General features: G+C 36.6%; 2 protein-coding genes and 1 non-coding gene across 5 annotated transcripts in view; 1 reads left to right on the top strand and 2 right to left on the bottom strand.

The window, feature by feature from the left end:
* LOC150109090 (phospholipase D1-like) overlaps positions 1-124670 on the top strand; it is a 558765-nt gene extending 434095 nt beyond the window's left edge. Inside the window, exons 16-22 of the mRNA XM_090405612.1 lie at positions 6511-6621; positions 16511-16602; positions 39619-39782; positions 67076-67143; positions 81379-81596; positions 117476-117599; positions 124305-124670. Of these exons, the coding sequence (XP_090261738.1) occupies positions 6511-6621; positions 16511-16602; positions 39619-39782; positions 67076-67143; positions 81379-81596; positions 117476-117599; positions 124305-124529 (1002 nt within the window). The 3' untranslated portion in view covers positions 124530-124670. The remainder of the gene's footprint in view (positions 1-6510; positions 6622-16510; positions 16603-39618; positions 39783-67075; positions 67144-81378; positions 81597-117475; positions 117600-124304) is intronic.
* Positions 124671-126767: 2097 nt separating this feature from the next.
* On the bottom strand, positions 126768-545027 carry LOC150109088 (uncharacterized). Of its 3 annotated transcripts, none has more exons than XM_090405584.1 (11): positions 544980-545027; positions 482496-482554; positions 437305-437620; positions 382817-385062; positions 317358-317531; positions 296061-296135; positions 255596-255702; positions 231750-231848; positions 206917-206996; positions 185106-185204; positions 126768-129858 (listed from the first exon to the last, which is right to left on the bottom strand). In XM_090405584.1, exons 3-11 carry the CDS (start codon positions 437475-437477, stop codon positions 129780-129782), a joined length of 3132 nt encoding a protein of 1043 aa, XP_090261710.1. In that variant the 5' UTR covers positions 437478-437620; positions 482496-482554; positions 544980-545027; the 3' UTR covers positions 126768-129779. The 3 variants fall into 3 exon arrangements, with proteins under 3 accessions (XP_090261710.1, XP_090261717.1, XP_090261726.1); XM_090405591.1 differs by lacking the exon at positions 544980-545027 and adding an exon at positions 544515-544764; XM_090405600.1 differs by lacking the exon at positions 317358-317531.
* TRNAS-UGA (transfer RNA serine (anticodon UGA)) lies at positions 352037-352120 on the bottom strand. Its single transcript has one exon. It is a non-coding gene; the product is annotated as a tRNA-Ser (tRNA).
* Positions 545028-576716: the final 31689 nt, after the last annotated feature.

Raw genomic sequence — 576716 nt, 5'->3', positions numbered from 1 at the left:
TGTTTTCATAATTTGTATAATGAATAATGGGTGTCAGTTTAATGTGAAGAAATGTAAATGCATTTTAGGATAAACTGATTACAAGCTGTATATCAGACTGATGGCACTGTAGTCTAGGAAACAGTTGAAGCTAATAGATTTATTATTATTATTAGTAGTAGTAGTACGGGCAACTTCAAAGAGTCCTTAGACTCACAGAGGGAGGCCCTAACATCATGTCAAGAACAACTATTCAACTTTCACACAGTATCTGTCATACTTCGCCTTCAACTCATTCACAGTTATGGCACACACAACAGACTCTGGCAGCTTATTCCACTCATTCACCACTCTTCAAGTAAAAAACCTACCTCTAACACCCTTGCTAACCACACTCTTGCCCAGCTTCCATGGATGGCCCCTAGTCCTCCCACCACCAGTCCTATCCTCAAAAATTTCTGAATTAATCTTATAGAAACCCTTCAGTAATTTGAATGTCTCAATCATATCACCCCTTTTCCACCTATCAACCAATTTCTGCAACCCACAAATCTTCAACCTGTTCTCATAAGGTTCATTCCATAGACCTGCTATCATCTTGGTCACTTGTCTCTGGATCCTCTCCACCTCCTCCCCATCCAGAAGAAACCCTAGCACCCAAATTTGGGCACAGTAATCTAGGTGGGGTCTTATCAAGGCTCAATACAGAGGAATAATAACCTGTTTGTCTCTGCTCGTCAAAGTATTTTTCAGCAACCAAGTGATTTCATGAGCTGATTTAGCCACTTTTGCGATGTGCCCCCCTAAGCTTCAACTCCCTATCCACCAACACTCCCAAATCCCTGGCCTCATACAATCTCCTGGAGTATGGTTCCACCAATGTGGTATAGTGTTGCTAACTTTTCACCCCAAAATGCATAACCTTACATTTTGCTACATTAAATTGACATAAAATCTCCTTAGCCTAGCCCTCCAAACTATCCAAATCATCCTGCAAAATTTTGACATCCTGTGTATTCACTATTGCTCTACCCAACTCTGCATCATCAGCAAACAAATGAACAGTTCCTCTCAGATCCTTTCCTATATCATTAATGAACAAATTAACGTCTTTTGGACTCTACTCCTGAATAAACCACTCTCTGATATCTCTCCTTCAACCACCCTCCTATCCATCTCACCAACCCTATATCCATCCCCATATTCTGCTGTTTACTGATTAGAATCCATGTGGTATGTTGTCAAAGGCCTTAGCAAGGTCCAGTAGGAGCACTGTAAACCCATTACCCTTATCCAGTTCAGCCGTCACTGTGTTATAAAACATGAGCAAGTTACTGAGGCATGATCTGCCCTTCATGAAACCATGCTGTCCCACATACAGTATCCCATTTTCATCTATCCATTCCTGTATTCTCCTCTTGACTATTTTCTTCAAGACCTTGACAATGATTCCTGATATGCTGATCGGTCAGTAACTTACAACAGCAGTCTTGGAACCTCCTTTATGCAGTGGAACTATTTTCCCCTCTTTCCACTCCCTCGGGACTAACCCAGACTCGAGACTCAAATTAAACAAAATGGTCAAGGACACTGACAATTTTCTTTAGCTGCTTCCCGTATGACACGAGCTGGTATACCATCCAGTCCCACAGATGTATTGACATTGAGGTTTTTGTAATGGACTTTTCACCTCCACTTCATTCACCACCATTCCCTTATAAGCTGTTGGTTCCTTCATTCCTGCAATATCACCTGGATGATATACTCTTGCAAAGTGCTCGCTCAGTAATTCCGCTATATCAACTGATTTGGTTACCTCCTACCATCGGAATTCTTTAAAATCATTCTCCCATATACATTTAATTAGCCTGCATGGCCAATATTCTTTCATAATCCTTTTTTGCTTTTCTCAATACACTCGTTATCCTTCTGGCCTGCGCTTTATACCCTTCATGTGCCTGCAGGTCACCTTTCTCCTTAAATTCCCTCCACAATTGTTTCTTTTTTTGCAGCTCAAGCTTAATGGTGTTATTTATCCATTTAACCCCTACTTGATTTACTATTTGGACTTTAGGTATACAGTATACCTAAAATCCGAATAGTAAATGTATATCCTGCACTCCTTAACCACCTCCCATGCACTATCAACATCCTGCCCTCGCAGTTTTACATGCCATGCCACTGAGCCAAGCACACACCTAAGCTTGTCTTACTTACCAGTCCGGTAATTCCATATGTATCCTGTCTTAATTATAAATTCCACTCCTTTAGCCACCTCCCAAGTCATGACCTTATGGTCACTCCCACCAATTGGTGGCAACATGGTCATGTTCGTTACAGCCACATGACCATGTTGCAGTTACTAGGTCAAGCACTCTCTGCCCCCCTGGTATTTTCCACCACATGCTGTCGCAGATAGTTGTCCCTTAATAACCGCATAAAATCCAATTCCTTCCTCCCATGTGCCCTCCCCTCCTTCTAGTCATTGTTACCATAATTGAAATCACCCATAATAATTACCCTCCTTCCACTCATTTCTTCTATTTGCCTATGCATACTATCCCCACCATCTATTCCATCACCTGGTCTATAGCAGCATCCAATTGTATAGTTTGTTCTGCTGGACTATCTCACACCAAACAGCCTCAAATGTGCTCTTTTCTCTATCCTGCAGTTCAACTTCTATACTCCTTGGCTACAACTCATCAGCTATCATCAATAACACACATCCCCCCATTTTATTCTCCCTGTCACTCCTGAACATGCTATACCTGTCGCATTCAATCCCACTAGCTTTATCATCTTCTGTCAGCCATGTTTCACTAATACCAACAACCTGTGGCCTGGAAGTGCCAACCAAGGCCAAAAACTCTTCCTTCTTGTTCCTAATACTCCTGGCATTAGTGTACATGAATTACAGAAGCCCATTAGTCCCATCCCTACTTTGATGCCTTATACTAACTATCCCATTCTGATTTGTTGTCCTTCGTACTTGCTCGGTCATATTATACTCATTCAGACACTCAACTGCCTCCCTAAAGTCTGCATATCTACTCCCCCCCCATCTTAATAAATCTAGTTTCCTTGAGTCTGTACATCCACTTCCACTTCATTCATGAACACTTTTTCAAGCCTCTGTACACCAAATCCATTCAAATGCAAACCACCCATCTTATATAAATCCTTTTGCCCATCAAACTCACTCCACATCACTCCTCCTGCATAACCTGCGCATAGATTCATTTGCAATTATGGCCCTCCTTCTCATCTCTTCTCTGTCATACTGTGGTAACAGACTCACTATCCTAATTTTCTCACCCTTTTCTTTTGCTACCTCTAGTAATTCCTTAAAGTCTTCTCTCATAGCCATTTTATCTCCATTTAAGTCATTCATTCCTGCCACTACTATCATTTCTTTCACCCTCTGCTTTTGCGCTCTGATAGACTCACTCACATCCTTAATTTTTGTGCCCAGTAAGTACGATTTTAACACACTCTCATCTACTTCACCTCTTACTAAAGAATCTCCATACAACCCTCGCTCCTTCATTTTTCTTGCACTCACAACCATACTCTTATTTTCTTATCATACTTTTGCCTTTTATTAGCTGATGCGTTTGGTAAACAATTTTTTAAACGCTCCACCTGCCGCTTCGTCCTGTGTATCACTCCGTGCAACCGTGTGATCTCATTCATTGCAACTAATTCATCATTTTTATTATCCATTAAACCATTCACTGGTTCTGTATTTTTACCTTTTTACCTTTATTCTCACTTTCAGTGCCGCTCTCAAAGTTATCTGGTACCCCCATCACAAATTCGTATCATATCACTATTTTCTACATTCTGCCTTTCAACAATGATATCACTCTCGCGACCTGAAACACACTTTAAATCCTTACTTTCCTTACACTTTCTGCACACATTCACTCCACTATCATTATCTAACCAAAGCATACATCTCACATATGCCACACTGAATAAACTCACTTATGTTAAAATCTTTGAACAAAGATGGTGATTTGGACGCAATCGTTTTTCCTTCTTATCGATGTCATGTGTACGCTCTCTATCATATCTTATCAAAATACTAATTGAAAATAATGCTGAAAACACACAAAAATCACACAGACATGCTAAGATATGAAAAGTAAACAATACTACATAAGATTCAAGCAATTTTGTCAATTATTATTCAAAATAACACTTATATTTTCAGGAGCTCTCTACTAACCCTACACACCATGTTTAGGAGCATTGGTAGACAGACAGACATTCAGTTAAAGTTTAGAGGACATTTTGTTAAGGTAGCCCATAAGATTACATGGCTATTTAAAAACATGAAAACAAGTAGAGATAAAGAAGTTGTTATTCTTCTTTATGAGACCTTGATACGTCCACATCTGGATTACTGTATTCAAGTCTGGTCTCCTGGGTTTCTTGGGGATGAGGAAAAGGTGGAGAAGATTAAGAGGTGAGTGACCAAGATGGTGAGTGGCCTCTGAAGTGTAGATGTTGGTTGATAGGAGAAAAAGAGGGGATATGATAGAAACATTTAAGTTGCTTAAAGGGTTTTATTGGATTAATGCAGGGGAAATGTTTCAGTACTTGGCTGGATGGGCAGAACAAGGGGTCATCCTTGGAAGTTGAACAAAGATGTGGTTAGTAAGGGTGTGAGGACTACATTTTTTGCTTAGAGAGTTGTGAATTAGTATAATGGGTTGTCAGTGTCAGTTGTGATTGCTTTGTCTGTTAATGGGTTCAAGGAGAAGTATAATAGCTTGTGTGGATAGTTTGGGTCTCCTGTGATGAGTCTTTGGACTCCATGAGGGCACTCATACAATAATAATAATAATGGTGGCATAAAAATCTCAAGAATACAGATGGCACACATTCTGCACATAACTTGAGCTCTTATTTGTCACCATCAATACTGGTTCTGTTTTAATTATCTGTGAGCGATCCCCAGCTTAATTTATTTCTTAGTGATTTCAGAATCACTAAGAAATAACAGCACTCTAGCTTTTGATGTAGTAAGTTTTTTTTTTTTCACTGCCAGAGATCAGACTAGTAGTGTTAATGGTTGATGAAATTAGTGTGATTTTAATATACTATGTAAATTGGAATGTAGCTTCTTTCTTTGTATATATGTGTATACTTCAGATGATCATCTTGATATGAAGGTCAGAACATTTGGTGATAATTTTCGTGTATATTAAACTGAAGTTTTACTACAATGCAGTAGCTGTGTCCATAATATGTGAGAATAATGACTAGGATGGAGGTAACAAAATACTTGAATTACTGAGTGATCACTTTCCAAGAATGTGGATATCACAGTACCAGGTCAGACAAGAACTGATGGAAGAACAGAGGTAGATAAATTGCAAGACACCTAAGATATTAAAGAATTTAATGCAAATATGGCTACTAAAAAATCACAAAATGCATAGGGTTATAAAAGTGCTCCGGAAAAGATGAGTGTCATTTTATGTAATAATTGTTGATATTGCATGAATTTTAATATAGTATTGTTGTAATAGATTTCACGGTATGATATGAACACAGATGGATAAGAAAATAATTATTTATTAACTTAGAAGCTAATATTTCGCTGGTATTATACCAGCATCTTCAGAGCACACAACACAAAGTATGTTACAAAAGCAAGATAACCACAATCCGGTGTAACAGTGGGGGCTAGTATAAGTAATTGCAGCGTGTAACACAAGACTAAAGTCCTAATATGGCACCATCTATGTTAAAAAAAAAAATTAAAAAAAGTTTAAAGTTTAAAAGAACCTTAACAAGTATGGCTGTATAAATCTACCAAAGATTTGGGAGATAGTCATCCTAAGACCAAATTAATATTTATTACTTTTATTTTATTTTATTTATTTTTTATTTTATTTTATTTTTCAAACTTTCTAAGAATATCGTTTGGACTACTATTTCAAAACTTTGAACTTTTATTTTTATTTTTATTTTTTTAACCTAGATGGTGCCATATTAGGACTTTAGTCTTGTGTTGCATGCTGCAGTTACTTATACTAGCCCCCACTGTTATGCCGGATTGTGGTTGTCTTGCTTTTGTAACATACTTTGTGTTGTGTGTTTTGAAGATGCTGGATATAATACCAGCGAAATATTAGCTTCTAAGTTAATAAATAGTTATTTTCTTATCCATCTGTGCTCATATCATACCGTGAAATCTATTACAACATGTCTGATGAACACATAAGCCTGTCCATGCGTATTAATATAGTACTGTTTACTAAAATAAAGAGCCAAAAGGCTTCACTTCAGCAATGCAAAATACTTTTTTGCATCACCAAACAGTACGGAGATACTGTTTGAAATGTAATATAGCTTGTCTTTGTACACACACACACACGTGTGTGTGTGTGTGTGTGTGTGTGTGTATACTCCAAATGATGATCTTAATATGAAAGACAAAACATCAGGAAATTAAAGTAATTATACCTAACACAGTTGTAGTTTTCATAATTTACCAAAATAAATTTATTTTAGATATTACGTAGTGCTTCTCTTTGGTCAGCTGGCATAGGAAAAACTGAACATTCCATACATGATGCATATATTGATGCCATTAGGAATGCTAGATATTTTATCTATATTGAGGTTAGTAAAGAATTACTAATAATTGTTTTTGTTTTGTTATTATTCTTCATGGAATAAATAAAATCACATGGAATAAATATGACAAAACTAAAAAATTAAAAAAAATATCACATGGAATAAATAAATGAAACTGAATAGGTATCCTTTTATGTAATTCATGTTTATTTATCTATCAAGCTGGACTTCTTTTATATAATTAGATATCAAAATTAATAACAGCATGTGAATTTTATTTCCATAAAGTTCTCACAAAATATCAAGAACATCTTCTTGGGTTAGAAAAGTTAAATTCTCTGTTTTATTATTGTATCTAATTCATGTCTGCTTGCATTCCTGTTCTTAACAATAGCTTTCATTCAACCTATTTATTTCTCAACAGTATGTATTTTGCTACTAATTATTGTTATAATATCATCTGGACTACAGATGATATTATAACAAGATGAAACCACAGTTATTTTAATGGACACTAACAATAGAACACTCAGACAAGATTGACTCACTGTTATTATTATAATAACAAGCTTCAATATATTTCAGACACTCATTAAGGAAGATCTCACTAAGTGAGTAACATACACTGCTTGTAAATAAGTTAACGTACATCATAGTTTCAGAAACAAACAGCCATGGCACCCACTTTAATAAGATGCAGGACTTCCTTTCACTGTGATGACTACAGCCATCCTATGGAGTATACTTTCAACAAGCATATGATATCACTCCGTGGGGAATGTTGGACCATTCTTTCTGTAGGCATGTAATGGCCTTCACGGTCAATGTGGACTTGACCACACTTGACTGGGCTCCACAGAGCCCAGTCAACTGTGGTAACATTCATGTCCACAATCTATGGAACTGACTATTGTCTCTTTCAGCAAGATAATGCACTGAGTCATAAGGCTGCTGCTGCAACTCCATAATTTGTGGACATGAATGTTACCACACTTGACTGGGCTCCACAGAGCCCAGTCAAGTGTGGTAACATTTGCCATAAAGTATGAAGCATTGCATTGTCGAGAATGTTCAGATACCTCTCGGAGTTCAGTGTTCATGGCACCATCACACTGCCACCTCCAAATTTCATTGTTGAAGTTGCACACTCTGGTAAGAGACATTTACCTAGCATCCACTGCACCCACACTTGTCCATCTGCTCGGTATAGGGTATAGTATGATTCATTGCTCCATAACACAGCTTTTCAAGATTCCACATCTCACTATATACAGTTTTTGCATCACTGAAGATGATGCTGCATGTTGGTTCAAGAATGTGGAGCTTGCATATTGCGGTCCCATGGAAACCTGTGTTGTGAGCTTCGGTTCTGAATGTTTTTGTGCAGATTCGTGTTCCAGTTGATGTCCAGAACTCTTCATTCAATGTGTCAGCTGACAAATGGTGGTTTTTACATATAATCCTTCATAGCAATCCATTGTCATGTTCAGTGAGTGTGGTGAGTAATCCACTCCTGGACACAGATGCACTGACTTTGAAGCATTATATTCCTCCAATTTATACTGGCTATAAACATGTGATTTGTTACATGGCACAATGCATCTTGCTCATAGAGATGTCTGGTGACTTCTTTCCATGCCATATATCTGACTTATTAAATCTTAAAATTCATTCACAATTCTAGCATTAACAGTGCATTCTATTGGTGTGTTCCATTCATCCACCAACCATTCTTCATTCAAAAAATCTACTTTTCACATCCCTCTATATCATGCCATTGCAAAACTGCCACAATTGTCTTTTGTTTTCCTGCTGTCATCTTCCATTCTGTGTACAATTCCTTCTGTATTAATCTTGTATAATCATCTCAACATCCCTGGCAGGCACATATTTGACAGCCTGGTTGGCCAAAAAACTTTTTGGTTCTCCAGCCAAAAAGACTGCGGGTTTGAATCCCGTCATGGGCATGGATGTTTGTGATTTTCTGTGAAAATACTAGCGAAGACATAAAGGCGGAGACATAGAGCAGGTGCCCTCCCTCGATGAGTCTTTAGACTCCTTGGAGGTGTCTCATAATAATCTTCTTCTGGTTCCCATCTGCCATACGGCCGCGGGAGGGTAGCTATATGCTACCATTCTTGGGAGAGATGATTATGAGCAAGGTGGTTTCCCGTTGCCTTCCTTGCCGTAAGTATTTATGACTGTAACCTATGTGTTCACGGGGCCGGTTTGCCTGCTTGCGGGATGAAAAACCTCAGATAAACTGGCGGAAAAAACCCTGCGGCCCACGCCCAAGACCGGCTAACTTGGCTATGGCTGAGGAAGATCCTTAAGCTCCTCACGTCGTGGACGGGAATCGAACCTAGGACACTCCTTCCCCAGGCATATGGTTGCAAAGCGCAAAGCCACTAGGCTAACCGCGCGGACCTCATAATAATAATAATAAATATCTCTGTCATGCCGACATTTACTTTTTTTATCTGCTCTGCAATATTTATATTTCCTGAAAAGAGTCCTAAAATGCCCTTCACCACTTGTTTCTCAAACCTACCTCCTTATTTCTCCACATTATAGAAGTAATGTTCTTTGTTGTTTTGACAACACTTGTAACATGTTCTCTGAATTTCAGGCCTCTGTCAACCAGTTCAAATTCACTTCTCATCCATATCCTGAAGCAGAGTTCCACTAGCTCAGTATGCAGCCCTATACCTTTATCCTCCAAAGTACAACATCTTGTACTTACTAACATTAAAACTGTATCCACACCCATTTGTGGGTGTGGATACAGTTTTACTTATATTTTTCCTAGCTTGATTTAGCTTGAGTGAATTTAAATTCATTCTCTTGTAAGTTTTTTCTTGGTTATACCATAAATTAAGGATACCAAGAAATCATATTCCAGGTTTAATCCTTTATCTAAGTGTAAGCAAACAATGTTAGCAGGTGAAGTATCTTCGTAACTGGGCTACTTGTATATAGAGGCTAATGACTTCTCATCAGTTGCCTTAGTATCCCAAAATGCAAAGCACACACACCTTTTCAGATGTCTATAATGCTATGCATTATAGCAAAGGGCCACTATCCAGACCAGTTTCAACCTTTGATTGATTTGACTTGGGTAAATGATTAAACTAAGAATATAATTTCTTGACTTCTTTAATTAAACTCATTCTCTGCTTTTGTCAGGGAATCGTTATACACCATAGAAGTATAAAGAGCAGAAAACCTACTCTTTATACATCTATTCACCCTCTAGCTTCATGTTAACTTTATGGCAAATCTCTTCTGCATTGATGGCTACAAATCCTTCACCAACCTATATGTTTCAGTCATATTGCTCCTTTTCTGTTTCATCCATTGATATTTTTCATGAGAAAAAATATAAATTTTTTGTCCTCTTCCAGACAATAAAGTAGGCCAAAAGCAGTAATCCCGCAGGTAAAGTTGTCAAGTAATTTGCTGTCATCACTGATCTCAAACAAATTATTCACATGCCTACCAGATAATAATAATAATTATTATTATTATAATCTGGACTACAGGTTATAATAATAATTATAGTAATAATAATTACTCTCCTACCTTTGTATGAGATTGGCTAACTTACCTTCAACTGGAAAAGTTCATAAATTCCTCTCGTCATGATGAGAATCACACTCAGACCTTTTCCAATTGAAGGGTGCAATGTACTGTTGTTCTTTCAATTGTGCTACAGAGGCACTTAAAAAAAATCATCAGATAATCATAACCTCTCTCTGAAGTCTCAAGATCTCTTCCTTGTAAGTGACCCTTCTGAATATACTGTGAATGTTGCTTGTGAGACAATTTAGATAATGCTTGTGGTCATTTCTTCTCCTGTGGTGAAACATTCACAGAATTATGCTCATTCACATGTTGCATGCTATTATAAATTATCAAGCATGATAATCACATTTCCAGGTTGGACATGTGATTATCCCTTCTTGGGCTGGAGGCTATATTGTAAGTGGTCATGTAATTTAGCACTTGTGTAAAATTAGTGATTTTATCTGTTTTATTGTGTTTTTTCCTCAGAAAATTAGTGTATTATAGTGTATTAGTGTAGGTTTTTGTGTTGTTAGAGTATGTTATAACATTTTTATTATAATATTTATCATGATATTGTCGGCATGGCACCAACACTATGAACAGTGGTGGCAAAGACAACATTGTCCAGCCGATTTGAAGTTGCGGGATATTATTCAGTGCACTGTGTGAGAAATGTATTCATTGAAAAAATTAAAGAATATCTGGAAGGAAATTGAAACTGGAAAGAGAGTATGTATTAAGTGTTTTAAAAGTGAGTGTTCTGTTAGGTGATGAGAACGCAACAAATATTGACGGTAAGATGGAAAATGATGTTATTAATGTTGAATGAGCAGCCATGGAAATACAGGAGAATGAAATGGATATTAATAAAGAAATAGAAGTGGCAAGAGTTCATCAGGACTGAAAAAAGAAAGAAGCAGGTGATTTGAAGGAATAATAAAGATTGACTGAACAAACAAGAACAAGTTAAGGAGAAAATTATGTAAGAGACTCAATGATCAGGAGAGTACCTAATGAAAGTATGACAAAATCATGTTTTCTGGGTGTAAAATTTCACAATATTAGCCACACTATCCGGATGCAAAAATGTAAGTCGAAGGAAATGATTGTCTTGGTTGGTACAAATGATTTGAGAGGCGAAAAGTACTCTTTGAGGGAGGATGTAAAGGAGTTATTAAAAACTGAAGAGCAAGAAGGTGAAGATTGTAAGTCTCCTACTACACTATGATGCAAGTGAATTGAGGAGGAGGGCACTGTGATTACCAATGAGTCTATACATAAGCTGTGCAAAAGGAATGATGTAGGATCTGTGGTTTGTTTGACAGAAAGAAGGATTTGTACACTGTTGATAGACTGCAGTTAAATGGTTTTGGTGTTAGGTGTCTTGAGAGAGCTTTTTTCACTGAGAATGTGGAAGTGCAAATTCAGGGAAACTTAAGAAATTAGGGTGGAAGCAGGCGAGTTTGTGTGAGGGCATCCATGAAGCGAGAGATTGTGAGAATGACCAAGTAAAGAATCTAATCTCTCAAGCAAAAATATTGAATAAGGGTAGTTAATTCAGAAAGGAAAAGTGGATTGGGGACTAAAGGGATGCTGCAGTTTATATATACTAATACCAGAAATATCAGGAACAAGAGGGAAGAGTTTTTGACAATGGTCAGCGCAACCTCACCAAAAGTTATAAGCATTAGTGAGACTTGGCTAACAGCAGGTGATGTAGTTACAGGGACAGAATGTGAAGAATTTATTATTTTCAGGGAAGATAGGATGACAAGGGGGAGGTGTACTTCTGATGACAGAACAGGTGGAAGGGTGGCTGATCATTGGAAGCAATCTGGTGTGAGATTAAGGCCAGTAAAACAAAATATATAGTTGGTTGTTGCTACAAGCCAGAGAGTTCTATGATCTGGAAGACATGCATTGCAAAATTAGTACGAATACACATTGAGTAATTATTATGGGGGGAGGAGTTACACTATGGAGTTATAGACTGGAAAGAAGAATGATCACATGGGAGGAAGGAAATAGAATTTATACACTGAGAGATCATTACAGTGTGTGATGGAGGGGACTAGGGGTGGGAGAGTATTGGACCTGGACATAGGATCAGAAGAGTTATCCATAACAAAGGTGACAATGTTGCCTCCAATTGGTGAAAGTAACCATGCAGTCTTGATTTGGGAGATTGTACAAGATGAGGAATATTCTGTCAAGAAGGGGTATATGTGGAACTACAAGGCAGGTGATTATGGGAAAAACGTTAAATCTGTGCCATGGCATAAAACACTGCAGGGTAAGGATGTTAGTAGCTCATGGGAGAAAGCTAAGGGTCATCTAGAGGAAGCAGTATTAATTTGTATACCTATGCTAAGGAAGGTGAATCAGGTAGGAGTTTGATGTGATGAGTCATATCATTAATAGTTGATATCCCATCTAATATGATGGGATATCAGCTTAGGTTTTGTTACGCACAACAGCTTAGATGTTGTACAAGGAATCTCCAGAAAGTTCTGTTTTTAAATATTTTCACTGCAGCGCTGCGATTGTAATGGTGTGCATGCATGCTGAGTTTGTTGATTCTTTAGCCTTGTTGCTAAGGAATGGCACCAACGCCTTGTTGGTGCCATTTTCAGACATTCCCACTGCATGTAAAATTGAATCGCCTGCCGCATGTGAAATTAGGTCAGTTATCTGTTTCTTGAATGCGAGGAATGTTAAAGCAGCTGAAATTCATCAGCAGATTATTGAGGTTTATGGAGAACACGCAATGAGTGATTTGATGGTATGAAGATGGGTAAGACTTTTTAATGAAGGAGGACAGGTGTGCATGATGATGATGAATGGAGCAGGCGACGATCTTTAGTGACTGATGATTTGGTGCATTCATTTGAAGAGAAGATTAGGCAGAATAGGGGATTCACTATGACGTCACTCTTGCTGCAATTTCCAGAAGTTTCACATTCATGTCTTCATGAAACTGTGTCAGAGAAATTGAATTATCGGAAATTGGGTGCACGCTGGGTGCCGAAGTTGCTTACAGAACAATACAAAGTGAATCGGCTGGGCAATGCATTGGAATTCTTGACACGCTACGATGAGCAATGCTTTCCTGAGCAGACGTCACCAGGGACAAGACTTGGGTGTCACACACAACCCCTGAATCCAAACAATCTATGGAGTGGAGGCACACCTCATCACCAGTCAAGAAGAAATTGAAGACAATGGTTTCCACTTGGGAAATCCTGTGCACTGTGTTTTGGGACAGACAAGGAATTTTGCTGGTAGACTTCTTGGATCAAGGCTTCACAATCAACATGAGTATCTGCTGCCAAACCCTTAAGAAACTGCGTCATGCAATCCAGAACAAATGACGTGGAATGCTTACCAGGGACGTTGTTTTGATTCATGATAACGCCTGCCCACATAAGGCAGGTGTAACACAACAACATCTTGTCACCTTCGGCTGGGAACAATTCCATCATCCCCCATATAGTCCTGAGACCTCTGCCAACTTTCACTTTAAGTATTTTAAATAGTAATGGTCCCATCACTGAACCTTTTGGCATACTACTAGTCGCCTGTTCTTTGCCTCGATTCTGGCCTTACATATACCACTTTTTCACATCTGTTCAGCAGCCACCCTCTTATTCACTTAACCAGTGTCATATCTGTCCACATTTGTTTTAATTTTCGTTATGGAGTTCCATGTAGTATCCTTTCAAATGCCTTTGCAAAATCCAGCAGAATCGTATAGCAATTTCCTTTATCCAACTCTGCTGTTACTCCATTATAAAAAGATAGTGAATTACTAAGGCACGACTGAACTTTTGCAAAGCCATGTTGCCCCTCATACAGTATTACATTTTTATCCATCCATTCTTGAATTCTCTTTTTTGACCAATTTTTCTAGTACTCTTAACATCATGACTGAGATACTGATTGGTCTATAATTTGCTAATGTAGTCTTAGAACTTCCCTTATGCAAGGGAATTATTTTGCTCTCTTTCCATTCCCTTGTAACTCCACCAAAGCTGAGACTTAAATTAAAGAGCCTAGTCAAAGGCATTGCCAGTTGCCTCAAAGCCAAAGCTGATATCCCATCTAACAGTCTTTCATGTGGTATCCTATCAAATGGCTTAGCAAAGTCTAGTAGTATCACTGTGTATCCATTCCCTTTATCCAACTCAGCCGTAACATTATTATAAAATGTGAACAAACTGCTTAGGAATAGCCTCTCTTTAGTAAATATATTGTTCCTTTGCAGAGTAGGGCTTGTCTGTCAATGCATTTCTATATGTGAATTCTTATCAACTTCTCTAAATCTTCCATCATTCCAGAGATAATGATCGGGTAATAGTTGAACACATTTTCTTCATCACCTTTTTACAATAGGGCTATCATGAATTCTTTTATTCCTGTGGGATCTTTCCTCAGCTGAGGCTCAGATTATACAAATATGTCAAGGACTTAACTAATTTCCTGAACATTCCTTTAGCATATGTGCTGATATGTGCATCTGTCCCTTGCTGAGTTCATCTAAGTAATGCAACTGCTCTAGAACTTTTCTAGTCAGTGCTGTATATATTTCATAATTCTTTTCATCCTCATTATCATGATATTTCTTCCTTTCCATCAATCTTCTTCTTATGGATCTCTTGCTTAATAAGGTTGCACATCCATTTCATGGCAATTTTTTTTGTTTATCAAACTCCAAGGACAAATTCATATACTACATCATTTAAGCATCCTTTTAGTGCTTAAATGATGTAGTATATGAATTACTGGGAAGGATATCAGCATGCAATGCTGATATCCTTCCCAGTTAATAGTTGATACTATTGAATTGAACATAGTATTCTCACAAGTTTGTTCATAATTTCCAGCCATGCTAATTTAGCATCTTACCTGTCCTAATAGGAACATCCATATAGATGGCTACTTCCCAAGTCAGTACATCAGTTGGTGATGGTCACCAACTGATGCCAAAAAAAGTTGCTTCCTTAACAGAGATCCCTTCTAATGCTATAATTAAATCTATGACTCTTTGACCTTATGTTCCTTCTTTCACATACTACTTGAGAAAATGGTCTCTCGCCAGCTCAATAAATTCTCCTTCATTCTTATCACGAGTTTTCTCTGCTACCTGATCAATGTTTGGATAATTTAAGTCACCCATAATGATCAGTCATTTAGTATAATTTGGCAATGCAGTTGTGAACATAGAGTTGAAACTCTGTTACACAAATTACACAAATTCAAGAAAACAGGGATAGATATGAGAATCTGGTATATTTTGTGACATCCATATGATTATTTCATTTGGTATCTGTCCATTACTCGTCCTTGTGGTGATGGATAGATATCAGAGAGTAGTATATGGAGGAGAAGAATCCAGGAGAATGCAGGTGACAAGAAGTGATCTACAGAATTCTGTGCTTAGACCACTGCTGTTTAATTTGTACCTCAGTGATACAGGAAATTATATGAATGGAAATATTCATTTGCTTGCTGATTATGCAAAAAATGAGGTTAGTACTAGTTAATCAAGGCAATGTAGAGAGTTTGCAGAATGATTAAAATAGGTTGGCTGACAGTGTAGGCAAAGGATAATGGGTATCAGCTTAATGTGGCAAAGTGTAAAGTAAAGTGAATTTGGGGGTGGAAGATTATAAATTGTGTACCATATTCATGGAACTGTACTCCAGGAAATTGATGAGATAGGATTTGTAGGTGTTGGTGAATAGGATTGGAAGTTCAGAGGTCATCATGTGAATATGGCCAATATAACTCATAGGATTACTTGTTTGTTAAAGAACACAACTCATGTCTTTAATAATACTTCTACATCTGGATTACCGTGCGTAGATTTGGTCACTCACCTGGGTTTCTTGTCTGGTCTGGTAGTGGGGGGGGATGAAGAAGTGATAGAGAGATTATAGAGGCAGGTACTAAACTGTGAGTGGTGTGTGAAATGTTCCCAATGAGGATAGATTGAGAATTCGTAGGTTGAAGAAATTGGTTTATAGGTGGAAATGAAGGAATATGACAAAAATGTTTATGTAGAGGAAATTTTTCAGCAATCGGCACTACAAGTGCAGAACAAGGAGTAATCCCTGGAAATTGAATAAGAGTATTGTAAGTACTGCATTAGGAAATGTAAAAAGTACGCACACATGAACACAATGGCAAGTGATTTTATTAAGTGTACAAAATCATACATATATTTGTTTAAGTATCTTAAACCATCATCAGTGCGATAAATAGAATTTGTGAAATTGAAACAGCAATTTATAAAGCTATAGTACTTTTGTTACAAGTGTTTACATGTTTTTATTATTGAAAATAAACTTATGTTTTCTTTTGACAGAATCAGTTCTTTATCACACAGGCCTCTGAGAATAAAGATGTTTTAAATAAAATTGGTGAAGCTTTATGTGAACGTATATTAAAAGCATACAGGTAATGTTAGTTATATTTAACTTATGTTGTACTAAAATACTCAGTTATCACCCCATTGCACCTTCTACTTACTCTAGTATAGTTATTTCACCAGCACAGTATGCAGTCTCTTGTCAATGGATCCCAAATTTCAAGACTTTCCATTTAGTTGCATTAAACTGACATCTCCATTCCTTTGTCCAGCTTATTTAGATCACTCTGAAAGACCACCACATTAACCATTACTAATAACCCTTCCCAGTTTCACATCATTGCAAACAATTCAATATCCCACTGCAATCTATTGAGAATATCATTGCCATAAAGGTTAAACAGAAGAGATCTCAGTACTTAACCCTGTAGTACCTCACTTCAGACCTGCTTCCTTAAACACTATAACCTTGTGCACAACTCTGGTATCTATGAGACAGCTAGTCTCCAATCCAGTTCACTAACCTGATATCTAAACCTACTTGCTGTAACTTAAATATCAGCTTTTCATATAGCACCCCATCAAATGGCTTTGTAAAAATAAATAAGTAAATAAAGGCAGACATTCATTTGTTTACTGATGATGCAAAGTTGGGTAGAGCAATAGTGAGTGCACAGGATGTCAAAATTTTGCAAGATGATTTGGATAGTTTGGAGGACTGGGCTAAGGAGAATGGATGTCAATTTAATGTAGCAAAATGTAAGGTTATGCATTTTGGGGTGAAAAGATTAGCAGCAGTATATCACATTGGTGGAACCATACTCCAGGAGATTGTACGAGGCCAGGGATTTGGGAGTGTTGGTGGATAAGGAGTTGAAGTTTAGGGGGCACATCACAAAAGTGGCTAAATCAACTCATCAAATCACTTGGTTGCTGAAAAATACTTTAACAAGCAGAAACAAATAGGTTATTGTTCCTCTGTATATCGAGCCTTGATAAGACCCCATATAGACTACTGTGCCCAGATTTGGGCACCAGGGTTTCTTCTTGATGGGGAGGAGGTGGAGAGAATCCAGAAACGAGTGACCAAGATGATAGCGGGTCTATGGAATGAACCTTATGAGAACAGGTTGAAGATTTGTGGGTTGCAGAAATTGGTTGATAGGCAAAAAAGGAGTGATATGATTGAGACATTCAAATTACTGAAGGTGTTTCTATAAGATTAATTCAGAAGATATTTTTGAGAATAGGACTGGTGGTGGGAGGACTAGGGGCCATCCATGGAAGCTGGGCAAGAGTGTGGTTAGTAAGGGTGTTAGAGCTAGGTTTTTTACTTGGAGAGTGGTGAATGAGTGGAATAAGCTGCCATAGTCTGTTGTGGGTGCCATGACTGTGGATGAGTTCAAGGCGAAGTATGATACTGTGTGAATGTCGAATAGTTGTTCTTGACATGATGTTAGGGCCTCCCTCGATGAGTCTAAGGACTCCTTGGAGTTGCTCATAATAATAATATTAATAATTCTGCCTTTTCCTCATCCACAGCTCTTGTTACTTTATCATATAAAAGCAAGCAAATTGCCTTTTATAATAATTGCCTTACTGGTGGGACCTCTACTGTTTAACCTTTATGCCAGTGACATTGTCAGCAGTGGATTACAAGGGTAAATTCAATTGTTTGCAGATCATGCAAAGCTGGGATAACCTCTAGAGGGCCACTTAGTGCCACATGGCTGCTGAAGATCTGCTGTTGAAAACGTGTTTTATTTTTATAGCAATCTGCAATATTGATTGCTTTTTGGTATAATTTTGTTTATTTTTCATAGCTTAGCATAACTGCATGATTATGATACTTTGTGCTTTGTTAGTTTGATACTTCTTTTACTAATTTTTGAAGCTTGCGGTGAATGATTGATGACAAAATGGTGGTACAAATGAGATCTGCATGTACACAGCACAAAAATCAAATATAATTAACATTATATATTTTTGAAGAATAGCTCATTGTCATGAGTTCAAAACAAAATGTATACATGGCACAATGTGGAGAATAGCTTTCTGGAGAGACTGAATATGAGACAAGTGAAGATATGAACATGTGAATGTGTAATGTTATTAGTAAATGCAAAAACTGACTGATGGAATGAAAGTGAGCATAATTGCAGGGGTAAAAATTTCTAAATCACTCAACAAAAATTAGTGAGACTATGGAGGTAAAAGAAAGTACATTTGATAAAACAAAAGCAACTGATGCTGTGGAAGCAAGGGAAAATAGGAATGAGGAAACAAAAGAAATATTTGAGAGATTGACAGGTATCGTGATTGCCAGGATACAAGACTTGAAAAATGAATTGATCAAAATGAGAAATCAGATGAAAAATATGTGCTGTGAGATTAGAAGATTGGTAGATACGAATGAAAGATTGCAAAAGGATAGAATTAAGCAAAGCAGAGATAAAGAGGTCATCACAAATGGCTCAAGAATGATGTATGGAGATTCCATTTTTAGAGTTATAATGAATGAGAGGACCCCACAACGTGTGTTGTGAAAGTGTTAGGTGGAAGATGAAATTCACTTACCCAGTGTGAGACCATTACCCCACTTACTGGAATCCCAAAGTGGCTTGAAAAAGTTTCATGTTTGGCCTCTATAGCAGGGTTTCAGACTGTGCAAAAAATAACAACTATACAAAAAAGTATATAAAATCAATTAAAGTAAAAAAAAAAAAAATCTTTAGCCTATGCACAGTACATATACTATAGTCCTTTCTTTTAGGCTTGCACGGTGATCCGAATGCATTTTTGGAAATTATGGAGACAACTACCATGTTTGAATAAAAACTTTAGTTTAATATTACTAAAATTGTGTCATTGATGGGGACATTAGTTTCTGCCCTTTTCACTAATGTTCCCATCAATGACACAATTCTCCTACTACAGAACAAATTTCCGCCCGACATTACAGCCCTCTTTGCCCACGTACTAAAGTCCGGTTACTTCGTGTGGCAAAACATATTCTACCTACAAAAGGAAGGTACAGCCATGGGCTCACCATTATCCCCCCCAATCGCGAACTTCTACATGGAAACCTTTGAGCAAAGGGCTCTTGATTCCGCCACGCTTCGACCGACAATCTGGCTCAGATACGTTGACGACGTGTTCGCTATCTGGCCACACGGGCGACAAACGCCAAACACATTCCTCAGCCACCTAAACAAACAACACGAACGCATACAATTTACCATCGAAATCGAAAACCAAAATTCGCTCCCGTTCCTAGACACACTAGTTACACGTCTTCCTTCAGGCAGTCTATCCTTCACGGTCTACTGAAAACCGACACACACACACGGGCTAATACATACATGCGAATTCATGCCACCACCCAGCACAAAAACATGGAGTCATAAACACCCTTAAAAACAGAGCCACAACTATTTGCTCTAACCAGCAAGCCCTGAAACAAGAACTAAAAATCATTAGTGACACATTCATAAACAATGGCTATAACAAAAATACTGTCAATAAAATACTCTATAAAACCACAACAAAAACGAATCTAGATTACTGTAAAACCATAGCCATCCCATACATTAAAGGGTTATCAGAAAAAATCAACAGAATCCTACAACATTATAACCTCAATGCCACATTTAAACCAACCACTAAACTTAAAACCATATTCAGCTCCTCTAAGGATCCTCTCCTCCCATTAGCACACCCTGGAGTCTATTGCATCCGCTGTACCTGTAACTTACCGTAAATTGGTGAAACAGGACGGACAATCCCTATACGCAAGAAAGAACACATTAGACACATTAAATATAACCATTATGGTGAAGCAGGCCTCTCAGACCATGCACTTAACACCTTACACCAAATCAACTGGAAAAGCACCTGCTCCTTACACTGCACAAAAACATGGTACGAAAGAAAATTTAAAGAATCCTGTGAAATCCTGATAAACCACCCAAATATCAACAATAAAGATGGTATGAAAATTCCAAGGATCTGGATGGCACACATTCAGCCAACCTAATATGAAAGATTCAACATAAGTCAGGACTCTAGCCAATCCACTAGTATTAGAAACCATTCCACTCCAACTGGATGGAATGATGTTAATATATGTATATAGTAGACAACACAAATAATAGGACTCTAGCGTTGATGTATAATTTTTTTTTTTTTTTTTTTTTTATCACCAGAGGTCAGGCCAACAATTGTGGTAGCGGTTAGTCAGTGTCTTTAACGAACCAGTATGATTGTAGTATAGCTTGTTTCTTGTGTATATTTGTACACTCCAGAAGATGACCTTGACATAAAGGTCGAAACATCGAATTGTAAAATTTTAGTAATATTAAACTAAAGTTTTTATTCAAACACGGTAGTTGTCTCCATAATTTCCAAAAATACATATACTATAGGTTTACAAATAAACCTTTTGTGGGTGGGAGCCCACATAAAAAAATAATAAATAAATAAATAAATAAAGATTACTTAAGAGAGTGAAAGATAACCGTGTGGTGGGAAAGGTAGAGAGTGTCAATGTTATGTAATAATAACAGACTAGTGAGTTGCATCAGTTACTGGCTATCAGATATGTATCAGTAAGTTGAATGTTGGGGGGAGTGCAGTGTCAAGAAAGTCACTAGTGGTGTGTTGCTGGGGGTCTGTATTGGATGCTGTTATTCAAATTGTATATTAGTGATATTGGGATGAGTTTAACTAGTGATATGCAACTGTTTTCAGATAATGCAAAATTAGGGAGAGAAATGCATAGCCAAGCCAAGAATAGATTATATGAATGAGAAGATAGGTAAAACCATTAGTTCAGTGTTTCAAAATGTAAGGTTTTGAAATTTGATACACAATGATGAGATAGAAAGTATACACTTGGTTGGAAACTTTGAAAGAATTAGAGGTGATGAAAGATCTGGGAGTGATGGTGTACAAGGACTTGAAATTCAGTGGCCACATTATACAATTCGAGAAGTCGTCACATCAGATAATGGTAATGATGCAGATAACCTTGAAGTGCACTGAACATCTGAATAGGACTGAACAGGATTCGTACCAGCCATGGAAGATGTGCAAGCTTTCTGCATAAGTGGGTAAAAATTCCTCACTGGAGTGTGACTGTGGATGCTGAAACCAGTCAACCCATCATATTTCCACTGAGTGCAGTCTTCATGCATATATGGGTCAAAGAAGTGACTTCCTGGAGGCGACACCACCTATTATAGACTGGATCAGAGAACTCGATCTAACTTATAAGTGTTTTGTCCACTGAAAGTGTAACTGCCTAAGTTTTACTTTAATGGTTTGTCATTTAATCTTTTACTTACCTTTTACATATTTGTACTGATTTATGTACATGCACTTTTATAACTGTATGTAGATTGCCATACGATAAATAAATAAATAACCTTTATGTGCAGATATAACGAAGTTATGATTCCATTGTATGAGGCCTTGATCAGGCCTCATGTGGATTATTGTGCACAGATTTGGTCATGTGGTTTTCCTAATAATGAGGGTATGTTGGAAAGGGTCCAGAGAAGATTCACAAAGGTGGTAACTGGTCTGTGGAGTATGATAACAGATTGAAAAAATGTAATTTGCAATATCCTGAATAGGAAGTGAATGTGGGAGGATATTATTGAGACATATATGTTGGTCAGAGGTTGTTACCAGGTTAAAATGGAAAAATATTTAATAGAATGGGAGAAGGGGATAGAACAGGAGACCATCCCTGGAGATTCTATTTAGATGGAGAGTGTGAGAAAAGGCATGAGCAGTAGATAGGTTCTTTGCATGGAGAATGGAATGCATTGCCCAAGTGTGTCATGAGTGCAAATACATGAATCAGTTTAAGGCATGATTGGATGAGCTTTTTGTACCTACCATGATGAATGTCTGACTCTATGGAAATCATATAATAATAATAATACTGACCAGAGAACATGTTCAATTATCTGAATGAAATACTATTAGTCGGTGGTAGATGATACAATGTGTAGATGGTAGATGGAAAGAGGGGAAATTAATTAGTACAAATGGCTTGTCATGTGCTGTGGAAGTGCCCTCCTTCGGTGAGTCCTTGGACTCCTTGTCAATGTCATGTAATAATAATATTTCATAAGATACACATTATTCTTTCCCCATGGGGCTTGCAACTTGCAGGCACAGACATGGCTAACCCAGGGTCCCAGAGCTAAGTATGATCTATTTCAAAGCTTTTGGTTATACTTTTCTCTAACTCTTCCACTTCCTGCTTCTACCCTCATACTAACATTCTTCCTAATGAGGATTCTTTACTTAAAAACTTTCTGTCTGTCTCTTTTCTTGCTTACTAACCCCAGGAGGAGGTCCTCCATTCTCCCCGAAGCTATTAGAGTACTCGAGGGCTAGGGGTGTTTCCTCCTCTTTCAACTAACCACTAATAGTTATAATAATGGGCACAGTGCTACTTGTATTAACCTCCTGTAGCATACATGTTACAATACTGTGATATGGAAGGCAAGGGGAAACCGCCACATTATATTCCCAAGTAAAAGCAGCAATGGAAGTCAAAAATGAAATCAAGATTGGCGATGGAGCCTTCACTGAAGGAGTCATGCCTGGCAGGAGAAGTAACCGGACTTCTCAGGTCGACAGCCAACGAAATCCTGGTACTTATTCAAAAATGAAGACAAGAAATAAGCTGAATATTGGAACATGGAATGTAAGAACACTGCTAGAACCAGGTAAAATAGAAAATGTAAAAAAAGAAATGGAAAGACTTGAAATAGACATTCTGGGCATTAGTGAGACGAGATGGGAGGGACAGGGTGATTTCTGAAGTGGAGAATTTCGGATAATATATTCAGGACAAAAGAAGGGTGAGTCAGGTGTTGCAATAATGCTTCATTAAAAAGTTGGAAAGTTAATCACTACAATAATTAACTATAGTGACAGAATCATGGCAATAAGCATTCAAAATGAACCAGTAAACCTCAATATTATAATGGTCTACATGCCAACATCACAACATAGCGATGAAGAAATAGAAGAAATTTATGAACAAATAGAAGAAATCTGGAGCAGCTTTAAAAACAGAGACAATACGATAATAATGGGAGATTGGAATGCTATCGTGGGAGAAGAGAGCAATGATAATGTTTCAGGAAGATTTGGTCTTGGACATAGGAATGAAAGAGGAAAGCAATTAATAGAATTTTGTACACAAAAATAGCAAATACACTATTTCAAGTTCCAAAAAGAAGAACATATACATGGAAAGCGCCTGGGGATTCAAATAGATATCAAATAGATTATATATTGGTCAAGAAAAGATACAGGAACCAAATAAAAAATTGCAAAAGCTATCCAGGTGCTGACATTAGTAGTGACCATAACCTTGTCTTTCATGAAAACAGAACTGAAACATAGGAAACAAATCCAAAGATACAAACCAATAAGATGGAACCTTGAAAAATTAAAGAGTAAAGAAGTAAAGAGAGGATACCAAGAGGCAACTAATCATAACATTCTAGAAAACATAAATAGTCAGAATAATATTGAAAACCAATGGAATATGATTAAAGAGTTAATTACAAATTCATCAAATCAATTATTGAAAAATGCAGAAAAAGAAAAAAGAAAACATTTGATAACAGATGAAATACTTGGCCTTATGGATGAAAAAAGAAAATATAAAAATGCTATTAAAGAAGAAGATATGGCCAAATTCAAATATCTTAAAAATCAAATTACAAGAAAATGTAGACAAGCCAAAAAAGAATACCTGGAAGAACAGTGTAATAACATAGATGAATTATTTAAAAAAGAAAACATAGAGAAAGCCTATAAAGAAATTAACAAACTAACTTTCAAATTTAATAAGAACAGCAAAAACAATGCCATCAAAGATGAAAATGGAAAATTACTAATAGAATCTGACGATATATTAATGGAATGGAAGAATTATCTTGAAAATCTCTATAATGGCAACAAGCTTGATGCTGATATCAGCATAGAAAATCAAAATGAAGATAATCTAGGATCCCCAATAATGCGAGAAGAATTTGATAAAGCACTGTCCAAAATGAGTAAGGGAAAAAGTCCAGGTGTAGACAATATTCCTATAGAACTGCTACAAAATCTAGGTGATGAGACAAAAACCTTACTCTATCAATTAATAGCTCAAATCTATGATAGAGGAGAAATACCAAAGGAGTTCATGAAATCAACCATAATACCAATACCAAAAAAGAATAATGCAAACAAATGCAGCCAATTTAGAACAATAGCTTTAATCCACATGTTAGCAAAATTCTGCTAAAAATTATTCAAAATAGAATTTATTCAAAAATAGATTGTCTATTGGACGAAAACCAATTTGGATTCAGAAAGAATAAAGGAACAAGAGAGGCAATACTCTGTTTAAGAACAATAATAGAGAGAAGATTAGACCTTAGTCAAAATACTTACATTTGCTTCCTTGATTTAAGAAAGCGTTTGATAAAGTAAACCAGCATATACTCCTAAATTGTCTAACTAATATCGGCATAGATTTGAGGGATAGGAAAATAATTTATCAAATTTACAAAAATCAAAATGGACAGATTAAAATCAATGATAAGGAGAAAATAATAAATATCAGGAGTGGAGTAAGACAAAGATGTATACTTTCACCACTTTTATTTAATTTATATATTGAAAAGGCCATTCAGGAAACTAAAGATAAAATAAATAGTGGCATAAAGATAAATGGTGAGCAAGTCTTGTGTATAAGATTTGCTGATGACATAGCCCTTGTAGCAGAAAACAGAAGAACGTTAAAAACAATGCTAGAATTACTAAATAATAACCTTGAAAAATATAAAATGAAAATTAACACAGATAAGGTTGATGAGGGCGCTAGTGGGTCAAGCGCTACGGACGTGTTTTGAAGAGCTCCTGATTCAGATAAGTTTTACTAGGAATAATTAAGTATATATGCGTAATTGTTTAAGTAAGAGCGGCTGTAAACGTTGTACGCTACCGATATTATTAGTGTGGTTTTTTTTTTCTTGCTTAAACTAAATATGAAATCGTTAATATTAGACCTAGTAACCTGCAGAGAAAAAAAAAAATGGCGGCGGCATTGTCATTCCATGATTTTAATTTGGATTTCAGTCGTTTCATTAAGTGAGAGGTCTGTTATATGTATTCCTTCGATTACATAAATGATTTGTGGATGTGTAGTGCGGATGGAAGAAGGGTGTGTGCGAAATGTGACCTGAACGAGGAATTGATGAATGCGAATATGAAGTTGATGACAGAAAGTGCTAGTACCGATTGTGTCGCGAGTGCACATTTGAAAGAGAAGGATGGTGAGAAAGACACCGAAAAAATGTTAAAAAATCAGGAAAAAAGAAATGAGCGATTTGACAACTGTAACGGATGTTAAAAGGGACGAAAGTGAGGCGGAAAGAAACGAAATTGAGAGAACCAATGAAAGTAGAAATGGCGTGATGCAGAAATCGCAAGTAAAAAAAATCGAAAGAATCAATAATAGCAAAAAAAGAATGACTGATGGCAAAAGTTGGACGCATGTTGGAACGAAAGTACTGAACCAAAGAAAGATGAATGACAGTAAAAGTGAGAAGAATAATAGCGAAAGTTGGACGCATGTTAGTCCGAAAGTACGGAAACAAAGAAAGATATGTGAGAGTGAAAGTGAGAAGAATGATAGTGAAAGTTGGACGTATGTTGGACCGAAAGTACAGAAACAAAGAAGGATGAATGAGAGGGAAAGTGAGAAGAGGGGGTCGAGAGTTAGAAAGTTAGAAAGATTTAATGATAGAGAGAATGTGTCGCGAGGTTCGGAAGGTGAATTGGATTGGATGAAGCAAGAAATGAAATGGATGCGGAATGAAATTAAGAGAATTCAGGTCAAAACTATTAAAATAAATCATGGTGGCATGAAAGAGTTAACAAAAGATGAGCGAGTGACGTCGTTGTATGGCGACTCCATTATTAAAGGTGTGCTAGAGGATAAAATGCACAAGGTATGTTTTCCAGGCGGTAAAATTAGTAGAGTGATTGAGGCATTGAATATGAGGCAGGAACAAGCAAAAGAGTTAATTGTATTAATTGGTACAAATAATTTGAGAGAGAACAAAGAGCATGTCAAAATGAATGTCAGGAGACTGCTTGGAAAGATAAAGGAGAATAGTGTGACAGGAAGGGTAGTCAGTGTGTTGCCTAGGTATGATTGTGGTGAAATGAGGCGGAGAGCAAGGATTATGAATGATATTCTGGCTGAAATGTGTGAGGAGATGGGAGTACAGTTTGTTAATGTGTGGAATGAGTTTGAGGGACGAAGTGAGCTGTATAGGAGCGATGGACTACATTTGAGTGGTTATGATGTGAGTCGCTTGGAGAGACTGCTGCTGGAAAGTGGAGAAGTGAATAGAGAGAATGAATCGGATCGAGAGGGGAGTGATGTGGAAGAGCAGGAGAGTAAGACAGGAGAGATTGAAGAAGTGGAAATGAATGGGGAAGTGAGTGGTATGAGTACAGAAAATGAGAGAATGGGTGTGCAAGAGGAGCAGGGAAACGGGGAGGCTCAGGGTAGACAGGGATACACAGCGTGAGAAAGGTGGATGCTCCAAGAGGAGGTGAGAGCATGTGTAGGCAGGAAAGTAATGGGATGATTAGGGATCAAAAGATAACAGATGGAATTGCAAAGGGTTCTAAAATGAAGAAGCAGAAAGGGAAATGGCCCCAGTCCAGCATGGAGAGATCACATCGAGTGAGTGGTATCAGTGGAACTAGCTGTAGATCCAGAAATGAGTTGTTGTGTTTGTATACCAATGCTAGAAGTATAAGAAACAAGGCGGATGAAATGGTTGCACTAATTGCGTCTGTGCACCCAGAGATTGTCGGAATAAGTGAGACATGGTTAGATGAGGATGACATCCTGACAGGAATAGAGATGGAAAGGTATGATGTGTTTCGTGAGGATAGAAGGGGTAAAAAGGGAGGGGGAGTGCTATTGATGATAGAGAAAGAGTTATGTCCATACAAGGTAGAGATGCAAGAGGGAAATGGGGCCAGTGGTTTTGAGGCAGTATGGTGTGAGATAGAGGTGAATAGAATCAAATACTTGGTGGGATGTTGTTATAGACCTGGTGATAGTGAAATGTATAGTCAAATAAGCCAAGCAAATAAGAAAAGGGTGATCATTATGGGTGATTTTAATTATGGCAATATAGACTGGAATGAAGAGATAGCAACTGGAAGTAAAGAAAATGAGTTTCTTGAGTTTTTGAGGGATAACTACCTCAGACAGTATGTAACAGAGGGCACAAGAGGATTAAGGGTCTTGGATTTGGTCATCTCATCGGAGGATGTAATTATCAATGAGGTATCAAATCATCCACCAATTGGTGAAAGTGACCATGAGGTGATTACTTGGGTGGTTGCCAGCAGTGCAAGGACCCCTGTGAAAAAAGGGTATATGTGGAACTACAAGGGGGGTGATTATGAAGAGCTCAGGAGACAGCTTGCAAGGGTAGCATGGAATGAGGAGTTAGCTGGAAAAGAGATCAATGCAGCTTGGGGGATTTTCAAAAAATATTTAGTAGATGCAATGTCTAAATGTATACCATGGGTGAGAAGGTTAAATAAGGTAGGTGTGAGATGGATGAATAAAGAGATTAAGCATGCAATACAGAGAAAAAGGGCATTGTGGAGGCAGCATAAGAGAAGTGGAAGTAACCAATTTCATGAGGTCTACAAAGACCAGGCAAGGAGGGTGACTTGGTTGGTGAGAGTAGCTAAAGAGAGGTATGAACAGCAGTTAGCTAATGAAGCTAAAAAGAATCCTAGGGAGTTCTTTCGATATGTAGCCAGCAAAAGAAAGAATGATTATGGAAGGATGACATTGATTGGAGGAAATGGTATAAAGACAGCTGTTGCAGAATGTGTGGTGGAGATACTTAATGAGCAGTTCATAAAGATCTTTCAATCTTGTGAATGTGACTTCATGGAGATATTAAGAGCAGTTGATGATAGGGAGGAGAGACTGACTGTAAGTGAGCAAGAGGTGTTTGGGGAGTTGAGTGAACTAGATGTAAATAAGGCTGTGGGACTTGATAATATATCACCACATATTCTGAAGGAATGTGCCAGAGAGTTGACACCTGCCTTGACATATTTTTTTAATACGAGTCTTGCACTCAGTCAAGTCCCTAAAGAGTGGAAGGAGGGCAAGATTGTGCCACTTCATAAAGGAGGTGATCGAACTCAAGCATCAAACTATAGGCCTATCTGTGTGTCAGGTGTTGTGGTTAAGTTGTTGGAGAAGCTTGTGAGAACTAGGATCCAGAGTTGGGTTGACAACAATGGTATAATCTTTGATGGACAGCATGGATTTGCTAAAGGGAGGTCGTGTTTTAGTAATCTACTTACTTATTACAATAAGGTGACTGCTACCTTGGACAGAGGAGAAGGATACACAGTAATATACTTGGATTTCGCAAAAGCTTTTGATAGAGTACCTCATGATAAGTTGACAGTCAAACTAGAGCAGATGGAGTTGGATATTAGATTAGTGCATTGGATTGGAGACTGGCTATCTGATAGGTATCAACAAGTTGTGTATGGGGGTGCAATATCCAGGAAAAGGAAAGTCACTAGTGGAGTGCCTCAGGGATCTGTTTTAGGGCCATTACTATTTAACTTGTATATTAATGATATTGGCGAAGATTTGGATGGAGATATTCAGTTGTTTGCAGATGATGCAAAGTTGGGACGAACCATAAAGAGTAGTGAAGATTTTGTGGCCTTGCAAGAAGACTTGAATAAATTGAGTGATTGGGCAAGCAAATGGGGATGTGAGTTCAATGTTGCAAAATGTAAGGTTTTAAAATTTGGAAAACAAAGATGGGATGCAGAATTTATGCTTGGTGAGAATATATTGTTGGAAGTAGAGGAAATAAGAGATCTGGGAGTGATAGTGGATAAAGATCTAAAATTTAGGGGACACATCGCCAAAATTGTGAAGACAATACAAAGACTTCTGGGAATGATGAGGAGGACACTGACGTGTAGAAGTAGGGAGATTCTTGTTCCATTGTATAAGGCTTTGATTAGGCCACACATGGACTATTGTGCCCAGATTTGGTCACCTGGTTTTCAGAAGGATGAAGAGATGTTGGAAAGGGTCCAAAGGCGACTGACTAAGGTAGTTTCTGACTTCTGGAATGTCAAGTATGAGGAAAGATTGAAAAGATGTAATTTGCAGAGTCTAGTGGAGAGAAGGAAGAGGGGAGATATGATAGAGACCTACAAGTTGGTAAGGAGTTGTTATAGGATCAATGGTGGAGAAGTTCTACAGAGAATAGTGGGAATCAGGGGAGAACCAGAGGGCATCCCTGGAAACTGTATAAAGAGGGTGTGAGTAGGGGAGTGAGAGGCAGGTTTTTTTCGTGCAGAGTTGTGAGTGATTGGAATGCCTTGCCTGAGAGTGTGGTGTCTGCAAGGAGTTTGAATGTGTTTAAGACGTGGTATGATGAGATGTGTGTGAGATAAAAGGACCTCCTAGATGAGTCTTTGACTCCATGAGGTCTTGTTTAATAATAATAATAATAATAATATAAGACTAAAATCATTATTACAGGCAAAATCCCTATCAATATAGAGCATATAGACATCAGCAGGAAATAAAACAAGTGAAAAGCTTTAAATATTTAGGAAGCCTAATAACAGAAGATGGCAGAACGAGAGAAGACATAAGATCAAGAATAAACAATGCAAAAGCCCAATTCTCTAAGATGAAAAGCATTTTAACAGGAAAACTCAACCTACAATTGAAAAAAAAATGAGTCAAGACATTGATATGGAGCATTGCACTGTATGGATGTGAAACCTGGATTCTAGGCAAAGAAGATGTAAGAAGATTGGAGGCTTTTGAAATGTGGTGCTGGCGCTGCATGAACAAAATAAAATGGGCAGAAAAAAAATCAAACCAACAAGTCCTGAGAGAGATTAATGAAACAAGAACTCTAATTAAATCGATCAAAATTAGAAGGGATAGGTGGTTTGGACATATACTTCGACATGATGGACTTGTGAAAAGAATAACTGAAGGCAAAACAGAGGGGAAAAGAAGAAGAGGCAGACCAAGGAAAAGCTTTCTTGACCAAGTCAACGACAGCACGGGTTTGAGGAGTTACCAGGAGGTTAAGAAGAAAGCCAATGACAGAGCAGAATGGAGAAAATTGCTGCTGAGCTACCAGTCCCAAGATTGATGCAACTGATGAATGAACACATTATTCTGGTCATGAATGGTTATGGCCATGATCCATGATCATAGATGGTGTAGGGATTTAGTTACATGAATTAGTTATTTGTTTGGAAAGATATGTTATTAAATCCTATTATAGACATTATTATTATTGTTGATGTGTGGAAGAGAGAAAAAAAATGGCCTAATAACACTCAAATGCAAACACTATTTTAGCATACAAGAAACCAACTAACATCCAAAATACATGCTTCCAAACAAGATTCACATGATTACCTTTCTGTGCTATAATAGTTATCACTGTTTCTTGCTGTTGTTTGAGTATCTTTATACTCTCCGGGACTCTATTAAATATTACTTGCAATTGATTGCAGCAATTCCTTTGGTCATCTTAAGCATTTGTATTGTTATACTCTCATTGCTGATCGCCTTTCCATTCTTTCCATTCTTCTCTGTTATGTTCATTAATTTAATTTTTAGATATGATATTGTTTCTGATATAATATTTAAATCTGTTGTTATAGGATACATTCTTCCATTATCGTGCTTCTTATTATATCAGTTATATTAGTTTCTACATTTAAAATCTGACCAAAATACTGTTTCCATCTTTTGACAGGATCATGCTTCTCATTTAACTCCTTTTTATCCCTTATGGCTGATTAGAGATAGAATACAAAATTTCATTAATGACAGTAGTCAACTTTCCAAAGATTAGCATGAGTTTGTTACCGCTTATAAAAGGCAACAAATGATGTATCATATAGAGTCAATGCACCTTGAGTGAGTGGCTTAGATTTTACAAAAGTTTGATAGAATACTATGTTACAGGCTGCTATTGAAATTGAGGGTGATTAGAGGTGGATATAAATTATTTAGTAACTGGGATACAAGAATACTCACTGGATAAAAACCATCAAGTTTTTAGAAAGTTTTTTACATTGGATATATATTGTGTTAAAGATACCAAGCAAAAACCAAGCTCCACCTTTACCACGAGTTGCCTAGTGTTGCACTACATGCAGCCGCAAACTTGACTTACTTGTCTGTTTGCTTATTTGGAAAAAAGGATTAAAAAAAAAACTAGCTTATAAAATTGCTTGGTATCTTTAACACCATCAAGTTTTGTTTGAGGAAATGATATTTCAAAAGAGAAGGTTGAGTGACAAGTGTTACACTACTTGTCATTCACCCTTCTGTTCTGGAGCCATTATTGTTTTAATTTTATATTGTCAGTATATTTAGGATATGAGAGGAGGTATCTAATTTTGTGTAGACCATGTCTAATTTTGGAAGAAGAAGAATAGCAAAGAGCTCTGATATGATGCTGTTACAAGAGTAGTTGAATAGGATGTTGGACATGTAAATTGGGATATCAATCTGTTTAAGGGTGCTAAGCACAGTATAAGTCATGTTCTTTGGCCTCAGGAGATGGAATGAAATAGGAATGTATTGTATTATATTATAGTGATGGAACGTCTCCATTTGCTGAAGCATATGTAACAGGTGATGAAGCTGAATGGTATCAATAGATAGGGAGTTCACTTTTAGTGAAACACGTTGCAAAAGTTGCAAAGGTTACTTAGAAAATTGCTGCTGCAATGTAGAGGACACTGACAAATAGTACTAAAGAGGTGATAGTGCCAATGTAAATGACAATGATCAGTACATATTGAATTTTTGTTCACAGATTGGGTTATTTGAGAGATAATGAAGTACAAGTAAAGAGTAAGAATTAAGCTGGAAAGAGGAACATAAATTGTTATAGAAGAAATACTGCATAGGATAATAGGCAGTGGAGAAATAAAATGTCAGTGTCCTAGAAGATGTATAAGAATCATGAGAGTAATGAAAGGGGGGGGGGCGTTTTTTTTAAATCAAGAGTGGCAAGTGGATGGCGATACACAAACCTCTGAAGGTCTTCAAGAGAAGATGATCATTATCTGTACAGAACAATGGAAATCAGAGTCAGGATTGGGGAAATGGGTTGTCAGACTGAAGAGAGAGGTGTGGTATATCAACTAGAATAGAGAACGTTGGTGATTGTTATGTTTATACACAAATATAAGGTGCATTCGAAACAAGAGAGCTGAGTTTGTTGCATTGATTGAGATGGTATTCCCACAAATAATTGGAATAAGTGAAACTTGGTTGTCTGAGGAGGATGTGATGTCGAGAATAGAATTAGAAGGATATATAATTTTCCAGAAGGAGGGGGGGGGAGAATGTTGTTAATGATTTCAGAGGAATTGTGTCTGCAAAGTATGGAAGTTGATAGTGCATTCACAGATTTTGAATCTATGTGGTGTGAAGTTGAAATAAACAGGTTAATATATCTGTTATGGGCCAGGGAATGCAGAGAATACCAATTGTGAAATGTTTAGACAAATTATTTGGGCATGTAAAAAGATGGTGATCCTGATGGGAGACTTTAATTACAGGAATACAGACTGAAGGAGGATATAGTGTATGGGAACAAGGAGAGCAAGTTTGTGGAATTTCTGAGAGATAAGTATCCTAAGAAGCATGTGATTGAAGCAACTAGAGGCTTGAATGTTTTCGATTGGGTGATATCTTCACAAGATGTAGTTGTTAATGAAGTGTTGACACTGCTGCCTGTTGGTGAGAGTGATCATGAGTTACATTTTTGGGAAGTGATGAAACAAGAAAAGGTCAATGTCAAAAGTGGATATATGTGGAAGTATAAAGCAGGTGATTATACAAAGCTCTGTAGTCAGTTAGGCAATACGTTAGGTAGATGAGCTGAGTGGAAAAGATGTTGACAATGCATGGAAACTCACAAGGCAGTATCTGACAAAAGCAAGGTATGACTGAATACCAAGGGTTAAGCGAGTAAATAGAGTAGGAGTGAAACGGATGAACATTGAAATTAAGCAAGCTGTGCCGGAAAAGAAAATGTTATGGAGGAGGTACAAGGCAGTTGGTGGTGATTGGACCCATGAGGAGTATAAAGTGCAGGCCAGAAAGCTGACGAGCATGGTAAAGAAAGAAAGAAATGGTGCAGTATGAGAGGAGATTGGCTGGTCAGGCCAAGGTTAACTCAAGGGAATTTTTCTGCTATATATGGCAAGCAAGAGGAAGAATAATTATAGCAGATTAATATTGATGGATAGTCATGGCAGCAGACTAATGTAAAGGATATAGTGGAATTATTGAATTAGCACTTTATCAGTGTACATCATAATATCATACTGATGTAAATGATGCCTTGCAATATATAGATGAGAGGCAAGTATTATGAGAATTGGAAGTGAAAGAAACAGAGGTGTAGCAGATATTGGTTGGGTTAGATGTGAATAAGGCTGTGGAAATGGATGACATATCACCACATATTCTTAAGGAATGTGCACCACAGTTGGTATGCTCCTGACCTGGTTATTTAATGAAAGTCTTGCAGTGGGTAGGTTCCTAAGGAGAGGAAAGAAGACAAAATAGTACCACTCTATACGCATGGTTCTAAGACAGAAGTCTCCAATTATAGGCCAGTCTGTATAACTACGGTTGTGGTCAAGGCGTTGGAGAGTTTAGTATGGAATAGAATACAGGATTGGGTTGATGGACATAGCATTCTTTATGATGGTCAGCATGGAAATTGTAAAGGGTAGGTCTTGTTTTATGTACTGCTATGTACTTGCATTTTGTGATAAGGTGACAAGTGTGTTAGATAAGGGAGCTATGTTCTCCCCAGGACCTTTTGAATGGGCAAACCGCCCAGCTGGTTTTACTGACCACCCAGCTAATGTTGTGAATTGATATGGCTAAATAATGAGCAAGAATGGAAAAATAATTTTTGTATGCCCGACTAATGTTTCATTCCACCTGGCTGGTAAAAATTTCTGTGGAGAACACTGAGGGAGAATCATATACAGTGATATTCTTACACTTTGCAAAAGTTATAGATCACCACATGAAGGAGCGATGACAAGGGGTGATCCCTGGAAGTTACGAAAGGAGGCTGTGCGCAAGAAGGTGAGGAGTGGTCTTTGCATGGAGGGTGGTTGAACCTTGGAATGCATTGCCTGAGAGAGTGGTTGGAACAGGAATGGTCAATGGGTTCAAGGAGTGGTATGATAAACTTTGTGTTTCCTAAAAATGACCTCCCACGATGAGCCTTTTGACTCCATGGAGGCCTGGATGATAATAATAATAAGTTGGTGTACAAGCTGCAGAGGATGGGAATAGATAGTATATTGGTTAGCTGGATCAGAGATTGGCTCTCTGAACAATACCAGCAGGTTGTGTATGATGGAGTAGTGTCTCAAAAAAGGAGGGTAATAACCAGTGGTGTACCCTAAGGTTCTGTTCTTGGACCTCTACTGTTTAACTTTTTTTTTAAAAGATATACCATGTGGACTGACTAGGGATCCTCAGTTATTTGCTGATGATGCAAAGTTAGGAAGAATTATAAGTAGCATTACTGCTGTTAATTCCTTTCAGGAAGATTTGAATTCAAATCTTCCTGAAATAGACTTTTTACTTGAATAAAAGTGTGGGGTTGTAGTTTTAATATCAATAGGTGCAATGTGTTGCATTTTGGAGTGCAGAAATATAAGGCTGTGTACTATATCGATGGTACCTTACTGCAGGAAGTGGATGAAATTAGAGATTTGGGAGTGATGGTTGACAGTAGACTGAAATTTAGAGGGCATATTGCTAGTTTTGCAAAGGCTGCACATCATAGTGCTGCTATGATAAGAAGTACTCTAACATGTAAAGATAAGGAAATAGTTGTGGCAATGTATAAGGCACTGGTCAGACCACACTTGGACTATTGTGCTCAGATCTGGTCACCTAATTTTCAACGCAATAACATTGGAGAGGGTCAAGAGATGAGTGACTATGACAATATTAGGACTTTGGAATGCTGGCTATGGAGAGAGGTTGAAGAAATGTAGATAGGAGGAAGAGAAGTGATATGATAGAGACATTTAAGTTAGTGAGAGGATTTTATCAGATTAATCCAGAGGGGATTATAAAACGAGATGGTGAGAGGGGAAGAACCAGAGGTCATTCCTGGAAGTTGTAAAGTGTGGTGAGGAGGGGGTGTGAGGAGCAGATTTTTTACATGGCGAATTGTCAGTAAATGGAATGCATTACCAGAATGTGTTGTTAATTCAAGGAGTGTTAAGGATTTTAAGATTCTATATGATAAATATGTTGTCATTTGAATGAACCTCCCACGATAAGTCTGCTGACTCCATGGAGTTGTACTAATAAAATAATAACAATGATCTGGTGAACAGTAATAATAACACAAAAGTTAGAAAAACAATAAATTCATCTGTTAAGGAGAATTACAAAAGTGAACAGAGGGATAAAAAAAGAGATGTATAAGCACATATAACAATATGTGCTTATACATATTGTTATATTATACATTAGAATTCCAACACAATGCAATAAAAACCAAGGCTTAATTCTGCACCAAGTTTGGTCAGCTTTGATAAAAATATACCTCAGTCAGACCTCGAACATTATGATCGTGAACAACAGAACGTGGCATCATCCAGCATTGTTTAAACTTAGCACTGCTTTGAATCTGCATTCTGATTTTTAATTTTATAAACAGTCAGGCGGCTACAACTGTATAGTATGAACTATTAATTTCTCTTTTTTGTTGTTTAACTTTCAGTTATACCTTTTACCCCTGAAGATGTAAGTCAAACGACTTATGAAACTTGTCGGGTTTTATTTCTTTATTATGCTTTTAGCTTAATATATTAAAAAAAATGTGGTCCAATTATTATTATTATTATTTGACACCTCCAGGGAGTCCAAAGACTCATCGAGGGAGAGTTTGCCAACAGCATCGAACAATTGGTCCCCTTCCAACTACTAACTGCACTCAAGCTTGCTTAGCTTTTTGTGTGAGCCATTAATAGCAGAGGCTCTACCAGTCAACCAACCTTTTACCGGAATATGCCTTATGAACTTCTAAACCACAGAAACCTCCACTTACAATTAAATGCTCACGTAACTTTTGGTATAAAGTTACGCAACTAGAGAAATTATGTATTAAACATCTGAATTTCATCAACCGTCTTATATTCTTAATACGATGCAGAGATAACGAAATCATACCTAAGTTCATCCAAATGAAGTGTGCATTCCATACAAATAAAGCTTACAGAATTTATCGAAGAATGGAACTAGCGATTCTGAGAGAAAGAATTTCAGCCACTAGATCAGAATTAGCACAAATTAGCCGAGATACATTTTCTCTACATGATGAGTTAGCCATATCTCTTCCGTCCGACCTGTGGAACAACATAGATATCATCACATATAACAAAGCTGCAGCAATTTCTGATTGGAAGAAGCATACTTTAATCAAAAAATTTAACTTACTTCTTCATGAAAAACAAAAACAAAGAAAACACCTAGATTATTCCAAAGTAGTTATTAACCTTTCTTCAAGAGTCCTATCAAGAACCGAAAAAAATCTACTCATGAAAGGTTTCAACTTTGCCTTAACGCCACGTTTCCTACCAAAAATTGACATAATCGCTCAAATAGATAAACGAATAAGAAATTTACCTGGTGATACATCAGATCTCATCCGCATACAGAGCACAGCTTTACTATTGCAAAGCAAATTACCTCAAAGGAACCTTCCTTACACGGAATACACATCCCTCAAAGAAATAAAATCAGATAAAAATATCGTTATAATCAAAGCAGATAAAGGGAATCTAACAGTAGTTTTGAACTCTGAAGATTATAACAATAAAATGAAAACTCTTCTTGAAGATTTTAATACCTATAGACCTTTAGACAGAGATCCCACATGGCGTGCTCACAATAAAAACCAATGATGTAATTAAAAAGATGCCTAATTGGACTGAAGAACTTAAAAGAACTCTACAGTCAAAACACCCATTAGTTCCAAGAATTTATGTTGTACCAAAAATACATAAGATAGGTATTCCCTTAAGACCGATGGTGGATGGAAGAGCTGGCCTCTAATTTAGCAAAACATCTCACTAACATGATTTTACTTCACACAGGAAAAACATCTTCTTTCATCAAGAACAGTACACATTTTATTGAGAAGGTAAAAGATATTTACATTGGACCTTCAGACATCTTAGCAAGTTTGGGCATTATCAGCCTATTTACAAATGTCCCAAGAAACGAAACTGTGAATCTCCTCGAAGACCTCTTTCCTCCGGACATTGCAGATCTTTATAAACATTGTATAAATAATAAGTTTTTCGTGTATCAAGGCAAATTTTGGGAACAAAAAGGATTGGGCTTTTCCCTATGGGCTCTTCCCTCTCTCCGGCTTTAGCTAATCTATTTATGGAACATTTTGAAAATAATGCTTTAATCAATTATCATAAAAAACCAAAAATTTGGCTATGCTATGTAGATGACATTTTCATCCTTTGGCCAGGAACAACAGATGAACTCATTGCTTTCAAAAATTACTTCAATAATTTACATAAGAATATAAAATTTACTTTAGAACAAGAAGAACTCAGAAAACTTCCTTTTCTTGACATCCTGTTAGAAGTTAATGAAAAAGATAATAAACTTTCTTTCTCAATATATAGAAAACCCACCAACACAGGAAGATTTCTTAATCGGTCATGCACCACCACCCTTCGCAAAAAATAGGTCTAATAAAAACCCTGAGGGACAGAGCTTATAATATTTCCAGCACAAAAAACAGAGAAATGAAGAATTGGAATATTTAACACAGATCCTCAAAAAAAAATGGTTATGAACCCAAGACCATCAAAAAAATCCTCCACACACCTCCTACAAGCATCACACAGAAACGAGATTTCAAAAACGCCATCACGCTTCTATATATCAAGAATGATACAGACAAAATTTTTTTTTTTTTTTAAATTACTAAACAAACATAACATCAAAGTAGCCTTTCTGCCACTGGAAAAAATTTCAAGATTTCTATATCTCCCAAAACTTCCACATCATCCTTTTAAAAAAACCAGGTGGTTATAAAATTTATTGTTCTTGCGGCATCTGCTACGTAGGACAGACAGGAAGATTTTGGGAAATATGCATGAACGAACACCAAAAGGATGTACAAAACAGAAGAGAACACAAATCAGGTCTAGCTTTCCATACCACTTCCACTGGCCACAATGTACTCTGGCAGAAAACAAACATGTCTTATATAGAAAAAAACTGTTACGTAAGGAAATTTAAAGAAGCTGCAAACATGCTTAGAATTCCAACACAATGCAATAAAAACCAAGGCTTAATTCTACACCAAGTTTGGTCAGCTTTGATAAAAAAAATATACCTCAGTCAGACCTCGGACATTATGATCGTGAACAACAGAAAGTGGCATCATCCAGCATTGTTTAAACTTAGCATTGCTTTGAATTTGCATTCTGATTTTAATTTTATAAACAGTCAGGCAGCTACAACTGTATAGTATGAACTATTAATTTCTATTTTTTGTTGTTGTTTTAACTTTCAGTTACCTTTATCCCCTGAAAATGTAAGTCAAACGACTTACGAAACTTGTCGGGTTTTATTTCTTTATTGTGCTTTTAGCTTAATATATTAAAAAAAAAAAAAAAAAAAAAAAGTGGTCCAATTACCGGAATATGCCTTATGAACTTCTAAACCACAGAAACCTCCACTTACAATATAACAATATATTATTTATTTTATAAATAATTAGTAGCATAATTTTATATCACAAGTTTTTTTTTTTTCATATTTTTAATCAATTACTGAGGAAGACTATGTAAAAAAGTAAAACTTTTTTTCATTGATTAATGTGCTTTTATAAAATGTTTATATGTTATTTTAACATTATTAAAAGAGAAAAACAAGTCTTCAGAGTATATGTTGTGATGCCACTTCTACCAGCATTTGCAGGAGAACTTGGAACTACAACTGGAATGGCAATGCAAGCAATAAGTCATTGGAATTATGCATCTATATGTCGTGGACCTAATTCACTGTTACATCATCTCTCTCGACAAAGTGAGTTATAAATAGTTGAGATTTTATATTTATGAATGATCTTATTATTATTGCTTTTCCTCCACAGAATCACAAAATAGAGAAAGAGAGAAATTTTGTTCATTAGTATTAGGAGTTTATCCTCCAACAGTTTATTTTACCATTGTAAGCTGACTCACATATCCTATGTTTTCATCCTGATTCAGATCATAATATTACACTATCTACCAATAATTGCTCAGACACCCCTGTTATTTGAAGTTATAGAGCATTCCAAGTTTATTAATAACATAAAAACCAGTGTACAGATAGTAAAAAGCAGTATTTCATCGTAGCAGTTGAATACAGGTGGTATGGCAACACAACGTGAACTCAGTAACGTCAAGAGAAGTGTCATCATGGGCTGTCACGTTGGTGCATGTCTATTTGTGCCATTGCCACTCAACTGGAGCTTCCAAAATCAACGGTTGGTGATGTGATCAACAAATGGAGATGTCCTTGGCATCACTAGTGCAGGAAAACACCCAGGGCAGCTACTAAAAATGACTGACAGGGACAGGAGGGTGCTAAATCGGGTAGCACGCAAAAACCAGCTACATTCAGAACAGACCATTAGTGATGAGTTGCAGAGTACCAGTAACACCATGGTGAGCACTAATACTGTATGAAAAAACTCCATTTGCTGGGTTTCCACAGAAGAGCATACAAGCTGAACATCACAACAACGAACAAGGCAGCTTGTCTTACCTGGTGCGAAGTGCATGTAAACTGGACAATTGACCATTGAAAATGGTACTCTGGAGCGATGAATCAAGGTTAACCTTTTTCCACTCTGATGGCAGGGTGTGGATGTGGAGGCAACCTGGTGAACACTTGATACCACAGTGTGTTGTATCCATGGTAAAGTTTGGTAGTGGAGGGGTAATGGTGTTGGGTGCATTCAGCTGGTTTGGAGTGGGACTATTAAAATGTTCTGTATTTCTATTACCCTGCTTTGTCTTTATTTGTTCTTTACTGAAATCTTTGCAAATTGTCAACTGCCTTAACTGTTGACTGCCACCTTTATTTATTTCTACTATATCTTTTGTTTTCATGCTCTATAGTCTAACAAATTTATTTGTTTTATGACTGTGCCAGTTAGATTATGTGTATTTGAGTATGAGATTATAAGATTTTAACCTAAAGACAAAGCAGATATTGTTAGCATTCTCTGCTTATGTTAAATTTTTCCTTTAATTAATCATGGTTTAATTATTGATCACTTAAACTTTATATTATGCAGGTTCAAAAATTTTTAGGATAGTAAATTGACAGAATCAGTCCAACTTGTTATTCACAAACCATTTAATTAAATCAAAAGACATTATTTACACAGTTTGATTAACATTAATATACACACACACTTCCATTACAATTCTTTGTTATTTTCAATTCTTCCTAATTCAAACTTAGTTCTAATTTTCTTCCTTTAAAGCTAATTCACAATCTAGAATATCCTACCAGTCAGATATACACAAACTGACAATAAAGCATACCTTGAGTAAACTTAATTCAATGTCAGTTTACATTATCTTATTGTACCCATAAACAGACACACTTGATATACATTCTTGTTTGGAATTATCACATACATAAATGCTTACAATTCTCATTCAGCACTGCCTTTTATGTGAATATCTTTTGTTCACATGAAAGTGCTCCTTTTTGACCTTTTATCCCCTTCTGCTGCCCTGTTCTTGATTTCCTGGCAAATTTCTTCCATGCCCTTTAGGACCCTTAACATGGCAGAAATGTTAAGGCAAGACATCCCAACAATTGACACTATATTTCCCATGGCAGCTGACCCAGGTAAGTGAAGATCAAGAATCCTAAGATTTGTGATGCTCCTATATCGATTACCGACAATGGACTTCATGTGGTGGTGGTAGACCCAGGTAGAATATTCAGAAACCTAAGACTTGCAACACTCCTCTTTCAATTACCAACAACAGACCTCATGTGGCAATGGATACAGGCAAGAGAAGTCTCAGAAACCTCAGACGTATGATACTTCTCTTTTGATTACCGACAACGGATCTCATTTGGCGGCAGACCCAGGTAAGAGAAGACTGAGACCCCTAAGACAAAGTCTTTCTGCACGTGTTGCCTTATAAAGGCCTGGACTTCTGATGTACACATGCACTCATTTCTTGAAACTTCCATATATGGTCATGTATTGACATCCGAACATGATGACATCATACTTTGCACATCTTTTGAAATTGCCATATATGGACATGCTAACAGCATTACATAATGACATCATGTGCCACATTATTTTAACAAAGGCTCATGGTTAAGTTATTACAAATACAAGATTATTACAGACAAAATTTGAGATTTCTTTAAATGCAATCTCCTTAGAAAAACATGTTAAAATTGAACATGATAAGTTATATAGTTATATATCATGAGAGATTTTACAGGACCACTGGTCATTGTTCATGATTACATGAAAGCAGCTTCATATTCTAGATGATCAGTTGCTACCTACACTGTGGTGTTTTTATGGAACGGACCCGTGTTACTATCAGTATGACAATGTCCCATGCCACATAGCTTCAGCTGTTATGGAATGATATGAAGAGATGGGTGTTAAACGACTGCCCTAGCCTGTGCAGAGTCCTTACCTCGACCCCATCGAACACCTGTGGGATGAATTAGAGTGGCAATTGAGGTCCAGAGCAGTATGTCCTCGACCTGTTGCTAAACTCAGTGCTGCTTTGATGGAGGAATGGAAACAAATTCCACCTGATGTCAGCTTACCATTGGTGGAAAGCCTCCCTCAATGGGTGCAGAAGGTGATCAAAGCCAAAGGTGGACATACCCGATATTAGGATTTGCCTGCTGGTATCAATTGTAAATTGCTAAAGTGTCCAGAAAATTATTGGTAGTGTATTTTAATATTTATGTCTTAACTGGCTCCTTCTTACAACATCACAATAACATTAATATTGATTTGGTTGGGAAGACGTAGGTTTGAATTCTGTTTAGGAAATTAGCAGTCATTTAGATGCTTTTTCAAGAAAAGGTATTAGCCAGTCTGATATGAAGATTGTAGGATTATTTTTTAAAGAAACTTAATGTTTTCGTCCCTTAAATTAGGCAAACTAGTTGAAGAATTCCCATTCATATGTTGTCTCCTATCTAGGAGTTTGACTACCATGATGTGACTCATGGTTAACTATGGGCATAACAACGTGGTGAGTAATCCATGTGTGTTCACGGGGCTGGTTTGCCTGTTCTGAGGGACGAAAAACCCGAGTTTCCAGGTGAAAAAACCCTCCACCTTCGTATGAGACTGGCTAACTCACCTTTAGTCGAAATAGACCAGACAAAGTTCCTCACATCATAGACAGGAATCGAACCCAGGTCTTTCTGACCAAAAGAGCTTCATCTATACCGACTGAGCTACAGAGGTTCTAGTTGAAGAATACATGCCTTTAAAAGACATGATATGCTGGTCTCATAGCCTTAGTTTCTGTGTCCATAATTTCACCCATTTTGATCTTTTATAAGTGTTTTTCATCTCTTCTCTGATCAAGGCTATGTATAATTTACAGACAAAAAATACTATTCACAAGCATTGTGTGTTTATGGATGATTAAGTAGTAGAGACTGTGGGTTGTGTGAATCACCTCCTGCAATAAGTCCTTGGACTTCTTGAATAATAATCAAAGGAAATCAACCATTAAAATAATAATGTCAGCTAAATGCACTTCCTGCCTGCACAGCTCCTTGCACTTTCTGGTCCTCATCCATCCAAGATGAGTTAAATTCCCTGATTAAATGGCTACATGATGATTTTATTGGATTTTCAAAGACATTTGAAAGAATACCAAATGGAACTCTGTCACACAAATAAAAACAAATGGGGATGAATATGTGGGCATGGGCTAAGGGGATCAACCATTAAAATAATAATAAAAAATAATCAAAGGAGCATCATCAAATTCCTGACATGTACCCTCAAGGCGTGTACAGGATATGATAGTACTACATGAAAAATTTACATCATTACTAACTTCCTATCTACAATTTTCCTCCAAATCAGTCTATTACTTGTCAAGACTCCAATATTATCATTATCAGATCTTATATTTCTATCATCTAAGGCACATTGCACCGTATCAATCCACCTATATCTTGGTCTTCCTCTGGGTCGTTTTCCTGCCAACCTGGCAGAGAACACTTGTTTTGCTAATCTTTCCTTGCCTGTTCTGTTTAAGTGATCATATCACCTGAGATTAACTCTGCTAACACATTCCTGGATGCTGACAATGTCAAATTCTTTCCTAATGTCGTCGTTTTTTATATGATATTGCCATTGATGCCATCTGTTCATACCTCTGACCTTTTCAGAACTCTCTCATATATGCGGTCTCTAGTCTTTGGTCAAGTGTTTTACTTCTGATCCAGCTCTCAGATCCATAAGTAAAACTGGTTTAAACACTGTCTTGTATACAGCTAATTTAGTGGTCTGACTAATTTCTCTCTTATTCCATATGAATTTATTCAATTGACTTCCTACCATACCAGCTTTGTTGATTCTGTTGTCTATTTCAATATTTAATTTAGCATTTTCACTAAAAATCGTGCCTAAGAAGCTGAAATATTTTACTTGTTCCACAGGTTCTCCATTGACAATGCAGTTGACATTTGCAACGATTCTGCCTATTTTCATTGACTTTGCCTTTTTATTGCTGACCTTCATACCATATCTATTACAATAGTTATTTAATTTAGTCAGGGAATCATGCAGACTTCTAGCGGATTTATTTAAAAGTATAACATCGTCCGCATAAAGCAAAGAGCTGACATTAACATCTCCAATTCTGATATCATGTTTAATACCACTTTCTTTCATAATGTGATCCATACAGATAATGAATAACAGAGGGGATAATGTACATCCTTGTCTCACACCAGATTTAACATTAAACGATCTTCCCGTATTTCCTTCAATTCTAACTGCTGACTTACAACTCAAATAAAGACTAAGTATTGCTTGATATAATGCCTCATTGACACTATATAACTGTGGCATATTGAATAGCTTCTCTCTTGGCATCTTGTCATATGCCTTTTTCAGATCGACAAAACTTAAATACAGATCTTTGTTATATTCCCATGCTTTCTCAGCTATTTGTCGTGAAGTGAAGATCTGATCCTGACAGCCTCTATTTGGCCTGAATCCAGCTTGTTCTTCACCAAGCTTTTCTTCTACAATTCTTCTCAACCATTTCTCAAGTGTACTTGCATAGATCTTGCCAGGAACACTCAGCAGAGAAATACCTCTGTAATTCTCACATTCAGTTTTATTTCCCTTTTTATATATGGGTATTATAGCTCTACTCCAATCATTGGGAATTCATCCCTCTGTCCAGACTTTCTGAACTATGCAGTGCAGCCACTGTAAGAATTTTATACCACCATACTCAGGCATTTCTGGTCTAATATCATCTACTCCTGCTGCCTTTCCACATTTCACATTTCATAATCAAAGGATATCAACCATTAAAATAATAATGTTAGCTAAATACTTCTTGCCTGCACATTCCAATCCTCATCCATCCAAGATGAGTTAAATTTCCTGATTAAATGGCTACATGATGATTTTATTGGATTTACAAAGACATTCAAAATAATACCAAATGGAACTCTGTCACACAAATAAAAACATATGGGGATGAATATGACACTGATTTGTGGATAACACAAATCAGTGTCTGCTGGACAGATATCAAAAAGTGGTATATGGAGGGGGCAGAATCAAGGTGAAAACAGTTGACTAGTGGTGTGCCACAAAGTTCCGTGCTTTGACCACTGCTTGTAATTTGTACATTAAATGAATTAAATGATAACCTAAAAGGAAATATTCAGTTATTTTGTGATGATACAAAATTAGTTAAAGTAATAGTGAATCAAGGTGATGTGGAGAGCATGCAGGAAGATTTAAACAAGCTGTCAGCATGAGCAAAATAATGGATGTCGGTTTAATGTGGAGAAACGTGGTTATGCATTTTGGGATAAATAGATTACAGGCTGTGTAGCACATTGATGGAATTCTACTCTAGGAAACAGATGAAACTAAGGGGTAGTGGTAGATAGAGAATTCACATTTAGAGAACATATTGCTAAGGTACAAAGGTTATTTGAAAAGTTTGGTAAAAAAAAATAAGTTAAACGCATGTTTTTGGAAAAAATCACCTTTATTTTTCAACATAGTCTCAATCGAGGTCTACACATTTGGTCCAGCGAGTTTCCAATTTTTTCATCCCATCTAAAAAGTAGGATTTGTCAAATTGTACAAAATAGTCATTGACAGCCTTGATGACATCCTCATTTCAAATAAAAATGTTTTATCACTGCACAAAACTTGTTTTTCTCCATTTTTATGAATAATGCGAACATGGTCATTTTAAATGTTTACCAAACAAGTACTACACATCACACTTGGCTAAAATTTTGACAAGGGTCATGAAAAAGATGATACATGTTGACACTGGTATGAATGAACAAATTGTGTTGCTGTCTGTTGGAAATTTACCAAACTTTTCAAACAACCCTCATAGCACATAAGGTTAATTGGCTATTGAAGAACAATAACAAGTAAAGTTAAGGAAGTTGTTATTCCTTTTTATAAGGCCTTGATACATCCATATTTGGATTACTGTGCTCAGGTCTGGTCTCATGAATTTCTTGAGAATGAAGAAGTGGTGGAGAGGATTCAGAGGCAAGTGTCCAAGGGTGGTGAGTGGTCTGTGAAATGTTCCCTATGAGATTGAGGGTGTGTGTTGACTACAGAACTTGATTGATTGGCTTTATCACCTATCAACCACTATTTTTCAACCATGGGATGCATGCATGCATGACACAAGCATAGCAAATTATGAAATCCTCAACTATGCTTTTAGTTTATTAAATGGCATTTGTTCACAACACATAATGATAAGAAAATAACTAATATTTATTAACTTATTAGCTGATATTTTGTTGGTATTATATCCAGCATTTTCAGAGCACAAGAAAAGTTTGTCACGGTACATGAAATAACCATTTGGTAAAACATTGGGAACTAGTTTAAAAAAAATTGTAACTGACAACACAAGAAACTAAAGTCCTAATTGGCACAATCCATTATTAGAAAAAGAGAGAAACAAGTATTAATTTGATCTTAAAATGACTGTCTCCTAGATTTTTGGTAAATTGATACAGCCATACTTTTTAAGGTTTGAAGTATGTTTTAAAGCTGCTACTGATTCCACAAACAATCTTTCTGACTTATAATGACTTCTATGTAACACTTTTGTTTTCTTCCATTTGATCTTGTGTGAAAGGATATCCAAGGCATAGTCTTCTAGACCTGACTTGCATAATGATAATGCCGAATTTATTTTTTATGTTCTCCAAGGCTGATGTCAACTGTTCTTGTTGTCTGTCCATAATAAGCCAGGTTACAAGAACAGGGTACTTCATTTATATATATACATATATATCTGATCTACACTCCAAAAGCCACATGACCTATAGCATATTATTACCATGTGTGGGCAAGAGGAATAGAAGAAAGGAGAAATCTGTTCACATATTACTTGAACAGCTAAGGGTTGGGAAGTTAACCTTTTGGGAAGACCGAATGGGGATGACTGGTCCAAAGGACAGAAGTAGATGGGATGAAAGAGGAGGAGGCAGTTCAGCGATTTTCAAGATTTATTGTAAAGGAGTATTGGTTAACAGTGGCTCTCGTTTTAATGATTTTGGAGGGGAGTGGAGGAATAAAAGAAAGTGGCCAATTGAGCAGATCACTGTCCATGAAAGTATCTGTAGAAGAGGCACTTGGCAGAAACTGAATGTCTGGGAGAGAGGAATTGAAGTGGGTATGTGAGAGAGGGATCATTAATTAGCTGCATTGCCCTCTTCTACAGAGAATCAAGCAATCTTAGAGAGGATATTGGTGCTCGACCCCAAATATTGAGCTATATGCCATGGCTGGGTGAATTTGGGATTTGTATAGAGTTATTATTATTATTATTATTATTCCGGGTAACTCCAAAGAGTCGACAGACTCACGAGGGAGGCTCTAACATCATGTCAAGAACAGCTATTCGACATTCACACAGTATCCATCATACCTTGCCTTGAACTCATTCATGGTCGTAGCACTACCACAGACTCTGGCAGCTTATTCCACTCATACACCACTCTCCAAGTAAAAAACCTAGCTCTAACACCCTTGTTAACCACATTTTTGCCCAGCTTCTATGCATGGCCCCTAGTCCTCCCACCACCAATCCTATTTTCAAAAATATCTTCTAGATTAATCTTCAGTAATTTGAATGTCTCAATCATATCACCCCTTTTCCGCCTATCGACCAATTTGCAACCCACAAATCTTCAACCTATTCTCATAAGGTTCATTCCACAGACCTGCTGTCATCTTGGTCACTTGTCTCTGGATCCTCTCCACTTCCTCCCCATCACGAAGAAACCCTGGCACCCATAGCTAGGCACAGTAGTCCAAATGGGGTCTTATCAAGGCTCGATACAGAGGAACAATAACTTGTTTGTCTCTGCATGTTAAAGTATTTTTCAGAAGCCAAGTGATTTGATGAGCTGATTTAGCAACTTTTGCAATGTGCTCCCTAAACTTCAATTCCCTATCCACCAACACTCCCAAATCCCTGGCCTCATCAATCTCCTGGAGTATGGTTCCACCAATGTGATATACTGTTGCTATTCTTTTCACCCAAAAATGCATAACCTTACACTTTGCCACATTAAAATTGACATCCATTTTTCCTAGCCCAGTCCTCCAAACTATCCAAATCATCCTGTAAAATTTTGACATCCTGTGCACTCACTGTTGCTCTACCCAACTTTGCATCATCATCAGCAAACAAGTGAATACTTCCTGTCAGATCCTTTCCTGTATCATTGATGGACAAATTGAAAATTAGTGGTTCAAGAACAGAGACCTGCGGCACACCACTAGTCAATGATACAGGAAAGGATCTGACAGGAAGTGTTCACTTGTTTGCTGATGATGCAAAGTTGGGTAGAGCAATAATGAGTGCACAGGATGTCAAAATTTTACAGGATGATTTGGATAGTTTGATTTAGATTCAACTCCTGAATAAACCACTCTCTGGTATCTCTCCATCAACCACTCTATATCTCACCAACCCTATATCCATCCCCATCTGCTCCAGTTTACTGATTAGGGTTCCATGTGGTATCCTGTCAAAGGCCTTGGCAAGGTCCAGTAGAATCACTGTAAACCCATTACTCTTATCCAGCTAAGCTATCACTGTGTTATAAAACGTGAGCAAGTTACTGAGGCATGATCTACCTTTCACAAAACCATGTTGTCCTCCATACAATATCCCATTTTCATCTATCCAATCCTGTATTCTTTTTTTGACTAATTTTTCTAAGACCTTGACAACGATTCCTGAAATGCTAATCGGTCGGTAATTTACAACAGCAGTCTTGGAACCACCTTTATGCAGTGGAACTATTTTCCCTTCTTTCCACCCCCTTGGGACTAACCCAGACCCGAGACTCAAATTAAACAAAATGGTCAAGGGTACTGACAATTCTTTAGCTGCTTCTTGTACTACACGAGCTGGTATACCATCCAATCCCACAGATGTATTGACATCGAGGTTATGCACTAGACTACTCACCTCCACTTCATTCACCACAATTCCCATATAATCTACTGGTTCATTCTTTTCTGCAATGTCACCACCTGGATGATATATTCTTGCAAGGTGCTCACTCAGTAACTCAACTATATCAACTGATTCAGTTACCTCCCTACCATCGGCATTCTTTAAAATCATTCTGCCATATACATTTTTCCTTTTACTTGCACCATATCGAAAAAACTGTTTAGGATTCTCTTTAGTCTGCATGGCCAATGTTCTTTCGTAATCCTTTTTTGCTTTTCTTACCACACTTGTTACCCTTCTGGCCTGCGCTTTATGCTGTTCATGTGCCTGCCGGTCACCTTTCTCCTTAAATTCCCTCGATAGTTGTTTCTTTTTTTGCAGCTTAAACTTAATGGCATTATTCATCCATTTAACCCCTACTTGATTTATTATTTGGACTCTAGGTATACAGTCAGTCATTGCTTCATGCAAACACTTCTTAACTGCCTTCCATGCACTATCAACTTCTAGTCCTTGCAGTTGTACATGCCATGGCACCGAACCAATCAAACTCCTAAGCTTGTCATACTTTCCAGCCCGATAATTCCACATGTACCCTGTCTTAATTGTAAATTCCACACCTTTAGCCACCTCCAAAGTCAAGACCCTATGATCACTCTCTCACCAATTGGTGGCAATGGGGTCATATTTGTTATAGCCAAATCCTCAGATGTAATTACTAGGTCAAGCACTCTCTAACTCCTAGTATTTTCCATTACATGCTGTCGTAGATAGTTATCCCTTAATAACCGCATAAAATCCATTTCCTTCCTACCGTGTGTCCTCTCCTCTCCAATCAATACGACCATAGTTGAAATCTCCCATAATAATTACCCTCCTTCCACTCATTTCTTCTATTTGCTTGTGCATACTGTCTCCACCATCTTTTCCATCATCTAGGCTATAACAGCACCCAATTGTATATTTTGTTCTGCTAGCCACAATCTCACACCAAATGGCCTCAAATGTGCTCTTTTCTCTATCCTGCAATTCAACTTCTATTCTCCTTGGCTGCAGTTCATCAGCTATCATCAATAACACTCCTCCCCCCATTTTATTCTCCCTGTCATTCATGAACACACTATACCCATCATATTCAATCCCACTAGCTATATCATCTACAGTTAGCCATGATTCACTAATGCCAATAACCTGTGGTCTGGAAGTGCCAACCATGGTCAAAAACTCTTCCGTCTTGTTCCTAATATGCCTAGCATTAGTGTACATGAATTTAAGACCCCCATTAGCCCCATAATGTAAGTCATTAGCTACCACACCCAATAGCTAATGACTTACGACTAAAAAGCAGCATAATCCTTTCCGCTCTGTCAAGATCTCCTAATACCAACTCTAACCAAATGGAAAGAAGAACACTACTCAAATTAAGGAATAATAAAGACATCATCATACTTAAAGCTGACAAAGGCAACAATACTGTTATCTGAAATACAAAAAATTATGAAGAAAAAATTAAAAATCTATTATCAGACACATCTGTCTATGACGTCCTCAGTACAGATCCTATACAAAAAAACCATAATGACACCAATGAACTATTATGTGGAATGATTAACTGGCATATAGACTTGATAAGAAAGCTAAAATCCATGCACCCATTGACTCCAAGATTATATGGCATTCCTAAAATACATAAAGAAGGTATATACCATTATGTCCAACAGTTGATGGAATCTATTCTCCTACTTACCAACTGTCTAAATACGTAGCCAAGATTTTACAACAACACATTCACAACTCATATACTTATATTAAAAACTCACAACATTTTATTGAAAAATTAAAAAATATCCCTATATCTGAAGATGATATACTAGCAAGCCTTGACGTCACATCTGTTTACAAACATTCCAGTTGTGGAAGTCATCAACATCTTAGTCAACTTGTTCCCAAGAAACATCACTACTTTGTTCAATCATTGTTTAACTTCGAACTATTTCATTTGGCAAAAAACAGTCTACAAACAACTTACTGGATTAGCCATGGGTAGCCCCCCCCACTCTCCTTCTTGTGCTGACTTATTCATGGAAGACCTAGAGGATAAAATCTTATCCCAAATTACTCCAAAACCGAAAACTTGGTACAGATATGTTGATGACATCTTTATCATTTGGAATCATACAAAAGAAGAACTAATGGATTATCTCAATCAAATCAATAGTTTCCACCATACCATCAAATTCACATTAGAAATTGAAAAAGATGAAAAACTTCCATTTCTATACATCCTAATAAAAAAAAAAAAAACCAATAACAGTATCAACCTGTCTGTGTATAGAAAACCTACAAATACTGGACGTTACCTCCATTTCAACTCGTCTCACCATATATCCCAGAAACTTAGCATTATCCATATGCTTAAGAAAAGAGCTATACATTGCACAATAGACCAAGATGACTTACAAAAAGAATTAACTACAATATCCAGAGAGCTATCATTAAATGGTTATCCTAAAAGACTCTGCAACAATATCTGCTTTTCAGATATACCACAAAGACAACGTGATGACACCCAATACATCAGTACTATAACTATTCCATTTGTCAGCAGTATTTCCAAAAAATTGGCTATCCTTCTAAAACCACACAATATTAGAGTAGCATTCAAGCCAGTCAATACTATTTGGAAATTTTTAAGATCACCGAAAGACCTTCATCCATTCTACAAGTACTCTGGAGTATATAATATACCTTGCTCCTGTGGTGTTAGTTATGTTGGTGAGACCTCTAGAAGCTTCGAAACAAGACAGAAAGAACACATAGGATATGTCAGAAACAACAGACAAGATATTTCAGGCCTTTCTTGCCACTTTGCCTCTACCAACCATCTCATTGAGTGAGATAAGAGTCATATGCCCTATATAGAAGAGAACTACCATTCCAGAACCTTCAAGGAGGCTGCTATGGTCGCCCGTTCAACAGGAAACCTAAATAAGAATCAAGGTCTAATCCTACCGGAAATTTGAAAAGCTTTAATCAGATCGCTAAACATCAAAGAAACGAACTTTCACACCAATTACATTATGTTTCGTAACAAATAAATCATGTTCCCGAGATGTGCATTGTCTCGCATAATATTAATTTTGTATGAATTAGAACTGTCAGTTAAAACCTAGTCTGTTACCTTCATATAGCTTACCAATTGTATTTCCTGAAGATGCCGATAGCAAAAATTGCAAAACATGTAGGACAATAAATTAAAACCCACTTGACTAACATTCAAAAAAAGTGTTTTAGTTATTATACAAGTAGTCAAGGAAGAAAATCACTAGAGATAAGGAAGTTGTTGCTCCTCTCTGTAAGGCCTTGATACACCTGCATCTGGATTACTGTGCTCAAGTCTGGCCCTCTGTGTTTCTTGGGTTGAGGAAGTGGTGAAGAGGATTCAGAGGTGAGTGGCCTGTGGAATGTTCCCTATGAGGATACATTAAAGATACATAGATTGCAGAAGTTGATTGATAGGAGAAAAAGAGGGGATGTGATAGAAATATTTAATTTGCTTAAAGGGTTTTATAGGATAGATGCAGGGGAAATGTTTCAGCACTTGGCTAGAGGGACCAGAACAAGCGGTCATCCCTGGAAGTTGAATAGAGGTATGGTTACTAGGGGTGTGAGGACTATATTTTTTGCTTGGAGAGTTGTGAATGAGTGGAATGGATTTCCAGAGTCAGTTGTGATTGCTTTGTCTGTTAATGGGTTCAAGGAGAGATATGGCAGATTGGATCTCCTGGGATGTGTCTTCAGACTCCATTTAGGTGCTCATATAATAATAATGTATGTGATCATTGTCTTGTGTAATAGGCAGCTGAGGGGATTTATAGGGAGCATTTAGAATTTTTTCTATTCTATGGGGATTATAGCCATTGGATAAGGAAGTGAGTAAATGACATTGGACAAGTAAATGAGTTTAGTGGTAAGAGCATTGTCAGGAGTGGAATGGGTGGAATTAGTGTTTTTATGATACCATACTTTAAATGCACTAAAACTATATCCATTGTATCTGGACCATGTGGCCAAATGGCAAACTCATTATCAACATAGCATAGCCAAACCACTGAGAATTGCTGAATTCATAGCTCTGGTTTTCCAAGTGTTCTATGTCGAATTGGCTAAAGGGGAGAAAAAGGGAGACACCCATTGCTCTCCCATGTAATTGTTTGTATATCTTACCTTTCCATACAAAATAACCTTCATATACTGTAAATTTAAAGATTCAAATATAGCTGAAATGTGACTTTAGCAAATCAAGAGTTTCAATTAACAGTACATTGGTAAATAGTGAAGTAATATCAAAACTAGTCATTATGTCTGAACTTTTTAAGATATATAGGTGAACAGAATTTTTAACAAAGGAGGGACAATTATTTATGAGGGAGGCTAGTAATTCAGCTAAATATTTATCAAGTTTGTATGTGGGAATGTTTATACTATCCACAATTGGGTGTACAGGTGTACCTTGTTTGTGAATTTTTGATGCTCCATATATTCTGGGCGTTTTAACATGAAAAGGCTTGAGTTTGTTAACCGTTTCTTTTGACCAGGAAATGACTTTCTTCAATAATTTTGAAATTTATTCTTTTGAGAGTTAGTAGGATCATGATCTATGATTTGGTATATACACTGAGCTCATAAAAGTATGTCCATTTTGCTGTCATATTGTTTTTGGGAAGTTTGAATTGGATTAAGATGTTGGCTACATCCAAACAAATGTTATTAGTTATCACTTGAGCAATATATATTCCCTATTCAACGGAAGCCATTATTTTTTCTTTTGGAGCTTGCCTGGATGTAATGGCAAAGTTATGTCAATGATTTAATGCACTGACAGCTTCATCTGTTAGGATACCAATGATAAATTGACAGTGACGCGATTTTGTTGTAATTGTAGTCATTTCATAGCACTGTGATGTTGCAGGATTTCAAATTTTTTCTCGTGCCAGCTTTTTACTTTAATGAATTTGTTATCTGCTGTTGTGGCAGAGATGCTGACAAGGATAGTCCACAGTTCTGTGTTTAAAATATCAGTTTGCATAGAGAGCATTGATAGTTGCATTTATCTTTTGAGAGCTCCATACAAGTAGTGCTAATCTGTTCATGCAATAGTGCTAAACTAGCCCCTTTGTAAATATGCTGGGCTTTGGCTGAATGAAACTTGCTTTTAATTTTGACACAGTTTGGTATTATATTAGTGTCTCAGTACCTCTTTAAGAAGGCTAACCTATTTAGTTGTTGTGTCATGCCTTGTGTACAACTTCATCACCATGAGGAATTCTCAAACAAGTAAAAAGGCTTATGTGTTTGCAGTACTTGCTAGTTTATTTATTTATTTTTTTTATGTTGACCCCACACAATAAAAGTCACAAGACGTATAACACTAGAGTGCCTTGTGTGTGGGCAAGTAATTAAGGAGAAATATGTAGCTTGTTGATATGCTTCTTAAAGAGTGGAAGGTTGCAGTGCTCAGTTGGAAAAACAGTATGGGAGAGATTGTTCCAAAGAATAGAAATGGATGGCATGAAGGAAGCTGATGAGAAGTTAGTTCAGTGTGTTCGAACCTAGGCGGTGTATGGGTGTTGGCCAGTCACTGCTCCACCTCAAATGTGGGAGCAGTACTGCAAAGTTGGATGGATCTGAGAGTTATAAATTGTTAGGAGTTGAGAGGAAGATAAGTAATGTTTAGAACATAAAAGAACACCAAGATTTTTAGAAGCTAAGGAGGCTATGTAAGTAATATGCTTATGTCAGGATAAACTGATGTGACAGTCAGCCTAAGAAGAGAAAGTTAACCATGAAAGGAAACTGGGACATTATCAAAAATGAGAGGGAATGAGGTTGGATTTTTCTTGCATGTAATAAGGCAGGTTTGAGTTTTATTAGTATTGAAATTTACTAAGTTGTCTTCACTCCATTTCAGGATGTTTGAGGTGGTCAGCATTCGAGTCACTGGTTATGGAAGATCTTGAGGCGTCTAACGTTAGGGTACTGCAGAGTTTATTGAATGAGGAAGAGGAATGAAGAGTACTGTTATGGGCAAAGCTGTGAATATGATTTAAAGTCAGAGAAAGGAGATCACAGATGTAAAGGAGTAAGAGTGTGAGTGAGAGCACAGAACCCTGAGCACTCCAGCATTGACGAGGAAATCTGATGAGAGGAAGCCATCCAGGATGACACAATAAATAAATGACCAATGACCAGCTGTCAGTCCAATCACAGAGTGTAGAAGGGAGGCCATATGATGGCAGTTTGTTCAGGAGACCTTAGTGCCAGATGCATTAGATATATTAAGAGTGATAACAGGAGTTTCTCCAAATCTTTCCATGGCCTGAGGCCTGAATTGAACGGTATTAATTCATAATATTTTTTTAAACTACTCCCACTGTTATATGAAACCGTGTTGTTTCATGTACTATAACAAACTGTACTTGCTCTGGAGATGCTGGATATAATAACAGTGAAGTATCAGCTATTAAGTTAATAAATATTAATTATTTTCTTATCATTCTGTGTTGTGAATTAATGCCATTAAATAAACTAGCATGTACTGCAACACATAAGCTGTTCTACTTTCCTCAACTATGCTATGAATAATATAGCCTTTAAATAGTGGCAGGTTTGGTGACAAGGTGCTAGAATTGGCAGTCGCCATGTTCATTTTGATCAATACAATTGGATGCAGTACAGAGACAATAATATCCTAACAAAAGACAACAACACTCATTCAAAAAACTAGAAATTTCAGTAGTGCAGACTTAAAAACCAGTATTGGTAATGAAATAAATGAATAAAATGCTTCCTTACTACTAATACTTATCTGTTTTTTAATAGCTCAAGTTGACCAACTGCATATGTTTTTGCAAATCTCGGGCATCTCCATGGAGGCAAAGACTCATTGTGGGAGATGCACTTCATTCTACACACAGTACCTGCTATACATCTAATCTCATTTACTGATCAAACAACTCTTTGGTAACCCATTCCACCTGTTCTCTATCTCTATGCAAAAACTCCGGTTCTAAAATCCTTACTAAACCACACTCTTATACAATTTTCAGGCGTGAGGTGACGCCCCCCCGTTCTCTCCCTTCCTACTATGTACTGAAAAAAGTCTTCAATTTCAGTCCTATAAAATCCCTTTACTAATTTATGTACTTCTGTGATGTTCACTCTTATTCACTTATGAGCTAGTTTTTGAAGTGTACACACCTTAAGTCTATCAAGATTCTGCAATATTGTAATATTCTGCTTCAATGTAAGTAATTTATTGACCTCTATTCTCTCAGTAAATAACACAACTGGCTCTGGAATATTTTTACTTGAAAAATGATCATTCAGTAACTCAACTATTTCATATGCATCTTGTGCTTTCTAATTTGCTTAAGAGTTTCATGTGGTATTTTGTCAAATGCCTTAGGAAAATCCAGCAGAATGATCATGTAGCCATTTCCTTTATCCAACTCAGCTGTCACTCTGTCATAAAAAGTTAATTACCAAGCCATGACCAACCCTTCACAAAGCCATGTAATCCCTTATAGAATATCACATTCTTATCTTGAATTCTCTTTTTGAAATTTTTCCAGTACATATACCACCACTCCTGAGATTCTGATTGGCAGTACCGTCGACAGAGTGTAGCATAGAGGCTGCCTCATGGCGCGGCTTAATAAGAGTGCTCGTTCAGCCATATTGCAGTAGGCGCCATCGCTACGCTAACAATTCCTGTTAGTGTAGCAAGTGCGGAAAGAAGTTTTTCCAAGCTTAAACTGATTCAAAAGTTATTTGCGAACAGCAATGACCCAAGAAAGATTGGTTGGTCTAGCAACTATATCAATAGAGGCAGACATAGCTTATAATTTAAATTTAGAAGAGCTTATAAACAGTTTTATTGTGTGATATCCCCATAGAGCAAACATTTAATTAATATTATTATGTAATCATTTTGCATTAATGTTTCTCTTGTAATATAAACAAAATAGCAATTGGAGATTTTTTTATATTTTTGTCTTATAACCCATCAGGGCAAGGAAGGCAATGGGAAACCACTTCGCTCATAGTCACTTCCCTAGTATGGTAGCATAGCTGCCCCTACCATCCGTAAAGATGAAAGGAAATCATTCTATTTCATTCCAATCCATCAGGGGCAATATTTAATTGTTTGCCTCAGGGTGCGATCTAATCTGGTGATGGCCCTGCTGATTGGTCTGTAATTTGCTACTGCAGTGTTAGAACCTCCCTGAAGCAAGGCAATTATTTGCCCTCTTTCAACTCTCTTGGAACTGAGATGAGACTTGAATTAAAGAGGCTAGACAGAGGCATTGCCAGTTCCCTTGCACATTCTTGCAAAAACCAATCTGATATCCCATCTAATCCCATAGTGGTATTTACACTGAGATTCTGCAGTATCCTAAGAATGTCCAATTCATGCATCTCTGTTCCCACATTAGTGTCTCTCACATATGTTAAAGCAGTAAACTCACATTGGATGATATACCCTTGCAAAGTGATCACTCAGTAAAGCAATGATTTTTATCTCTTTGTGTCGCCTCGTGACCATCATCATCACTCATTAAGGTTAATCTTCCATAGTCATTCTTCCTCTTACTTGCCACATAACAAAAGAACTTTTTGGGATTTTCTTTGGCCTTCATGGCTAGATTTTTCTGATAATCTGATTTTGCTTTTCTTGCCATGCTGGTCAAATTTCTCTTTTTATATACCCTCCACAGCATTTTCTTCTTCTATAGCTCATGCTTAATAATATTACTTATCCAACTAACTCCTACCTGATTAACCCTCTTTACCATAGGTATACAATTTAATATTCCCTCCTGTAGATGACCCTTAACTATCTCCCATGCACTACTAACATCCTTATCCTGCAATGTTTTATGCCATGGCACAGATTTAAGCTTCGTTCTAAGCTTGTCAATAATCGTCTGCCTTGTTGACAGAATGTTCCTCATGTTGTAAAATCTCCCAAGTCAAGACTGCACAGTGACTTTCACCAATCAGAGGCAATGTAGTCACCTTGCTTATGGATAGCTCTTCTGATCCTATGACCAGGTCCAATACTCTCCCACCCGCAGTCCTCTCCATCACACGGTACCTCAAATAATTATCTCACAGTATGTGTATAATTTCCATTGTCTTCCTTCGTGCCATGTAATCTGTCTTCCCTTCAATCTGTATCTCCATTTTTGTAGTTTCCCACAATAATCACTCAACCTGTACACATTGTACTAATTTGTTGATGATTGTCTTCTAGATCATCCCTGGAATTCCCTGGCCTATAGCAACAACCAACTGCTGCATATGTTGTTTTGTTGGTCTTGATCTCATACCTCAAATGCCTCAAATGAACAATTGTGCTCTCTCTCTTATCTCCTATTTTTTTTAATGTGCAATTTATCTACTATCATCATTAGTACCACTTCCCCATGATATCCTCTCTATTCTCCCTGAAAATACTAAACTGCTCACAATCTATCCCTGTAACTACATCATTTGCTGTTAGCCAAGTCTCACTAATTTGTATAACTTTTACTGAGATTGCACTAACCAATGCCAAAAACATCTCCTTATTCCTGATACTTCTGGCATTAGTATATAGAAACTGCAGCATCAATTTAGTCCCCCTCAACCCCCCTTTTCTTCCTGAATTGATTACCGTATTCAATATTTTTGCTTGAGAGACCAGATTCTGCACTTGTTGATCATTCTCACATTCACTCACCCCATGTGTGCCTTCACACACACACACACACACTCATCTGCATACACTCTAATTGTTTAAGTTTTCCTGAATTTGCACTTCAGCATGCTCATTGAACAAAGCTCTTTCTAGACACCTAACACCAAAACCATTTAGTGCAGTCTGTCGTCAGCATTATACAAATACTTCTTTCCATTGAACTCGGCCATAGATAGGTCCACAAATCTTATATCATTCCTTCTGCTAAACTTGGATATTAATTTGTTTGCTATCATTGCCCTTCTTCTCAATTCACCTCTATCATTATGTTGGAGGTTTAATGGATTTTTTTACAATACTCAAAAAAGTTTTTTTGAGTGTTGTAAAAAAAAAAAAAAAAATCCATTAAACCTCCAACATAATGTCCTCACAGCACTTAAGCCTCTACACAAGAACACCTCTATCATAGCATGGCAGGAGACTTACAAAACTCACCTTCTTTGCTCTTCATTTCATCCAACAACTTCTTCACATTTTCCCTGATGAAATTCTTCTCACTGCCCAGATCATTAATGCCAAACCATGATAATAAGTATGACTAATATCATTCATTTTTGTGCCAGGAAAACATGATTTTGTTATACTTTGTTAAGTATTCCTCTGATAATAGCTTCTCTATACATAATTTACTTTTTATCTTGTTTTTCTCATTTGTTCACATGATCTCGATTTTCACCTTGGACCACTGCATCTTTCTCATCTTAGCCCTGCTAATCTCTTGCTTCTTCTTCAGTGTTTCAATTTTGTGCTTTGTAATGTGAAGGATAACATACGATTGCACTATTTCCTTATTTAGGTCTATTTTATTCTCGTGTATTTCCACCACAGGATGTTCGATATTAATTCTGACATTAACATTTTTCATTTTAACCATTACCGTCTGCTCTACTGTTATTCACTTTGTTATCACTACCTAATTGGCACTTATATTCGAAACACTTTATACACACTCGTTCACCAGTTTTCACTCTACTTCCATAAATCATTTAATTTTCACTATGAATACATCTCACACACACTGCACCCAACAATCTTGGCCACCATTGTTTTACCATGCATTGGCACCATACCGATAGTATCATATTTAAACAAAAAAAAAAAAAGTATACAAGGTTTACTTACAATCTAAATAACTCTGTCAATCACACGCCCATATAAAACCAAAACTACAATGAGTTAACCTAATATTATTAACTAAAACATGAAAAAATGGCTTATCTTTCAGCAGTGCTAATAACAGCACAAACAATGCACCCTCTCTCAGCAATCTATCCTACTTTCTACAAAATCCCCTTGACCATCTCTCTTGCCCTGCTAATGTCTCTTCCCTCCAAATTTTTATGCCATGGAACTGCTCTAAGCCTTCAGTTTGTCATAATCACCTGTTTTGTAATTCCATATATCCCCTTTCTTAACAGAAAATTTGCTAATTTGACAATCTCCCAAGCCAAGACCATCCATGATTGCTTTCATCCAAGCAGAAGCAGTGTGTCTATATTGGTTACTACTAATTTCTGTGATACTATGATCAGATCCAGCACTCTCAAACCTCATATTTCCTCCATCACATATTGTCTCAGGTAATTTTCTCTTAGCAGCTGTATAAATTCCATTTCCTTTTCTCTTTTTTGACCATTCCTCCTTCCTGTCTGTGCCTCCATAGTTGAAGTCCCCCAGAATAAACACTCTTGCTAATTTGCCATTGATGCTGTTTACATCACCCTTTCTTATGCCCCCCCACACACACCTATAGCAGCAATCAACCATATATTTCATTTGTTGACCTCTGTCCCACACTAGATAGCCTCAAATGTACTGTTTTTTGCATCTCTGTCCTCCTGATGTACTGCTACTCTTTTTTGAGTTTGATTCTTCTGCTATCATTGACAAACTCCCTCTTCCTATTCTGTGCTCTCTGAAAATGCAATATTCTTTGCATCCAGGACACTTTTTTTTTTAAACCAGTGGCTTTCTCTTTCATGGAATTAACAGAACTCTGTCCACATTTCCTAAAATCCAGACACAAAATTTCCATTCTCTAGATCTGGAGCACCTCAAAAAAAAAAAAAAAAAAAAAAAAAAAAAAAAAAAAAAAAAACCCTCACACATTCTAAAAAAAGGTATGAGATACTCCTTCAAGCCATACCAAAATTATCTACCCTTATTCACTCACCAAAAGATCTTCTCCATCATCTTGACCATACTGGGATTTACACTATCCCTTCCACTTGCAGATTTCTGTGTTTCGGGCAAACAAGAAGAACTGCCAATATCCATCTAAAGGAATACAGAAACTATGCCTATTACTTGTACAATTACAGTCATTCCAGGAAGGCAGACCATGCCATGCCATGGATACCAATCACTGGATCCAAATGGGAAACACCTCCCTTTTATACAGAAACATATTGAAGAGGCTATGAGATTATTTATAGAATTCACCACAGCATTAAAACATTCACAAAATCTAAACAAATTTGGCTGCCTCAATTTTTACCAGAATGAGGCAGCCTAAAATCTGGGAGATCATGAGTAAGATTCCATCACCACACCCATATAGGATGACACTTAGAACTTGTAGGATCCTACCTTTCATACTCAGTCTGTGTTTGCCTTCCTGCTATTGTGCCTACACATAAGTGCTTAGCTGTATTTCTTCATGCTCATTTAGTTGCCTTGGTGACCAAGGCAAAATATTAGCTAAATATATTTAGTTAGCAATAATTATCTCTAGACATTTGTTTTCTCCATTAAATATCAACATCAAGAATATTCTTCATCCACTTGAAAAACCTAAAAACTACATTTGCTACTATCATCATTACTGGAAAGTCAGGGCTGGCAGACTACACTATGGATGCTCTCACTTTTTAAGAAGACAGTTGTTCTGATAATTGAAGTTGCTAAGTCTGAGAGGCTATAGTATAAGTCTGAGAGACATATTCTATAGTCTCTTTTCGGATAAGACATCATTATGAAACATTTTCTCAACTTCATTAAGTATGGCTGCATTAATTTGCCAAATATATGGAATATAGTCATTCCAAGACCACTAGTCTTGCTCCTCTGAATCCTTTTCTTTTATCTGGCTCTAGAGGGAATCATGATTTTACAATAGTTCCTTTCCTCCCCCTTTTGCCTGCATTAAGAATTAGTTGAATTAAATTAGTGGATACAGGATTAAACAAGAATATAATTTTTTTTTGCAATTATAATTTACTTTGTAACCAAGTGGGGTTAAAAAAAAAAACTTTCTACAACTATTTCTGATCCAGAGTATTTCAATAATAAGATGATACACTTTTTTTTTTACTGCTTGTATTTGGAAAATATATGATTTCTGCATTATTTCAACCTTGATATCTTCCTGGAACTAGCTCTCATTAGTGAAAACTAGGCCCAGGATTTCTGCCTCGATAAAGGTAGAAACCAGTCTAAGTAGTGGTAACTCCCATAAAGTAGAGCAATAGACATGTCTAAAAGGAAGTGTGTTTTGCATTATGAGATACTTAAGAAATTGATGTGAAGTCAACAGTACACTGCTTGGGCAAGGTTCATTGTGCCATGTAATGAGTCACATGTTTGTACCTGGTATAAATTGGAGTAATATGATGCTCCCAAATCAGTGCACTGTGTCTGGGTGAAATGGCTATGAGAAGGTAACTGACAGAGTTTGAAAGAGGCATTGTGATAGGGTGCCATGTTGCAGGCCTATCTGTTCACAAATTGTTGACAAATTAGACCATCCCAGGTTAACAATCAATGATACCATACTGAGAGGATAATATGTAAAAATCACCATTCATTGGCTGACACACTGAATGCAGAGTTTCTGGCATTGACAGGAACATGAATCTGCATGAAAACATTCAGAACCCTGAGACTCACACATGGGTTTCCATGGTAGAACCACAACATGCAGGCCCCACATTAACCAAACCAACATCTAGCGTTGTCTTAGTAGTGCAAACAGCATTACAGTGGGACATGGAAAGCTATATTATGGAGCAACAAATCATACTACACCCTCTACTGAGCAGATGGATGGGTGTGGATGTGGCGGATGCCTGGTGAATGTCTCTTATTGGAGTTTGTAACCTCAACTATGAAATTCAGAGGTGGAAATGTGATAGCTAGTCCTGTTTTTTCTGGTTTGGCCTCAGACTTCTGTTTGTGGTGCCATGAACATTGAACTTCGAGAGTTATGTGAACATTTTGGACAATGTAATGTCTCCTACTTTGTGGCATTTCTATAGAACTGACCATTGTCTCTCTCAGCAAGACTGCTGCTGTGACTGGCCTCCACAGAGCCCTGATCTCAACCCTATTGAACATCTGTGAAATGAACTGGAACACCGGGGGAGGTCAAGGGACATCCACCCCATAGCAGTCCGTGACCTCATTACATACCTACAGGAAGAATGGTCCAAAATTCCCATTGATTGTTATTGTATGCTTGTAGAAAATATACCCTGTAGGATTGTTGCAGTCATGACAGCAAAATGAGGTCGTATATCTTATTAAAGGTAGGTGCTATGGCTGTTGACTTCTTTCCAAGCAGTGTATATATACCAGTAGCATAGTTGTGAAAATACTTCAAGCACAAACTTTGTTTGCTTATGCTTGGAAAGAAGTCCAAAAGGAAGTGGGTTTAGCATTATGAGATACTTAAGAAATTGATGTAAAGTCAACAGTACACTAAGTCCTGTACAACAGTACACACACACACACACACACACACACACACACACACACACACACACACACACACACACACACACACACACACACACACACACACACACAGGGCTGGTGGAGGTCGGGCGCCACTACAAGGTGGGTGGTGTTTCAAAGTGTTAGTATGAAGTTTCATTCATTCTTTAAATTTTTGTAAATGAATTAAGTAATAATAATTAGGTAAGTCAATATAATTGCTGCAAATTTACATATTCTGCATAAAAATAGATCAGATTTTCTCCAACTAAGATTGTCATGAACGCGCCTTCTTAGGCAGCAAGTGCACTGCTTCGCTTGGCTCAGAGCAGCCTTGTGCAACGACCTATCCCGTAATGTATTTTATACAGGACCTTAGAGTCTCATTCCGATGAAGCGCTAGTAGTTCAAATGATACTTCAAAAATTGAAAATCCTCTCAATATTCTTAAATATATTGTGTTGAATAATTTATCTTTTCCGAATTTTGCAATTGTTTTAAGAATATTATTAACTATACCTGTTAGTATAGCAAGTGGTGAGCATTCGTTTTCAAACTTAAATTAATTAAGACTTATTTAAGAACAAGTATGTTAAAAACAAGGCTTGAAAGTCTAGCATTAATAGCTATTGAAAATGATATACAGGGTGTTCGGGATAAATTTGACATATTTATAATTAATTATATTTTTCCGTAAGTTACATGTATTAACACACACTTCTCTTCATTTAAAAGTTTGGACCCTTCTTCATTCATATACAAGATGTCAGAAAGGATGGATAGCTGGAACCCACTTGAATCATGGAAGAGAATAACTTGTATCATGATGATTCGTGCCCGCCATCAAAATAAGGATATTACGACTGCTGCCCAATGCTCCCTGAATACAGTAAAAACAATCAGGCATGAACTAGAGACTTGCAATGGTGACTACGAGGATGTAGCAAGAAGAAAGATCCCTAGCAGACGATCTGATTGCGTTCGTACAGCAGAATTCCTTGCAAATCTGCAGGAACAGGTGTTGAAGAACCCTGGCATTGGAATTCGGGCTTTGTTCGTGGAGTTGCTAACTGTAGTCAAGCCCTGGATAACAAGGGTAGCCAATGGTAGGCCGTATGTATGGCAGCAGGATTCGGCCCCTTGCCACACCTCTGGGAAAAGTCAAAAATGGTTGTCTGAAAATTTCTACGACTTCACCAGTCCAAATGTTTGGCCTCCAAACTCCCCAGACCTTAACCCCATGGATTATTTTGTATGGGGCGCAGTTGAAAAAGACACCAATCGCACTTCCAGTAATACAAAAGCCCAGTTAATGGATAAAATTAAAACAGTTTTTGCGGCCCTTCCCAGGGAGACTGTAGCATCAGCTTGTTCGAGGTTCCGAAGCAGAATTGAAGCTGTGATCGATGCTAATGGTGGTTATTTTGAGTAAATCTTGTTGATAGTATTGTAATTAACTCTGCCTGTAATGTTTTTTTGTCAATTCATTAAATTTAATAGATACAAAGAAGATTTTCTTTTTCCTTACGAAACTGTCAAATTTATCCCGAACACCCTGTATGTGAAAACTTAGATATTAAAAATATTATAGATATCCTTTTACCTGCTTGTACATCTCTATAATATAACATCTCTCCTCAGTCTAGTCATCAAATTTGTAATCAGTCACATTCCCTTCATCTGGCTTCATATCCCACATTCTGCAATCATTTATATGAGCAAATAATCTGATTTTGACTGTAATTATTGGTATATAACCAAAGTGTATATAAATTTACTACGAGATTCCTCTTATAAAATTGGGCACCTTATTTACTTATCACCACTTAAGTTTAGTGGTTGACTTAATAGTACATGTTTGAAGGCAATTCCACCTATGAAAATTTGTAAACTTGTATTGTCTAAGTGTCATAGATGAGCTGAAGGTTAGATATTCCAGAAACTCTGCTGTAGAGACCAAACAGTATTCTTATTCAAATCTTTTCAAGTCTCCAATAAGCTGGGTGATGATCTTCATATACATTCATACCACAGCCAGCCAGACTAACAAAAGTTATGTTAATTTTATTCTGATAAATAATAAATAAATAATAATATGTATTACTTAAATTAAGGGGATATTAAATCCCACATAGTTTTAAAACCGAATAAGAAACTCAAAGATTGGAATCAGAGAGTTTCTTGCCGAATATAGTAAACTATAAAGTATCGGCGACACTAGCGTTAGCCAATGCAAGTGATCCTAGTACGTAGTACAATACCAGGGCAGCTCGTTGCAAAGGTGGGGAAGTTCAGATCGCTATTCTTAGGTATTTTCCATAATGTAAAAACACATTTCCTAGGAAATGTATGCTGTTATTACATTATGGAGGGAGGTCACTACCCAGACCGGTTTCAGCCTTTTTTGAGGCTTCATCAGTGAGTAGCTAGACCTAATACCAATATCCCCTTAATTTAAGTAATGTTTTCATTGCCGAAATGAAGCTTATTAGCTCTTTATACTAAGTAACTTAACGGTTGCACCTGTTTGGAAAACTCGTTCGCAGAGTACATAAGTTCTTTTCGCTATACACTTTGGTATTAGGTCTAGCTACTCACTGATGAAGCCTCAAAAAAGGCTGAAACCGGTCTGGGTAGTGACCTCCCTCCATAATGTAATAACAGCATACATTTCCTAGGAAATGTGTTTTTACATTATGGAAAATACCTAAGAATAGCGATCTGAACTTCCCCACCTTTGCAATGAGTTGTCCGGTATTGTACTGCGTACTAGGATCACTTGCATTGGCTAACGCTAGTGTCGCCAATACTTTATAGTTTACTATATTTGGCAAGAAACTCTCTGATTCTAATCTTTGAGTTTCTTATTTGGTTTTAAAACTATGTGGGATTTAATATCCCCTTAATTTAAGTAATGTTTTCATTGCTGAAATGAAGCTTATTAGCTCTTTATACTTAAATAATATGTATATTTACATAGCTAAATAAACATTTCATTTTGTAAGTAAATAAAATATACATACTTTGAATTTAAGGATAAACTGTACTAAATCCCAAATAAAATAGTTTAATTATTTTAGTAAAGGATCCTACTGTATATTTGAGTTTTTATGGACTACGAAATCATGGCAAGCTTCACAACAAACTGGTGAGTACATGATATTTCTTAACTAAATTTTAGTGAGTATTAGCATTACAACCTTTGCGTCCTATGTAGACAACAGTAGTTCTTATTCTTCTTCTTATTATTATAATATAGCTATCTCTATGGAGTCAGAAGACTCATCGTGGGAGATTCATGATTCACACATTAGTCATTATTCACAAAATACCTATCATACTGCTCCTTAAACTCATTCAATGATGAAGCACTCACAACCACCTTTGGCAACCTATTCTAGCCATTCCCCACCCTCTAAGCAAAAAAAACTAGTCCTAACACTATATTACTAACCACACTCTTACACAACTTTCACTGGTGACCCTTTGTTCTCTCCCTTCTTTCCATGTACTGAAAAAAAAAAGTCATCTTTAATAACCCACATGCTTCTATTATGTCTCCTCTTCTTCACCTAATTTTTGAAGACCATAGACCATCAATCTACTCTCATAGGGAACATTCCATAGACCTGCCACAGTCTTTGTCTCTTGTGTCTAGGTCCTCTCCAGCACTTCTTTATTCCCACAGTATCCAGGAGTCCAGATCTGTGTGCATTTAATAGGTCACATCTGTGTCCAGATGTGACCTTATTAAAGCCTTATATAGGAGAATAATAACCTCTCTCTATTCCTATTTGTACACAATAATCTGATGTGCTGTTTTGGTTGTTTCAATATGCCCTCTAAACTTCAACTCCCTGTCCACAATCACCCCCAACTCCCTGGCCTCATCGGTTTCCTGCAGTTCAATTCCATCAGTATAGTACACAGCTTGTGATCTCCATCCAAAGTGTATTACCTTGGCCACATTAAACTGACAGCCATTCACCTTTGCCTATACTGTTAGTCTATTTAAGTCTTCTTGCAGGATCTGTATATCACCTTCATTTACCATTGCTCTTCCCAGTTTAGCATCATCAGCAAACAACTGAATATTTCCTGTCAAATCATTTCCTATATCATTGATATATAGATTAAACAACAGAGAACCAAATACTGAGCCCTGTGGTACACCACTGGTCACATGACTTCTCCTAGACTCAACTCCTCCATAAACCACTTTGATATCTGTCCATCAGCCACCCTCTAATCCAAATCATCAGATTCATGTTCATTATGTCCATGTCTGTCTTGCACAAAACATTAGAATTTCATTCTGAGCAAAAGAAATGTGTGCAATTGATAATATATCTAATATATGAAAGGACTTATATGTGCCTCATGGACTGAATTTGAATAATTCAGAAGGTAGTTGTTCGGAAAAAGTTTTGTTCATTGAGAGAGCTTGGAAGTGTAAAATAAGAGTAAATAGAAGTGTTGTGGTAGGATGCAGCTGTGTAGGTCTGTCTGCCCCCTGGAACAAATGAGTGTAAGCAGAGAAATGATAATGCAATGCAGATTGCAGAGTTTTGAATCTAATAGGTTTACAATTACATCACACAAGGCAATTGTAGGTCTAAAGGGAAACAGAAATAAAGGAGAGTAGTTTTTGAGAGTGGTCAGTTCCAACTGTCCAAAAATTATTGACGACAGTGAGACTTGGGTTAGATGATAGAAGATGATGTAGTTATGGGGTTAGAATGTGAGGGGTATTGTGTTTTCAGGGAGAAGAGAGGGAATACAAAGGAGCAGGGTATTATGATAATAGCTGAAGAACTACAACCAGGTGTTAAAGAGGACCAATAGCACAAAATATATTGTGGTTGCTGCTGTGGGCTGACTTGGGGCATTGGCAGAGAGATTAGCCAGTGATGGAAGGCTAAGCAGTTTTATTATAGGGTTGTCATTCATGATGACAGAGATTGGGGAGAGGCAAAGATGCATCACAAGATGGTAGTGCCATAATGAAAGCATGGCAAAAGAGGCACCCACCAACTAGGTTTTGGGGTGCAAAACGTATAACATTTTTGTCATTTTGGGGTTGGGGGTGGCGCAAGTTAGACACTTGCCACAAGTGCTTCAAGCCCTCATTATGTCACTGCAAGATGGCAATGAAATACAGTTACTAAGGGATATTTACCTGATGGACCTGCATGTGACTGAAGGGACTCATGGGTGGAAGACAGCTAGATCTGTTAATAGCATCAGAAGATCAATCTATAATCTGACTCATTTGGGGAAATAATCATGCATTCTGTCCTGAGAGGTTGCTAAACATTTGGAGTTATCAATTAAGAAGTAGTATATCTGGAACTACAAAGTCTGATAATGCTCCATCAAGAAGCATTAGCAAGAAGGGCAACAAGCAAGTAAAGAGGACTACATAGCATTTGGGGTGAGGAAAATAAATTTCTCGAGTTCTTGAGAGATAACTATCTTAGTCAGCACATAAAGGAGGGCTTATGAGGATCGAGAGTTTTAGATTTGATCATTTCTTCAGAGGATGTAATTGTGAGAGGGTGTCACACTTTTCTCCAGTTGGTAAGAGTGATCATTAAGTGATCACCTGAGTTGTGGCTAGCCATATGCAGACTTTTATGAAGAAAGGATATGTGTTTTATAATTATAAGGCTAAGGATTCTGACAAGAATAGGAGACAGCCTGGAGCTATAACATGGAACGAGGAGTTGTGCGGTTAAGAAATAAATGCTGCTTTGGAACTGACAAAGAAATATATAACAGCATTAATGCCTGAATGAATTCCAAAGCAGCATAAGGTAGGTGTAAAATGGATGAATGAGGAGCTTAAGCATGAAATCTGGAAGAAGAAAGTATTTTAGAGGCAGTAAAAGATGAATAATGATGATCTTCATTTACATGAAGAGTATAAAGAACAAACCAGGAGAGTAAGGAAAACAATAGTGCAGTATGAGCAGAAATTGGAAAATCAGATGAAGAAAAACCCTAGAGTTATTTATTTATTGAACATATGACATAACAAAGACACATGACATCAAAATATATAAATACATATTTGTGCAGACAAATAAAAATGAGACAAGTAATGCACATACACCCTCTGTCCAAAAAGAAACTGAACTTTTGATAGAAAATAAAACACAGGCCAATTATAATTATTCAAATCATTTATTTCAATCAATATACTCTCCCTCAGCTTCGATACAGCGTTTGGCAAGGTCAATTAATTCATTAAATGAGTTTTTTATATCAGTTTTTGAGATACTGTTGAGGGTCATGGTTACTGCTGCTTGAACATTTTCAATGCTGTCATATCACTTTCCTTTCTTCGGCAAATGAAGTTGGGGGGGGGGGGATAAGTTACAGGGTGCTAAATTAGGTGAATACGGTGAGTGATCCAACACACAAACTTGGTTTTTGCTCAAAAACTGTCTCCCAATGTTCGAATGATGAGATTGTGCATCATCCTCAAAAGTGACCAGCTGCCTGCATCACGATATTCGTGCCGTATGCGACGAATTCTCGCTATCAATCGCTTCAAAAATTTGAGATAAAACTCACCATTGACCGTTTGGCCAGGCGGAATGAATTCTCTAAAACTGGATAATGCCCTTGGAATCGTAGATGCAATCAGCATTGTCTTTACTTTTGACTTCTCCAAGCAACTTTTTTTTCAGGTGCCCCTCTTCTGGTGGTCTCCACTTGGCACTCTGTTTCAAGCTCATACTCAAAATACCACCTTTCGTCACCAGTAATGATCGTTTCAAGGAAGTTTGAGTCCTTACGAGTGGTTTTAATGAGGTCCTTGCAGTGTTCAATTCAATACATTTTTTGGTCATTGGTCAACTTGTGGGGGAACAAGTCGCGAATTCAATTTACGAAGGCCCAAACTCTCGGTCAAAATGTTGTGCATTGATTTTGGAATCTCTAATTCATCTTCAATCAATCGCATGGACGATTTCGGGTTTTCTTTGATGAAACCACGCACTTTTTGGATATTAACTTTGCTCAGTCTGGCCTTTCGTCGTCCTCAAGCATCTCACAACCACTTTGAAATCGCTTAAACCACCCATAAACTTGAGTACGGGATAATCATTCATCACCGTATGCTTTTTGAAGAATTTGATGCATTTTGGTAAAACTTTTACCAAGTTTAACACAAACGTCAATTGCAGATCTCTGTTTGAAACTCATTTTCTGACCGTCTTTGATGATAAAGTTTTTGGACGGCTCGGCTTTTCGTCGTCCTCCAGCGTCTCATGACCACTTCAAAATCGCTTAAACCACTCGTAAACTTGAGTAAGGGATACATATTCATCACCATATGCGTCTTTTTTTTTTAAGTATTTCGGTAAAACTTTTACCAAGTTTAACACAAAAGTCAATCGCAGCTCTCTGTTTGAAACTCATTTTCTGACTGTTCGTCAAAACACACTGTCACTCTTGGCACTATAACTCAGCTTCTAATGAAACAAATGCCATAAACAGTTGAAACAACGCTAATGAAGGTTTCCACTTTCGACAACAAAAAGATACAACAGGTGGCGCCACTAGTTTCTTCTATTTTCGAAAAGTCGGTTTCTTTTTTGGACAGAGGGTGTATACAAATATTTGGTAAAAAAAGTCACTAAAATTTTAAGTCTAGTTCAGATAGCCATGCAAGAGCTGAAGGATCTGCCTCAAAAAAGTCTCTCAGGTCACCAGGGTGGGCTCTTATGCTGCAGTCCTCTACAATGTGCCGGATGGTTTTATGGCTCCACAGTTACATCGGGGTGTAGGTGATCTTCCCCACTTGTGTAAGCTGTCTGCACAGATACCATGTCCTGTGCGTATCCTATTTAAGCTTTTCCATAGATGATGTGGAAGCTCAATCCCTTTTGGATTTTGGTTGTGAAGGGCATACTTGTTTAAGTGTGGTGGTGATTTTTCTTTCCAAGTTTCTGGCCAAGTCGAATTAACGTTGAAATTACTATTTACTAGTTCTTCAGCCAGTATTAGTGGAGGCTGTTGGGATTTAAGGTGATTTATACTTATGTATGGGAGGTCTTCATGTATTGGTAACAGGGGATGGTGTTTTTATTTTTTTGTACTCTTTTACTAGAGCATCTTGTCTGTGCAGGTTCTGTGGTGCAATATTGCTCAAAGTTGGAACCCAGCAGAGGGGAGTGGATCTGAACCTGTTATTGTCCTCATCACTGCATTTATCTGCATGTCAATTTTCTTGCTGTGAGGACTGTTTAGCCATACTGTGAACAATATTCTGCTGCAGAGTAGACTAGGCCCAACGTAGAGCATCACAGTATAATAGCAGAAGAATCCCATGTAGAACCACACAGTTTTTGTATGATGTTATTACGGGTTCTGATATTTAAAGAGATATTTTCCAGATGTCTTTTGAAAGATAGTGTTCTATCCAAGGTAACACCCAGATATTTAGGGAAATCTTGATGCCACAGCACTGTGTTGTTAAAGTTGACCTGAAGTTTCCTATTTGCCAATTTGGTGTTTAGGTGAAAAGAACTAACCTCTGTCTTATTGAGGTTTGGTGTTAGTCTCCATTTATGGAAGTATTCTCCAATGATTCTAAGGTCGTTTGTGAGAATATCTTCAGTTACTTCGATGTTTTTGTGTTGTGTGGCAAAGGCTATATCATCAGCATAAGCAAATTTTTTTGACCTAGTTGTCGGTAGATCAGATGTATATAAGTTGAATAAGATTGGTTCTAATACTGTGCACTGCAGGAGCCCATTGTTTAGCTTTCTCAGTTTGCTCATTTTGTTTCCCTGTACCACAAAAAAGAACCTGTCAGAAAGCATGTTGCCAGTAAGTCATATGATGGATTGGCATGGTATGACTTGTATCAGCTTATATAGCAACCCCTCTTTCCATACTGTGGCATATGTGGCAGTAAGGTCAACAAACACAACAGGGATTTTCAAACATCTCTGAAAGCCTGCTTCGATATGGATAGTAAGGTTTAGTACTTGGTCCGTACAACTACATTGAACCCTAAAGTCTGCTTGCTCAACAGGGATAACTTCAGATATTTTTGGCCCAATTCTGTTAAGGAGGAGTCTCAATAGGTGGAAAATAGCTCTCTGCTTGATCTTGAGGCTTGTTGGGTTTTAATTTGGCTATTATTCTGTTAAAGACTGTTGGAAGGTTTTCCATCCTTAAATTGTGAGAAAAGAATCTTGTTAGCCATTGACAAGCATTTTTCAGTTAAGAATTCAAGATGAATACCATCAAATCCTGATGCTTTAGAGGGGCTCTAGACAACAAGGCTATTCGACAGGCAATTTTATCTGGAGTCACCAAAGGATCTTTACAAGTGATTGGATTACTTCCGCCTAACTTCTTTAATAGGCTACATTTTCTACTTGATTTTTTAAAGTGTAAATCCTCTGTAGTTTTATCCATTTTTCTCTGTGCTCTTTATCAAGCTTCTGGAGTAATTCATCAGCTATGTCACAGTCCAGATTCTAAATAGACTTGGTATAGCTCTACGCAGTCTTTATTCCACCAAGGTATGTAGTCCTTTCAGAAATCCCTTGGAATATACTTCTTCACTATTGATATGACTGCTCCAATGAATCTGTTGTAGTATTCACTCACAGGTGATATCCATCTGTTTTATCCAGTTCTTGTGAAAAATCTTGCTAGTTCGCTTTTCTAAAATTCCATCTTGGTTGTGGAATGGACCATATTATTGGTATTTGTATTCCTACTTCTACTGATGTTGGCCGTGTGGAAAATCTTCAGACTCATCTTGTTGTGTTTATCGGCTGATTTTCCAAATTTTGGATAACAAAGCAGAGATCTGGATTGTATTCCCTCTTCCATGCTGCAGCCTTAAAAGTTCCTTTCTCCTTTTTTATCAAGTTTTTATTTTATTTTATTTTTATTTTTTTATGTTGGGCCCATATACAAGAGGTTGGCTGATCAACCTATAGTACGTTAGTACCGTATATGGGTGATGGGTTGTGAAAGGAGAAACTTGTTTACATTTGATTTAAATGCCTGCATATTGTATTCCTTGGGAAATATGTCAGGGGGAAGACTGTTCCACAGTACTGCAGTAGCAGGGATGAATGAGGAGGAAAAGAAACTTGTTCTGTGGGTTTCGAGGTGTACTGTAAAAGGATGTTGGGTGGCAGATGTATGTGTTCCAGTGGGTTTAGTACAGGGTGGAGGAATTATTGATGCTGTTTCAGATGAACATTTCCCGTGAAAGTATTTGTAGAATATACAGATTGCAGAGACCAAATGTATATGTGAAAGTGAGGGGAGCGAGTTGGTGAGGGATGGGTCATTTATTAGTCTAATTGCTTTCCTCTATATTGAGTCAAGCATTTTGAGGGTGCTTTTTGGAGCCCCATTCCAGATGTGAGAAAAAACAGTATTTGAGAGCTGGGTGGATTTGTGACTTGTATAGTGTTAACAGCTGTTTAGGGGTGAAGTAACGTCTTGAGCGAAAGAGAAAACCTAGTTTTTTGGAAGCTGAGGATGCAATGGTTGTGATGTGTTTATGCCAGGAGAGGCTTGATGTCAAGGTAATTCCGAGAAGAGAAATTTCATCTTGTCTGTGAATTTGAGTGTCATCGAAAATAATGCTTGGGGAAAATGGTTCTTTTTTGTGAGAAATAAGATAGAACTGGGTTTTACTAGCATTGAAGTTGATAAGGTTGTCTGAGCCCCCATTGGCGGATGGCTTGGAGTTCGGAATTGAGGGCAGCGGTGGTTGATGTTCCATAGGTTGAAGTGAGTTGTGTAGAGTAGGGTTTGTCAAATGAAAGGGAGGAATGTAATGTGCTGTCATCTGCAAAACTGTGTATTGGGTTAGAGAGCAACTGAAGTAGGTCATTGATATATAGAAGGTAAAGGATTGGTGAGAGAACTGAACCTTGAGCGACCCCGGCATTAGTTGGATGGTGAGAGGATAGGGAGCCATCTACCATCACACATAGTGTGCATCCAGACAGGAAGCTGGCAATCCATCTGCAGAAGTTCTGAGGCAGCCCAAATGATGGGAGTTTGCTTAGTAAGCCTTTGTGCCAGACTCGGTCAAAGGCTTTGGAGATATTGAGTGCAACTACTTGAGATTCACCAAATTTTTCCATACCGTTTGTCCAGTGATGGGTGATGTATGAAAGTAGATCTCCTGTTGAATGGCTTTGATGGAATCCATACTGGTGGTCGCTTAATAGCCAGGTACTTTCAAGGTAGATTAGGAGTTGAGAGTTGATGATTTTCTCCATTACTTTTGATAGGACTGAGGTGATTGAGATGGGGGCGGTAGTTAGATGGCAGTGATTTGTCACCCTTTCTTTGCTCAGCCCAGTTTGTTAATGCTTCACCATTTCCATTATTATTATTGTAATTCCACATGTTGTGATGGCTGTTAAAATCTCCTATGTAAATAGTAGGATGTGGAAATATGGAAATTATTTCAGGTGGCCATTCTACCATGGGAGACTTACAGATGTTAACCACTGTGAGATCTTCAATTTTGGCTATGATATTGTGCATATTCTGATTAATAGGTGCTGATATTAAGTGAGCATTCTCTATATTATTGTGTATGTAAGTTGCACAGCCATGAGCTTGGTGATGTGTAGCTCCTAGTATGTTGTACCCTGCAATTTTTCCTCTAGATTTCAATTGTTGTTGTTCATCGAGTGCATCTCTTGAATGACAGCCATGTCTATATCATTTTCTCTAAGAATATTTGAGAGATACTGCCTTTTAGAAAAGCTGATTCCTTCAGCAAATTCAGAAATTAGCACCCAGTTTTCTTTTCTTGTTAAAAACATTACATAAGGTTAAAAAATTTGGGTATTAGGTAAATTAAAAAAAGCGTTGATATTATTCAAAAAAGCCAAACAATTAAAGTGGGCTGACCATTTAGCAGATAAAAGATGACAGATGGACAGTTCTTACTATAGTTTAGATTTCCACAGAGCTCAAGAGATCCAGAAAAAGACAGAGGATGAAGTGGAGAGATCATGGAAATAGCAAGAACTGAATGAGTACAGCCCATGACAGAAGTGAGTGGAGAAATTTGGAAGAAGCCTTTGCCCAGCAGTGGGATGCACCAGACTGATGACAACAACAAGTCATTCCGATTTTTTTTAAAATATTGTAAATTTATTATTACCCAGGCAACTCCATGGAGGTCATATGCTCATCAAGAAATACCCTAAACATTATGCAACCACTGAACAACATTTGCACAGTATCTGTCATACTTCACTTTAGACTCATTCACTGAAATGGCACCTATAATAGACTCTGCCCATCTATTCCACTCATTCACCATTCTCCAAGAAAAATATAGTCTCCACATCCTTGCTAACTAAACTCTTTCTCAATTTAGAGTAATAATCCCAAGTTTTTCTCCCATTCCCCACCCCCCCCAGTCCTGTACTGAAAAATTTCCTCTAGATGTGTATATCATATCAGCCTTTTCTGCTTATCAACAAAACATTCTGTTTATTGTCATTTGAACAGATAAGTTTAGCCCTATTGTTTGGTGTTTTCACCACTCCATATTGTTGTGAGGGGGGAGGGGATGTTGGTGAATGTATCTGCCTGTATGGGTGGGTTTTCTATAAACTGAGAAAACCAAGGCTCATCAGGCTGGCGGGTGACTAGTGTGTCTAAGAAAGGATGGCAGTTGTTTTTTTCTTCTTCCAGGATGAACTTGATTCTGGGGTGTTGGTTGTTTAAGTGTGTTAGGAAGGAGAGGAGTGCATCGGAGCCATGTAGCCAAATAACAAACATATCATCAACATAGCGAAGCCATATGGTTGGTTTTTGTGGGGCAGAGTTTAAGGCTTTCTCTTCAAAAGTCTCCATATAAAAGTTGGCCAAGGGTGGGGAGAGTGGAGCGATGCTAACTCCCATTTCAGAATGCTCTAAACCAGGGGTCGCCAAACTTCTTTGACTGTCGACCCCTTCATGAGTTTCTTGACTTTTTATCGACCCCCCCTCTATTTTACTATTACGTAATTATAATAGGATAAGCAATAAAGATGCTTGTTGGTAAATATGTCATTTTGGCCTACTTGATTGGTATCCGTAACTATTTTCATGACCTTGCTCCATCTTACAGGTCCTATTCATGTCGCTGTTCCCACGATTCACTCTTAATTGCATTGTCATTCAGGATGGAGATAATTCAAGTTAACAGAATTAAATATTACCCGTACAATGGTGTCTTATATTTTTCTATTGACGCCTGAGCCCGAATCAACCTCTATCAATGTTATATCAACCCCTGGGGGTCCATATCGACCACTTTGGTGACCACTGCTCTAAACCATCAATACACTTTTCAGATACATTAATGGTTACCTTTCTTTTCATTCACTCTAATAATCCACAAATATTTCACATTTTTCAGTTCCTACACGTAACAATTCTTGCAATCTATCGACTGGAAAAAATCCAGGACAGAACTCAGTCTTCATGTCAAAGGTTTCTGTGTCAAAGACATGCTCTTTTTTATGGACACCATGTTCAGAAAGCAGAAGCAGTAGGAACAAACAAGTAGCAAAAAAAAAACCACAAATAAAAACAAAGTTGCAACAACAAACACTGCTGAAGAACACTTGTATCCAGTGTGAAAAAATGCAGTGCAGTTATACAATAAAAGCCACACTATACACTATTTAAAGTGTATAGTGTGGCTTACACTACACACTTTTCTTAGCACAGCTGAAATATACTGATATGTTCACTCACTACACTATTTTTATCCAAGTCAGCTGTCACTTTATTATAAAAGTTCACTGAGGTGTGATCTGCCCTTCATAAAATCACGCTGTTCCCCACATAGCATCCCATTCCTATTTGTCCATTCCTGAATTTTTCTCTTAACCAACTTCTCCAATACCTTGCTCACCACTCCTGAGATCAGTGAATAATTTACTACCCCAGCCTTCGAGCCTATTTTATGCAATGGAACTATTTTCCCCTCTAACCTAGAGCTGATGCTTAAAAAAATTAAACAATGTGGTCAAAGGCAGTATCAATTTAGCACCTTCTCATAATGCATGAGCTGATATACCATCTAATCCTGTAGCTTTATTTACATCAAGATTGTGTAATATCCTATGCACCTCCAGTTCATCTGTCTCTACTTCTACATCAGTTCCTGCCACTCATTCTACTCCACTATCTCCACTTGGATGATATAGTCTTGCAAAATGATCACTTAGTAATTCGACTATCTATTTCCTGTGCTTCAATTTCATCAGTCCATCAGTCAACAAAATTGCTCTACCCTCTACCACAATTTCTTCCATTTACTTGCCATATACCAAAAGAACTCTTTGGTATTACCTCTGGCTTGCACAGCTAATTTACTCTCATATATAATATAAAGAGAGAGAAATATCATTCCTGGAACAGCACAAGGATGCTGCAAACAAGCAAGCAAATGAAGAAGAGGTTTGTTTCAGTGGAGGATTGTGGAGTAATGGAATGCTTTGCTTAAAATTTTATGTCAATGTTGAATGAGGGAAGATATAATGGTTACTCTGACTGCCAAGATAAAAATAATAAGCAGAATTTTAATATCGTAGTAATTTATTAAGTATAATTTCTGGGAAATTCCCATGCTATTCCTCTAAAACACTATTAATATAATTAACGGCTATTTTAGCCTGTTTTTGTTTAGGAGTGTCCCTTATATTTAATACATTGGCTAACATAACTCAAAAGGGGTATATATATATAATTTAGGACATTACGGGTGAGTGTAGAAGGCAATTATGGCAGAATAAAAAATGTTCATCAGTCCATCAGTCAACAAAATTGCTCTACCCGTTACCACAATTTCTTCCATTTACTTGCCATATACCAAAAGAACTCTTTGGTATTACCTCTGGCTTGCACAGCTAATTTACTCTCATATATAATATAAAGAGAGAGAAATATCATTCCTGGAACAGCACAAGGATTCTGCAAACAAGCAAGCAAATGAAGAAGAGGTTTGTTTCAGTGGAGGATTGTGGAGTAATGGAGTAGGTATGTACATAATTTTTCAACATTTTTTATTCTGCCATAATTGCCTTCTACACTCGTCCGTAATGTCCTAAATTATATATATATATACCCCTTTTGAGTTATGTTAGCCAATGTATTAAATATAAGGGACACTCCTAAACAAAAACAGGCTAAAATAGCCATTAATTATATTAGTAGTAATTTATTCTAAGGATACTTCACAATGATTGGAAAAAGTATCATGATATCGAGTGGTCTTCTCTATAATTTAAATATCTAAATAAAGGATAAACACTAACTCAGAATCTAACACTAAATACAGCAATTAAATTTGTTTACACTCTAATAATTTATGTTACAGAATACATTTATCATACTCATAATTTACAATTTACTCACGAAAAAAAAGACATTTTGCAAGTTTAATAACTGTGAGATATACTTTGAACTTTGAAGAAACATGAGAGGTTAGTCATATTAAGAAAGGATGGAAAATTAGTCCACTGCGAAGATTGTATTAAACAATAGCTTGGTAATGCAGGGTGAATATACACAGACAGGAACATGATTTTGAAATGATACAATATGTGCTATTTGATGAGACCTTTAAATGCATTCAACACTCTGCATTGCAGTTCACACAAAACTATGTTTTGCTACATTTCCAGATTTGTGGTCAACTGCACAAAATGGCCAGAAGAAAGTGTTATAGAAATATTATTGTTCAGGAACTCTATTCCATGCAACCTCAAGCTTCATGGTGGGAGGTCCATCATAGATAACACAAAGTCTGTCATACCATCCCTTAAGTTCATTCACAAGCTACGCTCAAACTACCCTCTGAAGCAATGCATTCCATGATTGTTTAAACACTTTCCATTCAAAAAAAAAAAAAAGTTATTTCTCACCCTCTTACATACTACTTTCTTTTGCAACCTTCAGGTGTGGTGCCCCTCCTTTTCCCTTTTCCTTCCATTTGTTTAACCAAGCAAAAAAAATTTCCCAGTGTAAGTCTGCTAAATAACTCTCAGCAGTTTAAAAGTCTTAATCATATTACCCCTTCATATTCTATCTACCAAACTTTGTAGTTTGCATTCCCTTAGTCAATCCTTGTAACCATGACTCAAAAAATTATGCAAAATCCTACTTAGCACATGAAAAATTGAGTCACCCACGAATCCACATTAATAAATGATATGTCCCAATAAGGTTCACAAAATGATTAGTAGTGCTGTACCATGGTTGGAGAAGTCATCTTTATTATTAAATAATAATAAATAATGGTTCTTCCACAATGAGTGTTGTGACTCTGTGGAGGTCCTGAATCATCATCATAATAATAAAAATATTATATTTTGTGCAATCTGTAGTCACCAGCTAGCGAACTTTACTCACCATAGATGAGTAGGTGGGTGTATTTATCATGTCCTGCTCATAATTCTCTAAATTAGACAACCAATTCCAGAATCCATGTTCATATTTGCTGATATGTTGATTTATCAGGTTCTACTATCTTCAAGTAAATTCCTTAAACATTTGGTGAAAGCAAATTTGAGTACACCGGACTGTTACTTACCTTGCATTCTTTTAACAGGTTTTTTTCACCTCTGTGTGGGAGTTCCAAGCTATGATAATTCATAACTTTTCTTTTTATTCAGAGCTTAATAAAATTAGTAGGGACATTCCTTTTTCAAAATGGATATGTCAGACTAACTACTCTACATCAAAGAATGTAAATAACTGTTATAGTTCTGTATTATTTTTGGCAACTATCAGCATGTATGTTTTTCAGCCATTTTCTATAAATGATTGAGAGGAAGAAGAAAAACAAAGAATAATGTTGAATTGATAAAGATGCAAAGAGTTGGCCTTAATTTCTTAAAATAACTAAAGTCAAATTCTTGGAAGAATTCAAGTTACATTCTATATTACTTTATCTATTGTTTCCCTGAGCAGAGAATGTAATTCCAGATTAACTAGATTTTTTATTAACTATGCTACCCATCCTTACTTTTAATGTCAGTTGAGGTAATAATCTACTTAATTTGTTTAATTTTTATTATCTGATACATTAGTATCTTATATAATTATATAATATATCTTATATATTATCTTATTCTTCTGCTCTTCTGAGAATATCTGATTATGGTGGATAAGTTAGTCAGAGAGAGATGGGGGGGGGGGGGAGCAATCCTAAACAAAGATACCTAAAGATATAAAATTATTTCTAGTTGAAAAAAAAAAAAAAAAAAAAAAAAAAAAAAAAATAAAATATATATATATATATATATATATATATATATATAATATTTAGGATATCAATTCCCTTACATTTATCTGTTTATTAACCTAGGTCACTGAGATGATATATGTTCACAGTAAATTAATGATTGTAGATGATTGCATAACTATTCTTGGTTCAGCAAACATCAACGATCGCAGTCTTTTGGGAAGAAGAGATAGCGAAATTGCAGTAATAATAGAGGACACGCATTTTTTTAAATCACGGATGAATGAAAAACTATTTGAATCTGGCTGTTTTTCTGGAAAGTTACGGACAACATTATTCAGGTACTAATTGTTTCTGAATTTGTACAATTTGTAGCATTTTTATATGATATATATTGTAGGCTTTATGTTAATCCACTCACAAAAGGTTGGAAACCTACTGCCTTACACATCAATCACTATCGCATCTATCACTGTTATATCGCTTTAGCTGATACACCTCTTGCAAATTGATCACTCAGTAATTCCACAATTCTTTCTGCTTCTGACACCTCCTTAGTATCAACATTCATTAAAGTTATCTTGCCATAAAAATATTTGTCATATGGCAAAACACACTCTTTAGGATTTCCTTTGGCCTGCTTAGCTAATTTCCTCTCATAACCATGCTATTCATCTTAAGAACTTTGACTCCACACATCTTAAGGACAAATTTCATGAACTCCGGTTTGAAAGTAATAGTTGCGGGAGAGTTGAGAAGATGCGTGTGATGGTATAATGGAAAAGGATTGAAAGAGAGATTAAAAGTGACATTATTATTATTATTATTATTATTATTACCATTACCTGACACCTCCAGGAGTCCAAAGACTCATTGAGGGAGAGCACCTACTCTACAACTCTCCATCTCCACCACTCAATCCACCAACTACAATGAACTGCAACTACACCAACACCATCTACCACCACTAGTATTTCCACAGACAATCACAAATATCCATGCCCAGGCTGGAACGATTGAGAAAGAGAGTGAAAGTGATGATCGAAAGAATAATAGTATGATGAATGTAAAAAATGAAGAGTTGGCTGTTATGAAGGAGATAGTGTAGTTATATGGATTGATAAACAGGATGAAGCATAAGCTGGAGTGATTGTAGAAACCTCGGATGAGTGGTTCAGCTGATAACAGAAAAAAAGAAGTGTGAGGAAAAGAGAAAAGAATGCTTCACAAAGAGAGAAGGAAAAATTAAGGAGAGAGCCTTATGCAGCAATTATATCATTAGAGGGGGGGGGGATTGGCAAGAGAGTGACAAAATCATGCTTCTGAAGTGCAAAAATTAACGATGTTACTGAGACTATTAAAAGGCAAAAGGGTAAAATAAAAAAGTTGATAGTTTTGACTGGAACAAATGATTTGAAATGAGAAAAGTATAGTATGAGGGAGGACATGAAAGAGTAACTGAAAATAGCAAAAGAAAAGAGTGAAAGAGTTAACATAACGGGTCTGTTTGCTGTGGTATGACAGAATTGAACTAGGGCCATAATACTGAATGAGTTGATGCATAGGTTATGCAGGAGGAATGATGCATAATTTGTGGAGTGAGTTTCACAGATGAAAAGGCTTATACAAGAAGAATAGTTTGAATTATTTGAATGGATTTGGTGTTCAGAGTCTGGAAAAAGTAAGTTAAATGAAGTGAAAGTGGATGTGCAGAAGAATCAGGAAAACTTGAGCTTTTAGGGAGAAGCTATTGAGTGGGTAACAGTGAGGCATTTGGGTGTAAGAATATGCATAAAATGCTTAAGATTAGTACCACTGGTAACAAACCAAAATGGGATAGTTAGAATAAAGGATAAAGACAGCAGTGAGTGAAAAGGGGTATTACACTTCGTATTCACTAAATGCCAGGAGTATTCAGAATAAGAGGAAGGTTTTTTTGATATTGGTGAGTTCATCCCCGCCAAAGGTTATTGGCATTAGTGAGACATGGCTGATAGAAGATGATATAGTTAGGTGAAGGGTATAGTGTGTTCAGGAAGGGATAGAGAAAAAAGAATGGAGGAAGGAGTACTACTGATGATAGCCAATGAACTGCAACTAAAGAGAGTAGAAGTTCAACTACAGGCCAGTGAAAAAGCACATTTGAGGCTATCTGGTGTGAGATAGAGACAAGCAGAACAAAATATATACAGATGGATGCTTCAAAAATCATGGGATGGAAAAGATGATGGGATAGTATGCATTGGCAAATAAGCTCATTGAGCAGGTAATTATTATGGACATAAAGTGCAAAATAGGAGGAAGGAAATACAAGTTACTAAGGAATAATTATCTGAGACGTGTGTGGAAGAATTTGTCTATAACCAATATGATTACATTGCTACCAAGTGAATGTGATCATATAGTCTCGACCTGGGAGGTGGCTAAATGTGTGGAATTTTCATTAAGGGGCGGGGGGGTATATGTTGCCTCTATAATATCTTATTTCTCCCTATTGTGTTTATTCTCTTCATTTATCCATTTAACACCTGCTTTACTTAACCTTTTGACTCTTGGAATATGTTTAGACATTGCTTCTGCTAGATAGTTCCTGAATAGCATCCAAGAAGCATTCCCCTGTCTACCCAACTTCTGAATCCATGATACAGCTGCAAACTGCCTTCTGAGATTTTCATTGTCCCCAATCTTGTAGTTCCACATATATCATTTACTCACAGAAGTCCTCATAAAGCTGCAACCACCCAGGTAATCATCTCATGGAAGTTTTTACCTGGGTGGTTAAATCAGGTGTTGAATTGCAAGATGGAGATTCATAACCTAATTCATAATGAGATCCTCTGATGATCTGATCAAATCCAAGATCCTCGATTCTTATGTGTCCTTTGTTGCATACAGCCTAAGTAATTACTCTCAAAAATTAAAAAATCCCATTCATTTTCTTTAGCTCCAGATGTTATCTCGTCATCTCGGTATGCAGGGAGTTCAAAATTAAAGTATCCCTGTATAAAGCATTGTGGAGTGCCACCCAGCGATCTAAATGCTGTAAAACTTGAAGAGATATATTATGCATAATGAACAAGCAATATCTGAGAAAAAAGAGTAGTTAAAAATTAACCACCAGGGGCATTGTAAACCCTAAACGCATGGAATTTGCATATCACACAAACTCTGCCGTTGCCAGGAGGATTTAAAAGATGGACATGGGATTTTTCCCTTCATTCTGGTTGTTAATATAGCATCCAGAGTGATGGTACTAACACCTTGCCCCAAAGTGCTTTGCACATGAAGCTGTACTACCTAAACAATTGCAATGCTGTTGTTACGCTCTGCGAATTTCATCACCTGAACAAATGTCAATAACACTATCTTGTTATAGTCATTTTGAAAAAATGAGTTCGTTGGGAGTTAGATCTGGCAGAGGTTGCAAACCAATCCGTTCACAACCAGTGAATAAAGTAGCTACTGCCATTGTGGAGCAGGTGATGAATAACAGTGTTGGTTCCTGCAGTGCACATGCTGTATCAAGACACATGGATATGCCTTCCACAACTGTCTGAAAAAATTTTATGGAAGATTCTACATTTCTACCCATTTGCGATAACCCTGACACAGGAATTGCACCTGCAGGACTTTGAAAGTTAACTGACATTTGCTTTTAACTTGTAGAGGTGTCCCATGTAGAGGTGAGTTTGAGGCTATCTGGTGTGGACTTTAGTACCCATAAGGCCAATTTAATCTTATGGGTACTAAACAAGTGATCATTAAGGGTGACTTTGATTATCCAAACATTGACTGGGTAGAAGAGAAATCTTATGATAAGAATGAAGAGGAATTCATTGAATTCTTGTGAGACAACTTTCTCAAGCAGCATGTAAAAGAAGGAACTCAAGTTCAAAGAATGTTGGATTTGTAAATAGCATCAAAAGGGGGGGGGGGGTCTTTGAGCAACGAGCTCTAGAGTTAGCTTGCCTAAAACCCAAAATTTGGCTCAGATATGTTGATGATATTTTCGCCATTTGGCCCCACGGCTGCGAAGCACTAAATACATTCCTTAGCCACCTGAACAAACAACACAAACGCATCCAATTCACCACTGAAATAGAAAAAAACAACCCTCTTCCGTTCCTAGACACACCTGTCACACTTCTTCCTTCAGGCTCTCTCTCCTTCTCAGTTTACCGCAAACCTACATACACACACACACAGGCCAGTACATACACAAAAATTCTTATCACCACACAATACAAAAACTAGGGGTCACAAGCCCTTAAACACAGAGCGCAAACTATTTGCTCAAATGAACAAGCTCTTAACCATGAATATGAGATCAAACATACCTTTATAAAAAATGGATACAGTATAAAAAACCATTCACAAGATCCTCCACAAAGATACCACTAATAACAAAAAAAAAAAAAAGATTTCAAGAATGCTATTGCTATACCATATGTTAAAGGCATTTCTGAAAAAATAGACAGAACACTACACAAATACAACATCAAAACCACCTTTAAACGCCCAATAAAATTAAGACGCCTACTCAGTTCTTCCAAGGATCCTCTGCCACACTTAGCCCACCCAGGGGTTTACAAAATACAATGCACATGTAACACACCATACATAGAGGAAACAGGGTGAACCACCCAATCAGGAAGGATGAAGAAAAATGACACATAAAATACTTCCATTTTGGAAAAACCGGCCTTTCTGACCACGCACTCCAAACATACCACAGAATTGATTGGAAAGGTACCAAGTCCCTACACCACACCAAAACCTGGTTCGAGTGGAAATCCAAGGAAGCGTGTGAAATGCTCAAACATGATCTGAATCTAAATAAAAATGATGGTCTAACCATTCCAAGAATGTGGAGGACCTTCATAGCAACCACAAAGAAAAATCTCAATACAAGAAGACTTGGTGAAGTGTTTTTTTTTTTCCCCCTGAATATTCAATAGCAACCTTACTATACAAATCCAGAAGATAATCATAATATAACAATATTAACTGTATAATTCCAGAAGAATCCTAATACGTGAGGACTTTAGCAGAGTTCATTGTAGTTTTTTTTTTTTTTAAATCACCAGAGGATAGGCTAAGAAAAAAGATTAGTTAACAACATAGATGTAATTTACCTGTATAGAGTGCAACAGTATGTAGCTTGGTTCTTATACACATGTATCCTTCTGATGATGACCTCAATACAGGGGTCGAAATGTCAAGTTATTATTTTATTATTAATCAGTAAAATAATCTTTTCAACACGTGTGTTTTGTGTCCCTAAATTCATAAATATGAATAAATCACAGTATGAAAAGAAATTAGCTATGCAAGCTAAAGGCAATCTGAAAGAATTTTATCGTTATGCTTCAAGCAAAAGGAATAATGAATATTATAGAATAACTTTATTGAATGCAGATGGTACTCTAATGTCAGAAGCTAATGAGATTGCTCAATTAATGAGTGTTCACTTTGCTAAGATGTATCAACCAGGTGTGTGTAACATGGTACAGTGCTACTGCTACATTGGATAAGGAGTTATAGATGTATGGAAATGAGGTTGAATTGCTATTGCATAACCTAAATAAGGATTTGTCAATAGAAACAGATGGAATATCAGCACATTTGCTAAAGGAATGTTCAGCTGAATTGGCTAGGCCTGTCACATGTTTGTATGACTTGAGTCTAAGCTCAAGAATAATACCACAGGAATGGAAGGAATGTATGACTGTTCCATTGTACAAGGGTAGAGCAAAAACTAATGTGTCTAACTACCAACCTATCAGCATCTCTGGTGTGGTAGTGGAGATTTTAGAGAGGTTGGTAAGCACTTGCATACAGAATGGGTAGACAAACTATACTCTGCAAGGAGCAGCACAAGTTTATTAAAGGAAGGTCATGTTTTAGCAACTTCCTCATATTTTATAACAGTGTTACAACCAAGTTGGATAAAGAACACAGGTGTTGAAATGATTATTTTACTTATTATTAATAAATAAGTAAATAAATAAACAAGGGTAGAGCAAAAAACTGATGTGTCTAACTACCAACCTATCAGCATCTCTGGTGTGGTAGTGAAGATTTTAGAGAGGTTGGTAAGCACTTGCATACAGAATGGGTAGACAAACTATACTCTGCAAGGAGCAGCCAGGACATTATAATCACAAAAGCAGACAAAGGGAATGCCACTGTTTATTAAGTTTATTTTAGTTTATTAAAGGAAGGTCATGTTTTAGCAATTTCCTCATATTTTATAACAGTGTTACAACCAATTTGGATAAAGAACACACGTGTTGAAATGATTATTTTACTTATTATTAATAAAATAACACTTGATGTTTCAACCCCTGTATTGAGGTCATAATCAGAAGGAATGGAAACCAAGCTACATGCTCTTGCACTCTATAAAAGTAAATTAAATCTATGCTGTTAATTAATATTTTTCTTAGCCTGACCTCTAGTGATTAAAAAAAAATTTTTTTAAAAAATAATAATAAATAAATTAAATAAAAAACTAAAATAAACTGTGCTAACATCCTCCTTACTAAGATTACTAAGATTCTTCTGGATTTGTACAGTTCAGATTGTTATACTACAATTTTCTTCTGGACTTGTACAGTTCGAGTTGCTATTGAATGTTAAGGAAAAAAAAAACACTTCACCAAGTCTTCTGTAGTTGCTATAAAGGTTGCAAATGGATCTCCATATCCTTGGAATGGTTAGACCATCGTTTTTGTTCAGATTTGAATTATGTTTGAGCATTTCACATGCTTCTTTAAATTTCCTCTCAAACCAGGTTTTGGTGCAGTGTAGGGACTTGGTTGATTGGTACCTTTCCAATCAACCAAGAATTGATTGGTACCTTTCCAATCAATTCTGTGGTATGTTTGGAGTGCGTGGTCAGAAAGGCCAGTTTTTCCAAAATGGAGGTATTTAATGTGTCGTTTGTGTTCATCCTTCCTAATTGGGATGGTTCGCCCTGTTTCCCCTACGTATGGTAGGTTACATGTGCATTGTATTTTGTAAACCCCTAGGTGGGCTAGGTGTGGAAGAGGATCTTTGGAAGAACTGAGTAGGCATCTTAATTTTGTCGGGGGTTTAAAGGTGGTTTTCATGTTGTATTTGTGTAGTGTTCTGTCTATTTTTTCAGAAATGCCTCTAACATAAGGTATGGCAATAGCATTCTTGAAATCTTTTTTGTTTTTAGTGGTATCTCTGTGGAGGATCTTGGGAATAGCTTTTTACTGTATCCATTTTTCATAAATGTATGGTTGATGATCTTGTATTCCTGGTTTAGAGCCTGTTCATTTGAACAAATCATTTGAACTCTGTGTTTAAGGATGCTTATGACCCATAGTTTTTGTGTTGGGTGGTGATAAGAATTTTTGTGTATGTACTGGCCTGTGTGTAGGTTTGCAGTAGACTGAGAAGGAGAGACAGCCTGAGGGAAGACGTGTGACGAGTGTGTCCAGGAACGGAAGAGAGTTGTTTTTTTCCCATTTCAATGGTGAATTGGATACGTTTGTATTGTTTGTTCAGGTGACTAAGGAATGTATTTAGTGCTTCACGGCCGTGGGGACCAAATGGCAAAAATATCATCGACATATCCGAGCCAAAATTTGGGCTTTAGGCATGCTGACTCCAGAGCTCGTTGCTCAAAGTCTTCTATATAAAAAAAAGTTAGCTATTGGGGGGGAGAGTGGTGAGCCCATGGCTATACCCTCTTTTTGAAGGAAGAAATTGTTTTGCCACACAAAATATCCAGAGCAGAGTACATGGGCAAAGAGAGCCGTGATGTCATTTGGAATATGTTCTGTAGGAGCAAGATAGTATCATTGATTGGGACATTTGTGAAAAGGGAAGTTATGTCAAAGCTGATTAATAAATCTTGGTCGTTGAGCATAATGTTTTTAATTTTGTTTACGAAATGTTATGTATTTTTTATGCAGGAAGGGGAATGACCTACCAATTCCTTGAGTGTGGCCGCTAATTTTTTGGCTAAGTAGTAATTTGGGCTGTCGATTCCTTCAACAATCTGATGTAGTGGTGTGTCTGTTTTGTGTATTTTTGGCAGGCCATAAATTCTGGGCCGTCTGGTTTCTTCTGGCCACGTGTTAATGGATTTAATTAATTCAGTTGTTTTCTTTTTGATGCGTTTCATAGGGTTGTAGTTTACCATTTGGTAGGTGCTGTGGTCCAATACTAAATGGTTCATTTTTTCTATGTAAGTTGTCTGATCTAAAACAACAGTGACATTCCCTTTGTCTGCTTTTGTGATTATAATGTTCTGGTTATATTTTAGGGATCTGAGGGCCAGTTTTTCCATTTTGTTTAGGTTGCTGCTTAGTTTTTTGCTTGAATTTAGTATACAAGATGTTTCCATGCATATTTTGTCTGTTAGATTGGCGGGGAGGGTTCTTCAGGCTCTCTCGATATGATAAATGATATCAAGTTTGTTTACTGACCTTGGTGCATTGGCATAGTTTAGACCTTTCTCTAGCATTGAGAGTTCACCTTGGGTGAGATTGTAGTTTGATTGGGTGATAACCAGGCCGTGGTCTGATGGTGGTTGGTTGCTCCTAACTTCTGAAAGTTTATTTTTCACTTGGTTAGAATATAATAAATTTAGTTTAATCCTTTATCCAAGTGTGAGCAAACAAAGTTTGCACCTGAAAGTATCTTCAGGACTGAGGTAAGGTGGTACACACTAGGGCAACTCGTTGCAAAGGTGGAGCAAGCTACCAATACTCCTGTCTCAGTATCTCCTATAATGCAAAACACATCTCCTTGCAGATATGTCTAATGTTATGCATTAAGGGAAGGGCCACTACCCAGACTAGTTTCGACCTTTATTGAGGTCGAATGGGAGTTCATGTCTCTCATCATCGGCCTTTGGAGAATAAAGCATGCTGAGGGTCAGCGAACAGTGAGAGAGGAGAATAATGAAAGATAGAGTAGGACAGTAGGAGGTAAAAGAGGCCTCAGTCAACCTGTTTAGCCTTATATGGCTAATTGGTCTGTGACACATATTCTCAATTTATCTGTTAAAAAAAAAGAAAATTTAACCATAAAAATTTTGACTAATAGTTCACTTATAAATTTATCCTTAATAATTTCATCAGTTATCTATGAAGGAGATCCATTGACCTGTTTTGTAAACAATAATTTCAGTTAGAACTTCTTTTTTTTTTATTTATTTATTTTATTTTATTTTTTTTTTTTTTTAATTTTTATTTTATTTTATTTTTTTTTAAATTACATAAAAATCAAAGGACTTAAGGTCCGGTCAGTTGAACTGAAAGGAAACAAAATAAGGAACTTGCAAACCTGGTACCACTGGGACTTAGAATGGGGTAGAAGACTGGCCCAGGAGATGCTGCTCACAAGGAGCAGCACCGCCTCTCAGTAAGCCTTCGCAGCCCGGGTTCTCAGATCTACCCCCCTTATTTGGAGTAAAGGAAACCGTGCCAGCGAAAGCTTTGTGGCGAGGAAGAACAGGGTGGTTGTTACTTTTCCTAGGGAGAGTTAGGTGGAGTTTTGGAGATACTAAAGAAATATACAGGGCTTGATGCGTCCCTGTATAAGAAAGCATATTTTCGGTGGTTTGCAGTATTTGTTCACAAATTTAAAGTCACCTAGTAGATGTCTCTCTTGCGCAAGAAATTTAGGAAGGTAAAAAAAGAAACCTTTCCTTATTCCTGCGTACATTAAATTTGCGTCCCGTACCTGGGATTTTTTCCGTACCTTCCAGATGTGATACTTTAAGACGTTAATTAAAAAAATGGCGAATTTTTGGGTCTTGTTGACTGGTGGCGGGAATTGCAGGTATATGACCTCTTCTAGTGATAGCATCGGGATTCCCAGTGCTGTGCTCAGTCTTTGCCAGACGCGTTGGGCTGGTGGGCAAAAATAAAAGAAATGCTCCACCGTTTCCACGCCCCGGCAGACATCACAAAAGGGATCGCACGGACTGGGTACGTACCTAGATTTAACCTGTTTCACCGGGAGCCGCCCATAGGCTATTCGCCAGGCCAGATCCCGATGAAAAGGCTGTCCCCAGCTATTCTTGATGTTTTTAAAGAGAATTTCATTATTTGTCCCGAGGTTTGGTGTATCACGCCTGGAGAGTTGGAAGAAATCCCAGTATACTGCTTTCGGTTTGTGTGTGAGGATTTCTGTTCCTTTGTCTCTAAGTACTGTGAGTGATTTTACTAGTGTGCGGTACCACTTGGGCACAACCCTTGCACGGGGTCCAGCGTAGTCCGTGGTTCCAAAGAGGGGGAGGAAAAGTCCTATAAAATATCTAATTAGGAGGCCTGAAATATGGTTTGAGTTTAAGGCCTTCCGTACGGTTTTGAATGTATTTGCATAAAGCAAGCTTTTGAGATCAGGCAGAGCGTACCCCCCTTCTTCATGTTTTAGTTGCAAGTATTGTTTTTTAACCTCATGTTTTTTTTCATTCCAAAAGAAATCTACCAGTTTTTTGGATAATTGGTTTTCTTGTAGCAGTGTGATGCCTGTGATATTGATTGTGTGCATCAGCATTGGGGTAATGATTGTTTTTATCACTGTGGCTCTGCCATAAAAGGAGAAAAAGGTCGGTTTGAATAGATTTATCTTTTCCGTACTTATTTCCTGTAATTTTTTAACTGGTAAAGCTAGCGACTCAGAAAAGGGAACTCCTAGTATTGTTAGCGGCTGCGTATGCAGCGCTAAACCGTAGGGAAGTCCGGTGTTATGGAAATTTCCAAAATTTTTGATTTTGGTTTTTTGTGCATTAACTCGGAGACCACTGACTATGCTGAAGTTTTGCAGTATGTCAAGATAGATGCAGATAGACTCAGAGTCTCTGAGTGTGGCCACTACATCATCTGCATATGCTACTATTTTGCACTGTTTGGAAACTTGGGGCAGTGGAATACCATTAATTGCAGGGGTGTTCTCTATTCTTTTAATGAGGGGTTCTAATGCTAGGGAAAAGAGAAGGGGACTTAGTGGGCAGCCTTGCCTAACCCCTCTCTTTATACGGATTGGTTCTGTCAGAAACCCATTAATAGACAGTTGTGTCGAGGCCTCCGCGTACATATGTTTAATTGTACGCCGAAGTCTCGGGCCTATGCCCACTTTTTTTAGGATGTCCTGTAAGTACGTGTGGCTGACGCTGTCGAACGCTTTTTCCAGGTCGGTGGAGAGAAGTGCCAGGGGGTATTTTTTTTCCTTGGCCAGTCTGATTAGGTCTCTTAGCAGGAAGAGATTAAATTCCATAGATCTACCTGGGATTCCATAGACCTGTGAACTTGTTATTATGTTTTCTATTCCGCCCTTAATGCGTGTACAGATAATTTTTGCGAAAAGTTTATAGTCTAGGTTAGTTAAGGAGATGGGATGCCAGTTATTTGACAAAGTCCGATCTCGGTCTTTTTTGGGGATAAAGGTTGTATAGCTCTTAGCGAATTCCTCGGGGATGTTTCCCGAAGTGAGGAATTCGTTAAAGATCTTTACTAGTGCTGGCAGTACAAGGTCCCAGATAGATCTATAGAATTCTATCCCCAGTCCGTCTGGCCCTGGGGTCTTTTTCGTCTTCATCGTTTTGCACATGGCTTTTATTTCAGCTGCAGTTATCGGCCTGTCATGCAGGGCGCTAAGATGCTCGGGAAAACGTTTGACGTCCCACTCACTGAAGTCATCCGTGCCCTGCTGGTCAGCAAAGATGCCGAGATACTGCTGGTGAAAGTGACGGAGTATTTCATGGGTTGAATTTAGAATCTGGCCTTTCTCCTCGATCTGGTAAATCGTTCTTTCATCGTTTGCTGCCACCCGTTGTTGATTGTAGAATGCGGCGGAGGGTGTTTCCAAATTTCTGAGATAGAGTCTCGTGCGAAAGTCGAGGTCATCGACTCTACTCTGCCGCTCTTGCTGCAGCTCTATTTCTACCTGTCTGATAAGATGTCCGCAGGGAACTCCGCTCCGTTCGCTTGACCGGTACCAGCCGAGTTCCCTGTAGAGATCCCTCAGCCGTTTACGTTGTTGGTAGACCCTTTCGCGCCCACATTTTTGAAACAGTTCCTTAGCCTGCCACTTAAAGTGCAGCCAGTTTTCCCAGTCCCAGTTGATGTTTGTCCATTCATCACAGAGTTTCTGTAGCTGGTCGCTAAAAAGACTGGGAAAGGTAGGAGGAAGCCTCCAGGGACCTCTGGCTGTTTCCATAACCTCTGGGAGTGTAATTTTTAAAATGACCAATTTGTGGTCTGTTAACATGTTGTGTGCTGTGGTGTGACGTGTCCTTTGAACATACTGTTCCAAGTTTTGGGACACGTACACCCTATCTAGTCTCGTCGATATCTGGCCGCGGCACCACGTTGTTTCTACCTTCGATGGGTTATTCCTCCTCCAGACATCGACGAGATCAAAATTTACACAGCATCTTTTTAGAGCGGCGGTTCCGCCGGTTCCGGAGTTTGCGTTCCCGCCTACTTTGTCCAAACGTGTGTCTTCCACACAATTCCAGTCCCCGGCTACTATTAGGTGTTCTGCTCCCAAGAGGTAGTTTTCAAGGGCAGAGAAGAAACCGCTTCTGTGGTATGGGCTGTTCGGGGCGTATACTGCAACAAGCCGGATGGTACGGCCACCGTACTTCCAGTCTACCGTTATTAGACGTCCCATGGCGTCCTTCTGGACGTTGAAGAACTCCCCCGCGATTGGGGGGCGAATTAGTATCCCCACCCCTCGCGAGTGAGCATCCCCAAAGCACCAGTAGCTAGTGACTGGGTAGCTTCTCGAGAAGTTCTCCACGTCCCAATGCTTATAAAAATGGGTTTCTTGAATCAGGAGGATATTAATTTTGTACCTTAACATTAGCTTCCAGACAGTGCTTTGTGCAAAGGGGTTGCGTAAACCGTTGGTGTTTAAAGTGGCAATTTTAAAATCCATGTTGGTATTTGGAGGAAGGGGGGGTGTTGTCTGTTTGTTGCTCTACATGTTCCACCTGTGATTCACTATCGGAGCTGTTTGGAATATCCATAACGAGGTCGTTTTGAAATTCCATTTCTGTGATGCTATAAATGTCCGTGCTGCAGATACGTGAATGGGGTTCTGCTGGTTGGTCCGCTACTGGGGATAGGTTTCCTGTCTTTGTTACCGCCTCCTCAAGGGGCTGGGTGCCTTCGCGTTGGCTTGTAGTTTGTATGTTGTCCATTTCATCTTCTGATGAGAGTAGGCTGCTTTGTTTAGCCTTTTTTGCCTCTTCTGTTTCTGCCTCTCTTGTGCGCTTTATTGGGGCGCTGGTTGTTACAACTTCTTCCTCTTTGCTGCGGGTTTCGAAGTTGGCTGTTATTTCCTTGATGTGGCGGGTTGCCCTGGGTGTCTTACCCGTTACGGGTTTCATGAAGGTTGTGTTTTCTGCTAGTGTTTCTTTTTCGGTCTGTTGCCGGAGCTCTGGAAAATCGCTCCCTGATGATACCTCAGGTGTACCGAGGGGTATAGCCCTGATCAGTATTATGGTCCCTCCGGCTACTTCTGAGGTTGTTCTGTGCGAGCACATGTCCACTTTATGGGTCAAGTCCCCACATTTAAGACAAGCTTCTGTGCAGTTTACTATTTTGTGCTCTGTTGATTTGCAATTTCTGCACTGTAGTTTTGGGCATTCTGCCCCTAGGTGACCCTCAGAGTTACATCGGAAACACAATCTTTTAACACCCGGGTAGTTAACCATGACCCTTGTTTGGCCCACTAAAATGAAGTTGGAAACTTCCTTTTTCATATCCATTTGTATTTCAACGTCGCCTGTTTTCCAGCCTTTGTAATCTGGATGTTCAAATGCTTTGATACTAATAATATCGCCCCATTGGCTAAAAAATTTCTTGACGTTGTCTTCATTCTCCAGGTATTCCAAGGGAAATCTAGTTATTCTTAAGGTTTTCCGTAAACTCCCTATTAAATAAGGTGTGATCGTTTGTCCCGCACAGGGGAAACCCTCTAATAATTTGCTTCTTGTTTGGTCATTTTTTACTACAATTTGAAATCTTTCTTTTGAGTACGGTGTGAAACCGTATATGTTTTCTGCCCCTACTGTATCAATCAGAGCTTTCACTAAGGTCCGCTCATCTGGGAGCCGCTTGACTTCGATGCCAAGTGTTCTAGTTCTGGGTAAGAATAAAGGCATTGTTGGGGGAAGACCTAACTACTGGCTGTAGAAGGGGGGGGGGGAAGGAGGGCGAAGTCGGGGAACACCCGGTGTCCCTCACAACAAGCGAAGAGATACCAGAAGGAATGGGTAAAAGAGCCAATAATAAGAAAAAAGGTCTTACCAACACTGAGGTACTTCTGCAGAAAATGAGCATGGAGCTCTCTCTTCGGGCCGCGGGAACTGGATCCTCTTTTGGACTGGTAGGCACAGGTGCTTTCTTCTTCGAACTGGAGCTGTCTTTCACGTCTTGGCAAATAAGGTCTCTTCAGTGGGAGCCAGGCCCAAGCTGAGATACCAGGCAGAAGCATTCACAGGTCATCTCTACCTATAGAAGTTGCCAAATGGTGTGCCACCCATTTTTAATAAATTACTCTGGATTTAGAGAAAGATGTTGAAAGTTTATTTTTCACTTGGTTAGAATATAATAAATTTAGTTTAATCCTTTATCCAAGTGTGAGCAAACAAAGTTTGCACCTGAAAGTATCTTCAGGTACAGGTAGCTTGCTCCACCTTTGCAACGAGTTGCCCTAGTGTGTACCACCTTACCTCAGTCCTGAAGATACTTTCAGGTGCAAACTTTGTTTGCTCACACTTGGATAAAGGATTAAACTAAATTTATTATATTCTAACCAAGTGAAAAATAAACTTTCAACATCTTTCTCTAAATCCAGAGTAATTTATTAAAAATGGGTGGCACACCATTTGGCAACTTCTATAGGTAGAGATGACCTGCGAATGCTTCTGCCTGGTATCTCAGCTTGGGCCTGGCTCCCACTGAAGAGACCTTAATAAAGGTCAAAACTAATCTGGGTAGTGAATTTATGAAAAAGCAGTCCTTTTAAGGACTTCCAGGGTAACAATTAGCAATGCTGAACCGAGGAAGTAAACTGAGGTTCGGCTGTTGCTGTTATCCTGGGTGTGAGTTTTTGAGTTTGCTCCCTTGGGGTTTTTGCCTTAAGGGAGCACCTTGAGTCTCCGGGGAAGGTGTTCTCCGCAGGGCCCGCTGAGGGGTTCTTGTCGGTGAATTATTTTCTCGGAATTTGAGCGGTTCTGCTCAGGAGTCGGGGAGCCCGTTGGGGTGCTTGAACGGGGCGGCCGACACTGAGTGGAACCAACGCTGAGCGGTTCTGCTTAAACGGGGAGCCCGTCGGGGTGCTTGGACGGGGCGGCCGTCAATGAGTGAAACCAACGCTGAGACATGGACGGTCTTTCGCCCACTATGGAGTGGCCTAGAGATCGTCCGATTTTTTGAGATTTTACCCTTTACTTACTAATCAGGTCCAAAACTAGTTTGGGTAGTGGCCCTTCCCTTAATGCATAACATTAGGACATATCTGCAAGGAGATGTGTTTTGCCATTATAGGAGATACTGAGACAGGAGTATTGGTAACTTGCTCCACCTTTGCAACGAGTTGTCCTAGTGTGTACCACCTTACCTCAGGACTTTGGGAGATTTATAGCCTCCTTTGGGAGATTTATCCTGCTTTGGGAGATTTATCCTGCTTTGGGAGATTTATAGCCTCCTTCGATGAGTCCTTGATTCTCTGGAGGTTTCAGATTATAATAATGGAAAAACTTTTAATTGTGTAGATTGATAACCAAACTAGCGGAAACTAAACTGGAAAGATGGAGAAAAGTACTGGAAGAGAGAGGTATGAGACTGAGCAGAAGTAAGACAGAGTATATGTGTTGCGCAGTGGGCGGTGGCCAGGAGACAGACCTGGAGCTGGAAGGAAATGTCATCAGGAAGGTGAGAGACTTTAGATACTTAGGTTCGACAGTGGAAGAAGATGGAGGAGGTGAGAAGGAAGTGGGATGCAGGATACAAGCAGGTTGGAGGAACTGGAGGGAGATGGCTGGAGTGTTATGTGATAAGAGGGTGCCGATCAATCTGAAAGGCAAAATTTATAGGACAGTAGTGAGGCCAGCTATGACATATGCTATAGAAACTGTGGCCCAGAGGAAAAATAACATTAGCAGGATGGAAGTAGCAGAGATGAGAATGCTTAGGTGGATGTGCGGTGTGACCAGAAAGGATCATCTGAGAAATGACTATGTCAGGGGAACAGTGAAAGTTACGAACTTAGGAGCGAAAGTACAGGAGGCAAGGTTGAGATGGTTTGGTCATGTGATGAGGAGGGAGGACGAATATGTGGGAAGAAGGGTCATGCAGATGGATGTGCAAGGAAGGCGGAAGCGTGGGCGGCCAAAGAAGAGATGGAGGGAGCTGGTAGAAGAGGACTTGAAGATGAAGAACTTGGATGTGGTGACAGCCCAAGACAGGAAGGTGTGGAGGAGACTCATAAGAAACAGTGACCCCACTTAAGTGGGAGAAGCTGCAGAAGAAGAAGAAGAAGATAACCAAACTAGTTGGCACGTTACTTTAAGTCAAGCTATTCAGAATAACTTTTACAATTGTGAGAATTATTCTAAAATTCAAAATTTTTTGCGTAAATCAATGCTTTATTAACATCATTTATGACACATACACATGACTGGAAAACATTATTAAACTATTACATGCTTCTACAAGTGAAGTGGGGAAAAAGGCAATGAGCTATATGATGGTGGTCTGGAATCTAATTGGTCTATAACTGGTATGCCTTTCATTTCTTTTAATTGGAATATTTACAGTGTCAGATTATCCTCAGTTATATTACCAACATTGGTGCTACAATATGTTTATGACACTATGATGTATAAATAGGGACATGTTTTGCTGGCATTGCAAAATTGAGGAGCTATGAAGAATAAAGCTGATGTTGTGAAAGGCAGATTATTTGGGGTAACAATTCTTTTCAATATTGCAAAGCTTTGAAATTTAGAAGTCGATTACAATGTTGTGCATTTTTTTTTTAATCCACCCAGCCATGAAAGGTTATATACTGTTGGATCGTAACTTCTTCTCAATCATGTTTTATCATCTTATATTTCTCTCTTGTTATAAATTTAACTAGTTGTAGGCTGATATATCAATCGAATATGAAGAAAATTTATATTATACTGCACCACTCCATATTCTGAATTGCAAGAGCAATTTAGATAAATCAACCTTCAACTGTATTAGGTTATCATAAGCTGATTTTAGGCCGAGGTTTTTATTCTTACTACATAGGGTTCCTGCTAAGATTCATATTATTTTAATGAGTGGTGCAGTGAAACAATCAGGCAAATACAAGATTCAATTCAAACAAAATTATTTAATGCAGCATCACATAAATTACATCATAACACAATATTCCAACAGGGACATTATGATTGAACGAATATAAAGCTCTCATTAAGATTCTAGTATACTATTCAGCTGAGCTTAAACTTTATAATTAAAGATTATATTTAACAGATCTGATCCTTCTTATTACAAAGAACTTATATCATAACTCTACTCTGATTAAGGTTAAATATCAAATCAGTTCAAGCTATTCAGAAGAATACAACTCATGAACATTCAGACATTCATTTATAATTCTCTAGGCTCAGTTAATCAATTTTAGTTCATGTAAGTTCGAGATTCCTAAATTACAACAAATAGGCTTCACAGTATTCTCATTCAGTCAATGAACACCTAATTCAATAATATAGCATTTATCACTTGAAGAGGGAAAAGTCTTAGCACATCACACATTAAATCTTGACCCGCTGAATACATCAACTAGAAACAATATACTATCGGCGGAATTAATTTTCGTTACTTCTCACTAAGTATAGCAAAGGTAATCTTACCAGGATATAGCTTCATCACATCATAAGGAGATCGAACAATAATTTTAAAGTCCTCGCTGACTTTAACTTAGTAGTAACACAAACTTAAAAGAATTTTCCATTTCCGCGACTGATTTATAGACTCGGGAGAATATAACCTTTATGCACTTGGTTTAAATTATCTACCTATTTCTCCTTTTTCTTATATGTATTATCCTATTTCCTGCACTATTCCACTGCTAGGCACTAGGAAGTTTTGGTATAAATCCAACTCAGAAAAAAGTAAGTTAAAATATCAAGTGAATCCCGGTCCTTTAAATACTGTTTTCGGCATGTCAAAATTCCCTTCCAGTCTCCAGCTACTGTTCTCTATACTTCCCTACTCAATTCTGTCTTTACTTTCGTTTTCATATCCACTCCTTCCTTTTTTCCCACCTCCAACCAAGGGACATTCACTAACATATCCATATCCATAGTGAGATTTCAACCGACAGCCAGTGGATGGCGAATGAATGTATTAACCACTCAGCCAATCAGTAGTCTGGAAATTATATGGTTGCAACACTAAAACCTCTCTGGAAGATTAGATACAACTGTAAATAGTAAAATTCTTGGTAAAAGTTCAAGAACATGATGGGGTATGCTTTTCATTTCTTTTAATTGGAATATTTCCAATGTCAGATTATCCTCAGTTATATTATCAACATTGGTACTGCAATATTTCTGCTCAGTTTGATAACATTAGTCAAGACTGGAGAAGTAAGGTTTTGGCAGTTTTTCTGCTTGGTTATACTATAAATTAAAGATACCAAGAAATTATATTCTTGGTTTAATCCTTTATCCAAGTGTAAGCAAACAAAGTTTGCACCTGAATAATTTCAGGACTGGGCAACTCATAAATAGAAGCTAATGACTTCACATCACCTGCCTTAGTATCCCATAATGCAAAGCACATATCCTTACAGACATGTATAATGCTATGCATTATGGGAAGGGTCACTACCCAGACTGGTTTTGACCTTTATTGAGGTGAAAAATTAAAGGGTTGCTCATCATATACCGACAGTAGTTAGTACAGGGATGCAAGAGAGCTTGATAGTATTAGGAGAGAAGGCAGGTAGATAGCATGAGAGATAGAGAAAAGGTCTCAGCTCTTTTATATCATCATATAGCCAAAGGCTATCAGTTTTCCTTTTTCGTCAATCTCATATAGATGAACAACCAAAAGACCAATGGAAACTAAAGTGCAAAGATGACTAATACCCAGGTGATTAGCAGATCTGGGTTAACTGCCTAGAGTTGGCCTTCTCTGCCTGGGATTGCTCTCCAGTCATCCCTGCAATTGACTATAGGACCACATTGAATCAAGAGGATGGAACCATTTAAAAACCCTCTCATAGACAGAATTTTATCTTCCCCTGGTGTATTGCATAATGTGGGTGGTCTACACCAGTGCTTCCCAAACTTGTGGATGTAAAGGTCCCTTTGGAAAAATGAAAATATTTCACGGTCCCCATCAAAAAAAGAAATTCGTAATGAAATTGAATTTGCAATGACACATTAATTTAAAGCACTAAAAACTTGGCCATTTTAAATGAGCACAAGATTTTGCGTTTGTAAGCTTTTTTTTTGTGTTTCTTATCAATACTTTTGAAATGAAACATATGAATAAGCATATATATATATATATATATATATATATATATTCATTAAGCGCCAAAATACACAGGAAGCAAAATTTGTGAACCAACCAATTTGTGATTTTTTCCATTAAAATGTAAAAAATAACAAAAATGAAATAAAAAATAAAAATGAATATGCTTCCTTTAAGATAAAAAAATATCTACTTAGTCTTAAAACATTTTAAATGTTTTCATTATTTCATGGCTCCCCCTCAACAAAACTAACAGCCCCCAAGGGGGGGGGGGATCATGGCCCACAGTTTGGGAAGCATTGGTCTACACCATCTAGTAATAAGTTTGATATCTCCTAGAATGCTTCTTTCTAAATACAAAAATCGTCTGTGCGAACAATAAAATTTCCACAATACAATATTATAAAGCATTTGGATGTCATATTGCTGTTTTTCAAATCCGTGTTTCTTTCTAACCTTCCATAAATGGTATTTTAATTCATTAATTATAAAGATCAAAATTCTCTTCTCATTGCCAGCAGGTGGTGGGTATTGCAAAAAAAAAATAACCTGTTCTGTTATAAACAGTGGAATGCCCAACACATTACATAATCTATTCCAAAAATATGCAGAGCGAGAGGGCAGCTGCAGATGCATGTTCTACTGTTTCCAATTGGTAAAGATGTCACAGTTTGGATCTCTCCGATATTAAAGTACGAGGGTTATTTGAAAAGTTTGGTAAAAAAATAAGTTAAACACATTTTTTTGGAAAAAATCACCTTTATTTCACAACATAGTCTCTATTGATGTCTACACATTTGGTCCAGCGAGTTTCCAATTTTTTCATCCAATCTAAAAATTAGGATTTGTCAAATTGTGCAAAATAGTCATCGACAGCCTTGATGACATCCTTGTTTGAAGAAATTTTTTCCCACAGAGACAGATTTTTAAGTTTGGGAACAAGAAGTCACATGGGGCCAAGTACAGAGAATATGATGGATGTGGAACCAATTTGAACCTCAATTCGTGCAATTTGATCAAATTTGTGACTGCCAATGTGGGGGACGGTGCATTGTATTGATGAAAGAGCACTTTTTTGTGTGCCAATCTTGGCCATTTTTTCTTTAGTACTTATTTTAAACAGTCCAACAATGGTGCATAATAGACTCCTGTTATTGTCGCACCCTTTTCCCAATAGTCTATCATGATAGTTTCTTGGGAATCCCAAAAAACAAAAACCGTGGCCATCACCTGCCTAGCTGACAAAATGATCTTCGCTTTTTGCAGTTAAACATCGATCGACAGTCAATAATCGGCATCCTGTTGATGCCCTTCTTATTCAACTTTCAGAGATTGCTTCTTGCCCTTCCCCTGTCTTCCCCATTCTATCTAAAACCGAATCTCCATTAATCTGGTAATAACCCTTTACCAACTTATACTTCTCAATCATATTCCCCTTCCTCTTATCCGCTACCGTGCACACAGCTTTTTCATGTGCAATTTTTCGTGCAAAATATTATACACCCATTCAGTTGAGATGCCTACAATCTCAGCAAATCTTGTGCACTTTCATTCAGCAATCTTCCATAACAATACCATGAATTTTGTCAATCATTTCCTTCGTAGTAACTTCAGTTGGACGTCCAGGGCATGCTTCATCTTTAATGGACTTACGACCACGTTTAAACTTGTTTATCCCAAAATAAATAGTCTTTAATGCTGACGCAGAGTCCCCATGAACTGCATCTAACTTGGCTTTGATCTGCACAGCTGTCCACTTCTTCAAATAAGAGTGTTTTATCACTGCACGAAATTCGTTTTTCTCCATTTTTATGAAAAATGCAAACACGTCATTTTAAATGTTTGCCAAACAACAACAACTACTCGTCGCACTTGGCTAAAATTTTGCCAGGAGTCATGAAAACGGTGATACTGCTTGTGCGAATGAATGAATTGTGTTGCCATCTATTAGAAATTTATCAAACTTTTCAAACAACCCTCATACCTCCATTTGATGATGTTGACTGGAAGGTAGCCATATTCATTTCTCCAAGCAAGATCCCTCCTGTTAGGGTATCTGTGGAACTTCAACAAGTTATGCAACAAAGTATTGTTGTCAGTACCTAACTGTGGAACTTCACGGCGAAAGAGATTAAAGATTTCTTTATACCAAATTTTACTTTTTTTAATGGAAAGAATGTAAATTTCAGAGTGTTTTAGCAGCCTTCAAGTTAAGCAGAATGCTGTATTATTCAGGAACAATCTCAGCTTTTGGACCTTTATAATCATTAACTCCAAACAGGGGAAGATGAAAACCCATGTAATACAGGAGAAGGCTTGCACATGTGTGATCAGTCTGCAATATTTTATGGATTTTTGAAGCTGTATTTCTTCAATAGTAGAATTTTAAGACTGGAAGTCCAAATCCTCCATGCTTCTTTGATAGTTGAAGAAATTCCTTTTTAACTTCTTGGTATCAGCTGGACCAAAAAAATTGCACAGGTTTACTGTATAATTGCTTTTCTTCAGCTTCTGTGATGTCTGTAATGTTCATTATGTACAATTTGAACAGGAAAGATTATGGTTTTGAGTACTTTGGCTTTAGAAGAAAAGGAGTTTGTTCCTATTTTCCAGTCTTCTTACATTTCAAAGTTCTTGTACTGGTAATATTGGGTAGGAGAAGATAATTCCAAGTATAATGAGGGGTTCTTTCTTTGGGGTTAGTCCAAAAGGAATGCCTTCAAGATCCCACTTTCCAAAAATTTTTAATTTTTGTCTTGTCTGCATTAATATTTAATCCACTGCTTTTGCTGAATTTTTCCAAAATACCAATATATAATATATATATGGAATCATTATTCTTCAAAGTTCCCACTACATCATCGGCATATGCTAATACCTTATTTTCCTTTATAGTTGAAGGAACTGTTATTCCTTGCACAACATGTGTATTGTTGACTTCCTGTAAAAAAGGTTCAAGAACCAATGCAAAGAGCAGTGGACTAAGAGGGCAACCTTGCTTGACTCATTTTCGAATTTTTACTTGGTCTGACAGGAACCCATTAACTAGGATGTGGATAATTGAATTGACATAGGCTCCTTTGATAATGGGTAGCAGCTTTTTACCTACACCAATTTGCTGGAGGATGTGGAACAGAAAGGGATACTAGACATTATCAAATGCTTGAGTAAGGTCTATTGATAGCACTGCCATTGACTGCTTTTTCATGTTAACTAAGCAGATTAGATCGCATAGCAGAAATAGATTAAATATTGCTGCTCAACATGGTACTCCATACACCTGTGTGCTTTTAATTATGTATCTTATTTCTGCTTTGAGAATGTTATTGATAATGTGGAAAAATATCTTGTAGTCAGTATCAGCAGGAGCCAGACTCAGAAGTGATGCTAAGATTGAAGTAATGAGAAGTCATATTTTCATATACGAGTAAATGAAACATGACCACATATAGCCAAAAGGTGGCAACCTTATTATTGAAATAATCTGGATTAGAGATAGTTGGAAGTTTTTCCACTTGGTTATACTATAAAAAGATACCAAGAAATTATATCCTTTATCCAAGTGCAAGCCAAAATGTTTGCAACTGAAGTATTTTCCAGACTGGGGCAACTCGTATATAGAAGCTAATGACGTCACATCACTTGCGTTAGTATCCCATAATGCAAAGCACATGTCCTTATGGACATGTATAATACTATGCATTATGGGAAGGATCACTACCCAGATCGGCTTCAACCTTTATTGAAGTCTCATCACTGGGTGCCAGACCCAGAAGTGATATCAGGTGAAGTAATGCAGAAGTCATATTTCATACTAAGGCAATTGATGTGAAGTCATTAGCCTCTATATATGAGTTGCCCAGTCCTGAGATTACTTCAGGCACAACTTTGTTTGTGTATACACTTGGATAAAGGATTAAACCAAGAATATAATTTCTTGGCATCTTTAATTTAGGGAGAAGTAAGGTTTTAGACAAGATTGGAGGCAACAAATCTAGGAGACCCAAGCTTGATTTGGGCTATAGGGCCATTGAAAGAAGAAGATATGTTGAAGATAAAAGTTTTTTCTTACTAATCACCTTCAGGTGATTGATATAAAATAACATCTGAAATAAGAGAAGAATAACAGGCTATCCAGAATAACATAATGGATTATGGCGGAAGACACTGAAAACATTTGGTCACCTGATTTTTGAGGAGATGAGAAAATTTTGTAAAAAGTCTAAAGTAGAGTGACTAAGTGTTAACAGCAACTGTGTAGCTAGGCTGTATCCTTGGCAAATTCATAGCTAAGCACCTTTCATAGTGTTACAGTTTCAATAAATCGGTAAAATGTCCTGCTACTGATGCTCTTCTGACACCAGCACTCATTGCAATTGTCCCAGTACTAAAATGTTTAGCATTGGGGCAATTGCCATGAGTGTTAGATGTCGGGAATGTTGGATATGAGAGCAGATTTAAAAGTAAGCTATCTGCAGAACATGATGGATAGGAGATAAGGAGGACAGGTGATATGATAGAAGCAGACAAGTTAATTGAGGGGGGGGGGGATTAATACGGAAGAGATTTTTCTTACAGTGGAGGAAGACAAGAGCAGAATCAGAGGCTATCAATGAAAGTTGTATAAAGTCTGTGCTAGTAAGTTTTTTATTATTATTATTATCATCTTTTTGGAAAGAGGTAGATGAGTTGCACACACTGCCTGAGTGTGCAGTGATGGCAGAAACAGCAAACAAGTTTAAATTTAGCCAGCCTGGTTGACCGAGTAGTTAGTATATCTGCTCTCCAACCAACAGGCGTAGGTTTGAATCCCACCATGGGCATGGATGCTTGTGATTGTACTTAGGTGGGAGGTGTATTTCGTTGCCCAGTGTGAGATCACTTGCCCACTTATTGGAGGCCTGAAGTGGCTTGAGAAAGTTCCATGTTTGATTTCTAGAGCAGGGCTTCCAGACTATGTAAAAAATAAATAAAAATACCAAAAAATTATTAAAAAATAGAGAAATAATGTTAACACGCTCATGTTAGTAATGTAAATAGGCTTTTAACCTTTCATGAGTAGGAATAAAGCAAACCCTGCAGTTTGATCATGAGGATCTTCAGTAATGAATCTTTGAAGTGCATCAAGGTCTGATAATAACAGCAGCTTATACACAAATGCCACCTCTGAGAATGTATAATTGGAAAGAGTAACACAAGTATTGATGAAAGAAGTTGATATTTCGTTTTATCTTAGGAAATTATGTATATATAGAGTGAGAGAGAGACCTCATTAAGGTCAGAACTAAGACTGCATCAACACTATTTTGAAGTAAGTAAATTTCAAAGTAAATAAATATATTTTAGAGAAACCTAAATTGTACATACTTCAATGTATCTGCACAATCTTTGACCCCCTTGATTACACTTTCCACTCTTTTAGATATTCTCTCAACAAAGATTGTGCTGGTATAACTACATCTAACATTTCAGTTTATCCCAAAGAATTCTGTTGAGTTCAAATCAGGATTATATGTAGATTAGTCATATTTTTATGCATCATTTTCCTGAAAACATGGATATGTTTTGTAAAATTGCTATAGCACAGGAAGCAGTTATCCAGAAGGATGTATATTCACCCTTCCAGGTACTGCACGAAAAGGCCATACAAGAAGAAACAGCACCAGACCATTATGCTTCTGCCACCAAACTTCATGATCCATGATGTAATGATGTGTTACTCAGCCATAAGGGATATTCTTCAAACCATTTACTACACCTACACTTGCCCATTTGACTAGAAAACAGTGACACAATCCTTTCTCCGGTGTGATGAGACTTTCAGTGCTACATATCAGTCATGATGATCAGCGTGTCAGTTCATACTGTAGGTTCAATGGTTGGTGTTTGGCTTGTGATATGCAACTGCTCTTCTATAGAAACTGACTATGCAGTTCTTTATATAGGTTTCTATTACTAAAAAACAAAATACAAACACAGAAAAAGGTGATGGCAAACCACTTCTGTATATATTTTGCCAAGAAAATCTTATGAACAGAGGCTTAAGTTATTGTGATATAGTGCTGGAAGATTGGACACCCACGTTGGAATGCACTGAAATGGCTTTGGGGAAGAGCAGAGAGGAATTTCCAATGAAGTTGACATGCATGATGAAGCTGGATCAAAGCCTTCTGGAAGTTCAACTTCTGATAGAGTTAATCTCAGAAGAAGACGCCTCCACTTCACTATTTCACTGAGTTAAAATAAGAACACATGGAATATAAAAAGCATGTATCAAGGAAAACTGGAACTGGTAAATAAAGAAATGAAAAGAACTTGAGTTAAGATTTTAGGAATCAGTGAACAGACATGGATAGGAATGGGTCACTTTGATACCGATGATTTCATGATGTATTACTCTGGACATAGAAATCTTTGAAAAAATGGAGTGGCATTCATAGAAGAGAATCCAGAAAATATATTTTGGGTTACAACAAAGTGTCCGATAGAATAATATCATATCCAGTGAATGTTACACTCATACAGGTATATGCACCCACTACAGATTCAAGTGAAGATGAGGTAGAAAAATTTTATAGTAGCTTGCAACAAGTAATATACAGTACTGATAAAACAGATTTTCTTTTGATATTAGGTGATTGGAATAAAAAGTGAGTGAAAAAAAGAAGAATGAGGCATCACTGGAAAATTTGGCTTAGGACTGAGGAATGAAGCAGGAGAAAGGATGTTGGAGTTTTGTGTTGAGAATAGTTGCTTTATTGCAAACACTTGCTTCCAACAACATAAAAGACGATTATACACATGGACTTCACCTAATGGAGAATACAGAAATCAGATAGATTCTATTGTTGCCAGCAGAAGGCGAGGGAGTGCTATCCAAGCAGCAAAAACACTACTTGGTGTAGACTGTGGAACAGATCATGAATTATTGATAGCTAAAGTTAAATTGAAATTAAGGGCTAAGAAGAAGCAAAAGGATAGTATCAGATTTGATCATTTGATTTAGATTCTATAAATGAAGCATTTAAAGTAGAAGGTAGAGAGAAATTAAAAGAACTGTGAGAAGAAACAAAATGTACAGTCATAGGAACAGCAAATAAGACTCTTAAATATAGAACAAGAAAGAAAGATTGTAAATAGTTGTCAGAAGAAGCTATTCAAATAGCAGAGGAAAGAAGAAAAATTAAAATTCAGAGAAATGAAAGGGAGGGGGGATTAGAGAACAAGTGCAGATTTCCAGAGATAGGCTAGAAAAGATAAGGGAAAACATGCAAAGAAATTTAAAAAAATCAAAAAATCAATAAATGATGTTACAGAGAAGTTTATCTCTTTTTATCTCGAAGTTTTTCTGGAATTACTAAAAAGTAATTTGAGAAAATGTCTGATGGAAGAAGAAGAAGCAATGAAAAACAAGTGAAAAGAGTATGCAAAATTGTACAAGAAAGATAATAGCATTGAAGGAGAATTTGAAAAGAGAGAATTTGTTGAGGAAAAACATGACAGTGAAGTGATATCATAATGGAACAGCTGCCAAAATGAAAAGCTCCTGCAGCTTTTCATTTTGGCATTGCTAGTGGAATTATTGAGAGCTGGGGATAAAGTAGTGAATATATTGACTGAAATTTGTCAACAGGTTTGTTACTGGCCTAGAGATTGAAAAACATCAGTATTCATCCCGGGTCCAAAAAATTCAAATCCCAGAGATTGTGAGAATCATAGAACCATTGGTTTAATTTCACATGCAAGTAAAGTTATGCTGAAAGTGATCCAACAAAGGATGGAACTATATGTGAATAGAGAAACATGGCAAGAACAGGCAGGCTTTAGGAAAGGTAGAGGAACTAGAGACCAAATAGCACACATGAGATGGAATATGGAAAGAACAAGAGAATTTCAAGAAGTAGTCATCTGTTTTATTGATTATAAGAAAACTTTTGATTGTGTGGATCACAAGAGACTGTGGATTATAATGAGATCAATGGGAATACCCGAGCATGTAATTCTTTTGATAAGAGAGCTGTATGACAACCAAGAAGCTTCAGTAAAAACAGTCTCTGGAGAAACAGTGTTCGAGTGGAAAAAGGGGTGTGGCAGAATTGTATACTGTTGCTCTACCTTTTTAATATTTATAGTGAATATATTATGAGAATGGCTGATTTAGACAAATATTCAGCTAGAATTAAGATTATTGGCAGAAAAATAATTAATTTAAGATATGCAGATGATACAACCCTCATAGAAGAAACTAAGTAAGATCTGGAATGGTTGTTTCTATTGGTTAAGAGGGAAAATCACAAAGCTGAGCTTAATTTAAACATCAGCAAAGCAAAAGTGATGGCTTCTGGCATTTTAAATCAATTTATAATAGAGAGAGATAAAATAGAAATCATTGAAAGTTATGATTTACTGGGATCCAGAATCAGAAATGATAGTAAATGTGAAGATGAAATTAAAAGAAGGATAATCATCAGAAAAAAAAAAGCTATGCTAAACCTGATGGAAATTATGAAAGATAGTGTGAGTAAGGCAGCAAAAGTAAGAATTTTCAAAGTAATTGTATTTCCTGTAGTGATGTATGAATGTGAAAGCTGGATTATTAAGAAGAAAGACAGAAAGGAAATTGATTCATTTGAATTATGGGTGTGGAGGAGACTCTTAAGAATCAAATGGACTGCAAGAATGACCAATTAGAAGGTTTTAGAGAATATAAAGACAGATTTCTCCTTGGAAGTGATGATTGCTAAACAGAAGTTAGTGTACTTTGCACATATTATGCAGGCTGACGATTCATTGGAAAAGGAAATTATGTTTGATTTCTAGAGCAGGGCTTCCAGACTGTAAAAAATAAAATAAAAATACCAAAAAATTATTAAAAAAATATAGAAATAATGTTAACAATAATGTGAAGATTTGGGGAGCGAGAAGAAGAGGGAGACCACTAAAGAGTTGGATGGACAACATAAAAGAACAAAACATAACAACATAAAAAATTGTAAGTTCAAGTTGGTAACCAACTTGAACTTACAATTGCTGAAAGAAATGACAAGCAGCTGAGTGGAATGAAGAGCCTTTGTTCACAAGATCACCAAGAGTTGAAAATGACTGGATGGCACATAACTATTAGCTTAGCTCTTATAAACTTCCTAGTTGTTCGTTTTACATTTTTTTACACCAAGATATCCATACCCTTTTCAAGCACTCTTTAATCCCTTTTATCCCGTCCTGTGATAGGGCTTGACCCTTTGGTTTCATCATTAGAACACCACATCATTAGTTGCCACTGATATGGTGTTCTATGAAGACATCTCTTTCTAATTCTTTAATCTCCTCTTCATGTATCATTGACGTGTACAGATGTAGAGAGTCATTTAAAACAGTAGATTCGTTTGTCTTATATAATTGCATGCTGCCTATATTGCATTGTATATATATTAGTCTGTTTTATTCTACACATGCCAGCCACCCTGATTATGTGATGCCATGCATAGCAACTACATAATCATTTGTTAGAGTAGATGCTTCTTTATCTGCTGCATAGATATAGAAGAGTTATTGCATAGGTACTACTAATGATTCTGGTTGTGCCATTGATTTAAATGGTGTGAAAGAAGAAAAATTAAAATACTCTTGGAGTGCAAATTAGATAATCTGTGAAATTTCTCTAGAGACCAAACATGATACTAGAGCAGTTTCACAGATTGTATAATTGCCAAGAGTATTTCAACTTTCCTTCTTTCATACCATTTATATCACAACAATTACAAGAATTCTTAGTATAACAGTACTTATGTGCTAAACCCTTCTCTATCTACGCCAACAGTTTCTACATGAACAAATTATTATTATTATTATTAAGAGAGATCTCTAGGGAGTCAGAGACTCATCGAGGGAGGCCACATACTACACACACACACCAGCTATCATACTTATTCTTGAATTCATTCACACTGCTTGCACTCACAACATCCAATGGCAATCCATTCCAATCATGCACCACCCTCTGAGAGAAAAATCTAGCCCCCACACCCTTCTTTCTCAGCTTCCAAGGATGTCCTCTCATCCTTTCACCACCCTCCAAAAACTGAAAAAAGTCCATCAATTGAAATCCCGTATGACTCTTTCAGAAGTTCACATGTAAGTCTCAATCATATCACCCCTTTCTCCTGTTTTATAGTGTCTGCAGTCTACAAATTCTCAGTCTGTCTTCATGGTCAGTATTCCACAATCCTGATATCATTTTTAACACTCCTTTGTGGAATAATAACCTGTGCACCATAGTCCAAATGAGGTCTTATCAAGGCCTCGTAAAGAGGCAAAATAATATCCTTATCTTTACATGTGAACATTCATTTCAGCATTGCAATTATCTTTTGAGTTGTATTTACAATCTTTGCCACATGGCCCCTAAACTTCAACTTCCTATCTATTAACACTCCAAGATCCCTAGCCTCATCAGTTTCTTCTAGCCTAATCCCACCAATATAACACGACATTGGATATCTAATCATGCCAAAGTGAATGACTTTACATTTACTGACATTGAACTGACACCCCTTTTCCCATGCCAACAATTCTAGCCTATTCAAATCATTCTGCAAATACTGCATATCAGCAGCATTCCTGATTACCCTATCTATCTTTGCATCATCAGCAAATAATTGTATGTCTCTTGTCAAATCCTACCCAATATCATTAATGTACAGACTGAATAACAGTGGACCAAGCACTGATCCTTGTAGTACACCACTTGTTACCTTAAACCTTGCAGACTCAGATCTCCTGCATACCACTTTTTGATATCTGTCAGTCAGCCATCCTCTTATCCATGCTAATATTGTATAACCCAAACCCATTTTCTCCAATTTATGCAGCAGTGTGCCATGCTGTATTCTGTCAAAAGCCTTAGCAAAATCCAAAAGTATCATGGTATATCCATTCCCCTTGTCTAGTTCAATGGTAACATTGTTATAGAATGTGAGCAACCTTCCCTTAGTAAACCCATGTTGTTCATTGCAAAGTAGAGATTCACTGCCAACCCATTTCTGAATGCAGGCCCTAACCTTTTTCAAAATCTTCACCACCACTCCAAGGATACCAGTTCACCGAGATAGTTGGATACATCGGTCTTTGCACTACCCTTGTGCATTGGAATTACCATACATTCCTGCAGAATCTTCCCTGTTCTGAGACTCATATTAAACATCCTGGTCAAAGGAATGGCCAGTTCAGCTGAACACTCTTGTAGCACACATGCTGATATTCCATTAGTCCCTATTGCTGAATTCTTATTCAGTTTGTGCAACAGCTCTAATACCTCGGCCTCACACACCTGTGTTTCTTCATCTAGTGAAGAGGTAACAGTGAGCTCAATGTTGCATTCACCAGGTTGGTAGCTTTTAACAACCTCACGCCATCTGTATTTAGAAGAGTTATTCTTTTATATTTATTCTTTCTTTTACTTGCAGCATATCGATAGAATTCTTGCGGGTTGTCTTTAGCACATGCAGAGCCAATTTTGCTTTCCGTACAATAGTTGTGACTATTCTAGCCTGCTGCTCATAAACGTTCATAACGGACGTCATCCTTATGCACCCGGCATCCTTTCCACTTTGTCCTTTTGTTACGAATCTCCTGTTTAATAAGATTACTCATCCATTTGATTCCTACTCTATTTATTCTTCAAACTCTAGGGACACATTCTGATATCGCATCATTTAAGTATTGTTTAAATGCTTCCCATGCACTGTCGATATTCTTTCCATCCAGCAACTGATCCCATTCCACTGAACTTAGTATATTCCTCAGTTTGTCATAATTTCCTGCTTTGTAGTTCAGCATATAACCTTTTCTGAATGGAACATTCATAAACTTAGTCACTTTCCAAGTGAGTACTGCATGATCATTGTCATCAACTGGAGGCAGAATAGTTATGTCTTTAACTGAAATGCTCTCTGACACTATAATCAAATCTAACACTCTTTGACCTTGAGTTCCTTCTTTCACATGCTGCTTGAGGAAGTTGTCCCGCAACAGCTCAATAAGTGCATTTTCATTCTTCTCATGAGATTCTACTGCTACCCAATCAATATTTGGATAATTAAAGTCTCCCATTATGATTACTCTTTTCACGCTCACCTTTTCTATTTGGTGATGCATTTCTTCATCACCAGCAACCAATCCACCAGGTCTGTAACAACAGTGAAGCCATCTGGTGATTCCACCAGATGGCTTCAAACTCACTGCCACATGAAATATTGTTAGCAATATTACTACATTCATAGGTCTCAACTCTAACTGGATTTAAGTCATCCAAAATCATTAGCAGCACTCCCGCCCTCCTCTCTTATCCTTCCTAAAAATACTGTATCCATGATATTCGATACCAGTTAATAGGTCTGATTCTGATAGCCAGGTCTCACTAATTCCTACAATCTGAGGTCACAACATATTGACTAAGGCAACAAACTTTACCCCTTTGTTTTTGATACTCCTAGCATTCGTGTACAGACATAATAATCTACCTGCATGCTCTTTTGTATACTCTTGTTTGCAGTCTGCCTGACACAGTTGGACAACTTGCAGGTCTCTATTCTTCTCTAATGCCTTTCACGTGTAGACATCTTTGCACACATATGATGGATCAGAACCGGACAAACACAAACCCGAAATAGTTCTCGCCTCGTCAATATTTCCATGACAAAGCTCATTCCCATCATTAACACAGTTATATACCATCGTCCCTCTTACACTCACATTCACACCATTCCTCCCTTTATAATTTAGTTTCCCTGACTCTCTGTGTTAGGTCTCATACCAGTTATTAGTTTTCCAGACTCCTGATACCAAACACATTCAGGTGTGGGCCATTCCTCTTATACAAACCCAATCTTCCTTCAAACTCACTCCATCATCCAAAACTCACATCTATTCCTTCTACATAGCCTATGCATCGAATTGTTTGCCATCATAGCCTTCTTTTTAATTCATTTTTATCATAGCGAGGTAAAATACTAACGATTTTCACTTTCTCGCTCTTCACTCTCGCCTCTTCCAGCAATCCTTTCATGTCCTCTCACATACTGAACTTATCACCAGTTAAATCATTTATACCTACTACTACTACGATTTAGTTTAGTTTTCTTTTCTGTTTTTGAATTACTTGAATATTATGTAATTATTATAACGTGCCTTTACATGTTCATCATCATCAAATTCCTGCCATGTACCCTCAAGGTGTGTACAGGATATGATAGTACTACATGAAAAAAATTACATCATTATTAATTTCCTATCTACAATTTTCCGCCAAATCAGTCTGTTACTTGTCAAGACTCCAACATTATCAGATCTATATTTCTATCGTCTAAGGCACTTTGTACCGTATCAATCCACGTATATCTTGGTCTTCCTCTGGGTCGTTTTGCTGCCAACCTGGTAGAGAACACTTGTTTTGCTAATCTTTCCTCGCCCATTTTTAAGTGACCATACCACCTGAGATTAACTCTGCTAACGCATTCCTGGATGCTGACAATGTCAAGTTCTTTCCTAATATCCTCGTTTTTAATATGATATTGCCATTGATGCCATCTGTTCACGCCTATAATCTTTCTCAGGACTCTCATATCTGTGGTCTCTAGTCTTTGGTCAAGTGTTTTACTTCTGACCCAGCTCTCAGATCCATAAGTTAAAACTGGTTTGAACACTGTCTTGTATACAGCTAATTTAGTGTTCCAACTAATTTCTCTCTTATTCCATATGAATTTATTCAATTGACTTCCTACCATACCAGCTTTGTTGATTCTGTTATCTATTTCTATTTTTAATTTACCATCATCAGTAAAAATCGTGCCTAAATAGCTGACATGTTTTACTTGTTCCACAGGTTCTCCATTCACAACACAGTTGACATTTTCAATGATTCTGCCTATTTTCATTGTCTTTGTCTTTTTATTGCTGACCTTCATACCATATCTATTACAACAGCTATTCAATTTAGTCAGAGAATCTTGCAGATTTGTAGCGGATTTATTTAGAAGTATAACATCATCTGCATAAAGCAAAGAGCTGACATTAACATCTCCAATTTTGATATCAGGTTTAATACCACTTTCTTTCATAATGTGATCCATATAGATAATGAATAACAGAGGGGATAATGTACATCCTTGTCTCACACCAGATTTAACATTAAACCATCTTCCTGTACTTCCTTCAATTCTAACTGCTGACTTACAACTCAAATAAAGACTAGTATTGCTTGATATAATGCCCTATTCACACCATATAACTGTAGCGTATTGAATAGCTTCTCTCTTGGCACCTTGTCATATGCCTTTTCCAGATCGACGAAACTTAAATATATATCTTTGTTATATTCCCATGCTTTCTCAACTATTTGTCAAAAAGTGAGGATCTGATCCTGACAGCCTCTATTTGGCCTGAATCCAGCTTGTTCTTCACCAAGCTTTTCTTCCACAATTCTTCTTAACCATTTCTCAAGTATACTTGCATAGATCTTGCCTGGAACACTTAGTAGGGAAATACCTCTATAATTCTCACATGCAGTTTTATTTCCCTTTTTATATATGGGTACTATGAGAGCTCTACTCCAATCATCGGGAATTCGTCCCTCTGTCCAGGCTTTCTGAACTATGCAGTGCAGCCACTGTAAGACTCTTATACCACCATACTTCAGCATTTCTGGTCAAATACCATCTACTCCTGCTGCCTTTCCACATTTCAAGCCTTTGATGGCTTTTTCTACTTCAAGTATGGATATGTATTCCTGACTACATGCCTGGTCACTGTTTTTTACCACTGTGCTGTCATCACCGCTTGTTTCATTTAGCAGTTTTTCAAAGTAATTACTCCATACTTCAAGGATATCTTTTTCTCCCATTTTCATGTCACCTTTATCATCTCTAACTCCTTTTACAGCACTCTTTCCTCCATTCCTAAGCTTCTTCAACAACCTCCAAAATATTTTGCCACCTTCTTGATATTTATTTTCTATATTCTTGCCAAAGTCTTCCCATGACTTTTGTTTAGCTAGTTTTACACAGTGTTTAGCATTCTTGCATTTGTCTCTGTATACTCTAAGAGCACAAGCTGACTTATTTGATAGGAACTTTTGATATGCTTTCTTCTTTTCCTTCACTGTCTCTTTAACTTCCTGTGTCCACCAGGGAGTTCTGATTTTTTTATCCTTACAGACAACCTCACCACATGCCTCTCTGGCAGAATCAATCAATGTTTTCTTCACAGTTTGCCACTGAATCTCCAAGGTTTGATTCCTGTTCTCAAACTCTTTCATTTTTTCTTCAATAATCTTTTTGTTGCTCAACAAAAAGCTGCTCAACTTTTATTTACTTTAAAACTTTCTTACATGTTATTCTTTTCAATATGAAATTCAATTTTATCTTGCTCAACACTAAATAGTGATCACTTCCAATTTCAAATCCTCTGTACACTGTGGTGTCCTGCACCAGGGAGAAAACATCACCATCAACAATAACATAGTCAATGAGACTTTTCTTATTCCTAGCCTCTTCTCTCCATGTGAATTTGTGCACATTTTTATGTTGGAACATGGTGTTAGTAATAACCAGTCCATGTCCTGAGCAGAAATCCAACAGATATTTGCCATTATTATTAGCTTTGCTCTTTTTTCCAAATTTTCCCAAAATATTTTTGTATGTCTCACAATCATTTCCTACTCTGCTATTTAGATCCCCAACAAGGACCAACTTTTCATTTTTCATTGTGTCAGTTGCTTTTTCTAAAGCCTCAAAAAATTTCTCCACTTCTACCTCAGTAGAACCTTCTGTGTGACAAATAAGCACAAATAAGTCTCATTGTCCAGTTCCCCATTCTCATATTTGCCCACATTACTCTACTTGAGACTGACTACCATTCAAGAAGATTAGCCACGTATTTTGTGTTGAAGACTATGACTACTCCTTCTTTTCCTTGATTGTCATTGCCTGAATATAACATTTTGTATTTATTGCTCAGAAAGATCTCACCAGTTTTGGTCTTTTTTGTTTCAGTCACCCCTATTATGTCGATCTGGTACTTATCTAATTCCTCAGCTAGCTCCATTTCTTTGCCATTCAGGCTTCTTACGTTGATAGTACCAATCTTTAACTCTGGTGATGTTGAGTTGGGGTTTGTTTTCAGATTTGTTCCAGTAGCTGACTTTTCGCTGTTCGCCCTGGTTCCCTGGCGAAAACAACTGGGGCCTTGTTTAACCAGGCGAAGCCCCAGCCGGCATGAAATTTTGTCATGTTGTACCATCATTTTTTATTTTGGTTTAACCAATAAGAATACAATTTGGTCGGCTAAATCCCAAATTGCCAGCCCATCCTCGTTTGTTCAGTATCCAAGTAGATACCCAACAGGGTGCACTACGAGAAGGTGAGGATTGGACATTAGGTCAGAAACCCTGGTCGGTTCTCCGCATTCCTTTAAAGGCTATGTGGAGGTCTCCTCTCACTTATACAGCTTTGACCCTTAAGCACCTTTACATGTTAGCATTATAAATTACATCATTATCATAGAGAAAAGAACTTAATAAGAGATTGGTAGCCTGAATACTGTAAAAACTCATAATCACAGATAGTCTTGATAAAATTGTACTTTATTAACAAACAAAAAAATTTATAATTGTTTATTTTTAGAGAACATTTGGGACTGTTGGAAAATTTAAACGATGAAATAGATGTATTGGATCCCATTTCTGAACATTTCTTCAAGGATGTATGGCTCAAGACAGCAACTCAGAATACAGTAATATATGAGCATGTATGTATAATACTGTTTTTAATATTACATATTCTTTGTATGTCAATTGAAAATTGGAACTTTACTATCATTTTCACTTGGTTGTGTTTTTGGAACTATCAAGCCAGAAGGAAATTTTTCATTGGAATGTTGTATATATTGTAAAGAATAAAATTATATTTCTGATTATGATCATAGCATTACTACTCTCAATGATCAAAATTATCTAATATGGTCTTTCTCTTTATGGAGTGTTTTTTAAAAGTAATTTCTTAAAGTCATTAATGAAGGAAAAAATTAATTTTAACAATCCAAACTTTGAAGAAAAGGTTACAAAATATACATTCGTTTGTCAGACTAACTCAGTTCATTAACAGGTTGATTAAAATTGAAGTATTTAAGGCCTTGTGGAGCACTACCCAGTGATCTAAATGCTACAAAATGTTCCAAAATCCACCACCAGGGGAACTGTATAATGTATATAATGTATCATATACCAAATGTAGGTGTAGTAATTTTTCTGTGTGTGTAAGAAGGAGAACAGTGACACAAGCGTAAATAACATGTTTTTATTCACTTCCATTATTGATTCATGGGCTGTACTGTTCAATGAGTTGCCCTTCCAGGTACACCACAAACTACATCCTTTGCACAACGTGTTCAACAGTAGAATGCAGCTGGTGACAGGACTGATGTTGCACACGTACTGTGTTATGCTGTCTTTCAGTTCTGCCAAGTTATCAAGATGATCCTGAAAAACTCTGTTTGTGAGAAATCCCCAGAGCCAGAAGTCACAGGGGATCAGATCAGGTGAACAAGATGGCCATGCAGTGGGAAACACATGGCAATCACACTGGCTTCCATGAAATGTTCTTGAAGAAACTCCTGTACAGATCAGCCGATATTTGGAAGGGGGGGGGGAATCCTGTATGAAACTGACTGAATCCGTGCAGTGCTGCTGCGGCACAACAAAATTGTTTATCATATCGCAGTACCTGAGCAAGTCACAGGATCCAAATGGCGAATATCCTCAAAGAAGAATGTTCCAATGATAAATGAAGTTGTAAATCCACACCACAGAGTAATTTTGGGTGAACACAAAGGAATTTGTTGAACTGCATGTGGGTTTTGTGTAACCCATACCCAGTAGATGTGGGTATTCACGGTTTCATTCAGGTAAAAGTGAGCCTCATCTCCTCACAAATGTACAACTCCATGCTAGCAAGAAATGTTAAAGCGAATGTTAGTTGATTTTCTTGTGGGTGCAACTCCTGTGTCAGGGTTATCTTGAATGGGAAGACATGCAGAATCCTTTGTAGAATTTTCCAGACAGTTGTAAAAGACACATCCATGTGTCTTGATACATCATGTGCACTGCAGGAACCAACACTGTTATTCATCACCTGCTCCACAATGGCAGTAGCAACTTCATTCACATGTTGTGAACTGATGCCAGGTCTAACTCGCACAGATCCTGTTTCTTCAAAACAACTAATCATTCATCACAGAGCACATGGAGATAGTGGTCCTCATTGACATTAATTCACGGGGACAGCAACAGCATTGCAATTGTTAAGGTAGTGCAACTTCATGAGCAAAGCACATTGGCACAAGGTTAGTGCCATCAATGTGGGTGGTATTAACAACCAGAATGAAAGGAAAAATCCAGTGTCCATCTTTTTAAACTCTTCTAGCACCTGCAGAGTTGCATGACATGCAAATTCCATGCATTTGGTGTTTACAATGCCCCTGATGGTGAATTTTTAAACACTTTTCTTTTTTTCTCAGATATTCGCTTCTGCATGATGTATTCGTGCAAAGTTTCACACCATTTGGATCACGGGATTGCATTCCACAAGGTCTTAAACAGGGATAATTTAATTTTGATCACCCTGTATTTATGTATATAGCAATACCTATCATAGTGTGATTTTGAACAATGCCGGTTTCACTATAGCATGGTTTATAATTTTTAACAGTTAAAAAAAAAAAAAATAATGTTAGTATGGTACTGTACTGCTTTACCAACATTCCGACTACTAAAACAATACTGTAGTGATTAGTATATCCCAGTATTAGCTGCATTGATGAATAATTTTGTATTATTTCAGTTTTGGCAGCAAACTTCTTTTTCGCACAAACAATTATATTTTCATGGAAAATGTTCACCTGAAATAGCATCAATAATTTTCCCACTTAGTACTAAGCTCATTGGATCACGTGCAGCTGCCGCTCAACATCCCTTCGCAGTGCACCTTGAAACCCGCAGAACAAGTTTCTTTTCCTCCTTCTCCTTCATCCCTGCAACTGCTGTACTATGGAACAGTCTTCCCCTGTTGTGTTCCCCAAGGAATACAATGTACAGTCATTTAAATCAAATGTCAACAAGTACCTTCTTTCGTAACCCACTATCCATATATGGTACTAATTTACTATAGGTTGATCACCCAACCTCTCGTGTATGGACTCGACATAAAAAAAAAAAAAAAAACGAATTTTAATAGTGTTAACAACACTAAATGAACTAATTTATAAATTAGTTCATTTAGTGTTGTTAATGCTATTAAAATAAGTTATAAATAATTAAAATTGTCCTTCATTTGTTTGCTAACCCAAGTTGCTTATGCGTTTCTTCATCACCACCCTCCACATTCCCTGGCCTATAACAGCATCTGACTAAATATCTCTTCCTGTCAACCTTCACGTTACACCGTGCTGACATAATTTGCCTGTTATTGTGAACAGCATCCCTCTCCCTTCTTGTTCTTTCTATACTTATAAAAAAACATCTCTTCCATTTCTATTCCCATCAGGATATCATCCTTATCCAAACATCTCTCAATTAGTCCAACAATTTTTGGGTGAATAAACTCAAGGAAACTATTTCAGTTCCCTCATTTCTTTATATCCCTGGCATTTGTAAAAAAAAAAACAACAATTCACTTTTAGGTCTATAACCAGTCCTACATGCTACTTGTTGGTTGTGATTTCCCCACACCTGCCCATGCCCAATTGTCTTTATCACTACTTACTCTATGTATCTTGTGAAATTTGAAAATGCGACTACCCCATCCTCGCACATCGCTGGCTATCCTATTCCTCCCCATACACATATTCACTATGACCTTCATAGCGAAAGTCACTTCCTCTGATCTCTTGCTCACATCACTCATTACCCTTCCAGCAACACTCTCTTCAGGTGACTTAACACTGAAAAACATTTAAATGAAACCCATCATTTTTTTCTCAAATCCATCCTTCCCTGAAATTCATCCCACACATTTACAAATTCCACTCCCTTTTCCTCACGCAGCTCTGCCAACATACTATTCAGGATTCTTACTGTTTTTCTTAACTAGTCACGATCATACTTTGGTAATGGGTGAGAAAAGTCATCTTCCACCTGAAGACATTCACAAACACCCGTGCTCATAACATGATTCAATCTCCTGTCTTATTGTTATGTTCTCTCATATCCTCGGCTAACTAAGCCAGCATACCTATCTAAATGTTGTTTTCAGATGGACCCATAATTTCCATGTATATCTTGAATTCCACTGCACAGATCGCTCTCTTTCATGCTGGATGGCCCCTGATAACTTTGAACTATTTCAGGAGTACCTCTAATTATGACATTACAGGTCATATTGTACATTTTAAATGTCCATATAAGAGCACTGCCTTTCTATCTGGAAATTTTTTCTTGTATAATGACACCTGTGGGTATTCACATTGTTATAGAACCACACGTATGCCACAGTAAAAATTTATTTATTATACAGATGTTTTGTCTTACGTGTCATAAGACCTCATCAATGCAGACAGAGAACAAGGAGAAATTGAAATAAAAGAAACAGTAGAACGTGCGTTGCATTGTAATCTTTCTATAGATACAGTTGCATGTTCATTGATTATAAGCTATTGGGCTGAAAATAAAATTAATTTTGAGTTAAAAAAAATGAGAATAGAATTTATTTAATATAGTTAAGGATGACAATTTCCCACACTGCATAAGACAGTAAGAATCATGAATAGTATGTTGGCAGAGATGCATGAGGAGAAGGGAAGGATGGATTTGTAAAAAAATGATGGGGTTCATTTAAATGTTTTCAGTGTAAGTCACCTGAAGAGAGTGTTGCTGGAGGGGTAATGAGTGATGTGAGCAAGAGATCAGAGGAAGTAACTTTCGCTATGAAAGTCATAGTGAATGTATGGGGATGGACTGCACAGGAATAGGATAGCCAGCATGTGAGAGGATGGGGTAGTTGCATTTTCGAATTTCACAAGATACATAGAGTAAGTGGTGATAAAGATAATTGGGCAGGTGTGGAGAAATCACAACCAAAAAGTGAGGTACCTGAAATTGTACCTTGACATATTCTTGAATTCAACAGTATTCTTTTAAACTTACCATAGTAGACGTTTTAAACAACAACTTTGCCAGAATCAGCCTTTTTTACTGGTACGGTATGTAATAATAATTTATTATTATTAGATGGGATTGGATGGTATACCAGCTCGTGTCGTACGTGAAGCATCTAAAGAATTGTCAGTGCCCTTGACCATTTTGTTTAATTTGAGCCTCGGGTCTGGCTCAGTCCCAAGGGGATGGAAAGAGGGGAAAATAGTTCTGCTGCATAAAGGTGGTTCCAAGGCTGCTGTTGAAAATTACCGGCCAATCAGCATAACAGGAATCATTATCAAGGTCTTGGAGAAAATAGTCAAGAGGAAAATACAAGATTGGATAGAAGAAAATGGGATACTGTATCAGGGACAGCATGGTTTTGTGAAGGGTAGGTCATGCCTCAGTAACTTGCTCATGTATTATGAACTGGATAAGGGTAATGGGTTTACAGTAATTCTACTGAGCCTTGCTAAGGCCTTTGACAGGATACCACATGGAATTCTAATCAGTAAATTGCAGCATATGGGGATGGGTATAGGGTTGGTGAGATGGATAGGAGGGTGGTTGACGGAGAGATATCAGAGAGTGGTTTATTCAGGAGTAGAATCCACAAGACTGCCTGTGGCTAGTGGTGTGCCACAAGGATCTGTTCTTGGACCACTGCTGTTTAATTTGTTCATTAATGATATAGGAAAGGATCTGAGAGGAACAGTTCATTTGTTTGCAGATGATGCAAAGTTGGGTAGGGCAATAGTGAAAAAAATAATTTGGAGGACTGGGCTAAGGAGAATGGATGGCAATTTAATGTGGCAAAATGTAAGGTTATACATTTTGGGGTGAAAAGATTAGCAGCAGATTACTAAATTGGTGGAACTGTACTCCAGGAAATTGATGAGGCACAAGATCTAGGAGTGTTGGTGGATAAGGAGTTGAAGTTTAGGGGGCACATTGCAAAAGTGGCCAAATCAGCTCATCAAATCACTTGGTTGCTGAAGAATACGTTGACAAGCAGGTTATAGTTCTTCTGTATTGAGCCTTGATAAGACCCCCATCTCGACTACTGTGCCCAGATTTGGTCACCTAGGTTTCTTCTTGATGGGGAGGAGGTGGAGAGGATCCAGAGGCGAGTGACCAAGATGATAGCAGGTCTGTGGAATGAACCTTATGAGAACAGGTTGAGGATTTGTGGGTTGCAAAAATTGGTTGATAGGCGGAGGAGGGGAGATATGATTGAGACATTCAAATTACTGAAGGGTTTCTATGAAATTAATTCAGAAGATATTTTTGAAAAAAGGGCTCGTTGTGGGAGGACTAGGGGACATCCATGGAAACTGGGCAAAAGTGTAGTTAGTAAAGGTGTTAGAGCTGGGTTCTTTACTTTTAGAGTGGTGAATGAGTGGAATGGGCTGCCAGAGTCTGTGGTGGATGCTGTGACAGTGAATGAGTTTAAGGCGAGGTATGATATATACTGTATGAATGTCGAATAGTTGTGATGAATATGATTTGGGGCCTCCCTCGATGAGTCTAATGACTCCTTGGAGTTGCCCGTAATAATAATAATAATAATAATATTATTACGTGATACCTCCAGGGAGTCCATAGATTCATCGAGGGAGGGCAGTTGCTCTCCACCAGTCAATTCACCAACTACACCAACGCCATCTACCACCAACCACCACCACTTTCACAGACAATCGCAAACATCCATGCCCATGGTGAGATTCAAACCCGCAGCCTGTTTAGCTGGAAAATGGATACGCCACTCGGCCAACCAGGCTGGCAATAATGTAAAATTGATTGTCATTTTAATTAGGAAAAATCACCATTGTCTCCGATTCATGGTCCTGTTCTAGGGATTTTTATTATTATGTGACACTTCCAGGGAGTCAAAAGACTCTTCAAGGGAGAGTGTAACAGAATTGAACGATTGGTTCTTCCAACTACTAACCGTGCTCAAACTTACTTAACTTTTTTCGTAAGCCATTGGTAGCAGAGGTTCTACCAATCGACCGAACTTTGTTGGCATTACAGAATTAAAATTATTTAAAAAGGATAAAATTATTAATTAAAAAGATTAAAGTTTAAAATCAACAGAATGGATATATTAATGTGACACTACACATTCTGAGTTTGATAAAACTCCCATTCATTTTTGTGGGCATGCTTAGAATATTTATATATATTTGTGAGAATGAGTGAGCAGCACAGGTTTTCATTGTGCTAAAAGAAAATTTTAAACTGTTTCACCACTTTTTATTTTTATTTTTTGTTTTAGCAAATCACATGAAATTACTTAAATCCTTTTGTTTCCCTTGCCACAGGTCTTCCATTGTATTCCAAGTGATGAAGTTCAGAACTTTACTTCTTTATGGAGATATATGCATAAACAGAGTTTGAATATCAGTGATGCAGAAACTGCAAGTAAACTTTTAGAAAGAGTGAAGGGCCATTTGGTATTAATGCCACTTTATTTCTTGTGTGAAGAAACTCTCATTCCATCAAGAATCACAAAGGAAGGACTAATGCCAAACTGTTTATGGACATAAAAAGTTAGCTCTTATAAAAGTTCCAATAATTAATTTTTCTTGCTGTTAAGAAATTTTTAAATTTTAGTTGTAAATATTCATAACAAAATTGGGGGAAAATGCTAAATTTGCTATTAAAATATCTTTATTTGGTTGTAAAAAAAAAAAAGTTTCCTACCTGTAAAATATCACATTTCTTAACTTTAAAATCTTTTAAATTTCATGGAAGCAGATAACCAGACAGGTAAACCTGTACCCAACAGTCTAAATTACAACTACTTCTTTATCACTACTTTTCAGTGTTCTCCTTATCAGAGCAGCAATGCGCTATGTAGTCTTGTATAACAGTTGAACTCTTAATGTGTCCCTGAAAAATTTTTAGTTTTCTGTCGACCATTACTCCCTCCCCCTATCCTGAATTTCATCCACCTCTAGGAGCACAGTACACATCAGGACTCTGAACCGCAACTCTCCCCTCTTACTACACAGCTTGCAGGTATTTAACAGACAACCAATCTCATATCCATCTCACTAATTCATTATCCATCTTCCTCGTGTAAATCTGTTCAAGTGTCTACTTTTCTCCAACTGCATGTTCTCTCTTTTTTTTTTTTTTTTTCTCTTTTCTCCAGTGGCGGCTGGTGAAAATTTTAAGTGGGAGTGCTGCATATACAAAATAAAATTAAAAAAAAAAATTTTTTTTCCTAATCAGTAACCAATTCATTAATAAATCAATTTACATGTTAAAAAATTGCTTTATTAAAAATAAAAAAAAAATCAAACACCAATAATAAAAGTTTTGTATCTCACAGAAATAAAGCGCGCAAGTTTCGATGCAGTGTCGAGCGTAAACAAATATCGGCGAGTCCAGCTGCAATTGGTGCAATCATTCTCGCAGTGCATTTATTTCATGTAACGATAATTGAAAAAAAAAAAATTCTTTTCATATTTTCAACAGTGACACTCGTCATAATTCAGCCCTGTATCTATAATAAATAAAGAATTATATGTTATTTTAACAGAATAAAATAAGATTTGCAAAAAATAGTTCACACGCACCAATAAAGAATAACGCGTGCAAACATACACTGCCCAAAGAGCAGTGTCAGATTCACTAGTTATGTACAATGAGAAGCGTAAACAAATATCGGCAACGTGATAATTATGACACTGCGTTAGATCGCAGTGTATCTCTTTCGTAATTTAAAGCGTTAATCGAACAATTCCAATTATTAACTATTCAATCACTGTCAAAACATACGCTGTAACCTTTAACAGGTTAAATTGCATCTATATAATGTTGCAAGCATTGTTATTATTTATATAATTACAGACAAAATTTAATTTTTTCCTTGGGGGTGCTGCAGTGTCGCATTGCTTATGTACGTGCCGCCGCTGCTTTTCTCCCCCTTGGCACTGTTATAATGCCAGATTACCCGAGGTTGTGAATGGTTTGAGGAAGGATGTTCTACCAGAGATGAAACTTGGATGAGACTGTGATTTGAATTATCAAGAGGAACAGTCACCTGAACAGAGTACTTGGAAGGAGAATTAGTTAATAAGAGATTCAGTGTTGGGTGAGTGCAAAGAATTGTTAGGAATCCAACAATTCTCTTCACTCACCTAACTCTGGTAGGGAGAGTGATCTGTTTAAAGTCATTGCTTAGCCAAAATCTCTGTCTTTCTTCTAGCTTGGTTAGTGAAATTCGAAAAAAAAAGGAAGCCAGTTAGAATTGTGAAATTTAAAATCACCACGAAAGATGGCTTCACTGTTTGGAAATTTGGAGTGAACAAAATCGAGCTTTGAAGATAGGAAGTTCAAAGAGACTAGAATGATTTTCAGAATTGGAGGAACGGCAGAGGCAGCATATGAATGAAACAAAATGTGGCAAAGAAATTTTAAACTAAAGTTCTAGGTTAGACATCCTTTAGCAAGGAATGTCAGAATGCACAAAGGTACAAGCACCTCTCTTTAGCAGAAAGAATTACACAGGATGTAATTTGGAGTTCAGTCAGAAACAGAACAACAAAGTGATGATGCACATCATTTAACTTATTGTTCATGCCACAGATGTAATGTTCCAAAACATGAAGAGAAAGAGAGAAGGGGAACATGCAGTGGGAGAAAAGTAGACTCTTGAGCATGTTGCCCATCCAGTCTCCAAACCTCAACAGTGCCCCCCCCCCACACACACACAATTACACAACCTTCCTTCAGGTACAACCTGGTAGCATAGATAGCAGTCAGATTATGTGCCAGTTCAGTCCTGTACACTAAGTGGTGGTCAGCCTGCAGAACTACTTTATCCTCAAGGTGGATGACATACTGGACCTCTGCAGTATATTTGGCATGGTCTCGATGGGCATCACTCACATGTATGTACAGGGTGTCCCAAAATTCACGCAAGAAGCAATTTTGATAGAAAACACAGGTTTTTAATTAAAAATTGTAATTTTTTATTGATTTGTTAAGTATACAGTATAGCGTTATGCATGGAATAACATATCGGGTAAATGGCCTCCATGGCTTTGCTGGCACATACACACTCTTTTGTCGAAATTTTCCATGACCGTTTTGCATAAATGTGGCTGAATTTCGTTGATACAGTGCTCAATTTCCTCCTTCAAGGTGTGGGTGGTCGTGGGCTTGTTGGCATAAACCTTAGACTTCAAAAAAGTCCAACAGCATTAAGTCACATGATCTGGGCGGCCAATTCTGATCACCAAAACGGGAAATTACATGACCAGGAAATGACTCATGCAGTAACTGAATTGTTTCTCAGGCTGTACGTTGAAACCACATGTCGTCCACATCCATATCTTGCAATTTAGGCACAAAAAACTGGATTATCATCGTGATAGCAAGCATCATTAACTGTTATTGCCTTACCAGCTGCATTTTCGAAGAAGAATAGACCGATGATGCCTCCAGCCCAAAATCTGCACCAAACAGTGACACGTTGTGGATGCATTTGTTTCTCAACAATCACTCGTGGATTTTCTGAACCCGAAATGCGACAATTTTGTCGATTAACGAAGCCATCAAGATGAAAATGAGCCTCATCGCTGAAGATGATTTTGTTCGAAAAATAAGCATCCACTTGTTGTTGTTCCATAATCCATTCAACGAACTCTCTTCGCTGTGTGTGGTCAGTAGGCTTCAGTTCTTGAGTCAATTGAACTTTGTAAGCATAAAGATGCAAATCTTTCGTGAGAATACGCTGTAGAGAGCTTCTCGAAATGCCCAATTCAAGACCACGGAATTGATGTTCCAGGACTCTCAGTAATACTCTCACGAACTGCTTTGATGTTTTCTATTGAACGACTTGTTGAAGGATGGCCAGAGTGTATAAGATCACTAATTGATCCAGTTTCCTTGAATTTTTTAATTAATCTTTTCACAGTTGATGAAGTTAAATCACTATTCCGACCATATTTTGTACAAAAATTGCGAACTGTAACTGCCAAACCTTCATTGTTTTTAAAATATTGCTCAAAAATGAAAATGTATTGTTCTTTCGTGCAGCGCTCCATTTTTAATAACCCTGAACTGTCAGCTGTCACGCTGTCTTTTTTTTCTCGTTGGCAACACTTTACCGCACAAATGGCACTAAATTTAAATCTTGCGTGAATTTTGGGACACCCTTTAGAAGGTTGCGGGTGGGGAACCCAAACATGCAACAACTACTCCAGGTCCCTAATAAGTAAGGTGGTGGTATTTATTCCAACTAAGTCGGTATCTCTTTGCAGTGAGAATACTTGCTGTTACCAGCAAGCTGAAAACCATTTAAAAAAAGGGGGAAAGGCTGCACTGATTATGTTTACATAAATATATATAGTGATCTTTCATACTATCTGTAACTCAATGTTAGGTTCAGAGACTTAACATAAAAATCACATCTACAGTCAAGATATTTCTAGTTTTTATTACTTAAATCAAAAACTGTATCATTCATCTACTCGATAACCACAATGCATTTTACATGCACTGCAAATATATAAAATTAATACATATATACATTTTCTTCTGATCAACAGCATAGAAATATTTACTTACATAAGATATAAATAACATCAATAATAAACTTATCTTAAGGAATTAACAATTACTGTACAGAAACATGATAATGAATGCTTGGCACTTTTAAAAACTGTAGTAAAGAATTTCATACAAAGAAAAGATAATATAATCACTAATAAAATATAGTGTTTCATAAATAAAAGAAATTCTGAATTATCAAATTATTGAAAAATTAAGTGAATAAAGTATCATTTGCAAAAATTTCAATGACAGAGGGCACATATTTGTCAGTTAGAATATAACATCCCAAAGAATCTGCACTCGACTGTTTTAAACAATATCAGTGCAGAAGTTCAGAAAGCATTTCCATTGTTAATCATATATTTTATTATGGTATCCATTAAGTTACACAAGCAAATCCTTATACTATTTCTCTGCCTGTGAACAATCTTGCATACCAAATACTATTTATAAAATCAGATGTTTTTAACTTTCTTGTGAGCGTTATTTTTGGTTTATTCCTCCAAAAAACGTTTATATACAATTAGAATGCTATAAGTTAAATTACACTAGTATTTTGAACAATATTAAACTCAAATTTACTAACTGCAGGTTTATAGAAAATTACGGCCATATCTCTACTTTACTCCCCCCACTAACCAAGAATAGTCAAAGGCAGCAACCACAATTCACAAAAGTATCCCAAAATCTTATTAATGTATGAAAAAGTTACCAATAATGAGATCTTACTGTATTTAGCAAGAAGAAGAAGAAAAAACTAAATGAGTTACCATTATGGTTTACCTTCACACTGAGTATATTCTATATGATAAGCAATGAAAGTCCAATTTTTATATTCCAGCTCAAAAATATTCTAATATAAGGAATCTCCATAGAATTGGGAAAATATCTCCATATGTGTAATACTTAATGTACATTAACTTCACATAGATAGTAGATGTTTGATATCACAAAATTATGTTAATTTTGTATAGGAGAAATAAGATGCATTAACAGTATATGATGTAAACCCAGTTTACAACTAAAACTAAGAAACTAAACATTGTCAAATAATTTGAATAACAAAGCATCTCAGTTTTAATGAGCATGAAAAATTTTAAGCAAAAGATAAAATTGTAAATGTTCTTTGACAACTTCTCACACATTAAAACTGAATTGTGTATTTGAAATTTGCATTGACTCAATTGTCACATTATATACACAGTCTTTATAAAGGATGAAACAAACTATCAGTTCACTAGCACCAAACTTGACTTGCTTTTCTGCATTGAATCAACATAAACACCTGAAACAGCATTTAGAGAAGCGCTGAAAATGGTAAATTAAGAAAGTCAGTTTTTGAAGTAAAATCAATTCTTAATCATATAACTAGAAACTGTTTCATTTCCCTCTCAAAATAAATTATTCAAGGTATTTGTATTCCATTTTCTGACTGTTTATATATATGAAGAATTGAAGTAAAGTCAAATGTATGGTTCTAAAATTTGAAAATTTTGTCAATGTTTTAGATATCACACAAATACTTCTCAAACTGATCTCCAACTTCCATAGAGATATAATATAACTGACTAAATATTAGTTTTAATACGTAAATATTTCATCTCAAGTATCTTGGAACATCCTCAGTACAGTAATTCAAACAGTACTAGGAATAACATACAGTTAGGGCGCATGATTACAATGGAATCTCAATATGCATGCAATTACATGCGTATTGAGATTCCATTGTAATCATGCGCCCTAACTGTATGTTATTCCTAGTACTGTTTGAATTTCTGTACTGAGGATGTCCCAAGATATTTGAGATGAAATATTAACTTATTAAAATTAATCACCGTGGTTATACGTGTGTTTTTAGTGATAAATTCACCACAGGTTTCATTATATAAAAAAATAAATGATATTGTTTTTGTAGAAAGGCTTAGGTTTGGTAATTATTCGTTAACTTCTTGTTATTGACTCAACTCCATAGAGGAACAAAATAATTATGGTAATTTATTAAACTGCTGATATTCAGTGATTTTCAATCCAGCATCCTCAGAGTACAAAAATGCTTGTTACAGAACACAAGCACTTGCAGAAGCAATTCAGATTCTTCTTCTTTCTCATCCATCAGATGATGGTTTGAGTCCCTTATGAACAATTCTTTGCCATCTGGCTCTATTTCTGTCATCTCTCTCTCTCTCTGAAGCTAGATAATTGTGAACTTTCATTTCAAAGGACTGTAGCCATGTTCTTTTTAACTGCTTCTTGATCGTCTTCCTCCAATGATTCCATTCAAGACTACATTCTCGAGAGGTGTCCAAACCGTCTTAATTGCTGTTTAAGAATTATAGCTATGATATATTCTCTATAGTTTAATTTGTGTTCGATTTGCTAATTTGTTTTGTGTTCTGACCAGCAGGTCTTATTTTTTTTAATTAAGCATTTCATTTCAAATGCTCTGATTTTTTGTATTTCTTTCTGATTGAGTGTCCATATCTCAGTTCCATACATTGCATCATCATCAATGGCTTTAACAGGCACTTAAGTGCCCACGGCCTTCCAAGTATCCTTGGACTTCCCAACCGTAATACGAGGATAAGGTGGTTATCCCTATGCATTTAAGTATTCTTGTCTGTAAATTGCATGTATTCTACTGGCCAGTTTGCCTGTTCTAAGGGACGAAAAAAATCTGCCACTTCCATATAGACCGGCTAACTCACCTTTAGTTGAAAGAGACTAGATAAAGGTTCCTCATATCCATATTGCAGTAGGTATAATAATGGTTTTATAGAGTTTTAGTTTGAGGCTTTTTGAAATGCAGTTATTTTTCCATATTTTGTTTAATTTATTCATATTAGACCATCCTTTGTTAAGTCTGTAATATGTTATTGAGGTTGTCAGTAATGAGACTGCCATGATACGTAAATTGCTTTATTTGTTCAAGTAGATTATTTTCAAGGTTTATTGAAATGTTTTCCTCTTCTCTTCCTATTTTCATTGTTTTAGTTTTGCTTACTGATTTTCATTCCAAAAGTTTTGCACTCTTCGTTTAAAATTTTCCAGTTGTGCTTTAGATTCTACAAGTATAATATGGTTGCTATTCTGCCATTTATTTGTAGACTTGGTTCTTCAGCTATGGATTTGCATATTTCTTTGAGATAGATAATAAATAAATTTGGTGAGAGTGGGCAGCCCTGCATTACTCTTTTTCTACTTTGAATTTGACAATGGTTTAGGTATCTTCATAATAATTCATATTAAAGGTTTGTAGTTCTGAATCTAACTTTATAGATTTTAAGATGTTTGTCATTTTAATCCTGTCAATGGAATCAAATGCTTGTTTGAAGTCAATAAAACTGCAGTATATAGGTAAGTTGTATGCCCAGTACTTTTCAGCCAGGCTATTTCCTCTAAAAATTACTACCGCTTTATCATGGTACCTTGTATTGATAGATATAAGATAGTCTTAAAATGACAATCTTCAGCCAAACAGCTATAAGCTATCTCCCAGTTTTTGGACCATACTTGTTGAGGCTGCATATCATAACAATAGCAAGGTGGATTTAAAGAGAGATCTTTCTACCTTCCAGGCAATGTATGTAGTGCATTATACATTCTTGGGTGTAATAGAGGATGGAGTCTATCCTTTGGTGAATAGATGAGGGTAGCTAATTTCATGAATAATTTCAGATGCACTCCAGATGTAAAAGATGGGAATAATTTGACTGTGGTTTTGTATGTCAAAGAAGGAAAGAGGATATATAGTATTTCATATGTTTTATAGGGGTTGTAGCCACTGACTAAGTATCGTTGATGATCTGGGCACTCATTAAGCCAAAACAAGTATAGATGGATAAATTTACCAACATTTGGAAGAGACTGTTTCATTTTAAGACTACCTTCAGCTCACCAGCTTTAGCCTGTATATCTTATATCCAATCCTATGCTGGAACAGTTCAGCTTTTTTTTGTCTCCCCTTTTATAATTTGAACTTTTTTCACAATAATGTGATTGCAGTGCCTTGTTAACATACTGATAATTTTTGTGTGTGTGTTCATTCTGTGAATGCTAGACTGAAATCCAAATTATATTTTTGTTCTGTTGTGATGCTGTAAATGAACACCATAAAATGTTAACATGAATAACATAAGTATGATGTTGTTCAAAGGATTAACACTTAGCAACACATAAGTGTTATTACTGCTCATCTGTCTTCATAACTCTTACCAACTTTATATCTCTCTATCTTCAAACCTTGGATGCTAGATTTCTCTTAAATCATTCACTGTGTGTTAGGTGGGAGATGTTCTTTCTTCAGATTTTCCTATTAATGCAGATGTTCATCAGGACTATTATTTCACTCACCCTCTTCCTTATATACATAAATTACTTCTCTCACTGACATCAAACCATAGTCACGGTTTTGTTGATGACAGCACTCTCCAGCTTCCAAAAAACTTTGCATCCTTTTTTTGCTCAAGAGATATTACTTTTCATCTGTCATCTGTACAAATCTGCCAAACTTTGGAATACAGCTCTCATATTTTTGGTGGTGCACCTAAGGCCTCTAAAACATTTTGATATTGTCTAGAAGAGGGTAGTTTGGCTTACTCATGATCCTTCTCTCACATATGAAAGACTGAGGTAAAGTCATATGTGTGGCTCTAAAATTTGAAACTTGTCAGAACATTTTCGAGATCATACAAACACTTCTCCAACTTTCAAAGAGATATAATATTCATCTGTCCTAATTAACTAACTCTGTACAAATCGGAATTTTGCCCAACTTTGGAATACTTCTCTCACATTTTTGTTTAGTGCACTTAAGACCCCCTAAAAATTTTTGATATTGTCTAGAGGAGAGCAGTTTGGCTTCTCTCACAGGCTCACTTTATTTCTATGCTGTGTATGTTCTACAACTATTTCCATGGACAATGTTCAGCATAACTGCCGTCCATCATGTCCCATACCACCATTAATATGAACAGGCTGTTCAATAATATCCTCTTACACTTGCTTTTCTTATTATCTTTCATTTCATCTACCTCATTTCTGTGGAACAGCCTTCCCTATGAAGTATTTCTCCAAGACTATGACCTCAAATTCTTCATAAAGAATATCAACAGATTACTTTTCTTTTGGCTCCTACCCATATATGGCAATGATCTGCTATAAGCTTTACAGCTACAGGAGTGACATAAAATCATTCATAGTATCATTAACATTAGTTAAGTTGCAGTAGTCATAGTGTGGAACCCTGTACCACTCACACTTACCATCCTTTTCTATCATAGATCATATGAGATAAATATCATCACCTGGTGTGAGACAGCCCTCACTTATTAGAGACCTACTAGTTTGAAAAGAGTTCCATGTTTGGCCTCTAGAGCAAGGTTTCCAGAATACCTAAAAAATTAATAGACAAAAAATACTTAGCCAACCCATAAACCTAATGTACTTTCGGTTTACACAAAACTTAAATGGATAGGAGCCACATAAAAAATAAATAAATAAAAATATCCAACGCCAGTCAATAATCTGTCTTCATTATGTTTAATTTAAAAAATTTAAAACTTTTACTGACTCTGTAAATATTACATTATATAGTACAGGTAGGATCCCCACCTGTCACACAGGAGACCAGGGTTTAAATCCCCACTGGAGAAAGGTGGACTTAATTTTTGAGTTGTAGTGGAGTAGTGTGCCATCCTACAATGAGCCCTAGGAGGTGTCACGTAATAATAGTAATATTCATCTGTTGAGCAGTTGTAAAATGCAGTTGGTATTTCAAATCCTATCTATGACATCAGGAATCTTTAATAGGGCTTTCTGGCTGAGTTAGCAGCAAAGTTTTTTCTCTGAGAAATAAACTAACCAAAGAAACATACAACTATAGACACAGCAAACTGTGGTGATAGGATTAACTTCCCTACCATAGCATAAATTAGCTTAATAGAAATCTCAAGCCATTGGCCTAACACACTAATAGATTGGGATGGAATGTATGTTGTTGCTTTATTATAATATGTAATTAAATTATAAAAACAAACATTTTGTAATCAAAGTTCAATCCTACCTTCCAAAGCTTACTCCAGAAGAAAAGCATATATTGGCTATCCTCTATACAGAATTTGCTTTCTAATTCTTGCACTAATTAAGCTAGCCTGGTTCGCTGAGTGAATAGTGTAGCCCCCCCCCCCCCCAACCAATTAAGCTGTGAATTTGATCCCTATTGTGGATGTTTGAATGTCTTTAGGTGGTAGCTTATTTTCATTAGCCAGTGTGAGAGTACCACACTGCTTATTAGAGATGAAACTTAGTTTCTGGATTATCTAACTCTTAGCCTACTTATGGTGCCAATGTATGTGTATAGCCATTTATTGGTGAGATTCTCGTGAAAAACAAAAGTTTCATCTCTAGAACTTGTTCAGTTTCCACTTATCTAGGAAAACTGTGACCTTACTGCTATCTGATTAAACCAGTTATATAAGTTTCTCATAATACCAAATAAAACAAAAAGGTTCAGAAATGCATTTTTCGTAGAAGGGAAAAAAACCTTGTAATGTAGTTATATAAACTCATATACCAGAGTAAAAATTATTTATTATACAAATATTTTAATATTTTATTTTACAAATTGCAAGAAAACATGGAATTTGCTGCCTGGCGAAAGTTTCTCATTTGGAGAAGGTAACAGACAGTGAATATGGATAATGGGTTCAAAGGTAGTGATGGTTGGAATTTCCTCATAATTTTTGCTACACATCCAGAAATGCCCTTATTATATGGTATAGAATTTCTGCGGATTTCTTCCCTTGGATATTAATTATTTTCTCTGTTATTCTTGGATTATAACAGTTTAACAAGACTATTTGATGGTTTCCAGTTCTTGTTGGAGAGATACCACGGAGCAGTAAATTTTGTATGCTTTAGACACTAAGAATTTTACAGTATCACACTTTTGAAATGGATTGTGAGCAGGTACATTAGGAATACAGCAACCCTGTAAAAGATGGTTCATGGTAGTAGAAAGTGATCCATCAGATTCCTGTTTGATATGCACATCCAAAAAGGAAATTCCTCCTGATCATTCTCTCTTTTTCCAGAGTAAATTACTGATTTCATATAGGAATGAATGCAGTTCTGGCTCAATTTATATCCTCAAATTAAATTTACTCTGGTGAAAGAATCATCAAGGGGAATTTCCTATTTTCACTATATTCCTGATGCTAACCATCCATCTCAAAAGCACAATACTCTAAAATCCTTAGTGTCAGAGTACATAAAATTTTCTCCACTGTAGAATCTCTTCACTTATTAAAAAGTTATAATCAAAGAATGACAGAAAAAATAATTAATAGTCATTCTCCTTATCATTCTAGGGAAGAAGTAGTTCACAGAAGTCCTATATACTTTGTTACTCATTTCTGAATATGTAGAAAAGATTATGAAGTAAAGAAGTATCACTACCTTCAAACACATCCACCAAATTCGCCATCTCTTACCTTTTCCAAAAAACAAACCTTCATCAATGACTGAAGTTCCATGTTCTTGTCTTATTATGATTAAACAGGAAGATCAATCAAAAAATATATATTTCAAAACATCTAAACCATATCAGGCTTATCAAATACCATAAATTTGACTTGGCTCAACATTAAATTGGCAATACTAGCCACGGGATCCAGTGGGATAATATCAAACTTTTACATATTATTATTATATGGACGTCTCCATGGAGATCCATTATTCATACAATACCTATCCTTGAACTCATTCACTGAAGAAACACTCACAACCACTTTGGCAACACATTCCATCATTCATTAACTGGCAGCCATTTACTTTTGCCCATACTTCCATTCTATTTAAGTCATCCTGTAGAATCTCTATATCTTTGTTAACTATTGTTCTTCCCAGCTTTTCATCATCAGCAGCAGATATCTGGATATTTTTCCCATATCGCTGTGTACAAATTAAATGGTGGAGGACCAAGTTTGCTGGCCAAGTTGTTAGCATATCTCTGCTCTGCACATTAGGCTGCAAATTCAAATTCTTGTGAAGCATGATGTTTTATGATTGTCGTTGAATGGGAAATGAATTTCATCACCTGGTGCAAGACCACTGCCTTTCTTAAGCCACTTCAAGCCTCTGCTAAGTACCATTTTGGTCTCTAGAGCAGGGTTTCCAAACCAGGTAAAAATTTTTTTTTTTTAAAAATACAAAAAATAGGGAAAAAATCCTTAGCTCACCCATGGTACAAATGTACTATGGTTTACAATAAACCTTTCATGGGTGGGAGCCATATTAATAAAAGAAAAAAAAAACATACTGAGCCTTGCAGTACATCATTAGTCACCTGCCTTCTCCTGGACTCAACTTCTCCATATATCACTATGATATATATCATAAATCACCAGCTTCATAATTACCCCCTTTAGCTCCAATGTTCATGGAATCCTGTCAAATGCCTTTGCAATCCAGTAGTACCACTAAGTAGCCATTTCTTTTATCTAACTTAACTGACACTTTATATATAAAATTAAACAAATAACTAAGACAAGATCTACCTTTCACAAACTCATACTTCAAACCAACTTTTCCAAAACCTTTTCACCACTACCACTCCCTGAGATACTGATTGGCCTATAATTTGCTACTTCTATCTTGGAGCTTTTTTTATTTAGTGGAACTATTTTGTTCCTCTTTCCACTCCCTTGGTGCCTTCCCATAACTGAGGCTCAACATAAACTGCATTGTCAGAGGAGGTGTTGCCAATTCCCAGGCACATCCCATGCCATCTAATTCCATATCCATGTTCACATTAAGATTCTGAAATCATGTAAGCACCTTCCTAATTCACCAACCTATATTTCTCAATCGGTTAGTGTCACATCTGGTGTTGCAATACACCTGGATGGTAAACACTTGCAAAATGATCACTCTGGGAGTCAATTGTTTTATTTGCTTCTGTTACCTCTTTATCATCATTAATTTTTAGGCATTCCTCCTTTTACTTGCCACATAGCAAAATAACTCTTCAGGATTACTTCTGGTCTCATCAGCCAGCATCCTCTCATAATTATCCTTGGCCTTTCTTATCATACAGGTTACCCTTCTTGCCTATGCCTTGTACTGGCCCTGAGCTTGCTGATCATTTTTTCTGCAGCTCCTTCTTAATGATGCTATTCATTCATGTAATTCCTGCTGTCTAACTAATAGTCTGATACTGCTTTCTTCAAACACCCATTGATCATCTCCCATGCACCGCCAATACCTCCAACATCCTCCAGATTCTTATGCCAAGGCACTGCTGCAAGCATTTAATTCTTCAGTTTGTCATAATTATCTGCTTTATGATTCCACGTTTCTTTTCTTCAAAGGAAACTCAGCATGTCTGGAAATCTCCCAGATTAGGCTCACATAATCACTTTTCTCAAGTGGAAGCAGCATGGCTAGATTGGTTACTGCTGAGTTCTCCAATGCTATGACAAGATCCATCACTCTTGAATCTCATTTCCCCTACATTAGATATCGTCTCAGTTAATTATCTCCCAGTAGCTGAATGAATTTCATTTCCTTCCCTCTCTGTGATCACTGATTCCATTCTGTTCCCTCTGTCCTCTCTGAAAATACCATATCCTTTTGCATTCTATCCCTAGGACTATATCATTTTCAGCAGTGGTGTCACACGCCCATTTAGATTGGGTGTGCTGTTGGCTTAAGCAACTCACGCTACAAAATTTACATCAGTTTGACTGTATGATTGCATTTTTATCAATGTATAAAAGTTTTAAGAGTGTATAGCACGTCAGTACTCATCTTAATTGTCTAATGCAATTAATTGTAAGATAACTTTGAATACTTTATCAATTAATTGTAACCAAATCTGCACAGAGATATTAGAAAACAATAATGAAGGAGAATGTTATATTTTATTTGATTGGTATATTTGAATTACTCAAAGGTAAGAAGAGAATGAGGCTTACCTCCTTTGACTACAATACCAATTTCCATGGGCAAAAAAAGTTATAAATTTATCAAAAATTATATATTTAAAACTTGCCTACCACTTCAGTTCACACTTCACTCATGCAAAACTGATGAAACTCAGAAAACAAAAATAGCAACTCATGACAACCGACAAGGGTCAATTGGATTGGTTGACACAATAACCAATCAGCCTCTAGGTGCTATTGTCTTTGAGTTCACCCTGCTTCGCTTTCTGAGCTGTTTAAAATTACTAGTTTAAGCAGATGCACCCTCTGTATATCTTTTCAAAGGGCTCAAAGGTCTGTATGTATTTTGAACACACACACACACACATACACACACACACCTGGGCTATTAACGTGAATGTGATGCAATGTTTATGCATCAAAAAGTGAAGCATTAGTATATTGTGTTTACTTTTAGGAATCACGCGAAGTCTGGAAACAATTAGGGGAGACTTTAATGGGAATAAATGCAAAAATATAATATTAGTGATATTGCACCACACACACCTAGCACACCCAGAATATTTGCCCCCGATTCTCAGTCAGTCAATGCTTACTAATGCCTATAAACCTTTGGAGAGGTTGAGCTAACCAATGCCAAAAATTCCTCTCTCTTATTCTGAATAATTCTAGCATTACTATACATAAACTACAATATCCCTTCATTCCACAACCTCCCTTACATCTCGTGTTGATTATTCTTCTAAAGTTAAGTACCTAAGGAACCACATTCATATCATGTGATCATTCTCCTACTTACTTATCTCAAAGGTGCCTGGATACACACTCACCTGCATCCTTTAAATATTCTAGTTTCCCTGACTCTGCACTTCCGAACTCCTACTGAACAATACTTTCTCGCAACATTTGGCATCAATTTCACTCTACCCATCCACACCATTCCTCCTACATAACTCCTCACTGACTTGTTCTCAATCATAGACAGAGCTGTAACTTATACTTTTATAGCTTACACATAGCTGGAAGGGCCCCCTCCTCATTGTTTTGGGGCCCTTAAATTGTCCCTAATTTTTGGACTCCAGATAGAGCCTCATGTGCCTGTGCATAAGTACAGTCCTCTTCATCTCAGTTCACTCCTATCATACTGTGACAGCAAACACAACTTTTACTTTCAAGAAGAACATTGAATTCACTTAGAAAGTTTACTATCATATGGCATGTTAGTAAGCTTTGACATTATCTCTCTCTTCACATTAAGCTGGGAGTATTTATTGGAATCAAGAAGACATAAATTCATTTTTCAATCATATGATTTGACATTTAAGACTGCTCTAGTGATAACTATGTTATTATTTCGTTTTTAAGGACTTTAGGGCTTTTAATTCTGATGGTGGAATATTCAATTCTAATGGTTTGACATCATAGCTTCCTCGACAAAAAATTCCATGGAATTTCATACAAGAATAAAAGACATTAAATTGGCAGATGCAGACATGTTAGTAAGCTTTGACATTGTCTCTCTCTTCACTAATATCCCTTACAAAGAGACAATAGAATTTTTAACCCAAAATTTTCCATCAGACATAGCAGAATTACTCAAATTTGCAATTACATGAGGGTTACTCCACATGGAAAGATAAAATATATAAACAAGAGGAAAGAACTGCAATTGGCTCACCCTCATCACCTAACCTAGCCAACCTTTTTCTTGAACACCTAAAAGAAAGAATTTTTGCTCTTGACCCAAAACAATTTGGCTGCAGTACATTGATGACGTCTTTGCAGTTTAGAGTCACACAGAACCAGAACTCTAATCATTTCTACAAAAAAAATCAACACCCTACATCCTCATATCAAGTTCACACTAGAAAAATAATCATCAAAAGGGACTTCCTTTCTTGACGTACACATTCAGTATAAGCAAGATGGATCCATTCCCACTTCTGTCTACCAAAAACTAACTTTTTCAGGTCGTTATATCCACAATACATCAGCTCACCATCCATCTCAAAAATATGACATCATAAAATCATAGTATCCAGAGCACACAAGATTTGTTCTTCTGAAGAATCTCTAAAACATGCATTGGAAATTGTCAAAGAAACAGCCTTACTAAATGGATATAATATAATAATAACCCAAAAAAATAATCAACCGCTCTCCTATAAAGCAACTCAGACAAGAAGCCTACAGGACTCCTATACCATATATTAAGACATCTCTGAATATGTGGCAAAAATTATGAAAAAAATACCAACTCAATTAACCAAATTCATAACCTGCTACCTTCTCCAAAAGACAAACTACCTGACATATACAAAGTACCATGTTTGTGTAATTTGTCTTACTATCGACAAACAGGAAGATCTGTAAACAAACATATCTGAACATCAAGACCATATCCTTCTTATCGTACCTCAGAAATGCTAACCACAGGACCCAATGGGAAAACGGTAAGCTGATACATAGATTCATATATAAACACAAACATTTATATAAAGGAAGTGCTGAAGCCCTACTTCATAGACCTACTCTAAATCATAATGACTGCATCACTATTCCAAAAGTTTGGAAAATTGTTATTCTCAATTGTATTAAAATCAATTTCTCTCATATATTTTAATCTCATTTCATTTTAATTTCAGCCTAATAGCTTTAATCCATTAACAAGTGACTGAATAAATACCTAGAGCAATGCAAATATAAGCATGAGATAAACTGTTTTCTAATTCAATTCCTATTGTTGTTCAATAATTGTATTATGATACATAAGATGAAATATTTACATAATAAAAGTTAAAATTTATTTTACTGTGTCATGTGTTATTCTTTAGTTATGGATACTCCATAGGTGTTATTTTACAAGAAAAAATATGTATATATTGGTTGGAGAGCAGGTACATTATCCACTATATCAACCAACCTAGCAGAGCACTTGAATTATTGAATATATTAAAATTTTGAACTGAATGGTAGCCATGGAAAAAGCTATGAGATATTTAAAAAAAATAATCATGATAGAAAGGAAAAATGTCAATCTCTTCTCCCCCCCCCCCATGTGTGTGTCAGTTGATGTGGCTAAAATACAAGTTTTAATTAGATGAAAAGTATCAGTCTATGTAGTTAAAAAGGTTGTTTGGCACCAAGTTTAATAAGATGTTAAATTGATGGAGAAAGAAAAGTTTAAAAAGTGTCATAAATCAAACAAACAGAAAAAATATAGACTATTTCCAATCTTTCATTTATTACAAAGTTAATACATTTAAGCAATTTTTATATCATCAAATTTCTGATATGTAATCTCAAGACGGTAAGGATACCATGATAATTCTAGATGACTGTGTGTGCACTGTTACTAGCTTCTTTCAGACAACTTTCTTCCAAATTAATCCGTTATTTTTCAAACTTAACACACCAGTCTTCAAGTCATCAACCACCTAGATCTTGGTTGTCGATTATATATATACCTAAGTGTGAGCAAACAAATCAGATTCCCTCAGTACTCCGTAATACACAGCACACACCTGCTTTCAGAATTCTATATTGTACCATGCATCATGGAAAGGGAAACTATTCAGACTGGTTTCAACCTTGAAAAAAGTTTGCTCAGGGCATCCAAGAGTTTTGATTTTTTTATGGTCCCCATTTGGTATATCCAGCTATTTTTCTGAGAAATTTCATTTCTGCTGTTTGAATCCATTTTTCATTCTTTTTTATGGTCATGTTTCACTTCCATGTAATAAAATTGATTGATTTAGATAGAATGTTATTCGGTCTGATTCTGGTGTGTTTTTGTACTAGGAGGTGGCTTAATTATATTATTTATTGTGCCATTTACTTTAATACGATTTGAAATTGTCCATATGTTTTGTCTAATGTCTTGTAATATCTATATCTTTTTCATCTTCACATGATAAGTCGCATCCTAGGTATTTGAAAGTATTTTCTTATTCTAATATTTTTTTATCTATCACTATTTTACATCATATTGGGTTTTCTCCTTTGAAAGCCATTATTTTTGTCTTTACTTTTGATATTCTCATATACATATATTCTTCTGAAATTTCATTTAATGATTTTACTGGTGTATCTCTGTAGATCATCTTCTGATGTAGCTAATACAATTTGATCACCTACAAATAATAGTGTATCTATCTTTATTTGTGGGTTTATTTGTTTGCACAAGATATAATACCATCAATTACATGATATGTTTATTGATTTTTCTTAAGACTCTCATAATCCATGATCTCTAATCCTTGATCAACTGTTTCATTTCTTACCTAATGCTTACAGTATAATTGGTTTAGATACTGTTTTGTACTTCTAGTTTGGTGTTTTGACTAATTCCATAAATTTATCTTATTCCATATATTATTCAACTGGCCCCACCTTTCCAACTTTGTTTATTCAATTATATATTTCTTACACAGAAATAAGAAATAGCCTTACTAATTTAATTTGCCATATTCACTAAATATGGGCCTAATTAACTGAAACATTTTATTTTATTATTATTATTATTTAGGCCTCCAAGGAGTCAAAAGACTCATCGTGGGAAGTCCATCCTAGGAAACACAAGACAAGTCTATCAAGACTCATCGTGGGAGGTCCCTCCTAGGAAATACTAAGTCCATCATACCACTCCTTAAACTCATTGACTGTTCTCACTCTCACCACTCTATCAGGCAATGCATTCCACAGTTCAACCACCTTCCATGCAAAGAAACCACTCCTCACCCCTCTTGCTCACAGTTCCTTTTGTAACTTCCAGGGATGGCCCCTTGTCATCACTTCTTCCCGCTGTTCAACCAAGCGAACGAACTCCCCAGTCAACCCTGTAACCACCTCTCAACAGTTTAAAAGTTCAATCATATCACCTCTCCTTCTTCTATCCACCAAACTCTGCAGCCCACATTGCCTGAGCCGATCCTCATAACCAACATTGTACAGTCCTGAAACCATCTTTGTTACCCACCATTGTACCCTTTCCACAGTTAATTTATCTTCTTCAAATCCTGGGAACCAAATCTGAGAACAATAGTCTAAGTGTGGTCTGATCAGGGTCTTATACAATGGAATGATAACTCTTTTATCTCTGCAGGTCAGCGTCCTTCTCATTATTGCAGCAATCCTCTGTGTTACCTTCATCACCTTTGCAATATGTCCCCTGAATTTCAGGTTTCTATCAATCATCAACCCCCAGATCTCTTGTCTCCTCTACTTCCTCCAGCGTCACATTGATGTGTCCCAACCCTCAAGACCTTACATTTTGCTGCATTAAACCAACACCCCCATTCATTTGCCCATCTGTCTAGCTTATTCAAATCCTCTTGCAGGGCTGCCACATCTGCACAACCCTTCCCAGCTTCATATCATCTGCAAACAATGAATATCCCATTGCAATCCATTGACAATGTCATTGATATAAAGGTTAAACAATTCAGGTCCCAGTACTGAGCCCTGTGGAACCCCACTTGTAACCTTCTGCCTCCTTGATATTGCCCCACCATACAAAACTGTCTGATACCTATAACACAGCCAATCCTGAATCTAGTTGACCAACCTGACATTCAAACCCATATGCTGCAACTTAAATATCAACTTATCATGTGGCACCCTGTCAAATGCCTTTGCTAAATCCAAGAAAATGGCAGTATATGCCTTTCCCTCATCTACTGCACTTGTAACTTTATTATAAAAGGCTAGTATATTACTAAAACAAGGTGCTCCTTCACAAATCCATGTTGACTCTCACAGATAACATTACCCTCATCTTCCCAATGTTATATACGGTCCCTAACTAATTTCTCGAAGATCTTAACAACTACTGATAACACATAAACTGGCTTATAATTAGACACTTCAAGTCTGCTACTGGAAGTGTCTAATTATAGACTCTTCCAGTAGCACTTCCCTGGGCACCTTTCCTGTAGCCAGACTTTCATTGAAAAGCCGGGTCAAAGGAGTTGTCAGCTCTTTAGCACATTCTCTCAAAATTCATGGTGAAATACCATCCAGTCCCACAACTTTACTGACATCCAAAGTACTCAGTATTTGGAACATGCTCTCCTCCTGCACCTCTAAACCTCGAACCTGCCCTATCCCTCTAGTATTAAAATTTACTCCTCCAGAATGAAATACACCAATGAAGTGTTCATTTAACAATTCCACTACATCCTCTGCATCAGTCACTCTATTCCCATTTTTATCCCACAGTGTCATTCTTCCACAATTATTTCTCCTCCTACTGGCCACATAGCTAAAAAATTCCCTAGGATTTTCTTCGGATCTTAGGGCCAATGTCTTCTCATATTCCAGTTTCACCTTCCTTACCATACTAGTCACTCTCCTGGCCTGTGTCTTATATTCTTCATGCATCTGCACTTCACCTGTCTTCTTATATCTCTTCCATAGCCTCTTTTTCACATACAGTTCCTGCTTAATATTGTTTGTCATCCACTTTACACCAAATTGTGTCCTCTTCTTCACTCATGGAATACAGCTTACTATTGCTGCTAACAAATATTCCTTCACAATTTCCCAAGCACTACTAATATCCCGGCCTTCCAATTCCTCCCTCCATGAAACTTCCCCAAGTTGATGGCTAAGACTATTATAATCACCTGCCTTATAATTCCACATATGTTCCCGTCTCTTTGATACTCCTGCATGTCTGTTCATCTTCCAAGTCAAAACCACATGGTCACTCTCTCCAACTGGTGGAAGAGATGTCATCTCAGATATTATCAACTCTTCTGATGCTATGACCAAATCCAAAACTATTGAACCTCTTGTTCCCTCTATTACATGTTGCCTAAGACATTTGTCACTCAAGAATTCTAGAAATTCCATTCCCTTGTTGCTACATGCATCTTCTCCCCAATTTATACTGCTGTTGTTAAAATCTCCCATAACGATCTTTCTTCTTGCACTTGCCAAGCTTAAATGTCTAAACTTTTACAGATTCTTCAATGAGTGTGTTGATATTTTCAATGGCTGTACATATTTTCAGGTTTGTTATAGTAGTTAATCAATTTAGTTAAGGAGCCCTAAACTTGTACTGGATTTTGAAAGTTTATTTTTCACTTGGTTAGAGTATAATAAATTTAGTTTAATTCTTTATGCAAGTGTGAGCAAACAAAGTTTGCGCCTGAAAGTATCTTCAGGACTGGGGTAAGGTGGTACAACACTAGGCCAACTCGTTGCAAAGGTGGAGCAAGATACCAACACTCCTATCTCAGTACCTCCTGTAATGCAAAACACATCTCCTTGCAGATATGTCTAATGTTATGCATTAAGGGAAGGGCCACTACCCAGACTAGTTTCGACCTTTATTGAGGTCTCTTCAGTGGTAGCCAGGCCCAAGTGGAGATACCAGGCAGAAGCATGAGCAGGTCATCTCTACGTATAGGAGTTGCCAAATGGTGTGCCACCCTTTTTTAATAAATTACTCTGGATTTAGAGAAAGATGTTGAAAGTTTATTTTTCACTTGGTTAGAGTATAATAAATTTAGTTTAATCCTTTATCCAAGTGTGAGCAAACAAAGTTTGCACCTGAAAGTATCTTCAGGACTGGGGTAAGGTGGTACAACACCAGGGCAACTCATTGCAAACTGGATTTATTTACAATTTTAAATAATCCATTATAAATATCACCTGCACAAGGTAAAGAGCTGAGTTCAATGTCTTTGATTTTCATAACTTATTTTTAATGATATTACAACACCAAATAAACTAAATATATGTATGTGTGTTTATATATATATACACAAATAAGATGTTTATTAACTGACTTATATTTTCTGATTTCAAACCAGCATCTTCAAAGCACATTACATTTAACACGCGGTAATGAGTAAGTGAGACAATTCAAATTATAAATGACAAAAGATCTAAAGTGCTAATTTGGTGCTCTCTAATCTTAATTTTATCTGAAGATAAAATCTGTGTGTGTGGTGTGAAGGTGAAACAAACAACCTAGTTTATCTCATAGGATGCTGTTATAGCCCAGGGAATGCAGAGAATACTAATTGTGAAATGGCAAATTAGTTGGGCATGTAAAAAGAAGGTGATCCTGATAGGAGACTTTAATTACAGGAATACAGAATGGAAGGAGGATGTAGTGTGTGCCTGGCCATGTTGAACTAATGAATGCCAAAAACTTTCACTCTTAAATGAAATACTTTATAAAAATAACAGAGAATCATCTAAATAACATTCATGAACATTTAATAGAGGAAGATAAACAGGTCAACATTGACCATAACTTTACTTTTCATAGTCTGGCTGAATTTGCATGGGACAAAAGAAAATACCTCTATCCATGTTTTGTGTGTTTTAAACAAGCATAAGATTCCATCAGTAGATAAAAACTTATTCAGATATTAACAAAGAAAAACACGTACAAACACTAAACTTAATTTCAAAAATATCACAACGGAAAAAGTTGAAATCAAACAAGGAGTTAGCAAGAATGCCCACTCTCCCTGTGGCTTTTTAATATTTTCACTCAAGAACTTATTAAAAAAGCACTGTCTCTGATAAAAGAAGTAAAAGTCAATGGTAGACAAATCACACACACAATATCATATATGCAGGCAATGTAGTAATTATATCTGATAACAAATCAAATCTTGCAAAATTACAAGAAACATATCAGGAAGTTGATGATGAAGTTTTTCATTGTAGATTAAAGAAATTAAAGGCAAGTCATGAAAAAGAAGAAACTATATCAAAATTCCCTTGCAGGTGAGTTAATGGATACAGAAAATACAGAGAAAAATATAAGAGAGATAAGCTGTATAGAGGTTAGTTACAAAAGTCTTGGTATAAACATTCTTCTTCTCTTCCATCCTCAAGACAGGTTGAGTCCCTCATGGATAAGAGCCTTCCACTCCTCTCTGTCTAAAGCTAGTTTTTGTATACCAACAATTGAAAGCCCAATTCAGTTTTAAGGGCTTTATTTCATGTCTATTTCCACCTTCCTCCAGGTCTTGTACCCTCCAAAGAGCCCTGAAACACAAGGCAAGGAAGTCTGACTAGTTCTGTTTGCACAATATGGCCAAAATTACAAGAAACCTGCAGAAATTAGAATATGACTATAAATTCAAATAAAACAAAGACAATAAAAATTGAGAGATATGCAGAATATATATAGATAATGCTTAATCAGGAAATCATAAAACAAGTTATTTTAATTACTTAGGAGCATGCTTGACTTCAAATTTAAATTATATTGCAATAATAAAACACTCTCTTTATAGGATGGTCAAGGATGAATAAACTCAATAAAATTTGGAAAAAAAAACAACAAAATTCCTACAACTCTAAAAATAAAATTATATGAAAGTGTAATACTACCAATAGCTCTTCACCTTAAAAAAAGAAGCAGAGAGGAAACTGTTGGATTTTGAATTGAAATGCTTCAGAAAATAAATAGAACTCATTGGATAGAACATAAGGCTAATGCACAAGTACTACAAGATTTGAATATCCCTAATTCAACAATTCTTTATGCAGTTAAAAAGCACCAACTCTTGGTTTGGCCATATTGTGCAAACAGAACTAGTCAGACTTCCTTGCCTTGTGTTTTAGAGCTCTTTGGAGGGTACAAGACCTGGAGGAAGGTGGAAATAGACATGAAATAAAGCCCTTAGAACTGAATTGGGCTTTCAACATTGTTGGCATACAAAAACTAGCTTTAGACAGAGAGGAGTGGAAGGCTCTTATCCATGAGGGACTCAACCTGTCTTGAGGATGGAAGAGAAGAAGAATGTTTATACCAAGACTTTTTGTAACTACCTCTATACAGCTTATTTTTCTCTGTATCTGTTAACTCACCTGCAATGGAATTTTGATATAGTTTCTTCTTTTTCATGACTTGCCTTTAATTTCTTTAATCTACAATGAAAAACTTCATCAACTTCCTGATATGTACTCTCAAGGGGTGTTCAGGCTTCTAAGACAGCATTACATAATTAATTTACATTAATATTATTAATCTCCTATCAACTGTTTTCCTCCAAATTAGTCTGTTATTTGTCACCACTCCAAATATCATCATATCTAACATTTTGGACTGAATCAACCCCCTAAATCTTTGCCTTCCTCTGGATCTTTTTTTTTTTCTGCCATCTTGGCTTCAAACACTTGCTTTGCTAACTGTTCCTACCATCTTAGATTAGCCTTGCTCACACATTCTTGAATGCTAACAATTATAAGTTCTTTCATGATATCTTCATTTTAATATGAATCCTGAGACTTGCACTAGAGTACAACTTCATCTGTTTAAAGAGTAAGATTGACATCTCTGATTCTCATATCAGGTTTAATGCCACTTTCTTTCATAATGCGATCCATATAGATAATAAATAAGAGTGGAGATGATGTGCACCCTTGTCTTACCCCTGATTTTACATCGCACATCTTCCTGTATATCCTTCATTTCTAACTGCTGTCCTATATCTTAAATATAAACTATATATATTTTTCTGCGTAATGTTCTTTTTACACCATATAATTGTAGTGTTTTGAAAAGCTTTTCTCTTTGCACTTTGTAATTATACCTTTTTCAGATCTACAAAACTTAAGTGCAAACTGTTGTCATATTACCACAATTTCTCAAATATTTGTTTTAAAATGAAAAAATCTTGACCAGCTTTATTTGGCTTTTTTTATTTTTTTTAATAGATGGGAACTATGAGAGCTCTACTCCAATCTTCTAGAATTCAACCTTCTGGCTAGGTCCTCTGAATTATGCGTAGCTACTGGAAAACTTTTATACCTCCATATCTAAGCATTTTTCTGGTCAAATATCATCTACTCCAGCTGGCTTTCCACATTTCAAGCTTTTGACGGCTTTTTCTATCAACAGGAGTACATACCAGTAATGGTATGTACTCCTGTTTGCATTCCTCTTGAAAATTTTCTACTACTGTTCTGTCATTGCTTGTTTAATTTAACAATCTTTCAAAGTAATTACTCCAGATATCTAGGATATCCTTATCTTTGGTTTTCATGTCATCTTTATCATTTGTGATTCCTTTTATAGTACTCTCCCCCATTTCTAAGCTTCTTCAGTAGTCTCCAGAACATTTTGCTATCTTTCTGATATTTGTTTTCTATATTCTTATTGAAGTCTTCCCATGACTTTTGTTTAGCTACCTGCACACATAGTTTAGCTTTCTTACGTTTTTCTATATATTCTTTTAGGACATCTGTTCACTTATTTACTAGAACTTTTTGTATGCTTTCTTCATTTCCACAACTGCTTCTTTAACTTTTGTGTCTACCACAGGGTGTTTTTATTATTCTATCATTACAGACAACTTCACCACATGCCTCCCTAGCTGAATCAATCTATGTATTCTTTAGAACTTGCCAATGAGGCTTCGATGTCTCAGTGGCAAGCTCTTTATCATCATCATCATCATCAAATTCCTGCCATGTACCCTCAAGGGGTGTACAGGATATGACAGTACTACATGAAAAAATTACATCATTACTAACTTCCTATCTACAATTTTCCTCCAAATCAGTCTGTTACTTGTCAAGACTCCAACATTATCAGATCTTATATTTCTATCTTCTAAGGCACTTTGTACCGTATCAATCCACCTATATCTTGGTCTTCCTCTGGGTCGTTATTCTTTAGTAGAGCCTTCTGTGAAATCATTGGCACAAATAAGTTTAATGTATAGTTTCCCATTTTGAAATTTGATTCCATCACTCTACTTCAAATTGCCTATCATTCAAGAAATTTTATTTTCATATCTGGTGTTGAATGCTATAGCTACTCCTTCCTTTCCCCTAATAATTATTCCTTGAATATAACATTGTATAGTTATCATTTAGTAGTATCTCATCAGGAGCTCGTTTCTTGTGAGCATAGCATGTAAGTGGCAAACTGAAGATACCTGATGCTGACTCAAGCCTTACTTCACATAAAGTATATCTGTTATATTGTCTGCTGATCAATCCTCTTCTTTCTTTCTCTCCTTTTCTTTTTCATCTTGCTTTTCCCCCACCCCCAAATGTTATTTGAGTTTACTGAATTTTCTTTTTCACTGCAGTGAGGGTCTGCCCTCTCTCTCTCTCTCTCTCTCCCCCCCAGGTACCTGCCTTACCTAAGCAGGCTACCCCCTCCCCTCCACAAAGCCTGGTAAGCAAAGGAAGGATTAGACAAAAATAAGGATAAAGTAGGCAGTAGAGCCCCCCCCCCCCCCAAGATGCCAAGTGGAATATAAAAAGAATGAATGTGACTGTCTATCAGCCATATGATAGACCACACTTTGGATATATTCTCGATATGGAATTTGAGAAACACCATAACCAGACCAAGAACATAAAATCTAATAGTATTAAAAATAGAAAATTATATGTATATACCTAAATCTGTATACTGGGTATCTTTTTGGGGAAAAAAAAAAGCACTACAAAGCACCAATTTGACTCCAGGGAGTCAAAAGATTCATCATGGGGGACTCACTCTATTCCTTAACACAATACCAATCATGCATCTCCTTAAACCTATTCACTGTTGAGGTGCTCACAACAACCTCTGGCAACCCATTCCACTCATTCATCACTCTCCAAGAAAAAAACCTGGTCTGCACACACCCTTACTAACCACACTTATGTAATAATTTTCCATGTAGTATTCTGTCAAATACCTTTGCAAAGTGCTGCAGTATAATAGTGTAGTCATTTCTTTTATCCAATTCTGCAGTTATCTTATTATAAAGTGTGAATAAATTACTGAGGCAGGACCTACCTTTAAGAAAGCCATGCTGCCCCTATAGAGTATCATATTTTATTATTATTATTATCCAGGCCTCCATGGAGTCAAAAGACTCATCGTGGGAGGTCATTTTTAGGAAACACAAAGTTTATCATACCACACCTTGAACCTATCGACCGTTCCTGCTCTATCCACTCTCTCAGTCAATGCATTCCACGGTTCAACCACCCTCCATGCAAAGAAACCACTTCTCACCCTCTTGCTCACAGCCTCCTTTCGTAACTTCCAGGGATGGCCCCTTGTCATCACTCCTTCCCACTGTTCGACCAAGCAAAAGAAATCCCCAATGTCTACCCTGTAACTGCCTCTCAACAGTAAAAGTCTCGATCATATCACCTCTCCTTCTTCTATCCACCAAACACTGCAGTCCACATTCCCTCAGTCGATCCTCCTAACTGACATTGTGCAGTCCTGAAACTATCTTTGTTATCTGCCTCTGTACCCTTTCCACAGTTAATTTATCCCCATTCTGGGGACCAAACTTGAGAACAATAGTCTTAAGTGTGGTATGTTCAGGGTCTTATACAACAGAATAACTCTTTTATCCCTGCAGAGATAAGAGTCCTTCTCAGTATTGCTTCACCACCTTTGCAAAATACTCCCTGAATTTCAGTTTTCTATCAATCATCACCCCCACTTCCTCCAATCGAGTATGCATCCTCCCATCGATGGTTCCCAAACATCAAGACTTTACATTTTGTTGCATTAAACCGATACTCCCATTCATTTGATCAGCTGTTTACTTTATTCAAATCCTCTTGCAGGACTGCCACATCGACACTATTATTGATAACCCTTCCCAGCTTCACATTATCTGCAAACAACTGAATATACCCTTGCAATCCATTGACAATGTCATTGATATAAAGGTTGAACAATACAGGTCCCAGTACTGAGCCCTGTGGAACACCACTTGTAACCTTCTACCTCCCTGATATTGCCCCGCCATACACAACTCTCTGATATCTATCAGACAGCCAATCCTGAATCCAGTTGACTATCCCAATATTTAAACCCATGTGCAGCAACTTAAATATCTGTCTTTGTCACATCATGTAGCATCCTGTCTAAAGGCTTTGCAAAATCTAAAAAAAAAATGGCAGTATATGCCTTTCCCTCATCAACTGCTCTTGTCACTATTATAAAAGGCAATCATATTACTAAAGCAAGAGCGCTCCCTTAACAAATCCATGTTAATTCTCACAAATAGCATTACCGTCATCTGCCCAACGCTGTATATAGTCCCTCACTAATTCTCCAAGACCTTAACAACTACTGATGAGACACAAACTGGCCTATAATTAGACACTTCCAGTCTGCTACCACCCTTGTACAGTGGCACTATCTTACCTTCCTTCCATTCCTTGGGTACTTTTCTCACAGCCTGACTTTTACTGAAGAGGCAGTTCAACAGAACTGTAAGTTCTTTAGCACATTCTCTCAAAACCCATGGTGGAATACCATCCAGTTCCACAACTTTACTGGTATCCAGAGTACTCAGTATTTGGAACACACTCTCCTCTTGCACCTCTAGAACAGCCCTATTCCTCTAGTATTAAAACCTTCTTCTCCAGGATGAAATACTCCAATAAAGTGCTCAATGAACAACTCGACTATGTACTCTGCATCAGTCACTCTATTCCCATTTTTATCCTGCAATGTCATTCTTCCACAATCATTTCTCCTCCTACTGGCCACATAGCTAAAAAATTACCTAGGACTTTCTTTGGATCTTAGTGCCAATCTCTTATATTCCAGTTTTGCCTTCCTCACCATACTGGTCACTCTCCTGGCCTGTGTCTTATATTCTTCTTGTACCTGTCCTCCACCTCTCTGCTTATATCTCTTCCATAAACTCTTTTTCAATTGCAGTTCCTGTTGATATTATTTGTCATCCATTTTACACCAAATTGTGTCTACTTCTTCATTCGTGGAATACAGCTTACTATTGCTGCTAACAAATATCCTTCCACAATTTCCCAAGCACTAATGATATCCAGACCTTCCAATTCTGCGCTCCATGGAACTGCCCGTAATTGATACCTAAGACTATTATAATCACCTGCCTTATAATTCCACATACGTTCCCTTTTCTTTGATACATCTGCATGTCTATTCATCTTCCAGGTCAAAACCACATGGTCACTCTCTCTCCAACTAGTAGGATAGATGTCATCTCACTTATTATCAGCTCTTCTGATGCTATGACCAAATCCAAAACGCTTGAACCTCTTGTTCCCTCTATTGCATGTTGCCTAAGACATTTGTCCCTCAAGAATTCTAGAAATTCCATCCCCTTATTACTTCATGCATTTTCCTCTTCCCAGCTTATACTGCTGTCGTTAAAATCTCCCATAACAATCATTCTTCTTGCACTTGCTAAACTCAACTGCCTAAACATCTCCTGCTCCCCACCCTCTGTGCTTCCTGGTTTATAGCAACACCTCCACTAAATATCCTCGCACATATGCTTTCAAAACAATTAGTGTCACTGCCTTCCAAAGCCTCCACTCTTAGAGGACATAAATCATCATTTAACCTAAGCAGTACTCCACCACCACTACTTTTCTTATCCTGACGAAAAATGCTGTACCCTGCCACTTCAATTTCTGTTATTATATCATCCACGTCTCAGAGATCCCAATAATCTTTGGCCAAGCTGACACTATCATTGCCAAAAATTCATCTCCTTTATTTTGGATACTCCTGGCATTAGTATAGAGCATAAAAATGTCACTGCTTCTATACCTATGACTGTCCCCCTCTCAACATCACTGGACTCAGTATTACCTGATGTCGTTCCCCCTTCCCCCAAGAGGCCAACCCCTGCTACCATCCACCCCTGGGAATTCTAGTTTCCCTGCCTTGACACACTGACTCATTCAGAAAACAGCAATCTCTCCAGATGCCTTCATCCTTTCTCATTCAAATGCAAGTGGTCGCTCGCATACAGTTCCCCTCCGTCCTCGAACGCCCTCCAAGCATCCACATATTCCAATCGTCTCTTCTGACACATTCTGGCTATTATGCTATTCAGTATTACTGCTCTTCTGCTCAACTCATCACCATCATACCTGGGCAACACACACAATCTTTCCTCACTGTGTTTTCTTTTGCACAACCTCAAGCAAGAATATCAGATCTCTCGCCACCTGATTTACATTGCCTCCCAAGTCATTTGTGTCCACCATCACAATCATTTCATCCATCCTTTCACCCCTGTTAATTGCCCACTTAAGATCATCAAGTCTCCATACATCACACCTCTAACCATTCTGTTCCTTGATTGTTCACCTGCATCCCTCACTCTCTCTCTCTCTCCTCTAACCCTTTCTCTCTGTGTTCCCCTACTTACCTGCTGTCCTGACATCACACTATCCCAGGTTCCAGCACTCCTCCGCATTTCCTCTCTCTGACTGTTTCCATTCACCCCTCCTCTATCATTCCCACCGTTTCTATACTGTCCTCTTCTATCATTCCCTCTCTCCTACTGCTTTTATTTTCTCCTCTTCTATCATTCCCAAAACTTTCTCTCACTCCTACTCTGATTCGCCTTGCATTCATCTCTTCCATTCTCATCTCGTTCACAAGAAATTCCACCTCCTCTTTCAGCTCATCTATCCCTCTCTGCTAGTTAGTTACTCTTACTCGCCATTCATTTACCAAATCAAAACCATCTCTGAAAACTTTACAGTCATTCAAGCCTTCCACACTCCTGACTCTTATTTTCTCATTCATATTTCACTCGTCATTCTCTCCTATCACACTACTTGTCTCCCTACATTCATTTGCCGTCCCTGAAGCAACTAGGTCAGTTATCGAAATATATATAATTCATTGATTTCCTCCCACTGCCTGCATTTTGTGCATATACGCACTCCCCCCCCTTCTCTCACCCGCCACATATCCAACTCCCGGGAAGCATACATGCCACAAAGTCCTTTATTATGTTACGTATAATAGATTTCTTAAATGGCAGAGGACTTGGCCAATACTGTAATTTGTTACTTCTGTCTTGGAGCCACCTTTATGTGATGAAACTATCTTACCGTCTTTCCACTCCCTTTGAACCTTGCCAGAGCTGAGACTTAGATTAAACAACTTCATAAGAGGCACTGCCAGTGCACTTGCACATTCTCATAGCACGTAAGCAGACATACCATCCAGACCCACTGCTGTATTCACATTGATATTTTTCAATATACTGTGTACCTCCAGTTCATCTATCTAAATGCTCACATCAGTCTGTGTCACCTCAGTAAGGTGATGATAACTGCAGGGTTATCATCACCTGGATGATATTGTATATAAAAACTTTTGGATTGCTTAGCTAATTTTCTTTCAAAATTGATTTAACCTTCCTTACCATACTAGTTATCCTTCTTGCTTGTGCTTTATAATGTTCATGGGCATGCTTATCACCTTGTTGTTTATATTCCTTCCACAATGCTTTCTTTTTATAAACCTCCACTTGGTTCATTCTCCTGACCCTGGGTATGCATTCTGATATTGCCTCGTTCAAACAATCCTTGACCACTTCCCATGTACTAATGACATTCATTCCATGTAGTTTCTTATGCCATGACAATGCTCCAAGTTGCTTCCTAAGTTTGTCCTAATTGCCAGTTTTGTAGTTCTGCATAAACCCTTTCTTGACTGAAATTTCCACATGTTGACCAACCTCCTAGGACACGATCTTGTTCCCCAATAGTTGGTAGAGTTACTACTGCAGTTAGTAACTCTACCAATACAGTAGCGAACAAATTAATCTGAACACTCACATTTTAAAGAAAAATTTTAATTTTGCAAGAAAATAAGTACAAAAATTAAACTCCGACTTTACCTAATAAGTTCATTAATTCACTTAGGCAAGGATGCTATCAACATAGAACACTTTTCTTATTTCTGCATCTCGAAACCATACTTTTATAATGGATTGTATTAAGTTATCCTTTGTATCACAATTTAATTTTCCAAGTCTTTTTTCACTACTATACTTACCATAAAATTTTTTTATCAAGACATTTTTGAGAGTTTGCTCAAAACAGAAAGTAACGCCTTCTATGCTAAGTACTTATGATTCAAAAGACTAAATAACAGTGTTTAACAAAAAACATTTTGTAGTAATAATTTTTAATTACTCTTAACTGAACATAACTTATTATTAAAAAGTTATTAATATTTATCACTAGCATGAACTTCCTTTAAAAATCTTTGTTATTTTTAATTGCGTCAAAAAATTCACTATTAAGTTTGCAGTGCAATACAGCTTTTACTGTTGATTCAGCCATTCTACCTCTTTCTTCAGACCATATGTTATTCATTATTGAGAATATTCTTTCAACAGATGAAGATGTGCCTGGCAGGCTGAAAATGTATTCTATAATTTGAACAATATTGGGCAATGAAATGTTCTTTTCTTTGAAATGACTGAATAGTTGTATCTATTTTTCTTCACAACTTGTATTTTTCAAAATGTCATAGTTTGCTGACCAAAAAGCTTTTGCAATCACCACTTCAGCAAACAGTTCATCCATGTTTATTGCATTATTTGCAAGAGTTTCATTAATTTTTTCACCTGAAGCTTCAATTTTCGACCAAGTTAATTCATTGTTGTTTATCCAAGTAAAAGATTCTGCTCCACCAAAACTGTTTTCCCAAAGCTCAATGTAAGAAAGACTAATATACAATATCATCCAAGTAATGATAACTGCAGGGTTATCATCACCTTAAAATCTTGTAAACTCTTGTAGTATTGTATTAATATTTCCATTACTTTCCAGTATTCTAAAAAGCTTTTTTGCTTCTTGAGGTATAAATGTATTATCATGCCTTTCCTCAAGATTTGGTTTTTAATTTTCTATGTTCAATGACAATATCTGTTGCACTCCTTTTGTACTTTCCATAATCAAGATAGATTTGTTAAACAATTTGAGTTGCCCGTGCACAAACCACAAATACATTTCACCACAATCATTATCAAAGAACTGTTTTATCAATATGATTTCAGTCCCTCATAGATTTCAAGTATTCTGTACGCTTTTAGTTGAGTGACTCGAACCATATAAATGTGGAAATATTTATAAATTTTGACTGCTAAAGCTTCTATTTCAATAGGTAGAACATCAACTGCAGTTTGAAGACAGTTTGTGAATGATGTGAGCACCACAACCAATGCCCACAATATTTCTTCCTAGTTCCTTCTTCAATCGACTGTAAATATTGTTTTCTCCTCTCCATTTTACACCCCCAAAATTGGTATTGCAGTTATCTCCATAAAATCCAATAATTTTTTTGTTATATTATGAGTTTTCATAACTGACATTAAATGGTTTGTCAGTATTTCTGCAGTTTCACCGGGAACTGATTGAAAGTCTAAAAGTTTAACTTTTACTCCACAATCTGGTGCAAAGTACTGCACAACACATGGCACAGTTTTAATTTCTTTCCTGTTGGAAGAATCAATTGATATCATCACAAAATTTGTTTTGTTTAAATCTTCACAAAGTTGCTGAAATAACAGTGGCTCAATCACATTAACAATGACAGCTTCACATTTTGTTTTACCCCAGTCTAAACTTTGTTTCAAAAAACTTTGATATCAATTTAGATGAACAATCGGCAGACTTAAAGCTGAGATTGTGAATAGCAACATGAAATGCAAAAGTTGCTTCTTTAGCAGCTATTAAAAATTCTTTGTCACTTGCATCGGCACCTTTAAAATATGACAATATCTTTGAGGAAGTTCCTGCTGCTGCTAGACTAGCCTTATGTTTCGCACATGTCAAGTGATTTTTTATGTCTGAACGCCCACCATGAGCCACGGAAAATTCTGAAGAGCACTGTTCACATTTCACTTTGTCAATATGACCACAAACTTTTTTCAAAAACAGATAATCCTTTTTTAATTCATCCGTAAACACACAGTTTCTTTTTGGCATTTTGGACTTAAATTAATTTAATGAAGTAAAAAAAATCATAAACAACATACTGAAAAGAAATACCGACTCGCAATCTAAACTCAACTAAGATTGTGCATGCTCAACAATGACTTGCGACACAGCTTACAGGCCAGAGTCAAAGTGGGGTATTCGTGTTGCTTAATCGCCATTTTCCGAGGCTGCACTTTTTGTACTGCATGTATGTTCTGCATTTTTAAATTTTTACCAAATAACTGGGACAAAATAACAAACTGGCTGGGACTATACCTTCAAATCAGGACATGTGGTAAGCCTAACTATGGCTCACAAATTGTGTATTGGTTAATGTCAGGAGAGTTGCCTGGCCACTGAAACAATTGTATGTAGTGAAAAAGTTCCTCAAAAATCACTCTTTTTGAAGTGTGGCATGGAGCAAGATCCTGTTGGAAGATGAGTTCTTTGTCTTTCTGGATTTGTGGGACCATTCTTTTCTTCAATATTTTATGTATTGGTCACTTTTCATCATACCATCAACAGGCACAAGTGATCCTGGACTGTCAAGTGTAAAACAGCTCCAGAACATCTTTTTTAGCTGGGTGTTTAGGAGCTGGTTGAAGGTAGGCAGGTTCTCAGATGCTGATTTGCGAACATAGGGTACTTGCTCTCTTTGAACAAAGAAATGGCTCTCATCTGAGAATATGACCTTTGACTTCTCAACAGTCCAATCTTTATACACTTTACCCACTGCAGCCTCTTTTTTTTGTATAGTCTTCATCAACAGCTGTTTCTGTTTTGGTCTGCGGGCAGCCTTCCCTGCTTCCAACAATCTTCAATGGACTGTCATGTCAGAAACATTAATCCCATTAGCTGCCAAGTCTCTATTTAAGTCTACAGCAGACAATCTTGGATTCATTTTGCTTTTCCTAATTACCAAACGATCAGGAATAAGTATAGTTTTCCTTTTCTATCAGGAGAAAAAGATACCTGCCTCCCAAAATCTCTTTAAAATCGCATTAACAGTTCCCAAACCAACACCACACTCATTAGCAATTTGTCTTTGAGTCATGGATGTGTGCTGAGAAAGACTACATATTCTTGAATGCTTTCTTGGAGATGTATCCAATTTATAGCTACACAAAATGAATGAAACACTATGAATGTCAACCTGTTTATGCTGTTAAAAATGCAAAAAATATGAATATTATTAATAGAACACATAAGACCACAGTAATAACTTTTTAATTAATAAGGTACAGATATTCCATACTAAAACTAATAGTATAGTTCGCCCACTGTTTGTAGGTCTATCCTTGGAATTTTACCAAGAATAGTCGATTCATGCTGAAGGGGAGAAAGAAATGAAGGATGTACGAATTGGTCGCCAACATGCGAAATCACATGCTTTCTTGTCTGTCGCTGTACTAGTACTAGCTCGATTTTTGTCGTCGCTTTTTTGTATTATTTTTTTATTATTAATTTGTATGATGGATCCAGTACAGTCAACAAGTTCTGTTGTTAAATGTTTCAGTAGCTCTTGCAAAAGAATATTGAATAATATGCTGACAATCTGCAAAAAAGAATTGTCAGAAGGCCGTCTCCTTGTTTCCCTTTCTCAAGTCATAAAACGTGCAAGTGCAGTTGCGGGCATATCAAGGTCAACTTAAAAGAATTCATAGGGAATCAAAAGATGAAGGTAAGCCAAAATTTAAATCTCCTAAAAAAAAAAAGCACCAGAGAAAGAAAACCATCGAAACCATAGCTTTGAATGATTTTGATGTAGTCATTATAAGAACTATTCACGAATTTTACATGGTCGAGAAAAGAGTGCCAACTGTTCTGAAATTGATTCCTGTGCTTAAAGAAAAAAATAATTTTCTTTGGAAAAGAGAAACTTTAAGGAAAATACTTAATGAAATTGGATTTTGACATTGGTGAGCAGAAGAAAAACTGATTCCAAACCTTCCTAAAAATGCTGTTGTTATAATTGATAACTCTTCATATCACTCTATTCGATTAAACAAAGTTCCAAATTGGTATAAGAAGCAAGTTCTTATGGATTGGCTCTCTGCAAATAACATTTCTCATTCCCCAGATATGCGAAAAATTGAATCGCTTAATTTGGTCAAAAGAAACTTGCCCACAACTAAACTATTTAAATTCAACATGATGCTCAAAGAGCATGGATTTCTAGCTTTTAGGCTACCAACATATCATTGCGATATTAATGCTATTGAATATGTTTGGGCAGAAGTTAAAAGTTTCATTCGGCATCGCAACGTAACTGGAGATATTGACATGTCAAAACTTTTTAAGCTTTCAGAAGAGGTGATTGAAAGTATTACAGTTCAAAACTGGGGAACATATTGCTCTCATGTCACCTCATTGGAAAATATGTATTGGGACAGAATTATCGAAAAATTATGCGAACCTTTGGTGATCAGTTTAAGTGAAAGTGATGGCGATTCGGACACCGATTCAGATGACTCTGAAGATTAAAAGGATTTAATAATGGTATTTTTTTCCAACCTTTTTTTGCATGGGTTTGTTAAAAGAGTCACAAGAAGTCATAAATAATTAATCAGTTTAGGATATTAAAGTGTCTCAGTTCTCTCAACTGTAAGTTTAGAATAAGTTCATTTGAAAAAATTTCTGTTTTTCTGTATAATTATTTTTAGCTTATAGAAAACTTTCTTAAAAATAAACTTAGTTACATTTTGGTTTTATGCTATACCTTTTTTAATTTTGTTAATACTCTACGTACATTTTTCCAACTGTTACACAAGCAAAATAGTTATACTTTAAAAACAGCAATGTTCATTAAAAAAAAGCTAAATTTTCCAACTTGTAATAATAAACAAACACATCCCAGAAGACAAATTGATTACCCTATTATCGGAATGGATTCTCCTTTTTCTGACATGCGCAGAAGTGTCGAGGGATCTCTAATTGGTGGGTGATCTTCAGTGTCACACAAACAGTTATAGGAATGGAATACAAGTAACGAACATTCGGTGGATCACCTATTAAAATACAATTGCTGCCACGTGCTAGGAAATGATAGAAAATAATAATTAATTAATATTTAAGATAATTGTTTTTTTTTAAACTTACTTGTTCCTCGGGCAGAGATACCCGATAGGTAGGGACCCGAAAGGTAGGGGGCACCAGAGATCAGATCCTTTGCCTTAGACAGATCATAGAAAAATATAAAGAATTCAGACTCCCTCTGGTAATGTGTTTCTTAGACTACTCTAAAGCTTTTGACTGTGTTGAGCATGTGAAACTGTGGGAAGTAATGAAAAGAATGGGTTTTCCTCAACACACTATCAGGTTGATAGCCAACTTGTATAAGGAGCAAGAAGCCACAGTAAGAACAGGTGTTGGATTGACTGATTGGCTTCAGGTTGGAAAAGGAGTTTAGACAAGGATGTTTACTTTCTCCTCACTTGTTTAGTATATATGCAGAGGACATCATGCGTGAAGCATTGGATGAGCTCAGGACAGGAATTACGATAGGAGGTAGATTGATCAGTAATCTGAGGTACGCTGATGATACAGTATTCCTTTGTAATGACATGGAAGAACTAGGACTAATTCTTGACAAATCTAACAGATAAGCTTAGGTGTTGATGGTTATTCATGACTTATTTTTCACGGTATTAACAACACCACAAACACTTTTATCAACAAAGATGTTTTATTAACGCTTATATTTCGCTGATTTTCAACTCAGCATCATCAGAGCACAACACACAGAGGTATACATCGGAAATGAGAGGTATCAGAGGTACATCAGAAAAGATACCCAAAGTATTGTTGAAACATGGCCTTCGCACCACTTTCAAACCTCATGTCAAGCTGGCAACTCTGATCCGCTCGCCTAAGGATAAACTTCACCCTTTAGCACGCCCAGGAGTGTATGAAGTTCCGTGTGACTGTAACTTGGCCTATTATGGGAAAACAGGAAGATCAGTGAACATCCGCCTGGAAGAACATGAAAGATACATTCGCTACTATTACTATGGCAAGTCGGGACTGGCAGACCACGCTTTGGACACTCCTTCACAGAGGATTAGATGGAGGACAACGAATGTGCTATTTAGGAGTCGTTATAGATCTGAAAGATTATTTTTTGAGTCAGCAATGGCTTTGAAGAATTCTCCCAACCTTAACAAATATGGTTGCATTAATTTGCCAAAAATTTGGGAGACGGTTATCCTAAGAAAAACTCCTGGATAACTGCGTTTTTTTTTTTTTTTTTTTCGTTAGAGGGCACCAAAAATAGGACTTTAGATCTTTCGTCTTTTACAATTATATTGTTTCACTCACGCACTCACTGTCGCGTTTACTTGTGTGCTGTGCTCTGATGATGCTGAGTTGAAAATCAGTGAAATATAAGCGTTAATAAAACATCTTTGTTGATAAAAGTGTTTGTGGTGTTGTTAATACCGTGAAAAATAAGTCATGAATTCTTGACAAAGTTAACAAGATCAGTAATAACAGAGGACTTCAACTCAATTCTAGCATGACAAAGATCATGGTTCTCAAAGGAAAAACAAACAGAGAAGCTCTTGAGAAACAAGTGTATCTTAATGGAGAAAGAATTGAGGAAGTCAGCAAGTTTGAGTACCTGGGATCCATTATTAATGTGAAGAATTGCTGTTCAGAAGATGTCAGAAAAGGGTTAGGAATGGCTAAAACAAAAGTCAGAGAACTGTCTAAAATCTGGAAGGATGGATCTATCTCCATGAGAACAAGTTGAGGATTTTAGATGCAGTTGTTTTTCCAACAGCGACTTATGGATGGGAGACTTGGAGCCTAAAGAAGTCAGATAAGAAATGGATATCTGCTTTTGAGATGTGGTGTTACAGAAGGCTGTTGAGGATATCATATACTAAAAGGCATACAAATGAATGGGTGTTAGAAAAGATTAGTAGAACTTTTCCTTAAGGATATTGACAGAAGAAGGTTAAAATATTTTGGACACAGAGAGAGGATGGAAGGAGGACTTCTCAGGACAGTAATAGAAGGTAAAGTTCCTGGAAAAAGAGGAAGGGGTAGACCATCAATGAGATGGATGGATGGATGGCGTGTGTGGAGTGACTGACCTTCAGTGAGTTGAGGCTGCCAGAAAAGCAAACAACGGGACTACATGGTGAGGCCTGGTATGGAACATCATCGAGCATCAGAGTGACCATACGGCATCTGTAGATGCCCAGTGAACATAGAGAGAGAGAGGTTTTTTTATTGATTACATAAAATAAAAGTCTCCCAAATTTTCAAGAGAGAGAGAGACAATTATTTTGATTTAAATTCGGTTGGTATAAAATAGCTTCACGACTTTCTTTAAAAAGGCGTTCATATTTGAACCTGCATCTATGGAGGAGAATAGCTTTATCCCACTGTATATTACAAGTGATGTTAATACTGTGTTGTGTGCTAGACCAGACTGAGGTTTGTTGTATTCAATATAATATTGATGTTCTTTAATTCTTTTTTCCACTGAATGGCCAGTTTGTCCAAAATAAGAAACATCGCATTCACATGGTATTTGGTAAACGTCAGCCAAAGATAGAGATGACAGTTTATCCTTTGTAGAGGCAATAAAGAGGAAATTTTGTTGATAGGAACATACGTGGGAATCAATTGGTACTTTTTCAAAATTCTACCTGTACGTTCTGAGTGATGGAAAGTTCTTGTTGTAAGATTACTGGAGAAGAGCAAACTTTATGTGCTTTATTAATGGATGAAGACATTATGTTTTTATCCATTCATCCTCAACCATCTCTTTGGTATCGTTATTGATATGTTTCTGCTATTTGGTCACATACTAAAAATGAGCTTTCCACTTTTCTACAACAGATAAATAGCCTTCACCCACGTATTCAATTCACCATGGAAAAAGAAAATTCTGGTACTTTATCATTTTTGGACATCATCCTTACTTGAACTTCTGGTACCTTATCTACAAGCGTCTTTCGAAAGCCCACATTTACTGGCAGATACATTAATAAAAAGTCTGCTCACAACACATCTCAAAAATTTGGCATTCTTAAATCTCTAATTAATAGAGCACATAAAGTTTGCTCTTCTCCAGTAATCTTACAACAAGAACTTTCCATCATTAAAAAGTATATGGAATCGAATAATTACAACCCCAATCAAATTCAACAGATAATTGAATCTTATTTTCCAATACCTAAGGTTTCATCAACAATCCGCAGAGTTCCACTCCCTTACATTCCAGGAATCTCAGAACCTATCGGTAGAATTTTGAAAAAGTACCAACTGATTCCCACGTATGTTCCTATCAACAAAATTTCCTCTTTATTGCCTTCTACAAAGGATGAACTGTCATCTCTATCTTTGGCTGGTGTTTACCAAATACCATGTGAATGTGATGCTTCTTATTTTGGACAAACTGGCCGTTCTGGAAAAAAGAATTAAAGAACATCAATATTGATAACTAATATTTAAGGAATTGACAGCGTATACTAGAAATATAGATTAAATAAACTTTAATATATACTTTCCGATATTTCGGCGAACGTTACATTGCCATCTTCTTGGGAACTTACAATAAAGACACGTGCACACAAGTACTAATATCAGCAAATGAGACTGAAGCTAAGAAGCTAGCGTTTTCCTAAAGTCCTGATGGTGCCCCCTGGCAGGCTATATTGGTAGTTCTTGGCCGTTGGGCTGAAGTTCTTCTGATAAAAGTTTCCCAAATTTGGAGCAGTTTCATGCATCCAAATTTGTTGAGGTTTGGCATGTTCCTAAGGGCCGAGGCTGATTCCATGAATAGTCTTTCATACTTGAACTTGCTGCGGTGTATTACTGTGGCTTTCTTCCATCTTATTCTGTGGCGAGTATCCAGAGCGTGGTCTGCAAGCCCAGAGTGGCTGTACTGGTGAAATCGGATGTAATCCTTGTGTTCTGAGATTCTGATATTTGCTGTCCTGCCTGTTTGGCCAAAGTAGGACAGTTTACAGCTGCAGGGGACCTGGTATACACCAGGTAGGTCTAGGGGAAGTGGTTGGTCTTTGGTGGAGCGGATAAGGGATGCCAGTTTTCTATGTGGTCTGTAACATGTGGTCAGGTCATGTTTTTTTAAGATTTTATTGATTTTTTCCGAGGTGCCTCTGATGTAGGGAATAGCGATGGATTTAGAGTAATCTTTTTTGTGAAGGGGAGGGGGTGGTGGGTTGTGGATAACTGGGTTAAGTATTTTTTGGATTTTTTGGAGGGGGTAGCCGTTGGCTGAGAAAGTGTCACGGATGTGATTTAGTTCAGTGGTTAGGGCTTGATCATTAGAACAGATTATTTTTGCCCTGTTGAATAATGTTTTAATAACTCCATATTGTTGTGAGGGGGGGGGGATTGTTGGTGAATGTATCTGCCTGTATGGGTGGGTTTTCTATAAACTGAGAAAACCAAGGTTCCATCAGGTTGACGGGTGACTAGTGTGTCTAGGAAGGGGAGGTTATTGTTTTCCTCTTTTTCCAGGGTAAATTTGATTCTAGGGTGTTGGTTGTTCAGGTGTGTTAGGAAGGAGAGGAGTGAATCCGGGCCATGTGGCCAAATAGCGAAAACATCATCAACGTAGCGAAGCCATATGGTAGGTTTTTGTGGGGCTGAGTTTAAGGCTTTCTCTTCAAACATCTCCATGAAGAAGTTGGCCAAGGGTGGGGAAAGTGGTGAACCCATGGCTGTCCCCTCTATCTGTTTGTAGAATTTTTCCTGCCAAATTTTTGATGTCTCCTCCCTATTCACGAATGTCCCCCCTCAAAGAAACCTTAGAGCTAATCCAAGCTAAATTTCCTCCCGATATCTCAGCCCTATTTCAGTTTACAATGAACTCAGGCTATTTCGTTTGGCAGGAAAAATTCTACAAACAGATAGAGGGGACAGCCATGGGTTCACCACTTTCCCCACCCTTGGCCAACTTCTTCATGGAGATGTTTGAAGAGAAAGCCTTAAACTCAGCCCCACAAAAACCTACCATATGGCTTCGCTACGTTGATGATGTTTTCGCTATTTGGCCACATGGCATGGATTCACTCCTCTCCTTCCTAACACACCTGAACAACCAACACCCTAGAATCAAATTCACCCTGGAAAAAGAGGAAAACAATAACCTCCCCTTCCTAGACACACTAGTCACCCGCCAAATTTTTGATGTCTCCTCCCTATTCACGAATGTCCCCCTCAAAGAAACCTTAGAGCTAATCCAAGCTAAATTTCCTCCCGATATCTCAGCCCTATTTCAGTTTACAATGAACTCAGGCTATTTCGTTTGGCAGGAAAAATTCTACAAACAGATAGAGGGGACAGCCATGGGTTCACCACTTTCCCCACCCTTGGCCAACTTCTTCATGGAGATGTTTGAAGAGAAAGCCTTAAACTCAGCCCCACAAAAACCTACCATATGGCTTCGCTACGTTGATGATGTTTTCGCTATTTGGCCACATGGCATGGATTCACTCCTCTCCTTCCTAACACACCTGAACAACCAACACCCTAGAATCAAATTCACCCTGGAAAAAGAGGAAAACAATAACCTCCCCTTCCTAGACACACTAGTCACCCGCCAACCTGATGAAACCTTGGTTTTCTCAGTTTATAGAAAACCCATCCATACAGGCAGATACATTCACCAACAATCCCCCCCCCTCACAACAATATGGAGTTATTAAAACATTATTCAACAGGGCAAAAATAATCTGTTCTAATGATCAAGCCCTAACCACTGAACTAAATCACATCCGTGACACTTTCTCAGCCAACGGCTACCCCCTCCAAAAAATCCAAAAAATACTTAACCCAGTTATCCACAACCCACCACCCCCTCCCCTTCACAAAAAAGATTACTCTAAATCCATCACTATTCCCTACATCAGAGGCACCTCAGAAAAAATCAATAAAATCTTAAAAAAACATGACCTGACCACATGTTACAGACCACATAGAAAACTGGCATCCCTTATCCGCTCCACCAAAGACCAACCACTTCCCCTAGACCTACCTGGTGTATACCAGGTCCCCTGCAGCTGTAAACTGTCCTACTTTGGCCAAACAAGCAGGACAGCAAATATCAGAATCTCAGAACACAAGGATTACATCCGATTTCACCAGTACAGCCACTCTGGGCTTGCAGACCACGCTCTGGATACTCGCCACAGAATAAGATGGAAGAAAGCCACAGTAATACACCGCAGCAAGTTCAAGTATGAAAGACTATTCATGGAATCAGCCTCGGCCCTTAGGAACATGCCAAACCTCAACAAATTTGGATGCATGAAACTGCCCCAAATTTGGGAAACTTTTATCAGAAGAACTTCAGCCCAACGGCCAAGAACTACCAATATAGCCCACCAGGGGGCACCATCAGGACTTTAGGAAAACGCTAGCTTCCTAGCTTCAGTCTCATTTGCTGATATTAGTACTTGTGTGCACGTGTCTTTATTGTAAGTTCCCAAGAAGATGGCAACGTAACGTTCGCCGAAATATCGGAAAGTATATATTAAAGTTTATTTAATCTATATTTCTAGTATACGCTGTCAATTCCTTAAATATTAGTTATCATGTTTAACCAGCGTATAAGCCTCTCAACAAGAAGAACATCAATATTATATTGAATACAACAAACTTCAGAAGTCTGGTCTAGCACAACACAATATTAACACTACTCATAATATCCAGTGGGATAAAGCTATTCTCCTCCATAGATGCAGGTTCAAATATGAACGTGTTTTTAAAGAAAGTTGAGAAGCTATTTTACACCGACCAAATTTAAATTGAAATGATTGTCTCTCTCAAAGATCTGGGAGACTTTTATTTTATGTAATCAATAAAAAAAAACCAATTATCTTAAATATTAATTAATTATTATTTTCTATCATTTCCTAGCATGCGTAAAAAATTGTATTTTAATAGGTGATCCACCGAATGTTCGTTACTTGTATTCCATTCCTATAACTGTTTGTGTGACACTGAAGATGTACTATTAGTTTTAGTATGAAATATCTGTACCTTATTAATTAAAAAATTACTGTGGTCTTACATGTTCTTTTAATAATTATACTATGCCACAGGTACCTCTGAAAATAAAAAAATGTGAATGTCATTACAACATTATTAATAAACATAGTAGAGACAGTTAAAACATGCAGAACTCAGCCAAAACCACAAAGTTGACAAAAATTCAGCTTGTTTGGATTAATTTGTTGACTACTGTAGATCTTCTGATGCTATTACCAGATCGAACACTCTCAAACCCCTGGTCCCTTCCATCACTTGCTGTTTCAGGTAATTATCCCTTAGCAACTGTATAAATTCTATTTCCATTTTGTCATGTGCCCTTACCTCTTTCGAATCTATATCAGCATAGTTGAAGTCTCCCATGATAATTACTTGGCCTGAACTCGTGTTAATCTGATGATGCATGTCTTCCACATTTTCTTCTGGACCACAGCTACCGTTGGTCTATAACAGCAACCAACAATATATTTTGTCCTACTGGCTTCTATCTCAAATATTTTCTCCATTCTCACTCTCATACCATAAACCATTCACTCTTGGCAATGAATATATTAAACATTATATCTGCTGCTCTTTCTAATTGGGTAAAAAAAAAGTGGCGGATAGAACCAATTTGACAGCCACAAATGAACTATTCCCATCAGATATACAATCTTCCTTCACTTTTATTTTTGTCGGCTGAAGTTCTTCAGCTATCATTAATAATAGTCCCCCTACTGCCCTATTTCCTCTACCTTCTCTGAACGTACAATATCCTTACAATTCTATCACTGCAACTACATCATTCTCTGATAACTAGGTTTCACTGAAAAGTTGAGCTGACTAATACTAAAAACTACTCTCCTTTATTTCTGATGCTTTGGGCATTCGCATACATGTATTTCAACATTCCTTTGTTCCCACAGTTACCTTTACATAATGTCATTATCTGCCCATTCATATTTGAAACCTCAGAAACCACACTCAGCTCTTCAGAATCATTCCTGTATATCTATCCCAGGAGCGACTAAACACATGCTTGATTACTATCCCCCCCCCCACACACACACAATATCTCTCATTTCTCAGGTTTTGCACTTCCAAACTTTCACTGAACAACACTTTCTCCAAGTACCTAACTCCAAAACAATTTAAATGCAGTCCATCAGGCATGTACAGATTCTTACATCCATCAAATTCACTCCACACATCTATAAACTGCACACCATTTCTCCTGTATAATCTTCTCATTGAATTATGGTCCTTCTTTTCAATTCTATCCTATTATACCAAGGCAGCAGACTGCCCACTCAAATGAACCAATAGCTTATATACGGGAATTGTGGTGAATGAAGTGGAGGTGAATAGTCTATTACAAAACCTCAATGTCAATACACCTGTGGGATTGGATGGTATACCAGCTCGTGTCGTACGTGAAGCAGCTAAAGAATTGTCAGTGACCTTGACCATTTTGTTTAATTTGAGTCTTGGGTCTGGGTTAGAGGGGGTGGAAAGAGAGGGAAAATAGTTCCACTGCATAAAGGAGGTTCCAAGACTGCTGTTGAAAATTACATTACCGACTGATCAACATATCAGGAATCCTTGTCAAAGTCTTGGAGAAATTGTCCAGAGGAAAATACAGGATTGGATAGATGAAAATGGGATACTGTATGGGGGGGACAACATGGTTTTGTGAAGGTTAGATCATGCCCTCAGTAACTTGCTCACGTTTTATAACACAGTGATGGCTGAGCTGGATAAAGATAATGGGTTTACAGTGATTCTACTGGACCTTGCTAAAACCTTTGACAGGATACCACATGGAATTCTAATCAGTAAAATGCAGCATATGGGAATGGATTTAGGGTTGGTGAGATGGATAGCAGGGTGGTTGATGGAGAGATATCAGAGAGTGGTTTATTCAGGAGTAGAGTCCAAAAGACGGCCTGTGACTAGTGGTGTGCCGCAGGGTTCTGTTCTTGGATGTTTTATTCATTAGCGATATAGGAAAGGATCTGAGAGGAAGTGCTCATTTGTTTGCTGATGATGCAAAGTTGGGTAGAGCAATAGTGAATGCACAGGATGTCAAAATTTTGCAGGATGAAGATTCTGCAAAGATTCTGATGAAGAGAGTGGTTTACTCGGGAGTAGAGTCCACAAGACGGCCTGTGACTAGTGGTGTGCCACAAGGATCTGTTCTTGGACCACTGCTGTTTAATTTGTTCATAAATGATATAGGAAATGATCTGAGAGGAACAGTTCAATTGTTTGCGGATGATGCGAAGTTGGGTAGGGCAATAGTGAATGCAGATGACGTCAAAATTTTGCAGGATGATTTGGATAGATTGGAGGTCTGGGCTAAGGAGAATGGATGTCAGTTTAATGTGGCAAAATGTAAGGTTATGCATTTTGGGGTGAAAAGATTGGCGGCAGTTTACTGCATTGGTGGAACCCTGCTCCAGGAAATTGATGAGGCACGAGATTTAGGAGTGTTGGTGGATAAGGAATTGAAATTTAGGGGACACATTGCAAAAGTGACCAAAACAGCTCATCAAATCACTTGGTTGCTGAAGAATACGTTGACAAGCAGAGACAAGCAGATTATTGTTCCTCTCTATCGAGCCTTGATAAGACCCCATCTAGACTACTGTGCTCAGATTTGGTCACCTAGGTTTCTTCTTGATGGGGAGGAGGTGGAGAGGATCCAGAGGCGAGTGACCAAGATGATAGCATGTCTGTGGAATGAACCGTATGAGAACAGGTTGAGGATTTGTGGGTTGCAAAAATTGGTTGATAGGCGGAAGAGGGGAGATATGATTGAGACATTCAAATTACTGAAGGGTTTCTATAAAATTAATTCAGAAGATATTTTTGAGAACAGGGCTGGTTGTGGGAGGACTAGGGGACATCCATGGAAACTGGGCAAAAGTGTGGTTAGTAAAGGTGTTAGAGCTGGGTTCTTTACTTTTAGAGTAGTGAATGAGTGGAATGTGCTCCCTGAGTCTGTAGTGGATGCTGTGACAGTGAATGAGTTTAAGGCGAGGTATGATAGATACTGTATGAATGTCAGATAGTTGTGATGAATATGATTTGGGGCCTCCCTCGATGAGTCTAATGACTCCCTGGAGTTGCCCGTAATAATAGTAATAGTAATAATAATAATTTGGAGGACTGGGCTAAGGAGAATGGATGTCAATTTAATGTGGCAAAAGTGTAAGGTTATGCATTTTGGGGTGAAAAGATTAGCAGCAGCATATCACATTGGTGGAACTGTACTCCAGGAGATTGACGAGGCCAGGGATTTGGGAGTGTTGATGGATAGGGAGTTGAAGTTTAGGGGGCACATCGCAAAAGTGGCTAAATCAGCTCATCAAAATCACTTAGTTGCTGAAAAATACTTTAACAAGCAGAGACAAACATGTTATTGTTCCTCTGTATCGAGCCTTGATAAGACCCCATCTTGACTACTGTGCCCAGATTTGGTCACCTAGGGTTCTTCTTGATGGAGGGGGGGGGCTGAGAGGATCGAGAGGCAAGTGACCAAGATGATAGCGGGTCTGTGGAATGAACCTTATGAGAACAGGTTGAGGATTTGTGGGTTGCAGAAATTGGTTGATAAGGCGGAGGACGGAAGATATGATTGAGACATTCAAATTACTGAAGGGGTTTCTATAAGATTAATTCAGAAGATATTTTTGAGAATTGGACAGGTAGTGGGAGGACTAAGGGCCATACATGGAAGCTGGGCAAGAGTGTGGTTAGCAAGGGTGTTAGAGCTAGGTTTTTTACTTGGAGAGTGGTGAATGAGTGGAATAAGCTGATAGTCTGTTGTGGGTGCCATGACTGTGAATGAGTTCAAGGCAAGGTATGATAGATACTGTGTGAATGTCGAATAGTTTTTGACATGATGTTAAGGCCTTCCTCGATGAGTCTATCGACTCCTTGGAGTTGCCCGTAATAATAATAATATTCAAAACCTATTACCAGATAACCTGATAACCTATAAGAGCGGGGATAGAATGAGTCAGATTGACTATATTATGTGCTGTAGGAAACGTCTGAAGGAGGTGAAAAACTGTAAAGTGATTAACGGAGAAAGCGTAGCGGCACACAACAGGTTGGTTGTGGTAGACTAGACTATGATATAAAAGGAGAAAAGAAGAATAGACAGAAGTGGCAGAAAGATAGGAAAATAAAGTGGTGGAAATTGGAAGAGGAAGTCCAAAGGAATAAATTTAAAGAAAAGGTACTGAAAGAAATGAAGTTAGCAGAGGATGTGGAAGAATGGTGGGACATAAATAGTAGGATTATTAGAAAAATTGGAGAAGTGCTCGGTATAACATCAGGAAAGGGACTGCCTGAGGATAAGAAGGCATGGTGGTGGAATGAGGAGGCGCAATTGGAGATCAAGGAAAAGAAACAGGCAAAGAAAAAATGGGACATGGCTGGAACTAGAGCCGACAAGGAGGCATATAGATTAGTGAAGAAAAATGCAAAGAGAGCTGTGGGAAGAGCGAAGGCAGTTGACGAGGTTTATGAAGTACTGGAGAGAAACGGTGGTGAAGCTCAGTTGTTGAGAATAGCAAAAGCTATAGATAAGGCCTTGAAAGACATAACATTAGTCGAGCAGATAAAGGACGCCTCAGGAGTAGTACTACAAGAGGAGAACAAAATCAGAGGAAGATGGAAAGAATATTTCCGTAATCTGCTAAATGAGGAAAATCCAAGAGAGAGAGGTGTGAGGATGGAGAGGCAAACGAGGGATTGGTGCAGGACGGCAGCAGAGAGGAAATGCTTTGGGCACTGAGAAAAATGAAGAATGGAAAGGCTGTGAGGGCAGACCAGATACCTGAGGAAGTGTGGAGAAGTCTGGGCAGTGAAGGCACAGCCATGTTATATGATCTGATGAGGAAAATAGCCCAACAGGAAAAGATTTTCCTCGATACCAGAGGAATCGAGGAAAAGCATTCTCGTCCCAATCTACGAAGGAAAAGGAGATGTTCAAGATTGTGGCAACTATAGAGGGATCAAGCTGATGTCACACACGTTGAAGGAAACGAAAATTGGCAAGGAGCAGTTTGGATTTATGCCAGGAAGAGAGACAACGGATGTGATATTTGCACTAAGGCGACTGATGGAGAAATATAGAGAGATGCAGATGGAGCTGCATATGGTGTTTATAGACCTGGAAAAGCATATGACAGAGTGGCCAGGCAGGAGGTATGGAGATGTATGAGGAAGGAGGGGGGGGTGTCGGAGAAGTATATGAGGTTGGTGAAGGAGATGTATGAGGGAGCGAAAACTCAGGTCAGGTCTAGTGTCGGCATGCCAGAGAGGTTCCCCATTGTTGTTGGGCTCTACCAGGGATCAGCTCTGAGCATCTACTTCTTTGACCTGGTCATGGATGTACTAGTGGAGGACTTCAAGAGGGAGGCGCCATGGAGCATGATGTTTGCCAATAACATTGTTCTTTGCAAATCATCCCAAGAGAAGCTTGAAAAGACCCTGGAAGAGTGGAGAAAGGTATTGGAGGAGAGAGGCATTCTCATGCCTCTCTCCTCCAATACCCCGTTGACATATATCTGGGTGAAGACCGAATATATGTCAACGGGTAGTGCTGAGGATATGGTCATACGACTCCAGGGTGAAAGGTTAACTTCAGGGAAGAAATTCAAGTACCTTGGGTCGGTTATCGAGAGGAATGGAGACCTGGATGAGGAAATAGAGCACTGAATAACATATGGGTGGAGGAAGATGAGCGCGGTCCTGTGTGACAAGAGAGAGAGTTGTAAGATGAAAGGAAAGCTGTGTAAGATGGTGGTGAGGCCGGCAATGCTTCATGGCACGGAGACGTGGCCTATAACAACAGCACAGGATAGGAAGATGGATGAGTGGTGTGACAAAGAAGGACAGGATAAGGAATGACTACATCAGAGGGACGGTCAAGGTGGGACCGATCTGTAAGAAGGTACAAGAAAGCAGACTGAGGTGGTTCGGTCATGTAGAGAGGAGGAGTATGTTGATAAACGAGTGGAGTGCATGGAGTGGAGGGAAGGAGGAAAAGAGGCAGGCCCAAGCTCAGGTGGAGGGATAAGGTGCCAGAGGATCTTAGAGAGAAAGGATGGAGTCAGGAAGATGCCCTGGACCGAAGAACCTGGTGGAATAAGATTAAAGATGGGAACGCAGACTCTGTTTAACATGGGATAAAGGCATAGCGAAAGAAGATACCAAGGCAGCAGACTCGCAATCTTTACTTTCGTACTCTTCATTTCTGCTTCTTCTAACAAGTTTTTCATATCTTCTCTCATTGCATATTTCTCACCTTTCAAATCATTTGTGCATGCCAAAATAATTAATTCATTTGCTTCTTTCTTCTGCAAACTTATAGCTTCACTGACATCCTTTATGTTTGCACCTGAAAAACATGCTTTTGTCACTTTCTCATTAAGTATACCTCTTATCATCAAATTCCCCAAACAGTGCTATTTCTTTTTTTCCCAGTTTCTTGCACTTTTATGCTTTTTCCATTCACTCTTTCTTTCATTCTCCATCCTTCTGTACCACATTCCAATCATTTCTCCAATCGCTCATGTTTTATCCTGTGAAGGAATCCACGTAAGTGTGCAATATCTTTCAGAGCTAGCATCTCGTCATCCACATTATTACTTTCAACCTTTTCCCTTCAAACTCTCATTCATATTTGGTGCACTATCATCCACTGGTTCCGCTACATTCTCCACAACACTGACAATCCTGCTTTATATCCATAATATCAGTCACTTCATTCTTTTGTTCCTGGCTTGGCTTGCATTTCTTATAATTGCTTAGGAAACAAACATTTCCGACAAATATTTTCTCCATTCTCACTCTCATACCATAAACTATTCACTCTTGGCAATGAATACATTAAACATTATATCTGCTGCTCTTTCTAATTGGGTAAAAAAAGTGGCAGATAGAACCAAATTATAGTAATTTCCTTAGCAGGCATTGATGCCATACACTATCAATCAAATTAAAACGCTCTGGAATTCTCAAGAGTGACAAAACATGTTTTTCTGAATCGTTCCATGGGTTGTATCTAGTGGCAGGTGATAGAGCCTAATCTAAGAGGTCATGAATAGCGAGATTTCAAACTGGTGGGCCTCTGTGTAGTGGAGAAGTTGACTATTAATGATTTTCTCATTATTTTGAAGAGGGCTAAGGTGAGATAGCAATTGGTCAAAAAAAAGGAGACAGTATATCTCTCTCTCCCTTTTTTTGGAATAGCCTTGATATATAATTGCTTCTGCACACTGAAATAAGAACCAGTTAAGTACAAAAGATTGCAGAGACAATATAGGACAGGTGTTAACTCTAGAGCCCAATGCTTGAGTACACTAGAGAAATGCCATCAGAACCAGAATACTTTATTAGTGTTCAAATTATTTAGCATTCTGATATATATTTTTTTTTTATGAAAAAACACAGTAGTTATACAAGTGCTCAGATTCTAGGAGATGATTTTCCTGGGTCATTTATGCAAAAGATGGAGAAAAAGGATAATGCCAGGAGTTTCATTTTGGGGCTGTAACAGTTTTGCCATATGGGTGAGAGAGAGAGGTAGAAGCACAGATTGCCATTAGACACAGCAAACAGGAGCTGTGTCTAATGGCATTAGCAAGGAACCAGAAGGTACAGTTACCATTTGGAGAGTAAGTTTTCTATTGTTGTTATTGACCTTTATGACATCAGATTTACATCTCTTGATGATTGTTTTGCATTTGTTGTTTTCTTCAGCATAAGCTGGCTAGAGTTCTTGATATGAGCTACCCATAGTAAGCTGAATTTTTTACTTCAACTACTTTCATACACTTCCTGTTGAAACAGAGGTTGGAAACTGGATGAGAATTCTGGATAGAATGGGGAATTAAGGGCTTCATTCTGAGACTTGCTCTGCAGATGAAGAGTCACAGAATGGGTCAGAGAAGCAGAAACAATAGTCAGACCATGGAAAATGGAAGACTCACACAAGATTGCAGTCTGAGTTATCAAGGGCAGATATGACCTCTACAGTATATCTGGAAAGAAAACTGGTTAAAACGAGATTAAGTATTGAGAAAGTGAGAAGGGTTATCAGGAATTCTGGCAGGATGATGTATGATTTACATTAGATTTTTGCTATAAGCAATGATAACTGGATTGTAGATAGTTGAGCTTCGTGGAGAGAAAGGTGAAGGAGTATGAGTAGTTTTTCGAATTTGGAAATCCAAAGCAGGAAATTCTAAATTAGTCATTCTCTTGTAAGCCGTGTCAGATCTCACAAAAGGCACAGATGCTGTACCTTTGTGACAAAAGGAATCATGCAATTTGTAATTTGGGCATTGAAGCTAGACATTACTGCATGGAAAAACGTTGACAAACATCATAGTGTGAGGAACAAGTAGCCATGGCACCCACCTTAATAAAATTTAGGACCTCCTTTTGCTGTGATGACCCATTCCTATCGTGAATACTTTCCACAAGCATATGATAGGTATCAATGGGAAATTTGGACCATTCCTCGTGTAAACATGTAATGAGGTCCTGGACTTTGTTAACAGACGTCTGTTAACCTCACCAGATGCTCCAGTTCATCCCACAAATGTTCAATAGGGTTGAGATCTGGGTTCTGTGGAGGCCAGTCAAGTGTGGTGACGTTCATGTCCACAAACCATGCCATCAGCCTTATGACACGGTACATTGTTGTGCTGATAGAGATAATGGTTAGTTCCTAGAAATTACACAAAGTAGGAAGCATTGCACTGTCCAGAACCTTCAGATAGTTCTCAAAGTTCAATGTTCGTGGCACCACAAACAGAGGTCCAAGACCAAACCAGGAAAAACAAGACCATATCTGAATTTCATAGTTGGGGGTTACGCACTCTTGTAAGAGATGTTCACCAGGCATCTACAAGACCCTCTGCTTTGTAGAGGGTGTAGCATGATCTGTTGGTCCATGATACAACTTTCCAAGCTTCCGCATCCTATTGTACACTCTCTTTGCACCACTGAAGGATGATGATGCATGTTGGTTTGGGTAATGTGGAGCATGCATACTGCAGTCCTACCATGGAAACGTATGGTGTGAACCTCAGTTCTGAATGTTTATGTGCAGATTTATGTTCCAGTCAATGCCTGGAACTCCACATTCAATGTGTTGGCTGACAAATGGCATTTTTTTATGTATTATCCTTCGTAGCATCCTACGTCAACATTAAGTAAGTGTGGTGAGTCATCCACTCAGGTGTTGTGTCGACTTTCATCTAATATATTTACCCTTTTATCTATCATGCATATACTCATAAGACTCTTTCTCAGGTATCACATGGTACCTCTAAATAACAATGGAATTGCCTCAGGGTTGAGCCAATACCAGAGTATACGAGATCAACCTCTCCTAAAGCACTAAGAAATTTATTTTTTTGCTGCACCACTTAGGGCTTTTAGATTAAATACACTATATCAATCAAGAGGAATCTCTAAATTGTACTTAAGTGATACCTTGACTTTGCAGACATTGCCAAATTCTCTTCTTTCTAATTTCCCACCTAGGTTCGTATTAACTTTTATAAGAGGCGCATCGGATTCCAAAGTACAGATAGTCTTAATTGGATTCAAAAACAAGGTTTATTGAACACTATAATTACACATATACAGTACATGCTAGTTTAGTTCTCATGCTAAGATAGTTCCTGACAATTAGGTTAACATTAAAACACTCTAACAACATAAGGATACACAAGTTCATTATTATTATTTTAGCAATATAAATCTTATCAACATTAAGACACTCTAACTAGGTATGATATTCACAGCAATACTTTTCCATTCCAGTCACAACCAAACCACTCTGATAGCATCTATATCTTTTACAATCTTGTCATTTATATCTCCTTCTACTCTGAACTTTATCATAGCACTCTTTAAACACAACATAATTTGATTACACAAGGAGACAGTAAATTTACGGTATTTATCTCTAGATCACTATAGCTCAGTTCTTTATAATACTATTAATGTTCTTTCTTCTGAATCACAGCATGGCACAATTCCTTTCATCCATAGTTAACAAATTTAATGAAGTCTACTTATCTATCTTGAACTGCATCACACTAATTGATCTTCAGGAATCTGTTTCTCCTTGACTGAAATTTCCATAGGTTCCTCTCTGGCTTTCTGTGGATGGCTGAGCTTACACTTGCTCCACCGGACTATGGACTTCGAGTTTCCCTCCAATGCCTCAATCAAAACCTCCGGAGTGGAGGCACTGCCACCCTTCTTCAGCTCATGACACCGAGAGACCAACACCACGAGATCAAGAACAAAAAAAAGCCCTAAGTGGGAGGGGTTCTTGACCCTTTTATTTTGCCTTGGTTCACAGCAATTCTCGCACTCCGCAATGTCCACCTAGCGCTTTCACGTAGGTCGACATCACAGCGTCCAGCTTTCTCTGCTACGCTTCTCGTGTGCCATCGGAATGCGACGGCCCGGAGCAAACTGCTCCCTCACCTTTGGATTTACATCCCCTTTTGAAATTTATGCAAGTCATTCAACAACTCCTAATACTTATGGCTCTAATAAATATTAAATATTTACATTTCCACTGTTATTTACACAAACTAGTGAGTGGTCTTTTGTTGAAATACTAGATAAATAACTACTTGTTTTCCTTAAGTTTGAAACATTTAACATATTTACAAAGCTGTAAATATGTTAGGTGGTGTGGAATTTGTGGACATGTGGAGTGAGTTTGATGGGTGAAAGGATTTATATAAGATGGATGGTTTACATTTGAATGGATTTGGTGTACAGAGGCTTGAAAAAGTGTTCATGAATGAAGTGGAAGTGGATGTACAGACTCGGAGAAACTAGATTTATTAAGGGGGGGGGAGTAGATATGCAGACTTTAGGGAGGCAGTTGAGTGTATGAATGAGTATAATATGACTGAGCGAGTACGAAGGACAACAAATCAGAATAGGATAGTTAGTATAAGGCATCAAAGTAGGGATGGGAATTTGTGGACATGTGGAGTGAGTTTGATGGGTGAAAGGATTTATATAAGATGGATGGTTTACATTTGAATGGATTTGGTGTACAGAGGCTTGAAAAAGTGTTCATGAATGAAGTGGAAGTGGATGTACAGACTCGGAGAAACTAGATTTATTAAGGGGGGGGGAGTAGATATGCAGACTTTAGGGAGGCAGTTGAGTGTATGAATGAGTATAATATGACTGAGCGAGTACGAAGGACAACAAATCAGAATAGGATAGTTAGTATAAGGCATCAAAGTAGGGATGGGACTAACGGCCTTCTGCATTTCAGGTACACTAATGCCAGGTGTATCAGGAACAAGAAGAAGGAGTTTTTGGCCTTGGTGGGCATTTCCAGGCCACAGGTTGTTGGTATTAGTGAAACATGGCTGACAGAAGATGATAAAGCTAGTGGGATTGAATGTGATGGGTATAGCGTGTTCAGCAGTGACAGGGAGAATAAAATGGGGGAGGTGTGTTATTGATGATAGCTGATGAGTTGCAGCCAAGAGTATAGAAGTTGAACTGCAGGATAGAGAAAAGAGCACATTTGAGGCTATTTGGTGTGAGATAGAGGCTAGCAGAACAAAATATACAATTGGGTGCTGCTATAGACCAGGTGATGGAATAGATATTGGAGATAGTATGCATAAGCAAATAGAAGCAATGAGTGGAAGGAGGGTAATTATTATGGGGGGATTTCAACTATGGTAACATTCACTGGAAGGAGGAGAGGACACATGGGATGAAGGAATTGGATTTTATGCAGTTAGTAAGGGACAACTATCTGCGGCAGCATGTAATGGAAAATACTAGAGGTCAGAGAGTGCTTGACCTAGTAATCACATCTGAGAATATGGCTGTAACGAACATGACCATGATGCCACCAATTGGTGAGAATGATCATAAGGTCATGACTTGGGAGGTGGCTAAAGGAGTCGAATTTACAATTAAGACAGGGTACATGTGGAATTACCGTGCTGGAAAGTATGACAAGCTTAAGATTGTGCTTGGCTCAGTGCCATGGCATGTAAAACTGCAAGGGCTGGATGTTGTTAGTACATGGGAGGTGGTTAAGAAGTGTTTGCAGGAGGCAATGGTTGATTGTATACCAAGAGTCCGAATAATAAATCAAGTAGGGGTTAAATGAATGAATAACACCATTAAGTGTGAGCTGCAAAAAAAGAAACAATTGTGGAGGGAATTTCAGGAGAAAGGTGACCAGCAGGTGCAGGAACAGTATAAAGCTCAGGCCAGAAAGGTAACAAGGGTGGTAAAAAAAGCAAAAGCAGATTATGAAAGAATATTGGCCATGCAGGATAAAGAGAATCCCAAACAGTTTTTTTCAATATGTTGCAAGTAAAAGGAAAAATATTCATGGCAGAAAGATTTTAAAAAATGCTGAGGGTAGGGAGATAACCGAATCAGTCGATATAGTGGAATTACTGAGTGAGCACTTTGCAAGAGTATATCATCCAAGTGGTGACATTGCAGGAATGGAAGAACCAACAGCTTATACTGGAATTGTGATGAATGAAGTAGAGGTAATAATCTATATAATAAATAATAAATAGTCTATTACAGAACCTCAATGTCAGTACATCTGTGGGATTGGATGGTATACCAGCTCGTGTCATATGTGAAGCAGCTAAAGAATTGTCAGTGCCCTTGATCATTTTGTTTAATTTCAGCCTCGGGTCTGGCTCAGTTTCAAGGCTGTGGAAAGAGGGGAAAATAGTTCCGCTGCATAAAGGTGGTTCCAAGGCTGCTGTTGAAAATTACCGACCAATCAGCATAACAGGAATCGTTATCAAGGTCTTGGAGAAAATAGTCAAGAGGAAAATACAAGATTGGATAGATGAAAATGGGATACTGTATGGGGGACAGCATGGTTATGTGAAGGGTAGGTCATGCCTCAGTAACTTGCTCACGTATTATAACACAGTGACGGCTGAACTGGATAAGGGTAATGGGTTTACAGTGATTCTACTGGACCTTGCTAAGGCCTTTGACAGGATACCACATGAAATTCAAATCAGTAAAATGCATCATATGGTGATTGATATAGGATTGGTGAGATGGATAGGAGGGTGGTTGACAGAGAGAGAGAGATATCAGAGATTGGTTTATTCAGGAGTGGAGTCCAAAAGACGGCCTGTGACTAGCAGTGTGCCACAAGGATCTGTTCTTGGACCACTGCTGTTTAATTTGTTTATTTATGATATAGGAAAGGATCTGAGAGGAACAGTTCATTTGTTTGCAGATGATGCAAAGTTGGGTAAGGCAATAGTGAATGTAGATGATGTCAAAATTTTGCAGGATGATCTGGATAGATTGGAGGTCTGGGCTAAGGAGAATGGACATCAATTTAATGTGGCAAAATGTAAGGTTATACATTTTGGGGTGAAAAGATTAGCAGCAGTTTACTACATTGGTGGAACTGTATTCCAGGAAATTGATGAGGCGAGAGATTTAGGAGTGTTGGTGGATAAGGAGTTGAAGTTTAGCGGGCACATTGCAAAAGTGGCCAAATCAGCTCATCAAATCACTTGGTTGCTGAAGAATACTTTGACGAGCAGAGACAAGCAGGTTATTGTTCCTCTGTATCGAGCCTTGATAAGACCCCATCTCGACTACTGTGCCCAGATTTGGTCACCTAGGTTTCTTCTTGATCTGGAGGAGGTGGAGAGGATTCAGAGGCAAGTGACCAAGATGATAGCGGGTCTGTGGAATGAACCTTATGAGAACAGGTTGAGGATTTGTGGGTTGCAGAAATTGGTTGATAGGCGGAGGACTGGAGATATGATTTAGACATTCAAATTATTGAAGGGTTTCTATAAGATTAATTCAGAAGATATTTTTGAAAAAAGGGCTGGTGGTGGGAGGACTAGGGGTCATCCATGGAAGCTGGGCAAGAGTGTGGTTAGTAAGGGTGTTAGAGCTAGGTTCTTTACTTTTAGAGTGGTGAATGAGTGGAATAAGCTGCTCGAGTCTGTAGTGGGTGCTGTGACAGTGAACGAGTTTAAGGCAAGGTATGATAAATACTGTGTGAATGTCGAATAGTTGTGATGAACATGATTTGGGTCCTCCTTCGATGAGTTAAGGACTCCCTGGAGTTGCCTATAATAATAATAATACCTAGAGGCAAACGCATGTATTTAATTTCCTTTTTGTTGGGTTATGCATGTTAAACCGTGATAAGATTGGAGTTCCAAAAACCACAATCTATCACAATTTAACACAGGTAATACTTGCAGTTAACTCCCTGTGCTTCCATCTGAGTATGGTATCACTGAATGTTGGCCAGAGATGGCTCAGTTTGTCAACAATTTGCCAAACATGTAGGCTTGCAACAGCATCCTATCACAACACCTCTTTCAAACTCCATCAGTTTGCTTCTCATAGCCATTTCACCTAAACACAGTTGCACTGACTTGGGAGCATCATATTCCTCCGATTTATATTGGCTACAAACACGTGACTTGTTACATGGCATGATGCACCTTGTTCATGGGGGGGGGGGTCTGTTGACTCCTTTCCAAGTAGTGTAGTTTCAATTTGGGTTTCTTTTAAGAGTAATATACATGGTCAGGTTGACTGTAAGCAATGTCAAACATCGTTAATGTTACTGTTCATGCCAAAGATGTTAGTTAGGTGTGTGAAAGAAAGTGAGTTTTTATTGTGTAGAATCTGCCATGATATATATGTTGCAAATGGTCTGTCTTTTTTGGTAGGAATTGGTTTGTGTGCAGTGTCATCGTCAATGTTTGTATGATTCATTACAAGTTCATTTATAGCTAAAGAGTAGACGGAGTGCAGACATGCAGTGAAAGGAGATAGGCTCTTAAAAGAAAGACCTAACAGGTCTTGTTGGCATTTCCTCTGGCTAGGGTGGTAACATTTTTTGTAGAAGGAATACTCGCTGGGATTACCCGAGTCCCGTTTGTGGAAACAGGCCACATCATGGAAAGGAAGGAGTGACTTGACAAGGAAAGCATGTATGTTATGCACTGCCTGCTCGTTAGAGGCCTAGTAAGTAAAGATTATACATAAACTCTGAAAAAACTAAAATAATGACAAATATTGAAGGAAACTAGATAACAGAAAAACAAATAACAACAGAGAACATTAAAATATATGAAGTACAAGTGTATATTTTGGAAGATCTTTCACATTAGGAAAATAAACATTTATGAAGAAAGAAAAATAAGAATTCAGCCAGGCTGGGAGGCTTTTGGCATACTGAAAAAATTCCTGTATAGTGAAATAAAATTTGAAAATAGATCCAAACTTTTCAACCATTGTGCCATTCTAGTTATGACATATGGATCACAAACATTCATGCGATAGGAATTTGAACCCATATCCTGTTGTATGGAAGGTAGAGAAAAGCATTAATTCATTTAGATCTTGTCCCTCAACTGGGTCTTTTTCCTGTCATTTTTGCTACAAATCCTGGTTTGCTACAGTTTCATCCTCCATTCTATCTAAGTGACCATCCTATGTTAGATTAGCTGTGTTTACCTATTCCTGCCATTTTTGTATGAAATGCCTGGTTTACTATCCTTTCTTATTCCATTATATATATATATATATATATATATATATATATATATATATATATATATATATGTTAATTTTTAATATGGATTCTGAAATTCATGATATCTGTTCATATAAGAACTGTCACATCTATAGTCTTCAGTCAAATGCTTCATTTTTAACCCCAATTCTCATATATCCATGAATTAAAAATTATTGGAATGCTGTCTTGCATGCTGCTAGTTTGATATCTGGGCAAATTTCTCTCTTGTTCCAAATAAATTTATTCAAGTGTCTCTCCACCACATAAGCAATACTCATTTTATTATCTATTTCCATATTAATATTATTATTCATGACACCTCCATAAAGTCTCTGGATTTATTGCAGGAAGGTGCTCAACACTACACAATCCACTGTATACACTACATAATCTCCAGCCAAACTCTATACAGTATTTCTGTTTGTTAACACTATGTATGTGTTCTCTGGCTTGTCTGCTGTTTAGCAGAATGAAAAACCCAAGTTTCCTGGAGAAAAAAATATTGCTACCTCCATGAGACCAGCTAAACATCAATTGAAAAAACCCATATAAAGATTCATCTCATCATGATGAGAGGAATCTCTATCATACCACAATCTTTCCAATCAAGGGGAATGTCCCATCATTCTTCATGCACTACAGAGGCACAAAACGTCTACTCTGCCTTCTTCACATGAGACTAGCAACTCATCTTTAATTAAAAATCCCTTATGCAATTTTATGTCATATATGGGATTTCAACCTACATCTTTGTTATTGACTAAGCTATAGAGGTTCTGTTTCTCAACTTGTATAAATTTTCCATCTTCACTAAATGTGCTATTTTTATCAAAATACAACACTGCTGAATTTTGATATATAACTGAATATCATAAAACAGTGAATACAGTATATGAAATTCTTAAAATATATGAAACATAGTGACCTAACAGTATTGCCATATATTATTGTTTAAGCATTTTTCAGAAGATGCATACAAAAACACTGAGGCAGCAGGTTGTAAGGTATTACAAAAAATAACAACAAAAATTAAAAACTATTGGACAAGAAAACATTTCATTCACATTTTACATTTTATTCTGCAAATGGCAGAATGTATCATTCACTCATTTTCAAAGATTTCTTCTATGATATTACCCGGGTTCATAATATTCATTTAAAATCTTTACTTACTTTTTTGGAATAAATAAATAAATAAAAGACAATTGTAAAAAAAGAACTTAACTCACTTTAAGGTTTGTATAATTTTTTGTGCTGGAGTGCAGCTCTGGAAAACATGACAGGCAAATTTTGACTGATCTGGATGTCTGGTGACAAATCCAAAATATCTAGAACAAATGAGAGATCACATAAAACAAACAATACTAATATTAAACCTTATTACAAAGTTTAATTTTATTACAAGTGAAAAGATTCACTTTCTTACCAAACCAAGTATCATACAAAGCATCACAGAAAACTAACTAAAATAACACAAACAAAAGTCCTGACCAAATCCTCAGAGCTATTTTAACTCAATACTGTGAATAAAAGAAAGGCATTTCAAATAACAAGCATGGACTGTTTATTATTTTTTTGTATGGTGTCTTTTGGATTTTGACATAAACTTCTTCTCATCAAGAATTAAAAATTTGCCTATTCTGGCTTCATTGGTCTTTCCATCTTGCAACTAGTCTTCCTTTCTCCCCCCCCTTCTATATTTATCCACTTCTTTTGGTAGTCTATATCTTTCCATCTTATATTATCACCAAGCCTTGATGGAGTCAAAAAAATTCACTGTGGTAGGTCCCACCATCTCTCTCTCTCTCTCTCTCTCTCTCTCACACACACACACACACCAAACCATGCCTGAAATGTATTTCCTGTCTCCACACTTTCAGCAGGTAATGTATTCCAATGACCTACCACCTGCAAAAAACCTACGCCTTACCCCCCCCCCCCCCCGTCTCATGGGGCACCTGTCTGTGGTAATGGTACTGGCCCTTTTCATTCTTTCTCTTTTCTTCATGTATTCTTCACTATTTCTCCAGTCTTTTTATCCTGAGACTCCTGAGGAGAAGAACCTCAGAACTCTATTTGATGAGGAGTTCAAATTTATAGATGCTTTCACAAGGCAGATTTGCTCATTTGAAATGCAGCAGTTAGTGTTGTAAATCCCATAATTTGCAAGAAGACTAGATTCTGAAACACATTTAAAACAGACTAGTCCATTCGTTTCAATTAGGATAAGATACAATTATAAGTTTGTCTGTTTTTCTTAGTATTACAACACCAAGAAAAGATATTTATTAACAGGTGTCTATTACCCAGAACAACAATGAGTATAGCAAACAGTTCAAATTTTAACAGGCAACTAAAATCCTAACTTGGCATCCTCTAATATGCTTTAGGAAGTGTATGAGATTTGATGTGATGGTAGATAGTGGACTAAAGTTCTGAGGGTGCATTGCATTGCTGCTATGATAGAAAGTACACTGACATGTAGGGATAAGGAGGTGGTGGTGCTCTATATAAGGCATTGGTCAGACTACACATGGACTAAAAAATGTGGTCACTAGTTTTCATTGTGATGTGGAAACACTAGAGAGGGTTCCAAACACTCCAGAGTCCCAAAGTGATATTGGGACTGAAATGTTGGTTATGCAGAAATGGAGAAATGTGGATTATATATAGTTTGGTGGATAGGAAGAAAAGAGATATCATAGAGACCATCAAGTTGGTTAAGGGATTCTATCAAATTAATACAGAGGGAATTATAAAAAGAGTGGACGTTAAGATGGGAAGAGCAAGAGGTCATCCCTAGAAGTTGTATAAAGATGTGGTGAAGAAGGGCAAGGAATAAATTTTTTACATAGAGAGTGGTTGGTGAGTGGAACACATTGTCAGAGTGCTTTGTGAATATAGAAAGTTTAAAAAATTTTAAAGTTCAATATGATAGACATGTTGCTGGTTGAGTGAGCCTCCCACAATGAGTCTATTGACTCCATGGATATTACTGTAATAATAATAACATCCAACATTTAAGCTTATGAACAAGAGCGTCTTACTCTTCTTTTAATATATATTATTTCATTATTAATTTCATTTATAATTTATGTCTTCTGATTCCAATATAATTCTTTCATTATTCTGAGGTCTACTGTTATCAATTTCAATGTCTTTTAATATTTCTATTATCTTTTTCTGGCTTACTGTGTCAAATGTTTTGAAAGTTGAAGTATAGACATATTATTTAATTCTAATGATCTTTCAATAACAGTTTTCAATTTGTAGATTGCATTAGTTGTACTTTTTCCTGCAGGAATCATTTTGGTTTTAATTTATATAGCATTTTATTGTAGAAAAGATTCCACTTTTTATTATTTTAATAGTATATTTGAAGCATTGGGCATGATACTAATTGTTCTAAAATCTTTCTGCTGCATCATTCTTTTTCGTATTGGAATGGAAATAGATTTTATGAAGTCTTCTGGTATTATTATTATATGAGTAGAGAAGAGTATTCCTTGTACCATTTTCTTAGATTATCCATTGCTCACCAATAGTTGGAGAAGAGAATGTAATTCATATTTTAGTGTTTCTTCATATCCTATAATAGAGATCACCCTTTTCTTCAGTGTATGTATAATACCAATTTTTGCATTATATGGTGCAATGAAGAGAAATGTAGGTAACAACTTGTATGAGTGGACTTACAGTGTATGCCAAGAGAGAGGCCTCCTTCTGCTTTTTTTGAAATTAATATATCTAGGAAAAGGAATTTTCCTTCATTTTCAAATTCTAAAGTGAATTTAATTTTATGGTGGAAAGGGTTAACAGATGAAAGAAAATCATGTAACTCAGTCACACTGCGTTTCCAGATTACAAATATGTCATCTACGTATCTCCACCAAAGTGACAGTTTTGGATTTGTAGATAGCAGGAAATCTTTTTCAAAGTTTTCCCATGAATAAGTCAGCATGGATGAGATCGAGGGCTTCCTATTGCAAGGTCAGATAGTTGTTTGTAAATTTTCCCATTCCATTGGAAATAATTTGAGTTTGAACAATGTCTAAATAGTTGAGAGATGTCAGGAGGGAACCGATCATGTACATGTGCCATAACTTTGTCCACAGGAACATTTGTGAACAAAGATACAACTATTAGACTAGCTAGAATGTCTGTTGGTAAGATAGAAATTTCTCCTAGTTGTTCTACAAAGTGTTGTGAGTTTTTGATGAAGGTGTCCATGTGTCTGATGTACTCCTTCCTTTAGAAGATTAGCCAGATGTTTTGATAACAAATAAGTAGGCAAGCTGATACCATCTACGATAGGGCAAAGAGGAATATTAGTCTTGTGTGCCTTGGGCATTCCATATAATCGTTATACCTCTAGTAAAAAATTTTAAACATATAATCAGTTCTATTCATAATAACAGTTGAATTGCTTTTATCAGACTTAAGTACTATGATATCTTTATTCTTCTTTAAACTTGAAGGTGAAAAAGTGAAAGTGAAAAAGAATTGATGTTCTTTTTAGGAAGATGAGAAGTAGAGAGAAAGACTGCAGTCTTCAATCTAATGTCATTTGTAACATGTTAAGTTAGAAAGTAAAGGTCCATTTACTTTATTCTGACCTGACATGCTACAATAAAGTAAATGGACTAAGTAAATGGAATAAAGTAAAATGCTAGCTTCTGCTGATGTCAAGTTATGATCAGAAATGTTAAATAGTACTTTTTCATTGGGTAGATTAACTCTCGGGAATGAAAATTTTCTCATATATAGCGTTAATTTTTTTTTATTTCTCTGTTTTTGGAGGTTAGAAAAATCTTATAAATAGCATTGATCATATTATCTAAACAAAACCATAGGTAAGCATCTATGCAGTTAGAGTATAGTGCAAATGAAGACACAATGAATCAACTTGGTTGAGTGCATACCTTGTGGATTGTATTCTCTTGCATAATATGGCCAACACTTTTCGATAGATCTCTTCTAAAATGGAAACGTTCTTGGAAAATTTTCGAAATCATATTATTGTTCCTACATCTTTCTAGAAATGTAAGTTGATAGAGAAGCCTAACTTTCTTGCATTTTAGTTGTTCTAGTTTATGCACCTTTCTTTTTTACTTCCACATCCAGTCTATTCATGTTGAGTATGTAGATTTTTCAACCAAAAAAACGATTATGACAAATGATAACTAACAGTGGGTTTAATAGGTCATAATATAGTTAAACCAACTAGTGTCATTACGTACGCTAGTGGCTTCTTCTGGATTATGAAGAACAAAAAAATATACAATAAGTGGTAAACATGAACCATTACATAACTAAAACTGAACATGTAGGAACCGTTACACAAAAGTAAAAAAGCAGAAACATACAGTAAAATCTCGATAATATAACAGACTAATTCAGGTGAGGGAGTGTCCATTAAATCTGAAAGTCTGTTATATAATAAAGCAGATTTTCCGAATGCGTGTGTTAAAAAATTGATAAATTAGCTAATTTTCACGTTTTTATTTATGTAGAAACTTTTATGTAATTAAAATTAAGTATTGTATCTATGAAAAGTTTAATTTCACAGAAAGGTTTTCTATATGTATTATTGCTTATAACCTCACCGTGGTTTGAGATCTAAAAAATAAGTCTGCGATCTATATCGAAATAAATAAAACATTTTCCAAAAATAAGCTTTAATTATATTTAAATAAACAATGTTCTTAAAAACAAAACAAAATTTAAATTTTATAAAAACACAAAATATTTTTCCTATTTAATTGTCTTCAGATGATGATATATTCAGACACTCGCTGTGGCATGACTTATCACGCCACAAACCAATTACAGTGCGATTGGTGTGATCACGTGCTAATCATTCGGCAAGCATGTTTATGAGTGGTGACTCATTTATGTCGGCTAAATTACTACAGTGTTTTTCCAACATAAGGTCTATTCACCAAAATTTGTTAAAAATAACAGGAAATTAACCTGTTAATTTAATTATAAGCAAATCTTGGTTAAAAGCATTTTAAAATTAACAAGGTGTTAATTTTCACATGTGACATACGGACCAGAAATTTTGTCTCCGTTAAATCAAGGATTTACTGTATGGAGCGTGGAAGCTGGCATAGGGTCAGTTATTGTTCAGTAGTAATGCATGATGGCAGAAAAGTTCAAGTCTAAAGTGCTGAAAGATCTAAGTGACTTCCAACTATCACATAAAATCATTACTTGGTTTCTGTTGGGTGTGCCTTGTGAGTGAATAACCATCACAGCCTCTTTGATGTTGCAGGCACTGAAGTTGTCATGCACTACAGGAATAAGAGTGGCTTTCAAGCTCATTGTGACTATACGAGCTCTGTTACATTCACATAAGGACCACCATCCTTTCAACAAATATCCTGGAGTTTACAATATAACAAGCTCTTGCAGCCTTGCTTACATAGAGCAAACATCTAAAAGTTAGAAATTAGACAAAAAGAGCATTTGGAACATTAATAACAACAGACAGCTCAGGCCTGGCTTTCCACTTCTCCCACACTCCACAATACTGAATGGGACTAGAGCTCCATGCCTTATATAGAAGACAACTTCAGCACCCACAACATCAGAGGCTGTGATGGTTATCCACTCACAATGCACACTCAACAGAAACCAAGGAATGATTTTATGTGATATTTGTAAGTTACTTATTAGATCTTTCAACATGTCAGACTTTAACTTTTCTGCCAACTATTATGCATACCTACTGAACATAAATGCTGATTACGTAATACTTAGCACTACATTGCTAAATGGACTCCAACATCTTATGCAGAAATGAAAAACTCGCTTGTATGAGTTTGGAATGAGACTCAACACCAAGAAGACAGAACGTGCAAGGAGATGACCAAACTGATGAAATGCTCATAATAGATGGTATGGAGCTGAACAAATGCACCCAGTTCAAATACTTAAGGTCCAGTAGTAGCTCAAATGGCAATACAACATATGCTGAAGCCCAAGCCAATGCTGCTTGGATGAAGTGGCGACAAGTTACTGGAGTTCTTTGTGATAAGAAGATCCCACTATACTTAAAATCAAGGATCTATAGAACAGTCAATAAACCAGTAGCCGTGTATGGAGCAAAATGCTGGCTAACAACAAAGAAACGCAAGCAAATCCTCCATACCATGGAAATGAAAATGCTGAGATGGACACTCAGAAAAAAGGAATCAAATAACTGCCCTTTCTTGTCACACTATCACACATCTTTCAGATGGTTTGCTATTTTTTTTCTATTTATAAAAAGCTAATGCATACTGGATGACACTTGCACAAACCATCCACCATCATCTAGTTCAACAGCCTAGGGTCCTCAAAATGCTAACTCATAGAGCCAGGACTATTTGTTCTAGCAATGCAACTCTTGCCATAGAACTGAACTACTATTGCCATGCTTTACTGGCCAGTGGTGATAGCTCCTAAAAATTAGATAAAATACTACATTCCATCCTTTATCATATCCTTTTATGAACAGACAAGAAGATCTGTTAACATCTGCTTTGGAGAACACATGAAATACATATGCTGCCACCATTAATTATAGCAAGTCAGGAATGGTCTGGCAGGGATTTTGTTTTCATAGCATATAACAGAGAATCCTATTGACAAGGGTGGTTTATTTGCCTCAGTGTGCAAACTAAGGATTAATGAAGTTCAAAATGTTCCAGTTGTGATTCTTATGACTCGATGATGAACAAGATCCAGCTATCAGAAGGTTCTCTCTCTGCCAGAATCACAGACTTGGGACCCATAATCAAGTTTTGATCTAATCAGTACCCTGTACAATCTAAGCAAAAAAACATCAGTCAGCACCCCCCAAGAAGCAGCAGAAGATGAATGCAAAGGATGTTCATTGTTTGGCGTCACTTATCTTGTATCTGACATATGTGATACAGGAAACCAAGTTTCTTGTCTAATAAGAGTTCTAAAAACTTTGCTTATGGTATAACTGGAATTAAAATTGTCTTAGTCTGAGTTATAAGTCAGAATGAAGCGTTTGTCTGTAACAAAATGCACACAAACTGTCTTCTGCTCTGAAAATCTGATCCGATTTACATCTGGTTTGAAAGATGTTCAATATCTTGCTGTAACTGTCTTTCTGTGCCCTCATATAAATCTTCCTCTCTGTATGAAGAGAGGAAGATTCCCTCTGAGACCAAAGTTGTGTAGGTCTTTCGATATTCCAAATCTCCTGACAGTGCCATATGTATTTTAGGAAGGCATCTCAAATTGATGGTTCCAGCTAGACTAGATGACTGGTTGTTGAATGATATTTACAGAAGCCAGTCTGTTCTTGTAAAAAAAGGTTGTTTCTCTCCAGAAACCACAAAATACTAGAGTAAACCTCTTTTTCTAGAATTTTCCACAAGTAGCTAGTCAGATCAAGCAATTGGTTGATAGTTTCCTAGTGATTTTTTTTAATCTTTCCTTGGATTAGGAAAGGCAATAACAACACCTTCCAGGTATCTGGAAAAGCACTCTCACAAAAAATTCTGTTGAAGAGGTACTACAGTTGATCTTTGACAGCTGGTGACAGTTGTTTGATCATATCATAATGGATGTTATATAGTCCAACAGCACTGGAGTGACATTTAAGCAAAGCAGCTTTCATTTCTTCTTTCATGAATGGCCCCATGTAGAATACATTCTTCAGTACTGCATAAAGAAAACAGAATTTGCTGTTTTTCTGTTTTGGATTTTGGGGCAAGTAACTTGAGGGGGGGGGGAGGGAATAAGAGGATTCTGCAGATGCTTTAGCAAAAATCTCTGAGTGTGTTGACATCTTTGCACCCATTATGTTCAAGGATGGAGTACTGGTTGATGGCATATCTGTCTCTCATTTTCCAGATTTTGTCTCAGACTTATTTATTGTCAGTTGCGCTTGTTATGGAAGACATATTGGATCTAGGGTTCCTTCTAACTCTGAATGGATGTATCTTGCTTAGGCTCAAGCACGTTTGAAAGCAACGAAGGTTGCTCTTATGGGGCATCTGCAGAAGATGCCCCATTATTCCACCATGGCTTAGGGAAATGTGGAAACTGACTACAGGTTTTATGAATTGAAGTTGTTCCAGCTCATGTAATACACTGCCACATGGTTCACTGCACCACTGACTGGAGATGAGCTGACTGTCACAGAATCAAAATCTGCTAAAGAAGAGAAGATATGCCAGTCAGCTTGCTCAATTTACCATCATGATATCCATAATGCAATATATGGTTAGCCATGCAGAAAAGTGGATATCATGGGAAAGTGATTACTCCCAAATAAATTCTCATCCATTTTTCTCACATAACGAGAGAGAGAGATAAGCAAGGGTGAACACACAGTAAAGTCAATAGCAGTTATTTATCAGATAGGCATATGAAAGGTGATGTTTCCTATATTTAAGAGGAAGAGATTATTGTTGTCAAGCATATGATCAGCAACTCTCCCTCTGATGTTTATTAAGGTCCCGTCCCACAAAACACTGTGTCTGTTTAAATCCTTCATTAAAAGTAATGGACATGGTAATTGCAATGTCATCAAGGCCATCTTAAGAGATATCTGCAGCATGCTGTTATGAGAGTTCTGACTGAGAGTGGGATCGCAAGTGCCTCTACATTTGTATTAATGGGAATTACCAGAAGGAGGGCATAGTCAGAAACCAGGATGGTGACTCCTCTGCAGAGAAAGAGCCAAACACTTAATTATTAAATTATTATTGGCAAAAACCAGTGTAAAAAAACCAATGCCTGATATTAACCTGACCTGGCTGGCTGAGTGGTTAGCATATCTGCTCTCCAGCCAAAAGGCTGCGGGTTCAAATCCTGCCATGGGCATGGATGTTTGTGATTGTCTATGAAAATATCAGTGGTGGTTGTGGGCAGTAGATGGCATTGGTGTAGTTGCGGTTCATTGTAGTTGGTGGATTGTGGCGGAGACAGAGAGTTGTAGAGTAGGTGCCTTCTCTCGATGAGTCTTTGGACTCCCTGGAGGTGTCATGTAATAGTAATAATAATAATAATAATTAAATCAACTCTGGACAGCGTACATAAGAGATCTACATATTGATGAATTAGGCTATGACACAAAGTATGTTATATCTGTAATAATGATCCACACTTATGATATCTTGTTCCTATATCCAACATCTATCACAAGCTGAATGAATTAAAAAAACGAGGGGTTATTATTTAAAAATCTGTTAATACCTCTTTATATTTGTGTTTATTGCATCAATCCAAAGAAGTACGAAACTAGTCATTGATTTATTAAATTCTTTTACGTTTTTTACATGTTTTTTTTTTTTTGCCAGTATTAATTTAATAAATATGAATACTACAAGCCATGGGAATATAAACTCCACAGGCCTATCCCTTGTCCTGTCTTTACAAATAATGGCTACATTTCATAATGATGGATCATCATTTGGCTACAGGCATGTTTCCTGCAGGCAAAAGCATATTGGTTTATAATGTACTTCTGCAGGACAGCACTGATGTCACTGATGTTTTGATAGAATCTTCAACAATTCCATTATTTCAGTTTTGGTAGCATCATCCAGCATCCTATGTTGGGTGGCTTTTATTTTCCATTTCTTCTTCATCAGGAAAAATATCCAAGACATCATAAAATTGGACTCCTTTAGGGTGCTTATTTATGTTCTTCTAGGAGAGCAGAGGTATCCATTCCATAGAGTCTTGGCTCTATGCAATGGATACCTCTGTTTATGGGCAATCTATTAAAGAGTATAGAAGCATGCCTTTCATCCTTTATAGAGCATGTTATGTTATTTTTTTAATTAGTGGATTCTCATGTAGGAGACTATGTCCTCTGGAGTGAACTCATTGATTTTTTTCTTTTATGCACTCTAAAGAGAAAGTGGGCAAATTATGCCATTCAGGGATGCTGTAGTTATGAGAAAGTAGGTAGGTACATGTTAACTTCCCTTCTCTACTGACACTTTCTTCAGTTACCTTTTTTGCATAAGAAGATTTACCACTGTATATTGCAACTTTTGTGGTATACTGCCCCTTTTCCTCCTGGTATGGGATGCACTGTTCAGTTTTTTATTTTTGTTTTTATCACTTTTTCATACTTCCACCTTTGACATGCACAAGAGTGTACAGCATGGGTATCCAATCTTTTGACTTGCCTGGGCCACATTGAGTGAAGAGGAACTGTCTTGGGTTGCATATAAAATGTATAATATAGTTAATGTATATAAGTAACAAAACTTCCTTTATTTTTTTTTAATTTTTTATCATAACATTAAAAAAAAGAAGACAGTATACACACAAAACTAGTGAGATATTTGGCCTTGTTTACTTAAAACCAATGCATCAATGTCCGGTTCGATGAAAGTGGTTGCAATTCGTAGTGAGTGCTCAAGGTTCTCATCAGAAATTTTTGATCTAACTTTACTCTTCATATGCTTCATTCTTGAAAATAGTTGTTCACAAATGCACATAATACCAAAAAGTGATAACATGAATAAAGCATGATTGTGAAGCGAAGGATATTTTTCTCTGGGAAGATAGGTTTTATAAAAATCTAGCAAAGAGACATGATCAAATTTTTCTTTGAGTTGAATATCTGATTGCAACTCTGTACATTCTATTTGAAAATTCAAAGGTCGACTGAAAATGGAGTTGCAAATATACAAAAAAATTGATGATTTTTTCTGTAATCTTGAAACCTATTCTCAAATTCCTGTATCCAAAAGGGAAAAAAGACAGCATATTTTTCACATCACGTAATAATGTTAAAAGTTTAAGATCTAATGGGGGATACATTACTAACAGTCCAGGGCCACATGCAGCCCATGGGCCCTGGGTTGGACACCCTTGGTATACAGGGTAAATGCTCTTACAATTAGACTGCTACATTGAGCACAGATGGCAGAGCCATGACAAGCAGTTTGAGAAGTACCATGCTTTACACATATAAAACAGCACAGGGATTCGGGATGCAGAGTCTAACTGGGCAGTTCAGATATCCCACTTTTACTGATGTTAGTGGTTTAGGGGTGTTGAAAGTAAGGATGATATTCTTGGTGAGAACAGACCATACATATGAATATTCTCCTCACTGCTTTCACTCCTTGGTCTTCATTTCAGAGTAGATCTCTTCATCTGGGACATTGAGGAGATCCCATTCTGATATTACTCCTCAATGTCCCAGATGAAGAGATCTGCTCTACATGTGCACAGAGCAGTGTATTGAACAACACACCTCTTAGTGTGTTGTTCAGCAGCCAAGTAATCTTATGGGCTACCTTAGCAATTTGTCCTCTAAACTGTCTGCCCCCCCCCCAATCTCTAGCTTCCTCTATTTCGTATAGTACAGTACCATCAATGTGATACACAGCTTGTAATCTGTTTATCCTAAAATGCATAACTTTATATTTCTCCACATTGAATTGACACCCATTATATTTTCCCCATACTGACAGCATATTTAAATCATCTGCAAGCTATCCATATTACCTTGAGATGATTTGTTTGTTATAACAATGAAATGAAGTTGGTTTACAACATACTGATATGGTGACACAGCTGTCTGCTTCTTGTTTGACAAGAATATCTAATTAGTTGTATTAGTGTTCCAATGGACTCCTTTTCCAGAGCAGATTTAATTCTACGATGAAAGTCATTAATTTTTTTTGCAGGCAGGAAGACGTAGTTTTTGTTTTCTCTCTCTCTCTCTCTGTGTGTGAGAGAGAGACAGATTCCAAATAATAAAGACAAATATTGAACTCATGTTTTTCCCATTAAAAGGGTGCACTGTCCATTTTTTCAAACTACACTATGGAGATGCTACAAAAAATACTACTAAAGTTATAAAGTTTTATTAGCTGAAGAATTAAAGATATTAAGAAACTCTCTTTGTGAAATCAAAGTAATTTGCTGGGAAGATAAAAATGCAAGAACTTGATTTATCTTTGTGTTGATTACATAAAGCAAATCAGTTTATTAACCACAAAACTGAAATAACAGGTACAGACATAAAGGATATTACAAATCCATCATTATTTCATAGCCAAAATAACTGAATTTTAAACCCAATGAGAGAATCATAATAATAATTCTATGTTTCTGTTATTTTATTATTATTATATATGGGTATCTCCATGGAGTCAGAAGACTCATCGCAGAAGACCCAAGCTATCAAAACAATATCTATCATACCTCTTCTTGAACTCATTTACAGACGAAGCACTCACAACTGAGTCAGGTACTGCATTCCATTCATTCACCACTCTCCAAGCAAAAAATCTAGTTCTCACACCCTTGTTAACCACACTTTTCCTTAATTTCCAGGGATGACCTCTTGTTCCACCATCACTATCACACAGCTGAAATATTTCTTTTGCATCAATCTTATAAAAACCTTTAAGTAATTCAAATGTTTCTATCATATCTCCTCTTCTCCGCCTATCAACCAACCTCTGTAATCCACAAGCTCTCAATCTATCAATGTAGGGAGCATTTTTTACACCACTCAGCAACTTAGTCACTCTCCTCTGACCCTCTCCACCAATTTCTCATCTCTAAGGAATCCAGGCGACCAGACTTAAGCACAGTAATCCAAATGTGGAAGTATCAATGCCTTATAAAGAGGAATAATAACCTCTTTATCTCTGGATGTTAGTGTGTTCTTCAATAACCAAGTAATCCTATGTGCAATCTTGGACACCTTAGCAATGTGTCCTTTGAACTTCAATTCCCTATCCACTAATACCCCCAAGTCCCTAGCCTCATCAATCTCTTTGAGTACTATTCCATCAATGTGGTACACAGCTGGAAATCTTTTAACCCCAAAATGCATAACGTTACACATTTCCAGATTGAACTGACATCCATTACCCTTTGTCCATTTTGCCAGCTTATTTAAATCATCCTGCAAACTTTCAACATTGGCTCGATTTCTTATTGCACTTCCCAACTTTGCATCGTCAGCAAACAACTGAACATCTCCCTTCAAGTCATTTCCTATATCATTTATGTACAAATTAAACAATAACAGCCCAAGCACAGAACCCTGAGGCACACCACTGTTGACCTGCTTCATCCTGGACTCTGCTCCTCCATACACTACTTTCTGGTGTCTCTCCGTAAGCAATCTCTTATCCATAACACCAGTTTAGTATCCATCCCCATCTGCTCCAATTTGTGCAACAGTATTTCATGGGATATCCTGTCAAAAGCATTTGCAAAATCCAGAAGTATTATTGTGTAGCCATTCCCCTTGTCCAACTCAGATGTCACTCTATTATAAAAATTATATTAGCCGGCAAAGGTTAGTCGATTGGTACAGCCTCTGACACTAATGGCTCAGTTAAGTAAGTTTGAGCGTGGTTAGTAGTTGGAAGGGGACCAATCGTTCGATGCTGTTGGCACACTCTCCCTCGATTAGTCTTTGGACTCCCTGCAGGTATCAAATAATAATAATAAATAATAATAATAATAAAAAGTTAATAAATTGCTAAGGCAGGACCAACCTTTAACAAAACCATGTTGGCCCTTATAGAGTATCATATTCTGATCCACCCAATCCTGAATTCTGACCTTAACCAACTTTTCCAGTACTTTTACCACCACTCCCGAAATGGTAATTGGTCTGTAATTTACAACTGCAGTCTTGGAGCCTCCTTTATGCAAAGGAACTATTTTGCCTTCCTTCCTTCCACTCCCTAGGGACCATACCAGAGTTCAAACTTAAGTTAAATAACCAAGTAAGAGGAGTTGACAATTCCCTTGCATATTTGCATAACACCCAAGCTGATATTCCATCTAAACCAAGAGCAGTGTTTGCGTTTAAATTCTGCAATATTCTAAGTACTTCTGTTTCGTTAACTTGAATTCTCACATCAGTTACTGCTACTTTTACTAAAACAAACTGAAGCCTTGTAAGCTCTCTTTTCAAAGAAATTTAATAATATCAAAATCTTAAAACATGGGTAGTAAACAGCAGGTAGGTAAAAATGTTTCTTAAAGTTTAAACATGGTTGCCCTATGCAGCATAAACTTGTGACAGTTATTCTAAAATGGAAGATCAAATTTTATGTTAAAACTTGATGTAAAATTTGTATGGTCAGGACTGTCTTTGCACAGTAACCTACAAAATTAAAAATAGGAAGGCACTTCATAGTGTAAATGATTTCCTGTTTTCATATATGTTACTAGACTAAGGAATACTTATTTTGTTATAAGAATAAATAAAAAATATTTATTCTTCAATTCTTCATAAAAATATTTTCTATAGTAGCACAAAGCAGTTAAACTATCAACACATACAGATTTCTATGATCAGAAATTGCAAGAACATGATTTATCCTTGTGTCTGGTTACATAAAGCAAATCAGTTTATTAACCAGAAAACTGAAATAACAAGTAAATCATAAAGGATATTATGAATCCATCATTATTTCATAGCCAAAATAACTGAATTTTAAACCCAATGAAGGAATCACATAATATTCTATATGAAACTTTTATAACTTTAGTAGTATTTTGGTAGCACCTTTATAGTGTAGTTGGAAAAATGAGCAGTGCACCCTTTTAATGGGAAAGACCTGAGTTCAATTTTTGTCAAGATGAGAGGAATCTTTATTTGAAGGTGAGTTGGTCAGTCTCATACACAGGTAGTAGAGGTACCTGGAAACTCAGTTTTTTTTCTTCAGTTTGTTCATATTTGTAGATCATAGACTCAAAATGTAGTTAATATAAATATATTAATGAATATCATTTGTTTTGAAATAAAATTAAGTGACAAATGGAATAATTAATGATATTCCACTCAGTGTCTCAGGGCTTCATCCATCCCTTTTGGTATCCTCACAACAGTTTTACCATGAAAATTAATAATGGTAATTAGTAATGTTAGTATAACTAGCTCCTATAATGATTTTTTTTTAAGTACACAACTTATGGAAGGAAGCATCCAGCCTATTCCAAAAAAAGGGAGATAAAATCTACTGTCAAACTACCAGCTAATTACCGTCACTTCAATGCTCTCCAAAATGGTCAACTTCTCCACTACTTAGAGGCCCAGCAGTTAACCACTATGGATTCAGCCATTCAAGGTCGATGACCTCAGCCTACATCACCCACCATTGAAGAAACATGTTATCACTCTTGAAATTTCCAGAACTTTTGATCATTTCTAGCATCAAGGTCTGTTGAACAAACTGCCATCCTTTAGTTTATTTACCAGTGGCAGCTCGTACATAAGCACTGCAACACTGCAGCACCCCCAAGGAAAAAATGAAAAAATTAAATTTTGTTTGTGTTTATAAATAATAACAATGTTTACAACATTATATAAATGCAATATAACATGTTAAAGGTTACAGCTTATGTTTTGACATTGACTGAATAATTAATAATTGGAATTGTTCGATTAACGCTTTAGATTACGACACAAATGCACTGAGATCTAACACAGTGTCGGAATTATCACATTCAGCCAATTGCAGTGACTCGCCGATATTCGTTTGCGCTTCTCATTGCACGTTACAAGTGATTCCGACACTGCTTGTTTGGGCAGTGTATCGTATGCTTGGCCGCGTTATTTCTGTGAGATACGAAACTTTTATTATTGGTGCGTGTCGTGGTGAACTATCTTTTGTAAATCTTATTTTATTTTGTTAAAATAACATAATTATTTATTTATTATAGATACAAGGCTGAATAGACACGAGCGTCACTGTTGAAAACACGAAAAGAATTATATTTTTTCAATTATCGTTACACAAACAAATGCACTGCGATCTAACACAGTGTCAGAATTATCACAGCAATTGCAGCTAGACTCGCTGATATTCCTTTACGCTTGTCATTGCATGTTAAGTGATTCTGACACTGCTCGTTTGGGCAGTCTATCGTATGCTTGGCCGCATTATTTCTGTGAGATATGAAACTTTTATTATTGGTGTTTGTTCGTGGTAAGGATGAAATATTTTTAATAAATCAATTTTTTTAATATGTAAATTTATTTATTAATAAATTGGTTACTGATTAGGAAAAAAAGAATTTTTTTTATTTTTTTATTATTTTGTATATGCAGCACCTCCACTTAAAATTTTCATCAGCTGCCACTGCTACCTACCACCCTCTCTAACCTTTCTCTCTGGGTCATTTCGGTATCACAGAGGATGGCCTTCTCACTATGATCTTTGCCATCAATGCAGGAGTGCCTCAGGACTGTTCTATCACTTACCCTCTTTCTCCTATGCATAAATAACCTACTCTTAATTATCACTAATTGTATCCACAACTCTTCTGATGACAGTAAACTCCATTAAACCTACTCTTTCATGAACTCCATATGAATGAAAATAATGCTCAACAATAAACATCTTTTCTTCCAATTTCAACATCATTGCTACAGCTAAATGTAATGGTGTAGACTACATATGAAATGCATATCTCATAGCATGTGTACTGAAGGGACATCAAAGTTCAGTACTAGTTTTTTTTTGTGCCATACCATATTTGCAAATTGTATTCTGTATAGCAGCATTTCCCAGATTTTTCCTATGATGGAACACTTCTATGATGGTACACAAATGGCCCCGAGTTACCGGCGTCCCTTAAATGGGACAGGGGTGCGAAGAATCCCCGGGCTCAACATGGTGCGCTCAGTAAAACTAGGAACCTGGAATGTCAGAACCTTGTATGAAGCAGGTAAGCTAAGAAATGCTATCCAAGAAATGAAAAGACTTGAAATTGGAATTTTAGGAATGAGTGAAGTTAGGTGGCCAGGATCAGGCAAAACTCAAGTCAATGACATGACAATGTATCACTCTGGAAGTTGTGAAAACAACCATCAAAACGGAGTTGGAATAATAATAAACAAAGAGATCAATAAGTCACTGTTGAGCTTCATCCTTTACTCAGATAGGATGATGTTATTAAAACTGAAAGGACAACCACTAGATGTTAATCTTATACAAGTCTATGCCCCTACTGCTGACAAGAGTGATACCGAGATTGAAGAATTTTATGATCAATTAAAATAACTAATGAAAAATACAAAAAAGCATGATATTAACATGGTCATGGGTGATTTCAATGCTAAAATTGGGAAAGGTAGAAGTGGAGATGTAGTACGAACATGGACTGGGCACAAGAAATGAGAGAGGTGACCGTCTTTTTCAGTTCTGCCAGGAAGAGGAGCTAATAATCACAAACACGTGGTTTAAGCTACCACCTCGAAGATTGTATGCTTGGCGATCACCACAGGATAATAATGGGAATATAGTCAGAAACCAAATTGATTACTTACTAATTAATCAACGATTTCGAAGTTCTATAAAGAGTACAAAAACCTATCCTAGTGCAGATGTTGCTTCTGATCATAACCTACTGGTGGCAGAGTTACAACTTAGACTGAAAGCTATGCTTAAGAAACATCAACAAAAAAGGTTTGATTTGGGAAAATTAAAAAACACAGAGATAAGAAGCAAATTGAGTCAAGATCTGAATCAAGAGCTGGCACTTATCAAGAATGATGACATCATGAGGGTTGATGAATCATGGGACAAATTGAAATCTGTCTTCATAGAGAAATGTACCAATACCTTATGTCCTAATAGAGCAGTAAAAAAGAAAGATTGGATGACAGATGAAATTCTTTCTCTCATGGATCAACGCAGATCATATAAAAATCATAATCCAACAAAATATACAGAGGTTCAGAAAATTATTAAACACAAGATCAAAAAAGCAAAAGAAATCTGGATGAATGAAAAATGTAAAGAAATAGAAATTCTACAGGAAAAACATGACAATTTTAATCTACACAAAAAGATGAAAGAGACCTCAGGTATATATAAGAAAAAACAATTCTGTATCCTTCGAAACAAAAAGGGAGAAATTATATCCAAAAAGGATGACAAAATACAAGAATGGGTGAAATATATAGAAGAACTCTTTACTGATGACAGACAGAACCCAGAAAATACTTATGAACATATGGAAGGTCCATGCATTCTAAAATCAGAGGTAGAATGTGCATTGAACTCAGTTAAAAATGGTAAAGCCCTAGGACCAGATAGAATACCGGCAGAAATAGTAAAGTTAATAGAAGGTGACAACATTAACATATTAGTAAAGCTATTTAATAAGATCTACGATACAGGCATAATCCCTCAAGACTGGTTACAGTCGACCTTCATCATGCTACCTAAAAAAGTAAATGCGAAAACTTGTAATGACTATAGAATGATCAGCCTAATGAGTCACGTTCTCAAAATGTTTCTGAAAATAATTCAAAAAAGAATATACAGAAAATGTGAAGACACCATCAGTGATACCCAATTCGGCTTTAGAAACGGCTTGGGAACAAGAGAGGCTCTTTTCTGTTCTCAGATCTTATTTCAAAAATGTATTGGCCAAAACAAGGTAATATTCATTTGCTTCATCGACTTCGAGAAAGCATTTGACAAAGTCCAACATGCTAAAATGATTATACTATTAAAAAGAATTGGATTAGATGGTAAAGACATCAGGATCATTGAAAACTTATATTGGAACCAAAAGGCATCTGTTCAAGTTGATGACATTATTACAGACTCCATTAACATCAAACGAGGAGTAAGGTAAGGATGTGTGCTGTCACCTCTTCTTTTTAACATCTACTCAGAAGCCATATTTCAAAAAGTCTTGGAAGGAAGAAAGGAAGGGATTAGTGTAAATGGTGAAATCATCAGTAACATCCGATATGCCGATGATACAGCTCTTCTGGCTGACAATATTCAGGATCTTCAAAATCTTTTGGAGCTAATAAATGCAGAGAGTGAAAAAATGGGATTAAAAATAAATATCACCAAAACTAAATTCATGGTCATAAGTAAGAAACCAATTCTTAATTTAGCACTTTCTTTAAATAGGAAACAAACAGAAAGAGTGGCAAAGTTTAAATATCTCGGATGCTGGTTAAATGAAGATTGCAATCCAGAAATGGAAATAAAAATTAGAATTGAAATGGCAAGAAAAAATTTTCTCTTGATGAAATCAACACTGTGTAACCACAGTTTAAACTTAGAGCTTAGAGTATGCATGGTTAAATGCTATGTATGGTCTGTACTGCTGTACGGTGCAGAAACTTGGACCTTGAAGACAACATCAATAAAAAGACTTGAAGCCTTTGAGATGTGGTTATACAGACGAATGTTAAAAATCCCTTGGACAGCAAAAACGTCCAATCAGGAAGTACTGAAACAAATGGGGAAATCACGTGAACTTTTGGATACCATAAAAAGAAGGAAAACTGCATATCTTGGTCACCTACTTCGTAATAAAAAATATAAGATACTTCAATTGATTATAAAAGGGAAGATAAATGGAAGAAGAGGACAAGGAAGACGAAGAAAATCTTGGCTGGCAGATATCAGACAGTGGCCTGGTATGAACTCTGAGTGACTGCTCAGAATAGCTGAGAATCGCTCAAAATTTGCCAAGGTGGTCGCCGACCTCCGATAGGAGATGGCACTCAAAGAAGAAAGATCAATCACTGGACTAATGAAATCTTGTAGCATATTGTAGTTTCCTTAGGCCAACATCATTAAATTAATTTGTGCTGATTTTCAATGACATACTCCATTCTGATCACCAAAAATGTATATTATAAGTATTTACGAGTGAATGCAAAATTTTTCTCCTGTGTGCTCGTAGTTTTCCCCCTCCTTTTGTACATCCTGGAGATCGCATTGTAGGCTGGTGGTGGATGACTCACTATCTGCTGCGTCACAAAAACCTTCAATAAGAGAGCTCTTAACACCAAAATTAAAGTCCCTTGTCTCTTATTCATATTAAAATTTAAATCTGTAGGCCTATTACTTTAAAAAACATGTCACTACGATTTCGAATATGAATTTGCAAAGAAGGTATTCAGTATTACTAGATTTCAGAACTGGATACAGACTACCTTGATCTTCAATTTTAGTGGAAAAATTTTCTTTATACTTCCTTGCTGATTGGTCACTAACATTTGTAACACAGATGTTATTTCGTTCAGTTTTGAAAACAAAGGATATGCCGCCCATTGTTGTAATCGGCTTGCAAGCAATTTTTATGATTGGTCATAAACAATGGTATTCCCTTTCCCAAATGTTGAAAGGTTTCTACGTGTGAAAATTAACGATTATTCATGAATATTTCCATGTTTAAAAATATGCGGCTTGGTCACTGACATTTGCTACACAGATGTCAGTGACACACATTACCTTCACGTTTGAGAACAAAGGATATGCCGCCCATTGTTATAATCAGCTTGCAGGCAATTTTTATGACCGGTCATAAACAGCCGTATTCCCATTCCCAAATGTTGAAAGGTTTCTATGTGTAAAAATTAACGATTTTTCATGAATACTTATACGTTTAAAAATACACGGCTAGGTCACTAACATTTGCTACACAGATGTTATTAGGTGTTCTGGGTCTTAGCTTTTTGACATACTATAAAATATTTATTCATGAAAAATGCTTAGAAAACTAAAATGACAAATTCCAGGAGAATGTCTCGCGGAACACCAGTGTTGTGCAAAACACAATTTGGAAAACCCTGCTGTATAGGTTTAAAACCAAAAGAAAATGTTGGTACAAGATGAAAATGCTTTCCAAAATTTGGTAGACCGCTTCTTAGACCATTTATATTAATCTCCTCAGAATATTTCCACTATAAAATATTTATTCATGAAAAATGCTTAGAAAACTAAAATGACAAATTCCAGGAGAATGTTTCACAGAACACCAGTGTTCCGCAGAACACAATTTGGGAAACCCTGCTGTATAGGCAGAGGCGTAGCTGGGGGGGGGCTGTCTGCCCCTGGTGGCACTTTGAACATCTTTGAATTTTTGCAGTTAATTCTAAAATACAGTCTCGAGAACTCAGTTCCAACTATTGTAATACTACAGCGAATTTTCCTCACAATTTCTGTAGGTGTTGCTAGTTGTGAGAGAAGTTTTTCTAAATTAAACTGATTTAGCATTACCTATATTACTATGAAATAGACTTCGACAATATCATCGACGATTTTGCTAACAGAAAAGCAAAATAAGAAAAATAATATTTTAGAATGGTGAAATTAAAGTTTTACTTCAAAAATAAACATAGTGTAAAATAAAAATAAACAATGTATAGGGAAATGAATTTATTTCCCTATACATCGTTTTGACTTTTTGTAGTATTTTTGGTGTGTATTGAGAGGGGCAGCAAACTCAGGGACTGCCCCGGGCGACAAAAGCTCTAGCTACACCACTGTGTATAAGTTTAAACCAAAAGAAAATGCTGGTAAAAGATGAAAATACTTCCCAAAATTAGGCAGACTGCTTCTTAGACCACTTTCAGTCTGATGGCCAAAATTAAGTTAACTCATCTCTAGCTGTTTACCAGTGCTTTAATTCTTGCTTTTTTTTCTGTTGCAGTTTGAACTACTCCAATATATACTTGTTCAGAAATAAAATGGAGATCAGACACGATAATTTATTAGGTAACTTATTTATGATAATATTTCACAGCCATTAATTACATAATAATTAACTAAATTATTATCTGTAGACATTTATTTCTTCCATTAAACATGAGAGATAATCAGTATTTAATTATCCACACTATATTAATTAAATCATCAGAGCTAGCAGGAAAACAAATGGAAGTTATTCTGGAGTTGATAGCAATAATGAATCACTTCCCCAATGTGAGTAAGTATAGCTGTATTAAGTTATCCAAAAATTGAGGAGACTAATCCTATATATAAACAACTGTTACTAGTACAATTTTTTTTATACTTGTAAAAATTTTGGACTTCCTAGAAAATGAAAGTACAATAAGTAAGTGATAATAACTGAAGTTAATATTACTTTGTGCCAGCAACAGCAATTTCGAAAATAGCAATTAAAAATTCTATAGCATTTAATTAAATTAGTATAAATTGATCATGTTAATCAAAAAGTACTTTTACTTCAATCCTAAATTTATAAATGGCACAACTTGACTCTAACTGGGAAAAAAAATTATACCTTCCATCTCTAGGATGGCATCCAATGGTAGTTATATTCTTCAGATCAAAATGGTATTCCTTAATAGGTACACACTGAGCCTTGAAAAAAAAAAAAAAAAAAAAAAAAAAAATATATATATATATATATATACAGGGTGTTCGGGATAAATTTGACATATTTATAATTAATTATATTTTTCCGTAAGTTACATGTATTAACACACACTTCTCTTCATTTAAAAGTTTGGACCCTTCTTCATTCATATACAAGATGTCAGAAAGGATGGATAGCTGGAACCCACCTGAATCATGGAAGAGAATAACTTGTATCATGATGATTCGTGCCCGCCATCAAAATAAGGATATTACGACTGCTGCCCAGTGCTCCCTGAATACAGTAAAAACAATCAGGCATGAACTAGAGACTTGCAATGGTGACTACGAGGATGTAGCAAGAAGAAAGATCCCTAGCAGACGATCTGATTGCGTTCGTACAGCAGAATTCCTCGCAAATCTGCAGGAACAGGTGTTGAAGAACCCTGGCATTGGAATTCGGGCTTTGTTCGTGGAGTTGCTAACTGTAGTCAAGCCCTGGATAACAAGGGTAGCCAATGGTAGGCCGTATGTATGGCAGCAGGATTCGGCCCCTTGCCACACCTCTGGGAAAAGTCAAAAATGGTTGTCTGAAAATTTCTACGACTTCACCAGTCCAAATGTTTGGCCTCCAAACTCCCCAGACCTTAACCCCATGGATTATTTTGTATGGGGCGCAGTTGAAAAAGACACCAATCGCACTTCCAGTAATACAAAAGCCCAGTTAATGGATAAAATTAAAACAGTTTTTGCGGCCCTTCCCAGGGAGACCGTAGCATCAGCTTGTTCGAGGTTCCGAAGCAGAATTGAAGCTGTGATCGATGCTAATGGTGGTTATTTTGAGTAAATCTTGTTGATAGTATTGTAATTAACTCTGCCTGTAATGTTTTTTTGTCAATTCATTAAATTTAATAGATACAAAGAAGATTTTCTTTTTCCTTACGAAACTGTCAAATTTATCCCGAACACCCTGTATATACACATTATAATGAAAAAATACAATAATAAGAAAAATTATGTTAAAATACTGTACAAATATTCACTGTCCAATCTGATATAATGCTGAAGTGAATCATCTGAAAACAAGTTAAGTATCCTCTGCAGTAAATCTAAAGATGTATGATAGCATTATAACACATAAGGAGAAATGATAACCACAGTTTTTTTTTTTTTTTTTTTTTTTTTTTTTAAATTATATCAATATTTCAATACTTACATTAGTATTAGCTTCTGGGTTTCATATATCACTGCACACAAACAAACAGTTCACTTGACAAAGAATACAAATTAATAACTTACTAATTATAAATAGTACAAATAATAAACAATATGGGATGTAATATCCCTTAACTCAAATTAATAACTTTTGTATAAGTGTTCTTGAATACTGGCAGCTTTTGAAGCAGTGTGGTGTGGTGTGGTGTGAGGTAGATGTAAACAGACAAATATTTAGTTAGATGTTGCTATAGAACTGGTAATGTAGAAGGCAGCAATACTGAAATGTATTAACAAATCAGCCAAGCAAATAAGAAAACGTTGATGGCAGCGGTTCTTAACCTGGGGAGTAGTGCCTTCCTGAGGGCACTGTGAATGCTGAGGTGTGTGTGTGGGGGGGGGGGGGATAAGCATTATAATACTACTAATATAATAAAAGCAAAAAATTCCATATTTAATCTAGCATCCCTATTTAATTGTATGTTTGGCAACACTGTTCAGAATATTTTATGTCTCACAATGCTGTTCAAATTTATTTGCTACTTATTTTTTTAGAATTTTTACATTGAAAGTTAAGTAACAGGGCTAAGTTTTAGTCTGAATTTTTTACATTGAAAATAATTAGTTTGGGCTATTTTTAGCAGAATCCACTACTTTTTATAAGCTTTATCTGCTACTTTTCCTTACACCATCGTTTCTCAAACTGTGGTACATGTACCACTAATGATACGTTATGTTATTTTTGGTAGTACAATTTTTACACAAAATATTTAAATAAATGTTCAGAAAAATGTATTTTAATATTATAACAAGTAGACTGTTCCAAGGATTTAGCTTGGCGAATCGAATAAAACGAACAAATTTTATTGCCATTTTATGTGAATTTTCGGATGCAAAGTCTCATTAGCATGTTATAAGGGTTTTCACATTTAATATTTATTTTGAAACAGTATTTTTGTATGTAAAAAAATTATAATAAACAAAGTACATATAACATAATGAAAAACAAAAGCAATAGATTGTTGCAATTTTAAGAGTAATATATTATTTTACGAGAAAATGTAAAATACATTTTCACATAAAGTGTAAAATGAATATCATAATTATGTGATATTCTGTTAAAAAATAAAGGAAAGTTATTATTTCACATAAATGATATTAAAAATAAATATTATGTTTATATTCATATGAATGTGGAGTGGCGTTTTTGATTTATGCTGATACCACTGTTAAGACGCTACCACTACCAAGATGTGATGTTCTTGCGAACGCCCGGGAATGTGCTGAATTTTGTTTATGAATGAGATCACTAGCAAAGTAATCAGAATATAATAACAGTATATAATAATGTCAAATAAAATATAATAATAATATAATAATGGCAAATAAAATATAATAATAATATAATAATGGCAAATAAAATATAATAATAATATAATAATGGCAAATAAAATATAATGTAATGTCATTATAATGACAATATCCTCATTATAATGGACAAATGGTTAGGAATTGAAAAATCGAAGAGGAAATGGCTAGCAGACAACACTGACAACACAGCTAGCACTTCTAGTTTTAATCCTGAATCTCACGAAGCATTTAGAAAACGAAATGCTACTGCTACAAGAAAGTATAACGAAAATCATTTGGAATATGGATTTTTTTGGAATGAGGATGAAAATGACCCCAGGCCACAGTGCATTATTTATTATGCACAATTTTCGAATCACTCGATGAAAGCATTGCTTCTGCTATGTCACTTTCAAAACAAATAAGCCTGTTTAAAAGGTAACCCTCTCGACTTTTTTTTAAAAGAAAACGAACTGAAATGAAAACTAACAAACGTTCACTTCATTCTTTTACTACAATTAACGAACGAACAGAGGAAGCATCATATTTGGTTAGTTTGAGAATTGTTCAAACTGCAAAAACCACATACTATTGGAGAAATTTTAATATTACATGCAGCCAAAGACATTGTGATGTCTATTCTTGGCCTTACCGCAGCAACCAAGTTGAATGTTGTTTCTTTGTCAGATGACACTGTTTTGCGACGAATTAACGAAATGGCAGCTCAAGTAAAATAAACACTAATCGAAAATATAAAGCAAAGCAAATATTTTGCAATTCATTTCGATGAAAGTACAGACGTAAACAACTTTGCACAGTTGATGGCTTATATTCGATATGAAAGAGAACAAGTCATAGATGAAGAATTCTTATTTTGTGAGCCTCTTCCAAATCATACCACAGCAGTTAAAAAGAAGAGATGAATATTATTTTTGGTTAAAAAGAAGAGATGAATATTATTTTCGGTTAAAAAGAAGAGATGAATATAAGTATATTTCCAACAAAACGATAAAATTTTTAATGCCTTTCAACACATATCTTTGCGAAATTGGGTTTTCAGTCATGCTATTAATTAAAAATAAATATAGGACAGAGTTGCAATTTGAACCTGACTCACGTTTGAAATTAATGAAGACAAAGTCCAACATATCGAAATTGGTTACAATGAAACAGGCTCATCCATCGCATTAATCCTCACCAATAACAAATCTTTTTAATGTTTGCTCATGTATTATTACGCAACATTTACTATATTTCATTATTATGTAAAAGTTTCATTTACGAATATAAATGAATAATATAAATTTAAAATGTTTTATTCTTTGATTATAAACACTCCATTTGGGATGTATTGATTTTTAATCAGGAAATGCTTTTATGGTGGTACATATATTTTTTGATTCTTATTTATGTGGTATACAAAATTTAAAAAGTTTAAGAACCCCTGCCTTACACCTATCTGACAACCCTGGTTTGCAGTTTACATCTAGCCCATGGTATTGTGTGGCACACTTCGTTGATGTTATGTACACTATAGCCCATTAAAATGAGAGAAAAAAGAAAGTGTCATCATTATTCAAGTGAATATTTAAAATATGGAGTTATTCCATCTATAAATAAGGAGCAGTTACCAATGAGCTTAATATGTAAAAAAAACTTTCTCAAACAAAGGAATTAAGCCTTCAAGAATGATTGAGCATTTAAGAACAAAGCATCCAGATAAAGCAAAAGAAGAATGTGGAGTACTTTCGCTAATTAAAGACTAAATTTAAAACTTGTCCTGGACTTAAAGGGTTGGTTGCAAAACAAAGTAACCAACAAGAGAAGGGACTTGTGTTGTACAAACTTTCAAAATTAATTGCCGAATGTTGAAAACCAATGCTATTGGTGAAACTTTCATCTTACTAGCTATAAATGAAGTTTTAGATACAATGATTGGCCAAGGTAAAAGTAATATGACGTCATCAGCTCCTCTCAGCAATAGTTCGGTATCAACAAGAATTGAAGAGATGGCAAAGGACATTGAAAAAAAACTTTGTGATGATATAAAACAATAGAATTTTCTTTGCAACTTGATGAGACAACTTTACACGACAACGAAGCTTTGTTAATGGCCTATGTGCATTATATAAACACTAATGAAGAAATTATTGAAGAGTTTCTATTTGCTGAACAACTGAAAATTAACACAAAAAATTATACAATTTTTAAGGTTGTTAAAGACTTTTTTAATGGTTAAAAGCATTCATCTCACAATTATTATTGCATGTGCAACTGACGAAACACCAGCTATGATTGGTCATCACCATGGATTTATAGCATATTCAAAAGAAGCAGTTCCAGTCTTTACAATTCACTGAATTCTTCATAGACAGCACTTAGCTGAAAACATCTTAGCGTTAGACTACACAAGACCTTGGATGATGTTATTAAAGCAGTGAATAACATAAAAGCCCTGTCATTGAATACCCATATTTTTCTGGAACGTTGCCATGAAAATGAAGAAGAATTTAAGCATCTTTTGCTTCACACTGAAGTTAGATGGAAATTATCTGATGATCTCTATGATACTGTTTGGGAATTTCTTAATTCACATGATGAGAACATATGTAATGTTCTAAAAAGGAAAAAGTTGACATCACATATCTTTCTGATATTTTCACCAAATTAAATGAGGTTAATATCAAATTGCAGGGAAGCAGCATGAATCTTAAATGCTTTTATCAGCAAATTAACATTCTACAAGCAGAGCATTGCAAGATGAGATTTTCTGCAGTTCCCAAGTCTACAAATAATAGATGATGATTTAATATTAGATACAGATTTGAATTGTTATTGTTCGCCTCTTCAGACACTGAAAGAAGACTTGATGATCAGATTCAAAGACTTTGATGAGCTTAAAATATCCAAATGGGTCATAAATCCATTTCTTTCTAATGCCACTTCTGTTCATCCAAATTTGTGTGAAGAATTTATTGACTTGAAAAATGATTTTGAAGTTCAAATACAATTTCAACAGCATGCATATGAAAGATTCTGGCCAAACATGCAATGCAAGTATCCTCAGCTTTGGCAAGAAATAAAATTACTGCTCATTGCTTTTCCTTCTTCATGCTTGGTCAAGAAAGGACCTCAGCATCATGTTGCAATTGTTAACTAAGCAGCAAAATAGATTGCAAATAAGTAAAAAAGGAGACTTGACACTTTATTTGTCAAACATTGAACCTGAAATTGAAAACTTATCAGGATCTCATCAGGCTCAGGGTAGCCATTAATGAGTGGTTTAATAAATACAGTAAGTTTACATCTTTTTTGAGTAAAAATTAATTTGTATCAAAGTCATTAATTTTTAATTAACTATCAGTTCAAGTATGCTGATAGTAATTTAGGTTTGCCTAATAATATAATTATCTTATTGAGTCATTATCGTGGTGTAAAATTGAGCAGGGGGTGACAGGCCATACAAATAGGTGAAAGGGGGACACAAGAAAAAAAAAAGTTAAGAATTACTGATTTATGGTAACATAGACTGGAATGAAGAGGTAGCTTCTAAAAGTATGAGCTCTTCAGAGACAACTACCTTAGGCAGTATGTAACAAAGGACATGCAAGGATGAAGTGTCTTGGATTTGTTCATCTAGTCAGAGGATGCTATTATAAATCAGGTGTCAAATGTTACTCCAGTTTGTGAGAGTGACCATGAAGCAATCACCTCAGTGGGCCAGCTATACGAGGATTTCTGTGAGGAAGAATATATAGAGAACTACATATATATAGTGATAATGAAAAGGCGATAATGAAAAGCTAGAGACAGCTTGCAGCTGTATTTTGAAATGAAGATTTGAGTTGGGTGGAAAGGAGATCGATGTTGTTTAGATACTATTCAAACCATCTAGAAGTAGTAATGTCTAAATGTATTAAAAGGGTCAGAAGGGTAAATAAGTGGGGAATGGTTGAATGAAGAGGTTAAGATGCACTGTGGGAGGAGGAAGACATTATAGAGGCATCATATGAGTGGTAATAATCAGTTGCATGGAGGAGTACAAAGAACGGCAAGGAAAGTCATTACTTCATAAGGATTGCAAAAGTGCTATATGAAAAGGACTTAACTAATGAGGCCAAAAAAGGACCCTAGGGAGTATTTTTCAAAATGAAGACAATATGAAAAAGAATTTTATGGAAGGATGATATTGTTATAAGGTTAACCACTGAAGATGATATAATTGGGATATTAAACGAGCAGTTCATGAAGGTATTTCATCCTTGTAAATGTGACATTATGCAGAACTCAAGTGTAATGGGGAAAAGTAGGAGGAGAGACTGATTGTGAGTAAGCAATGAATAAGAACATGGCACTTCATATACACTAGGTAGCATCAGTGAGATTTTGTCTCCTATACCATATATCAAAGGCATCTCTGAACGTTTGTCAAAAATTTTGAAGACATACAAACTTGCTGCTACCTATAAACGAAATTCACAATTTGTTACCTTCTCCAACAGACAAGCTCTCATCACTAATGCTATCTGGTGTATACGAAGTGCCATGTTCTTGTAACTTGTCTTACTATGGAAAAACAGAAAGATCTGTAAATAAATGCCTCTCTGAACATCAAGACCACATCTGTCTTATCAAACCTCACAAATCTAGTCTCACACAACATGGAGTTGAAAATGCCAAACACAGGATCCAATGGCAACACACCAAGCTACTACATCTATCTATATATAAACATTTGTATAAAGAAATTAGCTTACGGAATTAACAACGCACATAAAGTATATTAATTAAAAGTAACTTTAATGAATAACTTCTATATTTCGGCAACGTCACATTGCCATCTTCAGGAACATAAAGATATGGTATGTGCACGCAGGCACTAACAAAAGCAAATGAGGAAGAAAGCAAGAAACTAATATTGTTCCTAAAGTCCTAATGGTGCCCTCTGGCGGGCTAATTTGGCAGTTGGGCTGAAGTTCTCATAATGTAAGTCTCCAAAATTTGGGATAGTTTCATGCACTCAAATTTGTTGAGGTTAGGAACGTTTTTTAGAGCTGCTGAAGATTCCTTGAATAATCTTTCGCATTTAAACTTGCTGCGGTGTATTATTTTTGTTTTCTTCCAACGAATTCTATGGTGGGTATCTAAGGCATGGTCTGCCAGCCCAGAGCGGCTGTTGGTGAAACCGGATGTAGTCTTTGTGTTCTGAAATCCTGATATTTGTTGTTCTGCCTGTTTGGCCAAAGTAGGACAATTTGCAGCTGCAAGGGACCTGGTATAGTAGGTCTAAGGGAAGTGGTTGGTCTTTGGTAGAGTGGATAAGGGATGCCAACTTTTTATATGGTCTGTAACAGGAAGAAAGGTCATATTTTTTGAGGATATTGGTTATTTTCTCAGAGGTGCCCTGGATGTAGGCGATGGTGATAGATTTGGTGTAATCTTTATTGTGGAGGGGGGTTATGGTTTACTGGTTTTAGTATTTTTGGGATTTTTTTGGGGTTTAGTTCAGCAGTTAGGGCCTTGTCATCTGAGCAGATTAATTTTGCCCTATTATATAGTGTTTTTATAACCCCATATTGTTGTGAGGGGAGTGGGGGATTGCTGGTGAATGTATCTGCCAGTATGGGTGGGTTTTCTGTAAACAGAGAAAACCAAAGATCCATCAAGCTGGCGAGTGATTAAAGTGTCTAGGAAGGGGAGAGTGTTGTTTTCCTCTTTTTCTAAGGTGCACTGGACTCTGGGGTGTTGGTTGTTTAAGTGTGTTAGGAAAGAGTGGAGTGTGTATGAGCCATGTGGCCAAATAGCGAACACATCATCCACGTAACGAAGCCAAATAGTGGGTTTTTGTGGGGCGGAGTTTAAGGCTTTCTCTTCAAAGGTCTCCATAAAGAAATTGGCCAAGGGTGGAGAAAGTGGTGAACCCATGGCTGTCCCCCTCTATCTGTTTGTAGAACTTTCCTTGCCAAACGAAATAGCCTGAGTTCATTGCGAACTGAAATAGGCCGAGATATCGGGAGGAAACTTGGCTTGGATGAGCTCTAGGGTTTTTTTGAATGGGACATTAGTGAATAGGGAGAGACGTCAAAACTGACCATTATGTCAGTGTGTTGGAGTGAGAGGTTTTCTATACTGGCTTTAAAGTGGGCTGAGTTTTTTATGTGTGCTGGTGTGTTGCCAGTACAGTGTGTGAGCGTTTTGGCTAAATGTTTGGCTCATTTATATGTGGGGGGAATCAATGCCATCCACTATGGGATGTAGTGGCACATTTTGTTTATGTATTTTTGGGAGTCCATATAACTGAGGGGGTCTAGAGTTATAAGGTTTTAGTTTGTTGGTGATCTCCACAGGCCAAGAAGTGACTTTCTTAAGGAGTCTGTGGAGAGTTCTAATCTGAGAGCTGGTAGGATTATATTCAATAGGGAGGTAAGTAGTAGGTTCTGGTACTAAAGCATTAAGCTCACCTTTGTAGTCCTTTTGATTGAGCACTATAGTGGCGTTTCCCTTATCTGCTTTGGTGATTACTATTTTTTTGTTATTCTTCAATTCTTGTAGGGCTGCATATTCGTCTTTGGATAAGTTGTTTTTTGGAGGTTTGACTTTAGTGAGAACACCGACTACATCCAGTCTGACGTTGTTGGCGATATGGTTAGGAAGGTTGCGAATCCCATGTTCTATTTGGATCATGATTTCCTCAGCAGGTATCCTTTTAGGAGCTAGGACGAAATTGTGACCACGTGCAAGTGCAGTGAGTGCTTCAGGCTTTAAAAACTACCGACGAGAGGTTGACTACAGTGTTGAGTGGTGGCTGTGGTAAGGAAGTAGAATTCTTTATCAGGTTTTCGTATTTTTTCAAATGCCGACTTCGTATTTTTTTCGAATTCTTTTCTTGCCAATGCGCATTAGACGTCATAAAGTATCGTCCAAAGATCATGGCCGAGTGTATTCAAAAGCTCTTCCTCTAGCGCCCGTAAGGTTTTGTTTTCATCGGCAAGGAGAACACGCATCGCGGTAATTTGTTCTCTTAACAGGGCGAAGCTAGTGCGATTATAAATGCGCAGAGCTTTCTGTGAGGTCAAACGGTGCTTCAATTTAACACAATTAGGGATTACCTTGTTATCCCGGCAGCGTTTTAGGAATGTCAGACGATTTAGTTGTCTGGATATCTTCCACCTCATTTTGCCGTATTGACAGGCCTTTCGTGCGATGGAATCTCCGTGGATGATCATAATTCTAGTAGCAAGGCTTATACGTTGGTCATACATAACTGGTAATTAGTTTACAGAATTAACAACGCATATAAAGTATATTAATTAAAGGTAACTTTAATGAATAACTTCTATATCTCGGCAACGTCACGTTGCCATCTTCAGGAACATAAAGATATGATATGTGCACGCACTAACAAAAGCAAATGAGGAAGAAAGCAAGAAACTAATATTGTTCCTAAAGTCCTAATGGTGCCCTCTGGCAGGCTAATTTGGTTGTCTTGGCAGTTGGGCTGAAGTTCTCATAATGTAAGTCTCCCAAATTTGGGATAGTTTCATGCACCCAAATTTGTTGAGGTTAGGAACGTTTTTTATAGCTGCTGAAGATTCCTTGAATAATCTTTCGCATTTAAACTTGCTGCGGTGTATTATTTTTGTTTTCTTTCAACGAATTCTATGGTGGGCATCTAAGGCATGGTCTGCCAGCCCAGGAAAAATACGAAAACCTAATAAAGAATTCTACTTCCTTACCACATCCACCACTCAACACTGTGGTCAACCTCTCGTCAGTAGTTTTTAAAGCCTGAAGCACTCACTGCACTTGCACGTGGTCACAATTTCTCCCTAGCTCCTAAAAGAATACCTGCCAAAGACGAATATGCAGCCCTACAAGAATTGAAGAATAACAAAAAAATAGTAATCACCAAAGCGGATAAGGGAAACGCCACTGTAGTGCTCAATCAAAAGGACTACAAAGGAAAGCTTAATGCTTTAGTACTAGACCGTACTACTTACCTCCCTATTGAATATAATCCTACCAGCTCTCAGATTAGAACTCACCACAGACTCCTTAAGAAAGTCACTTCTTGGCCTGTGGAAGTCACCAACAAACTAAAACCTTATAACTCTAGACCAGTTCACCTTAGAAAAAGAGGAAAACAACACCCTCTCCTTCCCAGACACTTTAATCACTCGCCAGCTTGATGGATCTTTGGTTTTCTCTGTTTACAGAAAACCCATCCATACTGGCAGATACATTCACCAGCAATTCCCCCCACCCTCATAACAATATGGGGTTATAAAAACACTATATAACAGGGCAAAATTAATCTGCTCAGATGACAAGGCCCTAACTACTGAACTAAACCACATCCTCAACACTTTCTTAGCCAATGGCTATAACCCCAAAAAAATCCAAAAAAATACTAAAACCAGTAAACCACAACCCCCTCTCCCCCCCCCCCCCCCACAATAAAGATTACACCAAATCTATCACCATCCCCTACATCCAGGGCACCTCTGAGAAAATAACCAATGTCTATCCTCAAAAAAATATGACCTTTCTTCCTTTTACAGACCATATAAAAAGTTGGCATCCCTTATCCACTCTACCAAAGACCAACCACTTCCCTTAGACCTACCTGGTGTATACCAGGTCCCTTGCAGCTGCAAATTGTCTCATTTTTGCCAAACAGGCAGAACAACAAATATCAGGATTTCAGAACAAAGACTACATCCGGTTTCACCAGTACAGCCGCTCTGGGCTGGCAGACCATGCCTTAGATACCCACCATAGAATTCGTTGGAAGAAAACAAAAATAATACACCGCAGCAAGTTTAAATATGAAAGATTATTCAAGGAATCTTCAGCAGCTCTAAAAAACGTTCCTAACCTCAACAAATTTGGGTGCATGAAAGTACCCCAAATTTGGGAGATTTACATTATGAGAACTTCAGCCCAACTGCCAAGACAACCAAATTAGCCCACCAGAGGGCACCATTAGGACTTTAGGAACAATATTAGTTTCTTGCTTTCTTCCTCATTTGCTTTTGCTAGTGCCTGCGTGCACATACCATATCTTTATGTTCCTGAAGATGGCAATATGACATTGCCGAAATATAGAAGTTATTCATTAAAGTTACCTTTAATTAATATACTGTATATGCGTTGTTAAATCCGTAAACTAATTACCAGTTATGTATGACCAATGTATAAGCCTTGCTACTAGAATGTATAAAGAAAGTACTGAATCCTTACAGCACAGACCCAATCTTAATAGTAACAACTGGTTCACTATCCCAAAAGTAAGGGGAATTGTTATTCAACTGCATAAAATAAAATTTATCAGTTATATTTTAATTTCATATGATTACAGCCCAATAGTATTTAGTCCTTAGCTGCATAGAGATATACCGGGTGATTATAAAATAATGTCAAGTGTTCAGAGCCCTCTAACGAGTAATGTATTGGACGAAACACACCAATATTCAGTAGACGTACACAGTGGAACATGGGAATTCAATTTAATGAAAAAAAAAGTACAAAAAGTCACCAACAGGGGAAATTTTGGTGCTGCTAAATTAATTTTAGTAGGTGTGACTAATGAATGACTAAATGGCAAATGAGAGACAGCACACATCAATTTCAATATAACTACCATTCAGGAATTGCATACGGTGCACGACAATTTTCCAGTGGCTCGCAACATATCGGAATTGATTTGTCGCACGTGTAACGTTATTCGATCTTTCAAAGTTGGAATATTGGGTACATGTCCTTGATACACAATGCTTTTAAGAAATCCCCACAGCCAAAAGTCACAAGGATTGAGATCAGGCGATCTCAGTGGCCATGGCGTGGGAAATGCATGACTAATGATTCTTCTGTCAGAGAAACGTTGTCGCAAAACACGCTGTACCTGAAGTCCGATGTGGGGTGGTGCACCATCCTGCATGAAGATGGTCGAATTGAGACATCCTCCTTGCTGCAGTTGTGGAGCCACAAAGTTCTGTAGCATATTGGCATACCTGTTAGCATTGACAGAACAGGTCACTGGTCCATTTTGGCCATTTTCCTCGTAAAAGTATGAACCGATGATAAAAAATACCATAAATCCATACCGCACTGTGACTTTGGGCGAGTGGCTAGGCATCTGCAGACACGTGCAGATTAGTTGCAGCCCAAATGTGACAGTTGCATGTGTTAATATCGGCGTTCAAATAAAAGTGCGCTTCATCACTCCATAAAATCTGCCACAGCCATGCATCATCCACTTCCATTCATGCTAAGAATCTCAAAGATAAGTCTATTTGTGTGGTCGCATCACCAGGGCACAATTCTTGAACATGACTGATTTTATAGGGATAAAACCTCAACATCTGATATAGGATTTTCCACACTGTTGTGTATGCGATATCCATTTGCCAGGATATTGCTCATGCACTGCTGGTACCCTGCACATTCGTCATCTCCTGTTCCACAATAGCAGTTGCAACTTGTTGGTGATTGATTGGTTTGCATATCCCCCCCCTACCTGCACCGCTAGAGTTCCAGTAGTTTCAAATCGCCGAATAAGTTTTCGTAAGTTTGTTACGCTAATCGGTCCTTTTTGTAAATTTTGCATACGCCAAAAATCACGAAGACAAGCACTGACATTATTGTTCTGCTGATAATAGAGTTTGACTAACAAAGTACGCTCACGTAAGGTAAGAGGCATCAAAAAGCAGTTTGTCTAAGTGATAAGAAATGTCACAGGATTTCCTTTAATTGCATGATTGCTCACAAGAAATGTAATAATACAAATTATTGCATTTTACTCGGTAAACAGCTATTTTATTCAATAAATTTCCCCTGTTGGCGACTTTTGGTACTTTTTTTTTTCCGTTAAATCGAATCCCCGTGTTCCACTGTGTACGTCTACCAAATATTGATGTGTTTCGTCCAATACATTATTTGCTAGAGGGCTCTGAATACTTGATGTTATTTTATATCACCCGGTACATAATATATCTCTATATACATATAGAGAGATTCCGATGTAAGCATGCACACTAATGTGTTTTCTTGAATGTAATTCCTATTGTTGTTTAATAACTGTACTGATGATGTCTTATGATACTTAAGACAAAACACTTACATATCATTAAAAAGTTAATTACTGTGGCATACATGTGAATTTATAATTATGAATACTCCACAGGTTTCACTATATAAGAAAACCATTTCTTTATGCCTACATGTTAGAGTACTTCTTATCATAGCAGCACCAGCACCACGATGTGCAGCCTTTGCAACACTAGTAATATGGCCTCTAAACTTCAGTCTACTATCAACCATCACTACCAAATCTCTAATCCCGTCCACTTCCTGCAGTACAGCACAATATAGTACACAGCCTTATATTTCTGCACTCCAAAATACAACACTTTGCACTTATTGATATTAAAACTAGAACCCCAATCCTTTCCAAGTAACAAGTCTATTCAAATCTTCTTGAAGAGAATTAACATCAGCAGTGCTACTTATAATTCTCCCCAACTGTGCATCATCAGCAAATAACTGAAGATCCCCAGTCAGTCCACATGATATATCATTTACATACAGGTTAAAGAACAGAGGACCAAGATCAGAACCCGCGACAGGTCACTGATTACCCTCTTTTCTTGAGGCACTGCTCCATCATACACAACCTACAACCTGCTGGTATTGTTCAGACAGCTAACCTCTGATCCATCTAACCAATAACTATATATTCCCATCCTCTGCAGCTGGTAGACTAACTTATCATGTGGTAATCTATCAAACACTTTTGCAAAGTCCAAGAATATCACTATATATGATTCTCCCTTATCTAACATCTAATCCAACCAACACCTGTTACCCTATCATAAAATGCAAGAAAATTGCTAAAACAGGACCTACCCTTTACACATCCATATTGATCATCATCATAAAGAAAGCCATGTCCATCAACCCAATCCTGTATTCTATTCCTAACCAATCTCTCCTACATCCTGACCACAATTGCAGTTATACAGATTTCACTGGTCTCTATATGGAAACTGTCCTAGAACCATGTTTGTGGCATGGTACTATTTTGTCTTCTTTCCACTCCTTAGGAATCCCACCCACTTTCCCAAGACTTTCATTAAATAACCAGGTCAAGGGCATAGCCAATCGTAGTGCAAATTCCTTAAGAATATGTGCTGACACTTCATCCATTCCCACAGCCTTATTAACATCTAATCCAAACAAAACCTGATACACCTCTGATTCTTTCACTTCCAATTCTCCTAATATTTGCCTCCCTTCTATATATTGCACTGCATCATTTATACCAGTACGATGTATGCTGATAAAGTGCTCGCTCAATAACTCCACTATATCTTTTGTAACTGTTATTCTGCTATCATGACTATCTACAGTGTCAACCTGCCATAATTATTCTTTTTCTTGCTTGCCATATAGCAGAAAAATTCCCTTGGGTTAACCTTGGCCTGACCAGCCAACCTGCTCTCATACTGCACCTTTTCTTTCTTTCCTGCCCTTCACACTCTTCATGGATCCAATCACCACCAACTGTCTTGTACATCCTCCATAGCACTTTCTTTTCCAACATAGCTTGCTTGATTTCACTATTCATCCACTTCACTTAATCCTTAGTAGGCAATTATACATTGCTTGTGTCAGATACTGTCTTATGAATTTCCATATGTCAATATCTTTCTGCTCAGTTCATCTATCCAATGTAATGATGCTAACTAACTGACTATAGAACCTCCCATAATCACCTACTTTAGACTTTCACATATATCCATTTTTGGCAGTAACCTTTTCTTGTTTCACCAACTACATCTTGTGAAGTTATCACCAAATCCAAAACATTAAATCCTCTAGTTGCTTCAGTCACCTGCTGCTTAAGATATTTATCTCTCAGAAAATCAACAAACTCACTCTCTTTGATCCCATACACAATCTCCTTTAAAGTCTCCCATCAGGATCACCATTTTATATGTCCATTCTATTTGCCCAAACATTTCACAATCAATACAACAAACTCATTATTTTCTACATACCCTAGCCTTTAACAGCACATCCTATCAGATATACTAGCCTGTTAATTTGAACCTCACACCATACAGATTCAAAATTTGTGCATGTACTATCAACTTCCACACTTTGTGGACACAATTCCTCTGCAATCATTAACAGCACTCACCCTTCTCTTTTCACATTCCTATTCTTCCGGAAAAGTATACATCCTTCCATTTCTATTTCCAACATCACATCCTCCTCAGACAATCAAGTTTCACTTATTCCAATTATCTTTGGGCATACTGACTCAATCAGTACAACAAACTCAGCTCTCTTGTTTCTAATACTCCTTACATTTGCGTACAAACATAACAATCCCTGTGTCTCCTTGACGCCATTCTGCCAGCACCAACATTTTCTATTCTAGCTGCTATCCACATCTCTCTATCTCTCTCTCTTCTGCCTGACCACTCCTGTTTCCCTGATCTGACTCTGATTTCCATTCCTGCCTGTCTCATTCTCATCTTTATGCATTCCATCACCTTGTACTGCTGCTGCAATCACATCTTCAGCCTTCTATCCATCTTCCTCCTGTCATATAATCCATTTAGCTGTGTACGATCCTGCTTCACTAGTAGACTCTGCCTTCTCCACAAACAACAGCCTTTCTAAATGTACAACACCAAACCCATTAAAATGTAATCCAACAACTTTAAACCATTCAAACTTCCCTTCAAGTTCACTCCATAGATTTACAAACTGATTTCCTTTGTCTCACACAACTCTGACATATTACTATTCATTAGCTCTGCCCTCCTCAATTCATTATTGTCATATCTGGGCAACATGCTAATGACTTTTCCAACAAAACTATTATCCTTTACCTGCCGCAACAACTTCAATTCTCTTCATCTTTTTTTTCCCCTTCTAAGTCATTTGTGCCCATGACTACCACTAATTTTGATGCAACACATCAGTTACTTGTTTCATTGTTCCACCAGGAAAGCATGTTTTGTGCACTTTATTATACATCACACCTCTAATGACCGAGTCCCCATACAATGATATATGATGATCCTTTGACTCTTTCTCCATAATAATAGCTTCCTCCTCAATCTCATCAGCCAATGTCTTCTTTAGATGTTTCATTTCACTTTTCATTTTCACTAACTCCTGCCTAAGATCTTCTACTGCAGTCCCATCTTGTGCTCCCATTTCTAATCACACTAATCTATCAACACACTTTTCACACACATTAATGCTTTCCTTCTTTTTGTTTACCCTAACAGTCCACAAATCTTTCATATTTTTCGATGCTTACATGTAGCATTTTTCGCAATGCATCCACTGGGAAAAATTCAAGGCAGAACTCAATCTTCATGCCAAAGCTTTCCATGCAGTCAATGTGCGCTTCTTTATGGATGCCATTTTTAGAAGCAAAAGCAGTAAGAACGATCAAGTAGCAAAACACAACATACACAAACAAAAATTCTAATAATTGGAAGTTTTTTTTTCTTTTTTCCACTTGGTTAGACTATAATAAATTTAGTTTAATCCAAAGTTTTCACCTGAAGTATCTTCAAGACTGAGGCAACTCGTGGTAAAGGTGGACCAAGCTCTCATCACTCTTTGTCTTAGTATCTCCCATAATGTAAAGCACATCTCCTTGTGGACATGTATAATGCTATGCACTAAGGGATGGGCCCAAACCAGTTTCGACCTTTATTCAGGTCTCGTCAGTGGGAGCCAGACCTAGAGGTAGTGATACTAAGGTGGAAGCAATAGAGAAGTCATATTTACCTTTTGGCAACTCATATAGGTAAATATGACTCTCCGTTGCTTCCACCTTAGTATCACCACCTCTGGATCTGGCTCCCACTGACAAGACCTCGATAAAGGTCGAAACCAATCTGGGTAGTGGCCCTTCCCTTAATGCACAGCATTATACATGTCTGCAAGATGTGCTTTGCATTATGGGAGATACTAAGACAAGGAGTGATGAGAGCTTGGTCCACCTTTACCATGAGTTACCTCAGTCCTGAAGATACTTCAGGTGCAAACTTTGTTTGCTTACACTTGGATAAAGGATTAAACTAAATTTATTAAAAATTCTAATAACAACATTACTGAAGGTCACTTATATCTAAACTGAAAAAAATGCAGCACAATTTGCAATAAAAGACACACTATACACTAATTAAAAACACTTGTTTTAGCACAGCTCAAATCTACCACACATTCACTTGCCAAACAGTGAAATGGAGGAAAGAGTGCCACAAAAGAAATCAAAGATAAAAAAAAAAAATACAAAAATTTAACTGGACAAATATTACAATCATGTTGTAATATTTGTCCTTTACCTAAGTGTAAAGCCAAAAACAACATTACTGAAGGTCACTTATATCTAAACTGAAAAAAAAAAATTATTATTATTATTATGTGACACCTCCAAGGAGTCCAGACTCATCGAAGGAGGGGCACCTACTCTACAACTCTCCATCTCGACCACTCAATCCACCAACTATAGTGAATCATGCATATCTACAGCCAATCACAAATCCCTAGCTTCATTAATTTTTTGGAGTTCCATCAATGTAGTGCATAGCTTGGACTTTTTTATCCCAAAATGTATAACTTTGCACATTTCCATACTGAACTGGAATCCATCATCTTTTTCCAGTACTCTCAGCCTATTTAAATCAACTTGAAAGCTCTGTACATCACCTTGATTAATTATTATGATACCCAAGTTTGCATCATCAGCAAACAACTGAAAATTTCCCTTCAAATTCAAATCATTTCTTATATTATTTATGTACAAATTAAATAGTAGAGTTCCATACACAGAGCCTTAAGGTATACTGCTAGTCACTTGCTTTCTCCTGGATTCTGCTCCTCCATATATTACTTTTTGTTTCTGTCTGTCCATCTGCCATCCTTATATCCATATCACTCGTTTATTCCAATTTAAGTAATAGAGTTCCATGTGGTATTCTGTTAAACACATTTGAAAAAATCTAGCACTATTATTCTGTAACCATTTCCTTTATACACCTGATCTATCACTATATTATAAAAAAAAAGTGAATAAGTAAAACCAACTATTCAAAAAAACTAGGCTGTCTCTCACTGGGTGCCATATTCTTATCTACCTATTCCTGAATTCTGTCTCTGACCAACTTCTCCAGTACTTTTACCACCATTCTCAAGATATACTGATTGCTCTATAATTTGCTATCACAGTCTTGGCACCTCCTTTATGCAAAGGAACTATTTTGGCCTTCCACTCCTGTGGGACTTTACCATCTCTGGTAAAGTCCCACAATACCAATACCAATACCTTTGCACATTTTCATAATACACAAAATGATATCTCACATCCATATTTGCACTGAGATTCTTCAATATCCTAAGTACTCCCAATTCATCAACCTCTACTTATCCCTTAATTCCTGTCACATCTATCACAGTAGTATCATCACTAGGATAATAGACCTTTGCAAAGTAGTCACTCAATAACTCAATTCTCTTGTCAATTCTCACCTTGCTACCATCAGGACTCATTAAAATTATCCTTCCATAGTAATTCTTCCTTTTACTTGCCACATAGGAAACAAACTCTTTGGGATATCCTTTGGCCTGCTCAGCTAATTTCGTCTGACATTTTGCCTTCTTTATCATGTTAATCACCTTTTTTGCATAAGCACTGTACTGCTCGTGAGATTTCTAATCACCTTTCTCCTTTTATGTACCCTCCACAACTTTTTTCCCCCTTTTTTCACAGTTTCTGCTTAATGATATTACCCATCTGTCCAGCTCCTACCTGATTTATCCCCTTGACCTTCAGTATACAATCTGATATTGCTTCCTTCAGATACCCCTTAACTATCTCCCATGCACTGCTCACATCCTTCCCTTGCAGAATCTTATCTCATTGCACTGCTTCAAGCTGCCTTCTAAGCCCATCATAATCACCTGTCCAGTAGCTCCACACATACTTCTTCCACACACCCCCCTTCTTGAGTGAAAATTCCATATTCCACAACCTCCCAAGTCAAGACTGTATGATTAACTTCCCTAAGAGTAAATGTTGCCAACTTGGTTATGGGCAGATCTTCTAGCCTTAGAACCAGATCCAGCACTGCCATACTCCAAATTTCCTTCATAACATGCTGTTTCACATAACTGTCTCTAAGTAGTGTATAAATTCCATTTCCTCTCTGCTTATGATCTTTCCTCCTTCCAATCTGTCTCTGTCATTGAAGTCCCATCCCCCAAAATAATTACTCGACCTGTACTCATTATACTAATTTGCTGATGCATGTCTTCCACATCATTCCTTGCTGTGGAAGACATGCATCTGGTCTACAACAGCAACCAACTTTATACTTTGTCCTATTGGCCTCTATCTTGCAACAGATTGGCTCAAATTAAATGCCAGATGTAGATGGCAATTCATTCACTTAAAGCTTATAACTTTTGGCAAGGCTGCACTAACCAATGCCAAAAACTCCTTCTTGTTCTTTACTCTTCAAGCATTATACATAAACTGTAGCATCTTAGGCCCCAACCACCTTTACATCTTCTATTGACTACCATTTCGTTTTGTCACATGAAAGACTAGATATTGCATTTTTTTTTTAAAATTTAAATCAATTCTCGCATTTACTTGCCTCATGGCTGCATGCACACATTCAATTTGATCCACCCTGATAACTTCAATTTTCCTGACTTCGTTCTTCCATATTTTTAGTGAACAAAAGTTTTCTGTAGACATCTAACTCTGAATCCATTTAATTTGTCAGAAATATGTCTCTCTGTGTTCATCAAATTCAGTCTATAGGTCTACAAACTCCACACCACTCCTTCTGCACAACCTCTGTATGGATTCATATGTGATCAGCACTCCTTCTCAACTTTCCTCTACATAGTGTGTCAGTAGACGTACAATCTTCAGCCTCTTGCTCTTTTGTTTTTGCTTCTTCCAACAACTCTTAACTCTTTCATATCTTCCCTCATATAATATTTTTCACCTTTCAAGTAATCAGTATTAGCTAAAACAATCAAACCATACCTTTTTGCATCCTGAGAGCTTCGCTAATATTAATTTTTGCACCGGGGAAATAAGATTTAGTCATGTCTCATTAAGTACTCCTCTTATCACAAAATCAATTAAAATTTTTCTACATATCCTCTTTCTCTCATTTATTCATACATTCTTTTCCTTGCCTCATAATCCTTGATTTTATCTCTTCTCATCTTCTGACATTTCTGCAGTCTTGTCAGGAGTAATTAAATCTTGCAAGTTACATGGTGAATGTATCTCTCACACAGTATACCGGCATTTCCAAATTTTTCCTATGATGGAACACTTCGCAAATAATGAAATTTTTAACGGAACACCTTGGTTAAAGATGCAGCATTTAAAACCATTCCAGGCTCATGTTAATATTAATTTTGATAATTTTCACAGAACACAATTTGGGAAACCCTGCACTATACCAAACATAATTAACTTAATTCTGCATATTCAAATCACTCAACAAAGATATCTTGGCCACTGTTGTTCTACTACTGGTCCATTCCAACAATATCTACTTTAATACAAATATACAAGTTTTTTTTCATAAATCTAAACAACTCAATCTATCATGCACTCATAAAATTACAATTAACTTAATTTAGCCTCCACTATTGCTCTCCGTAGTTTAGCATCATTAGTAAACAACTATTTATTCTCACTAAAATCATTTGATGACTTTAAATTTTTCAGGAAATGACAATGTATACTAAAATATTAATTAAAACACTTTAATCAATACCTTCCAATATTTCGGCAATGTTACATTCCATCTTCTGGGAACATAAAACTATGATATGTGCATGCAGGCACTAACAACAAGCAAATGAGGCTGAAGAAGGCAACTGACGTTGGTCCTAGAGTCCTAAAGGTGCCCCCTAGCAGGCTAAGTTGGGTTGTCTTGATTGTTGAGCTGATGTTCTAAGAATGCAAGCTTCCCAAATTTGTTGAGATTTGGGAAGTTTTTTTTAGAGCTGAGGCCGATTCCAGGAAGAATCTTTTATATTTATATTTGGCAGCACAGAATATGGTGTAGTAAAGTGGCTTTCTTCCAGCGTATTCTGTAGTGGGTATCTAATGCATAGTCCACAAGTCCTGAGTGGCTGTATTGGTGAAACCAAATGTAGTCTTTATGTTCGGATATCCTGATATTAGCTGTCCTGTCTGTTTGGCCATAGTAGGACAGTTTACAGATGCAAGGGACCTGATATAGCCCAGGTAGGTCTAGGGGAAATGACTGGTCTTTGATAGAGTGAATAAGGGATACCAATTTCTTATGTGGTTTGTAACAAATAGTCAGGTCATATTTTTTTAGGATTTTTGTTAGCTTTTCAGACGTGCCCCAGATATATGGAATATTTGGTGATAGATATATGGTGACATATTTCATGTAATCTCTGTTAAGAGGGGGGGAAGTTGTGATTAACTGATTTTAATATTTTTGGAGGGTTGTAGCCATTGGCTAAGAAGGTGTTAAGGATATGGTTTAGTTTGGTAGTTAGGGCATTGTTGTCTGAGCAGATTAATTTAGGATTTTTATAATCCCATATTGTTGTGGGGGGGGGGGGCGATTGCTGGTGAATGTATCTACCTGTATGGGTCGGTTTCCTGTAAACAGAGAAAGCCAAGGACCCATCAGGCTGGCATGTAATCAGAGTATCTAGAAAAGAGAGAGACTGTTGTTGTTTTCTTTTTTCAAGGTGAACTGTATTCTGGGATGGTGAATGTATAAGTGTGTTAGGAAGTTCTGGAGTGTCTAAGCCATGTGGCCAAAGAGCGAACACATCATTCACGTAGTGTATCCAGACAGTAGGTTTTTGTGGGGCTGAGTTTAAGACTTTTTCTTCAAAAGTCTCGATAAAGAAGTTTGCCAGGGGTGGAGAGAAAGTGGAGAACCATGGCTGTACCCCCTATCTGTTTGTAGAATTTTGCTTGCCAAACGAAATGGTCTGAGTTCATGGTGAACTGAAATAGGGCTGAGATATCGGGAGGAAATTTGGCTTGGATGAGATCTAAGGTATCTTTGAGTGGGACATTTGTGAATAAGGAGGAGACACCAAAACTGACCATTATGTCAGTGGGTTGGAGTGAGAGGTTCTCTATACTGGCTTTTAAAGTGGGTTGAGTTTTTAATGTGTGATAGTGTGTTGCCAGTATAATGTGTGAGTACTTTGGCTAAACATTTGGCTAATTTGTAGTGGGGGAATCAATGCAATCCACAAGGGGACGTAATGGCACATTCTGCTTATGGATTTTTGGTAGTCCATATATTTGGGAGAGGGTCTAGAGCTGAAAGATTTTAGTCTGCTAGTCATTCCTCAAGCCAAGAAATCACCTTCTTAAGGAGCCTTTGGAGTGGTCTGATTTGGGAGCTGGTGGGATCATATTCAATGAGGAGGTAGATAGAATGCTCTAACAGTAAAGTTGAAAGCTTACCTGTGTAGTCTGTTTGGTTGAGAACCACAGTGGCATTTCTCTCATCTGCTTTGGTGATTACTATTTTGCTGTTGTTCTTCATTTCTTCTAGAGCTTTTAGTTCTTCTTTAGATAGGTTGGTTTTAGTTTTGTTTTTGTTTAGGTTTTAGTCAATTAAAGTTTTTTAATTAATATTTTAGTATACATTGTCATTTCCTGAAAAATTTAAAGTCATGTGTTACCAACATATAAGTTTATCTACAAGAAATAAAATCATTTGATGTAGAAAGTGAACAGCAGTCACCCAAATACAGAGCCCTGTGTCAGACCACAAGTCACTTGGCTTCTCTTTGTTTGATGTCTCAAATAATCAACTCCATTGTAATCATATCAATTATCTATCTCAACGGTCACTTTACCATAAAAAATTGAATAAATTACTAAACAAAACTTCCCTCCTATCCACTCATTCCTAAATTTTCCCCTTAACCAATCTCTTTGATATCTGTCCAGACCTTCGAGAAAGAAAATTTGCAGATGATGTGTAAGATGCAGTTTTAGGCCATTTTGCAGACAAAAGTACAGACTATTTTTTCAAGGACACATAGAAATGTTAATTCAAAGATATGAAAAGTGTGTTGAAGTAAAGGGAGATTATGTTGAAAAGTGACATGGTTGTTTTCTTTCTTTCACCTCTTAAAGTTAGTCAGGTCAGAAACTTGTGGAACCCTCATATGTCCTTTGGCTTGGGATGTAGTTCAATCTCATTGAGAATGAACTTACAATTTCAGAAAATGCCAACTTAAGTCTGGTAAACATCAAATTATAACTTGTTAATTCATTACACTAATTCTGTTATTTTCTACTGCACATGTGTTTTATTCCAGAAGTTATATGGCATTAGGTACTATTGAAAAGCTTTTAATTTTATGAAAAGTCATATTCCAGAACTGAGCTTCATATGGAGCTGATAGAGTTTTTATCCTTGAAAACTTGGTTTTTACCCATACAAGACACCAAAAGGACACACAGAATTAAACACAATACACATCTCATGGCCTTAGTTCCTTAATGTAATATTAAACAACATCTGTTTTTTAAAATACAATACCTTTCACTTAGCAATGCTGGAGTATCATCCCATTAAATTAAGTCTATTTAAATATGTTTATAGAGACACACCACAATAATTACACTCCTTTAAAATATATCTGGTAGTTAATTTTTGATAGCTGGAAATTATGACACACTTAGGAAAATATTATCTTTGGTTCCATGGTATCAGTTACTTATGGGAAAGATATCAACAGTGCATGGGAAGATTGAAAAGATGCTTAAATGCTGCATATCTGAATGTGCCCCTAGAGTTCAAAGAACAAATAGAATGGGAGTAAAACTGATGTGCAATCTCATTAAACAATATTCAATTAGTCCTTGACATCCTGGAGGTCTAATAATAATAATAATAATAAGTATGGACTGTAAAATGTCATCCATGCACAATTACTCCAGCCATCCATTACCTATGAAATGCCATATTTAAAACTTTTTGTATTAAATATTTATGAATATATTATATATTTTTATATCAAATAGATTCTGTACTATTATATAACAACATTTAGTAGATATTTTAATATAGTACTGTAAAGGATAATTATACTTAACCTGCAATTTACCTGAGAACTTACTGTATAACTCACTAATCGAATTTCAAGTGGATACATTTCCAGAACACAAGAAACGTAGCTGGCTTTTTGAGCAGCAAAGTGAGATACCTATATGATAAGCAAGATAATACAATAATACATAATTTCCTTAAGTTTTTTTTTTTTTTTTAATAGTGAATAAATATATGAAATCATTATTTTTAGCAAAAAAGACATAAAATAGAATTCATAAAGTGGTGATAGTAAAGATTAGCAAATTCTGAAGCTAATGAACTAATGCTATAAGTTTTATAAGATCAGCTTATAGAAAAAAAACTTACAATTTACTGTTACATCAATTCATAATATCTTATGTACAGAGCTTATAAATGTTTATTTTATCTATTAATTTAACTGATGAAAGAACATGTATAACACATTAGTACTATGGGTGGGTTAAGAGAGATATTCTGAGGCTATTGTTCGTGGTATTTCTCAAACCGCTTCAGGTCTCCAAGTAAGTAGAGGGTTGAGTGTATAATGTGATGAACTCTTCACCACATTATGCATAAGAATACCTATACGAATTGCCAATATTTCATTCTTGATCACCTAGAGCAGTGGTTCTGTTTTTTTTTGAACATTAGTGACTTTTTTAAAAAAATTACAGCAGTCCTCTTTTTTATTTATTTATTTTTTCTTTCTAGCATATGATTAAAAATATTATCCCTCCACTGGAAATAACAATGAAAATACCAATATTTGAATGTAGAAATTGATAAGTGGCAAAACAGTGATGTAGGATGGTTCTAAGTATATTCAGTGGCATAAATTCGTGTTTTATCTTTTTACAAAGTGTTCAGATATCTTCATATTCGATATTTAAAAAAACCTTGTGGCATCTTAATATGAGCATGGCAGCACTTTGGCTGGGAACCACTGACCTAGAGTATCAAGAAGGTCCAACAACAGCGAAATACTAACATTGAAAAAAAAAAAAAAAAAATATATATATATATATATATATATATATATATATATATGTGTGTGTGTGTGTGTGTGTGTGTGTGAAATACTGATCGTAGTGATTACACAGAGCTCAGCCTAAGTATAATGGTCAGGAGAAACTAAACCTCATGTGTACTTTATCATTATTATTATGTGACACCTCCAAGGAGTTCAAAGACTCATCGAGGGAGAGTGTGCCAACAGCATCAAACGATTGATCCCTTCCAACTACTAACTGCACTCAAACTTGCTTAACTTTTTTTGTGAGCCATTAGTAGCAGAGGCTCTATCAATCGACCAAACTTTGCTGATAGTTTGTCAGTAGTTTGATTCATAATTCTGGGCATATCTCTCAGTAGAAAAACATTAAATACCAACACTTGACCCAAGAAATTATATTCTTTCTACAGATGTTGCTTTTTTGTTGCATTCTTTTAACCAACTGCTTCTTTTAATTATGTGATAATAAGAATGATACATCACACTTCCATGGAGTCTGAAGATTCATTTTATGAACTACAGTTGACCCTTGAATAATGCAGAAGTTAGGAGCACCGACCCCTCCCTTGTGTTGTCCAAAAAATCCATGTATAACTTTAGATTTCCCAAAAACTACTAATAGCCTAATGTTGACTGGAAGCCTTACCAATAACATAAACAGTCAATTAACAACACATATTTTGTATGGTATGTATGTATGTATGTATGTATTAAACACTATATTCTTCAATAAAATAAACTAGATAAAAGAAAATGTTATTATAGAAAATCATAAGGAAGTGAAAATACATCTACAGTACTGTATTTATCGATACCGTAAGTTTACGTTGTATGTTTATTGTTATATTTTGCAAGATGAATCATATGTCTGTCAGTACCTACATCAATATTGTCTTATATGATACAAAACACTAGATGTTATATGTATTACTAATACTAGACATCAAAAATGAAAAGATATTACCGTATTTACTCAAAAAAACTCGCCCTCACATATAATTCACACCCCTGATTTTCATTTATGAAAAAAAAAAAGAAATTAAAAAGTTTCACATATACCTCGCACACACACAAAAAAAGTCTAAACACGTTCACGTCAGGGTGATAGTAACTCGCTTGCTGTGGTAAACAACACACCCTCCCCAACAGCCACAATACTGCAGACATAAGAAAAACAAGTGGTTTCCTTGCATCACTGAATAAGATACAGAAACATTTGCAGTCTGTGCAATATATTTGTCAATAAATAGTGCAATTAGAGACAACTGAGATAAAAACGACACTAACTAATGAGTCACATGTCCCCTCCCACAGAAGCTATGTTGCATAGACTTTAACAAACCCATATGTTGTACTGCCAAACACAGTAACTAAAAGCAATTGTCCTAACATTTGTCCAAATGTGTCCAACTTCAAATAAAATTCTACTGCCGAAATGATACTAACATGGTGTATAATGTGTGTGTGTGAGTCTGCCTGCCAGCTTGACGTGAAACGGCATGCAAACAAGTAGCAATAAAATTCAACCAAAAGGTTGAAACTTTTTTTCAGTTGAGCCCACCCTTGCAACATGGAAGTGGTACTCTAACAGTAATGAGGAGTCCCGTTGGAACGATAAACAGACAAAACACCACCCCGACGTGAATGTGTTAAAACGACAAAATATACTTACGAAACTTGTATAGAGTGGATGGTGGCCAGCGGCTATAACCTGACTCCAATTTTTTTTTTTTAAAAACCCAGCATCTCTAATGCCCTGGATGGGAGAGAAGATGATGCTATTTGGGTAGATGACTTTGATAATGCACACAAGGAAACCACTCTCAAGGCTGGAAGTAGCGATAGCGAATAGGAGATTCTTGGTAAGTCATACCCATTTTAATTTTTTTTCCCTGAAAAACTTTAGTTTTCGAGTAGATATGTTAATTAGTACAGGCCCTAGAAGTCACCACCAGACTGCCCATCCCTCTTCTCAGCATCTCAGCTCCAATTAGAATAATGGTAGGTGGAATTGGAACACATCGGCACAATTCATTTCATCAAGCAGAATATGATGGAAGGGATTCAGGAATGTGCCTCCCTTCATAGATCTAAACTATGAGAACTCTACAAGGAGACTGATTTCTAGCTATCCCGCATCAGGACATACAGTACGATAACTTCATTTGTGAATTCGATCTCGAAATAGACATTGAAAGAAAGTGAAGAAAAGAAACTTCAAAATCAGTCTTTGCTCAGAAGACAAACCTTCAGACACCTTTTACAACAGGTGGTTTACAAAATATCAAGAGAAAAGAACCATCATCAGTATTAATGAAGGCAGTGAAGACAAGATCACGACATGACAACTTAAATCTTTCTGAAGGCTACAATCTACCAAGATAACAGTACACTCCCCCCCCCAATGACTACTCCCTCTTGTAACACTGCTACCTTCACACCACACATCCAAGCAGGACTAGACCGATCTATTGCTGCAGCTGAAGTCATGCCAGATTATAAGCAATGCCACACTGAAAAAGCACCTGAGCCAGACAGATTATAGACAAAGTTCTATTGAAAGGCATGGGATTACATTCTGCCCATTATTGTGGCACTATTTTAATACCTCCCTCTCACACTGAAAATGTGCCGAGTGAGATTCTGGAGTGCCATACCATCTTCAATCCTAAAAATACAGAGATTTCACCCTCATTAAAAACTGGAGGCCTATCAGCTTATCCAACATGGACTACAAGATTGTTACTAAGGTGTTAATTAACCACCATAGTTTGTAATGAGGTATGTTACACAGAGCACATAAGCCTACGGTGTTCCAAGTTGTTCAATAAAATTCAACCTGTTCTTAAGAACTCCAAATCATAAACATTAAATGTCATCAAATGGCACTGCTTTCCATTGATCTGAATGGAGCTTTTGACAGTAGCTATATTCCTTTTTATTTAACCTCCTCAGGAAAGTTGGAGTGAATGATGGCATCATCTCTGTAATACAGGGAGCCTATAACAACAGCTTCACCCACCTTCAGATAAATGGAACATTGTTAGACCCCATCAATATCCAACTTAGTAGCCTTCTTTCTGCAGTCATCCTTGATTCGTTACTTCAGGAAATCAAAATCACATGTGCTGTGATTTTGATCAGTAAACATCAGCTACAACAGTTACTTCCATCAGGTACTGATCACAAATGTCAAGGACAATAAAACCTTTCTGTAGGTAGTTTTTATTATTGAGACCACATTGCAATATAAAGAGTGTTAAAAATAAACAAGTAAAAAACCAGACAAGTTGCGTACGTCATAAGACTTACATCATCAGGGTGATTGTACGTAAAAGTTTTACACAACTAAAGCTTATTGTCAATTAATTACACATATTAAATGTTTAACTTCATAACTGTTATACACATATAACTTCACAACTGTTAAACAAATTGATACACCAGAATACAAATGATATATTCATTACTGTATGCATGTTGGAACATTGCTAATTGTCACGTTCTGTGGTTCATGCATACTATATCCTAGGTCCATGGCAGTTAACTTTTTGATGAAAGCAGAACACCTGATGTAAAATCAAGCCTTAATTTTTATTGTATTGTGTAGGGATCCTAAGCATTTGTGCAGCTTCTTTAAATTTTCTTGTGAAACAGTTATTATCAATATATAACATTTTTGTTTATTGCTAGAGTACTTGATGGCCAGTAGTGGTTGTGTGGAATGCTTAACCTGATTTGTGCTTCCTTCTTTTTTCGACATCTTTTACATGTTCAGACATGCAGTTCTCTACCAACCTTCCTGTCTGGCTTACATAGCAAATGCCACAAGAGCAATGAATCTCATAGATGACTGCTTTTTTTTTCATGGGGTGATGTGGTAGTTTTGGTGGATATAGGAATCTTAATATTTTTTGTAAAGGCAAAAAAGTCACTTTAATGTTGTACTCGCAGAGCAACATAGCCACTTTGTCTGTGACATTTTTGATGTAGGGCAGTGTAATTGCATTCTTGAAATCTTTTTTAAGTAAAGGAGTTGCAGGAGCTATATTAAGAATTTTGCTGATCACCTTGGGTTCAAAACCATTAAGTGTGAGGTTCTGTGTCAGGTAGTGTAATTCTTCATTTCTTTTAATTGGTGTGCTTGATATATTGTATGCCCTATCTCATAAAGTTTTAATTATGCCCATCTTTGCAATGGATAGTGGTGTGAAGTGACATTTAAAAATCTTCCCGTTTGTGGTAGGTTTTCTGTATATGGAGAAGGATAACAATTTTTCCTCTTCCTTTACTTCGAAAAGGATATCAAGGAAAGATAATTTTTTGTGCTTTCTAGTTCAATAGTGAATTTTATGTTGGGATGCAAGTTGTTTAGATAATCTTCGAAAGCAATCAGCTCATCCACTGTTCCTGACCAAATAACGAAAATATCATCGACATAACACAGCCAAACTTTTGGTCTTTTCTATAGGTTTTTAATAGATTTGTTTCAAAATTTTACATAAAAAGGTTGGCTATTCTTGGGACCAATGGATGTTTTGATGATATAGATGTTTTTAATTCTTCTGGCAATTAGGTAACTTTTCGATCAACTCATTTTGATCATGTAATCTCCTTTTTTACCTTTACAAAAAACATCAAGATTCCTACATCCACCAAAACTGCAACATCACCCTCATGAAAAAACCAGGCATCTATGAGATTCAATGCTCTTGTGATATTAGCTATGTAGGCCAGACAGGAAGGGCAGGAGAGATCCACATGTCTAAACATGTAAAAGACGTCGAAAAAAGAAGGGAGCATAAATCAGGTTTAGCATTGCACATAACCACTACTGGCCATCAAGTACTCAGGCAACAAACAAAATTGTTGTATATTGATAATAACTGTTTTATAAGAAAATTTAACGAAGCCGCACAAATGCTAAGGATCCTTACACAGTGCAATGAAAATCAAGGCTTGATTTTACATCAAGTGTGGTCTGCTTTCATCAAAAATTTAACTGCCACAGACATAGGATATAGCATGCGTGAATCACAGAACATGACAACAACTAGCAATGTTTCAACATGCATAGAAACAAATATATCATTTGCATTCTGATTTACCAATTTGTTTAACAGTTGTGAAGTTATAAAAAAACATCTAATATAATTAATCGACAATAAGCTTTTGTTGTTTAAACCTTTTATGTAACATTACCCCTGACGATGTAAGTCTTACGACACACGAAACTTGTCAGGTTTTTTAATAGTTTATTTTTAATAAATCCTTTATATTACAACGTAGTCTCAATACTGAAAAATACCTACAGAACTGCTTAACACACACAGAAACCTATGTCTACAATAAAACCTTTCTTTCTGCATTCATCGGTGATTCTTTACTTCAGGAAATCAAGATCACGTGTGCTGTCACGGAATTCAGCTACTGCCTACAACAAAGGAATCCAAAGTAATAGCCTACATAGATGACGTGGTTGGCACCCTTAGGGACTGTGATCCCATTAACAGCTTGTTTAAAATCATAAAGTAGTTTGAAGTATTCAGCTTAACAACTAATGCTGATAAAACTCAAATGAATCAAGAATGGAACTCATACAGTTTCATTTGGTTACATCCTCTTGGGGGCTAGTCCTTAATGAAGGGGATCTTAATGAAGATGGGGTTAGGGATCTTAGGGATCCCCTTTCAGTATATCAACTCCATATCAACAAATTAACAACCAAAAACTTTAAACAGATTCAAAAACTGGAAAGTCAGACAACTGTCAATTTCCTCAGGGATCACAGTCATCAGAACTATAGTTTGCTCATCCTACCAGTTTGTTATAAATATAATGGACATCTAAGAAGAGGAAGAGGACTTGTTGTACAGAAAACCTTTGAAATTTTTCTGACGAAATCTAAGCCAAGAAGTCGACTTAAACATACTTCAGCTTCCAGCAAAACTTGGATGTTTTGACCTCCCTACCTTAAAAGTGCAGCATTTTAGTAACATTGTTTTCCAAATAAAAAAGATACTACAGACTGACCAAACATGTAGCCATCTTCTCTGCTAAGTTTTAGGCTTTAAGTTTCTTCTGTTTGGGATCACTGACTATGAAGGATACAAAGTTAAAATTGTTCCAGAGCAGTATAACCAGCTTTGCCAGATTTTACAACAGCTACTTTCATCAGGTACTGACATCACAATGTCAGGGACAATAAAACCTGGTATGATCTTCTCTTCAACATTCTACATCCCAAACCAGATCTGGGAATGAAGAACATCTTGTTTGAAAACCTAAATTAAACACAGAAGATATCCAACAAGGAAAGATTTGGCATAGGCCTTCCAGTAAACGTCCATCTCTTCCACTTCACTTGAAGTGGAGATTTCACTTTAACTAAAATTCACAGTTTAACTTCTGTCACAATATATAAACAGTCAGTAATGTTTTCCTTGAGCATCCAATTTCCCAAAATATATGGAAAAGGCTATACAAAAGAAGTATTCTTCTCCTTACACAAGAACGGATCCTTTTTTTGAATTCATAGTTAATGAATACAAATATTCCAACTGAAAGGTTAAGAAAATATGCAAATTACATCATTATCATCATGCTAAATACAGCTATAGACCATATTAATCTCTTCCGGTCTCATTTTCAATTGGTTTATATTTCATTAATTGTTTAGGATATCAGATACAAATTGCATCAATCTTTCAAACATGCTGGATTTGTATCAGTCAGTATGGGAAAAAAAAACTAGGTGAGAGCAAATTTAAGATTGTAAGATGCAGAATACCCATTGTGTGTACTATGAAGAATGGAGCCACCAAGTTAGCCTTTTCCTATTGTAATAACATATGCCAGCTAACATCTTGGTTCCTTTTTAGCAAGCTAACATATTCCTCTCTCTCCCCCCCCCCATCCTCCCTTTTACCCTTCCTTTCTCCCTCCCCTTCCCTTTCACTATGACTAAGGGGCTCTCTTGCCTCTTTTATTTCAATAATTTTTTCATTGGTTTTTCCTGCTAGAGTTTTTTTCTCTTTGGTGCTTTTTTCATCACAATGGCAGCTTAAAATCTCTTGATGGATCTTCCTTGCTCCCTTGGACTTGGTAACTTTTTATTGTAATTTATGTGGTTGTGAAGGACAGACTGTGTGCCTCTCAAGTGCCTTTTTGCTGCAGCAGGGTGATGAAATCTCACACCTTCGTCTTGAGATTGCTTAGTCAATTCACAATCTACTTGCACTCACTTTTCATGAGGAAGAGAAAACCCATTTTAGTGGTTCTGATTATTCTGCAGGCTCATTCTTTTGAGACGAATTACTTTCTCTCTTGGCGCTTTTCAGCGCAGGATTTTTTCCATTCACTTGGTGTCACTGTAATAGAATGTTCAGAACTTGTTTGCTAGCACTAATTCCCCTTAATGCAAAATCCCTTTTGCTTGCCCTGACTCTCTGTTTAGTGTGGGATCTTTTGCAGAAAATCTTTAAGTGTGGGATTCAAATTTCATCTTTTGCTTCTTGCACTGTTCATCAATACAAAATTCTTTCCAGTACTAGTAGTGAGAAACTCAAGCTCACCACATGGATTTTTAAAAGTAATCAAAAATTCCTTTTGCCTTTTATTCAAATGCAGAGTTTAATTAAAGATGGTTCCCATTTTGCCTAGAGTAAGGATTCTCAAAATATAAATTCCTGGATGTAAAGAGCTGAGGCAAGTCACAAAAGTACTTAAAGAGATAGTTCGAGCTGAAAATATTTTCTCCTTCACCCTATGGCAAAAGTGGAGAGGTGAAACACATGGTCATAAAATGTATGACAAGTCAAAAAAAACGATAAGTTTAGCACCCATATAATAGTAAGTGAGGAAAAAATAAAAAGATTTCCAGTGGACTATTTAGAAAACAATAACAATATATTAGTACCAACATTCATTAAATTTGGCAAAGTCTCTACTGTTAAGAAGAATATATCCTTAGAAGATCCCAAATGGTATTAGGGAAAATTCACACTTACCATGAAAATTAAGACACCCATTCCAAACTTTGTGCATAGTGGATCCTCGTGAGTTCATGGTTAATCATCTGCATACAGGAACAGTGTTTACATTGTGGTTCCATGAAACATCTTGGAGGTAGTTGTCCAAAATCAAAATGCTTTAATTGTCTTGAGACTAGTCACATCTCAGATCAGCAAGAAAAAGAATGAAACAGTTCTGAATTACCTCTAATCCAATTAGAACATTTTCTGAATGAGAAGTTGCACTAAGAGAATCTACCAAAACACAACAACAAAAGCAACTGGAGTAACTATAGAACATTTCCCAGTGTTTCAAGCCCCAATTCATGCAGACATCACTTAGTAAAATTACAAAGATGGTGAGGAAGACCAGTCTCAAGTAGACACAGAAGCCATCCACATCCTCAATAACAGCATTGGATAAACCAGCAGTGACAGTAGAAAATAAGGCATAGTCACAAGGAGTGATGGATAAAAAGACAACCAAAAATGCAAACACAGTATATTCTAAACATAAAGAAGAAATATCAAAAAAAACAGAAGAGAAGCAGAAGAAGCTAAAATCCCAGAAGAGATTAAAATATGGAGAAGAATGTAGATCCCAGTATGAAGACTTATTAGATTCCACTGAAACCATGGATCTAAAAAAAAACCCATCACAGGAAAGATCAAAGACTACACAGAAAATCAGTTTAACAGTTACTTCTATAGGACAAAAAGAAATATAACTAATTTTAAAATAATAAATGAGAACCACAAATTCAAGGTAAAAAAATAACATCATATGCTCAAAACTGAAAAAAAAAAAAATCTTTAAGATGCTGGATATGTGGCTTCTCTTTTACATACAGAAGCCTTGATATAGTTGGTTAAAAACATTAGAAATAAAAGACCTAGCTCTGCATTAAAACGTGCAACCTCCTTTTAGTATTCCTACTTTGAATGTAAGTGGATTTGACAATCCAATGAAACAACAATTCATGTTCTTACAAGAAACTTATTTTTACAAATATAAAGACATTAAAATTTTTCAGACAGACAGCACTTCTCTCCTAATGGACTTTCAAAGTGAACACCAGGCTGTAATAGGGATTTTAATCCCCACCACGAGTATTTCATAATATTCAAAAAGATGCAGAAGGCCAAATACTTACATTAGACTGAAAAAATCAAACCTGCATCATCAGACTTATATGTGTGTGTATGCGCTCCAGCTAGATATACAAAAAGATCAAGATTTTTTCCGACCATACAGCCTTATCTATATAGTGCCCACAATATCATAGCTGCAGGAGAGTGGATTGAGGATCTGCAGTTAGGAAGCATAGGAGGAAACCCTAGATCAAAAATAATATGGTATTTTTACCTCAAAGAAGATTTAAACAGAGTCCAGCAAGCAGACATATGGCACATTAATAATCACAATATCCATGCCTACACATGCATAAAAATAAAAATAGAAATGTGTTGTTACATGGATAGGCAGATTTGCCAGCCTAGCTGGTCAAGTGGGTAGCATACCCACTCTCCAACCAATAGTTTGAATCCTGCCTTGGGCATGGATGTTTGTGATTGTCCTTAGGTGGGGGGATGAATATCATCGCCAAGTGTGAACCACTGTTCCACTTACTGGGGACCTAAAGTGGCTTGAAAAAGTTCCATGTTTGTTCTTAAGAGGAGGTTTTCCAGACTATGTAAAAATAAATTTTAAAAAATTACAAAAATATATATATAAAATGTATTAAAAATGACAAAAAAAATTCTTAACCCATTCATGGTAAAAATGTACTATAGTTTTATACTAACCTTTCATGAGTTGTAATAACACACAAAAAATAAATAAAAATAAATAAAAATAAAAAAAAAAGATAGAATTTACATCTCTGTCATTCCTTAATTACGCTGGCAAAGTAAGTCTTAATATCGTGTGGCAAATAAGAGGAAGAAAGACTATGGAAGATTAACCTTAATGAGTGATGACGGTCATGAGGAGACAGAAGTGGATAAAGTAGTCGAGTTACTGAGTGACCACTTTGCAAGGATATATCATCCTAGCAAGGTTACTGCTTTAACATATGTGACAAACAATAATGTGGGAACAGAGGTGTATGATTGAAGGTTCTTAGGATATTGTAGAATCTCAACATATACACAGCTGTGGGATTAGATGGAATATCAACTAGGGTTCTGCAAGAATGTGCAAGGGAACTGGCAATGCCTTTGAATAGGCTCTTTAATTTAAGTCTCAGCTTTGGAAGAGTTCCAAGGAAGTGGAAAGAGGAAAAAATAATTTCTCTGCATAAGGGAGGTTCTAAGACTGCAGATTCAAATTATAGACCAACCAATATCTCAGGTACTAGAAAAATTGATAAAAAATAGAATTCAAGAATGGGTAGATAAAAATATGATACTGTATGAGGGTCAATGGCTTTTTGAAGGGTTAGTCATGCCTTGGTAATTTACTAACTTTTTGTAATAACAGCTGAGTTGGATAAAGGAAATGGCTACACAATGATTTTGATGGATTTTGCAAAGGCATCTGACAGAATACCACATGGAACTCTGTTATGCAAATTAGAATAAATGGGGATGGATATGACACTAGTTGAATGGTTAAGAGGGTGGCTGCTGGACAGATATCAAAAAGGGATATATACGGAGAGGTAGAATCGAGGCAAAAACAGGTGACTAGGGTTTGCCACAAGGTTCAGTCCTGAGACCATTACTGTTTAATTTGTACATAAATGATATAGAGGATTCAGAGGTTAGTAATCAAGATGGTAGGTGGCCTGTGGAATGTTCCCTATGAAGATAGATTGAAGATGTGTGGATTGCAGAAGTTCATTGATAGGATGAAAAGAGGGAATATGATAGAAACATTTAAGTAGGTTCAAGGGTTTTATAAGACAGATTCAAGGGAAATGTTTCAGCACTTGGCTAGAGGATCAGAACAAGGATTCATCTCTGGAAATTGAATAAAGATGTGGTTAGTAGGGTGTAAGGACTAGATTTTTTGCTTGGAGAGTTGTGAATGAGCGGAATGGGTTGCCAGAGTCAGTTGTGAGTGCTTTGTCTTAATGGGTTTAACGAGAGGCATGATAGATTGTGTAAATAGACTGGGTCTCCCGTAAAGGCGTAGGGCTCCATGGAGGTGCCCATATAATAATAATAATAAGTAAAAAATCAATAGCAGGCTAAAATCCCCATCATGCTTGAATGCTCTTGGCTAATTTTTTATCAATATTTTCTAACAAACTTAAAGATTTTTGTAATGAGTCAAAAAATGTTGCCTACAACTCAGATAAATGAGCCCGATTCAAAACAGTTAAAAAAGAAAACAAGATTGAATGGGGGAAATAGAATGTGAATATTCAAATAGGGTAAAGCTCAGGGACTTTGTATAAGGAAAGGAGCTGGTTTATGGTCAATCAGTGCAATGGCATAGAGTACTGGCATCATCAGGAACATCAATTGAGACATGGGAGAGAGAGAGATGAAAAGTAAATAGAAGAAAAAGAATACAAAATACGAACTTACCAGAGATTAGAAAACATCCCATTAACCACATTTTACAATAAGGAATTTGCAAAACATCAAGAAAAAATAACTATCACTAAAATCCGTGTGAATGGAGAAAATAAACTGACAACAGAAATTATACTAAAGTCATTCCAAAACTACAGGATATTTCAAAAGGGTGCATACAAATTTACAGGAGAACAAAGAATAACTCAGAAGATGTACCAAAGCTGAGTAAGTGTCATAATGTACTCAAGTTAAGCATCTATTTTTGGTCACATAACTTTATTACCAAATGACAACACTATATGTTGTGATACATTACACCATTTGAAAATGGCAACTTTCGATGGTACAGAGTGAGCACATTGTGTGTGTGTTTTGGTTTGAGAAAACAAAGTTTGCAACACAAGTTCAGAGGAATTTCTGCATGCAATACAGCAAAGAAACTCTTGGTAGATGCACAATTTACATTGGCACAAGAATTTTCTGGAAACAGGCTGATCTGTTTCCAGGCCGTGTGCTGTTGTAGAAGAAGCTCCGGAAAGTTTCCAGAGAAGCCCTGAAAAATCAACCAGAAAGGTGTCTCATCAAATTAGAATTCCACATATGACTGTGTGGGATGTTTTACGACAGCATCTGCATTTAAGGCCCTACAAATTTACCCTCGTACAAATTTACCCTCATTTGAAGAAAGATGATAAGAAGATATACCATGATTTCTGTACAGTAGAATAGAACAAAATGAGAACTTTTTGAACACAATCATTTTCAGTGATGAGTGCACTTTTCACATAAGTGGGCAAGTAAAACTGCAGAATTTGAGGAAGTGAAAATCCACACACCATCATAGCACTTGTTTTTGGCACGCCAAAGGCTAACATTTTTTGTGCCATAAGCAAGAAAGTGTATGAACTTTTCTTTTTTTCAGAGTCTACCATTAATGGTGGTATGCATCCGAACATGCTACAAGGGTACCTAATACCACAACTGGATGATGATGACCACAATGGATACTTCGTTTCCAGAAAGACGGAGCACCTCACCTGACAGACATAAGGTATGTCAGGTAATGAGAAGGTGCTCCGTCTTGCTGGAAAGGCAAGATGGAGCACCTGCACAGAGGGTAGAGGGGCACCTGTAGCATGGCCACTGCATTCTCCCGACCTTACGCTGTTAGATTTTTTTTTTGTGGGGCTTTGCAGAATATCAAGTATTTGTACCACCATTACCAGCCAATTTTAATGAGCTGCATTCCAGAATTACTGCCACTATTGCTGAAGTTATGCCAGTTATGTGTGGCAGGAAATTGATTGCAGATGGGACATCTGCAGAATTACTGGAGGCAGTCACACTGAACTTTAACTGTGTTGAAACTTCAAATGTTACACTACATTTGCATAGTAATAAAAATTGTCCACCTATCGCTATTTAACTTTTATTGTCATTCAAAGTTGTATAGCCACTTTGGAAACACCATGTATTACTTACTTATTTACTTACTGTCCTCTTCTGTCGGGGACGGTTGAGTCTTCCATGTTTCCACAACAACTTCCAGGAGTCTCGGTTTCTTGCATGGCTGGTGAGCTGTCTATATGTTTGTAATCCAGAGTTGACCTTTATTGTTGTTATCCATTTAGTTCTTGGTCTTTCTTTTTTTTCTTTTATTCTTGCATACAGAGCAAGGTTGGGTAGTTTTTTGATGGCATTCTCATTTTGATGGCTGACATGTCCGTACTGAAGTTGTCTTCTTTTGATCTTTTCGATTAATGTTTCTGTATATTTTAAGTCTTGTCTTACAGTTTCATTTGTTTTCTTTTCTGTCCATTTTGTTTTATTTATTTTTCTGAGACATTTCTTGAAAGCCTCCAGTTTTCATATCTCTGTCTTCTTGAGTGTCCAAGTTTCTGAAGCATATAGCACAGTGGGTATTATAATTGCATTATATAATTTTATTTAGAGGTTTGGAGATTTTATTATTTTTCCAGATTTTACCTAGCTTATTAAATGATGACCATGCAGTCGATATTCTATGTTTAATAGTGGTCATGGTATATAGGTGTTCTGTTATTACTGTTGCTAAATAGTTGAATTGTTTTACCTGTTTAATTGTTGATCCATTCAGGGAGAAGTTTAGTTTTTCTTCATTTTTTCAATTATCAAGATTTTTGTTTTGTCTGTATTCATGGTCATGCTGTATTCTTTAGCTATATTGTTTACTTTGGTTATTAGGTTCACCATTTTTTTCTTTTGTGTCTGCTATCATTACAATGTAATCTATGTATTTTATGTTATTAAGGTTATAACCATTTAGGTTGACCCCCTTTTTCTCCTCCCAAGGCTTGGTTAACCATATCCTCTGTGGTAGATGCTAAAAAGGTATGGGGAGATGGGACATCCTTGGGCTACTCCTTTACTGATGTTTATTTTATCTGTTGTTATACTATTGAATTTAATTATTGCTTCTGAGACTATAATATTTTTCTAAGAAGTTTAGGGTATCTTCATCGATTTGTTTCTGTTTTAATATTCTTAATAACATTACTATGCTTATTGAGTCGAATGCCTGTAGGTTTTAAAACCTATAAAACAGTAATAGATATTTTTGTTGTTTCCCAGTATAATTCTGCTAGTCTTTGTATTATGAAGATCTGATCGAATGTGGAGCGATTCTTTCTGAAGCCTGCCTGTTCTTCACTAAGAATGATTTCATATGTGCTCTTTATTCTGTTCTGTAAGATTCTTGTAAATATTTTGCAAGCATGACTGAATAATGTGATTGGTCTGTAGTTTTTACAATTTTTCTTATCACCTTTCTTGTAAATTGGTATGATAATTCCTGTTCTCCAATCTTCTGGTTGGGGGGGGGGGGGGTGGGGGGGGGGGGGGGTGGGGGGGGGGGGGGGTGGGGGGGGGGGGGGGTGGGGGGGGGGGGGGGTGGGGGGGGGGGGGGGTGGGGGGGGGGGGGGGTGGGGGGGGGGGGGGGTGGGGGGGGGGGGGGGTGGGGGGGGGGGGGGGTGGGGGGGGGGGGGGGTGGGGGGGGGGGGGGGTGGGGGGGGGGGGGGGTGGGGGGGGGGGGGGGTGGGGGGGGGGGGGGGTGGGGGGGGGGGGGGGTGGGGGGGGGGGGGGGTGGGGGGGGGGGGGGGTGGGGGGGGGGGGGGGTGGGGGGGGGGGGGGGTGGGGGGGGGGGGGGGTGGGGGGGGGGGGGGGTGGGGGGGGGGGGGGGTGGGGGGGGGGGGGGGTGGGGGGGGGGGGGGGTGGGGGGGGGGGGGGGTGGGGGGGGGGGGGGGTGGGGGGGGGGGGGGGTGGGGGGGGGGGGGGGTGGGGGGGGGGGGGGGTGGGGGGGGGGGGGGGTGGGGGGTCAGGATCAGATCTTCACTTCACGACAAATAGTTGAGAAATCATGGGAATATAACAAAGATCTGTATTTAACACGTTCGCTGCCACGCTACTTTGGCATGATCTGTTCCCCTACGCCGAGCAGTTTTCCTTCTTCAAGGTCAGTACGATAATCTCGTTACCGGAGGTAAACGTCCTACGAGTATACTCGTAGTTGGCTTGTACAGAGCATATACGTTCTATGGGAATACACAGTTTTGAAGCTAGCCCCACAAGCCAAGCATTTTCACTTCTTCAAGGTCACTACAATAATCTCGTTCCCGGCGGTAAGCGTCCTACGAGTATACTCGTAGCTGGCTTGTGAAGCAGGTTTACCCACTACGAGTATACTCGTAGTTGGCAGCGAACGTGTTAAGTTTTGTAGATCTGGAAAAGGCATATGACAAGGTGCCAAGAGAGAAGCTATTCCAAATGCTACAGTTATATGGTGTCGATGGGGCATTATATCAAGCAATACTTAGTCTTTATTTGAGTTGTAAGTCAGCAGTTAGAATTGAAGGAAGTACAGGAAGATGGTTTAATGTTAAATCTGGTGTCAGACAAGGATGTACATTATCCCCCTCTCTTATTCATTATCTATATGGATCACATTATGAAGGAAAGTGGTATTAAACATGATATCAAAATTGGAAATGTTAATCTCAGCTCTTTGTCTTAGGCAGATGATGTTATACTTCTAAATAAATCTGCTACAAGTCTGCAAGATTCCCTGACTAAATTGAATAGCTGTTGTAATAGATATGGTATGAAGGTCAGCATTAAAAAGACAAAGACAATGAAAATAGGCAGAAACATTGAAAATATCAACTGCATTATGAATGGAGAACCTATAGAAGAAGTAAAACATTTTAGCTACTTAGGCACGATTTTTAGTAAAGATAGTAAATTAAATATGGAAATAGATAACAGAATCAATAAAGCTGGTATGGTAGGAAGTCAACTGAATAAATTCATATGGAATAAGAGAGAAATTAGTCGGAACACTAAATTAGCTGTATACAAGACAGTGTTTAAATCAATTTTAACTTATGGATCTGAGAGATGGGTCAGAAGTTGACCACTTGACCAAAGACTAGAGACCGCAGATATGAGAGTCCTGAGAAAGGTTAGAGGCATGAACAGATGGCATCAATGACAATATCATATTAAAAACGAGGATATTAGGAAAGATCTTGACATTGTCAGCATCCAGGAATGCATTAGCAGAACTAATCTCAGGTGGTATGGTCACTTAAACAGAATGGGCGAGGAAAGATTAGCAAACAAGTGTTCTACGCCAGGTTGGCAGAAAAAAGACCCAGAGGAAGACCAAGATATAGGTGGAATGATACAGTAAAAAGTGCTTAGAAGATGGAAATATAAGACCTGATAATATTGGAGTCTTGACATAAATTTAATAGACTGATTTGGAGGAAAATTGTAGATAGGAAGTTAGTAATGATGTAAATGTTTCATGTAGTACTATCATATCCTACACCCCTTGAGGGTGTATATCAGAAATATGATGATGATGATGAATTTAAAGTTCAAAGGTTACATAGCAAAAATTGCAACTACAACTTAGAGGATAATTAATTCAATAATAAAATTAGATTGGGATATATTTGCCGAACATTTTAATAACAAATTAAGCTGACTAGTTTTGTCAGCTTAATTCTAGGCATGAAATCAGGTCAAGAAAGAAGCATAAATGAGTACTAAATGTTATACAAATTCAAAAAATTCAAAAGACGCGTTACATCAAATGCATCAAGCATGTGCGATATCAGACATTGTTATTCTGTAATTTGCAGCGAAGTTGAATTCTGGTGTCATAAGTGATCTTATGAGGGTCTTCCATATGTCAGCAAGGATTATCCCTTGGTTCCACTTGAGGCTGCCTTTGCTTCTTTGAAGTTTTGGTTACGAAAGTGTTCCTCTAAATATGGCATAGAACTTTTGTTCCATTCAATGTTGTGATTGGTATTCGAGAAATGAAGGGCTAACCCGGAATTATCTTTTCTGGTATTATTAACATCTCCAATGTGTTGTATTTTTCTTATTTCCAAACTTCTGGAAGTTTGTCCTACGTAATTTGAACCACATGAACAAGGGATGTTGTAAATGCCAGGCTGTTTGAAGAAAGCCTTGTTATCTTTTGGTATTCATAACAAGTTGTGGACTGTCTTAAATGGTTTGAAAGTTACTCTTAGTTCATATGGTTTGAGAAATGTTGCAATCTTCTGTGAAACTCCCAGCCTAAGGAATGGCAATGGAAGATTTGTATTGAGTTCCTTTGGATTGCTGTTGGGAGGGGTTGGACAAAAGTATCTTTTGAATTAAATTTTTTAGATAGCTGTTGTCTTTCATGGTTTCTTATATGTGAGTTAATTCATCCTTGAGAGTTTTCTCTTCTGTTATGATGCGAGAAGCTCTATTTTTGAGCCTATGTATGATACTCAACTTTTGAGATATATGGTGTGAAGAAAAAGTGCAGGTACTGGCCAGTGTGAGTCGGTTTGCAGTAAACTATTAGGTTGATATGTCCATCTATTAATAATTAGAAGATATGTTTATATTTATTTAGAGGTGTTTATATAGAAGATATTATCATAATATTAATCCTACCGGCTATGCCATTATTTAAATGTAGGATTTATAATTATTTGATATAGCCTGTCTATAGAGATGATCTCTGTTCAACAATTATTTTTTTTATTATTTCCGAGTGTACGTATATATTATTATATGCACAAAGGTTCACTCTGATTGGTGCAGTGACCTTAACTCCTTCTTTCAGAATCCAAATAATCACTGACTCAAAACCAAAATACAAAACAAACACATTTAATATAACAAAAACAATATATATATATATACACTTCAAACAAATATTACAAAACTAGCTACAAATTTAATTGGATCCAAGGCCTTTTTATAAAATAAACTTACACTTAAGACTAGACTAAACACTTTGTTTGCACAATGACAAATGTTCGTAGTCAGTTTCTCTCTCTGTCAAGGCCATTTTCCGAAGATATATGACCTTATTCTTCATTTTCACAGGATTCTTTTTCTTCACTCTTGTAACACACAATTCTTCCTAACTCAATTCTGTCTCTTTTTAGTAGAAATAATAGTTAGACCTGGTGTCCTTAATACAGATGAAACTTCCTAATCAGAGTTTTTTCGAACATTCCTTTAGAACATAAATAGAAATTTCTTCTTTTATTCACTAATGGACAGTCTTAACTCTTCCACTTTAAAAAAATTCACAGTTCTACGATTCCCTTTTTGGAATCTACTATAAATCTTCCAATTAGCGTTTCCTCCAATATTTCTTTTAAAACACCTATAGCATATTTCCCTTTTATTTATCAATACTTATTCCACTTTAAACTTCATACTTCCATGATTCCCTTTTCGGAATATACTTTTAATTTTCCTCCGAATGTCACATAAAAAAACTAAATGTCCCCCCGAATCTAAATGTCTGCCAGCCTGTGTTCTAATTTCTTTCGAACGCTATCTTGTTTACTCTCTCATTGCATCAATACCGAACTTGTTAGCTGTCAATCACACATCAAACTTCTCGGTGAGCATGCGCACTCCGTGAAAGTGGCAAGCAAGAAACAAAATACAATGGCTGACACGGTGTCTCCATTAGCGACAAGAGAATGTCTTCATAAAACACAACTTTTGATAATTTTAAACTACAATAAAATTCCTGTAAGTAATACAAATATCAAATCCAGTAAGTATATACATTTTTAACTGCTTTACATTTCATTTTGACAAAATAACATCAATAATGGGCACATCGCAAGTGCCAACAATGTGTTATGAAAACAAAACTAATAAATATTCTAACATAAACAATACGTAAAAATATTCAGAATTTTAAATTATGATTATTTTTACACATCCACTTGTTTTGTTATTAAAGTATCTAAAAATGGTAATTTTCTATCTCTCTCAAATTTCTAAGGTGAACGTTATTTTTTGATGGAAAGAGTTTATCTTAGATAAGAAATTAAAAAGTGCTGCTTCTGTGTTTCTCCATATGATGAAAATGTCATTGACATATCTCCACCAAACAACTGGTTTTGGGTCTAATTGTGAAAGAACATCTTTTTCTAGTTTCTCCATAAAATAGGTCTGCACAAAGGGGGGGGGGGGGGTTAGAGGGCTACCCATAGCAAGACCGACTAATTGTTTGTATATTGTTCCATTCCATTTGAAGAAATTTGATTTTAGACAATGTCTGAAAAGAGAAGTAATATCTTGAGGATACCGGTTGTCCAAAATGTTGATGACTTCATCCACTGGGAAGTTGGCGAACAAGGACACCACATCTAGGCTGGCGAGAATGTCTGTTTCTGGGATTGAGACATTTGTCAGCTTTTCGATGAAATGTTGTGTATTTTTTATATACGTGTCAGAATTACGAATATGTGCCTTCAGGAGAGCAAGACAAGGTATTTTGACAATAAGTAAGTGAGAGAGTTTATTCCATCCACTATAGGAAGTAGGGGTATTCCAGTTTTGTGACTTTAAGAGAACCATATAGTCATGGTGTCAGTGGATGTAACAAGTTTAATTTCCGTTTTAGGTCTGTTAGCCAACTGTCCATATTGTGTAAAAGGTTATTTGTTTCATTATGGTTCATCATGTGGGATCAGAATCCAATTCACTGTAAGTGGATGTGTCCGAGAGTAACTCCGTGATCTTTGTCATGCAATCTCGGGTGTGAGATTCCTTTGTATGCCCTTAGGATGATAATTTTTTTGTTTTGCTTCAAATTGGACAGAGCTCTTTTTTCTAAAGGTTTACTGCAAACTGACTCACACTGGCCGGTATCTGCACTTTTCCTCTTCACACCATATATCTCAAATGTTGAGTATCATACATAGGCTCAAAAATAGAGCTTCTCGCATCATAACAGAAGAGAAAAATCTCGAGGATGAATTAACTCACATATAAACCATGAAAGACAACGGCTATCCAAAAAATTTAATTCAAAAGATACTTTTCTCCAATCCCTCCCAACAGCAACCCAAAGAAAATCAATACAAATCTTCCATTGCCATTCCTTATGCTAGGTAGTTTCACAGAAGATTACAACACTTCTCAAACCATATGAACTAAGAGTAACTTTCAAACCATTTAAGACAGTCTGCAACTTGTTATGATCACTACAGGATAACAATGTTTTCTTCAAACATCCTGGCGTTTACAACATCCCTTGTTCATGTGGTTCAAATTACGTAGGACAAACTTCAAGAAGTTTGGAAATAAGAAAAAAAGAACACATTGAAGACATTAATAATAACAGAAAAGATAATTCCGGGTTAGCCCTTCATTTCTCGAATACCAATCACAGCATTGAATGGGACAAAAGTTCTATGCAATATTTAGGGGAAGACTTTTTTTATTATTTCATGGCACTGCCAGGGAGTCCAATGACTCATCCAGGAAGGGCACCTGCTCTACAACTTTGTCTCAACCACTCATCCACAGCTGACTGAAACTACACCACCAACACTAGTATTTCCACAGACAATCACAAACATTCATGCCCACGGCAGGATTCGAACCCGCACCTTTTGGCTGGAGAGCGGATACACTAAACACTTGGCCTTTCGTAACTGAAACTTCAAAGACGCTACTGTGGTAATCCATTCAAAAGGCAGCCTCAATAATCCTTGCTGACATATGGAAGACCCTCCTAAGATCACTTAGCACAGCAGAATTCAACTTCGCTGCAAATTACAGAATGCATTTGCATGACACTTACATCACACACACACACTCCATGCGTTTGATGTAATGCATCTTTTGAATTTGTATAACGTTTATGTTTCTTTCTTGACCTGTTTTAAGCTGTTTTTATCACCTTATGTATGCCCAGACAAAGCCAACAGTCAAAAACTAGTCAGCTTAATTTGTTATTAAATTCTTTGGCCAATATATCCCAGTCTAATTTTATTATTGAAATAAAGTCGGTAGTCAAAAAAATAGAATTATTAGAGGATAATTGTGAGGTTGAAATGAACATTGACAAGTGAGGATGAGGAAAGACCTGACTACTGTGCACAGATTTGATCTGAGTTCCAAAGAGAAAAGAGACACAGAAGCTATGTTAAGGATACAAAGGAAGGTTACAAAAATGATAACAAGATTATGGAATGTAGATCATAAGGAAAGATTGAAAATTCAAAGACTCAGACAGTAGTAAACAGGAGAAAGAGGAATGATATGATAGAGACCTATAAACTTCTAAAACAGTATGTTGAGGATTACCTGTTACACAAACCTAAGGAAGAGTGACATGGCAACCTGTGACTCAAATTTTGGCTTTACACTTTCAGCCAACTGTCTAAAGAACAGATCTTTGTTCTCCTACAATTCCAATCATTTCCAATTTTGGGGAAAGAAAAAAAGAAACATGCACCAGTTGGGACATTGAAAAATAACTAATGAATTTAATGCCTTTATTTCCTGACATCTCACAAGTAAGGTTATTTTTCACTTTTTTTTTTAATTTGGATGTTTGTTTGTTTTAACTCTACTAGGAACAAATCTTATATTAAACATGCCCTAAGGTTAAACTATATTGTCCAAGCCAGAGCATACATAATAATAAGAAATCAAAGTAGATTAAAGACAAGAGTATCTTCGTCCTTGATTCCCTGCTAGTATCAAGAAAAAAGTTGCTCATTTTCCCACTTGTTAATTGACAACAACTGCAGTGTAATGCTCTTATGCAACTTTTCATTAACCATTGTTTTCAAAAGATTCTGAGAGATGTTGCCCAGTATGTATTACTATGACTATCACATATGATATTGTGTTATGCTTTTAGAGGATATTATTCTTCAATTATTATCATTATTATTATATGATACTGGAGTCCAAAGACTCATTGAGGGAGGGGGGGGGGCACCTATACTCTACAACTCTCCATCTCCACCACTCACTACAGCGAGCCACCATCATAATCTACACCAGTGCCATCTACCACCCACCACCACCACTAGTATTTTCAAAGACAATCACAAATATCCATGCCCACAGGTGGGATTTGAACCTGCAGCCTTTTGGCTGGAGAGTGGATATGCTAACCACTCAGCCAACCAGGCCGACAATCAATCAATCAATCCACTCATAAAATTATTTCTTTTTCTTTCATTATATTTCTTTTAAATTCCCTTAGCTTCTACAGAGTGTCCAGTTTAAATAGAGAGAGAGAGAATGTGTGCGTGTGTTCACACATGATGCACTGATATCTGACACTTAATTACAGAGGATGGAAAATGCAAAAGAGAGATTAGGAAAGAAACTGAAATTACAAAATAAATTTTTTATCGGAGTTAAAAATACTGGATGTTTGTGACATCACTACTGACATCAAGAGAAATAAACAAAAACTAGACAAAAAATTATTAATGCTTCATTTAGTCCACTCTTCTAAATAGAGTGGAAATGTAGACAATAAACAACAAACATATTAAAAGGATTGAAGAAGATTAGAAGCACTACAATATTGCCATATCACTACAACATTTCGTGCTTATAAGGCACTTAATCTGACTGGATCAATTCACTGATAATAAATCTCATTTAAAAATTATTCTATAAATTAATTTTATCACTTGTGAAAGTGATAAATCACTTATATCACTTATATCTGGGATCCAATTTTTGGATCCCAGATATAAGCACTGTGTCTAAAAGACATGAAAAAATATGTTCATCTTGGATTCCCAATGTTTGTATTACTTTTTGGTGGGTAGGAGATTTATCTTGCATTTTTGCAGAGATCCAGACAAGCATTTTTTCCATTTTAATTTATTGATTTATTTAGATAATGTTAAAAAATATTCATTCTTGCCTGTTCAAAACATCAAACAGTTTTTTTATGAATTTATATAATTACATATACTCTCATTTTCCAACCTTTTTTATGGCATGTCTCAAAGTATTATTGCCATCTGAAGCATCAATCACAACTGATCCAAGGAAACCTAATATATAGCGCTCTTTTGCAGGCTCTTCTCCTTTACCTGAAAATAATTTAGTAGTCATATTTAATTGCATTATTTGTAGTTTGCACCATTTTAATAAAAAAGCAATAGTTTTAAAAAATACAAGAATACTTCCAAAATTCGAAAATATGCCACCTCCCATACTCAGAATTATTACATAAGTTCTGAACAAAAAAATGACTAAGACTAAAGTTTAAAACCAAAATACAGTGGATATATTGTTCAATGTGCTGCAAAGATTTTGAGTTAGCTTCTACACGGTGATCAAAATTAAAGTAAGCCTGTTTAAGACCTTATAGTGCACCACCCATTGATCGAAATGCTGTGATGTGATGCATGTGTGCAACACATGGAAAGTTATCAGGATGATCTGATAAAAAATCCTATCTTTGATAAATCCCAAGCCAGAAATCACAGAGGGTGAGATCAGGTGAAAAGGGAAACTGTGCAGTGGAAAATGCATGGCTGATCACTCTAGCTTCCATGAAATGTTCTCAAAGAACCTCCAGTATGAATCGACCAATGTGTAGAGGGGCCCCATCCTGCATAAAAATGACTGGATCAATGCACAAGTGCTGCTGTATCTGTAGCACAACAAAATTGTTTATCATATATGATACCACGCAGTAATTGAGTAGGCCAAAGGACCCGACTAGCAAATGACCTCAAAGAAAAATAATCCAATGATAAACGAAGCTGTAAACCTACACCAGACAGTAACTTTGATTGAATGGAAAGGAATTTGTTGGATTGCATGTGGGGTTTGAGTAACCCATACCCAGCAATTGTGGGTATTCACAGCTTCATTCAGGTGAAAGTGAGCCTCATCTCCCCATAAATGAACTGGGGCAAGGAACGTTAAAGCGAATGTCAGTTGACTTTCAAAGTCCTGTGGACACAACTTCTGTGTCAGGGTTATCTTGAATGGGAAGACATGCAGAATCTTCCAGAGAGTTGTGTAAGAAATATCCATGTCTCTTGATACAGCACATGAACTGCAGAAACCAATGGCCTGCTCCACAATGACAGTAGCTACTTCATTCATTTGTGAACTAATTGGTTTGTGACCTCTGCTAGGTCTAACTTTCACTGATCCTGTTTGTTCAAAATGACTACTCATTTGTCGCAGAGCACATGGAGATAGCAGATCTCAATGACATTTGTTCAGGTGACAAAAATTCACAGAGTGCAGCAACAGCATCCAATTCTTTGTTTAAGCTACAGCTTCACTAGCAAAGCAGGTTTTTTTCCCCTTCATTCTGGTTATTAATACCATCTCCAGTGATTGCACTAAACATGCAATCACTGGGGATGGTATTAATAACCAGAATGAAGGAAAAAATCCTGTGTCCATCTTTGTAAACCCTCCTGGCACCTGCCAAATTTAATTATATGCAAATTCCATGTATTTGGTGTTTGCAATGCCACGTGAATCTTGGAACTGTTTTTTTTCTTCCTCTCAGTTATCGCATCTGCATGACACAATGTAGTCCTGCAAAGTTTTGCAGCATTTGAATCACTGGGTGGGGCTCCAGATTGGCATTGCTCTGGTTTTGCACATATAATTTGCATAGATAATTTTTCATTATATTTTGACAGCTGGTGGAACAGTATGGCCTTCCTTGATAAGTTCCTAACTCTCTGGAGGTCTCTCTTAATAAAAAAAATAATAATAATAATAATAATTATTATTATTATTATGTATATATTATTATTATTTTAGTAACCTCCAGTGGAAGTTCGTAAGAATTTGCAGTGGTGGGGCTGCAATGCTACCTGCCCAAACTGCATATAAATCATGCATTTGCCTCCACTACGTTATCCCCACTAGGTAGCAGTTTGGTGCGGTCTGCAATGAATGCAGCTCCAGCATTGGGTATACTAGCCAGTAGTAATACTAGTCCTAGTCTGCACAGCACATTGTTGCAAAATACAACTACTGCTATTTTTGACAGCTGGTGGAACAGTATGGCCTTCCTTGATAAGTTCCTAACTCTCTGGAGGTCTCTCTTAATAAAAATAATAATAATTATTATTATTATGTATATATTATTATTATTTTAGTAACCCCCAGTGGAGGGGCTGCAATGCTACCTGCCCAAACTGCATATAAATCATGCATTTGCCTCCACTATGTTATCCCCACTAGGTAGAAGTTTGGTGCGGTCTGCAATGAATGCAGCTCCAGCATTGGGTATACTAGCCAGTAGTAATACTAGTCCTAGTCCGCACAGCACATTGACTATTGCAAAATACAACTATTGCTACAAAATGAATTACATATTTTTCGAAAGATAAGACACACCCCAAATTTATGAGACGATTTTTAGAAAAAAATATTTTATTATATAAAGATATTTACAAATTCTTACTTAATTTTTATTTATTGTTACAATCATTTGTATTAGCAATATTCAGTTCATCTTCACTCTCGGTATTATCACTCATCTCGTTAATGTCACCGTTCGTATTACTTTCATCTGAGCTATTGTTGTCACTCCCTTCAAAAACTGCATCATCTTCGGTACCATCCATCACATTACTTATCCCACATTCTTAAATGACTTTATAATCATCTCTTCTTTCACAGCTTCCCATGAATTTTTCACCCAGGTACATAATTCTGAAATTGTTGGCCGTTTCATACGTCCTGTTGCTGTAACATCGTGATTTGGCTTTGCCATCCATTTGTTCCACTCTACCTGCATAAAATTTTTGAATGGTTTATTAATAGATCCATCGAAGGGTTGTAATTGACCTGTAAGGCCTCCAGGAATGACAGCTAATTCTGTATTCATTTCTTTTAGAAGCTTCTTTGTTGATTATGTTTTATGTGCTCTGAATTGATCCCACACTAACATTGCAGGGTTTTTAAACAATGCACCTGGACGTTTTGCCCATAGCTTTTGTATCCATAATTTCATTCCTGTTTCGTCCATCCAGCCTTTATCTTGAACGTGGATAATAATGCCAAGAGGAATTTCATCTCTCAGTAACGTTTTTCTCTTGAAGATTAACGTGGGAGGGCAGTTTTGTTCCGTCCACACAACAAGCTAAAACTACAGTGTAGCGAGTTTTTTCGTGACCTGTTGTTTTGATCACTATTGATTTGGTGCCTTTTGAATCTACTGTCCGATTTGAAGGAACATCGAAAGTTAGAGGCACTTCATCCATGTTAACAATTTGATTAAGCTCAAAGTTAAATTTCTTTTTCGCTGATATGACAAATACATGGAATTCTATAATTTTAGCTTCAGCTGGCATTTTTTGTGCTAGAGTGGTTTTTGTACGCATGCATTACCAGTGTCTTTTCATAAATCTAAAGCACCAAGATGGTGATCCAGTAAAATCTAAAATTCCATTAGCAGTTGCCCATTGTTTCACTTCAAAAATTATAATTTTTTTCGTCGAAACAGATATTCCGATGTTTCGATGATTTTTTACCCAATTTTTCATTTGTACTTCTAATGGCCATTTTTCTAGGTGCGAACGGAATGTTTTCTTGTGTTTACATAGCAGTTTCAATAGTTCCTCTTGTTTTCTCCACTCACAAACCATTTTTTTCTGTTTGTGGTGAACCAAAATGTCTTTCTGCTGCTCTGTTTCCATATTGTTTTGCATAATTTATCACATTTAATTTATAACTCACATTATATGAAAGTCTTTTTTGTTTTACACTGATTTTTTTTAATTTTAAGATAATTTTAACGACTTATAAAAAATAATTCAGATAATTGAACAGTACAAAAGCGCATATGTTTACACACTAATGACTATTGACGCTCTAAATCACTGATTTAGAGCATCACTGTCACCCACATGCAGCGAGATAACTTAGGTATCTACCTTCAGTGGCGTACTTACTAATTTTATTAACATATTGCGCCAGTAACTGAACTTCGGTACAGTGTAAAGATTCGTATTTTAATGTTACCTTTGGACCATAAGATGCACCCCAATTTTCAGTCGATTTCTCTATATAAAAAGTGCATCTTCTGGTCCGAAAAATACAGTATATAAAATACTGAGTAGTATTGTATTGCAAACAAGAAAATAGCAGTTTTTAGATGCATATATAAAAATTTAAGAACAACGATAATAAAAGAGGAACTTTCATTTTATACTAGAGGGGGCTGCAGCCCTGCAGCGTTTATGGACGAGCCACCACTGGCAACCTCCGTGGTGTCAACAGATTCATTCTGGGAGGTCCACTCAACCCACATATGTCTATTGTAATGAGCTTTGAAGTTATTTACACTACTTACATTCATGATGAACTCCGGCAATGCATTCCACTCGCTAACAACTCTCCACATAAACAATCTACTCCTGGCATCCTTCTTCACCACATCTTTATACAACTTCCAGGGATGACCCTGGAAAAGGGATGACCTCTTCCCATCTTAACATCCACTCTTTTATAATTCCTTCTGTATTAATCTGATAGAATCCCTTAACTAACTTGAAGGTCTCTATCATATCTCCTCTTTTCCTCCTATCTACCAACCTCTGTAATCCACATTCTCTTAAACACTCCAGTCTTGTTATCACTTGGTTATTCATCTTTGGACCCTCTCTAGTGTTTCCACATCAAAATGAAAACTAGGTGACCAAATCTGAGCATAATAGTCCATTTGTGATCTGACCAATGCCTTATAATAGAAGCACCACCACATCCTTATCCTTACACGTCAATGTACTTTTCATCACAGCAGCAATACAATGTGCAGTCTTTGCAACACTTGCGATGTGCCCTTGGAACTTCAGTCCACCATCCGCCATCACTTCAAGATCTCAAATCTCATTCAGCTCCACCAATACAGTACATAGAGCTATATTTCTGTATCCCAAAGTGTAACAACTTGCATTTATTAATATTAAAATTGCAACCCCACCCATTTGTCCATGTAAAAGTCTATTCAAATCTTCCTGTAGAGAATTAATATTAGCACTGCTCCTGATGATTCTACCTAACTTTGTATCATTGGCAAACATTTGAAGAACCCCAATCAATCAACATGAAATATCATTAACAAATAAGTTAATCAGTAGGAACCCAAGAACAAAACTCTGAGGCATGCCTTCTGCCTGCTCCATCATACACAATTTGCTGCTATCTTTCAGAGCCAATCTCCAATCCATTTAAAAAATATACTATATATTTCTATCATCTGCAGCTTGTATATCAACTTATGTGGTAATCGATCAAATGATTTTGCAAAGTCCAGGAATATCACTATACATGATTCTCCCTTATCCAACACATTCATCACTTATCATAAAACATAAGCAGATTCCTAAAATAAGACCTGCCTGTCACAAACCCATGCTGACCATCATAGAGAATCTTATGTCCATTAACCCAATCCTGTATTGTATTTCTAACCAATTTTTCCAACACTTTGATCACAACTGCAGATATACAAATCAGTCTATAATTGGAAACTTCTGTTTGCCAACCATGCTTGTGGAGAGGTATTATTCTACCTTCTTTGCACTCCTTAAGAACCCTCCCCAGTGCAAGACTTTCAACCAGGTCAAGGGCATGGCTAACTCTTTTGCACATTATTTAAAAATGTGATATGTCATACACATCCATTTCCACAGCCTTATTAACATCTAATCCAAGCAACACTTGATAAACCTCTGATTCTTTCACTTTTAATTCTCCTAATCCTTGCCTCCCTTCTACATGTTGCACAGAATCATTCACACCACCATGACAGATGCTGACGAAATATTTGTTAAATAATTCCACTATATCATTTGCTATGGTTACTCTGTTACCATATCTATCTACCAGTATCAACTTGTCATAATTATTTTTTCTCTTGCTATATATATATATATATATATATATATATATATATATATATATATATATATATATATATAAAATATTTTTTTTAAATAACGAAACCTGTGGTGAGTTCATAATTAAAAGAAACACACGTATTAACCACAGTGAAAATTATTTAATTGTAAATATTTCATTCTAAGTATCTTAGGACATCATCAGTACAGTAGTTTAAACGATAATACGAATAACATACAGTTAGGGCGCATGATTACAATAGAATCTGATAAAACGTGCGTAACGTGTTACAGAAGTTAAAAAAAAAAAAAAAAACTAATAATAATTATTAATAATAATAATAATTTTACACAATTTTGTATGAGAATTTCCCATACTTTAGGAATAGTAAGAACGTCATACATTACACCACAGGTTTGGTTATTTAAAAAAGTTTTATTCCTTCACGGGAAAATGACAGCGCTGAAGACAAACTTACTAGGAAAAATTTTAAATCTCTTTTTTAAAAAAGTGCAGATGTGATAATCTCATTCCAACCTTCGCAAAACTGAAGGAAGTCATCAAATTTCCAGGTGCCCATAAAATTTATCAAAAAGCTAGCCATTCCTTACTACTCGATCAGTTATGAGTTTCTAAGCATGAATTAGCAACAAACAATTTAAAATTACAGAACTAGAAACAGACTTGTCAAATACGTTAAATCAAGAATTGCTACAATTCAGTGGTGCACCCAGGGAGGGGGCTAAGGGTCTCTGCCCCCCCCACCCAAAAAAAAAAAAGAAAATCTTTTTTTTTTGAAAAACACTAGAAAATTTTTTAAAAATCTTTTCCTAATTAAAATTTATTTTTTAAAATTTATGTTGTATCTCTATTTATATACTAGTTGTCATGTATTGGCAATCACTGCAGATGCTCAGTCATAGTTCATATGCGATGTGTAGTGTGTATTCGTAAACCGTCTACTCAGCTCGCCCCCCCACCCCAAGATTAAATCTTGAGTGCTTGGGCCCCCTCCAAGATTAAATCCTGAGTGCACCACTGCTACAATTAATAAAAAGTGGGCTGAGTTTGATAAAAAAAACTCAGCCCGCTTTAAAGCCAGTTTAGAAAACCTCTTGCTCCAACACACTGACATAATGGTCAGTTTTGACGTCTCCTGCCTATTCACTAATGTCCCACTCAAAGAAACTCTAGAGCCCATCCAAGCCAAGTTTCCTCCCGATATCTCAGCCCTATTTCAGTTCACAATGAACTCAGGCTATTTCGTTTGGCAAGGAAAATTCTACAAACAGATAGAGGGGGACAGCCATGGGTTCTCCACTCTCCCCATCCTTGGCCAACTTTTATATGGAGACTTTTTGAAGAGAAAGCCTTAAACTCAGCTTGACAAAAACCTACCATATGGCTTCGCTATTTTGATGATGTGTTTGCTATTTGGCCATATGGCCTGGATACACTCCTCTTCTTCTTAACACACTTAAACAACCAACACCCCAGAGTCCAGCTCATCTTAGAAAAAGAGGAAAACAACACCCTCCCCTTCCTAGACACTTTAATCACTTGCCAGCTTGATGGATCTGTGGTTTTCTCTGTTTACAGAAAACCCACCCATACTGGCAGATACATTCACCAGCAATTCCCCCCACCCTCACAACAATATGGGGTTATAAAAACACTATATAAAAGGGCAAAATTAATCTGCTCAGATGACAAGGCCCTAACCATTGAACTAAACTACATCCTCAACACTTTCTTAGCCAATGGCTATAACTCCTAAAAAATCCCAAGACTACTAAAACCAGTAAACCACAACCCCCCCCTCCACAATAAAGATTACACCAAATCTATCACCATCCCCTACATCCAGGACACCTCTGAAAAAATAACCAATATCCTCAAAAAATATGACCTTACTTCTTGTTATAGACCATATAAAAAGTTGGCATCCCTTATCCGCTCTACCAAAGACCAACCACTTCCCCTAGACCTACCTGGTGTATACCAGGTCCCTTGCAGCTGCAAATTGTCCTACTTTGGCCAAACAGGCAGGACAGCAAATATCAGGATTTCAGAATACAAAGACTACATCCGGTTTCACCAGTACAGCCACTCTGGGCTGGCAGACCATGCCTTAGATACCCACCATAGAATTCGTTGGAAGAAAACTAAAATAATACACCGCAGCAAGTTTAAGTACGAAAGATTATTCAAGGAATCATCAGTAGCTCTAAAAAACGATTCAAACCTCAACAAATTTGGGTGCATGAAACTACCCCAAATTTGGGAGACTTACGTTATGAGAACTTCAGCCCAACTGCCAAGACAACAAAATTAGCCCGCCAGAGGGCACCATAAGGACTTTAGGAACAATATTAGTTTCTTGCCTTCTTCCTCATTTGCTTTTGTTAGTGTCTGCATGCACATACCATATTTTTATGTTCCTGAAGATGACAATGTGACGTTGCCGAAATATAGAAGTTATTCATTAAAGTTGCCTTTAAATAATAATCTTCATATGCGTTGTTAATTCCGTGAGCTAATTACTAGTTATGTATGACCAACGTATAAGCCTTGCTACTAGAATAAATATCCCACCGTCAGAATTGAAAGCTATTATATCCTTAAAACGTAATAAAAACATAATCATTACCAGAGCTGATAAAGGAAATACCACTGTGGTTCTTAATACCAATTCATATAACCGAAAAATGAATTTACTTCTTCAAGATCGTAATACTTACACCAAATTGGATTATGATCCTACAAAACGTGAACTTAGAAAATTAAATAAGCTACTTAATGAAACTTCCTCCTTAGATGAAGAAACAATCAAAAAACTTAAGACATACCATGCCAGACCTCCTAGAATTTATGGCTTACCTAAGCTACACAAAACTAATGTTCCACTCAGACCCATTGTAGACTGTATCAGCAATCCAACTTACAAGTCATCAAGATTCTTATGTAACCTTCTCCATCCTCACATAGGCCACTCAGTCTCTTCAATCAAAAATTCTGCAGAGTTTCACACAAAAATGAAAGACCTTCAACTGTCAAAAGCTGACTTGTTAATCAGCTTCGACGTTGTCTCCCTCTTCACAAACATTCCCCATAAAGAAACAATAGAATTACTAACTCGAAAATTTCCGTCTGATATAGTTGAATTGTTCAAGTTTGTTATTGCATCAGGTTACTTCACCTGGAAAGATCAAATTTACAAGCAAGAGGAAGGAACAACAATGGGATCTCCTTTAACACCAAACCTAGCAAACTTGTTTCTAGAACACCTTGAGGAAAAAATATTCACTTTTGAACCCAAACCAAAAATTTGGTTAAGATATGTCTATGACGTATTTGCAGTCTGGGATCATCCCGAACATGAATTACAACTGTTTCTAGATAAAATTAACCTTCTTCATCATCGCATTGACTTTACATTAGAAAAACATTCTCCACAGGGTATCTCCTTTTTGGATTTACACATTCAAAGAAAAGAAGATGGTTCAATCGCCACGTCTGTCTTTCGCAAGCCTACATTTTCAGGTCACTACATTCACAATTCTTCCGCTCATCATCCATCTCAGAAATCTGGCATTATTAAATCATTAGTTTCCAGAGCATACAAATTCTGCTCCTCTGAAGAATCTCTAAACCAAGAATTAGAAGTAATCAAAAATATAGCCATCCTAAATTGATATAATCCTAAAACAACTCAAAAAATCATCAGTCACTTTCCCACACATCAAACCAGACAAGAAGTCCATAGGATTGCCATTCGGCATCTCCAAACGTCTTTCTAAAATTATGAAGAAATACAATTTTGCCACTACTTACAAACCTATCAACCAAATTTACAACTTGTTACCTTCTTCTAAGGACAAACGCTCACCTTTGATGTTGCCTGGCATTTATGAGATTCCATGCTCATGCAAATTGTCTTACTTTGGACAAACAGGTTGATCTGTTCAGAAACACATCTCGGAACATCAAGACCACATTCGTCTTTTTAAACCACAGAAATCTGGCCTCTCTCAACACAGAATTGAAAATCCAAGCATAGGATCCATTGGGAAAAGTCTAAACTTTTTCATAGATCTTTATATAAACATCAACAACAAATATAGAGAAAGTTCTGAAGCCCTACTACACACACCAAATATAAACCGCAACGACATTCTTACTGGAATTATTATGGAAAATTGTCATACAAAATTGTGTAAAATAATAATTTTTTTTTTTTTTTTACTTCTGTAACACGTTACGCACGTTTTATCAGATTCTATTGTAATCATGCGCCCTAACTGTATGTTATTCCTATTATCATTTAAACTACTGTACTGATGATGTCCTAAGATACTTAGGATGAAATATTTACAATTAAATAATTTTCACTGTGGTTAATACGTGTGTTTCTTTTAATATATAAAATAATATATCAATGTATAAAATAGTATTATGAATTACTTTAATATATATATACATAAATACATACACAAGTGCGCACACACACATACACACACCTTTTACCACAATTCACGGCATATACAAGTAAAATTTTTTATGAACAGTAGATTCAAGTTGTATTTCGTGAGCCCGGTCTTTATCAACTACTACCTGTTTCCAGATTTCCATCATCAGCAAACAACTGAATATCTCCCAGCCCCTTAAATCTTGCTCTATATCACTGATATGCAAATTAAAGTAGTGACCCTAGTAAAGAATCCTGAGGTACTCCACTAGTCACTCTCGTTCTCCTAGATTCCACACCACCATATACTATTATCTGGAATCCATCTGTCTGTCAGCCTTCTCCCTATCCATGCTACTGTTATATCAGAGAGTGACAGAAAGTCAAGGATATACAGAGGAAAAATGGAAGAAAAAGCCCTTGATCACTTACATTAATAGAGAAATTAGAAGAAAACAGCTACTGAATAGATATCAGCAAATTCTATGAATCTTCTAATCAAGTAAGTGCTAATTCATCTGTGTGTTGTAATCGGTCACTTCTTGAATATTGAACTGAAATTTTATATTGGCTTTATTAGTTGACCAGATATTTGTAAAATATGTGTCTACAAGTTTCACCAGTATTACTGTCTGGCTTCTTCAGGACATGTGTATTGGTACATGGAACTAACGTTTACTAGTAAAAAAAGAAAAATGGAGTAACACAGTCAAATAAATTAAAACGGCATGTAACATCTAAACATGGGACGTGGTGTATCAGTCATTGTTTATTGAGCGTGTTATATAGTTTTTGGCAAAATGAAATTCTGGTAAGCTGAGCAAACTTATTAGGCTTTTCCAGATGTCTTTCAGAATCATTCCTTGATTTCTGTTTAGGTTTTCTCTAGAGCAGAGTACAAAGTACAATGCCAACTTCATTGAAGTTTCTACATTGAAAATCCTCTTCTATATAAGGCATGGAGGTTTTATCACAACTGATGGTGTGGTTATAGATTGTGAAGTGATGGACTAATCCAGAAGTATCTGTTCTGTTGTTGTTCATGTCTCCTACATGTTCTTTTATTCGAATTTCCAGGCTGCTCGATGTTTGCCCTATGTAATTTAATCCAGAAGAACATGGAATGTTGTATACCTTTTCAAAGTGAATGACACATTATATGAACAACTTGATGGCTTAGCCATGGGCAGTTCCTTATCACCTCCCTGCACTGATCTGTTCATGGAAAAACTAGAAGCTGACATCCTTTCCAAATTAAACCCAAAGCTGTTGGTTTGGTGGAGATATGTAGATGTTTTCATAATTAGGAGAGGCACAGAAACAACCTTATTTGAACCCTTTCTTTTAAGGTTACACAGCGATCAGCATTCATATTTCCAAATTTAGGGACACAAAACGTGTTGAAATGATTATTTTGCTTATTATTAATAAAATAACACTTGACGTTTCAACCCCTGTATTGAGGTCATCATCAGAACGATACATGTGTATAGGAAACCAAGCTACATGCTCTTGCTCTCTATAAAGGTAAATTAAATCAACGCTGTTAATTAATCTTTCTTCTTAGCCCGACCTCTAGTGATAAATAAATAAATAAATAAATTAATTAATTAATTAAAAAACTACAATAAACTCTGTTAAAGTCCTCCTGTACTAAGATTACTAAGATTCTTCTGACAAAATCTGTATGGAAAATCTTGTATACTAAATTGAAACAAAAAACTAAGCAGCAACCTAAACAAAACGGAAAAACTGGCCCTCAAATCTCTAAAAAATAACCAGGATATTATAATCACCAAAGCAGACAAAGGAATGCCACTGTTGTTTTAGATAGGGCAACTTACATAGAAAAAATTAACCATTTGGTATCGGACCACAATACCTACCAAATGGTAAACTATAACCCCACAAAACGCATCAAAAAGAAAACAACTGAATTAATTAAATCCGTTAACACATGGCCAGAAGAAACAACTGAAAAACTAATACCTCATTATGCCAGCATGCCCAGAATTTATGGCCTGCCAAAAATACACAAAACAGACACACACACACCACTATGTCCGATTGTTGAAGGAATCGACAAATTACCACTTAGCCAAAAAATTAGCCACTATACTCAAGGAATTGGTAGGTCATTCCCCTTCCTACATAAAAAAATACACAACATTTCATAAACAAAATTAAAAAATTACACTCAACGACCAAGATTTATTAGTCAGCTTTGACATAACTTCCCTTTTCACCAATGTATCGATCAATGATACTATCTTGCTCCTACAGAACATATTTCCACACAACATCACGGCCCTCTTTTCCCATGTACTCCACTAAAGATATTTCGTGTGGCAAAACAATTTTTACCCTCAAAAAGAGGATAAAACCATGGGCTCACCACTTCTCCCCCCCCCTGCCAAATAGCTAACTTTTATATGGAAAACTTATAGTAACAACCTCTAGAGTCAGTATGCCTAAAGTCCAAAATTTGGCTCAGATATGTCAACAATATTTTCACCATTTGACCCAATGGCCGTGAAGCACTAAATACATTCCTTAGCCACCTGAACAAACAACATAAACGTATCCAATTCACCATTGAAAGGGGAAAAAAACAACTCTCTTCCATTCCTATACACACACTCGTCACACGTCTTCCCTCAGGCTGTCTCTCCTTCTCAGTCTACCACAAACCAACACATACACAGGCCAGTACATATACACACACAAAAATTCTTATCACCACCCACACAAAAACTAGGGATCACGAGCACCACCCTTAAACACAGAGCTCAAATGATTTGTTCAAATGAACAAGCTCTAAACCAGGAATACGAGATCCTCAACCATACATTTATGAAAAATGGATACAGTAAAAAAACTATTCACACGATCCTCCACAGAGATACCACTAAAAACAAAAAAGATTTCAAGAATGCTATTGCCATACCTTATGTTAGAGGTATTTCCGAAAAAACAGACAGAACACTACACAAATACAACATCAAAACCACCTTTAAACCCCTGACAAAATTAAGACACCTACTCAGTTCTTCCAAAGATCCTCTTCCACACCTAGCCCACCCAGGAGTTTACAAAATACAATGCACATGTAACCTATCATACATAGGGAAAACAGGGCGAACCATCCCAATTAGGAAGGATGAACACAAACGACACATTAAATATCTCCATTTTAGAAAAACCGGCCTTTCTGACCACGCACTCCAAACATACCACAGAATTGATTGGAAAGGTACCAAGTCCCTACACAGCACCAAAACCTGATTCAAGAGGAAATTTAAAGAAGCATGTGAAATGCTCAAACATAATCCAAATCTGAACAGAAATGATAGTCTAACCATTCCAAAGATGTGGAGGACCCATTTGCAACCTTTATAGCAACCAGAACAAGTCAAAGAAAAATCGCAATACAAGAAGACTCGGAGAAGTGGTTTTTTTCCCCCCTTAACATTCAATAGCAACTTGAACTGTCCAAGTCCAGAAGAATCTTAGTACAGGAGGACTTTAGCAGAGTTTATTGTAGTTTTTAATTTCATTTATTTATTCATTTTTAATTAAATTAATTAATTTATTTTTCATCACTAGAGGTCAGGCTAAGAAAAAAATTAATTAACAGCATATATTTAATTTACCTTTATAGAGTGCAAGAGCATGTAGCTTGGTTTCCTATACACATATATCATTCTGATGATGACCTCAATACTGGGATCGAAACGTCAAGTGTTATTTCATTAATAATAAGTAAAATAATCATTTCAACATGTGTGTTTTGTGTCCTAAATTCGGAAATATGAACCTTATTTTAATTTCTTACAAAAATAAATTCCATTCACCAAAAAAATACAGTTCATGTTAGAGCTTGAAAAGAATAGCCAAATGCCTTTTCTAGATACACTAATCAAGAAACATGAGGATGGACAAATCCAGCTCACAATCTATCGAAACCAACACACACACACACACACACACACACACACACACACACACACACACTGGACGTTACCTGCACATCAAATCGACTCACCATATTGCACAGAAACTCAGCATAATACATAGGCTTAAGAATAGAGTGATCAACATTATTCTCAGAAGAAAAAGATCTCCTAGATGAACTCACTCTCATGTCTCAGACCCTAGTAAAAGTTACCCAAGAAATATAATCAAAAAGATTCTTCATAGAAACCCTCCACAACAGCAATCTTCTGCCATGCAATATACATTGTCCATTATCATCCCTTATTCAGGCTCAGTGTCAACAAAAATTGCCAAATTTCTTAAGTCTTTCAACATCAGAGTTGCTCTCAAACCTGTCAAGACAATACGCCATATTTTAAGATCACCAAAGGACATTAATGCCTTCTTCAAATACGGAGGTGCATACAACATTCCATGTTGGAAATTTATTTTGCACTTGGTTAGACTATAATAAATTTAGTTTAATCCTTTATCCAAGTGTAAGCAAACAAAGTTTGCACCTGAAAATATCTTCAGGACTGAGGTAAGGTGGTGCAACACCACCAACACCATGTATAGGTAAATATGACCTCTCCTATTGCTTCTGACTTAGTATCTCCATGTTTGGGTCTGCCTCCCACTGACGAGATCTCAATAAAGGTCAAAACCAGTCTGGGTAGTGGCCCTTCCCTTAATGCACAGCAGTATACATGTCTGCAAGGAGATGTGCCTTGCATTATGGGAGATACTGAGACATGGAGTGATGAGAGCTTGGTCCACCTTTGCTCGGAGTTGCTAGTGTTGCACCACCTTACCTCAGTCCTGAAGATATTTTCAGGCACAAACTTTGTTTGCTTACACTTGGATAAAGGATTAAACTAAATTTATTACAACATTCCATGTTCCTGTGAATTAAATTACATAGGGCAAACATTGAGAAGCCTGGAAATTCAAATAAAAGAACATGTAGGAGATATGAACAACAAGAGAACAGATACTTCAGGATTAGCCCATCACTTCTTGATCTCTAACCATCCAGTGATTGGGATAAAAGCTCCATGCCCTATATAGAAGAGGATTTTCGATGTAGAAACTTCAAAGAAGCCGCCGTTGTACTCAGCCTCTGGAGAAAATCTAAACAGAAATCAAGGAATGATTCTGAAAGACATCTGGAAAAGCCTAATAAGTTCACTCAAGTTTACCAGAATTTCATTTTGCCAAAAACTATATAACGGGCTCAATAAACAATGATTGATACACCGCGTTCCATCCTTATGAAAATCCTTATGATGTTAAGTGCTGTTTTAATTTATTTGATTGCGTTATTCCATTCTTCTTTTTTACTAGTAAACGTTAGTTCCATGTACCTTTACACATGTCCTGAAGAAGCCAGACAGTAATGCTGGTGAAACTTGTAGACAATTCTTATATATTTTACAAATAAATATCTGGTCAACTAATAAAGCCAATATAAAATTTCAGTTCAATAAGTGCTAATTGTTAAGTTTTCCTTTTTTATCTTTTCAAATTTTGTTTCAATGTAATTACACTGCTCAAAACAATTAGGGGATATTTTACAATTTTATGCTTAACTATTTTACAGAAGATCAATTTGATGTAATGCAATTCTTTGTATAGTTGATATCTTAAGAATATACATGATAGTGATGTGACTACATGAATGTAACCAGAACTTATGTGAATTTTCTTCCAAAACACTGAGAAGTGTAGAATGCCATCCAGTTGACAAACAATTAGCAGATTCAAAAAGGCTAACTTTTTGAAATTAGGTTTTCATCTTTTTCCTAATTATTTAGGAAACCTTTCCTAATTATTTATTTTTTATATTTATTTAGTTTAGTTCAGTTTTTTAAATAGGAACTGGATGACTGTTTCTAACCTTACCGAAACTACTGTAGCACTGTTTCAGAATCTTTCTGTTAACTGTATATTTTGTTGTTAATTTTTTCAGTTGCAGTGAAAATGACTTAAAATATATGTGCAAAAATTCTACAATCAAAGTTAATTGATTTAATATAACTTATCTATTTATTTAATCTATAGTATTATGCCTACTTACATTCTTCCAGTTCTAAAACAACCTGTAATACTTCCAGTGGCGGCTCGTCCATAAGGACTACATTGAATGCAGCTCCAGCATTGAGTATACTCAACGCTGGAGCTGCAATCAATGTGGTCCTGCAGCCCTTATGGACGAGCCAGCACTGCATACTTGTTATTGAACTCATTCGCCAATGTAGCCCTCACAACTGTCTCAGACAACCCATTCACCAAACAAACAATCTTGTCTTGGCATCCTTGCTAATTGCACACTTTTGTGCATGTCAAAAGAAGGAGAATACAATTACCAGAGGTGATTCCTTATTCTTTCCTTTCCTGTGAGATACTGAAGGTCTTCTTCATCATTCATAGAAAATCCATTTATAACCTATAAGCTTCACAAAATCCAACCTCATATCGGAGCCAAAAGTAAATGTATGAGATGGTAGTGGAATTAGTAGAGGATAACTGATAGATGAAAATTCATTAGGAACCCTAAAAATTCTGGATAATAGGGCTCCAGTGAAGCTGTCACAGGCCCAGCAAGCCAACAGTGGATTTATTTCAACTAAAAAGAAATGCAAGATGAATCATATAAATGGTAAATGATCTGGACTAAAAAGAAAACTGAGAATAGGGACATTGAATTCATGCTTATAGTAAAGAGGAGTTAGTGGATATTATGATGAAGAGGAAATTAGATGTTTTGGGTTTGAACAAGGCAAAATGGAAATAAGTAGAAAGAAGAATTTAAGAGGCAATTATGTTTTTTTTTTGGCAAGTAGCAGATGGACAATCAAAAAATGGTTGGTTTTATCATCAGTAAAGAAGCAAATGGCAGACTAATAAAGTTTGAAGCTGTGTACTATACAAGAGTGGTCAGAAACGTTCTTGGCCATAGATGGCAACACTATCAGCAAGATTTTTTTTTTCCTAAGTTGGTATAGTATGCTTACAGATGTGAGACCCTTTGACACTTTTGTGCATGTCAAAAGAAGGAGAATCCATTCCGATAATAGGGAAATCAATCCGTATTGTGGGATGAGTTGTTTATTATTACATGTCGAAAACTCTTTTATGATCATTGTAGTTTTTAAAGTGGTAACTATTTTCTTTAACAAGAAAATAGTTACCACTTACTTCAACCTTAGCATTGTCAGATCTGGCTCCCACTGACGAGACCTCAATAAAGGTCGAAACCAGTATGGGTAGTGACCATTGCTTTTAACATAGAATCATACATCTCTGCAAGGGGAAGGGGGGATGTGCTTTACATTAAGGTGAAAATATTAAGGAAGGTGATCAGAGCTTAATCCACCTTTACCACGAGTTGCCTCAGACTTGCACTACGTACAGGTGCAAACTTGACTTACTTGTCTGTTTGCTTACTTAGGAAATAGGATTAAAAACCAAGTTTATATAAAATTACTTGGTATCTTGAATACATATATACCCAAGTTAAAAAACTTTCTACATTTAGTTCTATGCCTATTGTATATTATTACTATTGGATGGGCTGAGTAGTTTTTCTACTTTTATTAATGTTTTCATATTTTTGATTCATTTTTACCTTGTCTAGAAACCCTGCTCTAGAGGCCAAACAAGGAACTTTTTCAACAACTTTGGACCTCCAATAAGCAGGACAGTGATCTCACACTGGACAATAAAGTTCATCTCCCACATAAAGTCAATAGCATGCATCTATACCCAGGATAGGTTTCAAACTTGCAGCGCTGGTTGGAGAGAACACATACACTAGCCACTAAGCTAAACAGACCAGCATATCTATGATAATATATATATACACACACACACACACACACACACACACACACACACAGTAAAACCCCATTTTTATACTTTTCAGGGGACTGATGGAAAAAAGTGTAAATAGCAGGAAATGTAAAAAAACATTAAAAAAATGCTAAAAGATGACTTACTGCTAGTATGTGAGTCTACATACTAGATTACAAAATTTAATAACTGAAAATAAATGAATTTACAATTACTTACATTTATCTATTTAAAAAAATCTTTAATTGTTGATTGTTTTTGCTTTTTCTGCACTCTTATAAGTTCCACCTGCCTCTACACAGTGTATAAGGCAATAAATGCCCCATCGTCTCCTGATGCACTTACTATATATACTGCCTCAAAAAGATAGCTTCCATTGCTTCTTTACTAGTAGGGGACAGTAGGTTCTTGATCACAGTTTCTTTTCAACCACTTCTTCCTCTAGTTCTTCACCAGGTGGTTGGAAAGAATGTCTTCTACACTTAGTACCATTGATGTGATCACACCAACATCAACATAGTCTTGAAATGAGGAAGTCTCATCCATCACATACCAGTTGTTGGGCTCTGACATATCTTCTTCCTCCTGTAGTTGTTCCTCCTCTTCCACGAACGTAACTCCTGTCTTCCGTAAACAGTTGGATATGGTTGCAGGAGTAACATGCAACCATGCTTTGGCCACATAATGCATAGCATCAAGGATTGATATGGTGATTTGTTTTGGGTCCATACCATTGTCATGCATAAACACAGATTTTTCAACAAGCATTTTTCTATATTTCCATTTAAATGCATGAATGATGCCCAGATCTAATGGCCGAAGTTCACTTGTACAATTAGGGGGAAAGAATACTAATCTAATGTTTCTGAGCTGCAGATCTTTAGGGTGTGCAGGACATTTGTCTAGCAGTAGTAGTATTTTGTGGTGATTTTCCCCATTTTAGCATCCAGAGTATGCATGGTGGATGTGAAGATGCTGCTGGTCATCCATGCTGTGCTGTTTGCATCAAACACCTTGGCTTTTTTTTTTTAAATTTATCAATTACCAGTGGAGGTAATTTTTCTGATCCATCAGCATTGACCATGAGCAAAGCGGTTACCCTCTGCTTGCTGCGTTTTCCACTGTGACACTTCTCTCCTTTAAAACACAATGTTTTACTTGGCAGAATGTTATAAAAGAGCCCAGTTTCATCAACATGAAAATATTTTTCGGTTCATAGTCCTGAATAATAGTCTTTAGTTCATGTTTCCACTGGTTTACAGTTTCCCCTGCAACACTATTACTTTCTCCACACACTTCATTATACACAATATTGTGACGAGTCTTGAAACGATAAATCCATCCATTTGAAGCAGTAAAACCATTAATTCCAACTCTGTAGCAAATTCAAGGGCTTTTCCTCAGAGTATAGTACCATCGACTGGAATACCCGACGCTCTCATAAAAACAAACCACTCCACCACAAGTTTATCCAATTCATCATATGTCGATGTGTGGATATATTTTTGTTTTTTTGACATAGTGCCAGAATGCTTTGCATTGAGCTCAATGCTTGACCTGTTTTTCACTATCATGTTCAAAGTGGACACGGAGAGTCCAAGATCTTTTGCTAAATGCACACGTGTTCCAGCATGCCAATCTACAATGTCACAGAATTGCCATCTTTTCTTCTATCGAAATGTCTTTTTTCTCTATGTTACTAACATGGATAATCCACCACCGCAACTTGAAAGCAACTCTCACACGCTAAATTACCTAGCAGAAATTCTGCAATATCAGTTCGTACTGTGATTGCAAAAATCACCGTATCACTCATCACTGCTGCAAGCGTGCAAGTCACCGTGATGGTGGAAATGAAATTACAGCCAAAAGCAATGCCATCTGGGAACAGAAATGCACAGATTTCTGCAGAAATCAATTAATCGATTTGAAAATCAGTATTGCCACCTGAGAAAAAAATCACAAAGCACAGGAAATAACATCCACATCAAGTTGTTAATGGCGTGAAAACAATATAATCGTAAGAATAGGCCTTAAGATAGGACCAACGGAAAATGACGTAAATGGCAGGAAAACGTAAATTGCGGGAACATAAAAACGGAGTTTTACTGTATATATGTTTATATAACATAACTATCACATTAAAAGTACATTTCAAAATCACTAATACCACATAATGCATGTATCCAAGCACTTGCTTATCTGATGCACTAATATCACAATGTGATATTAGTGCATCAGATAAGCAATTCTCTTTGAATTTCTCTTTGAATTTCTAAATTCAAAGAGATTTTAAATTCTCTTTGAATTTTTAAGTACCTGCTTATCTGATGCACTCAGATAAGCAGGTACTTAGAAACTAGTCATAAAAAAATTACTACTGAATTTTGATTATTCAAATTGAAGAGTGCAAATTTTGCATAGCAACTAAATGGCATGTACAACTGCAAGGGCTGGACGTCGATAGAGCATGGGAAGTGGTCAAGGAGCATTTACAGGAGGTAATGGCTGATTGTATACCTAGGGTCCGAATAGTAAAACAAGTAGGAGTTAAATGGATGAATAACACCATTAAGTTTGAGCTGCAAAAAAAGAAACAACTGTGGAGGGAATTTAAAGAAAGGGGTGACCTGCAGGCACACGAACGGTATAAAGTGCAGGCCAGAAAGGTAACAAGTGTGGTAAAAAAAGCAAAAGCGGACTATGAAAGGAAACTAGCTTTGCAAGCAAAAGAGAATCCAAAACAGTTCTTTCAATATGCTGCAAGCAAGAAAAAAACTGTACACAGTAAAATGATTTTAAGGACGGACGATGGTAAGGAGGTCACTGAATCAGTCGATATAGTGGAGTTACTGAGTGCGCACTTTGCAAAAGCATATCATCCAGGTGGTGACATTGAAAAAATGAAGGAACCATTAGTTTATACGGGAATAGTGATGAATGAAGTGGAGGTGACTAGTCTATTACAGAACCTTAATGTGAACACATCTGTGGGATTGGATGGTATACCGGCACGGGTCTTGTGTGAAGCGGCTAAAGAATTATCAGTGCCCTTGACCATGTTGTTTAATCTGAGCCTCAGGTCTGGCTTAGTCCCGAAGGTGTGGAAAGAGGGGAAAATAGTTTCACTGCATAAAGGAGGATCCAAGACTACGGCTGCAAATTACCGACCGATCAGCATATCAGGAGTCGTTGTCAAGGTCTTAGAGAAAGTAGTCAAGGGAAAAATACAGGAATGGATTGATGAAAACGAGATACTGTACAGGGGACAGCATGGCTTTGTGAAGGGTAGATCATGCTTCAGTAACTTGCTCAAGTTTTATAACAAGGTGACGGCTGAACTGGATAAGGGAAATGGGTTTATAGTGATACTGCTGGACCTGGCAAAGGCGTTTGACAGGATACCACATGGAATACTAATCCGTAAACTACAACATATGGGAATGGATATAAGGTTGGTGAGGTGGATAGGTGGTTGGTTGATGGAGAGATATCAAAGAGTAGTTTATTTAGGAGTAGAGTCTAAAAGACGGCCTGTGACTAGTGGTGTGCCACAGGGTTCTGTTCTTGGACCACTGCTGTTTAATCTGTTCATTAACGATATAGGGAAGGATCTAAGTGGAACAATTCATTTGTTTGCTGATGATGCAAAGTTGGGTAGGGCAATAGTGAATGCAGAAGATGTCAAAGTCTTGCAGGATGACTTAGATAGATTGGAGTTCTGGGCTAAGGAGAATGGATGTCAATTTAATGTGACAAAATGTAAGGTTATGCATTTTGGGGTGAAAAGATTAGCAGCAGTATACCACGTTGGTGGAACTGTACTCCAAGAGATTGATGAGGCCAGGGACTTGGGAGTGTTGGTGGATAGGGAGATGAAGTTTAGCGGGCACACTGCAAAAGTAGCTAAATCAGCTCATCAACTCACTTGGTTGTTGAAAAATACCTTGACGAGCAGAGACAAGCAAGTTATTGTACCTCTGTACCGAGCCTTGATAAGACCTCATCTCGACTACTGTGCCCAGATTTGGTCACCTCGGTTCCTTCTTGATGGGGAGGAGGTGGAGAGGATCCAGAGGCGAGTGACCAAGATGATAACAGGTCTATGGAATGAACCATATGAGAACAGGTTGAAGATTTGTGGGTTGCAGAAACTAGTTGATAGGCAGAGGAGGGGAGATATGATCGAGACATTCAAATTGCTAAAGGGATTCTATAGGATTAATTCAGAGGATATTTTTGAGATCAGGACTGGTGGTGGGAGAACTAGGGGACACCTATGGAAGCTGGGCAAGAGTGTGGTTAGCAGGGGTGTTAGAGCTGGGTTCTTTACTTTTAGAGTGGTAAATGAGTGGAATTAGCTGCCAGAGTCTGTTGTGGGTGCTATGACGGTGAACGAGTTCAAGACAAGGTATGATAGATACTGTGAGAATGTAATCACATAGTTGTGTGGACATGATGTTTAGGGCCTCCCTCGATGAGTCTAAGGACTCATGGAGTCGCCCAAAATAATAATAATAACTAAAAGTCTAACGTCTTGATAATCATAAATTAGGTGGGTCATGATGGTTACTGAATAAATCAATACAAAAGCTTGAAAGTTACTAAAAGTCATATTTACCTCCCTCTCTTTGAATTTCAGACAAAGATTTGATTGACATGTAGGGAAAAAAAAAAAGTTGATACATCCCACACTGGCAATTAACATCCACAGCATTAACAACTGGATTAACAATTACCTCCAGTCTCTCCTGACATAAATAAACACATCACTAGCTTCCATGGAATCCAAAAAAAAATAGTCATTCTCGTTCATTCACGATGCTATTTTACATCCAACCAACTCTTTTAACTATATACAAATCCAAAATCCTGGACAGTGTCCAGAGAAAAGCAATTTGGCTCATAGATAATCCCTCTTATTGATTCATTCAACCTCCATCTCAAAGACCTAATATTTCAACTCTATGTTTATTCTACATGTACTGCAGTCACCCACCACACGTCACTGATGTGCTTATAGGTTCTTCAACCTCTCATGTATAGGATAAATATAAAAAAATAATAATAATAAATTATTATCATCATTTCTCTCAATTATTGTTATTGTCACTATTCTTAAGTTGAAGTTTGCTGACTTTATACTGAAATATTATGACTGCCTAATACAGTAAACATATCATGATTAGTTCCAATCAACAGCTTTCTTCAAAACTGGTTGATTAATTGTGCACTGTACCATATGTATCAGCACTTATATTTTAAACTAAAGAACTCCTAATTACACTCAATATATATCTTGGTCTTCTAATCCCTAATTTCCCACTCTATTGAAGTGACCATACCATCTTAGATTAACTCTACTGAAAAAATTCTTGAAGATTAACATTGTTTATTTCTTTTCTGATGTCATTTTTAATATGGAATCACTTTGATTCCATATGTTCATTCGCACCCATAATTTTCCTCAGAACAACTCTCATATCAGTGACTTCCAGTCTTCAATCATTTTAACCATATGTTAAAACTTGTTTGAACAGGAGGGAAACTTTTCCACCTTCCTCCTGTGAATCCCACTATCCTAATCAGGAAAAGTTGTAAATCTATTCTACATTAGTACCAACATCATTATTATTATTACAAGAACTTCAAAGAAACCTAAGACTAATTGTAGGAGACTCAAACTATCAATACAACATCTATGATACCTCTCCTTGAAACCATTAACAGACAAAGCACTCACAACTGACTCAGGCAACCCATTCCATTCATTCAAAACTCTCCAAGCGAAAAATCTAGTCCTCATGTCCTTGCTAAGCTAACTATTACCCAACTTCCAGGGATAACCTTCTTGTTCTGCCCCCTCTAGCCAAGTGCTGAAATATTTCCCCCTTCATCAATCTTATAAAAGTCTTTAAGTAACTTAAGTGTTTCTATTATACCCTCACCCTTTTTTGCCTATCAACCAACTTCTGCAATCCACATACCCTCAATCTATCCTCATAGGGAGCATTCCACACACTACTCACCATCTTGGTCACTAGCCTCTGGATCGTCTCCACCACTTCCTCGTCCCCAAGAAATCCCAAGTGACCAAACCTGAGCACAGCAATCTAAATGTGATCATATCAAGGCTTTATAAAGAGGAACATAGGTGGCTAAGAGTCCAGTAATCTGGAAACCCTGCTCTAGAGACCAAATAACTTTTTCAAGCCACTTCAAGACTCCAACTAGAAGAGTAATGGTATTATATTAAGCAATGAAATTCATTCCTTAATTCAACCATTTCCTTAATGGAATTCAAACTCAGCTCCTATTACTAGAGAGCTGATGCTATCCACTTGACCAGCAGGCTGGCAATACTGAGAATGCAGTTAATGTCTATACATGTTCCTGCCTATTTACATAGGATTATTGTAGACAGGCTTATACGTTGGTTATGCATTACTAACTAACTTAAGGAATTGAACAACGTAGATATGAATATAAATTAAATTATACTTTAATAAATATTTCCGATATTTCGGCAACGTCACGTTGCCATCTTCAAAAGGAACTTACAAACAAAGGCACATGCATGTAGGCAATACAACACAGTAACTGAGAAAGAAGAGATGAAGCTATTGCTTTCCTAAAAGTCCTGATGGTGCCCTCTAGCGGGCTAAGTAGGTGTTCTTGGCCGTTGGGCTGAAGGTCTGCTGATGTAAGCCTCCCAAATTTGGGGCAGTCGCATACAACCAAATTTATTGAGGTTTGGAGAGTTTCTTAGGGCTGAGGCTGATTCCATAAATAGTCTTTTGAATTTGTATTTGCTACAGTGTATTACTGTAGCTTTCTTCCACCGTATTCTGTGGCGTGTATCCATAGCATGGTCTGCAAGACCAGAATGGCTGTACTTGTGAAAACGGATGTAGTCCTTGTGTTCAGAAATTTTGATATTCTCTGTCCTGCTTGTTTGGCCAAAGTAAGACAGTTTACAACTGCAAGGGACCTGGTATACACCAGGTAGGTCTAGGGGAAGTGGTTGGTCTTTAGTGGAGCAGATAAGGGATGCCAATTTTCTGTAAGGCCTGTAACAGGAGATCAGGTCATGTTTATTTAAGATTTTGGTAATTTTTTCCAAGGTGCCACAGATGTAGGGAATTGTGATGGATTTAGAGTAATCCTTGATGTGGTGTGTAGGTTTTAATTTTTTTTTTTTTGGATTTTTTTGGGAGGGTAGCCATTGGCTGAGAAAGTGTTGAGGATGTGATTTAGTTCAGTGTTTAGGGCCATGTCGTTAGAACAGATTAGTTTAGCCCTGTTGTATAGTGTTTTCACCACTCCATACTGTTGTGAGGGGGGGGGGGATTGTTGGTGAATCTATCTGCCTCTATGGGTGGGTTTTCTATAAACTGAGAAAACCAAGGGATTCCATCAGGCTAGCGGGTGACTAGTGTGTCTAAGAAAGGGAGGCTGTTGTTTTCTCTTTTTCCAGGGTGAACTTGATTCTGGGGTGTTGGTTGTTTAAGTGCGTTAAGAAGGAGAGGAGTGTTTCAGAGTCATGTGGCGAAATAGCGAACACATCATCAATATAGCGAAGCCATATGGTTGGTTTTTGAGGGACAGAGGCTAAGGCTTTTTCTTTAAAGGCCTCAATAAAGAAATTGGCCAAGGGTGGTGAGAGTGGTGAACCCATGGCTGTCCCCTCTATTTGTTTGTAGAATTTTCCCTGCCAAACGAAATAGCCAGAGTTCACTGTGAACTGAAATAGGGCTGAGATATCAGGAGAAAATTTAGCTTGGATTAGCTCTAAAGTTTGCTTGAGTGGGACATTTGTTAATAAGGAGGAGACGTCAAAGCTGACCATCATGTCAGTATGTTGGAGTGTAAGGTTTTCTATGCTGGCTTTGAAGTGGGCTGAGTTTTTTATGTGTGATGGTGTGTTGCCAGTATAGTGTGTGATCTCTTTGGCCAAATATTTAGCTAATTTGTATGTGGGGGAATCAATGCCATCCACTATGGGATGTAACGGTACATTTTCTTTGTGTATTTTTGGGAGTCCGTAAATACAGTGGAGGGGGGGGGGTATAGAGTTAAATGGCTTTAATCTGTTGGTAACTTCTACAGGCCAAGAAGTGAGTTTCTTAAGGAGCCTGTGAAGTTTTCTAATTTGTAAGTTGGTGGGATTGTATTCAATAGACCTTTTGGTTAAGTACTACAGTTGCATTTCCCTTATCCGCTTTGGTGATAATTAATTCTTTATTATTCTTCATTTCCTGTAGAGCTTTATATTCCTTGTTGGATATGTTGGTTTTGGTGGTCTTGCTTTGGAGAGGACATAAGCTACATCCAGTCTTACACTGTTGGCAATTTGAAGGTGGCGGATTCTGCATTCGATCTGGATCATAATATCCTCATTAGGTATTCTTCTGGGAGCAATGGCGAAGTTGTGCCATGTGAAAGCGCGTTGAGTTCTTCAAGGTGACTGAAGAAAAGTTGATTACAATGTTGGTAGCATGTTTTGGATTGACGGTAAAGTTCTTTTTTAATTTTTCGAATTTTTTCATCTTTTTGTCTGCAGTGGTACACGAGACGTCATGTAAAATTGACCAAAGTTCATGATTTAAAGTGCATGAAAGCTCATCTTCGAAGGCACGAATAGCTTCGTTAATGTCTGTTAAGAGAAACTACATGGTAGTGATTTGTTCGCGAAGCAAAGCATAGCTAGCGCGGTTATATATATACGGAGAACTTTTTGTAAAACAAAACAGTGCTTGAATTTTACACAGTTTGGGATTACCTTATTATCCTGGTAGCATTTCAGGAAAGTTAGAGGATTTAATTGTCTAGACAACTTCAACTTAATTTTACCATATTGGCTTGCCTTCCGTGCGATCGCATCTCCGTGGATGATGTTGAATCTCGTAGACAGGCTTATATGTTGGTTACGCATCATTAAATAACTTAAGAAATTGAACAATGTAGATACAATTATAAATTAAATTATACTTTAATAACTATTTCCGATATTTCAGCAACGTCACGTTGCCATCTTCAAAAGGAACTTACAAAAAAAGGCACGTACACGTAGCCAATACAATACAGTAACTGAGAAAGAAGAGATGAAGCTATTGCTTTCCTAAAAGTCCTGATAGTGCCCTCTAGCAGGCTAAGTAGGCGTTCTTGGCCGTTGGGCTGAAGGTCTGCTGATGTAAGCCTCCTAAATTTGGGGCAGTCGATCACAACCAAATTTGTTGAGGTTTGGAGAGTTTTTTAGGGCTGAGGCAGATTCCATAAATAGTCTTTCGAATTTGTATTTGCTATAGTGTATTACTGTAGCTTTCTTCTACCGTATTCTGTGGCGTATATCCAGAGCATGGTCTGCAAGACCAGAATGGCTGTACTTGTGAAAACGGATGTAGTCCTTGTGTTCAGAAATTCTGATATTCACTGTCCTGCCTGTTTGGCCAAAGTAAGACCTATTTCAGCTCACAATGAACTCTGACTATTTCGTTTGGCAGGGAAAATTTTACAAACAAATAGAGGGGACAGCCATGGGTTCACCACTCTTCCCACCCTTGGCCAATTTCTTTATGGAGTCCTTTGAAGAAAAAGCTTTAGCCTCTGCCCCACAAAAACCAACCATATGGCTTCGCTACATTGATGATGTGTTCACTATTTGGCCACATGGCTCTGAAACACTCCTCTCCTTAATGCATTTAAACAACCAACACCCCAGAATCAAGTTCACCCTGGAAAAAGAGGAAAATAACAGCCTCCCTTTCCTAGACACACTAGTCACCTGCCAACCTGATGGAACCTTGGTTTTCTCAGTTTATAGGAAACCCACCCATAGAGGCAGATAGATTCACCAACATTTCCCCCCACACACACAACAATATGGAGTGGTGAAAACACTATACAACAGGGCTAAACTAATCTGTTCTAACGACATGGCCCTAAACACTGAACTAAATCACATCCTCAACACTTTCTCAGCCAATGGCTACCCTCCCAAAAAAATCCAAAAAATATTAAAACCTACAGACCACAGCCCCCCCCCCCCACCACCACCCTCCACATCAAGGATTACTCTAAATCCATCACCATTCTCTACATCCGAGGCACCTCGGAAAAAATTACTAAAATCTTAAATAAACATGACCTGATCTCCTGTTATAGGCCTTACAGAAAATTGGCATCCCTTATCCGCTCCACTAAAGACCAACCACTTCCCGTAGACCTACCTGGTGTATACCAGGTCCCTTGCAGTTGTAAACTGTCTTACTTTGGCCAAACAGGCAGGACAGCGAATATCAAAATTTCTGAACACAAGGACCACATCCATTTTCACAAGTACAGCCATTCTGGTCTTGCAGACCATGCTATGGATACATGCCACAGAATACGGTGGAAGAAAGCTACAGTAATACACCGTAGCAAATACAAATTCGAAAGACTATTTATGGAATCAGCCTCAGCCCTAAGAAACTCTCCAAACCTCAATAAATTTGGTTGTATGCGACTGCCCCAAATTTGAAAGGCTTACATCGGCAGATCTTCAGCCCAACAGCCAAGAACACCTACTTAGCCCGCTAGAGGGCACCATCAGGACTTTTAGGAAAGCAACAGCTTCATCTCTTCTTTCTCAGTTACTATATTGTATTGCCTACATGCACGTGCCTTTATTTGTAAGTTCCTTTTGAAGATGGCAACGTGACGTTGCCGAAATATCGGAAATATTTATTAAAGTATAATTTAATTTATATTCGTATCTACGTTGTTCAATTCCTTAAGTTATTTAGAAATTACATAGGATTACTATTTTTATTCCTAATTTTCAGAGGAAATTTATTACTGGAACTATTTAATTTGGTTAAATACCCTGGAAAACTGTAGCCAATTTATTTAATTGGTTAACTTCAACTGAGGCGAATAAAGAACTAAGCAAAATACCACCTGAACATCAAGCTTAGTATGATTTACTTTAACAATAAGAGGTTAAAAAAATCAGTGGAGACAATGTACATCCTTGTCTTATATTTAACTAGGCTTACATACTGCATTATACTACATTTTTGACAATGACACATGTAGAGAAAACATTAAGGGAGAAATATAAATAACCTTTCATGCAATATGAAATTGGGAGCAATATATAGGTTATTTTTAAACCTACAGTATCTTTTGTACCATGGGTGGGCTAAGGATTTTTTTTTTTCTATTTTTATCAATTTTATATATTTATTTTGTATGTTTAATTTATCTTTTAGATGGTCTATAAACCCTGCTCTAGAGACCAAACATGGAACATCTTAGCCAATTCAGGCCTCCAATAAGCAGGAAGGTGGTCTTACAGTAAGCAATAAAATTCATCTCCCACCTAAAGACAATCACAAACATCTAAGTCCATGGTGGGATTCAAAACCACAACCTCACCTCTAGTTAGAAGGTGGGTATGCTAACTACTTGGCCAACCAGGTTGGCATGTACCAATAATAGTGATTTTTAATTAAGAACTTCTATAATTTAAATATTATTATTATACTACATTATTATATATTATATAATACTATGCAGCATAACATAATATATTATTATTATTATTTGTGTCCATGCAGTTAGCCTAGTGGCTGTGCGCTTCGCAACCATATGCCTGGGGAAGGAGTGTCCTAGGTTCGATTCCTGTCAGTTACGTGAGGAGCTGAAGAATCTTCCTCAGCCATAGCCTAGTTACCCAGTCTTGAGTGTGGACAGTAGGGTTTTTTTCCCCAGTTTATCCTGGGTTTTTCATCCCGCAAAGCAGGCAAACCAGCCTTGAGAACTCAACACTACGGACATAGGATACACAGGGCCATAGGGCTGACAACTTTATCCTGTGAACAGATTGAGGTCTGATGATTAATAAACCCTCGACACCGCAAGGTAAAAGAGGGGAAAAGGAAAACGAGATGAGATTATTATTTGTAGAGTTCGACCTCCATCAACCATAAAATGCAAAAAATACTGTCTATACTGTATGATCTCATTACAACATACGTGTTTCTATCATATCTCCTCTATCTATTCTTCAAACTTTAAAACCACATCATTCCCTCAAATTGTTCTCATATGCCTGATTTCACAAGCCAGTAATCACCTTCGTTTTGCCTGCCATTACCTTGTCAACTGTTTACATTCTCCATAGAGTCCAGGCAACCATATCTGCTCACAGTGTAGTCTAGACATGGTCTTATCAAAGAATTGTAATGCAAGAGAATAATGTTACCTATAACAATGTAGTTATCCAATATGATGACTTAACCTCCTTGGCAAAATGATCCCTAAACTTGAATTCTCTGTCCATTATAATCTCCAAGTCTCAAGTTTCACTGACTATTTGCAGTAAATTCCATTAATGTAATACTTCAATGTTCAATGTTCTCCATCTGAAATGCATACAGTAATGCTGAACTGACATTCATTATTATTCACTTAATCCACTGTCAACCTGCTGATATAAGCCATACCTCTTATCACTCTCACAACATATCATTAGCTAATAACTGGATATCACCCTCTAGATCAGGGGTCTTCAATTCATGACCTGCGAAGCTCTTTGCTGTGGCCTGCCGGCCGGCCAGTTTGAAAAAATAACTACTTAACATTAAAACGCAATTAAATAAAAAATAATTTCAATGAAACCCGTAGGCCACTAAACTGTGGTATTTAGAATTGTAAGATGCTTTCCAGATTCTCAAGGAATGCTGTGCATTTGATACTTTACATAAAATCCTATAAAAATAAATATTAAATAGACATGCTTCTTCAGCCATCTACCAGCGGCAAGCAGTACTTAAGTACTAGTACTAACGTCACAGGTAGATGGCTAAAACAGTAGTTCATTTGAGTGCACTGTCTAGTGCCTTCCAGATACATCTTGAATACAATTAAGTGCATGACAGAAAGCTATCTGATGCATCTGAAGTGCTATAAGTGCTGTGCATTATGGGATACCGAGGCAATCAGATGTGAAGTAACATGGAATTCCTTGTTATTATTCTTGCCTGTCATGCAGGAGACTGGGGTTCAATTCCCTGGTGGGAAAGAAAAATTTTTACAAGAATCTGCTAGGGAAGCAGTAGCAATGTCATTGACCAGATCTCAGCTCTCCAAGGTCACAAAGAAGTCAAAAGCAGGAAAATACTTTTTCATAAAGGATGCTCCTTGATAAGTATCAAATTATTGCCAAATCAGCATATTAGGAGTAGTGGTCAAAGTATTGGAGAGCTGGTTAAAAGGAAAAATTCAGGAAAGGGCGATCTTAACATAGTGGGAACTTAATGTAGTCAATGTTCATCACGACACACATGGCAACAGATCTCTCTGCCCAAAATATGATAATCCACACCAGGAAGAAATTTGTTACAGTCCACGGTGGTCTAAAGGCAGAAGTTTATCTTTAACTAAGCCTAGAAAAGTAGATATCTTGTTGACAGGATGGAAGGATTCGTGTAGGCCAGGGATCTTCAACCCTTCAGGCAGTGTGGGCCGCATTAAAAATTTCAATGAAGCCCATGGGCCACCAATCCAGACTGTGGTATTTAGAACTGTAAGATGCTTTCCAGATTCACATAGAATGCATACAGAGTGATTCTATAAACAAGTGATGTCCTAGCTAGTAATATCTGACTATATTGTTCCATCATAATATGCATGTAGTTTCAGCCAAGATAGAATATAATTTGGCCAAGTTCAAGTTGTCAGCCCATGCATGTACATTCAGTATCCAGGTGTATTTCTAATAAAAGGGCACACCATAGAAAGGTAAAATTACATTGGGAATCTGCGTTGAGCTATCTAGTTTGATCCTTAAGTAATTGTTCCCTACGCTATACTTGTCTATTTATTATTATTATTATTATTCAGGTCTCCATGGAGTCAAAAGGCTCATCGCTGGAGTCCTTCCTAGGAAACACAAAGTCTATCAAGCCTCATCATGGGAGGTCCCTCTTAGGAAACACAAAGACTATTGTATCACTCCTTAAACTCATTGACCGTTCTCGCTCTCGGCACTCTATCAGGCAATGCATTCCATGGTTCGACCACCCTCCATGCAAAGAAACCATTCCTCACCCTCTTACTCACAGTTTCCTTTCGTAACTTCCAGGGATGGACCCTTGTCATCACTCCTTCACGCTGTTCAACCAAGCGAAAGAACTCCCCAGTGTCGACCCTGTAACCACCTCTCAACAGCTTAAAAGTCTTAATCATATTACCTCTCCTTCTTCTATCCTCCAAACTTTGCAGTCCACATTACCCCAGCAGATCCTCATAATTAACATTGCACAGTCCTGAAATCATCTTTGTTATTTGCCTCTGTACCCTTTCCACAGTTAATTTATCCCCTTCAAATCCTGGGGACGAAATCTGTGAACAGTAGTCTAAGTGTCGTCTGATCAGAGTCTTATACAACAGAATGATAACTCTTTTATCTCTGCTGGTCAGTGACCTTCTCATTATTGCAGCATCCTCTGTGTTACCTTCACCACCTTTGCAATATGTCCCCTAAATTTCAGGTTTCTATCAATCATCAACCCCAGATCACTTGTCTCCCCTACATCCTCCAGTATAGATCCTCCAATAGAGTATGCAACATCCCATCAATGTGTCCCAAACCTTAAGACCTTACATTTTGCTGCATAAACCGATACCCCCATTCATAGTGCAGATGTGGTAACCCTGCAAGAGGATTTATTCAAATCCTCTTGCAGGGCTACCACATCTGCACTGTTACTAATAACCCATCCCAGCTTCATATCATCCTGCAAAAAACTGACTATCGCCTTGCAATCCACTGGCAATGTCATTGATATAAAGGTTAAACAGTATAGGTCCTAGTACTGAGCCGTGTGGGACCCCACTTGTAACCCTCTGCCTCCATGAAACTGCCCCACCATACACAACTCTGTGATATCTACTGGCCAGCCAATACTGAATCCAGTTGAACAACCTGACATCCGGACCCATGTGCTGCAATAATAACCAAATTTTATCATGTCGCACCCTGCCAATGCCTTTGCTAAATCCAAGAAAATGGCAGTATATGCCTTTCCCTCATCTACTGCTCTTGTAAAACTATGTAGCTTGGAAATCCCAAAGCGCTTTACATCAATTTTTACAAAGGTCAAGTCTCATGAGATTGTTACAAAAATAATCTTGTTTGCCTCTATATGTTTTATGCTAAATATTAATGTAAATAACCTATGGGAATTGACTGTACTTACTGGTTCAACTAAAATTTATAGATTGTAAGAAAAACAAAGGCAATGCTTTGCCACCGGAATAATAGCATAAGAAAGTTGTTTACAATTTAAGTGTATGAGAAAGTTGTTTGCGAGCTCTGCACATAAACACCTTTAAAGTCAGTGTCAAAGAGATCAGCAAGGTTCAGAAAAGATTCCACTGCCTGACAAGATAAGATTTAAGGAGTGTACAGAGGAGATGAAAGAACGGGTCAGTCTTAACAGAAGATCAAGGAGTCATGCTGACTTCTTCGGGTTACAACCCTTTGTGCAAGGTCCCAGAGAAAGTGAAATAAAAAGGAACTGAGCCGAACATCATGGTTGGCAGTCAGAGTTGTCACAGTCAGCAGTTGGAGGCAGAAATATCGACAGTAGGATCCAGAGGACAGGATGTTACGGCGAACCCACACCAGAGGAGAAGAACTGGGAATGACGAGAGAACAGCCAATGTAAATACCTGAGGCAGTGTCAGTCAGATGTCTTTTTGCTGCGGGAGGTCAACCGAAGCCAAAAGCTGCAGACGATCTTCAAACCTGTATGCTGAAACCTCTTGCTTGAGCTTTTCGAGTACCGGAAAATCGCAGTCCAAAGCTTGCGTGTAATGGAAAATACTAGGGGTCAGAGAGTGCTTGACCTAGTAATTACATCTGAGGATTTGGCTGTAACAAATATGACCACATTGCCGCCAATCGGTGAGAGTGATCATAGAGTCTTGACTTGGGAGGCGGCTAAAAGTGCAGAATTTTCAATTAAGACAGGGTACATGTGGAATTATCGGGCGGGAAAGTATGACAAGCTTAGGAGTTTGATTGGCTCAGTGCCATGGCATGTACAACTGCAAGGACTAGAAGTTGATAGTGCATGGGAGGTAGTTAGGAAGTGCTTGCATGAAGCAATGGCTGACTGTATACCTAGAGTCCGAATAATAAATCAAATAGGGGTTAAATGGATGAATAACACCATTAAGCTTGAGCTGCAAAAAAAGAAACAACTATGGAGGGAATTTAAGGAGAAAGGTGACCGGCAGGCACATGAACGGTATAAAGCGCAGGCCAGAAGGGTGACGAGTGTGGTAAGAAAAGCAAAAAAGGATTACGAAAGAACATTGGCCATGCAGGCTAAAGAGAATCCTAAACAGTTTTTTAGATATGTAGCAAGTAAAAGGAAAAATGTACATGGCAGAATGATTTTAAAGAATGCCGATGGTAGGGAGGTAACTGAATCAGTTGATATAGTTGAGTTACTGAGTGAGCACTTTGCAAGAATATATCATCCAGGTGGTGACATTGCAGAAACGAATAAACCAGTAGATTATATGGGAATTGTAGTGAATGAAGTGGAGGTGAGTAGTCCATTGCATAACCTCAATGTCAATACATCTGTGGGATTGGATGGTATACCAGCTCGTGTAGTACGAGAAGCAGCTAAAGAATTGTCAGTACCCTTGACCATTTTGTTTAATTTGAGTCTCGGGTCCGGGTTAGTCCCAAGCAGGTGGAAGGAGGGGAAAATAGTTCCACTGCATAAAGGTGGTTCCAAGACTGCTGTTGTAAATTACTGACCGATTAGCATATCAGGAATCATTGTCAAGGTCTTAGAGAAATTAGTCAAGAAAAGAATACAGGATTAGATAGATGAAAATGGGATACTGTATGGGGGACAACATGGTTTTGTGAAGGGTAGATCATGCCTCAGTAACTTGCTCACGTTTTATAACACAGTGACGGCTGAACTGGATAGGGGTAATGGGTTTACAGTGATACTACTGGACCTTGCCAAGGCCTTTGACAGGATACCACATGGAACCCTAATCAGTAAACTGGAGCAGATGGGGATAGATATAGGGTTGGTAAGATGGATAAGAGGGTGGTTGAAGGAGAGATACCAGAGAGTGGTTTATTCAGGAGTGGAGTCAAAAAGACGTCTTGTGACTAGTGGAGTGCCGCAGGGCTCTGTTCTTAGACCTCTGCTTTTCAATTTGTTTATCAATGATATTGGAAAGGATTTGAGAGGAAGTGTTCACTTGTTTGCTGATGATGCAAAGTTGAGTAGAGCAATTGTGAGTGCACAGGATGTCAAAATTTTACAGGATGATTTGGATAGTTTGGAGGACTGGGCTAGGAAAAATGAATGTCAGTTTAATGTGGCAAAGTGTAAGGTTATGCACTTTGGGGTGAAAAGAACAGTAGCAGTATATCGCATTGGTGGAACCGTAGATTGATGAGGCCAGGGATTTGGGAGTGCTGGTGTATAGGGAGTTGAAGTTTAGGGGGCACATTGCAAAAGTGACTAAAACAGCTCACCAAATCACTTGGCTTATGAAAAATACTTTAACATGCAGAGACAAACAAGTTGTTGTTCCTCTGCATCGAGCCTTGATAAGACCCCATCTGGACTTCTGTGCCCAGTTATGGGCACCAGGGTTTCTTCGTGATGGGGAGGAAGTGGAGAGGGTCCAGAGACGAGTGACCAAGATGATAGCAGGACTGTGGGGAATGAACCTTATGAGAATAGGTTGAGGATTTGTGGGTTGCAGAAATTGGAAGATAGGCGAAGGAGGGGTGATATGATTGAGACATTCAAATTACTGAAGGGTTTTTATAAGATTGATCCAGAAGATATTTTTGAAAATATGACTGGTGGTGGGAGGACTAGGGGCCATGCATGGAAGCTGGGCAAGAGCGTGGTTGACAAGGGTGTTAGAGCTAGGTTTTTTACTTGGAGAGTGGTGAATGAGTGGAATATGCTTCCAGAGTCTGTTGTGGATGCTACGACCGTGAATGAGTTCAAGGCAAGATATGATAGATACTGTGTGAATGTTGAATAGTTGTTCCAGACATGATGTTAGGGCCTCCCTCGATGAGTCTGTCGACTCCTTGGAGTTTCCCGGAACAATAATAATAATGATAATAATATTACTGCTCTTCTGCTCAGCTCTTCACTATCATACCTAGGCAACACACACACACACACACACACACACACTATATTTCCTCTCTCTCTCTGTCTTCTTTCACACAACCTCAAGCAAGAATCTCATATCTCTCACTGCCCAATTTACATTACCTGTTAAGTCATTTGTTCCTACCATCACAATCATCTCATCCACTCCTCTTAATTGCCATAGCCACACTTTCTATCGTTCCTCCAGGCAAACACTCCTCACACATCCTATCTTGAACACCATGGATCATTGAGTATTATTTAGTATTAATGTATTTTTTTTTTAATTAAATGAAAAATAAAACATTAAATAAAAACTGAAAAAAAAAAAAAAAAGAAGGGATATGAGAAAATGAAGAACAGGAAGAGTTAACCTGTGAGTGTGAATATAAGCAACCTATGCAGGGGTAGTGAATATCAGAATTTACTTAGTAATCAGCAATTGCAGCCTGTTGGTTAGTCCATTGTGGTGACTATTCAAGCATGTATTCATTGTGAGTACATGAATTACTCAGCTAGCTTAGATAGCCTAGTAGTTCACATATCCAATCACCAACCAGCAGATTGGAAAGCGGGTACAGTTTCAAATTCTGCTATGGACATGGATGCTTGTAACTATCATTAGGTGGGAGAAGAATTTCATTGTCCAGTGTGAGACCCAAGTTATAGGAGGCCTGAAGTGATAAAAGCTCTATGTTTCATCTCTAGAGTAGGGGTTCCAGATTATATTAAAAATAATATTTAAAAAAATATTTTTACTTTTATTTAATTAATATTTTATTTTTAAAAATAAAACATTAATAAAATATTTTATTGCCAGAATAAATAAATAAATATTTATTTATTTATTCTGGCAATTATAATGTTTTCTGTAATTGTAAATAAATGTAAATAAAATGTAAAAAAATTTAAATAAAATAAATAAATAAAAATTAAACAATAATAATAATAATAAACCATCAGCCTGCCAATGGTACTAACATACTGTACATTAGATGTACAACATTTCATGCATAGGAGTCACATAACAAAAATTAAAGACTTGCAAGCTATTTTATTTATTTATTCATTTATTTTTATTTTTTTTACAGTGCTGAGTTATTTCCTTAAACTATGTGATTATATGGTTATTCTTCAAGACAACACACAGTATCAGGCTCAGTGGTTTAGTTGTTGTTCTTCAAACATATCTGCAAGTGCTGAAAGTGCCTCAATTTGGTGGATCAATAAGTATGGCAATAAGAATAGACTCTAAGAGAGTAAAAGGAAAAAGAAAAAACCTGGATAATTTGTGGAGATTCATGCTGTTGATTAGAACTGAAGTCTCCTGCTAGAAAGGTCAATAATAATGTTTAATTCATGTTTTCTTAGTATTTTTTCTTAATCTGCATATTTTCTTTATACAGGGTGTTTCAAATTAAAGTACCTCTATTCAGAGCAATCTGTAGAGGTAACCAGAATATGGGGGAAAGATTTTGACAATAAAAGAAAAAAAAAAGTTAAAAAATGACTGACAGAAGAAATATAGCACTGAGTAGGAGAAAATTATATTAATGTAAACTATATGATATGTGATTGTGAAATGATTCAGAATCAATGATAAATGAAGTTATTCAATGACATTTATTTTGCTCATTTCATAAAATGATGTGATACAAAAAACATATCACATACAGCTGACATGCTGCAAGGAGTTGTCAAGAAGATCGATGATCATGGTGGTGACATTCAATGTGTTTGTCTTTGTGCAAGACCAACAGCTGATAATGCCAAACAGTATTGTCTACAGTGGAACATAACCAATTTGTCAAAAGGTTTCACACATTATGTACAATTTGGTCTTTCAAATTTACCAAGTGAAGAACGTTGCTCTGATATACCATGCTTTTGAAGTAACCCAAAAGCCAAAAGTCACAGGGATTAAGATCTTGTGAACATGATGGCCATTTCATATAAAATGAGCAGCTGATTACTTTACTCTGCCCTCTGTGAAATGTTGATGCAATGATTGTTGTACTTCACATCCTATGTAGGGAGGTGCTCCATCTTGTGCCAGTTTTTGTGACACCTGCTATATTGACATTCCACACTTCTTTGCTATTCCATTTTGTGACAACTTATTGTCCAAGTCTTGATAACAGTAACGTGTTCTCTAAGTCCTTCCATTTTTGTGACGTCACAAAAATGGAAGGGCTCAGAGAACAAATCAAAATAAAATATTTAAAATATGTATTAACTGTTCTTGTTGCAAAAAAGACTAAGCATAAGTTACACACAGCTGCTTCAACACAAGGCACAATCTTGTCTCAATGTGCACTTATGAGGGTGGTCTGAAAAGTTCTCGGTCTCGACCATAGATGGCAACACTATCAGCAAGATTTTTTTTTCTAAGTTGGTATATCTGTCATAAGCATCCATGTGAAATTGCAAGTTATTCTATCAAGTAGTTTGTTTTATACAGCTGTCTGAAGCAAAAGTGTTGTCTGTATCCCTTGAAATGAATAAAATTGAGTATCGTGCAATTATAAAATTCTTTGTAAAAGAAGGTTTTCGCCAAAAGAAATTCATTCAAAGTTCATAAAAGTTTATGGGCTCTCTTCTACTTTGTTTTTGACAATTAAGAAATGGGCTGCCGAGTTTAAACATGGCCATACCACCCTTGAAGATGATCCACATGAAGGACATCCAAAAAATGTAACACCACCAGAAATCATTGATCGAGTGCATGATATGGTATTTGATGACCAGCGAGTCAAAAGTGTGTGAAATTGCTGAGACTATAGGCATTTCAAAACAACGTACAGGATATATTTTGCATGAAGAATTGCAAATGACTTTTGCACAAGATGGGTGCTGCGCTTGCTCGCAGAAGATCAAAAACGCCCTTGCATGAAAATCTCTGAACAGTGCTTGGAGCGTTTTAACAAGAATAAAACTGATTTTGCATTGATTTATTACTATGGATGACACTTGGATTCACCATTAAACACCAGAATCCAAACAGCAGTCAAAACAGTGGACAGAAGCCGGTTGTTCAATGCCAAAGAAGACAAAGTTGGTTTCATCAACAGGAAAGGTCATGACATCGGTGTTTTGGGAATCTAAAGGCATTCTGTTTATTAATTATATCTTGAAAAGGGTAAAACAATAACCGAGGAATATTATTCCGATCTTTTAACCACACTAGACAAAAAAATTTGTGAGAAAAGACCCAGTTTGCAAAAGAAAAAAAATCATCTTTCATCAGGATAATGCACCTGCCGACAAAGGTGTTTTGGCAGTGGGAAAATTAAGGGATCTGCACTATGAATTGTTGGAACATCCACCCTATTCTCCAGATTTGGCTCCCTCTGACTTCTATCTCTTCCCAAAACTAAAACTATTCCTTGCTGGTCAGCGTTTTTCTTCGAATCAAGAGGTGATTACAGCTGTAGAGGGGGTGTTTTGCAGATCTCATTGAGAACCACTATAGGGACAGGATAATAGTGCTGGAGCATTGCTGGAATAAATGTATTAGTCTTAAGGGAGATTATGTTGAAAAATAAAAATAATTTTGAAATTATAAATTCATTTTTTCATTGTTAGGCTGAGAACTTTTCAGACCACCTTCGTATGCATGACCAGGATTTAAAGCTATGTGTGGGAAGCATCTTAAAGAAACGGATAAGAATTTTTACTTATGAAATTAAGCATAATGCTTATTCATATATTATAATGCTTATGATTAAATACTACTGTTTTATGTATGTTGAGTTGTAAATAAATAACTTTTTTATTATTATTATTTGTTTTTTGATAGCAATATTTAAAAATAAAAACAAAAAAAAATCTGAGGAAAGAAGACATAAGGATTTTTGAAAAACATAAGGGAATTGATATGGATTAAAAAATTTTAAAAACCAATAAAAAGCTTTTTTTTTTCCCCAAGACATAAAAGTGCATATCTTTTCACTGTATTCCAGGCATTTCTTTTTATTAAAGTTAATATAACAGTAATCAACACACACACACACACACACACAAATAATACTATAAAATAAACATTTAGTGCTACCTATTTTACGGAGAGAGCTCCACTTGACATAGATGCAAGGGAAAATGCCAGCCATACCTGTCCTAAGATTTATACCTAGTATATATAAAAATATTAATTCAAAAATAAGAATGAGAAAAAAATCGAATAAAATTAAAATAATTATTATCAAAGAATGAAGCCTATAAATTTAGTAAAATAACAACATGCAATTAAACTATGATATTTGCAAAATGTTTCATGCACAATATTTCATACAGATATGGTTGTGAGTTGAATATTTATTTTTCAAAGACACCAAACTGCAATATTTACCTAGAAGTTTTTTTTTTTTTTATCTGATTATTATCTCTCAAATAGATTACATGCAAATATTGTACAATTTAGGTAAGAGTACTACATTTTCTTACAAATAGTTCAGTATACTGGTTATAATTAATATTATAATTTGCATAATTGATGCAACTGACATAAGAATATACTTCGTGTATATTGACTTATATACACAAAATTAGCAAATAATAGTAATAATTTACAGTTTGTTATTATAAGTTACAGTTTATACAATAAAAAAAATTAATATATTTTTTGATGAATATACGAGGGGGTGTTCAAAAATGACCAAACTTTTTAAATAGAGTGTCAACCAGCACAGCGAGCGTGCTGCAGCTACTGAGCGCACTCAGCAGCAGGTTTTGCCAACAAACGGCCATTTGCCCTGTTCTCCTATGACCATTAGTTATCGAGTTACATCTGCTGTGAACACGTGCACAAGCTGTTCGTCAGATTAGTGACAAAGTGACAATGAAAGAGCTTGAAGAACAACGTGTGTGTATGAAATTTTGCTGCAAACTTGGCAAAAATTTACAGATATTTCAATTGCTTACCAAGCATATGGGGAGGACTGTATAAGCCAAATGCAGTGCTAAGTGGTTTAAGCATTTTAAAAATTGCAGAACGTCAGTCAGTGAAGATCCCAGGCCTGGCCGACCTTCCACATCAACAGACAACAACCATGTCAAGAGAGTTCATGATGTGATTTGTGGAAATCATTGTTTAACTGCCCGAGAAGTTGCTGAAGAAGTGGGCATCAGCATAGGATCTTGCCATCAAATTTTGACTGAAAAACTTCAGATGCATAGCGTCAGTGCAAAATTCGTGCCACATTTGTTGACTGATGATCAGAAAGAGAACCCTGTTGAAATCAGGCAGGAACTGCTTGCCAGCCCCCAGCAGACCTTTTCCTGTTTCCCAAACTTAAAACCACTTTGAAAGGACGTCATTTCCAAACCATAAGAGGAGATGTAGGAAAATGCGATGAAAGAACTGGGCACAATCACAGAAAGTGTGTTCCAGGAAGATTCCAACAATGGAAGAAATGGTGGGAACAGTGTATCGCCATTAGAGGGGACTACTTTGAATGGGACAGTTCTTAAAATGTTGTAAAATGAGCAATAAATCTTTATAGCAAAAGTTCAGTCTTTTTTTTGAACACGCCTTGTACATTTTTTGACAAAGATTATTATCATGCAGGGTATTTACATGTAGACAATTAGATTGAAATTTCTGTTCAATTAAAAAAAAAAAATCTAAGTGTTAAGAGGATTCATTTTTTATAAGTAAAAATAATAGTAATATTACCACAACATTAAGGATACATCAGCAAAAATAATCAAAGTTCTATGCAAATATGATCTCCATGCCATTCACTAACTAGCTAGCCAACTTCATATTTTCTCCTGAAGATCAAACTGCCTCCTCTTGAAAATCCTAAGTGTACAAAGTTCCTCGTGCCTGCAGTGTAGCCTACTTTGAACAGACTGGTAGCTTAGTTAATATCTGCTGTGAAGAACACAAAAATTACATCCACGATCATCTGGTTTAGTAGACCATGCTCTGGATACTGCTTCACATAAGATCAGATGGGGGAAAATATCTATATTACATGGAATTTTTATTACATGGAAGTCGTTATGGGTCTGAGAGACTATTTTTAGAATCAGCATCAACTATGAAACAGCAATCTCCCACCTCAACTTAATTTACCAATGATCTGGGAGACTATCATTTTAAGACCTGATAGCCTGACTTCTCTAAATTAATTTTATGGCATTAGTTCTGTTTTCAGTCACAATTTGAATTTTTTTTTTCCACAATTACTTAGTTCAGTGCAGTGTGTTTGTTACAGTTATACAGTGCTCTGATGATGGTGGGTAGAAAACCAGCAAAATATTAGTGAATTTAACAAATGCATTTTTCCTTGGTCTGTGTTGTTTATACCATGAAACATATTATGAATAATCAGTGACACCTAAGCCTTTCTATGAGTGATAATAATAAATAGTAAGGATAAGGATAGTTAACTCAAACCTTAATAATCAGTGCATAAGTAAATGAACAGATAAATAACTGAAAAAAAAAAAAATTAAACCATGGGACTTGATTAATCAAGCCATTAGGCTGGAAAAATCCAGCTAGGAGTGAATCCATAGATGGGAGGGAAGGAGAATTGAAGTGTTACACTCATATTCTTCAAAACTGGTCAAACTTCTATGGTATTAGGAACTAGTAAGTGGCAGATGAATTTCATCTCACTTGAAAACACCACCACCACTATTACTTTGCTTACTGGAAGCTTCAAAATGCCGAAAACCATGATTCGACTTTTCAAGTCCTAGTTATGCTTTCCCCCCATTTCTTTTAGTATGCATTGTGATCTGGAACATCATATAGCTGTCACAACATTTTTTTCTTTTGTTGAGGATGCATTTATTCTGGTTTCTAGTTAGCACAATGCACTAAACTAAATGTGCATGCAGCAGTAGACAATGATGAGAGTCACAATTCTTAAAGGAGTCGTGTGATTCTTCAAAATGTATGCTTAGCAAAGAACTAATTTATTACTGCATGTTCCATGTCTCTCCTAATTTCCACTTAGTTTAAACAACTATACAAATTCAGAATTACATGAAAAAAAATTACATATTCACTTCATAAATAAAAATGGCCTCAGCTTTAATCTCAGTGATATCCAATTTCATCTCATATGTGCAAAATCACAAATACTATACTCTTTCCTAAATGATCTACCAGCTTCTTCAATCCCTACTCAATCTACTTTTTTCCCAAAGTCTGTTTCACATACTCTTCATCTCAAAAGTAGTAACTGCATATATGTTTATGCTGATTTTTCACATCAGAACGTCAAATCTAGAATCTCATCTTCTTGATCCTCTTTCACAAAATAGCTAACTCATTCTGTCAAACTAATTTATAGTCTCTATTATTAATTACTTAATATTATTATCATTATTATTTAAATAGACATTCCATGGAGTCCAAGACTCGATGTGGAAAACATACACTAACCATTATTCACACAATACCTATCCTACCTGCTCTTTGAATTCATTTACTAACAAAGCATTATAACTGCTTCCAGTAACTCGTTCATTACTTCCAAGCAAAAATATCTAGTCTTTACACCCTTGCTAACTACACTTTTACAAAAAGTGATCACTTATTCTTGCCTTTGCTGTGATGTACTGAAAAAAAGTGGTGAGAATACGAGGTACACACTCAGAAGTGCCTTTAATACATTAGATAGGAATCCTATGGGAGTCATAACTATTTCTTCGTATAGAATTTGGTTGATAATTGTGTCCATAATTTTTGAGTTGCAGTGATTGAACAGACGTTTCTTTACCTTTCCCTCTCTATACACTTAATCTTTGCCTGGAAACATGATTTCATCATGTGCTCCTCAAGTGCTCTTATTATCACAGAGTCTCAATACAAAACTCCCCCCCTTTGCACTTTAATACTCTGCTTTCTCTTCTCCTGTACCTCTCCCTTGTATTTCTTCTCTACCAAACTGCTCATTAGGCATTTCTCCAATCATTCTTTCTCTTGTTTTGTCCTGTCAAGGACTCCATGTGCATATGCTGTCACTCTTATTACCACCTCATCACTCTCCTCATCTTCTACTGTTTATTTCATGCTATCACTCATGTGTTGTTCACTTTTGCTCTATTCCACTGTATTTTCGCCTACAATTTTGTCGAAATACATCTCACACACAGTGTAGTATATACAATAAATACATCTCACACACAGTGTAGTAAACAAAATTCTGCATGCTAAATTCATTCAACATTGTTTTACTACTCACATGCACCATAATGAATAATATCATGCAATATACATAGCAGCTTTTTGCTAATAACTACTGAAGTAAATGCTTAAAAACAAACAAGAGGACATTCATAAAAGAATAAGCCATTAAAATTAATCCAGTTTAACTAATATTTTTCAAAATATGACAACTTTCAGCTCAAACATCACTGTTTGGATCTGCAAACAGGCTTCAACTTTTTTTTTTTTTAATTTATTTTCTTTAGAGTCCAATAGTAACCTACACATTGTATCATACCTTTCTTTAAATTCATTTAATGATTTGCAATCAGCAGTTCTACTCATACATAAATCAAGAAGCAAAAAATCAGATATTAAATCTACTCCACAAACCTTGCAATTCTCTCCCTTCCTGCCATATGCTGAAATGTTTCTTCTGCATCTAACCTAAAATGATTTCTATGTTTTTATCAGATTCCCTCTATTTATTAAGATTTGATTTGATTTGCACAACATGCAAATCCTTTATCTTCATAGGGGTGAGGATGAAACCATCTCAATTACTTGCCTATAAATCATCTTAATTATGGGCTTTCAGTCATTTCCTTCCATTTCCAGAAAACCTGAACAAAGAAATATGAGCACAGCAGTCCTGGTGTGGTTCATAACAAGCCCATATAAAGAGGAAAGCTAACTTCCTTACTCATAGATAACAACTCATCAATGATTTTCTCAACTTCTCTATTTTTTGCGATATGTTCTCCTGATCTTCACCTCCTTATCCATCCTAGGTCTCTAGCCTGTCAGTATATTCCATTGAAGCACCATTGATGAAATATACACTTGTAACATCCTCAATTCAGAATGCATAACCTTCACTCTGTATCACTGAACTAGCATACATTATCATTTGTCCATTTCTTCAACTGTAAATTCATCTGCAGGATTTCCAGATACTTCATTTCAAACCATCCCCCAAGCACAGAGCAAAAACACTCTGTGGAATATTACTGATTACCTTCATTATCTTATAATAAACCCCCACAATATGTTATTATTTGATATCAAAGAATTCTGATACCATAGAATTTGCCATCAAAAGACCACAACCAGATGAAAACAATTATTAGGATACATGCATCAAACTTAATAAAATAAACATGCCCCATGTTGCAGAATGCAACATATGCAAGGGAGAAAAGATAGCCTTAAGAAATCTAAACCCTGAACAATAATATAATTATTTTTATTATTAACATTTGATCTCCATGGAGTCAAAGACTCATTGTGGGAGGTACATAATATCGCACACAAAGCTCATCCAATGGTGCATTGAACTGATTCAATGTATCTACATTCACAACACACTCAGGCAATGCATTCTACTCACTAACCACTCTCCATGTAAAGAACCTATTCCTCTGCTCACACTCTCCTTACAGTTTCCGGTGATGAACTCTTGTTCTATCCCCCTCTCCCATTTTATGAAAAATCTCTTCCAAGTCCAATCATATCCCCCCTACCTCCTTCTCCTATTCATGAAGCTTTGCGATTTACATTATCTCAAATCTGTCCTCGTACTCCACATTCCAAAGACCACTGACCACTTTGTGAATCTTCTCTGGAGGTGACCAAATCTGTGCACAATAATCCATATGACACCTAATCAAGGCCTTATACAATCACATCATAACTTCTTTATTTCTGCACATCAGGATCCTCTATATTATTGCCATTATCCAATGTGACATCTTCACAAATTGTGCAATGCAGCTCCTGAATTTCAGGTCCTTGTCCACCACCACTCCCAGATCTCTCGTCTCCTCCACCTCCTTTAAAGTTTCCCCACCAAGTGTATACTTTGCATCCCATTGTTGCTTACCAATTTCAAAACCTTACACTTTGCAACACTGAACTGCAGTTCCACTTATCTGCCCATTTATGCAATATATATTCACGTCCTCCTGCATGCTTTACCTCCATATGCTTAACTCTGCACTGCTCTCCCCAATTTTGCATCATTTGCAAACAGTTGCATATCACCAGTTAAACCTATCCCAATATCTTTAATATACAAATTGATCAACTACTACTACAACAACTTCATACTACTAGTGACTTTCTCTTTTTGGGACACTGTACCTCTATATGCAACACAGAACTCCAGATATACAGATTGCTCGATAATTTGTAGCAACAGCCTTATCACCCCCTTTATAAATGGAGCAATTTTATCTTCTTTCCACTCCCTTGGAACCTGTGCCATTGCAAGACTTATTAGACATACTACTGTCAATTCCTTGGAACATTCCCGTAAGTTGTGCAGTGATATGTCATCAAATCCTTTATCATCCATTAACATCATCTTCCCATAACCATTCTTCTTTCTACTTGGCACATATCTAAAAAACTCTCTAGGAGTTTTCTTTTCCTGATATTTGCCAATTTCTGCTAATACTGCACTTTTTGTTCTTACTAATCTTGTTCTTTATACTCTTCATATAACTGATTATTATCATTATTCATCTCATACTGCCACTAAATCTCCTACAGGACACTAGGTATATTAATTGCTTGATCTTCCTATGGGAGAGTAGAGATATCCATGCTATCGGTTGACCAGCCATCTATTAAGAGGCATGTCTTATTCTCTGTGATGCACTTTTTTTTTTCTTTTCTTTCTTTTTTTTTTTATTAATAAGAGGGCAATTACGTTTATTTTTATTATTATTTTTTTTTTAATAAGAAGATCTTCATGTAGTAGGACCATTTTCAGCTTATCCTCAGGAGTGAGTGAACATCAATTTTATTGTTTGATTCCCTGCCTTGCAGGAGGACTTGAATAGATTGCATGAATGGCCAGGTAAGTGGAACTACCAGTTTAATGTTGCAAAGTAAAACGTTTTGAAATTTGGTAAGCAACAATGGGATGCAAAGCATACACTTGGTGGGTAAACTTTAAAAGAAGTAGAGGAAATGAGAGACACAGGGCTGTTGAGCCAACAATGATGACTCAACAGCCCTGTGTGGGCCCTGGCCTTCTTTAGAAACTTCTCCCAACCTTCCTTATTTGCCAAACTCCTCCAATTTTTTACTCCTAAAACCTTAATAATCTTACATCACTCCATCTTCCCATCTTAATTTAAATCTTCCAATTTTTCTTTTCCCTTCTGGCTTAGCATTAAACATCTTAAATATTATATTACAATCCATGCATATAATGTGTCCAGCCCAACTTAATCTATTTATTTTTTTATGTACTTAATAAGGTCTGGCTCATTAAATAATCCATATAGTTCCTGATTATATCTTTTCCTCCACATACCATTCGCTTGTACTGCTCCAAAAATATATATGAGAATTCTTCTTTCAAACAGACCTAGTAATCTTTCATCTGCCATTGATAATACCCAGTTTTCAGAGGCATAAGTTAACACTAGTTTTACGAGTACTTTGTACATCATTATCTTTGTTTTTCTCAAGATCAGATGTGATAGGTGTTTCCTAAGTCCACAGAATCATCTATTTGTGGAAAGAATACATCTCTGAATCTCAGTACCATATCATTTTTACAATTAACTTCTGATCCCAAGAATATAAAACTATGTACAATTTCAAATATATAGGAACCAATTTCAATTTAAGAAGGATCATTATCACAAATCTTTCTAGTTACTGGCATATACTTTGATTTTTCTTGGTTAATCTGCAAATTCATCTTCTTTGCTGCCTTTTCTAAACTGATGAAAGTTTTTTTCCATTGTTTTTCATGTCCTTCCTATAATATCAATATAATCTGCATATGACATAATTTGTACTTATTTGTAGAATATAGTTCCCTTTGTATTAATGCCAGCATCTCTGAAAACCTTTTCAAGTGCTATGTTAAACAGTAAGCAAGCTAAGCCATCCTCTTGTCAAACACCATTTTTTATATATATAGGATCAGACGACATGTTCTGAATTTTGATCTGACTGTTGTATTTCTCATTGTAGCTTTAACTCAAGCAATAAGTTTTCATGGAATCTGTAGTTCCTCCATTGCAATAAATAAGTTAGATCTATCCATGCTATCCTATGGCTCTAAAATCTATGAAAAGGTGGTGTGTTTCAATTCCCAATCCATTACATTTTTCAAGTAATTGTCGTATATTAAAAGTCTGATCATTTGTAGTAGATCTTCCTTGAGAATACACACTGATAATTGTCAATAACATTTTCTACATAGGGATAAAGTCTCTTAAATAGAATGTTAGAGAAAATTTTATAAGTTGTACATAGCAAATTAATTCCTCTATAGTTAGAACATATTACATCACCTTTCTTATGGATAGGGCACATGATACTCTGGCTTCCATTCATAGAGAACACTGACATGTAGAAGGAAGGATGTTTTGATTCCATTTTACAAGACTGATCAGGTCACATATGGATTACTGTGTACAGATTTTCAAATTCTAGATTTTCAAAAGGATGACAAGATGTTGGAGAGAATCCAGAGATCATTGACTAAGTATTGGTTTCTGGTCTCTGGAATGTGGAATATGAGGACAGATTGAGAAAATGCAAATTACAGAGCCTAGTGGATAGAAGGAAGAGGGGAGACATGATCAACATGTATAAGTTGGTAAGAAATAATTACCAGATTAGCATGGATGAGATTTTTCGGAGTATATCTGGAGACGAGGGGAAGGGGAGAGAACAAGAGGCCATCCCTGGAAGCTGTGTAAGGTTGGTATGAGCAAGGAGATGAGGAGCAGATTTTTTTCATGGAGAGTGGTGGGTGATTGGAATGCATTGCCTAAGAATGTACTGAGTGCAGGGACAGTGAATGTATTTAAGTCAAGGTACGATGAGCTGTGTGTGTGTGTGTGACCTGCAACAATGAGTCTCTTGACTCCATAGAGGTCTGTTAATAATAATGTTCTTTTCTTCCAACAAGAACACCATTGCTACAGCTAAATGTGATGGTGTAGATTCTACATCTGCTCTTCTATTAATGTGCATGCTGTTGAATGGCATATTTTATGGCATGTGCAATAAAGGGGGTTTCGAAGTTCAGTACTTTTTTTTTTGCCGCATACAGTATACGTACATATATATATATATATATATATATATATGTGTATATTATTTTTTTAATGTGGCTTCCACCCACAAAAGTTGTAAATCTATATATCTAGTAGTGCACAGCCTAGGGTGAGCTAAGGATTTTTTTTCCCTACTTTTTCATGAATTTTATTTTCATTTAGTTTTCGTATTTTTATTTATTACTCACATAACTGGAAACCATGCTCTGGAGACCAAACATGGAATTTTAAAGCCACTTCATGTCTCCCATAAGCAGGATGGTGGTCTTAAACAGATCAAAGAAATTCATACCCACCTAAAGACAATCACAAACATTCATATCTACAGTGAGTTTCTAACCCACAGCTTGTTGGCAGAAGAACAGACATGCTAACAACTCAGCCAACCAGAATGACAAATTATAGTCATATTACTTTATTTCAATTTCAATTGGAGCTGAAGGATCTGGAAGCCACACAAAAAAACATAAGTTTTGCTAATTATTTATTATTATTATTATTTAGGCCTCCATGGAGTCAAAAGACTCATCATGGGAGGTCCTTCCTAGGAAACACAAAAGTCTACCAAGACTCATTGTCCCTCCTAGTAAACACAAAGTCTATCATACCACTCCTTAAACTCATTGACCATTCTTGCTCTCACCACTCTATCAGGCAATGCATTCCAAGGTTCAACCACACTCCATGCAAAGAAATCACTCCTCACCTCTTGCTCACAGTTTCTTTTTGTAACTTTCAGGGATGGCCCCTTGTCATCTCCTTCCTACTGTTCAACCAAGTGAAAGAACTCTCCAATGTCAATCACCTCTCAACAGTTTAAAAGTCTCAATCATATCACCTCTCCTTCTATCCACCAAACTCTGCAGTCCACATTCCTTCAGCCGATCTTCATAACTAACATTGTACTCCTGAAACCATCTTTATTATCAGCCTTTGTACCCTTTCCAACAGTTAATTTATCCCCTTCAAATCCTGAGGACCAAATCTGAGAACAATAGTCTAAGTGTGGTCTCATCTGGGTCTTATACAATGGAATGATAACTCTTTTATCTCTGCAGGTCAGTGTCCTTCTCATAATTGCAGCAATTCTCTGTGTTACCTTCACCACCTTTGCAATATGTCCCCTGAATTTCAAGTTTCTATCAATCATCAACCCCAGATCTCTTGTCTCCTCTACTTCCTCCAGTATAGCTCCTCCAATAGAGTATGCAGTGTCCCATTGTGTGTATATGTGTGTGTGTGTGTGTGTGTCCCCAAACCTCAAAACCTTACATTTTGCTGCATTAACCGACAACCCCCACTCATTTGACCATCTGTCCAGTTTATTCATATCCTCTTGAAGGACTACCACATCTTCACTATCACTAATAACTCTTCCCAGCTTCACATCATCTGCAAACAACTGAATATTCCCTTGCAATCCACTGACAATGTCATTGATATAAAGGTTAAACAGTATAGTCCCAGTACTGAGCCATGTGGAATGGAACCCCACTTGTAACTCTCTGCCTCCTTGAAACTGTCCCACCATACACAACTCTCTGATACCTATCGGACAGCCAATCCTGAATCCAGTTGACCAACCTGACAGCCAAACCCATGTGCTGCAACTTAAATATCAGCTTATCATGTGGAACCCTGACAAATGCCTTTGCTAAGTCCAAGAAAATTGTTGTATATGCCTTTCCCTCATCTACTGCTCTCTTTGTAACTTTATTATAAAAGGCAAGCATATTACTAAAACAAGAATGCCCCTTCACAAATCTATGTTGACTCTCACAGATAACATTACCCTCATCTGCCCAATGCTGTACACGGTCCCTAACTAATTTCTCCAAGATCTTAATAACTACTGATGACACAAACTGGCCTATAATTAGATACTTCCAGTCTGCTACCAGCCTTATGAAATGCCACTATCTCACCTTCCCTCCATTCCATGAGCACCTTTCCCATAGCAGACTTTTATTCAAAAGCAAGGTCAAAGGAGCTGTCAGTTTTTTAGTACATTCTCTCAAAACTCATGGTTAAATACCATCCAGTTCCACAGCTTTACTGACATCCAGAGTACTCAGTATTTGAAACACGCTCTCCTCCTGCACCCCCGAGCCTCGAATCTGCCCTATCCCTCTAGTATTAAAATTTACTCCTCCAGAATGAAATACTCTAATAAAGTTCATTGAACAATTCCACTATGTCCTCTGCATTAGTCACTCTATTCCCATTTTTATCCCACAATGTCATTCTTCCACAATCATTTCTCCTCCTACTGGCTAATCAATAATAAATTATCCTCCACCTCTTACATTTCTCCTCCTACTGGCCAAATGATAATAAATTATCAATATTTAAAAGAGACCTACTACATGCACTTAGGTTCAGAAATTCTCTAAATTCATTATATATACACATATATATATATATATATACACATATATATATATACACAGGTAACCCTTGCATAACATGGTAATTATACAACACGGTTTCGATATAACACGGTATACAAATTGTAGTAACTCTTGTTCAACGCAGTACTTATACAATGCGGATTCGATAAAAACAAGGTCTACAAATTGTAGTAACCCTTTATCTTTTCATATATTTTTCTCCGCGTGACTTAAAAAATCAAATTTTATCTTCGTTAAATTTGCATCTGCCCGTATCGCACATGTAGTTATAAGTCAAGAATTTATATTAGGAGAAATACCTTTTAGCACGCATGTACAATTGTTTACCTTATAAAGTGTTTATTGTTGAAAGTTGTCTTCATTTTCTGCCAGGAAAGCGCATTAAAAATCATAAGTGTGTTAATCTCAAGCTAAGCACTTTATTTTCTGGTGAGTTACATACAATATGCAATGTTTTCTTATGTAAAAATTTTATTTTTATAGTAATGGCCACTTAGAGGGCTTATGTGATATAGTTGATAACAAAATTAGTGAATTAATTGATGGGGAAATAGATTTAAATTAGGAGGAACTGGTGCGACTAATAGATGACTTCGAACGAAGTGGCATGGAACCAACTGTCGAAGATTCTGATTGTGATGAATCCGTTGAAGAATTCAGCTTAAAGAAATTAGCAGAAGGATTGGACTTGGCAAGAAAGTCAGAAAGCTATTTTACGGATAATGATCCCTCAATGGAGCCCTCCAGAAAATTCACAAAACAATTGGATATTTGTTTAACTCCATATTATGAACTTAATAAAAAATTGCAGCATAGTGGTAAGCAAGATCTTGTTACTGACCTCTTGATAACTAAACTAGATGAAGTATGCAATGAGAATTATAGAAACGATGTCCAGGATTTTTCAAGTGATGATGATGTCTGGCCACTCATAAATAAAGAACATCTACGAAATGTTCGTTTTGAAGACAGTGATGACGATTAAATTATGCACTTTATTTTATTTTGGCTAAAACATTTATGCATTATGGCAATGAAGTTTATGCACAATTTGTATTTTTATAAGTTTATAATATGTATTTTGTTTCATAGTTTCTGTTTTCTTAACTTCCATGAATTACTTAAATTAAATAAAAATATTTTTTGTTGGATATGTCATTGGTGTTTATATAATTTGAAAAAAAAAAAAAAAGATTTTGGAACATAACCTTACTTTTTCTATGTGATCTGAGTCTCACATAACGCGATTTATATGACGTGCATTTCTGTGGAACCTAACATCTGCGTTATACAAGGGTCACCTGTATAAACATACATACATACATACATACATACATGAATCCCACCTATGAAAGATTATAACCTTATAACCATATACTATTATAGTGCTGTGAAGAGTAATGGTTAAATAATTCACAAATCTGCTAAAGGTCTCAATACTAGGGAATAAAATTCATCTACCACATAAAGACATCACAAACACCATGTTACAAACATTCATGCCTGCTGTTGGATTCAAATGGCCAACCAAGCTAATTCAATTACACATGAAAAAAAAAGGGGGGGGGAGATTGGAATTTAAAATAACATTTGAAAAGGAATAATTGAAGTATAAGTTTGGTGTGTAAATGAAATTGAATTAAAAAATAAAGTAAAACAAAAAAGTAATGTTCAATAATACAAAAATTAACAATAATAAATTAAAATTTATAGTGAACCTTAAGAGGATAGGTTCAAGATTTGTGGGTTACAGAAACTAGTCAACAGGTGGAAAAGGAGTGATATGAATAGCATGACCATAAATACAGAAAAACAAAAATCTTGATAATTGGAAAAAATGAAGAACAAGTAAACTTCTCCTGGAATGGATCAACAATTAAACAGGTAAAACAATTCAACTATTTAGGAATGAGGGCAGAACAATTTTGTGTTAATCCAGTTCATATTATGGAAAGATGTCTGCATAAGTATGGTACTAGACGAGATCAGAGATCTGCAAGTTATCCAACTGTGTCACACAGACTACAGAGAAGAGTATACAAAATAGCATGCAAGTAACTTATTATGTCTGCAGAAGGATGCTAGGAGTATCAGAAACATAGCCTCCGGGCGCGCGCGCGCGCGCATGTGTGTGTGTGTGTGTGTGTGTGTGTATATACACACACACACATATATATATATATATATAGTATTCTCCCCTTTAAGAGCCTTAAAAAAAAAAAAAAAACTTCCAATACTGAATGAGACATAGAAATTACTGAAGAGTTTTTACAAGATTAATATCGAGGAAATTTTTCAGAAGTGGTCGTGGGAGAACTGGGAGGCCATACTTGGAAACAGAGCAAGTGTCAGAACTAGATTTTTTGCTTGGAGAGGGTGAATGGGTGGAATAGATTTCAGAGTCTGTTATGAGTGCCACGACTGCGAATGAGTTCAAAGTTAAGTATGATAGTATACTGCATGAATGTTGGATAGTACCTAGCATAATGTTTAAGCCCTCACTTGATGAGTCTAAGGACTCCATGAAGTAGACCATAATGATGATAATAATAATAAAAAAAATCAGTCACTTAATTAATTGGTATCACTAGGTGTCGCACTGATATGATCGTCGGCTTGTCAAGAGATCCTGAAAAGATTAGTAGTATTTTGTGTTATCATTGGCAATTTTACTAGAATTTTACGTAGTATTGTTTGCTTTTTGTTTCTTGGTGTGTCTGTGCAATTTTTGTGTGTTTTCTGTGTTATTTTAATTATTATTTTTAAGATAAGATAGCATACATATGGCACCGATAAAAAAAAAAAAAAAATGGCGGCCAGGTCGCCATGTTTGTTTAAGAGTTTTGATGTAAATGAATTTATACAATGTGCTGTCTGTGAGATGTATGCTTTGCGAAGAGCGGTGGGAGTCTGGTTAGATGGTGATAGTGGAGTTAATATGTGCAAAGTGTAAGGAGAATGAGGATCTCAAGCGTGTTTCGGGTGGCAAGAGTGATATCTTTAACAATAGTCAGAATGTAGAAAATGGCGGTGTGATAGTGAGTTGCGTGGCAGTGCCAGATAGGTGTGAGAGCATCGTTGAAAGTGTAAATGAAGATAGAAATACAGAACGAATGGATGATTTGATTGATAATGAAAATGATGAGATAAATGCGAGTAGTGAAATTGCACGTTTGAACGGAGCGATACACAGAGCAAAAAGGCAACTGGAGTGTATGGAAAAATGTGTGCTGAACGTACTGACTAATAAACAGCAAAAGTCTGTGACGACAAATAATAGACAAATAATGTTCGTAAACATCAATAAAATGAAGGAGCGAGTGCTGTATGGGGATTCGCTATTAAGAGGTGTGATAGTTGAGAGTATGACGAAATCGTACCAGCCGGGTGCGAACATAAAGGACGTCAGCAAATCTATTCAAGTGCAAAAACAGAGGGTGAAAGAGATGATAATCGTGGCAGGAACAAATGATTTGAAAGAAGACAAAATGGAAATGATAGAGGATGTGAGGGAATTACTTGAGGGAGCAAAAGAGAAGAGTGAAAGAGTTAGGATGGTGAGTATTTTACCGTGGTATGACAGTGAAGTGCTTAGAAGGAGGGCCATAATTGCCAATGACTTTATACATGGGTTATGCATGGAGAGCGGTGTGGAATTTGTGGATGTGTGAAGTGAGTTTGATGGGCGAAAGGATTTATATAAGATGGATGGGTTACATTTGAATGGAGTTGGTGTACGGAGGCTTGAAAAAGTGTTGATGAACGATGTGGAAGTGGATGTACAGACTCAGGGAAACTAGGTTTATTAAGGTGGGGGGGAGTAGATATGCAGACTTTAGGGAGGCAGTTGAGTGTATGAATGAGTATAATATGCCCGAGCGTGTATGAAAGCCATCAAATCAGAATGGGATAGTTAGTATAAGGCATCAAAGTAGAGATGGGACTAATGGACTTCTGCAATTCATGTACACTAATGCCAGGAGTATTAGGAACAAGAAGGAAGAGTTTTTGGCCTTGGTTGGCACTCTTCCAGGGAACAGGTTGTTGGTATTAGTGAAACATGGCTGACAGAAGATGATAAAGCTAGTGGGATTGAATGCGACGGGTATAGCATGTTCAGGAGTGACAGGGTGAATAAAAAGGGGGGGGGGAGTGTTATTGATGATAGCTGATGAGTTGCAGCCCAGGAGTATAGAAGCTGAACTACAGGATAGAGAAAAGAGCACATTTGAGGCTGTTTGGTGTGAGATAGAATCTAGCAGAACAAAATATGCAATTGGGTGCTGCTATAGACCAGGTGATGGAATAGATGGCGGGGATAGTATGCATAGGCAAATAGAAGATATGAGTGGAAAGAGGGTAATTATTATGGGTGATTTCAATTATGGTAACATTGACTGGAAAGAGGAGAGGGCACATGGGAGGAAGGAATTGGATTTTATGCGGTTATTAAGGGACAACTATCTGCGGCAGCATGTAGTGGAAAATACCAGGGGACAGAGAGTGCTTGACCTAGTAATTGCAACTGAGAACGTAGCTGTAACGAACATGACCATGTTGCCACCAATTAGTGAGAGTGACCATAAGGTCATGACTTGGGAGGTGGCTAAAGGAGTGGAATTTACAATTAAGACAGGGTACATGTGGAATTACTGGGCTGGTGAGTATGACAAGCTTAGGTGTGTGCTTGGCTCAGGGCCATGGCATGTAAAACTGCAAAGGCTGGATGTTGATAGTGCATGGGAGGTGGTTAAGAAGTGCTTGCAGGAGGCAATGGTTGACTGTATACCAAGAGTCCGAATAATAAATCAAGTAGGGGTTAAATGGATGAATAACACTATTAAGCTTGAGCTGCAAAAAAAGAAACAACTGTGGAGGGAATTTAAGGAGAAAGAGAACCATCAGGCACAAGAACAGTATAAAGCTCAGGCCAGGATGGTAACAAGGGTGGTAAGAAAAGCAAAAGCGGATTACGAAAGAAAATTGGCCATGCAGGCTAAAGAGAATCCCAAACAGTTTTTTCAATATGTTGCAAGTAAAAGGAAAAATATTCATGGCAGAATGATCTTAAAAAATGCGGAGGGTAGGGAGGTAACTGAATCAGTCAATATAATGGAATTACTGAGTGAGCACTTTGCAAGAGTATATGATCCAGGTGGTGACATTGCAGGAATGGAAGAACCAACAGCTTATACTGGAATTGTGATGAATGAAGTAGAGGTAAGTAGTCTATTACAGAACCTCAATGTCAATACATCTATGGGATTGGATGGTATACCAGCTCGTGTCGTACGTGAAGCGGCTAAAGAATTGTCAGTGCCCTTGCCCATTTTGTTTAATTTGAGCCTCGGGTCTGGGTCAGTCCCAAGGGGGTGGAAAGAGGGGATAATAGTTCAGCTGCATAAAGTTGGTTCCAAGACTGCTGTTGAAAATTACCGGCCAATCAGTATAACAGGAATCATTATCAAGGTCTTAGAGAAAATAGTCAAGAGGAAAATACAAGATTGGATAGAAGAAAATGGGATACTGTATCGGAGACAGCATGGTTTTCTGAAGGATAGGTCATGCCTCAGTAATTTGCTCACGTATTATAAGACAGTGACGGCTGAACTGGATAAGGGTAATGGGTTTACAGTGATTCTACTGGCCCTTGCTAAGGCCTTTGACAGGATACCACATGGAATTCTAATCAGTAAATTGCAGCATATGGGGATGGATATAGGGTTGGTGAAATGGATAGGAGGGTGGTTGACGGAGAGATATCAGAGAGTAGTTTATTCAGAAGTAGAGTCCACAAGACGGCCTGTGACTAGTGGTGTGCCACAAGGATCTGTTCTTGGACCACTGCTGTTTAATTTGTTAATTAATGATATAGGAAAAGATCTGAGAGGAACAGTTCATTTGTTTGCAGATGATGCAAAGTTGAGTAGGGCAATAGTGAATGCAGATGATGTCAAAATTTTGTAAGAAGATTTGGATAGATTGGAGGTCTGGGCCAAGGAGAATGGATGTCAATTTAATGTGACAAAATGTAAGGTTATACATTTTGGGGTGAAAAGATTAGCAGCAGTTTACTACATTGGTGGAACTATACTCCAGGAAATTGATAAGGCACGAGATTTAGGAGTGTTGATGGATAAGGAGTTGAAGTTTAGGGGGCACATTGCAAAAGTGGCCAAATCTGCTCACCAAATCACTTGGTTGCTGAAGAATACGTTGACAAGCAGGTTATTGTTCCTCTGTATTGAGCCTTGATAAGACCCCATCTCGATTACTGTGCACAGATTTGGTCACCTAGGTTTCTTCTTGATAGGGAGGAGGTTGAGAGGATCTAGAGGCGAGTGACCAAGATGATAGCAGGTCTGTGGAATGAACCTTATGAGAACAGGTTGAGGATTTGTGGGTTGCAAAAATTGGTTGATAGGCGGAGGAGGGGAGATATGATTGAGACATTCAAATTACTGAAGGGTTTCTACAAAATTAATTCAGAAGATATTTTTGAGAACAGGGCGGGTTGTGGGAAGACTGGGGGACATCCATGGAAACTGGGCAAAAGTGTGGTTAGTAAAGTGTTAGAGCTGGGTTCTTTACTTTTAGAGTGGTGAATGAGTGGAATGGGCTGCCAGAGTCTGTGGTGGATGCTGTGACAGTAAATGAGTTTAAGGCGAGGTATGATAGATACTGTATGAATGTCGAATAGTTGTGATGAATATTATTTGGGGCCTCCCTCAATGAGTCAAATGACTCCATGGAGTTGCCCGTAATAATAATAATAATAATAATAATTAATAATGAAACATTTAATCCAAAATCCATAAGATTCAAAACATGGTGTACACTTGTTGCTTTTAAGAATCGGATTTAGTTAATAAAGAAAACTAAATTGTTATCAGATTCAAAATGTCTTTATAATGTTATAACACTGAAGCTATGTTTATTGTTGAAATCACCTTCCCATTCAAAAAACAAAGGAACTAGAATCAAAGGTATATGTCATATTATGAATTTTGTATCTTAAAAAGTTTATATTTATTCAATTACTGTTTTATTAGTAATTTAATGATATTATTATTATTACTGTTTAATTTTACTTTACTTATTTTTGATTTTGATTTTATTTATCTATGAAGTCAGAATGTGCATATTCCTTTTCAAATGTCATTTTATCCTAAATTCTATCCTTCTACCTTCCTTCCCCATTCTTTCATTATAAACTATAACTAAATAAATAATTCAATACTTAACTGAGAAATTCCACTGCCTTCGAGGAAGGAAATCAATGCACAGGAAGGGAAATTAAGGCTTTGATGGTGCACTTTTAACAACCGAGAACGATATCCTCCACATATGGAGGGAATACTTTAAGAGTCTTCTTAACCCAGGCAGCCCAGCAGTTGTGGACATCCAAGAGGTGCAGATCGGGGCAATGACTAGTCTCACAGCAGAAGAGGTCCATTTAGCAATAAAATTGCTAAAATCAGGCAAGGCTGCTGGTGATGATGAAATTCGGCCCGAAATGCTAAAAGCCTTAAATCGAGATGGCATTCTTTGGCTGACTCGAGTGTGTCAGGCTACTTGGATATCTGGGCGAGCACCAAAGCAATGGCAGACAGGCATAATAATACCAGTCTTCAAGAAGGGAGACCAGAGAGATTGCAGCAACTATAATGGCATCTCTCTGCTCAGCCTACCTGGGAAAGTATATGCTAGGTATACTACCTGAGAAAGTATATGACATTTGGAAAGAAAGCTGCAGGAGCATAGTTGACTCAAAGTTACAAGGAGAACAATGTGCCTTTCGTCCTGGTAGAAGCACAACTGACCAGATCTTCACTTTAAGGCAAGCCTTCGAGAAATCTTGGGTGTCTTCTCCAAGTCCACAACATGTTTTGTGGACGGAGAAGGCATATGACCGGGTTCCTTGGGATAAGCTTTGGCAAGTAGTACAGGAATACAGAGTGGATGGCCAACTATTAGCTGCATCAAGTCCCTGTATGAATGCCCGGAGTTTTGTGTCAGGGTAAACAGCACAAAGTCTGAACCTTTCACAGGTGACAGAACACTCCGTTGGCCTCTGCCAAGGGTGTGTTCTGTCACCCCTTCTTTTCATAATATTTATGGACTGGATTGATAGGCACAGCTGAGGCAGTGAGTGTGTCAGAATTGGAAGATGTAGCATTAGACATCTGCTTTTTGCAGATGACTTAGTTCTGCTTAGCTCTTCCACAGATGACCTCCAGCAGACCCTGGATAGGTTTGTAGCTGTTTGTGCAGAAGCTAGAATGAAGGTCAGTGTGGCCAAAACTGAAACATTTGTGGTCTCAAGACAACCATCCCAGTGCACTCCACATGTGAATGGAGTCCCACTGAGGCAGGTGGAGAAGTTTAAATACCTTGGGTCCATATTCACGAGTGATGGAAAGTGGGATGTAGAGCTAGATACTCGGATTGGCTCAGCAAGTGCAATATTGCGGGAGCTTGGCCGTTCGGTAGTACTGAAGTGGGAATTAAGCCAGAAGGCAAAGCTGGCTGACAAAATTCTTTGTCATTACCCAACTCTCATGACCATAGGTGAGGATGGGGACATAGACTGTATTGAAGACGGACATGAATCCAAGCAGCTGAAATGAGGTTCCTTAGAAGGGTTGCAGGGCTGATAAGACTCGACAGAGTCAGAAGCTCTGCAATTTGGGAAACCCTTAATACTCAACCGTTGCTTCTCCGTGTTGAGAGATCACAGTTACGTTAGTACGGGCACCTGGTCAGAATGCCACAAGAAAGGCACCCCAAGCAGGCCTTCTTTGCCAAGCCAGAGGCCACGTGGAAGGCCAAGGACTCACTGGATAGATTATATCCAAAACCTTGGGTGGACATGTTTGGGAGTCCCACCAGAACACCTGAGCTTGGTGGTGGAGGATCGTGACCATTGGAAGTTCCTCTTGCAGCTGCTGCCCCCACAACCCAATTAGGAAAGGTGGGCCTTGAAGATGTATGTATTTTATCCTAAATTCTATCCTTCTACCTTCCTTCCCCATTCTTTCATTATAAACTATAACTTAATAAATAATTCAATACTTAACTGAGAAATTCAAGCTCTGTCATTGCTCTTTTAATTACATGGTTAATAATGTCAAAATAACATAGTTCTTTAAAAAAAAAAAAAAAAAAAAAAAAAAAAAATTAAAGTTCAAATACTGGCAGGCAGAAACAGGTGACTGATGAACTAGTTCAATGTTCTATACATGAGGAAAACTGATACAAAATGTACTTTAATCTTAAAAATGGAACTGTGAAAACAACTGTGCTTTAGTTATAGCCTATACTAATAAATATATTACTATGCTATACTACAAAAAATTGGCAGTTAGAAACTGAAACCTCAACATTTCAGAGAAATCAGTATAACAAAAAATTCCTAGCTTGAAGAACTCATCTGAAAGAGGTCTTCAGCAACATATTGCTTCCTCTCGATTTTAATAAAATATTAAATAAAATTGTCAAATAGAAAGTATTTTAGCAATACAGAATTATTTAACTAATCTCGAAGGAATTCACTGACAAGAATAAGCTTTATAGATGAATTGCATATTAGCATGCATGTGCGCATATACACAAGCAGATAGTTGCACAAAATTAAAAAATTGTAATTAATAGACAAATATGTATATATAACTTGGTTATACCTTCAAACCAAAGATCACTGCATTCCTTCTGGACAAAAACTGGATCACCTTTCTCGATCTCTACCTCATCTGAATGTCGAGGAATGAACTTGTAGCAACCAGAATGTGTTGCAAATATTAAAGGATAACGGAAGGGTAATACATGTGCAGTGCCACATGAGTGTTGTGATATATCTAAAAAAAAAAAAAAAAAAACTGTGTGTGTGTGTATGTATATATATCTAGATATATATATATAGAATTATACTAAAATAAAGACAAGAGACAAAATTAATTAGGATGATAACTGGTAGAAAGTCATATACAACACAGAATACAAAGCTGCATGCATTATTATTTACACCTCCATGGAATCAGAAGAGCCATCGGTCTGACAGGATGGTAACTACTACAGAATAAAATTAAAGATACCAAGAAATTATATTCTTGTTTAAAACCTCTAATTGGCATGTATATAGAGGCTGAAGTTACACATGCCAATTAGAGGTTTTAAAAGAAATAATTCCATTTCAATGACACAACAAATTTACAACATTTGATAATTCAACAATTATATAAAAAAAAATCACTTTTAAAAATGGTTCATCCAGTTCATCTACATCTATTTTCACTGGAATTTTGCGCATTAGCAACTGCAATATCCAACTAGATGATACAGCCTCACAAAGTGATAACTCAGTAACTTAATGTTTCTCAGCCCTAAGAAACATGCCAAACCTCAACAAATTCGGTTGCATGAGACTGCCCCAAATTTGGGAGACTACATCAGAAGACCTTCAGCCTAATGGCCAAGAATACCTACATAGCCCAGGGGGCACCATCAGGACTTTTAGGAGAAACAATAGCTTCCTCGCTTCTTCCTCATTTACTGTGTGTAGTGCCTGCATGCACTTGTCTTTATTTTAAGTTCCTGCGAAGATGGCAACGTGATGTTGCCGAAATATTGGAAATATTTATTAAAGTTTAATTTAATTTATATTCAATTGTACATTGCGAATTCCTTAAGTTATAAGAATATAATATAAAAAGCTTCAACATCAATAGAATTTTTTTTTATTAATTCACTACATCATGGGCATATCACATTATTCTTTATAATATCACAAAGTTATTACTGTTTTATTTAAATAACTCATTGTTAATGTTTTACTTTGTATTTACTAGCCTACCTGCTACTGTTGATGATTCATTAATATCTGATTGAAATATTTGGCAAGAAAATTTTTTTTTTTTACTTTTATATTTGTATTTTAAATGTTTCATTTATCCTTGTATCTATGTATAGTCTGTTCTCATCATTATGACACAAGTATCTCTTAAACACTGTAAAGTAGTGATGAATAGCCACTACACATCTTCACAGAGGAGAAGAGAGAGATTATTCTCATGATTTATTATTATTATTATTATAAATATTCAGTATTCAGACCTGCAAGTGACCACCTTCAAAAGAAGGTAACTTGTAGGTCATACCTAAAAGCCTTAATACTTATCCTACATCTCCTTAAAAATATTTTACTCATCACATGCAATGAGACAAACATGGAACTCACATGCTTCCTAACTACACCTCTATTCAGCTACCAGCACTGAATTCTCCCACACTTAGCATGTGCTACAAAATTTAACTTTTTGTAAGATCCTCTTGCTGACTTATATTTCATCATACCTTCTCTTCTGGTTCTCCAATTACTCAACAATTACAGGCCGTAAAGGTTAGTTGATTGATAGAGCCTCTGCTACTAATGGCTCAAGCAAAAAGTTAAGCAAGTTTGAGTGCAGTTAGTAGTTGGAAGGGAATCAATCGTTCAATGTTGTGGCATACTCTCCCTCGATGAGTCTTTGGCCTCCCTGGAGGTGTCAAATAATAATAATTCCTTCAACCTATCTTTATATACAAAATTCATAGGCCAGATATCATCTTGGTTATCCTATCCTCTTGTGATCTTTTCAACTGTTTCCTTATCTCCATGAAATTCAGGCAACCAGGAGTCTCACCAGGATCTTATAAAAGCATTATAAAGTGAGAGAATAACTTATTTATTCCTACAAAAGTTAGTGTTCTCTTCAGTATTGCAATTATCTGATGTGATAACTTAACTGCCTTAGCACATTGTCTCTAATCTTTAATTTATTATTATTATTATTATTATTATGTGACACCTCCAGGGAGTCCAAAGACTCATCAAGGAGTGTGCACCAACAGCATCGAACGGAACCCCTTCCAACTACTAACCACACTCAAACTTGCTTAACTTTTTCGTGAGCCATTAATAGCAGAGGTGCTACCAATTGACCAACCTTTGCTGGCTTATTGACCGCTATCATCCCTGGGTTTCTAGCTTCATCAACTACTTGCAGCAAATTTCAATTAATATAATATTTGCTAGTTTCAATATTAAATTGACACTCATTAAGGCCCATAAAATCAGTCATGCAAGGATTCTGTATCAGATATGTCCATTATTACTCAATCCAATTTATCATCATCATCATCATATAAATGGATATTCTCCTCCAAACCATCTCCAATGTCATTAATATACATCATTCATTTTAGAAGTCACTCTTGTATCCACGTTACAAGCTTATTTTGCATAGTCATCTCAGTCAGTGAATATGCATAATAACTTCCCATGTGGAATCCTGTCAAATGCCTTCTTGAGTCCAATAGTACAATGGTTTATCCATTTCCTCTATCAACTCTGCTCTGTCACTTTGTTACAATTCAAACCACTGAAGCTTAAAGTTAACAAGACATACTTTTAACACATCCATGCCATCCTCCACAAATGATTAACGATCATTCCTAGTTCTTATATGATGGAATTATCTTGTTCTTCTTCTTCCACTCATAAGGAATCATGTTCAGGTTGAGAGTCAAACTGAACAACCATATTAGTAGCAAATCTCTTGCACATTCCTTTAGGATTCACAATGATAGATATCCCATCTGTACCCACTTCACTGCTTGCATCAAACTCTTGCATTATCTTTAATATAGTCAATTCTCACTACAGCAATTATAACAGACTTGCTCACTATAACAAACTACTGATAAATCCTGACCAAATCCTGATAGACACAATGCTATAATAAAGAAAATGAACTATATCAAACTATTCACTATAACTCTAACTATTCCAGTGGTCCTTACTTATGCATTCTCCATAGTGGAATGCAATTATACCTCCATCTCATCCACCTCTTTCTTTTCATCTAGTTCTACCCTGGCTTCCAAAGAACTAATGTGCCTCTGGAATATATACTTTACCAAAGTGATTACTTAATAACTAAGCTATTCCAGTCGCAGGGCTGACTGCAACCAGATGGGTCCCCAAGTGGTGGATTGTGGATCATCCAATTCCCCCACCTCCAGATATAAAAAGAAACTGTCAGATAAACAGGGTAACCTGATGAATAAACAATCTAGACCAACAGCAGTGGCATCAGGGATGGTGGAGTGACCCATGACAAGACCTCTCAAAATGCCATGGAACACTAAAATAACAATGTGATATGGTACCTTAAGACATCTTTAAATAAGCATGTCCCTGGGAAAGTACCCAAAGATCAAATGCAATGGTGAGGCTGCACAGTCATCTGCTCAGAATGGCCTCTGGGGATTTGGGAATTTATGGCAGCCTGCACCGTCCCCCTAACTAGGAAATAGAAACTTCTCACCTCAGGAGTCCAAAGGTCAATGATGGCATCCTTAACACTACAAGAAATGAGCACACACCATCAAAGTAAACATAGCAGCTTGAATGTCGCCCGAGTCAACAAGGTTTGCATCCATAACTTAGGCAGAAGGCTATGTTTGAAAAGTCCACTACAGTCTTCAAATGATTTCAATCACCTTAAAAATGAATGAAAATAACCAAACAAGAACACCAGGAAATGCTTGATTATCCTCACGCTAAACATTGGGGATTTACTAGATCAAAATCAGGTACCATATAATATGCTTGCAGGCACAAAGTGGGCATTGTTTCTCTACCAGAAATTCACCACACCTCACAGGAAAATAATATCATCCCTAATATTATTTTATTGAAAGATTACATCACCAAGCCTTGACGATCTACACAAAAACAAATCTGGAAAGCATCTCTGAATCTCTGGAATATTCATAAAGTGACCAAAGTTACAACTGACAGACTATATGTCAACAAACAGCCTCCACACTATAACAGCAAGCAACCACTGATGTGATCATGATAAAATATTTAGTTACTACAAGCCAGAGAATGTGGAGAGTTTGCCTTAGTTTGCTGAGAGAATTTGCCTTACCTAAGGCAAATTCTTTCAGCACTAAGGTTCACTAAGGCAAATTGGTAATTTCAACTGGAATGAAGAGGTGGCATCTGGGAATAAAGAAAATTAATTTCTTGAGTTCTTGACGGACAAATAATCTAGGCAACTGTAACAGAGGGTTGAAGATCTTAGATTTGATCATATCATTAAAGAATGTGGCAATGAATCTCCATCTGCTTGACCAGAATGACTATAAGTTGATATAATAAATTTAGTTTAATCCTTTATCCAAGTGTGAGAAAACAAAGTTTGCGCCTGAAAGTATCTTCAGGACTAGGGTAAGGTAGTACAACATCGGGCAACTCGTTGCAAAGGTGGAGCAAGCTTACATCATTCCTATCTCATTATCTCCCATAATGCAAAACACATCTCCTTGCGGATATGTCTAATGTCATGCATTAAGGGAAGGGCCACTACCCAGACTAGTTTCGACCTTTATTGAGGTCTCTTCAGTGGGAGCCAGGCCTTAGCAGGCCATACGAAGACTTCTGTGCAGAAAGGATATATGTGAAACTAAAAGATTGGTGATGATAAAAAGCAGCTTGGAGTTTTAGCATGGAATGAGGAGTTAGGAAGAAATTACTAAGAACCATCAAATTTAAAAATGTAACTATGTTGTTGAATACAATGGATCATTCCTCCTGCTCATTACATATATAAAAAAATTACCATTAACATCTATCTCTGGTCAGTCTTTTACAAATGACTATGTTATCCAAATTTTAATTATTCTGTCTCTCCAATAAAAGTTCTAATGAATTTTATTTTTAAGATCAATAATGGACTTTGTAACCTTCCAGTAAAATTTATTTTGAAGCACTATGTTTAATACTTAAAACCATACTGCCTCATTCCATAAGTAGAGTAAAATTTTAGCACTCTCTCTCTCTCCTTTCTCAAACAAAACAAGAATATTGTTATAATGAAAGCTGACAAAGGACACGCACTGTTCTGGTGCAAGATAAAAAGGAATATTTAAGAATATTCAATCTTCTTTTATGGAGTCATTCTACTTACTGCTGAAATTCAAGACATCCTACACATTCTCCAATTACAAAACTAAACACGATTCTAGATGAAGTCCAAACCTGGGATGAAGAAACAGCAAAAAAAAAGTCTGTATTAATCATGACAGAGGTTCTGAGCTATATTATATGAGCTTCCCAAAATATGTATGCTAAGAAAAATGATGGATTCTATATTCAGCATGCCATACAAATTAGCCAACATCTGCATGTACAGATAATTCTTCCTATATTAAGAATTCTGAATACTTCAAAAACAAGATCTTTGGTAATCTTTTATTACCTGCTGTCCATTTTAATCAGCTGCATGCAAATTATACTCCACAAGAAATTATAGCTTATTTAATCCTTTACTCTAGCAAACAAAGCTGGCAAATAAAATTTGAATGTGATGTATCGTCATGACTTTCTACAACTGATTTAGCTCTCAGGTCTAGCTTCCAGTGATGAGATCTCAATAAAGGTTGAAAGCATACTGGGTAGTGATCCTTCCATTATGCATAACAATATACATGTTTGAAAGGAAGTGTACTGTGCATTATGGGATACTACAGCAATCTGATATTATATGCCTCCAAATAAAAGTAGCCTACTTATTAAATTAAATTTATAGAATCAACTACTGTTTTGAGATAAATAACTAATAATATTAAAGTAAATTAAAATTAAAATTAATCTTAAAATTAAGGTTAATTTTTAATTAACCTTAATTTTAAGGTTATATCATAAATTCATTACAGCAGCCAATGAGAAATTGTTATCAGTGACATCAGTTATTAAACCTTGTAATTACTCCTGCCACTTTATATTAAAGTAATCATTCACCTTCTATTTTGGAAAAGTAATGGCTATGTTGGCATTAGTACTATATGGACATGAGTCAAGGACTCCTAAAACAAGAAATTAGAAAAATACAAGTATATGAAATGAGATTCTCACATGCAGTTCAAGTTCACACAGGACAAGTGAAAAAAAAAAGTTAGAAGGTAAGAATTGAATAATCTCTGTATATGATAAGGGAGAATAGAATGAACTGGAAAGTGTATTCGTGCATGATAAATAATGCAAGAATTCCAAAACAATGGACAACTTCAAATTGTCAAATTGCAATAGACAAAAAGATCTAAAGTCCTAATTTGGCACCCTCTAATAATAATTATTATTATTACACCCTCCATGGAGTCGACAGACTCATCATGGGAGGTTCATTCAACTGACAACATATTTATCATACAGAATTTTAAAATACTTAACACTCCTTGCATTAACAACAGATTCTGGTACTGCATTCCATTCACTGACAATTCTCTATATAAAAAATCTACTCTTCACACCCCTCTTCACCACACTTTTACATAACTTCCTGGAATCACCTCTGGTTCTTCCCCTCTCCCTTTCTACTCTTTTTATAATCCCTTCTGGATTAATCTGATAAAATCCTCTCACTAACTTGAATGTCTCTATCATATCACCCCTCTTCCTCCTACCCACCAAACTCTGCAATCCACATTTCTTCAACCTCTCTCTCTCTCTCCATAGCTAGCATTCTAAACTCCTGATACTGTCTTAGTCACTCATCTCAGGACCCTCTCCAATGTCTCCATATCACATTGAAAACCAGGTGACCAGATATGAGCATAATAGTCCAATTGTGGTTTGACCAGTGCCTTATACAGTGGCACAACCACTAGCAACATGCCCTCTAAACTTCAGTCTATTATTAACTATCACTCCCAAATCTCTAATCTCATCCACTTCCTGCAGTACAGCACCATCGATATAGTACACAGCCTTATATTTCTGCACTTCAAAATGCAACACCTTGCACTTACTAATATTAAAACTAAAATCCCACTTCTTTGTACAAGTAAAAAGTCTATTCAAATCCTCCTGAAGGAAATTAACATCAGCAGTGCAACTTATAATTCTTCCCAACTTTGCATCATCAGCAAATAACTGAAGATCCCCAAGTCAGTCCACATGATATATCGTTTACAAACAAATTAAACAGCAGGGGCCCAAGAACAGAATCTGGGGCAGTGGCATGCCCCAGAATCCCTCTCCAAACTCTGGTTACACTCCATTTTTTGAGACACTGCTCCATCATACACAACCTGCTGTGTCATTCAGAGAGTCAATCTCTGATCCATCTAACCAATATACTATCTCTTCCCATCCTCTGCAGCTTGTACATCAATTTATCATGTGGTAATCTATCAAGCGCTTTTGCAAAGGCTAAGACTGTATACAATTCTCCCTAAGAAGAATTGTATACAGTCTTAGCCTTTAATATCTTCTCCCTAAGAATATCACTGTATATGATTTAAAGAATGCTGTGTCCATCAGCCCGATTCTGTATTCTATTCCTTACCAATCTCTCCATCTTCACTACAACTGCAGTTATGCAGACTGGCCTATAGTTGGAGACTTCTGTCTTACCATGCTTGTGGAGTTGTACTATTTTGCCTTCTTTCCACTCCTTAGGAAGTCTACCCTAGGAAATAACCAGGTCAAGGGCATAGCCAACTGTGGTGCACATTCATTAAGAATATGTGGTGATATGTCATCCATTCCCACAGTCTTCTTTTCATCTAACAACCAACATTTGATATACCTCTGTTTCTTTCACTTCCAATTCTCCTAATACTTGCCTCTCTTCTATATGTTGCACCAGATCATTTACACCAGTATGATATATGCTGATAAAGTGCTCATTCAATAACTTCACTATATCCTTTGCAGCTGTTATTCTGCTGCTGTGACTATCTACCAATATTAATCTGCCATAATTATTCTTCCTCTTGCTTGCCATGTAGCAGAAAAATTCCCTTGAGTTTGGCCTGACCAGCCAATTTCATCTTATACTGCACCTTTTCTTTCTTTACCATGCTCATCACCTTTCTAGCCTGCACTTTATACTCTTCATGGATCTAATCACCACCAACTGTCTTGTACCTCCTCCATAACATTTTCTTTTCCAGCACAGCTTGCTTGATCTAGCTGTTCATCTGTTTCATTCCTACTCTATTTACTCGCTTAACTCTTGGCATTCAGTCATACATTACTTTTGTCAGATACTGCCTTGTAAGTTTCCATGCATTGTCAACATCTTTTTTGCTCAGCATATCTACCCAATGTACTGATGCTGACTGACTACAGATCTTCCTATAATCACCTGCTTTATACTTCCACATGTATCCATTTTTGGCAGTAATCTTTTCTTGTTTCATCACTTCCTAAATGTACCTCATGATCACTCTCTCACCAACCAGCAGTGTCAACACTTCATTAACAACTACATCTTTGTGAAGTTATCACCAAAACATTAAAGCCTCTAGTTGCTTCAATCACATGCTGCTTAAGATACTTATCTCTCAGAAATCCAAACTCACTCTCTTTATCTCTCAGAAATCTACAAACTTGCTAGAGAGTGAGTTTGTAGATTTTCTGAGAGATAAAGAGTTATCTCTCAGAAATTCTACAAATTCACTCCCTTTGTTTCTATACACTATCTCCTCCTTCCAGTCTATATTCCTGTAATTAAAGTTTCCCATCATGATCACCATCTTTTAACATGCCCAACTAATTTGCCTAAACACTTCACAATCAGTATTTTCTGCATTCCCTGGCCCATAACAGCATCCTATCAGATATATTAACCTGTTTATTTCAACTTCACACCACACAGATTCAAAATCTGTGCATGCACTATCAACTTCCACACTCTGCAGACACAATTCCTCTGCAATCATTAAGCATTCCCCTCTCCTCTTTTCGCATTTCTATCCTTCCAGAGAATTATATATCCTTCTAATTCTATTCCCGACATCACATCCTCCTCAGACAACCAAATTCACGTATTCCAATTATTTTTGGGCATACCGTCTCAACCAATGACCAATGCAACAAACTCAGCTCTTTTGTTTAGAATGCTCCTTACATTTGCGTATAAACATAACAATCGCTGCATGTTGGAGGCCATTCTACCAGCACCAACATTCTCTATTCTAGCTGCCATACAACACCTCTCTCGGTCTGAACACCCCCCATTTCCCTGAACCCGACTGATTTCCATTCCTATCTGTCTCATTCTCACCTTTATGTATTCCATCATCTTGTGCTGCTGCAACTGCATCTTCAACCTCATATCCATCTTTCTCCTGCTGTACAATCTGTTGATTTGTGATATCCTGTTTCACAGGTAGACGCTGATCATTTGCTACATTGACTCTGTGCCTTCTCAGAAAACAATAGCCTTTCTAAATGCCCAACACTAAACCTGTTAAAATTAATCCATCAGCTTTACACCATTCCAACTTCCCTTCAAATTCACTTCACAGATTTACAAATTGAACCCCCTTTGCTTCACACAACTCAGCCATCTTACTATTCATTATCTCTGCTCTCAATTCATTATTATCATATCTGGCAACATGCCTATGACTTTCCCAACAACGCTATTCTTCTTTACCTGCTGTTCTATACCTAATGTTGCATAAAAGAAGTTATTACAGTTGTGCAGGAGTTGATCATAAGATGACTATCTCCCAAAGTTTTGCAGATTAATGTAGCCATGCTTATAAAGATAAAGGTTAGGAGAAGCTTCACAGCCATTGCTGATCTAAAATCAGTCTCTCTGATCTACAGTGACTTCTATTTTCTTCCACTTAATCCTGTGTAAAAGGCTGTCCATAGTGTGATCTGAACAGTCCTGAATTGCCTTTGCATTTCTTATGTTCTCCAACTGTTACTGAGTCCCTGCCTGTTCATAGTATGCTAAGTCACAGGGAACTTCATACACTCTAGGATGTACTACAGGATGGAGTCTGTTGCTAATTTGATATGTAGTTTTTATGTGACATGCCTCAGATATATGCAATAGGAATAGTGGTGTTTTGTTCATGGGTTTGGAGAGGTGTGTGGAGGGGGGGGGAGGAAGAGACATTTTATCTATTTTGTGGGACCTATAGCCACTGGTCAAGAAAAGTATGACAAAGACAGTTGAGTACTGTGGAAAGGACTGCATCATTAAAACAGACGGTCTTGGCTCTATGTAAGTGTTTTGTGAATTCCATGCTGTTGGGCATCATTCAGTTTTGTGCTGTTAATCATCTGATGACGATTCTCATGAAATCTCCAACACTACCATTCTGTTATCCCACATATATATGTTATTCGTTTTTCTTCCTTTTTTGATCTTAAAAATGTGTAGTTTTCAGATTTTTCTATTTAAATTTTTTTTTTAAATCAAGTCCATTTGATTAATCATTTTCCTTGTTTGCTGTTTTTATTTATGCTTCATTATCAACATTGTCCTCTTACCACATTATCAGCTCAATCAAGTGTGGCTAAGGATATTTTGTCATCCTACCTTCTAAAATTATACAATTAGTATGTATAAATTAAAAATGTTACACTAGCATTTAACTTGGAATCTGGTTGGAGTTACAGGGTAGCTCAATTACCTAATAAGCTTTGCTATTTTTTATTATCATACAATAACTTCTTTTATATGGCATTAGATGATTCCAACTTAAGACTCTAGATCTTCCATTATAATTTGAACTGTTTTTTTCACTTACTGATTATTGCATATAAACTGTAACATGCTGTTTTATATGACGATGCTGGTTTGAAATGCAGTGAAATATAAGCCAATTATTCTAGTAGCAAGGCACCAGTACAGCCGCTCTGGGCTGGAAGCCCATGCCTTAGAAACCCACCATAAAATTCGCTGGAAGAAAACAAAAATAATTCATCGCAGCAAGTTTAAATATGAAAGATTATTCAAAGAATCTTCAGCAGCTCTAAAAAATGTTCCTAACCTCAACAAATTTGGGTGCATGAAACTACCCCAAATTTGGGAGACTTATATTATGAGAACTTCAGCCCAACTGCCAAGACCAAATTAGCTACGCTACCAACTACCAAATTAGCCCGCAAGAGGGCACCATTAGGACTTTAGGAACAATATTAGTTTCTTGCTTTCTTCCTCATTTGCTTTGTGTTAGTGCCTGCATGCACATACCATATCTTTATGTTCCTGAAGATGGCAATGTGACGTTGCCGAAATATAGAAGTTATTCATTAAAGTTACCTTTAATTAATATACTTTATATGCGTTGTTAATTCCATAAACTAATTACCAGTTATAAGCCAATTAATAAACATCTTTTATAATTTAGTATTTTGTTTGTGTTCTAATACTGTTAAAATCGTTATGAATAATATCCAACACCTAAGCCTGTCAAATAGATTTACTTGCTCTAGTTTTTCATTTATTCTTTGCAGGGGTAATAATACTTTTATCATCCAAGAGTTGAACTCTAAAGCAGTGCTTCCCAAACTTCTAGATGTCAGTGCCCCCTTTGCAAAAATTAAAATATTTCACGGCCCCCCCTCGAAAAAAAATCGTAATAGAGACATATATTATTATAATATTTATTGTATTTATATTCAATACAAAACATACAAAGCGAATATTGCAAAAATCAAATGCATATATTACATTTTTTGCCCCTTACCGTTTGGTTCTGAAGACGATGCGGGCTGTTCTGGTAAAATATGAAATACTGTCCTTTTTTTTTTTTTTTTGAATCTGTTTCTGCTTCTTCTGATTGTTCGCGGGATTTTTTTTTTTTACTTTTTATCAGCCACTCATCCATCTCAGGGTTAAATTTTTTGACGTAGAATGGATCAAATAATATCACCACTTACCGATACTGGCACACCACAGACTGATAACATGAAATTAGTGAATATTACCTGAATAAGGGAATCCCCAGACCAGGAACATTTTTCTCTTTTGTGACTTTTCTCCCTTTACGGTAATTAAGCCTAACGCGAAACAGATGCCAAAGGCAGGTTATTAAGATGTGCATGTGATTGGTGCGGTATTAACAAAAGATCGCACAACCGAAAGATAAAAGCATAGCTGACAATTGAGTTGAAATGCTAACTCTCTTCAACCGAATTTCATATGTGTGAAACTGCCATAACATTCATTATATATATATATATATATATATATTACTTAGTTTTAACACTTTTACGAATTTTAACACGTTTGGTTGAATTTTATTGCTGCCTAGGGAAATCGAACTCACATCTAATTAATAACAATAGTTTTTAGTTATACACCGTGTTTGCCCATGCAACATATGGTTTTGTTTCAGTCTATACAGCAGTTTCTGTATAAGGGGACATGTGATTCATTAATTAGTGTGTTTTTATCCCAGTTGTCTCTAATTGCACTATTTGTTGAGAAATATATTACACAGACTCCTCATACCTTATTCACTCGCATAATAAAAGTACTTGTTTTTATCGCCTCTGCAGTATAGTGGTTGTTAGGGAGGGGTGTTGTTTACCACTGCAAGGGAGTTCTATCTCCCCACATGAACTTGTTTAAGCTTTTTTTCATGTGTGAGGTATATGCGAAAGTTTTATTGGTAACAGATGACAGTGATAATATAAAACGAGTTTTGATATGTATATAAAGTCAATATCAACAGTCCCTGATTACGAACGCGTGATGAAAGGGACAGGAAGATTTGGAGCTTCCCTGGAGAGCATTCGAAGTAAATACAATTAACCACTGCTTTGAAATGAAACATATGAATAAACAATATTTACTAATATTCATTAAGTGCCGAAATACGCAGGAAGCAAAGTTTGTGAACCAACACCAATGTGTGAATTTTTGCATTAAAATATAAAAAATAACAAAAAAGAAATAATAAATAATAAAAGTTAAATACGTTTCTTTTAAAATAAAAAAAAAATCTACTTAGTCTTAAAACATTTTAAATTTGCTTTCATTATTTCACGGCCCCCCTCAACAAAACCTACGGCCCCCAAGGGGGCCGCGGCCCACAGTTTGGGAAGTGCTGCTCTAAAGGATTCCTGGGGACTTCTCTTTGCCAATGCAAATATGGCTAATTTTAAACCATATTGGAGGTATTATCAATTTTTCTTATAATAGATAATAATCTCATTATTATCTATTATATGTTTCATACACATTATTTAAAAACACTATGCTATTATTTTTTCCCAGTATCAGAAAGAAATTTAAAAAATATATTAGGATCAGAAAAAAATTGGATTAGATTCAACAATCCAAATAGTTTTCTTTAATTAGAGAAGAAAATGAAAGAAAATTATCTGGATCACTGAATAAATTTTTGAAGAAAACAGATGGGACACCAGAAAAAAGAAAAAAAGACTTCAGAGCTACTACTTTCAGCAGAATGTAGTACAGATGATAGTCTGTCATCTCATGGAACAGGTTATGAATTTATTTTCTGCCTCTGTGTCAAACATACCTGATGAATTTCATAAAAAGCATGTGGTAAAAAATCCAAGAGTCAATTAAACTGAATGTATGTACTTTCTGTCAGTTCAGGAAAAGTCATGCAATTTAAATATCAAAAAACAGTACACTCATGTTGAAAATTATCCACCTCAAGTAAGAAATTTTAACTTTACAAACAGTAGAGAGAAGTTTTTAGAAACATTAAACATGAATTCTTCCAAAAGCAGAAAAAAAAAATCACTAAGTACTTGTTTCTTTATTCAGTCTATCAAGTAACTAGAATTGGTCCTAGTTGCTTTATTCAGCCACCAAGAATTCTGCATTTTGTCTACATTGCATATTTTCTGGGGATGAAAAAAAAAAGAATGCAAATGGGTACAAACCATGGATGCATTTAGCACATATTATTAGTAAACATGAAGAAAGTGAAATACACATTAACAATAGTGTTGTTAAGTATTCAAAAGTGAAGCTTGATTCAAGAGAGAGAAGAAAAAATACACACATGTACTATCAATTCTGCAGAAAAGTGTTGTCAATCTACTGCTAATAAAGGCCTTTACAAGATTACTCCAAAACTGTCTGTCTGTCCATGGCTCTCCTTCCCCATGTTCTTCTTCTTCTGCAACTTTTCCCACTTAAGTAGGGTCGCTGTTTGTGGTGAGTCTCCTCCACAACTTCCTGTGTTGGGCTGTAGCCACATCCAAGTTCTTCATCCTCAAGTCCTCCTCCATTAACTCCCTCCATCTCTTCTTTGGCCGTCCATGCTTCATCTTCCCCTGCTCATCCATCTGAATGACTTTTCTTCCCACATACTCTTCCTCCCTCCTCATCACATGACCAAACCATCTCAACCTTGTCTCCTGCATCTTTGCTCCTAAGCTCGTAACTTTCACTGTTCCCCTTACATAATCATTTCTCAGATGACCCTTTCTGGTCACACCGCATATCCACCTAAGCATTCTCATCTCTGTTATCTCCATCCTGCTTATGTTATTTTTCCTCAGGGCCACAGTTTCCAAAGCATACGTCATAGCTGGTCTCACTACTGTCCTGTAAATTTTGCCTTTTAGATTGATCGGCACTATCACATAGCACTCCAGCCATCTCTCTCCAGTTCCTCCATCCTGCTTGTATCCTGCATCCCACTTCCTTCTCAGCCTCACCATCCTCTTTCATTGTTGAACCTAAGTATCTAAAGTCACTGACCTTCCTGATGACATTTCCTTCCAGCTCCAGATCTATCTCCTGGCTGCCATCCACTCTGCAACACATATACTCGGTCTTACTTCTGCTCAGTCTCATATCTCTCTCTCTCTCCCAGTACTTTCCTCCAACTTTCCAGTTTGGCTGCCACTTCTTCTCTTGATTCTGCACACAGCACGATGTCATTCGCATACAACATAGTCCAAGGTGCATCCTCTCTCACTTCCTCCATCACCACTTCCATCACAATATTAAACAGGAACGGACTTAATGCAGACCCTTGATGCAAGCCAACTGTCACTGGAAAACTTTCTGTCACTCCCAGGCAGGTTTGAACACTTGTCTTCACATTTCTGTACATCTCCTGCACCAACCTGACATATTTCTCTGGTACCTTCTTCTCTCTCAGACACCTCCAGACCTATCTCCGGATCAATAAATAACTTTCTCCGGATCAATAAATAACAAATGTAGCTCCCGTTGCTTCTCTCGAAACTTTTCCATTATCTGTCATACCCCAAACCCCAAAGACAGTATCTGTGGCCGATCAACTAGGCATGAAGCCAAATCACTCCTACAAATCTAATCGTATTAATCCACCATGATTTAGGTCAGTGTCGTGGTAACTTTTTTCTCTCATGGAATCCAATCCAGTACTTTTTTTGTCCATCATGGATCTTGTCTTCAAACAATAAGCCCAAGTCCACTGCCACTTCAGATAACAGATAAGCTTAGGTATTGACGATTATTCATAACTTATTTTTTAATGGCATTAACAACACCAAACAATTTTATCAAAGAGATATTTTATTAACTGCTTATATTTCACTGAATTTCAACTCAGCATCATCAGAGCACAACACACAGAGTACACACGACAGTGAATTAGTGAAACAATACAATTGCAATGGACAAAAGATCTAAAGTCCTATTTTCTAGCACCCTCTAATGGAAAAAAAAAAAAACAGCTATGCGGGAGTTTCTCTTAGGATAACAGTCTTCCAAATTTTTGGCAAATTAATGCAACTATATTTGTTAAGGTTGGGAGAATTCTTCGAAGCCATTGCTGACTCAAAAAATAATCTTTCAGATCTGTAACGACTCCTAAATAGCACATTCGTTTTCTTCCATCTAATCCTGTGTGAAAGAGTGTCCAAAGCATGGTCTGCCAGTCCTGACTTGCCATAGTAATAGTAGTGAATGTATTTTTCATGTTCTTCCAGGCGGATGTTAACTGATCTTTCTGTTTGCCCATAATAGGTCAAGACACAAGAAACTTCATACACTCCTGGGTATGCAAAAGGGTGAAGTTTATCCTTAGGTGAGTGGATTAGAGTTGCTAGTTTGACATGAGGTTTTAAAGTGGTGTGAAGGCCATGTTTCATCAATATTTTGGCTATCTTTTCTGATGTACCTCTGACATAGGGAATAAAAATGGCCATGTTGTGTATTGGGGGAGGGGGGCAGAGTAATGGGACTATGTAGTGTTTTATCTATTTTGTAGGGATTATAACCGTTGGCCAAGAACGTATGGCGCAGATATTTGAGTTCTGTGGTCAGAGCTATATCATTAGAACAAATGGCTCTGGCTCTGTGTGTAAGTGTTTTTAAAATACCATACTGTTGGACTGGATGATGATGATGTGATTGTTTATGTAGGTATCTTCCTGTGTGTGTAGGCGTTCTGTAAATAGAAAAAGAGTGATCCATCTGAAAGGCATGCGACTAATGTGTCAAGAAATGGTAACCAGTTATTTGATTCTTTTTCTACTGTGAAGTGGATTTTGCAGTGCTGGCTGTTTAGGTAGGTGACAAACGCATCCAAAGTGTCTTATCCATGGGGCCAGATGGCAAACACATCATCTACATAGCATAACCACAGTAGTGGCTTGTATGCAGCTGTGGTAAGTACTTTGTTTTCAAAGTGTTCCATGTAAAAATTTGCTAATGGAGGGGGAACCCATAGCAGTACCATTAATCTGTTTGTTGTAGAATTTTCCTCCCCATGTAAAGTAACCTGCATTCATAGTAAATTTAAATAATTGAAAAATATCAGGGGGAAATTTAGACTTGATTAAATCAACAGTGTCTATAAGTGGTACATTGGTAAATAAAGAGGCAACATCAAAACTAACCATTATGTCTGAATTTTTAGGATAAGATTTTTAACTACTGTTTTGAAATGGACTGAATTTTTTTACAAAAGTATATGAGTTGCCTGTAGGGGGAGGGGGGGGGGAGCAAGCGACTTGACTAAATGCTGGGCCAGTTTTTAGATCTTTTGTCCATTGCAATTGTATTGTGCTCTGATGATGCTGAGTTGAAATTCAGTGAAATATAAGCAGTTAATAAAACATCTCTTTGATAAAATTGTTTGGTATTGTTAATACCATTAAAAAATAAGTCATGAATGCCACTTCAGATGTTTCACTCTTCCTATGATGTCAGACCCTTTGGTTTGATTTCTTATCCTCATATTAGTTTTGGGATCCAGTCATGTGATACCAAGCATACTTCTTTCCAGATTAAATAGTGTTGTTCTTGATTTTGAATTTCCTTTGTCCATGTTTTGAAGCCATATGTCAATATAGGAAGAATACGTTGGTTAAAAACTTGAATGGCAGTTGGCTTTTGAATATTAACTGTAATTTTCCAAATAATTTCATTTTGTTTTCCATTGATATCTGTCCTAAGTATATGTAATGATCTACTTGTTTAATTTCATCATTATTAATTTTTGTTATTTCTGGTTGCACATAGTTATTGAACATCACTTGGGTCTTCTTTAGGTTTATCTTTAGGCCAGCTGTTTTTCTAGCAATTTGAAATTCATGGATATGAGTATGCAATTCATGTGTGGTTGAAGTAAAGATAACTATGTTATCTGCAAAGCACAAATGGCTTAAATATCTTCCCTTTATCTTCAGACCTTTTCCTTCCCAATCATGAAGTATGAATATTTCTTCTAGACATGTGAATAATTTTAGAGATATTGTGTTACCCTGTCTTATACCTCTATTCTCTGTATTTACAGAATATAGATGTTTCCAGTGAAATGAAATGCTGCTGCTACATTGGTGTATGCTGATTTGATGGTCCTGATGTACGGCTCCTCCACTTGCTGGTTTTGTAATTCTTTAAGTATTGCACAAGTTTTTACTAAATCAAAGGCTATCTAATAATCAATAAAACCAAGACATAATGGTAACTGACATTCATTGCACTGTTCGATAATCTGTTGAACAATTTGAATATGGTGCACTGTACTAAAATCACTTTGAAAGCCTGCCTGTTCTTTTGGTTGTGCTGCTAGGTCAAGAGTTGCACAGCAAATAACTTGGCTTCTTGGTAGCCTCGATTAGAAATACCTGCCTTTAATTGAAACCCAGTTAGAGGCAGGCATTTCTAATTGAGCAATAAAAGAAAGATGTACAACAGCGAAAGAATATTATGACGTTTTCAGTGGTCTAGATCAGTGCTTCCCAAACTTCTGGATGTCAGGGCCCCCTTTGCAAAAATTAAAATATTTCACAGCCCCCCCTCGAAAAAAAATCGTAATAGAAAGATATATTATTATAATATTTATTGTATTTATATTCAATACAAAACATGCACAGCGAATATTGCAAAAATCAAATGCAAATATTACATTTTTTGCCTCTTACCGTTTGGTTCTGAAGACGATGCGGGCTGTTCTGGTAAAATATGAAATACTGTCCTTTTTTTTTTTTTTTTTTTTTTTGAGCCTGTTTCTGCTTCTTCTGATTGTTCGCGGGAATTTTTTTTTTTATTTTTTATCAGCCACTTATCCATCTCAGAGTTAAATTTTTTAACATACAATAGATCAAATAATATCACCACTTACCGATACTGGCACACCACAGACTGATAACATGAAATTAGTGAATATTAGCTGAATAAGGGAATCCCCGGACCAGGAACATTTTTCTCTTTTGTGACTTTTCTCCCTTTACGGTAATCGGTAATTAAGCCTAACGCGAAACAGACAGCAAAGGCAGGTTATTAAAATGTGCATATGATTGGTGCGATATTAACAAAAGATCGCGCAACCGAAAGATAAAAGCATAGCTGACAATTGAGTTGAAATGCTAACTCTCTTCAACCGAATTCCATTTGTGAAACTGCCATAACATTCATTATATATTATACAGGACTGTACAAGGATAGTTATGAGGATTGGCTGAGAGAATGTGGACTGCAGAGTTTGGAGGATAGAAGAAGGAGAGGTGATATGATTGAGACTTTTAAACTGTTGAGAGGTGGTTACAGGGTTGACACTGGGGAGTTCTTTCGCTTGGTTGATCAGCAGGAAGGAGTGATGACAAGAGGCCATCCCTGGAAGTTACAAAAGGAAACTGTGAGCAAGAGGGTAAGGAGTGGTTTCTTTGTGTGGAGGGTGGTTGAGCCGTGGAATGCATTGCCTGATGGAGTGGTGGGAGCGAGAACGGTCAGTGAGTTTAAAGAGTGGCATGATAGACTTTGTGTTTCTCAGGGGGGGACCTCCCCTCGATGAGTCTTGACAGACTTTATGTCTTAGGAAGGACCTCCCTCGATGAGTCTTTTGACTCCTTGGAGGCCTGAATAATAATAATAATAATAATAATAATAATATATATATATATATTACTTAGTTTTAACACTTTTACGAATTTTTACACGTTCGGTTGAATTTTATTGCTGCCTTGGGAAATCGAACTCATGCACATCTAATTAATAACAATAGTTTTTAGTTAGACTCTGTGTTTGTCCATGCAACATATGGTTTTGTTTCAGTCTATACAGCATAGTTTCTGTATGACGGGACATGTGATTCATTAATTAGTGTGTTTTTATCCCAGTTGTCTCTAATTGCACTATTTTTTGAGAAATATATTACACAGACTGCTCATACCTTATTCACTGGAATAATAAAAGTACTTGTTTTTATTGCCTCTGCAGTATAGTGACTGTTAAGGAGGGTGTGTTGTTTACCACTGCAAGCTAGTTACTATCTCCCCACATGAACTTGTTTAAGCTTTTTTTCATGTGTGAAGTATATGCGAAACTTTTATTGGTAACAGAAAACTAGCTCGGATGACAGTGATAATATAAAACGAGTTTTGATATGTATATAAAGTCAATATCAACAGTCACTGATTACGAACGTGTTATGAAAGGGACAGGAAGATTTGGAGCTTCCCTGGAGAGCATTCGAAGTAAATACAATTAACCACTGCTTTGAAATGAAACATATGAATAAATAATATTTACTAATATTCATTAAGCGCCGAAATACGCAGGAAGCAAAGTTTGTGAACCAACACCAATGTGTGCATTTTTGCATTAAAATATAAAAAATAACAAAAAAGAAATAATAAAAGTTAAATACGTTTCTTTTAAAATAAAAAAATCTACTTAGTCTTAAAACATTTTAAATTTGTTTTCATTATTTCACGGCCCCCTAAACAAAACCTACGGCCCCCAAGGGGAACGCGGCACACAGTTTGGGAAGCGCTGTTCTAGATGACATAAGCCATTTTAAGAATTATGATGAACACAAACTATGTTAAAATTTGCAACTGGAACTGACATGGAGAAATGCAATACTAATCACATAAATGCATGAGGAACTAAAAACCTTAAGTTGTATTCTAAAACCTGGTATGTCTGAAATGGAAGTATTACACAAATGTTGCAGCAATACAGTTTCCTTTCGTAACTTCCAGGGATGGCCCCTTGTCATCGTTACTTCCCACAAGTGAAAGAACTTCTCAGTGTCAACCCTGTAACTGTCTCTCAACAGTTTAAAAGTCTTGATCATATCACCTCTCCTTCTATCCACCAAACTCTGCAGTCCACATTCTTTCAGCCCATCCTCATAACTAACATTGTACAGTCCTGAAACTAAATTTATTATTTGCCTCTATACCCTTTCAACAGTTAATTTGTCCCCTTCAAATCCTGGGGACCGAATATGAGAAGAATAGTCATGTCCGATCAGAGTCTTATACAACGGAATGAAGTCTTATCTCTGCAGGTCAGCATCCTGCATCCTTCTCAGTATTGCAACAATCCTCTGTGTTACCTTCACCACCTTTGCACTTTGCAATATGCGCCCTGAATTTCAGTTTTCTATCCAGCATCACCCCCAGATCTCTTGTCTCTCCTACATCCTCCAGTACAGCTCCGCCAATTGAGTATGCAGCCTCCCATCGATGTATCCCAAACTTCAAGACTTTACATTTTGCTGCATTAAACCGACACCCCATTCATTTGGCCATCTATCCAGCTTGTTCAAATCCTCTTGAAGGGCTGCCACATCTGCACTATTACTAATAACCCTGCCCAGCTTCACAACTGAATATTCCCTTGCAATCCATTGACAATGTCATTGATATGAAGGTTAAACAATACAGGTCCCAGTACTAAGCCCTGTGGAACTCCACTTGTAGCCTTCTGCCTCCTTGATATTGCCCCACCATACACAACTCTCTGATACCTATCAGACAGCAAATCCTGAATCCAGTTAACTAACCCAACATCTAAACCAGTGTGCTGCAACTTAAGTATCAGCTTATCATGTTGTACCCTATCAAATGCCTTTGCAAAATCCAAAAAAAAAATGACAGTGTATGCATTTCCCTCATCAACTGCTCTTGTCACTTTATTATAAAAGACAATCATATTACTAAAGCAAGAGCACTCCCTAAACAAATCATGTTGATTCTCACAGATAACATTACCCTCATCTGCCCAACACTGTATATAGTCCCTCACTAATTCTCCAAGACCTTAACAACTACTGATGACACACAAACTGGCCTATAATTAGACACTTCCAGTCTGCTACCACCATTGTACAGTGGCACTATCTTACCTTCTTTTCATTCCTTGGGTACCTTTCCCACAGCCCGACTTTTACTGAGGAGCCAGTTTAATGGAGCTATCAGTAATTTAGAACATTCTCTCAAAACCCGTGGTGAAATATCATCCAGTCCCACAGCTTTACTGACATCCAGAGTACTCAGTATTTGGAACACACTCTCCTCTTGCACCTCTAAACCTCGAGCCTACCCTATCCCTCTAATATTAAAATCTATTTCTCCAGGATGAAATTAAACTTTAAAAAAATTTAACTAGAGAAAAGAGTCCAATGAATTAGCAATGGTCCAGTCAGCATATTGAGAAATATCAACAAGAATACAGCAGTGGAATTGTGGGATATTAGCTCTTGTGTTATGATAATGGAATGAACCTTATGGGAGCAGGTTGAAGATTTGTGGGTTACAGAAATTGGTTGATAGGCAGAAAAGGGGTGATATGATTGAAACATTCAAATTACTGAAGGGTTTTTACAAGATTAATTCAGAGGAAATTTTTCAGAACAGATCTGGTGATGGGAGAACTAGGGGCCATCCATGGAAACTGAGCAAGAGTGTAGTTAGCAAGGATGTCAGAACTAGGTTTTTTACTTGGAGAGTGGTGTATGAGTGGAATGAGCTGGCAGAGTTTGTTGTGGGTGCTATGACCATAAAAGAGTTCAAAGCAAAGTATGATAGGTACTGTGTGAATGCCGAATAGTTGTTCTTAATATGATGTTTAGGTCCTTCCACGATAAGTCTAAGGACTCCTTGGAGTTGTCCGTAATAATAATAATGTGCAAGAAAATTTAAACATTAGCTCTAACAATATTCCAAAGGAATAGAAAAAGAGCAAGATGTTTCCATTATGTAAAGAAGGTTCCAAGAGGTTAAATTTCAAATCAGCTGGTATCTCAGGAGCAGTAGTTGAAGTGTTGGAAAAGTTGGTTAAAAGCAAAATTCAGTAACATGTGGAAAGAATGATACTTCATAAATGACAGAATGGTTTTGTGAAAGGTAAGTCCTATCTGAAAATTTATGTATTTTATAAATTTGAACGATGGAAATGGACTTTGAGTAAAGGTCCACTTCCACTGTTCAATTCCATTCACTTCAGATATGAAGTAAAATCCTGGAAAATGAAACTGACCACTGCTGTTTAATTTGTATATCAGATGTAGAGAATAATATGGGAGTGGGGAATCCAGTTGTCTACTGATGATACAAACAATGGGAGGAATATACAGATAATGGACAAAAAAATGGAAACACTGAGCTATTAGGATGTGTTATTTGTAGTCGCAGTGCAGTTTACGATGCACCAAATACAGATGCAGTTGATATGCAAATGTTTTTTTTTTTTCATGTTGTGCCCATACACAAAAAGTTGGTTGATCAACCTATAGTACATTAGTACCGTATATGGGTAGATGTACTCCTGACATTCCTAGGGATGTGTGTGTATAAAGCCAAACAGAGGCCTGCCATTGTTTATTTTATTGTTTATTAAAATGGAATCAAAAGAGGACTTCAATGACTTTGAAAGCAGCATAATGTTGGAATCAAGCTGGCAGGTGCATCGGTGACCAGAACAGCTGAAATTGGGCATATTAGTCGAGGAATGGTCTCTAAGGTTATGTCAGCATGGCAGTCAACAGAACAAACATCATCAGCAAAATGCAATAGTGGACAAAAGTGCTTACTGCAAAAGAGAGAGAGATGTTCAAGCATTAGTGCACTGTATCACAAAGAATAGGCAAGTTACTGCTGATCAACTGTGTAAAAAATTCAACACCAATCATGAGAAACCCATTTCAACAAAAACTCTGTACCAGGATCTACACACAGTTGGATATCACGGTTGGGGTGCCTTACACAAGCCTTTGATTACTCCTGCCAACACACACATCATTGCATCCAGTGGTGCAAAGATCACAGGCAGCAGACTACACAACAGTGGAGGGATATGATATGGTCTGATGAATCTATGTTCATACTTTATACTGCAAATGAATATGTGTGACATCAGTCAAAGGAAACTTATCAGCCAGAGTGCTCTTATTTACAACTGTGAAACGTTTTGGTGGTTCTATAATGTTCTGGGGTAGATTCTTGTGGCATGGTATGGGTCCTATTGGAAGCAAAGTGGATGCACATTATCTTTCAATCATAAGTAATCATCTTCATTCCATGTTAATTTTTCTCATATGCAGCCATATGTGACATATGATTTTTCTCATATGTCACATTTCAACAGGATAATGCTCCCATTCATAGAGCAAATGTGGTCCCTAGTAGTTTGCAGAACATGATGGTGAAGAATCCTGTCTTCCACGGCCATCCCAATTGCCAGTCTTAAATCCTATAGAATATTTATAACACATTTTGGAGCGAGCAATCAGGCAAAGTTTCCCACCTCCAAAGAACAAAGGTGAATTGATCCAGTTTCTGTTGGACGAATGGTGTAAAATTCCTCCTGTTGAGTTCTAAGCCCCAACAAAGTCTCTTCCTCAACGAATACAGGCTGAATAGCTGCCCTTGATAGACCCATACCATATTAATGTTTTTTTGTTTTTTTTTTTTTTATAAATCAGCCCCACACATGAGACCTATGACATGACAGTGCCATAGGTCTTCTAACCAATAGGATTTTTTTTTTTTTTGAAGACCTGAAGATTGTAATCATTGATCAAATTGGTATGGAGAAGTATAGAATCAAAATGGTATGGAGAAGACTGTTCTAAGAGCAGAGATGTAAGGAATGAAGGCAGAGGATCAGAAGCAGATTCGATGAGTACAGAGCTGAATTGTATGTGTATGTATATATCATCAGCAGTCATTGTCAATCCACTACTGGATGAAGGCCTTTCCAAAATTACTCCAAGACTGTCTGTCCATGGCTCTCCTTCAAATCTGATGATATCACCAATCCACTATGATTCAGGTCAGCATCGTGGTCATTTTTCCTCTTGTGAAATCCAATCCAGTACTTCTTTTGTCCATCATTGATCTTGTCTTCAAGAAATATGCCCAGCCCATTCCCACTTCAGATGTTTCACTCTTCCTATGATGTCAGACACGTATTCCTTTTGTGATCTAGTCTTGTGATACCAAGCATATTTCTTTCTATACTAAATTGTGTTCTTCTTAATTTTTAATTCTGCTTTATATTTTAGTGTCCATGTTTCACAGCTGTATATCAATACAGGAATAATGGTAGTTGGCTTTTGAATATTGAATGTAATCTTCCAAATGCTTTCCACCCAAGCATTGTGCGTCTTTTAATTTTGTCCATGATATTTTGTTCCATTGATATCTGTTGTCTAAGTATACGTAGTGATCTACTCATCATTACTGATTTTTATTATTTCTGGCTGGACATAGCTATTGAACATAACTTGGGTCTTCTTTAGGTTTATCTTTAGTCCAGCTGTTTTGCTAGCAATTTGGAGTTCTTGGATACAAGTCTGTAATTCATGAGCAGTTGAAGTAAAGATAACTATGTCATCTGCAAAGCATAAATGGCTTAAATATCTTCCATTTATCTTCAGTCCTTTCCTTTCCCAATCAAAAAGTTTGAATATTTCTTCTAGGAACACTGTGAATAATTTTGGAGATATTGTGTCACCTGTCTTATACCTCTCTGTATTTCCACAGTAGAGATTTTTCCATTGAAATGAATTTCTGCTGTGGCATTGGTGTATGCTGATTTGATGGTCCTGATGTATGGCTCCTCCACTTGTTGGTTTCATAATGCTTTAAGTATTGCACAAGTTTTTACTGAATCAAAGGCTTTCTCGTAGTCAATAAAACCAAGACATAATGGTAACTAATATTCATCACACCATTCAATAATCTGTTGTACAATTTGAATATGGTCCATTATACTAAAGCCACTTCGAAAGCCTGCCTGTTCCTTTGGTTGTGCTAGATCCAGAGTCATACAAAGCCTATGAGCTAAGACTTTTGGAAACACTTTGTAAACCACTCATAGTAGACTGATGGGTCAGTAGTTCGTCAAGTCTTCTACCTTACCTTTTTATATGTAGCAAAATTAGCATAGCCTTCTTCCATTTTCTTGGTATATCATTTTTCTTCAGGCATAAAGTAAATAGTTTTGCTAAGAGTTTGTATATCATTTCCTCACCTGCTTTTAGAAGTTCAGCTATCTCCATCCTCACCTGCAGCTTTTCTCTTTTGGAAGCTATGGATGCTCCACATAACTTCTTCTGGTAGAATCTGTGGTACTTCAGCTTTCATAGTTGTCTTCTTCATTTAATACATCATCCTGATATAGTACTGAGTAAAATTCTTCAATTCTTTTTGCAAGAGCATTATCTATCTCTGGTTATGGTCTCTTCTTTTAGTTTGACTGCAACCATCTGTTTATTGCTGTTTGGCTTTTTTGAGACTACAATTGTTTTCAATTTTGTTGTATGAATTTACAATTGAATTTTCTTAATTCTTCTGTGACCCATTTTCTGATTGTTTTGCACAATTTAGTGTATTCAATTTTATTCTGTAGGTTATTTGATTTCATATATATATATGACAGAATGAGCATTAACTCGGTTAACATACATGGTTATATGAAAAATTGAATGACTAGAACCGAGATTTAAGTAACAAGGTTTTAATATAAAAACACTACTAGTTTCGGCCTGTAACAGCCCTCTTCAGGTGACATTATAAAAGAAAGAAAAAACACTAAACATTAAAGGTTAAAAGACTATGAACAACATAGACAGTCTCTATACATAATTAGCATGAAAACGTTGTAGTTGTATTTGAAGCTGTTCTTTCGTTCGTTGCCTTGTTGGGAGAGTGTGTGCTTGCAGCCTCACGTGAACGCCAGTACATGATTACAGCTGAATGACTATCTGGGAGGTTGTAGCTCAAGTTGTTATTTAGATGAACAGGATTGAAGATGATTCAATGCAACAAATGAAAGAACAGCTTCAAATACAACTACAACGTTTCCATGCTAATTATGTATAGAGACTGTCTATGTTGTTCATAGTCTTTTAACCTTTAATGTTTAGTGTTTTTTCTTTCTTTTATAATGTCACCTGAAGAAAGCTGTTACAGGCCGAAACTAGTAGTGTTTTTATATTAAAACCTTGTTACTTAAATCTCGGTTCTAGTCATTCAATTTTTCATAAACCTATGTATGTTAACCGAGTTAATGATCATTCTGTCATCTATAACCTTCATGAAGAGGCTTCTATTATCAATAATAAAAGAAACTTCAACAAGATACTAAAGAGGAATGGACTAAACATTAATAGATTGGTCTTCTTGAAATGTTGCAAATTCCATGCTGTCATTCTTAAATTTATATGCTTTAAAGAAAACATAACAACTGAACGTGCGAAGAGAATCTATCATAAAGCTAAATTAGACCTACTGTTTGAAAGAATCTCGGATACTAAATGAACTCTTGCTTTTCTTTTCAATAAAAAAAAGAACCATAGCTGAAAAACTGGAAGAATCTCAAGCAGCCAGAATACAATATAATAACAAAGTAAATCTTATAAGTAAATTTGAAACATTAAAAAGATTACAAAATAATAGGAACTTCTCAAAACCAAACATCAATATTGACAAAGTTGTTATCAACAAATCTTCTTATATACTTTCAGATGTAGAAAAAAGCATCCTTAGTAAAGATCTAAACTTTATTCCTTCCCCAAAATTAATACCAAAGGAGACACTACTTACAAAAATAGAAAAAGCTACTTCTTTTCTCCCTCCACAAGATGCAAATCTTCTACGTATTGAATCTATCTTTATTATCAATAATGCAAAACCACCTGCAGACAACATTACTTCAACTGAATGCAAAGCTATTAAAAGTTTAAAAAACAACAGAGATATAATCATCCTCCCTGCAGATAAAGGCAATGCAACAGTCATCCTTAACTCTGAAGATTACCAGAATAAAATGCTTGAATTACTAAATAATGATACCTACTCAATACTCGAGGGAGATCCAACTCATGAACTTCAAAATTGTACAAACATCTTATTAAAAACAACAACTGAATTATCCCGAAACATTCGTTTATCTCTATGCTCTCTCCATCCGTTAATTCCTCGCATATATGGTGTTCCTAAAATCCATAAAGAGAACATGCCATTACGCCCAATCGTAGAAGGTATCAATTCTCCTACGTACAATCTTTCAAAATATCTTGCCAAATACCTAAAAAGTTTTTCAGACCAGTCACCATCCTTTATCAAGAACACTACAGAATTTGTTACATATATCAAGGATATTACAGTTAATGAAGATGACATCATGGCTAGCTTGGACATAACTTCTTTGTTCACTAATGTCCCAACAGATGAAGTCCTAACATCACTCAAGGACAAGTTATCCAAAAAAATGTTAGCCTTGCTTACACATTGCATCAGGTCCGGTTACTTCAAATTTCAAGATAATATATACAAACAAAATCATGGACTGGCTATGGGTAATCCTTTATCCCCTGTACTCGCAAATATTTACTTAGAGGATTTTGAAACTAATGCTATCTCTTCCTTTATTTTAACACCTAAAGTTTGGAAACGTTATGTGGATGATGTCTTCATTGTTTGGAGCCATGGACGTGAATCCCTTATGGTTTTCCTCGAACATCTCAATAGCCGACATCAAAGTATTAAGTTTACTGCTGAGCTTGAAACGGATAATTCCTTGCCTTTTCTTGATGTCAAACTGACTCGCTCTTCTGGTAAACTAAAAATATCGATATATAGAAAGCCCACACATACCAACAGATATCTGCACAGTCAGTCTCATCATTTCCCTCCTCATAAGCTTGGAATAATTTCCACCTTGGGACATAGAGCCCATTCTCTTCTTGATGACCCAAATGAACTGCTTACAGAAATAAACCATCTGAAAACTTCTTTCGAAGTTAATGGATATTCCAAGAAAATCATTGACAAATTCATTCTTAATCCTCCTAGACATCACTCAGAAGAAACAAATTGATTCAAAGGCAATATATCTATTCCTTACATAAGTACTGTTTCACACAAATGTTTCACACTTCCAAAGATCCGTTCCTTAATTAGCCACCCAAAACCTTGTCATCATCAACTCAAATACCCTGGTGTATATAAAATATTATGTGACTGCGATATTCCTTATTTCGGGCAGACAGACAAATCTGTCGAAATGCGTATGGAAGAACACAGGAGAGACATTACAAGAGAGAGACAGCGAGCGAGTGCATTATCAAGTCATATCCTTTTCTCGGCTAATCCTAATGATGATAACCAAAGTCACAAAGTCTGCTGGGAAAAATCTACTAACATCTTCCGTTGCAGTGACGAAATAGAGAGAAAAATTGTGGAATCTAGAGAAATCATCTTCAATCCTGTTCATCTAAATAACAACTTAAGCTACAACCTCCCAGATAGTCATTCAGCTGTAATCATGTACTGGCGTTCACGTGATGCAGCAAACACGCACTCTCACAACAATGCAACAAACGAAAGAACAGCTTCAACTACAACGTTTTCATGCTAATTATGTATAAAGACTGTCTGTGTTGTTCATAGTCGTTTAACCCTCAATGTTTAGTGTTTTTTCTTTTATAATGTCACCTGAAGAAGGCTGTTACAGGCTGAAACTAGTAGTGTTTTTATATTAAAACCTTTTTACTTAAATCTCGGTTCTAGTCATTTAATTCTTCATAAAACACAATATATATATATATATATACAGTCCTCAAGGTATATAATCCTCAAGGGCTCACTCTAGTGAGTACGGGCATGGTGAACCTGAGGCACCTGAAGCTGGACCATGCCTTACTTCATGTAATATACACCTGTTATATTATCTGTAGACTGGTCCCTAATCTTCTTTCCCTCTGTATTTCTTTTCATCTTGCTCCTTCCGCCCAATGCTATTAGAGTATTCAAGGGCTAGGGGTGATTCTGTCCTATTTATCTATTTTTTTATCTCATGCACCTGCCCACCCCAGTTAAAAATGGTGAAGACAAATCAGAAGTCTATACTGCAATGGTCGTCGCGCAGGTTACCAAGGACTGCACTGGATGTTAGGCTTCCTGGACAGCCAGTGACAAATGGGCTACAGAAGCAAGATCCACAGAACTCGAAAGTATTTACTAGAAAAAAGTGGAGCATGGCTGAAAATAGACAAGTCATGCAGTGCTTCTACAGTTCAAACCCATCAGTTAGGGGATTTCAGAAACGAATGTTCGAACTTTGGCTTGAACGACACCCAAATTCTGAAATTTCATTCGAAAGGCTGATGCATCAATGCAGCTTCATTATCAAATGCAAGGTATTTAGTGAACTTGAGCTGGAAGCACTGAAACCTCAAGCTGTAAAAGGAGACCGTACTGACCCTGAAGTGACCAAGAATATGAATAATGCAGAACCAGATTCCAACATGCAGAATGTTGAAAATTTTGAAAATATACAAATAATTGAAAGGAAGCTATCAGATAAGGAACAAGAACTCACATGAAAAATTATCGAGCAAATGAACAGCAACCAGGAATGAGTTAGGCTTCCAGTATTGAGACAAATACCTCAACAAAAACTGCAGGAACTCCTACAAGAGGCCGATAAAGCTGCAAGGGATATTCCTACTGGAACTATTGGGCAAACGAATCAACTTATGTACTCAATAGCCTGCATCATAACATCTGAATTAGGATATAAGATTAGTAGACCCAAGAGCAGTAAGGCTCAGGAACCAAAATGGAAGCATCGGCTGGAGAATAAAATTCTTAAACTCAGAGCAGACGTGAGCAATTTGAAAAACCTTAAGGAAAAGAAGCTGAAAAACACAAAAATCTGAAATAACCTCATAAAGAGATATAAAACTGGAACACAACCTATTCATGAAGTATTAGAGGAAGTGAAGCAAAAAATAGTTGCAGTTGCAGCTAAAATAAGAAGATGCAGTGCACGCATTGAACAGTACAAGCAAAATTCGATGTTTCGCGCAAATCAGCACCAGTTTTACAAGAAAATTGATTGCTGCAGGAATGATAACCTTAAAGAAAATATAAATATAAATACCAGAGACAAAGAAAATACACTAAAGTTTTGGAAAAACCTATGGGACAACCCTAAGAGGCACAATAACAAGGCAAAATGGATTGAACAAATCACGAACAAATCTCTAGAACGAAAAATGGACCAACTGAAAATAACAACTGAAATGGTTCAAAAGCAAGCTAAAAAAATAAAAAATTGGTCAACACCTGGGAAGGATGAATTACATAGCTACTGGTTGAAATATCTAACAGGCTTACATGAACGACTTGCTAACCAATTTTATGATGTTTTAGAAGGAAAATGCAAAGAAGAGTGGCTCACAGCAGGGAAAACGTTTTTGATCATAAAGGATAAAGAAAAAGGTCCAAACCCAGAAAACTTCTGACCAATAACCTGCCTGCCAACAACATTTAAGCTACTCACAGGCATACTAGCTGATAAAATATACAGCTATCTTAAAGCAAATTCTCTTCTCCCAATTAAACAAAAAGGTAACAGCAAAAATTCAAGAGGCACAAAAGACCAATTGCTGATTGATAAAATGATTCTTAAAAATTGCAAACATAGAAAAACCAACCTTCATTTGGCCTGGATAGATTATAAAAAAGCGTTTGATTCGGTGCCTCATAGTTGGATTTTAAAATGCACAGAACTATTTGGTATAAGCGAAAACGTGCAAAACTTTTTGCAATCCAGCATGAAAATTTGGAAAACAACGTTAGTTATAAATAGAGAAGAAATTGGTGAGGTAAACATAAAAAGGGGCATCTTTCAAGGAGACTCATTATCTCCTCTATTGTTTATATTGTCATTGATCCCCTTAACTAGAATTTTAAATAAAATTGCTCATGGTTATTAAACTGCGCAAAAGAGTGCAAAGATATCTCACCTTTTATACATGGACGATCTGAAGTTGTATGCAAAATCAGAGAATGAACTCAGATCGTTGCTAAACTCTGTGCCCATATTCAGTCAAGATATATCAATGGATTTTGGTTTAGACAAATGTTCAATTGCTGGAATAACAAGAGGAAAGTTTGAAGATATGAACGAAATTGAGCTGCTCAATGGTGAAATAATCAAAGCAATAAAATTCGAAGACAGCTACAAATATTTGGGAATTTTAGAAGCATCACAAATTCTGCACAATAAGATCAAAGAAAGAACTTGAGCAGAATACATAAGACGATAACGATAAGAAAACTCCTTAAGTCTTAAGTCAATGCTTAATGCTGGAAATTTGATAAAAGCAATTAATACCTGGGCCATACCTGTTCTGAGATATTCAGCAGGCATTGTTGAATGGATCCAGCTAGTGATGGAAGATTTAGATCGAAAAACGCGAAAATTAATGACAATACACCATGCCCTCAATCCTCGCAGTGACACTGATAGGCTATATCTATCATGCAAAAAAGGAGGTAGAGGATAATTACAAGTGATGCAAGTTATTGAAGAAGAAAAAACGAAATTTAAATGATTATCTGCAGCAAACAACGGAAAAATGTCTAATTGAGGTAAGGAAAGAGGGTTTATTTAAACCCATGGAGACAAAATTGGAATACAAAACCAACCAAGTAAAAGTAAGAACCGAAAGATGGAAAAATAAGGCATTATATGGAAAATACCTTCACAGCATAGAGGACAGCGCTGACAGCAACTTGACCTGGCAATGATTGAGAAATGGAGCACTAAAGAAAGAAACAGAATTGGTAATTTTTGCAGTACAAGAACAGACCAACGTTATGAAGGCAAAAATACAAAAAATTCAAGAAGACAGTAAATGTAGATTGCACAAAGAAAAGGAAGAACCGGTAGACCACGTTATAAGTGGATGCAGCAAAATCGCAAAAATTGAGTACCATAAAAGGCATGAAAATGTAGCTAAGATAATCCACTGGCATTTATGTAAAAAGTATGGGTTTGAAGTATCTAAAGACTATTGGAAGCATAAAGTTCACCAGAAAGTGGTTGAGAATGAAAAAGCTAAAATACTCTGTGATTTCAAAATCCAGACTGACAAAAGCTTGGGATGTAATACACCCGATATTACAGTGGTTGAAAAAAAGTGAACACAAGGGGGTTACGTTTATCGAAATATCGGTACCAGGAGATAGTCGGATTGACAACAAAGAAAATGAAAAAATTACAAAATATCGCGATTTGCAAATCGAAGTTGAACGAATCTGGCAAAAGAAAACGAAAGTTGTTCCCATAATAATAGGTGCTTTAGGCGCCATCCCTAAAACATTGAAAAAACATCTAGAAGCACTCAAGTTAGATGGATTAAAAATTGGGCAGCTGCAAAAGGCCGCTTTGTTCGGCACAGCTTTCATTTTCAGAAAGTATTTCCACAACTCATAGGCCCTTGGGTGGGGCTCGAATTAGTGGAATATAACCAGCCTTTTCTTAAGACTGAGGAAGCAAATCAAGCTTTGATGAATATTATATATATATATATATATATATATATATATATATATATATTGTGACTAGTATTGACTCAGCTTGTAGACATTTTAAAAATTAATGATATACTGACTAAGAACACCGAGAAAGGTAAGAAAAACTTTAATATAACACGACTAGTTTCGTCAGAACGCTGATTTCTTCAGGTGTGTAAATAATAACAAAAAACTGGAAAAATAACAAGGTAAAAAACATAGACTTCTCAAATTAACAAAATAGGAATAGCAACATTCATATTTGAACTGGTGTCCGCATGGCAGGACTAGCATGAGTTGTAAGTGAGTGGCAACTGATTTGAGAGCACCAGAATTCAAGATATAAAGTCGTGTTATAATAAAGTTTTTCTTACCTTTCTCAGTGTTCTTAGTCAGTATATCATTAATCTTAAAAAAATATATATATATATATATGGGTAGTGACTAGCAGCTGTTAATGTTCATATATGATCAGAAGAAAGTTGAGGTAGAAACGACTAGTTCAGTGATACACCTACAGAAATACCTATAGAGGAGACATAATGCAGCAACAGATCATATAGGGAAAGCGAGTGGAGGGAGTGAATGAAGGAGCAGACATCAATTAGGCAAACTGCTTGCTTCTGAATACATTGAAGAATTCTGAGGAAGGTCTTATGTGCACCACTTTGTGGGAACATTATTCTAAGGTTGAACAGATCTGAGATTTATAAAGTATCAGGAGTTGAGCAAGAAAGAGAAACACTGTCAGGAACAAAAAAAAAAAAAAAAAAGACCACCAAGCTTTTTGAAGATTGAAGAGGCTTTGGATCTAATGTGCTTATGCCAGGATAATTTAGATGTGAGAGTTAACATCAAGAAGAATATTGTCAAAAGTAAGGAAAAGAGAGAGTCATGGTCTTTCTTTATTTCTTCTTGAAAATAAGATAAGATTCCATTTAAGTGACATTAAAATTCACCACATAATCTTCACCCCACTGGAGAATGGCAAAATCAGTGTTTAAAGCAGTAGTTTAAGATCTTGAAGCATAAATTACCTGAGCATTACTCATGTTTGCTTAATGGAGTGAAACAGTACAGAGAAAGGATTAAAAATATTATTATTATTATTATTATTACATGACACCTCCAAGGAGTCCAAAGACTCATCGAGGGAGGGCACCTACTCTACACCTCTCCATCTCCACCACTCAAATCCACCAACTACAATGAACTGCAACTACCATCATCATCTACACCAACGATATTTACCTCCCTCCACCACTAGCATTTTCACAGACAATCACAAACATCCATTCCCACGGCAGGATTCGAACCCCCCCCCAGCCTTTCGGCTGGAGAGCGGATACGCTAACCACTTGGCCAACCAGGCTAGCAAGGACTCATCGAGGGAGGGCACCTACTCTACAGCTCTCCGTCTCCAATCCACCAACTACAATGAATCACAACTATCATCATCTACATCAATGCAGCCAACAGGATTCGAACCTGTGCAGGGAAACCCCTAAATGGATTTCAAGTTTATCGCCTTAACCACTCGGCCACGACTACTATATTATTTAATTCTTCCAATATTTCAGTTCAGTCATGAGACTTGTAACACACTCACCCACCCACCCACCTACCCACACACACACACATAAAGCCAACACAAAACTAAGCAAAAACTAAGGGAAACACGTGGGCAAAAGAGTCCTAACTAGGTTAGGACTCTTTTGCCTAGGATGTAATCTGGGAACTCTAAATATTTTAGGAAGTTTTATGCAACCATATGTATTTAAATTAGGCCAATTTCTGGAAGCAGCTGCAGATTCCAAATATAGTCTTTCTCTCCATGCACAGAGAGAAAGAAGATGAGCTGATCTTTAGTAGAATATATGATAGCAAGCTTTCATTGGGGCTTGAAAACTATGCAAAAGATTGTATTTCTTTAAGACTCTGGCTATTTTTTCTGAAGGGCCTTGGACACAGGATGATGATGATAGCAATACTAAAATCTTTCTGAAGAGAAGGTTGAGGATTGGGGGAAGGAGTGATTTAACTAATTGAGAAGTCTCAACATCTAGATACCTGAGCACTACATTTGAAAAAGAAAAAAAAAAGGTGAGTAGAGAGTACCATGAACAACAAAGCTATAAATAGGATTGGATGTCAGAGAGAAAGAATATCATTGATGCATATGAGGAAGAGCATTTGTGAGTAAGGACTGCAATAATGGTAAACTGGTATATTCGCTTACTTGTAAATGGAGCAAAAAATCCTTCTAAAATATAACAGTAATTTGGTGTTTACTACCAATATTTCAGAGAGAAGTTAATGAGTCTTGTGGCTGTGTAGCCACATGCGTATGTTAGCTGTTGACTACTTACATTATTAGCTCAAATATTTCGCGATTAATTTATTTTGTAGTACTAGTATCTCGTAAACTATTAACACATTCATACCATGCTGTCTTGTGCCAGTTGTATATCAGGCAGTAACTCACTTAACCTTATAACATATCCCTCTGGTATCTAGCAGGCACATTTTTAACTGCTAAATATATATGACATGCTGTTTCAATTCAGCACTTTTATGATTAAAAATGGCATTTGTTAACCATCTTAATGGTAAAAAATAAATGTAACATTATCTTACTTCAAGTCATAAAAAAGAAGAAACAAAAAATAGAATTTGCTTTGCATATAACTTTACTGAAAATATAAAAAATTACCAGTGATTTTCCTGCATTGTATATAGTTTAGGGAAATTAACAATGTATTTGTTAATAAATAAAATTATTTACTTATTATCCCATATTTTGCTGAAGTTAAATCAGCATCATCAGGAATTAATGTACTTGTATAGACATGTGCATGCAGGCACACTTCAGTAACAAAGATGAAGAAACTGGAGAGATACAAGAAGACCTAAAGTGCTACAATTATGTCACCTATTGGCTTCAGGTTGGGGTGTTCTTGGTTGTTGGACTGATGGCTGGGATAATTGGTAAGGGTTGCAGCTGATTTCAAGAAAAAAGTCTCTCAAACTTGAATTTGCTCTGGTGGAGTAAGGTGGCGGCCAACAGATCCTGTGCCCATTATCCAAGGCATGGTCTGCTAATCCTGAGCAGCCATAGTGGTGGAATCAGATGTAATCCTGATGCTCTAATATGCAGATGTTGGCTATACTACCTGTTTGTCCATAATAAAAAAGGTTGTAGCTGGTCTTTGAGAAAGCAGATAAGGGCTGCTAGAAGTTTTTTTTTTTTTTTGTAGTTTGTAGGTGGTCACAATATTGTGTTTTTTAAATATCTTGGCCACCTTTTCTGAGATGCCATGGATATAGGAGCACTGAAAGAGGGGAACCCATGGCCTACCCTCGATTTGTTTATAGAATTTTCCTTTCCAAACAGAATAGCCCAATTTTGTATACTAGACTTAAAATAGGCTGAGTTTTTGATATGCGATAAGGTACTGCCAGTAGTACAGGAAAGCACTTTGGCTACATATTTAGCGTAGACAAAGTCTATACCATCTACAAGTGGGCATAGAGGTACATCCTCTTAACAAAGTGGGATAAGAGAAACTTGAGCTAAAGCAAATCACATAAAGAGGATTGCAGATCCAATAACATTTGGCATTGGATAAAAGACCTAACAAATGTACAATCTCACCCTTCTTACAAAAGATAAGAAGGGTGAGACTCAACTTTCCTCATTACATCATGAAAGATGTAACAAGAAAAGTTGAAGTGAAAAGTTGTTGAAAAAGATGCCAGTTGTGGTTCACGATGAATGTGTTGTTAATGCAAGGAGTGTTAAGGATTTTAAGATTCTATGATAAATATTTGTCATTTGAATGACCCTCCCATTATGAGTCAGGGTGCCACATGATAAGCTGATATTTAATTTGCAGCACATGGGTCTGGATGTCAAGTTGTGAACTGGATTCAGGATTGGCTGTCCGATAGGTATCAGAGAGTTGTGTATGGTGGGACAGTTTCAAGGAGGCAGAGGGTTACAAGTGGGGTCCCACAGGACTTAGTAACGGGATCTATACTGTTTAACCTTTATATCAATGACATTGTCAGTGGATTGCAAGGGAATAGTCAGTTGTTTGCAAATGATGTGAAGCTGGGTAAGGTTATTAGTAATAGTGCAGATGTGGTAGTCCTGCAAGAGGATTTGAATAAGCTAGACAGATGGTCAAATGAATGGGGGGGGGAGTTTAATGCAGCAAAATGTAAGGTCTTGAGATTTGGGACACATCGATGGGATGCTGCATACTCTATTGGAGGAGCTATACTGGAGGAAGTAGGGGAGACAAGAATCTGGGGTTGATGATTAATAGAAACCTGAAATTTAGGGGGACATATTGCAAAGGTGGTGAAGGTGACACAGAGGATTGCTGCAATAATGAGAATGACACTGACCAGCACAGAGAAAAGAGTTATCACTCCGTTGTATAAGACTCTGATCAGACCACTTAGACTACTGTTAACAGATTTGGTCCCCAGGATTTGAAGGGGATAAATTGTGGAAAGGGTACAAAGGCAGATAACAAAGATGGTTTCAGGACTGTACAATGTTAGTTATGAGGATCGGCTGAGGTAATGTGGACTGCAAAGTTTGGAAGATAGAAGAAGGAGAGGTGATATGATTAAGACTTTTAAGCTGTTGAGAGGTGGTTACAGGGTCGACACTGGGGAGTTCTTTTGCTTGGTTGAACAGCGTGAAGGAGTGAAGAAAAGGGGCCATCCCTGGAAGTTACCAAAGAAAACTGTGAGCAAGAGGGTGAGGAGTAGTTTCTTTGCATGGAGGGTGGTTGAACCATAGAATGCATTGCCTGATAAAGCGGTGAGAGCGAGAATGGTCAATGAGTTTAAAGAGTGGTATGATAAACTTAGTATTTCCTAAGAGGGACCTCCCACGATGTGTCTTGATAGACTGTTTCCTAGGAACGACCTCCTGCAATGAGTCTTTTGACTCCATGGAGACCTGAATAATAATAATAACGGTTGCAAGTAAAATATTGGGAAATTTAAAGATTTTTTTACTCTTCCTTTCCTTGGTATGATCTTGTTTCTGCTTATTAGGCTTTAAACCATTTCTGAAAGAGTCACATAAATCATTCTCACTCGAAGGGAGACCTACATCCCTCCCCCCCCTTTCTACAAAAAATTCTCAATCACTTTCCACATCCTGGTTTAACATAACATGTATCAAAGGAGTTAAAGAAACAAAATCCAGCTTACCATAGGAGACTCGCATAGAGACCCCAGCTTAATACTCAGTTTATGCCAAGGCATGTAGGAAATGCAAAACTGTCATCAGCAGATCAAAAACCCAGTTTCATAAAGGCCAACAGCAGATAAACATGCCTCCTATCATAATGGAGGTCATGCCTTCTGTTCCCGTGCTAAGGCTATTGGATGCAACTTCGACTCACTCACTCACTTCCATCTCTCTCTCTCTCTCTGATTATCATGATGGCATCCCCCCCCCCCAAAAAAAAAAATAGTGGAGAAGTCAACTTCTCCACTATTTAGAGGCCCCACCAGTTAATCGGCAACCATCAATATGAATTCCAGCATTCAAGATCCACAGTTGACCTCTTAACTTACATCACGTACCACTGGACATGTTTCATGGAAATGTTTGGTGAAACTGTAACTCTTGACATTTCCAGAGCATTTGACTGCTAAACAAACTGCCATCCTTTGGTCTCCATGCCACCAATTATAATAAAGTATAATTTTATTATTACTAGTCCACCCTCCATGTAGTCGACTGACTCATCATGGGAGGTTCATTGACAAATATTTATCATATAGAATCTTAAAATCCTTAACACTCTTTGCATTAACAACACATTCCAGTAATGAGTTCCATTCAATTCTCCATGTAAAAAATCTACTCCTCACACCCTTCTTCACCACACTTTTACATAACTTCCAGGAATGACCTCTGGTTCTTCCCCCTCTCACCTTCCACTCTTTTTATAATCCCTTCTGGATTAATCGGATAAAAATCCTCTCACTAACTTAAATATCTCTATCAGATCACCTCTCTTCCTCCTATCCACCAAACTCTGCAATCCACATTTCTTGAATTCTTTCCATAGCCAGAATTCCAAATTCCTAATATTGTGTTAATCACTCGTTTCTGGATCCTCTCCAATATCTCCGAATCACACTGAAAACCAGGTGACCAGTAATTTGGTAGTCAGATTTCTCTCTGGTCATTCTTAGCAATTCATAGTAGATGCCTCCCTCTCTTCAAGCTTCACTACCAATGCAGGAGTGCCTCAAAACTCTGACCTATCACCTACTATCTTACTTAATAATCATCACTAATTCTAACCTACAGTTTTGTTGATGACAGTATTCTCTCCATTCATCCTACTCATTTGACAAACTATGCAGTACTCTGACATCTAAAGCTATAAGCTTATCTACAAGTAGTGCCTTAAACACATCTACAGTCTATCCTTCAATGGAGCAAAGACAATCTTGTCATGTTCAATGTCACCAAAACACAGTCTTACTTTTCTCTCATGAAAGAGATATCAACTCACCAATCCCTACCCTCAGAAATACACAATCACTAGGCAAGATCAGATCTCTCTACTTGGACTAACAATCACCTCCAGTCTCTCATGGCATAAACACATCAGTAGCCACAGCATCCAAAAAAACAATCATTCTCTTTCATTCAAGATGTTTTACATCCAACCAACTCTTAAATCTACCCATGCTTAGAATACTGTTGCAATGTTTGAGGTGGTGCCTCTAAAGCTTCCCTAAAAATCCTTGATGCTGTCCAGAGAAGAACAATTCAGCTCATAGATGATCCCTCTCTTATGGATTCACTTCAACCTCTGTATCACAGACATAGTATTTCAGCACTGTGTCTATTCTAGAAGTATTTCAATGGTCATTGATCCACTGAATTGCCAACCATCATTCCTCCACTTTCTGTTGCACCTTTTAACAAAACAAAAGTGGCTGCCAGCATCCCTTTTTTATGCAACTGCAAACATACTGAACCTGCTTCTATTCTGTCCATGTTCCTCTGGAACAGCTACCTCATGAAGTATTGCCAAACAACTACAACCTGCAACTCTTCAAAACAACTTCAATAGACTTCTGTCTCAGTTCTCACCTGCACACTACGCATGGTACTGATGTGCTTATAGGTTCTTCGACCTCTCATCGATGGGATCACTATAAAAAATAAAAAATAAGAAAAAAGTTTAATGTGTAAAGTATAAGGTGATGCACTCTGGGCTGAAGAGATATGTATTCTGCAGGAAAATTATGAGGCTATAGATTTGGGAATGATGGTGAACAGAGTCAATGCTCAGAGTTCATACTTAAAACTGGCTCTCTGAGCTATTTTTCGGTATGAACTCTAAGCATTGACAATCTGTTCACCTCTGAATAAACACGGCTACTTTGATGTTACTTGACAATGCATTATAACATGTTGACAATAGAGATGGGAATGCTATTATTACTTTTTTATCACTGTCTCTTGACTACTGTTCAAATGGGTTTCTTAGGAATTATTATTATTATTTCGGGCAACTCCAAGGAGTCGACAGACTCATCGAGGGAGGCCCTAACATCATGTCAAGAACAACTATTCGACATTCACACAATATCTATCATACCTCGCCTTGAGCTCATTCACAGTCATAGCACCCACAACAGACTCTGGCAGCTTATTCCACTCATTCACCACTCTACAAGTAAAAAACCTAGCTCTAACACCCTTGCGAACCACATTTTTGCCCAGCTTCCACGTATGGCCCCTAGTCCTCCCACCACCAGTCCTATTCTCAAAAATATCTTCTGAATTAATCTTATAAAAACTCTCCACTAATTTGAACGTCTCAATCATATCACCCCTTTTCCACCTATCAACCAATTTTTTTTGCAACCCACAAATCTTCAACCTGTTCTTATAAGGTTCATTCCATAGACCTGCTATCATCTTGGTCACTCATCTCTGGATCCTCTCCACCTCTGCCCAATCAAGAAGAAACCGTGGCACCCATATCTGGGTACAATAGTCTAGAGGGGCTCTTATCAATGCTCTATACAGAGGAACAATAACTTGTTTGTCTCTGCTTGTTAAAGTTTTTTTCAGCAACCAAGTGATTTGATGAGCTGATTTAGCCACTTTTGCAATGTGCCCCCTAAACTTCAACTCCCTATCCACCAACACTCCAAAATCCCTGGCCTCAATAATCTCCTGGAGTACAGTTCCACCAATGTGATATACTGCTGCTAATCTTTTCACCCCCAAAATGCATAACCTTACACTTTGCCACATTAAATCGACATACATTTTCCTTAGCCCAGTCCTCCAAACTATGATAGATACTGTGTGAATGTCCAAATCATCTTGCAAAATTTTGACATCCTGTGCACTCACTATTGTTCTACCCAACTTTGCATCATCATCGGCAAACAAGTGAACATTTCCTCTCAGATCCTTTCCTATATCATTAATGAACAACTTCAAAAGTAGTGGTCCAAGAACAGAACCCTGCGACACACCAATAGTCACAAGCCATCTTTTTGGACTCTATTCCTGAATAAACCACTCTCTGATATCTCTCCATCAGCCACCTTCCTATCCATCTCACCAACCCTATATCCATCTCCATATGCTCAGTTTACTGATTAGAATTCCATGTGGTATCCTGTCAAAGGCCTTAGCAATGTCCAGTAGAATCAATGTAAACCCATTACCCTTATCCAGTAGAATCATCAAATTCAGAATCAATGTAAACCCATTACCCTTATCCAGTAAAATCATCAAAAATCAAATTCAGCCGTCACTGTGTTATAAAACATGAGCAAGTTATTGAGGCATGATCTAACCTTCACAAAACCATGTTGTCCCCCCATACAGTATCCCATTTTCATCTATCCAATCCTGTAATTTTCTCTTGACTAATTTCTCAAAGACCTTGACAACGATTCCTGATATGCTAATAGGTGGTAATTTACAACAGCAGTCTTGTGTTAGATCTGAAATCGGTGCCTTCAGAATTTTCTGACGTGACCATTCCAGAATCTAACAATTTACATAAAATCAAAATTACATACTTATCTTTTAACAGTAAATATGTGTTTTTGTTTGTAACTACTTTCTGTATAATAACTTTGTGAATTTTGAAACTTATACCTGAGTGTCTAGAATAAATACAGGTCTGAAAAAAGGGCAGAATAAGAGGGGAATTATTAACAAAATAATGCAAAGAAAGAATGCGAATTATTCAACAACATAGGACAAAGATCACCCTAAATGCAGTAAGATCAGAGAAATATCTGAGGGCACTATATCTTAGAAAGCACGCTGACGCATACGTTCCCCGAACCAAGAAGTCCCGTATGTAAATCGATGTAGTCACCCGAACGGAGACCAATGGATGAAACGATGGGAAATTTCAAATGTGAAAAGGTGGCGCTCTTGGAGAAGGTATATAACCCGTGACATGGAAGGAAATCACCCCTGTTTTTTCTTGTTCCTGAAATTTCTCTCTGTGTGCTTCGAGAAGTCTTCATGGCTCAGCTCTCATATTTGAGGGCTGACTTTTGACAGAGTTCAGTATGTCATCGTAGTAGAGTCGGCAAGATAAAATCGCAGGCCGTAGTAAGAAGTCCAACTACGTAAAAACCTAGGCAGAAGAATAGCGTCCATCCCAACGAGCGCATGCAAACCCACGTGGCATTGATATCGAGAAATCAAGATTTGAAAACAAAGGACGAAAGACGGCAAGAAAACCGAAGACAAAATTAGATAAGTACTCTCACTTATTCTAGCCTTTTTTGAGATTGACTTACATTTAAGAGAGGGGGATTTAAGATTGTATTAGAAGAAAGTGTGAAAAGTTTAGATCTGAATATAAATGACTATGTTTTCTTGAGATGAACTTTTGGAACTTTCACCCCGATAAAGATTCTGTTATGATTGTTCTGAGAGAATTCGAAGAGTGTGTTAAAGTGCCTTAATGAGAGAAATGAATTGTAATTTTAAGTTTAATGTGTACTGAGTTAATGAAGTATTGAGTTTTACTAATACCTTGAATTTAATGTATAAAGTGAATTGTAAACTTAAAATGTAACATGTATTGAGTCATTGAAATATTGAAATTTTGCTTATATTCTGAACGTAGTGTTAAAATTGAATTGTGATCATAAGTGTAATATGTATTAAGATATTGAGACATTGAATTGCTGATACTTTGAGGTAGAATACTAAAATTAATTTAAGATTGAAAGAGTGAATGAGAGGTAATGATTTAACTTTAAAATTTGATAATCAATTTAATTTGTGTAGCTTCATTAATTGGATTTAATAAATGTTTGATTCTTTAAATGTATGTGTATCTGATCATGTTGACTGACTCTGACCCTTCATAAAAATTCGAACCTGAGTACGTGTGAGTGTGCGGGAATACCCCAAGTGAAAGTAAGGGCACGACTGCAAACAAGAGCAAGATTATGCCAGAGATTCCAAGTCTCTAGGAAATTAATTATATTGCTAGAAACACCTGAGATTCTAAAGTTAACCTAAAGGTAGTGTTTTTCCCTAATTTTAAGGCTCAAGCTGGCGCAGTAAAAAATAAATTTGCTTGAGTAATAAGGATAATACATAGGATTCAGGGAACGGGTAATCTTCTGGTGGCCCATAAAGATTAAGTTAAATAAGAAAATCATAAAAGAAATGGGATATAAGGCTTAGTTCATTATTATTAATGTGGAACGCATAACAATGACGCAAGTCTATTCAACATAGAGACATACGCGATAGAATTGATATTTGCGACTGTAATAATAAAAGTAATAACAAAGAGTAATAATAATAATAATAAGAGAAGGGCACACACTTTATAACAATGGCGCAGCAGACCCGTTATAACACTTAGAACCTCCTTTATGCAGTGGAACTATTTTCCCCTCTTTCCACCCCCTTGGGACTAACCCAGACACGAGACTCAAATTAAACAAAATGGTCAAAGGTACTGACAATTCTTCAGCTGCATCACGTACCACACAAGCTGGTATACCATCCAATCTCACAGATGTATTGAGATTGAGGTTTTGTAATAGACTATTCACCACAATACCTGTATAATGTATTCGTTCGTTCATTCCTGCAATGTCACCACCTGGATGATATATTCTTGCAAAGTGCTCGCTCAGTAATTCAACTATATCAACCAATTCGGTTACCCCCCTACCATCAGCATTCTTTAAAATCATTCTTCCATATAATTTTTTTCTTTTACTTGCAACATATCGAAAAAACTGTTTGGGATTCTCTTTAGCCTGCATGGCTAATGTTCTTTCATAATCCGTTTTTGCTTTTCTTACCACACTCGTTACACTTCTGGCCTGCTCTTTATACTGTTCATGTGCCTGACGGTCACCTTTCTCCTTAAATTCCCTCCATTGTTGTTTCTTTTTTTGCAGCTCAAGCTTAATGGTGTTATTCATCCATTTAACCCTTACTTGATTAATTATTCGGACTCTAGGTATACAGTCAGCCATTGCCTCATGCAAACACTTCCTGCCTCCCATGCACTATCAACATCTAGCCCTTGCAGTTTTACATGCCAATGGCACTGAACCAATCAAACCCCTAAGCTTGTCATACTTACCAGTCCGATAATTCCACATGTACCCTGCCTTAATTGTAAATTCCACACATTTAGCCAAATCCCAAGTCAAGACCCTATGATCACACTCACCAATTGGTAGCAACGTGGTCATATTCGTTACAGCCAAATTCTCAGATGCAATTATTAGGTCAAGCACTCGCTGACCCCCTAGTATTTTCCATTACATGCTGTCGCAGATAGTTATCCCTTAATAATCGCATAAAATCCAATTCCTTCCTCCCACTCCTCTCCTCCTTCCAATCAATGTTACCATAATTGAAATCACCCATAATAATTGCCCTCCTTCCACTCATTTCTTCTATTTGCATGCATACTATCTCCACCATCTATTCCATCACCTGGTCTATAGCAGCACCCCAACTGTATATTTTGTTTTGCTAGTTTCAATCTCACACCAAATAGCCTTAAATGTGCTCTTTTCTCTATTCTGCAGTTCCACTTCTATTCCGCTTGGATAGCTCATCAGCCATCATCAATAACACTCCTCCTCCCCCCTCTCCCCCATTTTATTCTCCCTTTTACTCCTGAACAAACCATACCCCTCACATTCAATCCCACTAGCTGTGTCATCACTAATGCCAATAACCTGTGGGCTGGAATTGCCAACCAAGGCCAAAAATTCTTCCTTCTTGTTCCTAATACTTCTGGCATTTGTATACATGAATTGCAGAAGCTGATTTGTCCCATCCCTATTTTGATGCCTTATACTAACTATCCCATTCTGATTCATGGTATTTCCTACTCGCTTGGGCATATTACACACATTCACACACTCAACTATCTCCTTGAAATCTGCATATCTACTTTCCCCCACTTAATAACTCTCGTTTCTCTGATTCTGCATATCCACTTCCACTACATTCGACAACACCTTTTCAAGTCTCCGTACACCAAATCCATTCAAATATAAACCATCCATCTTATATAAATCCTTTTGCCCATTGAACTCACTCCACACATCCACAAATTCCACACCACTCCTCCTGCATAAATCACACACAAAGTCATTTGCAATTATGGCCCTCCTATAATCTTCATTGTCATACTGTGGCAACAGACTCACCATCCTAACTCTCTCACTCTTCTCTTTTGCTACCTCAAGCAATTCCTTCACATCCTCACTCATAGCCATTTTGTCTACTTTCAAATCATGTATACCTGCTACAACTATCAATTCTTTCACCTGCTGCTTTTGCATTCTAATTGACTCGCTTACATTCTTAACATTCACACCATGTTGGTACGATTTTGTTAAACTCTCAACTAACACACCTCTTACTAAGGAATCTCCATATAACACTCGCTCTTTCATTTTGTTTACACTCACTATCATAGTCTTATTTTTTCTATCATACTTTTGCTGTTTATCAGTCTCTACACTCGGTAAACATTTTTGCCAACACTCCAGCTGCCGATTTGCCATGTGTATCGCTTTGTGTAACCAAGCTATCTCACTCATTGCATCAGGCTCATCATTTTTATTCTACGATAATTCATTCATTTGTTCTATATGTTTACCTTCATTCTCACTTTAATGAGGAATGAGGTGGTGGTGGAGGACAGGATCCAGAAGAAAGTGATTAAGATAGTGACATTCATATTGAAGAATTTATGGAGACAAAAACACACACATGTTCGAGTAATTACTTTACTTATAATTAAGAAAATAACACTTGACGTTTTGCACAGGACATAAGCTATGTGATATTACATAGTATGAAACACCCAGAGCGAAGTAAGTGGGAAAAGAGGGTCATAATATCACCCATTCAGAAATACGTTCTGTATGAGAAGAACAGTATCAATGATCAGGACATAACTGAAAAGGGCAGTTATGTCAAAGCTGAGTAATAAATATTCATCATTAAGTGTGATATTTCTAATTTTGGGGTGCTCAAGGGTCAAAGCTGTAAAACCGAGAGGAGACCTCCACATAGCCTTTAAAGGAATGCAGAGAACCGACCAGGGCTTCTAACCTAATGTCCAATCCTCACCTTCTCGTGGTGCACCCTGTTGGGTGTCTACCTGGATACTGAACGAATTTGGATGGGCTGGCAATTCGGGATTTAGCCGACCAAATTGTATTCCTTCCTATTGGTTAAACCAAAATACAAAATGATGACACAGCATGACAAAATTTCATGCCGGCTGGGGGGGTCGCCTGGTTAAACAAGTCCCCCATTGTTTTCGTCAGGAAACCAGGGCGAACAGCAAAAAATCAGCTACTGGAACAAATCTGAAAACACACCCCAACACAACATCACCAGAGTTAAAGATCGGTACTATCAACATAAGAAGCCTGAATGGAAAAGAAATGGAGCTAGTGGAGGAATAAGATAAGTACCAGATTGACATAACATGGGTGACTGAAACAAAAAAGACAAAAAATGGTGAGATCTTTCTGAGCAATAAATACAAAATGTTATATTCAGGCAATGACAATCAAGGGAAAGAAGGAGTAGCCATAGTATTCAACAACACAAAATACAAGGCTCCTCTTCTTGAATGGCAGGCAGTCTCAAGTAGAGTAATGTGGGCAAATATGACAATGGAGAACAAGACAACGAGACTTATTTGTGCCTATGGCACCACTGAAGGTTCTACTAAGGTAGAAGTGGAGGAATTTTTTGAGGCTCTAGAGAAAGCTACTGACACAATGAAAAAGGAAAAGTTGGTCCTTGTTGGGGATCTAAATAGCAGAGTAGGAAGTGATTGTCAGACATACAAAAATGTTTTGTATGTCTAACACCATGTTCCAACATAAAAATGTGCACAAATTCACATGGAGAGAAGAGGCAAGGAATAAGAAAAGTCTGATTGACTATGTTATTGTTGACAGTGATGTTTTCTCCCTGGTGCAGGACACAGAGTGTACAGAGGATTTGAAATTGGAAGTGATCACTATTTAGCTTTAGCAGGATAAAATTGAATTTCATATTGAAAAGAATAACATATAAGAAAGTTTTAAAGCGAATTAAAGTTGAGCAGCTCTCAGATGTGAAGTGTAGACTAAAATATACAAACATTATTGAAGAAAAAACGAAAGAGTTTGAGAACAGGACCCAAACCTTGCAGATTAAATGGCAAGCCTTGAAGAAAACCCTGATTGATTCAGCTAGATAGGCATGTGGTGTCTGCAAGGATAGAAAAATTAGAACTCCATGGTGGACACAGGAAGTTAAAGAGGCAGTGAAGGAAAAGAAGAAAGCACATCAAAAGTTCCTGCCAAACAAGTCAGACTGTGCTCTTAGAGAATACAGAGAGAAATGTAAGAAATCTAAACACTGTGTAAAACTAGCTAAACAAAAGTCATGGGAGGACTTTGGCAAGAACATACAAAATAAATATCAAGAAGGTGGCAAAATATTCTGGAGGTTGTTGAAGAAGCTTAGGAATGGAGGAAAGAGTGCTGTAAAAGGAGTTAGAGATGATAAAGGTGACATGAAAATGGGAGAAAAAGATATCCTTGAAGTATGGAGTAATTACTTTGAAAATTTGCTAAATGAAACAAGCAGTGATGACAGGACAGTGATAAAAAACACTGACCAGGCATGCAATTAGGAATACATATCCATACTTGAAGTAGAAAAAGCCATCAAAGGCTTGAAATATGGAAAGGCAGCAGGAGTAGATGATATTCGACCAGAAATGCTGAAGTATGGTGGTATAAAAGTCTTACAGTGGCTGCACTGCATAGTTCAGAATGCCTGGACAGAAGGGCGAATTTCAGACGATTGGAGTAGAGCTCTCATAGTACCCATATATAAAAAGGAGAATTACAGAGGTATATCCCTACTGAGTGTTCCTGGTAAGATATATGCAAGTATCCTTGAGAAACGGTTGAGAAGAATTGTGGAAGAAAAGTTTGGTGAAGAACAAGCTGGATTCAGGTCAAATAGAGGCTGTCATAGTGGAGAAATCATGGGAATATAACAAAGCTCTGTATTTAAGTTTTATCGATTTGGAAAAGGCATATGACAAGGTGCCAAGAGAGAAGCTAATCCAAATGCTACAGTTATATGGTGTCAATGGGGCATTATATCAAGCAATATTTAGTCTTTATTTGAGTTGTAAGAATTGAAGGAAGTACAGGAAGATGGTTTAATGTTATATATGGTGTGAGATAAGGATGTACATTATCCCCTCTGTTATTCATTATCTATATGGAGATCACATTATGAAGGAAAGTGGTATTAAACATGATATCAAAATTGGAGATGTTAATGTCAGCTCTTTGCTTTATGCGGATGATGTTATACTTCTAAATAAATCTGCTACAAGTCTGCAAGATTCTCTGACTAAATTGAATAACTGTTGTAATAGATATGGTATGAAGGTCAGCAATAAAAAGACAAAGAAGTGTCAACTGTGTTGTGAATGGAGAACCTGTGGAACAAGTAAAACATTTCAGCTACTTAGGTATGATTTTTAGTGAAGATGGTAAATTAAATATGGAAATAGACAACAGAATCAACTGGTATGGTAGGAAGTCAATTGAATAAATTCATACGGAATAAGAGAGAAATTAGTCGGAACAGTAAATTAGCTGCATACAAGACAGTGTTCAAACCAGTTTTAACTTATGGATCTGAGAGCTGGGTCAGAAGTAAAACACTTGACCAAAGACTAGAGACCACAGATATGAGAGTCCTGAGAAAGATTAGAGGCGTGAACAGATGGCATCAATGGCAATATTAAAAACGAGAATATTAGGAAAGAACTTGACATTGTCGGCATCCAGGAATGCATTAACAGAGCTAATCTCAGGTGGTATGGTCACTTAGAAAGATTAGAGGCGTGAACAGATGGCATCAATGGCAATATCATATTAAAAACGAGAATATTAGGAAAGAACTTGACATTGTCGGCATCCAGGAATGCGTTAACAGAGCTAATCTCAGGTGGTATGGTCACTTAAACAGAATGGGCGAGGAAAAATTAGCAAAACACGTGTTCTCTGCCAAGTTGGCAAGAAAACGACCCAGAGGAAGACCAAGATATAAGTGGATTGATATGGTACAAAGTGCCTTAGACCAGGGGTGGCCAACCTTTTATAGTTCATGCATCAGTTTTTTCATTTTTTAGCTAAGATGTGCCATACAAACTTATAACACTTTTCTGCCCTTTTAAAATTTAAAATATGGCAATATGGATATATTTATATTTATGCATAAAATGATTTATTATATATATGGTAATATAAAAACTTTTAGCAGGTTTAAATAAAAGGATTTCATATAAAGACAAGATAAACATTAATTATTTTATTGAGACTTTTGAAATTGCTTTGCTTTTGCTAAGCTTGTAATGTTTGGAGTTAAATCGCTTACAGAAAGCATCAAACAGTTTTTCAAATTTGAATCAGTGAGTCACGACTGTAGTTTGTTCTTAATCATTTTCATCGATGAAAATGCTTGTTCGCATCTGTATGTAGTTCCAAAATGACAGATATAACTCTGAGAAAATTTTCTCAGGTCTGGAAAATGTTCACAGGGCAACGATCGCCAGAAATTAATTATATCAGAAGCATCTGGGAGTGATGGAAGTTCGTTAAATTTCATTTTCAATAAAGAATTGGTTTTGAGATCAATAAGTTCCATTTGTATGTTACTAGGCATGGTTAAGTTTTTTGTACAGTAAGTGTAAAGGGATTTATAAACGCAAGCATGCCGTCTTCTTTTTTGGCAAAATCACTAAAACGACTGTTAAAGGACTCTTGCAATAATCTGAGTTTCTCAGTATATTCTGTAAAGTTGCCATTATCTTCAACAGATTCACTATGTTCTTTTAAATATGGAAATTGACTTAAATACCCGTTTTCTAACTGGGAGATGAACAGTTTTAATTTTATTTTGAATGCACTGATGTCATTTACTAAGCTAGGAAACAATTTGTTCTTGCCCTGCAGTTTCAAATTTAGATCTTTGAGGTGGCTGGTAACATCAACTAAAAATGCTAAATCAAATAGCCATTTCTCATCACACAACAAGGCTTTCTCCTCATGCAGCTCATCCTTCTCTTCCAGAAAATTACGAACACTTTCTTTCAGCTTCCAAAATCTACTGAGAACTTGTCCTTTAGAAAGCCAGCACACCTCACAATGAAGGATGAGATCACCATATTCCATATATAGCAGTTCACAATATTCTCTGAATTTTCTTCTGTTTTAACCCTCTTGCTCTAATTTTATTCACAAACTTTACAACTGGTATCATAACATGCTTCAAATTTAGAGTTTTTACACACAGAGATTCTTCATGTATAATACAGTGATACTTTAGTAGAATGACCTAAAAACCTTTCAAGTAAAGTTACAGTCCCAGAAACTTTACTTACCATTGACGGTGCTCCATCAGTGCAAACACTGATGAGCTTACTAGAATCTAGTTGTTGATTTTCTAGACATGACTTTACTTTGTCATATATGCCTGACCCTCTGGTTTTTCCATGAAGTGACTCAAGACCGGTAAGTTCTTCAAAAATGTTAAAATTACCATCAATTCCTCTTATAAAAATGCTTAATTGGGGTACATCACATATGTCAACAGATTCGTCCAAGGCTAAAGAAAAGAAAGAACAAGCATGAATATGGTCTTTCAATTGCTCATAACATCATGGGAAAGTTCTTCGATGTGTCTTGTAATTGTTTGCTTGGACAGATTTGGTTTGCTTTTCTTTCAACATTCTTATCACCAAGACATTTTGCAAATTTTTCGAGACAGGGCTTAACAACTTCCTCTCCATCAGAGAAAGGCTTGTGTTTTTTAGCCAACACAAAGGCAATTTCATAAGATGCCTCCAGAATTGCCACACTTTCACAACTTCATTTCACAAATATATTTTGTCTCTTTGTTATTTCTTTCTTTTTCTTAACCACATATTCTTTCCGCAACTCAGACCCAGGAACTAAGTTCAGTTTTTCTTCTAATTCAGCTTGATGTTTTACAGTGTCTGTTAAGATCATGTCTTCTATTATCTGAGAGAGTGCTTTCACGAACAATGCACAGTTTTCCTAAAGGACCCGCAATAAATAAGAACTCATTTTCCCACAGTTCATTAAACTGGTGCTTGCTGTCACCTTCTGCTTTTCTTCTGCTCATTTTCTTTTGCAAAGTGATGGGTAGCTGATTGTAAAAAAAAAATTTTTCAAAAAGTAAAGCTTATTATTAAATAATTCATTTAAATTATTTTAGCGTTTTAAACATTCAAAAACAGTTCTACAAGTTTAAGATAAGATTCCTGTTTTCATGAAGGCCCAATACAGTTCTATAAGTTTAAAAATCATATAATATATATATATATATATATATATATATATATTATTTTTTTTTTTTTCATAGAGAGTTTTCGTCTCTCTCATAATAATATTATGTCCAATAAAATACGAGATCGCTTCCTGCCATAAAACAGTCGATCAGCTGGCAATCACTCACACACACACAACCCAAACATCCTCATAATATGAAAGCTTTGCTGATGATCAGTTAAATTTTAGGAATAAACCTACTATACGTAAATAAAAAGGAAAGATATTGTATTAAAAAAACATAAAAACAAACACACATACAAATACACTAAATAATTGCAGGTTTCAGTAATCAGCAAATTGGGGGAGCAGACAAGAACTTGACAAATTTATTTGCTCTCTTATAACCTGGCATGATTTACTTAACAGAATAAACCCTGTGAATAAAATACTTCAAGACAAAAATATGAACATTACGCTTGCTTTAGAATCTATCTAAAACTTAAAAATATTCTTACAAGAGTATCGATCAGACACAAATTTTAAAGAAGTTCTAAAAACGGCAAAAGAACTGGGTGAAGAGGTGGATGGAGAATAAGAATTTAAAACTGGTACGGAAGTTCAACGACGAAAGAAGCCACGACAATTTGACTAGGAGAATCATGACGAAATGCCGCAATTTTACAAAAACATTGTGATGATTTAGAGATTCTCTTGAAGGACGGTGACAATAAAGACATAAATGCAACAGAACTACAGGTATATGACGAGTTATGTGCTTTCCGGGATATTTTTCGGAAGAATAATTTAAATATTCAAAACCCTTTTGATATTCTTAATTTTACTGTGTCCAATAATTTATCTTTCTTTAACTTTTCAATTGCTTTAAGAATACTATTAACCTTTCCTGTTTAGTGTAGCGAGTGGTGAACGTTCCTTTTCCAAGTTGAAATTGATTAAAACCTACTTAAGAACAAATATGCACAAAAAAAGGCTTGTTAGTTTGGCGTTAATAGCTATTGAAAATGATATATGTGCGGAATTAAGACGTTAAGACCATTATTTCTAATTTTGTGAATATGAAATCAAAACCCCTAAAATTTTAATTAAAAAAATTTCAAGTATATTTATGTAATTTAATTTATTTTCTGTTATTCTGTAAAGATGTTATTTTTGGAACACTTATATTAAATGTTCTACTTATTTCTGAATTCATTTCTTATTTTCTCATCTATCTTGAGTTTCTTTTATTTTCCTAAAAGATAGTTCCACTTATAAAAATTATTAAAAAAATTTTACAAGTTACTAAGAATTTAGTAACTTGTAAAAGTCATTCAAATAAATGCATTCAAATAAATTTTAACTTTAATTAAAATTCATTTTAATTTTTTTAGATTCTGGTCGGTGAGAAGGCTATAATCTCTGTATCAAAACTTTGAGAATTTTTTGAATATTCGGGTTTTTAACGATTATCCTGCCTAGTCAACACTCCGGCTCATTACATTTAGCAAACCAATGTGTGGCTGTTCTGTCAAAATTTATTTAAGAAATTTCAAATAATTTAAATTTTTATTATCGTAAAAGAACCACACACCCAAATAGTTACAGGGGCGCTTCGATAGAAATTGCATGCGAGCGATAAAGACCCTAGCGCCAGTTCTGCATGTCAGCATTTGCCGGTGCCTGTTGCTTCAAGATCAAACAAGTATAATAAGTGCGCACTCTAGAATTCAATGGTAGGTTAATTGTATGTTTATATATATATATATATATATATATATATATATATATATATATATATATAAATCGTATACAAATTTTTTTTTAAATTTTTCTCTGGGATTCAGTGCGCCAGTTCTAATCACACAATGCGCCACTTTTGGCACATGCGCCATTGGTTGGCCACCCCTGCCTTAGATGACAGAAATATAAGATCTGATAATGTTGGAGTCTTGACAAGTAACAGACTGATTTGGAAGAAAATTGTAGATAGGAAGTTAGTAATGATGTAAATTTTTCATGTAGTATTATCATATCCTGTACACCCCTTGAGGGTACCATGGCAGGAATTTGATGATGATTTCTAATTTTGTTTACAAAGTGTTGTGTATGTTTTATGCAGGAGTGGGGAATGACCTGCCAACTCCTGGAGTGTAGCTGCAAGTTTCTTGGCTAAGTGATAATTGGGGCTGTTGATTCCTTCGACTATCAGTCATAGCAGTGTTTGTTTTGTGGATTTTAGGCATGCCATAAATTTAGGAGCACAGGCATAATGCAGTAATAGCTTTTTAATTGTTTTCTCTGGACATGTGATCACTGACTTGATTCTGTTGTTTCTTTTTGATGCAATTTGTAGGATTGTAACTGACCAATTGGTATATGTTGTGGTTGGATACCAAATGGTTCATTTATTCAAGGTATGCTGTCCGACCAAGAATGACAACAGTATTGCCTTTGTCTGCCTTGGTAATAACGATGTCTTGGTTAACCTAGTAACCTTGGCAACCAAGGCAGATAAAGGCAATGCTACCGTTCTTCTTGATCAGACAGTATATTCATTGGAAAAAATGAACCAACTGGCCCCTGCATCACACAAAAACCTGGCTTGAAAGAAAGTTCAAGGAAGCTTGTGAGATGCTGAAACATCATCTGATCTAAACAAGAATAGTGGATTATTAATTCCAAGAATCTGCTAGATCTATCTGCCACCTATATAGTAGCGCTTCCCAAATTGTGGGCCACAGCTCCCTTGGGGCCGTAAGTTTTGTTGAGGGGGGGGGGGCATTAAATATTGAAAACAAATTTAAAATGTTTTAAGACTAAGTAGTTTTTTTTTTAATCTTAAAAGAAACGTATTTAATTTTTATTATTTATTATTTCTTTTTTGTTATTTTCTATATTTTAATGGAAAAAATCACACATTGGTGTTGGTTCACAAATTTTGCTTCCTGCGTATTTCGGCGCTTAATGAATATTAGTAAATATATGCTTATTCATATAAGTTTCATTTCAAAGGTATTGATAAGAAGCACAAAAAAGCTTACAAACACAAAGTCTTGAATATAAATACAATAAATATTATAATAATATATGTCTGTATTTATGATTTTTTTTGATTGGGGGAACAGTGAAATATCTTAATTTTTATGAAGGGGGGGGGGGCTATACATCCATAAGTTTGGGAAGCATTGCTATATAGCACCCAGAACATGATGACAGAACCCCAACACAAGAAAACCTTAATATAAGAGGACTGTAGAAATGTGTTTAATGTAGTTCTACTATAAAACTTTATTTATTTAGAGATTTTTTCTATTATCTGTATATTACTATACTGATATGTCTAAAAAATTTATTTTATTTTGTTAATTAATTTATATTTTTGTATATATTTTATTTATTATTTTTTTTCACCAGAGGTCAGGCTAAGATAAATGATTCACAAGGTATTTAGATTCATCTTACTTTTGTGCAGTATCACGTAGCTCTTGTCATGTACATAGGCATGTTTTCCTGATGATGACCTCAATACAGAGGTCAAAACGTCATGTTATTTTCTTAACTTATAAGTAATTACTCCAACACATATGTTTTTGTCTCCATAAATTCTTCACTATGAATGCAGACCGTTCATGAGGAAAGATTGAAGGTGTGAGGGTTGTAAAAACTTTAGTTTGTGAGCAGGAAAGATGTGATATGACCAACTTAACAGTTTCTAAAGGAGTTTTATGATAAGACTGATGCAAAAAAAAAAAACATTTTCAATACATAATGAGCAGGAAGAGAACAATGGGTCACACCCAGTTAATAAGAATGTGTAATAATAGAACAGTATGGTGAATAGGGGCATGAAAACTAATTTTTTTTTTTTTTTTGCTTTGTGAGTGGCAGTCTATTTTAATAATTTGGAATGATTCGAACAGATTGCCAGAAGTAGTGAAGAATGCCCTATCAGTGAATGAGTTTAAGGAGAGGTATGACAGACAGTCAACAACCGTTATTGTGGGCCTTTCACCAATCCTCACGCTCCACAAAGATACCTATATAATAATAGTAATAATAATAATAATAATAATAATAATAATAAATTATCTAAATTTTGTTGTTTTTTGTATTATAAATAGTGTATAGATGGTGTTCTAATAAAGAATATGTACAAAAATGATTCTATAACTTTTCCTTTGTGAAGAAAATATCATCATCATCATCATCATCATCAAATTCCTGCCATGTACCCTCAAGGGGTGTACAGGATATGACAGTACTACATGAAAAAATTACATCATTACTAACTTCCTATCTACAATTTTCCTCCAAATCAGTCTGTTACTTGTCAAGACTCCAACATTATCAGATCTTATATTTCTATCGTCTAAGGCACTTTGTACCGTATCAATCCACCTATATCTTGGTCTTCCTCTGGGTCGTTTTCCTGCCAACCTGGCAGAGAACACTTGTTTTGCTAATCTTTCCTCTCCCATTCTATTTAAATGACCATACCATCTGAGATTAGCTCTGCTAACGCATTCCTGGATGCTGACAATGTCAAGTTCTTTCCTAATATCCTCATTTTTAATATGATATTGCCATTGATGCCATCTGTTCACGCCTCTAATCTTTCTCAGGACTCTCATATCTGCGGTCTCTAGTCTTTGGTCAAGTGTTTTACTTCTGCCCCAGCTCTCAGATCCATAAGTTAAAATTGGTTTGAACACAGTCTTGTATACAGCTAATTTAGTGTTCCGACTAATTTCTTTCTTATTCCATATGAATAAGAAAGAAAATATGTATGTGTGTGAAGAAAATATGTATATTAAAATAAGCACAACTATAAATTGCACTTAATTTAAAAACTACTTGTAAAAATTAAATGAAAAAAATAATTTTTTTAGAAATCTGCACAAAAAACAAAATATAATTAACATTCATAATTAACCTTTCATTTTAATAATAAAAAAAAAATTTAAAGAAGTACAGAAAAAAATGTAAATCAAATATTTTTCATTTGGCAATCTGTTCTAAAATAAACAACCTCATCTATGTAATCACAATTTATTAACTTGATGAACAGTTTTGCACCTCTAGTGAAACACCTGAGGGCCATTCCTTATATGAGAAAGTCGGTTTTATCAGATGAATAGTCATTTTCATATTTTTTTTATATGATGAAACCTATAGTGAATTCATCACTAAAAACACACATATAAACACGGTGATTACGTTTTAATATAAATATTTCATCCCAAGTATCTTGGAACATTCTCAGTACAGTAATTCAAACAATACTAGGAATAACATACAGTTAGGGCACATGATTACAATGGAATCTCAATACGCATGCAGTAACGTGTTATAGAAGTAAATAAAATAAAAAAAACATATATAAAGAGACTATTTTACACAGTTTTGGATGATAATTTCCCATACTTTAGGAATAGTAAGAACGTTGTTGCGGTTTAAATTTCGTCTGTGTAGTAGGGCTTCAGCACTTTCTTTATATAGACGTTCATGTTTAAATAAAGATCTATGTAAAAGTTTAGACTTTTCCCAATGGATCCTATGGTTTGGGTTCTCAACTCCGTGTTGAGAAAGACCAGATTTCTGCCACTTGAAAAGATGAATGTGGTCTTGATGTTCCGAGATGTGTTTCTGAACAGATCTACCTGTCTGTCCAAAGTAAGACAAATTGCAGAGCATGGGATCTCATAAATGCCAGGTAACATCAGAGGTGAGAATTTGTCCTTAGGAGAAGGTAACAAGTTATAGATCTGGTTGATGGGTTAGTAAGTAGTGGCAAAATTGTATTTCTTCATAATTTTTGAAAGACGTTCGGAGATGCCTTTGACATATGAAGTCCATAAGGTATGGGAATCTTATGGACTTCTTCTTGCCTAGGTTGATGTGTAGGGAAGTGATTGATGATTTTATTGAGTTGTTTTAAGATTATATCTATTTAATATGGCTGTATTTTTGATTATTTTATGTTCATGGTTTAGAGATTCTTCAGAGGAGCAGAATTTGTGTGCTCTGGCAACTAGATTTAATGATGCCAAATTTCTGAGATGGATGATGATCGGAAGAATCGTGAATGTAGTGACCTGAAAATGTAGGCTTGCGATAGACAGATGTGCCGATGGAACATCTTCTTTTCTTTGAATGTGTAAATCCAGAAAGGAGATACCCTGTGGGGATTCTTTTTCTAGCATAAAGTTGATGGCAAGGTGAAGAAGGTTTATTTTTTCTAGAAAGGGGTCTCCTTTATCACCAAACTTAGCAAACCTGTTTCTAGAACACCTGGAAGAAAAGATTTTCATTTTTGAATCCAAACCAAAAATTTGGTTACGATATGTTGACGACGTCTTTGCAGTCTGGGATCATCCCAAACATAAATTATACCTGTTTCTAGACAAAAGAAACCTTCTTCACCCTCGTATCAACTTTATGCTAGAAAAAGAATCTTCACAGGATATCTCCTTTCTGGATTTACACATTCAAAGAAAAGAAGATGTTCCATCGGCACATCTGTCTATCGCAAGCCTACATTTTCAGGTCACTACATTCACGATTGTTACGCTCATCATCCATCTCAGAAATTTGGCATCATTAAATCACTAGTTACCAAAGCACACAAATTCTGCTCCTCTGAAGAATCTCTAAACCAAGAACTAGAAATAATCAAAAATACAGCCATACTAAATGGATATAATCCAAAAACAACTCAAAAAACCATCAGTCACTTCCCCATATATCAACCTAGACAAGAACAAGCTTGTACAAGAACAATACCTTATGTCAAAGGCATCTCCGAACGTCTTTCAAAAATTATGAAGAAATACAATTTTGCCACTACTTACTAACCCATCAACCAGCTCTATAACTTGTTACCTTCTCCTAAGGACAAATTCTCACCTCTGATGTTACCTGGCGTTTATGAGATCCCATGCTCTGCAATTTGTCTTACTTTGGACAGACAGGTAGATCTGTTCAGAAACACATCTCGGAACATCAAGACCACATTCATCTTTTCAAGTGGCAGAAATCTGGTCTTTCTCAACACGGAGTTGAGAACCCAAACCATAGGATCCATTGGGAAAAGTCTAAACTTTTACATAGATCTTTATTTAAACATGAACGTCTATATAAAGAAAGTGCTGAAGCCCTACTACACAGACGAAATTTAAACCGCAACAACGTTCTTACTATTCCTAAAGTATGGGAAATTATCATCCAAAACTGTGTAAAATAGTCTCTTTATATATGTTTTTTTTTTTATTTACTTCTATAACACGTTACTGCATGCGTATTGAGATTCCATTGTAATCATGCACCCTAACTGTATGTTATTCCTAGTATTGTTTGAATTACTGTACTGAGGATGTCCCAAGATACTTGGGATGAAATATTTACTTATTAAAACTAATCACTGTGGTTATACATGTGTTTTTAGTAGTGAAGTCATTTTCATAGTTATTTAGGGATGGAATGTCACAATTGTTCCACCTATTTCTGAATTTTTGGAGAGAGAGCAGGGAACTTTGTCACTCTCCTGGTGTTGCTTGCCATCAGTGTGCAACAAACGGTAAAAAAAATTATTTCAGATTTGTGTGTGTGCGTGCGTGCGTGCGCATACGAGTGTGTGTGCATTCGCAGGAGGGATAAGAGTGAATCATATTCGTCTTAAAGAAGTCAGCTTTTGCCTGTTTAAGTTAAAATATAATAATAAATTTAGTTTAATCCTTTATCCAAGTGTAGGCAAACAAAGTCTGCATCTGAAAAGATCTTCAGAACTGAGGCAAGGTGCTACATTTGTTGGCAACTCGTAGCAAAGGTGGACCAAGCTCTCATCTCTCCTTGTCTTAGTATCTACCATAATGCAAAGCACATCTCCTTGCGGACATGTATAATGCCATGCATTAAGGGAAGGGTCACTATCCAGACTGGTTTCGACCTTTATCGAGGTCTCGTCAGTGGGAAGCAGACCCAGAAGTAGTGATACCAAGGCAGAAGCAATGGAGAGGTAATATTTACCTATATGAGTTGCCACAGGGTGTATCACCTTATTATTAAATTACTCTGGATTTAGAGAAAGATGTTGGAAGTTCATTTTGCACTTGGTTAGACTATAACTTTCAACATCTTTCTCTCTCTCTCTCTCTCTCTCTCTCTATATATATATATATATACTGGGGGCTCTGCCCCCCCGGCACCCCCCCCCCCCCCGAGTTCTGGACTGGTAGTCTGGTTCTCCTTGAATTCTGATGACTCGAATTTTGAAGACTCAAGGGGGCGTCTTCCCCCCTCTCGAGTTCCAGACTGGTAGGCCGGTTCTCCTTGAATTCTGATCACTCGAATTTTGAAGACTCGAAAGGAGATCCCCCCCCCCCCCTGTGCCTAGAGTAGCCCCTGAGTTTCAAAACATTTCAAAAAATGTGACATACAAACGTGACATAAAAAGGCTTATATTATATATATCTATATATGACAGAATGATCATTGACTCGGTTAACATACATAGTTTTATGAAGAATTAAATAACTAGAACCGAGATTTAAGTAAAAAGGTTTTAATATAAACAAACTACTAGTTTCGGCCTGTAACAGCCTTCTTCAGGTGACATTATAAAAGAAAAAACACTAAACATTGAGGGTTAAAAGACTATGAACAACACAGACAGTCTTTATACATAATTAGCATGAAAACGTTGTAATTGTATTTGAAGCTGTTCTTTCGTTTGTTGCATTGTTGGGAGAGTGTGTGTGTTTGCTGCATCACGTGAACGCCAGTACATGATTACAGCTGAATGACTATCTGGGAGGTTGTAGCTTAAGTTGTTATTTAGATGAACAGGACTGAAGATGATTTCTCTAGATTCCACAATTTTTCTCTCTATTTCGTTACTGCAATGGAAGATGTTAGTAGATTTTTCCCAGCAGACTTTGTGACTTTGGTTATCATCATTAGGATTAGCCGAGAAAAGGATATGACTTGATAATGCACTCGCTCGCTGTCTCTCTCTTGTAATGTCTCTCCTGTGTTCTTCCATACGCATTTCGACAGATTTGTCTGTCTGCCCGAAATAAGGAATATCACAGTCACATAATATTTTATATACACCAGGGTATTTGAGTTGATGATGACAAGGTTTTGGGTGGCTAATTAAGGAACGGATCTTTGGAAGTGGAGTGAACAAGGTTCTGATATTGTATTTTCTTAGAACTTTTGCTAATTTGTGTGAAACAGTACTTATGTAAGGAATAGATATATTGCCTTTGAATCTATTTGTTTCTTCTGAGTGATGTCTAGGAGGATTAAGAAAGAATTTGTCAATGATTTTTTTGGAATATCCATTAACTTCAAAAGAAGTTTTCAGATGGTTTATTTCTGTAAGCAGTTCATTTGGGTCATCAAGAAGAGAACGGGCTCTATGTCCCAAGGTGGAAATTATTCCAAGTTTATGAGGAGGGAAATGATGAGACTGACTGTGCAGATATCTGTTGGTACGTGTGGGCTTTCTATATATCGATATTTTTAGTTTACCAGAAGAGCGAGTCAGTTTAACATCAAGAAAAGGCAAGGAATTATCCGTTTCAAGCTCAGCAGTAAACTTAATACTTTGATGTCGGCTATTGAGATGTTCGAGGAAAACCATAAGGGATTCACGTCCATGGCTCCAAACAATGAAGACATCATCCACATAACGTTTCCAAACTTTAGGTGTTAAAATAAAAGAAGAGATAGCCTTGGTTTCAAAATCCTCGAAGTAAATATTTGCGAGTACAGGGGATAAAGGATTACCCATAGCCAGTCCATGATTTTGTTTGTATATATACAAACAAATTACTTCAAATTTCAAGATAATATATACAAACAAAATCATGGACTGGCTAGTCTTGGGGGGGGGGGGAGATACTTTATGAGGAAGGCTGTTTCACAGCACGGAGAGTGGAAGGAGTGAAAGATGAATGGAGTAGCAAGCTCAGTGAGTCACCACTTCAGCTATAAACTTCAGCATCTGTAGTTGGGTAGTTGTTGCTTGTGCTTATGCTATAGGTTTAGCAGCAATGAGAGGCATATAATAAATGGTAGTTCTCCTGAGCAGTATCCATGGAAATGGATAAAAAACTGACCATCTATGAGACTGCAACCAGAGAGAGAGAGAGAATTTGTGAGAGATTGGTCGTCATTCAACTGAACAGCACTGAGAAATTTTAGAAAAGTTATAGATGCTCCACTCCATGTGAGAGACCAGTACTATTCTCACATAGATCAAAAAAAGAAGTGCACATACCTAGTAACTGAACACATAAAATTTTTTCTTTCAAAAATTAGTCAATTTTTTAATGAAATTATTGATAAATATACAATAATTTATCAATATATTAAAAATAATAATAAACAATATATTAAAAACAATAAAAAAATAATTAATTTTTTTTCTAATTAATAACCAATTTATTAATAAATGAATCTGTAGATTTATTATTTTTTAATTATATAATTATTTTTTCCCTGATTAGTAACCAATTTAATAATAAATAAATTTGTATATTTATTTATTAATAAATTGGTTACTAATTAGGGAAAAAAAACTTTTTTAATTTTGTATAGGCAGCACCCCCCACTTAAAATTCGGATTTCATATGTAAGACCACATATATATATATATATATAATAAATATGTGGTCTTGGCTGTTAAGCTGGGCATTATCAAAGGTAAGGGGAGAATAACTAGGATTTTTTTTTTTTTTTTTTACAAAAAACAAAGCAAAACTGTGTTTTGGAAGTGGTGAAAGTGATGAAGTTATTATTGCACCACTAAAGGATGACATGGAGTAACAACTCCATCACTTTCACTGCTTGTAGATGATCTTGAAGCTTCAGATGTTAAAGCACAGCAAGGTTTGTTAGTTACAAGAATAAATAGAGAGTGCTATCATTGACAAAGCTATGGATGGGGTTTGGGGTCAGGTGAAAGGTTGTTTATGTATACAAGAAAGAGGATGGGTGAAATAACAGTGCCTTGAGGTGCACTTGCATTAGTCAGAAAATCTGGAGAGAACATGGTGAAGAGAGAGAGAACACTCAATATCATTAAAGACAGTGAACGATCCAAGAAAAAATTGGCAATTCAGTTACAAAAGGAGGAAAGCAAACAATAAGATGGCCATTTGCTTAGAAGTTCTCAATACAAATGCCTATCAAATGTCTTGGAAATGCCAAGTATACAACAGCACAGGTTTCCCCAAACCTTTCCATGGCATATGTAAAGAGATGTAATGTAGATGAGACATGCTATGGATCCTGATTGGCAAAATCCATACTGGTCACTATTAGTTGACAGTTCTCCACGTGTTGAAGAAGTTGGCTGTTGATGACTTTCTTCCATTTATACAAAACAGAGATAACAAAAAAGCAATAGGTTAACAGTTTAATGAAAAGCACTTTTTTTTTTTAACTTATGTGTGTGTGTGTGAGAGAGAGAGAGAGAGAGAGAGAAGTGGCTGTGTATAGGCTTACTTCCATGCTGTAGGGTGGATGCAAACTGAGTATGGATGATGATGCTAGTCGATGACACTGGCAGATTGATAACCCATGCAGAGGATATAGTTGAAGTATTCAATGAGTAGTTTATCATTTATCAGTGTGTTTCATTCTCATGAAGGCAATATCAAGAGAAGCTGGAATGTAGAGGAGGGACTGATGGTGAATGAGCAGAAAGTATATGAGTAATTAAGTAAATGTGATATTAATAAGGCAATAGGAGTTGAGAATATATCACCATGTGTCTTCGGGAAATGCTCTATGAAATTAATACCACCTTTGGCACACACCTGTTTAACATGAGTCTTGCAACAGGGAGAGTCCTAAAGGAATGGAAGGTGGGAAAAATTGTTGTACTTCAAAAAAAAAAAAAAAAAGGGAAGGGAAGGGAAGGGGATGAGACTGAGGCTAGATTATGTATTACAACAAGGCAACAAATTCACTCGATAAAGAAGATGCATATACTTCTTTATCATTGATAGACTGCCACATGATAAGCTAGTAGCTAAACTGAAACAGATGGGATAGATAACAGACGAGTGAGTTGGATAGCTGATTGGCTGTTGGACAGGTATCACCAGGTTGTGTATGGATGAGTGGAATCCCAAACGAGGAAAGAAACCAGTGGAGTGCCACAGGAATCTGTTTTGGAACTATTACTGTTTAATTAGTACATTAATGACATTAGGACCAGCTTAACTGGAGATGTGCAGCTGTTTACCAATGATGCAGAGTTAGGAAGAGTTACGAGAAGAAGAGCAGACATTGTGGCTTTATAGGAAAATCTGAACAGATTATGTGAGTGGAGCCATTAATTTAATACTGCAAATTACAAGGTCATGAAATTTGGTAGGCAAGGCTGGGATGCAGTGTATACAATTAATGGAGAAATTCTGAATGAGGTGAAGGAGATAAAAGATCTGGCATGGTGGTGAACAGACTTGAAGTTTAGGGGGTCACACTGCTAAAATTGTAAGAACATTCCAATGGATTATTATGATTTGTTTCTGCATGCCAATGTCCTCTGCAATAATGAGGAGGACATTGGCATGCAGAAACAAAGAGGTTATGATACCCTTGTATAAGGCTTTGATAAGGCCACATATTGACTACTGTGCACTGATTTGGTCACCTGGTTTTTCAGGACGATGAGAATGTATTGGAGAAAGTCCAAAGAAGGTTTACTGAGCTAGTGTCAGATCTATGAAATGTCAGATTTCTACAATGAGAGATTGCAACTTGCCTTGTGAATAGAAGAAGAAGAGAGGATACGATTGGTTGTTACCAGATTAATGTGGAGGAGATTTTTCATAAAGTAGAGGGAGACAATGGTAGAACTAGAGGCCATTCCTGGAAGCTGTATAGTGTGAGCAGGGGAGTGGAACGCAGGTTCTTTGCATGAAGAGTGACTGGTGAGTGGAACACATTGCTTGAAAGTGTGGTAAATGCAGAAATGTGAATAGGTTTAAGGCATGGTTCCATGACCTTTTTGCATGAGAGAGAGTACAGACCTCCTGCAATGAGTCCTTTGACTCCATGGAGGTTCAGATATTAATAATAATAATAATTATTATTATTATTATTATTATTATTATTATTATAGCAGTTTGCTGCTATGATAAAGCATTATTATACCTATCATATAATTAAAGGTGTAATATTTTTCATAATTTCCAATAAAAAATTAGTTTACATATCAAGGATTAACATATGCACTAGATACACTTATACATTAAAAATGCAAATAAATATAACTTTTATGTCACAAAAATTACTCACCTGCAAAACTCACTGCAGGAATACTTTCAAAACAATTGATACCAGGGAAATTATTATCATTAGTAGATTCACTGGGCTGATGGTTCTTAGATTTACAGCAATTGTTATTTGGAATAGACAAAGTTAAACAATTCTTATCAGTAATTAGGATAGAATGGCTATTGTTACTGGGACTACTAGGAATAGCATCTGTTATGTTGGAAACATTTTTGTCAAGTGATGAAGAACTAGGAATGCAATCTTCATTATATATAGAAGTGTTAGGTTTCATACACACAGATGTTTCTCTACCAGGAATAAAACTGGCACTAGACAGAAATGGAGAAACGGAGGGCAAATTTTCAGAAATGCTCGCATTTTCGGCATTTAAACACTGAGAAATAACACCAGAATTCTCACAATCCAAAGAAACGGTTGCAAGTTTACTGGTAAGTTCCACAGAATTAATGGAAGTAGACACAGAATTATTACATTCAGGCAATGTAAACTCCAAGTTGTCAGAACAACCGAAAGAAGCTGAAGTATTAAGTGTCACACTTGACTTTTCAGAATAATGAAAAACAGAATTTGCAGAATTAATTTCATATTGGGAATGAACATCCAAATTTTTAGGCTGAAGATCATCAGGTAATAGGGTGCATCCAATTAGACTAGAGGATATATCATCATTACCAGCAACACCAGAAAAGGAACCAGAATCAGAAACCAAAGAAAGCTTACCACTAGGACTAGCAGAACTAATACTACTAGTCCTAGTGCTATCAGAACTGGAAATACACGATTCAGAACTACCAGAACATGAAACAAAGGTATTCACAAATGGAACACTATTAGAAGAAGATAAAAAAGACTTTTCAGTGCTTGAATTGAGAAGACATTTAGTACTCGCAAAATTGGAATCAGATTTGTTTTCATGGTAATGAGAAATACTTGGATGGGTAATGCCAGAATTATGGGTATAATGCACATGGAAAGAATCAGATTTAGGGGATGCAGTAATCATGGAAGTTTCTGGTTGAACAGCAAAACTAGAACAATCGGATTTACTAGTAATAGGCTTTGAAGTAATAGGCTTAGTAATAGAATTAACATATAGAGAACAATCAGAATCACAAGCAGATATTGAATAAGCTAATTTAGAAGAATAATTTAAGTTATTATTAAAAGACAAAGTAGGATTACTGATGTCAGAAACAGTTGGTTTAGAAGTATCAGAACTTAATATGAACTGCTCTGAATCAATCATAACGGTATTAAAATCATGTAACCTGCCTAACTCAGAATCATGAACTGATGCTTCAATACATTCATTGCTAGCAATATCAGAATGCTCAGAAAAAAAAATTTTTTTTTCTGAGTTACAAGGAGTATTTGCTGTGCTTTTGGCACATACAGCACTAGAATCTGGTGCACTATAATCAAGAGTAACAGGCACAATTCCATTAGAGTTAGAAAGTCCCATCACATTCTTGTTAATACCAAAATCATTATCACCAATATCAAAAAAAACACTTTCAGAATCATGAATTATTTCTGAGCTGGTTACAACTAATTTAGGGGTATTGGCTAAATGAGAACTTAAATCACAAGCAGACAAAACTGAATCATTAACATTTTGCAAAGTATGGGATGGTAATTCTTCACATCCTAAAATAGGAATGCCATTTGTATTTTCATTATTGATATCCTGGTTATCAGCATTGCCATTAGGCATGTTAATAGACTCTTTATTAATATGAACAGGACTCTGCTCACTGACAGATGTTAAGTCAGAAGTTAAAGGACAATTAATTCCCATAATCAAATCTTTTGTGTCAACATTATTTATGAAGGATTCATCACAATGACTAGATAATGAATTTTTTGTATCGTTAAATACATTAGAATTTTCTATGTTAGAGCTAACATTATAAAAACCACTATTAAAAATATCACTTTTATTCAAAGGAACAGCAAGTTGACTGCATTCAGGAGAGGTATCAAGGTGATTGCTACATAACTTGTTATTAATAGGAGAGACGTTAATATCATTATTTGCACAGTTAGCAAGAATTTGGGTAAAATTGTTAGTACTAGAGTTGGATATAGTGGAACTACCACCCTCAGAAGTGGGAATTGCAGAAATGCCACAGTTAGATAAAGGATAAGAGAAGTCACCATCACTGTCCACTCGGCTATCATACCAAGACTCTTCAGCAACAGCTGTCTCCACAAGAGAGTCTGATGTTTCAGTATGAGATTCTATCCTAGAGAATCAAGAAAAATACTGAAGGTTTCTATAAATCTTGATCTTTCAAGAACTAATTTGATGTAGGTGCTTTTGTAATAAACTATTATTTATCTGTCATGTTTTATTATGGAAAGAGAGAGAGAGAGAGAGCATAACTGTATTTTGTTTTCAAAAAAAAAAAAAAAAAAAAAGCCCTAAATTAATGTTTGATACTGATAATATAATAACTATACACTACTGCTTTAATATAGTGTGAGATCATGAGCATTTACACAGGTTGGCCAGGAAGAATGTATATGAGTGAGTGTGTATTAGCATTAAATATTCTAGTAAAAATGAATACACACACACACACATATATATATATATATATGAACTATGCTGGTCAACAACAGAGAAAAAAATCAGGTAAGAAGATTAATGAATCTCACATATGACATGGATGTTTGCAAAAGCATGTTCAGAGACAACTTAAAGCAGCTTTTAAATTTTATAAGGCTTATTAAGTGGGTGATATGGAAGTAAAGTTTAGGTTTAGGAATACAGTGGGTCTCTGCATGTTGGGATACTGTGACCTCTACAACACCATGATTTTTTTTTTCCCCTTTTGGAAGGCATTTCCATGATTTACCCAAGCAATTTTTTTTTCTCTTCAGACACGTAAAGTTGATACTATCTATTAGCAACAAGTTTGTATTTGGGAGTAACATACTGAACTCAAAGGTTGTCAATGCTATAATATAGATATTAAACTGAATGAATACTTAATGTTTTTTTTAAGCCCACAAAATTTTGATCAACTTTTTCTGAATATTTATGAATTAATCAGATCTCTTTTTGTTTCTTGTTATTCAGGAAGAAATCTTCAATTTTTTAAAAAATTAGAAATGCCAAGAAATTATATTCTTGTTTAATCCTTTATCCGAGTGTAAGCAAACAAAGTTCACATGTCAAATTTCCTCACAACTAGGCTACTGGTATATAAGGACTAATGATAATGCAAAGCCCACATCCTTTTGGGCATGTATATATAATGCTATGCATTATGGGAAGGACTACTGCCCAGATCGATTTACTGGTCAATTGGCTTACACTGGGATAAAGAATTAAACAAGAATATAATTTATGCATAGGTTTCTGTGGTTAAGAAGTTCAAATGAACTTGTTTTTCGTAATTTCTTATAGTTTGTGCTTTAAACTGTTAGTTCTCTTTACCCCTGAAGATGTTAATCTTATGACTAACGAAACTTGTTGGGTTATTTTTAGTACTTGTTTAGTTTTAAAACAGTTCCCTAATAAACATGTGGTCACAAAACCAGAATATTTCTATTGAAGAATATAATTTCTTGGCAGCTTTAATTTAATTTATAACCACGTGAAAAAACTTTCTTCAACTAGCTCTAATTCAGAGTGTGACACTTTTTCACTACTTGGATAGAGGATATATGCGACTTGTGCATTACTTCAGTGTCTTGGTATCCCTTCTGGGTCTGGCTCCTACTGATGTGGTTTTTGCTGGGGATGTGAGAAGTCTGCTGAAGTAGTGTTGTGGCCACTTTGATGGATGTTTTTCCCTGGGGTATGAGCAGCTCTGTTTGTTGGTAGGATGGGTGCCACTGAGTAGAACCACCACTGAGTAATGAGTTAAATGATCCTTTGGATCACTTATTGAGATTAGAGTGATCTGAGGGATCACCCAAGTTTTTGGAGAATTCCCTTTACTTATATAGTGAGATATCCACTGAGGTGGTCTTGTGGCCACCTCGGTGGATGCTTTTCCCTGGGATATGAACAGCTCTGCTCAGAGGTGGGGTAGACCTGCCAGTGGGTAGAGCCACCGCTGAAGGTTCTGCTCAGTGGCAGAGTGGGCATATCACTGAGTAGCACCACCACTGAGTAATGAGCTAAATGATCTTTTGGGTCACTCACTGTTTGGTGAATCTGATGAATGACCCAAGTTTTCTGAGAACAACTGGACTTAAACAGTTCCATGGATGTGGGTTCTGTTGGGTCTCCATCACTACATTCCATTAGATGCCTGCCTATGGTATGGTTTCTACTGATGTGGCCCCTATTGGATCCTTTAGTGGATGCCTTGCCCTGTGAAATGAGCAGCTTTGACTGGCAGCTTATGGAGGTTGATATTTGACTTAGTGGTGGATTTTGCCTGCCATTGGGTGGAGCTGAGGCCTCTGCAGGTTTTGTCTTGCAGAACCTCCACTGAGATTATTATAGTGTAATGAGTTATAAGATTCTTCAGGTTACTCATTGAGGTCCGAGTGATTAGAAGGATCACCTAATTTTTAGAGAAGACCCTTTACTTATACAAAGGTCCAAACTGGTCTGAGTTGGTCCCTTCCCATAATGCATAGCATTATATTCATCAGAACAGATGAGGGCTTTGCATTATGGAATACTATGACAATTCACGTGAAGTCATTAGTACCTTTACACAGGTAGCCCAGTCGTAAAGAAATTTCACATGCAAACTTTGTTTGCTTACACTTGGATAAATGATTAAACAAGAATATAATTTCTTGGCATTTTTAATTTCATTTATAAGTGAAAAAAACTTTCCACTTCATTTTTTTTTTCATTTCATCTCATTACTATATCATGCTGTAGTAATGAAAGTACATCTGTTTTAAGTACAAAAGAGACATAGGTAAACGTTCCATGGCCTTGCCAAGAGGTTGTATGCTTTGTATGTATGCTTTGAGAATTCCAAACACCTGGATAATTTTCATTATTAAAAGTGGACTTATAGTGATTCACTATAATGTATACAATTTGGTAAGTTGCTTAGTTGTTTGTGATGCATACACAAAAACTGAAAAGCAACGATAATAAATTTGTTGCATATTTTGTTTATGTTGCATAACATAAACACAAGCATACTTTTGCTACAAATCTATCTAAAAATAAAATTGATGGATTTGAATACAATACTATCATAGAAGAAGCTGTTTATATGAACGGGTTTGAAAGAAAACACATTTCAAATTTCATTTAAGTGTGTTTTTTTGGAAACAATACCTATAACAAATATTTTTTATTTTCACGTGTATATTTTTTGAAACTGGAAAGGTTGTGAACACATTTTTTTTTATTTATTTTTGTAAGAAAATGCTATCTATATATTATTACAATAGAACATAAAGCAACAATTTAGGGGAAACTATGTGTGTGTGTGTGTGTGTGTGTGTGTGAAGGAGGAGGGGAGAACTTCCCCATTGATCACCAATTGTGAAATATGCTTACAAAAACGCTTTTTTTTTTTTGTCCTAGTTAATCAGAGTAAATGGACAAGTGTGTTGTTTCACCATAGAAATAAGGGACAAATTACCTCAGTTAAAAAAAAATAATAATAAAATAAAAATCTTGTATTCATTAAAATAAAAAAAAATTATATTCATTAATTCTGAAAGAGACACTTAGGTTTTTCACCCTGCAAAACAGGAAAAACTGTTAAAAAGAAAATACACAATTAACAGACATGATATACCTACACTGGCCTCACCAGTGGTGTAGCTAGAGCTTTTTGCCGCAGGGGCGATCCCCCAGTTTTCCGCCCCTTTCAATACACACCAAAAATACTACAAAAAGTTAAAATGACATATAGGGAAATAAAACAAAACACTATGTTTATTTTTGAAGTAAATCTTAAATTTTAACATTCTAAAACGGTATTTTTCTTGCTTTTCTGTTAGCAAAATCATCGATAACATTGGCAAAGTCTATTTCATAGTAACGTAAGTAATTCTTAATCAAGCAATAAACAATTGGTTATCGATCCAAAGAATAAAATGGATTGAACATGTGGAAAGAAGTGAAGATAGAGCAATAAAACAAGTCTACAGTTGGAAACCAAAGAATAAGAGAAGAACAGGTGTATATTAATCAGGTGTATAATGGCAGACATTGGAGCGGAGGTCAAAAGCATGGTTAGAACTTACCAGCTAAATTTAGAAAAACTCCTCTCGCAACTAGCAACATTTACAGCAATTGTAAGGAAAATTTGCAGTAGTATTACAATATTTGGAACTGAGTTCTCGAGACTGCATTTTAGAATTAACTGCAAAAGTTCAAAAAAGGTTCAAAGTGCTGCCTGGGGCAGACTGCCCCCTCTGCCCCACCTACACCTCTGGGCCTCGCAACTTAGATACTACAGCAATAATTTCAACCAATCCAAAGTTTAAATCTGCAACCACTGATGGGATGAGTAACAGCTGTTAGGTGAATAAGTGTTCAAGATATTGCAAAGGGATATATTGCACACTTGTTCACCTAACATTTATCATATTCATTCAGTAATACATAGTGAGAGAGCCTCTGTAGCTTAGTCGATATAGATGAAGCCCTTTGGTCAGAAAGACCAGGTTTCAATTCCCATCCATGATTTGAGAAACTTTTATCTGGTCTTTTTTGACTAAAGGTGAGTTAGCCGATCTCATATGGATGTGGAGAGGGGGGGGGGGTTCTTCCTGGAAACTTGGCTTCTTGTTCTTCAGAACAGCAGGAAAACCAGCACTGTATGCACACTACAGACAAAAATACCTCTCTTCTCCTTTCTCACAACATCAGGCTTGGTGACGTCGGTTTGGATCATGTGCATAAGATCGCATCATGTAAAAAAATTATTATTATTATTATTATTATTATTATTCCTGATACCTCCAAGGAGTCCGAAGACTCATCGTGGGAGGACACTTACAACTGTCTCAACCACTACACTGAACCTCTACTACGAATCATCTCCATCAATGCCATTACAGCCCACCACCACGACTAGTATTTTTTGTCTGTAAATTGTGTGTGTTCTGAAGGGCCAATTTGTCTGTATGCGGGATGAAAAACCTGAGTTTCCGGGAGAAAAAACCCTGCTACCTCCGTATGAGATCGGCTAACTCACCTTCGATTGAAATCGTCCAGGTAAAGATAAAAAAAAAATGCCAGCCCCAAATAGGTGGGATAAGGCACAAGAGGAAGAAGATTCTGTAATACATAGTGATGAGAAAATATTATATATTTCAATTATATCTCGAATATCAAATTTGCTTCCATGTTCCCACCGAAATAAGTAAATTATATATAACAATACATATTCACAAATATAATTACAGGTTTATCATCTAGCACAGTGTTTCTCAGAGTGTGGTATGCGTATCCCCAGGGGTACGCGAAAGGTCGTTAGGGGGTACGTGGCAATTTTCGGCTATGCATAATTAAAGGGGTCATTATATTTTTCAACAAACAGTGCAATTAGAGACAACCTGGATAAAACGGCACTAACTAAAATCACATCCCCCTCTCCAACAGAAACTGCTATATAGACCAAGCAAAACCATATGTTGCCGGTTGAACATATGATTTTGCTTGACACCACTCCCGTTGCTAATGTGTTAAAACTAAGAAATATATAGTGAATGTGTTTCAGATATTATGGAATTCAGTTGAAGGGAATTAGCATTTCAACTCAACTGTTGAAATGCTAATTTGTCTTTGGTTCGCACAATCTTTTGTTAATACTGCACCATCATATGCAGTTCTTCGCTGCTCCACGTATCTCGAGTCTTGTAATTTACTGGTAATTTTTGCTTGAAATAATGAGAAAGAAGATGACACTTTTTGGGTAGATTGACTTTGATGATGCACATAAAGAAACTGTTCTCGGTGCCAAAAGTAGTTATAGCGAGTAGGAGCTTCTTGGTAAGTCTCACCATTTTCAGTTTTTTTCTGAAAACTTTAGTTTCTGAAAATTCCCGCATGTATCTCGCAACACGATTTTTTTAGCTTTAATTTTGGGAAAAAAGTTAGAGTTATATTCGAGTAAATACAGTATTTTTTTAGTTTCCAAATTCTTACGTATGGATCATTGGTTAAAGATTGGATTTATAAAACCCCCAAAAGAGAGCAATATAGCAATACAAGTAGCCGTAAGCAACAAGTAAACGTTGATATTGCATCTGGATCAAATGAAATTGAGTATGTTGTGTGACATATCTAGAGAACCAAAATTTAAAAATAAATCATATTTTCTGTTTACATGAACATATAAATTCAAATAAAATAGATATTTAATTGTAATTAATAGTTTTAATTAATTTATTAATTTAATTAATTTATTTAATTTAATTATTTATTTTTTTAATTAATTAGGGATACTTGGTAATAATGAAAATTTAATAAGGGTGTATGCAGATATCTGAAGTTTGAGAAACACTGATCTAGCAGGTAACAAGTGCCATATACTCTATCAGAAGAGTGAGTAGGATACTCACTCAGAAGAATGGCAGAATGTAAAGAATGTGAGTTTACTATCAAGACAGGATAGAGATAAGTTGAGTTAAAAGGCAATGACTGCAAATGAGTCTGTGGATGAGCAGTGAAAACAAAATTTTCTTAAGCCAACTAACTCCAGATCTATAATAGATGTGGAGTTAGTTGTTGTAAGAAAATGTTGCTTAGTGAGGGTTTGAAAGTGCAGCTAGGAAAACTAGAGGATTTTTTGGGATAAGGAAGAGGTGAATGTGTCCAGGAATGCCTCCAGCATTAATATACATAAACTGCAGTATTCCCTTTGGCCCTAACCTCCTTGCATCGCTTTGTCTATTCCACTCAGTTTCAAAACCTAAGGAACTCACTTGCCTCAAGGATGTCTGGCCACAAACTCACTTGTGTGCAGAATGAGGAAGAGGAGAAGTTTTTGGTACTGGTTAGATCAACTTGCCAAAGGTTATAGTCAATCAGTGGCACTTTGTTGATGGAGGATGATATAGTCATAGGAAGAGAATGCAATGGGGTATAGTATTTTCAGAAAGGATAAAGAAAACAGAATGGAAGAAGGGATTTTGCTAATGTCAGTAGAAGAAGTCAGTAATGTCAGCCAAATAGAGTAGGAGTTCAAAAGGAGAACATGGATGCAGAAGACAATGCACCTGATATTATTTAGAATGAGATAAAGAACAGGATGGCATACATTAGCAAATTACATATCGAGTTCAGGAAGAGTAATTATTATGGGGAACAGCAACTATAGGAACATAGATTGGAAGGAGAAATGGTTACATGGAGAAAAGGAAATAAAATATGTGCAGCTGCTAAGAGATAATTACCTGAGAAATCATGTAATGGGGAGGATTTGGGGTTAGAGCATGCTGGATTTGCTCACAATACATCACAGAACCTATCAATAACCAACATAGCTTCCTAATGAAGAGAGTGATCAAGCTATTGAACTCTGTGGCAAGTAAAAAGAAGAATGACTATTATTATTAACATCTGATCTCCATGATGTCAGAGACTCATCGTGGGAGACTTGTGGGAGGATAATTTTAGCAGCGAATACTCTTGGTAAGGAAGACAACAGAAGCAGATAAAACAGCTGACTTATGGAGTGGCCATTTTGTAAGGTTATTATCATCTAGGTGGAGATAGTGCAGCAAGATGTGGCATAGACTGATGTGAGTATAGAGGTAGATGAACTAGATCTGCTTAGAATATTGCAGAATCTTAAGATATCAGCTTGTGTATTATGAGAAGGGTAAGGAAATTGATCATTTTTCTAACCAAGCTATTTATATCTCAGCTTTGGAAAGAGGGAGTGCAAAGTAGGCAAAATAGTTCTATTGTATAAAGAAACCTCTCCAAGGCAGAGGTAGAAAAATTACAGACCAATCAGTATCTCAGGAATGATGGTTAAGGTCCTGGAGAATTTAATAAAAGGAAGAATTCAGGAATGCCTGGTCAGGTTTAGATTAAGAGTTTAATGGTGCAAGTACCACTAAGGTCATACTGAACCAATACATGTCGCAGCAGTACATAGGTAATAAATGCATAATAAATACACAAAACAGTATAAACAGATATATGCACACAAGGTAATAAACATATAGTAAATATTATTAAACAGTATCCCATGGAATCTGTAGACTCACAATAATGTTTATATACACAAAATCTATCATACTTCTCTATAAACTCATTCAATGTAAGGGCACTCACAACTAATTCTGGCAATCCATTCCACTTGTTTACCACTCTCCATGCAAAAGATCTATCCACACACCCTTACACAACTTCCATGAATGGTCCCTAGTATACTTGTCATATATATTGAAAACTTCTTTGCATCAATTTCATAAATCACCTTTAAACCTTAAAAGTTTCTATCATGTCCCCCTCTTTTCTGCCTATTAACTAAACTAACTAAAAGGGATAACAACTTCCCTATCTTTACTTGTTTAGCATGTTTTTCAACATCCAAGTAATCCTCTTAGCTATTTTACTAACTTCTCCAATATGCTCTGAATTTCAACTCTCTACCATTATCTAGAAGTCCCTAACTCCAATGAATTTCCTGAAATCCAGTACCATCATCGTGATACACATTATACAACCTTTTCAATCCAAAGTGCATAACCTTACAATTTCCAACATTAAATTTACAATCATTATCCTTTGCCTACAAGGACAATTTATTTAAATCATCCTGCAGGACATCGATATCACTGTTATCAACTACTGCCCTCCCCGGTTTTGCATCAACAGCAAGCAACTGAATATCCCTCTCTCCTTAAATCTTTCCATATATCACTGATATACAAATTGAAGAATAGTGGCCCTAGTCCAGAACCCTGAGGCACAATAGTCACCCTCATTCTCCCTTCAACTCCACTATATATTACTCTCTGGCATCTGTCTGTCAGTCACCACACTATTAGCTTCATTAGCTCTCATTTTTGTAATAGTTTTCTATGTGGAATACACCAGATGCTTTTGTAAAGTCCAGTAGTATCATGATGTATCAATTTCCTTTATCCAATTCCATTCTTACTTTATTATAAAATATGAATAAATTACTAACACAGGACCTATCCTTTATAAAGCTGTGCAGGCTACTATAGAATATTGTATCACTATCCACCTACTATTCTATTTTACTTTTAACCAACTTTTCTAATTCTTTCACCACCACTCCTGACATATTAAATATGTCTGTAATTTGCTACTTCTGTTTTGGCACCACCTTTATGTAATGGAACTATCTTACCCTCTTTCCATTCCTTTGGAACCTTTCCAGATGCCAATGCCCATTTTCTTGCACATTCACATAGTACATGGGCTTAATACCATCCAAATCCCATCACTGTATTCACATTGATATTTTTCAATACACTGAACACCTCCTGTTCATCTGACATGCATCTCTGTCACATCAGCAACTGCAAATTCTCCACCTGGATGATACACCCTTGCAAAATGATCACTCAGCAACTAACAATTGCTTTTGCCTCTGTCACCTTACCATCAGCACTAATTAAAATCATCCTAACATAGTAATTTTTCCTCTTACTTGCTGTATAACAAAAAGACTTCTTTTGGGCTTACTTTCACCTGCTTAGCTAATTTTCTGTCTTAATCTGATTTGGCCTTTCTTACCGTATGAGACACCTAACTGCTTGTAACTTGCACTTTGAACTGCTGATGCTCATCACCTATTTTTTATATATTGCCTCCACAATATTTTCATTTTTTTTTTTTTTTTTTTTTTTTTTTTTTTGCAGTTCTTGCTTTATATCTCTACTCATCTACTTAATCCCCACACTTGGTTTATCCTCCTGACTTTGAGTATGCTGTCTGATACTACTTCTCGCAAACAATCTCTGACCACTTCTCATGCATTACTGGCATTCTTTCCTTGTTACTTCACAAGCTATGGCACTGTTCCAAGATACTTTTAAGCCTGTCATAATTACCAGCTTTATAGTTCAACATAAACCCCTTTTTTCATATTTCTGAATTTAGGGACACAAAACACACATGTTAAAATGATTATTTTACTTATTATTCATAAAATAACACTTGACATTTCGACCCCTGTATTGAGGTCATCATCAGAAGGATACATGTGTGTAGGAAACCAAACTACAATAAATTTAGTTTAATCCTTTATCCAAGTGTATGCAAACAAAGTTTCCACCTGAAGTATCTTCAGGACTAAAGCAACTCATTGTAAAGGCAGACCAAGCTCTCATCACTCCTTGTCTCAGTATCTCCCATAATGCAAAGCACATCTCCTTGCAGACATGTATAATGCTATGCATTAAGGGCCACTACGCAGACCGGTTTCGACCTTTATTGAGGTCTCGTTAGTGGGAGCCAGACCAGAAGTGGTGAAAGGCAGAAGCAATGGAGAGGTCATATTTACTTATACGAGTTGCCAAAAAGGTGTACCACCTTTTATTAAATTACTCTGGATTTAGAGAAAGATGTTGGAAGTTTATTTTCCACTTGGTTAGACTATAATAAATTTAGTTTAATCCTTTATCCAAGTGTATGCAAGCAAAGTTTGCATACACTTGGTATACACAAAGTTTGCATACACTTTATTGATACCTCAATAAAGGTCGAAACCTATCTGAGTAGAGGCCCTTCCCTTAATGCATAGCATTACACATGTCAGCAAGGAGATATGCTTTGCATTATGGGAGATACTGAGACAAGGAGTGATGAGTGCTTGGTCCACCTTTACTATGAGTTACCTCCGTCCTGATGATACTTCAGGAGCAAACTTTGTTTGCATACACTTGGATAAAGAATTAAACTACATTTATTATAGTCTAACCAAGTGGAAAATAAACTTCCAAAAAACCAAGCTGCATGCTCATGCACGCTATAAAGGTAAATTAAATCTACTCTGTTAATTAATCTTTTGCTTAGCCTGACCTCTAGTGATAAAAAAAAAAATTAAATATAATAAAATATAAATTAAAAATAAATAAATAAATAAATAAAAATAAAATAATTTTTTAAAAATAAATAAATAATTAATAAATAAATTAAATAGAAAACTACAATGAACTCTGCTAAAGTCCTCCTGTACTAAGATTCTTCTGGATTTGTACAGTTCAGATTGTTATACTACAATTTTCTTCTGGACGTGTACAGTTCAAGTTGCTATTGAATGTTAAGGGGAAAAAAAAAAAAAACACTTCACCAAGTCTTCTTGTATTGCGATTTTTCTTTGGCCTGTTCTGGTTGCTATAAAGGTTGCAAATGGGTCCTCCACATCCTTAGAATGGTAAGACCATCATTTCTGTTCAGATTTGGATTATGTTTGAGCATTTCACATGCTTCTTTAAATTTCCCCTCACACCAAGTTTTGGTGCAGTGTAGGGACTTGGTACCTTTCCAATTGATTCTGTAGTATGTTTAGAGTGCGTAGTCAGAAAGGCCAGTTTTTCCAAAATGGAGGTATTTAATGAGTCGTTTGTGTTTGTCCTTCCTAATTGGGATGGTTCGCCCTGTTTTCCCTATGTATGGTAGGTTACATGTGCATTGTATTTTGTATGGCTGTTGATCTCGAGATCATCAACCATACATTTATGAAAAATAGATACAGTAAAAAAACTATTCACAAGATCCTCCACAGAGATAAAACTAAAAACAAAAAAGATTTCAAGAATGCTTTTGCCGTACCTTATGTTAGAGGCATTTCCAAAAAAATAGACAGAACACTACACAAATGCAACATCAAAACCACCTTTAAACCCCTAACAAAATTAAGACACCTACTCAGTTCTTCCAAAGATCCTCTTCCACACCCAGGGGTTTACAAAATACAATGCACATATAACCTACCATACATAGGGAAAACAGGGCGAACTATCCCAATTAGGAAGGATGAACACAAACGACACATTAAATACCTCGATTTTGGAAAAACTGGCCTTTTTGACCATGCACTCCAAACATACCACAGAATTAATTCGAAAGGTACCAAGTCCCTACACTGCACTAAAACCTGGTTCGAGAGGAAATTTAAAGAAGCATGTGAAATGCTCAAACATAATCCAAATCTGAACAGAAATGATGGTCTAACCATTTCAAAGATGTGGAGGATCCATTTGCAACCATTATAGTAACCAGAAGAAGCCAAAGAAAAATCGCAATACAAGAAGACTTGGTGAAGTGTTTTTTTTTTTTTGCCCTTAACATTCAATAGCAACTTGAACTGTACAAGTCCAGAAGAAAATTGTAGTATAACAATTTGAACTGTACAAAAAATCTTAGTACAGGAGGACTTTAGCAGAGTTTATTGTAGTTTTTTATTTAATTTATTTATTAATTATTTATTTATTTTTAAAAAATTATTTTTATTTTATTTTTATTTATTTTTTTTTAAATTATATTTTATTCTATTTAAAAAAATTTTTATCACTAGAGGTCAGGCTAAGAAAAAGATTAATTAACAGCATAGATTTAATTTACCTTTATAGAGTGCAAGAGCATGTAGCTTGGTTTCCTATACACATTTCATTCTGATGATGACCTCAATACAGGGGTCGAAACGTCAAGTGTTATTTTATTATTAATAAGTAAAATAATCATTTCAACATGTGCGTTTTGTGTCCCTAAATTCGGAAATATGAATGCTAATCACCGTGTAATCTTAAAAGAAATAAATCCCTTTCTTGAAAGAGAATCCCACTGTTTAGCAACTTCCCAGAACAAGACTGCAAGGTCACCCTCTAGTTGGAGGCAGGGTGTCTACTTTTTTAATGGATATATCTACAGATGCTATTACCAGATCCAGCACTCTCAAACCACTGGTCCCCTCAAATCACATGCCATTTCAGGTAATTATCCCTTAGCAACTGTATAAATTCCACTTCCATCTTGCCATGCCCCCTTTCCATCCTCCAATCTATGTCCCCATAGCTGAAGTTTCCCATAATAATTGTTTGGCCTCTTTTGTTCCATTGGCCTCGATCTTACACCAGACAATCTCAAATGAACCAACCTCTCCAGACCTAAAATCTTTTTAAATTTCTAATTTTGTTGGTTGTAGTTCTCCAGCTATCATCAGCAATATCTCACCTCCTGTCCTCTATCTTTTCCTGAAAAATACAATACTCTTTGCATTCTCTCCCTGTATAACTATATCATTTTCTGTCAACTAGGTCTCATTGATGCCTATAATTTTTGGACAAGTTGAGCAGACCAATGTCAAAAATTCCTTGGCCTTATTTCTGATATTTATGACACTTGTGTACATGCATTTCAATATTCTCTTTGATCCACAATTATCTTTGTATAATGTCATTACCAACTCACTGAAATCAGATTCAGCATTGCATAATCATTTCTGTACACACATTCATTTATTCCAGTTGCCAGACATATGCTTGATTGCACTACTCCTAATATCTCTAAGTTTCTCCGGTTTTATTCCAAACTCTCACTAAACAACACTTTCTCCACAGATCTAACTCCAAAACCATTCACAAACGTAGTACATCAAATTCACTCCATATATATATATATATATATATATATATATATATATATATATATACACTATAAAGTGCACACCATTTCTCCTGCACAATCTTCTCGTTCACTCATTAGCAATCATAGCTCTTCTCAACTCTGTCCTATCATACCGAGGCAGCAAAAATATTTGCTTCCTTACTATTCATTTTTGCTTCTTTCAATAACTCTTTCATATCCTCTCTCATTGCGTATTTTTTCCCTTTTGTTCATTTGTTCCTGTCAAAACAATTGGCTCTTTCACTTCTTCCTTCTGCAAACTAACTGCTTCACTAGCACCTGGAAAACATACTTTTGTCACTTTCTCATTAAGTATGCCTCTTATCATTGAATCTCGATACAATACCTTCTCCTTATTTCTAGTTTCTTGTGCTTTCGTACTTTCCTCATTCACTTTTTCTTTCATTCTCCAAATTGCTGCACCACACGACAATTGTTTCTCCGGTTTCTCTCACTCCCATCTTGTCCTGTGAAGAATGCCATGTAAGCACGCTATTTCACTCTTTACCGACATCTCATCATCCACATTATTTTCAGCCACTCCTTTCATGCTCTCATTTACACTCTCCCTCTTACGACAACTTTCATTCTTGGCAAAAATACGCAAAACATACACTACATCGCAAATTCCCTTGTGCTAAACTCAATGAACAACGAAACCTTGGATGCTTTTTTCTGTACACATCAGTGCCATGAAAAGACACTTTCTAAATGATATCCCATATTAAATTTATGAAACAAATATCTTTACAGTCTCGAGTAAATAAGATGCAATCAAAAATAATTACAAAAATTACTAAATCAATTTTCACTAAATATTCACTAAATCAAAAGATATCAGGATATGTGCAACACCACCACCACCACCACCACTACCACTACTACTACTCTACAGGACTAGCACCACTACTATATAAAACATCTCCAACATATAAAATAATATCAAATATATAAAACAATAGCATGAAATAAAATAAATAAAATAAAAAGTGTAAAACAAGTATAAAAAGATGTATATAATCAAGAGTAAAAAAAAAAATCACAAAAACATACATATAAAAGTTGTAAAAGATTATATACACTACTTTTAATTATTAAAATTAATATATATAGTATGTACATAACCTCTATACAGTAAAGTGAGAAATATTAATGCTCTGTAAAAAAAAAAATACAACAAGAATATTTCATAAAATTGATAAAATCTGTCTGAGTGTATAGGGCTCAAACAGTTCATGAACACGACTAAAAAAGTGATGACTGGGCTAATTGATGAAATGAAGGCAGTTAATTAAAATGTGAATGATAGTTTGGTACCACGCAATTCCTGGATAGGCATGTCACCATCCCTAGTTTTTATCCCTCAATAGGAAGGAGTGTGTAACATGACTATGACATATGCAGAGATGAGCAAAAACAACTTTCTCTTTATGGTCCCTGTAGCGACTAGACTGTGATAATTTAATTTCAAGGCTTGATTTGATAAAATTTGTTGTTGGTCTCTCTCTAGTATGTTATGACTGTCACCGAGATAAAAACTTTTGTCTTATGATCTGTCTGTAATCAGTGTCAGAGAACGGGCAGATTGTGAAAGCTTGAAAAATGAGCTGTAGTATCTGCAGCCTCATTTTTTCTTAATCCCAATGTGGCTTGGGATCCAACAGAAGCACAACTAAGTGTAGCTTCCATAACCGAGAGAGAACATTAGATGAGAGAGAGATGCTCCAGATGTTTCACTAACTCTAGGCTTCTTACTGCTGTAGGAAGCTCTGTTAATTCTGTCTAAATACTGCACATTTGATAGCATTGCAATCTTATGTGGTATTAGGCAAGCTCTATAGCATACAGCTGAACAGTGAAGTTGTTACATTCTAGTGGGATTTGAGCAGATATTATGCTGTCTGGGAAGACAGCAGAAGATCCCACTAATTTTGAATCATCTGTGTAGGCAAGCTCAAAATCAGAGTGTTCCAGACAACAGGAGTGGGTGTAATATTTGTGTAGCTTGCAAAAAGAAAAGCTGCGTAGTGAAATGTATGAAAGCAGCGGTAGCATATTTGATGACATGCATGCAATAAATTGTCTGCTGTAATAACAGAGCTACTAACTTTTATTCACAAAACAAAGGGACATATGGCAGTCTGAAAAGTGTTATACAGATTCTCCCAATGTGGGCCTTTTGATCCTGAATATATGAAAGCGATGAAGTTTGCTGTTGTGGAGTATCTGGGGAGGATACTCCCGGCTTTCTTCTGTGATTCCCTTGGTTACTGTGCAATCATGTTAAACCAGTGTTTAGGAAATGGATACAAAACTAGATATTTTAGGAATTGCAATTGTGGCAGATAGCATAATACACTGTCACATGATTCACTGAACTACTGACAGGAGATGATGTGAACATTGCATTGAATTCTACAAGGGTAGAGGAAGGAGAACTAGTCAGCTGATTTTCTGGCTTGATTTTCTGTATTGCTGCCCACACAGGAACGTAGATATCATGGGATAGTGACTGCCCCCAAATAAGCTGTCATCAGTTTCCCACTTAAACACTGGGAAGAGAGAGGATGAGCAAATAATAATAATAACTAATATTATTATTATTATCTCAAGATTCCCATGGAGTCACACACACAGGTCATTATACCATGTTTTAAATACATTGAATTTCTCTGCAGAAACCACACTCTCAGGCAATACATTCTAATCACTCACAATTCTCCATGCAAAAAAACTTGTTTCTCAGTATCTTGCTCACAACCTGCTTGTACAGCTTTCAGGGATGACCTCTTGTTCTCCATCTACCACCATTTTATGAAAAACCTCTTCAACATTAATCCTATACCAACTCCCTTACGAACTTATACGTATCCATCATATCACCCCATCTTCCTCCTATCTACTAGACTCTGTAAATTGCATCTTCTCAATGTTTCTTCACACTCAACATTTTAGAGACCAGCAACTATCTTAATCAACTGCCTCTGGACCCATTCCAATATCTCTTAAAAGGGTGAAGAGATATTGGAAAGGATCCAATATCTCTTCATCCTTTTAAGTCAATGGCAGTGAATATTCAGGTTAGCAAATGGAAGCTGTTGCTTCATGTCTTTGAGAGGAAGAGATTATTTTTAATCTCTTCTTCTCTGATGTTACTGAGTACACATTCCACAACTCTTTCTTTGATATTAGTTCAAGAGCTACTCCATAGCGTTGGAGGCTTAATGGATTGTATACAGCACTCGGAAAGGATTAAAACTGATTTTAATACTTCCTATATTTCGTATCAGTCATTGAGACATCTTCAGGGATTACAAAGAACTAATGTAACATACATACAAATACCACACAATACTAAGCTAACCACGTGGGTGACTGTAGTGTCCTATTCAGGTGGTGCACCCTCTATGAGTGACTGTAGGTGGCCCAGAATGTAAGATGGAATCTCTAATGATTAATGTTTCCCAAATCTTCGGAAGTTTAATGCAACTGCATTTATTTAGATTTGGCTGATTTCTGAGAGCTGCTGCAGATCAGATTCTAAAAATAATCTTTTTTTAATTTACTGTGGTGGAGCATGGTGGTTTTTTTTTCCAAGAAATACTGTGGGTTGTATCCAAGACATAGTCAGCCAAGCCTGACTGACACTAGTCGTGGTTACAGATATATGATGTTTTCTTCTAAGTGGATGGCTGCTGATCTACCTGTCTGTCCAAAGCATGCCAGCTTACAGGAACAGGGCACTTTATAAACTCCAGGCACTGAGAGAGAGAGAGGAGGGAGCTGATCTTTTGTAGAATGGATAATGGTAGCAAGTTTGCAGTGGGGCTTAATTCCTGAAGATGTCTCAGTGACTGAGACGAAATATAGGAAGTATTAAAATCTGTTTTAATCCTTAACGAGTGCTATATACAATCCATTAAGCCTCCAACATGATGTCCTCACAGCACTTAAGCCTCAACACATGTACTCCATAGTGATGTGTCCATTTAAATTCCCATTAAACGTAAAAGGGGCAACTGCACTATGACATCAATAAGGTTTTTCAGAGAAATATCTGATGCAGGAGGTAAGAAAACTACCAACTAAGAGGCTGATGGCAATTACCACCATCAATTACAAGAGGATATGGTTGCCCACAAGAATGGCAATTCTTCCATGGGAAGGACCATCCCCCATTTCTGTCCTTAAGAATGATGGCAATATTTTATAATGCTAGATCATCTCTGGGCTTCAGGTATGTCTCCTGCAAACAAAAGCAGATTGGTTTATATGAGGTGGGTGTTCAAAAAAAGACCAAACTTTTCAAATAGCATACCAACCAGCATGGAGCATGCTACTGAGCACACCTAGTGGCAGATTTTGACAACAAACTGCCAATTGCCCTGTTCTGCTATGAGCATTAGTCGTCGAGTTACATCCACTGAAGTGAGCATGTACACAAGCTGTTTGTTGGATTAGTGACAAAGAAAGAGCTTGAAGAACAGTGTGCGCACACATGTGTGCGTGTGAAATTTTGCTGCAAACTTGGTAAAAATTTTATAGACATTTCAGTTGCTTAAACAAGCATATAAGGAGGACTGTATGAGCTGAATGCAGTGCTATGAGTGGTTTAAGCATTTTAAAAAGGGCAGAATGTCGGTCAGCACAGTATACTGCCAGGCCTGGACAACCTTCCACTTCAACAGATGACAACCATGTCACAAGTTTGTGCTGTGATTTGTTGAAATCATCATTTTAACTGTCTGAGAAGTTGCTGAAGAAGTGGGCATCAGCATAGGATCTTGCCATCAAATTTTGACTTAAAAATTTGCTCACATGCCACTCCTCATCTGCAGTTATATGGCAAAACATCAGGCATCCATTATGCCCCATCCACCCTATTTTCCAGACTTAGTTCAAGCAGACTTTTCTGTTTCCCAAACTTAAAACCACTTTGAAAGTGGTTTTAATCTCCTCTATTGTTTCCAAAAATAGAGGAGATCCAGGAAAATGCAATAAGAGAACTGCACACATCACAGAAAGTGCATTCCAGAAAGTATTTCAGCAATGAAAGAAACATTGGGAATGGTGTATTACCAGTAAAGGGGAATACTTTGAGGGGCAACAGAGTCTAAAATGTTGTAAAATGAGCAATAAAGTCTTATAGTAAAAGGTCAGTCTTCTTTTTTTTTTTTTCCATACCTGCCTTGTACTTCACAGCAAGAGAGAGAGAGAGAAAATCTTGATGTCATCGATGTTTTAACAGAATCGAATACAATTCCACTATAGAAATATTTGCATAATTTATTTTTGGTGGTATCACCTGGCTTATGATGTTGTGAGATTTTAATTTAATTGGCCTTGGATTTTTTTTTTCTTTTTGGAAAATTAAGGATGGCAATGTCCATCATTTCTTCTTCTTCAGGGAAAATATCCAAGATGTCATCAAACTGGACTCCTGATAGGGCACTAGATATATTAATTGTTTTATTTTCTTGTGAGGGAGCAGATATTTCTGTCTTATCTATTAATGGATCTGGAGGTATGCCCTTAACTTCTCTATCGGCCATGGTAGATGAAATAGTGAGACCAAATCACACTTCTTATCCATGTTATGCAATAGGTTTACAGAATCGTATCCAAATTTTGCTGGATGTCTATAGACATCATGGCCAGTTGGGGTGTTAATTCTCTGCGGCACATGTGCCATTATTTTTTTTAATTGCTTAAATTTTCATTTAAGCAAATTGTTTTTACCATGTCCTTAGGAATCAGCCCACATCAATTTGATGTTTTTTTGATGTTTCTAACAAGACAAGGCAGCAAATCATACCACTGAGGAATGTCATAATTGTGAGGCAAGATTAACATATTCAACTGATACTTTATGTGCAGTTGCTTTCCCAGCATAGGAATATAAAAAGATATACCATATCCAGATATATAAAAAGATATACCACATCCAGATATATAAAAAGATATACCACTTTTGTGGTATACTTCCTTGCCTCCTAATATAGAATGCTCTGCTAGTTTTTATTTTTTGATTTCCCTTTCATCCTTTCACTTTTGACATATTGGGAGTATGTTAGGTGATCTCACAACTGGACAATCTTGGGAGGTTTTGCTCTTACAGTTTTTGTTCTCATACCATATTAGGCATAAATGGCAGAGCCATGACAGGCAGTTTGAGAATGTGCATAATTTTGACATATAAAGCAGTGCAAAGGATTCAAGATGCAGAGCCTAACTCCTCAAGAGTAATTTAAAGTTTTGTGAAGATACCAGCACCATGATTGATATTCCCACAATGAATATTACACAAAGGTGTTGCACTAATTATCTCTGAGTTGTTGTTTCTACAACAACTCAAATGTCCTCTGAATTAGCTTCATCCTGCCAGCCCTTTTGAATGAAGAGGAGCAACATTTTTTCAAGAAGACATTCTTTATTTAAGTGTAATATTAAAAGGTTTATAAAAAGGTCTTTTATAAACCTCTATAAAAGAGGTTTATTGCTACCTCTGATGTTTTTTGTTTCTTGATTTTGTTTTCAGTTAGCATTGCAATAGTTTCTGGACATGGTCAGGACTTGTTGATGCCCCTAATAAACTTGACGATGAAAAATTACACATTTTCAAAGGGAGTTTGTTTCAGCACCAGAGCTCCCCACTGCAGAATCATACATAGATGTCTATTCTCCAGCATGCAATAACTGTGCTCAGGAGTGAATAGCAGAGCTACTCCAGATGTCATACCAGCACCACAGCAAGCTTTGAGTCATGTCACCAGGTCATGGGTAAGGAGAGTTACTGTAACATCATTGACTGTTGAAGGCAGGCCCACTAGCCAGATGATCCTGGCTGGGACCATCCAGGACCTGTCTTGAGGAAGCAGAGGCCAAAATAGCACAAGATTACCAGTATTCCCTCTTTCCAGATTTTCCAGATGTCCATGAATCACAATGCAGGACAAACATTGGCAGCAAGATGCTGAATCCCAGTGATAGTGATCTGAAAGATAAGTTAATAAAAGAGACTCAGGAGAAGTAGAGTGAAGAATACAGAAACACAGAAAAAGAATATGGACAAAAAGAGCTACTATCATTAGGAGGTCTCCCCTCACAACAAACAGGTGCCTCACGTGGGAGGGGGATAAAATACCTCTATAGAGACAGCATGAGTTTGTGAAGGGCAGGGGTCTTGCCATAGTAATTTGCCCACGTTTTTTTTTACAATAAAGTAACAAATGAATTATATAAAAGGAACTACTACACAGGTAATATTAATAGATTAATGGGTAAGTTGTATCCTCTCAATCATATGACAGGATATCACATGGAACTCTGCAGATAACTGCAGCGAATAGTGATACATATGAAGCTGGTGATATGGATACAATGGTAGCTGATGGACTGACATCAAAGAATGTCCATATGGAGGAAATGAATCCATCTGAAGATGGATGACAATTGGTGTACCACAGAGCTCTGTGCTTGAGTTTCTGCCATTTAATTTGCACATCAATGATGTAGTCAATGATTCCATCTCATCTTCTGTTTCACGTTAGGCTCAGTTATTTGTCATGACCAGGTAACATGGCTTTTTCGAAATCTAATACTGCTGATGATAGGGCAGTTAATTACTCCTCTTTATGAAACTACTGAGGAATCTGGTCATCCAGATTCCTCAGGAATGTAGTAGTAAAGAGAATCCAGAGGAACGCAACCAAGATTACAACATTTGTGGAATACTCCCTATGAAGATAAAGTGATTGGCTGTAGGTTACAAATATTGGTTGATAGAAGAAAAAAGATGGAATATGATACAAACATATAAGTTATTAAAGAATTTTATAGGTTTGACACAGAACATTTTTTTCAATACATGAAAAGAAAAGAAAGAGCAATCTTTCCTGGAAATTGCATTAGAGAATAGTTAGCAAGGCTGCAAGGACTAGATTTTTTGATTCAAGGGTGGCAAATGAATGGAACAGTTATGTCACACTTTCACACTTAGATGATGTTCTACTCCTAAACACATCCTAAATTGAATAATAGCCATAATAAATTTGGCATGAAAATCAACCATAAAAATAGGAAACATAGAAAACTTTGGCTGCATTCTGAATGGAGAACCTATAGAACAAGTAAAATATTTCAACTGTTTACTATTAATTATTTACATGAAAGCACAAGGAATGAAAAATACTATTGATTTAGATAAAGCCAAATATTTCAGCCTGAAAATTACAGGCTATCTTTGGTGGCAATGACCAATGATTACAAGGTAGAATGCTAACAATGGATTGATCTGAAACAGAAAGAGCCGTGTGATGTTATACATACAACAGCATGATGGTACAACTGAAAACATGGGTTAATTATCGATTTAAGTAAAAAAAAAAGAAGAAAAAAAAAGAAAAAACTTTGACATGTTAATCTGATAAGACTTTCCCATATTTTAGATAGAGATAGGCAGTCATTCTGATTCAAGTTCAGGCAGTGAAGCAAGGTCCAGCATTCTCTTTAAACAAACACTCAAATTTGTACTAACAACAATGAAGTAAGTGAGTTTCAGACCAAAGAATATTGTGGTGTGTGTGTGTGTCTATTCCGTGTTGAGCTAAGTCGGATTTTTCAGATTTCCTGCAGTAAATATACATTTGATGTTCTTGTATTCTCTTTTCTATTGAGCAGAATTTGCCCGAAGTAGGACAGATGGAAATCACAAGGAACTTGGTATACATCAGGGAGAGACATAGGGGAGAATTTATTTTTTGAAGAGGGAAAACATGTTAATTTATTGATAAACATAAAAGTATCCACTAAATTGTATTTCTTCAGAATTCTGGAAATCTGTTCTGAGATGCCAGAAATGTATGGGATTGGAACTCAACGTACTGTTTTCCTGTTATTTAAGTTAGGTGTAGGAGTAGGAGGACTTGTAGGAGTCAAATAAATGTTGTATAGTCCTTTCTGAGAAGCCATTTAATTTCATATACCATCTGATGTTTAAGAGTTCTTCCTGTAATTGATGTGGAGTAAAACAAATGGTGTTAGCATGTCGAAATAAAGTTTCTATAATTCCTATATTTTACACCATCCTTTAAGAAGGATGGTGTACAGATTTGACTAACTGAGAAAAATTAGGGGAGCGAACAGATGGAATCAATGGCAGAATCATATTAAAATGAAGATATTAGAAAAGAACTTGACATTGTTAGCATTCAAGCATGTGTAAGCAGAGCTAATCTAAGATGGTCAGTTAAACAGAATGGGAGAGGAAAGGTTAGCAAAACAGGTGTTTGGTGCCAAGATAACATGAGAAAAACTCAGAGGAAGACCAAGGTCTAGGTGGATTGATTTAGTCAGCCATGGAATATTGATATGACAATATTGAAGTGCTGACAACTAATAAGCTAATCTAGAGGGAAAATTGTGGACAGGAGATTAATAACAATAATACAGCATGAACACTCCTTGAGGGTACATATTCATTATCATTATCATCAGTAAATTGAATGATGATAATGAATTAACTTCATGTTATCCCCCAAGGATGCTGTGACCATTTTTGACGTCTCAATGAGCCATTAAGAATTTGTGAGGTTTTGTGTAATGAATGGAGTCTACTACAGTCTTCAGTCTATTACAGAATAGCTTGTCTGTCCAAAATACAGAATGTCACATGAGTTTGTCATGTACTACTAGAAGCTTTCAGTTCTTTTCTTTTTAAATCCATAATTTTTATCTATAGTCACTTTATTGTTTTGATGTATTTATTTTTCAATCTTCACTATCATATCTTATTTATTGGTTCAATGTCTACCATATCATTGCTAACTTTATGCTATTTGTGGGCCACTGTCAAATTCGGTCAGTATCATCGTCCTTATGCATTCAAATAAGCTCATCTGAAATCAATATCCTAGTATCCTATAGGAAATTTAAACCAAATGTCTTTCTAACCAAAGGGATTTTTTGTCACTCTTGTCACTTTTGTCAATTATTTGTATTAGAAATTTTTTTTAAAAAAAACACTATTATTATTAGAAATTATACAATGGAAGATGCAATTATTTGGACACATTTGCAGAATGAGTGAGGATCGGAAGATAAAGACATTCATGTTTGGTATTATGGATGGTGTAAACAGAAAAGATAGCCCGTACAGAGAAGGGATAGATGACATAAAAGACTGGTGTGGAATGGGATTACAGAAACTGCAACACTGTGCACTGGACAAAGAAAGGTCAAAGAGGATAGTGAAGGCGGCATCGGACACCAACAGGGACATCATTATCACGAACCATGGGTAGTGTGTCCATGGTTCATGATGATGATGATGAATTAGAAATTTGATTCTTGTCAATAAACAGGATATGACTGATCCAGAATGCTGAATTCTTGTTTTATTGCTGACATGCCCACTAACATTGAGATGCAAAGGGAAAATGGTGAAATTGAATTTGACCAAGTTTGATATTTGTGGCCTTCTTACCAAGCTTCCATGTTATGGTTTGCCTCCTATAAGTGGATTGTCAGTTTCCTCTCGTTGTTCACTGCATGCCTTGGTGGGGCACTGTCAACTCATGTTACTCATTTACAAATTTGTAATGCTCAGATGACTTAATCTTCAAGATCTTCCATTGCCTTAAAACTAATCTTTTTGCCATTCTTGAGTAGATCAATATAATTTAGTGAATTTTAATGCTACTAAAATATAATAATCTTATTTACAAGGAGAAAGACCATTCGTAACTCTCCATCACTGCTGATAACATTCTGCTCACCACCAAGATCAGTTTTCTCTTCTTGACTTTCACATCTAACCTATCCTGCCATACACATCATGTCATAGCCTCTTCAGCTTCTAAAAAGCTTGGTATTATTTTTGTTCTAAACAATATTTCTCTTCTGCTTAACTACTAACACTTTATAAATCCCAAATGAATCCAACTTTAGAATACTATTCTCACATTTGGGATGGTATACCAAAAATTTTTCTTCAGGATGGTTGATTATATCCAGAAACTTATATTACATTTGCAACATGGGTGGACTAAGGATTTTCGGTTGGCGCTTATAATTAATAATAATCTTGGGCCAGCTATCTCTGATTGGCTACTGATGGAGATTGAACTGCCCACTCAGTCTCCAAAAATTGATAGAGCTAAAACAGCCTTGCCTACTTTCTATACTGGAATAAAAGGCATTAGGTGATATATATATATATATATATATATGTGTGTGTGTGTGTGTGTGTGTGTGTGTGTGTGAGAGAAACCTCATGAAGAGGTATAATATTGGAACACGACCTATTCATGAAGTATTAGAGGAACTGAAGCAAAAAATAGTTGTAGCTAAAATAAGAAGATAGTGTATATATCAACTGGAGAATAAAATTCTTAAACTTAGAGCAGACATAAGCAATTTGAAAACCTTAAGGAAAAGAAGCTAAAAAACACGAAAACATGAAATAACCTCATAAAGAGGTATAGTATTGGAACACGACCTATTCATGAAGTATTAGAGGAACTGAAGCAAAAAATAGTTGCAGCTAAAATAAAAAGATACAGTGCATGCATTGAGCAGTACATACAAAATTTGATGTTCCGGGCGAATCAGCACCAATTTTACAAGAAAATTGATAGCCACAGGAATGATAATTTTAATAATAATTTAAAAGAAAATATTAATATAAATTACTGAAATAAGAGCCAACAGGCTTCACTTCGGCGAAGTAAAATTATTCAAAATTAAGTGGATATTGAATACCACATTATTTCTTAGCTGAATAAGAAACTCAAAGATAGGAAATCTAATCTAAGAGTTTCATGCCGAATATAGAAAACTATATAAGGATCGGCGAGTCCAAGCATAAGCCAACACCTGGTAGTGCAATGCTAGGGTGACTCGTAGTAAAGGTGGAGTAAGCTCTGATCACTGTTCTTAGCCAACACCTGGTAGTATTGCACTACCAAGTGTTGGCATATGCTTGGACTCGCCTATCTTTATATAGTTTTCTATATTCGGCACAAAACTCTTAGATTAGATTTCCTATCTTTGAGTTTCTTATTTGGCTAAGAAATAATGTGGTATTCAATATCCACTTAATTTTGAATAAATATAAATACTACAGACAAAGAAAATACACTTTAATTTTGGCAAAGCCTATGGGACAACCCTAAAAGGCACAATAATAAGGCAAAGTGGATTTACACAAAAAGAGACCAACTAAAAATAACAATTGAAATGGTTTCAAAAGCAAGTTAAAACGATAAAAAATTGGTCAACACCCAGGATGGATGAATTACATGGCTACTGGTTGAAATATCTGACAGGCTTACACAAAAGACTTGCTAACAACTTTAACAATGTTTTAGAAGGACAAAGAAGAAGAAGAGTGGCTCACAGCAGGCAAAACGATTTTGATCATAAAAGATAAGGAAAAAGGTCCAAAGCCAGAAAAATTATGAGCAATAACCTGCCTGCCAACAACTTTTAAGCTACTCATAGGAATACTAGTTGACAAAATATACAACTATCTTAAGGCAAATTCTTTTTTCCAATTGAGCAAAAAGGTAGCAGCAAAAATTCAAGAGGCACAAAAGACGAGTTGCTGAGTGACAAAAGATTTTGAAAAATTGCAAACGTAGAAAAACAGCCTTCGTGTGGCTTGGATAGATTATAAAAAAGCATTTGATTCAGTGCCTCATAGTTGGATTTTAAAATGCACAGAACTATTTGGTATTAGTGAAAACGTATAAAAATTCTTGCAAACCAGCATGAAAAATTGTAAAACAATGTTGGGCCTGAATAGAGAAGAAATTGGGGAGGTAAACATAAAAAGGAGTATTTTTCAAGGAGGCTCATTATCTCCTTTATTGTTTATCTTGTCATTGATCCTCTTAACTAGAATTTTAAATAAAACTGCTCATGATTACCAACATGTGCAAAAAAGTGCAAAGCTATCTCACCTTTTATGCATGGACGATCTGAAGCTGTACGCAAAATCAAAAAATGAACTTGGATCATTGCTTAATACTGTGCACATATTTAGTCAAGATATATCAATGGATTTTGGATTAGAAATGTGCAATTATTGAAATAACAAGAGGAAAGTTTGAAGACCTGAACGAAATCGAGTTGCTCAATGGTGAAAAAATCAAGGCAATAAAATTTGAAGATAGCTACAAATATTTGGTAATTTTAGAAGCATCAGAAATTCTGCACAATAAGATCAAAGAAAAAACTAGAGCAGAATACATAAGGCAGCTAACAGCTAAGAAACTCCTTAAGTCAATTCTTAACACTGGAAATTTGATAAAAACAATTAACACCTGGGCCATATCTGTTCTGAGATATTTAGCAAGCATTATTGAATGGATCCAGCAAGAGGTGGAGAATTTAGACTGAAAAACTCAAAAATTAATGACAATGCACCATGCCCTCAATCCTTGCAGTGACACTGATAGGCTCTATCTATCAAGGCAAAAAAGGAGGCAGAGGATTATTACAAGTAAAGCAAGTTGATGAAGAAGAAAAACAAAATCTGAATGATTCTGCAGCAAAACACAGAAACATTTCTAATTGAGATAAAGAAAGAGGGTTTATTTAAACCCATGGAAACAAAATGGAGTACAAGACCAACCAAGCAGAGAGCCGTGAGAAAGCGAGAACCGAAAGATGAAAAAATAAGGCATTGCATGGAAACTACCTTCACAAGCATACAAAACAGCAACTTGACCTGGCAATGGTTGAGAAATGGAGCACATCAATCATCATGTCATCTTCCTTACACCCTCTTTTACCTTGCAGTGTCGAGGGTCCATTGATCATCGGACCTCACTCCGTTTACAGGATAAGGTGGTCAGCCTTATGCCCCGGTGTATCCTATGGCCTGTAGTGTTGAGTTCTCAAGGCCAGTTTGCCTGCTTTATGGGATGAAAAACCCCAGAATAAACTGGGGAAAAAACCCTGCTGTCCAGGCCCAAGACTGGCTAACTTGGTTATGGCTGAGGAAGATCCTTCAGCTCCTCACGTCACTGATGGGAATCGAACCTAGGACATTCCCCAGGCATATGGTTGCGAAGTGCATAGCCACTTGGCTAACCGCACGGACAAAATGGAGCACTAAAGGAAGAAAGAAAGAAACATAGTCACTAATCTTTGAAGCACAAGAACAACTATTAAAACTAATGTTATGAAGACAAAAATACAAAAAATTCAAGAAGACGGTAAATCCAGATTATGCAAAGAGAATGAAGAAACGGTACACCACATTATAAGTGGGTGCAGCAAAATCGCACAAGCTGAGTACCATAAAAAGCATGATAATGTAGCTAAGATAATTCACTGGCATTTATGTAAAAAAAAATACAGGTTTAAGGTATCTAAAGACTATTGGAAGCATAAAGTTGACCAAAAGGTAATTGAGAATGAAAAAGCTAAAATACTCTGGGATTTCAAAATCCAGACTGACAACAGCTTGGAATGTAATGCACCTGATATAACAGTGGTTGAAAAAGGTGAAAACAAGAGTGTTCAGTTTATCGAAATATCAGTACCAGGAGATAGCTGAATTGATAAAAAAGAAACAGAAAATTACAGTGTCACAAGTTCAAGTTGAAGTTAAACGAACTTGGTAAAAGAAAACAAAAGTTGTTCCCATAATAATAGGTGCTTTAGACGCCATCCCCAAAACACTGAAAAAACATCTAGAAGCACTCGAGTTAGATGGATTAAAAACCGCGCAGTTGCAAAAGGCTGCGCTGTATGGCATAGTATTCATATTCAGAATTTCCACAATTCATAGGCCCTTGGGTAGAGATTAAATTAGTGGAATATAACCAGCCTTTTACTTAAGGCTGAGGAAGCAAATCAAGCTTGGATGAGTATTATATATAAATATATATATAAATTGTTATTTTTTACATAATCCAGAAACCTTATTCTAAAAACTATATATGGAACTATTTTCAAGCCTCCAATAAGTGGGAATGGTGGTTTCACACAATGTTGTACCAAAAAATTCATCTCCTAAATAAAGACAACAAACATCCATACTCATGGGAATCGAACCTGCAGCTTGTTGGTCGAAGAGCATATACACTAACCACATCCAACCAACCAGCCCAGCAAATACTAAATGCAGTAGCAAAGAAAAATAAAGGAAAGACCTGCCAATTTATCAAAATGAAAAAATTATAAATATGAGATGATTGAACTGAACAAATAATGAAAAAACAAAAATACCACAAAAAAATACCATGCTGGTGTTACTACACTTTTAAAAGTATAGTAACACCAGCATATCCCCTGTCAGGTAATGGTAATTTGGGAGAAGTTATAATATTTATTTAAACAAGGAAAATTATAAAGTATTTATTTTTATCATTTACATTATAATAAATTACAAACACGTGAAACAGTTTTTTAATTATGTTTCACGTGTTTGCTCAAATTTAACTTCCACTACATGGAAGTTAAATTTGAGCAATAAACAAAAAGATGAACAAAGATTCATAGCAGCTGAAATTAAATTTATGAGAGAAATACAGCGAAATATACCCTATTTGATCATAAAAGAAAGAAAGAAAGAATGACAGAATCAAACCAAGAACCAGTAATAGAGAAAATAAATATAAATACAACTGGATAAAGCATGGTAAAAAGAATGCAAACAGAAAAAATGTCCAAACTGGTCCCAACTTAAACCATCCAGAAAAGGAGAAGAGACCAAGTTATCCATTGAAGAGACTTAACAATGGCTTCTGAGGCTGTGACCAGCTCTAAATCCTTGAAATGCATAATGATAATGAAGATAAAATCTTTCTTCTAGTTGAATTTATTTCAATGTTATCATAAACTGTCAACTGCTAAATGCTAGACATAACTTTCTTAAAAAGGATGGGATACACAAATTGACCTGTAAGCATTAATGTTTTGCATAATGATTATTACAAAATATGAAATTGAACTGATCTTTTATTCAGAATTATTTTTTTCAATATCAAGTTATCTTCTGTCTTAATTTTATGAAGACTATCCATTATATTAATGAAATAATGTTTCTGGTAAATGCCTATTTTGGCCATTATTTTGTTAACAAAGCAAAATATTCAGATGAATCATATCTATTATAACTAAGTGAAAGAAAAAGATGTAATTTTATAGCTTTTAATTTTATCTATTTTGATTTCTAAAGAACAGCGCCTTCAAATGATAGACTGACTAGCAAGTCTTGTCAACCAAGTGGCTAAGTGATCTAAGGTGCTAGTTCACCAGTCTCTTCAGAAGCAAAGGTTCATCGACTCCCACATTTAAGCACCTCTGTGGAATTAGTAGGGAGAAAAAATGATGGTATGTGCTCCCTTCAAATGGAAAAGACCTAAGTTTGATTCTTCTCATCATAAGAACAATCTTTACATGGACTTTTTCAACAGAAGTATGCAGATCCCACATGGAGAAGCAGAGTTTCTTCATCCAGAAACTCCAGTTTTTCACCCACACAAAATAAGCATATCAGCCAGAGAACAAGCACACTAAATAGACAAAAATGTAATACTGTAGGTAACAGAGGTATAGTGAAAAGACTGGATTATGCAGTATACACTGCAGATTAAGTAGTGCAAGACTGGCTTCTCATGATGAATTCTTCAACTCTATGGATGTGTCATGTAGTAATAATAATCTGACTTCACACTGGCTTTACAATTGTATAGTGAGCTTTACACTGACTTTACAATTGTATAGTGAGCACACTCACTTTTTCTTTTGCTTCAAGATCTCTCCCCCCCCCCCTCCCTCCCCATTCTTACATCCAAGGATGGGTTCAGCCCTCTGGTTAGTGGTTAAAAGGCATTTTTAATGATCAGCTTATCATTCTCTGATGCATCCCCTAAGGATAGAGTGTTAGGTCTGTAGAAATGTAAGTTCATGGGGAAAAACCTGTCATAAGAAAAAAACTCAATTTACCATGAGAAAAATTCACAAATTAACTCATCTTCAGTTCAAATATTGAAAGCACTTATTAAGATTCTTTATATTCTAGATGGGATTTGAACTCAGATCTTTCTAATCAAAGGGTATCACTGTTAGATATATGAAGAGCTAAAGGCTTCAATTCGGCAATCACTGTTATTTACTGAGTTATGGAGACTCCTCAAAAAATAATGAAAATGAAATAAACACTTTTTTTTGCCTCCACAGCAGAATTATCTAACATGTTTATCTGAGAAATATAGACATTTACATAAGCAGAAAAGAACTTTTTAGCTAAAACAGAAAGATTTTTATTTTGATGTAGAGATTACTTTTCAATTATTATTTTTATCATCAAACCCCAAAGGAATCAAAAGATTCATTGTGGGAGGTCCACCCTCACCCACACAGTTCATTAAAATATGCCTGAAACTCATTCACTATTCTGTTTCTGCACTAAACACACTTCAGGCAATGCATCCATTCTTCAATTACTCCCCATGCAAAAAATCTTCTCACTCCCTTCCTCACACCCCTTTATGCAGAGTCTCCAGTAATGGCCTCTTGTTCAACCCATTCTCTCATTCTAAAAAATCTCTTCCACAATGCAGTTATAACCCCTTACCAAAACTTATGTGGAACAAAAATTATACCCCCCCCACACACACACACTTCCTCCTGCTCCTATCCACAAGCCTCTGCAAACTAAATTTTACATTTCTTCGCTCTTTCTTCATACTCAACATTTCACAGATTGGAAACCTCCTCCATTTACAGTCCATTGTTTCTGAACCCATTTAAACACATCCTCATGAAAATCAGGTGACCAAATATGTGCAGAGTATCCACATGCAGCCTAAATGCATGGAAACTATGACCCATTATTCTTACAATGCATCCCTTAAATTACATAAATAAATAATCTGTTACATAAATGATGACTACATTGACTTTATTAATATATTCAACAAGTGCAAGAAAAAATTAGAAATTCCTGTGAAACAAAAAAAAAAGAGAGAACGACTCTCACCTCAAACTCTAGAACTACTGAAAAAGAGAAAAGAACTGAAGAAATCTGAAGAAAATTTTCTAGAATACAAAATTATCTGTAAATTACTAAGGAAAAGAATTCCAGAAGACTACAAAGCTTTCAGGATACAAAAATTAAGAGAAACAGTGCTGGCAAAAACCAGCCTGAAAAAAATGGAGAAAGACTTAAATTTTAAACAGTCAAACTCCATCTGCTTTCCAGGATCAAAATGGAGAAAAACATACTAATAGAAAAAGGATAGAAGAAATTGTGCAGAATTTTTATAATGATCTCTATGCAACTAAGTGCCAAGTTTCAGAACCTATCATTCCAAAACCAAGCAATATACCAGATGTACTTCCAGAAGAAATAGAACATGCCCTTAAGAAAATAAGTCAAGGAAAACCCTCAGGACTTGATCATGTTAAGGCTGAAGAAATCCAACAAGGTGGACCAATTATTTGCAAAGCCTTGGCTGCCAGATTCACGTAGTACGTCAAAGAAAGAATGATTCCAGAGGAATGGAAAACCTCAAAAACCATACTTCTATTCGAAAAAGGGAACAAGGAAGACAAAAAAAACTATCTTCCAATCTGTCTACTCTCTCTCTCTCTCATAAATATAAGATCATGAACAGAGTAATACTGAACAGAATCCAAATCACTCTAGAAGACAACTCCAGCAGAGAGCAGGCAGGATTCAGAAGGGGCTTCTCCACAATAGATCATATCCAGGTCATTTCACAACTAACAGAAAAATGCAGAGAATACCGAATCCCTCTATGTTTCCTCTTTATTGATTTTAAAAAAGCATTTGATACCAAAGAACACAATGCAGTCATCAGTGCCTTACTGGAAATAAATGTGGATCCTACTTATATCCACATGATAAAAGAAATTAACAAAAATCAGACCACACAAATAACCCTATTTGATCATCAATCATCATCATCATCAAATTCCTGCCATGTACCCTCAAGGGGTGTACAGGATATGATAGTACTACATGAAAAAATTACATTATTACTAACTTCCTATCTACAATTTTCCTCCAAATCAGTCTGTTACTTGTCAAGACTCCTACATTATCAGATCTTATATTTCTATCATCTAAGGCACTTTGTACCGTATCAATCCACCTATATCTTGGTCTTCCTCTGGGTCGTTTTCCTGCCAACCTGGTAGAGAACACTTGTTTTGCTAATCTTTTCTCTCCCATTCTATTTAAGTGACCATACCAGAGATTAGCTCTGCTAACGCATTCCTGGATGCTGGCAATGTCAAGTTCTTTCCTAATATCCTCGTTTTTAATATGATATTGCCATTGATGCCATCTGTTCATGCCTCTAATCTTTCTAAGGACTCTCATATCTGTGGTCTCTAGTCTTTGGTCAAGTGTTTTACTTCTGACCCAGCACTCAGATCCATAAGTTAAAACCGGTTTGAACACTGTCTTGTATATAGCTAATTTAGTGTTCCGACTAATTTCTCTCTTATTCCATATGAATTTATTCAATTGACTTCCCACCATAACAGCTTTGCTGATTCTGTTGTCTATTTCCATATTTAATTTACCATCTTCACCAAAAATCGTGCCCAAGTAGCTGAAATGCTTTACTTGTTCCAGAGGTTCTATATTCACAACACAGTTGACATTCTCAATGATTCTGCCTATTTTCATTGTCTTTGTCTTTTTATTGCTGACCTTCATACCATATCTATTACAACAGCTATTCAATTTAGTCAGAGAATCTTACAGACTTGTAGCGGATTTATTTAGAAGTATAACATCATCTGCATAAAGCAAAGAGCTGACATTAACATCTCCAATTTTGATATTATGTTTAATACCACTTTCCTTCATAATGTGATCCATATAGATAATGAATAACAGAGGGGATAATGTACATCCTTGTCTGACACCAGATTTAACATTAAACCATCTTCCTGTACTTCCTTCAATTCTAACTGCTGACTTACAACTCAAATAAAGACTAAGTATTGCTTGATATAATGCCCAATTGACACCATATAACTGCAGCGTATTGAATAGATTCTCTCTTGGCACCTTGTCATATGTATGCCTTTTCCAAATCAACAAAACTTAAATACAGATCTTTGTTATATTCCCATGCTTTCTCGACTATTTGTCACAAAGTGAAGATCTGATCCTGACAGCCTCTATTTGGCCTGAATCCAGCTTGTTCTTCACCCAGCTTTTCTTCCACAATTCTTTTCAACTGTTTCTCAATTATACTTGCATAGATCTTGCCAGGAACACTCAGTAGGGAAATACCTCTGTAATTCTCACATTCAGTTTTATTTCCCTTTTTATATATGGGTACTATGAGAGCTCTACTCCAATCATCAGGAATTCGTCCCTCTGTCCAGGCTTTCTGAACTATGCAGTGCAGCCACTGTAAGACTTTTATACCACCATACTTCAGCATTTCTGGTCGAATATCATCTACTCCTGCTGCCCTTCCACATTTCAAGCCTTTGATGGCTTTTTCCACTTCAAGTATGGATATGTATTCCTGACTGCATGCCTGGTCAGTGCTTTTTACCACTGTGCTGTCATCACTGCTTGTTTCATTTAGCAGTTTTTCAAAGTAATTTCTCCATACTTCAAGGATATCTTTTTCTTCTGTTTTCATGTCACCTTTATCATCTCTAACTCCTTTTACAGCACTCTTTCCTCCATTCCTAAGCTTCTTCAACAACCTCCAGAATATTTTGCCACCTTCTTGATATTTATTTTCTATATTCTTGCCAAAGTCCTCCCATGACTTTTGTTTAGCTAGTTTTACACAGTGTTTAGCATTCTTGCATTTGTCTCTATATTCTCTAAGAGCACTAGCTGACTTATCTGCCAGGAACTTTTGATAAGCTTTCTTCTTTTCCTTCACTGCCTCTTTAACTTCCTGTGTCCACCAGGGAGTTCTGATTTTTTTATCCTTGCAGACAACCTCACCACATGCCTCTCTGGCAGAATCAATCAATGTTTTCTTCAGAGTTTGCCACTGAATCTCCAAGGTTTGATTCCTGTTCTCAAACTCTTTCATTTTTTTTTCAATAATCTTTCTGTATTTTAGTGTACAGTTCACATCTGAGAGCTGCTCAACTTTTATTCACTTTAAAACTTTCTTAGATGTTATTCTTTTCAATATGAAATTCAATTTTATCCTGCTCAAGACTAAATAGTCATCACTTCCAATTTCAAATCCTCTGTACACTCTAGTGTCCTGCACCAGGGAGAAAACATCACTATCAACAATAACATAGTCAATGAGACTTTTCTTATTCCTTGCCTCTTCTCTCCATGTGAATATGTGCACATTTTTATGTTGGAACATGGTGTTAGTAATAACCAGTCCATGTCCTTAGCAGAAATCCAACAGATATTTGCCATTATTATTAGCTTTGCTCTTTTCTCCAAATTTTCTCAAAATATTTTTGTATGTCTCACAATCATTTCCTACTCTGCTATTTAGATCCCCAACAAGGACCAACTTTTCATTTTTCATTGTGTCAGTTGCTTTTTCTAAAGCCTAAAAAAATTCCTCCACGTCTACCTTAGTAGAACCTTCTGTGGGACCATAGGCACAAATAAGTCTCATTGTCCAGTTCCCCATTCTCATATTTGCCCACATTACTCTACTTGAGACTGACTGCCATTCAAGAAGAGCCTCATATTTTGTGTTCAATACTATGGCTACTCCTTCTTTTCCTTGATTGTCATTGCCTGAATATAACATTTTGTATGTATTGCTCAGAAAGATCTCACCAGTTTTGGTCTTTTTTGTTTCAGCCACTCCTATTATGTCGATCTGGTACTTATTTAATTCCTCAGCTAGCTCCATTTCTTTGCCATTTAGGCTTATTACATTCCGATCTTTAACTCTGGTGATGTTGAGTTGGGGTTTGTTTTCAGGTTTGTTCCAGTAGCTGACTTTTCGCTGTTTGCCCTGGTTCCCTGGCGAAAACAACGGGGACTTGTTTAACCGGGCGATGCCCCAGCCGGCATGAAATTTTGTCATGTTGTATCATCACCCTATTTGATCAACCTATAAATATAGATATAAAGAAAGGGGTCCGCCAAGGCGATGTGATCTCCCCAAATCTATTTACCAGCACTTTAGAATACATTCTGAAAAAAATAGACCTAAACAGAGGAATAAGCATTGATGGTGAAAAAAAGCTACAAATTCTTATGTTTGCCAATGATCTAGTACTGATATCCCACAACCCAAAAGACGTAGAAGAAATGGGTGAAAAAGTATACACAAACAGCAGTAAGATAGGCTTAGAAATGAATCTAGAAAAAACAAAATGGATCAAAAACATCTACGCAAGTGACAGTCTCCTATGTATTGATAACATCCCTATAGAACAAGTTGACTCATACAAGTACTTAGGACAAGCAATAAAAATGAATAATGATTTATCTGAAGAACTAGCAAAAAGAAAGAAAGCTGCATGGCTATCATTCAACAGACTAAAAGAAACACTTACTGATCCAAATCTTGACATCTCTCCGAAGGCAAAACTATTTAATAGTGATATTCTGCCATCACTCACATATGCATCAGAAACATGGAATATGACAAGAAAAGAAGAAGAGACTCTCAGAATAACTCAGCATGCAATAGAATGCAGGATTTGTAACATTAGTAGAATGGAACATGTTAGAAATACGGAACTAAGAAAGAGATCAGGCATAAAAGATGTGGTAACTGCAGTATATGAAAGCAAGATGAGATGGGCAGGTCACATAGCCAGACTCAGGGATAACAGAGGGATATATAGAATACTCAACTGGCAACCAAGAATAAAGAGAAAACCAGGAAGACCACCTACAAGACGGAAAGACCCACTAGTGAAATCTATGGGTATAACATGGAAGAGAGAGGCTCAAGATCGAGATTGTTGGAGGCATCTTTGTGACCTGCACTCATTGAGAAATCCTGAGTGAAACACGGGTCCATCAAGGTAATCCCTTAAATTTTCCTAAGATATCAATATCCCTGTTGGTCCAATCAAGTCCATTCAAGATAAGACAGTTATAAAGTATTAACTAGAAACATTAGTTAACATAACTTCTCGGGGGGGCCCCTGTAACCCCTAGAGAGCGCATTCCCTGGGTGGCGGATAGGGGAGCCCACCATGTGTGTGTGTGTGTGTGCGCGCACGTGCGTGCATGTGTGTGCGAGCGCGCGCGCGCGCGCGTGTGTGTGTGTGTGTGTGCGTGTGTGTGTGTGTGCATGCGTGCATATATGGTGGGATGGTCCGAATATACTGAATAAGGACTCGTGGACCAACAGGGCAATAAGGGGCAATCATCTTAATTGTAAGGGAAGCAGCACTCCCATGGACCCCTAGCTGGATCTATCCTCTCCTTCTACTACTTTGAGGAAGATCCATTTACTTTAATCTTTCCTATAAGGCCTTATCAGTCAACTCTTTTTATTTTATGACCCCCTATGCTATTAGAGTACTCGAGGGCCATGGAGTCTTTTCATTTCTAGCCTTATAACTATGCCCTCTCTATAAATCTTACTATAATTCCTCTATAATCTACTCTTTCTCCCTTCAATATACCCTATTCCTCCTATGGGTTTAAATTCGGAAGAAGGCTAGTTCAGAAGCCTTAAGGTAGCAGCCCTACCACTGAACTATTCCATCGTCAGGCTAGTCCCCTGACATGGAGAACATAATTCTACTAGTAAGCTGACAGAAAAAGATAACCGGATTGAATCTATAGGAAACGACTCTGGAATGAAAAAGGTAAAACAAAAATGGAAACCACAAAATATAATATACATAGCAAACTGGAATGTAAGAGGAATAGCATATAAAGAAATAGAATTAGACCAACTATTAAATGAAAGAAATTTTAAAATAGCAGTAATAACTGAAACAAAAAAGAAATTAAAAGGGACCATGAGAACTGAAAATTTTAATGTGATATACAGTGGAGTTGACAGAGACCAAAGAGCACAAGCAGGAGTCATGATTTGGATTCATAACTCCCTTTCAAAACAGTTAAAACATTATAAATTATGGAATGAAAGAATAATAGAAGCTAGAATAAAAATAGATAGAGGCTATTTAACAATAATTGGTTTATATGCCCCAGAAGAGGGAAGAGAACAAGATAATATTGATTTTTATAATCAGCTACAAAACATATATAATAAAATAAATAAAAATGATTACATAATTTTAGCAGGAGACTTAAATGAAAGAATTGGAAACACGAAAATCAATAATAATATAGGAATACATGGAGAACACACTCTAAACAGAAATGGAAAAAAATTGATTGACTTTGTAGTTTATAATAAACTAAAAATAATGAATTCCTTCTATAAACATAAAGACATGCATAAATATACTTGGGCAGCAAGAGGATGGAAATCAATATTAGATTACTTCATATTAAATGAAAAGACATCAAAATTTTCACTAGATGTTAGAGTTCACAGAGGATATGAAATAAGCAGTGACCACTTCCTTGTTAAAATAAAATTAAGATTACCACCTAAATGGACACAAGTAACAAGAACAGAAAGAAAAATTGAAACATTTGTTTATAAAACTAGACTATTGAATGACACAAATGTACAATGGCTATATGAACAAAGAATTAACCAGTACCTAGACAAAATAAAACAAAATGAAGAAATAGAAATAGAATGGCTTAATATAAAAACGATACTAAATGCAGTAGCAAATGAAAGCTTAGGAAAGACCAAAAAATTCAATAAAAGGAAAAACACTGAAGATCTGGGATGATACAATGAAAGAAATAATCAAAAAGAAAAAAAAATCCTATGACAAATGGTTAAGCAGTAAAAGATTAGAAGATGAAATAGAATATAAAAGAATAAGAGCCACAGCTAAAAGAGAAGTCAGAAAAAGACATAGAGAATCACGGAACAAATTTGTTTCTAATTTAGAACATGATTTATATAAAATAAGACCCTACGTATATAAAATTTTGAAACACTTAAATGCAGATACCAAAGAAAACATAAAATTAAACACTGAATTGAAATTAGAAGAATTTCTAAATTACTACACAGAATTGTGGACAGACAAACATTTTAAAAAAGACAATTGGCAAACAATTAATGAAAATGAAAAGGAAATAACTAAAGAAGAATTAGAAATCAGCCTGAAAGAAACAAGAAACAGAAAATCACCTGGAGAAGATAAACTAGGTTCAGAACTATATAAATACACAGGAACAAGATTCAAAGAAAGACTCTTATTATTTTTAAATAAAATTTATTCAACTGGTATCCCACTAATAGAATGAAAAAAAGCAATTGTGATTCCTATCTTTAAAAAAGGTAATAGAGATGACCCTAAAAACTACAGAGGTATCAGTATACTAAATTCCTGTTACAAAACATATAGCAGAATTTTAAATAGCAAACTAATGAAATATTCCAAAAACTTTATTTTAGAAGTACAGAATGGATTTAGAAAAGGACGATCATGTATAGACCCGGCCTTTTGCCTAAAATTAATAATAGAGAAAAGAAGAGAATACAATTTAGAAACACATATTGCATTTATTGACTTTGAAAAAGCATTTGACAAAGTTAAAAGAAGCATATTATTTAACATATTAAAAGAAAGACAAATACCAAATAATATTCTAAAAGCTATCACAAGTATATATGAAAATAATCAAATACAAATAAGATTAAATCACGAGCTATCATATAACAGCGATAAACCAAGGGGTCCGACAGGGATGTCCCCTCTCAGCAACTCTTTTTAATATCTACTTAAATGAAATAATAATAAAATGGAATAAAAATTTACATCAAGGAATTAAACTTTCTTCTACAGTAAACTTAAACACTCTCCTCTTTGCCAACAACCAAATAATAATTACAAATTCTGAAGATAAACTACAGAAAGCTATTTTAGATCTAAATGAGATATCCAAAGATTACAGTATGATAATATCAACAGAAAAATCAAAAAATATGACCTTTAAAGGACAAGATCCAGCAAGAACAAAAAATAGTAATAGATAACAAGATTTTAGAACAGGTAAATTCATTTAATTACCTAGGCTGTATGATCACATATGAAAATGAAAAAGATATAAACGTAAAAATTGCAAAATATTTAAAAATAACAGGTGTAATTAACTCTATATTTAAACCAAACCTAGTTCAAAAACAAACCAGACTAAAAGTATAAAATACATTAGCCCTACCAGTCTTAATGTATGGAAGCAAAATCTGGACAATAAAACAAAAAGACAAACAAAGATTAACAACAGCAGAAATGAAGTTTATGAGAAAAACTGCAAAGTATACCCTATTTGATCACAAAAGAAGCAAAGAAATTATGAAAGAATTAAATCAAGAACCAGTAACAGAAAAAATTAAAAAATATAAACATAAATGGATGGAACACGTTCAAAGAATGAAAACAGAAAGATTACCAAAACAAGCCTTAAAGTACAAGCCATTAGGAAAAATAAAACCAGGATGTTCTCTTAAACGATTCAACGATGACTTCTAAGGCCAGAACAGGCCATGCTAGGCCTAAATCCTTGATATGCATGATGATGATGAGTTAACATAAGAAAGTAGCACAAATAACCAAATCAATAACAGTGAAGAATCCCTTCCTAAGTTTATTCTGAGAAGTAAATTTTATAATAAATTTAGAGTTGGCTGGATGAATAATCAAGTTAAGAAAGAAAAAAAAAATCTTATAAGCACTCATTATCTACTAAAGACTTCCATGCTCACAGGATTATAATCAAATCCACAGTCTGTTCATCGGAGCGATGAAATCCACTCAGCCAACCAAACCAGCAAATTGATTGATAAGGATGGAGTCAGAGTTTATCATCCCTATCTCTATCGTCTTGAGGGAAAACAGATGTATGTCAGGTTAATCAATACATTTTTAATAATCTTTAATTCAAAGTTGACACTGAGAATAGAACTTTCTGAGAGGAGATTGGAGGATTATCAAATCGATAAAAATGGTTCATCACCCTTATGAACTGGAAGGTCTATTAATGGATAAAGGCTAATTACCCTTATACTCTAAGGGTAATTAGCCTTTATGGATCACTTATTAACCAGAATAAAGCACAGTATCATTAAGTAGTGATCAATTATGACAAATCTATTTACTTGTCCACTAGTTCCCAACCTTTTTTGGATCATGCCCCACCTCAACACCTCAAGGATTTTGATGCCCCCGCCCCCCTCTAGCATAATAAAACATAAATCAAATTCGATTCGGGAAAATAAAATCCAACTTAATGTGATCCTTGAGCTTGATGTCTGCTGCAAAGAGTTTTTATTTGAGGTACTACCACTGTGTTGCCAGCTTTTTTTCTAAGAAAGTCAGGGTCGCAACATCGATAATTTATTGCCAACAATGGTGATTTTTTTGACTATATCGGTGATGAGGCGACAAATGCAACATCATTTTCTAATTGCTCCCCAAAATATTCAAATTGTCCCCCTGTGGGGCATACACACCATGTTGGAAAACTCTGCCTTAGAGAATGGACTAGTCTATACTTCTCTACCTCATAAGGTGGAGAATTGGTCCTAGCAGACAGAGTAATGGAAAAATTAATTACGAATCATATCCAAGAAATCCAAGGATATGATTCCTTGGATATGGATCACTTATTAACCAGAATAAAGCACATCATCATAAAGGAGAGATCAATTATGACAAATCAATTTGACAAATGTTTACTTTTTACTAATAGATCATAAAGAAAATAGTTTATGGTAATGGCTATGATACGATATATTCGAATTCAGCAAATTTTGATAAGCTTCCACATATGCTTGCCTATTTTGCATACCTGTCCCCAGCTACTGGACTTGGATTCAAATTGCACTGTGAGCATGGAAGTTTTTAAAAGTCATCATCCTGGCTGGCTGAGTGGTTAACATATCTGCTTTGCAAACCACAGGCTGCAGGAATGCTCAGATCCTACTGCAAGTATGGATGTTTGTGATTGTCTTTAGGTGGGAGATGAATTTGATTGTCCAATGTGAGACCACTGCACACCACTTACTGAAGGCCTGATATACTTAAAAAAAAGTTCTAGATTTCATCTGTAGAGCAGGGTTTTCAGATTATGTTAAAAAAAATCATCATCATCGTTGTCTAAACAATTTAGGTATAGGCTTTTTATGTCCTGTTCCTGCTCTGCAGATGAAGTTGATCTTTCCACCTTAATCTTGGACGTCCACAGTCTCTTCATCCTGTAGGTTTGTATTTATATGCTAATTTGGGAATCCTATTGTTATTCAAAAAAAACATTTTATAGAGTTTTAAATTTTATAAAAAATTCGAGAAATTTTACAATTACAGACAAAGCTCTAAAGAAAAAAAATCATAAAATAAATAAAAATAGAAAAAAAATCTTTGGCCCACCCATGACACCAATGTATTATATTGTCTGCTGCGGGTGGTGGTCACATGAAAAAAAAAATGCACAGTGAGACCACCACTCTGCATATTACAGGCCTGAAGTAGCTCGAAAAAAAAAAAAAAATCCATGTTTGAGTTTTAAAGGAAGACTCCCTGATATTTAATCATTAGCCCATCCATGGTAACAAACTATTGCTTTATGGCTTTTTGTGCATGAGAAGTATATAAAAAAAATAAAATAAAATAAGACCTACTAAGTAAATGCACAAATTCATGCTATGCTTGCCCAAATGTAAATACATTTAGCTTTTGATCAGCAGCACTTGCATCCTGACAAAAGTCAACACTGCTATCACCACATTACACAAAAAAGTTTTTGGAAATACTCAATCCAGAACTGTGGTCTATTCTAATCTACATATCTTAAAATGTTTCTAGTAAAGAATTTGAAAAAATTAAGAATCACCATCTGAAAAAAATCTGCAGTGCTTCAACAGCAGAGCTGTTGCTGGTCGCCACTACAACAAGAATGCATAATAGTAAATCTACCATTGCAAACACTCCCAGAGTTAGTTGTGATATAATTTCCCCATTGCACCCAAAAAAGCACTGTTTTTTAAAAATATGACCAGCATAGAACATGGTATCATGAACTTTATTCTTGTTGAGAGGCTTATACGCTGGTTAAACATGATAACTAATATTTAAGGAATTGACAGCGTATACTAGAAATATAGATTAAATAAACTTTAATTTATACTTTCCGATATTTCGGCGAATGTCACGTTGCCATCTTCTTGGGAACTAAGACACGTGCACACAAGTACTAATAACAGCAAATGAGACTAAAGCTAGGAAGCTAGCGTTTTCCTAAAGTCCTGATGGTGCCCCCTGGCGGGCTATATTGGTAGTTCTTGGCCTTTGGGCTGAAGTTCTTCTGATAAACGTTTCCCAAATTTGGGGCAGTCTCATACATCCAAATTTGTTGAGGTTTGGCATGTTCCTAAGGGCCGAGGCTGATTCCATGAATAGTCTTTCATACTTGAACTTGCTGCGGTGTATTATTGTGGTTTTCTTCCATCTTATTCTGTGGCGAGTATCCAGAGCATGGTCTGCAAGCCCAGAGTGGCTGTACTGGTGAAATCGGATGTAATCCTTGTGTTCTGAGATTCTGATATTTGCTGTCCTGCCTGTTTGGCCAAAGTAGGACAGTTTACAGCTGCAAAGGACCTGGTATACACCAAGTAGGTCTAGGGGAAGTGGTTGGTCTTTGGTGGAGCGGATAAGGGATGCCAGTTTTCTATGTGGTCTGTAACAAGTGGTCAAGTCATGTTTTTTTAAGATTTTATTGATTTTTTCCGAGGTGCCTCGGATGTAGGGAATGGTGATGGATTTAGAGTAATCTTTATTGTGAAGGGGAGGGGTGGTGGGTTGTGGATAACTGGGTTAAGTATTTTTTGGATTTTTTGGAGGGGATAGCCATTGGCTGAGAAAGTGTCACGGATGTGATTTAGTTCAGTGGTTAGGGCTTGATCATTAGAACAGATTATTTTTGCCCTGTTGAATAATGTTTTAATAACTCCATATTGTTGTGAGGGGGGGGGGATTGTTGGTGAATGTATCTGCCTGTATGGGTGGGTTTTCTATAAACTGAGAAAACCAAGGTGCCATCAGGTTGGTGGGTGACTAGTGTGTCTAGGAAGGGGAGGTTATTGTTTTCCTCTTTTTCCAGGGTGAATTTGATTCTAGGGTGTTGGTTGTTTAAGTGTGTTAGGAAGGAGAGGAGTGAATCAGGGCCATGTGGCCAAATAACGAAGACATCATCAACGTAGCAAAGCCATATGGTAGGTTTTTGTGGGGTTGAGTTTAAGGCTTTCTCTTCAAACGTCTCCATGAAGAAGTTGGCCAAGGGTGGGGAAAGTGGTGAACCCATGGCTGTCCCCTCTATCTGTTTGTAGAATTTTTCCTGCCAAACGAAATAGCCTGAGTTCATTGTAAACTGAAATAGGGCTGAGATATCGGGAGGAAATTTAGCTTGGATTAGCTCTAAGGTTTCTTTGAGGGGGACATTCGTGAATAGGGAGGAGACATCAAAACTGACCATTATGTCATTATGTTGGAGTGTAAGGTTTTCTATACTGGCTTTGAAGTGGGCTGAGTTTTTTTATGTGTGATGGTGTATTGCCAGTATAGTGTGAGAGCGCTTTGGCTAAATGCTTGGCTAGTTTGTAAGTGGGGGAATCAATGCCATCCACTATGGGACGTAATGGCACATTTTCTTTGTGTATTTTTGGGAGCCCATATATGCGGGGGGGGGGGGTCTAGAGTTATAGGGTTTTAGTCTGTTGGTAATCTCCACAGGCCAAGAAGTGACCTTCTTAAGGAGCCTATGGAGTTTTCTAATTTGTGAGTTGGTGGGATTGTAATCAATGGGGAGGTAAGTGGAACGATCTAATAATAAAGCCTTGAACTTACCTGTGTAGTCTTTAAGATTGAGTACCACAGTGGCGTTCCCCTTATCTGCTTTGGTGATCACTATTTTTTTGTTTCTCTTCAATTCTTGTAGTGCCTTGTATTCACTAATGGATATGTTGGATTTTGGAGGTTTTGCTTTATTGAGAACACAGGCTACATCCAATCTAATATCGTTGGCGATGTGGTTTGGAAGTTGGCGAATTCCGCGTTCAATTTGGATCATTAATTCGAATACAGACCAATATGGTCTATACCCGTAATTAGCATTATGATGATGATCATTAAGGTCTTTGAGAAATTCATAATAGTCAGAATTCAGATATAAGTGGATAGATATATCCATTCTATGGGGTATGATACTTTGCAAGTGCATATCATCCAGGTGGAGATAATGCAATAACTAATGTGACAGGGAATCAACATAAGAACAGAGATAGATGAACTGGAGGTCTTTATGCAATGTGAACATGGCTATTACATTGAGTAGGATATTAACTTGTGTGTTATTAAGCACAAGATATTTGGCATTGTTATTAATTATTTAAGTCTAAGCACTGACTAAAACAAACAAGGCCATTTATTTTAAGTCTCAGCAAAGGAAAAGTTTCAAGGGGAAAGAAAAGTCAAGATTGCCTCATTACATGATGAAAAAAGGCAGAAGCATTAGCAGGTCATCTCTACCTATAGGAGTTGCCAAATGGTGTGCCACCCTTTTTTAATAAATTACTCTGGATTTAGAGAAAGATGTTGAACGTTTATTTTTCACTTGGTTAGAGTATAATAAATTTAGTTTAATCCTTTATCCAAGTGTGCGCAAACAAAGTTTTCGCCTGAAAGTATCTTCAGGACTGTGGTAAGGTTGTACAACACCAGGACACTCCTTGCAAAGGTGGAGCAAGCTACCAACACTCCTATCTCAGTATCTCCCATAATGCAAAACACATCTCCTTGCGCTTCCCTTAATGCATAACATTAGACATATCTGCAAGGAGATGTGTTTTGCATTATGGGAGATACTGAGATAGGAGTTTTGGTGGCTTGCTCCACCTTTGCAAGGAGTGCCCTGGTGTTGTACCACCTTACCCCAGTCCTGAAGATACTTTCAGGTGCAAACTTTGTTTGCTCACACTTGGATAAAGGATTAAACTAAATTTATTGCCTCATTACATAAAAAATGTGCTAGAACAGAGGTAGCAAATTACAGACCAGTTAATATCTTAGGAGTGGTGGTTAAGATATTAGAAAAGCTGGTTAAAGGCAGAATTCAGATATGGGTAGACAGGAATATGATAATCTATAAGGCATAGCATGGCTTTTTGAAGAAGAGATCTTGTTTTAGTGATTTACTCACTGTCTATAACAAAGTGATGTTTAGCTGGATAAAGGAAATGACTACACTGTGAGAGTGCTAGATTTTACAAAAAGTATTCAATAGGACTTCACACAGAACTTTATTATTTAAGTGGGAGGAAATGGGTACAGCCATGAAGCTGATAATATGAATAACTAGATGGCTGATAGGCAGCCAGAGGGTAGTATATGGTGGAGGTGGATCAAAAAGAAGGCATATGTACTTGGCCATAGCTGTTCAATTTATAAATTAACGATATTGGGAATGATGCGATGGAGGAATCTCCAGTTGTTTGTCAAAGATGCCAAATGTAGACAAAAAAATTACGGATGATATAGAGGTTCAAAAGAATTTGAACAGATCAATAGTGTAAACAAAGAATAATGGTTACCAGTCAAAATGACAAGTAAGATTCTATGTTTTGGGATAAAGAGATTGCAAGCTGTATACTACATTGATAGGATTGCACCAAAACTGGTGAAGCTAGGGATCTGGGAAGGTGAACTAGGAGTTGAAGTTCTGGGGGGCATATTGTAAAAGTGGGCAAAATACCTTAAAGGATCACTTGGATGTTAAAAAACAAAGAAAGTTATTATTCCTTTATAAAACATAAGGCTCTTCAAAATGCTTTGATATTTACAGCAATCTGGTTTCTATTGGAGAAGCAGAAGTGATGAATAGAGGCAAGTGACCAAAATGGTAACTAGTTTGTGGAGTGCTGTCTATGAGGACAGACCAAATGTCTGTGTGTTAGAAAGTTAGATTCCAGGTGGAAATAGGGGAATATGATAGAAAAATAAAAATCACAAAAAGGTTTCATAGAGTCAATGCTAAAGAAATTTTTCAATAAATGACTGAATGGAAGAGAACATAAAGTAACCCCAGGTTACTTTTATTGCCTGAAGGCAATAAAAAAAAAAGTGCGATTCCCTGTCATACTTAAACATAATTCCATCAGTAATTATGTTTAAGGAGAGCGAATACAATAGACACTGTATCTAGTGCGGGATTTCACCTCCACCAGGAGTATAGATGAGAAACACTCATGACTTTGTTAAGGGAAGGAATATTATTATTATTAGTAATCATCGTAATAATAATAGCAGTATGTACCCCAAAAAAGTCATGGAGAGAAGCTAACTTGCTCAAAACACACATCACCTATGATAATACTCTAACTCTTTCACAGACAATGCACTCACCACTCCCACTATCAATCCATTCAACTCATTGATCATTGCTTAAGAAAATCAATCTAGCTCTCGTGCCCTTTATAAATTCTCTTACTTCAACAGCTGATTCCTTCACTCCTACCATATACGAAAGATTTCATCTACTCCTATCCTATAAAATTCTTCACAAGTTTATATTTATCTATCATGTCCCCTCCCCTCTCCTCCAACTAACCACTGGCATTTGTAATTTATGTTCCCTTAATCTCTCTCTCTCTCTCTCTCTCTCTCTCTCCCCTTATATAGGTAACAATCCATTCCATTTTAACCTTCACAAGATTAAAATGGAATGGATGCAACAACAGCCTTAGATGATAGTGTTGCTCTCAGCATAACTGTTAACTTCTGTATCTTTCCATTGTTTTCTTATACTTGAGTAAAGGATAAGATAAGTTTTCTTATACTTGAGTAAAGGATAAGCTCATTTGCACCCCCCCCCCCAAAGAAATCAGATCTGAGTACAGTGGTCCATGAGATTGTATGAAGGCCTTGTAAAGGAACACAATAGTATCCTTATCCTCATGTTGGTGTCATTCTTGGAATCTCTGTTATCTTCTGTCATTTTTTCCACTTTACAATGTGATTTCTGAGCTTCAACTCCCAATCTGCCATCAATGACAGATCCCTTGCTTTGTCAGTTTCTTGAAGCAAAATCCAGTCAATATAATATGCATTCAAGAATCTTTTCAAACCAAGATGAATAGCTTTGCATTTTTTTTTAATGCAGCTCCCTCCAGAAAAGCTTTTAAAAACCTACAGTACATTTATATCATGGGTGGGCTAAGATATAGTCCTGAAACCATGCTCTATAGACCCATTTCAGGCCTCCAATAAGCAGTGCAGTGGTGTTACACCAGGCAATGAAATTCATCTTTCCACCTAAAGACAATCACAAACATTCATGTCCATGAAGGAATTCAAACCCACAGCTTATTGGGTGAATATGCTAACCACTCAGTCAATCAGGCTGGGAACATTCAACTTCCATCAATTATCATTTGCTTATTAGCACCATCCTATTCAGATTATCTTACAAATAACTAATATCAGAATGATTTACCATCTTACCTAACTTAGCATAAAAAAAAAAAAAAAAAAAAAAAAAAAAAAAAAAAAAAAACCTATATATATATATATATACTTTTAAGTCTTTTCAATATCATTATACAGACTGAATTGGAATTGATCCAAGGACAGGACCTTGCAGCACTCCATTAATCATTTGCAATTTCATTAGGTTCTATCCTTCAATACACTATTTGTGGTGCCTATCAATCAACCATTCTCTTATCCATATTATTTCTAGTTTACTTCCCCTTCCCTTTATGATCCAGTGTACTTATTAAATGCCTCTTTAATGAAGCCCAGTAATATATTATTATTATTATTACATGACAACCTTCAGGGAGTCCAAAGACTCATCGAAGGAGGACACCTCCCTCGATGAGTCTTTGGACTCTCTAAATTCAAAAACTCTTACCAACTTCACAAAGACTTTAACTATCATCATCATCATACGTATCAAGGATTTAGCCCTAGCATGGCCTGTTCCAGCATTAGAAGTCATCGTTGAATCGTTTAAGAGGACGTCCTGGTTTTCTTTTTCCTAATGGCTTGTACTTTAAGGCTTGTTTTGGTAATCTTTCTGTTTTCATTCTTTGAACGTGTTCCATCCATTTATGTTTATATTTTTTAATTTTTTCTATTACTGGTTCTTGATTTAATTCTTTCATAATATCTTCATTTCTTTTGTGATCAAATAGGGTATACTTTGCAGTTTTTCTCATAAACTTCATTTCTGCTGTTGTTAATCTTTAACTAAAATTACTAAAATATTTAACTAAAGTGTAAGACTTTAACTAAAATTCCAGAAATAATGATTGGTCTATAGTTCACCTTTTTGATCTATTTTGATACCACCCTTGAAGAACGGGATCATTCTGTTCTCTCTCTCTCTCTCTCTCTCTCTCTTTCTCCATTCCTTCAGGTTCTTCTTGCTTATATTGAGACTCAAACTAAACAATCTGATCAAAGAGGGATTACCAGTTTGCCTGCACATTCTCTTAATACATGTAAAATCTCATTCATTTTGATAGATTTATTTTCTCCAAGATTTTGAAGTGATTCCTCTAGTACTACAAAATTTTATACTCTTATACGAGGGTGGTCTGAAAAGTTCTAAGCCTAACGATGAAAAAACAAATTTATAATTTCAAAATTATTTTTATTTTTCAACATAATCTCCCTTAAGACTAATACATTTATTCCAGCAATGCTCCAGTGCAATTATCCCATCCCTGTAGTGGTTCTCAGTAAGATCTGCAAAATACCCCCTCTACAGCTACAATCACTTCTTGATCCGAAGGAAAACACTGACCAGCAAGGAAGATTTTAGTTTTGGGAAGAGACAGAAGTCAGAGGGAGCCAAATCTGGGGAACAGGGTGGATGCTCCAATAATTCATAGTGCAGATCCCTTAATTTTCCCATTATCAAAACATCTTTGTGGGCAGGTGCATTGTCCTGATGAAAGATGATTTTTTTCTTCTCCAAACCAAGTCTTTTCTCACGAATTTTCATCTAGTCTGATTAAAATATTGGAATAACATTCCCTGGTAATTGTTTTACCCTTTTCAAGATAATTAATAAACAGAATGCCTTTAGATACCCAAAACACTGATGCCATGATCTTTCCTGCTGATGGAACTGACTTTGTCTTCTTTGGCACTGAACAACTGGCTTCTGTCCACTGTTTTGACAGCTGTTTGGATTTGGAATCCAAGTCTCATCCATAGTAATAAATCGATGCAAAATCAGTTTTATTCTTGTTAAAATGCTCCAAGCATTGTTCAGAGATTTTCATGCGAGTGCGTTTTTAATCTTCAGTGAGCAAGCGCAGCACCCATCTTGTGCAAATCATTTGCAATTCTTCATGCAAAATATATTCTATACGTTATTTTGAAATGCCTATAGTCTCAGCAATTTCACGCACTTTGACTTGCTGGTCATCAAATACTATATCATGCACTTGATCAATGATTTCTGGTGTTGTTACATTTTTTGGATGTCCTTCATGTGAATCATCTTCAAGGCTGGTACGGCCATGTTTAAACTCGGCAGCCCATTTCTTAATTGTCAATGAAAATGAAGGAGAAGAGTGCCCGTAAGCTTTTATGAACTTCGAATGAATTTCTTTTGGCATTAAACTTTCTTTTTACAAAGAATTTTATAACTGCATGATACTCAATTTTATCCATTTCAAGGGATACAGACAACACTTTTGCTTCAGACAGCTGTATAAAACAAACTACTTGATAGAATGACTTGCAATTTCACATGGATGCTTATGACAGATGTACCAACTTAGAAAAAAAAAATCTTGCCAATAGTGTTGCCATCTATGGTCGAGGCCGAGAATGTTTCACACCACCTTCATACTTCTGATCTTCCGATTTGGTTTCATAACAGCATCTTGATCTTGCCCAGATGATAGATCCTATCAAAATGGTTATTCAATAGTTCAACAATTTTACTGCAACTGTCACCCAATTAACATCTGCATTTAATAATATTATTCTTCCACAGTCAGTCTTTACTTTACTTGCCACTAATAAGTATCTCTTGACTTTTTCATGTACTGCTGATGTCTTTCACTTCAATATCTAGCAACACGGGAATCCTCAAGCTGTCCCTTAGCTATTTAAATATTTTTCTATACATTTTAACATATACCCCTTCTTAACAGGAAACTCCATGCTCCTGGCCACCTCCAATGTAAGCAAAATGTGGATTCATAAACTTAAGGCAAGATAGTTACTTCTTTAACAAGTACATCCTCAGGAGCTATAATCATATCTAATATCATCTATCCTTCAGTTCTCCTCTTGTTACAAGTGGCATAAGATAAACACTCCTCAATAATGGCATGAATTCTCTCTTTCTTTCTTTCTATGTGTGCTTTGTTTGCTGAATCTATGTCTCTATAATTAAAATCACCTGATGATTACTCATTTTTCACCAACCAAGATAATTTGCCAACATATTTCTCAATTGCTCATCTTCTAGTAACAAGCAAACTATATATTTCATCCTATTAGTTGCTATATCTCTCCCACTATATAGCTTTAGCTCTGTGTATCTACCACTTCTATTACCATTCTCATTCTTGATCAATATCCCTGAATTACTCAAGTCCTCCACTCTCTCATTAGTAATATTCCTTTTTATCCCCTTCTTATTTGAAAATACTGTATTCCTCACATTCTTTTCCTGTAAATATATCCTTATCTATCAACAACTTTTGCTATCTGTTAAATCACTCTTCCACCCTTGTTCAGATAATTCTGGTCAGTGAAAGGTATAACTATCAACTTCCATGCATCCCATATGAGTCTATTTTATTCACCACATTTATTTGTAATTCAGTGTTCATCCCTCTTGGTCTGCTTATGCAATTGTCTTATCCATGCAATACACAATTCCACAAAACTCGGGTTCAATTCCACAACACTACACCACAAATTCACCTCTTAGAGCATTTGTCCCAATTATACATTTGCTAACATGTATACCTGTTCTCATATTTTCATCCTAACAACATTAGTTTTCCTTACTCTTCACATCTGGTCTCTCTTCATTAAAACACTTAACCCCAAACAATTCAAATACAGGTTACCTTTTATATAAATCCTTTTACCTCACTAAGGAATATATTGGTTCTTTTCCTGTTCCTCCTATATGTACTTGAGTACATATAGAAGAAACAGAATTTGAGAGAATGAAACTGAGAATTAGAGTATCACAGGACTGTGTTCTTGGGTTGCTACTGTTTATTTTGTGTTAATGATATTGAGAGGACTCTAATGAGAAAATATTCAGCTGTTTGCTGATGATGAAAAAGTTGGGAAGAAGGATAAAGAAAATGGCTCTAAAATGATATCTCTTCAGGAAAATAATCTAATGATGTGGAAAGAGAACAATGATTAGCATTCCAATACTGATGAATGCAATGTTTTTTTTTTTGGATTGGAAACATTGTACACCATGTGTTATACTGGCAGATCTTCACTGCAATCAACTAACCAGGAGGGATAAGGAAACTATTTTTTATCCCTACTTGTTACAACAATGCAACCACTTCAGGGTACTGTGCAGATTAAGTCACCTGAGTTTTTAGGGATGGGATGGAGAAAGAGACTGAGAGATCCAGACACAGGTATTGAAATTTTGAGAACAGATTAAGGTAATGTAAGTTTTATAATTAGGTGGAAAATGTAAAGATAAATCCTACAGATTTACTCTTTTTTTCATATGAAAAAAAAAATCACTATGTTTTTTTTTTAATTGAAAATTGTTTTTCTGAACTGTAAACACTACATATAAATGGAATTTGATTTCATAACAACTTAAAAAAGAGATACTTACTGAATGTCAATGATTTTACTGTTGGAGCTACACTGGGATTTTAAACGAGTCTTTGAAACTTTATACTTTGAGTTCTTTCCAACTTTAGGAGAAAATCTAGTAGAAGTTGGTACATGACCATTTGTCAGAGATGCAACACTTGGCATAATACCACTTGGAACCATAGCACCCATTAATGATAACGTTCTCTCTTTTATAAGCCTTATTTCAAAGAAAAAGGAAATCCTCAGTTCATTCAAAATCGAGGTTAAGTTGAATATAAAAACGTCAGGATGATGAAAACCGAAATGTGAACTATGATACCATCTACTTTGCCCTAAAAATAAAATATTCCAAATTTTAGATAGTTTCTCCAAAAAATGGAAATATTTCTCTCTAAGATCTATATATTACTTATCAAAATTAAATGCATTTTTGAAAATTATGGAGACAGCTACTGTGTTTGAATAAAAACTTTAGTTTAATATAACTAAAATCTACATTCGACGTTTCGACCTTTATGTCAAGGTCATCTTCTGGAGCATACAACTGTATACAGAAAACAAGCTACACTACAATCAAACTGGTTTGTTAAAGACACTGACCAACCGCTACAACGATTGTTGGCCTGACCTCTGGTGGAAAAAAAAAATATACATCAATGCTAGAGTCCTATTATTAGTGTTATATATATATATATATATATATATATATATTTTTTTTTTTTTCCCCACCAGAGGTCAGGTGGGAAAAAAAAATATACATCAACGCTAGAGTCCTATTATTAGTGTTATATATATAAATATATATTTTTTTTTCCCCACCAGAGGTCAGGCCAACAATTGTTGTAGCAGGTGGTCAATGTCTTTAACAACCCAGTTTGATTGTAGTGTAGCTTGTTTTCTGTATATAGTTGTATGCTCCAGAAGATGACCTTGACATAAAGGTCGAAACGTCGAATGTAGATTTTAGTTATATTAAACTAAAGTTTTTATTCAAACACAGTAGTTGTCTCCATAATTTTCAAAAATGCATTCGGATCACCATGTAAGCTTAAAAGAAAGAATATCATAATTAAACATGCATTTCTTTTATAAAGTTTCAACAGAATATGAAAAATATATTTAAAGTATTATGGAATATTAATCATAAATAACAAGTTAGGACTGTGCCCACTACCACATTAAACAATATAATACAGTTGCAGTTTTGGTCCCTGTTGTTTTATAAGTAATTATTCAAGTGATGATCTACATTGATTTTTTAAGTAAATACAGATTTCCAAAGCAAACGAATGGGGACGCGGTTATTGGCACAAGAAGAGCAAAGAACATACTGTGCTGTAACAAAGGTTACAACAATATATAAATAGTCAAAGATAAATTAGTAAATAATGTGTATGTACAAAAATTAAGTTAAGCAATGCAGTATCTACATATAAATAAAATTACAGTCAAATGTGTTTGTACAAATTAATTCTTTGTTAAAGTTTAAAAACATCATGCAATTTGCAATAACATTTGTCTGAGTGTGTGTAACTTGGCTAGATAAGTAAAAATTTCATTCCTCTCTCTCTCTTGTAAAGTATTGACACTCCATCAGAATATGACAAATAATATGAGGTGTGTTGCATTTTTCACACACGGGAGGGGGGGGGGTGATCAGCCTTCAGTAAATAAGAATGTGTAAGATAACTGTTGACCTATGCAGAGCCTAACAAAAACAACTTCCTCTCTTCTCTTTCAATGTTGACTAGAATGCCGATGCTTAATTTTCCTTTATTCCAATGTGGGTGGGAATCCAGCATAACCAAACATCAAAATTAAAGATTTTCATTTTGTACAACAGGTGTAACACTTCACACAGCACTGGATGTGAATTATAAATAGGAGAGAAAATAGCCTGGAAAGAGCTCAATGATCCATTTTTTGATAGCAGTTTTCTTTTATATGCACAAGTACGAGCTGAATGGCATGAAACTCTGGTGAATAATTACTACCATCAGGTGGGATGTGGTTGGAGATAGTAATGTCAGGAAACCAGTAATGTCATAAAATTACAGCAAAGGTTACAGCAATACACAAGGTCAAAGATTACAGCAGTACATAAAATGTCAAAGATAAATTAGTAAATAATATGCACACAGTGTGCCCATTAAGTAATGAGAAAACAATTATTATATCAAAACAAAGAACTATATTTGGAATTGTCAATTACACAGATTTAAAATAATCTCCCTCCAACTCCACACAATGCTTATATCTATCGTACAGGTTTGAAGGAATAGTGGAAGTCCTCAATGGGGAACCTCCTCCAGTCTCTAAGTCACACCACGTCGGATGTCCTCAATATCACTGAAACACTCCCTTTCAAGGCACACTTCATCTTTGAGAAGAGGAAAAAGTCTGTGGGAGCCACATCTGGGAAACGGTGGGGGGGGGGGGGGTTCAATCACACAGATCGACTTCAAAGCCAGACAAGGTGCACAGTGCATGGGCAACAGAAACCAATTAATAATACTGACCATTCACTGTGGTGCCCTCAGGAACAAATTTGTGGTGGATAATAATTCCAGCAGCATCAAAAAAACAGTGACTATTGTCTTGACACATAATTTTTGCAACCTGACTTTCTTCTGTTGGGGAGAAACCATTCCATGCACAGGCATTTCATGTCCAGATCAAACTGAAGATGCCAACTTTCATCACCAGTGACAATTCTTTGCAACACATTATGATCTTTATCGACTGCAAGGATGAATTTTGACAACATGTGACCTGGTGTTTTTCTCCCTTTCTCTCTCTTCATGTGTCAACATGTGCGGTACAAACCTCAAACAAATCTTCCTCTTATGCAATTTCTTCCCAAGATTAATCTGGCCATTTCCTTACCAACACCAACCTGGGCTACTCACTGTACAACCTGTACAGTGAGTAGCCCAGTGGTTATTCACCTGTCATGGACAAAAATTTTCCCAGCTTTCATCACATTTTCATTTGTTCTGTCTGGCTGTCAACAGCAGGGTTCATCCTCCTGACACTCCTTTCTTTAAACATTGAAAACCAACAAAACACCTGTGCATAGCTGAGAGTCATCACCACAAACTTTTTTTAGGTCTTGGTACACTCACTTCTTTAGCAGTTTTCCTAATTTAAGTAAAATTTTATCACAGCTCTTTGCTCCATGATGCAACTTCTGACATGCTCCACTTCACACACTCTTACTTCAACAATGGCCACATGAAAACTGCTGTGTCACCTGACTTGAGAGTTGCACCTGCAATCACAACACATTCTAGCAGTCAAAACTATAAACACATATTACTTTTATTCAAAGAGCTGTCCTGTAAAAAATCAATCTCATTATGTAATGGACACATTGCATATGTACAAAAATTAAGTACCTCTGTAGCACAATTGGGAGAACAATGGTATATTGCATCCTTCGACTGGAAAAGGCCCGAGTTCAAATCTTGTCATTACGAGATGAATCTTTATATGGACTTTTTCATTTGAGGGTGAGTTAACTGATTTCATACAGAGGTGGCAGGGTTTTATCTCCCAGAAACTTAGGTTTGTCATCCTGCATACAGGCAAATCAGCCTTCAGAACACATGCAATTTACAGACAAAAAATGCTGTTGTTGTTGGTGGTGGTGATGGCTGGCAGATGGTAATAATGGTAGTTGTGTATAGTAGGAGAATAAGTAGTAGGGAGACAGACAGGGCTGTCGTCAGATTAGATCATGCCCTGAGGCAAACAATTAAATATCACCCCTGAAGGATTATAAGACAAAAATATAAGAAAATCTTCAATTGCTATTTTGTTTTTATTATGAGAGAAACATTAATGCAAAACGATTACTAAATGTAGAAAGTTTTTTACCTTGGGTATACTATATGTTAAAGATACCATGCAATTTTATAAATAAACTTGGTTTTTAATCCTTTTTCCCAAGTAAGCAAACAGACAAGTAAGTCAAGTTTGTGCCTGAACATAGTTCAGGTCTCAGGCAAATCGTGGCAAAGGCGGAGTAAGATTTGATCACTTTCCTTAGTATTTCCCCTAATAATGCATAGTATCATACATCTCTGCAAGGAGATGTGATTTGCATTAGGGGAAATACTAAGGAAAGTGATCAGATCTTACTCCACCTTTACCACGAGTTGCCTGAGACCTGAACTATGTTCAGGCGCAAACTTGACTTACTTGTCTGTTTGCTTACTTGGGAAAAACGATTAAAAACCCAGTTTATTTATAAAATTGCTTGGTATCTTTAACAATATTAATTAAATGTTTGCTCTACGGGGATATCGCACAAAAAAACTGCTTATAAGCGCTTCTAAATTTAAATGATAAGCTATATCCGCCTCTATCGATATAGTTGCTAGACCAAACAGTCATTCTTGAGTCATTGCTGGTCGCAAATAATTTTTAATCAGTTTAAGCTTGGAAAAACTTCTTTCCGCACTTGCTATGCTAACAGGAATTGTTGGCTTGTTAGCATAGTGATGGCGCCTACCACAATATGGCTGAACAAGCGCCCTTATTAAGCCATGCCGTGAGGCAGGCTGCCTCTATGCTGTACCCTGTCGACAGTACTGGAGACAGATCTGTGTAGCAGAGTGGAGTAGAGTGCCCTCCTGTAATGAGTCCTTGGATTGCTTGGAGGCATCATGCAATAATAATAATAACAACAAACAGCAGCACAGCCAACAAAGATCTCTGATCTTTATTATCATCATAGAGGAGCAAGAGATCTGAATGGGCTGCTCTGTGTGCATTAAACAACTGCAGGTAGACAGATAGATGATAGAGTATGAGACTTCTGTAGTTGACAAAGTGAGAGGATACAGGATGGAGTGCAAACCTGACATGGAGAGATGATGTTATGTTTGTGTAGGCAATGTTGTCAACATTCATGCTAATAGCTTGCATAGTCTCTTTAACATGTATACTAAAAGGATGTATAACAGACTGATGTATGTGATATTGAGCTTCCTAATGCAGAGTCCAGTGGGGGGGGGGGGGATGAATAATAATTCAAAATAACACTTACCACAAAATTTAATATAACCATAAAAACATCTGTGAGTTTGGAGTCATAATAAGCTTATTTATTCAAATATTCCTGTATCTTGCCTTGCCTCAATTTTTTGTCTCAAAATGGTGTAATGCTGGAATAATTCTAGTATAGTAACATGATAATCCAATCCCAAATAAATATTTATCAATGTTATTTGATAAACTTTATAGTAGTATGATGATATCAAAAGGATGCCAGATAGGACAAAAAAGTATTTGACTGTCTCCTCCAGATAGAAGGAAAGTATGGGAATCCTCAAGTAACTTGGAGAGGAGGAACAATACAAGTCATGAGAAATTATGACCTATACGTGGATAGGGAAACTTCACACCCAGTACAAAATCATGTGGCTTCGATTTAATTTTTAATTTCACATGAACCTTAATGTTTTAGGCTACTGCTGGTTTAGATGTTTAAACGAGCAATAACCTTAAAAACATTAAAGTTATTCCATGTGAAATCATCCAATTAAAAGTTAAACTGAAGCTGCATAATTGTGTATTTTGATGAAAGTGGATTATTTAGTTGCCTATTTGTTATTATAGATGGAAGAAAATCTATGTGTTTTTTTTTTTTTTTCAAAATAAAAAAACCTTACTAATTACTCAAACAGCATATGCTTATTATTTCTTGTTTAAATTTTATTGAATAGGTTGGTGATGTGCCTTTTATAGGTTAGGCTTCTGTCCAGGCTCACTCCAAGGTATTTTGGGTCAGGCTCATGTTTTACCATCTTGTCACAGAAAGAATGGTTGAGGTGTCAATTTGCCTTTGCATTATTTGGTTGGAATGCTCTGGGCACAGTTTTTGTTGGGTTTGGCTTCAGGTACCACTGCTTAAAGTACTGCTTAATCTCCAGGATGTTCAGGTCTGTGATCAAGGTTGTTTCCAGGTTGGCAAAGGAGGTAGACTGGTGTAGGATAGTGAGATCATTGGTGTATACATATTTGCTTGAGCTGGTATGTGGTAAGTCAGACATGCAGATGTTAAATAGTAAAGGGGATAACACAATGTCCTGTGGAAAACCGTTGTGGAGGAAGAGCTTCATAGAATAAACGCCACTAGACAACATAATAAATAGCTTCAGCTATTTATTATGTTGTTATTATGTTGCACAATATATTTATTATATTGCGCTGGGTTTCCAACCAGTATTATTATTATCATATGACACCTCCAAGGAGTCCAAGGACTCGTCAAGGGAGGGCACTCTACTCTACAGCTCCCTGCTTCCACCACTTAATCTACTATACCATCTACACAAAACATCATCTACTGCTCACCACCACTAGTATTTTTTGTGTATGTGTGTGTGATTTCACAGCCAATTTGTCTGTATGCAGGATGAAAAACCTGAGTTTCCTGGAGGAAAAAACCTGCTAACTCACCTTCACTTGAAAACCACCAATTTTTTTCAAATGAAACAATTGGGTTTCAACTGTTGTGGAAAAAACTCAATAACTGTTTGTAAGTTATTGGAAGCAACTTTATCAAATTGTAACTGATAAAGGAAATAATGTCTTATCATAGCACCCTTTAGGGCCAGATAAAAGGAAGTTAATCCAAAGAAGTCACTAGATGCAGTCTTAGAATGACTGCATCTAGTGACTCCCAGAATTGGGAACACGTAGTATTTTGTCTATTTTATAGGGTTTGCAGATTTTGACTAAAAAGGTGTAGCAAATATAACAGATGAGTAGAAGGGCTTATGTGTTGGCAGTTCGTGTCGAATTTTTTTTTTTTTAACTCAAGCAGCACAAGAAAAAAATCATGAAATCCTCCAGAATCATAGTATAACAGGCTGACCACAACTACATTAGGATTGCACTGTTAACTTTTCATCAGTAGCCATAATGGAAGAAACTCTAAATTTATTAAGTCAAGGTCATTACTTTGCCATTACACCTAGGCAAGTTCCAAAAGTGGAAATAATAGAATCAGTTGAACTAATATCCAATAACATTAATTTAGATGTAGCTAACATCCTAACCAAATCTAAATCTCCAAAAAGCAATATTCCACTAAAAGAAACCACAACCTTAAAAGAGCTATACTGTAACAAGAGTACTGTGATAACTAAAGCAGGTATAGGTAATGCTATTATGATAACAAATCAAAGAGAACATGATAGCAAAATGCACAATCTTCTACTTACAAATTCATACTGTGATCCTCATAATACACTAAATAATAAAGTTTGTAAATTACTGAAAGAAGTCAATTCTTGCTCCAAAGAAACTGTTAATAAACTCAAGACTGTCGATGTACAGTCACCCAGAATATAAGGAGCACCAAAAATACACAAACCAGATACGTTCTTCCCCTCTCACTGTGCCTAGTTGTTAACAGTATAAATGGTCCTACATACAAGCTTGTTTAACATATGGTTAAATCACTAGTCCCCTTCCTCTCACAGGTAACTCTTCATCCTTTGTAAAAAAAATTCATTCACTTAAAAAGCACATTAAAAAAAAAACATATCCCAAAAATTCAGACAATAATTAGCTTCAATATTACTTCACTATTTACTAATACCATTAAAACTGAGACCCTTGATTTGATAAAGTTCTCATTTCCCATAGAGATGTTCATGTTAGTGCAAGTCAGAAACTGTTTTTGGAATCAACAGCTGAGCTTTAAAACATTTCCCAAGCTTCAACAAGTATGGATCAATATGTAAAGTAAATAAGTAAAAATCAATTTACCAAAAATCTAGGCGACAGCCATTTTAACATCAAAATAATGATTATTAACCTCTCTCTCTCTCTCTTCACCCATCTAATTGGCACCATCTAAAGAGATGGTGCCAATTAGGACTTCAGTTTTCTCCATTGCAATTTTAAACTGTTCCCACTATTAGCCAATTGTTGCAGTTGTTTACAGTGACAAATTGTTTTGTGCCATGAAGATGGTGGGTACAAAACCAGCAAAATATCAGCAACTATTTTTTCTTAATGTTTGTTCCCACCCACGAAAGATTATTAGCAAACCTATAATAGACTTGTACCATGGGTAGGCTAAGGATTATTTTTTCCTGTTTTTTTATCGATATTTATGTGTATTTTTTGTAATTTTTACATAGTCTGGAAACCCTGCTCTAGAAACCAAAAATGGAAATGTTTCAAGAACACTTCAGTCCTCCAATAAGCAGGGTATTTTTTATCTCCCACCCAAGGTCAATCACACAAACATCCATGCCACATCCCACAACAAAATTCGAATCTAAAACCTGTTGGTTTGGAGTGGTTATACTAGTCACTTGACCAACCAGGCTGGCAGATTTTATATTCTTCTTATTGTCTTATGTTGTGAATTAAAACCACAAACAAAAATAAGATACTCAAGCTCTTGGCAAGAGCCACTCAATTACAATGGATTTCCAAAATGACAAACACACTATTAACTGCACATGTGAGCAGTAAAAAAGCATTGACAATCATTTATTCCATGCCAGAATGGCTTAAATGTGGATACAAAAGTTGAAGTTGACAATGTACTGGATGCACTTATGTCAGAATAAAGTACTTCACATAATGAGTACTTCTTACATTATTTTTTTAAACACCCTCATCATTTCATAGGTGCTGTTCTACTGAACTCATTTCTATGATTCCTCCTACACTTTTCTCTAAATTTACATTGACATCAGTAGCTACTGTTCAACAACCACTTCAAATCCAATTACAAATCCACAAAATCAAATTTTGTGGATTTGTAATTATCATAAAGTGAAGATCTGATTCTGACAACCTCCATTTGGCCTGAATCCAGCTTGTTCTTCACCAAGTTTTTTTTTTCACAATCCTTCTCAACCGTTTCTCAGGTATAGTATACTTGCTTAAATCTTACCAGGAACACTCAGTAGAGAAATTCCTGTATAATTCTCACATTCAGTTTTATTTCCCATTTTATATATGAGTACTATGAGAACTCTACTCCAATCATCCGGAATTTGTCCCTCTGTTCAGCCTTCTGAACTATGTAGTGTAAGACTTTTATACCTCCAAACTTGGGCATTTTGACCATGCCATTAAAGTTTTTTGATTATTATTTAAACTTTTCATGGGTGATAATCATACTAACAAAAGTCTCATCAAAGATACACCATTTTCCTGTTTTGGCTTCACTGGATTTTCCACCTTACAAATCATCATCATCCCTCTTCCCCTCTCTCTCTCTCTCTCTCTCTGTCATTGTCATTTTGCCTTTCTATGTTTATCCACTTCTAATGGTAGTCGATATCTTTCCAATTTGTTCTATATTCCTTGACCACTTCATTTAAATATCTCTCTTCTAATATCTCTATTTTTATATGATTAATTTTGTATATCCTTTAACTGTTTTTAAAAATCTCATTTCTGTTGTCTGTATTTAACTTTGATCTTTCTTTTTTAATAGTTCATATTTCTAAACCACATAACAGTGGCTATAAAATTTAAGCTGCATAAAATTTAAGCTGAGTTCCTCATCCTGTTTTCTCTCTCTCTCTTTTTACTGTGTCCTTTTAATTCTGCAAATTTTCTAAAATTTATTTTTTCATCTATATCTTTGTCTTTTAGATATGTTATTATGCAACCTAACTAATTAAATTATCACTTGCTACTTAACTGCATTATTTTATCTTATATGACTTTTGATAATAATAATTGGAAATTATGACTAACTTAGGAGAATACTATCTTTGGTCCCATGGTAAAAGTTACTGAATGAGAATTTTTGAAAAGTGCTTAAATGAGACAGTATCTGAATGTATCCCTAGTTTGAAGAATAAAGGGTGGAGTGAAATCAATGTCTAACCTTATTAAGCAAGAGATCCATAAAAGATGATGTGGAACGAATATAGTGAGAATAAGAGTGAGAGGAGTTATGTAATATAATAAAGCCAGAAATGGGCCAGAAAAGTAAAGAGTATTGTGAGGTTAGCCAAATCAGAGTATGAAAAAAAATTGACTATGCAGGCTAAAAGCAATCCAAAAGAATTTTATCATTATGCCAAAAGTAAAAGAAAGAATGTGGTAGAATAACTTTACTGAATGCAGATGGTACTTTAGTGTCAGCTAATGAGATTGTTCAATGAGTGCTCACTTTGCTAAGATATATAAACCAGGTACAATGGTGCACATTGCTCCTACTACATATTGGATGAAGAGTCAGAGGTGTATAAAAATGAGATTCAAGAACTGTTGCATAACCAAGATAAAAATTCTGCAATGGGACAGATAGAATATCACAACGTAGGCTAAAGGCATGTTCAGCAGAATTGGTTAGTCCTTTGGCATGTTTGTGTAACTTGAGTCTCAGCTCAGGAAAGATACCACAGGAATGGAAAGAATGTATGATATTTCCATTGTACAAGGTGCCGCAAAAACTGAGGTGTCTAACTACTGACCTATCTGTAGCTCTAGTGTGGTGGTGGTGAAGATTTTAGAGAAATTGGTAAGAACTCACATTCAGAAATGATTAGACAGACAAACTATACTCTGCAAGGAACTGGATGGGTTTACTAAAGGGAGGTCATGTTTTAGCAATTTGCTCATATTTTATAATAATGTTATGGCTGAATTGGATAAAAGCAATGGACACACTATGATAATGTTGGATTTTGATAAGGCATTTGATAGGATACCACATGAAAGATTGTTGCATAAACTGGAAAATATGGATTTGGAAACAAACTTTTGACTTGGATAAGTGGATGGTTGACAGACAGGTATTAAAAAATGGTATACAGTGAGTATGAATCTGCCAGATTTAAGGTGACAAGTGGTGTAGCCTATAGTTCGGTCCTTGGACCACTGTTGTTCAATCTATAGATTAATAACATTAGGAAGGATCTAACAGGAGACGTTCAATTTTTTGATGATGATGCAAAGATAGCAGGGCAATCAGAGATGCTACTGATATACAGCACTTACAGAATAATTTGAATAGGCTAGAAATTTGGGCAAATGAAAATGGCTATCATTTCAACATTAGTAAATGTAAAGTTATGTAATTTGGCATGATAAAATTTCCAACAGCATATTATATTAGTAGGGGTATGCTACAAGAAACTGATGAGAGTAGGGATCTTGGTGTAATTGCAGATAGGAATTTAAAGTTCAAAGGTCACAGAGCAAAAATTGCAAATATAACTCAAAGAATAATTGCGATGTTGAAATGAACCTGGGCATGTAAGAATAAGGAAGTCATTTTGGCTCTTTAAGCCCTTGATAACACACCTGGAGTACTGTACACAGATTTGGTCTCTAGGGTTCCAAAGGGATAAAAAAAGCTAATAGAAAGGGTACAAGAAAGATTTAGAAAAAGAAGTTATAAGGAAGACTTTAAAAAGAGTTGAATGGATGCTATAGGATATAACTGATGAAATTTTTTGTTATATGGAAAGTGGAGAGAGAATATAGGGACACCCATGGACGTTAAGATTGATCACTGTTAAGAAAGAGCTCAATTTTTTTCTCACAGAGCATTTCAGCAAATTACATTGAGTGAGTGGAACAGTTTGCTTGCTGAAATAGTGAGTACTCTAGTGTGAATGAGTTTAATTAAGGGAATGTTCTGTTTACAAAAATAGCAGCCATTATGCTCTTCCAATATTAGCCTATTTAGGTCATTTGCAGTATCTCTATCATTTTCTTTGGATAAAACTAGGAAGAACAATAGCTCTTCCCAGTTTTGCAAACTAATTCCTAGTTTTGCAAATAACTGGATATTTCCTCTTATATTCATTTCCTATATCACTGAAGTACAAATACAGAGCCCAGCAGTACATACCACATCACCTGTCATCTCTTGGATTCGGTTCCTCCATACACTATACTTTGATGTCTGTCCATCAGCCATAGTCTTATTCATATCACCAGTTTCATATCCAACACAGTTTGTTCCACCTTTTATAACAGAGTTCCATGTGGAATCTTGTAAAATTTCTTTGCAAAATCTAGCAGTACTATCACAATACTGTGCAACTCTCCCCCTCCATGAAAGTGAATCATATTCCTATCAGTGGCAGCTTGTACATAAGCACCGTGACACTGCAGCACCCCAAGGAAAAAATGAAAAAATTAAATTTTGTTTGTGTTTATAAATAATAATAACAATGCTTACAACATTATATAAATGCAATACATGATAAAGTTACAGCTTATGTTTCGACATTGATTAAACAGTTAATAATTGGAATTGTTCGATTAACGCTTTAGATGACGAAAAAAAATGCATTGCAATCTATTGCAGTGTCAGAATTATCACGTTCAGTCAGTTGCAGCTAGACTCGCCGATATTCGTTTGCACATGTCACTACATGTAACAAGTGAATTCGACACTGCATGTTGAGCAGTTGCACTACAGATAAACTGTATGCTTGGCTACATTATTTTTGTGTACCAAACTTTTATTATTGGTGTGTATTCATGGTGAGGGTAAAATATTTTTGGTAAATCTTATTTTATTCTGTTAAATAACATATAATTATTTATATGTTATCACTTTTAGTAACAATTCCAATGACCACAGCAGAACCGGAAAGATGCTTCTACTTTAAAAAAGGGTGAAATCGTATTTAAGGAATACTATGAACCAAGAGCAGTTAACAGACCTGTCTATGATTTCAATTGAAAAAACCTGATTTTGCAAATTCCAAATTTTAATGTGAAAAGGTTATTGAAAAATTTTTGCGAAGAGAAAAAAAAAAAAAAAAAAAAAAAAATCAGCTAATGCCTTTTATTCCCATATAGGGAGTAGGCCGTTTTAGCCCTATCTAACTTTTGGAGAGTGAGTGGGTAGTTCAATCTTCACTGGTAGCCAATCAGAGATAGCAGGCCTTGGGCCTGCTATCTCTGATTGGCTACCAGTGATGATATATCTGCATCTCATGATCCCTAACACAATATATTTAATGTCTGAAATAGTGCGAGTTCTATGGTCGATTTTCTTGAGTTTACGGGACAAAAAACCCGCTTGCCCAAGCCAGAGATCGACTAACTCGGGAATCGGTCGAAAATAGGCTTAGAAAAATTTCCTCTAGTTGCCAACTAGATTCAAAACCAAGAAGTCTTCCTTCGTGCGGTCAAGCACTGTGGTGTGCAAATGCCACATCCACTGAGCTACACTTGCCAGAAATAGAAGAATAAATTTTATTTTCAAATAATATTTTTAATAAAGCAAATTTTTAATATGTAAATTTACTTATTAATAAATTAGTTTACTGATTAGGAAAAAATGAATTATTTTTCTTATTTTGTGTATGCAGCACCCCTTAAAATTTTCACTGGCCACTATTGATTCCTATCCACCCATTCCTGAATTTTGCCTTTTACCAACTTCTCCAGTACCTTACCTGCCATTCCATAATAGTTGTCTTTGTTCCTCCTTTAAACGATGGACCCATTTTAGCCTCTTTCCACTCCCTTGGCATCTTTCCATAGTGAAAACTTAAACAGTTTGATCAGAGAAGATGCCAATTACTTTGATTGGGCTAATATGTGCTAACATCCCATCTAATTCCATGGCTATATTTGCAATATCCTGAGCATCTATCATTCAATTCATCTACTTCTATTCTCACATCAGTCAATGTCATATTTGGCACTGCAGTATCTCCATCTGGATGGTAAACCACTGCAAAATGATCATTCAAAAATTCACCTATTTTGTCTGCTTCTGTTACCTTTCTCCCACAAGCAACTGTTAAAGTTATCCTTCCACTGTTGTTCTACCATATACTTGTAATCATAATCTCTTTTCTTTGTCTGCAACACTCTAGCTTAATTATGCTACTCATCTGTAACTTTGACCTGGTTTATTTTCATGCCTCTGGCTATACAGTCTGATACCGCTCGCTTCAAGCACTCTTTGACAATATCCCATAAACTACTAACAATTTCTCCCTTCAAGATTAGGAAAGAACTTACATTGTCAGCATACAGGAATGCATTAGCAGAGCTAATCTCAGGTGGTAGTATGGTCACTTAAACAGAATGGGACAGGAAAGATTAGCAAAACAAGTATTCTCTGCTAGGTTGGTAAGAAAAAGACCCAGAGGTAGACCAAGATATAGGTGAATTGATACAGTAAAAAGTGCCTTAGAAGATAGAAATATAACATCTAATAATGTTGGAGTCTTGACAAGTAACAGACTGTAATAATATTTTTTGGTTTACCGATCAAGTGTTGATCAATTTTATTAACTGAACCAACTAGTTTCGCCACACTTATCTGTTGGCATCTTAAGTGTGGCAAAACTAGTTGGTTCAGTTAATAAAATTGATCAACACTTGATCGGTAAACCAAAAAATATTATTATTTGCTAATTTATGATCAAGAAAATAACCTTCATGAGTAACAGACTGATTTGGTGGAAAATTGTAGATAGGAAGTTAGTAATGATGTAATTTTTCATGTAGTACTATCATATCCTGTACACCCCTTGAGGGTATATATTGAGGAATTTGATGATGTTGATGATGATTCTTATGCCATGGCATTGTTGCAAGCTGGCTCCTCAGTTTGTCATATACTGCATCCTATTAAACTAAAAATTCCCCATCTGGCAATCTCCCATATTAAAAATGGGGAAATATCTGCTACCTTGGCTACATTCAAGGTCCCTGATACTATCAAAAGATTCAGACCTTTCTAACCCCAAGTTCCATCCATTACATACAGTCCCAAGTAATTATTTCTTAGCAGCTACATAAATTCTATTTCCTTCCCTGCCTATGATGGTTTGACCTGAATTCACAATGTTAATTTGCTGATGATGCACATTCTCCTAACTATATTGCTACATTTCCTTGGACATTAACCCACTGAACTGGTCACTACATTCCTCCATTTTCCTCAAATTATATATAAACACAAGCAGATGTTGATTTGCATTAATACACAGTGCAACTCTAAGCTTATCAAACCAATTTCTCATCTTCCTTCATTCTCTGTTCTTTAGACCAGTCTTGTCCATACTGTTTCTCCCTCAATTTGTTGATTTCCCTTCAAGAAATCAACAAATTCCTTTCTTCTCTTAACCACTTCCTTATGCATGTCACTGTTGTGTCATAGGTCTTGGAACCTCTGTGTGTGTGTGTGTGTGTGTGTGTGTGTGTGTGTGTGTGTGTGTGTGTGTGTGTGTGTGTGTGTGTGTGTGTGTGAGGACTAATAAAGTCATCTGTTGACCAATAATCTCACACCAGATAGCCTTAGATGCACTTCCTCTGCATCCCCATCTTCCTGCAGAATGCCTGCTCTTTTTGGCTTCAATTTTCTTCTGCTAACATTATCAAATCACCTTCCACATCTTATTCCCTTTGTTCTCTCTGAAAATAATATACCCATTGCATTCAATTCCTATGACTATATAAGCTCTATTAGCCAAGTCTCATTAATGTCTAATAACCCTCAACTAAGATGAAATAACTAATACCCCAAACTCCTCCCTCTTATTCCAGATGCTTTGACATATACATGACTGTGGCATCCCCCTTCAGCAACCAATCTCAGTCAGGCATCATATTCTCAACTGCATTCTTCAGAACCTGTGGAACCAGATGATTCAGTACCATTTGACTACTTTTCTAGTTACTTGCCTTATGAATGGCTGAATATTTTACACTAATTTAGGCCTTCAATAAGGGTGGCTGTCTCACACCAGGGAATGAAATGCAACTACCATCTAAAAACTTTTCACAAGACATTCATGCCCACAGTGTTGTTACCTGAACCCATAGTCTGTAAATTGGAGACCAGGTATGCTATCCACTCAGCCAACTACACTGGTTTACATAAATTAAGGGAAAAAATAGAAAAATCATAATTATTCAGGGGTAAAGGAAAAACATCTGAAAGTCAGGTATATTATGAAAAAAAATGATGCTGAGTCTGGTTATCATATACAAATGAGTGGTGCTGTCAACGGTATATGCAAATGAGTTGAGGCATAAAAGTGGGCATTTTCAATTTTGTGTCTGGAATGAGAACAAGACATTTTTTGATAGCAAAATTCTTGGATATGACTGCAAGAAATCATTTAATCAATGAATTCAAGTGGCAAGCATCATAAGATTGTAAAACTAGAGGCTAGCCAAAGGCAAAGGTAGCCAAATGGTTGCATGTGAGTCATTCCATGGTTCACAAACTGTGGAACTAATTCCAACAGCCACAAACAGCATCAGGATATACAGTGAAGGAAGGCCACAGACTACAACTGCAGTGGGTGACCAATATCTCCGATTATTTGTTTTCCAAAACAGGACTCTCTGGAGGTGTCACATAATAATAATAATGCTCATTCTCATCATGCAAAGCTTGTGGACCAATACCTTCAAAAAGAGATTTCGTATGTATGGACCACCATCCTGGTATGAATTGCTGCTGAGAAGGGGGTATTGGGAACTGCAATATTGCTGCTTCCAATACCCCCACCCCAAAATCTTGAGGGACTTTTGAGAGCTTTACAGGAAAAATGATTATTATTACTAAGCTCTTGGACACCATCATAAACAGTATGAAACAATCATTGTGAGCAATGGTATTGTGTGAGGGTAATCACATTCCTTATTGAGGCACTTTGACAATATTATTTTGACCTCTTGTTTTTGACCATTGTCTACATATATCCATTTGTTAACGAATTAAAATATTCATTTACGATTTTTGTCGGGTGTTTCTTTCACATCTCATATCATACTGCTTTTAATCAAATTGCATAAAAATTCATCATACAGTTTTTGAGTTATCGTGATTTTTCTTTTCGTTTTTCAATTTATGGAAACCAGCATAGGTCATTTACAGGTTCAGCAACTGATGAATAACAATAATTATTATCATTAATATTGCAGGCTCTTCCAGTAAGTTCAAAATCTCTGTGAAAATTATGCAGTAGCCCAGATGTAGTCTTATTAAAGGCTTATAAAATAAGAATATAACTGCCTTATTTCTATAAGTTAGTGTTCTCTTCACTATTGCAGTTATTCATAAGTGATAACATATCCACCATAGCAACTTAGCTCCTAAACATTTACTCTCTGTCCACATCAACTCTAGGCCACCATCTTCACTCACCACTTGAGCAAATTCCTATTAATATAATACTCTGACTTCAATGTCCTCAGTGAAAGATGCAAAACATTATACTTAGCAACAATGAACTGACAGTCATTAACATTTGCCAAAGAACCAGTGTTCAAATCAGCCTGCATATATTTTATATCAGATATGCCTCCCACACCACAACTTTGCACCAGCAAACAACTGGTTATTACTTTCTAGATCAATATCATTAATATGAAAGTTAAACAACAATGGCTCGAGTATGGAACAGTGCAATTTACTAGTCACCCTCCTTATCAGTCTAAATATTTCACGTTCTGATATACATTACTTTCTGATAGCTATCAGTCAGCTAGCCAATCACTTATCCTTGTCATAAACTTATTTTGCATACCTATCCCTTTGAGTCTAAAACAACCTTCTGTGTGTAATTCTTGTCCTTGTCAAAATCCAGATGTATCATGATATATCCATTTCTCTTATTCAGCTCTGCTTCCACTCTATTATACATGTAAGCAGATTCCTAAAGCAATATCTACCTTTTATCATGTTGCTCCCCCTAGTATAGTTCGCCCACCGATTAGAGATCCCTCGACACTTCTGCGCATGTCAGAAAAAGGAGAATCCATTCCGATAATAGGGTAATCAATCTGTCTTCTGGGACGAGTTTGTTTATTATTACAGGTCGGAAAATTTAGCTTTTCTTTTACGAAGATTGCTGTTTTCAAAGTGTAACTATTTTGCTTGTGTAACAGTTGGAAAAATGTACATAGAGTTTTAACAAAATTAAAAAAGGTATAGCATAAAACAAAAATTTAACAAAGTTTATTTTTAAGAACGTTTTCTATAAAATAAAAATAATTATACAGAAAAACAGAAATTTTTTCAAATGAACTTAGATATTCTAAACTTACAGTTGGGAGAACTGAGACACTTTAATGTCCTAAACCGATTAATTATTTATGACTTGTTGTGACTCTTTTAACAAACCCATGCAAAAAATATGTTGGAAAAAAATACTATTATCAATACCTTTTAATCTTCAGTCATCTGAATCGGTGTCCGAATTGCCATCACTTTCACTTAAACTGATCACTAAAGGTTCGCATAATTCTTCGATAATTCCGTCTCTGTCCCAATACATATTTTCCAATGAGGTGACATGAGAGCAATATGTTCCCCAGTTTTGAACTGTAATACTTTCAATCGCCTGTTCTGAAAGCTTAAAGAGTTTCGACATGTCAATATCCCCGGTTACATTGTGATGGCGAATGAAACTTTTCACTTCTGCCCAAACATACTCAATAGCATTAATATCGCAATGATATGGTGGTAGCCTCAAAGCTAGAAATCCATGCTCTTTGAGCATTGTGTCGAATTTAAATAGTTTAGTTGTGGGCGAGTTTTTTTGACCAAATTAAGCAATTCAATTTTTCACATATCTGGGGAATGAGAAATGTTATTTGCAGAGAGCCAATCCTAAGAACGTGCTTCTTATTAGACCAATTTGAAACTTTGTTTAATCGAATGGAGTGATATGAAGCGTTATCAATTATAACAACAGCATTTTTAGGAAGGTTTGCAATCAGTTTTTCTTCTGCCCACTTTTCGAAGATCATAGAATTCATTTGCCCATGGTAATCTCCAGTAGTTGAATTGGCTTTGTATAGCAAGTTTGAATTCGGTAAAAAACCCATTTCTTCACCTGCACACAAAATTATCATGCGCCGCAAGGCATTTCCAGTTTGTAGCACTCCACATTCTTCTTTAGGCTGCCAACATTTTCCATAAGTTAAATTACTATCAATCTAAGTTTCATCTAGATATACAATCGGTCTTTTCTCCTCCCTGAAATGTCTTATTGCTCTCAAATACTGCATTCTAGATAAAACAATGTCAGTTCGCTCCATGATAAGTTTCCTTTTATTCTGGGACTTTTTAAAACAAAATCCGATTTCATGAAGTATTTTCCTTAAAGTTTCTCTTTTCCAAGGAAAATTATTTTTTTCTTTAAGCACAGGAATCGATTTCGGAACAGTTAGCACTCTTTCCTCGACCACGTAAAATTCGTGAATAGTTCTTATAACGTCTACATCAAAATTATTCAAAGCTACGGTTTCGATGGTTTTCTTTCTCTGGCATTTTTTTTTTTAATTTTTTTAGGAGATTTAAATTTTGGCTTACCTTCATTTTTTGATTCCCTATGAATTCTTTTAACAGTCGACCCTGATACGCCTGCAATTGCACTTGCACGTTTCATGATTTGAGAAAGGGGAACAAGGAGATGGCCTTCTGATGATTCTTTTTTCGCAAAATGTCAGCACATTATTCAATATTCTTTTGCAAGAGCTACTGAAACGTTTAACAACAGAACTTGTTGACTGTACTGGATCCATCATACAAATTAATAATAAAAAAAGTATAATGCAAAAAAGTGACAACAAAAATCAAGCTAGTACAGTGACAGACAAGAAAGCATGTGATTTTGCATATTGGCGACCAATTCGTACATCCTTCATTTCTTTCTCCCCTTCAGCATGAATCAACTATTCTTGGCAAAATGCCAAGGAGAGACCTACAAACGGTGGGCGAACTATAGAACACAGTGCTATTTACTTATTTCTTGATGTCGATTGTAACCAGCCCCTCATATATCTTAATGACTACCCCCAGAGATGTCAAATGGTCTATAATCAGTTCTCTCTCCATTCTTGTATAATGGAGTTATACAAGATATGCAAGCCACAAGATATAATGCAGTTATCATGCTCTTCTTCCACTCATTACAAATCATGCTCATGACGAGACTTAAACAACAGCAGCACTAGTGTCAAGATTCAATTCAATCCAATGTCAACACTTTGTCTGGATCAAGTTCTTTGTATTAGCTTCAATACCTCTAGTTCACCCTACATCTATCCTTTTATCCCTATCATCAGAGATATGACTCTGCCTGGAATTTCCACCTCACTAAAGTAACCACTTACCAACTTGTAATGCATTCACCTTTGATAAGTTGAACAATTTATGAAAAATTGAAGGGAATATTTTCACACTCGCTTTTTGGCTTCCTTACTAAGGTTGTTCCTGCATTGTTTCAAGATAACTTCTCAGTTTATTATTATTATTATTATTATTTTACATCATGGGAGATCCATTTAATCACACACTAGCCATCATTCACCTAATACCACACTTCTCCTTAAATTATTCACTGATGAAACACCCACAACCACCTCTGGCAACCTTTCACTACCTTCCAAGCAAAAAACCTAGTCCTAACAATCTTGCTAACTCTTATACAACTTCAACTGGTGACCCCTTGTTCTCTCCCTTCTTGCCATGCGCTACTGAAAAAAAGTCTTTGGTGTCAATCCTCTAAAACCTCTTTAATAACTTAAATGCTTCTATCATGTCTCCTCTTTTTCATCTATCAGCTAATTTTTGAAGCCTACAGACCATCAATCTATTCCCACAGGGAGCATTCCACATACCTGATATAATCTTTGTCACTTTTCCAACTTCTTCATCACCACAAAATCCAGATCTGTGTGCAGTCGTCCAGATGTAGCCTTATATAGGGGAACAATAACCTCTCTGTCCCTGCCTGTTAGTGTGTTCTTCAACAACCACATAATCTGTGTTGTTTTGGTTACTTCATAATATGCCCTAAACTTCAGCTCCCTGTCCACAATCACACTCAAGTCCATGGCCTCATCAGTTTCTAGCAGTTCAGTTCCATCGATATAGTACATAGCTTCTGATCTCTTCCCAAAGTGCATCACCTTCCACTTGGCAATATTAAACTGGCAGCCATTTACCTTTACCCATACTGATAATCTGCCTGTAAGATCTCAGCATCACCTTCATTTACCACTGCTTTTCCTAGTTTAGCATCATCAGCAAACAACTGAATATTTCCTGTCAAATCATGTTCTATATCATTGATATACAAATTAAACAAAGAGGACCAAGTACTGAGCCCTGTGGTACACCACTGGTCACTTGCCTTCTCTTGAGCTAAACTCCTCCATAAACCGCTCTTTGATATCTGCCATCGCCACCCTTCAAATCATCTACTTTATATTCCACATATAGCCCACATATAGTCTTTCTATCATTTTCTTGCTCTTTCACTTGGCCTTTTCCCTTAAAATCGTTCATCATCATCATCATCATCAAATTCCTGCCATGTACCCTCAAGGGGTGTACAGGATATGACAGTACTACATGAAAAAATTACATCATTACTAACTTCCTATCCACAATTTTCCTCCAAATCAGTCTGTTACTTGTCAAGACTCCAACATTATCAGATCTTATATTTCTATCGTCTAAGGCACTTTGTACCGTATCAATCCACCTATATCTTGGTCTTCCTCTGGGTCGTTTTCCTGCCAACCTGGCAGAGAACACTTGTTTTGCTAATCTTTCCTCTCCCATTCTATTTAAGTGACCATACCATCTGAGATTAGCTCTGCTAACGCATTCCTGGATGCTGACAATGTCAAGTTCTTTCCTAATATCCTCATTTTTAATATGATATTGCCATTGATGCCATCTGTTCACGCCTCTAATCTTTCTCAGGACTCTCATATCTGCGGTCTCTAGTCTTTGGTCAAGTGTTTTACTTCTGACCCAGCTTTCAGATCCATAAGTTAAAATTGGTTTGAACACAGTCTTGTATACAGCTAATTTAGTGTTCCGACTAATTTCTTTCTTATTCCATATGAATTTATTCAATTGACTTCCCACCATACCAGCTTTGCTGATTCTGTTGTCTATTTCTATATTTAGTTTACCATCTTCAGTAAAAATTGTGCCTAAGTAGCTGAAATGTTTTACTTGTTCCACAGGTTCTCCATTCACAACACAGTTGACATTTTCAATGATTCTGCCTATTTTCATTGTCTTTGTCTTTTTATTGCTGACCTTCATACCATATCTATTACAACAGCTATTCAATTTAGTCACAGAATCTTGCAGACTTGTAGCGGATTTATTTAGAAGTATAACATCATCCGCATAAAGCAAAGAGCTGACATTAACATCTCCAATTTTGATATCACTTAAAATCGTTTATGTCATAAATTATTTTTCTTTTTGGTATTCTTTCTAAATTCATTCCCATCATATGTCCGAAGAACTTCAAGCAAGAGTTCATTGGCATTTCTTCAACATTTTCTAGTATCCAAACATTCCTAATGTATATATTTCTTATTCTATCTTCCCCTCGTTTTTGCCAACATTGTCCTGTAAAGTTTCATTTCCATTGCTAGCGTTCTACTCATGTCTCTTTTTTTGTTAGTCTCCATGTCTCTGCTACAAAAGACAAAATAGGCAAGAAAGTAACTTCTATTAATTAAAAGCTTGCACTTCAGTGGGCGCTCACAATCACAAAATAGACTACTTGCATTATTACTGAGGAGTGAAATCCTCCTCAATATCTTTGAATATAAACTTATTATTATTAACTTCCCATCACTACAAAGTACACATCCCAAATATTTGAGTTTTCACTATTCTTACATTTTCTCTATGATTTAAAACCATGCTTTCCCTCATATTGCTATTAATATGTAGTCATTAGTTTTGTGCTACACTATTCCATTTGTCAAGTTTCTTCTGTAGCACTTCTTCTGAATGTGCCCAAATCGCCACATCATCTGCAACAGACAGTTGTTTCCCTTTTTTCGTCATTAACCATATACAGGCCAACATAATTATTATTATTATGATTCAGGCCTCTATGGAGTCAAAAGACTCATTGTGAGAGACCCCCATCTTAGAAAACACTAAGTCCATCATACCGCTCCTTAAACTCATTGACCGTTCTCGCTCTCACCACTCTATCAGGCAATGCATTTCACAGTTCAACCACCTTCCATGCAAAGAAACCACTCCTCACCCCCTCTTGCTCACAATTTCCTTTTGTAACTTCCAGGGATGGCCCTTGTCATCACTTCTTCCCACTGTTCAACCAAGTGAAAGAACTCCCCAGTCAACCCTGTAACCACCTCTCAACAGTTTAAAAGTCTCAATCATATCACCCCTCCTTCTATCCACCAAACTCTGCAGCCCACATTGCCAGAGCCGATCCTCATAACTAACATTGTACAGTCCTGACACCATCTTTGTTATCTGCCTCTGAACTCTTTCCACAGTTAATTTCTCCTCTTCAATCCTGAGGACCAAATTTGAGAACAACAGTCCAAGTGTAGTCTGATCAGGGTTTTATAAAATGGAATGACAACTCCTTTATCTCTGCAGATCAGTGCCCTTCTCAGTATTGTAGCAATCCTCTGGGTTACCTTCACCACCTTTGCAATATGTTCCTTGAATTTCAGGTTTCTATCAATCATCACCCCCAGATCCCTTGCCTCCCCTACCTCCTCCAGTACAGTTTCTCCGACAGAGTATGCAGCTTCCCATTAATGTATCCCAAACTTCAAAACATTACATTTTGCTCTTGGGGATGCTCTTGCTTTAATAATATGATTCCCTTTTATAATAAAGTAACAAGAGCAGTTGATGAGGGAAAGGCATATTCTACCATTTTTTTTTTTTATTTTATGAAGACATTTGACAGCATACCACATGATAAGCTGATATTTAAGCAGCACATGGGTTTAGATGTGAGATTAGTGAACTGGATTCACTAATCTCACAAGTCTCTTATACCAATCAGATAGGATTGCCTATCTGATAGGTATAAGAGAGTTATGTATAGGAGGGGGGAGGAGACAATATCAAGGAGGCAGAAAGTTAACAAGGTTCCAGTACTGAGTACCAGTACCCTTGATATCCTGTCCTGTAAAAAAATGCTGTACCCTGCTACTTCTATTATCTGATAGTATATCATCTTCCATCAACCACGTCTCAGAGATCCTAATAATCTTTGGACTAGCTAATGCTATCAGCACCACCAATTCATTTCCTTTATTCCAGATACTCCTGGCATTAGTATAAAGAATAAAAATGCCACTTTCTATACCTATCATTATCTCCTCCAATGGATTCAGAATTACCAATGTGTCCTTTCTTTCAAGCACCTATTCCCACAAGAGCCATCCCTGCTACCAACCACCCTGATAATTCTAAGTTCCTTGCATTGAAACACTGACTTGTTCAGAGAACAGCAATCTCTGCAGATGCCTATGCCATTCCTTATTCAAATGCAAGGTCTCTTTGCATACAATTCCTTTCTGTCTGCAAATGACTTCCAAGCATCCACATACTCCAAACCTATCTCTTTTGACACATTCTTGTTATCATACCATTCATTATTAATGCTCTTCTCCTCAGTTCTTTATTATCATACCAGGGCAACACACACAGACACACAATCTTCCCTCTCTGAATCTCGACCGTACAACTTCAAGCATGAACCTCAGATTTCATGCTACCCAATTCACACTGCCTCTCACTTCATTCGTGCCCACCATCACAATCATCTCATCCATCCTTTCATCCCACTAAATTGCCATAGCCACAATTTCTATGGTTCTTCCAGGAATACACTCCTCAGGCATTCTATCTTGCACGCCACGGATCATCGAGTCTCCATACATCACATCTCTTACCACTCTGTTCCTTCCTTGCTCACCTGCATCCCTCACCAACACAATGAACAGCAATGAAGATAACACACGGCCTTGCCACAGTCTGCTAAGCACAAACCAATCAACACCAAATTTTGTCTTTACAGAGCTCTTACATTTACCATGCATATTCTTGATCATAACTATTTCTTCGTTTCCTATGCCTATTTTTTCCCAAGCTCTCTCAGGCTTTTTTACAAATCAAGAAATGCCATAAATAGGCTTTTTTCCAAATCAAGAAATGCCATAAATAGGCTTTTTCCAAATTCCCAGTGCTCTCAATCACTTCACTTACAGGAAAATCAAACTTACAGTTGAGTTCCCTTTTCTAAAACCACACTGCTCTTTTCTTAGACCATCCATATTTTATTTTATCACTGCTATCGTTGCTATTATACTTTCATAAATCTTTGCAAAGTGCAGCAACAATAATGTTATTCCCCAAGACCTCTCATACTGCCTTCTTGATCCTGCTTCATATGCTGGAACAATAATACTCTTGGTCCAATCATCAGATCAACTAAAAGATGTCAAACCTATCTAATGCCAGGAGTAGTCGGAATAAAGGAGATGAATTGGTGGTGCTGATAGCATCAGCTTGGCCAAAGATTATTGGGATCTCTGCGATGTGGTTGACGGAAGATGATATAATAACAGGAATAGAAGTAGCAGGGTACAGCATTTTTCAGCAGAATAGGAAGGGAAAATGTGGTGGTGGAGTACTGCTTAAGATAAGTAATGACTTATGTCATCTAAGAGTGGCGGCTTTGGAAAGCAGTGACACTAATGGTTTTGAAAGCATATAGTATGAGGTAGAGATGGGCAAGACAGGATATTCAGTGGGGTGTTGCTACAAACCAAGGACCACAGAGGGTGGGAACCAGGAGATGTTTAGACAGTTGAGCTTGGCAAGTGCAAGAAGAATGATTGTTATGGGAGATTTTAACTACAGCAGTATAAATTGTGGAGAGGAAAATGCAAGTAGCAAATAAGGGAATGGAATTTCTAGAATTCTTGAGGGACAAATGTCTTAGAGGGAACAAAGCATTTTGCATTTGGTTATAGTGTCAGAAGAGATGATAATAACTGTGATGACATCTCTCCCCCAAGATGGAGAGAGTGACCCTGTGGTTTTGACTTGGAAGATGAATAGACATGCAGGAGTATCAAAGAAAAGGGAACGTATGTGGAATTATAAAGTAGGTGACTATAACAGTCTTAGATATCAACTTGAGGCAGCTCCAGGGAAGGAGGAAATTGGAAGAGCGAGATACCATTAGTGCTTCGGAAATTGTGAAGGAATATTTCTTAGCAGCAATAGGTAAGCTGTATTCCACAGTGAAGAGAACACAATTTGGTGTAAAGTGGATGGCAAACAATATCAAACAGAAACGGCAGGTGAAAAAGAGATTATGGAAGAGATATAAAAGGAGAGGGGTAGAAAGCAGATGCATGAAGAATATAAGACTCAGGCGAGGAGAGTGACTAGTATGGAAAGGAAGGCGAAACTGGAATATGAGAAGAGATTGGCCCTAAGATCCAAAGAAAATCTTAGGGAATTTTTTAGCTATGTGGCCAATAGGAGGAGAAATGATTGTGGAAGAATGACATTGTGGGATAAAAATGGGAATAGAGTGACTGATGCAGAGGACATAGTGGAGTTGTTCAATGAACACTTTATTGGAGTATTTCATCCTGGAGAAATAGGTTTTAATACTAGAGGGATAGGACAGGTTCGAGATTTAGAGGTGTGCAAGAGGAGAGTGTGTTCCAAATACAGAGTACTCTGTGGACTGGATGGTATTTCAGTACGGGTTTTGAGAGAATGTGCTAAAGAACTGACAGCTCATTGACCTGGCTTTTCAATGAAAGTCTGGCTATGGGAATGGTACCCAGGGAATGGAAGGAAGGTAAGATAGTGCCATTGCATAATGGCGATAGCAGACTGGAAGTGTCTAATTATAGGCCAGTTTGTGTGTCATCAGTAGTTGTTAAGGTCTTGGAGAAATTAATGAGTGGCCATATACAGCATTGGGCAGATGAGGATAATGTTATCTGTGAGAATCAACAAGTATTTGTTTAGGAGCACTGCTGCTTTAGTAATATGACTGCCTTTTATAATAAAGTGACAAGAGCAGTTGATGAGGGAAAGAATATACTGCCATTTTTTGGATTTTGCAAAGGTATTTGACAGGGTGCCACATGATAAGCTGATACTTAAGTTGCAGCACATGGGTTTAGATGTTGAGTTAGTCAACTGGATTCAGGATTGGCAGTCTGATAGGTATTGGAGAGTTATGTATGGTGGGACAATATCAAGGAGGCAGAAGGTTACAAGTGAGGTTCCACAGTGCTCAGTACTGGGACCTGAATTGTTTAACCTTTATATCAATGACATTGTCAATGGATTCTCATTGTTTGCAGATGATATGAAGCTGGGAAGGGTTGTGCAGATGTGGCAGCCCTGCAAGAGGATTTGAATAAAATGGACAGATGGGCAAATGAAAGGGGATTTGGGTTTAATCAGGCAAAATGTAAAGTCTTGAAGTTTGGGATACCTCAATGAGAGGCTGCATACTGAATTGGAGGCAGTTCCATAACTGGAGGAAGTAGGGGAGACAAGAGATCTGGAGGTGATGATTGATAGAAAAATGAAATTCAGGGAGCATATTGCAAATGTGGTGAATATAACCCAGAGGATTGCTGCAATATTGAGAAGGACACTGACCTGCAGACAGAAAAGAATTTTCACTCCGTTGTATAAGACTGATCAGACCAAGACTATTCTTCTCAAATTTGGTCCACAGGATTTGAAGGGGGGGGTAAATTAACTGTGGAAAGGATACAGAGGCAGATAACAAAGATAGTTTCAAGACTGAACAATGTTAGTTATGAGGATTGGCTGAAGGAATGTGGACTGCAGAGTTTGGTAGATAGAAGAAGGAGAGGTGATATGATCGAGACTTTTAAACTGTTGAGAGGCAGTTACAGGGTTGACACTGGGGAATTCCTTCACTTCGTGGAACAGCAAGAAGGAGTGATGAAAAGGAATTTCATCACTCCTTCTAACCTGAACTACCAAAAGCTATGATTAATTCAACAGGAAATCATCTATCCTACAAGATTTTCAATTCTTCATCTTCCTTAATGCTTCTTTGACCTCTTTGGACAAATTTCCCGATTATTTTTCTCATCTCCACATCCATTCCTGTTTTCAATATAGCTTTAATCTTTATTTAACAGATCTTTAAATTAATGTTACATCACCCTAATTTCACTTTTGATAGTCATAAGATTACTATCTCCATTGCTTGTTCTTCTGTTCTTCATTTATCAACAGAATTTTTTCTTGTTCCCATTAATATCTTCCTTCAGCTTGTGTGTAAATTCAGTGTAGCTTTTTATCTTTAATTTTGTGTGTGCATGCACCCCCAAAAGGAATTATCTAAAATGATGATGCTCCTTATACACACACACATATAAGAGTTACCATAAGAGTTATCTGTCTATAAAGGTCAAATTCCTCATGAGATGATCCTCATCTGTAGCCAGTACTCAAGTGTGCAATTTTTCCTATTAACCTTTATCTCACACATAACAGCCTAAATTCACTGTCAGCATCATATTTACAAATACATCCATCATCATTATTCAAGATTTCTTCTCTGGATCTGATTTAATTCCATTGCAATTTAGCAATATTTCTTCCCACACATCATATCTTGTCTGTGTATGCACTCCCTGATACTCAACACAGTATTAACATCAGACCCTCAAGGGATCAAAAGAACCAACTCTCTATGCAAAAAAAAAAAGCTGCTTTTCATTCCTTTGCTTACATCCTCCTTATACAGGTTCTGATGATGGTCTTTTGCTCTAACCTTGTCTCTTCCTCTACTCTACTCTATGAAAAATCTCCTCTACATTAACCTGATAAAATCCCCTCACCAACTTTTGTCTTAATCATATCCCCTCTACATTCATTCATTGAAGGCATTCATTCTTGTATTCACAAAGCGCTGCAAATTGAAATCACTCAACCTGTCTTCATATATTACATTTCACAAATTCAACTCTAACTTAATGAATCTTTTCTTGACTTTCTCTAAGCTATCCTCATTCCCCCTTGAAAACTAGGTGACAAGAAATATGAACAGTAGTCCATATACTGTCTCATCAAGACCATATACAAAGGACCTATAACCTCTTTACTTCTGCATGTCATGGTATTCAATAATCATTCCCATAATCCTTTGTGATATACTCACAATTTTAGCAATGCAATGCAATCCCTAATATTCAAATATCTATCCACTATGATTCTCAAATCTCTCATCTCTTTCACCTGCTGCAAAATTTTCCATTAATTGTACATAATGCATTCTAGCTCTAGCTCTCATCACCTTCATGAAGGCATTCATTCTCAACTTTCAAGGATGCCCTCTCGTCCTTTCCCCACCCTTCATAAAATGAAAAATTACATCTACTGAAATTATGTATGACCCTTTCAAAAGTTTGTAATTCTCAATCATATCACCTGTCTTTTTCCTGTTTGCTAGAGTTTGCAGTCCACAAATTCTCAATCTATCTTCAAAATCAGTATTACACAATCCTGATACCATTTTTAACACTCTCCTTTGCACTCTCTCACTCCAATGTATCAGAATCACCATGGAATCCAGGAAACCTGTACACAATAGTCCAAGTGACATCTTATCAAAGCTTTGTAAAGAGGCAAAATGACTACCTTATCTTTACATGTTGAGGTTTGTTTCAGCATTGCAATTATCCTCTGAGTTATATTTGCAGTCTTTGCTATATGGAATATAGCAAAATTTCAAGAATGTTGAAGAAATATGATTTAACAACTACTTATATTCCTATTAATAAACTATCTACCTATTTTCCCTCGTCTAAAGATAAACATCTCTTCCTGGTGTACACCAAGTTCCATGTGACTGCCATCTTTCTTACTGTGGACAACCCCAATGCTCTTTAGAAAAAAGAATACAAAAACATCAATCGTCACTACAAATCTGATAAGTCTGGATTGATGCAACATGGAATAGAGACAAACTACAAAACTACAACATTCTCTAGAATGAAACACGCCTTCTACACAGATGTTGATATAAATTTGAACGCCTATTTAAAGAGAGTGCTGAGGCCTTACTCCACTGCCCTGACTTGAATAGGAATGACTGCCTTTCCTTGTCAAAAATATGGGAAAGTTTGATTCGGATAACACATTAATTTTTTTTTTTTAAAGACCATCTAGATACTACATCTATCTAATGATATCTTTAGTATGATATTATAAATTAAGTTTTTATATAATATTGTAAATTTATGCATGTAATTTATTCTGCACTCATGTTTACCTTTCTTCAGTGAAATGATATCGTGATTAGTGATTTATCATCATGCAGCTCGTTCTAGTTTTGAATAATCAATTGTTTGTATTCTTCCTTGTAAAAAAACTGTTTAATGTTATGACACTGATGACAGTTTGTTAGTTTCAAACTGAAATATCTGGCAGTATATTAAATATACTTTTCTTGTTCACATGTAGATAATTCATGGAATAATTATTATTATTATTACGTGGCACCTCCAAGGAGTCCAAAGACTCATTGAGGGAAGGCACCTACTCTACAACTCTCCATCTCCATCACTCAATTCAACAACTACAGTGAACTGTAACTACCATCATCATCTACACCAATGCCATCTACTGCCCACTACCACCACTAGTATTTTCACAGACAATCACAAACATCTGCCTACAGCAGAATTCGAACCTGCAGCTTTTTGGCTGGAGAGCAGATATGCTGACCACTCATCCAACCAGGCTGACAAAGTTTTTGGTATCATTTCCAAAATCTTTACACAATGCTCTATCAATACCATTCCTAAAATAAATAATGCAAACAAGTGTGAAAATCATCAAACAATAAGTCTAATATCACATGCTTCAAAAATATTACTAGACGTCATACAAAAAAGATTGACAAATAGGGCCAAAGAATCTCTCAGCAATGACCAGTTTGGTTCAAGAAACAACAAAGGACAACAGATAGAATCCCAGATTTCAAAAAAATTACAGAAAGAAGAAATGAGAAGAATAAAAATACTCTGATAGTTTTCCTTGATCTGGAGAAAGTCTTTGATAGTCTTGACTGGGATCAAATATTTCAAATCCTAAAAACAATTAAGGTGGATTGGAGAGATAGAAGGCTCATATTTAATCTCTACAAGCACCAAGAAATCCAAATAGAAACAATAATACTGTTTAATCTCTATAATGATGAAGTAATATACAAATTAACAGAATTAATAGAAATAGGAATTAAGAAAAATGGAATTGAAATTAACTGGCTACAATTTGCTAATGATACAGCAGTTAGCACTGATAATATACTGACCCCATACATGAAAGGTCACAAGACCTATAACACTACAGTGCCATATGTGGGCAAGTGATTAAAGAGAACTGTAGCTTGTTGATATATTTTTCTTAAAGAGTGGGAGATTGTACTCAGTGGGAAAAGCAGTAAGGGGGAGATTGTTCCAAAGAATGAAGGAAGCTGATGAAAAGTTAGTTCAGTGTGTGTTCAAAACTGGACAGTGTATTGGTGTTGGCCAGTGGCTGACCTAGTTCTTCTATGGTTGGAAGAAAGTTAAGAAATGGTAGCAGCCAATTTAAAGGAGCAATACCCATTAAAGTACCTATAGAAAAGGTGCAGTGCTGAAACAGCTGAAAAAGTGACATGTAATAAATCAGGCTTTAATTTTTTTGGCATTAAAATCAACTGAAGTTGTCTTCACTCCATTTCAGGATGTTGAGGAGGTCAATGTTAAAGTCACTGGTTATGGAAGCGCTTGAGGCATCTAACTTAAGGTACAGCAGGGTTTATTGAATTTATTTATTTATTCTTATGACAGAGTATAGTTACAGTTCAATGTCCAATGCTGAAAGCCACTCCAGAGCCTCCTTTGACACTTCATGTATCTCCTGCAGGTCAATGTGGAAACAGCGAAAGGGACAGTCACTGATGATGTGTTTGACAGTCTGTAGAATCTAGTTTGGGTCTCCCGCGATGAGTCTACTGACTCCATGGAGATACCCATAATAATAATAATAATAATAATAATAATAATATGGATGCAATCCAACAAATGTTTTTGCATTCACCCAAAGTTATTGTCTGGTGCGGATTTCAGCTTCATTTATCATTGGACCATTCTGCTTTGTCGCATCCTGTGACCTGTTTGTTTACTGCTAAGAGGTATCATGATATGATAAACAATTTTGTTGTACCACAGTCATGCAGCACTTGTACATGGATTCAGTCGTTTTCACATAGGGTGGAGCCCCTCTGCATATCGCTCAATCCATATAGGAAATTCTTCAAGAATATTTAAGGGAAGCCAGTGTGATCAACCGTGCATTTCCCACTTCATGGCTGCCTCATTCATCTGATCTGACTCCCTGTGACTTTTGGCTCTGGAGATTTCTCAAAGATAGGGTTTATCAGGATCATCCTAATAACTTGCTAACGACAACATCAGTCCCCTACCAGCTGCATTCTGCCGTTGAACACACTGTACAAAGGATACAATTTGTGGAATTCCAGGAAGAGCAGCAAACTGAACAGTACAGCCCATGAATGCTAATGGAAGTGAATAAAAATGTGTTATTTATGCTTGAGTTGCATTTCTCCTTACACACACAGAAAAATTACTACATCTACATTCGGTGCATCATACCGTGCCCCTAGTTGTGAATTTTCATAGAATGGGAGAGGAAGTAGAACAAGAGGCCATTGCTGGAAAGTGTATAAAGAGGGTGTGTGAGCAAAGGAGTGACGAGCAGGTTCTTTGCAAGGAGAGTGGAATGCATTGCCTGGGTGTGTGTTCTGAATGTAAGACACATTGAATCAGTTTATTCCACAGTTGACTATTGTGTGCAATAGTGTGTACCTCCCACGATGAGTCTCTGACTCCATGGAGGTCAGATGTTAATAACAATAATGATGATGTGTGCAACGTATTCCTGCAAAGTTTTGCAGCATTTGGATGGTGACACTCCACAAGGCCTTAAATAGGGATACTTTAATTTTGATCACCCTATACAAACGGTCTACTGCATGCTTCTGATCTTTCACCAGAAAGACTGAAAATCCTCATTATTCTGGTTACCAATTAGTCCCATTGTCCAAAAGGTATCCCAAACTGTGCTTAAAATTTGTACTCCAGAATGAAAACCCATTGCCTATTCAAGCTATTATGTTTGCTGACCTGACCAAGCCCTAAAAAGTGAGATAAAAATCAATCACCAAATTATCATTCCATTGTCCTCACCTCAACTGCATCAAAAACAATAGGAGAAGGTTCACTGACTGGAGGTCCTCCAACATCAATTAATTAATTAATTTTACAGTTAACTACCTGCTCTTAGTCATACAAAGGTGGAAATTTGTGTGATCACTCTTGATTTCTAGGACCTTCAGTTGGTGACAGAGAAACTAACATCTTATAGTTGGTCTTCTCTCTTTGCAATTGTATCACCAGCTTCTCTCTGATCATTCACTGCAATTCATGCTAATGGTTTCCTCTTAGTCCTCAAATTCATGCTTATACAGTATACTACATTCTTCTTCTTCAACTGATGAACATTGAAGAGCTCAAATAATTCAGGCTTTAAATTCTTCCATAATTAATGTATTAAAAACTGCTTGCCTTACCATTCTCCATGAGTTCAGGATAATCAAGTTATGTTACCAAAACACATGCCTTTCTTCAATATTCAAATTTCCAGAGCTATTGTACTGATTCAGGTACTGTACCTGAATTTTCTGAAACTAAAGCTGAAAGTTTCTGAAACTAAAACTGGAATGGAATGAATGAAACTGTGAGGAACTGGAAATGAAAAATTTACTAACTAAATTAATTATTTACATGCTAATGTTTGCCATCTCAAGCATTATAAAAGGCACTATAAAGATACACACTCAGAAAGACTTAAATAATATGACCTCACAAGGACAGTCACACACACACACATGAAGATTGCCACCCTTAGCGGTAATCTTCTGTGATTGCTGATAGGAGTATCATGAGTGCATCAAAATTTGTAGAGGATCACACTATCAGTTCTTTTACAGTTAACTGGGGTCTGTAGAAGTTCAGCTGCTATAAGGAACAGTATCTGTGCTTTAAATTGTAGCAGCTTGGCTTTCTTTCACTTGATAAAATGGTCTTTATCCAAGGCATGTTATTATTATTTTTATTACGTGACACCTCCAGGGAGTCCAAAGACTCATCGAGGGAGGACACCTACTCTACATCTCTCTCTCTCTATCTCCACCACTCCATCTACCAACTACAACTACACCAATGCCATATACCGCCCGCACTATCACTAGTATTTCCACAGACAATCAAACATCCATGCCCATGGTGGGATACGAACCCGCAGCCTTTTGGCTGGAGAGCGGATATGCTAACCCCTCGGCCAACCAGGCCAGCAATATATATATATATATATATATATATATATTGTCATACATTATGGCAATGTCATTACAACCCATATTTCAACCTTTACTGAGATTTCATTGGTGGGCAGAGAAAGAAAGCAAGAGCTAAATCAATGGTAGAAGTGATATTTCCATATAAAGTTAAAAAATGGTGTACACCATGTTATTAAAAATATTCTGGGGATAAGAAAGGAAACTGAAACAAGTTCCCTGCCCATTTCTTAAAAAGCAAATTATACTTCACAAAAAATTATTGCTTTTATCCTATAATCCAATGTAAGCAAACAAGTTTGCACATTGCCTTAGTATCTCATAATGCTTCACAAGCTCGACATGTTTGCCAAGTGTACTCCTTTCTAACCAGATTCCAAGCATATAAATTTAAAAAAAAACTGCCTCCTAGATATTACATAAGAATACTCTAGTCTACTTCTAGGTTGTCCATTCAAAACGTACTTTTTATGTTTCTTATGACCAGGGTGGTCTTAAGAGTCATCTGTCTAAAATAGTGAGTCATACAAATCAGGGAGAGGAGAGAGAGGACTTTGGCATTCCTTGATTTGTCTCAGAAAGTAAAATTTATTTAAGGGTTGTAGACTCCAAACAGCCTGCTAACCTCTTCAAAAAAGTTTCCTTCTTCCAGGACATCCCAATGACTGCCAGGATCAAGTGACCACAGTATCCCTTGTCAATGTGAGACTCAGTATTTTGGATGGAGAGTACTACCACCTTGGTCAGAAGAAGAAGAACATAAAAGGTATTTTGGTATAGGCAACCTAAAAGACGAGCACATGTCCTGGATAAATACCATTTCATCAGGCAGAAGAAAGCCAAGCTACTACACAAATCTTAGTTTAAAGAACAAAGATTCCTACAATGAACTCAAGTTTTGCAGAAGCTGGTTAACTGCAATAGAACTGATGGTGTGCAATCGTACACAAACTTTGGTGCAATGCCTTATCCTCCCATCACCAGCAATCACAGAAGATCACCACAAAAATCACAACTGTTGCCTCCATTCACATGACTGTCCGTATTCTTGGGGTCATATCATTCTCAGTCATTGCCAAGTGTGTAATTATAGTGCCTTTTGATAATGCTAACTTCAGATGGTGAAATGGTAAAGTGTAAATATCTAATTCAGTTAATAAATTATATATTTTCATTCCATTTCCACACAGTTTTTGTTCCCAAAACTTTGACATGAATAAAAACACAAGCCTGTCTTATTTCTCAAAAGAAAGATCTTGCATTACTTTTGAAAATCTCCATTCAAGTTAAGATATCTATTCTTGGTTTGAGTTACATGTCTAGTCTTTCCTGGCACAAATTCAACACATCCAGAATCTCCTTGGTTTCCTCTTCCATTTAAAAAGATACTTCTTGGCAGAACAACTTGTAACACTATATAATCCCAAATTCATCCAACTTAGAATAGTGCTATAACATTTGGGGGTGGTGCACCAAAAATCTCCCTGTGGAATTCTCTCAGATGGTTTTGCAAAATCTAGAAGTCACTGGAAGTGATTGTGTAATGGATGATCTGTAGGGGGAGGAGCATCTATTAAGTGGATAGCCCCTCTTCTGGATAGCATCAAGCATTCTTATAAAAATTTAAAGGGAAGGATATTCAAAATAGCAATATGACAAGGACAGGTGATTGGTTGGCTGACTGATAAGTATAAGAAACTGATTATGAATCTGTTTAATCTAAGAGAAGGAGGGTGTTGGATCCTACTTCGTCTTAACCTATACTTTGGATCCGATATTTAGTTATTACGATGTTCTTAAACAATTGATAGGTTGCTAGTTGATTTCTAATCCAAATATAGAGAAAATTTATATTTATAGACTGCGCCACTCTATATCTGAATTAGTTCAAGAATTGAAGAAAAACCAACTCTCAACTATTTCTCCTTTATATGTTGTTATTATGTTTACAGGCCAAGTTTATTTAACTTACTTATCTCTCCTGCTTTGGTTCGAATATTTTTATGGATGGTGCAGTAAAAGAGTTTCAGGCAAAATACAACTTTAGATTAACAAAAACAAACATTTAATTTAGAATCACAAATTATACACTTAAGTTCAAATCACTAAATGAGATATTATAAACATTTTAGCTCTTCTGATAATACAGTCATATAATTTTAAGCAATGGTAAATCTGTTGTCTGAAACACAGCCTTCACAAAATTCAATTAAACACTTGGTAAAGCTCAAAGTCATAAAGTTCCTTGGTAACCACTTACACAAATATCTCACAGTTACTTAAGTTTCAAATACAATATAATGGCGGCAACACTTTTTCACAAGTATACACTTTTAAATCCGCACTTCAGCTAATCTCCGCAAAAATGTTACTGTTAATATAGGGATATTTTAGGAAGAAACACACACATATCTCTGCATAGGAATATCAATGGTTGGAATATTCTTCCCGGTAATCTTCCTTCTTCATCTACTTATATACGAACACTTTTTATAACTTTATACACTTTAAAGAATAAACGGCACTCATTAAAACAAATCTTCCTAATAATAACTGAATAAATTAACGGTCACAATTCACATGGTTAAATGTTCTTGCATGAAAACGCTTGTACTATCTTAGACATTACTCAACCAATTCAGTATTCTATTAATCACTCATGAACTAAGGTGACACACAATAATTTCCTTAACTTGAAATTTTCATGCACAGTTGCCTATTCCTCCGGCATTCAATTAATATTTAGGCACTATAATTCTTAACACAGCTATCGTTAAACTCAACCTTGTTGCCTCTAATTATTCTCTAGTTACTCCGTGCTATGCTTCAAGTTTCCGTGTGTCTTTGAAAAGTCGGCCCTGAAATTAAATCTCAACTAAAGTACAGCTAGTCATTCAGTAGTCACTTAGCTATCTTCCGTTGCTTTATTTGTTATTCTGCAACTTACTAGCTAACCCGCTCCACGACTAGCAGACTTTAATTAGCTACTTGAGTGGCTCGCTGACTCGCTAATATCACACACCCAAATCAATCTCCTTTTTTTCTTTCCTTCCGCCGAATCAGAATATCCTCTTTTTTCAGCGTTCCTAGCTTATATATATCCCTTCTTCCCGCCTAAATTGTTCTCGTGCTCTCTTTAACTAAAATCCTTTCCAGTAAACTTTCAACATACTCCCGCATGCTCTATTCCAAACTCGTGCAAGCTATCTAACATACGTTTCCATGACAACAAAACAAAATATAATAAAATTGAGGCATTGCATAACATTATACCTCTACAAACAGGAACAAATAAAGAATATTTACATTTCAATTAATACGCAGTTAAATGTTAAATACAAACTCCTATAATATTAACATAGCAATAAATAAAATAACTTAATATTTTAATACAGAGTTTTTTCTTTATTAGTACACATACTTGATTAAATAATTAAATATCAAATCAACTTATAGGTAGTTATATGAATATTAATTTATAAATAAGTGATTTACATTAAATAATATTTACAAATGTAACCTTTGCCATGGTGGATTATGTTGGATTCTGAAGAGAGTATTAATAATTTAAATTTCTCTTCATTTAGAATCCAACAGAGGGTAACTTGTAATACAGTGCAAGATTTTATACTTGAACACTGTTGTTGTTTAATTTATATAACCCTTTCAAGTCTGAAAATAGAGATACTTAAAGAATGTTCAGTATTGTATACAAAATACTAAGCATGTTTTAAAAAAACAATTTGTTGCCATTTTTGTTAACCTTGAATTGAAAAGATAATAGCTTAAAGTTTTACATGTGATTTTTAATTTAAATTATAAAAGAAAAAAAATCCAGCAGAGAGAGTTTGGCTAGCTTCTCTATTCTCAGACTTGAAATGGTTATTATATAAATTAAACAACAACAGTTGTTTACAGTTACAATTTAACAATTATATATTTTCAAAATGGGGATGCGGAAATGTTTATTCTCTTCAAATGAGGTGTTTACACACACACATACACACTGCAATACGTTATGGGATTGTTTTTTATGTGGTAGATGTGTCTTCCTTTCATTCTAGGGCAGTGTTTCTCAACCTGTGGTCTACGGACCACAGGTGGTCCGTGACGATGGGACAGGTGGTCCGCAGGCAGACAAATTAAATAAATATACATATTTTAATTATCCAAACAAAACAAATTAAAATTTAATAAGTAAGTAAAAATTATTGAAATCAAATGGAGACAAAACCAACAAATAGCATCAGAATGTTCAAAGGTGGAAGCAATAAAACTATATTGTTGTTCACTTCACCCCCCCTTTTATTATTCATCATTCTACCACTAAATTTGTAGCAGCGAAATAATAAAAGAGGGGTGAAGTGAACAATAATATAGTTTTATTGCTTCTGCCTTCCCTTGCTGTTTTGTCAGATTTAAAGTGAACATGTGTTATCCACATTTCAACCAATTGCTTGTTGTTTATTAATTGTTATTAATGAAGGTTTCCCTCCTTCATCCAAGGCTCAGTATCTTCAGAAGTGCTAAGTGATACTTGGACAAAGTGTCGTGAGTTAACCCCAGTATTTATATATTTATATATATATTTTTCAAAAACGTTTTTTAATAATGGAAAAGTGACTTAGAACTAGGACTTTGAAAAGAAAAGCAAATCAAACAGGTGATGCTTACCCTAATTGTGATACATGTGTTGTAACAGCGAGTAAATCTGATACTATTAAAGTAGAAGAAACAAGCAGTTCAAAGAAAAAATACAGTATGAAATATAACAATTCATATTTGGAATTCGAGTTTACTTGGTGTGGAGATGAAAGTGAACAGAAACCTCAATATGTTTTGTGTTATGAAGTGTTGTCGAATGAATGCATGAAGCCTGCGAAATTCTGACAACATTTAGAAACTAAACATTGTGATGTGAAAAATAAGCCAATTGAATATTTTCAGCGATGCTTAGGGACATTAAATCATGGGAAAGATATAGTTTCGGCCATGGTTCGATTAATAGTAAGGCACTGGAAGCATCCTACCTCTTAAGTTTGCACTTAGCAAAAACAGGGAAACCTCATTCTATCGGGGAAAATTTGCTAATTCCAGCTATAAAAGATGTGGTAAAAACTATGTTTGGCAACGAGTTACTAAAAGATGTTTATTTGATTCCTCTTTCAAATGACACTGTCGGTCGCAGAATTAATGATATGGCATGACGTAGAATCTCAGTTAATCAAAAGAGTTAAGAAGAGTCCTTATGTGTTACAAATAAATGAGACTACTGATGTTACAAATGATGCACAATTAATATGCTACGTAAGATATGCGCATGATAACAATATTCATGATGATATTCTGTTTTGTAAAACTTTGCCATCCCGAACAACTGGAGAAGAAATATTTCACACTCTCAATAACATGAATTGTGACACTGTTTCATACATAGGGCAGCATTAGCCTCCAAAGGAATGCCACCAGAATTTAAAACTGTGCTATACAACGCTGTAAAGCTAGTTAATTTTATTAAAGCTCAACCGTTAAATAACAGGTTATTTTCAGTACTCTGCGATGAAAATGGGAAGTGAATATATAAAACTTTTGCTTCATTCTGAAATTCGCTGGCTTTTCAGGGGCAAACTACTAACAAGGTTATTTCAATTAAGGCACGAAGTTTTATTTGTAAATGAACGTAATTCTGATTTTGCATCACTCCTTGTTGATGAAGCATGGTTATCAACACTATCCTATCTTTCAGACATTTTTGCGAAATTAAATGAACTAAATCTCTCCCTTCAGGGAAATTCTTTAACTGTTCTTGATGCCTATGACAAAATAAAGGTATTCGAGAAAAAACTGGTTTTATGGATTAATTATGTAAAAGACAGATAATTTGCACCTTTTCCAACATTGGAATCCTTTTTAGTGGAAAATGATATTTTGTTGATTCTGTGTTTCTGGAAAGGGTTTGTGACCACCTGAAAAATCTGAAAAGGAATTTTGAAACATATTTTCCGAATAACTTTTATAAGAAATTTCTGTGGGTTCGCAATCCATTTCAGGCTTGCAGTCACAAGAACAACCTTTCGTTATCAAAAAAAGAACAGTTAATTGAGCTTTCGAGTGACGGTGGGATTAAAATGCAATTCCGTGATCTTGGTTTGGCTCGATTTTGGATCTCGCCCTCAGTGAGAAGTGAATTTCCCAAATTATCTGAAGCAGCATTGAAAATCATCATGCAGTTTTCTACAACCTCTCTTTGTGAGAAAGGATTTTCATGGCTCCTTCAAATAAAAACAAAATACAGAAATAGTCTTTGTGTCTGCCGATCTTCGACTGAAGTTGACCAATATTAAACCAGATATCCAGCAACTCTGCAAGGGCCGAGAAGCTCAACCATCTCATTAAAGTATATCATATTATTTATTTGTTTAATAAAAATTAAAACTAATGAATTCCAACATCCTAAAATGTTATTTTTCTTGCTTTTCTGTTCGCAAAATCGTCGATGACATTATCAAAGTCTATTTCATCACTCCAATGTTGTTTTATAGACAGTATGGCAAGATTTCTTAAACGCCAAAAAAGTGCCGCCCAGGGCAGATCACTCCCCTCCCCAGCTATATCTCTGAAACTTAGTTGTCGTAGAATTGTTTTAGGCATTTTACTGGTCCTTGGGCTTCGAAAAGTTGAGAAACAATGTTCTATGGGGGGTTGGCCACCAGATACACATCCCATTTTTGTGGCCATTTATGGTACATTGGAGACTGCAAAAATTTCTCTTATTCGAGTCGGTTGAAATCTGCAAATATTATGTTTTTCCCTGTTTTTTCATCATATAGTATCTGAGAGTTCAGAAACTTTTATAGGCAGGAGGTATAAGAAGAACTTTCTGTATGACTTCAAGTCATCAAAAAACCATTTCAGCAGAACTACTTATCACGACTGACCTGTAAACTACTTGTATTATTTTTATGGTATTTCATTACAAAACTTTATTATTAGCTTATTGGTGAAGCTATTTCTCTTTCCTGATGATTTCATGAAATTTTTGTGATATGTGTCATCATGTTTTAAACAAATTTACTAATTATACTAATACTACTTTTACTATCCCTGAGAAGACAAGGACTATATGAAAGGCTGGCCAGGAGATCACTTCTGTTATAGACAAAAGTGCAAATATTTTCTTCCAAATAGCAGTTAAAGATATATTAGTTTAATTGAATTATTTTTATTTTCACGAGCACCTCCACGAAGTCCGAAGACTTATAACAGAGGATCCAAACTATTCACAGAATATCCACCATGCCTCTCCTTGAACCCATTAACATACAAAGTACTCACAACTGCCTCTGGCAGCCCATTCCATTCATTCACCACTCTCCAAGCAAAAAATCTAGTCCTCACATCCCTATGCTCTAACTCAACTTTCAGGGATTACCTCTTGTTCTGTACCCTCTAGCGAAGTACTGAAACACTTCCCCTGCATCAATCCTATAAAACTCTTTAAGTAATTTAAATGTTTCTATCGTATCCCCTCTTTTTCATCTGTCAACCTACGTTCTACAGACCACTCACCATCTTGGTCACTCACCTCTGGATTCTCTCAATTACTTCCTCATCACCAAAAAATCCAGGTGACCAGATGTGGAATTACCAAGGCCTTATAAAGAGGAATAACAACTTTCTTGTCTCTTCTTCAATAGCCAAGTAATTGTAAGTGCATGAACTACCTTGACAACCTTAGAGAGTTGAAGTTTAGAGTGCACATAGCTATCTACTATTGGTCTATAATTTGCTATTGCGGTCTTTAAGCTTCCCTTATGCAAAGGAATTATTTTGTCCTCTTTCTGCTTCCTTGTAACTATGCCAGAGCTGAGACTTTAATTAAATAGCCTAGTCAGAAGCAGTGCTAGTTCCTTTGAACCTTCTCATAAAATGCAAGCTGATATCCTATCAAATCTGCCCCTTCAATTCCTAGTTTCATCTATTTCCTGGAATACATTTCCAACAATGTGGTACCCAGCTTGTAATCTGTTTATTCCAAAATGCATAACTTTACATTTCTCCACATTAAACTGATACCCATTATCTTTTTCCCCTACTGACAGCCTATTTAAATCAAGCTCCCTGCGAGCTCCACATCACCTTGATTAACTATTACTCTACCCATTTTGCATCATCAGCAAACAACTGAATGTTTTCTTTCAGATATTTCTTATATCATTCATGTACAAATTAAACTGTAACAATCCTAGCACAGAACCTTGTGGCACACCACTGGTCACCTGCTTTGTCCTGGATAGTGCTTGTTCATGTACCACTTTTTGGTATCTATCAATCAGCCGCCCTCGTATCCATATATAACCAGCATCATATCCATCCCCATCTTTTTTAATTTGCATAGCAGAGTTCCATGTGGTATTCTGTGGTAATGCCTGTGCAAAATCCAGCAGAATCATCATGAAGCCATCTATTATAAAACAATAACTAAATTACTAAGGCATGATCAACCAATCACAAAGCCATCTTGTCCCTCATAGAACATCATATTCTTATCCACCCATATCTAAATTCTCTTTTTGACAAGCTTTTCCAGTACTTTCACCACCACTCCTGTGATACTGATTGGGCTATAATTTGCCCAATACAGATACTGTAGTCTTAGAGCCTCCCTTATGCAAAGGAATTATTTTGCCCTCTTTCTGCTTCCTTATAACTATGCCACTGCCGAGACTTGAACTAAAGAGCCTAGTTAGAAGCATTGCCAATTCCTTTGAACCTTCTTGTAAAATGCAAGTTGATATCCCATCTAATCCCACAGCTATATTTACATTGAGCCTCTGTGATATCCTAAAAACCCCCAATTCATTCATCTCTGTTCCCACGCCCCTCCCTGTGTTGGAACAGAGGTGGATCAATTAGAGAAATTATTAAAGATGAATTGTCTGCTTCTGTCACTTCACCACTGTCAGCACTCACTACAGTTATCCTTCCATAGTGATTCTTCCTCTTACTTGCCATGTATTGAAAGAACTCTTTGGAATTTCCTTTGGCCTATTCAGCTACTTTCTTCTGATAATCATGCTGGTCACCTTTCCTGACTAACCTTTGAACTGTTCATGAACCAGCTAGTCGCCTTTCTTCTTATATACTCTCCACAAAAACTTCTTTTTTTGCAGCTCATGCTTAATTATGTTACTCATCCATCTAACTCCTACCTGATTAACCATCCTGACCTTGGGTACAATCTGATATTGCTTTCTCCAGATACCACTAAACTATCTCCCATGCACTATTAACATCCTTCCTTGCAAGTTTTTATGCCACGGCACAGCTTCAAGTTTCCTCCTAAGCTTGTCATAATCACCTGCCTTGCAGTTTCACATATACAACTTCCTGACAGAATATTCCTCATGTTTTGCAACATCCCAAGTCAAGACCACATGGTCACTCTCCCTAAATGGAGGCAGCATGGCTACCTTGGTTATGCACAGCTTTTCTGATCCTACAACCAGATCCAATACTCTCATACCTCCGAGTGCCCTCCATCACATTCTGCCTCAAGTTATTATCATCTTTCAGTAGGTGTATAAATTCCATTTCCTTCCTGCTAAGCAAATTATATTCATAATAGATATCTCCACATGCCAGCAAAATTCAAATGCATTTAAAAGTTGTTTTGGCAGAGATTTTTTAAATCAAAAGTTGTGCTTGAGAATACTCAAGCTCAGCAAGAATGCTATTTTTAACCAATATATAAAAATATTTTTAACCTGAATAAGTTGGAGAAAACTCCAACTTAGCAGTGAAAAGCTTAACAATACTGAGGGCAATCCAGAAGTGTTTCTTAAACTGTGTTCTGCAGAACACTAGGGTTCCACAAAAAACTCTTGGATCATCCCCAGCATACACAGACATTTATAACTTGCATTACATGTAGTTTCTGAAAATACCTTGTATTTTCAGAAACTAGGGATTTTCAGGAGAGAGAAAATACTATGTGGTGGAATTGTGTGGGAGTGAGGGATAAGGTCTTTATCATTGCTAAGAAGCATGATTCATTATTTCTCACAATGCATTTCAAAAGTTTTTTTGATTAAAATATGTTGTTAATGATTATATTTTGCATATAATCATTCCAATAATTTCTTATGAAGATTTTCAGAGGGATGCCATGAAAAAAAAAGTATGTAGTTAGGAAGCAAGTGAAGTCCAGGTTCTTCACATGGAGTGCAATGAGTGTGTGCATTGATCTACCATTCAATATTGTGAGTACATCTTTGCTAAATGTGTTCAAGGAGAGATTTGATAGGTATGTAGGCCATAAGTGATATAGAAGGAGCCTTCCCTCAATGAATCCTTGATCTCTCCCTGGAGGAGTCCACATAATAATAATAAAAGAACCTCTTTCCCCAAAGTCAATTTAATTGACTTTGGGGAAAGAGGTTCTTTTATGCATTCAGTTTGCTGGAAAAATATTCAACCATGTGAAATATAATGACCTTTCCACTGACTGATTTACACTCTTGTGCTAGCCAACTTTATCATGGAAAAATCAAAATCAAATTTTTTTTCTGTACACAGTGATTACAGTTCTGTACTGTTTCATATATCCAATAATATCAATTTCTTTTGTGGAGAGTATCATCAAGAAATTAATAAAATCAATAGTTTTGTAAATTTTATTAATTAGTTTTCTTAGTTTCATGAATAACATTCCCTCTGGTGAACACTGCCATATGAGACAAGGTTGATTTCTTCCATCATGTTGCTAGTGAAAACAATGAATATTTTTTGGATTTTCTAAAATTGTTCTCCTAATATTAGGTAATCCACGGGAAAAAGCAGAGTATTTTTTGGTAATAGAGCTATCCCTGAATTTCAACCCTAAGATAAAATGAAGTTTAACTATTTAGAAATGTATTATATTAAAAACAGTATTAATTTGACATACCTGAGTGTGTATTTTTGTAGATAGGGAGGACATAGTTTGCGGTGCAGGACTTGACTAAACTGAAACAGCACCATATTTGGAAAAAGTGAAGGTCAAGAACCAATAAGCAAGGAAAAATATATATAGCAGATAGCCAAAATAAAACATAAATAAAATAAATAACATAAATAACAAAAACAATAAATAAATAAAAAAAAACTATCAATTTTAAAAGGTTAAAAATTTTTTTAAAATTCAACTTTCATTATTAAGCTTAATTGTTTGTAGTGGTCTGTTTTTCATGCCCATCCTACTTCTTATCTGCAGTCATTTTCTACTTCTCTTTCCTTTTGGTAAGGAAAGAGAGAGTGAGGGATGCAAGTGAGCAATCAAGGAACAGAGTGCTAAGAGAAGTGATGTATGGAAACTCGATGATCAATGGTGCAATATAGGATGACAGAGGAGTGTGGTAATAGCAATTAAGCAGGGTGAAAAGGTGGATGAGATGATTGTGATGGTGGGCATGAATGACTTGAGAGGTAGTGTCAATCGGGTAATGAGAGATCTGAGATTTATGCTTGAGGTTGCACAGAAAAAAACTCAAAGAGGGAAGTGTGTGTTACCAAGGTATGACAATAACGAGCCGAGCAGAATAGCATTAATAATGAATAGCATGATAGCCAGAATGTGTCAGAAGAGAGGCTTGGAATACATGGATGCTTGGAGGGCATTTGAGAATAGAAAGGAACTGTATGTGAGAAACCGCTTGCATTTGAATGAGAAAAGACGTAGGCATCTGAAGAGAAATTGCTGTTCTCTGAATGAGTCGGTGCATCAATGCAGGGAAATTACAATTACCAGGGTGGATGGCAGCATGGGTGGTCTCTTGTGGGAATAGGTGCTTGGGAGAAAGGGGATGACATCAGGTAACATTGGGTCCAGTGGAGTCTGGAGGGAAACAATGATAGGTATAGAAACAGTGACATTTTTATGCTATATACCAGTGGTTCTTAACCGGTGTTCCGCAAGCTGGTTACAAGTGTTCTGCCGATGAAAGATGTCACATATTATTATTATCATCGCGGGCAACTCCAAGGAGTCGACAGACTCATCGAGGGAGGCCCTAACATCATGTCAAGAGCAACTATTCAACATTCACACAATACCTATCATACCTCGCCTTGAACTCATTCACAGTCATAGCACCCACAACAGACTCTGGCAACTTATTCCACTCGTTCACCACTCTCCAAGTAAAAAACCTAGTTCTAACACCCCTGCTAACTACACTCTTGCCCAGCTTCCACGTATGGCCCCAAGTCCTCCCACCACCAATCCTATTCTCAAAAATATCTTCTGGATTAATCCTATAGAAACCCTTCAGTAATTTGAATGTCTCAATCATATCACCCCTTTTCTGCCTATCAACCAATTTTTGTAACCCACAAATCGTCAACCTGTTCTCATAAGGTCAAGAACCAATAAGCACAGTTCTGAGTGTAAGCATATGACATAGTTACTATTACTATTATTACGGGCAACTCCAGGGAGTCATTAGACTCATCGAGGGAGGCCCCAAATCATATTCATCACAACTATTCGACATTCATACAGTATCTATCATATCTCACCTTAAACTCATTCACTGTCACATCATCCACCACAGACTCTGGCAGCCCATTCCACTCATTCACTATTCTAAAAGTAAAGAACCCAGCTCTAACACCTTTACTAACCACACTTTTGCCCAGTTTCCATGGATGTCCCCGAGTCCTCCCACAACCAGCCCTGTTCTCAAAAATATCCTCTGAATTAATTTTATAGAAACCCTTCAGTAATTTGAATGTCTCAATCATATCTCCCCTCCTCCGCCTATCAACCAATTTCTGCAACCCACAAATCCTCAACCTGTTCTCATAAGGTTCGTTCCACAGACCTGCTATCATCTTGGTCACTCGCCTCTGGATCCTCTCCACCTCCTCCCGATCAAGAAGAAACCTAGGTGACCAAATCTGAGCACAGTAGTCGAGATGGGGTCTTATCAAGGCTCGATACAGAGAAACAATAACCTGCTTGTCTCTGCATGTCAATGTATTCTTCAGCAACCAAGTGATTTGATGAGCTGATTTGGCAACTTTTTCAATGTGTCCCCTAAATTTCAATTCCTTATCCAACAACACTCCTAAATCTCGTGCCTCATCAATTTCCTGGAGCACGGTTCCACCAATGCAGTAAACTGCCGCCAATCTTTTCACCCCAAAATGCATAACCTTACATTTTGCCACATTAAATTGACATCCATTCTCCTTAGCCCAGACCTCCAATCTATCCAAATCATCCTGCAAAATTTTGACGTCATCTGCATTCACTATTGCCCTACCCAACTTTGCATCATCTGCAAACAAATGAACTGTTCCTCTCAGATCCTTCCCTGTATCGTTAATGAACAAATTAAACAGCAGTGGTCTCCAAGAACAGAACCCTGCTGCACACCACTCGTTACAGGCTGTCTTTTGGAATCTACTTCTGAGTAAACTACTCTCTGATATCTCTCCATCAACCACCCTCCTATCCATCTCACCAACCCTATATCCATTCCCATATGTTGCAGTTTACGGATTGGAATTCCATGTGATATCCTGTCAAAGGCCTTAGTCAAGTCCAGCAGAATCACTGTAAACCCATTACCCTTATCCAGTTCAGCCATCACTGTGTTATAAAACCTGGGCAAGTTACTGAGGCATGATCTACCCTTCACAAAACTATGCTGTCCCCAAAACAGTATCTCATTTTCATCAATCCATTCCTATATTTTTCCCTTGACTACTTTCTCCAAGACCTTGACAACAACTCCTGATATGCTGATTGGTCGGTAATTTGCAACAGTATTCTTGGATCCTCCTTTATGCAGTGGAACTATTTTCCCTTTTTCCACCCCGCCCCTTTGGGACTAAACCAGACCCGAGACTCAGATTAAACAACATGGTCAAGAGCACTGATAATTCTTTAGCCGCTTCACATAAGACTCGTGCCAGTATACCATCCAATCCCACAGATGTATTCACATTAAGGTTCTGTAATAGACTATTCAGCTCCACTTCATTCATCACAATTCCTGAATAAACTAATGGTTCCTTCATTCCTTCAATGTCACCACTTCGATGATATAGTCTTGCAAAGTGCTCACTCAGTAATTCCACTATATCGACTGATTCAGTGACCTCCCTACCATCAGCATTCCTTAAAATCATTCTGCCGTGTACAGTTTTTCTTTTACTTGCAGTATATTGAAAGAACTGTTTGGGATTCTCTTTAGCTTGAATAGCTAGTTTCCTTTCATAATCCACTTTTGCTTTTCTTACCACACTCGTTACAATTCTGGCCTGCACTTTATACCGTTTGTGTGCCTGTGGGTCACCTTTCTCCTTAAATTCCCTCCACAGTTGTTTCTTTTTTTGCTTTTCGGACTCTGGTTATACAGTCAGCCATAAGCCTTGACCCACTAGCGCTCCCCTACGGGGGCGCTAGTGGGTCAAGCGCTACGAACGTGTTTTGAAGAGCTCCTGATTCAGATAAGTTTTACTAGGAATAATTAAGTATATATGCGTAATTGTTTAAGTAAGAGCGGCTGTAAACGTTGTACGCTACTGATATTATTAGTGTGGGGTTTTTTTTCTTGCTTAAACTAAATACGAAAACGTTAATATTAGACCTAGTAACCTGCAGAGAAAAAAAAAAAAAAATGGCGGCGGCATTGTCATTCCATGATTTTAATTTGGATTTCAGTCGGTTCGTTAAGTGTGAGGTCTGTTATATGTATTCCTTCGACTACATAATTGATTTGTGGATGCTTAGTGCGGATGGAAGAAGGGTGTGTGCGAAATGTGACCTGAACGAGGAATTGATGAATGCGAATATGAAGTTGATGACAGAAAGTGCTAGTACCGATTGTGTCGCGAGTGCACATTTGAAAGAGGAGGATGGCGAAAAAGACAGGCGAAAAAATATTAAAAAATCAGGAAAAAAGAAAAAGAGCGATTTGACAACCGTAACGGATGTTAAAAGGGACGAAAGTGAGGCGGAAAGAAACGAAATTGAGAGAACGAATGAAAGTAGAAATGGTGTGGTGCAGAAATCGCAAGTAAAAAAAATCGAAAGAATGAATGATAGCGAAAAAAGAATGACTGATGGCGAAAGTTGGACGCATGTTGGAATGAAAGTACTGAACCAAAGAAAGATGAATGACAGTAAAAGTGAGAAGAATGATAGCGAAAGTTGGACGCATGTTAGTCCGAAAGTACGGAAACAAAGAAAGATATGTGAGAGTGAAAGTGAGAAGAATGATAGTGAAAGTTGGACGTATGTTGGACCGAAAGTACGGAAACAAAGAAGGATGAATGAGAGGGAAAGTGAGAAGAGGGGGTCGAGAGTTAGAAAGTTAGAAAGATTTAATGATAGAGTGAATGTGTCGCGAGGTTCAGAAGGTGAATTGGATTGGATGAAGCAAGAAATGAAATGGATGCGGAATGAAATTAAGAGAATTCAGGTCAAAACTATTAAAATAAATCATGATGGCATGAAAGAGATAACAAAAGATGAGCGAGTGGCGTTGTATGGCGACTCCATTATTAAAGGTGTGCTGGAGGATAAAATGCACAAGGTATGTTTTCCAGGCGGTAAAATGAGTACAGTGATTGAGGCATTGAATACGAGGCGGGAACGAGCAAAAGAGTTAATTGTATTAATTGGTACGAATGATTTGAGAGAGAACAAAGAGCATGTCAAAATGAATGTCAGGAGACTGCTTGGAAAGATAAAGGAGAATAGTGTGACAGGAAGGGTGGTCAGTGTGTTGCCTAGATATGATTGTGGTGAAATGAGGCGGAGAGCAAGGATTATGAATGATATTCTGGCTGAAATGTGTGAGGAGATGGGAGTACAGTTTGTTAATGTGTGGAATGAGTTTGAGGGACGAAGTGAGCTGTATGGGAGCGATGGACTGCATTTGAGTGGTTATGGTGTGAGTCGCTTGGAGAGACTGCTGCTGGAAGGTAGAGAAGTGAACAGAGAGAATGAATCAGATCGAGAGGGGAGTGATGTGGAAGAGCAGGAGAGTAAGACACGAGAGATTGAAGGAGTGGAAATGAATGTGGAAGTGAGTGGTATGAGTATAGAAAATGAGAGAATGGGTGTGCAAGAGGAGCAGGGAAACGGCAAGGCTCAGGGTGGACAGGGATACACAGCTTGAGAAAGGTGGATGCTCCAAGAGGAGATGAGAGAATGTGTAGGCAGGAAAGTAATGGGATGATCAGGGATCAAAAGGAAACAGATGGAATTGCAAAGGGTTCTAAAATGAAGAAGCAGAAAGGGAAATGGCCCCAGTCCAGCATGGAGAGATCACATCGAGTGAGTGGTATCAGTGGAACTAGCTGTAGATCCAGAAATGAGTTGTTGTGTTTGTATACCAATGCTAGAAGTATAAGAAACAAGGCGGATGAAATGGTTGCACTAATTGCGTCTGTGCACCCAGAGATTGTCGGAATAAGTGAGACATGGTTAGATGAGGATGACATCCTGAGAGGAATAGAGATGGAAAGGTATGATGTGTTTCGTGAGGATAGAAGGGGTAAAAAGGGAGGGGGAGTGCTATTGATGATAGAGAAAGAGTTATGCCCATACAAGGTAGAGATGCAAGAGGGAAATGGGGCCAGTGGTTTTGAGGCAGATGTTGAAAGTTTATTTTTCACTTGGTTAGAGTATAATAAATTTAGTTTAATCCTTTATCCAAGTGTGAGCAAACAAAGTTTGCACCTGAAAGTATCTTCAGGACTGAGGTAAGGTGGTACACACCAGGGCAACTCGTTGCAAAGGTGGAGCAAGCTACCAATACTCCTGTCTCAGTATCTCCTATAATGCAAAACACATCTCCTTACGGATATGTCTAATGTTCTGCATTAAGGGAAGGGCCACTACCCAGACTAGTTTCAACCTTTATTGAGGTCTCTTCAGTGGGAGCCAGGCCCAAGCTGAAATACCAGGCAGAAGCATTCGCAGGTCATCTCTACCTATAGGAGTTGCCAAATGGTGTGCCACCCATTTTTAATAAATTACTCTTGAGGTTTTGAGGCAGTATGGTGTGAGATAGAGGTGAATAGAATCAAATACTTGGTGGGATGTTGTTATAGACCTGGTAATGTGGATGGTGGTGATAGTGAAATGTATAGTCAAATAAGCCAAGCAAATAAGAAAAGGGTGATCATTATGGGTGATTTTAATTATGGCAATATAGACTGGAATGAAGAGATAGCAACTGGAAGTAAAGAAAATGAGTTTCTTGAGTTTTTGAGGGATAACTACCTCAGACAGTATGTAACAGAGGGCACAAGAGGATTAAGGGTCTTGGATTTGGTCATCTCATCGGAGGATGTAATTATCAATGAGGTATCAAATCATCCACCAATTGGTGACCATGAGGTGATTACTTGGGTGGTTGCCAGCAGTGCAAGGACCCCTGTGAAAAAAGGGTATATGTGGAACTACAAGTGGGGTGATTATGAAGAGCTCAGGGGACAGCTTGCAGGTGTAGCATGGAATGAGGAGTTAGCTGGAAAAGAGATCAATGCAGCTTGGGGGATTTTCAAACAATATTTAGTAGATGCAATGTCTAAATGTATACCACGGGTGAGAAGGTTAAATAAGTTAGGTGTGAGATGGATGAATAAAGAGATTAAGCATGCAATACAGAGAAAAAGGGCATTGTGGAGGCAGCATAAGAGAAGTGGAAGTAACCAATTTCATGAGTTCTACAAAGACCAGGCAAGGAGAGTGACTTGGTTGGTGAGAGTAGCTAAAGAGAGGTATGAACAGCAGTTAGCTAATGAAGCTAAAAAGAATCCTAGGGAGTTCTTTCGATATGTAGCCAGCAAAAGAAAGAATGATTATGCAAGGATGACATTGATTGGAGGAAATGGTATAAAGACAGCTGTTGCAGAATGTGTGGTGGAGATACTTATTGAGCAGTTCATAAAGATCTTTCAATCTTGTGAATGTGACTTCATGGAGAGATTAAGAGCAGTTGATGATGGGGAGGAGAGACTGACTGTAAGTGAACAAGAGGTGTTTGGGGAGTTGAGTAAACTAGATGTAAATAAGGCTGTGGGACTTGATAATATATCACCGCGTATTCTGAAAGAATGTGCCAGAGAGTTGACACCTGCCTTGACATATTTTTTTAATACGAGTCTTGCACTTGGTCAAGTCCCTAAAGAGTGGAAGGAGGGCAAGATTGTGCCACTTCATAAAGGAGGTGATCGAACTCAAGCATCAAACTATAGGCCTATCTGTGTGTCAGGTGTTGTGGTTAAGTTGTTGGAGAAGCTTGTGAGAACTAGGATCCAGAGTTGGGTTGACAACAATGGTATAATCTTTGATGGACAGCATGGATTTGCTAAAGGGAGGTCGTGTTTTAGTAATCTACTTACTTATTACAATAAAGTGACTGCTTCCTTGGACAGAGGAGAAGGATACACAGTAATATACTTGGATTTTGCAAAAGCTTTTGATAGAGTACCTCATGATAAGTTGACAGTCAAACTAGAGCAGATGGGGTTGGATATTAGATTAGTGCATTGGATTGGAGACTGGCTATCTGATAGGTATCAACAAGTTGTGTATGGGGGTGCAATATCCAGGAAAAGGAAAGTCACTAGTGGAGTGCCTTAGGGATCTGTTTTAGGGCCATTACTATTTAACTTGTATATTAATGATATTGGCGAAGATTTGGATGGAGATATTCAGTTGTTTGCAGATGATGCAAAGTTGGGACGAACCATAAAGAGTAGTGAAGATGTTGTGGCCTTGCAAGAAGACTTGAATAAATTGAGTGATTGGGCAAGCAAATGGGGATGTGAGTTCAATGTTGCAAAATGTAAGGTTTTAAAATTTGGAAAACAAAGATGGGATGCAGAATTTATGCTTGGTGAGAATATATTGTTGGAAGTAGAGGAAATAAGAGATCTGGGAGTGATAGTGGATAAGGATCTAAAATTTAGGGGACACATCGCCAAAATTGTGAAGACAACACAAAGACTTCTGGGAATGATGAGGAGGACACTGACGTGTAGAAGTAGGGAGATTCTTGTTCCATTGTATAAGGCTTTGATTAGGCCACACATGGACTATTGTGCCCAGATTTGGTCACCTGGTTTTCAGAAGGATGAAGAGATGTTGGAAAGGGTCCAAAGGCGACTGACTAAGGTAGTTTCTGACCTCTGGAATGTCGAGTATGAGGAAAGATTGAAAAGATGTAATTTGCAGAGTCAAGTGGAGAGAAGGAAGAGGGGAGATATGATAGAGACCTACAAGTTGGTAAGGGGTTGTTATAGGATCAATGGTGGAGAAGTTCTACAGAGAATAGTGGGAGATCAGGGGAGAACCAGAGGTCATACCTGGAAACTGTATAAAGAGGGTGTGAGTAGGGGAGTGAGAGGCAGGTTTTTTTCGTGCAGAGTTGTGAATGATTGGAATGCCTTGCCTGAGAGTGTGGTGTCTGCAAGGAGTTCGAATGTGTTTAAGACCCGGTATGATGAGATGTGTGTGAGATAAAAGGACCTCCTAGATGAGTCTTTGACTCCATGAGGTCTTGTTTAATAATAATAATAATAATAACTTCCTGTAAATGCTCCTTGACCACTTCCCATGAACTATCAACATCCAGCCCATGCAGTTTTACATGCCATAGCACTGAACCAAGCAATCTCCTAAGCTTGTCATACTTGCCTGCATGGTAATTCCACATGTACCCTGTCTTAATCAAAAATTTCACGCAATTAGCCACCTCCCAGGTTTCCACCTGAACAAGACCTTATGATCACTGTTCATAAGATCTTGTTCAGGTGGAAACATGGTCATATTCATTACAGTCAAATTCTTAGATGCTATTACTATGTCAAGCACTCTCGAACCCCTAGTATTTTCAATTACATGCTGTCACAGACAGTTATCCCTTAATAACTGAATAAAATCCAGTTCCTTCCTCACAGGTGTCCTGTCCTCCTTCGAATCAATGTTACCATAGTTGAAATCCCCCATAATAATTATCCTCCTTCCACTCATTTCATCAATTTGTTTGTGCATACTATCTCCACCATCTATTCCATCACCTGGTCTATAGCAGCACCCAACTGTATATTTTGTTCTGCTAGTCTCAATCTCACACCAAATAGCCTCAAATGAGCTCTTTTCACTATCCTGCAATATAACTTCTATTCTCCTTGGCTGCAGTTCATCAGCTATCATCAATAACATTCCTTCCCCCCATTTTATTCTCTCTGTCCATCCTGAACACACTATACCCTACACATTCTATCCCACTAACTATTTCATCTTCTGTCAGCCATGTTTCACTCACTAATGCCAATAACCTGTGTCCAGGAAAAGTCAACCAAGACCAAAAATTCTTCCTTCTTGTTCCTAATACTCCTGGCATTAGTATACATGAAATGCAGAGGTCCATTTGCACCGCACCTATCTTGATGCATAATACTAACTATCCCATTCTGATTTCTTGTCCTTCGTAATGGCTCGGACACATTATATACATTCTTACACTCAACTGCCTCACTGATGTCTGCATATCACCCCCCCCTCCTTAATAGTTCTAGTTTCCCTGATTTTGCACATCCACTTTCACTTCATTCATTAACACTTTTTCCAGTCTTTGCACACCAAATTCATTCAAATACAAGCCATCCATCTTGCACAAATCCTTTCGTCCATCAAACTCACTCCACACGTCCACAAACTCCACACCACAATGTCTGCATAACCTGCACATAAAGTCATTTGCGATTATGGCCCTCCTTTTAAACTCTTCTCTGTCTTACAGTGGCAACACTCACTATCCTGACTCTCTCTCTCTCTCACTCTTTTCTTCTGCTACCTCTAATAATTCCTTCAAGTCCTCTCTCATATCAAATTTATCTCCTTTCAAATCATTCGTTCTCACCACGACTATCATTTCTTTCACCCTCTGCTTTTGCACTCTAATACTCTCACTTACAGTCTTAATTTTCGCAAACGGTAAGTACGATTTAGTCAAACTCTCATCTATCACACCTCTTACTAATGAGTCATTGTACAACACTCTTTCCTTCATTTCTGAAACACTCCCAATCATATGCTTATTTTTCCTTTCACATACTTGCTTATTTCCGTTAGCTGAGGCACTCAGGAAAGAGTTTTGCAGTCGCTCCAACTGCTGCTTCGCCCTATGTATTACTCCGTGTAACTGTGCAATCTCACTCAGTACAACTAATTCCTCATTTTTTTCATCATTCAAACCATTTTCTCTCTGTATAATTACTTTCACTCTCTCTTTCAGCACCACTCTCATTCCTATCTTGTACAACATCGTAATTTCCTATCAAATCACGTTTTTCCTCTCACATTCTGGTTTCCTTCTACAACAACAATCTCACGACCTGACACACACTTCAATTCCTCACTTTCCTTACACCGTCAGCACAGTCTCCCACCACTATCATTATCTATCCAAATTCCAGCCTCTTTTGGGAAAGTATACATCCCCCACATGTTACACTGAACGAACTCTTTTACATTAAATTTTTGAACAGAGACGCAAAGTTTTGGACGCCAATGTTTTTCGTCACCAATTTTTCATCACCACCACACCAAGCTACCAAAAACAAACACCACCACATTAAGATTAAATCAATATTGCCAATTTTTACTCAAAATAATACTTATCTTTTCAGGAGCTCTCTGCAAGCACTACATACCATGTAGCCCTGCAGCGGACCCCCTCCCGGCATGATGATGATAATAATAATCTATCACCTTGCATTATTTTTACGTGATTTTTCCATTCTTCTTTCGATTTTTGGATCCCATTTATTATTTTACAATTTTCTCTGATTTGTGAGTTCCTGATTTTGTTTAATATTGTTACATCATATATTGAAATTTTTTTCACTTGGTGATAAATGAAATTAAAAATGCCAAGAAATTATATTCTTGTTTAATTCTCTATCCAAGTGTAAGCAAACAAAGTTTGCACGTGAAGTTTATTCACAACTAGGCTACTTGTATATAAAGGCTAATGACTTCAACATTAATTGCCTTAATATCCCATAATGCAAAACATCCTTTCAGGTGTGTATAACACTATGCATTATGGAAAGGGTCAACCTTTATTGAGGTCTCATTGGTGGGAGCCAAACCCAGAAGAGATACCAAGTTAAGTAATGAGAAGTCACACATACACATGTATATATATGAACATTGAAGAGAGTGAGAGAGAGAGAGAGAATGTTTGTTTGTTTGTGTGCGTGTGTCCTTGCGTGAGTGCATGCACACGTATTTCCTTTTGGTATCCAGTTACAATATGGCATTATGACAAAGTTTACTGAAATTAAAGAACAAAAAAAAGTTTAATATATACAGCAAGCCAGTTAAATATGACAGAGCTGGCCATTAATATAGTTTCAGCAAACCACCATTATACACACCTTTCCTTCATGCTTACAGGGTGATCAGAATACACCATGAAAATTATGAGAAACAACTACCGTGTTAGAGTAAAACTTTCGTTTAATATAAACCAGGAGTGTTTATTTTGGTTTTACTCTAACATGGTAGTTGTTTCAATAATTTTCATGATGTAACCATTATATACTATTTTGCAGGCCCTGTAGCTAGTATAGTTTAAATTTGCAAATCTGTTCCCTAAAAAATTAGTAAGAAAACAAATGGTGGTGTTGTGGATAATTAATATAATAAATTAAAACTTCAGAAAATACATGATGAGGGTGAACTACTGACAAAGAGTCTTCGTGAAAGATTAATCATTTATGCTTATTAAATTCTAGTAATTATGTTTCAACCCAAGCCATGTCTTGAAGTTTTATTTCTACCTGTATAACCACTTCTCATAACTGTGAGTAACCAAACCTCACTTATTCAAATAAATGAGTTAATCAAATTCTAGGTCCTCCTGTATTTAGTTAAGTTCTGGTTTTCTTAATATCATTTAAAACAAAAAAATTATACAATAACCATAGCAATGAACTTGAATGAAAGTACAAATATTTCAGAATGAAAAGGGCAATACATCATCAGTGTGTGTGTGTAAACAACAAGCAAATCAATTTATTCAGGTTAGGCTGATATAAAAGGACTTCACAACTTACATCAGACTCTTGCACTGGCCTAACCTGAATCAGAACGATTATCTCTCTTTCGCAAAAGTTTGGGAGATTCCCATTTTATGAAAACATCAAAAACAATTTGCATATTTTTTTAATATTAATTTCTCAAACACAGCAACCATTTTTTAACTGGTAAACCAATTACACACACACACACACTGATGATGTACTGTTCTTTTCAGTGTGCAATATTTGTATTTTCAATAAAGTTTATTACTGTGTTTATCATGTAATTTTGTTGTTTTATAGTTATGTTAAAAATACCTTTAAAGATTAGATTTAATACCATTTAATCTTTAAGATGGATGTCTTTGTTCCTACACATGTATAGAATGAATTTTCCTAAAATATAACGTTTTCTTTGTTTTGTTTGCTGAAAACAGGTATATAGGGTGAGCCCAAACAGCTATACAGATGATTCTCTTTTTACACGGCTTTTTTCTTTTACACAATTTCAAAATAACAAGGTTCAGAAAACAAAAGCAATTCTATTTTTACAAGGTATATTTTGATTTAACACAGTTCAAATGATGCTTATTTTTAAAATTTCTGTTGGAATTCATTTCTGTTAAAAAGGGTATTTCCATTATAATTATCATTCCTAGAACGGTACATATGTAATTAACTTGAATTTTGGGGAACTCCCCTCAATATTTTAAATATCAGGGATTACTCTATGCTACAGAATGTAGACAACTGTGACGACAACAAAAAAATCAATTTTTGTAATTACAATTCCCCAAAGTTAAGCTGACAGGTGATCTGTTATGTTCACTTGCCGTTAGTTCCTGGAGAAGAAGAGTGCTACGAGACCAGCCTTTTTTGGGAAAAAAAAAGGCCAAGTAGAACTTATATAGTGAAATCATGAAAAAGTGTTGGTGGTTTTAAAGCAGCTAAGGAGCTTGTGTCTCTATTATTTTGCAGCACTGCTTCATATATTAAAACCATTATTCAATCCCTAGGACCATGGGCAATGAAAGGTGTGGATTTTAACATGTTACCAGTGCACTGGAAGACAAACAAAAAAAGAAAAGGTTGGGTTACAAAAGAAAATTTTAATAAATGGTTCCATCAATGTTTTGTCCCAGACATTAAACACTATTTGATGGGAAAAAATCCAGACTTTAAAGTTTTATTTATTATAGACAATGCGCCTGGCCATCCTGTTTTAGAACACCTGAATCTGGAATTTTGTTTTCTGCCACCTAATACAACATCCTTAATACAACCACTAGACCAGGTTGTGATCTCTACCTTCAAAACTTGCAGCATAAGTAGAACATTCCAATATATTTTGGATAAACTAGATAAGGATAATTTATTGACAGTTATTGATGTGTGGAAGAAATATTCTATTTTGGATTGCATCAAACTTTAAGTTGGCGTTGTTTCAGAATTGAAACCATCACTTTAAATGCATGCTGAAAAGCTACTTGGCCAGAATATGGGAAAAAGAAAAACCATGTACCTTTGCATATAACTGAATATCCCAATATTCAGATTAGCAAATGCAGTTGGCAGAGAAGGGTTTGATGATTTTTTGTCTGCAGATATCGAAGAATTGATGGTTGACAAAGCTGTTAGTGATGATGAAATAATAGAAGCTGTCCTTAAGAATCTCAATGAAAAAGAAAAAAAGTGATGATGATGAGATTCCACTCAGTGCAGGATTAATTAAAGAAGGGCTTCAAATGGCTAGTAAATTGCAGTCATTTTCTTACATATGATCCAAATACCGAACGAGGCGAACAGTTTAAACATGAACTGAAGTCATGTACGATGCGATATGAAGACTTATACAAAGATCTAGTCAAAACAGGATCTCAATGATTAATAATCGAGTTCGTGGTAAAAAAAAAAATCAACCTTCAGAATTATTGGAAATCATTTGAAATACTATTTCAAGTGATGGAAGGGATTTTTATTATTATTATTTAGGCCTCCAAGTAGTCAAAAGACTCATCACAGGAGGTCCTTCCCAGGAAACGCAAGTCTATCAAGACTCATTGTGGGAGGTCCCTCCTAGGAAACACAAAGTCTATCATACCACTCCTTAAACTCATTGACTGTACTCACTCTTACCACTCTATCAGGCAATGCATGCCAGGGTTCAACCACGCTCCATGCAAAGAAACCACTTGTCACCCTCTTGCTCACAGGTTCCTTTCGTAACTTCCAGGGATGATTCCTTGTCTTCACTCCTTCCCGCTGTTCAACCAAACGAAAGAACTCCCCAGTGTCAACCAAGTAACCACCTCTCAACAGTTTAAAAGTCTCAATCATATCACCTCTCCTCCTTCTCTCCACCAAACTCTGTAGCTCACATTCCCTCAGCTGATCCTCATAACTAACATTGTACAGTCCTGAAACTGTCTTTGTTATCTGCCTCTGTATCCTTTCCACAGTTAATTTATCCCTTTCAAATCCTGGGGACCAAATCTGAGAACAATAGACTAAGTGTGGTCTGATCAAGGTCTTATACAACGGAATGATAACTCTTTTATCTCTGCAGGTCAGCATCCTTCTCATTATTGCAGCAATCCTCTGTGTTACCTTCACCACCTTTGCAATATGTCCCTTGAATTTCAGGTTTCTATCAATCATCAAAACCAGATCTCTTGTCTCCCCTACTTCCTCCAGTATAGCTCCTCCAATAGAGTATGCAGCATCCCACTGATGTGTCCCAAACTTCAAGACCTTACACTTTGCTGCATTAAACCAACACCCCCATTCATTTGCCCATCTGTCTAGCTTATTCAAATCCTCTTGCATGACTACCGCATCTGCACTATTACTAATAACCCTTCTCAGTTTCACATCATCTGCAAACAACTGAATACCCCCCCCCCCTGCAATCCACTGACAATGTCATTGATATAAAGGTTAAACAATATAGGTCCCAGTACTGAGCCCTGTGGGACCCCACTTGTAACCCTCTGCCTCCTTGAAACTGCCCCGCCATATACAACTCTCTGATACCTATCGGACAGCCAATCCTGAATCCAGTTGACCAACCTGACATCCGGACCCATGTGCTGCAATAATAACCAAATTTTATCATGTCACACCCTATAATGCCTTTGCTAAATCCAAGAAAATGACAGTATATGCCTTTCCCTCATCTACTGCTCTTGTAACTTTATTATAAAAGGCTAGCATATTACTCCAGTCTCACACAAAAAAGTGCAGCTACTGTCAAAAAGCGACAGCGAATAAAATTTAACTAATAACCATATCCACAGGTGTATTTGGGTCTTTTTGAATTTCTGTTTTATTAGTGACACACTGTTTTCTTTAAGAAAGATACATATGTATATACTTTAAATAAGTATTTAAAATAAAAAATATTCCATTAAAATTAAATAGAGTTTTATTCAATGATTTTTTATATGTTTTTTATTTTTTTTTTGTACATAACTTATTGTTCGTATTGGGCTTTCACATCTGGAACCATTCTTCCATTTTTTCATATGCACACAGTTTTTTCCTGGAACCAATCTACCATGTAAATGAAGAATCGGGTGTAAATGTTTGATTTGGCTCATTATTGTTTCTCGCAAGTTTCTGTAAATGAGAAATGAAGAATGTTCATATCTAAGAGAAAATTTTTACAGCACATTACTATACTATACATTTACAACAGCAAATGTATGGTATAGTAATCTTTACTGCCAGTGATTGGTTTTAGGAATATTGCAGACTTTCTAGTCAATCTGTTGAAATATAACATGAAAGGATTCCCAATATTTGAAGATTTGAATGGATTTTTTAAATTTTTTTTTAGGTTGAGAGGAAAGGTCTGCATTGTGTGACTGCTGCCACACAGTTCTTCTTGGATGGCCATAAAAGTGAAGCAACTTTATGGATTTCAATAGTGAATTTCCCTTCAAATTAAATTTTAACACTATAAACCTGATGAAAAAATATTATCATCAGACCTCCATGGAGTCAAATACTCGTCGAAGGTGATGGAAGTTATTATCACTCTTTATAAGGGCTTGATATGACTACATTTGGCTTACTATCCTCAGATTAGGGTGCCTAAATTTCTCAGGAATGAGGAAATGGGCAAGAGAATTCTCAGGCAGGTGTCCAGCTTATGATATTTATATGTATTTAATACTTAGCATGAGGATAGACTGAAGGTTAATAGGCTATAAAAATTGGCTGATAGGCAGAAGAGAGGAAATATAATACAAACATGCTAATTACTAAGGAAATTTTAAAGAATAGACACAGAGGAAAGTTTTCAATATATGATAGAATGAGGAAGAACAAGAGATGAATCTTTAACTGATGGTTAAATTCTCCATACATGAATCTTTAACATGTATGGGAGAAATTACTACATGATCTACTCAAGCAACGTAATTGAGTTTTATAACTCTCTCACTCATGCAAGAAAGGTTATAGACCTATAGCATATTAGCATTATGGATAGACTAATGGTTGAATCTCTATCTTAGAAACCAAATCCTTTCTTTCATGCTTAGACGGTGATCAGATACATTATGAAAATTATGGAAATATCTACCATGTTAGAGTAAAACTTTAGTTTAATATAAACTAAAATAAACACTCAACGTTTTGACCTTAATATGAAGGTCATCATCTGGAGTATACAGATATGTACAAAGAAACAAGCTGCACTATAATCTACATGGTATGCTAAAGTTACTGATCAATACTTAAAACTAATGGCCTGACCTCTGGTGGAAAAAAAAAAATCTTATTACTTCAATGCTAGCATCCTGTTATTATTATCTATTAGGTTACAAAATTAAATTAAACTGGAGAGTAACATGTTCATATGTTCATACCCAAAAAAATAAATTAATTAAAAAAGAAATAAAAATTCCAAAAATACTTATATAAGTCTATATATAAATTACTTAAGAGTCCTAAAGTTAGGGTTTGCTGGAAAATTAAGTGGGCTGAATGTGTACCATTCAAATTCTAGGGATTTTTATGCCACCATTACAGTAAAAAAGAACACAAATGACACATTAAATTCAACAATTTTGGTGAAGCTGGCCTCTCAGATCATGCTCTTAACACCCTACACCAAACTGATTGGAAAAGTACATGTTCTTTACATCATACAAAAACTTGGTATGAACAAAAATTTAAAGAAGTCTGTGAAATTTTGATTAACCACCTTAATCTTAACAATAATGGTGGCATAAAAATCCCTAGAATTTGGATGACACACATTCAGCCCACTTTTTCACTTTTATTGGCCACTATCTATACTAGTTTGTTGTAATTTATATGTATACTCATACGAGTTGTTTTTTTTAATTTCTATTTTAATTTTTTTTTTTTGGGTGTGAACATGTTACTCTTCATCTTAATTTAATTTTGTAACCTAACAGATAATAATAATAACAGGATGCTAGCTTTGATGTAGTAAGGTGTTTTTTTTTCCACCAGAGATCAGGCCATTAGTTTTAACGGTTGATCAGTAACTTTAGCATACCATGTAGATTGCAGTGCAGCTTGTTTCTTTGTATACATCTGTATACTCCATATGATGACCTTAATGCAAAGGTCAAAACGTTGAGTGTTTATTTTGGTTTATATTAAACTAAAACTTTGCTCTAACACAGTAGTTGTTTCCATAATTTTCATAATGTACTTAGAAACTAAACATGATATTCTTTTTTAAGCCCATCAGATTGCCAATAAGCAAGGGTGATCGCATACCAAGCAATAAAAATTTACCACCTAAATCAGCAATGAATAAAATAAATTATATCATCCCCACCAAAAAAAAAATCAATTTAAAAAATTTATAAGCACAAGTTACACTTGGTTACAACAGGCCATCGAGCCTAATGTTAAGAAGTTGTTGAGAATGACATATTTTGCATTAGAACAAGCTTTGCATAATAATCATGCATTCGTATTAAGATACAGTAAAGAAAATGGTGTACAGATAATGGAAAGATATACACATAAAAAGAGAATTGATACGAGTTGGAAATTTAAAAAAGCTTCTTTTTTTTTTCCATTTTCAGTTAAAAATCATTTTTCAAATTTTTAATATAAATTTATTTTAAATTCCTAAAATCAAAATGAAAATTTTTCTCAAGTTTATGTTATTAATATAACTATCATACTCTTAAAAAGGAGCACTATACTGCATCATAATTATAATAATATCAATAACATAATTAATATAGCTAGACTGACAAACATCTCTAAGTTCAAAGCACAGTAAAGAATGAAAATCATCAGCTGTATTTTTATAAATGAATGGCTGCCAGTTGTCAACCATCCAAATGCAAACTAGTGCAAAGTGTTAAAATGGGATATGTGAAATAGGTCAACCATCATGCATCTTACTATTTATTTTCCATGCAATTAAGTACTGTGAGTGCATATACATATATAAATTAATCATTTACTATGTACAGTTGATATAATTATTCCTTTACAAGAGAAAAACAAATGATTCTACTGAATTTTGTCATTAAACCTAATATTCAATTTTTTCGCCAAATGACCAAGACTTTTTCGAGGAAAGAGGGGGATTGTATAATCAACAGGATTGCCAACCTCTAGAGAACCACATAATCTATATAATCTCTTATATACAGCTATTTGACATTTTTACTAGAAAAGTGAACTACCATATTTTTTATGTCAACTCTGCTACTCAAGAATAATTATCAAAAGTCTATACTATATTAACTTTCTGGGCAGACCAAGGGTAAGGTTAAGTGAGAAATCCTACTCTGAAAGTAAAAATATGATAATTTACTTTTTTTTTTTTTTTTTTTTTAAGAATTTTGTAGGTGGAGAGTTCTACATCCATACCACACAGCCAGTTATAGATTCAAATTCATTGCTGGCTAGTAATAAGGCAAAAGCTTAATCATCCTCCAGCTAAAGCTGAGAAAAAATAAAATCAAACAATACATATTTTCATTAATTAACTCATTCATTCATTCATTATATTCATTTTCAATGGGTTGACAGAATTCTTTATGATGGTCAGCATGGATTTTTAATGGCTAGATTTTGTTTTAGCAATCTATTTACCTTTTATAAGATGAAAATTGGTTGGAAAAGGGAGATTCTTATATAGATAATATTCTCAGGCTTTGAAAAGGCATTTGATAGATTACCTCATGATAAGTTGATTGACAAGCTGCAGAGAATGGGAATGGATAAGAAATTGGTTACATGGATTGAAGATTGTTTATCTGAATGATACCAACAAATTGTGTGTAATGGAATGGTGGTGTCTCAAAAAAGGAAGGTAACCAGTGGCACCCCCTATGTAAATAATTTTTTAATTATATTTTATATGGACTGAGTAGAGTTCTTCACTATAAGCTAATGATGCAAACTTGGGAAGAATTAAAAGGAGTATTACTGATGCAGGGGAAAATGCTGGTCTTGAAATTCATGCTTGCTCTTGTTATTCAGGGAGTGAGAGGTGTGATTGAAGTATGATTAGTGGAATAATGAATTACTGACCATTTAAAAATATATACACTCGGGTCTCTTTTTATGATTATCTTTTTTATGTGGATTTGAGGTTATGCGGTGCATAACTTCAAAACTTATGTACCGTTATACATAATGAACAGCGTGTTGCAGCACATTCTGGAGTGAGGTGAGTAACGTATAAGCAGTGAGTGTCCGTGAAGTTTTATTTTGCATGTGAGTAAGTGTTTGTCTTTTCATTATTGAAAGCCTAAATTTTCAACTAATTTTTATTTTAAAGATTTAATTTTTCCCAATGGAGAAAAAAAGCACCAAAGAAAAGCAATTTCTTGGGAAATGAAAATTGCTATTTTGGATCGCTTTGCAAAAGGAGAGAGGGATCTACGGCGATTGGTTAACATTTTAATTTAGGTGAAAATACTATAACAGCAATCAAAAAGAATGACATCACAATAAGAAAATCTCATTTCTGGCACAAAACTAAGTGCCAAATTATCATCGTACTCAAGAAATGCTTTATTAGAAAAAAATGGAACAAGCGCTCGTAATTTGGATTGAAGAATTAACTCAAAGAAGAATTCCTATAAGTGGTTATTTAATTAAACAAAAAGCCCTTCGGTTTTATGAAGAGATGAAGCAATTGGAGCCGTCTAGTAGGCCTACCTCCGCTTCCCAGGCTGATAAAGAATTTTCGGCTCGCAAAGGACAGTTAACCGAGTTTTTAAAAAGGAATGCACTTCATAATGTGAAGATTAGAGGCGAGGTTGCAGCAGCAGATGAAGAAGCAGCCAAAAATTTTCAAGAGAAGTTAGCCAAAATTATTGAAGATGGTGGATATTGTCCTGATCAAGTGTTTAATGCTGACGAAACAGGATTGTTTTGGAGGAAAATGCCTAGTCAAACTTACATCGCAAAGTCAGAAAAAAGCAAGTGGGTTCAAGCAAAGATCGAGTAACGTTGTTGCTTTGTAACAATGCATCAGGGGATCGAATGTTGAAACCCCCTCCTAGTCAGTGGGTGCGCCGGCCATGTGTGCAATGCACACAGACACCAGGATAGTAAAGGTGCCAAAGAGGAGGAAATACTTAAAAAAAGTTCTTTAAAAGTGATTTTTTTTATTGGAGGAGGGGATAGGCGCACCAACTAAAGTTTCACACATAGGCCCCAGACACTACTGGCATGCCCCTGCTCCTAGTAAATCGATCTCTAAGATCACATGCTCTTAAAGGAAAAGATCTAAACCAGCTACATTGGATGGCTAATACAAAGGTGTGGGTAAACTTCTGTATTTACTGAATGGTTCAATAATTGCAAAACATATGAAGAAAAACGTTCTTGATTCTAAAGTTTTATTAATTGTTGACAATGCACCAAGTCATCCGCATTTAGAACATCCAAACGTGCAGGTAGTGTTTTTTCCACCCAATACACAAGCATTATTCAGTCATTAGATCAAGGCATAATTGCTACTTTTAAAAAATATTATGTTAAGCACACTTTTCGATTTATACTGGATAAACTAGAAAATGAATCATTAACAGTAACTGACGTTTGGAAAAAATTTTCTATTTTGGACTGCATAAATCATGTTTTATCTGGTATCACTAAAATAAGATCACAAAATTTAAATGCCTACTGGAAAGCAGCTTGACCTGCATGCATTGCAAACATCTACATTATCAGCTGAAATCATTACTTTGGCACAGGAAATTGGTGGAGAAGGCTTTGATACATTTAGCCAGAATGATGTAGACGAATTACTTGTGGATAATGCCTTAAGTGAAACTGAAAATACAATTCGAGAAGGTCTTGAACTGTGTAATAAACTGGAAAATCATTTTCTTGTTAATGACACAAATTCTGAATGAGCCTTTAAATTCCAACGTGAGCTGAAGAACTGTATGTCTGGATATCGCGAGCTGTATAAAAAATTAGTAAAATCATCATCCCAAAGTTTAATCACTGATTACATTGTCAGAAGAAAGAAATCAGCACAGAACGAGGATGAAGCTAATTCTGTTTGTGACGAACCATTGCCTTTACCATACAGATCTGATGCGCTCTCTCTTCTGGTGATGAAAGTGATTTTGCACCAGTTCGCAAACGTTGCCGAATATTGTCTAATAGTGACAATAATTCTGATGACAAGATGTAAAAAAAAAATTGTTCCTTTTCAATAAAATTAAATGAATAAAGCTTTAAAACAAACTTAGGCATTCTTATTTTCCTGAATTTTTATAAACTTTTATGCGATTTTATGTTTATATAAATTCATTGATTCGGTTTTATGTAGTTTTAGAAAAGTATGGAATGTATTCCTAATTTTTCAACGTAAGTTAGGTATTTTTTGTGCGATTTTTTATATGCGGTTTTCTGTGGAACGTATCGACCGCATAAAAAGAAACCAGACTGTATTTAGAAATTTATGTACATTTAATCATACAAATACAACATTTATTTTACAAATGATATTCTATTTTTTTCAATTTAGCTACTTGAATACAAATTCTACCCTACGGTTCTCTTTATGAACTGGTCAGTAACATAATCATAAAAAGTTGGTTGCAACTTAATTTTCCCAAGCAACACGAACACTTGTAAAGGCCGGCTGAAGTTCACTGGCTAGAGCTACGTTCACTGCGTATGGCCTGTGTTTATGCAACAGAGTGAGACGATGTGAAATGGCTATGCACACGCATGAAATCACAGTGCTGCTGCAAGGATCTGGAAGCTTTGACTAGACGAGCAAGCATCAGCTTCAATACATGACACAAAGCTCAATTATTGCCGCGCAAGCTTAAGACACCTTCTGTCTACAAAAATAAAAGCCTAAATGGAATGCTTATAAATGCATGCATTTATTAACATATAAATATTAATTCTTTCTCAATTAATGAGCTTGCAAGCATAGGAAGCATGGAGAATTCATCTGTGCTGATGTTAATCCCCCTTCAAGAAGATTTGAGTAAATCAATACTTTTAATATTGATAAGTACAAAGTGTTGAACTTTGGAGTGCAGAGATATACAGCCATGTACTATATTGATGGAACTGTGCTGCAAGAAGTGGACAAGATTCAAGATCAGGGGTGGGGGGGTGATGGTTGACAGTGAGCTGAAATTTAGAGGATACAATACACTGATGCTATGAAAACAGTACCCTGCCAGGTAGAGTAGAAATAAGTTGGTGGCTGTAGCACTGAAAAGTATTAATCACAGTATTAACTATCACTCTAACAGATAAGCTTAGGTGTTGATGGTTATTCATGACTTATTTTTCACGGTATTAACAACACCACAAACACTTTTATCAACAAAGATGTTTTATTAACTATTTCGGTGCTTTTCAACTCAGCATCATCAGAGCACAACACACAAGTAAGCGCGACAGTGAGTGATTAAAACAATATAATTGCAAAAGACAAAAGATCTAAAGTCCTATTTTTGGTACCCTCTAACAAAAAAAAAAAAAAAAAAAAAAAAAAAAAAAAAAAAAAAAAAAAACAGCAGTTATCCAGGAGTTTTTCTTAGGATAACCGTCTCCCAAATTTTTGGCAAATTAATGCAACCATATTTGTTAAGGTTGGAAGAATTCTTCAAAGCCATTGCTGACTCAAAAAATAATCTTTCAGATCTATAACAACTCCTAAATAGCACATTCGTTTTCCTCCATCTAATCCTGTGTGAAGAAGTGTCCAAAGCGTGGTCTGCCAGTCCCGACTTGCCATAGTAATAGTAGCGAATATATCTTTCATGTTCTTCCAGGTGGATGTTCACTGATCTTCCTGTTTGCCCATAATAGGCCAAGTGTGTGTTGTGCTCTGATGATGCTGAGTTGAAAATCAGTGAAATATAAGTGTTAATAAAACATCTTTGTTGATAAAAGTGTTTGTGGTGTTGTTAATACCATGAAAAATAAGTCATGAATTAACTATTACGACAACATCTGGACTACTGTGCTCAGATTTGATCAACCAGTTTTCACTGTAATGTGAAAATGTTGGAAAAAGTTCAGAGATTAGTGACCAAGACAATATCAGATTCTGAAATGCTAGTTATGGGGATAGGTTAAAGAAATGTAAATTGCAAAGTTCGGTGGATAGATGGAAACGAGGCAATATGATAGACACATTTAAGTTAGTAAGAGGATTTTATCAAATTGATACAGAGAGGTTATCCATGGAACTTGTTTAAAGGTGTCTCAAAGAATCCAAAGGGAATATACAAGGCATGTCCAGAAAGTAAGGTCTGTTCAGAATTTAAAAGATATGAAATTTTCCCCTGAATTTCCCAAATAAGAAATGGGAGAGGGGTCACCAAACTTGTGGTGACAGTTTTGGTGGAAAGAGTGAACATGAAAATTAACTGTGGTTCCTTGCTGAAGAAAATCAACAAGGAAGATCACTTTTAAGTGATCAGAAGGCAATGGCCATTAGTTTTTGAATGATGGTGCCTGTTTCATTTTTTGCTTTGGGAGATGATGAATGGCACTACTGCATTAACTGTTGTTTTGACTCAACATCTGTGTATGAAATCCATGTTTCATCACAAGTCACGATATGAGAAAAAAGTTAATCTCCTTCCTTTTTTGTAATGCTCCAAAAATTTTTTGAACTGATTTCATGCACTATTTATGCACATCACTCAGCATTTTTTGGGCCCCATCTGGCACACAATTTCTTAAACCCCAAACAGCTTTTCTGTCACAATTTCATGAATGACTGAGTGTGAAACTTTTGGGAATTCAAAAGAAAGTTCTTTATTTGTGCAACATGATTCTCATGAGTTTATGTGTTCACTCTTCTACCAAATCATCTGTCAGCACACACCAGGCCAGCCACTGCAATCTTCATTGTGAACATTGTTGTGTCCTTTTTTTAAACAAACAAACAACACCTTTGTGTAACTAACTGTCACAGCACTATTGTTTTCTGCCAAGAAAAACCATATCACAACATGAACCTCGCAACTGGTGGGATTTTTTATCACATTATAAATTATTTGTAGAAGACAACAAACAATAATGAAACAAAAATAAAATGGTCAACAGCTAGCTAATGTGTCACTTCATGCTACCACGCATGCACAACTCCCTCTCCCATATATAGCAATAAATTCTGATTACTTTCTGGATGCACCTCATATTTTTTACATGGAGAACTGTGAGTGAGTGGAACATATTACCTGAATGTGTTGCAAATACTGATAGTGTTAAGGATGATCAGGAATAAAATTAATAATAATAATTAATACTGTATCAAGATTTGTGATGCTTCCCTCAATGAGTCTTTGGACTCCCTGGAGGTGTCGCGTAATAATAATAATACTATCCTATTTCTCTCTTTGCTATCTTCATCAGCACTTCTATAGTGTAATTGGAAGAACAATGGCACATTGCACTCTTCGAGAGGAAAAAAGACCTGCGTTTGATTCTCATCACGAGAGGAATTGTCATATGAACTTTTTCAATTAAAGATGAGTAAGCTGATCTCATACGGAGGCATCAGGGATTTTTCTCTTGGAAACTTGGGAGTTTTTTAACCTATGTTCAGGGTTAGAACCATGAGCGAGTGGAACATATTACCTGAATGTGTTGCAAATACTGGAAGTGTTAGGGATTTTCAGCGATAAGATTAATATTTGGTCATGAGAACACATACAATTTACAGACAAAAATACTATTTAGTGGTGGTGATGATGAGCAGTAGATGGCATTGTGTGTTGAATGGAAAATTGAGTAGGGAAGCCGGTGAGTTGGGTGTAATCCTTCCATAATGAGTCCTTGGACTACCTGGAAGTGTCACATGAAAATAATAATAGTAATATAATAAAGCTGCCTTGAATAAAAGAAAACATCGTTTTTAAAATCATACTCATAAGACTGATAATCTTAACTAACAATCATAATGTAGTGTAATTCTGAAGAATGAATCCTTTAAAATAGTTTATTGACGTATATGAATTAATTAATAAAGATTTGTCATACACCTTTGCAGCACAGTTAGAAGAACAAAAGGACATGCATACTCTGAATGGAAAAGACCTCAGTTCGATTCTTGTCAACATGACATGAGGAATCTTTATACTGACATTTTTTTTTACTTAAAGTGAATTAGCCAATCTCCAAAGGCAGAAAGGCTTTTCTTCCAGAAACTCAGGTTGTTCATCCCACATACAGACAAACGAGCTAGATTTGGTTGTATATGATATGAAAAACTGAGTTAACAGACAGAAATACTATTAGTGGGCAGCAGATGACAATGTGTATAGATGGAGAATTTAAGTAGTGTAGATGGAAGGTTGCATGCTGCAGAGTGTTCTCCCATGATGAGGCCCTGGAGTCCAAAAACTCATCTTGTAAGAGCATCACAGTGGCATGTAATAATAACCATAAAATTTGCCCATAATGTGTTTATGTACAAAATTTTTAAGACATTTACATATACAAATTTGCATATAATCAAACTCTCTAAAACTATCAGCCTACTCTGTTACCCACCTTCGTACCATCTTTGACATTATCATTTCAAATCCCAGATCTGAGCACAGTAGCTCAGATATGGTCTGATTATGGCTTTATGCAATGGAACCTCCACAATGCATCAATCCTTTAGGCTTTCCACAACTGCTACAATATGTCACCTGAACTTCCAATTTCTATCCACCATCACTACTAAAGATCCTCTGACTGCTCTGCATCCTCTTTTATATTCCACTAACAGGGTATGCAGCCTCCCTCTTGTGCTTTCGAAAGTTAAAAAACCTTATATTTGCCTATGTTCAACTGCCATCTCCACCTTTCCAACTTGACATCATCTGCAAACAGCTGAATATCTATTTCTCTGTAACTCTGTATGATATCTATTTCTCTGTAACGCTATATGAATATCTTGTAGTGATAACAACATGACAAAGGTTGAACAGCAGTACTGAGACTTGTAAATGTCCACTTACAACCTTCCCTCCTTCTCCTTCATGCTGGTCGACATTACAAAATTCTTTGATATCTATAATACAGCTAATTACCAATAGAATCTACTATTCTGATATCTAAACTCAGATGATGCATTAATATCAAATTATTCATATAATAATCAAATAATTGTCATTTGGCAACTGGTCAGATGCTTTTAAAAAAAATTCAAAAATTACAGTACAGTCATCCCTTGACTTACATCTATTCAAAGATACATCTGAGATCCCCATAAGGGAATAAATACCATTTTAGACTATACTCTTAAACAAGATGCAAGCGAACATAAAATAAAAAGGTTTTTATTTAGCAATAATGCATCATTTGCAGTGGCAACAGTGCATTCAGCAGCAACCTCACTTGGCAATCTGAACGTGTCTTCAACAGTTCCTCTGTTGATTTTCTGATTGAGAAATAGGTTATTTGTGTATTTATTGTTAAATATTTTGCAATATTTTGGGCAACATGGCTCCTATACACCCAATCAAAAAACCTAGTGAAGAATCACAGAAAAATAGGAGAGCAATTGATCTTGATACGAAGTTGCAAGTTAAAAAGCAACATGAAACTGGTAAGCCTGTCAATGTGATTGCAAGTGACTTTGGATGGTCTCATTCTACAGTGATGACCATTTTGAAAAATAAGGATAAAAATCATAGAGGCTGTGAAAGGATGAAAGGATCTGTTTTCATTAAATCAACGATAACGAAGCAACAACAAGGTCCTATCGGTGATTTGGAAAAGCTACTTGCATCATGGATAGAGGACCTGAACCAAAAGTGCATACCCCTTAGCACTGACCATAACCGCTAAGGAATAAGTCTCTTCAACATATTGAAGAAAAAAGCAGGGACTGATTACGACTACGAATTCAATGCTTCTTCCAGTTGGTTCATGATATTCAAGCAGCGTTTTGCGTTGCATAATGTAAAAATGTATGGGGAATCTGCAAGTATCGATGAGAAGGCCGCCAAGGAGTTTGTGTAGAAATTGGATAAAATTATTACGGAGGAAGATTATTTGCCACAGCAAATATTTAATATGGATCAGACCTCCATGTTTTGGAAAAAAATGCCCAAGTGAACATTCATCCACAAAAAGCTAAAATCCCTGAAACCAGGGATAAATTTTACCCTTTGGTTTCAGGGGGTAATGTGGCTGGATATAAACTGAAGCCATTTGTGATATGGCACAGTGAGAATCCATGAGCCTTCAAAAACATTGGGAAGCACTCTTCCAGTTTATTATCGGAGCAATAAGAAGTTGTGGATGACTCAAAAATTTTTTGAGAATGCCTTAATCAACTGTTATGCGAGTGAACTGGAAAGCTATTGTGTGAAAGAAAATGTAATTTTAAAATGTTGTTAATTCTAGATAATACTCCAGGTCATCTGCCTTATATCAGTGATCTTCACCCCAAGATCAAGGTCATGGATCAAGGATCCAAAAACTACTTCATTGATCCAACCAATGGATCAAAGAGTTCTTGCAGTGTTTAAGGCTTATTATCTACAGAGAACTTTTTCACAAGACATTCTTGCCACTGAAGGAAATGATCAGACTCTCATGCAATTCTGGAAAGCATTCAATATTTACCATACTATTAAAAATATTGCTATGGCTTGGGACAAAGTGACCTCTCAATGTATGAGCGGCATATGGAAAAAGACATTAAAAAGGTTTGTGCACAATTTCGGAAGTTTTGAAAAAAAATTAAGACCTTTGTAAATTGAGTGAAGAAATAATGGACCCAGCAAACAATCTGAATCTCGAAGTGAATGACGACGACATAATCCAACTCAGAGAAAGTGCCCCCTGAAGAGTTGACCAACGAAGAATTGGTTGAACTGGAGGAACGACGTGTTGCAGAAGAGGAAGAACAAGAAAAGGAAAAGGTTAAAAAGAAATAAGGAGAGGCTGTTAAACAATTAACAGTGAAGGGTCTTGCAGAAATGTTCTCTGCAGTTAGTGATGTTCTCAAAATGGCTGAAGACATGGACCCCAATGTTGAACGCTACTTATTAGTAGAAAGGAAAGAACATGAAGAGTTGCTTGCTATAAACAAATTTATGATGAAAAGAAGAGGAATAAGCAAAGCACATTGGATATTTTCATCGAAAAAAAAAAAAGGGTACACAAAAAAGCAGCAACCTGGTCCTTCACATAGAGAAGGTAATGAAGATGTGATTGTGGAGGAAGATTTGGATAATTATTCTCCTGTATTATAGTAGCAGCAATGCGCAGTCCAGTTTATAAGGTTTCAAAATTAAAATGACAGTATATTTATTACGATTAAGTCCCTAACCCCTATAACTCTGTTGATTTAATGTATTGACTTATGTCCTGCTGGATGGAACACAGCCCGATGTAAGTCGAGAGATGACTGTATATGCATTTCTCTCATCAACCACTCTTGTTCAGTAACCTGCTTGTCTCTTATAATAAAGTAACAAGAGTGCCACTTGACAAATTCAGACTAATTTCCACAGATATTATTTTCATCTGTCCAATTCTGGATATAAGTTCTTACTAGTTCTCCAAAATCTTAATAACCACAGATGAAATACAATCATCTTCTCATCTTCTTTATACCCTCTTTTACCTTGCGGTGTCGAGGGTCCATTGATCATCGGACCTCAATCCGTTTACAGGATAAGGTGGTCAGCCCTATGCCCCGGTATATCCTATGGCCTGTAGTGTTAAGTTCTCAAGGCCAGTTTGCCTGCTTTGCAGGATGAAAAACCCAGAATAAACTGAGGAAAAAACCCTGCTGTCCACGCCCAAGACTGGCTAACTTGGCTATGGCTGAGGAAGATCCTTCAGCCCCCTCACGTCACCAACGGGAATCGAACCTAGGACACTCCTTCCCCAGGCATATGGTTGCGAAGCGCAACCAAATATAGATGAAATACAAATTCATCTATATTTTTATACACTCCATTTTACATTATATTTACAGTGGCATAATCTTATCCTCCTTACTGGCCACATAATGAAAACATTTATTGGAATTTTCCTTGAACCATAGTGATAATCTCTCATTCTAATTTTCCTTCCTTCCTTACTGTACTATTCATTTTTCTAGCTTGAACATTATCTTCCTCATACAACTGCTCTCTTTATACCTTTTCCATAACATCTTCCATCTGCAATTCCTGTTTGATTTCCACAGTCATTCATTCATTTCATCCCAAATCTCTTTATCTTTCAACACTTGAAATATATATTTCACAAATGCTATTACAAATATTCCTTAATTAGCTCCCACATACTACAAATCTCTTTTCCATCAAATTCTACCATGTATGATACTGCCTCAAGCAGGTTTCATCCTTGAAACTTCTGTATGCCTATTCACCCTATAGTCAAAACTATCTCATCACTTTCAACAAACCAGAGCACATATGACATCTTAGTCACAATAGCTCCAATGATGCTACAACAAAATACAGAACTCCTGATCCTTGTGTTCCTTCCACCAAATGCTACCTAAGATAGCTACTCCTCAATAATCCAAAAATTGAATTTCATTTATTATATGTGATATGCTCTATTACTATGGTAATAAAGCAAATCTATTACTATGGTAATATTGAATGGATAGAGCACCTGCTAATTTGCCCAAACCTTTCCTACTTGAGGAAAAGTTTGGGCAAATCACCGTCTACATTCCCTGATCTGTACCCACCTTCCATTAAATAATAATCTAACCCGCTCATCTCACATCACACACTCTTGAAGCCATCAGCAACATTTCCATCCCGGTTCCCTGCCGTTAGAAGGACAACTTGCCTACTCTCATAAGCAACACTCTGCCATCTCATTTTCCTCTTCCATCTTCCAGAAAAATAAAATATTTCAATATCCTTCTACTTTTTTCCCTGTTGGAACATCATCTTCTCTCAACCACGTTTCATTGACACAAGTAATCTGCGGACAGACTATTAATACCATAAACTCATTCCATTACTTCTTTCATTCCATTAATCAAGGAGGAGCAGGGTTTTATTAATTCTACCTGGAGGCAAGGAAACGGAAATCAAATCCACAGCTGGAAAAATAGCTTCAAACTTCACTTGTGAATTAAAAGCCACAAGCAGCTCTAAAGCTCTCTCTCTCTCTCATCCAGTAATAAACATCATCTTTAGTTACTCAAAATCTGCACTTGAAGCATTAAAAAATGGAAAAACAAAACTCACACAGGAAATTCGTGAACATTTAACAACTTTAAATTTGAAAAATAAAAACTGTACACTGCATTGGATACCAGCCCATGTAAATATTGAAGGCAATGAGAGAGCAGATAGACTAGCCAAAGAAGCAAGATACTAACCTCAAAAATTACACCCGCTACCATTAACTCATACTAATTCTGTCGCAAAAGTAGGATCGTTAAAACAAACTATCAAGAAGAATGAAATCAGTAAAATTAACAAAATTAGAGAAATAACCACAATCAACATCAGACTAAGGAGGATAACATTTTAAAGGCATGAAAATTCAGCCAGACAGTACTAGAAGTTATGAAATATAAAAGAACTGTCCAAGAGTTGAACTAATGCTTTCCCATATCTATTCTTGTCCAGCAATTGCCTCTGCTCTGCAGAAAATTGACAATAACCCTATAGAAAAGCTCTACTCCATCAAAGTTCAACATATTGCCAAAGCAGTTCTACAGGCTCACACTCATTTCTAGAAGCTCTTTAATGGAATCAACAACAGCTACTCATTCCATTTATTCCTGATACTCTTGGCATTTGCATACAGAAAAAAAATCTGTGTCCTGTCAGTATTCCCAACAGTCCTATATCTATTATTACTCTCATCAGTCTCTGCTTTGCTCTACAATAATATTACTATACAGGGTGGACCAAAAGTCACGAAGTGATCTGAAGTTTGAATAACTTTAAAAAAAAAAAAAAAATTTTTATTTTTCTTTATAGATTTTATAAAGATCCTGGAGATTAACCATGGAAAAATTCATAACCAAACAACAAACACAAATTGTGAAATTTTACTATCAAAACCAAGGATCGATAATTCTGCCCCAACGAGCATATTGTCGCCGTTACAGCATGAGAGATTCTCCAAACAAATCAATGATTAGACATTCAATTGGTCATTTTGAGGAACAGGGTTCAGTAAGTGACCTTCCACAAACAGGTAGATTGAGCTTGGTTAGGAACGAAGCCACAGTTGAGTGTGTAAGGAAGAGTGCTGCAGAAGACCAGAGCACATAAACTCGAAGGCAGTCCGGACATGTTGGAGTCTCTCAGACGTCACTCCATCATATTCTGAAAACCTTGAACCTGTTTCGTATAAAATCCAGTTGGTGCAACAGCTGAAGCCACCAGATTATGCCCATAGATTTCAATATGCAATCAGATTTTAAAAATTAGCAAGGAGAGGTCCCGAATTTATCCACAAGCTGATAATGTCAGATGAAGCAGATTTTCATTTGAATAACTTCATTAACAAACAAAACTGAGGATTTGGGGTTCGGAAAATCCTAGGGCAATTCACCAAAGGGAATTGCACTCCCTTAAGTGTACGGTCTGGTGTGGGGTGATGTTGGAAGAAGTGATCAGACCTTACATTTTTGAACACCATGTTGGGAACCCTGTCAAATGTTACAGGAGATGAATATCGGTCTATGATCGAAAATTTCTTACTCCCAACAGTTCAAGATAAACATAGCATGTGGTTTCAACAGGACGGAGCGACAGCTCACACAACAAGGGCCACTGCTCAGGCAAATTTTTGAGGGAAGAATAATTTCCCCACAGCCATCGTGCCATAAGCTGGCCATCGCGTTCTCCAGATCTGATGACTCCTGATTTCTTCCAATGGGACTATCTCAAAGAAAAAGTTTATGTTAATAAGCCTCAGGCACTCCAACAGCTGAAGAACAATATTCGGGCCAAAATCAGGGCACTGGAACTTGAAATACTAAAGGGTGTCACGAAAACGCCTTAGAAAGGGTAGGTTTGTGCGAAGCAGAAAATGGACGCCATTTATAAAATTTGATTTTTCACACTTAGTGTAAATTTATTTCCTATATATACTGTATGTGATGCTATGGTATTGTAAATTTAAAACAAAAAATAAAGGCATTATTAAACATTGAAACCCCTTTGTGACTTTTGGCCTACCCTGTATAACCTCCCAAGTGTAACCCATCGTTTCCAAGCAAATACTATAATGGCTACTTTCCATCCTATTAACTCTCGTTTCATTCCCAACATTCTCATTTGTTCACAGAACAGATGCTTCCTCTATAAATTCCCCTCTCTCTCAATGTTCAGATGATACAACTCATCTCTTGCATACTCTCCTCTATCATCACATGTACTCCAATCATCCACATATTCCAGATCTCTCTTCAAACATATTCTTGCTAGCATGTTATTTATCATAACTGCTTTCTCCACAATATCATACCAAAGAAACACCACATTCCTTCCTTCAGACTTTCTGCTGCACAATCTATAACACTGATCTCAAATCTTTTGCTACCTGAATCACAATGTCTCTCGACCATATGTACCAATCATCACTATCAGCTTATCCACATTTTAACCTCTCTCTCTCTCTCTCTCTTCATTATCATAATCACTCTTTATCATTTTCCCCAAGCAAGCACTTCTCTTACATTCTGGTCTGCGCTTCCCCCCCCCCACACACACACAAAAAAAAAAAATAATAAACATCAGAGAACCATCATACATTACACTCCTCACAGCTTCATTCATTCTGCTCACCTGGCATCCATCACTCTCTTGAGGAGGGATGCCAGGTTCCCTTTCCAACACTCTCTTGTATTTCCCATTTCCTGTCATCTTTCTTTCCCTCACTCCTGTGGTCAAGCTCTCAACTTCTCACTTCCTCTGCTCACTCATTTTCTCACTTCCACTCGTTTTTTTTTCTCATCACATCAGCTAACCTCTTCTCAAGCCTCCTAATCTCTCTCGCTTTTCTCAATTCAGTTCTCATGTTTTCTGCTTCCTTTTGCACCATATTTATTTCTTTCTCCATGCATCCAGATCTCATCTACATAGTCATCACCATTTTCACATCTCCTACATCTTCTTCTGTAACTATATCTTATTTGTATGTTGTCCAGTCATTTGGTCGCTTTAGATTAAAACCTTGTTAACCTCTATATGAGACTGGCCAATTCAGATTCAGCTGAAAAGCCCAAAACAGAATTTTGTAACTCCTCACAACTACATTTGCAAGCTTCTCTTGTAAAAGAAATAACTTCTTCAGTATATCACTGAATAAAGGATTATGAGAAAATTTAATTCCAACAAAAACACTGTAAGAAAATGCAACAGATTTCACTGTAAGATTAGAAATTAAGGGAAATATATATAGAATGATGGAATTTTGGATAATGGCATGAAAAGAATGAATAATTAACATCAGACTAAATTTGTGGCAATTATTAACACACCATATCCAAAAATTACTGATACAAGCAAAATGTGTTTTATGTAAGAAAATATTATCATCAGATGTATTCATAAGGAAAACCACATAAGTTTAAGCCAGAATTTGAGTAGTTGTTGCTATCAATCACAATGCTCATCCGATTCTGGCTTAAACTTATCTGTTTCTGCATTCACCACATGCCACAATACATTCCAGTCACTACACTCAAGCAATGAATTCCATTACCTATCATTCTCCAAGCAAAAAAAAAAAAAATCTGCTCTTTGCTCTTACTCTCCTTATACAACTTCTATGCTGGAGTCTTATTCTCTTATTATTATCTACATCTCCCTCCTATCTATGAAAAATCTCTATTGCAGTAATTTGGTACAAACTTCCTCACCAACTTTTGTGTCAAATAACATCATTCCCTCCAATCCACCAACCTCTGGAGATGGTATTTCCTCAATCTATCCTCATATCCAGCATTCCAAAGACATTCCATCACTACCTTAATCACTCTAGATCAGATAGATGTTGAAAGATTTCCACTTGGTTAGACTATAAATTAAAGATGCCAAGAAATTATATTCTTTTTGTAAGTAAACAAAGTTTATGTGTGAGATATCTTCACACTAGACTACTTGTATATAAAGGCTAATGACTTCATGTCAATTGCCTTAGTATCCCATAATACAAAGCATATGCCCTGTCAGATCTGTATAATACTATGCATTACGGGAAGGGTTTCATATGTGTATTATACACATCTGAAAGGGTGTGTGCTTTGCATTACATATAATGTATCATAATACTAAGGCAACTGATGTGACATCATTAGCCTCTATATACAAAGTAGCCTAGTCGTGAAGATACTTCATGTACAAAGATTTGCACACTTTGCTTAAGCTTGGATAATGGATTAAACCAAGAATATAATTTTTTGGCATCTTTAATTTTTAATCACCCTTCTCTTCACCCTTTCTAAAATCTCTTTTACCACCTCAAGACCAAAGGAACCAAATCTAAGCAGTAATTTAAATTCAGTCTAATTAAGGCCTTGTACAGCAGAACTACTATAACCATTATTTGTATATGACAATGCCTTCATTGTCATCAAAATCTGCTGCACCATCCTTACATCCTAAATTTCAGATCCATGTCTAACTGCCATCACCCTAGATCCCCCTCAATGCATACTCACAAAGTGAATATGCAGCAACTCACCTTGCCTTCCCAATTTCAAAATCTTACACTATGCATTATTGAACTGTCAATGCTTATCTGCCTGGAGAGTCCCTTTAATGTCACTCCTCATAGCACTTCCCAATACTGCATCATCAACAAACTACTGCATATCCTGATTCATACTGCTTACAATATCATTAACATATAAGTTAAATAATAACTGTCTTGAAATAGACCATCCCTAAAGAAGCAATTGACACTCTGTTATGGGTTCTCTCTTCTGGAATACTGTCATTCCTCACACAACAACCTGAATGATACCAATCATAGATACTTCCTAATCAGTTATTCACATCTGAACTAATTTAAATACCAACTTGTTGTATAGGAATCTATTGAACAGCTTTGCAAAATCAAGAAATACCCTTGCAATGTTCAATCAAGAAATACTTTATGCATGTTCCTTATCCAAAACATGTTACCTAGTTGTAATATGTAAATAAACTGCTAAAACACTGATCCCTTAACTCATGCTGATCTCTTAGAGAAATCTGTTGTTGTCAACTAATCCTGGATACTAACCATGATAACTTCTATAACACCACAACCATTAGCTACATACACTAGCCTGTAATTCAAAGCCTTCGCCTTGTCATTCCTTTGTGCAGTGGAACAATTTTACCCTCTCTATCTATTCTTTTGATTCTTGTTAAACACACAACAATACTTCAAGTCCTATCCCATTAATGGCATTGAATTTGTTTAATTATTATGCATCTAGCTTCCTCACCTGATCTCTCCTCTGCCGTCTATCCTCACTTAAATTTTAAAAAAAAATATTATTCACTATCCCAAAATATCTTGATGAAATGTTCATTAAACACTTATGATAATGCCCATCACACCAGTTATGTGTGTCATCTCCAACAACTATCATCACCCCTTTTTTTTTTCTACCAGCCACATATCAAAAGAACTCTCTGCGACTTTTCATAGCCTGATTGACTAAACTCTGTTCATACCATGTTTTCTCTCTTCCTTATCAAGTATATCATTGCTTCTTACCTCATACTATCCTCCATAATCTGAAATACATCCTATCGTTATGCTAATCATCATCATGGTTTATTTATAATTTACAATTTGTTAATAGGGAAACAAACTAAATAAATAGGAATAAGAAAAGGTGTTGATTATTATATACAGCTTTCCAGGCTTCTCTGTTTTGAGCCAGTTGAGTTATTTCTCAGAAATACTCTTTGTCATGGAGAAAGAGTATCTGTGCTGATAATGTGGTTAATATACTGCCAATGTTTAGTTAGTCTTCCTCTCCTTCTTTGTCCATTTGAGGGAGTGTATAAAACAAAGACGTCTCAGTTGATGTCCAAGTCAATCAAGTTGACATATGCACTGGGTTTCAATCAAGGGTTTTTGATCTAACAGATAAGCTTAGGTGTTGATGGTTATTCATGACTTATTGTTAATAGTATTAACAACCCCAAATGCAACATTTTAGAAAAACATGTTTTATTAATTTGCTTATATATTGCTGAATTTCAAATCAGCGCAATGCAACTTGTATACATCACGTATATAGGTTGTATTGTGCTCTGGTGATGCTGATTTAAAATTCAGCGATATATTTAATGGAAGTTTTTTTCACCTTGGTTAGACTATAATAAATTTAGTTTAATCCTTTATCCAAGTGTAAGCAAACAAAGTTTGAGCCTGAAGTATCTTCAGGACTGAGGCAACTCGTGGTAAAAGTGGACCAAGCTCTCATCACTCCTTGTCTTAGTATTTCCCATAATGCAAAGCACATCTCCTTGCAGACATGTATAATGCTATGCATTAAGGGAAGAGCCACTACCCAGACCAGTTTCGACCTTTATTGAATGTTCAAGTACATGTCAAACTCCAAAAACTGAGCGTTGTTCCCCTCAGTAGCAGGCTCACCCTGCCACTGAGAAGAACTCTCAGTGTTGGCTCTACCACCATGACAGGCTCACCCCACCACCGAGCAGAGCCACTCATTTGCTCATATGTCATCTGAAGGGTAACAGCAACAGCTATGCCTCAGTTCATTTCATGGGCTACAGCATTGCCATTCATTCCCCCCCCACACACACACACACTCAGCACCTGGGTGACAGCAACAGCCGAGCCTCAGTTAAAACTTCATGGGCTACAGCATTGACATTCATCACCCAAGCTTCCAACCGGCTTCCACCTTTATTGAGGTCTCGTCAGTGGGAACCAAACCCTGAAGTGGCGATACCAAGGTGGAAGTAATAGAGAAGTCATATTTACCTATATGAGTTGCAAAAAGGTGTCACACCTTATTATTAAATTACTCTGGATTTAGAGAAAGATGTTGGAAGTTTTTTCCCACTCAGTTAGACTATAATAAATTTAGTTTAATCTTTTATCTAAGTGTAAGCAAACAAAGTTTGCACCTGAAGTATCTTCAGGACTGAGGCAACTCGTGGTAAAGGTGGAACAAGCTCTCATCACTCATCTCAAGGTATGGCTCCACTGACAAGACCTCAATAAAGGGCAAAACCGGTCTGGGTAGTGGCCTTTCTCTTAATGCATAGCATTATACATGTCTACAAGGAGATGTGTTTTTGCATTATGGTAAATACTAAGACAAGGAGTGATGAGAGCTTGGTCCACCTTTACGAGTTGCCTCAGTCCTGAAGATACTTCAGGCGCAAACTTTGTTTGCTTACACTTGGATAAACGAATAAACTAAATTTATTATAGTCTAACCAAGTGGAAAATAAACTTCCAACATCTTTCTCTAAATCCAGAGTAATTTAATAATAAGGTGAGACATCTTTTGGCAACTGGTATAGGTAAATATGACTTCTCCATTGCTTCCACCTTGGTATCACCACCTCAGGGTCTGGCTCCCACTGACGAGACCTCAATAAAGGTGGAAACCGGTTGGAGGCTTGGGTGATGAATGGCAATGCTGTAGCCCATGAAGTTTGACCTGGGTGACAGCAACAACTTAGCCTCAATTAAAACTTCATGGGGGGGGGGGGTAATGAATGGCAATGCTATAGCCCATGAAGTTAACTGAGACACGGCTGTTGCTGCTACCCCTCAGATGACATATGAGCAAATGAGCAGCTCTGCTCAGTGGTGGGGTGAGCCTGCTATGGGGTAGAGTAAACGTTGAGAGTTCTTCTCAGTGGCAGGGTGAGCCTGTTACTGAGGGGAACAACGCTCAGTTTTTGGAGTTTGACCTGTACTTGAACATTCAATAAAGGTCGAAACTGGTCTAGTTAGCGGTCCTTCCCTTAATGCATAGCATTATACATGTCCACAAGGAGATGTGCTTTGCATTATGGGAGATACTAAGACAAGGAGTGATGAGAGCTTGGTCCAGCTTTACCACAAGTTGCCTCAGTCCTGAAGATACTTCAGGCACAAACTTTGTTTGCTTACACTTGGATAAAAGATTAAACTAAATTTATTAATATCAGCGATATATAAGCAAGTTAATAAAATATCCTTTTATAAAATATTGCATTTAATGTTGTTAATGCCATTGAAAATAAGTGAAAAAAATGAAGGGTCTTTGATTTGCCTCTTCTAAAATAGTGGAATTACGAATATGGTCCTCCTAGGAGTAACCAAGTAACAGTCTTAAGCAGGTTGTATTAAAGCTTTTATTGCCTTTTTTTGGGCAGAAACATTCCATGTTTTTCCACCATATAAGAAGACAGCCTGAGAGGTTGCTTTGTAAAGCCTAATTTTTATCTCCAAGGTGATAAGGGATGATTTCCATATATTTCTTAAATTCCTGTGTTGATTAAGAGCTTTATATTTTCCTAATATTATGCCATTTACAGTATTATTTATATTTGAGCCTAGGTATTGGAAGTCTTCTACTTTTTCTAAAAGTTGGTTGTGTTCTGTAATGATAGAACCTTGTACTACATTTGAGTATTTTAGTTTTATTTGAGTTAACTATCAATCCAAATATTTTTGTAGCTTGGTATAGTTTGTCAAGTGCTGTTTCCCCTTGGATAAACATGTTAAAGATATTAATACTATATAGTCTACATAGCTGAGGTCACTGAGATGAAGTTGTTTATCGTTGGTTGTTAGCATTGAGCCAAATCTGCACTCAACCATCCTGCAAATGTAGTCTAGGGTTATTATAAAGAGGAAGGGAGCTAAGGTATATCTCCTTGTAGAACTCCTGTTGTTATAGGAAAATTTTCTGTCAATTCTCTATTGACAAGAACACGGGGTGAAAATCTTGATAAGGTGCTGCAATTGCTTCAATAATTTTGTTGGGAATACTATAATGAAAGAGAATATTAAACATGTTAATTCCACTAATGGAATCAAATGCCTTTGTGAAGTCTATGAAATTGAGGATAAGAGAAATATTCTTGTCTTTGGAACCTTCTAATAATCTCCTTACACTATGAATGTGTTCTAATGTGCTTCTGTTTTCTTTAGGAATCCTGCTTGATTTTTCCTTAATAGTGGGGAAATATAAGGTTCTATATGATTAAGAATCATTTTATTTCAAGATAAAGAATTATCAAAATGGATAAACTACTTTAAAAGTTTACTTAACATTAAAAACATTTCACAAACTCCAGTGCCCAGAATCAAAATAAGTGACAAAATACCTATAAACTGCAAACTTCACTCTCTTCACAAACTCAAAACAGCACTTAGCAAGCAAAAAAACAGGTAAAGTCACAAGGACTGATGGAATCGCAGTCAAAGCCATATTCCACTGTGGCAACCAATTACAGAATATCTTCCTCAATATATGCAATAACATTCTCAGGACAGGGGAAATGCCTCCCCATTGGAAAGAAGGTATAATTATACCGATACCAAAAAAAAAAAGGAAACCTAAATAAATCGGGAAAACTACCATGGAATAACTCTATTACCTATAGCTCTGAAACTTTACAATACTAATCATGCTATAATTTAAATTTATTCACTATCTCTGCACTCAAAATTCCCACTAGCAATGTATTCTCATCCAAACCTTTCCTTGTAAACTACTTCTCATTCCATTACTTAATACTCCTTCATGCAATTCCCAATAATAATAATCTTGTTCTCTTACTTGTTTTCTTCTATTATCAACAGTAGAAGCAAAAGGCAGGTGATTTCGGGTAGTGACAGTGATCATGCAGTAATGGCTTGAGATGTGGCTAAGTTTATGAATTAATATTCACATGGCTTATACTATTCATAATTATGAAATTAATTCTGGCAAAAAACCATATAAAAATTTTGATAATTTAATAAATCAATTACTAGTTTTGTACAACAATAAACACAGATATAAAAGAGGAATTAACATGGAGATTTCTAAATAACAAACCATCATTTTTTTTTTTTAATTTATTCAAAATGTGACAGACATTGGATGCAAGACGAGATATCATGAGCATGGATCATTGTTACAGGATAGAACATATTTTGTCACAGCCTAATTCATCCACATGTAGATCTCTTATGTATGCTGCCCACAGATCATTTAATATCAGGCCTTGGTTTTTATTATGCTGGGACACATCATATCATCTCACTAGCCTCATTAAATTTGTGTACATAAGTATTAAATTTTATGTATGATATTTTGGTGATTTACCAATTAACTTGATGATTTTCGTTGGTGGTGTGAAAGGCTAATCCAGATTTATGTGCTTGTTTTTTCCATCTCTGAGATGTTCTTTTTGACAGATTTCTCTAGAATGTCAACATCTAACCAATGTAACAAACACCGTAATCACAACACATTTTATAAACTCCTGGTCTCTTCATAGGCTAATGTTAAGATTACCTAAACAACCACATCAACCTATGAAGAGACCAGGAGTTTATGAAATTTATTTTATAAGCATTGAGAGCCTCCGTAGCTCAGTCGGTATAGATGAAACCCTTTGTTCGGAAAGATCTCAGTTCAATTCCCATCCAGGACATGAGGAACCTTTATCTAGTCTCTTTCAACTAAAGGTGAGTTAGCCAGTCTCATATGGAGATACAGTTTTTTTCATCCCTAAACTCGAGTATTTTGTCTTCAGAACAGGCGAACTGGCCTGTGAACACACCCGGATCTACAGTCATAAAATACATATTTAATCCCTCACTAGGAGAGTTCAACCAGTCCTAAGGGACAGTTGAGGAATAGGGGAACCCCACACAAATAAATAAATATAAGCAGATATTTATTAATGCTGGATCTACTATCTAATTGAGTTTTATAATATAAGCAGATATACATTGGCCAGGCAGGATGTTCTGAAAAATCCATCAAAAAGAATGTCAGAGACAAAGAGAAAAAACAAGCACATAAATCCAGAATGGCCTTTCACATCAACAAAAATCATCAGGTCAATTGGCAAATCACCAAAATACCATACACAGAATTTAATACTTAAGCATTGTATTCAAATTTAAAAAGGCTAATGAGATGATGCTATATCTGACCCAGTGTAATAAAAACCAAGGCCTGATATTACATGATCTCTGAGCAGCATGCATAATGAGATTTACATGTGGATGAATTAGGCTGAGACAAAATATGCTATATCCTGTAACAATGATCAACACTCATGGTATCTTTTTCTGCATTCAACATCTATCAAGGATGTTAAAGGAATTTTAAAAAAATGGTTTTTATTTAGAAATCTCCATGCTAATAACTCTTTTATGTTTGTGTTTTACTGTATCAATCTGAAATATGCAATATTGTTGTATGAAATTAGTAACTGATTTATTAAATTATCTTACTTTTTTTACAAGGTTTTTTGCCAATATTAATTTCATAAATTAATGGATGTTCCATTCAGAAAAAGTTACATGCTGAACTATAAAGCAGGAGATTATGACCAACCGAGGAGTATGCTGGGTATCAGTTGTTGGATGGGAAGGATAGTGACAGTGCATAGGAAGCATTTAAAAAAATACTTAAATACAGGCAGTTCCTGGATTACAGACGACCCAACTTACGGCGTTCCATAGTTATGAACGGGCTCCCAAGGCTCCACATAAAGATAATTAATAGTTAAATAATTATATTAATAATTCTGGAAATAGTTTCTTTCATGCATATAAACAAACCTGCACTTCACTGCATTATTAAAGCAGCTCTTCCCATTATCTGGAAGTTAAATTTAAGGGCTTGGGTCACACTTGCCATAATTGAATCTTGAACTGTTTTATTCCTGCTTGGAACATTCGTAAAAGAAACTTCCCTTTAAAATTCTGCTTGTGCTGAACAATGCTCCTGGACATCCAACATCTTTAGATGACCTTCACCCTAATGTAAAGGTCGTATTTTTACTACCGACACTACATCGTTACCACAGCCAATGGAAAAGGGAGCCATTTCTGCATTTAAGACCTATTACTTATGGCATACATTCCTGCAAGCATTCAGGGCTATGTAAGATGATGTGATGACCTTGAGAGAGCTGAAAGAATTATAACATCCATGATTCCATCAAAAACATTGCTGATTCTTCGAGGAAGTGAAGCAATCAACAACTAAAGGAGTGTGGAACAAACTGTGCCCTCAATTCTGTGATGATTTTTGTGGCTTCACAGAAGACACTGCCAAAGCCAGAACAACTGTGGTGGATAGTGACAATGCACTGCAATTGGACATCAATGAAAATGATATCATTGACTTACTTGAGTCCCGTTCACAAGAATTAACCAATGAAGACCTTATGGAGATAGAGAAGCAGCTGATAGAAACATAAGAACACGAAGAATCAGAAGATCCAGAGCCAAGAAAGTTTACAACAAAAGAATTAGCTGAAGCCTTTCGTCTCATTGAAGCAGGATTTGCTAAGACTGAGGTACAAGATCCTAACATTCAGCAGTTTACAAAGGTTTACCATGCAGTTAGTGAGAGCATCAGCCAAAACAAGGCCATTTATGATGAAAAAAAAGAAAAAGCTGTGCAAACAACAACCCTAGATACCTTTTTCAAGAGACCGACTTCAGTGGTAAGCTCCCCTCCTCCAATAACAGAATCAAATTCTGCTTCTCCAGCACCAGGTCCATCCTCTTTAGCACCATCTCCAACATCATCTTCTGATTAATGTTAGCCTACCTTCTTGCCTCAGAAATGCCCCTTCCAGTAAGCAAGACATTGATGCAACCTTTAATATTCTTTTTGAAATTTCCCCTACCTAAATTTTTTGTACGAGTTTGTTTTCATGTTCGGTTTGTTTGAATTAAAAGAAACGGCACAATAGTTTCTGTAACTTATTATTGCAGTACAGGGATATTATTATTATTATTATTAATACAGTATTACACTGCATTATGATTGCCACATATGAGTCATTATATTATTATTACCACCACATATGCGCTGCTCATCAGTGATCCAAGTTACATACAAATCTGACTTAGACGTTGTCAGGAACATATCTCATTCAAGTTACATACAAATCTGACTTGGACATTGTCAGGAACATATCTCGTTCATAACCCAGGGACTGCCCGTAATGTAATATCAGAATGTGTTCCTCGCTTGTAGAATAAATAAGGTAGGAGTGAAATGGTTATATAATCTTATTAAACAAAAGATTCATAAGAAAAAGATAATGTGAAAGGAATAGGACATGCAATAAGGATAATGTTAGGTATGAAAATAAGGAGTAGGACAGTAGTGTTACAACTGTTGTATGGAAAGTTAAGTCTGCTTACGAAAAAAAAAAAAAAATGGATCTGCAAGCTAAAGCAATGCAAAAGAATTCTATTGTTATGTTGCAAGTAATTGAAAGCATGAACATAAAGAATAATTCTGCTAAATGCAGATGGTATGCAGATGAAGATGCAGAAGTGATTGTTCAAATAATGAATGCTCGTTTCGATAAAAATTATTGATATATACAACATTGAGCTCACTGCTACCTCTTCACTGGATGAGGACTCAAGTATATGAGAAGGCAGTATTAGAGCTGTTGCACAAACCGAATAAGAATTTGGTAACAGGACCTGATGGGGTATAAGCATGGATGTTAAAAGATAGTTCAGCTGAACTGGCTATTCCTTTGATAAGGATATATAATTTGAGTCTCAGAACACCAGGGATTCCAAAGGAGCAGAAAGAATGTATGGTAATCCCATTGCACAGGAGTGGTGCAAAGACTAATGTATCCAACCATTCACCTATGAGTATCTCTGGCCTGGTGTTAAAAATTTTGGAAAAAGTTAGTTAAGGCTTGAATACAGAAACTGGTTGATAGAGAATCTATACTTCGCAATGAACACCATAATGCTCAAACATGACCTTACTAAGGTAAGGTCATGTTTGAGTAACTTGGTTAAATTCTATAATATTAACGACAGTTTATTTTTCACTTGGTTAGACTATAATAAATTTAGTTTAATCCTTTATCCAACTGTGAGCAAACAAGGTTTGCTCCTGAAAGTATCTTCAGGACTGGGGTAAGGTAGTACAACACCGGGCAACTTGTTGCAAAGGTGGACCAAGCTACCATCACATCTATCTCAGTATCTCCCATAATGCAAAACACATCTCCTTGCAGATATGTATAATGTTATGTATTAAGGGAAGGGCCACCTTTTGGCAACTCCTATAGGTAAAGATGACCTCGCTATTGCTTCTGCCTGGTATCTCCTGGCTCCCACTGAAGATACCTCAATAAAGGTCGAAACTAGTCTGAGTAGTGGCCCTTCCCTTAATGCATAACATTATACATATCCGCAAGGAGATGTGTTTTGCATTATGGGAGATACTGAGATAGAAGTGATGGTATCTTGGTCCACCTTTGCAACGAGTCGTCCGGTGTTGTACTACCTTACCCCAGTCCTGAAGATACTTTCGGGCACAAACTTTGTTTGCTCACACTTGGATAAAGGATTAAACCAAATTTATTATAGTCTAACCAAGTGAAAAATAAACTTTCAACATCTTTCTCTAAATCCAGAGCAATTTAATAAAAAGGTGGCACACCTTTTGGCAACTCCTATAGGTAAAGATGACCTTGCTATTGCTTCTGCCTGTTATCTCCACGTCTGGGCCTGGCTCCCACTGAAGAGACCTCAATAAAGGTCGAAACTAGTCTGGGTAGTATTTCTAGCCTAGCTCCCACTGATGAGACCTCAATAAAGGTCGAAACCAGTGCAAGTGAGACTTGGGTTCTGAGAGGCTCTGCTTGGGAACAGGTTTTTTGCCTGTCTCTGAGTGGGGCCGCCGTTGAGATTATGGCTCTAATTGGTGGTGGGGTGAGCCTGCCACTGAGTAGAGCCAATGCTGAGAAGTTCTTCTCGGTGACGGGGTGAGCCTGTCATTGAGTGGAACAACACGGAATTGGGTGATCTCTCAAGATCGTCTTATTTTTAGAGCCCATTTCACTTATTCATAAGGTCGAAACTAGTCTGGGTAGTGGCCCTTCCCTTAATACATAACATTATACATATCCACAAGGAGATGTGTTTTGCATTATGGGAGATACTGAGATAGAAGTGATGATAGCTTGGTCCACCTATCATCACTTCTATCTTGTTGTACCGGTGTTGTACTACCTTACCCCAGTCCTGAAGATACTTTCAGGTGCAACCTTTGTTTGTTCACACTTGGAAAAAGGATTAAACTAAATTTATTATAATATTACCATTGAGTGATTAGACAAGGAGAATGGATACAACACAATAGTTCTGGATTTTGCTAAGGGTTTTAACAGAAACATTCATTCTTTTCTTTCTCTATAACAGTTGAAATATAAACAAAGGGAGTCAGTTGATGTGAGCTGTATAAAAAAAGACAAGCATTAGTAAAAAAGAAGGATGTTATTGGGTTTATTTCTTTAAATTAATGATTGTTTGTATGATTATCTAGTATTTTGTTAGGATTTTATTGTCTTGGTATTGTATCCAACTGTAACGATCATTATTCAACATGGCAGCCAACAGTTCTAGCACATCACCTAGTCCACCACTGTTTAAAAACTACATCATTCGTAACACAGTTGATGATTTCATAGCTTGCTACACGTTGCATGTACATATCCCACTGTTTAAAAATGTGGCAGGTGAGGGATTGGAATATGTATGTGTGCATGAAATGTAGGGCAGTGGCAGACACTGGAAGACAAGAATTTCAATCTCAAGATTTAGCAGAAGCAGAGTTTGCAAACAGGTGAAATCCATTTTGTAGATACCAGTAGGCTGTTGGAAGGCAGAGGGAATTAAAAAAATTTACATATGGATTTAACCTTGGGCAGTGTGCCAGAGGAAGATTTTGTCTAATCGCCATGATTGTATGTGTCAATTGAAAGTAGGATGTATGAAGAGAGAAACAGAACTGCTGAGAGAGGAGATGGAAGGAATGAAGACTGAGTTGAGAAGGGTGAATTAAATATATATATATATATATATATATATATATATGGAAGCTGAAGAGGTTGGCTAGCATGAAAGAGAGAGATCAAGGTGAGAGAATGGGAGAGACAGGAAGAAAGGAAATTGGAGGAAATCAAGAGAGTGTGGAAGCAAGGGATAAAGAGAAGAAAGGAAGGAGAAAAACTGGGATAGAAAGAGATTCCAAGTAGTAAGAGTCAGGGATTAGTGAAAGAAGGATGAATGAATCTGTTTGGAATATCATGTATTCAGATCCAATGATTCAGTGTGTAGAGCAGAGTGCCAGAGGAGTGGTTGCCTCGTAAAACAACAGTGTGTGGCAATGGCAGTGAAGAGAAATGAAAATGTAGAGATGTTAATAATGGTTAATATGAAAGACCTGAGAGGCAGCATAAATCATACAGTGCAAGATCTGATGTTGATGTTAGGGCATGCAGCAGAAATATGTACAAGGAAAGATAGTAAGCATGTTGGCCTGGTATGATAATGCAAAGTGGAGGAGAACAGTGATAATTATTATTATTACGACTCCAGGGAGTCCTTAGACTCATCGAGGGAGGCCCTAAACATCACGTCCACACAACTATACGACATTCTCACAGTATCTATCATAGCTTGCCTTGAACTCACTCACAGTCATAGCACCCACAACACACTCTGGTAGCTTATTCCACTCATACCACTCTAAAAGAAAAGAACCCAGCTCTAACACCCCTACTAACCACATTCTTGCCCAGCTTCCATAGGTGTCCCCCTAGTTCTCCCACCACCAGTCCTGATCACAAAAATATCCTCTGAATTAATCCTATAGAAACACTTTAGCAATTTGAATCTCAATCATATCTCCCTTTTTCTGCCTATCAAACTAATTTCTGCAACCCACAAATCTTCAACTTGTTCTCATATGGGTCATGCCATAGACCTGCTATCATCTTAGTCACTCGCCTCTGGATCCTCTCCACCTCCTCCCGATCAAGAAGGAACCTAGGTGACCAAATCTGGGCACAGTAGTCCTTGATAAGACCTCACCTTGATAAGATGAGGTCTTATCAAGGCTCGGTACAGAGGTACAATAACTTGCTCATCTCTACTTGTCAAGGTATTTTTCAACAACCAAGTGAGTTGATGAGCTGATTTAGCTACTTTTGCCATGTGCCCCCTAAACTTCATCTCCCTATCCACCAACACTCCCAAGTCCCTGGCCTCATCAATCTCCTGGAGTACAGTTCCACCAATGTGGTATACTGCTGCTAATCTTTTCACCCTAAAATGCATAACCTTACATTTTGTCACATTAAATTGACATCCATTCTCCTTAGCCCAGAACTCCAATCTATCCAAGTCGTCCTGCAAGATTTTGACATCTTCTGCATTTACTATTGCCCTACCCAACTTTGCATCAACAGCGATGATGCAAAGTTGGGTAGGGCAATAGTAAATGCATCAGCGAACAAATGAACTGTTGCTATTAGATCCTTCCCTATATCATTAATGAACAAATTAAACACCAGTGGTTCAAGAACAGAACCCTGCAGCACACCACTAGTCACAGGCCATCTTTTGGACTCTACTACTGAATAAATTACTCTTTGATATCTCTCCATCAACCACCCACCTATCCATCTCACCAACCCTATATCCATTCCCATATGTTTTAGTTTACGGATTAGAATTCCATGTGATATCATGTCAAATGCCTTAGCCAGGTCCAGCAGTATCACTGCAAACACATTACCCTTATCCAGTTCAGCCGTCACTGTGTTATAAAACTTGAGCAAGTTACTGAGGTATGATCTACCCTTCACAAAGCCATGCTGTCCCCCATACAGTATCTCATTTTCATCAATCCATTCCTGTATTTTTCCCTTGACTACTTTCTCCAAGACCTTGACGACTCCTGATATGCTGATCGGTTGGTAATTTGCAACCGTAGTCTTGGATCCTACTTTATGCAGTGGAATTATTTTCCCCTCTTTCCACACCTTCGGGACTAAACCAGACCCGAGACTCAGATTAAACAACATGGTCAAGGGCACTGATAATTCTTTAGCCACTTCACATAAGACTCGTGCCAGTATACCATCCAATCCCACAGATGTATTCACATTAAGGTGAATAGTCTATTATCTGTAATAGACTATTCACCTCCACTTCATTCATCACACTTCCTGTATAAACTAATGGTTCTGTCATTTTTTCAATGTCACCACCTGGATGATATACTTTTGCAAAGTGCTTGCTCAGTAACACCACTATATCGACTGATTCAGTGACCTCCTTTCCATCGTCATTCCTTAAAATCATTTTGCCGTGTACATTTTTTTTTTGCTTGCAGCATATTGAAAGAACTGTTTGGGATTCTCTTTAGCTTGCACTAGTTTCCTTTCATAATCCATTTTTGCTTTTTTTACCACATTCGTTACCCTTCTGGCCTGTACTTTATACTGTTCGTGTGCCTGCAGGTCACCTCTTTCTTTAAATTCCCTCCACAGTTGTTTCTTTTTTTGCAGCTCAGGCTTAATGGTGTTATTCATCCATTCAACCCCTACTTGTTTTACTATTCGGACCCTAGGTATACAATCAGCCATAACCTCCTGTAAATGCACCTTGACCACTTCCCATGCTCTATCGACATCCAGCCCTTGCAGTTGTACAATGAATATATATATATATATATATATTCATTTTTTAAATTAACTGACTTAAACCCGAGAATTATAACACAATGACATTTATTTGAAAAAAACGCAACATGTTTCGTCAAAAATGACTTCTTCAGGCGATAAGAACATAGAAAGACAATAAAAGACACTTAAATTAACATTGACACACTCTAAAGCTATACAACTATAAAGCCATTGGCTTTATAGTTGTATAGCTTTAGAGTGTGTCAATGTTAATTTAAGTGTCTTTTATTGTCTTTCTATGTTCTTATCGCCTGAAGAAGTCATTTTTGACGAAACATGTTGCGTTTTTTTCAAATAAATGTCATTGTGTTATAATTCTCGGGTTTAAGTCAGTTAATTTAAAAAATGAACATATCCCAACCCCGAGTTAATAGTACGTTTCATATATATATATAATGAATGAGATGATAGTGAGATCGTGTAGGAAGAGAGATCTGGAACATGTGAATTTTGCAGTACATTCGTAGACAGAAGAGAGCTGTATACAAGAAATGGTTTATTAAAGGAGAATGATGCAAACATTTAGAAAGACTGTTTTTTGGGCAAGTGAGTGTGTCAGGGCAGGAAATCAGAAATGCATAGATGTAATGTAGCAGGGATGGCTCATGTGGGGATAATAGCTTGAGAAATGGGAAAGTGCACTATATTGCAAAGCCAGGTGAAGTATGAGGAGAGTAATAATGGCTATAAGCATACTGGCAATGCACTTGTTTTTCCAAATACAAATGCTAGGAGCATTAGGATAAATGGAATGAGTTTGTGGCACATTGATTGACTCGGTCTTTCCAAAGATTGTTAGTATCGGTGAAACTTGGTTAACTGAGGAGGATATTTTGACAGGGACAGAAAATGAAGGGTATAGCATATTTTGGCAGGATAAAGAAGGTTAATATGGTGGTTGAGTGTTGCTCGTGTAAGAGATGAATTGTGCACTCTCAGTGTGGAAAATCATAGTAGATATTATAGATATCCACTACGATTTTCATAGTGGATATCTATAACATAATGGCTTTGAGAGAGTATATGGTGTAGGATAGATGTTTATAAGACAAGATATTTAGTGGGATGTTGCTACAGACAGGGAATATAGGTGATGATGAGCAGGAAACATTATTATTATGAACATTTGACCTCCATGGAGTCAGAGGCTCATCATGGGAGGCACACACTATTGCACACAATGCTTATCCAACTGTGCTTTAAATGATTCAATGTGTCTATATACTCACAACATACTCGGGGCAATGCATTCCACTCTCCATGCAAAGAAGCTTCTCCTCACACCTTCCTTATACAGTTTCCAGTGATGGCCTCTTGTTCTACACCCCTCCCTTCCATTCTATAAAAAAATCTCTTCCATGCCAACCTGATAACAACCCATGACTAGCTCATATGTCTCAATCATATCCCTCCTCTTTCTCCTATTCATAAGGCTCTGCAACTTACATTCTCTCAATCTGTCCTCATACTCCACATTCTAAAGACCACTGACCATCTTTGTGAATCTTCTCCTGGACTCCTTCCAACATATTCTCATCACCATGAAAACCTGGCAACCAAATCTGTGCATAATAATCCATATGAGGTCTCATCAAGGCCTTATACAATGGCATCATAACCTATTTCTGCATGTCAGGGTCCTCCGCATCATTTCCATTATCCAATGTGGCATCTTCACAACTTGTGCAATGTGATCCCTGAATTTCAGTAGTTGTCCACCACCATTCCCAAATCTCTCATCTTCTCTACCTCCTTTAAAGTTTCCCCACCAAGTGTATGTTTTGCATCCCATCAGTGCTTACCAAATTTCAAAACCCTACACTTTGCAACATTGAACTGACAGTTATACTTGCCTATCCATTCATGAACTCTATTCAAGTCCTCCTGTAAGGCCATAACATCTGCTTGACTCTGCATCATTTGCAAACAGCTGCATATCACTAGTTAAACCCATCCCAATATCATTAGCATACAAATTGAACAACAATGGTCCCAAAACTGACTCCTGCGGTACACCACTAGTGACCTTTTTCTTTCAGGATACCGCACCCCCACACACACACACACAACTTTCTGATACTTATCTGACAGCTAGTCACTGATCCAACTCGGAAGTTTTGTTATCCAATCCCATCTGTTTCAATTTATTTAACAACTTGTCATGTGGCAGTCTATCAAAAGCTTTTGCAAAAATCCAAGTACATATGCATCTCCCTTGTCCAAGGTATTTCTCACCACATTATAGTACATAAGTATTGTATGTCCACACTTCATAGCTGTGTGGGCGTACAATAGAACCCAGTCTGGCAAATTGCCAAGAATAGTCAGTTCATGCTGAAGGGTAGAAAGAAATAAAGGATGTATGAATTGGTCACCAACAAGCGAAATCACGTGCTTTATATGTAAAATTTTCCAACTGTTATACAAGCAAAATAGTTACCACGTTAAAAACTACAACATTCATAAAAGAACAGTTAATTTTCTTCTGACGTGTAATAATAAACAACTCATCCCACAAGATGGATTGATTACCCTATTATTGGGATGGATTCTCCTTCTTTTGACATGTGCACAAGTGTCGAAGGGTCTCGCATCTGTGGGTGTACAGTAAGTTAGTGAAACATGATCTCCTCTTAACAAATCCATACTGATAACCACAGAGAATACTGCTGTTATTAACTCATTTCTGTATCCAACCACTCATGAATCTCTCTAGCACCTTCATGACAACTCCAGATATACAGACTGGTCTATAATTTGAAGTGACAGCCTTATCACCACCTTTATGTAGTTCAACAATTTTACCCTCCTTCCACTCCCTTGGAACCTGTGCTATTGCAAGACTTTTATTAAACAGGCATGCTGATGCTACTATCAATTCCCTGGAACATTCCATTAAGATGAGGGGTGATATGTCATCAAATCCCATTGCCTTATTCACATCAAGTTTATTTATTTCCTCAAATACTTCCTGCTCACTCACAATTAAGCAATCCTCTCCTATGTCTTCTACACTTAAGCTCCTTATAATTCCACTCTGATCAGGATGAAACACCCTTATAAATTGATCATTGAATACCTCAACAATGTCTTCCGCAGTAGTAACCATTCTACCATTTCATCCATTAACATCATCTTACCATGATCTTTCTTCCTTCTACTTGCCACATATCTAAAAAACTTTATGGTTTTTCTTTGCCTGATTTGTCAATTTCTGCTCATACTCTCTCTTTCTGTTTTCCTTATTAACTGAGTCACTCTCCTGGCTTGTTCTTTATACTATTCATGTAACTAATTATTACCATTATTCATCTTGTACTTCCTCCAAAGTACCTTCTTTTTCCAGATTTCATGCTTAAGTTCCATATTTATCCATTTTACACCTACCTTATTCAGACTTTTTGCCTTCAGAATACATTCACACATTGATGCTGTTATGTATTTCTTTGTCAGTTCCCATGCAGCATTTATTTCCTTACTGCTCAACTCCGTGTTCCATGTTACAGCTCCAAGCTGTCTCCTAAGCTTGTCATAATCACCACCTCATAATTCCACATATATCCTTCATGAAATAAAAAAAAAGCAAAAATTTACAAATGTATTAATACTGAAGGCTGTCTAAAATAATTCATGATGCCCCTAATATCCAATATTAAACTGAAAAAGAAGCAAAGCTATTTTGGTAATGGCTTTATCATTAGGTGAACCTAGGCAATCACCTAGGGGCGATTCAGTCTAGGGACGTCAATATCTCTCCCTAAATATTGATGGAACAGATTTATGTAGTGAATTACAAATAATAGCAAGGCGAATTTCAGAAAATACTTCCTCATTAGATGACACACACATGCAAAAATAATTTAGAAAATAGTGTTCCAAATGTGTTTAAAATGTATTATTAAAACTAGCAATAATATCTATAGAGCATGAAATTACATCTACAATCAATATAGATGAATTAATTCAAAACTTTGACAAAGCAAAAGCCCGAAAGATTAATTTTTCATAATTTTTGTATTTAAGATATAATTTTCTTGCTATACAGATATTAGGAGTAATCATATATGTATACAAATGTATTGGTTTTGATTAATAATTTTTTTAATGTTCATAAGGATATTATTTTTTATAAATATCCACATGTGTATGTGTGCTTGTGTGAGTATGACAAAATATATAGAGAGAGACAATATATAGGGTGCCTAAATTTTCTTTGCCTAGGGGTATTAGATACTCTTGGACCGGCCCTGCCAGCCCCTATGCTAAAAGAAATCTTAATTAAATGAGATATTTTATTTCATTTACTTAGAGACCAGAAATGGAACTTTTTCAAGCCACTTCCAATAAGCATGATGGTGTCTCGCACTAGAGAATTTAGGAAGGATTATTAATTTGGAATATCAGAGCAGAGATGAATACAATTAAAAGTGTTGAGCATGAACAGATAAATAAGCACAGAAATACTTATCAGATAGTCAAAGAAACTGAATAAAACCAATCAGTTTTAAGTTCTTTGTATAACTGTTTTTATTATTATTACATGACACCTCAAAGGAGTCCAAGGACTCACAGTAGGAGAGCCCCACTTCCTTTACACACAACTCACATCCCACTTATTTAATCCTCCAACTACACACAATGACTACTACCATCAACATACAATGTCATCTACCATCCATCACTACCACCACGGGTATTTTTTGTCTGTAAATTGTGTGTGTGCATTCTCACAGCCAATTTTCCTGTATGAACAATGAACAACTTAAATTTCCAGAAGAAAAAACCTGGAAAAAGATTCCTATCATCATGACAATAATCAAACTCAGGTATTTTATAAGTTTTTATTATTAAAGTTTTACCATCTAAACTCTGATCAAGTCCTCTGCCAAGTATACAATGCCACCTTTCTGTTGTGATTCTGATACAGTGGAGAAAGTACAAAGGAGAATGTTAAAAATGATATCAGGACTGTGGAATACAGATTATGAAGACAGATTGAGAATATTTGCTGGCCTGGCTGGCCGAGTGATTAGCATATCCGCTCTCCTGCCAAAAGGCTGCAGGTTTGAATCTCGCAGCGGGCATGGATGTTTGCAATTGTCTGTGGAAAAACTGGTGGTGGTCAGCAATAGATGGCGTTGGTGTAGTTACGGTTAGTTGTAGTTGGTGGATTGAGTGATGGAGAGCTGTAGAGCAGGTGCCCTCCCTCGATGAGTCTATGGACTCCCTGGAGGTGTCAAATAATAATAATAATAATATGTAGACCACAGACAATAGCAAACAGGAGAAAGAGGGGTGATATGATTGAGACTTAAAAACTTCTGAAAGGGTCTTACAGGATTTCAGTTGATGGAATTTTTCATTTTATGGAGGATGGGGAAAGGAAAACAAGCATCCTTGGAAGCTGAGAATGAATGCTGCTGGGGACGAGGGCTAGATTTTCTCTCACAGGGTGGTGCATGATTGGAATGGATTGCCATTGGATGTTGTGTGTGTGCAGGCAGTGTGAATGAATTCAAGAATAAGCATGATAGCTGGTGCGTGTAGTATGCAGCCGCCCTCGATGGTCCCCGACTCCCTGGAGGTCTCTCCTAATAATAATAATAAAATATCTCATTGAATTAAAATCTCTTTTAGCCTAGATTGATAGTGGGGACTACTCCGTTACCAAATTAGCTTTGGTTTTTTTTAGTTTAATTTACAAATGCATTTTTTTAAATCTCAAATTGTATTTATCCACTTTGGTAATAATACAACAGTCATTAAACCCCAACTATAATTTTAGAGCTCACTAAGTTTCCCTCCCAATCTTCCAATGCATTACAGGTTTTTGTGATACTGAACTTCACTAAACAAGCACACACTTCATATTTCATAATAACTTTGTGGACTACTGACTATCTCCTAAAACCAGAAAATATACCTATCTGCATTCCAATGTTCTGAATGGGTTATAGTTTGAATAGAACTCCGACGATCAAACTCTCATCTTAATGATATAAAGTGCAAGGTAATTGATGCAAAAAAGTAGAGGTATGATAGGTATTAGGCGAATAATGTTACTGTGGGCCTCTGCTTTAAATCTTTGAGCTTCATAAAGATGCAAGATTAATAATAATAAATACAACAGCTCATTCTGTCTATCATGGACAAAATGTATGATCTTTAACTTGACATACATTCTGACTGCTCTGATAAAATCATCAGCGACATCCTTATCAAATATCCTCATCAATACTCTGTACAATAAGTACAACTAAAGGAACTGGGATTGCACAATTCTGTCGGGATTGCGATGGTGTGCAGAAGTTGCAACAGTATTTATGGCAAGACTGAATATACACACACACACCTCTATACTCAAGAAAAACATTCTACAGACCTGACACTATCTTGCCTTGCTCACTTGCCTCTGAATTCTTTCCACCACTTCCTCATTCACAAGAAATCCTGGCAACCAAATCTGGTTGCTTGGTTTTCTTGGGGATGAAGAAGATGTACTGTATGTATCAAAGCCTTTATACTAGACAACTGAACTCAATATAAATGCACTGTATCAAAACCTTCATCAAGTTTTGCTCCAGGAGATGAAAAGGGCATGTAATCTGAGGAGTGACAATGAAAAGAGGGTTAAAAGTTCAAGAGAACCACTGCAGAACATTCAGCAAATTAATCAGAAAATTACTGGCATAATGCAAGACACTAACAAGGGTAATGAGACAATGGTGCTATTGTATAAAGTACTGATCAGGCTACACACATTGCTGTGTAAAGATTAGATCAGCTGGATATCTGAAAAATACAAAAACACCTTACAAAAGATCCAATAGTAAGTGGTATCTCAGGACTGTAGAATGCTGAATAACAGCACAGACTCAGGAAAAATGTGATTTGCAGAATTTGCCAGATAGGATTGAGAAAAGTGATATGGCTGATACTTAAAAGTCGGCAAGAGGAACTCATCAGAGAGAGAGAGAGAGAGATGTAGGGGAAACATGGTACAAGGCAGTAAGTTTTGGAAGAAGAGGAGATTAACTCTGAAAAATATATAAGGATCTTATAAGTATACTGTTTTGCATGGTGAATGGACGGTATGTGTACTAATGCCAACTCAAAACAAAGTGTTGTACTCTGTAGAGACTGTAACCTCCTAATGAGTCTTGTGATATCACAGAAGTATAGATAAAAATGGAGCCCCAAAGCAAAGAACAATAAAGGATGAAAAGGGTGAAAATCTTGATGAATACGAAAAGGGGGGAAGAGAGAGAGACAAGTATTGCTCAGATTTACATAAAACACAGGAAAGAGGATGAGGTCCAAAAGAAGTTAACTGATGAAATGAAGGAAATACCACCACCAAGCATATATGGAGAGACATATATACTGAGGGAAAAAGGCAGTTAAGTGAAGGTAGTAAAGCATTAAAAGAACTATAAAACTCTAGGAATTATGAGATCACTGGAAATGCTGGAGTATACTAGCAAGATGATGACAGATGGACAGACCGATGACAAACATGATGCATTCTGAAGTATGGTGGCAAGATGATAAAAGAGAGACCACACCAGTTGGGTAACACTGCATGGGACAAAGGAAAAGTACCAAAAGAATGGACAAGATCAATTCTAATACTATTCACAAAAAAGGAAGCAAAATGGACTGTAAAAATTAACTGAGTCTTGGGAAAAGTACTTATGACAATATTAACAGAAAGAATAAGGAAACTAATGGGAAAAAATCTAGACAAAGGACAAGTAGAATACAGGAGACAAAAGTACCAAATATTAATGTTAAAATTAATTGTGGAGAAAGCTATGAAAAAATATAAATATTCATGCCTGCTTTAACTTTCAGAAAGCATTCAATAGCACAGATTAGAAAGTGCCATGGACTGTGCTCAAATCTTATGGAATGGACACAAACATTATTGTTGTTATTTCACAATATCAACAATAATGCAGACTGCTGTGAAAAATTGTGGAAAAACAGGAAGACAGTTTTGAACAATGAGAGGCACAAGACAAGGACACCCAATATCCTAGAGCAGTGCTTCCCAAACTTATGAATGTAAAGGGTCCCCCTTTGAAAAATTAAAATATTTCATGGCCCCCATCGAAAAAAAAATCATAATACAGACATATATTATTATAATATTTATTGATTTATATTCAATACAAAACATACACAGCGAATATCGCAAAAATCAAATGCAAATATTACATTTTTAGTATCTTACATACACATTTCACATGGCACACTTAGTCTTAAAACATCTGAAATTTGTTTTCATTATTTCACAGCCCCCTCAGCAAAACTAACGAACCCCCCCCGAAGGGGGCCAAGGCCCATAGTTGGGGAAGTCCTGTCCTAGGGCATCTTTATCGTACTTTTGAAAAGAACAAGAGATGTTATAAAAGAAAACATAGAGGGCCTTTCAGTCTGAGGTATAAGATATGATAATTTAAGGTTTGCTGATGACATATTCATTAGTGAAGAAGAAGTGACTAAGTTTAACACACGTAGACCACATTAGTAGGTTTTTATTACGTAGTCTAAGATACCTAGGCCATTCGTCCTAGGTATCTTAGGACATCATCAGTACAGTAAGGCAATACTAGAAGTGACAAAAGAAAGGGCGCGTACGCACAAAGGAATCCAAATTGCATGTAGTGCCATTATCAAAATTTTTACTGGTCCGTCCCCACATAGGCCATTCTACCTCTTCAATAAAAAACTCCACAGATTTTCACACCAAAATAAAAGACATTAAAACTGCTGACAACAGACATGCTAATTAGTTTCGACATTGTCTCTCTCTTCACCAATATCCCCCATAAAGAAACTGTAGACCTATTAAATCAAAAATTTCCATCAGACATTGTTGAACTGTTCAAATTTGTTATTACTTCTGATTACTTCACATGGAAAGAAAAAAAATCTACAAATACTTCTAGAAATAACATCTAGAAGAAAAAATCCTCGAATTCAAACCCAAACCAAAACTCTGGCTTCGATATGTCAATGATATCTTCGCAGTCTGGAGTCATTCCAAACAAGAGCTACTTCAGTTTTTAGAAAAAATCAACCTTCTTCATCCATGCATCAGATTTACATTGGAAAGAGAATCCCCACAAGGCTTCCCCTTTCTGGATTTACACATCCAAAGAAAAGAAGATGGTTCCATCTCCACCTCTGTCTATCGCAAACCTACATTTTCAGGCCGCTACATTCACAATACTTCAGCTCATCATCCCTCTCAAAAATTTGGCATCATTAAATCATTGGTAACCAGAGCACACAAATTATGCTCCCCCGAGGAGTCTCTAAAACAAGAATTGGAAATAATCAAAAACACAGCCACTCTAAATGGTTACAACTCAAAAAATCATCAGCAATTTCTCCGCACTTCAACCTAGACAAGAACAACCCTATAGGATTCCCGTACCTTATATCAAAGGCATCTCTGAACAGCTTGCGAAAATTCTGAAGAAATACAATCTTGCTGCCACCTACAAACCCATCAACCAGATCCAAAACTTGTTACCCTCGCCTAAAGACAAACTTTCACCTATGCTACTACCTGGTGTATATGAGGTTCCATGCTCCTGTAAATTCTCTTATTTTGGACAGACATGTTCAGGCCACAACGCACCACTGCATGCAATTTGGATTCCTTTGTACATACGCGCCCTTTCTTTTGTCACTCCTATCATTGCCTTACTGTACTGATGATGTCCTAAGATACCTAGGACGAGATATTTACATAATAAAAGACCTACTACTGTGGTTTACGTGTGTTAAACTTAGTCATGATTTCTCCACAGGTTTCTGTATATAAGAAGTAGAAGAAACAGTGCTGAAGTTAAATGAACAAGGAAGAAGATACAGCAACCTAAAAGAATGATAATCAGAAAAAAGAGAAATGGGGCTTCATGTATATCTAAGAATAGCACATAACGTAATTTAAGGTGTAAAGAAAAGGAGATAAGATCTCAGATAACAAGAGCAAAAGTAAGACTACTGGCAATGGATAAGATAAGTATTACTTTACTTCTCCTTACCTACTAATTGCTGGGAACATGCACATATTCATGAGTGCTTTCCATGGCTAAGAGATTGGCATCTGAAAGAATATGCCACAGAAAGAAATTTTCTACATAATGGATGAAATAAATGCAAAAGATAACAAATGAAGGACTCTATAGAAAAAGTAAATGGAATGACAATCTAATGCTGAAAAAGGACCACAAAAAAAAAAAAAAATTAACTTTGTGATACATATCCATATATATACTGCCATGGGCTTAGATATTTGTGATTGTCTGTGAAAATACTAGAGGTAGTGGTGGGCGATAGATGGCATTGTAGTTGGTGAATTGTGGAGATAGAGTTGTAGAGAAGATGCCCTCCCTCGATGAGTCCTTGACTCCCTGGAGGTCTCAGATAATAATAATAATACCATATATGTCATACGTTGCCGGTCTGGTTGGCCGAGTGTTTAGCGTATCCGCTCTCCAGCCTAAAGGCTGCTGGTTCGAATCCCGCTGTGGGCATGGATGTTTGTGATTATCTGTTGAAATACTAGTGATGGTGGCAGACAGCAGATGGAGTTGGTGAAGATAGAGTAGGTGTCTTCCCTCCATGAGTCTCTGCACTCCCTGGAGGTGTTGCGTAATAATAATAATATTTCCAAGATGGATAGAAGCAGAAAGATCAAAAACTGAAGTATAGTAGCAGTGGTGAATTCTCCATGCTTGCTGCGCAAGCTCATTAATTGAGAAAGAAGTAATATTTATTTGTTAATAAATGCATGCATTTATAAGCATTCCATTTAGGCTTTTATTTTTGTAGACAGAAGACGTCTTAAGCTTGCGCAGCAATAATTGAGCTTTGCATTGTGTATCGAAGGTCGATGCTTGCTCGTCTAGTCAAAGCTACCTTGGCTTGCTCGGTTGTAGGAGCTTCCAAGTCTTCGCTGCAGCACTGTGATTTCATGTGAATGCATAGCCATATCCGCTCCCTTCACGTCGTCTTAAACATAAGGTCATATGCAGTCAAAGTAGCTCTAGCCAGTGAGCTTCAGCGCCTTTACAAATGTGCATGTTGCTTGGGAAAATTAAGTTACAATCAACTTTTTATGAGGATGTTATTGACCAGTTCATAAAGAACCATAGGGTCGAATTTGTATTCAAGTAGCTAAACTGAAAAAGATAGAATATCATTTGTAAAATAAATGTTGTATTTGTATGATTAAATGTACATAAATTTCTAAATATATAGTTTCAAATGGTCAGTAATTCATTATTCCACTAATCAGACTTCAATCACACCTCTCACTTCCTGAATGATAACAAGAGCAAGCATGAATTTCAAGACCAGCATTCGTCCCTGTATAGTACAATGGTGCAGACATAAGAGAATCACCAAATGAGAATTGATAAATGACATAAAGGAGTGGTGTCAGGGAGGGTAAGATTTTGCAAGAGTTGAGCTACCTGGCAATGGACAGAGAAGAATAGGAAAATCAAAGGTGCATCAGACACCAACAGGCCTGGTGATAAATGATCATGACAGATAATAGTAATATGACACATGAAACCAATACACTCTTGGAGAAATAAATGAATTCTGATATCCCTCAGAGCTTTCAATAAGCTCATCTAACCACTTTCTCTTATTCAAGGACGGCAAGGTTTCATGGTATGGTTATACTATTTTTTCTACTTTCATTCCAAAAATATCCAGCTAAACATCTATAAAAACATGCTTCGCTTTTTAACATTTCATATGACATGGAATATTAACAGAAAACAGCACATGTGAAGCAAAGAGACAAATTCCCATTGCATCTTCCTCCCCCGCCTTCTAATACATTTTGTGACCAGAGGCGATATTCGCCTCAGGTGGCAAAATACCTAGCTCTGGCCCTAGTACCTTTTATCAGGTGAAGAACACTATTTCTCATCATGAACCAACACAGCAATGCAGACTGCTTATACAACTCGCCTCCTTACTGCAATAATTTCATCATCATCGACCAGCAAGTATCCCACAGCGACGAGTTGCCGTATACAGTATGAAGAGGCACAGCGATCTGTCGTGTCCCCCCCCCCAATTTTGCAGGAATGAGGAAGAGAACTTGGGAATAATACGAAAAGTTTAAGTCAGCCCACTCAAGTGTTCAAATAGGGCCACTAGAAACTGTTGCGAGAAAGCGATAAATCTTAATGATCAAGCCCATTAAATTTGTAAAAAAATAAAATAAAAAGATCAAATATTTGTGATTTCGGCTGCGATTACTTCAGACTGATGTTTTGATACATTCTAACAGGAAAAAGTATATAAGCAGGTAAAATAAATAACGTGACCTGGAGTTAATGAACTACTGTCTCAGTTTTTTATTATAATTATCATTCATGTCACATTTAAAAATTCCGTTAACTAACGTTTCAGAATTGACTCATAATTAAGCTCCTTAAATGCTAATTATAATATTAATAAAAAAAATCGCTCGTGAATCCTATCATCCAAAAAGAAAAGAGAAACTACCGAATGGTTTAACAACAACAAAAAAAAAAAAAAAAAACACTAAAAGTAATGTGTATGTATTTCTGTATAAACATGATGATTTTAAGAATGCACATCTAAGTTTTGGTCAACCTAATTCTCCTACATACCATAAAAATTGTTCAATGCAAGCCAACTCCAGCAGACGAAACACAAACCAATGCTCGCTTGCTATCGGTACTTCAGGAGAAAAATATTCGACTCCTGAGATCGTCCCTACTTTTAAGACACGTGGCTTATGTAAGGTAATCTAGTACGAACCCCGTGGCTTGTATACCCCAAAAATAGAAGCGGGCAGTGTCCCTGAAGTCAACGATTCTGCTAAACAAAACAATAGCTACTTTAAATGCTCAGACATCATTCAGAATGCATTTCTTGTTGCAAAGGTTGAAAATCCAAATGCTTAGACTTTTCAAACGAACTACCGTAAGATGAGAAAACAATAGCAACATTTGCGCTGAAAATATATTCAAATATAAGCAACAGTTGCGAGCAAACTCTGATTTCCCAGATTGGAATTAAAAAAAATAAATAAAATAAAATAACCTTCAGACAAGGCAACATGCATGTTATACCTTCAAATACGGTATTAAGTACCGTTTTGAGAACTATACACATCTCACACATCAAATTCACGTTGTTTTAGAATTATGTGCGTACGGTTTCATTACTCAAATATAGTGGTATTTTACAGCGCTAATCTGAACGATAGGTTGCTGAATATTTAATACATGATTATGTGACACCTGATAAAAGAATACATTCGAGCCTATCAATCACTCAGCCTTCTATTCCCTTCCATTACATGCCCGAATGTTTCATCAAATAGTCCCTAAAGTATAAAGTAAAAAGAATTTTTTTTCTTTTTTCTTTTTTTTTTTTTTTGCTATTTCTTTATTTCTCATTACGCAACATTTAATACAAGTATAACGAATATAGTGCTAGTACTAGGCGAGTGAACCTGTTGCTTGAGAAAAAAATGAGGATATTTCTATGTATCTAGAATTTTGTCAAAGAGCGTATTTCTGAGGGGGGGGGATTTCCGACTGTTTCTTTTTTAAACTTTCCTATTGGTTATTTTTAAATGAAATTAAGTTGCGCTTTAATTTTTAATTGTAATTTACTACAATGTAATTTGTATTATAATATCGTTGTTTCTATGCATCCAATAGAAATTTACTATGACATATATGTAAGAGTTAGCCGATCTCATACGGAGGTAGCAGGGTTTTTTCTCCCGGAAACTCGGGTTTTTCATCCCGCATACATACAAATCGGCCCTTCAGAACACACGCAATTTACAGACAAAAATTACTAGTTGTGTTGGAGGTGGGCAGTAGATGGCGTTGATGGAGATGATTCGTAGTAGAGGTTAGGTGTAGAGACAGTTGTACGTGTCCTCCCGCGATGAGTCTTCGGACTCCTTGGAGGTATCAGGAATAATAATAATAATAATAATAATAATAATAATAATAATAATAATAATAATAATAATAATAATAATAATATATTCATTTTTTGTTTAATAAAATAGGCCCTGAAAAAATGGCACTTGCACACAAAACGCTAGCCCAACCAAAAAAAAAAAAAAAAAACTGTTTTAAGTTCGATACCAGTCGCCCTCTATAAAAAAAGGTTCCTATAGTGGGCTACTTTTCTTCAAGCGATTCCTGAAATAGTCGATCAATAGCACGAATAAGTGGTTTTTATCTCACAGCAATTCAGCTTTTTTTATTCCGTAAACACAAGAAAACAGACTGTGGAACTACCAGTAGAAAATAGTATACAATGTTAGGGTTAGTAATCATCAGATGGCGACAGTTGTCCGCCTTACTTTCTTTCCCGAGTACCAAATGAAAATTATTAATAGTGTGAGATAACGATACTTGTGACATAATGATTAGAAATATATATACGTTAACACAAGAATAATGTTTAATTTGCCAAATATTTCGGTCTGAATATTACAGACCATCTTCAGTGGCTACATAGGAATAGTTTAAAAAAAAAAAAAAGTGGAATATGAAACAATTGATCATTCACACATAGAACGCGCCGCGTGATGTCATATCGCTAAGTATTAGAAGAGTAAACATTTTTAAGTCATAATTAAAGATATTAATTCAGAAATTCATATAATAATCTTAAATAACATTATACTAATATAGGAAATTTACAAAAAAAAAATTAATGTGTTATCCTGATTAAACTTTCCCAAATTTTTCATATAGATATACAGTCATTACGATTCAAGTTAGGACGTTGAAGTAAGGCCTCCACACTTTCTTTAAATAAACGTTCAAATTTGTAGCGACATTTATGTAAGAGGAATCTTAGACCGAAGGATGTTATGGCTTGTTTCTAATCCATGCTGAGCTAATCCAGATTTCTCATGTTTGTTGTGTTCAATTGATGACTGATGCTCTTGAATTCTTTTTTCTATAGAACGTCCAGTTTGTCCAAAGTAGGAAAGATTACAATTACAAGGAACTTGATATACACCAGGAGACAAGGTTGAGCGTTTATCATTAGATGAAGGAAAATAGGTGGATAATTTGTTAATAGGAGTATAAGTGGCTGTTAAATCATATTTTTTCAGAATTCTTGAAATTGGTTCTGAAATCCCGGAAATGTAAGTAATTGGAATTCGGCGTATTGAATCTTTGCTGTTCTGTGTTGGATTGTAAGAATCGAAAAGATGTTGTATACTCAGTAATAATATTTTTCGTTTATAGATCAAAAGATCAATTTTATTAACTTAACCAACTAGTTTCGCCAAACTTTAACTGTTGGCATCTTCAGTGTACTTACATATAGGCTGAAAGAATCTCACAATTTTGACAAGAATAACTGTAAAAAACTGACTACAATAATTACAAATAAAATAGTATCGAACTTGCGTGAAACACGTATCGCGTGTACAAGATTAGCTAGCTGTTGCTAAGGAACTTTCTGTAGTTTGTATTAAAGTTCATTTCTTTTGATTTTAAAGATTTGATTAGGGTTTTCCATATTTCTGGGAGTATTAAGCCTTGATTTCTGTTAAAGTTGACAGCGGAACGGCGACTGTGGCTGCTTCTTTGAAAATTCTTGAATGGTAATCTTCCTCTAAGTAAGGGGAACAACTTTTGTCCCACTCGATGACATGGTTAGTTGTAGAGAAATGAGACGATAGGCCAGAAATATCCTGTCTGTTTTTGAAATAGCCAATGTGCTCTTTTTGCCTGATTTCAAGGCTTCTCGAAATCTGTCCGCTGTAACTAGAGCCACACGAGCATGGAATATTATAAACTCAAGCATATTTATAGAAAGGGTAGTTGTCTTTTGGAGATCTTAGTAGTTTACGAATAGATTCTATTGGTCTAAATGTTACTCTTATTTTGTGTTGCTTGAGGAGGTTTGCGAGATTGTAGGAGATGACACTTACAAACGGAATTGCAATAGTTTTTATATATTGATTATCTTCTTGTTCTTTTTGTGGTGGTTAAGAGAAAAGGAGTTTATTGACTAGTCTTCTTGGATAGCCGTTCAAGTACAGATTGTTGGAAATTAATGTAAGAGGCATCTCCTACAAGCTCGCCAACCTCCTCAAACAACACAAAATAAGAGTAACATTTAAACCAATAGCATCTATACGTAAACTACTAAGATCTCCAAAAGACAACCACCCTTTCTATAAATATGCTGGAGTTTATAATATTCCATGCTCGTGTGGCTCTAGTTACATCGGACAGACTTCGACACGCCTTGAAATCAGGCAAAAAAGAGCACATTGGCTATGTCAAAAACAACAGACAGGACATTTCTGGCTATCATCTCATTTCTCTACAACTAACCATGTCATCGAGTGGGACAAAAGTTGTTCCCCTTACTTAGAGGAAGATTACCATTCAAGAATTTTCAAAGAAGCAGCCACAGTCGCCCGTTCCGCTGTCAACTTTAACAGAAATCAAGGCCTAATACTTCCAGAAATATGGAAAACCCTAATCAAATCTTTAAAAACAAAAGAAATGAACTTTAATACAAACTACAGAAAGTTCCTTAGCAACAGCTAGCTAATCTTGTACACGCGATACGTGTTTCACGCAAGTTCGATACTATTTTATTTGTAATTATTGTAGTCAGTTTTTTACAGTTATTCTTGTCATAATTGTGAGATTCTTTTAGCCTATATATAAGTACACTGAAGATGCCAACAGTTAAAGTTTGGCGAAACTAGTTGGTTAAGTTAATAAAATTGATCAACACTTGATCTATACACCAAAAATATTATTACTAATTCTCAGGTTCAAGAAAATAAACCTTCCTTATGTTGTATACTCTTTACGGAGAAGCCATTTAGTTTCATGTGATGTTTGATAGTCGAGAGTTCTTCCTGTAATAAATGAGAAGTTGAACAGTCAGTTTTGGCTCATCGGATTAAATATTTTATGATTCCTGTTTTTTGATAAGGATGATGAGCAGATTCTTTGAGAATATAACGACCTGCGAAAGTTGGTTTTCTGTAAACTGTTGTTGAAGAATACCAGATGGTGAACGGATGAGAAAGACGTCTAAAAAAGATAACTTGTCTTTTTCAATCTCCATGGTAAACTTTATACGAGAATGTAAGGAATTGATAATGAATTGATACTGCTTAAAAAGGAAGGTAAGGAGTCTCTGTTGTGAGGCCATATAGCAAAGATGTCGTCTATATATCTAACCCAAACGGATGGGTGAGGGAATATAAAGGAGAACAGGACTTCTTCTAGATGTTCTAAATAAAAGTTGGCAAGAGTAGGAGAAAGTAGATTTCCCAGCTGTTCCTTCCACTTGGTTGTAAAATTTGTTTTGACACAAGAAATATCCAGAATACATTACGAAATTAAATAACTTTATAATATCTTATGGGAAGATGTCAGCAAGTAATTCTAAAGTCTCTTTGAGAGGTACATTCGTATATAACGAATGTACCTAATTCAAAGATAACCATAAGATCTGTAGGTTATAAAGTGATGTTTTTCAATTTATTTAAGATATCAGAAGAGTTTTTCAAAAACGAGCGTGAGTTGTCAATGTGTGATTTCAATAATTTAGGTAGATATTTGGCTATGCGATAAGTAGGAGAATCAATACACTCCACTATAGGGTGAAGAGGAATATCTGTCTTGTGTATTTTTGGTAGAACATAAAACCTTGGAGGCCTTGCAAAATGAGTTTTTGTCTTTCAATAGTGTTTGCACCCAAACTTATGACCTCATCTTGTAGGGAATTTAATTTCTTCAGTTGTCTGTTGGTTGGATCGTAATTGAGGTCTTGGTATGTTGAACGATCTCGAAGTAAAAAGGGAAAGCTTTCTTCTATAGTTTGAAGAGTGCATAATTACTGTCTTTTTCTCCTTGTCAGCTTTGGTAATGATGAGGTGACGGGTGTTTCTTAAGGAATGTATGGCTTTCTTTTCAGAAGGAGATATGTTCAAAGGAGGAACCTTGGCTTTAAGTAGCGAAGAAGCAACTTCTAGACGGAGAGTATTAGCTTTTTCACTAGACAGATGAGAGAGGTTCCGTTCGATATTAATAGAAAATCTAGATGTGGAATCTTTTAGGGACTATAGAGAAATCATGTCCTTTTGAGAGGATGAGTGTTTCATTACTAGTTAAAGACCGACCGGATACGTTGACGATCCAATTATCACGAACTTGGAAAGGCTTGATTTGTTTAGAAACAAGAACATCATATTTGTGGTTAAGCTGTTGATTCTGTTTTTTATACGAACGTTGTAAAGAGTGTTTAGCTACATTCAGAACTATGTTTGAAAGATGTGGTTCTAAGTTTGTCGAGATCAGAAACTTGATGAATGTTAATAGCTAGATCATGTTTAGCTGCTCTGAGTTGATTACGGATTAAAGATAAATTGGTGTGCCTGTAAATATTATGAGTTGCAGGAGATTTAATGGTTTCTTTAATCTTAGCAAAATTAGAAATTATCTTGTTATTGTCATTCTTTTAAAAAGATGATCCTCGCTCGTTACTTACCTTGAGTTACTGATAGTTTGTCTAATTTATCGGTTTTTTTTGAGGTTTTCCCAGTAAAGGAACGATATTTGATTTTTTTTAACGATACTTGTGACACAATGATTAGAAATATATACACGTTAACACAAGAATAATGTTTAATTTGCCAAATATTTCGGTCTGAATATTACAGACCATCTTCAGTTGGCTACATAGGAATAGTTTTAAAAAAACAAAGTGGAATACGAACAATTGATCATTCATACATAGAACGAGCTGCGTGTTGCCATAATATCGCTAAGTATTAGAAGGGTAAACAATTGTTCTGTCTGTCTATCTGTGTTCACTGGGCATCTACAGATGCCGTATAGTCACTCCGATGCTCGATGATGTTCCACACTAGGCCTCGCCATGTAGTCCTGTTGTTTGCCCTTCTGGCGGGCTCAACTCTCTGAAGATCAGTCACTCCACACACACGCCATCTATCCATCTCATTGATGGTCTACCTCTGCCTCTTTTTCCAGGAACTTTACCTTCTATTACTGTTCTGAGAAGTCCTCCTTCCATCCTTTCTATGTGTCCAAAATATTTTAACTTTCTTCTGTCAATATGCTTAAGGAGCCTTAAAGTTCTACTAATCTTTTCTAACACCCATTCATTTGTACGTCTTTCAGTGTATGATATCCTCAACAGCCTTCTGTAACACCACATCTCAAAAGCAGATATCCGTTTCTTATCTGACTTCTTTAGGTTCCAAGTCTCGCATCCATAAGTCGCTTTTGGAAAAACAACTGCATCTAAAATCCTCAACTTTGTTCCCATGGAGATGGATCCATCCTTCCAGATTTTAGACAGGTCTCTGACTGTTGTTTTAGCCATTCCTAACCTTTTTCTGACATCTTCTGAACAGCAATTCCTCACATTAATAATGGATCCCAGATACTCCAACTTGCTGACTTCCTCGATTCTTTCTCCATTAAGATACATTTGTTTATCAAATGCTTCTCTTCATGTTGGAGGCTTAATGGATTTTTTTACAACACTCAAAAAGAATTAAAATAGACTTTAATACTTCCTATATTTCGTCCTAGTCACTAGGACATCTACGGGGATTACAAGAAAATTACTGTAACATATGCACAAATAACAAACAATACTAAGTCCAACCACGTGGGTGACACAAAAGTCCTATCTAGGTAGAGCGCCCTCTGAGGGCAGTAGTAGGTGGCCTGGAATGTAAGGTGGGAAGTCTGGTGATGAGTGTTTCCCAAATCTTCGGAAGCTTAATGCACTCATATTTATTGAGATTTGGTTGGTTTTTGAGAGCTGCTGCTGCTTCTAAGAAAAGTCTCTCTTTCTTGAATTTGCTGTGGTGGAGCATGGTGGTTTTCTTCCATGATATTCTGTGGGTGGTGTCCAAAACATGGTCAGCCAAGCCTGAATGGCCATAGTTGTGTTTGAAGATGTAAGACTTGTGTTCCTCTAGATGGATGGATGCTGATCTGCCTGTCTGTCCAAAGTACGCCAGCTTACAGGAACAGGGTACTTTGTAAACTCCAGGCAGAGAGAGAGGAGGGAGCTGATCTTTCGTAGAACGGATAAGGGTAGCCAGTTTGCGGTGGGGCTTATATGCTGGGTGTAGATTGTATTGTTTTAGTATCTTGGCTATTTTTTCAGATGTGCCACGGATGTAGGGTATGGTGATGGCATTTTTAAAATCTTGTTGACGAGAAGGAAGGGGACTGGGGGAGGAGTTGATTATTTTTTTGATACTGTGATCGCTGTAGCCATTGGAGAGGAAAGTGCTGTGTATGTAGTTAAGCTCATTAGTGAGGGAGGTTCCACTGGAACAAAGATTGTGGGCTCTCTTGGTAAGAGTTTTAATAATGCCATATTGTTGAGAGGGGTGGTGGTGGGAGAGTTTGTGAATGTATTTGCCTGTGTGTGGAGGTTTTCTGTATACGGTGAAGGTAAGTGTATCATTAGGCAGGCGTGTGACTAAGGTGTCTAGGAAGGGTAAACAATTGTTCTTTTCCTTTTCCATAGTGAACTGGATAGCGCTCTACCTAGATAGGACTTTAGTGTCACCCATGTGGTTGGGCTTGGTATTGTTTGTTATTTGTGCATATGTTACAGTAATTTTCTTGTAATCCCCGTAGATGTCCTAGTGACTAGGACGAAATATAGGAAGTATTAAAGTATATTTTAATTCTTTTTGAGTGTTGTAAAAAATCCATTAAGCCTCCAACATGATGTCCTCACAGCACTTAAGCCTCTACACACGTATTCAAATGCTTCTCTGTTTGTTTTTCCTTTGAGAACCATGACCTTTGTCTTGCTAGAATTGAGTTGAAGTCCTCTGTTATTACTGATCTTGTTAACTTTGTCAAGAATTAGTCCTAGTTCTTCCATGTCAAAGGAGTACTGTATCATCAGCATACCTCAGATTACTGATCAATCTACCTCCTATCGTAATTCCTGTCCTGAGCTCATCCAATGCTTCATGCACGATGTCCTCTGCATATATACTAAACAAGTGAGGAGAAAGTAAACATCCTTGTCTAACTCCTTTTCCATATTGAAGCCAGTCAGTCGATCCAACACCTGTTCCTACTGTGGCTTCTTGCTCCCTATACAAGTTGGCTATTAACCTGATAGTGTGTTGAGGAAAACCCATTCTTTTCATTACTTCCCACAGTTTCACATGCTCAACACAGTCAAAAGCTTTAGAGTAGTCTAAGAAACACATTACCAGAGGGAGTCTGAATTCTCTATATTTTTCTATGATCTGTCTAAGGCAAGGATCTGATCTCTGGTGCCCCTACCTTTTCTAAAACCTGCTTGTTCCTCGGCCATCTCTATCTCAACTTTGGCCTGAATCCTATTTAGCATGATCTTTAATAAAATTTTGCTTGCATGAGATATCAAACTAATAGTTCTATAATTCTTGCATGCCTTCATATCACCTTACTTGTGTAGTGATATGAAAACTGGCTTCTTCCAGTCTCTAGGTCATGATCCTGTCTCCCATATCCTTCTAATCAATCTATGCAACACTCTTATCCCTCCATCCCCCTGTGGCCTTAATTAACTCTGTTGGGATTTCATCTGCACCTGGGGCCTTATTGCTGTTGAGCTGCTTAACTGCTCTTCAACTTCATGCCTTAGTGGAGGAGGTTCCAAATCAAAATTTTCTTGGTGGGAGGACTCCACATTTTCTTTATCCACCCTGCTGTACAGTTCCTCACAGTATTCTTTCCATCTGTTTTTGATTTCCAACTCTTCTGTTAGTAATGATCCATTCCTGTCTTTGATGACATTCAATTTAGGCTGGAACTTGAGCTTTAAGTCACGAACTAAATAAAATATCCTTTTATAATTTTGCTTTCTCATCTGGAACTCTATTTCGCCACATTTATTAGTATAGAACTTTTCCTTATCCTGCTTAATGGCTCTTCTGATTTCTCTATGTAATCTCTTGTATTCTTCGGTCCCTGTGGTTCTTTGTTTTTCCAACCGCCTTCTTTTGATTAGTTCCCATGTTGAATCTGATATCCGTGGGTCTCTTGGTTTTCTTATTGGGCTGAGATACGTCTTTGCAGTATCCTGTATTATCATCTTGACTCTTTCCCAAAGCATTTCTGGTGAGATTTCCTCATTGGTCTCCAAAAAATCATCCAGCCGAGTTGATGTTTCTTCTGTGAATCCACTAGGAATTACTTTAACATCCAATCCAGAGGAATTGAACAATTGTTCAATTGATCAATTTTTCGTATTCCACTTTGTTTTTTTAAAACTTTTCCCATGTAACCACTGAAGATGTCTATAATATTCAGACCGAAATATTTGGCAAAATAAACATTATTTTGTGTTAACGTGTATACATTTCTAACCATTATGTCACAGGTATCGTTAAAAAATCAAATTTTATTCCTTCACGGGGAAAAAAACGGTAAATTAGGCAAACTATCAGTAACTCAAGGTAAGTTACGAGCGAGGATCATCTTTTTAAAAAAATGCCGCGACAATAAGATAATTCCTAATTTCGCTAAGATTAAATCTATCTATCCCAATGGCTTTAACAGGCCTTTAAGGCCCACAACCTTCCAAGCATGCTTGGATTTCGTAACCGAAATACGAGGATAGAACGGTCACTCCTATGCCTCAAGGTATTCTTGGCTGTATCCCTGTGTGTTCAAGGGGCCGGTTTGCCTGCTTGCGGGATGAAAAACACCAGATAAACTGGCGGAAAAAAACCTACTGCCCGCGCCCAAGACCGGCTAACTTGGCTATGGCTGAGGAAGATCCTTCAGCTCCTCACGTCTCCGACGGGAATCGAACCTAGGACACTCCTTCCCCAGGCATATGGTTGCGAAGCGCAAAGCCACTAGGCTAACCGCGCGGACGCTAAGATTAAAGAATCCATTAAATCTCCTGCAACTCATAATATTTACAGGCAAACCAGTTTATCTTTAATCCGTAATCAATTCAGAGCAGCTAAACATGATCTGACTATTAACATTCATCAAGTTTCTGATCTCCGCACCTATATCTCCACAAATTTAGAACCACATCTTTCAAACATAGTTCTGAATGTAGCAAAACGCTCTTTACAACTTTCCTATAAAAACAGAATCAACAGCTTAACCACAAATATGATGTTCTTGTTTCTAAACAAATCACACCTTTCCAAGTTCGAGATAATTGGATCGTCAACGTATCCGGCCGGTCTATAACTAGTAATGAAACACTCATCCTCTCAAAAGGACATGATTTCTCTATATTCCCTAAAGAGATTCCATATCTAGATTTTCTAGCTAATATCGAACGGAACCTCATTCATCTGTCAAGTCTACCAAATATACATAAGACAGATATTCCTCTTCGCCCTATAGTGAATTGTATTGATTCTCCTACTTATCGCAGAGCTAAATATCTATCTAAATTATTGAAATCACACATTAACAACTCACGCTCGTTTTTGAAAAACTCTTCTGATATCTTAAATAAATTGAAAAACATCACTTTATAACCTGCAGATCTTATGGTTATCTTTGATATAGAATCTTTATATACGAATGTACCTCTCAAAGACACTTTGGAATTACTTGCTGACATCTTCCCACAAGATATTATAAAGTTATTTAATTTCTTAATGTATTCTGGATATTTCTTATATCAAAACAAATTTTACAAACAAGTGGAAGGAACAGCCATGGGAATACCACTTTCTCCTGCTCTTGTCAACTTTTATTTGGAACATCTAGAAGATGTCCTGTTCTCATCTATATTCCCTCACCCAGCCTTTTGATTTAGATATATAGACGACATCTTTGCTGTATGGCCTCCCAACAGAGACTCGTTACCTTCCTTTTTAAGCAGTATCAATTCCTTACATCCTCCTATAAAGTTTACCACGGGGATTGGAAAAGACAACAAGTTATATTTTTTAGACGTCCATCTCATCCGTTCACCTTCTGGTATTCTTCAACAAAAGTTTACAGAAAACCAACTTTCACAGGTCTTTATATTCTCAAAGAATCTGCTCATCATACTTATCAAAGAACAGAATCGTAAAATGTTTAATCCGACGAGCCAAAACTAACTGTTCAACTTCTCATTTATTACAGGAAGAATTCTCGACTATCAAACATCACATGAAACTAAATGCTTCTCCGAAATGAGTATACAACATCTCTTTGATTCTTACGATTCAACACAGAACAGCAAAGATTCAATACGCCGAATTCTAATTCCTTACGTTTCCGGGATTTCAGAACCAATTTCAAGAATTCTGAAAAAATATGATTTAACAGCCACTTATACCCATATTAACAAATTATTCACCTATTTTCCTTCATATAAAGATAAACGCTCAACCTTGTCTCCTGGTGTATATCAAGTTCCTTGTAATTGTAATCTTTCCCACTTTTGACAAACTGGACGTTCTATCGAAAAAAGAATTCAAGAGCATCAGTCATCAATTGAACACAACAAACATGAGAAATCTGGATTAGCTCAGCATGGATTAGAAACAAGCCACAACATCCTTCGGTCTAAGACTCCTCCTACACAAATGTCGCTACAAATTTGAACGTATATTTAAAGAAAGTGTGGAGGCCTTACTTCAACGTCCTAACTTGAATCGTAATGACTGTATATCTATATCAAAAATTAGGGAAAGTTTAATCAGGATAACACATTAATTTTTTTTTGTTGTAAATTTCCTATATTAGTCTAATATTATTTAAGATTATTATATGAATTTCTAAATTAATATCTCTAATTATGAATGTAAAAATGTTTGCTCTTCTAATACTTAGCGATATGACATCACGCGGCGGCGCGTTCTATGTGTGAATGAACAATTGTTCGTATTCCACTTTGTTTTTTTAAAACTATTCCTTTGTTGTCACTGAAGATGGTCTGTAATATTCAGACCGAAATATTTGGCAAATTAAACATTATTCTTGTGTTAACGTGTATATATTTCTATATGAGATAAGTTATGATAATAATTATTATTATCGCAGAATAAGTTATTCCGTGATTCTTTAATGGTGAAGTTTAGCTGCCTTGTCTTCAACAGTTAGTTAGGACAAAATAGCCTTGCATACTCCCATTGAAGAATAAAAAGTATTACCTGGTTTATTTGATTCTGCAGTGCAAAATAAATTAGGGATTACAGTGTTATTTATTCGTTTGCAGAGGGCGCAAGTAAAAACTGAAATCAAATATTTCTGGTTTGTTCCATGGGCGACTGCTATTTTATAACGGCTGTTTCAAATAATAATAATAATTATTATTATTATATAATAATAATAATTATTATTATTATATAATAATAATAATTATTATTATTATTAAGTGACACTTCTAGGAAGTCCAAAGACTTATCGAGGGAATGCACCTACTCTACAACTCTCATCTCCACCATTCAATCCACCAACTATAACGAACCGCAACTACACCAACGCCATCTCCCGCCCTCCACCACTACTAGTATTTTCACGGACATCCATACCCAAGGCAGGATTCGAACCTGCAGTCTTTTGGCTAGACAGTGGATACGCTAACCACCCGGCCAACAAAGCCTGCAAGCTTTAGCAAACAAGCAACTTCCAATTTGTGGCCTACTACTTAAAAGCAACCATGAAGAGAATTTTAAATGCCCTCAGTAGTGTAGTAGCAATAATGGTTCGGCATCCATAATGCCAGAAGGCAAAAAGAAAAAGTGCTAGAGATTTTACTACGACGAGGAGTAGAACAATTTTTTTTCTGGACTTGTTAGCAGCAAATTCGTAAATCAGCTGATTTAAGGACAAGAAAGTGATATTTTTTTTGTTTAGAAAACATTGGTTTTTAAGTCCACAGATGTAAGATGGTTGAGGGGCTAGCCGATATTCAGTATTTCGTATCATTCCAGAATTTTGTCACACTGTGTTTTCAATTTTTGTTTAAAAATTCAAATGAAACATTGGCGAACCACTTTCTACTATGAAAAAGGAAGACACATGTCAAAATTATATTTCAGTTACTATACCTTGACTGGTGCAATTTAAAAACATTTCAGATTTATTGTTCATATACTCAGATATATCAGTTTCTCGTCTTTCGTTTCATTCAGAGAATATTATTGGTAGAATTTTGAAAATGATTTGAACTGTACAAAATGATATTTAATAGTTGATTGTAATATATATCTACAGAAGAGATTCTTCAGTCGTTTAAATTTTGATTTCGGCTGTACCACTTGTAGTGACAAAAGCGAGTTGGGGTGGGGAGTTGCGCACGCATGTATATTACAAAAGCTTCCCTTGTAATTGTCAGAAGCGTTTCTAGAGAACCAAAAAATCCAAAAATTTTCAAAATATATTCTATATAAAAAATGATCAGAAACTGTTAGATTAGTGTGTATTTGGTCATATGCTTTGGGGTGGTAATTGTATGCTTTTAAAATGCATAACACACTTTCAATCAATGTATGCAATATAAAAGTAACTAAATGAGTAGGCAAGGCCATTTTTCTCCTAATTTACTTTTGGCGACTGAGTGAGCAGTTGAATCTTCGCTGATTAGCCAATCAGAGATAGCTGGCCCAAGGCTATCACTAATTAAACGGCACGCAGTGAAGAAACAGTTCAACAAGTGCCGCCATCTCGTAATCCCTAATCCTAACACTATGTTTTTAATGCCTAAAAATAGCGGGTTCAACGGTCGATTTTATTGAGTTTACAGGACGAAAACCCTCTAAAAAGGGCTTAGAAAGAGTTCCTCTAGTCGGAGACTACAATCGAAATCGTGACGTTATTTCTTCGGGCAGTTTAGTGCTAAGGAGACATCACTTCCACTGAGCTACGAAATCTCTTTAATATCTAAGAGTTTCTGCCATGGCCCTCTTTTCCACCCATCAACTAAATTTTCTTCTTCTTCTTCTTCTTCTTCTTCTTCTTCCTAACATGGAATATAGGCCATGTGGCCTGTTCCGGTCTCATGCCATCTCTTTCTTGGTCTTCCGATTCTTCTTTCTCCACTTAGTTTGTATCTGTGTAATATTTTTGGTAGTCTGCTGTTGTCCATTCGATTTAAATGTTCTAGCCATTTTTGTTTATACTCTCTTATGTAGTAATTAATTGGTTTTATTTTTAGGGATTGTAAGATTTCTTCATTTGTTTTGTGGTCCCACTTGGTATATCCAGCTGTTTTTTTGAGGAACTTCATTTCTGCTGTTTGAATTCGTTTTTCATCTTTCCTTTTCATGGTCCATGTTTCGCTTCCGTATAGTAGAGTTGGTTTTGACAAGACATTATATAGTCTGATTCTAGTGTGTTTTTGTACCAGGGATGGCTTAAATATATTATTTATTATGCCATTTACTTTGACAAAGTTTGATAATTTAGTGTCTATGTCTTTTTCTTCTTCGTATGATAGATCACATCCCAAGTATCTGAAAGTGTTTACTTGTTCTAGAATTTTATTATCTATCACTATTTTTTTCTTATTGGGTTTTCTCCTTTGAATGCAATTATTTTTGTTTTTTCTTTGAATATTGTCATATTATATTGTTTTGAGATATCATTTAATGATTTTAATGATCTTTGTAAGTCATCTTCTGATGTAGCTAATACTATTTGATCATCTGCAAATAGTAGTGTGTCTATCTTCATCTGCAGGGTCATTTGTATACCAAATGGGTTATGCTGTTTCCAGATTGTTAATATTTCATTTATATATATATATATATTGAAAAGCAGAGGTGAGAGGGTACAACCTTGTCATACTCCTCTTGATATATCTTTCCATTCTGAGGTGGTTTTCTAATTTAACTGCTATTTTATTTCCTGTATATATTTCTTGAATAGATTGTAAAAGTTGGTTTGGTATGTTTAAATTGGTTAATATTTTAAACAATTTTTGTCTACTAATTTTGTCAAACGCTTTTTCATAATCAATAAACGCCACATGTGTTTCTTTTTGAAATTCTCTTCTCTTTTCTATTAATAATTTTAAAGTAAATATTGGATCTATGCAGGATCGGCCTTTTCGGAAACCGTTTTGTTCTTCTAGTAATTTGTTTTCTACAATGCTGCTTAGTTTCTCTTTTAATATTCCTGCATATATTTTATATCCTGTATTCAGCAGGCTAATTCCCCTATAATTATTGCAATTGTCTTTATTTCCTTTTTTTTTATAGAGTGGGATGACCTGTGCTTTTTTCCAAGAGTTAGGGGTTTTTCCGGACATCCAAACCATATTAAAAAATTTCAAAAGTCTTTCATTAAATTTTTCACCTGCATTTTTGTATAGTTCTATATTTATATTGTCTTCTCCTGGCGTTTTCCTATTTTTCATCTTCTTTATTATATTTTTCAGTTCAAACATTATGATATTTTCTATTAGATCATTCTTTGTCTAATAAAATTTTAATTCATTGTTCTCATCTGTCCAGAGATTTTGGAAATAGGTCACCCATTTTTCTAAATCTAATGTTTGTATTTTTATCTTTTCTTTTATTTCTTTGTTCATGTATTTTATTACTTTATAGGTTTTGGGTTGTGGCTTAAATAAATCCTTTTCTAGTTCTGTTACAAAATTGTTCCATCTTTCTCTATGTTTTTTCCTTACTTCTCGTCTTGCAATTGCACTATTTCTTTTATACTCTATTTCTGCTTCTATTGTTTTGGAATTTAGCCATTTCTGGTATCTGTCCTTTTTGGTTTTTATTATATTTTCTATTTCTTTGTTCCAGTCTCGTAGTCCTCTTTTTCTAATCCATTTTTGCTTTATTCCTAAGGTTTCTGTTGCTGCTTTTGTGAGAATGTGTTTGAAATTTTCCCATTCATCTTCTATGTCACTTGATTCATGTGTAGTTTCTGTTTTTAAGTTTGTGCATTTTTTGATATTGTAGTCTAACTTGAGGATCGTGTAATGAAGAAATTTTTTAGCTTGGCTGGTAAGAATTTTCAATTCTATGTGTTTTTAGACACTTTAGTTTAAAACGAATTTTTGCTGATACCATATAATGATCAGAGTTTATTTCAAAGCCTCGATATGCTCTTACGTCTAAAAGTAACTCCGCTAATTTAAAATTTGTGATAACGTAGTCAATTACTGATTTGTATCCTCTGGCTGACCAAGTATATTTATGTATTTCCTTGTGTTTAAACATTGAATTCATTATTCTCATATTATTATAAATGACAAAATCTCGCAATCTGCGACCATTTTGATTACATGTATCTTCGCTAAATTTACCTATGTTTGTTTTGTATTTTTTTGTTTCCTATTCTGGCATTTAAATCTCTTGCTAGCAGTAAATAGTCAGTTTTGTTTGTTTTATCTATGGCATTCTGTAATTCTTTATAAAATATATTACTGTCTTCTTCTTTTCTCTCTTCTGGTGCATACGCACCAATTATTGTTATGTGGCCTCTTAATGTCTTGAGTCTAATTTCTATTAGTCTTTCATTCAAATAGTTGTAATATACAATATTGTTCTTTAGAGATTTATGTACCATAATCATTATACCTGCTTTTGCTCTTTCTTCTTTTTTTTACCCCACTGTAGATTTGTATATAGGTGTTTGTTTCTTTTGTACCTTTTTGTTTTTTCTTTGTTTCTGTTACTATACATATCTTTATTGTTAGCTTGGTTTAGTTGTTTATCAAGTTCTTCTTTGTGTGCAATGCTTTTCACATTCCATGTTGCAATCTTCATTATGTGTTCCTTTTTCCAATTTCGTTTACCGTTTCCTGGGTTGTGGTCTTTTCCCTGACAGTCCGTCCAGCTTTTCTTTGCATGAAACTTGAAAGTATTTTGAATTTCCCAGGGCAGGTTACTAACCTGTCGCTGGGTAAGCCCAGTGGTAGGGCTACTACCTAACGCCTCTGGACAGGCATATCTAACAGCATTTACTCTGTTAGGGTGCTAAGGTTATACCGCCCATACTCGGTCGCCAGTGCCTCGTTTGTACTTTTAGAATAGGATGGACCACAGGAAGGTGAGGTTGACATCTGAGTGGGAGAGGCTATGTATTGCGCTTCACCACTCCTTCCACCCCCAACTAAATTTTATAACCCACTAACCTAAAACCTGTCCTCTTAGGGCGGTATTCCACAGACCTATCACCATCTTGGTCACTTGTCTCTGCCTCTCTACCACCTCCTAGTACTCAAATCTATGTGCCGTATTCAAAATGTGGCCGGATCATAACCTTATAAAGAGGGATAATAACCTCCCTATCTAAATTTGTTAGCATGTTTTTCAATACCCAAGTAATCCTTTGAGCTATTTTACCAACTATTGCGATATGCCCTCTGAACTACTATTCTTTGTTCACCATTATTCCCAAGTCCGTAGCCTCATCAATCTCCTACATTCCAATACCATCAATATGTTACACTACATGTAATCTTTTCATTCTGAAGAGCATAACTTTACATTTTGCAACATTAAATTGAGTACATTATCCTTTACCACAATGCCAAGTTACTTAAATAATTCTGCAGGAAATCTACATTACCTTTCTCAACTACTGCTCTCCCCAGTTTTGCATCCTCAGCAAACTGAATATCCCCTCTTAAATCTTTCCCTATTTCACTGATATACAAATTAAATAGTATGGCCCTAGTACTAAACACTGAGATACGCCACTAGTCACCAACATTACTTTTAATTGACGAAAATTGTCGAAGCAATTATCAGTTGTTATGAAAAATATTTTCTCTATTTTTTTTTTTTTTAAAGTTGGGCCATATACAGGAGGTTGGCTGGTCAACATATAGTACGTTAGTACCAAATATGGGTGATGGGTTGTGAAAGCAGAAACTTGTTACATTTGATTTGAACGCCTGCGTATTGTATTCCTTATGAAATACGTCATTGGGAAGACTGTTCCACAGTACTGCAGTAGCAGGGATGAATGAGGAGGAGAAGAAACTTGTTCTGTGGGTTTCGAAGTGTACTGTAAAAGGATGTTGGGCGCCAGCTGTTCCAATGGGCTTGGTACAGGGTGGGGGGAATTAATGATGCTGTTTCAGATGGACCTTTCCAGTGAAAGTATTTATAGAATATACAGATTGCAGAGACCAAGCGTCTATGTGAAAGTAGGAGGAGCGAGTTAGTGAGTGATGGGTCATTTATTAGTCTAATTGCTCTCCTTTGTATTGAGTCAAGCATTTTGAGGGAGCTTTTTTGGAACCCCACTCCAGATGTGAGAACAATATTCGAGAGCTGGGTGGATTTGTGACATGTACAGGGTGTTCGGGATAAATTTGACAGTTTCGTAAGGAAAAAGAAAATCTTCTTTGTATCTATTAAATTTAATGAATTGACAAAAAAACATTACAGGCAGAGTTAATTACAATACTATCAACAAGATTTACTCAAAATAACCACCATTAGCATCGATCACAGCTTCAATTCTGCTTCGGAACCTCGAACAAGCTGATGCTACAGTCTCCCTGGGAAGGGCCGCAAAAACTGTTTTAATTTTATCCATTAACTGGGCTTTTGTATTACTGGAAGTGCGATTGGTGTCTTTTTCAACTGCGCCCCATACAAAATAATCCATGGGGTTAAGGTCTGGGGAGTTTGGAGGCCAAACATTTGGACTGGTGAAGTCGTAGAAATTTTCAGACAACCATTTTTGACTTTTCCCAGAGGTGTGGCAAGGGGCCGAATCCTGCTGCCATACATACGGCCTACCATTGGCTACCCTTGTTATCCAGGGCTTGACTACAGTTAGCAACTCCACGAACAAAGCCCGAATTCCAATGCCAGGGTTCTTCAACACCTGTTCCTGCAGATTTGCGAGGAATTCTGCTGTACGAACGCAATCAGATCGTCTGCTAGGGATCTTTCTTCTTGCTACATCCTCGTAGTCACCATTACAAGTCTCTAGTTCATGGCTGATTGTTTTTACTGTATTCAGGGAGCATTGGGCAGCAGTCGTAATATCCTTATTTTGATGGCGGGCACGAATCATCATGATACAAGTTATTCTCTTCCATGATTCAGGTGGGTTCCAGCTATTCATCCTTTCTGACATCTTGTATATGAATGAAGAAGGGTCCAAACTTTTAAATGAAGAGAAGTGTGTGTTAATACATGTAACTTACGGAAAAATATAATTAATTATAAATATGTCAAATTTATCCCGAACACCCTGTATAGTGTTAACAGCTGTTTAGAGGTGAAATAGCATCTCTTGAGCAAAATAGAAAACCTAGTTTTTTGGAAGTTGAGGATGCAATGATTGTGATGTGTTTATGCTAGGTGAGGCTCAATGTCAAGGTAATTCCGAGAAGAGAAATTTCGTCTTGTCTGTGAATTTGAGTGTTATCGAAAGCAATGCTTGGGGAAAATGGTTCTTTTTTTGTGAGAAATAAGACAGAACTGGGTTTTACTAGCATTGAAGTTGATAAAGTTGTCTGAGCCTCATTGGAGGATGGCTTGGAGGTCGGAATTATGGGCAATGGTGGTTGATGTTCTGTGGGTTGAAGTGAGTTGTGTAGGGTAGGGTTTGTGAAATGAAAGGGAGGAATGTAATGTGCTGTCATCTGCAACACTGTGTATTGGGTTAGAGGTCAACTGAAGTAGGTCATTGATATATAGAAGGAAGAGGATCGGTGAGAAAACTGAGCCTTGAGGGAGCCTGGCATTAGTTGGATGGTGAAAGGATAGGGATCCGTCTACCATCACACATAGTGTGCATCCAGACAGGAAGCTGGCAATCCATCTGCAGAAGTCCTGAGGCAGTCCAAATGATGGGAGTTTGCTTAGTACACCTTTGTGCCAGACACGGTCAAAAGCTTTGGATATATCAAGTGCAACTAGTTGGGATTCGCCGAATTTCTCCATAGCGCTTGTCCAGCGATGGGTGATGTATGAGAGTAGATCTCCTTTTGAACGGCTTTGGCGGAATTTGTACTGGTGGTCGTTTAATAGCCGGGTACCTTCAAGATAGATTAGGATTTGAGAGTTGATGATTTTCTCCATTACTTTAGATAGGACTGAGGTGAGTGAAATAGTGCGGTAGTTAGATGGCAGTGATTTGTCTCCCTTTTTAGGAATGGGTCGAATATAGTTTCCAAGTTTTGGGATATATACCAGTGGAGGAAGAGAGTGTGTACAGGTGACATAGGATAGGAGTTAGTTCTGATGCACAGATGTTCAGAATAATTGGAGGAATTCCGTCTGGGCAAGGAGACTTTTTTGGGTCTAATTTGGACAGCAGGTTTTTGATGTCTTTTTAGCAAAAGCATATAGGGGCATTGTAATTTGGGCAAATGGAATGACTGGAGAGCATTTGCCATTCTCAGTTATGTGTGCATTGGAGGCAAAGTATGATGCCAGGAGGTTAGCTTTTTCTATGGGTGACATTGCACGAGCCATCTGGGTATGATAGAGGTGGGAATAGTGTAGTAGTGTAGGGCAAAAGTTACGGCCAATTGCCTTGGCAAAGGACCAAAAGGCATGGCTTCCGTTTGGATAGGCTGCAAGCTTCCTGCGTTTTGCTCGTTCAAAATCTGTTTTGGAAGTATTGATAGTTTTCTTGCATTTGTGTCGGGCTTCAGTGTAGGCATTGAATGAGGATGAGGTTCTTGATTTGAGCCAGTTGTGGTATGCCTGAGTTTTCGTTTGTACTGACTTGGCACATTTTTTGGAGAACCAGGGTTTAATTAGGGGACGGCAGGTCTGAGTAGTGTGGGGAATATATGCTTTCATGCCAGCGAGGATCACTCTGGTGATGCGTTCAGTGCATATATCTGGACTGGAAGACGGGAAACAATAGTCTAACCATGGGAAAGAAGCATAATCTCGGAGACTGTCCCATTTGGCCCTATTATAATGCCAAACTACACTTTGTGGGAGTAACTGTGTAGGCGTTGTTGCATGGGGGGGAGAAGATAAGCACTAAGTTGTTGTCAGAATTACCCATGGGACTTACTACATTCACTGCATATTTGGAGGGGTCATTAGTAAAAAAAAAAAAAAAAAAATCAGCTAACGCCTTTTTATTCCCGTATATACGGGAGTAGGCGAGGCCATTTGGCCCTATCTAACTTTTGGAGACTGAGTGGGCAGTTCAATCTCCACTGGTACCCAATCAGAGACAGATGGCCCAAGGCTATCACTAATTAAGCGGTACGCAGTGAAGAGAGACGGCTCAAATGTGCCGCCATCTCGTGGTCTCTAACCCTAACACAATATATTTAATGTCTGAAATAATGTGGGTTCTACGGTCGATTTTCTTGAGTTTACAGGACGAAAAACCCGAGTTTCCGGGAGGAAAAACCTGCTTGCCCGTGCCAGAGATCGACTAACTCGGGAACCGGTCGAAAAACGGCTTAGAAAAATTTCCTCTAGTCGCCGATTAGACTCGAAACCAAGACTTCCTTCGTGCGGCCTAGCGCGGTGGTGTGCAAACGCCACATCCACTGAGCTACACAGGGTCATTAGTAAGGATATACAAATTATTAGATGTAATTTAATGATATTGGATATTTATAACTATGACAGTTAATTGAGTTGTTTTATTTTAGCTTCAAAAAATCATTTTAATAGAGAATTCTGAAAAATAAAATTGTCTATTGTAATATGTTATAATGGAGAAACATTTTATTACTCAAAATATTATCATTATCATTCTAGGATAGAACCAATCAAATAATTTCTTAATCCAATCTAAGCATGACAGTTGAGTTCTAATTTCCTTTTGTCCTGAAAGTCTCTGGATATTATCCTCACGGCTTAACAAGTGTGGAGTACCACCCTTATCATCGGGCGGACTGTCTGGCTTCGACCAGCCAATGGTACACGCTATTTCTTGATATCAAGGTTATCATCCCTGACAGTTTCTTCTTATTGGCTACAACGGAAACAAATATAAACGGACTTTCGTCCATTATGATAGTACCTCACGTTACATAGTTTTTGTCCCTATCATCATCGACTCTGTCTGATGTCTCTTTTAATTGTGAACGAAGGTGCATTTCCATGCAACTTCTGCCCCTGTTCTTTTTCCTCTAATCGAGGTCTTGTTCATCAATCATTTAAATATCCTGTCGTGGCAAATACTCTTATCTCTTCAGGACAGGTCAAGACCAAATGGACTCCAGAAGAAGAGAGGATTCTATATTTAAGGAATTCTCACATATTAATTGCTGGTGAGCAAAAAATGAATATGGCTCTTTCATCTGTTTTACCTTGTACAGTAGTGAAGAAATTACTTTGAACACTCATATTTTAATGAATTTTAATTTCGCAAGAATATAATTACAAAATTAAACTCCAACTTTGCCTAATAATTTACCTAATTTCTTGGACGAAAATGGACGAAAGTCCCTTTATTTCTCTTCTTCATCTCAAACTATACTTTTATAATGGATTGTATTAAGTTATCCTTTGTATTATAATTTAATTTTTCAAGTCTCTTTTTCACTATTTCTCACAAATTTTCAAATGGATTAATGTCGGGTACGTTACCTGGCAACTGAAGAAATTGGATGTGGTGACTTTTGAAGAACTCTTTCACTTTTCTGAAGTGTGGCATGGAGCAAGATTCTGTTGGAAGATGAGTTCTTTGGCTTTCTGAATCTGTGGGACAATTATTTTTCCAATATTTTTATGTATTGGTCACTTTTCATCATACCGCCAACAGCGACAAGTGATCCTGGACCGTTATGTGTAAAATAACCCAAAAAACTTATTTGTCACTGGGTGTTTAGAAGCTTGTTTAGAGTGGGCAGAGGTCTTTTCATCCGCTGCTTTGCGAACACATAGCACACTCTCTCTCTCCTTAGACAAATAATTGGCTCTCATCTGAGAATATCACCTTCTTCCACTTCTCAATAGTCCAATCTTTGTACACTTTTTCTGCAATAGAACCTCTTTTTCTGCATAGCCTTCTCAACAGTTATTTCTTTTTTGGTTTGTGGGCAGTCCTCCCTGCTTCCACTAATCTTCGACAGACTGTAATGTCAGAAACATTAATTCCACTAGCTGCCAAGTCTCGATTTAAGTCTATAGCCGACAATCTTGGATTCATTTTGCTTTCCTAATGACACTTCAATAAGTGTCGTTTTCCTTTCATGTCAGGAGAAAAGGTACCTGTCTCCTTAAACCTCTTTTAAATCACATTAACAGTACCCAAACCAATACCATACTGTAATAAACACAACAACGTATTCTGATTATAAGACCATCGGTTTAATACACATATGTACAAAAACGCAGACTAGTTTCACTAGAATACTGTTTAGCTTTGTCAAGTCTAAAAAAGCGAAAAAAAATAATAAATTCAAAAAAAACGAAAGAATACAGTAACCGTTAACAACGGTTAGGCAACCAAATTTGACAGCTCGCGTGAAAATGTATGCATGTAGCGAGTTGCGTCAGTAATTATTGTGAATACGCATTACATAATTTTTAGCGTACTGTAGTTCCGCTATACTTATGAATTAATCAGATTTTTCCATGTATCTTTCAATACTGCTCCTTGATTTCTGTTCAGGATATTTTCTGTTCGTAGAGCCACTGCTACTTCTTTGAATATTCGGCATCTGTCATCATCCTCTATATATAGCATTGAGCTGTTTTCCCAATCTATTGCATGGTTAAAAAATAGAGAAGTGATGCGCCTAACCTGAGATATCTGATCTGTTGTGATTTACATCTCTAACGTGTTCTTTCTGGCTAATTTCCAGGCTTCTTGAAGTTTGGCCTATGTAGGAAAGTCCACAAGTGCATGGTATACTATAAACCCCTGCATATTTAAAAAAAGGAACGCTGTCTTTAGGGGGATCTTAAAAACTGTCTAATGGTTGCAGTCGGTCTAAACACAACTCTGACGTTGTAAGGCTTCAAAATTCTTACTAGTTTAGTGGAGACAGAACCAAGATAGGGGATGACCACGGATGAAACGTACTCAGTTGCTATCCTTTGTTCTTGGATATTATTTTTGTAAAGCAATTTGTTAATTATGTTTAGAGGATAACCATTTTCAGATAGCGATTTCGATATTTGAGAAAGTTCTGTACGCACATCTTCGTCTGTGACTGTTTTGGGTTCTATTTCGTAACATATGGATGATGCTGCATTTTATTAAAATGCAGATGGATACTGGACGGTATCGGCATTTTACTTCCAATCATCATCATCATACACAAAAATATCGGATATCGGATAAGGATATCGGACATCCATTCCGATATCGTTAGAAGTATTCGGCGAGGTTTCTGGAGATTTCATTGTAGAATCCTTTACTTTATTCTCTTTTCCAATAGAAGTGGCCAAACTGGATACTATCGAATTGCAGGATTGAGTTCCAGATTTAACTATGGTCGACATTCCTACAGCAATTACTTGTGGGAACATGGGCAATCACACTGGCAATCGGCTTAAGCCGAACTAATCCACTTACGATGGGAAAATAGCTTAGACACACAGAGCACAAAAAAAACACGTCTGCACTGGTCGCTATCCACTGCGATTGAGCAACATAGGCTCCAGAGATACATAGGCTCCACCTTAGTAGCTTATGTTAGAAAGTTATGTTCATTATAAGTGAACTTTCAGTAGGTACATAGTCAATTACTGAAAATGTAGAGCTGAAAGGTTACAATTTGAATATACATCCATATTTTCGACAAACTATACATATTTATGAGTTTGTTTTTGATGCTATTATTTTCCAGCGGTCCTTCTTTCAGACTGTTTAAGTTGCTCAGGTCAGCATGTAGTTTTTTGACGTTTCATTCCAACCGGATTTTCCCAATTGAAGATTGCTTCATCCTCAGCTTTTGATCTTGCAGTTTGCACCCAAGCTTCATTGTAATGATATAATGTGTATATAGGAGCTTATTTGTTTCCTTTATACTATTGGTTGTGATGATTTTTCTCACATAATTTGCGTCTAAGACAAGTTGTTTTAGCTCGTCTTAGACGAGCTAAAACAGCTTAGATCCATATAAGGCTTTTAATGATGGTAGTCTTATACGGTCGTATATGGAGTTCATATATTCAGAAATCCCTAACTTCATTTTACACTGTACTTCTGTTAAAACGTTTGAGATGTGCCGTCAGCTTGCTGCTCACTGAATTGAATTTCGAGGTTAGATATAGATCGATTCCTCCTGATGACTTGCCGTTACATCTATTGGTTTATTGCATAACTCTTGCAGCTCAAGTTAAGTACATATATTGTTGGGGAAAATGAGATTCTTTTGCCTATAAGTCTTTGTTCTGTTACTGCAGATTTTGGAAATATTTGTTTCCCAATCATGTGCATACGCTTTCTCAAACCCCGTTTTTCTGGTATTGATCTTTAATAACATTTCATAATTTCTCTGATTTCTTCCCCAGTCCATTTTTTATTTGGTCTCTTTCAGTCGCATTGATGCTTCCTTCTTCTGTTGCCTGGCAAGGAGAGTTGAGTACTGTATTCCACTTGTCGCTTGACGTCCAGGATCCCAAAACATCTGACAAGGGCTTGATGACCGGCCATTCATCGACTGATCCAGTATGAATTTCTTCTTGTTTTTTACAATTAAGGTGGAGATGGAACACTGTTAGTCTGGCTCCTCAGTTGAGACCTCTTTGACAAGTGTGGCCCTGCTGGTAGATATGGTAGATACTGCCAGCGTAGCTCTCAACTTCATTGAAGCACCCAGCCACACCTCCACAACAAGGCCAGGTTCCTTGGGGTATTATTATTATAATTATTATTATTATTATTATTATTATTATTATTATTATTATTATTATTATTATTATTATTATTATTATTATTATTATTGTGGTGATGTTTACGTGACACCTCTAAGAAGTCCAAAGTCTCATCATGAGAGGGCATATTACTCCACTACACTCGTAATTCACCATCTCAATTACTTTATCATCCATCCTGACAACCAGATCTACCAGAATCCACCACACACCACCACCAGTACTAGTATTTTTTTCAGTAATTAAGTCCAGACAGAAAGCTTGAAATTCAACTATTGAGGTCATGAGACAGACCAAATGATGGCAGCTTGCTTAGTAAGCCCTTATGCAGACCAGGTCAAATGCCTTGGAGATATCAAGTCAACAGCTTGCATTTTGCTAAACTTCATGGCGTTTGTCCAGAGATGGGTGACATATGTGAGCAGATCTCCAGTTCATCGGCAGTGACGGAATCCATACTGGCAGTCGTTTATTAGAAGGATAGCATCGAGGTAGTGTAGGAGTTGGAAATTGATGATTTTTTCCATTACTTTAGACAGGACTGAGGTGAGCGAGATGGGGCAGTATTTGGACGAGGTGGCTCGTCGCTATTCTTGGGAATGGGTCGAATATAGGCCAATTTGTAGGCTGTGCGATAGATACCAGTGAAGTAACACAGTATATACAAGCGACATAAAGCAGGAGACAGTTTTGATACGCAAACCTTCAGGACAGTTGTAGAAATGCCATCGGGGCTGGGAGACTTTTTTGTCTATTTGGGCAGTATTTTGCTGATCTCTTTCAGGAAAAATGATATAGTGGGCATTGTATGATAGGCATCTGGAATGATTGGGGACATTTGCTATTGTCAATTATTCGTGGATTGGAAGCAAGTTGAGGCCAGAAGTTTGGTTTCTCTGCAGATGATGATGCAATAGTGCCATCTAGGTAGGATAGAGGTGGGAATAGTGTTGGGCAGAAGTTACGACGGATTGCTTTGGCGAGGGGACCAACGGGCTAGGGTGCCATTTGGACAGGCTGCTAATTTCTTACTTTTTGCTCTTTCGAACTCTATTTTGGAAGCCTTCATTGTGTTTTTGCATTTATTTCGGGCTTGGATATAAGCTCTAAAGGAAGAGGGGGTTCTTGGTTTGAGCGAGTAATGGTATGTTTGGTTTTTCACTTGTACAACCTTGGCGCATCTTTTGGAAAGCTAGAGTTTAGTTAGGGAATGGCAGGTCAGAGTACTATGGGGTATCATTCCATCTGGTGAGGATTACTTTGGTTAGGAGTTCTGTGCATGTGTTTGGGTTGGAAGGTTGGAAGCAATAGTCTAACCATGGGAATGAGGCATAGAAGTTGTGGAGGCTGTCCCACTTGGGACTGTTATATTGAGGTGAATAGTAATAAGGATTGATGCATGGGGGAGGAGATGAGCACTAGTTTGTGATCAGAATTGACTAGCGCGCTCTCTACATTCACTGAATATTTGAAAGGGTTATTGGTCAGGGTCAAGGTTATTTGGAGAGTGGTTTGGGTTATCGGGTATTCTGGTTGGCATCTGAACAAGTTATGTAAGGTCATTGGTGTGGTGAATGTTTCAGCATCTCTGCCTGTAAGATCTGTACAGCTGGAGTAAGAGGAACGCCAGCTGTTCTGGACATTAAACTCTCCTAGGAGAATGATTTTGCTCTTGGGAAAGTGGGACTGGAGAAAGTCAATTTTTAAGGAGAGGAAATTGAACCGCTCAGAGTGGTTGGTTGCATTATGAGAGCTATAGAGAGGGCATCTGAATTTGACCGAGTCGGGTAGGGATATTTTCATCCAAAGGTTGTCAAAGTTGGGGGATTTGGTTGGGGTGCTCTCTGGCAAGGTATGTCGCAGGGGATGTATACACACGCAACCCTTGAGTCGAAAGCAGTTAAAGAGTATGTAGTTTGGAAGATTGAGGTGAATAGTAATGTGGGGAGGTGAGGTTTCAGTTTCTGCCCAGAAAAAGTAGGTGGAATTTGGTAGATTGCAGATGGTAGTGAACACTATTAAGCTTAGAGTTTAGGCCCACAGATGTTGGTGAAGTGGATTGTAGGGTTTTGTGAGTCATGTGTTTGACCGCAGAGATCTTGCACATTTCCTACACAGTGCCTGCATACTGGTCACCATGGTGGCTGCTAGTGGCATCACTTGGTTTTTTCCAGCAATTTAGCTTGTCTGTAGTCGATAGTCCAGCTGTAGTCACATTTTGACGTTTATCTTCAAGTTGCTTCCTTCTTCTCTTTGTGCAAATGATAAATCTGGTTCAGCACGTATGCGCGATTAGGGACAAGTGTCTTTGAACTTGCTGTTGATCGCTGTTATTAGTTTTGATGTGCTTGTCGGAGTGTCACAAGTCACTTTTATGAGGCGTGGAAACTTCGTTCTGTCCTTTCGTTTCTTTATGGGTCCAAAACGATGATATCTGACAATATTTTTAGGATCTATGTCGCATTCGTCTGCAAATTTGATGATGTCTTCTTTCAGTAGTTTTCCATTTTCTTTTGGAAAGTTCAAAATGAAAGCGTTAATTTTTTGTTTTTAACCTCCGTCTAGTTATTCACCACTGATGCGACATTTCACGGAGTTTATTCACTGGGAAGGATGAATTTGCGTTGCAGCGCTGAGTTGATTTGAGTGTGGTTTCTAGTGCTCGTAGTTTGGATGAAAGTGTTTCATTCATAGCAATGATGTGCTGTTCGAGGTTTTCAATTCGTTTGCCTACATTCAGGAGCTGTTTTACAGACGGTGGCACAGCGAACAGAAATAGGGCCGCTTAAGCTCTATGTATATATACTGTATATATATCGTGTGCCGATTCGTTTTTTGCGCAGGAAGCGTGTATTCAGTGGCAACAGAATTCGCACAACATACTTTTTTTTTTTTTATCTCTGAAATCAATTTTGCAACTGCGGCACTTTACGGGTTTGACGACAATCAACGGCGCTACTCTGGCGAGACACGGGTTGCTTGTTCGTCGTTAGCTTTTGTTGCCGCCATCTCTGCTTCCCAAGGTTGGCATAGCGGGGGATTGCACATGACCGATTTTTAGATCGAAATATAACTGGTTTAATTTTAATGCAATAAAAGTACTTAAAGTTTGTGCTCGAGTTTTCTGTTCCTTAGAACCCTCTGTTAAGATTTCCGTTTGATGTTTAATTTGAACGTGAAAGTTTTGCAATAGCGATGTGCAGGACGCATGACATTAATGGCGCAGATGGTGAAGTTTGACGCTTTTTATATTCCCTGTTGTCTGTTTCGGAAACAGTGATGGGAAAGATTTGTGAGCTATTTTAGCTCGCCTTGAAAGGACACAGATGGTTATATGCCATCGTTGGGTGTTAGGATGGCGTTTAGTCTTTCATGTTTCCAGTGGTCATTACCGTCTAATTTTCCGGCTTGCTGTATTAATTGGTCTGGATGCGTGGACCCCTTCATGAAGTATTTTTCTACTAAGGAGCATAGTAGCGAAGAGATGTGGGGGATATTTATATCCCGGTGGATCTGGGAGTTCCTGACGAATCACGGGGGGGGGGGGATCCACGATCATCTGTAGGCATGTGTTTTGTACTCTTTGTAGCTTGAGGATATTTGTCTTGGAGGTATGACTCCAGGCTGGGGCTCATTCCGACATAGCATAGTATCACAGAAGGGTGAAGCAAGATGCTTTTTTATTCCCAGATGTCTGATAGGGGCGAAATAAAGAAGAAAAATTTATGAGCTGTAAGCTCGCCCTGCGGGCACGGAGATTACTTGTCGTTGCTTGTATTTATGACGGCTTCTGACCTCTTATGCATGAAGAGGTCTCTTTCGTCATAGCAGCATATTTCACTATTTTGTTGGGGTGTGTAGAGATCTGCGAGAAGAATTTTGCCGCTGTAGATTGTAGGAAGGAGTAGATGTAAGGGATGTTTGCATCTCTATCTCTATGCAGTTGGACGTTTCTTACAAACCATGGTGCTTTTAGTATCATGTGCAAACATCTGTTTTGCACTCTCTGTAGCGTGAGGATGTTAATGTTGGATGTGTCGCTCCAAGCTGAAGACGGGGAGGATCATCAGCTGGTAGAGGATTACTTTAATTCTGGTATTTAGCTTGCTGATCCTATTTATTAGAGGGTAGGGCTGTGTGATGGCTTTAGATGCCTTAGCGCATGAGGCTTTGATGTGTGCGTTGAAGGTTAATAATTTGTGCACAATTATCCCGAGAGATTTTGTTTCTGTTTGTTAGAGAATTTTGGTGTTAAACAGGTAAAGGTCCCTCTTTAGAAATGCCGATTTTCTAGTGAAAAGCATCGCAATACCTTTTGGTGGATTCATTTGTAATCTTCATTTGGAGAACCATTGTTCTAGTTTTAGTAGATTTTCTTGCAGTTTTTTGGTGACGAGATGTGGATGTAGAGATCTGGTCAGTATTGCTGTGTTATCCGCTTAGAGGTTAACATGGATGATATTGGGTTGTGAGGGATGTCTGCCATATATATCAACAATAATATCGGTGCCAGTAGGAAACCCTGGGGAACTCCCGCTGAGATCTGTCGGTGGGTTGAAACTATTCCATTTATTTTGACTTGTATGTGTCTGTGCTGGAGGTATGATTTAATTAGGTGGACCATTCCTGTTGGTATTCTGATCAGATGAGTTTATGTAGTAATCCGAATTGCCATATTTTATCAAAAGCTTTTGCTATCTCAACGAAGACCGCTCCAGTGTGTTGATGCCAATTGTAGCCAGTGGTGATGTACTCAATTAGTCTATGAATTTGTTGAGTAGTACTGTGATGTTATTGAAAGCCAAACTGTTCCTATGGAAGGATATTTAACTCATTTATTGAGGCTTTGAGTTTGGATATCATGATTTTTTCGACAATTTTGCCGAAGTTTGAGATCAAGCTGATGGGTCGATAGCTTTCATGCAGATATGTATCTAATGCGGGAGCACTAATTAATAGTAGCTTACTCACAGACGCCACCTTCAGTCTCCGTTATAATGTCGACGTAATATTAAAAAATGAACTAATACCTTTATTCACCAAAGAGAGTGAGAAGAGGCATTCAGCCTAAACTAGTTTGTAAGACTAGTGGGCATCTAGCCTACCTATAGCTAATCACTGTTAGATGGCCAAAGTCTACAATGATTTTAAACTGCATACAGTGAAAAGGATATAGCAAACAAATGCCGCCATCTCTTGTTCTGAATGTTACTACTATTCAGTACACATTGCCTGAAATAAGTAATAGTTCTATGATATTTTTTTAAGTTAAAGGATTAAAATCCTGTTTCTGAAGTAAAATAAAACGTCCATTTTCTTCATTCCAAAGTCCGTTTTGTGGTGTGTGGACTGTTAGCTTTTCTTGATAAATAAACTATAATTTGTTTATGCTAGGACATGCTTTCTCCTATTTTTCAAATATATATATATATATATATAGAATGAGAAATTAATTTTGTCAAGAACACTCAAGAAACAGCTGAAATGACGAAACATCCTTTATTGTGCAAGAAAAATGAAGGGTTGCTTTTACATTAAGTTAGGTCTTTATTAATTCATCACGATATCCTTGTAACTAACAGTATACAGCAAGGCCTGTGTAGCTAGGTGGAAGTGATGCTTGTATCTTTGTGCTAGAACGCCCGAAGGTAGACTTATGTTCAAATCTAGTTTCTTACTGTAGGATCTCTTTCTAAGCCTGCTTCGATCGGTTCCCGAGGTAGCTGATCTCTGGCTAGGGCAAGCGGGTTTCTTTTTCTCCGAGAAACGCGGATTTTCCGTCCCATAAACGCAAGAAAATCTACCGTAGAACTCACATTATTTCTGACAATCAAATATGCTGTTAGTGTTGGGTACCAATTGATAACAACACTTGTTTGTCCGTCTCATCATCCGTTGCTTTTTCAAATAGAGGTCCAATTAAGTTCATAGTAATTTCTATATCACTAAACGTCTAACAATAGTATTAAATACTCCCTATCGCAACATCATTTATGAAACCTCTCGCTTACAAAAATTAAGGAAAGCTGAACGTATTAAAAAAAATGTAATAAGTTTAATTTTTCACACAGTTTTCAAAGGTGTCTTT

This window comes from Typopeltis vanoorti, chromosome 2, assembly GCF_054136105.1.
Source record: "Typopeltis vanoorti isolate ZY-2024b chromosome 2, IOZ_Tvanoo_1.0, whole genome shotgun sequence".
Taxonomy (NCBI): Eukaryota; Metazoa; Arthropoda; class Arachnida; order Uropygi; family Thelyphonidae; genus Typopeltis; species Typopeltis vanoorti.
Note: the sequence above shows the minus strand (reverse complement) of the source record. Positions and strands in the feature narration are given on the sequence as shown.

Bases quoted from the DNA above. Each gene is read 5' to 3' on its own strand.
- LOC150109088 (XM_090405584.1), bottom strand. From the start codon at position 437,477: ATGGGTGCTATGGTTCCAAGTGGTATTATGCCAAGTGTTGCATCTCTG. The intron at 231,849-255,595 runs GTTGGAAAATGA...CTTATCATATAG, and splicing joins TGAGACATGCCATAAAAAAG to GTATCTCACTTTGCTGCTCA. The intron at 206,997-231,749 runs GTAAATTGCAGG...TTTTTTTTCAAG, and splicing joins GTTATACAGTAAGTTCTCAG to GCTCAGTGTGTACCTATTAA.